Source organism: Jaculus jaculus, chromosome 5 (genome assembly GCF_020740685.1).
Source record: "Jaculus jaculus isolate mJacJac1 chromosome 5, mJacJac1.mat.Y.cur, whole genome shotgun sequence".
Lineage (NCBI taxonomy): Eukaryota > Metazoa > Chordata > Mammalia > Rodentia > Dipodidae > Jaculus > Jaculus jaculus.
Genome location: NC_059106.1, coordinates 50963183 through 51478604, shown reverse-complemented (window position 1 = coordinate 51478604; position 515422 = coordinate 50963183). Strand labels below are relative to the sequence as shown.

The window sequence follows — 515422 nt, the reverse complement described above, 5'->3', positions numbered from 1 at the left end:
GGATTGTTTGCATCTCAAAGGAGGTTTTCTTTCAGTATTGTGGTGGAAGGAAGGGCTCAGCTCCTGGTCACTTCTGTGTTTGCAGTTTATTGCTGCTGGGGCTTCAGGGGGAGCATGGCCTCTGGGTGCCTAACCACCTTGTCTCAGCTCCGGGTATTTCCTGTGTGATAGCAGTGAGCTGTCCCTGTGCGCTTGGCAGGACCCCAGGTTTTGGGTCAGGACAGGTGACCTTTCTAAGGGGCTCCTCACTGCCTGCCTTTGTCTTTTGAATCCAGACTGTGCTTGCCTGGGATAGCCAGCTTGGCCTGGGGCCCAGCACCCGAAGTCCTTGATGTCACCGAGGCTGTTCAGAAGCCTCCTCGGGGTGGGGAGAACAAGGTGCTGAAGGACCAGGTGGCTTTTCCCATCGTCTTCCAACCCCACCCCTGAACTCCAGGGAACTTGACCTCTGGGCACCCCTACTCTTCGCACTCCCCTCCGGAGGCCTGAAGTGCTCCCCGCTACAGGTTCCCAGCCTCGCCTGCCTCTCTGAGAAGCCTTCCCAGCCAGGGAGTGCTTTTTGTTCTCATAAATGCTTGTCTCCTGTGTGGCCCTCTGTGGCAGGGGCAGGTGGGACTGGGACTAGGTGAGCTGTGCGTACACACACACACACACACACACCTGTCAGAGCATAGCGGGAAACTCTTAGACCTCAGGAAGTGGGTGGACAACTTCCTGCTATTCCGTGCCTCAGTTTCCCCATCCAGAAATGGGGAAAAGCAATGGTGTTAGACTTGATGAGGTATACATGGGACTTTCTGGGGTTACTCTGGCCACCCTAGCTGAAGCCGTGGCCTCGTCGGAGATAAGCAGCGGTTGAGCAAGGCTGGTGCTGGGGACGTGGCACACTTGGGGACCATCATGGTGTGGCTGCTAGACATCTCTCACCCCAGTCACTCATCCTCCAGATTAGGCCTCTGTACCTCCGCCCTGCTGCGGGGCATGTTAGCTGAGCCTCCATTGGGACGCTGCCTCCTGCCCTGTCCCCCTTTACTTCCCTGTCTAGTGAAGCCGCCCCTTGTCCTTCAAATGTCACTTGAACTGTGATCATTGCCACAAAGGCTGGTCCCACCTCTCAGGCAAGGTTAAGTGCCACCTGTAGCCACACCCAAACTCGTTCCTTAGTCAGCCCTCAGCCTTCTGCACGCGTCTCTTTCTAATGCGATCATGGACTTTGGAGAAGGAAGGCCCTTAGCTCACCCATAGCCTGACATGGAGGCCTGGGGGCCCGGCACAGAAACAAGAGCTTCCAACACAGGAACCGTTACTCAGACGTGCGCAGTAGCATTCAGGGACACCATCTTGCTTAATAAAGGCAGCCACTGACATCTGACAGGCCTGGGTTTGAATCCTAATCTTACCCCTTATTAGTGTCAGAAGTAAGTGACCTGGATGAAGGTCTCAACAAATGGGGGTTTTCTCACCTGTGGGATGCTATTGCAGAGCTCTGAGGATGAACTAATTAGCTTAGTACCTTGCCTCGCGCTGAGCAAGCTCTCAAGACCCAGTGGATGGTGTCACTGTTACTGTTAGTGCTGGCGTTACTAAAGTCCTGGTTGAGAACTTGGCAGCCAGCTCCTTCCCCCATGATACAATGTGCCCTTGACCAAAATGAAGGTGTGGCCTCACTAGGGTCACTCCTCATGTCCTTGGCACCTCTTCCTTCCTAGTCAGTGCCCATCCTCCCAGCTCCTGGGCCCTGGCACCATTGACTGGAACTGTGTTCTATCCAAGCACACCCTCCTCTCTCCCTTTGTCCCCTCTGAAGACGTAATTAGACGTGTGTTTACCAGAGTGTATGGTGACAATCTGTCGTTTCCATCGGGTCCCATGCGCCGTCCTGCTTCTTCCCTGCTTTGCTTAGGCCCTGATGGGAGATTTGCATAATCTGTAAAAATAGAACTCAGAAGAGAAGAGATCCGTTTTGACTGCAGACTGTTGAACTAAGCCCTGGGGGGCCTGGATTAGTCTGGGAGGACAGAGGGTGGGGTGTGGGGGGTCTTTCCTATCTTGGAGGCACCCCTGTAGGGTCTTCTCTTTCTGTCTTTGTTTGGTGGACATTTCCGCTGGCCACACCCCTTTTCTGCAAACAACCCTCAGTGGCTCCTGGATGTCCCAGCTATCATGTTGCCCATCTCACCCTATTCCCACCCCTCTGTCCCTCACGGGAGCTGACAGGGCAGAACTGAACGCATGCTTTGGGATTCCAACTCTAGGCTCTGCTCTGGTCCCTATTTAGGTTTCTCCCAACTGAATTTGAGAAGTCTTGGGAGCAAGTACGTAGTTGATATTGGACAGGTTTCCAGGAAGCACAGTGAGGCAGCAGATAGATTGCACCAGGGTGAAGAGAAAAGCTCACGAGAGACATGTTTGCCAATGACCCCAAGTTGTGGGCAGTCAGGCTCCAGTTCGCTCTGAACTCTGAAAAATTACATAGAAAACAAATCAGAGTTGTCTCACTGGGAGTGAAGGAAACTAGGAGAAACCACCTTTGGGACAGACAACTTGCTAGGAGCCTCCCTTTAGCTCCTCCCACAGGGCCTCTGGGTCATGAGACTTCCTTTAGCCAATGGAACATCAGCTCACCAGGATCTTTCCTAGGTGGTTCCTCCCAGGACCTCTGGGTGGGCAATGAGACTGGCTTTGTCCAATGGGACATGAGCAGACCTGATGCAATAGAGGCTTGATAAGCACTTCCATTGGGACTGGCCTCTGGGAACACTGGTGCCACCATGTTGGAATTTTGTGTATCATGATGCCAGAGAGAGAAGCTTCTGGGAGAGAGGGAGGGTAAGAAGGCTGAGCTATGGACACACACACACACACACACACACACGCACACACACACACACACACAAAGGGATAGAGACCATAGGGAGAGACAGAAGCATCTAGTCACAAGGCATCCTGGACCATCCAGTTTGTGTAGTCAGGTTCGCATTGCTGGCAGAAATCATCCAACCAACAGTAGCTTTTGGGGAAAAGAGGGTTTATTTTGGCTTACAGACTCGAGGGAATGTTCCATGATGGCAGGGAAAATGACAACATGAGCATAGAGTAGACATCACCCCCTGGCCCACATAAGGTGGTAAACAGGAACAGAAGAGTGTGCCAAACACCGGCAAGGGAAAACTGGCTATAACACCCTTAAGCCTGCCCCCAACAATACACTGCCTCCAGGAGGCGTTCATTTCCAAATCTCCACCAGCTGGGAACCTAGCATTCAGAACACCTAAGTTTATGGGGGACACCTGAATCAAACCACCACATTCTGCCCCTGGCCCCCATAAACAGATAACGATCCATGATATAAAATGCAATGCATTCAGTCCCTTTAAAACTTCCCATAGATTTTATCAATCCTAATGATGTTCAAACATCCCCATAATCCAAGGTCTTTTTTTTTTGGTTTCTCAAGGTAGGGTCTCACTCTGATCCAGGCTGACCTGGAATTAACTCTGTCATCTCAGGGTGACCTTGAACTCATGGCAATCCTCCTACCTCTGCCTCCCGAGTGCTGGGATTAAAGGCGTGAGCCACCACACCCGGCTAATCCAAGGTCTTTTAACTGAGCCATAATACTAAAAAAAATCCTGCCCCAACAAACCATAATAGCACAGAATAAACACTCATACTGCAAAAGATGACATAGCAAAGAAATATTCAACCAATACAAGATTTATACAGGGCAAACATCAAACTCTGTAAATCCAAGTCCAACAACTGTAGTCAGTGAAAAGTCTCCAAGTCCAATAATTCTAACCAGAGACAATTCCCTGGAGTTTCAATTCTCCCTCTCCAGCTAGGCTACTCACAGTCCTGGAAAACTTCATCCAGAACTTAGCAGCTGTCTCATGGTCCTGGCATCTCCACTGAGTGTCCACTGCAACCCATGGTTCATCCTCATGGCTCCATCAGGTCTCCATGCAGGCATCCAGCAAATCTGCTACACACTGCTTATGGCTGTTTCCAAAACACAGATAGCATTGCAAACTCAATGACCCTCTCTTTCCTGCATTTCTTATATTCCACAATACTAGACAGGGTGCCAATTTGTTAATCAAGGGAGGAATAAAGCAGATTTTGAAGAACAGGACACTCCTGTCAAAAGAGTCTATATTCTTCCTGTTGCCCCAGTGCAGGTTAGCTGGCCCAGTTTCAAAGGTTGTAATATCTCAAACAATTTGCAGGTGAATGGGCAGCAGTTTAGGCCCCAAAATTTCACTTTTTCTTTGCCATATCCCTCTGTTCGCACCAGTCCATTTCTATGCAATGCAATCCTGCACAACTTCTCAGGACATGGCCATAACAGCAAGCCTCTCACACAAACTACATCTAGCTCAATCCAGGCAAAGCTCTTTCACACCCTCATAAACCAAACCTCGCAGTCCATAGTTCTTACTGCATTCAGGTCTTTCAACTCTGACCAGAATAGTCCATCAAGCTGTACTTACAGCACTGCAAGGCATCTCTTAGGCCAAGGTTTCAAATCCTTCCACATTCCTCTTGAAAATCAGCTCCAAAAGGCCAAAGCCACAGTCAGGTGTCTAGCAGCAATCCCACTCCTCTAGTACCAACATTATTGTTGTAGTCAGGTTTGCATTACCTACAGAAATCACCCAACCAATACCAGCTTTTGGGGGAAAAAAGGTTTATGTTGGCTTACAGACTCTAGGGGAAACTCCATGATGGCAGGGAATACAACAACATGAGCAGAGGGTGGACATCATCCCCTAGTCCACACAAGGTGGACCACAGGAACAGGAGAGTGTGCCAAGCACCAGCAAGGGGAAACTGGCTATAATACCCATAAGCCCACCCCAACAATAGACTGCCTCAGGAGGCATTAACTCCCAAATCTCCATCAGCTGGGAACCTAGCATTCAGAACACATAAGTTTATGGGAGACACCTGAATCAAACCAGCACATAGTCTGCAGCTGCAGGAGGCCCAGGTGAGAGCAGAGAGCCTTCTAAACTAGGCAAAGCCCATATGCATCACCTGGAGCAGATAAGCCACCAGTGTGCTCAGTTGCTACCTTGGCTTGGAATGTTTATTATACAATAACAGATAACCAGAACAGCTGCCAACTACTGTCCTGAAGGGCAACCATCCTGATTGCCCCAGGACCAGGCAGGAATGCCTCATCATTTCCACAGGTCCTGCATGTGGACCTGTGCACCCTGGGAAAGCCCTGGATGGGGTGGGGGGGGGCATGCCTTCTTCAAGGCAGGTTTTCAGCTCATGGGCAGAGAGTACTGACCAGCATGAGGCTCTGAGCACAATCAGAGGAGACTTCCCAGAAGAGGCACTTCTAAGAGCTGAGCTCCATGGGGTCCTATGTGTGCAATCCCTCCACCTAGAGCGCTGTCCAGGTGTATGGAAATACACACTGGGTGTATGAAGAAATTAAGTGTGAGCTAAAGCTGGGGGAAGGGTGGAAATTACCCCCATGCAGAGGGGAAGCAGGGGACTTCTGACTGGAAGGACAGGCCCTTCCAGGGCCACCATGACTGGAGGGGTGAAGAGAAGTTAAACTGGGGACACCAGGCAAGAGCCAGGAGAATGAGTAGGGCACTCCAGAGCCACCGGGAGCCAAGGAAGGCTGAGTAGGGTGAGAAGTGCTTTATCTAGCTTGCTTTAGCAAAGACTCCTCTGGCTGCGTTGTGGAGAAAGACCTGGACAGCTAAAACAGGGGTATCATCTCATGTTAGACACAGGTGACAGTGCCCAGGCTGGGGGGCATCATGAGGGGGAATGGAAAGGCTGTGAAGATAGCGACAGCCCAACAAGGGCCACCGTGGCCTTTAGGCCTAGCGTGGCTCCTAGCTGCTGCCCGTTGCAGTCAGGTTCATGTTGCTGGCAGAAGACACCTGACCAAGAGCAGCTTGTGGAAAATAAAAAAGGTTTATTTTGGCTAACAGACTTGAGGGGAAGCTCCATAATGGCTGGGGAAATGATGGCATGAGCAGAGGGTGGACATCACCTGCTGGGCAACACCAGATAGACAACAGCAACAGGAGAGTGTGCCAAACACTGGCAAGAGGAAGCTGGCTGTAATATCCATAAGCCTGCCCCCAACAACACACTGCCTCCAGGAGGTTTCAATTCCCACATTGCCATCAGCTGGGAACCTAGTATTTAGAACAGCTAAGTTTATGGGGGGGCACCTGAATCAAACCAACACACTATCCCATTCACCCTCCAAGGAAGATTTTCCAACATCCACCTGGCAACTTGGGTCCTCTCTTCTGGTTCTCCAGGTAACGTTGGTATTGCAGCTATGCCCCAATATGGCAGGTAGTCAGTGAGGGCTCATGGTAGCTACACTGTTCCTACCCCCCCCACACTCTTCTTTCTTTCCTCCCCTCTCTTTTTCCCCCTTTTCCTAGGGCACCTGAAGGTCAGGGCTCTCTTAGCAGCAAGGAGGTGGAGTGAGGGAGAGGAGACCACACAACCAGAGCGTTCAGATGGATGTGAGTTTGAGTCCAGCTCAACCGTTTAGCTCCCTGTCTTGTGGGGCCTCACTTTCCCCACATGTACTGTGGATGCACTCTCGGAAGCATGGGTATAAGGCGCGGCAACGTTGGAAGCTTGTGGGCAGTATGCGGCGTCGGCAGCCTGTTCTAGTCTTGACCCTGGAGCCGAGGGCAGATCGGAGGCCCAGGGAGGAGATGGGCCCCCACTTCTCTGTTCCCCTCATAGTCCACAGGGTGGTTTTCTGAGGCTGTGAAGCGCCTGCCTCTCTGGCAAACAGGACCTGGAGCATCCGGGTTATTCTCCGAGGCCTGGCGGATGGCCTGTATCCATCTGTGAATCCATCTGTGAAGCCACTTAAGAGAAGACAATCATTTTATAAGAAATTAAATTGGAAAAAGTTCCGTGGGAACCTTTGAAATGTTCAGAGTGGTGGCTTTTTTAAAATAAAAGGAAAGATAAAGGAGGCCCTCTCGGTCCTTGGGTCACACAGGCACGGCGTGGCCCCTAACATCATTTGAAATGACAACTCTCCGTCCACATTGAGGGACTCGCTTTGTTCTAGTGAGAACCCCGGGGTTTGTGATGAGGGGTTGCCCCACCGAGCCCTCTCCTGAGAGCACTTCCAAGGAGCTCGGTGAGTTTTATATCCGTTCCCGTCTTACTTGTCAGATCAGCCCTGTAATAAAACCGCTCTCTGGTGCTTCACAGAGAATGCACGTGAGGACATTTTGATAAAGTTAAAAGCATTCTACAAATGTGAGGTGTGATTAGCCATGGCTGCCGTGCCCCAAGAAGGGAGGTGATTTTTTTTTCCCCCAAGGTCACGGAAAAAGTGCGTGAAGGAACCAGAAAAAGAAAGAGTCTCTTTTGATTGCCCAGGGCTGGGACCTTGTCTCCTAGTCATGGAGAACAAGGGCTGGCATATTGGTCACCATCGTCGTGACTGGTCACCATCATCAAGTAAGTGAGGGAAGGGCGGTGCTAAGGCAGGAGAGGAAGACAGGGAGGGTTAAAGGGAAGGACCGGAGCCCCTCAACCCTGAGTCAGGTTGAAACCTCTTACCAGCTGAGAGTCAAGAACATTTGCTGTGAGGGTTCCCAACCTAGAGACAGCATTCCTTTCACATAGAGAGGTTTCAGATAATGTAACCATAGCAATGGACCATGCTTAAGGCCTTAGCACATATGGCCCGTGTGTCTTATCCCTGCCCAGATGTAAACCTGCAGTGTTTTTTAGGAATGTCACAGAATTCTTTGTGCAACCCTTATAATGCATGATTTTACCTCATTGGATTGTGGTCCTATCCAAGGCATCTCCAGAGCCACCCTACAATGTCATTTTTTTGAGGTAAGGTTTCACTCTAGTTCAGGCTGACCTGGAGTCCACTATGGGATTCTCAGGGTGGCCTCAAACTCATGGTGATCCTCCTACCTCTGCTTCCTGAGTGCTGGGATTAAAAGTGTACACCATCATGCCTGGTGGTATGGTGTCTTGAATGAGCTGACCCCAGTAGTCTCATGTGTTTTGATTACTTGGTCCCCAGCTGGTGACAATCTGGGAGATTTAGCTTTGCTGGGGGATGTGTCTTGCTAGGGATGGGCTTTAGAACACCAGAGCCCCCCTCCCCTTTGCCAGAGCTCAGCTCACTGTCTTACTGTTTCTCCCTGAGCTGCTGTGGCAAGATGTGATGCCCAGCCTCTGTTTCGCCCACTGTCGTGAAACTTCCCCTTGAGACTGTAAGCCAATAGAAACCTTTTCTTCCCATCAGTTGCTTTTGGTTGGGTGTTTTATCCTAGCAATGAGAGGGTCCTGCAACACATGGCTACTGATGAAACGATGCTCCGTTGAGAAGCTCATGCCCATAATTGGGAGTGTGCTCTCCTTTCTCTGAGCACCCCCCCTTTCTGTTAATCCCCTTCTTTAGTTGCAAGGTAGGGTCTTACTCTAGCCCAGGCTGACCTGGAATTCACTATGTAGTCTCACACTGGGCCCAACCCCCTTCTTTAAACCTGTGTTAAACTTCTTCCTAAAGAACTCCAGCTGTGGTTCAGATGGGCTCAGCCTGAAATTCTCTTCTGTGGTGTAGCCAGGAATCCCAGCTTCACTTGGGTAGATGGTCCTAAAAAGAACTCGTCAGCTGGGCATAGTGGCATACAACTTTAATCCCAGCACTCAGGAGGCAAAGGTAGGAGGATCGCCATGAGTTTGAGGCCACCCTGAGACTCCATAGTGAATTCCAGGTCAGCCTGGGCTAGAGTGAGACCCTACCTCAAAAAAAAAAAAAAAATAAATAAATAAAAGAACTGGTCTGGAAGCAGCAGATGTGGCTGTATCCTCAGCCCTTGCCTGACTGCAGCTCCCAGGGACTCGGAAGATTCTGCCAGTGTGATGGGCCACCAGGACTCAGCCTCTAAGGGCCTTTGTTGCAGTTACCTCTATGTTGCTGGGACAAAAATCCCTGACCTGAGGCAGCTGATTGGAGGACAGGGCTTATTTCTGGCTTAAAGATGCCAAGGGAGGCTTTGTCATGGCGGTAGAGGGGGTGGGGAGAGGGAAAGCATGGCAGACTTCTGTGTCATTTGTCACAGAGCAACAGCAGGGAGGGGGCAGCAAGAGTGAGCTCGTTGGTGAACAGCCAGTAGGGCTCAAGGTCAGCCCATAGTGACACACCCCTCAGCAAGGTTCCACCTCCCGAGGGCTCCACAACTTTCCCCGTATTGCCGCGGGCTAAGGACCAAGTCTTCAAAGCACATGCACAAATGGGGACATGCCATTCAAACCTCCATAGCCTTCCTATCCCATTCAGGAGCTTGCTCGGGCCTTCATCTCTGTCTCCGTCTGTGCTCCTACCCCACTTCCTGTTCTGCCCCCCCCCCCCCAACTGGGCATAGCACTTTGGTTCCACTTCACAGGCCTGCCTGTGGGCTGCTCTTGTCACGTGACTGCATGCCCGTGGAGGGAAGACATTCACACCCTCTGACCTTCCCTGGGCTATGGGATTTGCTTAGGCCGGAAGCATGGAGATGGGAGGAGCGGGGAGACAGCCCTTCTATTTCTTAGGCCTTGAGTGGCCCGGCCCTTGGCAGAAGCTGAAGCAGGGTGTGCCCATGGCCAGAAGGTCGAAGAACCTTCTGGTGTACCACTGAGCTGAGAATGCTTGTTACATGACAGCACTGAGGCCGCAGCAAACTACACCCCGGATTTTCCAAGTACCCCGCAGACTGCTACCTGCCACACCCCCAGAATTACTGCTAGAGGTCAGAAGCAAGGTAGCTTGCATTGAAGGTAGTTCAGTCAGAGGCACAGACCCTCAAGGCGAGAGAAACATCTACCTGGGCATTCGACACTGACTCCTCATCAGGATGCCAGCCAGACCCCTGGATCAACCACCAACCCTTCCTCCATTTGCCCATTGTGCTTCCCATTTCCTGTGCCTACAACTTCCATGAAATTTTGGCACCTGCCCACTTCCTCACTTCCTTAGCATTTTGGCAGACACCCCCAGGACTCTGTGCGATCGCACCTTATCTCTTCAGCAATTGGAGCCCCACAGATGCATCTGTAGACCCTCCACAATCTGTACCTATCTGATATTTGATTTCTGTGAGTCACCCAGACGCGTTCTGAGCCTCTGCAGTCCTGAGTGCCCTAGGCAGCTCTGTTCGAGCCCCCCCTCCCCCCGTCTACGGGGAGCTTTGCTCTGTCTCGCTTCACTGACTTGCTTGCAGACCCCTCTTTGCATGGCTTCCTTCTGTTCTCATTTGCCATTCTACTGACTGGGAGACAACAAGCTTAAGAGCCACTGGCTCTGGGGAACATAAGTGACTGTTGAGTTTCTGGCGCCCTAACAGCCAGCTTCCTCCCCACCCGGACTGAGAAAGGCTCTGTTGCTCTCAGAGCCTGCAACATTGTCAGAGCCTCATTACGTCCTCCGTTCATTTGTTCAGTGATGGGTCCTCTATGCACACTTGCTGTGTGCCCGAGTCCCATGTTCTTAGTGCCTGGAGACATGCCTTCCCTGACCTCCCTCGCCTGCTCACATCCATTAATGCAAGAGTTGATTCTTTCACTAAACGCCTATCCTGCATCCTAAAAGGAGTCTTGAGACGTTTTACGGCCTCCCCCGAGAATCTCGAGGCCCTTGGGGAGAGGCATGCTGGCAGATGTCACTGTGATTGTTATAATTAGTAATGTTCCCAATAGAGTAGCTGCCGTTTGTTGTACACTCGCTGCTCACGTTGTACATGTCACCTCTTATAACTGTCACAACCCTGCTAGGGAAACATTTCAGCCAAAGAGACTGATACTCAGAGAGGCTGACTCACTCCTCAAGGCCAAAGAGAGAATGAGGAGACAAGTTGACACGAATGATCCTTGTCCTAAAAACGACCCAGCCCCGATGCCACACCTTCCTCCTTCCAGGACAGTACCCACTGCAGATGCCACACCTTCCCCACTGTGGACACCAAAAATAACCTCTGTGAGCAATGTCCACTTGCCTGCCCTTAGCATTTGGCAAAAGAAGGAATTCTTGGTTTAAGATTTAAATCTGTTTCCTTCATGTCTACCTGCTTGACCAGGCAGGTCCCCTTCTGTCCCTGCACCTCAGTTTCCCCATTTGCCAAGTAGGAACACTAACACTCGTGCCTTTGCTCTTCCCACCACTTCAGCCTCTTTCCCTTTTCCGTCTTGTTCCAGAACTGCCCCTGAGACACATCTTGGGCCAGTATTTCTCTGAGCAACTTTCCCGGGGAGTGGCCTGTACAGCCTCTTAGAGACGTACAGGCTACTAGCATGGGAAAGGCCCAGAGAAGTCCTGTAGCAAGAGCATTCATTCTCCCAAGCTTCTTGGACCACTGCTGTCCTCCAGGCAGAACAGTCCAGATATTCTCTTGGTGGCTGTCAACCTAGGGGGACTCAGCAAGCTAAGCCAAGGTTGGATCTACTCAGCTTGGACCTTCTGACTCTCCCAGGTTGGCAGCATCCTGCCTTGTCCTCCAGCCTCCATCCACCTTAGGAAATGCTCTGTGAGGCTAGAATTCTGCCATCTTCTTGGCCATCTGTTCCAGATGCCAGATGTCCCTAAAAGTGCAGCTAGAACCAAAATTCAGAGGACTTGATGAGCCAGGTTAATTTTGGGGGCTGTGGTGATACACGGTAGTCCTCTCGGATGGCTGCTTGTATAAATGAGTTAATTTTATTAAAGTTCCCAGGATCTTGGGGACTTTGGTGCTGAGGTCGTAGATGTGTGTTGAGGGGTGGGAAAGGCCGGTCCTGCATGGACCGTGTGCTGGGCTCCACAGGGACCTCAGGAAGGAGGTCTGCATGCTCAGCTCTGTAATTAATGATGCTAATAAAACATGCTCAGATGGTCAGTCCCAGCGGGGAGCTGGGGAAGCAGGGCGGCTGTGCCTGGAGAAACCTCATCAGCAGCTTTGGGGGTGGGAGTGGCTGGCAAGACAGTTCCTGGCAGTGGAGGGTGGTAGGAGAGGTGTCCCTTTGAGTCACCAATGCACGGGCAAGCTTTTGAGACCGATCACAGGGATCACTGGGCGTGCTCTGAGCATGCTATGTGATATAGCTGGTTCCTTGGCCTCTCTGAGCATTACTTTCCTCCTCTGCAAATGGACATCATAGTCTGTCTTTTTACAGGAGTGAGGGGTGTGGATTCAGTGCCTTAGAACACTTGACAAGACTGCCATGCTCTCTTGTGGTTGTGGTAGATCTTCTCTTCTCTGCCCCCTTTATGAGCTCAGAGACTGGCAGGGGGTGGTTTGTTTTCTCCACTTCTCACGGACATCTAAATACACACAGAAAAGTACATCAGTCTTTTTGTTTCTAATTTAAAATTTATTCCAACTCTTCCGGGGCTGGAAATGTGACAAAAAAAAATTATTAGGAATCGAAAATGTTTTGCTTGGATTTTGGTTTTAAAACAGCGTTTTAAATGGTTTTGAAATAATTTGCGACTCGCAAGTTGCAGAAATAGCAGAGTAAGTGCTCATGGATCCAGTGTCCCACGGAAGCCTGAAATGGAAGCAGGCACTAACCTCGGCTCAGTGGATACCTCAGAAGGGCTGCAGCTCTGTGACCAGCACCCAGACTGAGCAAAACCATCACCCATAAGCCACAGTGTGCCCTGGAGTCCCTCCTTAGGGGTCATGGGGACCTTAACTTCCAGTACTCAGAGTGGCTCTAGGATCATGGGGTGCCATAGTGCCTGCTCCTCTCTGTCTAGCCACTTCTGCTCCTCAGAGCTCTGTGCCCATGTCACCTTGGGTGGCTGTGGCTCCTTCACCCCCAATGCTATCATGGTAAAGATTTTACAGGTCACAAGGCTCAGAGCTCCTGCCTTGTTCCCAGCTGACCTATCTGAAGGAGACAGAAGACGTGACCTTAGGGTCTCTCCGTGTGTAGAATGTGGCGGGAGCTCACATGTGACACCCATAACCCCTGGGATCTCAGAATGTGACGTCTCTTTCAGGAAGGGAGCGAGAGCTAGGAACATGGAAGGTCACCTCAGGTTTGGCTCCCCTTCCCTGGTTGGCCACAGCAGGAGACTCAGGGAAAAGATCAGTGACTTTGATGAGGTGCCTTCCTCTGGGCATCAGTGGAAAACTTGGGGAGCATTCTGGGCCAGTGATTTTAGAGTGGAGGAAACTGGAGCCTTATGAGCGGATGGGGGGGGGGCATGTTTCAGGCTGTATACCTCCCATCTCTGTGTCAACACCCTAACCTCCAGAATCTCAGAGGGGAGCCTTTGGAGACAGGCTAAGGAAAATGAGGTCCATGGGTGGCTCTGGTTCAGCAGACTGGCACCCTTGAAAGAGCTCTGAAGAGACTGAAATCTGGGTGTGGTGGCACATGCCTGTAATCCCAGCACTCAGGAGGCTGAGGCAGGAGAAATGGGAGCTCATGGTCAACCTGGGCTACTGTGATGGTTCATTTTCATTTTCAACCATGGAAACACACCTCTGGCTGTGTCAGTGAAGGTGTCTCCAGAAAGGTTTAACTGAGCAGGGAAGACCCACTCTGAATGTGGGTGGCACCAACCAACCCATGGACTGGGGTCTGAGGTGGACTAAGATAGAGAAAGCAAGCTGAGCACCAGCGTTCATCTCTGCTTCCTGACTGTGGACACATGTGAGCAGCTCACGCTCCGGCTGCTGTTCCTTCCCCTCCACGATGGACTGTACCCTCAAACTGTGAGCCACAACAAACCCTTCTTCCCTTAAGCTGTTTTTGTCAGGTATTTTGTCAAGTAACAAAGGACACAGAGGAATGGCCTTATGGGGATTCAAGCAAAACATAGCCATCAACTAGCTAGGGTCAGAGAGACCCTAGCTATTGGCAGGGATTGGCAGGGAGGTTGCAGGTGTCACCAAACAACAGGATCTTTCCCCCCTTCTATACCCATCCAATCAGCCTATCCTCTCTCACAGCCAGATGTCCCCTAGTATATGGGTCAGCTGCTGCTGTATAACAAACCACCCTACAAGTTGGTGGCATCCCACAACAAACATTTGCTTCTCTCACAGCCCACAAGGCCTCTTGGATGTCCTGGCCTGGGCTCTGAAACCAGGGTCAGACACAACATTGGTCTAGGCATTTGTTACCTTCTGGGCTGGGCCTGGGCTAGGAATCTGGCTGGACAAGTGTGTGGGGAGCCCGTGTGCCCAGTGGGCCACTGACAGTATCTTGGAGAGAGCAGGTCACATGGCCATTGCTTGGAGTCAATGGGACAGGGAGTCCCTGCGACTATTACCTCTTGTTTGCAGAGTGGCTGGGAAGCAGTATTTGATGGGCATCAGTCTGGTTTGTGCATGTGTGTGCCATGTGTGAGATGTGCAGATGTGCATGCCCCACACGTGTACATGCAAAGACCAGATGGGAGAATGTGGAGTCATTCTCTTGTCATCATCCCTGTCTTTCCTTGAGGCAGGGGTCTTGGCCTCAACCTAGAGCTGCTACCCGCCAGCAAGCCTTGGTGATTCTCTGGACTCCAAAACATGTCTCCCACCTCTCTCCCTCCATGTGCTAGGGTTACAGACGAATGTTGCCACACCCAGCTTTTAAAAAAAAATATTGTTGATAACCACCTTATATATAGATAATATACCGTGATCATAATCCCTTCCCATCACCCTCCCTTTCTCCCTTCCCCCATACTCCCTCCATTGAATCCCTTCTCTCTAACTAATCTCTCTGATGGCTTTTCATCATTTGTTCCCTTCTATTCTGAAGGTCTTGGGTGGATAGTGTCAGGCACTGTGAGGTCGTGAATACTATGGCCGCTTTGTGTCTGGAAGACAATATTGTAAGGAGTCCTTTCCTTCCTTTGGCTCTTACACTCTTCCCGCCACCTCTTTTGCAATGGGCCCTGAGCCGTGGAGGGTGTGAGAGAGATGTATTACTTTGCAGTCACTTCTTCTCAGCACTTTGGTGGGTTTTGAGTACCCCCAGTGGTCACCACCATCTAAAAAGATAAGTTTCAGGCTGGAGAGATGGCTTAGTGGTTAAGCACTTGCCTGTGAAGCCTAAGGACCCTGGTTTGAGGCTCAACTCCCCAGGACCCACGTTAGCCAGATGCACAAGGGGCACATGCATCTGGAGTTTGTTTGCAGTGGCTGGAGGCCCTGGCGTGCCCATTCTCTCTCCCTCTCTCTATCTGTCTCTTTCTGTCCCTCTCTGTCTCTCTCAAATAAATAAACAAAAATAACAAAAAAAAAGATAAGTTTCTCTAAGCAAATGAGAGACTAGTTTTAATGCATGGGTATAAACATAAGTATTTAGGGTGCAGTTTGATGGACATAAAATATCCATTTAGCCAGACAATAGTAGGAGTTTCCCCCTAGGATTTATAATCTCCCAGCCATAGGCTTTGGATTAGGTTTCCAATACCTAGAGAGAATTCTATGTCATGGAGGGGACCTCAAATCTGATCAAAGGCAGCTGGTTTCTCCCACAACAAACACACCACCATTGTACCAGTTGCTAGATTTGGCCTGACTGGCCAACCATAAAGCTTGCAGAATCCACAGTGAAGACCGTTCATGACTTTTCCCCAGCAGGCTACATAGCTCTTTCCAGCATCCTGACAGCTGGTCTACAGGGAGGAAGTTCCCAGCTTAGCTCCATCTTGATTTCTCAGAGACCTGCAGCCCAACATGTGGAGTTTTCAGCAACAGGTCTTACCATCTAGTTCTGGTGGGCATCCAAGAGTTTTGACAATGGCCTGTAATGTGCTGATGCTCAACTTTTTTATGTGGGCTCTGAGGAGTTGAACTTAGTGGTATCTGGCCTCATGTTTAAGTGGCAAGTGGTCTTAACCACTGAGCATCTCCACAGCCTTGATCATCAATCTGACTTGAGTATTTCACAAAAGTACTTTTCACCTAAAACACAAAAATCATTGATTGGAAGCTGAACAGATTGCTTGGTGGTTAAGGCACTTGAATGCAGAGCCTAATGAGTGAGGTTTGATTCCCCAGTACCCACATAAAACCAGATGCACAAAGGGGAGCATGCATCTGGAGTTGTTTGCACTGGCTAGAGGCCCTGTGCATGTGTGTTCTCTCTCTCTCTCTCTCCCTTGCAAATAAATCAATGAATGTTTGTTTTTTTAAAAATCTCTGGTTAGGACTATCACCCTCTTTAGAGCTTGATGGCTACTCATCCAACCCAAGGCCACCCAGTTGACATTTATCCCTGGCCACTCCCTTACCTGGCCCTCCTGCTTCTTGTTGCCTTCCCCTACTAGCTGAGGGGGGCATGGTTGACTTTCTCAGGATCTGAAAGCGGGTTGTCCCATTCACTTAGCCAAAAAGTTGTCAGAAGTTTGCCAAACAAAAGCTACCTGAGCTGCAACGCTGACCCACTGACCCATCGCTTGGCGGCTAGGTGGCCTTGAGCAAGTAATCTCCAAGTCAGCACTGTCATTTTCCCCTGGAGGTCTGAGGATGAAGGGAGGGAACTACGGGCCAAGTCCAACAGGAGCTGGTGCCATGCCAGGCCATGCGAGGTTGGAGAGGGTCACCTTCCCTTAAATCTTGGGAAGCATGTGCTCTGTGTCACCCTGACCAGCTCCCAAAAACACTTCCCATTTTCTCCACCCAGAGCAGGATGGCCAGGTTGGTAACTCAGCAAAGATGGCTTTTCAGGGGCCCTGGTCACTCATAGATGGACACAACCACGTATGCATATCCTCTTCTAGAGCTGCCAGTCTCCCAAGCACGGGCCCTCTGATTCCTGCCTTGGAGGAAAAAAGCTGCCCACAGCCCTCCTGGCACCCACCTGGGTATGGTGGGTGATGGGCCTGGTGAGCTGAAGCTAGCAGCAAATCTGTGTGTTTGTCCCATCACAGCTCCAGCCTGCTGGCGCACTGCAGTAAAACCGCCTTCAACTTAATATATGCTAATTAGATTTTAATGGGATTCAGATTTCCAACAGTAGTGCAACGTTAGCCATGGTAAGTTATAATCATATCTAATTGGTAATTCTAACATAACAAATTTCTTGGATAAATTATTCTTAGTTAATAGTCCCCCAGGAACAACCTCGACACACGCACACACACATGCACACGCATACACGTGCACGCACACACGCTCACGCACTTTCCTCTATTCGGGGAAATTGAGGAAAAGGGACAAGGTGGAAGGAGGCTCGTGGCAAGGGGAAGCCACTCCCTTCTCCAGCTCTCTAGGGACCTCCTTCCATGCAGAGTGCTCCACTCTTCTGTGCCCTAGAGCCCCACCCCAGTGGCACTCAACTCCCCTCCCCTCACCTAGAATCCCCCGGTTTCTCCCTTCATGGCAGAGCCTAGAAGAAGCAGCCAGCATCAGGAACCATCACTCGGGCTGGGCCCGCTAGCCTCCTGAGTCTGTGTTTCAGATGGGATGGCCCGAGGGGGCCATTAGAATGGACCTTAATACAAGGCCTTCTCCCTCATAGCGACCTGCGTGCTTTGGTCACAGCCAAGGCACCTGGCCTGCCGCGGGGCCACACTGTGATGGGTCAGGGCTGACTGGAGGCCACTCTTCTCCCTCAAAGCTGGCTGTGAGGACAACAGTCTTTCCCCGTGTGGATGCTATCACTCTTCCCTCCTCACAATGCTATTTCCACCATATGAATAGCAGCACATTCTGGATGGAGAGAGCTCTTTAAGGCCTGCCCACCCTAGCCTCGTTATCTGCATCACCCAGCACAGGCCCTGGCTGGATGAGACTCAGGGTATAAGAGGAATGAGTCTATAGGATCTGCTTCCCTCTGTTCCCTCACCCCAGCTGCCAGTCCTCAAATGCAGAGCAGGAAGCAGGCTCCGTTCCACCCACTCTGGCCCTCATGCCTCCGAGCTCACCCTCTCAGGGCGTATCCCCTGCCCCGGTGTGTGGTTCATCAGCTTGCTGATGAGATATTGAGATACATTTCAGCAGTCAGTGGAGCCCAATGACCCTGCTGCTAACAGGGCATCGCTAGTCCAATTTCACGCCTATGTGGGCTTCCCTCTGTGAAGACAAGTAGAGAGAACAAACCTGTTTTTACTTTTTTTCCCCCACCAGAAAACAGGCTCAAGCACTCGGTTAGCAAGGGTTTCCGTAGACGTGCGGGCAGGAGGTGGGGGGAGAGGTGGCTGCTGGGAGATGGAGCAGGGCTCTGGGGAAGACACAGGTCACGGAAGCCAGTGGTCCTGGGCGGTGGTTGCTTCTGCACAGATGAACACCTGAGAGCCCCTCTGTAACGCGGAGCTGCCTATGTGAGAGTCCTCCGCAATGCAGAGCTGCCTATTTCACTATTGTTCTCAGATGACTGGCAAGATATAGGAAAGTAACTCCTCCCTGAATGAATGAATGAATCATTTATTTCCTATATGTCTAAAATAGAAATCAGTGGGAGGAAGGAAGCATGTGGGCTTAAATGAGGGTATGCTACATGGTTCAAGGGGAACCAGAAGCTAGAACAACCATTCTCTTTGTCTTTCTTTCTCTCTGCTTGCAAATAAAATAAACTAAGTTGTTCTAAGGAAGGCTGCTTGTTCATTCATTCATGCATTCAATCATCTGTGTATTGATTTTTCCTAAGGTAGGGTCTTGCAGCAGTTACCCTCTTGTTGCTGGGGCAAAACATCCAGCCAGAAGCAGCTTATGGAAGGAAAAGATTTACTTCCGGCTTACAGAGAGGACGTTTCATCAAGGCAGGGGAAGCATGGTAGGAGCAGACAGCCAGTGTTCTACTGTCACATCAGCAGGGAGGAAGTAGAAAGTGGGCAGCTGGCGTCGGCAAGCAGAGACAGACTATAACATCCTAAGGGCACCCATTCAAGAGACACCCCTCCTCCAGCAAGCCTCCACCTCCCAAAGGCTCCACCGCTGGGGATGGAGTGTGAGGGTTCATCACAAACACATGAGGCAGTGGGGGACATTTTACATTCAAACCTCCACAGGTCTCATCTAACTCAGGCTGGCCCTGAACTCTCTCTATATATCTGAGGCTGGTCTTGAACTCCAGGCCCTCCTGTATTTACTTCCTGAGAGTTCTGGGATTATAGGTGCGTGCCACCATGTCCAGCTGAAATATCAAGTCCGGATGTAGGGCTGCCATGGACTGCAAAATGGCCTCCTTCTGCATCTCTACACATGAATGTAACTTTTCAGATCATCTGGTCAATCCAATTCTCTCCCTTTGAATCTGGGCTAGGCTTGTGATCTGTGTCGAACAAGGAAGTACATTTAAAGTGTCAGCCCACAACTTTCTCCAGGCTGCAAGAGACCCATGCACTTCAGCTCTCTCACTGGGCTTGACCTGTTGGAGCCTAAGACACCACATGAACAGAGCAGAGTTATCCCAATCAAGGCTCCGAAAGTACAAGCCCAGGGCTGGGGAGATGGCTAAGCAGTTAAGGTGTTTGCCTGCAAAGCCTAACAACCCAGGTTCAATTTCCCAGTACCCACGTAAAGCAAGATGCACAAAGTGGCACATGCATCTGGAATTCATTTGCAGCGACCGGGGACCCTGGCGTGTCCATTCTCTTTGACTTTCTTTCTCTCTGCTTGCAAATAAAATAAGAAAAAGTGCAAGCACAGGTTGTAGCAGCCCAAACCAGCAGCTATCCAAAGCCCAGTGAGACATTAAAGCAGCTGTAGCGTTGAACCCTTGCTCTTGGGGGTGCTTGTCACCCAGCGCCATTGTAATGACGAGTGACTGATACAAAGGCATAGACCAGTGTGCATGTGGACTCTTCAGTTCTCATCACATTTCTTGACCCTTGTGGATGACTGGCAAGCACACAAGGAGTACAGGAACGAAGGGAACGAGAGAAGGAATCAGCACTCACTCACCTTCTCCTCCACTTGCACACCAATCCTACATACCCACTAGGATGCCCAGGTTCTTGTGTCCCAGAACAAAGAATTGGACCAGGGACATGTGGAGAGCAGTGGAAACAGAGACAGTTTGAGAAAGAGAGCCTTTCTGAGCAAGAAACTGGACCCAGGAGCTGGAAAAGGTTAGAGGCTCAATGGTGTCTGTGCTGTGTCGACAGAGCATGAGTTATCACTGCATGTTCTATTACATGCCAGCCTTCGTGGGAGGGCTTTCCAGTCTTCCTGCCAACTAGATTTTTTCTATATGCCTCACTTTCTGCCCTGGTCTCCTGCCATACTGCCTCACCTTATGCTGTTTTCTCTCTCTCTCTGCCTGGCCAACCTCTATGTTCCCTCAGCACTCTGCACCCCCCACCCCCTGTCCGAGCTTTTGTCTTTGGTCTTCTCTGACCCCACTCACACCCCAAGCCCCTGATCTCCAAAGCGCCTATGTCAGTGCTCTTCAAAGTCTTATTTCACTGGTTAATGGGGAGCTGGTCCTCCCGTGCTGCTCTGAACAACCTGACACCAGAGTCTTATTGGTGTCTATAGCCAGGGTGCTCAGCAAAGACTGGCTAGAGAGGTCTTTGGAAGGTGTCCCTCCCTCCCTCCCACCCTCTTTCCTTCCTTTCTTTCTCCCTTCCTTCCTCCCTTCTTTCTCTTGCTGTTGAGCACCTTCCACATGCTCTACTCTGGTCTAAGCCCTGACAATATGCTATGAGTAATGCAAACCCTCTCCAGGCTCACAGAGCTTTCCAGCCACAAAGCAAGGATTATCAATAAGTAAGCGGAAAGAACATGAGGAAGCTATCCCATCCCATCCCATCACATCATAACACATCACATCACATCATTACACATCCCATCCATCCCATCCCATCCCATCCCATCCCATCCCATCCCATCCCATCCCATCCCATCCCATCCCATCCCATCCCATTGCATCCCATTGCATCCCATCCCATCGCATCCCGTCCCATCCCATCCCATCCCATCCCAACACATCCCATCCCATCCCATCCCATCCCATCCCATCCCATCCCATCCCATCCCAACACATCCCATCCCATCCCATCCCATCCCATCACATCCCATCGCATCCCATCCCATTGCATCCCATCCCATCCCATCCCAACACATCCCATCGCAACACATCCCATCCCATCGCATCCCATCGCATCCCAACACATCACATCACAACATAACAAAAACAACACAGAATTAAATCCACAGTGGCTGAGTGGAAGGGATCTTGATAGTTGAAGGTCCTTCCTCAGGGCTGCTCTTCAAATTCCCCACAGAGAGAAAGAGAATTTTAGGCAGAGGGAACAGGCAGAGAAAGGCCCTGAAACAGGAAAGGGTCTAGACAGTTGGAAGAACTGGAAGATGAGTGTAAAGCAATGTAGGGGAGAGAATGAAAACAAGACTGTTGAAAAAGCAGCATGGGCAGATTTGTAATTATTTTTAAAGTTAAAAAAATATTATTTATTATTCTTTGCAACTGGAGTGGGGGGGGGGAGAATGAGAATGGGAGTTCCAGATGCATGTGCCACTTTGTGCATCTGGCTTTATGTGGGTACTGGGGAATCGAACCTGAATCATCAGGCTTGCAAGCAAGTGCCTTAACCGCTAAGCCATCTCTCCAACCTGATTTGTAATTTTTTTTTTTTTTTAATGACAAGGTCTCATATGTCCCAGGCTGGTTTTGAACTTGTTAAGTAGTATAGATGACCTTGAAGTCTTGATCCTTCTGTCTTCACCTTCCAAGTGCTGGGATTACAGGTGTGTGCCACCATATCCAATTTATGCAGTGCTAGGGATAGAGCCCAGGACCTCATGCATGCTAGGCAAATGCTGTGCCAGCCTTACAATTTGTAGTTTACTTTGTTTTCTGAGACAGGATCTCCCTGTCTTGCCCAGACTGGTCTTGTACTCTTAGATTCAAGCTGTTTTCCTGCCTCTGTCTCCCAAGTAGCTGGGATTACAGGCAGGCACCAACACTGTATCCAGCCTTCTGTGTCCATTGTAAAGGGTTTGGATTTATTTATGTGAAGGGTAGGAAGCCACCAAAGGATTCTGCTTACAAGGGTACCATGGGATGAATTATGATTTTTCTTGGTTACACAACACGGTACTGGGATGAAACTCAAGACCTTTTGCATGCTAGACAAACACTCTACCGCTGAGCCCTGTATATCCCCAGCCCTGTGATTCATGTTTAAAAGGACCCCTCGCTGCTTGGAAGCTGGAACTGGATGCCTGTAAATGGGAGGCGAGGACAGACAGCTGTGCAGGCAGGAGAGGCTCAGGCCAGACACTTGCTGGCTCCAGGGTGGCTTTGAGAGGGTTATCAACCAGCTGTTGGGTTGAGTGAAGGGGGAATGAGCTAAACTAGAGATAACAGTGAACTGTTTGCCCGGAGCCATTGGCTTGGTGGTGACATTTCCCAGAGAAGGGAAAGCCTGTGTGGTGGTGGTGGGAGCCTGTTGTGGAGGGAAAAGCAAAAGCTGGGCTTTGGCTGCATCTGATGGGCATGCACATGAGATAGTCAGTGGGAGAGGGGACAACGGCGGGAGGTTGAATTACAGTCTGGAATTCAAAGGAAAAGTTAGCGATCCAAATATGTGGGAGCCAAGGTGGAACCTGGTAGCTGTGTTCCTGCAGGTCCTGATTTGGCTGGCGCTCTAGGGACTGTGATGAAAGGTCTCATGTCATCTGCATGGTTTGGGAGAGACATGAAGGACTCAGGGGCAGCCCGTGTCTTCTGGCTCAGATTGGAGGAGCATAGGGCACTCATGCAGCAGAGGTGGGTTAAGGCCATTCCTGGGAGGTGTCCTCTCAGCCCTCTGTCCCCTGGTGTGGACAGAACTCCAGGGAACTGGTCCTTGAATGGGCTCCAGTAACCTCAGCAATAGGCACAATGCTCTGGGTTCATCTCCCACCTCCTCTTCCAAGAAAGGCAAGGTAAATGCATTTCCCAAACTCCTTGCAGCTCGTTGGGCCAGGTGACTAGTCCTGGCCTCTGGGCTGTGGGCAGAGGGGCTCTATACACTAGGGGGCCTAGGCTGTAGTCACACTCAGTGTGAGTATATAAGCGTCCTAATTGTTGCTATAACAAATTGCTCCAAAATGAGTGGTTTAAAAGAACAAATTTCTTTTAGAGCTTTGAAGTGAGAATTCTGAAACCACTCTTAGGGACTAATGGTGTGAGGAGGGCTCACCCCTTCCAGGCAGAAGGTTAACCTTCCTGCCTTCTTCAGCTTCTTGGGGACTCTGCATTCTTTTGCTGGGGCCGCTTTCTTCCACCCTGCTCATCTCTTGCTTCTGTTGCACATCTGCTTCCAGTGCCTACGACCTTGTCATTTCTCTCTCATGGGCACCTCATGATCACGTCAGACTCCTGGGCAACACAGGGTAATAGCTGCATCTCAAGACCCTAGATTAACGTCCGCTTTGCCGCAGAAGGAAACACGTGCTCAGGTCCTGGAGCTCCATGGGCATCTCTGGGAGGCATTATTCTGCCTGCCTCAGTGGCTCCCCCACCTCAGCCATTTTCCTCTGCTCTGGACATTCTAGAGGCTATGAGTGTCAGTCTGTGGCTGTAGGTGGATGACCCCAGATAACCCTTCTGTGTGTTGTAGTTGGGGAGATGCAGGAGCTGCTGGGTTGTTGCAGCTGGCCCATCCTACCCCATGGGAGTTACTTTCTTGTTGCTGGGACAAAAATACCTGACCAGAAGCAGCTTATGGAAGGCAAGGGTTTATTTTTGGCTTACAGTTCTGAGGGTAAGTTTCATCATGGCAGGAGAAGACAGCCAGGCATCACATCTTCACATCAGCAGGGAGGAAGCAGAAAGAATGAGCTGAATGCTACAAGAGGGGGAGAGTCTATAAAACCCAATGTTCCCCCCCACCCCTGCCCAGTGACATACTTCCTCAAGCAAGGCTCCCCCTCCCAAAGGCTCCATAACCTTCTCGAATAGCACCAGCAACTGGGGATTAAGTACTCAGACACATGAGGCTATAGGGGACATTTCACATTCAAACTCCCATACACAACATAAACCATCTCACCCCATCCCATCCCATGCCATCATATCACCCTACCCCACCCCACCCTATCGCATCCATCTCACCCTATCTCCTCTACCCACCCTATCCCATCTTATTTCACTCTACCTCAGCCTATCCTGCCCTAACCCAGTCCACTCCACCCTATCCTATATCCCATCCTATCCCACCTCACCCCATCCCATCCTATCTGACAAGCACACTCTTCCTTCATCTTCTTGGTGCCTCTCAGATGTTGACGACAGCTGAGGAGGGTCAGTCCTGCCCTTCCCCAAGGACCTTTAGCTTTCCTTCCTTACCACTTCCACGCCATCCTTGACTGATCGCCTTGGCAACATGATGTGCTTTGACTAAGTGGGTGTTCATAGACATAACCCAGGCAGAGGCCTTCAGTGTGCTGGCTTGGCTTGGGTTCGTCTTTGAGCTCTGGCATCCCGCTGTGCTGGATTTTGGACTCCGAATGTCTCTCAAAGGCCCATGTGTTAACAGGTCCTAGGGTGGCACTATTGGCACCATTGGTAGGTTGTGGGACCTTTACCAGGTGGGGGCCTTGGGGCAGATGCTTAAATGACTGAGGTGTGCCCTCAGAAGGAGTGTGGGACCCTGATCTCTTTCTCTCTATCCCTGTCTCTTTTTAAAAAAAAATTATTAAGGGCTGGTGAGATGGCTTAGCAGTTAAGGTGCTTGCCTGCAAAGTCAAAGGATCCAGATTTGATTCCCCAGTACTCACACAAAGCCAGATGCATGAGGTGGTGCATGCGTCTGGAGTTTTCAGTGGCCACAGGCCCTGGAATGCTGATTCTCTCTCTCTCTCTCTCTCTCCTTTTCTCTCTCAAATAAATAAATAATAAAAATTAAATAAGATATTCACTTATTTCCCCCTTTTTAAAAGTATGTGTTTCTGTATGTATATACACTTGTGTGTGTGTGTCTTATGCATGTGGTTTTTTATGTGTGCTGTATGCATGTGTGCATGTATGTGTATGTCTGTGAATGCATGGGTGTAAGTATGCATGTGGAAACCAGAGGACAACTTTGGTTGTCATCCTGAGAAATACCATCTACCTCCTTTGAGCTAGGGACTCTCATTGGTCTTGAACTCACAATTAGGCTAAGCTGGCTGGTCAGTGAAACTCAGGGATTCTTGCCCCAGCATTGAGATTTCATGTGCATGCCACTGTGCCAGCACTCACATGGGTACTGGGAATTTAACTCAGGTCGTCATGCTTGCAAAGCAAGCCTTTTATCCACTCTTCTAACCCCCTCAGTGGTGGTTTCGTTCAGGTGTCCCCTATAAACTTAGCTTTTCTGAATGCTAGGTCCCCAGCTGTTGATAATTTGGGAATTAGTGCTTCTTGGAGGTGATTTGTTGTTGGAGATGGGCTTAAGGGTGTTATATCCAACTTCCTCCTGGCAGTGTTTGGTACTTGTTTGGACAGTGTTGCTACTGTCCATCTGATGTTGGTGAGGAGGTGATGCCCACTCTCTGCACATGACATCATTTTCCCCTAAGATCATGTAACTTCCCCTTGAGTCTGTAAGCCATAATAAACCCTTTCCTCCCACAAGATGTTTGGCTGTTTTCTAACAACAATGTGAAGCTGACTGCAATAGTTAAAATTGGTACCAGGAATGGGGTTACTGTTAGAAACCTTACTATGTGGCTTTTGGGACTTATTTGAAGGAGGAATGTGGAAGGATTTTAAACTTTGGCCTAAGAGATGTCTTGCAGTGCTGTGGGTACATCTTGATGGACCATTCTGGTCAGAGCTGAAAGATCTGAATGCAGTAAGAACTATGAATTGTGAGGTTTGGCTTATGAGGGGAAGAAAGAGCTTTGTCCAGACTGGGCTAAAGGTAGTTTGTGTGAGAGGCTTGCTGTTATGTCTGTGTCCTGAGAAATCGTGAATGGTTGTATTGCATAGAAAGAGACTGATGTGAAGAGAGGGATATCACACAGGAAAAAAAGAAAATATTTGGGCCAAACTGCTACCTGTTCACCTGCAATTGTTTGAAAGATTGGAACTATTGAGTTTGGGACAGCTGATCTGCATTTGCACAACAGGAAGAATGTAGAGTCTTTTGAAAGGACCTGAATGTTGAAGAAATGTCCTGTTCTTCAAAGTCTTCTTCATTACTCCCTGGATTAACAAATTGTTAGCCCACTTGGTACTATGGGGTATAAAAAATGCAGGAAAGAGAGGGTCATTGGATGTACAACATGGTTTTATATTTTGGAAATAGCCATGGGCAGTGTGAAGCAGGCTAGTTGGATTACCTGAATGTAGGCCTGATAGAGTCATGTGGATGGACTGAGGGTTGCAATGGAAACCCAGTGGAAATGCCAGGACTATGGAATGGCTACCAAGGAGTGCTGCTGACACTGGATGAAGTTTTCTGAGTCTGTGAGTGGCCTAACTGGAAAGGTGGAATTGGAACCCCAGAGACTTGTCACTGGTTAGAATTGTCAGACTTGGAGCTATAGAGTTTAATGTTCGCCCTATTTGTTTTCACTATTGTATTGTTTGAATATTTCTTTGCTATGCTCAATGCCATCTTTTGTAGTGTGAATGTTTATTATGTGCCATTATGGGTTTCTTTTTTTGGTATTATAGCTCAGTTAAAAGATCCTTGCACTCTGGGGATGTTTTGATAGCATTGGGATTGATAAAAACTATAGGGACTTAAATTTGCACTGAATGCATTGCTTTTATGTCATGGATGGTTATCTATTTATGAGGGCCAGGGGCAGAATTTGGTGGTTTGATTCAGGTGTCCCCATAAACTTATGTGCTCTGAATGCTAGGTCCCCAGATGGTGGCAATTTGGGAATTGAAGCCTCCTGGAGGTGATGTATTATTGGAGGTGGGCTTCAGAGTGTTTCAGCCAGATTCCTCTTTCTAGTGTTTAGCACACTCTCCTATTGCTGCTGTTCATATGATGTTGGCCAGGAAGTGATGTCCACCTTCTGCACATGCCATCATTTCCCCCTAACATCATGGAGCTTCCCCTCAATTCTGTAAGCCAAAATAAACCATTTTCTCCAACAAACTATTCTTGGTTGGGTATTTTCTGACAACAAAGTGAATCTGACTGCAACACCATCCTTTCCTCTTTTTAAAAAATGTATTCAGGGCCAGGAGAGATGGCTTAGCAGTTAAGGTGCTTGCCCATGAAGTCTAAGGACCCATGTTTGACTCTTCAGATCCCACATAAGCCAGACCCACAAGATGATACAAGCACACAAGGTCTCACATGTACACAAGGTGGCACACATGTCTGGAGTTTGATTATAATGGGTGAGGGCCCTGGCACACCAATTCTCCCTCACACACACATAAAAAAATAAAAAAAATAAAAAAGCCAGGCATGGTGGCGCATGCCTTTAATCCCAGCAATTGGGAGGCAGAGGTAGGAGGATTGCAGTGAGTTTGAGGCCACCCTGAGACTCCTTAGTGAATTCCAGATCAGCCTGGGCTAGAGTGAGACCCTACCTTGAAAAGCAAAACAAAACAAAAATGTATTCATTTATTATGAGATGGAGAGAATATGAGCATGTCAAGGCCTCTTGCCACAGCAAATGAATGCCACTTTATGCATTTGGCTTTTCCTGGGTACTGGGGAATAAAACCTGGGCCTGCAGGCTTTGCAAGCAAGCACCTTTGACAACTAAGCCATCTTCCTAGTATTCCTTTGCCTCTTGATGGAAGTATTTTGTATTGTCACCTGTTCCCACCATGATGTATGACCACATTAGGGGCTAAAAGCAAGGAGCCTAGAACTTTTAGACTTATGAACTAAAATAAACCTTTCCTCTTGATAAATTAATTATCTCAGCTGTTTTGTCACAGTGATGGAAAGCTGACCAGTCTATACCATAAGAGGACCAAAGATGTCAGTAGCCATTGTTCCTTCAGACTAGACTCAGGACAAACATCTATGGAACCCAGAAGCCTACAGAGGAGACTGGAGCCCTGCTCTAGCTTGGAGAGCAGCCCAGGGGACCTGCAGACCACCAAGGTTTGGGTTGGTTCTTACGCACACAGGTGGGCTTTAGCATAGCAATAGCTGACTGCTATCCTCATCTCCAAGGGGTTATGGCCACTTCTCGCACCTGGCCGTTAGGATTTGAGTGAGGCAGGTTGCCGCATGTCCCCCCTCCACCAAGCAGGCACAGTCCTTCCATCTTCGTCCTCTCCTGCACTTTGCTCCCGGCCCAGCACCAGATGCCCAGGGGCTGCTACTGGACACAGGAACCACACAGAATCACACAGTGAGGTGGGGGGAGTGGTCTGTTTGTTTTAATTAAACCTGATGAAGAAGCCAAGACACAGACACAAGGAAGAAGAACAAGACTGGAAATAGTTTAGAAAAGAAAGGAAATCCGATCGCAGGGACGTCAGGCCGCTGAAGCGCCGCCAGGGAGGAGGCCACGTCTTCACGTCAGCTCCAGGACCACTGTCAGGGTGAGCACCAGGGTAAGCCGGACGCCAGAGGGGCCGGAGGAGGAACCTGTATGGGGCAGAGGGCAGTGGTAGCATCAGGATGGTGTCATGGAGGGCCTGGTGGCAAAAGATTCTAAGGCTCTGAAGCAAAGATGCTGGTCTTCAGCATAGATGGTCTGGGTTCAAAGCCCAGGTCTTCCACCTGCATGCCATGGGTCTATGAGCCTGTCCTCTACCCAGGCCTACTGGGCCGAGGCCAGGCTTCCAAGTGATCATCAGGACCATCTGGCCCGGACCAGGAACTGTGAGATGTGCTTATTTGCTGAGAGGCCGCACCTGAGTCCCGTACATGGTCCTCAGGTTGGGATGGATGTGGGAGAAGCATGGGGGGCATCTGTGTGTGTTTCTAATCACCCCGTGGAGTAGTCAGGGTCCTACAAGCCCACACCACGGTTAACACCAGACTCAGTCTTGGGGTCAGGCAGCAGTGAGAGGGGAACACGCTTAGCCACTGGCATCCCAGCACCTGCTTTGGGATGCTGAACTCCCATTGTTGCTTCAGAGTGTGCAATTTCCTGACCTGGGGGCATGGCTGCCTGGGGCAGGGAGGAGCAATTGTGTGCCTGTGGCAGTTTAGGGGGCAAGGGCTTCCTGGGGTCCTGAAAACCACTCACTTAGAAAGAAGCAAGAAGGCTTGAGGGTGGAGACTTACCATTGGAGTCCTCGGTTCCTCTTGGGATATTTGGATTTTCTGCCAGACGAAAACAGAGAGGGGCAGAGTGAGTGGGCGGGCCTTTCTCAGGCACCTGCTCTATGCCATCCCATGAATTAGCACAGTCCAGCCACCCACCCTCCCTGTGGGACGAGGTATCAGTTCGTGGTACAGATGGGGAAGCTGTTAGGTTTTTGGGTTTGCAGTGGAGGTACAAGACAGTTTCTTGAATCTAAGACTTTATTGTACTGGGGAAGAGGAAGAAGAGGACAGAACGACAATAAAAGAGAGAGAGAGGGAGAGAGAATGTGGGTACATGAACCGGAAATGTGGGGGCCAGAGGAGGATGGGGGAAGAAAAGGAGAGGTTGTGAGTGCCTAGAGCAAAAGAACTGAAAAGAAAAGGAAGACAAGGGACAGGGACAGGGTTGTATGGAGAGGATGGAAACAGCTCTGTGAGAGGGGCCTTGGCTGGTGTGCAGAAGTACAGGGCTGGGAAAAGAGCCCTCCTCCTAGTTCAGAAACATCTTTAGGCATTGTGCCAGGAGGCAGTCCTAGAGCCCCAGGTGGTAAGAGAGTGGGAAGATGGGTAGAAAGCTCCTGGAAAGAGCAGGTAAGCAGATTGCCCACCTGCTAAGTGGTAGAGCTGGGATTTGAACCCGGAGTCTCTCTAAGCCCACAGCCATTGTCGTTATAAGCACCAAATCACATTGCTTCCCCAGGACAAATTTATAAGGCTTGGGCTCTTGCTGTCCCCTCCTCTGTGGAGAGCTCTGATCCAGGGCCCAAACTCCTGTAGCTCAGCAGGTCCCCTGCCAAGTTCAGCCTACCGAACACAATGAGCCGGGTGTGCGTGTCCGTGGAGCCCAGAGGGTTCTGGGCTGTGCAGCGGTACATGGAGCCATTGAGCTCGGCAGGCACTCTCTCCAACACCAGCTCCTTCCCGTCGAACTCGGCACTACCATCCAGGAGGCGGCTGCCCACCCGCGTCCACGTAAACATGGGCTCCGGGAAGACCTCATTCTGTGGGCCAGAACAGCAGGTTGGGGGTCATGGGAAAGGCAGAGGTGGGCTGGGCCAGACATTCGCATCTGCTCAGAGCCCCAGGAGGAGGGCTCGGGAATGTGGCTCGGCCGACAGGGTGTTTGCCTGGCATGCACAAAGCTCTGACTTTGCCCTCCAGCCTTGTGTAAACTGGATAGGATGGCACACACCTGTAATAGCAGCACTTGGGAGGGAGTGAAAGAGAAGCAGTGGCTTATCATCATCCTTGGCTACATAATAAGTTCTAGGCCAGCCTGGACTACACGAGACCTTGTCTCAGAAACAAATAATAATACAATGAAATTAACAAATAGAAATAAATCTGAAAAGAACGCCAGGAGGAGAGAGAGCTTGGGGCTGGCATGGACACAGTGGAAGGTTGGTGCGATCCTGTGTTTGCTGGAGTTCTCCATGGGGGAGTGCAGCATGGACCCTCTTATTTACCCCACCTCACCGAAGCTGAGTCTGCTATCACACACAGTGGGATGCCAAGGCCACTAGAAGTCAAGGAAAGGCTATAGAAGAGGGCTACCAGGATGCTGGTCTCTGCTGGGTGTCTCTACCACCTCTCCCAGATGCAGAGAGAGAGAGAGAGATTGAGAGAGAGAGAGAGAGAGACTGACCTGAAATCCGTGCACCAGAATCCTCACCGTGTCGCCGACACGAGCTCTGCTGGGTGTCATCACAATTTTGGGTCCTTTGGGGGCAACTGTAGGGAGAGGATGGTTGGGTCAGAGACAGGTAGTGGGTGAGGGTGGCCAGCAAGGAAAGGAGGGGCAGGACACACGGAAGAGGAAGTTCCAGTCTAGCGGTCAACAGCCTTGGGATGGGCCGCTTCTGCGTTAGGGGCTAGAGGATGCTCATTCATTTGTTCAGTTGTGCCTGCATTTCTTCACATCACCCAAACCCCTGCAACGGGTCTCACCCTGGCTGACACCTAGAGATTCAGCCATGCCCAGGGCACGGTCCCTGCTGTGGTGGGCCTCACACATAAGAGCTGAGGCGAAAGATAAGTAACAGACAAGTACAAGCCAGTGTGACATGTGACAAAATCCAAGAACCCGTGGATGGGGGAGTCAGGGAGGGGAGTTTCCAGGGGTGCTGTATGAAAAACAGCTCTGTGCTAAGGGGGAACCCATCCCTGTAGTCAGATTGCCTGAGATGTCTACACCACACCCTTGTAGTGGCTTCTGCCATCACTGTCCCCATTGTCCAGTTCAGTGAACAGAATCCCAGAGAGTCACAAAGTGAATTTCCAAAGGTCACACAGTGAGGAAAAATTGGAACCAAAATTCAGGTGTCCTGACTCCTGATCCTGGGGCTTTCTGGGACTCTCTGTGTGGATGTGGACAGCACAGGAAACGCCTCTCCTTACCTGGCTGGCTTTTGTCCCCCTGCCTTATGCTTGGGTCTCTGCTCACTTCTTCTTCAGCCCCTGTGCGTCTATGTACACAGGGAACAAGATGCCCATGGGTGCCTATCTTGTGTGAGAGTAGGGAAGAACTGCTGGGCGTCCCACTCCTTTTTCAGGGGACAGAGTAGCCCACACATAATGGAGAGGATTGCCAAGCTCCCTCCCTGTAGAGCCAATTACACATGTCCCCTGACTCCTGTATCCCAATTAATTCATTTGTTCCCTCATTCAATAGTAATTATTGAGCCGACTTTGTGTCAGGCTTTGGAGCAGGGATGAGGACACTAGAAAGGGACAGTAATAAACATCAAGTGTCCACTGGCCCGGAGCTCACACTTCAGCAGGGGAGATATTCAATTAGCTAACAGACTCAACCAAAACTGTGACCAGTGACAGTGTCGTGGGCAGGTTCTGAGATCAAAGCATGTGGCAGACAGCTAGCGAGTAGGTGGTGTCTTTGGGTGTGGTGGTCATGGTGTCTATGGGATGTGACACTCACTAGGAATGTTCCAAGCAGAGCGAACAGCCAGAGCATGGCACTGAGGCAGAGCAGAGAGGTGACATGGCAGGGGACAGACCCCATAGAGAGCTTCTAGGGTTGCCAGTGGAGAAAAAAAAAAAAAACTTTATCCCCTGAGGACCTGACCAGACTGCTGGCTGCACCTGTCCTTCCCACTCAGCTCAGAGCAGCAATCGGAGTGGCAGGCAGATGTGGGTGGTCTTGAGACACTGCCAATTTTATTCTCTGAGAACGAGACCAAAGCGCTATTAATTAACTAGGAGCAAGACATCCGAAGTGCCACATGGGCTGAGGGAAGGGCTCAGCTTGCAGCGAGAGGAGGGAAAGGGCCACAGGGAGACGAGGGCGGTTTCTGCTGCAGAATCCACCAGTTACGCGGAAGCAAGTGCTGATCAGGGAGACCCAAGCAGTTCCAGTCTATTTTGGGAGATGGCAGCTTTGATTCTTTCCCCCCTTTGTGCTGAGGATGGGACCCGGGCACTAGTATATGCTAGACGAATGCTTCGCCACTGAGTCACAACCCCAAGCCCTGATGACTGACATTTGCCCATTTGCCATGCCTAGTCCTGGATTCATGAATCATTTTATTTTGCCTTCGGCATTTTGACGTTGTCACAGTGAACACAGAAAGGTTCACAGAGAGGTGGAGCAACTTCCAGCCCCTTCTGGTGTCTGTGCTTTCAGGTGCTGCGGAGGAGGTAGGGTTTGCACGGGGACAGCTCCTGTCTGGGATAGCCTGGTCCTGGGTTGTCGGCCAGTAGAGGGCGCTGAAGAGCATCCATTCGGGAAGTAGGCGGGGCCTGGAGGACAGGCCAGCCACCTGTAAATTCCTTGCTGCCCTCTGTCCAGAGGCCTTGCCTAATTCCTTTGTGGTTGGGCCTGGGTCAGCTAATGCTCATGGAGGAAGGTGGTAAGATTTATACATTGTCTTGATGCTTAGAGGCCGGTTACCATGAAACCCATTTTGCTGACCTTACTGCTGATCTCTAGGTAGGCTCAAGGTCACTGTGCCAGGACATGGCAAAAAAGCAGACCTTGACGGCAGGCATGCAGGGCTTCAGGCGGTGCTGAGCCCAGCGGCAGAGGAAAAGCACGTTTGTGCCCCTTTTCCCCTGCACTGTTCCTAGTGGCCCCTGCGCAGAGCTCACACTGCAGGGGGGGGGGGGGGGGTGAGCTCTGGAGAGGTCTGCTCTGCCCTGGCTCCTCCAGGCTCTCTCCCACAACTGCCAACAGACGGGCGTGTTTGAAGCAGATGGCCCCCAGCTCCCTCCTCTGCTGCTGCAGAGAGATGAAGCCCTGCCAGCTGCTCTCACCCTCTCGCTCCCACCACCACCAGTAAGCCCATTAGCAGCTCCCTGCAGGCGAAGCCTGGCCCCTTGCCTACTCCTAGAGCACACCTCAGGGCACCCAAAAGACATTTGCAGCTCTGGCATTTGGGTCTCTCCACCCCTGACATCTAGAAGGAGCCAGAGAACAGAGACACAGGACACAGGTCCAGTCCTCTCTGCCTGTACGGTCTAGAAGAGTCAGCGCAGCTGGCCTGCTTACCTGTTCACAGGGAGAACAGCCACCACCCTGCCAGGGAGATGATGGAAATGACACCCGAGAAAGAGAGAAAGGAGACCGTCGTGGGAACTGTGGAGTGATGGCACCTGTCAGCTCAGGAGCACCAAGACCCTGCTCACATGACCTTCCCTCGTTTCCTCCCCCAGCACGCTGCTGTCTGCAAGGATGCACCTTCATATCTCTAGGAAAAGCTCCTCTGAGAGATGGCGTAGCGGTTAAGTGCTTGCCTGTGAAGCCTAAGGACCCCGGTTCGAGGCTCGCTTCCCCAGGTCCCATGTTAGCCAGATGCACAAGGGGGCGCACGCGTCTGGAGTTCGTTTGCAGAGGCTGGATGCCCTGGCGCGCCCATTCTCTCTCTCTCCCTCTACCTGTCTTTCTCTCTGTGTCTGTCGCTCTCAAATAAATAAATAAATAAAATTAAAAAAAAATATTAAAAGCTCCTCTGAGATTCCCCGGGAATTCTGTGTGTTCATCAAGACAGCTGCTTATCTACCCGTCTATGTATCCATCCATCCAGTCTATCCATCCATCCTCACATCCATCCACCCAACCCATCCATTCTTCCCACCCTCTCTTTTTCCATCCATCTGCCCAACCAGTCCATCCATCCACTTAACTTACCCATCCACCCCTACATCCATCCATTTACCCATCTTTCATCCATCTGTTCATCTAACCATCCATTCACCCACCTATCCATCTGTCCATCCTTCCATCCACCCAACTGATTCATCTATGCATACATTGATCCATCCACCCATCCAAGCTATCCATCTGCCCATCTGTCAAACCCTCTTCCTCCCTCCACTCAACCAACCCATCTGTCCATTATTCATCCATCTATCAATCCACTCACCCAACTTATCCATCTAACCATTCATTATCCATCCCTCCTTCTCTCTCTCTTTCCCTCCTCCTTCCCATCTGCTTATCCAACTCATCCATTTGCCACCCATCCATCTATCTCTCCACCCATCCACGCATCTACTCATTAACCTCCATTAACCAGCTACCACTTTGTTCACCTGTTCCGTCCACTGAATTCTTTATCGTATGCCTAGTTTGTGATGGCCACCATGCAGGGCAATGCTGGGGACATGGTGGTGAATGGTAATGGTAGCATTTGTTTACTGAACACAGGCCGTGTCACTAGGGCAAACATTCGGCACACACGGCTTTCCCCCATCCTCACAATCATGGAAAATCTTAGTGTTTATGGAGTAACAGGTTTGGGGTCGTTCTGTGCCCAGAGCTGAGTGAATGAGGCAGAAGAAGCCTCTGTCCATGAGCAATTCAAACTCCAGTGGGGCTTCAGTCAGCAGGACATCTGGACTGGACTTGCAGGTGGAGAAGTGTGTAGCTCTGGGGAGTGAAGGGAGGCAAGGGCTGGAGGGAGAGTGTGCACAGAAGGACCTTCTGAGAAGACTCCAGCAGAGCCCAAATGGAGAAAGCATGAGGGGACCTTGGGGAAGATTCTTCTTGGCAGGAAGCAAGCCCAAGGCAACGTATCAGAAGTGAGTCTAAACTTGGTGCATTCAGGCAGGATTAAGAAAAACCTGGGACTAGCTACTGGAATGACAGAGAGATTTTGAAAAACACAGGCATCTTGGAAACCAAGAGGTTGAGCTGGGACTTGGGGTTAGACAAGATGGCCCAGGCTAATTTCCATCTTCTTCATATGTATTTAAGTTGAGATCAGATTTAGCCATACAGGCTGTCCTTAAGCACCCAATCTGAGGTTCTGATAAATATGATCAGGTGTGCTCATCATCCCTGTAAATTCTGCAATAGTCCATTCACTGCTTTGCTTCCTTCTGTCAGTTTCTACTCTGTATAGGCAATCCCTGCTCAGTGCCTATCAGGAGACTAGCCTTCTTGTCCTAGGATTTCATGGAGGGGATCCGCGGGCACACTCTTGCCTGGCTTTTGTTCAACATGAAGTTCTGTATCCCCATCAGAAGTGCCTTTGTTCGAAATGACAGAGGGTTTCCAGACATACACACCTCGCATTTGATGTCTGTTTGAGTTATTCATAGTTAGGGATTTTGTTGTTGTCATGAATATGTCTTGTGGACATGCTTAACCAGACAGAGCTTTGTGAGAAAATCTTTCTGCTCCTCATGGAGTACAATTTTTGAGTCGTGGGTTGGTAGAATTTTTAATTTTTTAATTAATTTTTTTTTCAAGGTAGACTTTCACTCTAGCCCAAACTGACCTGGAATTCACTATGGAGTCTCAGTGTGGCCTCGAACTCACAGCAATCCTCCAACCTCTGCCTCCTAAACACTGGGATTAAAGGCGTGCATCACTACGCCTGGCTTGGGAGGAATTTTTTGACGTTGAGAGAAACTGCCAGCTTTCCTTTGGGTTGGTATTATTTTACACTCCCACTGGTGATCAAGGAGGATCCTGACTGTCCCCCACTCTTCTCTTGTCAGATTTTGGTGGCATGAGCTTTTAAACTTCTAGCCAGTCTACTGCTTGTGAAATGCTATCTCCCTGAGGATTTTATCTCTGTTTCCCCAATGTGTCATATTTTAAAATTTTGTTTATTGGCCATTTAAAAAGTAGGATGTCTGTCCAAGGCTTCCGGAGCAGCTCAGAAGGGGCAGTGGAAAGAATGTAAGAACCAAAGGAAGGGGAGGAATGCTGTCTTTCAGACATTAAGTGGCTGGTGCATCCATGACCTCACGGTGGCTGTCACTACGTACCCAAGGCCTATATAATATGAGGGAAAAAAAAAATTATGATAGAAGAGGGTTTAAGGAGCAGGGGTTTAATGGAGAGGGACAAGGTAAAGGTGATTATGGTCAGAGGACACATCGTGTAGTGTATGGAGGCTGTTAATATAAAAAAGTTTTATCAAAGTAACATGGTGGGCTGGAGAGATGGCTCAGCACTTAAGGCACTTGCCTGCAAAGCCTAACCATCCACGTTTGATTCCCCAGTACCCACATAAAGCCAGATACACAAAGTGGTGCATGCATCTGGAGTTCATTTGCAGCAGCTAGAGGCCCTGGTGTGCCCATTCTCTCTTTCTCTCTCTCTGTCTCCTTCCTTCTCTCTCTCTCTCTCTCTCCCCTTACAGATAAATAATTTTTTTTTAAGTGGGATGTCATGGGCTGGACATGTTAGATCATTTATCTAGCATGTACAAAACTTTGCATTTGATTTCCAGTACTGAATAAAAGTGATTGTCTCTCTCATTACTAATACATGGTAATTTTTAAATTTTGCTTAAAATTTTTTTTGCATGTGCACATGTGTGTATTGTGGAATATATATGTGGCATGGTGTGCGTGGCATGTGTAATATGTAGTATAAATACATGTGTGTGCACATGTGCATGCATGCAGGTGCCAGAGCACTCGCCTGCACATTGTCTGACACAGAGTCTCCCCCACACCCTACCCCGGAGCTGCTGTCTGTCTGTGACCACTGTGGCTTCTTAGGTCTCTGTCCCTAATGGACTGTGGTTACAGACATGCACAGCCACATCCAGCTTCTACCCTGGGTTCTGAGGAGTCAAACTTGCAGTGTTTGGCCAACAGACCCTTGTGTTTAAGCAGCAAACTCTCTAAATCACACAGCCAACCCCTGTTGTTTTTAGTAATGACGTCTCGTGTAAGCCAAGCTGGCTTCAAACTCACTATGCAACCTAGGGTGACCTTGAGTTCCTGATCCTCCTGCCTTCACCCCTGGGTGCTAGCGTCATAGGCTTTCATCACCATGTTTGGTTTATAGTGGGTACAAATTCTTTGTCAGATGCATCGAGAGTCATTTCTCTCATTCTACACTCCGCTGTTTCATTTTCTTCAAGATGTCTTCTTAGGAGCCAAATATTTGAATTTTGATTCAGTCCAATTGACCAATTTTCAATTTTTCATTTTTTTAGGACTGTTTTAAGAAATCCTTGCTACCTCAAGATGTTTTTCTACATTTTGTCCTAGAAGCTTTATGATGCTGGCTTTTACACTCAAGTCTATCAATCATTTCAAATTAAAGTGTGTGTGTGTGTGTGTGTGTGTGTGTGTGTGTGTGTGTGTGTGTGTGTCTGAGGCCAGGCCCACCTATGCCTTACGTGTGCAACTTTTTCCGGGGCCTCATGTTAGAGAATTCCTTTTTGCTCATTGCCTAGCCCAGGGTCTCGGTGAAAATCAATCCACTCTCTACCTGTGGGTCTATTTCTGAGCTCTCATCTCCATCAGCCTAGTTGTCCGTCCACACTGGGGGGTCTGGGCTGGCTGTACATGTGAGACATGAGCTGACTTGTTTTTTAAGATCAGTCAGAGTGGAGAACAGGACAGGGCAAAAGCCCCCAAAAGCCCAGTTTGGAGACAAGCATACCATTCTGGATGTGGGCGGGATGTGCTGGGCTGGGTGGCTACTGGGGAAGGGTGAGCAGGGGCAGGTCTGGGATGTATTCTGAGGCAGATGATGGCTTGGTCATGAGAAGAGAGTGCGAAGCGGGTGGCCCTGAGGGCTCTGGCACTGTCATCTACTGAGATGGTTTTGAGACCCTCAGATCCCAGTGGTCCAACCCCTAAGACATGCACAAACCCAGCAAGAAGACCTCAGAAAAGGCATATTTGGCTGAAGGGACTGGGAAAAAGTTGAGCAGGCTTCCTTGAGGGGGCAGTTCTTGATTGCATAGGGTTTCCCTGACAAGGGGGCGCAGGGGCAAAGGCCCACTGCAGGGAGACACCAGATCCTGGGTAACAGTCTTCAAGATCCTTGCCAGCCCCTTGGATCCTACGTCCCAACATCATCCTGTCCATGTAACGTCTCTCAGAGTGCAGCCTACCCTAGCTGCCGGGTGTGTGTCTCTGCCCCTGGCCACGCCTGTGGCCCAGTGTACCTTTAAGCACAGCCCTGCTGGCTGACTTCAGGATAGTCACTCTAAGACCTGGACCCTCATCTAGGTGATGGGAGTTATGGACAGCCTCTCAATGGCTTCCCAGGGTACTGCAGGGTTTCAAGCTGGGCTCCTGGTGTGTACAAATTGTTATTCTCCCCACTCATCAGAACAGAAAACTGAGGCTCAGAGACATGAGAGGCCCAGGGCCTCACCAGTCGATATCAACCAAGGCAGGAGAGCAAGCCAACCCAGTTTTTCTTTACTCACCCACCCAACTAGGCTCCTTCACCTGGTGGCCCTCCGTGTTGCCATCTCCCCAGGCCACATAGTGTGACTGTCCAGGCCCTCTGCCTGTGATTGGGTTTTTCCTTTGTTCTGCTTTGGGAGGGGTCATTGACAGAGGTCGTCCAAATTAGGGTCCTTGGGGTCAGGGACAGGGCAGGTTTGGGGCAGGATGGGGATGGACACACACACACACACACACACACACACACACACATACACACACACTCACACGCACACGCTGGCCTTTCACTAGAAGCTTTGGGGACATTGCTTGTATACTGTCTCTTTCTTTGTGGGCATGGGGCAGGAGGTGGCTTTCTTGAGCAAAATCTCCAGATAAAGGCTGGGGGCTCTGCTCCATCCAGAAAGGATGGAGGGTCCAGAGAAGACAAAGGGGTGGTGAGGCCAGAGGCTGACAGCAGGGGTCCAAGCATACAACCTGGCCTATGCGGGGCTCGAGATGTGTCTGTGGTCTAAGACAAAACATGGTTCCCTAGGGCTATGCCCCCAAGAAATGGATGTCAGGAGGAGGCAAGGCCTGCCATTGGTTCCCCCCCCACACACACTTTAGGTAATTTATAAAACTCCCCTGGGCCTCAATTTGCACATGTGTGAAGTGGTCTAATAACATGGACTGGGTTATTATGGACATGTGGTTACTGGAGGAAAAGCTGCTGTCAGACAGGCAGGCATTTGGGAAACATTGTCCCTCTTACTTTCTGTGTGAACAGGTGACCTGTGGAATCTAGGGCTATGTTAAAAGGTTGTCAGTGGTTAAGGCACTTCCCTGCAAGGCCAAAGGACTCAGGTGTGATTCTCCAGGACCCACATAAGCCAGATGCACAAGGTGGTGCATGAGTCTTGAGTTTGTTTGCAAAGGCTATAGGCCCTGACATGCTCATTCTCTCTCTCTCTGTATGTGTCTCTCTCTCTCTGTCTCATGAATAAAAATTTAAAAAAAAAATTTAAAAAGGTTGTCAGGGAACTAGCCCATAGCCAGCTAACGGCACCTGACTCTAGGGCTGGTGAGTGTCCACTGTGGGGGATGGAGGAGACCTTTACAGACTGCACTGTGTATAAGCTGGTGACTTGGGCCAGGAGCTCCACCAACCAGAACCTTAGTTGTGTTCATCTGTAAAATGGGCTACATAGCAAGCTTCTACTTATGAGAACTGAGGCTGGACCTGGCATATGCTCTTGGCACACAGCAGGTTGTTTGTGTCCAGAAAGTCCTTTGGTATGGCATCTGGGGTTGAGGAGGAGTTGGAAGAAGCCATCTGAATCCTCTGGCATAGGCTGTAGTTCCAACCCTGTCAGTTGTGAGTGTGTTCTTGGCTATGGGATCCCTCGGATAGAGATTGTGCGAAACCACTCAGAGGACAACCCTGGCATCCTGGGCTCAGGGAACAGCTGCTGTGCCATGAAGACCAGTTCAAAAGGGCACATAGAAAGGACCAGTGCAGGTCATCGTGTCCATCCCCGTGACTGAGCACCGAGCCAGAACTCTGAGTCACGGATGTTTCTACATCTCCCCTCTCCCTGCTCCAACTCAGCTAGCAGGAGTGGCGGGGTCAGCACTTGGGACTTGGAGATGTCCCAGGCTCGCGTTGTGGAGGAGGAAGCCCGTCACCGATAGAGGCTGGGTATGAGGGCTGAGCTGGCCCTGGGCCTCCAGTTCCTGGCTTATACATCCTGTACATACATCCCAGGTGTTCCTGACCCCAGACTGGTGAAGTTTTCCATGACCTTCCCTATTGCCAACCGTCTTCTAGCAAGCCTGTGCCTGGCAGTGTTCTGTGAGCTTACTGGACTCCTGTTTCATCCAGAAAGCCTCCTTGGCACCTTCCATGATCCTGTGTGATGTAGACACCTTCAGGGATCTGTTATGACTTCTTGTGTTCTGTCCCTGGCCACCTCTGCTCCTGACTCTGCCAGACAAACCTCTAGCCCCCTATATTCCCTGACCTTAACTAGCAACCTTGCAACATACCAGAAACTTCCATTTCTGCCAGGCTGACCAGCAAGTCTCCTGAAGACCCTCCATCTCCACCAGCTGACTTGAATTACTGTATCTTCTCTCATCCTCCTCTCCCTGGCTTCCTGAAGCCCTAATCCAGGCCCTCAGCCTCCGGGTCCGCAGGCCTGCCTAAGCCCCACCAAAGCCTTACCCAGTGTGACTTCCGCTTGCATGGGCATGGACAGAGCCGGGTGTTTGACCTCACAGCTGAAGAGGGCCTCGTTGTCGATCTGTGGGTTGAGGGTCCAGGTGAGCAGTGCGCGCACCTCCACAGTGCCATCGCTGCCCGGGGTGCGACTGTGTCGTAGGAAGTACACGGGCTCGGCGCTGTGCACCCAGCGGGGGAACTCGCGGCTCACAACTGTCTCTGGGATGTTTTCTGTGGTGGGCTGCAGGATGAGGCTGGGGTCTGGTGTCAAGCTGCGGGGGGGACGTTCTGTGTAGGGACGCCCAGCCCGGTACTCAGTGTCCAGGAGAGACAGTGACTTCTGCATCTTGGTGTCATCCAGGTCCCGGTGCAGGAGACTTCGGAAAGGTCTACTGTCATGGAGGGGGCCGGAGCTGGCCGAAGGCAGCTCTGACAGGGGCACCGCGTCGATGGGCTCTCCGTCCCGTTTGAAATAGACCTGGAATGATAGCCAGGCCGCGTGAAAAGATCATGAGTGAATGACTGGGCCTTCCAGACTTCCGGACTGTAAAATGAACCTGGCTCACCTAGTCATCGCCTCTGCTGGCCCTCCCCATTCCTGCCCACACCCCCAGACAGGATGTGCATAGGCCCTTTGGGAAGGGGACTCATCCAACTCCATCACTGGTCATTTAGTGAGACTTTCTAGCCTCAGTTTTTCCCTCCTGTAAAGAGCAGGCATGTCTACTCCGTAGAGCTGTTGCAAGTATAAATGAAACAACATGGGGAGACAGGCTTTAAACATGCGAGCGGGTACTTGGGCTCCCATGTAGTGTAGGCCTTCCCTCCAGCATGTGGATTACAACCAAATGGACAGGGGTGGAGATTAAATGAGGTGCAGGAAGAGGAAGAGTGTGTGTGTGTGTGTGTGTGTGTGTGTGTGTGCATGTGTGTGCGCACGCATGTGCATACACACGGGCCTGTTCACACAATCTGGAACCAGTAAGCACAGAACAGGTGCACGTGTGGGAGGGAAGGAGGTGCAGGGATGAGGTGAGAGCAAACGTCTTCTCCTTTTCTCTGCTAATGGGGAATTCAAGTTTTGAGAGGCGGCATTTAATTTAATCTACTGTCTTTTTATTTTGGTACATGCGCCCAAAGGCCTGTGGGGATTGGGTGTATTTTTTTTTAAAATAAATCAGATAAATAAATCGATAGGAGGTGGAGAGAGAGAGAGCTGAGAAAGAATGCTTAGGGATGCAGGTGGGAGCGTGAAGATGGGGGGCAGTGGGAGGAGGGGTGGGGGGATGGGGAGGAAGAAATGTGGACGTGGAGAATCTGTCAGAGAATCTCCAGAGATTCTCTTATGTACATAATGGCCTGCTTTGGGTTCTCTCTCTCTCTCTCTCTCTGTCTGTCTCTGTCTCTCTCTCTTCCTTTCTTTGCTTTTTTTTTCTTTTGTTAAAAGTGCTTCAGAAGCAGGTTTGTAATTTATATCAAAGAATTTCTTTCAAGTTCTGATGTCCCAGACAAATGTAAGATGCCTGGAATGTGGGGAGGTGAGGGTCTTTCATATGTATGAGAGGGAGGGAGGGAGGAAGGAGGGAGAGATGGGACAGAGGGGCAGGCATCCTTCAGCACTACATCTTACATGGCCGACAGGCTTTGAGTGGGGAGAGGGAGTCCTCCCGTAGCCCTGGAGCCATGGAAGCCTCGCTTTGTGTCTCTTTTCCAGGAGCAAGAGTCTGGCTTCCCTGATTTGGGAGAGCCTGAGCCTCTCTGTGGGCTCCAAAGAGGGGAAATCTTCAATCACGTTCCACTTCGCCATTTGATGACTTTGGGGGCTGCTTTTAGCATCTGTCTCCACAGGACTGCAGTGTGACTCTGTACCTGACCCCTGACTCCCAGGCCCCACCTCCCTGACCTCTGATCTCCGTGCCCTGCACCCCGATCCCTGACTTCCGAGCCTCTGTACCCCTGACTTCTGGCCCCTATGCCCTTATTCCCCTGAAAGCAGCCCCTGTACCTCTGTCCCCTGCCCCATTTGTGCGCCTCTACCCTGCCCGCAGGGACTCTGCACACCCGCCTAACACCCTGCCCTGGGCAGCTGGGTGGCTCTAGTCATAGGCCCTAAGTGGGGCTGGTTCAGACCTCTAGGCCTCTACTGGCCTCTCTATGCGGGACAGTCAGGTCAGGAATGACAGGGCTCCTCTGTCTCCCTGTACAGTTCTAGGTCCTTATTGCTCTGCCCCCCCCATCCCCGTTGTCAATCCTAGAAAACTATGAAACTCATTGTGTGGAGCCCGAGTACTCTCAAATACCCAAACTGACTGCATTCCCAGAAGTGTGTAGCTCAAAGCCTCCAATATGGGTTCACAGAGTTGCTTTGGGGATCCCTGAGGTGAGATATCCTCCCCAGGGAAATGTTGTACACATGGGGATCCTATCAGTAACCACTGGGGTAAAAGGGTCCTGTGGCTTCTAATAAACAAACAGTCTGTGAAACTGCAACAGGGTGCTTGGGGTCCAGGAAAAGTCCCTGAACCCCAAACCCTAGGTTCATTTCTAATTTTAATCAAACAATTGAATAAAAAAGACTGAGAAGGCAAATTATCAAGTTATTACATTTATTGGTGGAAGTACAGAACCAAGGAAAGGCACCCACGTGGCTAGAGATCCCATGTGGGGGCCTGGGAAAACCGTGGAAAGAAAAGAGAGAAAAGAAAGTTCAAGGAGCTCCTGCCGTGTGGGGAGCTGGGGGGATAAAGAACCCATGTGGAGGGTAAAGACTAGGGGTCCTCTCAGCTGGGCCTGGGCCAAGCCAGGCCAGGTAACAACTCACCCACAGCTGGATGTTCCCAAGTGGTCAGAGCACCTGCCCTCCCCTTGCAAAGGTATTTAGTGGGCTGTGTCCAGCTCAGGTGAACCAGAGGGACAGCTGGTTGGTTTGGGCTAGGGGCTGCCTCGGGAAGAGGCTAGCCCTGACCCCAAGTGCCTGGAGCTGAACTTGATCTACCACAATGTTTAAATCCTATGAAAGGCCTCTCTCTCAGGAGGGGTCCTGGTTGTTTGTGGAGAAACAGGTCTAGGGAACCAGGCAAGAGATAAGAAGTCAGATCATCTTTGATTTCTATCAAGTGCAGACTTTCCTGTCTTTTTTCCTTCAGGGGTCCAGTTACCCTAACTGTACCCATCTCTCAGAACATCAGTAATGTCTACACCCCTCATGTGTCTTTCTGAAACTGAGAAGTAAGGTAGGGATCCCTGCTCAGGATCAGTCCCATGGATTGGTCTAAACTAAAGCCCGTCCCCCAGGCACTGGGAGGTGCCTGCGCCCCCTGTGGACAGAAAATCTGCTTTCCTCTCTCCCTCATCCATGTCCTCCCTTGCTTGTGGGGGTTTCCCGTGACCCATAAGGAGGCCCAGGAGGCGCGGTGATCTTGGAGCTCAAGCACATGACCTTGAGTCCCAGCTCTGCAGGAAGCCAAGTCTGGGTGCCACTCATTGGTCCTCATCCTTAGTGATTAGAATAAGACCCAGGAAGATGGGCAGAGTGTGGGTGGACAGACTATGCCTTCTCTGGGCACAGAGGTGGCACTAAGGGCAGGGAAAGCATGCGGGCCTGACAGGCGGAGAGCTGGGAGCTCCTGGGTACTTACCATGGGGGCTGGTTTCCCTCCAGACACGATGCAGACCAGCGTGAAATTCTGGGCTTGGTAGCGGCTAAAGGGGGCGGGAGAGCCAGCAGCCAGCACTTCGATGGAGGTGGGAGGAGCTGCGCCCCAGAAGAAAGGACAGGAAGACAAAAGTTCAGAGGAGGGGAAGAGGGGCCGCTCAGGAAAAGTTCTAAATGCCCCACACTAGAGGTTGCTACCAGCATACATCAAGGTCACTTGTTGGGAGCACAGTGCAGGGCCCTGCCTCTTGGGGGGTGGGGGAGGCTTGCAGCCCAGGAGGTGGGAGACACACAGCAATCAAGAGTCCGTATTCCCAGCAGCAGATTCCAGAGGATACATCCCAGTGCCAAGTGGACGCTGTCACGGCCAAGGAATTCCGAGCTGTCACTGTAAGAGAAGCTACGCTGCACAGGGACTCCAGAACACAGTGTGTGCAGGATAGGACAGGAAGCAGCAGGTGCAAGGGCCTGATGGTGAGCTGGAGGAGGAGGGCACAGAGGCAGGGCAGACTCGGGGACCCATGATGCCCTGCTAACTGGGGAGGCTGGGTAAGGGGCAACCCATGCATGTGAGGGGTGATGGCCACAGTCTGTGCTGGAGCCAGCTCGCCTGTGACATTGTTAGGAATTTTGTGAGCAACCTGTTAAACCACTGTCAACTTGAGACAGGTCACCCTGGGTGTCTTTACCTCACTGAAAGTGGCAACTGCCACTCCTCAGGGTCTTCCTCCCAAGCCTCAGAGAGCTGCTTGACCAGCTCACCACTGACTAAGAATTTTTCTTCCTTCCCCTGAGAGCCATGGGGAAACCATTGAAAGTTTTACATAGGAGCAGAGACATGATCAGACTCCACTCTGGAGAGACTGAGAACACTGTGTGGATTTCAGCCACAGAGGACGGCCATGGAGTAAGTGTGAGTGACAGGCAGGTGACTTAATAGTACCTGAAGTCTTGAACGGAACTAGACAGATAGCTTTTAGGGAAAGCAGCGGTTCAGGCGCTTAGACAGGGAACAGGCCCATAAGGGAGGAGCTTACATCATGCCCTTATCATGCCTGCCTCAGTTGATTCAGCATCTGCTCATTTCATCCAATCAAATCTCTCTCTCTCCCTCTCTTGACGAGTGCACACCTGGCCCAGGTGTGGGTGAATCCCTTCTCTGAGCCTAGACTGATTGACTGACACACATGACGTAGGTATGCCAATCTCTCCCAGAGCGTTGACTCCGTGTATCTCGGGTTCAGGAAAGAGCACTTCTCCCTCCAGTTTCTGGGCTGCTCACAACTCCACGCCTGGGTTCTCTGTGGGTGCAGACAACGTCTCTCCCACTCAGGCAACCACATGGTGACTCTCCCTCTCCCTGGCCACTTTCCTTACCCTCTCTCCCTCTTATCCCTGGTATGTTTTTCCCTTGGTTTTTCGAGGTAAGGTCTCACTCTAGCCCAGGCTGACCTGGAATTCACTATGGAGTCTCAGGGTGGCCTCGAACTCATGGCAATCCTCCCACCTCTGCTTCTCAAGTGCTGGAATGTACCACCATGCCCTGCTATCCCTGTTATTTTTTGAAGAAAATGTGATGGTTTAAAAAAAAAAATCATTCTTTTCAGTCTGGTTTTATCCAATTCTTCAGTTAAATAACAGACACAAACACAGGGTCTGGAATTCCAAGATGATTCCTAAACTCCCAACACGCTGGGACAGCCTGAAGTTGGCTTCCTGTCCTTCCTCAGCTTGAGTATGGTGGATGGCGCCCTCCCAGTGCCTCACCTCTTCTCTTTCCTCGCCTACCGGCAATGGGTCGCTTTCCCAAAGCCCATGCATGCCCTCAAGCACAGCCAGCATTGGGGAGGGTTCATGCTGAGCTAGCAGGCACCTTTGGGTCCGAGTTCTAGCTGCAACACCTGCCCGCCTCACGTCCTGGGAATATTACACAACCTGTGGGCCTCTGTCGCTGGCTTTGTGTAACGGCAATGCAGCTGCAGACAGGAGCTAGAGAATCCTAAGGGCTCAGCCAGTGGTAGGAAACTCACTATCACCATGATCTCTGCTGTGATTTCTCTGACCTGCCCGTGATGGGCAGGAGTCCTCCAACTAACTCAGCTTGGGGCAAGCTGTCGGTTCTTGCTTTCCTGGCCTTGGGCTATGTGTAGGGTGGGAGGAGGAGTCTCGCCGTCCTACGGGGGGCTTTGCACCTCAGTAGACTTTAATTAAATTCAACAAGCATTTCCTGACACCTACTAGGTGCTGGGCCTGGTGCCACAGGCCCAGTGATGAGGCAGATGGAGCGGCGAGAAGCCCGCGGGCTGGTGGGGGCGGCAGAGGCACAGGCAGGCTGTGAGTTAAGGCCTGGAGAGATGGAGCCAGGTATGAGCTGCTCATTCATTCAGGCAGCCGCTGCATGCTGGGGCCAAGAGAAGGGAAGCCAGTGGGAGAACCGGAAGCAATGGGAGAACAATAGACCAATAGCCAGAGAATTGTAATTAAGTGTAAGATGGTGCGAGACAGATGGTAAGTGGGGTAGGAATTCCGAGAACGGAAGCGCACCCCAGAACACTTCAATTACCCAGACGCTGCAGACTCTGTAATGTAACTTTTCCAGAACACAGTGGAAAATGGGCTCTTACAGCAAGAAGCCACAAGGGCTAGCATTTGTGAGCCCAGGGCCATGCTCAGCTCTCGCCACACACTAGCTCTCTGGACCCTCACTTGCCTGTGAGGTGGGAATGCTATTCCCCCATTCTACAGATGGGGGAGCAAGAGGTAGGGCCACTTGCTCCAGTTCAGGGAGCTAGCAAGAGGCAGAGCCAGGATTTGAACCCAGGCAAGGCTTCACAGTCCAGATTCCAACAGAGCAGGGCCGCCCTGACCTTGAGAAGGAAAGAGGACTGGTACCTGTGGGTAGATTTTTGGCTCAAGTGTGCATTTATCTGCTGGGAGTACTCACCTCTCAGGTACCCCTCAGCTTGTGGGTGCCCAATGGCCCAGTGTCCTTGGAAATGGCTTCTGTGCCAGCTACTTGTTCGGTCGCCCCCAAAGGCCAGGGTCCCACCAGATAGAATTCAGTATAAAATGGGGGATGTGTGCAAGGTAAGTATGTCCCCCCAAAGAATGCTGGGCTCTCATCATAAGCATGTGACCCCTCCAAAATCAATCCTTCCTCCTTTCTTTCCTTCCCTGAGCAGAAACAGGAAGAACCTGCCTGACAGGACTGCTGGAGGAGGAGTGAACTGGAGCCTGTCAGGTACCGGCCATGCTTGCAAGTAATTTAATGATTCAAGTCGCTTAATTTTTGTGGTCCCGAAGATGGGACCCAGATCCTCGTGCATCCTAGGCAGGCGCTGTTCCACAGAGTCACAACACCAGCCCTGCGTCATTAATAAGAAGGGAGGGAGTTTAGGACAATGGTCAAGTCTGGGGAGATGGCTCAGGGGATCAAGCCTGAGTACCCGAGTTCCATCCTTATGTAAAAAGCCCCAAAGCCATGGTGGGCTTCTGTAATCCCAGCATGCTGGCTGTGAGGTGGGAGGTGGAGACAGGGGAACTTCCCAGAAGCCCTTGGTGAGGGCAATGAAGAACAGCAATGAAGAACAGCAGCACAGAGCGAGACTGAGAAGGCCTGCCTCAAGTGAGGCTGAACTAGGAAGGACTTGAGAGCTGTCCTCATGGGCCCGATGAATGGCTCAGGGACTGGAGGCATTTGCTTGCAAAAGCCTGATGAGCTTTGATTTCCCAGTGCCCATTTAAGCCAGATGCAAAAAGGAGCAGGTGAAAAAAGTACTGCAGGCACCTGTTTGTTTGTGGCCAGAGGCCTTGGAGTATACACACACACACACGCACGCACGCACGCACGCACGCACGCACGCGCACGCGCTCCCGCGCAATTTTTTAAAAAAATATTTGTTTGTTTGTGGGGGGGGTGCAGCATATAGAGTGAAGAATGGGTGTGCCAGGGCCTCTAGCCACTGCCAACAGACTCCAGACACATATTCTACCTTGTGCATCTGGCTTACATGGGTATTGGGGAATTGAAACTGGGTCCTTAGGCTTCTCAGGCAAGTGCCTGAACCACTAAGCCATCTCCCCAGCCCATAATTTTTGTTTTTAAAGAAAAGAAAGTTGTCCTCTGACTTCCACATTCACACTGTGGCATGTGCGTGCATGAGTACACACACACACACACACACACACAAATAAATAATTTTATTTTTTAAAGTGTCTGGGCTCTAGCTCAGACTCTTCAGGTTCAGAGGTGAGCCAATCCACTTGTTAGCTGTGTGAATATTAGCTGGGGCTCTCTAAAGAAATGGAACTGGTGGAATCTGACCTTGGATGTGTTGCCTAACCTGCCTTAGCCCGTTTCTTTTCTTCCAGAATGGAATAAAGGGGCGCTTGTGAAGACGCAAACAGGATCTGAAGAATGTTCTGGAAGAGGCTGCTTACACAGGCTGGCCTTCTCTGCTGCGTTCTTTATCTGAGACTACTTGCTGAGGGCTGGGAGCTTGTTTATAGTTTTATGAAGAGACCAGAAAAAAAGCCCAAGGCCAGTCACCACACATGCTCTGTGGTGTGTGAGTATCTGAAATGCGGCTTGCTAAGTTCACACATTGGGCAAATCTAAACTGCACACCAAGTTTTTAAGGCTTAATTTTTTTTTCATTTTATTTTTGGCAGTGCTGGGGATAGAACCCAGGACCTTACTTTTCCTAAGCAAGCACTCTACCACTGAGCCACATCCCAAGCTGAAGACTTACTCTTTTTAAGAAGCCTAAGATAGTCTGTGGGTAATTTATATTGATTACAGTTTGATGTTATGATTTTAGATATATTGGCATAAATACATGATTATAACTATCTTCATGAGCTGGGAGATGGCTTCACAGGAAAGCATGCTTGCCGTGCAAGTATGAGGTCCTAAGTTCAGCCCCCAGCACCCACATAAAATTCCAGGCCTAGCTGTGCCTACCCATACCCCAGCACTGAGAGGGGCAGAGAAAGAAGGATCTTTGGGGCTCACTGGCCAGTCTGACCAAAAATACAGCAGCCCCAGGTTCAGTGAGACTCTGTCACCAGGAAATAAAGTGAACGAGAAGTAGAGGACACTTAATATTCTCCTCTGGTTTTTGCATGTGTGCACATCTGTACACACATGTGCATACACTCCATACCACACACATAGTATATACATACCAAAAATTTAGCTTTACTTCCTAATTGTATCTTTCAGTTCCATATGTGTTCTGCATTGCATTTCTGTTGGGCAGCTCTTGCCTAGACTTCCCATTTTATAGGTAAGTAAACTGAGGTCAGAGATGCACAGATCTACTTATGCTCACACTGGATGTCAGTTGTAGAGCCTCAGTGACCACTGGGCTCTCTGGATCCTGGCCAGGTTCTTTGCACAGTATGGCACTTTCCAAACACACACTCATACACACACACACACGTGCACACACAATCACACATGCACACACAGGCACATCTCACTTCTAGAGATCTGTACCCCGGTCACACTCAGCGCCCACGCAGGCCCTGACAGGGAGCTGTGCTCCGTCCCTTGTCACACTTCTGAGCAGATGTTAGCAAAATGTATAGTTAATCAAGCTCATCAGACAGTAACAGACTTGAGTTGTATAGACAATGACACGGCAGAGATAAGGATGGCCCGGGCTTCCCGCACTCTGTCCATCAGCACACTCCCAGGCATCATGTCCTGGGAGAAGTGTCACTCTATATTTCCCGTCCTGTCACTTGGCAGAGGACTCTGAGCGCAGGCGGTTGGGAAGCTGTCTCTGTCTCGAGTTCTGGCTGTGTGCTCATGTTCATCCTGAGGCTCCTTGTCGTCGGCCCTCTCCTCCTCTCCTCTCTTGATGAGCCCAGTGCTCTCTCTCTCTCTCCCACACACCCACTGCTTCCCAGGCTCACTGGCTGTGTGCCCCACATCCTTGGTGTTCCATGCCCACCTCCCTCTGATCCTCCATTCATGCATCCGTCTCCATCCTCGTCCCTATTTCCACCTCCATCACGTTTGTTATCTTTAGCTTCTTGAGGCGGTGTCTCGTGCAGTGCAGGCTGGCCTTGAACTCACTTTGTAGCCAAGGATGAACTCGAATTTCTGATCCTCCTGCCTCTAACCTCCTGAGTGCTAGGATTGCAGGCTCGTGCCACTATGCCCTGCTTATGTGGAGTAGGGATGGAACCCAGGGCTTCATGCATACTAGGCAAGCACTGTACCCAAAGAGGCACACCGTTGGCCCACTCGACTCCATCTCCATCTTTATTCCCACCCACATCGATAGCTTCAGCCCTACCTCCGACCCCACCTCCTTCCCCTCCCATCTTCGTTCTTGTCTGCCTTCATTCCATCCCATACTCCAACCCTATTCTCACTGCCTTAATCTCTGATCATGGTCAAAACCAAGCATGCTTTTATGTGCCCAGTGCCTGGGGTACAATGACCATCCAAAGACAGCCAGCTGACCATGGTCATAGATATAAAGTCCATGGGACCTCCAAGGCAAGAATAACCCAAGTTCAAAGATAGGCTCCAGAGTGAGCAGTGTGAGAAGAGGCCTTGGCTGTGTTCAGATGTTCAGGCATTATCAAGCAATCCTTCATGGGGAGCCTTGCCTCACTCATCTCTCTCCCCTCTTCTGCTATCTGCTCTGGGCAGCGGTGGCCAGAGCTTCTGGCATCCCTGGAGCCTTGAGGGGAAGCTTCCTTCGCAGACACCTGTACAGTGCTCACGCATAACACCCAAGGGCACTGTTTGGTTTGAGTATAAAATGTTGCCTGTAGCCTGACGTGTTGGAATGTTTAATACCCACTTGGCATTGTTTGGGAAACTGGTGGAGCCTTTAGGAGGTGCCTGGGATCCAGTGACCATCCTTGCTGAAGAGGTTTCTGGGAGGCAGGCTGACTGGGTGCTTTTCTACTTCCTCTGTGCTGATGTGAAGACGTGTCATTGGCTGTCTGCTCCTGCCATGCCTGCTTCAACATGCTGGACACTTTCTCTTGAAACCATTACCAAACAGATACCATTTCCTTCCATTAGTTATTTCTGGTCATGTGTTTTGTCCCAGAAACAGACACCATTGTCCTGAAACCTTCCGAGCCACCACCCCCACAAGGCATATTTTGCTTGAGGAAGGCCTCACAGTAGCCCTTACTGTCATCTTCAGAGCACTCATTGAAGAGCCTGGACACAGGCAGGGCATCTAGACCCACATCTAGACACACAAGCCAGTCTGCTCATCACCAGGCCTGGGCAGCAGAGAAGACCTCCCCATCCCATAAGTGCATCACCATCAGGCAGGCCCACGCTATCATCTTTGAACTCTCCAGAACCCACCCACCCACTATCCAGGCAGGTGGGCTTTGCAGATTATTTTGCACTTGGCCTCGGAGGAGGGAACCTGCTGCTGGGCATTTCCTCAGCTCATTCCTACCAGCAGCCAGCAGGTCAGGTACAATGGCTTCCACCCACCACCCCTGCACATCCCAGCTAATCTCAGTCATCCCCACTGCCAGCAAGAAGGGCAGCAGACGAAGTTATTTTAGACTAGGCAGTTCACATCGATGGAGTGCGTTGACAGTTGGGTGATCAGTTTTATGAAATTAACTCTGAAATATGGCCTGCCTGTGTCTTGCAAGCCAGTGCTTGTTGCGGGCACTGTAACTCACTCTGAAGGTGGTGAGACTCTTCGGTGCTCACTATATCATCTCGTGGCCTTTGCAACTTGGGAACACAACTTGATCTGAAAGAAACCACAGCAATGTGGGCAGGGAAACTTTCCCTGTATCTGTCTAATGGCACCTCTCAGGGTTTCAGTCTGCTCCCCACCACCTCACTCCAGCATTCCCACCCCATCCTGGATACCCACTCCAACAGAGGCTGAGCAAGGCTCCATCCCCGAACCTGCTACCCACATCCACAGGACTTTGGGTCAAACAGCCAACCTCTCTGGCATTAACCTTCCCATCTAAAAACTGGACTCAATCAGATACACCCCCGCCTTAGAGCTTTTGAGAAATGAAGCAAAGAAAAAATGGACAGTTGCCTCCTAGGAGGACATAAAATGCTAGACAAACAAAAAGGGGTTATTTACTTTATGTTGCCATCTGCCCAGCCCCCTCCTCAGGAGTGCAATTGTTATGCAGGGAGGGACAGTCCCTCCTGTTCCTTGGGTACCACCCTATGAAGGCGCTAGCTTAGCAATCTCCTGTCCTGAGTGTTATGTATTACAGGGAGGTCATCAATTTGATTTGGGGGAGGGGCAGGATGCAGAAAGGGCAAGTCCAAATTTATATTATTTGCAAAAAGTCCACCCGTGCTCTCATATGCCTGTTCTAACAACTGCCTTCCTTTGCAGTTAGCTCCTAGTCACTGATCTATATTTCAAAATCCAAACAACTATCCTCTTAATATAAGTGCTCATGGATGTAAATACCCCATTGTGGTCACTGTTTTAATTTCTATCTTTTATATCTTTGGTCTCACATGTATGGTTCTTTGCTATTCTTTGCATAGGCTCTGGTCCTTCAAGAGCTGCTCATGACAGCACCTCCTCCAGGAAGCCCTCTTTGCTACAGCCCAAGAATTGCCCATGGCTTCCTCCCCGCATCCCCTAGGCCCCCACTGAGCTTCGGATCTAATTCAGCCTGTACATCAAAGCTGACCTCAGATGTTGCCTCCTGCATCTATCAGGGTTGTTCCTCTGTGTGCCTGGAGCTGGTCATGACTCTAGTCACTCTGTCCAGGTCCGTCTCTCTGCTAGACTGTGCCCTGGGAGGGGAGGCGGCTTTGTCTTCTTTATCCCAGCCTTAGCCCACAAATAGCCTAATTTTCCATCCTTATCCATGGCCATTCTGCCAGAGGACAGCTGAGCATGCTGTCAAGCTGTAACAGGGACCCCAGAAGTCCCTACAGCATCCCAGACACCCCCTGAGCACCAGCCTTCTCCATCAGGTACCCACCCCTGTGGCCATGCTCCAAGCACCCTGAGATCTTTCTCTCCCTCCTTGCCCCAACCTTCCCCAAACCCCTAAGCTCACGCCAACCCCAGGGCCCTCATGTCTGTTGCTTCCTCCATCTGAAGTCCTTCCCTGGCCATTCTTGTTGGGCTGTGCTCTGGTCCTCATTTCAGTCTCAGCTCAAATGTTACTTCCAGTCCAAGGTCAGTTCACCTTTTGTTCCCTGTCCCAACACATTATAGATTTTCTTAGCATCACCTCCCCAGACAACATACAGATTTCATATATTGCTTGGCACATGTATCTCTTTCTCTGACATCTGCCAGATCGTAAGTACCTTAACGGGAAGAGGAACTCTTCCGGTCTTTTGTCCCCAACCTAAGGGTTTGGCATACAGGAATTGCTCAATAAACATTGGTCCAGTGGCTGGGGATGTGAGGATGGCCTCCAGTCCCTATCCAAGCTGGAAGGCCTGAAATCTCCCACCCAACCCAAGCTCCTTCCAGCGGGGCAGATCTGGCCAGCAGAGAATGGGAGAAGGAAAAGAAAGCTCAGCTCTACTTTTTACAGGACAATGTCATATTGAGCTTCAGAGTCACAGCAGCCCTGTGTTGGAGTCAGCTCCACATTGCTGGGATGAACATCCAACCAGACACAGTTTCTGGGAGGAAGGGATGTATTTCAGCTTACAAATCCAAGGGAAGTTGCATCAATGTGGAAGAAGCTGGCTCCCTTTCATAAATCTACACAGAGAAAAGAAAACCAAACAGGCAGCCAACACCAAAAACAAGCAGCAAGGGCTGGAGAGATGGCTTAGCAGTTAAGCGCTTGCCTGTGAAGCCTAAGGACCCCGGTTTGAGGCTCAGTTCCTCAGGTCCCACGTTAGCCAGATGCACAAGGGGGTGCACGCGTCTGGAGTTTGTTTGCAGTGGCTGGAAGCCCTGGCGCGCCCATTCTCTCTCTTTCCCTCTATCTGTCTTTCTCTCTGTGTCTGTCGCTCTCAAATAAATAAATAAAAAATGAACAAAAAAAAATTAAAAAAAAAAAAACAAGCAGCAAGTAGGAACCCAAAGCTCAAACTCCTCTCCACACACCTTCGGGCTGGACTTAGACCCGCCCCTAGTGACACGTCCCCTTTAACAGGTAGCTGCCAGTTAGGGGCTGAAGTTGCAAACTCAGTTTTAATAAAACACCTGATCTATGGGGCTACACATCCAAACTAGCACACCCAGGAAAGTCCCCTCATGAAGCCACTCTTGGTGACAAGAGGGAGAACTACACAGCCAGTGCCTATGAGGGCCACGGTAGGACTGAGCTGAGCCCCACCCACCACAGTGAACTTAAGCTTGGCCATGAAACCCCATGCTGAGGCAGTGGCTAGGTGTGGGGATCCTGGGGCCCAGGTCTCTAATGGCATGGTCACCTCTTGCCTTGGGATTCTTTCTGAGCAGAGCCTACAGAGAAGCCCAGTGGCCAAGGGCATCACTTGCCAGGTGCACCCGCTCCATGGAGAGTGGTTGGCAGCCTCCCTCATCTGCTTGCTTCTCCCTGCCAGCTGCAGTGTGTGCGCTGAGGTGGAAGACAACAATTAATGACTCCCATGGAGGCTATGGATGAGTGCTGTGGGGATGAAACTAGAAGGGAGCTGCTATCTGCTTACCTAGGAAGTGTACCAGTGGGGTGGGAGGGCAGGGTACCTCGTGGGTTGCTGTGCACGTGCTTCCAAAGGGAATGAGGAAGGAAGCCACAGGATTCGTGTTAGTTGTGGACGTGCACAGGAGTGTACTATTTTGCACTATTTGTGGTTTGAATGTAAAATGTCCCTTATAGCCTCATGCTTGAGTGCTCAATCCTCAGCTGGTGGTGCTGGGAAGGTTGTGGAGCCTTTGGGAGAAGGAGCCTTGCTGGAAGGAGTGTGTCACCAGGCAGGCCTTGGGGTTTTATAGTCCAGGCCTGTTTGCCACACTCAGCTCACTCTTATTACTTCTTCCCCACTGATAGAAAGATGTGATGCCTGGCTGTCTGCTCCTGTCATGCTTTCTCTGCCATGAGGAAACATCCCCTCAAAACTGTAAGCTGGTTATAAACCCTTTCCTTCTGTGTGCTGCTTCTGGTCAGGTGTTTTGTCCCAGGAGCGAGAAAGTAACTGTTAATACTATTCCTTGAAGCCCTGGGTTCTCACAGTGTGTTTCCTGGACCAGCAGAACCAGCTTCTTGCCACTGCCGACCCTTGAGCCCCCTTCCATGGGCTCTGAACAAGTCCTCTGGGTCATTGGGATGCCAGTACAAATTCATCTGTGCCCACTGCTGCCATGAGCCAGGTGGGCTTCAGCTGGCTCATCCCTGTTAGGGGTGATTAGAACCACTCTGAGATGGTGTTTCCTGATGGCTTGGTGCATAGTAGGTAAATAGTAAGTAGTAGTGAGGTCATCACTGCCAGGGAAGATCAAGTTCAGCTTTTCCAAGCCCCAGTGCATAGGGCACACAGAGAACTTTCTGGAACCACCCTGTCTGTCTGCACTGATTGGGTCAAAGAACCTCACATCCCCAAAGCTCTGTGTCCCACATGGGTAAGGTCTTCTAGCAGGCCCCCGTTGTTTGTCAGTATTCCAAGCTTTCTGATTGGCCTCCTGGGAGGCCAGTCCCATGTGGTCCCTCCCTGGTCCTGGGGTTATTCTGGCTATAAGCAGGGTGTGGTGACCCCGAGTGAGGCAGAGCTCTGCCACGGCATGGTGGTTCACACAGCCACAGAGCAGGTGTGTCTAAGACCCAAGGTGCGGTTCTGTAGAGCTGAATCTATGGGGTGTGATGAGAACTGGTTTTAAATAGCAGCAAGGCCGGCCAATTTGTAGTATGTTTTCAATATACCCTAGAGGTATGTATTACACACTTGGACAGTTTCACCTGTCACCATCTGTGCAAGTGTACGAGAGGAGCCTCTGGAAGGGGACAGAAACTTGGAGGCGCTGGTAAGGTGTATTGGAGATCTAGCTGGTGGCAACAGCCCTAGTTGCAGGTGGGTTTGGGGGGTGGCTAAGCTGTGCCACAGTTGCTCCCCTAGACAGTAGCAGGTAGGGACTGCTAGGCTCCTGGGAACCCCTCCTGCTCTGTCCCAGGAGATGTCTGACCTATCAGAGAGCTTGTTCCTGGGAGCACAGCACCTTCTTGTTGAGATCTTACAACAGGGCTCTTCCCTGACTCTGAACCCTGGCTCAGAGGTCACTGACAGTCCCTGGCTAGAAGCTCTGTGTCCTTAGTCAGCGGAATAGCTGGGGGCGCTGGAGAACCAAGAAGGCCAGGGCAGTGTCTCCAGGGGCTGGCTGCTTGTGGGGAAGGAGGCACAGATGGACGGTCCCTGACTTACGACAGTTCTGCTTTGGGAGTTTGTGACCTTCACATAGAGCATGGGGTGATCCACAATCAATATAAATCATGTGTGGGGCTGGGGAGATCACACTCAGTGAGCAAAGTGCTCGCCTTGCAAGCATGAAGACCTGAGTTCAAACCCAGCAATGCCAGGTGGGGTGGTGTGAGCTTGTAATCTCAACGTTTGGGAGGCAGAGACAAGAGGATCCCTGGGCTCGCTGGCTAAGCAGTCTAGCCTAATTGGTGAGCTCTAAGCAAAAGTGGTGTGCCGCACCTGAGGAACGACACCCAGTTCCTCTGGCTTCCACACTCCACTTGTGCACATACATGAATGTGCATGTATACACACCTATGTGCAAGAAAGAATAAAGGAAGGGGGAGGGTGGGATGGAGGGAGAGAAACTGCGCACAGTGGGAGATTGTGATCTCAGGCTGGAGGTACTGGGCACAGCCTCCATGCTGGACCACAGACCAGCTGTTCTCACCTTCTGAGTTTGTTACTATGCTGGGGACAAAGGCACCAGGGACATCAGGGGCTGAAGTATCTGTGAGGACTCTGGTTCTGATAGTTGAGAGACATCCTCTCCGTGTCCTCAGTTTCTCCACTTAAACCATCAGAACTACAGCTGACCGTGGAGAAGGGGCCACTAAGGTCTTCAACACCATGACAGGAGGCTTCACGGCTTTTCGTGAGCTTGTCCTCCTGGGTTCTCCTGGCCTCCTGAATGAATGGACATACCTGCCTTGGCTCTCTCCCCACCCTGCACCCTACACCCAGCTTAGAGCTTTACTTAGAGCAAGAGATTCCTTGTGGGCATTGGGGCCACTGTCTTTCCTCACCTATCAGCACTTTCGGATTGATTTCTGAGTCAGAAGGTAAATAAATCATGAGCGTGGCTTGCAGTTTCCAGGAAGGCATTTGGTGGTAAGGAGCTGGTGCGTTTTCTCCTGACAGTTTGTGATGAAAAGTTAAATCATCATGCAATGAGCACAGACCATCACACGGGTTCCATGGAGCATTTGTCTCTCCTGGCTTTATTGAACGTCTCTTAGATTTAGTCTCTTGAAAGAGCTGGGTGAGCCAGAAGTGCTGAACCAGGACGGAGGGGCTTAGCTGGCATCCCAGAGACCCAGGGTCTGATCAAGGCAGAGGGACCTAGGATCTGAACCCCTCTCCCCTGCCTTGCCAAGGCCTATGCTGGGGCTTCAGCCACCTGGTTCATCTCCAAACTCTAATGCCACATTGCTTCCCTAGAAATGCCCTTTCCTTCCTCTCTTGACCTCAGCTCCAGGCCGCTACAGGCAGCTGCCCTGCCCGCTGGGCTCCTGAGGCATCCCTGACCAAGAGCCCTAGCCTTTCCCTCCCTTTCCACCTGTGGCCAAGACAAACAGTGGGCAGATAGGACCCGTGGCAGCACTTTCCCTGGCTACCCTGCTTCATGCACTGAGCACAGTGTGGACCTTACATGGGCACAGAGGCCAGGCTGTACACAGGCATATGCTGGCTCTAGTCACTGGCTGACCTTGATTAGTCCCTATGGTGGTTTGGATCTGATGTCCCCCATAAACCCACGTGTTCTGTAAGCTTGTCCACAGCTAGTGGCAATTTGGGGGGTGGTGCCACATTGGAGGAGGTGTGTTGCTGGGCACGAGCTTAGGGGTGTTATAGCCAGCATCCCCATTGCCAGAGCTCTGCTCACTCTCTTGCTGCTGTTTTCCACCTGCTGTGGCAGAGGTTGTGTCCAGCCTCTGCTCATGCCGTGCTTTCCCCTGCCATCACGGAGCGTCTCCTTGAGACTGTTAGCCCAAAGAAACAACTTTCCTCCCATCGGCTGCTTTTGGTTGGGTGCCTTGTCCCAGCAAGGAGACGGTAAATACAACAGCCACCTGTCCTTGCCGTGTCTGTTTCCTCATTGAACAGCAGGCTCATCAGAGTGTGGCTTGATGGTTTGCTGTGCGTTATGCACAGCACTGAGACCCTCGCTTGGCACAACCGGGCCTGCCCACAGCACTGCTGTCATCTCCAACTCCCCACCCCGGTTCTTGCTTCCAGGGCGCTGTCTACTGGCTGTGTTTCCCTTCACCAACACGGTGTCATGAGATGCTCTGTCCTCCATGCCTCTTGTCCTGTTTGTCCCCAGCCTGTTGGAGCCAGCTCCATGCCACCTCTACCAGGAAGCATTCCTGGGGTCTCTCTAAGACAGAGACTCCTTCCTGAGACTCACATCCCTCAGTTCAGGCCCTACTCCTCCCCCATAATCCCTGCTCCTTCTACTAGATTTCCAGAAACCTGTGTTCCTCCCTGTATCCCCACCAGTCATGGACTTCTTAGGACAGACAGAGAATCTTCCAGCCCCATGTCACCTCCTGAGCCCAGAAGTGAGGCTCTGGATACAGGGAGGGGCTTGGAACCTCCAGTGGTCGCTTGATAGCAATGTGATCTTGGGCAGAGTATGCCATTTCCAAATCTCAGTTTCCTTTTCTGTGAACTGTGAATAGTTATTCTGTCTCACCAGCTGCTCTGCTGTGAGTCTTAAGTGAGAGAAGGCCCCTGAATTACTCAGCCCAAGCCCTGGTTCATCAGCAGTCTCAGTTGGTGCAATGTTTGTTTGCTTTGCATGAGTGTGCCAATTTTCCTATGTGTGTATAGCCACACATGTGTGCACATGTGTGTAGAGGCCAGAGATGCATGTGAATAGTCTTCAAAATTTGCTCTCCATCTTATTTGAGACAGCATCTCTTACTGAACCCATAGCTTACAGTTCAGACAGACTAGGTAGCCAGCAAGCTTCAGGGATTCCCTGTCTCCAGCTCTTCAGAACTGGGATTACTGGTTTGTGCCACCGCACCCAACTTCATTCATGTGGGTGCTAGGGATTCAAACTTGAGTCCTTGTGATTGTATAGCCAGCACTTTACCTACTGAGCTACCTCTGCAATCTAGTGACTAACATTATTGTTGTCATTGCTCTTTGGAAGTGAGGGAAAAAAGCCTCGACTCCTACAATACAGATGGAGACACAAGTCCCTTGCAGTGAGTTCAGCAGAGACAGGACTGTGAACCCCAGGTCAAGCTGACTTGAACTATGACCTTGGTCTCAGTTTCCCCTTCTGCACCATGTGATGGGATTGTGTGTCTCCAGGCAGCATCCTCCTGCCCACAGCTGGCCTCCCATGTCACCTTACTCGTGTGCATTCTCCTAGCTCCTTGGGCAGCTCTGTGAACACTGGACCCTGGCCTCCACCCTCCTTACAACTGTCTGTCACTCCTTACAGCTCTGCTCCTCCAAAGGCCACAGGTCACTGGTAATTATGGGACCTGTCCAGGGAGGGGAGTTTACCTTCTCCCTGAGCCACTAAATCCTGCTCCTGGCATTGTGTGACCTAACACTTGCCAAGGTTTAAAAGCCCTTCTGCAGGCGCACGTTGGTGAGGCTTGTGAGGCAAGTGGACGCACCTTGGCAGCCAGAGGGGAGCCATAGGTGGTGAGATGCAGACAGTTCAAAAGAGGAGTCCTGGGGGTCTTCAGCCCTCTCCCATTCCAGGGAGCTCCTTTCCCCTTAATAAACAGTGTCTTTTCTTTTTTCATTATTACATTGAAACCTTGTATGGATATATCAAGTGTTGGTACCATCATTTCCTTCCTCCCTGCCCACACTCCACGGAGGGCCCCCTTAGTGGGATAGCTGGTGTTCTCCCTGGAGTTGTGGGTTATGAGCTGTGAGAACAGCAGTCACTCATTGTGGTGGGGGAGGGGCAATGCCTCTGAATAATCCCACCCACCCTATGGCTCTTACATTCTTTATTATTATTATTATTATTTATTTTGAGAGAGAAGAGAGAGAGAATGGGTGTGCCAGGGCCTTCAGCCACTGCAAATGAGCTGTAGACACATGCGCCCCCTTGTGTGCATGTATGGCATTGCGCACTGGCATCACTGTGTGCCTGGCTACATGGGACCTGGAGAATTGAACACGAAGTGTTAAGGCTTTGTAGGCAAGGGCCTTAACCACTAAGCCATCTCTCCAGCCCTGGCTCTTACATTCTTTTCATGGCCTGCCAGCAGGGGAACAACCTCTTTTCTATTACCTTATTATGTGGCTGTGGTACAATTCCTTGTCCTGGGAGGCCAAGAACCTGGAAACCTCAGTGGGCCACAGCTGACCCCCGCCCAACTTGGCCCCTTCTCCATTATCAAAACCACAGCTCAGGGCTTCAGGTTCCCATGGAGGAAGAGTAACATGAGAGAATAGCCAAGTGAAAACTCTGCCTCCTTTCTATGGTTTGAATGCAAAGAGTCCCCCATGGCCTCGTGTGTTTGTGATGGAGCCTCAAACTTCAACCCCAGCTAGGGGTGCCTTCAGAAGGTGGAGCCTTGCTGGAGGAGGTGTGTCACTAGGAGTTGATTAGTCCAGCCTACTGGGTGTTTAGAGCTCAATTTTTCTGCTCCCTCCCAGTTGATGTGACAAGATGTGGTGCCCTACTGTTTGCAAATCTTTCTTCACCGTGATGAAACTTCCCCTTAAAGCTATAAGCTGAAATGAATTCTCTCCTTTCCTCTGTCGCTTCAGATTAAGTGTTTTGTCCCAGCAACAAGAGAGATGTTAACTGCTACACCTTCAGTATCTGGCTGTTTCCTCTGGAAAGAGGGGACAAAGAACACCACCGGTTTACTTCCTGGGTACTGGAACACTGGTAGACATGTCACATTGTCTATGTCAAGAGGAGTTCTGGTATCTGATGGGGACTGCTGCCCAGATGCCACCTGGCTGCCCTGCTGCCCCATACTCAGAGAGATGGCAGTTCTCTGTCTTCCTAGCAGCCTTACCTAGTGGGCAAGTCGTGGGCTCTGGATCCTGAGACCAGAGCTCAAATCCAATCCCACGCATGGCTGTGGAACTCAGGGCATGCCTCCTGACCTCTCTGAGCAACTTGTGATTTTCTCTAGATGCTGACTCTTTGTCCTGTGAGCCTTCCTGCAGCAGTTCAGGAGGACAAGAGGAAAGGAACATGCCTGACTGGTGCTGAGTATATGGTGGGCTGCTGTCAAGGACACTCTTCCTAGGCAGGGCTGTGTTCAGAGACAGCAGGAGGTTTTAGAAGCCTGTGCTGGAGGCAGTCAACAGACTCAGACCTTTGGGGCTGAAGCTGGGAAGTGATCGTCCTTGCTACATGACCCGCTTTGCTTCAAAGCGCTCCTCAGAGCCTAGACCCATCTGTCTGTCCTGTCTGCACTGGCTCTCAGCCAATAGCCTCAGCATCTATGGGGCTGATGGAGCTAGTGGGGGGGGGCTGAGTGGACATCATTCTCCTCCACACCCCTAGCTAGTTCCAGGCACTGAAGATGACAGTATCTGGCTGTAATATGCTCATGTCCAGCCTGGAGGGTCTCAAAGGTTGACCCTTGTGGCAGCCCATCCCAGCAGCTTTTTCAGGCCCTTCCTGCACATCTAGCTAATTCCTCCAAAGCTTTGCTGGCTGGAAGGAGGTATGGGGAGGTGTCCAGGTCTGCACCCCCACAACCATACCCGGGCAGCCAAGGGCACTGACTGAGTTCTCACAGCTGCCTTGGAGATTTCTATGACATCCCAACCCAGTGCCAGCACCTGCCTTGCATCCCACATCTGTCCCCTCTCTCCGATTGGTCCCCATGTTCAGCTACTGCCCAGACCCCAAGCTGGCTCCTGTTGCCTCTGCCCTCCTATGCCCGCTTTGCCCCCACCACGATGCCAGTGTGCAGGCTGAGCACTTCCTGCCTGCTTACAGGCGCCATCTTGTCCACATCTTACAACAGGTCCACGAGGGAAGAAGCTCGGTCCCATATTGGGAGCTAGGCAGCGTGCATGGTAGGCAATTTAGGATCACAGACCTCAAGGAGAGATAAAACATCTGTCTGCCAGGAAGGACATGAGGCATGACTCATCAGGATGCCAGCCACCCACCAGCCTTTGCCCATTGTTCTCCGCATTACCTGCCTCAACAACTTCCTCAGAATTTTGGCGAGGTGCCCACTTCCTGCTTTCCTTCGAAATTTGGTGGGCTTCCTTTGAGCTAGAGCAAGCTCACCATACTTCTCTACTACACAGAGAAAAAAAAAATTTTATGAGAGAGAGAGAGAGAGAGACAGACAGACGGAGTTGGCATGCCAGGGCCTCTAGCCACCGCAACCAAACTCCAGATGCATGCGTCACCTGGTGCTCATGAATCACTTTGTGCCCTCTGGCTTACATGGGTTCTGGGGGGCGTTGAACCTGGGTCCTTAGGCTTCACAGGCAAGTGCATTAACCACTAAGCCATCTCTGCAGTCCATGTAGCCCTCTCTTGATTCCTCCCTGTCCAATGCCTACTTTCCATAGGAGTTACCCCCTCAGACCCACTCCAAACCTGTACGGTCTAAAAGCTGCTGTGGTCCCGAGGGCCGACGGCAAATTCGTTTCCGGCCCCTTCCCTCCGCTTTACTTCGTTCTATTCCTCTTGAGTAAGCCTTGCTCTCACACCCCGCTTTGCACGCCCACCTCTGTCCTCATTCGCCATCTGATGGGGCTCCACGACAGCAAACTTGAGAGCCACTGGCTTAGGGAGTATTAAGTGACAGTTGAGTATCCGGAGCTCTAACACCCAAGCTAAGCCCACTGGAGCCAATAACGATTCCTTCGCTGCCAAGACTCGTGGGCACCCTGGGAGAGGAAACAGGCCTGGAAAGGAAAAGCACCACGAAGCAGCTGGAGGTGGGCCCTGATGAGCTGCTGGAGCCATGTCCTCTCTGGGCTCCATGTCCTTTCTGGCCAGCACCCAGGGAGGGGGCAGAGAGCTCACAGCCAGGCTTAGAGAGCACTCACTGCCTCTTGTCACTTGCTGCTGCCCATCCTTGACCCCCTGCTGACTTGATAGGGGAGGATTCTGTCCAAAGGATGGAGAGAGAGAGAGAGAGAGAGAGAGAGAGAGAGAGAGAGAGAGAGAGAGAGGGAAGCTACCTGCTCAATGAGCACTCATGTGAACCAGGGCCACTGGGCTCTGTGCCCCAGACTGGTACAACGTGCCCCAACAGGTAAAGTGCTTCTTAGCAGATACGGAAACGGAGCCCCAGGGAGATGTTGCAGTAACTTGTCATTCCACTTGGAGGTGGTGGGCATGCAGTGGGGCATAGCGGAGCCGACTTCCCTGGGGGCGACACCAGCTTGTACCCTGACCAGACCTGCGACTTCGGGCAAACCTTTTTACTTCATCTCCAGCCTGTCAAACAGAAAGTAATCGCAACCCTCAGGGCTGGCATGCATGACCTAGCAGGTGCCGAGCAGGGCTGTGCCTGGTGCTCAGTAAGCATTCATCTCCTTTGACACTGCTGGTGGCAGAATGGGTAGAAATGTTACAGCTGGGCCCAAAGCCCGTACCTTTTGCCAACAGGAAGCCAAGCCCTTACTCACGGTCAGCCTAGTCCACTAGAAGGATAGTTCTCCAATTGGGATTCCTCAGCTGTCTCCTTTTCTTTCTTTCTTTTTAAAAAAATATTTTATTTACTTATTTTTTTCAGAGCGAGAAAGAGGCAGAGAGAGAGAGAGAGAGGGATGGGGGAGTGGAGAATGGGCACACCAGGGCCTCTAGTCAGTGCAAACGGACTCCAGACACATGTGCCACCTTGTGCATCTGGCTTATGTGGGACCTGGGGAATTGAACCTGGGTCCTTTGGCTTTACAGGCCATTGCCTTAACCGCTAAGCCATTTCTCCACCCCAGCTGTCTCCTTTTCTTGCTTAGAGGACGTGAGCGTGTGCACATCTCCCACTCAGAGGGATAGGAGGGGAGGCGGCAAGGCGGGGGAGAAGAGAAGACAGGGCGCTGGGCCCGGCAGAGCCTGTGTTTGACCCTCCGACTCTAGGAGATTCTGCAGCAAGAGAAGGTTGGGGTTCACATCTCTATCTTTCAGTGCCTCCTATCCTGAGTTCTCTGCAGCTCTAGACTAGTTCCCAACATGCCCATGCCTCCTCTGTGGAGCTGCCAGCCTGGCTTCCTAGGGCTGTGGACACAGCAATTGCCTGGGGCTGGTTACTGTAATTAGTGCCAGCCCAGCAGGTGGCTCATCAGATGGGGCAGGAGCGGATCATTTTCCTCCCAGCAGGGTGCATGGGGTTGCAGTTCTGAGTCTTGACTTCCTGCAGCCCTGACAAGGCCCTCAGGGGACCTCAGAGCAAAGGGTGCCCCTTGGACTGCCACATGCACATGTACCCCCAGCTGCCTTAAGCATGTGCTGCTTCTTATAGGCTGGAACCCACTTTTCCATGAGCGTCCCTCAGGGAAGCAGAGGTCTCTCCTCTTTTGCTCAAGCCTGCAGGGTCTACTTTGAGCCCCGGTTCTCCCTCTCCCCCTTTTTTTTCTCCTTCCCCGGGCAAGAGAGCTGCCCACGACACCCATAGATAACTGGTAATTTGGGAATTTGTTCCTTTTCCTTTAATTAAAAAAAAAAAAAATAGAGGGCTGGAGAGATTACTCAGTGGTTAAAGCCAGATTGTCTGGGTTCAATTCCCCAGTACCCATGTAAAGCCAGTGGCTCATGCATCTGGAATTCATTTACTGTGGTAGGAGGTACACTCATTCTCTTTCTGTCTTCTCTTTCTCTTTCTCACATAAATAAATATGTAAAATAATATGTTAAAATGCTGTGGCCAGGGAGATAACTCAGTGTCAAGTGTGCTTACTGTGCAAGCATGAGGGCCTGAAAGGGCCAAAAACTACCTGTAGACAGCTGGGTGTACTTGTAACTCCAGCCCCGCAAAGAGGAGCAGACACAGGGAATCCCCCTGTGCTCGCCAAAAGGAACCAGTAAGCTCTGCTGTCAGGAAAAGACTCAGTCTCATATAAAAATGCATCAGGGCTGGAGAGATGGCTTAGCGGTTAAGCGCTTGCCTGTGAAGCCCAAGGACCCCGGTTCGAGGCTCGGTTCCCCAGGTCCCACGTTAGCCAGATGCACAAGGGGGCGCACGCGTCTGGAGTTCGTTTGCAGTGGCTGGAAGCCCTGGCGCGCCCATTCTCTCTCTCCCCCTCTATCTGTCTTTCTCTCTGTGTCTGTTGCTCTCAAATTAAAAAAAAAAAAAACAAAAAAAAAACTCTAAAAATGCATCAAAGAGGAATGGAATGGAAAACCTGACATTCCGCTCCAGCCACCACAGGCAAACACTCCCTGCCTCAGGCAGGCATGTGGGGCACCACAAGGCCACATACAACACACACACACAATATTATACACACATACATACAAGCCAGCAATATTTTATTTTTTGCATAAGTGCGTGGCATGTGGTGTGTGTGTGTGTGGTGTGCGTTGTGTGTGTGTGCTCATATGTAGTGTGTGCAGGTGTTTGTGTGTGTGCATGGACGGGCCAAGGTTTGGCACCAGGGGTTGTACTCAGTTGCTCTGTCCCTCATATACTGAGGCAGGGTCTCCCGAACCCAGAGCTCACCAGTTTGTCTTATCTGGTTATCCAGCTTGCCCTGGAGAGCCCATCTCCACCTCCCCAGTGCTGCTGGCTTTTCTGTGGGTGTTGAGGATCTGAACCGTGGTCCTCACAATCTTCTCCCTAGCCCCTAGAACGTAGTTCCTTTTTCATGAGAGGAGTGCTGAGCTGGGGGCCCAGCAGATGGGGATCCAGACCCTGGCCCTCGAAGGTGGAAATCCAGCTTACTAGAAGGGCTAGGGTTCTGGCCAGGACTCAGGGAAAGTGGAGTTAGCCTCTTTAGTATCTCCTGTTTGCTTTTCTGGGCACCTCCATCCTCCCCAGAGCTAGTCCAGAGGTGTGTCCGGTAAACTTGGTGTCCCAAGTCCTGTGACTGTGGAACTAGCCACAGGCTTGTGTAAGGACAGACACGGAACCGTGAAACACAATGAAGAACCCAGAAATAAAGACTCTGCTTTATAGTTAATAGATTTTCCCTAAGGAGGCCCAGAATGTTCCATGCAGGGGATGGGCAGTAGACCTCACAAATGGTGCAGGGGCAGCTATGTAGCCACATGGAAATGATGAAGTCAGACCCCTCCCTCATACCATAGGTTAAATAATGCAACATGCTTCATATATCCAATATATACACCATATACCTATGGTGAGAGCTAAAACCATACAAACCCTTAGAAGAAAAATATGGGGTAAATTGTGACCTTGGCTTAGCCTAAAACCTCCTTAACTGTGACAAGTGATAAAAAGAAAAACTAGATAAAATAAACTTTGTTGAAATCAAAGCCTTTGTTCTACAAAGGACCCTGACAAGAAAGGGAAACCTATACCCTAGGAGAGAAATATGCAAATCTGATAAGAGGTTTGCATCTAGATTAGATAAAGAACTCTGATGGCTCAGTAATAAAAAGACAAATAAACCAGTTGAAAATGAGCAAAGGCAGACATGTCTATCACACCCTCCAGGGCTGAGGGACCATTGTGGAAGAGGTGGCAGAGGTGGAAAGAATGTAGGAGCCAAAGGAAAGGGAGGACTAATTACAATGCTGTCATCCAGACACCAAGTGGTCATGATATGCATGACCTCACAGGGGCTGATGCTAGCTACACAAGACTTGCGTAATAGGAGGTGGGGGTGGGGGAACCTAGTAACATCAGAATAGAAGACAGATTAGTTGGAAAGAAGAAGAGATTCAGTGGAGATGGGATTTGGGAAACGAAAAAAGGGAAGGTGGTGGGAGGGGATTATGATCAAGGTTTATTGTCTGTGTGTTTGGAAGTTGTCAATCAGGAGTTAAAGAACACAATCGGAGGACCTGAATGGGCCCATGGGATTGGCCAAGAACTACTTTCAGGGTGCTGGTATCCCTGGCCCTGGGAAAATCAAGTGGAGCCTCAAGCAGGTACCAATGTCCCCTACCACCAGGATGGGCAGTGCACTACAAAGACAGAATAACAAGTGGTGGCAAGCATGCGGAGACCCTGGGGCCTCGTGCTGCTGGGAAGAATACGGGACAGGAAGACCTGTGCATTGCATTAATCCCAACTCTTGGGAGGCTGAGGTGGGAGGTTAGCTTCAAATGAGATCAGTTTGGGTTACAGAGGCCTTGTCCTAAATACAACAACAAACAAACAAACAAAAGTACAGTCACTGTGAAAAATCACCATTCAACTCAGCAACTGCTCCTAGGTACACAGACACAAGAACCAACATTTCATGTTCATACAAAAACTTGCACATGAACGTTCATAGCGATATTACTCATGAGTGCCAACAGGTGGGACAACCCCACCAACAAACGTAGAAATCCCTGCCGTGAAATACTACTCAGTGCTAAAAAGGACAGGCATAAATTTCTAAAAAATTACGCGTGTACTGAGGAGATGGCTTAGGGGTTAAAGGCACTTGTTTGCAAATCCTGCAGCCTGTTAGCCCAGGTTCAACTTCTCAGTCCACATGTAAAGCCATATGCACAAAATGGCACATGCATCTGGAATTTCTTTGCAGTAGCAAGAGACCCTGATGTGCACACACTTTCTCTTTTAAACTAAAAAAATAAAAATAAATAAAAATTAGTGAAAGAAGGTCATAAGAGTCCATATATTATTTGATCACATTTTATAGGAAATGTCCTGGGACTGTGGGAAAGAGGGACATGCCAAACAAATGGTGGCACATGGTGACATGGTTTCTTTGGGGTGTGACACATGCAGTTGGAATGCTTCTACTGATTGTGGCCCTGACTGTGCACCTCTGGGAATAGACACTGTACACCTTAAACTAGTGAATGACATTATACAAGTCATTGCTCAATAAAACCATTGTCTAAAAATGTAAGGGGGCGGGGCCAGACAGATGGCTTAGCCCTAAGGACATAGGTTCGATTCCCCAGTGCCCATGCAAGCCAGATACACAAGGGGACGCATGCATCTGGAGTTCATTGCACTGTCTGGAGGCCCTGGCATGCCCATTGTCTGTCCCTCTCTCTCTCCCGCAAATAATTATATATTTTAAAAAGTAAGGGGGATCTGGGCGTGGTGGCACACACCTTTAATCCCAGCACTTGGGAGGCAGAGGTAGGAAGATCGCTGTGAGTTCGAGGCCACCCCAAGACCACATAGTTAATTTCAGGTCAGCCTGAGCCAAAGTAAGACCCTACCTCAAAACAAACAAACAAACAAACAAATAAATCACACAAGTCACAGTAAAGATTCAGTTCAGCATAAAACCAGACCCCCAAACACACCCTGGGGCATACATTAGCAACTGTTCCTGGGTGGCTCCAGGTGTGCGAAGCCTCGATGCTGCTCAGCCCTTGGGATCCAAAAGTCCACTGCATTTACCAGCCTCTCTCAGAAGTGGAGGCGAATCCCAAGAGGGACTCTCTTGGTCATCAGTGCCCTAGGAGTCTCGGCTCCTGCTACGCCATCTGTCAGCTGAGCAGGCACTTCCTTATCATGTAGGAAGCACATCTTTACCCTTGCTCTGTCACTTGTTAGCTCAGGATGACATCAGCTTTTGGCTCTTCATGAGCCCAAGAGGAAATGGCAGGCCCCACCTTTGAGAGCTCCTACGAGCACAGGACCAGCTCAGCACAGGGCCCAGGGCCTCCGGGAACAACCCATGGCAGGTGACCACAGCACCTGGCATATGAGGGAATGCAACATGGTGGGTGACCTGCCATTGGGAGCAGAGAGTGTGGGTTTCAGGGGCGCACTTCCAGTCCTGGCCTGATCCCTCCTGGCTCTGTTACTGGTTGGAATTATGTCCCCCAAAGATATCGTAAAGTGCTGAACCCTCACCTCTGTGCATGTGACTTTATTGGAAATGGGATCTATGCAGGTGTGAGCAAGTTGAGATGAGGGACTGTTTCTATTTATTTACTTCTTTATTCATTCGTTCATTCATTTCCTCATTTCTTGTGAGTGTGTGTCCTGTGTGCATGGGCCTTTGGCCATGTGTGGAGGCCAGAGGTCCACCCTGAGGAGTGTCTTCCTCAATCACTCTCCACTGTACTTGTTTATTTTATTTTTGAGTTTTAGAGGTAGAGTCTTGCAGGCTGACCTGGAATTCACTATGTAATCTCAGGCTGGCCTTGAACTCATAGTGATCCTCCTACCTCTGCTTTCAGAGTGCTAGGATTAAAGGTGTGTGCAACGACATCTGGCCTTATGTTTTTTATTTTTTATTTTTTAAGCAGGATCTCACTGTAGCCAAGGCTGACTTGGAACTCAGCCTGTAACCCAGCTTGGCCTCGAACTCATGGTGCTCCTCCTACCCCAGCCTCCCAAGTGCCAGGATTAAAGGCGTGCCCCACCATTGCTGGAATACCAATTTGCTTTTTGAGGCAGGGTCTCTCACTACACTTATGGCTTGCCGATTTGGCTACACTAGCCAGCTGGCCAGCAAGTCCCATCTGCCTCTAGAGTACTGAGGCTACAGACAGGCACTGCTGTGACCAGCTTTCATGTGTGTGCTGGGGATCCAAACTGAGGTCCCTATGCTTGTGTGACAATTACTTCACTCACTGAGCCATCTCCCCAGGCCCAACTGGTGTATTCAGAAGAAGGCAAAGTGGACACAGAGATCCACGGAGAAGGATGCCCGGTGATGACAGACGGCGATGGGATGGAGGCAGCCATGAGCCATGAGCCACTGAGCTACTGAGCCCCAGCAGCAGCCGGGAGGCAGGCGAGTTCCTTCCAGCTCACAGCCCTGTGATAGGCACAGGTTAGACTCTGCGTCTCTAAATCGACGAGCTCTCACATTTCTGTTGTCTAAGCTACCCGGTTTGTGCCACTTGTCCTGGGCAGCCCTGACAAGCGGACACACTCGGTAGGATTCGGTTTCTGTTGGGTACCTTAGACTGTATCTCCTTGCTGGAAGTAAGTCCTCCAAGCAAGAGCCCTTGCCTGGCCCTCCACTGGTCCCCTGGCACCAGGTCTGGGCTGGGTGCTGGGAGATATTCCATAAGTCACTGCTGAGTCACGGCTAGGTGCAGTGATGTCCTGTCTCTGTCATCTGCTCCAAGGGAATCCTCTGGCCACCCTGCCCCAAACACCCCCATGTCCCTCTGCTTATCTTGACCACCTTGTGTCCATCTGCTCGGGGGTTCATGGCCTGTCTCCTCTTCTATGAGCAAAGGACTCAGTGATTTTATTTGTCTTGTTCCAATGCATGTGACAGTGCCTGGACTATTCTAAGTGTCCAATGTACATTCATCATATAAGTACATGAAGAATGGATTAATGAAAAAATTTCTGTGTACATGTACATTTTACATTCATCCAATGCTCGAGTGCCCACATCAAAAGTAGACCCTAGGTGGGTGGGGGAGGTGGCTCGGTGAGCAACGTGCTTCACACGCCCGGCGTGAGGACCCGAGTTCAGAACCCCAGCACCCATGTTAAAAGCAAGGCATGGTGGTGGGGGAGGGGCATGGGAAGGAGGGTAGGGGATTCCTTCTTCTAACCCTTCAGACTCCAACAGGCCCCAGGAGGCCCAATCAACCCGCATCATGGAAAGTTTCAGTGCCAGGGCTCTGTTTCTGAGGTCCCCACTCCACTCTGACCCTGACCCAAGGACCAGTGGACATTAGGAGCAGCCTCATGTCAGAAGAAGTCAAAAGATGTTCCATTGAAGGTTTGGGTGAGCCCCAGCAGCAGCCGGGAGGCAGGCGAGTTCCTTCCAGCTCACAGCCCTGTGATAGGCACAGGTTAGACTCTGCGTCTCTAAATCGACGAGCTCTCACATTTCTGTTGTCTAAGCTAGGTTTGGGTGGTGTTAGGGGGTGCTGGCTGTAGACAAGGACACCTGCCTGACTCTGTCACTCATATGGAAGGGTCCCTTAATCTCTGTGGCCTCTGTTCTCTTGTCTATAAAACAGGATGGCCATGTGATCAGCTACGGGGTGGATACTGGTCTGGTGTGGCCCCAGAGGAGTGGATTTGACCTTCACTGTTGGAAAGGGCTCCTCAGTGGCTGGAGGCTGACTTCAGAGGAACCAGCAAGTAGCAAATTGGGGACAGGGTTCCAGAGCCTCACAGTGTTTAACTGAGTGTAACTGTACACCCTTAACATGATTGCCCCCTCCATGACCTTGACCCTAGTAAGAAGCTTTGCCCTCTCTCTGTTTGTAACATATTCCAGGAGGCACAGCATGTAACTCTCAAATTGCCTTACGATTTGTCGGTGAGCTGGACATAAAAACCACTTTAATGACTGTGTGCAATACACACAGCTCAGTGTCACCCACAGGGCGCCCCAACGTCTTTCCCACCACATAGCAGGGTGTGATAGGCGTGAAATTACAGCTGCTCTAGCAGTTTGATCTTCACCCAGAGGCCTTTGCAAGCAGCTGCGGTGGACCATGGCTATGCAATGGTTGGCAGGGACTTTAATGGAGGTGAGGCCTGCACCCAGCCCAGGGCCTCATCTGCCCTTCTTCCCACTGTCCTGGGGCATCCCTTTGAGATGTTCACTGTTACACCCACAGGGACCCGTAGCACAAGGAAGACCCAAGCATTCAATGACGTCCACTCACTTGAAAGGAGGGTCTTAGCCTAGTGACTGGTGATCAGTCAATACAGTGCGTGCCGTACAAGCATGAGGTCGTGAGTTCAACCCCAGTACCCTTGTAAAATGGAGGCGTGGTGGTGTGCCCCTCTAGTTCCAGTGCTGAGGAGGTGGAAACGGGACCCCTGGTTCAGCCAGTGTAGCTTCATTGGTGACCTCCAGACCCCCAAGAGACTTTGTCTCAAAAAAGGGTGGATGATCTCCTGAGGATGAAACCAGAGATTGTCCTCTGGCCTCTACACATGCACACCTACTTGCGCGCACACGCGCACGTATGCACACACACACACACACACACCCCATCAGAGAGTGGGCCAGCCTGAGACAATGATAAAGAGGCATAGCATCTTAGCCTCTTCTTTCCGTGCCACTTGCTGGGGGTAGCACTTGGCAACCCACCCTGAGCTGCTGAGTCAGAAGCTGGGGGAGGGGGGCAGGAGAGGCTGTCACTTGGACTTCACAAGCCTTCTGGTATGCGCTCACATTTGAGAACCACTGGTTTAAATCATTATTATCATGACCCAGCAGGTCACTTTCCATCTTTGAGCCTCCATGCCCTTATACAGTGAGCTCACAACATTTCCTGGGTAATGGGGTTCTATCTGGTAATGTATATGAGGTCAAGAGCTTATGAACACCCTCTAGGAGGGGCAGGGGGTGCATTAGCTATGATGTGAGGTCTCCTAGGCATAGCAAGCAAGGATAAGCCTGTCCTATGGGATGACTTCTGCTACCCATAGTGACCTTTGAGCAGTGGGTCAGCCAGGGTAAATCCTGCCCGGACCTCCCAGTACTAAAGCTGTCTTTGAGCCACCCATGCTCCTGTGTGACCCCCAATAAACTCACTGGTTCGCTAAGTTAGAGTTGGGTGGGATTGTTTCTTTGGTCTGTCGTCAGTGCCCTATTTAGGGTGAAGAGATGTTTGTTCAAATGTCCCCAGAAGAAGTCACACAGCAGAGCTTGTAAGAGTACTTATCCTTGAGTTGGTTGTGAGGACTGAGTGACATCATGTCTGTAAGCACCATGCCCAGTGGCCCCAGAGGGGTTCCTCTAAGTCCCTTTCCCCAAACTAGTAGTGATGTTCTATATTGATTTGTCAACCTGAAAGGATTTAGAATCACCTGTGAGGTTGTTCTAGATTAGGTTAACTGAGGTGGGAAGACCACCTTGGCTGCGGGCAGCACCACTCCCTGGGCTGGGGTCCTGGGCTGGGTAACAAGGACAGCGCTGGCTGAGCAGCAGCAGCCATCACTCTGCTTCCTTGCTGGGGCCTGAATGTGAGCAGCCGCCTCAAGCTCCCAAGCTCCCGCCACCACGCCTCCCTCTCCATGATGGACTGCAACCTGGAACTGTGAGCTGAAACAAACCAACCCTTCCTCCTTTAAACTGATTTTGTTTTGTTGTTGTTGTTCAGGGATTTTGTTCCATCAATACGAAGGGAACTGGCGAAGGGTACTCTCTCCCCATCGCTCTGCTCTGGTTTCCTTCAGCGTCTATGCCAGTCGCCTGGTTTTGTGCTGGAGTCCTAGCCTTGCCTCCTGCCCCAGGGTGTGGGCTCACTGCGGGCAGCAGCTATTCACGGTCTACACTCATTGCCTGTACCAAGTACGTGCTTGGTTTCTCTCACGGGACTAGGAGCCCCTCCGAGGCGCATAGGTAAGGTGGCCTGCTCGGGGCTGATGGCCAAGCAAGTACCAGTCAGAGATGCTGGCCAGAGTGAATGAAGAAGGGACGACAGGCCTGCCTGGCATCCCCACCTCCTCCCAGCACGGCTGCTCCAGGAGGCCTAGCGTGAGCGTGTGCTGCCGAGACTGGATCAATGTGGCCGTGGAGGGGTGGCCGTTGGAGGTTTTCAATTTCCCCAGATCAGGGGCTTTTGAAGGCGCTTTTGTGTTTTCATTGATCGCCTGAGTCTAGCAGGCTTTGTCACCCTGGCAAATATTATTTGATAAGAATATCCGAGAACACAGAAACCTAGTCCAAGTCACGCCCTGGCATTCCCGCAGAAGAGCGGTGACAGAATGCGATCAGGAGTCTGACGACAGCATCTGCCACGGCCAGGGTCCACAAGACTGCCTGGGGCAAGGCTGCTGGTAGTGCAAAAGGGGACAATGAGTCCAGGTGAGGGTTGATTTGGCCGATGACGTTCCAGCTAGAGACAGACACTAGTATTTCTATCCCCATGTTCCAGATTCATAAAAGGACGTGGTGAGACAGAGCGAGAAGCCAGGGGTCTCCATCCCCAACCCCACACATTTTCTAACTCATCCCCCCCCACCAGGTGCATTGGGTGATATCACTGGGGGAGTCTCTAAGTAAGGACAGTTACCCCTGCAGTAGCTATGTGCCACATCTGAGGTGCTGGCCCTCCTCCCTGGGAGTCCCTGCAGAGTCCTCCATAGAACCCTCTCATTCTACTTGCCTCTCAGGGGTCCTAATGACATGCCCTTAGCCTCAGCCTGGCTACAAGTGTAGGGCCCAGAACCTCCCTCCTCCAGCTTGTGCAGAGCTGGGTGTCTCATGAGTAAACCCTGAGACAGGCATCTCTGGCCCACCTTACAGACGTGAGGAGAAGAGATCTCTAAGAAGAGGTACTTGGAGGCAGGCTCCATGGGCATAGGTTGGCATGGCCTGGCCTTGCGTTCCTCCTGGAAGTGGATATGAAAGGGTCCCATGCATGAACCCCCTGGGGGATAGGCAAGTTGTCCCAGGAGGGGCTCTGTCCACACACGCCACTCCTTTCAGCGGTGCTGACTCACCCATGACGTTGAGGAAGATGTTGCCTGAAGCAAGGACCACCTTCTCCCGGGTGGCGCGGTCGTAGATGCCCACGTGGCACTCGTAGGGACCGTTGTCGGAGATTCTGACCTCAGGCAGCCTATGGGGAAGCAGAGGGCAGGATGAGAATTCCAACCTCACCCCCACTGGTCCAGCCTCCACTCCTTTCAGGCCATGAAGCCGCTGCTCCCCGAAGGCCGGGCTGGGGAGAAGGGCAGCGTTTGTGGAGCACCTGGTGCGCACAGACCCGTCCCTGGTGTTCGGAGACTAAAAAGACAGATTGTGTGGTCAGATGGAGTCAAATCTGTGCCCAGGGTTCGCTGGAATGGCAACCTAGCTATAGTGCTGGTAAAGTTTGTAGCCACAGGGCACCAGGAAGGCGGCACAAAAGAAAAGAGATCAGTCGTAGCTGCCCCCGGACCGCGGCATGGGCTCACACCTGGTCTGATCTTACCTTTTTCTCACTACCACCATGAGGTAGGGCTCGTTCACCCCACTTCATCCACGTGGAAGCTGAGGCATGAGATGGGCATTGTCGCTTCCAACCCGTAAGGCTGACAAGAGCCATGATGGGAACACGGGTTCCTGCCTTTACACTGGCAAGTGGGCACTTAGCACCAAGACCCAAAGACCCTGAGGAGACACATAGTACAACTCCCAAACCAGGGAGTGTCCAGCTCAGTAGACCGGAAGGCAGGGAAACTGACTAGCGCACTATGCCATCCTGCAAACTGCGGGCTCTTCAGAACCTGGACTAGCAGGGCAGTGGTCTTGGCACTGAGGTCCCCAGACCCATGGGAATGGGAGAGTCCCTCAACCCCTGCCCCCGTCTTTCCCTTGTAAATGTTAAAAGAGAAAATATCACAGGCTTTGTTCCCCTTACAGTCTCTGTTTCATCTTCTCAGCTCTGCCCAAAGCACAAAGACAGCCATATTGTGCCAACCAATCAGTGTGCCAGGCTGCTGATAAAACTTTATTCATGACCATTGAGATTTTAACTCTGTGCTCCGTACATGTCACAAAATATATTTCTGCCTTCCTACTTTCCCTCCAATGGTTTATGTTAAAATACTCTTAGTTACCAAGTGTAGATAAGCAGGCTGTAGTTGGATGACTCTTATTCTAGATCTTTCTACAGGGTCTACAGGGTCAGGTTGATACGTTGTTCTCTATCTGGTAGAGTGCAACCAGAGTGGATCCTCACTGCCTTCTAGGCTGCAAAGGGTTCTGATGCACCACTAAGAACCGAGTTCAAGTTCTCCTTTCCTGTGTGTAATCCATGGGACTTTGTGGAAGTCATGCTTCTCTGTCTGTGTATTCCTTATCTGGAAAAATACAGTCAACATGTCCCAGACAGGAAGATGCAGTCTGCCATTGGAGAAGAGCTGTGCCCACCTGCACAGAGGCTATGATGTGGCTGGCATCCCATGATGTCCTGTGGGGACTGGATTCCTCAGCCTGGCACTGCATGAGAAAAAATTCAAGTCCTCCAGCAAGTTCCAACCTGTGCGGCCCCCATCTTAGCCTACTCCGTGTCTATGTGGTTTTTTGAAGTCCTGAGTCAAGCACAAAGCCAGGGAAAGAGGGGCTGGAGAGATGGCTTAGCGGTTAAAGCATTTGCCTACAAAGTCAAAGGATTCGATTCTCCAGGACCCACGTAAGTCAGATGCACAAAGGGGCACATATGTCTGGAGTTCATTTGCAGTGGCTAGAGGCCCATTCTCTCTCTCTCTCCCTCTCAAATAAATAAATAAATACAAACATATATTTAAAGAAAAATGAAAAAACAGGGAAAGAAACCCACATTCATGACCTCACCTACCTCACTGGTCCAAGTCCTGTCAGAGCCCATGGGAGTCATAGAGGCTGTTGTCAGCTAAAGGCTCTTGTCGGGTACATGTCTCAAGCCCTGCCACCCCTGCGCGTGGAGGTTCCTTCCCACATTTCTTCATTCTCCCCCACTTGTTCCTCCTCCCAGCCTCTCTTCCTTGTGTTTCTGCTGAGCAGTTTAACCCCGGGTTCCAGCCTGGGTCTGCTCCTTTTGCTCATGACTCACTCCCCCCGCCCCCGCCTTGCCACCCCTCCCACCGCCTGGGCTCTCCACCTCCTCTGTCCATGCTGCTGTCACTCTGAGCTCAGCCAGCTCCCCCTCCCCTCCCTGGCACCCAGAACATTAGCATAAACAACACCCTCATTTCCATAGACCACAGAGGTTGACATCTGGTCTCCCCACTGCCAGGAAGGACTGAGGAGTGGGGAGCACCCTTCTCTTCAGGGGAACTGTGTAAAAGAATCTGCCTCCCCCGTTTTCCCTCCCACAAGAGAGCAGCGACAGCGGGAACAGCAGGAGACCTGTCTCCCTTGGGAATGATTTCTTTTGTTTGTAACTCAGCTAGACTGAAAAAGACTAGTGTCCTTGCTGGGTATTATAACTAAATGACAGTCACCTAAAGTGACATGTTTAGGCTATGTTCACAGGTGTCTATTATAGAGGTGACCTGCTTAAGTGACGTTTTCATAGGAGACAGATGCAGGGGGGGAGGCATATAAAGAAATAGGCTTGGGCTAGAGAGATGGCTTAGCAGTTAAGGTGCTTGCTTGCAAAGCCCAAGGACCCAGGTTTGATTCCCCAGTACCCATATCAGCAAGATAAACAAGGTGGCACATGGGTCTGGAGTTTGTGTGCAGAAGCCCTGGCACACCCATTCTCTCTCTCTCTCTACCTGCCTCTTTCACTCTTGGTCTCTCTCAAGAGATAAATGAATAAGTAAAGTGAGAAGCAGGTTTGATGATGAGGAGCCAGCAAGCGTAAGTACCCGAGTTCTGACCCTAAGAGCCCACGCAAAAGCTGTGCTTAAGGGGAGAAGCAGGGCGGAGACAAGAGAGTCTTCCTGAAGCTTGTAGGTCAGTTAGCCTAGGGAATGACCCTGCCTTAAACAAGGACACCTGACATTGTCCTCTGACCTCTACATACACACTGTGACATTCATGAACTCATGAATAGACCCACATATCATGTGTGAGTGGTCACATGTATAAAGAGAGAGAGAGAAAGGGAGAGAGAGGCTTGGGATGGGAGGAACTGGCGCTACTTGGAGGTATCACCAGCTAATGAGAGAATGGTTGACACACAGATGGGGTTGAGCAGGTAGCGAGCCACAGGGGTGGGGATACGTGTGGATGTGTTTATGTGACATCAGCAGGCGGGGCCTACTGATGACACGCTCCGGAGACAGCAACATAAACAGTATGTTTGACACCCGAGGTGATATCCCACAGGTGCTATGGCAGACAGCTCAAGAGGACACCTGGCTTGGTGTTTTAAAAAGAAGGACAGTTCCCCCACGTGGGACGATTTCCACAGCTCCACGTGGTCCTCCTCTCTGGGTCTCCTGTTCCATGAAGGGCCCTGCCTTGGCCATTAACCCATCACATTCTTGGCACATTCTAAACAGCTCTGTTTTCCACACTCCTAGGCACAATCAGCGGCCAGGTCCTGGGTGGTCCATCTCCCCACAGGTCCTAGACTATATTTTCCCTTCTTTGTGGCCACCACCTGGCTCACCTGCAGCTGGGAGATGAGGGGATCTGCACCGGGCACTTCCCTCCTGCTAGACCCAGGGCTTTTCAAACGTGAAAGAGCATACAGAGCACTCCCCACCCCTAACCTAAATCCCTTCAAAAGCTCCTCTCTGCTCTTAGATAAACGGCAGGAGCATGGTGGCTTGCAAAGCCCGCCCCCCCATCTCATCCTTTCTCTCTCTCTACCTTGTTTCTGCTTTATACGATAGCGTCTTTGTTTTAGAGCATCTTAAATCACAGAGCAGGACAACAGGATCCCTGTATAGTCCTCGCTGGCTCACCCTTCTCCTGAGTCACCATCCAGAGAGTACAGGGGCAGTGACATCTCCAACCTGGGCCAGGTACTGGTGGTCCTCAGCTCAGATCCAAAGCTGCCAGGTCACGGCTCGGATCCATATCTACCTGCCTCTTCTTGCTTCATCAAACCCTGAGGTCTGGCCTTCACTGTTCAGTCCTCCTAAAGTGGATTAAGTGGCCCAAAGCCTCCCGCTCCCCAGAACTGAGTGGCATTGATCCTCATGCTGGATAGAGGGCCTTCCGCAAGTAGCAAGGGGCCCGAGGGGCCGAGAAGGCGCCGCTCTCATCAGCAATGGGCTGAAATCAATAAACTATTAATAACCGCAGAGTTTCTGCACAGATCAGTGCGAGGCAGTTTAGCGGATGGAGTTTACCAACATGGACAGCATCTCTGAAGGGCAAGTAATTGTGTTTTTGAAAAGCTAGGCACAGAAGGATTAGGGGCTCCTTGGCTGTTCCTGTTGGTTGACACACCTCATTCAGGTGAGGCCATGTAAGGATGACAATGATGCTTCTGCAGGGCCCATAGCCAGAACCACCACCTTCGGTCAAGTATTTAGACCTACTGTGTGCCCAGCATCTGGATCTACTGTGTTCCTCACATCTAGACCTATTATGTGCCCAGACTTTAGGCCTACTTTGTCACACATCTGGGCCTACTGTGTGCCCAGCATCTACGTCTATTGTGTGCCCAGCATCTAAACCCACTGTGTGTTGAACATCTACATCTATGGTGTGCTCAGCATCTGCCTCCACTCTGTGTCTAGCACCTAAGCCTGCTGTATGCCAGCATGTAGGCATACTGTGTGTCCTACAAGGCTGTGTGCCTTGGAGTCAGGTAGGCCTGGGATGGGAACGGAGATTCTTGGGGTGGATTCTGGCCTCCCCTTTGCTCCAGCTCTTGCCTCTGCTTGTCAAATAGCCTTTTCTATTCATGCTGGTGAGCCTCTCACCATCTTCCTAAGCCCACTAGCACAGTTTAATGATTAAAGCGCAGACTCGAAAGACTGTCTGATGAATATGTAAGTCTTAGCCCTAAGAAAATCACACCACTGCTGTAAGCCTCAGTTTCTCCAGCTGTCACACCTACTTGTGGGACTATAAGGAAGCCTAGAAGGGATAATGCAAGAGCGCAGCTCAGAGCTGACACATCTCTGAGCATCCACTGACATAGATATGGGATCTGTGTAGAGTTCTACAGTCACTATGTTCAAGGCCACCTCCTCCAGGCAGCCTTCCCCAACTGCCCAGCCTCTGTATGGACAGATTTATCTCCCTTGATGCTGCTCCTGTCTATAAGCAGTACTCACGCTCCGTCCTTCGCACCCTCCCAGACTAAGAGCTGCAGCCTGCCTGTCCTCATGTTAGGTGTCCCCAGGCCTCGGCAGGAAGAATGAAGTCAGTAGAAACTGCCTCAGGCCAGCCATGGAAGCCTGGTTCTTTGGTGCTGGCTCTGACCCTGGCTAGCTTGTGGCATTAGATAAAGCTTTTTGGCTTCTCTGAGCTTCGCTTTCTCCATCTGATGTCTCAGTAGCGTCATAGTGGCGGAGGAGGGTCTGGTGGGACATATGAAACATTCCATAATATACAACAGTGGTAACAATATGATGCCCGTTACGTAGGTGAGGGAACTGAGGCACAGAGACAAGAGGCAGCATGACCAAAGTCAGAGTGAGCAGGTGTGTGCCCCTAAGTAAACCCAAGCCAGAGACTAGAAGATGAGGGGCAGAGCCTGGTCACTCCCTGTCCAGCTCCCGCCCCCAGGACTTCCTTTCCCAGCGAGTCCACGTGAGCACACTGAGGTCAGATTTGGCCTCTGCTGCTCCTGTTCCTGTTTCTATTCTGAGCCTGCCACCTCTCCAGGTAATGAGAGCCAGATGCTTCCTCCCTGCTGGCAGAAGCTGGATGGCCTTTTAGCTCCCTACAATCTGCTCTTTAAGCTTTTGGAGGGCCTCTTAATTCTAACAAGCAGGGTTTATCCTGCGTACCTTCTCCATGCCTGGAATACTTTCACCATCTCTTATAGTCCTTTCCTTTCTGGCCCAAGGTTCTCCTTGAATCCATGGAGTTGCTAGGGAGCCAGGTGGGGCTGAAGATGGAGTGACTGTGTGCCTACCTCTGTACAGGTTTCTTGGGAAACGTGGAAGGCCAGTGTTTGTCAGTTGGAATGACTCGATGTCTAAACAGACATGCAAACGTGTGCAAAACCAAGCCTGGCCAGTTGGCCTACTTTTCCCTTACACCGGTAATGACTTAAAACTTCAGATGAGGCTGGGAAGAGGGCAAAGCACTTGCCACACGAGGACCCGAGTTCCGATCCCCAGCTCCCAGGTAAGGCAGCAGGCATGGCAGCACACGCACGTAACCCCAGAGCTGGGGAAGAGGAGACAGCAGGAGCTGTGGGGCTTGCTGAATCCGTGACCTCCAAATTCAGTGAGAGACCTTCCCTCAAAAATATAGGGTGGAGGGCTAGAGAGATGGCTTAGCGGTTAAGGCACTTGCCTGCAAAGTCAAAGGAATCATGTTCAACTCTTCAGATCCCACGTAAGCCAGACACATAAGGTGACGCAGGCAAGGTTGCACGTGAGCACAAGGTGGCGCACATGTCTGCAGTTTGATTGCAGTGGTTGGAGGCCCTGGTGCACCAATTCCCTCCCTCTCTTTTATTCACTTTCACTCTCTCGCATTAAAAAAAAAAAGGCCTTGAGCTGGGCATGGTGGCACACGCCTTTAATCTCAGCAGAGGTAGGAGGATTGCCAAGAGTTCGAGGCCACCCTGAGATTACATAGTAAATTCCAGGTCAGCCTGAGCCAGAGTGAGACCCTACCTCGAAAAAAAAAAAAAAAAAAAAAAAAGGCCTCAAAAAAAAAAACAGTGGAGAGTGATTGAGGAAGACACCTGATGTCTACCTCTGGCCTCTGCACATGCATGCATATGTTCACCCATACACATACATGCACACATGAACACGTACACACACACACACACACACACACCAGAAGAAAATTAAGACACATTACTGGCACTTAGGCTGGAAGGATAGCTACATGATTAAAAATACTTCCTTGCAAAGCCTGATGACCTGGGTTTGATTCCCCAGTACCCACCTAAAGCCAGATGCACAAAGTGGTGCATGAGTCTGGAGTTTGTTTGCAGTGGCAGGAGGCCCTGGTGTGCCCATTCTGTCTCTTCTGTCTGTCTGTCTGTCTCTCTCTTAAATAAATAAGTAAATGTTTAAAAATTTTAAGAGTTATTAGCACTTGCCACATACCAGAAACCGTTTTTATTTTTATTTATTTTTTGAGAGACAGAGAGAAAGAAGCAGAGAGAGAGAGGGGGAGAGAGAGAAAAAGAGAGAGGGAGTGAGAGAGACAGATAGAGAATGGATACGCCAAGCCTCCAGCTGTTGCAAATGAACTCCAGATGCATGCACCACCTTGTGCATCTGGCTTACATGGGTCCTGGGGAATCAAACCTAGGTCCTTTGGCTTTGCAGGCAAGCGCCTTGACCACTAAGCCATCTCCCCAGCCCCAGAGATTGTTTTTAATGTGATGTCTCTAACTAAAGGCCAGAGAGAGAGAAAGCAACAGGCCTGGATGGCACCATGAGATGCTGTTTTTCCATCCTGTCTGCATGTGTACTTCCTTCCTCCTGAAAAGAATCAAACCAGACATCAACGAACCTGCCTCAGGATCGAGGTCATCATAAAACCAGCTGGTCTCATGTTGCTGGGTCTTGGGGCTTTTATAACTAACCTGTGAGAGGTTAGTTTGCTAAATGCTACATGTCTTCTGGGAGCCTTCCTCCTTTTCTGTTGGTTTTAAGTTTTATTTTGAGCTTTTTTGAGGTGGTAGACTGTATGTATTTAAGAAGCTTCCACATTTGGTGAGTTTCAGCATATTGAAGCCATCATTGTCATCAAGATAATGATTCCCCATTCCTGCACCGCCCCCAGCTCTTTCTGGTGCCGTTCTGCAATCCACTCCCCCATCCTTAGGCAAGTGTGGATCTGCTTCTTGTCACCATGGAACACATTACCTGGGAAGTTAAATCAATCATATCTTATGGTGCATGCAGTTTTGTGGTGGTTTCTGTCACTGTAACAAAATACCTGAGATAATCCCTATCAAGGGGTTCATGTTCATGTTGGCTCAGTTTCAGAGATCCCAGGCCTGGTGCTTTGAGGCCTGTGCATGATCTGGCAGCAAGCCTATGAAGAAGCCAAGATGCTTCCCCCACTGCAGAAGAGAGGGGGCATGAGGGAAGGCAACGCCCGCCCCCAGTGACTTAGAGACTTCCTGTCAGCCTCACATCTGAAACTTTCCATCTTCCCAGTAGTGCCAAGCTGGGGGTCAAGCCTTCAACACACGTCTTTCATTTTTATCCTTCATTGGCTTTTGGTATCGATGCATGTAGTCTTTATCAGTAGCTCCTTCATTGTTCAGGCTGGGTCACATCTCACTGCACGGCCCTACCACCGGGTCACGTCCTAATGCATAAGCCTACCGCCAAGTCACATCTCACTGTATGGGCCTACCATTGAGTCACATCCCACTGTATGGGCCTACCATTGAGTCACATCTCACTGCACTGGTCTACGACCGAGTCACATCTCACCCTGTGGACATTTTGTTTATCCATTCACCTGTTGACAGGCACGAGGCTCTTCTCAGATATGACCACTGGAGATGAAGCTGACACACACATCTGGGGATACCTGTTTTAATTTTTCCCAGGTGAAAACCGACTGACAGCACTATGGTCTCATTTCAGAAGTCACTGTCTGGCTGTCTTCTCAAGGGACCAGATAAATACCTCTTGGCCTTGGTAATCTTCTGCCTTTCTGCACATACTGCTCATTAACCTTCCTGCACAAGTATCTCCTCTATCTTGCCCCTCCCCAAGACTCAATCTTCTCCCATGTCCAAGGAGCCCATTGGTAGCAAGGTTCACACCCAACTCCAAGTCCCATTGGAATTGGAAGCAGTGTGCTGTGTGCATAACAAGACTCATGGGCTACCTTGTATCTTAGGAGCAGACTGTGTGTTTAGCATGCTTGAAGGCTTGGGTTTCGGGTGTATTAACAAGACCAAGCAAGGCTTGGGAGTGGGGTGGGGATGGGGTTTTCTTTTTCCCTGTGAAATGCAAGTGGCTTCCTGTGGCCTCTTTTCCAACAGTAGGGTGTGCAGCATCAGAGACAGCTGCCTCATCTCCCATGCATGCCTCTGCTCCATCAGAACCTCTGTAATCTGTCTTCGTTCCAGCTACCATCACCAGACTGTCCAGTCCAGTCCATCTGCACCGTGCTGCCACAGGAACCTCATGACCACGGGGACACAGTCCACAGGAACCTCATGACCATGGGGATGTGGTCCACAGGAACTCATGACCACGGGGATGCAGTCCACAGGAACTTCATGACCACAAAGATGCAGTCAACAGTAATTTCATAACCATGAGGATGCAGTCCACAGGACCCTCATGACCACGGGGACATGGTCCACAGGAACCTCATGACCATGGAGATGCACTCCATAGGAACTTCATGACCATGAGGACGCGGTCCACAGGACCCTCATGACCACGGGGATGCAGTCCACAGGAACTTCATGACCATGGGGATGCACTCCGCAGGAACTTCATGACCACGAAGATGCAGTCAACAGTAATTTCATAACCATGAGGACGCAGTCCACAGGAACTTCATGACAATGAGGACGCGGTCCACAGGAACCTCATGACCATGAGGACACGGTCCACAGGAGCTTCATGACCATGAGGACGCGGTCCACAGGAGCTTCATGACCATGAGGACACAGTCCACCCTCTCCCAACTTACAAGCTTCCTTTTGCTGAAGGACGAAGCCCAGCCTGTTTGCAAGCTCAGATCTGGCAGAAATTCAGAAAGAAGGAAGGAAGGGACAGATGGAGGGAAGAAAATGGCGTGTAGCCTTGCGTCTCTTGCCAAGATCCAGTGATCGAACGAATAGACTCCTCAGGACCAAACTCGTAGAATGCACTCTATTTAAAAAACATTTTGTAATTCAAACGTCTTCATTTATATACGCAGTGCCTCATTCTGGGAGAAGAGTGAAGATTCAGGTAGCGATGGGTCCTTTGAGGCGATGCTTTAATGAAGAGACCAGAGTGCCTTTTCATCTGAAAAGCATTGTTTGCAGGAAACAGAGCCGCTGAGGGGCTGAGAAGACTTCTTTCTTGCAAGTAGGTTAAACACACCCCCTGCAATCTTATGAGCCCAGAGCCTGCCAGGCCTCTGCCATCCCCCCTTCCCCTGCTGGAAAGCTCCCAAGTGTGAGGTCATGGAGTTGACTGCTCTTGCAGCCATGGGGCCTCCCTGATTGGATTGGCTGCTCCACCCGCAACTGCAGGGCCCCGTGTCTTACGCAGATACCTGCTCCCTCTGCTAGTTCGGGGTTGTGCCCTCAGATGCTAAGTGCCTGGTCCGCCTGGGCAGAGCACAGAGGCAGAGCTAATAAAAAATGGCTGTAAAGTCTCTGGCAGCCCCAGGTGCTATTGGGGCATTTGCTAAGAAGACTTACTTGCTGTTCTGTGAAGACAAAAAAAAAAAAAAAGAGGGTTGGGGTGAGGGGGATAAGGTCTCTGCTCTGCTCCTCTCTCTTATACCTATGTGAGTTGCAGAGCCAGCCTGGGAGAGGCTTGAGTCCATGTGTTTGGACAAGTTGCCCAGGCGTGCATCTGCTCCCTGCTATCTGCACAGCTTCTTGCTTTCCCCTCAGAGGCTCTGAGTAACCACATGATTTCTCCTTGTGTCCGAGGCCTGGAAAGCACACTGGGTACTGGTGAGAGCATCCGTGACCCCTGGAAGGCCAGGAAAGCATCTGAGGGCTATGGGAGAAGCCTCTCTAGACTTGTCTGAGATGGAATCCTCTATGGGGGACTCCAGGAGGGTGCAGAATGCAAGGCTCAACATTCCATGTGCACAGAAATCACCTGGGAAGCGGGAAAATCTGAGAGATTCATGTGTGTGTGTGTGTGTGTGTGTGTGTGTGTGTGTAAGACAGTGTCTCTCATTGGCCTGGAGCTCACACAGTAGGCTAGGTTAGCTGGCTAATGAACTCCAGAGAGCCTCCTCTCTCCACTTCTCCAGCAGTAGGATTGCAGGCACATGCTACCACACCCAGCTCTTTAAATGGATATTTTTTTTATTTGCAAGGAGAGAGAGCATGCATGTGCGCACATGCCAGGGCTCCTTGCCACTGCAAACTGCAGATGCACGCACTACTCTGTGCATGTGGCCCTAAGTGGGTGCTGGGGAATCGATCTTGAGCCGTTGGGCTTTGTAATCAAGTGCCTTTTAAACTGCTGAGCCATCTCTCCAGCCCCATGCCCAGATTTTCACATGGATTCTGGGAAGCAAACTCAAATCCTCGTGCCTGGGGGCTGCTACCAAACTTCTGAGTCTTGCTCCGGCTGTTGCTGTTCAGGGAGCACAACTTGGAGTCCCTGATCCTCGGTCCTCCTTGCACTCAGCATCCATCCATCCATCCATCCATCCATCCATTGAAGCTCTTCCTGAAGACAGGCAGTCTCTCTCCACGGATTTCCCCAACCCCAATGTCAGAATCAATAGCTTGGCTTTTCTGGGAACATGACAGGTCCAGTCAATATCCAATAGACAGGATTGGAGGATGGACTTCACAACTCAACCACAAGGAGGGTCTTCCAGAAATCCACATACACCATGTCTAACCACAACCCCCAGTCCTTTGTGTCCTGCTCCTACCTATCTTTGTCCCCGGGTTCTTAAAGCACAAATGCCTCCCTCGTTTTCCTGGCCCACTAGTTACATGCCAGACCAGCTGTAGTGGTTTGAATGAAATGGTCCCTGTGGTGGTTTGATTCAGGTGTTCCCCATAAACTTAGGTGGTCTGAATGCTAGGTTCCCAGCTGATAGTGATTTGGGAATTAATGCTCCTGGAGAAAGTGTATTGTTAGGGGTGGGATTATGGGCGTTATAGTCAGTTTCCCTTAAGCTAGTGTTAGGCACACTCTCCTATTGCTATTGTCCACCTTATGTTTGCCAGGGGGTGATGTCCTCCCTCTGCCCATGACATTGTTTCCACCTTCCATCGTGGAGCTTCCCCTTGAGCCTCTGAGCCAAAATAAACTTCTTTTTTCCCATAAGCTGCTCTTGGTTGGGTGATTTCTACCAGCAACACGAACCTGACTGCAGCAGTCCCCATAGGCTCATGTATTTTGAATATTTGGTCCCCAACAGGTGGCCATTTGGGAAAGTTGTGGGGCCTTTGGGAGGTGGAGCCTTGCTGGAAGAGATGTCACTGGGTGGGGGGGGGTGGACACTGAGAGTTATTATCCAGCCTGGCTGGCTGTTTGTTTACTAGCTAGCTCACTCTTGCTGCTTCCTTCCAGCTGATGTGGCAAGATGTGATGCCCAGCCTCTGCTCCTGCTATGCCTTTCCCAGCAGAATGAAACTTCCCCTTAAAACCAAAGCCAAAATAAACCTTCTCCTTCCAGAAGCTGTTTCTGGTCGGATGTTTTGTCCCAGCAATGTAAAGGTAATTACTACACCAGCTCAGAAGAAAGACAGGTTCCAGACCAGAGCCAAGGGCACCTGACCAAAGCTTCTTGCAGTGGTGAGCCCTAAGCCACCCTTTCACCACGCTGTCTGTACACCTTTGGACCAATTTCCAGAGAAGAAAGAAGTTCAACTCCCAGAAGACAGGAAGAGAACAATCTGGAATTAGAAATGAGATCCCCCCCCACCTTCCTTTTGACACACCCTCATTCTGTCCTCCCCCAATCCCTTGCAAAGGGCTCCCTGAGGAGATATGGAGCTTCAGCACCCAGTGACACAAAGAAATGAATGGCCTAAAGCATCTGTCCACTGAGGGGCTGCGGAGATGGTTCAGTGGGTAAAGTGCTTGCCCTGCCACCATGAGGACCTGAGATCGATCCCCAGACACACATAAAAATGCCAAATGTGCTGTGTGTGCTGTCACGCGCCTTTAATCCCACACTAGGGAGGCAGAGGTAGGAGGGTCACTGTGAGTTTGAAGCCAGTCTGGGAATACAGAGTCAGTTCCGCCCTACCTCCAATAAACAAAATGCAAAATGCAGTGGCACGCACTTAGAATTCTGGTGCTGGGGAAGTGGAGACAGGAGGATGCCTGGGGCTTCCTGGCCAGCCAGTCTCATCCTCATTGGTGAACTCCAGGTCAATGAGAGAGCATGTCTTAGAAAAAGGGTGGATGTCACCTAAGGAATATACCTGAGGTTATCCTCTGGCCTCCACATGCATGCACACACATGAGCATGTGCATCTGTATACACTTGCACACAAAGATACATGAACGTGCGCACACACACACACATGCATATACACACAGTCTGTCCCTTGATCAAAGGGGTCTGTCCTATGGGCACAGGGCATACATAGAGTTTTATTCCTTTCTTATCAGCCTTCCTAGTACAGTCTGGTCACTTCATCAAGTGACCAGCTACTCCTGGGTGGTCCACAACTCTCTCAATTTTAGCACTGAAAAATCTCATGTGACAGAAAGCCCTCAGGTCCAGCAAGTCAGGATGGATGGCCACGTAACACTTAATAGGTAAGGACACTAATGAGAAGGGGGTGGCCTGCCCGAAACCAGACAGTGGTTAGCAGTGGACAGAGGGAGGACAGGCCTAGCCATCCAGCCCAGGGTTTCTTCCAGCAGCTTTGGAAAATGGGTGGGTGAGCACCTCCTGCAGGTGGCTTGAGTATTAACATGTTAGGAAGTCCTCCCATGGGGGGCGGGGGAGGTAGGCACACAGCAGATGCTCAGGGCCCCCATGGTTGTTGTCGCTGTGAACAGAAATCTCCATGACGGGGTCCCAGGAGCCAGAGGTAGCTGACATTGTCTTCACAGCGTAAATCTAGAAGGTTTGGGTCATATTTCTACCCTGTCAAATGGGAAAACTACCGGTCAGGCTGGAGCCCAAAGTTGGGTCTCCTGCCCGTCCAGCTACTCCCCTGGGGGAGCAAAGATACCCGTCATCGTATGGTTTGCTGCAATAAATTGGCAACAGGCAGATGAATCAGAGGAGAAAGAAACATTTGGTTTTATTCATGTGAGGTGGAGGCATGTACGTCTAGTCCCAGCTATACCTGGGGCAGGAGAATTCCTGGAGGCCTGGAGTTCAAGGCTAGGCTGAGTAACATATTAAAACCAAACCTCAAAATAATAGGCTGCTAGGGAGTGATGAATTCCCATGGGGTCAGGATGGAAGGTGGATACCCAGTGACTCCATGGGGGTCAGATGCTTCTGCACCCTTCTTCATAGATGACAGGGACGCAGGGGACACAAGCAGTTTGAGGGCAATAACTGCTTTGTAGGGCATCAAATGGGCCCAACACACAGTCCTGTGAACGCGATTACTCTTTGGAAACAAGTGTTCCCTGAAGACAGGCGATGACACATATCAGCCTGTCACTCTTCCTCCTTGCCACATGAGTTTAGTTAATGTGACCTCAGGGAAGGGACAAAAGAAATTGTTTTCTTCACCAGCAGGTCTGGTCTTTGGGTAGATGGGAACGTCAGAGCCAAATGTGGTCTGGCAGCTGCGGTCCCCAAAGACTCTCACGTGAGCTAGTTAACACATCAAGTGCATATTTGGGCATAGCTCCTGGACTCCTTCACTCCCTGGCCAGGCACAGGTCGGGTTCAGCCCATGGACTTGTGATGGGATCATTAGAGCCGTGAACTGCTTCTGGGTTTGCCGTCAGGTCAGGTGGGCAGGGGCAGCTCTGGGCAGGGCCACAGCCTACAGCAAAGCCCATCCCCGTGGAAGCCATTGCACCGTTTTGTCCCCTTCTTCCCTGAGTGTGCTTTCTCCCTTGCTAGCAAGGCTGCATGGATTTCCAGGACCTTTAAAAAACCATTAGTGTGATTTTCACCCCTTCTCAACCTGAAAACGCTTTTCATCATTCATCTCCTCTATGGGTACCAAACATCAGAGGTATCCAATCAAATGCAGGCTAGCTGGCAAGGGGGAGTTTGGGAGGTCAGCTCGAGAAGATTCCCATTGAATGCTCTTCTCCTCCCTGTCTTGGGAGGCTTGGGCCTGGCTCAGCCCTGCCCTGCCACAGACCATGTGGGTTGGCAGCTTTACCTGGGTTCATGAAGCTCCTCCTTCAGCAATGAAGCGCATCCAGGAGCTGTGGCCACCTGGCTGCCCCCTCATCTGCTGTCACTGCAGGGTGGGGACACAGGGGACACCCCTTTGATCCTCCTCCCCCACCCCGGTGGTACCTCCCAGGGTCCACGTCACTGGGAGAAGGACTGCTCCTGGTAGACAGCGGGACTTCTGGAAGAACGCGCTGGCCCCCGAGCTCGCCCTCGGCCTCACGGTTGTGGGGAGCTCTTCATGCTGCACCTCGGGCCACCGTGGAAGGAAGACCCCTCTCTCCCACTCCCGTGTGGTAGTCTGGCCAAGCCCTGTTTCCCACGTGGGAAGTAGCCTCTTGGAATTACCGTTTTATTTTCTGTCCACAGCAAAAGCCACAGAGAGCCTAGTCTGGGATCCCCTAGGTCTAGAAGGTTGGGGACTGGGGACCCTGAGAGATAACAGATTGGGTATTGATCACTTGACTCTCTACTTTGGCCTGCTATCCATCTTAGCCCTCCCTGTCCTATGTGGCTGCCGCCTCCAGCCCTGTCCCTGAAACCCACCTTCCTTGCACAGCCTCCATCTCTCTCCTGGTGACCACCTCTTCCTGACTTCCTGTCCACTGCCTCCATTCTGACCCCCTGCTCCATGGCCCCTCCTCGCCAGGCCTCCTTTCCCAGGCTCTTGCTGCTGCCATGGAAACCACATCCTCCTGCAGGTCCTGATTGATTCATTCAACCCCTCACGGCCAAGCTGGCTCTGTGCTGGGGAGGGGGTGCAAGGATGAGAGGAGCAAGGGTTTGGGGTTTCTTACCCCTTTTCCTTTTACCCCATGGCACTTGGGCCTGGTGGGCACCGAGTGTGGGGCACATACTCTGTACGAAAAGACCCTGGACAAACATGGACTAAAGACCAGGCAGTGGATCAAAGAGAAACCAAACAGAGACATCTGGGCAGCAAGGAGGCCAGAAAGGTGCGGGGCGTCCCAGAAGAGGGCGTGTGGCCTGCACACGGTCTCCTTTTTGTCTCTGGTGTCTGCTTTATTGAATCTCAGTCTCTGGATAGGGTGGCAGGTGGGAACTGGCTTGGTGCAGGCCTAACCTGCCGGACTGGAACTCGTGGTGAGTGGGAGAAAGGAGGCACGGAAAGGGGCTGGCCTCCGCAGGCCCCTTGCACTTCCCACACCCAGCATCTGGCCTTGCTCAATGAACACGGCAGCTCCCATCATGTGCATGAGGCCCAAATCAGGCCACACACCCTCGAGATGCCAGGCAGCAAAGCAGGTGTCCGTCTCTGTGCCTGTCATCTGCTTACTGAGGACTGGTATTGCATAAGACCCAGCAGGAAGACTTTGGACCCTGCTCCACTGAGGGTATACGCATGTCCGTTGGTCTTCTCTGGACCTTTCTGTTAGCTAGGAGTTCCCAGCATGAGCGAGCCAAGGATGAGGGACCTGGGACAAGACAATGTCTGCACCTCCCTTTCTCCATCCCATGCTCCATGAACCCCCTGTGAAGTGGGGTTGATGTGACTAGCACCCTAACTCACAGAGGAGGAAATGGAAGCAGGAGGATGTTGTTTGACCTCACTGACTCAAACCTCTCAGGCACAGAACATCCAAGAGGTGCTGAGTCCTGGCATCCAGCTCCAGACGGGAGGCCTGCTGTGGTCTGGTGGTTTGGGCCTTCCTCCCTAATTCAGACGTTGAATCCTACCTACACCCCCAGGACAGAATGTGGATATGTGGGAGGTGAACAAGACAGGATTCTTGTCCTTATTGCAAGAGGCCTGGAAAGCTGCCTGGTCACTTCCACCAGGGGAGAACACAGGGCTTTGTGGCCGTCCCATGAGGCAGCGACCAGGTCCTCATGGCACATAGAAGATGTCTTGCCTTTCCAGGCTCCAGAACTGTATGAAATGCACTTGTGTTGTTCATAAGGAATCTGGTATCTGGTCTTTTGTTACAGTAGCACTTGTGTGCTAGGATGGCTCATGGTTTTGCAAGATGGGTGGCACAGTGGCCTTGTTTCTGTGTGGTCACACCTGCAGTCCAGCAGTCCAAAGGAAACACTCCTTCAGACTGGCAAGGGTCACAAGGGTTAGCAGAATGAGCAAGGGACACTGTGGTCGCAAGCAGAGGACTGGGGTGGGGTGAGGGGTGCAGAAGGAGTTTGGTCCTGTTACTCCAGACAGCCACGGGAGCCTGGGGCCTGGTGCTTGGCCTGGTTGTGTTTTTCTGGTTACCCCAGGGACCATTTTGCCTGGAAGCAAAGTTCAGCAAAAATCCATCTCATGAGTCCCTGTGATAATGAAGCAAAGCACCCAGAGGCCAGCACAGCTGGGCAAGGGATCAGAAGAGGGGCTTAAAAAGGAGACTCACCCCCAGAGAGTAGCCCCCAGGATGCTGCTCAGCAGGCCCAGCCCCTGTGTGAGTGCCAGTCCACCCAGCTTCCTGCAGACACGCCACCTGAGATAATCCTGGAATTCAGTACCTGCTGCTCGACTGAGCCAGAGCCAAAGGCTGTAACCGAGGCCCAGGGTGGGAGGCCAAGTAATTTGTCCGAGGCCACCCAGCTAATATGTGGGACAGGAACTCAGGTCTGGGTGTCTCCAAGAGTCCATAGAGTGGCTGAAGTTCTCCCTCTTTCCTTTGGAACAGACTGAGCATGGGGGTGGGGTGCTGGGACAGCTTCTGCTCAGGACCAATTACGCGGATCTGTAAAGCTAACCTTGACTCTCCCCACCTGGCTGCAGCTGGGCCTGGAGCCCCACAGGAGGCCTTTGCCAACCAGGTCAGCTGATGGGTGACCCCAGGCCGAACCCGATCCCTGCTGCTTCATCAAAGCCAGGCTAAAAACGGCCTTGCTTTGGCAGTGGAAAATTGAAACTCCCAGCTCTCTCTTAAGGCTCTTAAACAGGTCAGCCCACCAAAAAACCCAATCCTTCAATCTGGGTTCTCTTAAAAAGTAGGGCAGGCCAATTATGTTTTACGGTCCTGAGCTATGAGGTGCTGAAGGCAGAGAAGGGCAGGCCAGGGCGCCCGGGGCCGTGGCAGATGGGAGACAGGGGGGCTCCTCCGACCTCTCCCATCAGCCTCTTTGTCAAAATAAAATTAAAATGCCTGGATGATTGCCGGTACCGAGATCCACCCGTGGTAATAGGTACTTATCTTGGTGTGCTCTGCGCTGGGCTCTCTGCCACGGGTGACTGGAAGGTGACCAACTTCCCGCTCTGTCTCTCACGTGGAGCACAGGGCTGGTCACTTGGAAAGGAAGGACATTTGGTCATTAATTTGATGTCATCAGCACACTTTCATTGAGCTCCTACTATGTGCCAGGTCTGCCCTAGGTCCTGGGGATAGAGCAGTGAACAGTGTAGACAAAAACCACTGTCCCATTGGGCATGGTGGGTTCATGCCTATAGTGCCAGTGCTTGGGGGGGGGTGGAGGCAGGAGGATTGTCACAAGTTCAAAGCAAAACAGAGCAAGTTCCAGAGTAGCCAGCTTCCTACACAGCCAAACAAAAGAAGGGGTCTAGAGAGATGACTCAGTAGGTAAAGTACCGGGGGGGGGGAGGTGTTGAAAAAGGGCTGGCAGGCTTGCAAGCAAATACTGGGAACCACTAAGCCATCTCCCCAGCTTCTGCATCTTGCTTTTTGAGACAGGTTCTCCTAGTGCACCTGGAGCTCGCCGCTTTGGCTAGGCTACCCAGCCAGCCCGCCGTAGAGATCTGCCTGTCTCGTCCTCTGTCCCCAGCGCTGTCACGTCCAGCATTTTAAGTGGGCGCTGGGCGGGGGTCCTAACTCAGGTCTTCATGCTTGGGTCAGGGAGGCTTCACTAGGAGGTGTCATTTGATGAAGGATCTGAGAAAAGAGCAGGCAGAAGCCATGTGACATCTGGGGAGATGCATGGAGGGAGCTGACAGTCATCAAGTTCGTATTAAATGCCACATGCTTTGCTAGGCGTGGTGACGTCCATGCCGTCCTCGTGAGTTCTCCAGAACAACAACTTTATCAGATGAACAACACGACATAGAATACCAGAGACGCAACAGAAGCTTGGGGCAAGGTGGGCGGAGGCTCCTGTTCGGTGCTCACAGGCTGGATGAGGACATTACACACCCTTAGCACTGCTCGGCTTTATGGCCACACAGGCCACCATCCTGAATCCAAATCCAAGATGCCGAAACTCCCTTTTCCCCCACAAATAAGACCTTTTTGACCACCCACAGGACACCAAAATGGGAAATTCTGCACCATGTTTGTTTCACAGGCAAAATTGTTAAAAAAAACAAAAAAAAAAAAACAACTGCATAGAGCCTTCAAGCTATGTGGATGAGGTGCATATGAAACGTAAGTGAATTTTGTGGTTAGATTTGAGTCCCAATCCCCAAGACATCGCTTTATATAGATGCAAGTGTTCCAAATCTGAAAACATTTCAAATCTGAAACAGCTCTGGCCTCGAACATTTGGTATGAGGGTGACTCAGCCCGCAGTTACTGTAGACTTAACTAACACTGACTGAAATGAAGACTACATTTCCCAGGAACCCTTGCATCAGGGTAACCACGTGACTAAGTAGAGCCCCATGTGTCTGCATGCATATTCTTCCCTTTCCCATTACGGCTCGCTAAATGTTCTGGTTTGGAACTTCAAGGTCCCCTAAAGGCCCATGTGCGGCAGGTTAGGTCCCCAGGTGATGGTGCTACTGGTCGCTGGTGGAACCTTTATGAGGTGGGGCCTGATGGAAGGAAATGAGGTCACTGGAGGCATACCCGTGGAAGGGCGATTGGTAGCTCTGCCCTCCTCCTCCTCCTCCTCCTCCTCCTCCTCTGATCTCACTTCCTGTCTACCATGGTGTGAGCAGCTTTGGGCCTCCAGCAACTTCCCACCAAGGGGCTCATCCGCACCACAGGCCCCACGTGTCAGAGGGAAGACGCCAAGGGCTGTCAACCAAAATAACTTTCTTGTTTCCAAGTTGTTTATCTCAGGAATTTTGTCACCAGGACAGAGAGCCACTAACACATTGGATTATAGACATAATGGCTGGTGCTGAAAGCAGGTTGCTTTAAACTCTGAGGAGACCTTGAAGATGTAGAGCAACCCTGCACAGTGGAACACTAGACAGAAGTGGCCTGAATCCCTCAGTACCCTTGCATGCCTTGGGTAGGCCTTGAGACTTACTGGAGAAAGAAGAAACTTTTCTGGTTTAAGACATACTTAGTTTGGCATGTGAGGAAGGTGTGAGGGAGGGGCTCACAGGAGAGACTGAAGGAACAAGCGAGGTAGGGCCAGGACCACTGGGTGCTTGGAGCAGATCCTGCCACGACAGAGCTGGGAGGCATGTGTGGGTTCTGGCTCCACATTACACTGGTTTCATACTTTTGCAGTGAGCTGCTTGGGTTCTCCCAAAGGTAAGACAGAAACAGTCCTGCTTAACCATACACACGTGTGAACACATGCACATACATGTTTACATGTCAGCGCAGATGCACAGCACACACGTGCATGTGTTCAGTCGTACATAGTCACAGCTTGCGTAAGCACACACACACACACACACACACGCACATGACATCCAATTAGCAGAGACAAGGCCTGCAGGCTTGAGCCGTGGCTCAGCGGGATGGAGCATGTAAATAGATGTTCGCTACCAGCCGCAGTTCCCCTGTCTGCTGCCTCCGCTCGGGCCCAGCGTGGGAGGGCCTCTCTGTGGTGGTGTTGGGAACATGAGGGCGGGAGGAAAGGATAGGGCTTTCCATCATCCCTACGGCAACCTCATTTACAGTTCCATTGGCTCTGGAACATGCCAGCGCTTGGGTGTGGTGTGGCTCACTGCCCACTGTTAGCCTGAAGTGTTTTGTTTCCCAGCTTACCTGAGCCTTGCAGGCTCCAGTCCCCACTACCAGTCTGAGAAAGTACCATAGATGGCAAAGATGGTGGGGCCAGGTGCATGAATTCTGGAGTCTACTGCCTGGTTTGGGCCTTACTCCTCTCCTTCCAAGCTGGGTGACCCTGGGCCAGGTTCTCTACCATTCTGTGCTTCAATTTCCCCTTCTTGAAATTGGAATGATTACAGTATCTTTCCCATGGCTGTTAATGTGTGGAATGTTATCCGGAGAGCAGCTGCATGGGTCAGCATGATGTGTGTGTGTATGTGTGTGTGTGTGTGTGTGTGGCGGGGGCAGGGGAGGGGCATTGCCTTTACTCCTGTGGTAGTGTCCACATTTCTTCCAGTCACCCAACTCTGCCCTGCTGTTCTTTGAGAGGCCTGGGGAGGGATATGGATTCATGCTCAGAGGCAGGGTAGGGGTGAGCAGGGATACCCAGGAACATAGACAAGTGCTGCTCTCAACAGACGACCAAGACCAGGGCCCAGATCTACATTCTCAACAGACATCCAAGACCAGGGCCCAGATCTACATTCTCAACAGATGCCCAAGACCAGGGCCCAGATCTACATTCTCAACAGATGCCCAAGACCAGGGCCCAGATCTACATCCTCAACAGACATTCAAGACCAGGGCCCAGATCTACATTCTCAACAGACATCCAAGACCAGGGCCCAGATCTACATTCTCAACAGACATCCAAGACCAGGGCCCGGATCTACATTCTCAACAGATGCCCAAGACCAGGGCCCAGATCTACATTCTCAACAGACATCCAAGACCAGGGCCCAGATCTACATTCTCAACAGATGCCCAAGACCAGGGCCCAGATCTACATCCTCAACAGACATCCAAGACCAGGGCCCAGATCTACATTCTCAACAGATGCCCAAGACCAGGGCCCAGATCTACATTCTCAACAGACATCCAAGACCAGGGCCCAGATCTACATTCTCAACAGACACCCAAGACCAGGGCCCAGATCGACATTCTCAACAGACGCCCAAGACTGAGGGCCCAGATCTACATTCTCAACAGACACCCAAAACCAGGGTCCAAATCTACATTCTCAAGCAGCTCCCTGACATCCTGATTCTGGCTTTCTGGTCTATTGGAGTCACTCTTATGAGGAGGGGTAAAGCTTAGTGACCAAGAGCGTCCATGGTGGCCTTGGGCAACATACAGTCAAATCTCAGCCTTGCCACTAGGGGACATTGTGACCATGGGCAGGTAGTTACACTTCCAAGCGCTGGCTCCTCCTCTATAATGTAAGGCATTCTATTGCTACCTTGCAGGACTGGCATATGCATGAAATGATAGTGTGGGAAGGACTGGAAGGTTCTTTAATCATAGACCTGGGCGTGGATGGCCAAGTGCTGGTCCAGGATGAGCTGGCATGGGTAATACCACACTCCATTCATTGAGATTGTGCCTGTTCTGAATGCTATATCCATGTCACCTCTAACCCTCACCAGATCCCAAGGGGCAGGAGCTGGACATGTCACCTCTAACCCTCATCAGACACCAAGGGGCAGGTGCTAGACCTGTCACCTCCAACCCTCACTGGACCCCAAGGGGCAGGTGCTGGACATGTCACCTCTAATGCTTACCCCCAAGAGGCAAACCGCAGACACATGGGAAGCCTGAGGTCACTCAGGCAGGGATGGTAGAGAGAGATGTCGATCCTCACAAAGGACAAGCCGTGTCCTCTAAGGGTGTCCCATGAGCCACTTGTCCACTTGTAGCCCTGAGCCTAGAGCTGGGCCATGTGCCCAGCATGTACCATGCTTACTCAGAGAGCTTAGGGTGAGGGTCAGTGCTCTGAGCTGCCCTCTTCCTTCTCACTTAACCCCCAGTAGGCCAACAGTCACCACTATGCCATCCTTATATGATCACCCTCATTTTGCAGATGGGGAAACTGAGGCACAGAGAGACCAAGCAACATGGATGGGCAAACCCAAAGAATGGAAGTCATACTATCAACCTGAGGCAAGACTAAATCGGATTCTTCCCTGGGAGCCCAGGGACGGCCTGAGGTGGAGTCACAAGGACAGTGGTGACATCAGGACCCAGCTTACAAAGGGACGGTGCAGGGGCTAATGTGTGATGGGGAAGACTGCTCACGCCCCCCTCCCATGCTCAGGGTCTGAAACAAAAGTCTTTATGGAGCCATGAGCAGGAGGAGGGACATCTGACTGAGGCCCCGAGAAAGGGGCACGGTGGCTGTGGCTTCTGGAAGGCTCTGGGAGAGTGTCAACAGCAAGGAAAGATGTCTGTTTTCTAATCTTTGGCTTTGGAGTGCTCTGTGGCCCTGGTGCTGGCCAGGTTCACGCCAGGATGGAGAGACCAGGATGTCAGCTCTGCTCTGACAGGGCAGAGGTCTCCAGGGTGCCCTGCCTCACTGCTCGGCGCCTTGCCTGGCAGAGCCCAGACTCGGTGACTGGCATGGGCCAACAGCCCCAATTGGCCTCTGTCACGCCTTGGCTTTGAGGTTGGCTCTGCATCCTCATTTCCCATCAGGAGGTCTGCCTTCCAGAAAGTGAGCTGGAGAGGCAAGCGGGAATCCTTTTGTTGGAGCATGGCTGGGCTCTGTTTCCAACCTCAGCAATGTGAATGACTTTGCTGTGACAGGTACAGGGCTCAGGTTCCACACAGGATCACAGCAAATCTTCAGTGCATTCATCCATCTGCCCACCCACCTATCCTCTATCTGTTTGTCTATCTATCCATCTGTCCATCCATCCATTCATCAATCCATCCACACATCACCCATCCATCCACCTGCCTGTCTATCCACCCGTCTATCCACTATCTATTCACACATCATCCATCTGTTAGCCACCCACCATCTACTCACCCATCCATCCACTCACTTTCCCAGCTGCTATCATGCTCATCCATTCATCCATCCACCTATCCACCATCTACCCATCCACCCACTATCTCTCCATCTACCCCAACATCTAGCCTATTCATTCACCCACCTATCCACCAACCACCTATTTATCCATCCACCAGCCAGCCTTCCATCTTCTATCTATCTATCTATCTATCTATCTATCTATCCATCCATCCATCCATCCACCATTCACCCGTTTATTCATTTGTCCATCTGTGCATCCATCTACCATATACCTATCCATTTATTCATCTATTCATCCATCCTTTTACCTATTATCCACCCACCCATCCACCTACCCACTGTCTATCCATCCACCCCTCCATCTTTCATTTGACCACCACCAGCTCCTCATTTCCTCCATGGAATAATCCTTCCATATTTCTCTGTGCTTCTCCATGTCATTTGTGATAATTGCTGGCAAGAAGAGTGAAGAAGAAGGGGCTAGAGATTGCTCAGTGGTTAAAGGTGCTTATTTGCAAAGCCTGCCAGCCTAGATTCAGTTCCTCAGCCACCCGCTTAAAGGCAGACACAGAAGTGGTGTGAGTATCTGGCATTGTGTTGGCAGTGGCAAGAGGCTCTGAGGTACACACACACACACACACACACACACACACACACACACAAATTAATGGTGCTTGCTTTCCAGTGTTGCATGTGGTGTTGGACCAAGCCACCTAAATACTTATTTGTTTATTCATTTATTTACTTATTTGTGTGTTTATGGGCACACACATACCACAACAGGGGTGTGGAGGTCAGCCTCCCATTGTTCTAGGTATTTTGGGATTACAGACCCTTGTGCTACTTTGCTTTTGGCTGTATATGGATACTGGGGAATCAAACTTGGGCAGGCCGACTTGGTAAACAAGCACCCTTATCCACCAGGCCATTTCCCCTGCACATATTTAAAGTTCAGTTAGCAGTGTGATGGGCACGGCAGCCTGGGCAGCAGGGGGTCCAGCCCTGCTTACTGAAAACCAGAAAGAGCTTAGAGAGGGCTAGTGCCTCTGGGGACAGCACCGGAGAGGGTGGGTGAGCAGGGCAAATGCTCCCAGGGCCAAGATCATGCAAGGAGCCTAGCCCCTTCATAGCAGCCACGGATCCCGCACCCTGCCTGGACTCTGCCCCGCCATGCACTGCACCTGGAAGGCCATTTGTCCTTCTTTTGCCCAGCCATGTCCCACCAAGCCACCATCGACAATCTCTGATGGATGTGCCAAGGTTTTTTCGCCCTCTTTTGCCTCCTCCAGCCAGGTCAGCAAGACCCCTCTGCACTCTTGAGACCTCCACAGCCACCTCAGTCAAACACTGTCCACAGATGCCACCTGCCTGTCCAGCCCCTGTGATGATGAGCATTTCCACAGCCTGAGAAGTGGGTCCGCCAGCAGCTTCGTGCTGAGCCTGACACAGTCACTGGGGTCAGCATGTCAGAGCTCAGGTGCCCGGCCAAGGCTCAGACTCTGGCTGGGTCCCAGCTCTGTCACAAGTCACTCCCTGAGTGGTCTCAAGTGACTCACTTTCCCTCTCTGGTCCACTTTCCCTCTTTGCAGAGTGGGGCTCTCAAGAGGAGGCCTCTGGCAGGCCCCTGATGTCAGGACACTAAATGCATTCCTGTGGAGGCCACAGCAGAGAGGGCTTGTCCACAGTTCCAGAGACACACACCCAATAAATGTCCACACCATTACTAGTACTAATTCAGTGTGAATCATCTTTATCGGTGGAGAAGAATGGCCTCTGCGTGCCTCTGAGCATATGCTGTGGAACCCAGCCACGGACGAGCAAGGGGGCTGGGCTGGGGACCGGGGGCCGAGACATGGCAGAGATTTTCTTTGTTGTAAGAAACCCTCCGTGCACTCTGCTCCTAAGGAAGTGGATGCATGAGAATGGGTTTATCAAGACGCTTTTCAGTTCGGCTGTAATTTAAAATAAATAAGTCAATTTAATGTTTATAGAGCAAGTTATGCCTTATTAGGGACACGGTGAGCTGGGGAAAGTTGGCCAAGGCGAACTCTGAGAAATTGGCCCTGGCCGTGAGAGCAATTACAGCAATGCCTTGGTGTGCGGTCCGGGCCATGATATTTTCATTCTGTCTAATTTATTAGTTTATTAGCTTTACAGTGAATATAGAAAGTTATGCCACAACACGGGCCTAATTTGATCAGAGCCAAATTTTCATATCGTCCCTAGATGGCTGTCATAAGGAGAAGAGACCCCTGCTTTGGAACACTTTCCAAGTTTTCCAGAAAGATTCAGGGCAGAGTTCCAAGGATCTGGGTACCAGCGCTGTGAATATGGAAGGCACAGGGCACAGCGTGGTGGCTGACAGCAAAGATTGGTCCTCAGCACTGGCCCCTACCCTTTCCAGGCTCCTGGCTCCTGGTTAAGTAAGGCCAGGCCTTGTTTTTCCCACCTATGAAATGGGAGCAGTGATTACTCCTACCCATGACGTGGTGAGGGGGCCACCCACGGAGCCAGAATTACCCACTGGTGTCCCCCTGGAGCCCAGCTCTGTGCCTGACCTGTACTTGGCTGCAGTCAGAGTTCCCTGTAATGTGGGGACCTGTGCCCTCAGTGCTCCACACATTGTCATCACTAGCCTGTCACTAGTGTACCTTTAGCCAGTCCTAGGCATCTGCCTGTCTCATTTCTGTATTTCACAAGCAGTTTGCAGGTGGGTGCCATCATTGCCAGCTCCATGGTGGAGGCGGGGAAACTGAAGGCCACAGAAGTAGTGACTTGGCTAGAGTTGCATACTTAGGCAAAGCTGGGACTCAGGAGGCTGGGGTTGAGCTCCAGGCTGACTTCACCATGCGTGATTGTTTGAATGGATGTCCTCCAATTGATTCAGAAGTTTATTGAAAGCTTGCAATTTGGATCTCCAGCTGCCTGGCTGGAGGAGGTGTCACTAAGGGTGGATCCTAGGGTCCAGCCCTAAGGTGTGGGGGTGGATTGGAATTCCAGTCTAAAGACAGGCAAAGTGCCTGAGCTCTGCCTGGTGTTCCTAAGTGTGCTGGCGTGGGTGTTGGTAGTGGTTTTTCTCTCTGCTTGGGTCTGTGAAAGCAGGACAGCTTCTTCTGCCATTATGGAATGTCTCCTCCATCTGTAAGCTTCAACACATCCCTGCTTCCTCCCATGAACTGTGTCTGGTCTGGAGGTTTATCCCGATGACATCAGGAAGCAGAGTCCTGCCCTTGAGGCACCCACATGGGTACTGGACTGTGTCAGACCCTGATGAAGGAGCTATAGTTACAGAGGGTACTGTCCTGTCTCCATGAGGTCACCTTGCATGGTGGAGGTAAAGATGAGCACAGAGCATGAGGTCACAGCGGTGCCCACTCCAGTGGCAGCCAGAGGAATGCTTACTTGTGAATGCCTAGGCGCTGGGATAGTTCATGTCCCATGGCCAGAGGGACTTGGAAGGTAGGGCTCTGCCGGCCTGCCCAGTGACCAGTAGAAACCCCAAGGCCCTGACCAGAAGGAGGTAGGGGTCCAGAGTGAGAGTGAGGCTGCTGCTATAAGGGGAGACAGGCTTGGTTTAGGGTCATGGGTCACCGGCTCTCCCCAGGGGGGACATATACTGGTGATGCACACACAGCTAATTCCTGACCTCCAGGTCAGCTGGTACTGAAGCTGATTCCTTCTCAGCTCTTGTCTAGAAGCAACTAGAAACCCCCACGGAGTGTCTGCGTTCCTGCCGTGTCCATGACCCCATCAGCCTCGCACACCGTCTTTGCCAGGGCCTTGGCAGCGGTGGCTGCTGCTCTGTCCATGGCACGGATGCACTGTGTTCACTGTTGACACGGTCGCCCACAGCCCCAGGCAGCCATCCGGGAGCTAAAGATGGCGCTGAGGCAGGGACAGAATGACAGACTCAGTGAGTGAGCAGGTAGGTACGCACTTGCCATGCCGTGAGTGTGTGTGGGGGGGGATGACATGCCCTTTGGAAACAGCAAGGTGGTCACGGAAGCTCTCAGGAACTGTTTCAGACAAGGTGGCCAGGGGAGGTCTCCCGCAGAAGAGACATCCGATCAGAGACCCAGCTGGACCTGACGAGGGAGCCGCATGGACATCGGGAACATCTGGCTGAGGAAATGAGCTCAGGGCTGGGGAGAGGGCTCAGTGGGTAAAGTGCTGGCTGCACAAGCCTGAGGACTGCAGTTCGATCCCCAGTGCCCATGTGAAAGCCAGGCATGGTGGTGGCATACCTATAATCCTATTGTTAAGGAGGCACAGACAGGAAGATGCCCAGGCCTGCTGGCTATAGCTAGACTAGCCAGATGGACAAACTCTGGGTTCAGTGCGAGACCCTGTCTCAAATGCTGAGGTGGAGAGCACCCTAAAAGATACCCAATTTCAACATCTCATCTCTATATGCAAATACTCATGTGCTCACACACATGTGTATACACACACACACACACACACGCGCGTGCACTACAAAGAAAGAAAGAGAGAAAGAGAAAGAAAGAAAGAGGTTGATCTCAAAGAGGTGAAGGTGACTGCTTAGATGGGTCTGGAGAGCAGCTCAGCCACTGCCCAGCATGCAGCCTTCTCAGCCATGTGGACCCGAGGCTCTGGAACCACTGGCAAGCAGGGGACATAGAGTGGCTACTGCGTTCTGCCAGGGCAAAAGCCCGAGCTGTATGCAAGGGTGCACAGGCTTGATCTTAAAGCTGAGAGGGTTTGGACAGGCAGGGGCGGTTGGCGCCATGTAGCATCAGAGGGTGAAGCCCACAGTGACTGCTTTCAGCAATAAGGAGTGACTTTGTGGCCAGGTCAGGAGGGGACACACGGGATGGGGCAGGGGATGCCCGAGTTGCATGTCTTGCTATTGAGGGTATGAATGGACATGCGGTCACAGACTATTAGTCAGTGCTGTGGATCCAGCAGGGAAAGATATGCTGGTGTCCTGACCCTCATACCTGTGAGTGTGACCTCAATGGAAATAGCATCTCTGCACATGCCCCCAAGTTGAGATGGGGTTGTGCTGGACCCAGGCTGGTCCTGATCCAAAGGGCGGTGTCTTTAGAAGGAGGAGGAATGGAGGCAGTCACAGCCCCCTTGGAAAGAGAAGCCCTGTGATGGACAGACCGACTGGGGGAGGCAGCCGTGAGCCCCAGAGTGCCGGGGGCTTCGACAGCCATGCCTGGCAGCAGGAAGCAAGGTGGATTTTCCCTAGAGCCTGCGGTAGGCACGGCCTTGGGACATCAGCTGCTCAGACGCTAGGCACCCTAAGTGACACAGTTCAGCTCTGCTTTAAGCTACCCACTTTGTTTTAACAACTCCAGGACACTGTACAAAGCCACGGGAGCGGAATGTTTGCCTGCTCGCGCTCAGCAGTTCCTCCCCTAGGGCCAGGAGAAACAACCGCTGCTCCAAACCTTTACTCCCAGCACTCGGGAGGCAGAAGGAGGAGGATCGCTATTAAGTTCAAGGCCAGCCTGAGACTGCATAGTGAATTCCAGGTCAGCCTGGGCTAGAGCAAGACCCTACTTTGAAAACAAAACAAAGAAAACCAAACATCTTCTTGTCATAGTTCCAAACTCCAATGTCCCTCCAAAGGAAAATGGATAAGTACACCGTAGTAAGTTCACACAATGGAATCCTGTACAGCAATGCAAAAGGGTGAATTTCTCGCTGCATGCAAACACAGACAAATGCCCCAGACTTCATACTGACCAGAAAGTATGTGAGTCTCTGTGTGGGCCCTGGATGAGAGATGAATGAAGATAAGCAGATACCAGCCAGAACAGCACATCCAGCTAGTGGGGAAGAAGCCTTGTGGGTTACTGGGGACGTCTTATATCTCACGCTGGGCAGTGTGTGAGTATTACAGGTGTGTGACACTTCCTTGAGTGATACACATTTCCTACTGCACACTTTAGGATAATCTACATGCAAAGAGATGGGGAGGGCTGGAGAGATGGCTTAGCAGTTAAGGGGCTTGCCTGCGGAGCCTAAGGACCCAGATCCCACGTAAGCCAGACTCACACGGTGACACAAGCATGCAAGGTCGCACGTGCACACAAGGTGGTGCGTGTGTCTGGAGTTTGGTGATAGTGGCTGGAGGCCTTGGTGTGCCGATTCTCTCTCATAAAAATAAATAAATAAATAAATAAATAAATAAATAAATAAATAAAGAGATTGGGGAGCACACAGCAGAATGGCCGCCCTGTGGATAGGTCTGCTGACCTCAAGAGGCTGAGGGTGGGTGGCTTGTACTGCAAGGGCTCAGGTGTCAGTGGCAATGGGCAGAACAGGAAGTGTCACAGGTTTGGAGTCTCTCAGTTGGACGCTGGGCAGTGACCCAACAGTCAGGCTCTCTGCCAGGACTCGTGTGTGAGAAGTGTCTCTCAATCTACAGCTTATGGGAGTGCTGCTTGCTCTCACTGAAGCTGGGAAGCAGAGGGGCGTCAGCAAGGCCACACCCTGCCCCACAGGACATGAGCATTTGAGAGGCAAAAGGAAACTAACCCTTGATGTATCCATGCACCGGTGGGAGAGCAGTGAGCTCTGTATGAATCAGCCAACCACCGGCAGATCAGTGGGCCCGAGGACTGTGAGGGTGGCTGTGGCTGTGGGTAGGGATCAGAAGCTTGGGTGGGTGTCTCTGCTGAGGTGGCCTCTACTCTGAGACCTGGGCTGGAGGAGTGTGTGTGGTGGAGGGAAAGCAGGAGACAATGTCCTGGGGTAGCTGCAAGCTTGGTGAGAAGGACTGGGTGACCAGAGACTGTGGAAAGGGGCCTAGAGGAGGCTGGCCAGGTGGGTGGGCCAGGTAGATGAACATGGTAGAAGCTGGGCTCTGTGCCCACCAGTCAGGTGGGTGACTCTCCCATGGCCTCTGGCAGCAGGTGCCATGATAAGATGCTGCTTTAGGAAGCCCCACCAGTCTGCTGGGTGAGCATAGGAAGAAACAGCATGACAAGGGAGTCTGAGGTCCTAGGAGAACTTAAGAACTGAGCTGCAATGAGAAGCATTGCCCTCAGCTGGTCAAGAGGAAGCCTGGCCCCAGGCCAGCTCCATCAGCGCTGGGCTGAGTGACCCCGAGCAGGCCACTTGACTTCCCTGGCCCTCTCCTTCTTTCCTGTACAATGAGAGGCTGCCCCTGTCCTCCGCTTTTGCAGTGGTGCCCCATGGTCTCCGCTGAGACCTGCCTTCTGCAAAAGGAGGGGATGTGCCTGCTTTATACAGAAGTCCCAGCTGCTCAGTGACCTCATCCCTCTCGTCTGTGAGTCTGGGGTGAGTTCCATCCTGGACTCAGGATGAGATCTGCAACAAGCTGGTAATCCAGCTCAGAGCTCCTGGTCCATCCACTTTTCTACCCATCCGGCCACCCACTTGTCCACCTATCTGTATGTCTCTCTCTCCATTGACCAGTTCACCCATTCCTGCATCCATGTGTCCATCTATCCATCCATTCATCCATCCATCCACCCATTTACCCAGCCACCCCTCCATCTGTCTGTACACTTATCCATACATCTGTTCACGCATCTGCCCTTCCATCTGTTCATCAGTCTATTAATTCAACCATACATGTACTCATCTGTCTATCTTTCCATCTATCCATCCATCTGATCACACATCTGCCCATCTACCCACTTTTCCATTCACCTCTACATCCACTTATCCATTATTCACCCATTGGTCTAGCCATTTGTACATCATCGATCTGTCTATTTGACCACCTATCCACCTGCCAGGACATCCACCTATCCATCTATCCACCCACCTATCCATCCATCCATCCATCCATCCATCGGCGCACTATCCCCTCCCCCTACCAGTCTGTTTCCCCATCCACCTTGGCATCCATTACTGAGGGCATACTGTGACCTTGGGTAAGTCATGTACCCTCCCTCTTTTGCCCTTGCCCAGTTTGAGTTTCACAGGTTCCCCTGTTTGCCAGCCCTTCTCTCCCTCGTCACCTCCTGAAACACCGTTGCCTTGCATGGCAACAGAGATTCTTAAAGAACTGGGCAATTTTATTAGATCACAACAATATATTAAGGAAGAGTTTTGAATCACCCACAGCTCATTGGAATGTGCAGAAATACCTGTGCGACGAAGACTTTGTTTGGAACTGTTTACTAAATTAGGTCTTTCCTGGACATTTTCAGCCTTCAATTTTTTAATACCAGCAATAAAATAGTTATGTAATTAGTAATAAAGCTGACAGCCTGGTTACTGATTTTGTTTTTTTTTACTTAGAAGCAAAAAAGACTGAGTGTGTGTGTGTGTGTGTGCACGCGCACTTATTGTTGACTGCAGATACATAAAATATTTGCCATTTCAGCAATTTCATCCCACAGGCTGCAGGTCATGAAGAAGCCGACGGGAAACCAAAGTTTGAATTTTGACTCTGTAGCCGACTTGCTATGTGACCTTAGAGAAGTCCCCTCTGGTCTCTGGGGTTCCCATGTGGAGAATCAAAGGGTTGGCCTGATGTCTGCTGGTAGATCCAGGAGCCTGGAACTAGACAGTGGCTTCAAATGCCATCCCAGGGTTGGTGACCCTCACAACCTTTCCCTGTGTATTCATTTTTCTCTTTGCTGCCTCCACTAGGAGGTCAACCAGCTTGTCTCCCCCCATTCAAAACGCACGCCCTCTACAGGCCTCGCTCTGCCTGCGCGCTGTGGCCATCCTCCAGAAGGGGCAGGAGTGGGGGGCGGACGTCTGTTTTTGACATCCTGCCAGTTCCACTTCCTCTTTCATCTCCCATCACCCTCCTGGTCCCCTCATCTTTCTGGGGTGTCAAGCTAAAAAAAAGAGTTTGACTTCCATGGATTCCCCCACTCTTAGAACGCAGCTCAGACCCTCTCTCTTTCTGCAGTTCCTGAATGTTCTACAACAGTGGTCCTCATCCTGCCTAGTGTCGGAATCAAGCTGGGTTAGTTCCAACATTGTTGCCTGGGTCCCTGCCCCGCTGGTGTTCTGACTGAATGGGCTGAGTCTTAGAATTTTCTTTTTTGTTTGTTTGTTTTGAAACTGGGTCTTGCTACATAGCCCAGGCCAGCTTCAAACTCACAGCATCTGCCTGTCTCAGCCTCCTGGGGCCTCACTGTGTCTGTTGTGGGCTATGGACCACCAGTATGTCCTCTGCTGGGAAGTTACTGGGTTCTAGAACCCCAGGCCTGGCCCAGACCAGGAGGTGAGAAGTTGCAGCTTAATGGTGGATTCTGGAGCTGCTCTGTGACACCTGGCCTTTGGTGGCTTATTACTTGGAGGGTCATCAAATCCCACCCTCCAGACTCTTTCTGTCATCACCTACACACTAAGCCTGTGCCTGCCTCTTAGCAGAAGGTTCCCACACTGCCACAAGTGTGGCAGCTTCATTGTGATGTCCAGGCTGCAGAGAGATGCCACCTTTGTCAAGCAGGGCTCAGTCCCCCCTGCGCCCTCCACCCCATGATATCCAGACAGTGCTAAGAATGTCTACTCCAGAGGTCCGAGACCTTGACCTCCCTCTTCATCTATCTCCTTGTGTCCACAGTTAAAAGGAAACGGTTCTTAAATGAATAACAAGCAAAGTGAGACATAGGGGAGGCCATGGAAGCACCATGGCGCAGCCTGAGGGCTCTGACAATGGGCTCTGGAGAGATGCTCTCCCTGGGAGGGAAGGACTCTGATTAGAGGGAAACACTACCCAGAGGGAAGGGCAAGCTGCCAGGAAGCCCAGCTCTGCCCTGGAGAGAGTCCTCCACCTCCCCCATTCTGCTCCTTCCTTCAGGCTGAGATGTAGCCCTGTGCATGGAGCCAAGGGCGGAGGGAGAGGATGAGTGCTGGAATTAATCAGACAACCCCAGCCGAAAACAGTTGATTGCTGAGAGCAATGGCTGGCTCATTAGCCTAACAACCCTCTACCAGTGCTGGGCACTGAACCTAGAGATGAGCAGAGGATACCCCCCCTTGAGCAACAAGACCCATCTCTGAGGATGGTGGCAGGAGGAGGTGCTAACTACAGAGGAGACCCCCCCCACTTGCAATACCCTAGGGCTTCACCAGAGGGCAGGAGGTGAGAATCCCCTGCTTGCAATACCCCAGGGTCCCACCAGAGGGCAGCAAACAGCTTTGCAAGCTTCCTCGTTTGAGTTAGATCTTCCAGCAGGGCTGGGAGAGTATTCTAGGGGTCCCAGTGACCTTCCCGGGGGTCTGAAGGTGGGTGGGTGGGGTGGGGTCCATGGTCTCTGTGGATTCAATGGAGTACCACCACTCTCTCAAGACTCAATGGAGAAGGACTCAGGCTCTTGGCAAGGGCTGCATAGCTGGTAAAATGTGGAGGGGGGGCATGGAGGGGTTCTAACCTAGAGATGGCAGGATGAGCCAAGGGAGCAGAAATGAAAGGATAGCACATGTGTGTGCATGTGCACCATGGGTGTGTGTGAACATGTACACGTGTGTGTTTTGTGTGCTGCCATGCGCACGTGTGCATATGCACGTACCTGGGTGTGCTTTTGTGTGCACAGCCGTATGCATGTGTCCACGGGTGCACATATGTGTGTGGGCACAGCCATGTGCATGGAGGAAGAAGCACTTGTGGGCAGCAGGATTCTAAGGGAAGGAAAACTGAAGGAAAGAAGAGTGGCATGCTAAGGAGGAAAAATCAGAGTAGACCAACATCTAGAAAGCAAAGAACTGATGGGGTGGTGGGGAGGGAAGGAGGTAGCATAAAACCTTTTGGGGTGCCAAGAGTAGCCTGGGCTGCAGTGGGGCAGCTCACAGCCTTGGTGGGCAGTGGACAGCCTGGTGGATGGTGGCAATGGGCACAGGAAGCTGAAGGGGACCTTAGCTCTGCAGGCTGAATGGGTTATCCATGCCTGGAAGGGCCTTCTGAGAAGATTGAGGTCGGGCGTGTGGCAGGGAATGATGGGTACCTGGGCAGCACAACTGTGGCCTCCTTCGGCTTTCTCTTCCATGTTGACGGGACTGATTCCACGGGTCATGGTGGCAGAGGCTGGAGACACGCTCCTGAGTGTCCCCTCCAGAGCTGGGTTGGGCTCTGCCTAGTCTCTTTGAGTAGAGCATTTGAGGCTGTGTGTGTGTGTGTGTGTGTGTGTGTGTGTGTGTATGCACACATGTGTGTACAAGCCAGGGTGGAGAGGCAGGACTCACTCCAGGTTCCCTCACTAAGTCACTCAGGTCTGGAGTGTCCAATACTAGCCCTGGCATGGGGCAGGCAGTTACGCCCTTAGTTGGATGAGCTGCCCACAATGGCCCAAAGAATAGACGCAGCTCCAGTGATCCCTCGAGTGCCATCACTTGGCTGTTAACCTACACTCTGCCCTTCACAAGCTGCGTGACCACAGACAGGTGTTTTTCTGTGTCATCGCCTATCCATCAGGTTCAGCAAGTGTAAGGCTTGCTCCACGGACAGTGGTTAGATGATGGCAGACACGAAGCAGTCTGCTGGCTGGCTGGGATGATGCTGCACACCAGCAGTTGGTTCAGTCTTTCTTTTCTTTTCTTTTTTTTTTTTCAAGGTAGGCCCAGGCTGACCTAGAATTCCCTATGTAGTCTCAGGGTGGCCTTGAACTCATGGCGAGCCTCCTACCTCTGCCCCCCGAGCGCTAGGATTAAAGGCGTGCGCCACCACGCCCGGTTTGGCTCAGTCTTTCTTGAGACCACAGACTCCTATCACAGGCCCTGACAACAGAGGAACAAGAGCCAGGGAAGGAAGGCCGACATCAGACTTCAGCAGTCTGAGTACAGCCTTGCTGTGGGGCCTCACATAGAAGGAACCCTGAAGGTGGCAGGCTCATGACAGCTCCAGGACTGAGAAGCATTCCACACCCCACCTGTGCTTGCTCCTGGCCCACTTGTCTACAAGTGATGCCTCACATCCGTGTAGGTGGGCCCAGGGTCTAGTACACAGGCACACAGGAAACCGCTGTGGCTGGGCCCAGGTCAAGCAGTAGCTACCAGGAGTGGCCCTGGCTCTGGAACTAGCTGGTACCTGTGAAGTCAGTAAGGCTACTGGGAAAGGTGTGACTGGTCCCATTACATCATCATATTTAAACCAAGTGGCTCTTGCTACAACGGCCATGGGCCATGGGATCACTGCCAGCAGCTTCTAGAACTGTCTGTCTGAAGTGCCCATGGAACCCTTTGGCCTGAGGCTACACATTAGAGCAGGCAAAGGTGTGTGGACCCAGGCTTTCCAAACCTCACTGCCTCTCTCCAGACTTGAATCAAGTTCCTGTAGGACCTAGGAATTCCTATCCAAGTGACTTCCACGCAGACCCCTAATGTAGGTGATCTGTAGGCTGGCCCGAGAGGACAGGAAGACGTTATCAGATGAAGGGCATGGCAGAGAGCTCCCCCAGTGGTCAGGAAGATAACTGCAACTTCTTTCCAAAACCCTTGATTTGGACCCAACTCCAAGTTGGGGCTGAAAGCTGAGTGGGGATAAAGGGGTTGATTTTGACTAAAGTTCTGAAAGTGCTCAAGGCTGGGTTTTGTTTTGTTTTGTTTTAAGTTTGCGAGGAGAGAATGGGTGTGCCAGGGCCTCTTGCCACAGCAAATGAACTCGAAGGCACATGCACCACTTTGTGCATCTGACTTTACATGGGCGCTGGGGAATTGAACCTAGGCCAGACTTTGCGAGAAAGTTCCATTAATGGCTGAGCCATCTCTTCAGCCTCTCAAGGTTGTTCTTGTCACACCACTCTTATCCACGTACCCCGTGGTGTCTGGCTGGGCGGGGGAAGCACTGATGGACGGGAAGTGGGCATAACCTGCAGTGGTCGGCTCCAGAGGAACAGACCATGCATTTATCTGGCTGCCCAGCACATCACACAAGCCCTACACCTAGTAGGTGGTCAGCGTGTGTTTGCTGAGTGGCAGGCCGATAAGTGAATGATGACCGCTTCACGAATAAGCAACCGCTGTGATGTCTTGCAGAAGAGAGATCCACGGTGGCGACAATAGGCAGAAGGCACAGGAGTTCAGAACGCAGGCTTCCAGAGCAACAGGCTCGGAGGGCATCTTCTTTGTGCCCACAGCCGAGCGAGCATAGGGGCTGAGCATTAGTGCATGAGATCAGAGGAGCCGCGAGTCATAGAAACAGGTCCCTGGCTCTTTGGACTAAGCACTTAATGTGTCTGTTTAAAGACTAGAGTGTGTTTTCATTAGAACAGATTCCAGAGGCTTCTATGTAGAAATGATTGTCTGCCTACCTGAGTGGCCTTGTCCCTCCTCGGGCACCTTTCCGCCTCCACACCTCTGTACACAACGCCATCTTCCTGGAGCTCCTGCCCCCAGCTTCTCTTTGTCTCAGACCTACTCATGCTCTGGAGCCACTTCAGCGCCACCGTCACCACCGTCTCCTCAGCTGTTTTATCTGATTCATCACTGGGTAGGTCTGAGCGGTTCCCAAGACGGCTTATTGCTTACACCGTTAACTGTTTATCTCTCTGTTTCAGCCCCCTTCCTCCCCCCCCCTTTTCTTCCTTTCTCCAACTATATTCAGTTTCTTTCTAAATGACAAGAAGGTTCTAGGGGTATTGAAGTGAGGAAGACATACTGAGCTGGGGGGGGGAGCTCAGAGGCTGGCAGACACAGAGGCGAGGGGACAAGCGTTATCCTCCATTGAGGCAGAGGCTGGTCTGGATCTCATCACATGCTGACTGCCTTCGTGTGCCCTAGCTCCTGGATCTCAGGCAGCAGATGCCTCCCCTGCCCCGGTGGGTGCACAGGAGAACCCAGTCTGGTCTAGGGCTCCAGGGAAGGGCACTTCCTCAGCATCATGCTACAATGACTTAGGAATGTAGAGCCGCCTGCCTGGTTCTCCACAAAGCCCCAGGCCCTGCTCAACCCAGCCAGCTGTTCTCCGTGTGTGGCTAAATTTGGAGCCTGCCCACATGTCCGTGGGGTGTGCAGATCACCCCCAGCTTCCTCTGTGGATGGCTCTGCCTTCCTTCTTCCCTCTCTACTCAGTGCCCAGCATGACCTTCTAAATGCAGGTCACAGCAGGCCATTGCCTTTGGTGGCTTTCCAGGGTGCTGAGAGTAAGTACAGTTAATTCTCTTTCTCACTCCCTTTGCCCTGGACACACTTTGCACTCCTCCACCGGCCCTGGATCACACAAACCCCTTCTCACCACAGGACCTTTGCCCTTGCTCTGCTGGATATCTGAAATCCCTACCCCTGCCCCTGCCGACCCCATACCTGGTCTGGCAGTTGATGGTTTCTTGTTTAGATGTCATCTCCTAAGAGAAGCCCTGAAGACCCAGCCCCCCTTCCCCACCCCATTCTATCCATCTCACCCTCTCTTGCATTTCCTTCACCCATCGTGTGTGTACTGTACATATTGTTTGCTGTAAACAAACTTCCCTAGGCTGTGTGTGTCTACCCAGTGCAATTGTGGACCTCCTTAGAGCAGTCTAAATGACATGCTGTTCACAGAACCGCCCCTCACATGCCTTTGGGATGAATGTGGGATACAGCCCTTGGAGCAGCCCAGAGCCCTGAAAGTTCCTCCCTCGTGTACTTGGATCCCGCAGCAGCCAGGCACGGGGCACTGATGCAATCTTGTGGCTGCACTCATACAAGCCCACCCCTCCTGGCATTTGCAGACCACCCATGACTGATGAGGCGCTGTGCCAGGGTGTGGTAACATCAGACCAGTCCTTGTACCCACAGAACTTGTGTCCAGAGAGCCAGTGGTATGTATTTCTGATGAAGCACTAGGCAATACGCCTGGGCCCTCTGGCTGACTTCCTGGAGGAAGTGGCATTCAGACAGCCCTGGAGGCAAGATTAAGTCCTTGTGGATGGCTGCAACTGGCCTGATTGAGCGCATGGTCAAAGGTGAGGGTGCTTGACATCTGTTGCCTGGGTTCCCTACCACCAAGCAAGAGGCAGTGAGCCCAAGAAAGATGGGGAACCAGGACCAGCAGCACATCAGAGAAGCTAAAGTACCATGGTGTAGAGGGAGGGTTCACCCTGATCCCCTGAGGCCACAGCTGCCACCTGGGACAGATGTGGTCTGCAGATGACAGTGTTCTGAACCTGTTTCCCTGCATATGCCATCTTGGACCACAGATTATGTTGAGCTGAGGGGATCTGAGAGATGGCGGTGCAGGAAGGATTCTGACCTATTAGGTGAAGCTATCCTGGCAGCCTCTTGGAAAGCTTCCTCTGTGCCCCGAGGACAGGAGGGTGCCAAGAGGGTGCTGATCGGGTCTGGCAGTTAAGTGCCTGCCGGTTCTCTCCCTCAGCTTCTGTCACTTCATCTTTGCGTCTTCCCCCATGAGCCGGTCCGTCTGTCCAGCCCAGATGTACTTTATTTTCTGATAAAGGCTCCTGTGTGTCCCTAAAACACATCTGGGCTACATGTGCATGCTTTTCCCTTGTGAATATAATTATATAATTGGCAGAAGGCCATTCATAGACCAGAAAGACCGAGTGGGACCTTTGTCCGAGGAATCCCAATCTCCTAGGTTTGGGATTCCAGCACGAGGTCCAGCCTCTGCACTCCTCACTTTGTGACTCCAGCCCTTTGACCTGGGCCGTCCTTATTTGCATGACCGCATTTACATGCCTGTGCATGATTTGTGTAACTAGAAAGTACATGCATAGGAGCTTACACTAACCTCCCAGTAGAGTCACTGGTTAGTCTAGACTGTGATCTTTCCCATGGTGTGAATTCCACCCAGGAAACAGCACACGAAGAGGCTCATCCTCACTGTAAAAGGGCTTCTCTCAAATGGAGACCTCTATGGCCAAGACCTTGACATTAGTGGGGGTAGATCTCTGCTAATGTTTTTGTTGCTACCCTTTTCCAGCATGTTCTGTGGGCTTTATTTCTTGTTGCGGTGGGGGTTGCCAGTTTCTTTTCTGTTGTTGTGATTGCTGCATGTCTTGTTGCAGGGTTTTAGCTGGGAGGAGTTAGGGCTGGGGTGGTACCTGGCACCAACAGTGTGGTAGGACAGGCACATGGGATTTGTGTGTGCCCAAGTAGAGGGTAAGCTAACAATTGTCACTAACCTCATCTAAGGACAAGAAAGGCTATGCTGGGGTCTAAACCCCATGGGAAAGGCAAGGTTGGAGATGGGGGCAAGCAAGCTGGGAAAGCACTGGCACCCTGGGTTGGCCCAGCCCAAAGAGTGATGCCCGCCACATCCACCTCCTCCCTACAAGGGTGCTCCTTCCATCCCTTAGCGTTCCTTCCCTTCCTGCTGGCAGGATCCCCACCTGCATGGCTCCCTGTGCAGATGTTCTCGCCAGCACCTGCCTGTCTTGTCTCTCTTATTATGCCTTCCCCCTGGTGCCACAAGACTTCCCTCTTGATCTTTACTTCCCATCTGTCCTGTCTCCACCATTCCAAAGCCACATCTTTCCAGTTCCCTGACTTGGCCCAGGACACCCTCCACCAGGCCAGGTTCCTAGTGGTTGTGTCTTACCAAGTGTCCTTTGAAGACACTCTGGGCCTTGGGCTTCTGGACTTTGAGGCTCAGAACTAGGGAGGCACCAGATGGCCGAGGTCTTCTGAGTGCAGTGACCTGCCCAAGGCCACACCACCTGCCCCTATCAGGAGGCGGGCACCCCTCACCTGCCCACTTCCATCCATCAGGCCCCACCAGCTGTGAAAAAGCGCAGGGAGTCTCTGGAGCTCCTTGTGTCTTCCTGGGAAATTGCTCTCTGCCAGCTCCTGGTAATCTTGCAGCCTCATTCTCATCCCACCTTCCCCAGCTGAAGAGGAAGTGGCTCAGGCAGCTGCAGAGAGCCTGGGCTGAGATGCATTAATTTGTAAATATCTTCATTTATATGTAAATGTGAAGTCCCTAGCCCCTCCACCAACCCTAACGGGGCCCTGCAGCCTGGAATCTAATCTTAGAGTGTAGGGCTGGGTAGCCCGCTGCTCCCTTGATCCCATTACACGTCACAGGCCCGTCCCTTCCTTTCCTTTCCCTTGACATTTCCTAAACAGGTGGCTCCCCTCCCTGGGGTGCCTCTGGGAGATTCCTCCATGTTCCAGAGCTCAGAGAGCCCTAGCTCTCACAAGGGGAGGATGAGAAGATAAGAGCCATGGCCGCAAGTCCAGTGACTGGTTTTAACTCATTGTCACTGTGTACATTCCCTGGGCCTTATTTTCCTCAACTGTGAAACCAGGAAGTCAGCATCATGGTGCAGGGGTCAAAAGAGGTGGTTTGAAATCTATTCAAGTTCATGTCATTCCAGTGGGAGATCCTTGGATAGGTCATCCCTTGACTTTGCTGAAATTTGACCCCTTCTGTTAAAAAGAATATGCAGGGTAGAGGCTGGAGAGATGGCAGAGGTTGGGGCACTCATCTGCAAAGCCTAACTATCTGGGTTCAATTCCTCAGTGCCTATGTAAAGCCAGATGCACAAAGTGGCATATGCATCTGGAATTTGCAGCAGCTAGAGGCCCTGGCATGTCATTTCCTCTCTCTGTCAAACCCGGAATGGTGGCGCACACCTTTAATCCCGGGCACTCAGGAGGCAGAGGTAGGGAGATCTCTGAGTTTGAGGCCACCCTAAGACTACATAGTGAATTCCAAGTCAGCCTGGGCTAGAACAAGATCCTACCTCAAAATACATACACATACACACACGTGTGTGTGTGTGTGTGTGTGTGTGTGTGTGTATTTTAAATGCAGGGGAGGGATACAAAACAATAATGAAAATACCTCCCCACATTCAAGGAGTTGACAAGTTTCAAAAGAGAAAACAAGAGCCCAGGATGGGTCTATGAGATTGGGAGAAAGGTGGGCTTTCTCTGTGGCGGGGGAATAAGGGCTATTTCAGGCCCTGGGAGCCAGCAAGCTGGCTAAGTGCAGCACGCTGTGGCGCCGAATTTACTCACGGGACCCTCCCCAGGCTACAGGGAGCTGCTTACTGCTGCCGTCCCTACTTAGACACCAGGAAACTGGGTTCCAGTCACCAGTCCCAGATTTCACTATGGCAGTAGCTGACTTTTGAACTGGGACCATTGGAAATCATTTCCACTTAAATTGTACAATAGTAATAAGAAGCTACTCATAGTTAACCTGTCTCCAGGAGAGGAACTTTAAAAAAAAAAAAAAAGAGATGTGGTGGTGGTTGGAATGTGAAATGTTTACCCACCAGGAAACAGAGATGCTCCAATCTCCATGGGCATCCCCAAGGTTATCCAACCATTTTACCAAATTTCATCACGCATCTACTGAGTGCCATGCTTCAGGCTGAGAGTGGGGTACAAGGAGAGGGGGAGCAGGTGACCACCCCCGTCCCCAGCTCACAGTACCTATCTGAGGAAGGAGCCTTCAGCACCCCTGGGATTCAGAGTCTAATGACGGCACAATATGGGCACTTGCTGGATGTTCCAGCTGCCCCATGAAGCCACTGTCACCGTCTATACCACGTGGACCATGTTAGCTGAGGGGCACTTAGCGTGCCCAACACAGCCACCCTTCCTCCGCTCTGCAGTAGCTGTTGCTTTCCGGGAGAAACTATGTAAAACATTTGCCACATCATGTGAAAGATTGTGTATGTGTGTGTGTACACCCCACACACCTCTGGAGGAGGGTAGGGAGTCTCAGCCATCTATCTTGGAAAAAATCAATTCTGCTAGGTATAATCTAGCCAGGGAGACGTGCTGGAGTGGGGTTCTGAAGGCTGAGAGGTTTACCAGGTGACCAAAGGAGAAAAGACCTCTGGGATCACAGACTGGTGTGCACAAAGGGAATAAAATCAGACCTGGGTCTTTGGGGATGCTTGGAAGGGGTGTGCTGTGGTTATCCTCACACATTTAATATGTCAGGCCCTGGTTTGAGATTAAATTAGTTTGACTCTATGGCAAACCGGGGAGGAACTCCTTCCTCCTACCCTGCTGCTTCTGACCCAGGAGTCCAAGAGTTTCCCGAGTTTGGGGTCTTGATGGCCACGAACCCTTGCTGCGCAGCAGAATGTGGCTTCCTATAGGAACCCCATGGGCTCCCCAGCTGAGCAGGGCTGGCTCTCCTCCCAGCTCTGTCCTTCTCGGCTGTGTGAGTTTAGGCACAGCGCTCACTGTCTCTGGGCTGGCTGGAAAAGCCCACCGTGCAGGACTGTGGGAGGAGCTGGGGTCTGATGCCTTCCTGTCTCCTCCCTCTAGGGTACAGACCCACTTCTTCAAGAAGCCCCAGCTTTGTTCTCCAAGCCCACACAGGCAGATTCGATGCCCCCCCCCCCCCGCCAGAGCACTGAGGGTCTGTTGGGGTGAGCAGGAGAAGCGCCCCTCCTGACCCGGCCTCTTCCACCCCCGCCTGCGTACCCAGCCGCGTGCCCGCCCTCACCTCACGGTGGACTGGTACACGAGGTCCTCGCGCTTGCGGTAGTTCTCCATGTGCGAGTAGTTGGTGGAGAACATGGCGTCGAACGTGAAGATCTTCTGCTTGATGGTACCGCCATCCGTCACCTGTCACAGAGCACAAAGGCAGCCACAGGTGAGTGCCTGGCCAACCTGGCCTCTCCTGCCCATCTTCTGGCGATGCCCTTCTCCCTGTCCTCGCCCCTTCCCTAAGGCTCTGCTCAACCACGAATCCTGCCCAGATGGTGAAGACGTTAGCTGTGGGCCTTGTCGTCTACAGAGCCATGTCTGGTGACCTCGACCAGCCCTCCACGGACTGCCTCTGAGCACCCTTACACAAAGCGTGGAAATTCTACAAAGGACAGCAGCTGACCCCAGGTGGTCAAGGCCCATCCCCGTGTTCTAAGATGAAAACTGGAGATGGGTGCTGGCTACAGACTGCTCAGCGCATAGCCTTCTGCCCTGTCCCTCCTTTCCGTGCCTATCAGAGTCCTTTGCGCCCTCAGGTGGGGTTTTGAGGTAACCTCTCCCACCTTCTCAGATCGACAGCCTGCGAGTCAGCCTTACTCCTTCAAGGCTTGGCTTCTGCATATTGGCTTTTGAGTGATGAGCAGCCAAACTTTTCATTCTGGTGACACTGAGGAGGGTCTTTTGAGGTCACAAAGCCAGGAAGGATCAGAACTACTTTCCCCCTGCACCAGGGGACCCTGCTGCTAGGACAGGACAGCGTTGCCTGGCAGAAGTGGCCAGAACCATTTAAGAGCTGTGGGCAGGCCCAGAGCCCATGGTTAGGCTTTGCAGGGTGAGGCACAGCCTGATCCTAGGGCCCTGGCCAGACAGGAGAAGGAATGAGGAGGTGGGCTAGCCAGGAGAAGGGAGGGAACTGAGGGTCAGGGGACGGGCACTGTGCAAACAGCCTCCTAGCGAGACAGACAAGCTGGGTGACAACCATCTCCGATCGGTCTTCGGAGGGTAGGTGCAGAATGACAGGGGAACCCAGGGGAAAGATAGCTTATTTCTTCATGATGGGGTGGTCACCAGGTCATCCTTGGGGAGGCAAGGTAGAGTAGGACTCAGGCTAACAAGGGACAGCTTTCCAGGCAGAGAGACAGGAGGCAGGAAGAAGTAGCCAGGGCTCCCTCCATAAGAGTGAATGGATTGCACAAGAGGCAAGGGGATGCTGGGAAGGAGAGCGTGGCTCACAGAGGGCACGCAGATAAAGTGGTACGCTTCCTCTGTAGGTGCCAGCTGTGGGTTCTGTTGACAAGCTCCCTTGGTTTAGGGCAAGGCCATTCCAAGAGGGTAGCAAGACCTGAGGCAGGAGACCAGAGATGGTCAAAAGAAATCAGTCCATCAGCGAAGCCACCTTCTTGTAGCTACCCCCTGGGGCAGGCCAGGAAGCTGGCCATGAGGTCCCCCATCACCTGAGGACACGGAAGCGGGACAGGGCAGGGGCCCACAGGATGGTGGTGATAAAATCTGGGCTGGAAGACAAAGACACTGCCTCCCCTCCACCCCAGTCCTGTTGTTCTCGGCTGCTTGAAGAGTCAGAGCCAGGCGTCCGGGGCTCCCAGCAGCCTTTGCCGTCGCTGAGTGTCCACATCTTCACTGCCTCTAGCTAATGAAAGCGTTACTCCACAAAGCAGCAAGGTACGTGTTGTCACCGTTTCAATTATTTATGTGTTTACTCGGCTGCAGTTTTCCGCTTGTCTCAGCAACTCTATTACAGAACTGGAGCTTGCGGCCTCTCGCCGCTCAGCTGGGCTCCGCGCTAACAGCCTGCGACGGGCGGCCTCATGCCTGGGCCTGGAGAACTGGAATTAACTCCCCGCAGCTCCGCCCGTGGAGGCGGTGGCAAGGGCTCTGGAGGGGGTGGGCAGGGCTGGGTTGCTGAGAATGGCTCCTCCAGGCAAAGGTGAGGAACTGGCCCCTCTGGGTTCATTGGTGCCCTGAAACTGTCTTGGACTAACCTGTGTGTGGTGTGGGTGGTTTAGGGAACAGAGATTCGGTACAACCCAGGTAGCATTTGTGGGACACCAGCTGTATGCACCGACCACACTTGTATCAGTCCTATGAAATGGGAACCTTTTTTTCCCCCTGAGGTAGGGTCTTGCTCTAGCACAGGCTGACCTGGATTTCACTATGTAGTCTTAGACTGGCCTCGAACTCACAGCAATCCTTCCTCCTCAGCGTCTCGGGCACTGGGATTAAAGGTGTGTGCCACCACGCCCAGCCTTTGAAATGGGAGCTTTTAAGAGAATGGAATGCTAGGGGATGGTGGACTCCTGGGACCCTAAGGACGGGTAGGAGGACTTCCCTCAACTGGTTGCTTTCACCTCTCCAGGCTTATCTGGGTTCACTGCGCAGCCCATTTCCCTCGGAGGCTGGTGGAACCTGGTGTTCATCTCTAGAGCAGGAAAGCAGAGAGGCGCCTCCTCTCCCCTCCTCTGTAGTAGGGTCCAACTTCCAGAGCAAGAAGCTGCCCACTGGAGGACGAGACAGAGGAGAGGAGGGCTGTGAGGAAGCAACGTCTTACTCAAATCCTCCTGCTCGTGCCTGCCCAGTAAGGTCACCCACTAGGAGTACCTATAGCCCGGTTCTGCATCCAAGGTTCTTACCATTGGTGGACTGAGGCCACTGGTGGCTTGGCTGTCCTCAGAGTCCAAGTCAGTCCCTCACTTCTCAAGAACCCAGCCTAGGGCAGGGGCAGTGGCTCAGCTCAAGGCTCACGGGGCTCACCCTCCACACACCCCCTTCTATCCCTCCAACATTCATTTGGGTGGCACCGTTGAGCCACTGAGGTACCCAGGGCCATCAACTGGGGAACAGTTTTGTCCCCTGGCCCACCAGGGGTCCACTGGTACATTCTGGAGACAGCTTTGGCTGTCACTATGTGGGAGAGGGAAGGGGGACTGAAATGCAGCTAACAGAGGACAGAAAGGTTGCTGAACCTTCCAACCACACAGAGGACTAGCCCCAGAGCCTGGCCTGCCTCAAGGTGTCAATGTACGCAGGTTGTCCGCATCCTTAACATCTTGGTGGCCCCCCAGCGTCCCTCCAGAAATGAGCATTTGGCAGATGAAGACATGGCTTGGAAGGGAATATAGATGGCTGAGGCTCCATACTGGGGCCTGGGGTTCCCCCGCCCATCCCGCCTGGGTGGCAGTGGTCACTCAAATGTCCCTTGGCCTGACCCTGCATGCGGCGCCAGGCGAGGAGGGAAGTGGACAGGAGGATCCGTCCAGGCTCTGGTGGAGGCTGCAGGCGCTCCCACAACCTGCTCGGGCCTCGCCTCTCTTCAGGTGCCGTTCTTTTTATCTCCTTCTAAAATGCGCCAGTCCTTATCGCCCCAAACTCAAAATTTCACTCCATTCTTTTTTTATTACACAAAGGAGGAAAAAGAATCTGTCAGTAAAACTGTCTCCTCAAATTTATTCTCTGGGACTGAGGGTTTCATAACTAGGAGAACGCACCCACACTCACATGGACGCACGCCCCCACACCCCAGAGGAAGTGAGGAGGGCTCACCGGAGCTGTAAGTCAGTACTGCAGGCCCAGGGACTGCGGGGCCCGAGGCTTTTCTTTCGTTTTATCCACACCCTTTCCTTTCCTCCTTTCCCTTTCCTTCTCTCTCTCCCTTCCTTCCTTCCTTTCTCTCTCTCTTTCTTTCCTGCCGTTGTAGTGAGACACTGTCTTGACATGTAGCTGTGGTTGGTCTTGAACTTCCTAGGGAGTCCCTGCTGGCCTCTAATTCATAGGCGATCCTTCTGCCTCAGCCACCTGAGTGCGTGGGTTACAGGCACTGCCATTGCAAGCTGCTTTTATTTATTCTTTTGCTCTGGGATAGCAGCTGGGTGCTCAGGCCACCACCCGTGAGGAGGGCTTTTTTCAGGTCCTTATGATCCCATGCCTCAAGACAGATTGTGGGTAAGGGTGGTAGGTGCCCACGGGTTATGGGCAAGGGTAGTGGGGACCAGGGTCAGGATGTGCTGGAAGACTCTGACCCTTTAATTATTGAAACGTCTCCCTGGACCCGAGACAGCTAGGCACAGTTTTAGGCCTCAGTGGAGAGTAGGACATGGATCATGTGGGGTCCCAGACCATCATGCCCCACTTGGGGCCCACAGGTTAGCACAGAGAGCACAGAGGGCATGGCTGCAATGGTAGATGTTGGCCAAGAGATACCAAGCAACGCTTTCAGAGGGGCCAAGAATTCCTTGGGAGGAAGGGGGGTGATGGAAGACTTTCTGGAACAGGTGTGATGGCTCATGTTGTCAACTTGACTGGATTGTGTTGTACGTAGAGGATTAGTGAGACACTTCTCTGAGAGTGTGAGTTTGTCTCCTGAGGACTAACTAAGGAGGGAAGCCTGCCCTGAATGTAGGTGGCACACCATCTCATTGGATGGGGACAGGGCACTCAAAAGAAAGAGCATTAGCCTCTCTCTCTCCCTCTCTCTCTCTCCGTGCACATACATACATACATACGTGCAATGCCACAGTGGCAGATCTAATAACCAAATCTGTTAAACTAAGAGGAGGGAGTACAGACAGTGTGGACACCCCAGGCAAGGGAACAATTCAGGTCCCCGTCAGGACAGAGTGGGACAGCATGAGATTTCATCCCACTGCTCGGAGTAGCACACAGTTTCAAACATGGACAGCTTATTTCTAGAATCTTCCACCGAATCCTTTCAGGCTATGGTTGACCTTGGATAACTGGCACGACGAAGCAAAGCTGTGGGTGGGTGAAGGACTGGCTGGCGCTCACAGAGCGCTCATGGTACTTGAGGCAAGCTAGGCCCTGCCTGTAAACGCGGGCTCCCACACTGCCCAGGCGTTTGGCGCGCATTGAAGACAGTCAGTTTTCACCCGAGCCCCACACTGGGTATGGCCAGGGTGGGCAGATGGCACGTAGCAGGTGTTTAAGAAAGCATGACTGGGATTGGGGAGATGGCCCAATGGGTCAAGTGCTTGCCGTGCAAGCCCGAGGACCTGAGATCAGATCCCCAACACTGAGGTAAAATTACAGAGATTACTGGCATGTGGTGGTGCGTGCCTATAATCCCAGTGCTAGGGGAGTGGAGACAAGAAGACCCCCCAAAGCTGGCTGGCCAGCTAGTCTAGCCGAATGGGTGAGCTCCAGGTTCAGTGAGAAACCCTGCCTGCCTCAAAATACGATGGAGAGCAATCAAGAGAGGAAGACACCGGATTTGACCTCTGTCTTCTACATGTACACACACCATACATATACCCACATGCAAACACATATAAAGTATGCCTGCCAAGAAAAGAAAAAGAAAATTTCGGCTTCTTTCTGTCCTGCACTGCCACCTCCCTGCTGTGAGTTCCCCAAGTGACCAGCTTCACGTGATCTCCACAGTATTTCTCACTTGACCTCAGTTTCCTTAAATGTTCCGTGAGAAAAGTGGGGCCTGCTGACCTCTGTCACTCTTTCCACCCGGCGTGTCCCCAATGGTGCGATTCTTCAACAGCCAGCCCTGGCTGACCACAGGTTGCCATGACCCGTCCCAGAGCCTGAGCACCCCACTGGCAATTTTGCCTATGGTCAGGCCAGGTGGTTTTCCAAATGGACCCACTGAAGCATGGCCAATGGATAGAGTCCAGCCAGCAGCACGACAGCCCACTGGCCAGCCAGCCACGTTTAAATTTGAAAAACAAATAAGTCTCCAACTTCAGCCTCCTCATCAATGTCCCCAGGTGCCATCATCCATAAAAGGGAAAAAAAAATGGGGGGAAACCACCTCCCTCTACCCCCAGCCTCTTTCTCTTTGTGTTCCACAAAACCAATTACAGGTTGGAAATAGCTGTAATAAACTTGATATCCCACTTACGGGCCAATCCCGCTGCGGCCGGGAAGTGTAATAGTGGCGGAGAGCGGAAAGTGCGGGTTTGCCGGAGCTGTTTAAATTGCCTGCCTACATTATGCCACTCCTCTCCCGCCAGGAAGGAATTTGCTCTCCTGGAAATGGAGCAGCTGAGGTCTCCGCATCCAGGCTGCACGAGGGAGTGTTTGCAAGGAGGGTTTTAATGAACTGATTAGATATGGGGAAGTGATCGGCCCCTGGGAGCTGGCTTCAGCCTGGAGCAGGTTCGAATCCCAGCTAGGCCACTCATGCTCTTGTCAATGCAAAAGGTGAGGTCCACGCGTCGGGACTGCAAGGGGGAAAGAGCATCACTCAGATACCATGAATGACTGATGTCATCCAGAACACAGAGCCAGACTGTCACCAATCGTCTCTGAGCCTCAGTTTCCCCACACGTATGAGTGGTGCAGGTTGAACATATACCCCAGAGTTGTTGGGTATACCACAAGGGGGTTAATGAATGAAGTGCTTGCCGCACAAGCATGGGTACCTGAGTTCAGATCCCCAGAATTCACATAAAAGCCAGAAGCCCTGGTAGATTTTTGGAATCCCAGCATGCTGATGGCGAGACAGCAGAATTTCCCAGAAGCTCAGAAGCTTCTGGGCCAGGTACTCTGGCAACCACAGCAACGGATAACAACGTCCCTGACTCAAAACAAAGTGGAAAGTGGGGGACCAACATCTCCACACATTCACTGTAGCACACATGCACCCACACTTGTACACACTAGCATGCACACACATCATACATACACACCAGAGACAAAAATGAATTGGTTTAAAAAAGTAAGTACAGGCTGGAGAGATGGCTTAGTGGTGTAGGTGCTTGCCTGCGAAGCCTAAGGACTCACATAATCCAGATGCAGAAGGTGGCACATGCATCTGGAGTTTGTTTGCAGATACCAGTAGCCCTGGCATGCCCATTCTGTCTCTCTGTCCATTTTTCTATCTTCTTTCTCTCATGTAAATAAAAAAAGAATTAAAAAGAAATACAGTAAGGGACAAAAATAAGTGAAATCATTTCATAGAATGTGAAGGGAGGAGGATACTGCTATTCTCCTGAATGTACACTTCTGATATTACACTGTGGAAGATGGAGGTGAATGCTTCTAGAAACTTCCGTCAAACCACTGTCACTCAGAGGTCTTTTCCCCATGCCACTCAACCCTGCATGTCTGGAGTGGGGACAAGAGCATAATGTGTCTTCGACATGCCTTTGTGAAGTGAATGACCAGATGCGTGAAGGAGGGGACACGTCCTTGGCTTCCACAGTGGGCATTGGGAAGCTATGCCTGGGAGCAGAAGCTAAGCAGGGGTCCTAGAGGGCATCAGATCAACCTGTCTTCACTGAGGGATCACGTCAGTGGAGTCAGGCCCAGGACCACGGCCTGAACCCCTGTGAGTACATTGACCGAGCATCCTTCGAGTGTTGGGCTTGGTGCTGAGGCAGGCACTGCTGGAGCCGATGCAGACAGTGAGGACTCACTCCACTCCAGCCCAGCTCTGAGATGTGCACTTCCGTCCTCCATCAGCAGGACGGCAGCATGGAGTGCTGGAACTTTCCTATGTTCAGAGCGGTGTTCCTGACGTCTACAGCAAAAGGTTTATGTATGGAAAACATTTGATATTCTTGATATAAACAAACATAAAAGTTATAGATGTAAAAGTGCAGCCAGAGAAGGGATGCCACCTGACCAGGCTACCTGGCTGGCATGTAGTTGAAGCAGACATTGGAAAATAGATCTGATTTGCAAATCCTTACACAAGGGCTCCAAGTGAGAAGTTTGAGTTGGGGCAAGGAAGGAAGTGGGTATTCTAGGGGAAGGGAACCCAGGCAGGTGTGCTCAGGAAGAAGTGTCAAGGTGGAGAGGAAGCAGTGGGCGCTGGTGAAGCCACCTAATGAGGCTTCTGGGTGTGGGAGGAGACAGGGTTCCTGACTTTCTAATTGCCATGGTGACCCTGGACCACTCTTTCCTTAAACCCCTGACTGCCTGCCTTCCATCCTGGTGGGGAGCTGCAGCCACAGATGCAGGGGTGGGGGAGAATGCGTGGTAGTGATTGCCACCTGTCTGGGCAGCGGATTCCACTCCTGCCCAGCCCCCTCTGTGAGTTCCTGTGCCTGGCAGGGCTGGGCTGGGGTGATTGGCTTCCCTGGCGTGTGTGGGAGATCCGGTGTTGACAGAGACAGCTGGTGTCATAAATTGCCTTGTCTCATCTGGTTACCGTGGGATGGCAGACAGCAGCTTAGGGATGGGGCTGAGGGGAGGGGTGGCAGTGAGAATGGCAGGCGGGAGAGCAGCTGCCAGCTTCCTTGTGGGCTTTGGGCGCTGCACGTGGGCAGGTGTGAGGCGTGTGCTAATGGTGAAGCTGCAGCTCCTATGGGTGGGAACATGTGTGAATGAGGAAGCTTGTGTACCGGAGGGAAGTGGGGGCATATCCTCCCTAGGGCTCAGGTACATTTCTGAAATGCTCGACAGAATGCTCATACATGTGTATGTTTGTGCAAAGTTCCAAGTACCCATGGGGGTGGTTCTAGATGCCTATGGGGAGTGGGTGTGTGCACATGCGTGTTTGGGGCTGTGCACTCACAATGCCCTACTCAACGACAAGCCCAGTTGCCATGCCCTCTCCCCACTCTGGCCTAGGGTGGCGGTGGACTATCGCACACAATCACCAGGGCTGGGTGGGAATGGGGACGGAGCACGGCCATGTCTTTGTGTGTCTGCTCAGAGTTCAAATTCAGCCAGTCCTGTGTGGAGTTTGGATTCTGCATTTCCACTAACATTCATGGGGACAGCTGGATGCAGGACAGCTCCAGGAGAGTGGGGGCCAGAGCCTGCGCTGAAGCCTCTTTGGGGAGGCCTTGCTTCACACCACAGAGCTGGGTGTGCCGGTGGATAGGTGCTGCAAGTACAACTCTAGATCTCAGTACTCCTTGCCTTGGCTTCCTCATCTGTAAGATGGGGCGAAGCACGAGCACACCCCGAGGGGCCTGGAGGATGTACTGCCTTCTCCCGCATGTTTTGGGAGGTACCAGGCATTGAGTAAATGCCTAGAAGCGGGGCTGTAGGAGCTCAGCATGGCAGGCATCATCATTATTCTACTGGAGGGAGATGGGAAATTACTGGAAGCATTACACGGTGGAGCGACAGGCTCTGGAGGTACCAGTCAGTTCTTGGGCGGCAATGCACACAGTGGGTCTCGGAGGAAGGCTGGCCTGGACCTGGGGAGAGGTGATGGAGACAGAGAGGAGACCTTTTGTTGGCCCCTCCAAGAAGCCGGCTGGGTGGGCAGTGCTGTGTCCTATCTGGTTTTTAGATTTGTGTGCCACTCTTGCTCAGAGCCCTGTCTGTGACACCTCCTATCATGCCCCACGCTCAGCACCCAGGCCTGCAAGCACCTTGTCAGACAGCACACCTGTGGGAACAGGCTGAGCCCACTAGAGGCTCGTGAGAGGGACAGCTGCCTGGCTCGGCCCAGCCTGTCTGACTGGTGCCGTAAAGGTGGGCCTGCCAGTCCTCGGGGGAAGGGCCTCACTGTGCCAACCTGCCCTGCCCACCACGCTCGGTAGGCACAGCAAACAACTGGACCATGTCAGTAGGCCTGGCTGCCAGGAGACCCGAGGCCATGGCCATTGGCAGCCTGCGCCAGCCTGTGCACCTGCTAAACCAGTGTCTGCACCACAGGCCTTGTTGGCTGCCATTTCTTGTCCTGTGTAATTAACACGGCATGGTGGGCAGCCCAGCCGAGCAGAGCCCTTCCGCCTGCCCATCTGCTGGTTTGCTTCCGGGGATGGGCCCTTCACCATGAACTCAGTCAGTAGCCTGCCGAGGAGGGAGAGTCCTGCACGGGGAGCCTGGGACGTGGGCCCCATGTCTGCTCAGTCACCAATTGGCAATGCATGCAGGGAAATTTGCATTTTTGCTCAGTTTCCTCATCTGCTCCGACCTTTCCTGTCACCGGGAAAGGTTTTAATAGTAGGCACACTCCAGGTGGCGGAATTCAACACCTGAGGGTTGCCACCAGAGCTGGCAGGCTCTCTTAATTTATTTCTCATTTAATAGAGATACATTAGGCCCTTGTATGTGCCAGAGACTGTTTATAAACAAGGGAGATAGCAGTGAGGTCTCCTCCTGGAGCCCACATTCTAATGGAAAGAGACAGATAATACATCAAATTAAAGAAGATGGAAGATGAGGGGCTGACTCAGTAAGTAAAGTGCTTGCCTCACAGACATGAGGACTTGTGTCCAATCCTCAGAACCCTCGATAAGTGGTGGGTGTGGTGATGCCACTCCCGTGCTGGGGAGGCAGAGCCAGAATGATCCCTGGGGCTCACTGGGCAGTTAGTCGAGCCTGCTTAGTGAGCTCAGGTGAATGACAGACCCTGTCTCAAAAAGGGCTGGATGGCATTCCCAACTACCCAAGTTGTCTTTCTGGGCTCCATATTTACGCACACACAAACTCATATATATGTACCTACACACACATGAATGCCCGTGCATGCACGTGCGCGCGCACACACACACACACACACACACACACACGGAAGGAACACATGGGGCAGGGAAACAGCTATGCATGCGACTCAAATGGAGTGGCAGATGGGCTTGCTGGGTGGGTGGGTGGCTGGGGAAGGAAACTTGAGGAGTCGCTGGGAGGTTGGAGCCCAGGAGAGGAGGCAGGACAGCCAGCTGAGGTCCCCTGGGGTCCTCCTGAGGGAGTGCACTCAATGTCTTTGTGCTTCTCCATCAGTGTAGGGACAGCCCTGTGAACTGCACTATCCAGATGAGGATCCTGAGTCCCAGCAAAGCCCTGGGTGGGGGCTTTCCAGCCTCATGTTTTAGTCCCCAATATTCGCCTGACATTATTTCTAGATGCACCCAATAGTGTGAGCAGAAGTCACTCCCTAGGCACCTAACACCCAACTTCTGCAGCGAGATGAACACGAGAAAGGTTTGGCTTCTGGGCCGCAGCTAGCCAGGCCCTGGTCTAGTGGGCAAGACACTCCTCATCTTCCTGGAGGCTTCCTGGCCAGTCAGTCTGTGGCTCAGGCTGATGCCCGTTCCATCACCAAGGCTAGGCCCTGCTCTGGCCCAGAAGCATGGATTCCTAAAGGCAGAGCTGAGAAGCACGTAGAGGATTATTGCCCTGTGTAAGAAGTTGTGACCAGCTGACCACAGCCTTCACGGAGCTCCGTGGGGAAGCAAGTGCACAGGGGCAAATCCTGTGACTTATATTCAATGGTGGATATCCTCATGCCTTGCATAATAATGTGGTGAAGGAATGAGGGGTCAATAACCACACAAACACACCATTTACTATTTTCCCCCTCTCTTCAAGTTGGGCCATCGGAGCCCCTGAATCATCTTTGAGGTAGATTAAAGAGATTGAGCAACTTGCCTCAAGGCACACAGTGATGCTGGCCCTCAAATTCCCAGGCCAAGCTCAGGTCAGTCACACCCAGGAGTTAGACATAGGCTGGGCTTCCCTACCAGAATACAGAGTATGACATCTGTCCTCTAGGCCACAGTGGAGATGGTTCCTGTTTCAAGTCCCTTGGAGGAGTGAGCCTATCTTCCTGCCCCTCAGCTCAGAAGGGGGCTGATTTATTTACCCTGGGGGAGAATTGCAGTCTGGGGTGGCTTCATATTACAAGGTGGTTGGCCAATAAAAATCACCCAGTATGTTAAAAAAAAAATCTTTACTTGGCTTTGAATGAACACTTGGTATTACAACTAAAAAAAAAAATTCCATTTGCTTTTCATTATAGATCTGGTTGTGTTTTGTTTTCTTGTGCCCGGGGAGCAAGAACTTCATGGACAGAATGATTAAGAGGAAAACAGAAGCATGTAGAATTTGGAGTCACTACCTTAACTCAATGACCTGTTACAGCTTAAGTGGGGACTTGGGCTCCCCTGCCTGTAAAGTGGGTCCCTGTGGACTAACATTGACAACGGGCTCTGGTGGGAAACCCTTTCCCTTAAGACCTAGTGATAAAAGAGAGGAGTTGCTCTTGGCAATCTGAAACCTAAGCAAGAAGCTAATTGCTGGGGTCCTTGCTAGGAAGCAAACTCCAAACAAGGTCAGGTGTGAGAAGCTAGGAATGGTCAGGTGTCCTCACTAAAACCCCAGCAAAAAGAAGGGGAGACCTGGTGGAAATTTGGGGGGAAGAAAAACCATGCCATTCACCATGATCAGAGCAGCTGCAAAGGCCTTGAGACGCATGCTCGGGAAAGAGAATGCCGAATGGGTTGCCAGATCTGGCGTGGTGGGCTTTCATTAAGAGAACTACCTGGGATCAGAGCACGTAAGGTCGTAAAGGTTGCTGAGAGGGCTGGGGAAATGGCTCAGCGGGCAAGAAGGCTTGTCGCGCAAACATGAAGGCCTGAGCTCAGATTCCCAGCACCTTATGTAAAAAGCCTGGTATGGCTGGGCATGCTTATAACCCCAGTGCTTAGATGGGCAGAGATAGGAGGGTCACTGGAGCTCCTTGGTCAGATCGAACCCAACAGCTCCAGGTTCAGCAGGAGCCCGTCTCAAGGAAACAAGGCAGAAGAGTAACAGGCATTCTCTCTTGGCCACTGCACCAGTGTGCGCAGGGTACATGCCTCTGCACACACATGCACACATAGACACTAAATAGGAATAATGGGAAGAAGGAAGGAAGGAAGGAAGGAAGGAAGGGTGATTTTAAAGGTTGCTGTAAGGGGGTTGGAGCTCACAACTTGGAGTTCACAGCCCTCCCTTGCAGAGCACTATGCTGGAAAGGCTCAAGCTCTTTCCCACTCGGGGGTGGACAGCCAGGCCCTGGTAAGAGCCCAGAAAAGCAAGCTCTTCCCACTAGATTCAACATCTCCCTAATCACTCATCCCACATCAGAAAGCTCAAGAGGTGCTATCCTCAACACACAGGCAAGGGACAGCAATGTTCGAGGACGCTGGCAGCAAGAGGGCCAATGATGAAGATTTGGCCGCTTCTCAGAGCTGACAGTGTGCGGGGCCTCATGGGTGATGTCTGTGTGCATTAGCCCATGGCAGCACCTGGTTGCCTTCAGAAGCTGGATTGTGACTACTGCCACCTCACAGGTGGGAACAGACCACCAGGGAGCGATGCCCCACCTCTCACAACCACCCCAGGGGAACATCATTCACCACACATGGGCCAGCTTTACAGGTGCCCTTCCCCACCACAGCCACCTGCTTACCTAGCACCTGACAAGGCTACCTATGGCTTGACATTTTCTATGATGACATGAACAACTGTCCACAGGCCGGGGAAGACAATGCCATCTCCATATGCTACTGAGAGGCCAAGTGTGTCTCTTTAGGCTACATGGCTGAGAACCTGAGAACCATCCTGGGTGAGTGTAGGCCAAAGGCCGAGTCTGTGGCTACAGACAGACCAGCCACTGTGGCTCCTGGCTGCTGAACCTGTCGCCTGGGTGTCTGGCTGGGAAAGGCAAAGGGAGGAGTTGCTATAACTTCCCTGGGAAGGTGGCCAGACACAGAAAGACTTTTCTGTGTAGGATGAACAAGTGATCAAGTTGGCTGGGAGTCAAAGGGGCTGCCTGAATGCAGGACTTTCAGACTTCAAACGTTAAAAGTCACAAATAAGCCACAGCAAACTGTTGATTTAACGGGACATCTGGGATGAAGTAGGGAGCAGTTTGCACAAACTACCGTGAACTGGTCGCCCTTGTCTGATGTCCCTCCCATCCCCCACCTGTGAAGCACAGAGGGTGAAGATAGGAGGTGATAGGCCCCTGTGTCAAGACAGAACTCTGAAGCTGTCAGAGACACTCAGAGACAGAATGGAGTGCCTGAGCAGGTGCTGAGGTCCTTTTCACAAGTGGCATGTAAGCAACAGTTACAGGCTGCCTGGCAGGGAGCCCAGAGGCTCATCCTCCATCTCTAACATTATGGGGTACCCATCTGAGCTGCTGGGACCCCTTTTTCTCATTCTTCAGCTTCTCTAGGGCCGACTGCCCCAACCTGATGCTGTCCCTGCTTTCTTCCAAGCCCCACAGACCTGCTAAGGGAAGCCTGAAAATTACTTGCATGGTCAGGTAAATCCCATAGCATCAAAGGTTGTGAATTGATGTGTAATTCGTAGAGATGCGGCCAGGGTGTCAAATGAATGCACAGTCAGTGTGTGGAGAGCAGTGATTGGTGGCTTTGATGGAGCCAGCACAGCTGGTTTCTTTTCCTTTTGAAATTTCTGATAAACCCCCATATGAAGGGACCTGGGGTCTGCATGGAGGGCAGAAATGAAAGCCATTATTGCAAAGCCCCACTCTCTGACCGCCATTGTTACCCCATTACCCTGGTCAGAAATCAGTTTGGTGGTCACTTGTGGACTCCAAACAGCCACACATGGAATCCTGTCTTAGACCTTTCCATGGCAAAGGCATGTGCCTGTGCTGGTGTGCCCTCTGTGAGTTGGGACACAGAGGTCACCTCCATCCAGGAGAGAAGAAGGCAGGAGCCAGGTACCAAGGGTGAGAAGAACCATGAGGATCCTTATTTTTCTTAAATCATCTGAGGCTTAGTAAGTGGACTGGTTAGACTTGCATCTCTGACACAAAACACTGGACAGAAGCAACTTAAAAGGGAGGGATTTATTTTGTTCATGGTGTCTGAGGGTTCAATGCATGGTCGTTTGGTCCCACGTACTTTGGGTGGAATTTTGTAGCCGCAGGAGTGTGGGGCAAAGAACTGCTCATTTCATGGCTTCCCAGGAAGCAGAGGGAAAGCAGAAAAAGTGGCCAGGGTTAAAATACCCCCAAGAACCCTCCTCTAATGACCCAATTCCTTCAGCCAGGTTCCAACTCCTAAACTTTCCAGAACTTCCAATATGGAGTCCCCAGCTGGAGTTGAAGGATTCAGATGACTGTGGAAAGAAAACAGTGGTGAAAGTCTGAGCTCATGAGTGGAACAATATGCAATATGGTAGTTTGAATGGATGTCTCCCAATAGATTCGAGATTATTGAAGTTTTAGATCTCCAGATGCCTCTCTGGAGAAGGTGTCAGTATGGACAGGTCATAGGTCCATCCCTAAGGCATGTTTGTGGGAGGATCTGAAATTCTAGCCTAGTGGTATGCAGAGTGCTTGAGCTCTGCCTGGGTTTTCTGGACTGTTTCCTCATGGTGCTGGTGGTGGTATTTCTCTCTGTGTGGACCTATGGGGGGCAGCCTCTTCCACCATTATGGAACTTCTCCTGGATTTGTAACCTACAATAAATTCACTTCTGGTTTGGAGGTTCATCCCAGCAACGTGAAGCTGACTGCAAAAGAATTGGTACAGAGAGTGGGGTGTTCTGTATTACGAATCTGACCGTGTAGACTTTAGTCTTTTGGAACTTTTGTTTTGGAGGAATAAGCATGGATTTGGTGCTTGCAAATGAAGATGACTTCTGGAGCAGTAAGTCAAGTTTTATGGACTAATTTGGCAAGAGTTTGGAAATTTTAAGTGCAGAGAGAATTGTATTTGAAGGCTTTGTTTATGAACTTTCTAAGGTGAAGGGAAGACTGCAGAGAACCTTGTTGGAACTAGGCTACTGGTATAAGACCTGGCTGTGATCTGCTGTCCATAGTCAGAGAGCTTGATCAAGGTTCAAGTTATAATGGACTGATGTGCTTGGCAAAGGATATAGAACTGAGAAATTTAAGAGTTAAGGTTGGAAAAACTCAAGTAAGTTTAAAATCGTTGGCACTGAGACTGGTTGCTGAAGCTGCTCTTGTTAAGGAGATATCACCGTGATTAAGGATGGTCCAACTGCTTTACATTGAAACAATGGGAAGGAGGCCCAAAGAAAGACTGAATGGTAGACATGTAAGGAAGTGTGATTATAGGTGGATCCTATGGTTGAACCCTAAGATGTGTTTGGGGGTGGATCTGGAATTCTAGACTGAAGATATGCAGAGTGTTTGAGCTCTGCTGGGGATCCTGAAGTCTGCTTGCTTATGGTGCCGGTGGTGGTATTTTTCTCTCTGCATGGACATGTGAAAGGGGGCCAGCTTCTTCTGCCACTATGGAACTTCTTCTGGATCTGTAAGCTTCAAATAAATGGCCATTCCTCCCATAAACCGTGTCTGGTTTTGAGGGTCATTCCAGAAGTGTGATGCTGCTGACTACAACAGACAGCATCTCAGGGTTATTGTTTAAATTGAAATCTTTAGTGGTGCCATTTATTCGGGCTTGGGGGCAGTGAGGGATTGGTACAGAACAGAAGGGCAGATGGAGGGTTTAATTCTGTTCCCTGTATGGCTGACAATTCAGTCACCAGGATCGTTTTGCTTGGAGCACTGAATGGGCAGAGTCACTGGAGCATGGGGACCCCTAGAGTTAGGGTCTAAGGGAAGGGGGGGTAGTATAGGAATGGAGGATGTAGCTGGTGAAGAGAGCTGAAAGCAAATCACCTCTCTCCTCCAGATTGTGTGAGGCAGGAATTTGGAGAAGCAAAAGGAAGCTCCTAGAAAGACTCTTGGCTTATGTATGGGAAAAGGGTGCCCTGGAGAGGGTGAGGACTTGTCAAGGTCACATGGAAGGCCTCACGGATAGCTCATTCGCTGGCCTGGCCTTCTTGGAATGGAAGTTCCTGCTTTTTCTCAAGGAGATTGAGGGAAGATGGGAGTGACTCCAGATCACCAGGGATATTATAAGAAAGGCAGATTTGACAATAGAGGACATAATCCCTAGAGACACAGTAGCTATTCTGAGCCAGCCATCTAATGGCATGGTCTCAAAGAGTCAGTAGTCTGATGAGGGAGACAGAGCTCCAACTCTTAACAGAGCCCTCAATCTGATGGGTGAGGCAGAGTTTGCCATGCAAATAGGGGAATCCTTGGACTCAGGAAAAGTTTCTAGGTTGAGAAACAGTTCACCCTGAGAGAATTCACCTCATTTCGCCAAACTCAGTAGATACCCAGGGACCCTTGTCTTCCCTTCTCCAGGAAGACCCCACCACCACCCCAACCATGGACCTCATGTTGTCATGACACAGCAACAACGTTGTCTGACTCATCCTTATCCACTGAGAGTAGTCACCTCAAAGCCCCAGGCAAAAGTTCACAGTCCCTCAGGGTCATACTAGCCCAAGGCCTGCCCAGGTAGATGGCCCTAGTCCTGACAGTGTCACCGTCTCTTTCACCCACAAATGGCATCAGAGCCCATCTGAAGTGGCTGTCCCCCCAACTCCAGCTCTCTCGCCCCCTGCCAAGTACTTGGGCTTCCTCGCTCCTCAAACAGGCACCCTGCCACACCACCTGGTGTGTCTGTATATGGCCCATTTGCTCCCGGACTGAGGCTCTGTGAAGGAGCTGGGGACATCAAGAGCGATTGACTCTGAAATGGCACAAACATGGTGTCCCTATGTAGGCACCCCAGAGTCGCTGTGAAGGGCAAGCCCAACCCAGCATTTCCCGTACGGAACACATGTGCATAAGACTCAGCACACCTGCCTTTGGGGACAGCAGCAGGGTTTGCTTGTTCCCTGTCCATACGCCTGGAGGACACTTATTAGCTGTTTCCCGTGTCCCGTACTCTGCAGCCCCTCTCTCCTTCCACCTGTGACTAGGTCTTTGGGAATATAAGTTGGCTCTCGTTCAGCGGGTTATAAAGAAAACTAATGCCATGCTGGAGGCAAGACAGGTCACAGCCACAGTCTTGGCCACCCACCCGAGTGGGCACTGATGTCCTGTACATATCACAGGTGGCTCAGCCTGTCCTTGGGATTGTCTTTCCTTAAGCTTCATTTCTTGGGGTGGCAGGAGACCCTAACACCCCATACATTGCCCCAAACACCACAGACAAAATTTCAGTACTGAGCACCCACGCTACCTGGCTGGTACTCTTGGGGTACATGCCAGTGTTTCCAGCAGGAAGTGACTGGTGCTGAGGGGCTCAGAGCCAGATCTGCCCCCATATGGCTGGGGCGATGATCCACTCACGTTAACCTTTCAATGACTGCTTCCTTGCCTGTGAAATGATTAGTCCACATGGACAGGATAGAATGAAGGGATCAGGCCATTGCAGCCACTCATCTTGTAGCCACTGATCTTGGAGCCATGACCAAATACCTGACAAGAAGCAACATCAGAGAGGAAGAGTTTATCAAGGTTTGGGGGTGGAGTCTGCAGTGACAGGGAGGGCGGGACAGCAGGTGTGAAGGGCTGCAGCATCCCAGGAAGTAGAGAGAGGAGAATGCTGGCTTTCTCCTGTTCTCCTTTTATAGGTTCAGTCTGGGACCCCAGCCCAGGGGATGGGTGCCGCTCACACTGAAGGTGGGTGTCCCATCTTCAGTCAAAGGTGGGCCTCACTGATGCCCAAGGCTTATTTTACTTTATGTAGTTGGATGCATGCATGTGTGTGTGCAAGAGAGAGAGAGAGAGAGAGAGAGAGAGAGAGAGAGAGAGAGAGAGGTGCAAATAGAGAATGGGTGTTCCAGGGCCTCTAGCCACTGCAAAGGAATTCCAGATGCATGTGCCACCATGTACATCTGGCTTACGTGGGTACTGGGGAGTTGAATCTGGGTCCTTAGGCTTTGCAGGCAAGCACCTTAACCACTAAGACAACTCTCCATCCCCCCTCCCTATTTGAGGTAGGGTCTCACTCTATCCCCAGCTGACCTGGAATTCACTATGTACTCTCAGGCTGAGCTCAAACTCATGGTGATCCTCCTACCTGTGTCTCCCCATGCTTGGTCCAGTCATGGTCACCGTGGAGATGGGTCCTCTCAGGCATGCTACAGCTGCCTGTGGTGGGGCCCTACAGCACCCATTTGGAACGATCATCAGGTGGGGGAGAAGGAAACAAACTCTCCCCACCTTTGGTAGAATGCTTTAGTATCTGCCATGAGCCAGGCACAGAGCTGAGTGCTGGGCCTAGCCTCCAGTACGACCGAAGAGGGTACATGGAGCGCACGTCTACAGAGCTGAACAGGCAAATGACCTTGTGAGAGCTGGGCCACGTGCCATTGGCTCTAACCACTACATCTGTTGTAGATAGTGTGTGATTCTGCACGGTGGTGGCCTTCAAAGAACTCTTGCACAAACCCAGCTGGTGACTATGAGTCCCTTGATCATATAGCATCAGTCTGAAGACCAGCGGTCCACTCTAACCACAAAGACCAGCATAGTTCCAAGAACAGAGTCAATCCCTGGTCACTTGCTTCAGTCCCTACAGGCGTCACAGCCTCCAGCGGTGGGCTCTGATGTCCCCTCCCCTTTCTGTTCTTCATGGGCTCTCCGTCCTCCTACATTCCTGGAGGAGTTTAATACCTCATTGTTCTCTGGATCTCATCTGTCTCCCTCTCTCCAGGACTGCTGTCCCTCATGTCACTCTGGAAAGAGCAAGAGGAGTTAGAAGATGATAAGGAAGTCAGTCCTCAGTGGAGCCCAGGCCAAAATAGATAGGACACTCAACTAGAAGAGCAAGTACCTAGAAAATCACCTGCCCACACCCATTCCCCTGGTCTCCCGACCCCCACCTTGTATCCTCTGGTGACAAGAACTTCCTCTGCTTCCCTGAGGAAAAAAACCACACCTCCTCCAGGGTGCCCACCAGGCTCGCTTCTGGATCACTTGTGACTGGGTCTCTGTGTCTGCAGCTACTATTTTGGATCATGTCACTGTCCCACTCACATGGGAGACAGCCCATTACCATTAGGATGAGGTTGGTGCCTGTCCACCAAACAGGAGCTCTCTGAGCAACTCAATGGCCCGCCACAACCACAGGTTCTCTGGGGTCAAGGCTGAGTCCCCTTCCTCACACTGGTCTTCCCCTTGGGAAGGAGTTGTCTCTCATTCCTCTATCTGTCTTGGGAGTCCCTGGAGGCAGCGCACAGCCATTGGCTGTATGTCCCTGTAAGAGTGACTAGGAACACCTTCAAGGCAGGATCCCTGGCCACAAGAGATGAGAGACACAAGAGGGCCGAGACACATGCCGAGCCGAGGGCGCAGAGTCCCCGGGTGATACCGCGAACTTTAACAGGCCTCCAACTTTTTCTTTTCTTTTCTTTTTTTTTTTTCTGTTTTCCTTTGTGTTTTATTACTGTTTTTTTTTTTTCCTTTTTTTAATTTCAGGAAATGCAACCGGGAGCTGGAGAGATGGCTTAGTGGTTAAGCTCTTGCCTGTGAAGCCTAAGGACCCCGGTTTGAGGCTCGATTCCCCAGGACCCACGTTAGCCAGATGCACAAGGGGGCGCATGTGTCTGGAGTTCGTTTGCAGTGGCTGGAAGCCCTGGTGTGCCCTTCTCTTTCTCTGCCTCTTACTCTCTCTCTCTTTCACTCTCAAATAAATAAATAAAAATGAACAAAAAATTAAAATATAAATAAATAAAAAGAAAAGAAATGTAACCGGGCGTGGTGGCGCACACGCCTTTAAATCCCAGCACTTGGGAGGCAGAGGTAGGAGGATGGCCGTGAGTTTGGCCTCCAACTTTTTCAACCCTCCAATACTCAGTGGCTCTCCCTACCAGGGTGCCATCATCTACCTCTAGCTTCCCTTGGTGGCTGGCCATGGAACGTGCTTTGTCTGAGAGGAAGAGGTGACAGGGCACCACTCTTGAGACAAAGCCTCAAAGACTTTGCATATCTCAATGGGCCCTTGCCATGGCCGGGAGAACCTGCCGAGCTGGAGACAGAGAGGTGACGGGGCTGTGTCACTTCAGATCTCCCAGCAAGGCAATCTGTGTCAGCCAACAGTCTGCTGACCCTTACACGTGTGAGTGAGCACAGCTGCTTGACACAGCCCCCCGGCCCCTCACCCCTATAACACAAAGCACCCATTGCAGCCTGCCTGGGAGGCTCTGCTGCACAGCATTACCATGGCAACAGATAACCAATACAAAAATCTGGGCTCTGGAGTCCAGCTGCCTGGGACCAGCTTCTGGCGCTACATGGTAGATGGGCTGTGTGACCTGGAGCAAGTTCCCTAGCCTCCCTGAGCTCCACTCTCCTCACGTGCCCAGCGTCATTTCACAGGGCACTCAGTGAATGGAATGAGGCCGTTTGTGTGTCTGGCTAGTGGCCAGTGGCCCGTCACACTTACTCTGGGCACTGTCACTATTCCACAGTCCACAAGAGTACATTTCAGGGTCATTTCCATTTTTTTTTTTTTTCTGCACAGTCCACTTGAAGGGATCTCCCTCACCAATCCAGGCTCCCTGGAATGCCCTTACCCCGGTCTCAGAAGAGAAACCCGCTGGAGGAAAGGCCAGCCCAGATTCAGGCCCAGGATATATAGCTGATTGGCCTGGCCTCCCTGCCGCCAGCTCTGTGAGCTTTACTTGCCGGCGATCCCGGGCTGTGAGGGCCTGGTGCCAGAAAATTCTGTATGAAAGGCAGAGAACCCAGCCAGCAGCAGCATGTGGGGGAGTGGAGCACGTGGATGGCAGGCGGAGTGGACACCTTCGCCTCCGGCTGCATGGAAATGGGCTGAGAGCAAAGGCTTGGCACCCAAGGGCGGGGGCTGGCTGTAGCATAGGGGCTGAGAGAGAGCACGTGTGCATGCACACAGGCCTGTCAGGGGATTTGGAGCTGGATTTGTGTGTGAGTCTGAGAGGGGCTGTGGTGGTTGGATTCAGGTGTCCCTCATAAACCTAGGTGTTCTGAATGCTGGGTTCCCAGCTGATGGAGATTTGGGAATTAATGCCTCCTGGAGGCAGTGTGTTGTTGGGGGCGGGCTTTTGAGTGTTATAGACTTTTTTACCTTGCCAGTGTTTGGCACACACTCATGTTGCTGTTGTCCATCTGATGTTGCCCAGGAGGTGATGTCCACCCTCTGCTCATGCCATCGTTTCCCCCTGCCATCATGGAGCTTCCCCTCGAGTCTATAAGCCAAAATAATCCCTTTTTTCCCACAAGCTGCTCTTGGTCGGGTGATTTCTGCCAGCAATCTGAATGTGACTGGACCAGGGGCTTAGGAGTGCAGACTGCAGAACAGGGGGTGCACACAGGAATCTTCCCCATCATCTCTGTCGATCCCACGCCAGTGTCTAGAACCCTGGGAGCTGTAAGGGTTCCTATTCTTGCATGATGATCTGAGGGTTTGTTTTGTGTTACACACGCACACATATGCACACACACATGTACACACACACACTTGTACACACATACACATGGTCAAGCACATGCACACACACACATGCACATGCTCGTGCACACACTTACACACCCTTATACACACTCATGCACATGTGCACACACACAAGGAATACACACCACCCACAGTAATATTCTGCAGCTGAGCATCGGGAAGGCTGCATTAAGTGAGATAAATAGAGCCCATAAATAACCCTCCTGCCTCCGATGCTGGGTCTTGTCACTCCGTGCTTCACGTCAGGCCCAGTTTGCCACCAAATGGATCACACATGCAAAAAATCTACTTTTCAGAGACTGTTCTGGGCTTTCAGGTGGCAAGAAAGGGTGTGGCTGGTGAAATGGAGTGAGGATCATGAGGCATGCGCCCATTTGGGACGTCCATCCACAGGCCCCCTGGAGAGTCACCTGGGAGGTGGGAGAGGGGGGGTCACTGCTAACGAGGGACAGGCACAGCAGATGCAAGCTGCCCCCTGAGAAGCACTTGCTCAGGGCTCACTCTGTCCACCCCACTCTCTGTCCATTTCAGAGCTGGAAAAACCAAGGCTCACAGTGGCTCGTCTGAGAGCAGAACTTCAGGACCCCACACTCTATAACAGTGACAGGCGTGGTGACAATGAGCGCCAGTTGGGTGCTGACTGTGTACCGGAGGGGCTTGTATGGGGACAAGCACAGTATGGTGGCCCACGGATGCTCGGTTTCTAGCTGGTGGACTTCAACAGCTGGTGAAGTGGAAGGCATGGGCTACAAGATGGTGACCCCACTGATGCTAGGAGAGGGGACATTGGACAGTCCCTGTAGGAGAGAGGGCGGGAGGGCCCAGGGATAACCAGACTTTAAGATAACGACCAAGGAAAACAATCGCTTTATTTAAATGAGCTGAAGAACTATTGGGCTCTCTCTAAGAGGAAGCAGTTAAGGGGTTTTATTTTATTTTTGGCCCTAATAATATTACAATCTCCAGGCTGGTTATTATCTGTCACTTTCTGGGCAAGATTGAAAAGAAAATAGTTTTATCCCAGGCAATTGCCGAGCGTTCTGGCTGACGACTTGTTGTTTCCACTTAGATATTACAAGCCACAGCGTCAGGTGACCGGGCCTGCTGCGGCTTTGTCTAACTGGCTCCAGAGCAGGGAGAAGACATAATTCTCCCCTCTTGGAGATAGCATTTCTCAAAGGCAGCCCAGAGAGCCAGTGTCGTGGGAGATGGGCTTGAGGGCAGTGAGACTTACAGGTTTTGGAGCTTGGGGGACAGGTAATGGGGTTGGGCAGGTCCCAGGGGGACTCAGAATCTGCATTTCCTTTTTTTTATTTATTTTTTTTTTTTTGAGTTTAAGACTTAATTGTGGCAGGTGGGAGAGAAAGGGGAGGGACAGGAAAAGGGAGAGAGAGGGAGAGAAGGGAGAGGGAGAGAGAGTTGAAATCTATAGTTTTAACCAGCTCCTTGCTGGGCACTGATTCACTGCATGCTCCTGGCTTTGTAGATCTGCTTGACTGGGACACAAGGTCCCAAGAGACCTCCTCCCTCCAGAATGAAGATCCCAGAAGTCAGAGCTGGAAGGAAAGCCACATGGAGTCCCGCTCTTTCTGGCTGTGAAATGGACAGGGGACGGATACACAAGTGAACCCTAAGCAGGTGGGTCTTTGAAGGTAGCCATTCTCATCTCTGATCTGTGGTGACGTGTGGCTACACTAACCCTCATGGTTCAACTTCTCAGCAGAAGGATAAGATGGCACCCACGTCCCAGGGACATGGTGACTGTCCAGAGGGTCCCTGAGATGGACACTCCATGAAGAGTAGTGGTTGTGGTGGCCGTGGACATGGATCCCCGTTGCCACTGTTTCCACATCTTACACCCTTCTGTGCAGCCTGGAACCCCAGAAAGATCTCAACACTGAAAATCAATTTCATTTTTTATGATCCACTTGGTGGCAAAACTGAACTAGACTTGAAATGAAAGCCAAGCAAAATTCAGTGATAAAAATATCATTTGGAGGCTGGGAAGATGGCTTAGGTATGTGCTTGTCTGCAAAGCCTGAGGACCCAAGTACCCATGTAAGCCAGATGCACAAGGTGGCACATGCATCTGGAGTTCATTTGCAGCAGCTAGAGGCCCTGGCATGTCTGTCTGTCTGTCTATCTATCTATCTATCTATCTATCTATCTATCTATCTACCTACCTACCTACCTACCTACCTACCTACCTCTTTCTCTCTCTGTCTCTCTCAAATAAATAAAAATTTATTAAAAAAATCATTTTGTTGTGCTCCGACTATGCCCTAGGCAGTAGAAGACCTCAGAATGACCTTGATGTCAGAATTATTATCTCCCCCTATCTTAGGGATGAGAAAACTGAGGCACAGAGAGGTTGCGGACATAGCCTAAATCACACAGGAACAGGACTCAAGCTCTGACATGGTAGCAGGACCTGCTGCCTTTCCATCCCAGGTGAGTCTGCATGCCTACTGGTCACTCCTACTCTGGCTGCCTGGGGGCAGGGAGGTGGCCCTGTGCAGGGGACATGGCTCAGTGGTAGAACTCTTGCTTAGCATACATAAGGACCTGGGTTCAAGCCAGCACCACAAAAAGGGAGGAAGAAAAGGAGGAAGAGAGAAAGGGAATAAGGAAGGGAGGGAGGAGGAAAGGAAGAAAGAAAAAACAAGGGAGAGAGAAGAGAGAACACATGCATGGGAAGCGCTCTAGAGAGAGAAGCTCTGGAATCTTCATGGAAAGCCTCTCTAGTGCTTCTTACACACGCTGAAGTTGGAGGCAGGGCTTTCCCCTCACACTCCTCAGGGACTCCACCCTCATCTCCCAAGGCCTGGAAGCCTGTTCTTACCAGGATCTCCAGAACAAACCGCTGAACTTCAAACTCTGTCTCACAGATTTCCCAGAAGCCCTGCCTGGAATAGGCCCCACCTGCAGCTCTTCCTATAGCACCTTACAGGTCCTCAGGAGGGGCCTCTGCACGCTGGTGAGGGTCAGCTCCTCTCACCCTAGTGCTACGTGGTGCAGAGGCCTGCGACTCCTGACGTTCTTCTTCCTCCTGTCTTCTTACCTACAAGGTCTGCGTCACCTCATAACAGCCCACCCCCCACTCTCCTGAAGCAGATCCCTTCTGGCGGGTTTGGTGTTGCAGAAGGACCACAGCTCGAGCAGCTTGAGGGTGAGTCACCCAGAGGCCCCTCCCTGTGCTCCAGACCCATGGATCAGCGCACGTGACAGAGGGTGGCTTGGGTACTAGGTGCCTCTGGAGGCCTGTGCCTCAAGGCAAAGGGAACTCTTAAGGCTTCTCACGCCTGTGGCTCCCATGACCATGACACCTCCCTCATGTAGGTGGACGAGACCTGCTAGTTAAGACCGTGATGAGTCCTCATGGCGGCTGTGTAACTGTTCCCAGGTGATGTCTGCCTGGTGTCCCAGCGTCTGTTGGTTCCTGGATGGTCACGGGTTCCTGGATCAGTCAACTGCTCCTTCCCCTGACACCGTCCAGATACTGCCCACAGTGTCCTTCCTCTGCGCCTGTCCCTTCCTCTTTGGTCTTCCAACCCTGGCAGAAAAGTAGTCAGCCAAGAACATTCCATGGCCAAGCCCATGGCCGGGGTTTGCTCCGTCACTGTGGAGGGGCTCTGACAGCCCTGGAGACGGGAGGCAGGAAAGTGAGCGTCAGAGGAGGGCCCGAGCAGCCATACCCATCTGGATGACCAAGTAGCAGGTGTTTGTACCTTGAGCCCACACACATCCAGGCACTGTGCTGCCTGGGAACCCCAGCTTCGCCGTGGAAGCCTCTTCTCTGGTGTCCTCTGGCTACCTTTGCTATGCATATCGTACTGGGCCCTGTCTTGTCATTTCCTTCCCTCAGCCCACCTTCCCATCCTGTTCACCCACTGGACCCTTCCCTCCAGCCCAGGAACGGGAGCAGAGCTCCCCACTCTACATGTACACGCATGTGTGCACACACACATATGTACACACAGAGGCATATAGACACATGTATGCACATACACACCTGCACAGAGGTGTGAATGAACACATCTACATGCATACATATTCACTTACACACACACACACACACACACACACACACACACACACATTTGATTCTCCTTCCTCCCTGGCTTGTCTCCTCATGACTTTAATATGTACTGTAAAAAGAGAGGCCTCTGTTGAGAGGCATTGGGGACAACCAAGGTCCATGAGGCCCTGAGGAGGTGAAACTGGGGTAAAGCCTACTCAGAAGTGACCTGTCATCAAGGGTCTGGTAGATGTCAGATTCACTGACCCTTTTCCTAAGCATGTGGCTTGTGAACACCACTTCTCCCATCTCCCGATCTTCTGTCCCACAGGCCTGGGGCTGGGGGAATCACCAGCTTGTGTTTGGCCATGACTATGTGCCATAAAGCTTGCCAGAACATTTGTGTTTAACCTTGACATTATGTGGTGGGTGTGGATTTTATAGATGAAGAAGCACAGATTTGGAGTGGCCCCGCTCAGTATCCCAGAGAGGCCCACAGGGAGACTCAAGATGCAAACATGGGCCGGTCTCCAAGTGTATGCTCTTTACTGCATATGACACTTTCTGGTCCCCTGGCCTCCAGGGGACCTGGCAGGCACTCAACATGGGTTGATCTTTTCCCTTTTTGCTCTTTTATTTCTTCACCCAGAGGCTCAGCAGCCAAAGCCATTTCCTTTCTCCCAATATTTATATTTCACCTGCTGTCAAAAGGGACCCAGCAGAGGCTGAGAGAGGGAGGGGGCAGGGCTGGGCTGGCTTCTTGACACATCTGTCCACTCCACGAGGGAATTCAGTCACACACCCTGGGCCCAGTTCCCCATGGGCTTCAGCTGGAGAGTGCTTCCCAGGGAAGCAGACTGGGATGGAGAGATAGCAGGGCACACCTACAGTGTCTGAATTTGGATTCTCTATGCATGTGGCCTTCCCACAAGCACATAGAGGAGTCATGTCCCTGCTCCTGGAAGGGACATTTGAGCCTCAGTGTGCTGATAGGTAACACAGCTTGGAGTGGTGACTCACACCTCTAATCCCAGCACTCATGAGGCTGAGGCACAATGATTGTCTAGAGTTCAAGGCCAGCCTGGGCTAGAGATTTGAAGTAACCAGGCTAGAGAGATGACTCAGTGGTTAAGGCACTTGCCTGCAAAACCCAACAACCCAGGATCAATTCCCCAGTACCCACATAAAGACAGATGTACAAAGCAGAGTTCATCTGCAGTGGCTGGAGGCCTGGCATGCCTATTCTCTCTGTTTGCCTCTCTTCTTTCTGTTTCTGTCTGCTTGCAAGGAAATAAATAAACTTTTAAAAGAAAAGAATGTGAAATAACCAAGGAGGGGGGGGGGGGAAATGGGGCAGGACAGAGAAAAGTGGTAAATGAGGTGGCTGGGAAATGTCCCTCTCATTCTCAGACATCCCACAAGAACCTGGGGAGAGCAGCAGAGTCCAGTGCAAGACACCTGTATGTCTCTGGTGTATGAGTTTCCTTGGGAGCTGGAAGGCGCCTGGTAACAGGCATGCTGCTTCCCTAAATGCTGGAACTCGGCTCCTTCAGGAGCCTTCAGAATCTCTACAAACTAGACATGGGGCTTAGCTGCCAGGCAGCCCCTCAGCTCCATGAGGAGACTGCTTTACTTTTAAAACGTATATTACTATGGGTCGGAGAGATGGCTCAGTAGTTAAAAATGCTTGCATGCAAAGCCTGGCAGGTTAAGTTTCACATAAAGCCCGATGCATAAGGTGGCACATGCATCTGGAGTTTGTTTACACTGGCAAGAGGTGCTGGCCCATCCATTTCTCTACTTGAAAATAAATAAAAATATTTTTAAAATGTATTACTATGTGCACGTCTGCACATGTGTGTGGATTGTGCATATGAGTGTAGCATAGTGTGCATGTTGAAGTCTGAGGACAACCTTGGAGTGTCCTCTCTTTCTAGCTTTGAAACAGGGTTTGTCTTGTTTTTGTTTTTGCCACCGTCCCTTAAGCTTCTGGATTCTCCTGGCTCTGCCTTCCATTGCCATGGGCACACTGGGATCACAGATGCACGAGCTGCTTTGCATCCAGCTTTAGACGAGTGCTGAGGAATCAAACACATGCAAGCTGGCCTACAGGCAAGTGCTTTAACCTCTGAGCTATTGTGGTGGTTCGAGTGTAACATGTTCCCTGTAGGCTCCTGTGTTTTCAATACTTGGTCCCCAGATGGTGGCAATTTGGGAGACTTGCTGGGCCTTTGGGAGGTGGAGCCTTGCTCAGGGAGGTGTGTCACAGGGGATGGACCTTGTGATTTATTAATCCAGCCCCCTGGATGTTTGGAGATATCTCACTCTTGCTGCATCCTCCCAGCTGATGTGGCAAGACGTGATGCCCAGCCTCTGCTCTGCCATGCTTTCCCTGCCATGATGAAACTTCCCTTGAGACTGTTGGCTGAAATAAGCCCTTTCCTTTCATCAGCTGCTTTTGGTCAGGTGTTTGTCCCAGCAATGAGAAGGTGACTCCCACTGCCATCTTCCTGGCCTTAGCACCCTTTACTTTTAAGTGAGTGGGAGCCTTCAGCAGGCCCCCTTGCCCATGGGCCCTTTGAATAATATCCATGGAGGAGCATTTGGGAAAGGGAAAGAGAACCTCAGTGTCCTGGGAAGGGACATGCTCCTCTGACTCTTCTGCTGTTCCTCCGTGTCATCGCCAGTGCTCTGCTCTAAGTATCTCTGGGAGGTGACACGGGTCTGGCAGCTAGCAGGCGCTCAGGCAGAGGTCCACGGTACGGGGGACTGTGCTTTGCTCTCTGTCACAGAGCGTGTTGTGGACAAGTGTTTGCTGATTGAAGGTGATGGTCCTTTTCCTGCCTGGCCTGTTGCTGGTGGTGTGCTATAGGAAAGACCACAATGACAGATGGAAATGTGTTGTCATCACAGGGGGTTTCCTGTGCATTTTCTCTACAATTGCCACCAGGAAGTTCTTTCATCTTTCTGACTTCCATCCTGCCTGGTGTGGCTTGATGAAGACTGATGTATCCAGGCAGCCAGAGGGGAGGGCACCCAACAAGGAACTATCACTACAGGTCACAAGGAATATAAAGATAAAAGTAAAGTGTATGTCTTCTTTAAAAAAAAAAAAAAAAAAACTTCCTCCACTTTCAACGGCTGTTCAGAATAAAAAGTATAATTTGCTTGACTGCTCCAGCCCATCGGCTTATCACCGAGGGCCTAGCAACTCCAAGAGGGGAGGATTATGCAAACGGAAAATCAGCTTCCAAGAAAGTGGGCTAATCCAATATTACCAAGAGCAGAGAGAAGCCACTGAGACGGTGAGCTATAGAGACAGAGAGCAGCTTCCTGGCAGGATCAGGAGCAGAGGGGCTGTGGGAGCCGGTAGTGGGGAAAGGATAGTTGGCTCTGGATGAAGTCTTTAGAAAATTATTTTTGCTGGGATAGCCCTCCCCCTTCCAGAAACCTAGCAGGTGGAGCAGGAGAAACAGGCTCAGGAGCCAGTAGGGAGATTCCTCAGGGAGTTTCCATGAAACGCAGACCAGACCTACCAGCAAGGGCAGACTGGGGAGCCCAGGGGACCCACAGGAGGATTCGGGGAGGCTACCACAATGGGTGCTGCAGCGCCAAGGACAGCTCTCGAACCAGGCTGGGACCTGCCTCCTGGTGCCCAAGTGAGAAACCAGCTGTAGGTTTCCTTTAGGCAAGTTGTTCCCTAATCCCTTGTGGCTCCAGCAGGGAAGGGAGACAATCAAACAGACAGGAACTGGAGAGAGCTTGCTTACCATGTAGGAGGCCCTGGGTTCCATCCCCAACACAGCAAAACCAACGAACCACCTCTCCACGCCCGCCGGAAAAAGATGCCAGGGACACTCAGGAATGTCAGCTGGGTGCCACACTGAGACCATCAACAGTAAGCTGCTACAGGGCAAGGCCAGGTCAGAGCCTCACCTTGGAAGTGCCCTCCAGCTGCAAGTGGAGAAGCAATGGGGTGGATAAGGTCACAGCCCTGCCAGGTGGAAGTGACAGCCATTTGGACTGAGGTGTCAGTGGCTTAGCCTGGCATGTGGAGCCCCAGGACGGAAAGCAGCATGCACATTCCAGAATAGACTGGAGCGGGAAGGCAATTTCTTGGGTGTGGCAAGGAGAGGAAGTGGAGGTTAGAGGTCACCCTACACGTATGTGGGCTCATCTATAAAGCGGGCTCGAAGAAACAGCGTTCATGGCAGAATCAATCCAGTTCGGGGACAAAAGAGAGGGACGGACTTAGAGATGGCCAGAGAGACTCAGAAATGAGAACCAGGGGCCTGGTGAAAGGGAGGGGATGGCAGTCATCGGGTTCAGGGACTTGAGTTTGCTCTGTTGCCTGTATGTCCTGTTGGTGTCAGTAGTTGTCCACTGTCACAGCTTGTCACAGGCAAAGGCTACTTCTCTCTGCACAAGGCTATGGCGGTGTCAGGCCTGACAAAAGCTACCCTTGCTTGATGGCTGAGGAAACCCCATAATCCAAACAGGGACACTGAGGCCTGTGGACAGGGGTGCCCCCCGCCCCTCCCTTTTCTGTTTGCCCTGCACATGAGGCAGACTTGGTTTCTCACCCTATAATACAGGCTCTAGAGACTCCATCCGTTTCTCTTTGGAGGACGGGAATGGACACTGGACAATCTGCTCTTGGCTCGGCCAGGCCTGACACTTTCTCTGGGGTCAGTGACGTGCACTTGTCACAAACAAAGCTTAAAGGCAGAGGAGCTAGGTGAAATAACTTTGCACTCTCCAGAAAGTCCCAGCCACAGTGCCGAGGGCTCGGTGGGGTGGAGGGGCAGAGGCATTGGCTCAAAAATAAGTGGTGGCTGGATGAATGGTAGATGTGTGTGTGATGGTGGGGTGCTTGTCTGGCTGGCTGGCTGAACGAGAGGATGGATGGATGAAAAGGTAGGTGGGAGGATAGATAGATGTATGGACGTGTGGGTGGGTAGCTGGCTGGATGAAAGGTAGGTGGATAGATGAGCACAGGGATGTGTGTGTGTGTGTGTGTGTGTGTGTGTGTGTGTGTGTGTGCATGTGTAAGTGTGGGTGTGTTGAGAGATTACTGAATGATCGCTGTGCTCTTATGGGCTCTAGGCACATACAGAACCTCTCTGGCAGATTCCAGAAATGTCCACCTGACATTCTGCTGAACCATCCACGTGCAGGTAGCGCATAGGTAGCAGCTTTTTGGTGGCCGATGAGGGATTCCCAGACAATTGGCCACACCTCAGAAGACCACCCATCAGACACTCCCTTGGGAAGACTGTTGTTTCAATGGTATCTACCAGAATAGGATGGATGGAGACAGTGGATAAGGGGGGGTGCTGGGGGTCTAGGTCAGGTCAGCCTCACTTGAGTCAGTGCCTGCCTGGACAGAGTTTGGTAGGAGGCCGGTAGGGCTTCAATTGCAGCATCCCATCCATCTCCCAAACACCACGGTCCTGAGTACTCCTCTGTCCTCTCCACGAGCAGACGCACAGGGGCATGGGCTGGATGGAAGGACCTGGGCCTCGGTTCCTCATTTGCAAAATGGTAATGATTTCAACAGGACCCTTGTCATAGGGCAGTCTGATGGATTAGAGGTCATTCATAAAATTCTTATCACAGAATAGCCTCACTGGCACTCTAGATTTGTCCCACCTTGCTTTGCTTCCTGGGCCTCTGCTGGAGGGGCCGTGACTTACTCCACCCTCTAAAGCCCAGCTGAAAGTATTGGTCTCTGGTCGTGACAGCTCCCAGGGGAGAGGCGGGGTAAGGGTCCTCTGTCTTTCTGGATGAGTCCTGAGGAGGCCTGGGCCATTCACATGGCCCATCAAAGGAAGCAGAGATGGCAGTCTGAGGGTCTTCACTGCCCAGACTTCCCCTGCGCCTCCTGTTTCCCACCAAATGTCAGCAATACAGTCATGTTGAACTGCCTGTCCCTTTAATTGGTGCTTTGGCAAAACACAGATTCCCTGGGAAGCATTAAAAGGCTTTAAAATTCTCTCTATTGAGCCACCTCACAGAGGGCCGTGTCTAGCATGCAGCTCCTTGGGCAGGACCACAGAGCAGAGCAGGCCCATGCTGCTTCTGAGAGCCAGTGGACTGATGCCAGAATCCTGGCACCTGGCTCATTCCCCAAGGAGAATACTCTCCCTCTCTCTTTTTTTTTTAAAGTTTTTTTAAACAATATTTATTTATTTATTTATTGATATGCAAGCAGAGAGATAGAGAGAAGAGAGAGACAGAGAATGGGTGCGCCAGAGCCTCCAGCCAATGTAAACAAACTCCAGCTACCACTTTGTGCATCTGGCTTTATGCAGGTTCTGGGGAATAGAACCCAGGTCATCAGGCTTTGCAGACAAATGCTTTAACCACTGAGCCAACTCTCCAGCCTGACTTCCTCTCTCTTACCTCCACTCATTTGGATTCAGGAAAAGACTCCCCCTCACCTGGTACCTACACACACACACACACACACACACACACACACACACACACACACACTCCTTTGGACAAGATCTTGCTATGTAGCCCAGACTGGCCTTGAACCTAGGATCCTCTCACCTCAGCCTCGAGAGTCCTGGGATTAGAGGCGAACATCTCCATGCCCATCCCAAAGCCCACATATGGATATTGGGTGAGAGGGGAGAGTGCAGCTGGCCAGGTGACGTGTGGAAGCTTGGCTGCCCTGTGGCTCCTGGGACATGAGACTGAGGGTGCTTAGCCAGCTCCTACAGCAGAGAGACCCAGGGCCCCAACGCTGGGTGGACTCCACACACTGCGGGAAGGTGTGAGGAGGAAGCAGCCTTCTAGGGGAATGAGGGATTCTCGTTCTGCCCAACTCTCATCTTTTTATTTTTTTTTTATTTTTATTTATTTATTTGAGAGCGACAGACAGAGAAAGGGGTGGGGGGGGGGATAATAGGCACGCTAGGGCCTCCAGCCATATCAAACAAACTCCAAACGTGTGCGCCCCCTTGTGCATCTGGCTAATGTGGGTCCTGAGGAATCGAGCCTCGAATTGGAGTCCTTAGGCTTCACAGGCAAGTGCTTAACCACTAAGCCAACTCTCCAGCCCTTTTTGCTATTTTGAGGTAAGCCCAACAGATGGGCCTTTTTTTATGCAAAAGAATGAGAGTTAGTAAGAAAGAATTGGCGTGCCAGGGCCTCCAGTCAATGCAATCAAACTCTAGATACATGTGCCACCTAGTGGGCATGTATGACCTTGTGCGCTTGCATCACTTTGTGCGCCTGGCTTATGTGGAACCTGGAGAGTCGAACATAGGTCCTTAGGCTTCACAGGCAAGTGCCTTAACTGCCAAGCCATCTCTCCAGCCCCATTCTGCTCATCTTGATTCCCATGGCGCTTTGACCTAAAGACAGAGCAGAGGCCCGGAGATCATCCACTAGGTTGCCAGCATCTGCAAGACATGTGGACTCAGAGCTCAGTTTCCCCACCTGAAAACTATGGACGATAACAATACAGCTAGACCAATAGGTTTGGAATATTAGAGACCACCCATGCAGTGCTTGGCATGGTTCCTGGGACCTGGGAAGAGCTGGCTAGCTTTAGCACTTGGGGTATGAGGTGCAACGCCCAGGGTTAGAGGGGCTCAGCATCCCCGCTCTGGTCCTAATTCCCATTGCCGAAGATCTCCGACATCAGCTATGAGCTTTTCCCTCCACTGTCTCACTCTATCATGGTGGAAACCCCACAAGGCTGACACCATAAGCTCCCCCTTCTAAAAGGGAAGTCTAAGGTTCAGAAAGGACAAGAGACAATGTCCAAGGTGAGGATGTGGCAGAGGTGACATTAGACTCCGTGTTGTTCATCATCACTCCCCACACATTGTTTCTGTGAAGCCTCTGTTTCTTCTCCTCAGAAGGAAAGGGAGCTGGAAGTAGCCAGCCTCTGGTGGCCAGACCACTTCCCCAGAATTCTCTTCCCTCTCAGACCCTCTGAGCTTTCCCAGCATTTTTTGTTGTTGTTGATTTGTTTTTGTTTTTGAGGTGGGGTCTCACTCTAGCCCAGGCTACTCTGTAGTCTCAGGTAGCCTCAAACTCACGGCGATCCTCCTACTTCTGCCTCCTGAGCCCTGGGATTAAAGGCATGTGCCACCATGCTGGTTTTTATTTTTTTAATGCAAGAGAGTTAGAGCAAGCCAGAGAGAAAAAAATTGGTCTTGCTGAAGAAGAAGGAATCTGGAAGTCATACCTTGCAAGAGAAGGCACACAGGACACTTACACCTGGCTCCTGATAGATGCTGACCACCTCTGTAGCTGGGGCAAGCCCATGGTCACCTCTGTGGAACTCTTTCCCCTAGACAGAGGGTGAAGGATGGGCCTTCAGTGGATAAACACCTGCCTGAATGCAGGCCCTCTGTACCCACGTAGGTGCTGGGCAGGCCTGCAGCCAGTGTTCAGGAGGCAGAGGCAGGGATGAGCTAGCTAGCTAGAGCAGCTGACTTAGAAAGCTGTGGATTGAAGTGAGAGACCCTGCCTCCGAAACAGGGTGGAACGGGATCAAGGAAGACACCTGAAAGTCAACCTTTGGCCTCCACATGCACATCTGCATGTGCGTATGCTCACACACACACACTCACGTGTAAATATACGTAAACACACACGTGCATACCACATACACATACATATGCCAAAAAAAAAAAAAAAATGAAGAGGGAGGACTTGAACATGTCTGAGGCTGCTCCAGACGCCATGCTCTGAAATGTTACAGCTGCGACCTTTAAAAGCCGTGGTCAGAGAATGTGTCAGTCCTCTGAGCTCCTGGAGACCCTGCAAAGGCATTTGAGAAGCTTGACCTCGTCCTACCGAGGAAGAGGGATTATGATCATAAGAGCACTTGCTGAGGGGGGAACCCCAGATAAGCATGGAGGCAGGTGGCATACAGATGTCAAAACATCTGTCTGCTTCTCCACACCTTAACCCTCCACCCCACGTGCTCATTGCTGTCCTCATCACAAAGGGCTCTGTGGGGGTCACTAGATCCCAGTCTATTATCCTGTCCCTAGGCATCCAGGAAAACTACATTTCCCAGCCTCCCTTGCAGCTGCAGTTCTGGCTAGTGAAAGATGAGCAGAAATAGCCTGAGCTACTTGCAGAACCTTAAGAATAACTGTGTGGCCTATCTTGTATCTGTGCCCCTTTTGGGCAGCCGTCATACATATTGAGAGGGGATAACTACCAGATGCAGTGAGCCCGGGTCCCAGAATCACCCCATGGAAGCTGCACATCTGACTTCTGAATGTAAAATAAAAATTTTTGGGCACCCTGCCACCAAGATGAGGTGAGGGTCTTGTTAAATGCAATCCTGTCATGGATTCTCCAGTTATCCAGTCTCTAAGCCAGAGAGTTATTTTTTTTCTTTAATTGTTAATTAATTGATTTGAGAGAGAAAGAATGGGCATGATAGGGCCTACAGTAACTGCAAATGAATTCCAGACACATGCACCATCTTGTGCAATCTGGCTTCTTTTTTTAAAAAGAATATTTTATTACGGGGCGTGGTGGCACACACCTTTAATCCTAGCACTCGGGAGGCAGAGATAGGAGGATCACCATGAGTTTGAGACCACCTTAAGATTACATAGTGAATTCCAGGTCAGCCTGAGCTAGAGAGAGAGCCTACCTCGAAAAACCAATATATATATATATATAGATTTATTTATTTGCAAGAAGAGACAGAGAAAGAGAATGGGCACTCCAGAGGCTAGAGGCCTCTGTAAATGAACTCTGGATGCATGATGTGCATTCAGCTTTGTATGGGTAATGAGGAATTGAACCTGGGCATTAGGTTTTGTAGGCAAGTACCTTAACTGCTGAGGTAGCTCTCCCCCAAAGAGTTTTTTTTTTTTTTTTAAATGTAGGACTGAAGAGATGGCTTGTCAGTTAATGTGCTTGCTTGCAAAACCTAAGGCTCAGGTTCAATTCCCCATTACCCACATAAGCCAGATACATAGGGGGTACATGCATATGGAGTTCATTTGCAGGTGCTGGAGGCCCTAGCATGCTCATTCTCTCTCTCTGCTTTTCTCTCCTTCTCTCTTTCTCAAATAAATAAATAATTTTTTAAAAAATTCATTTGTGTGTACACATGTGTGAAGGTCACACACATGTGTGTTTGTGTGCATGGAGCCCAGAGGACAGCTTTGGGGATCATTTCCCAATGCCATCTGCCTATTTATTGTTTAGTTTTGAGACAGGGACTTACATTGGCCTGGAGCTCATTGACTAGGCTACATTGGCTGACCAGCCCCCGGGATCCTCTGTATCTGTCTCCCGGGTGCTACGATCACAGGCACGCACGGCCATAGCTGACATTTTCACATGGGTGCTGGAGCTCTCAAACTCAGGCCCTCATGTTTGCAAGGCAAGCACTTTACCACCTCAGCTACCTCCCCATCCCCCAGAGATTTCTTTTGGGAACACAAGTTAGATCATGTCATTAAACCACTCCAACAAGTCTCATTACACTAAAGATGAACGCAACAAGACCCAATATGTGATATCCCTGTCTCATGTCTGCATGAAGTTCTCCTGCCTTTTGTCCTAGGAACGTGGCCTGGACTCTGGACAGTGTGACCAAGCTTGTTTCCTGGGCCAGTATCCTCCCTGCCTCGTATGCTTTCTCATGCAATGGAGCCTTTTTAACACATTATTTATTTTTTTTAAAAAAAAGCATTAAAAACATATTTATTTAAAATATTTTATTTATTATTTTATTTGTAAGCAGAAAGTGAAAGAGAAAGATACAGGGAGGGGAAGAGAATAAGAATTCCAGGGCCTTTTTCCACTGCAAATGAAAATCAGATACATGCACTAGATGTGAGTATTTGGGAATTGAACCTGGGCCATAGGGCTTTGCAAGTAAGTGCCTTTAATTGCTGAGCCATCTCTCTAGCCCTTAAAATATATTTTATTTATTTATTTATTTGAAAGATAGGAGAGGAAGAGAGAGAGGGGGAATGAATATGGGCACACCAGGTCCTCTTGCCACTGCAAACTCCAGATGTGGAATCAAACCCCAGACTGGGATGATTTGCAGACAAGTGTCTTTAGCCACTGAGCCATCTCCCTTGCCCCATCCTTCCTTCTTATCACTCAGAGGAGGGCTTCACTGCCACTCTCTGACACAGTTTTTCTGGCTAGCTGATGTAAAGAGTCCTAGTCATTCCCCATCATAGCCTCCTCAACCGTCTGTACTGCTTTGCACTAGCTGCTATTTTCTTGCTAATTACTTAATTAATGGTCTGTCTCCTTATCCCAGACGAGGAAGGACTTTGTTTGTCTTGTTCAACATCATATTCTGACGCTTGCAATAGTTCCTGGCTCCTGGACACTTGAGCCATGTTTGTAAATGAAGACCGTGAATCTTTTCATTCCATGAAGCTGTGTACTGGCCTCACGCTGTACCTGAGGACTTTGATTTCATCTCGGGCTCTGTAGCCATCTCTGCGCTGTGTGTGCCTTGTGCCTCTTTTGCAGACATCTTGACTGGGATTTATTATATATCACAAAGAAGGGACGAATCTGCTTTTAGGAATCACTCTCAGTGCAGCCCATGCTGCCAGGGGTTCCTGGTCTGAGGTGAGAGGCATGGTACCCTCTTCCTGAAGGATTGATGCCAAGAACAGAACCTCAGTGCTGAGACCCACAGGTGTGTTTCCAGAACCCACAGGGACATGCATGCTGAGGGGCAAGCCATGGACGAATTCGGGACTTCTGTAGAGAAGGAAGGATAGGGGAAGAGAGGAGCCAGAGAGATGGAGAGACAGAGAGAAACAGGCAGATGGAGAGGCAGAGAATAGGGGAAACCAGCGCTCTGAGCATTATCTGTCTGGCTCCAGTTCCTGCTCTCTCCCCAGGCAGAAAAAGGAGAGCTTACTGCTTTCTAGAAGAACCAGGAAAGGATGTGGTTCCCACTGAGCCCCCCCCCCCCCCCCGCTGGCAACAGGAAATGAGACTGAGGTCAGGAGCTGGGGCCTGGGGTGTAGGCTCAGATTGGCCCCTACTCACCTTACCAAGATCTGTGTCCTAACTGCAGAGGCAGGCACGAGGTAGACGTATGGATTGAATTCCCGAAGGCTGGCTGTCTGCTCAGATGGTATTTTCCCAGTCCTACCCCCTGACCTTCTAGAAAGGTACAGCAGCAAGCCACCCCGTTCTAATGGAAAATCCCAGCATCACTTTCCACAGGGGCGACTATCAATCACACAGTGGAACTCTGCCAGCGCCACGGAAGCCGGCCTCCCACGGCTGCTCAGAGATGCACTGAGGGGTTAATTCGGGCAGCTAGAGTCACCCTTAAAAGTCAAGTTGGCCAGCTTTGCTAGGTCCCACGTAGAGCATGCCCAGGGGACCAAAGAGGGCTAACTTGTGAGACTTCTCTCTCTCTCTCTCTCTCTCTCTGTGTGTGTGTGTTTGTCCAGAAGACAACCCTGGGTGTCATTCAAGTGCTATCCACGTTTTTTGAGCTGGGGTCTCTTATTGGCATGGAACTTGCCAATTAGATTAGATCAGCTGGCCAGTGAGCCCCAGGGATCTGCCTGTCTCCTCCCCCCCAGCGCCGGCACCATAGGTGCACACCACCCTGTGGCATTTTTACATGGGTTCTGGGATCGAATCCTGTGCTTACACAATAAGTACTTCACTCACTGAGCTATCTCCCCAGCCTGCTGGCTTCATTTTTAACCCCCACAAGCAGGCTACATCTCCTTCTTTCACTGTGTCCTGTGGGCATCCCTCTCTCCTCACCAGTATAGAGAACCCACTCCCAGGCTTTTCCAGTCGAGTTTTGCTTCTTTTGGCTAATGGCTCTGCATGCCTGGCAAGAAGGGGCTTTGAGGGACAGACTGGACTAGGAAGGCCGGGCGTCTGCACTGCAGTGGCCTTCAGCAACCCTGGGTTCTGCACTCAAGGAGTCAAGCAGGGGCATATTGAAAATGCAGTCAGGCTACAATGCTTGTGTCTGCACTGAGCATGTGCAGATTTCTCTCCTAGCTACACAGCACTTCCATAGTGGAAGTTCCTAGAGGTGACTGAAAGCAAATGGAAGGCCTGTTTAAGTTAAATCCAAATGTCACGGCTTTTCATAGAAAGGACTTGATCCCCCATGGAGTTTGGTGTCCTCAGGAGTCCCAGAGCACCTGTCCCTCATGAACTCTGGTGGTGTGTGTGTGCGGGGGGTGGGGATGATATAGTTGTTATGAATACTGAAGCCAAACTTGAAACATCATCAATTCATAGCTGTATCATCTCCTGTCAGATATAGGCAGGGCCCTGGGTTAAAGGAAACCTAAGCTGTCTGACATGAAGGGCCCAGGCTATGGAGGGGTCGCAGTAGCTTGAACGCCAGTCATATCTCAGGGAACTGACATTCTCTGGGGTTGCAGTGAGCCAGGATCCTCTCCCCATTCATGGGGGTCACAGTGAGCCTGGACCCCCAGACAAATATCTCAGACCCTGAGATTGGCAGGAAGTAAGGCCACTCCTTCTCCAACCATGGGATACCTGGACATTCAGATAAGACTTAGGCTTTGCCCATAACTCTGTGGCCTTTGGCCAGTTGCCTAGGAAACTCCTTATATGGTATCAGCTAGCACCTTTGCACAGCCCCTCCCCCTGCCATTGCCTATGTGCTGGAATGTCCCCATATACTCATTAGGTATCAGCAAGCAACCTTGTACATCCAATCCCCTTAGGACCCTCTTCCCACCCTCAACTGCTTATAAATCCATTTCCCTGACAATAAACCAAGAGCTGTTCACCTAAACTGTCTCCTGAAAGTCTTTACTGTCACGTGTTCCACACCACAGTTGCCTGAGAAGCCTTGGGGGACCGTGGCCAGCCCAAGGACCCAGGAACCCACAATCTTCAGCAAGTCTCTGCCTTTATGTGCCTCCATTTCTCCTCTTATAAAATGTTGACAATGACCAGACCTACCCACAGGGCCACTGTGAGGAGACAATAAGGAGACACATTCCAAGTCTCAGAGTGTCCGTCCTACGGTCAGAGTTCAACCAATCCCAGCTTCTGTTACCACTATGGAAAGGAAGCCCTGGCACCCATGATCTCAGTCGGTTCTTGCAATGCCCCATAGGGGGCGCTACGTCCTTACTTTTCCAGATGAAAGAATGGAGGCTTGGGACCGGCCACAGTAGACTGTGTGACTGCAGCCTTGAGTTTCCACAGGTCCTCACCTGCGGCTTCAGCTGTTGACACCCCACTTTGGCAGGGATTCCAGACACGCTGAGGGGACATTGCTGTTATTCTTGATTCCCCCTCTCCTTCTACTCAGATGACAGATGCAGCCAGTGGACGGGGCCCTGTGGTGGTTGGTGGTCCCAGGCAGTGTTTTGAAGGCCCAGAGGAGGAAAGGAACTATGTCACCCTTGCTTCAGCACAGGCCAGGCTCCCAGGCAGGTCTCAACTATCCTGACAGAGCAGGTCCTACTGGGTCATCAAGGTCATAGCTCTGTGAAGTGGATTCACATCCCCAACCACTGCAGAGGAACCAGAAAACAGCTCTGGGTTGACGGGAGGTGGGGGGTGGTGTCTGGAGTCAGTACAACCCGGGTTCCAGCTTGGCAACTTTAAGGAAATCGTGTCTTAACCCTGAATCTCAGCACAGGGCAGCCTTGGGCAAAGCATGGGCCACTCGTAGAGCCAGAATGGCACGGATCCTTAAGAAGGGCTCAGTCTCACCTCCCTGCAGTCCCACTATGTGTCAAGAGGGTTGCTCCAAGGACACCCCGAAGCCAGCATAGGAACACGGCTGATCTCTGTTGCCACACCGATGCCCTAGACAGGCTGCCTCAGCCCCAGTGGTGGTTTGGTGTGAATTAACACAAGGTGTTGTGAGCACAGGCCCAGTGACCAGAGCACACAGGGCACCAGTCATCCTGGTTTTACCAGCCGGCACCTTGGCGTAGGGCATCACTCCAGAGCCTCCAAAGGCATAGCAGCCATCTGTGAGGGAGACCAGAGAGACCAAGGGAGCAGGAGCTCAGGGTAGGTACTAAGCATGAACTGTCCAGAGGCTGGAGACCAGAGCTCCCATTGTAACTAAGGTGATTGGGGCTAGTCAAGGGGGTTGAAGAGACACGGGCTTGCAGGGTTCAGGTGCCAAGGAGAAGGGGAAGATGTTGTCACATAGCAGTGAGAGAAAGAAGAACCAAGAGCTTGTACATGTGCAGCAGGAAGGTAGGGTGGGCAGCAAAAGGAAGCGGGAAGAGGGGAACCCCTGGTGGAGGGCACTGAGAACCGAGAAGACCTCACTGGGGGGCAGGAGGGAATCACTAGGCATAAGGGTAAGCTAAGGAAGATGGCAGGTTGCAACCCCAGCTCCCAGCTGCTAGCCGGGACTAGGGCCCCAGACAACACCCTGGAGGGGACAGTTGGCTCTTTTTAAGGAGAAGCAGCTTTCAGATTCAAGGACAAAAAGAAGGACCCAGAGTTGGAGAGTTGCAGGTCAAATTTCACAGTCAGGGCATCTCCTCTCATGTTCACTGTCAGCTCTGACCACTGCATTTCCTGGCTCTGGTCTCCTCTCTGGGTGAAGGTCAATCACATCTTTCCCTCAAAGGGACAAGCACCATCAAGAGAGGCCTGGCCTGGGCTGGAGAGATGGCTTAGTGGTTAAGGTGCTTGCTGGTAAAGCAAAAGGACCCAGGTTCGATTCCCCAGTACCCATGTAAAGCCAGATGTACAAGGTGATGCATGTATCTTGTGTTCGTTTGCAGTGGCCAGAGACTCTGGCATGTCCATTCTCTCTATCTGCCTCATTTTCTCTCAAATCAATAAAGAAAGAAAATATATATTAAAAAATAGAGGCCTGACCCAAGGTTCAAGTGTTCGAATCTCTGCTGGTCTCTAAGTAACTTTTGACCTCCCTTCATTGGACCTCTCCCCTTAATATATCAGCTAAGTACTCCTCCCCCCACTGACAAAAGTAGCCAGAGCCAGGGCCAGAGAGCAAAGCCCACAAATAGCAGGCACTCCACACACCTCATTCACAGACAAGTACAACATCTCTGAAAAACACGGGGATGAAGGAAGTAACAGTATTGAGCGCCAGGACCATCCAAGGAAAGACACAATGTGATGTTCTTTTGAGGCAGGGTCTCCCTTTAGCCCAGGCTGACCTGGGACTCACAATCTGTCGTCCAGGTTGGCTTCAAATTCTCAGTGATCTTACCTCAGCCTCTCCCATGTGCTGGGATTATAGTCATGAGCCACCATAGCTGGTTTCATGTGCTTATTTTTAGTCTATTTACTTTCTGAGACTGGATCTCACATGGCCCAGGATAGCCTTAGACTAACTATATAGCTGAGGATGACCTTGAACTTCAGATCCTTCTGCCTCCCTTCCCAAATGCCGAGATTAAAACATGTATCACCACACCTGGTTTATGTGATGTTGGACGTCGAACTTGCATCTTCCTACACGCTAGGCAAGCACTCTATCAACTCCCCAAGTGCTTATTAAAGAAAAAAAAAAAAACTAAATGCATCTCATTTCTAGACTCCAAGATAAAAACCACACACAGAAAATCAATTGCGTCGCATTCTTCCAGCCCAGAGACTCACAGAAAATCCAATGAAGACTCCATTTATTATAATAATAAATAAATACTGGAGGGGTCTTTTAATTTGGGGCACAAGATATTTGTTTAAAGAAATTATAAAAACCCAGTGGAGGCTCATATTAGGAAAACCATCAACATAATTCATTCCATTAGTAAATTAAAGGAGAAAAACCATATGATTACTTCAGTAGATTCTTAAAAAACATTTAATTAATTTTTCTTTACAAAAACTCTAGGAAATATTGGAATAGAAGTTACCTTCCTATACATGACCAAAAGGGTATTTATCATAAATCAGCAACAAATATCACAAACAATGCCGGGAGACAGGAACAACATTTTTTGCAAGAATCCTGGAAGTTTTAGACAATGAAATAAGAACTTATCAGTTCAATAAATGCAAAGCAATGGTCACCTTGTGCCAGGCACCATGGAAGCTCTTTAAGTGAGATGTGGAAACCAGGGCACCGGGAGGTTCAAATGCTTCTCTGAAGCTACCGAGCTTCTAAGTGGCAAAGCTGGGAATCCAGTTAGATGTCTCGCTGCTGTAAAAATAAAATCAGCCCGCAGACATGAGCAGCTTCCTTTGTTCCTGAAGTGTGGGGTGGGGCGTGGTAGACCTCTCTGGCTATGTGGGGGAAGATAGACCAGTAGATGTCAGGGCAGTTGGGGTGAGAAGAATGGGTTAGCAGGGTAGGTGGACTCCTTTGAGGGCCCTTCATTCCGGGTTGAGCCCACCTCAGCCTCAGGGCTGCCTTTCTGCAGACAGGGGCTCTTAGCAGAGGAAGCCCCACCCATCTGCCCTCCACAGACCCTGGTCCAGCTCTTCTTCCCAGCGCACTTCAACAGAAGGCTGGCAGATCCCACTACACCGGTTTCCTGGGTTTTATCTGAAGTACCAGAGGGTGGTAGGGTCCTGGTCCCCATGCTGGAAGACACTCTACTTGCTCATGGCCACTGGACTTGGGGTCACAAGAACAAGCATGGAAGCAGGAGGTGCTGGTAGGGGATGGTTCCCTCTGATGATGGAGGCATCGAAGAGAGTGGTGGCCCAGGAGAGAAGAGAATGCATTCTACGTGGGTTTGCTGAATGGACTCAAATGAAGAGATGTGGGGGTGGGACCGCAGCAAGGGAAGGGAGGGGACTGGGAAGACCCTAGACTTCTGGCTTAGGAACACTTTGGGGCAAGGGAGATGGCTTAGTGGGTAAAGTGCTCACTGTGTACTTAGGACCCCCAGAACCCATATAAGATGCTGGATGCACCTATAATCTCAGCATTAGTGAGGTGGGGATGTAGCTAGTCTAGCTGAAGCGGTGAGCTCCAGGTTCAGTGAGAGAACCTTTCTCAGAAAATATTGGGCTGGAGAGATAGCTTAGTGGTTAAGCGCTTGCCTGTGAAGCCTAAGGATCCTGGTTCGAGGCTTGGTTCCCCAGGTCCCACGTTAGCCAGATGCACAAGGGGGCACACGCATCTGGAGTTCGTTTGCAGAGACTGGAAGCCTTGGTGCGCCCATTCCCTCTCTCTTCTTCTATCTGTCTTTCTCTCTGTGTCTGTCTCTCTCAAATAAATAAATTTAATAAAAAAGAAAAGAAAATATAGTAGAAAGTGATTGAGGAAGACACTTGATATTGTTGACCTCTGGCCTCCACACATATGTGCACAAATGAACCTAAGAACTTATACATACACAGATGTACATAGCACACTCACATACACAAATGAAAAGTGAGAGAGAGAGGGCTGAGTGGTTAAGGCATTTGCCTGCAAAGCCAAAGGATGCAGGTTTGATTCCCCAGGACCCACGTTAGCCACATGCACAAGGGGGCGCACACGTCTGGAGTTTGTTTGCATTGGCTGGAGGCCCTGGTGTGCCCATCTCTCTCTCTCTCTCCCCCTCTTTCTCTGTCAAATAAATAAATAAATACATTGAAAAATGAGAGAGAGAGAGAGATAGGAAGGAAGGGAGGGAGGGAGGAAGAAGTAGAGAAAGAAAGCCACCTTTGGGCATTTGGGCAGCGACACCATTTTCTGTGATGGCGCAAAAGAGGAGACCCAGAGCTTTCTGTGGCGGCACCAGTGGCAGATGCTGCTCACATACTCTTCTACAGCTGGATGAAGGCACTCCACTGCCTCTCGTGGGCCCACCTCAAGCTCTATGGCACAGAAGCTGTGCATGGCATGCTCTGCTCAGGTCCCTGGTGACCCTCAGTCTCTTTCTCCCTCCCCTCCTCCTGTCCCATCGTCAAACACCTGACAGTGTGAAGATAGTCTCTGCACCTCTCTCCCCTTGGCATGCCAGGCTTGCTTGAGCTCCCTACCAGGCAGGGACACCTCTCTGTTACCATAACTCCCTTGCTTGTCTCAGCAGGAGGTGCCGAGTTCCAAGCCCATTGGTGCTACTTCTAAGCCTGGTGGGGTGCGGGGTGAGGGGAGGGACTGGGGACATCACCGGGTCTAGAGCCCACCACTGAGACAGGCTTCCCTTCTCTGTCTCTCTACATCCTGCCTGGGTGATTTGAAATTCAGAGAGTAAGCAGGGTTAAAGGGGAATGTTTAAACCACTTAAGGAAATAAACAGCTTTCCAACACCCGCAATTATTTCGGAAGCACCTGCTCTCATATAATTAATGTGCCAATTAAAATGATTATTATAGCCATGAAAGCAGATTTCCCCCAAGAACCGTAGCTTGACAATACTTGTTTACACTCATTCAAGCTACTCCACCACCTTGCAAATAATAATAATAATAGTAATAATAATAATATTAACAATAATAATAATAATGCTGCTGAACGTGGTGGTACATGCTTTTAGTCCCAGCACTTGGAGGCAGAGGTAGGAGGATCACCATGAAGTCAAGGCCTGAGACTACATAGTGAATTCCAGGTCTGCCCAAGCTAGAGTGAGACCCTATCTCGAAACCCCTGCCAAAAGTAAGCAAATAATAATAATAATAATAATAATAATAATAATGGCACAGTTCCAATTCTCAAAGTGTGATCACCAATCCTTCCAGTAATCCAGGCTCCTGTCTCCATCCTTAGGCTTGCTGAGGTCTGTGTGCCCTGCCTGCAGGAGCACCCAGCTCTGGACAGTCATACCCAGCAGTTTCAACACTCATTGAAAAGTCTGTCTTGCAGAAACTTGGGGGGGGGGGGAGTGGAGGGGAGGCCATTGCTGCTGCCGCCTGTCTGCCCCGCGTTTGTCTCGGGGTAGGCGAACCGTGCTGCCGCTGTCTTCTCTGGGGGCTGGAAGCGGTGTTTTCCACCTCTGTGCTTGTTCCGTGTTGACAGCCTGTGCATGGGTCCGTGCCCTCTGCAGACAGGTGGCTCTCGCGTGTGATGATGACAACTGCCTGAAGACTTTAAACCTCGACTGCCACCTGCCCTCAGAGTCCTCTCTCCATCTTCTGAGTGGGGGAGGAGGGCAGCCTGGCAGTCCTGGGTACTTGCTTGGGCAATGAGATACCCAAAGGTTCAGACAGGCGTGTGTAAGAATCTCACAGGGTCTTGCTGTGTGTGTGTGACCTGGGCCAGTGAGTTCCTTTTCAGAACCTCAGCGTCCCCAGTTGTAATGGACACTTAAGCACTCGTCAGGCTCCTGTGAGAGTTTGGAGGTGCTGTTCGTCATATACCTAGCACGGCAGCTGACTGACACTGCTGCAGTGGTGACATTAATTAAAAATGACCGCCATGGATACAGGAGACAGGGTTTGAGTCCAATATTATCACCCTGCAAACGCCTGTTCAAAATGGGGTTCAGTCCTTCCTTGAGGACGGCCAGTCAGGAGGTTCTTCCCTCCGCCAGCAAGGGTTATGGCCCGCAGGGGAGCTCAGCCTCGGAGTCAGATGTGGCCTCAGGGTTGTTCTCCAGTGGTACAGCTTGGGCAAGGTGCTCTACCCTGACTGGCCTCAGTTTCCCCAGCTGTGACCCTTGCTCTTTCTCTCAGGACTCCGGGAGCCTTCAAACACCCTCAGATTCTGCATCTAAGGGAGAATAGTTTTGTGGGAAATGAGCTGGAGACACAGGCTGGGGTCAGAGTCTGTGGGACCTAGAGGCAAGATGACAGGGCTAGTGGCGTCTGTTCAGAGACACCCGGATGGTACCAGATGTGTTGCGCATGAGTGACATGGGCAGAGACGTGTTTTGTTAGGCCACAGGACACATGTACTCCACATTGGTTGTAGTCAGCTCCTCCTTGCTGGCCAAACACCCAACCAGAAGTAACTTATGAAAGGAAAGGGCATATTTCAGACTTATAGAATCCAGAAGAAACAACATCAATGGTGGAAGAAGCTTACTCAGTTCCACAAATTTAAGCAGAGAGACACCATAAAACAGCCTGCAAAACTCAACAGAGCCAGAACAGTCAGAGCTCCAAACTGCCCTCCACACACCTTAGGGCTGGACTCAAAGATCAGGCCCCAGTGACACCTCCTCCTGCATGACTAATGGAGGTTCCAGTTATAAACTCAACCTTGATAAAACAAAAAACCCCTCAGGAGAGATGGCTCAGTGATTAAGGCACTTACCTACAAAGCCTACAAACTGAGTTTGATTCCCTAGTACCCATATAAAACCAGATGTACAACGTGATGCATGCATCTGGAGTTTAATTGCAGTGGCTAGAGGCCCTGGCACACCCGTTTTCATTCTCATTCTCTCTCTCTCTCTGCTTACAAATAAATAAAAATATTTAACAAAAAGTCCCTGAGGCTATGGGAGACACACTCACATTCAAGCCACCACAAGTTCCTCCCTCTTTCCTCATCGAAGCATCTAGACATTGCTGGCTTTACCTCTGAGTGTCCAATCAAGGGGCCACTCTCTCTGCACACTTCTAGCCACGTGGTCAGGGTTCCCAGAATATATACAAGTTCCTCTCCCAGGGAACCAGTAGTCATCTAGATACCTGTCTTCTAGAGAATTCTACTCTATTTCCAGTAGCCAGCCTGTGTGTCTTGCCATTCATACCTCTGACATGGTGTCACCACAGGGCAGTGGAACCTGGAGCAGCACAGACTCTCAGAGTAGAAATGCATGGGGTCACTTTCTCAGTGCTCACATGAGCTGGAGCCTGCCCTACTGCCAAACTTCAAGGTGGCCACTCTGATATGGGCTGAAAGACTTCTAGGATGGGTATCCCACCTGGCCCTAGGCCACCCCATCTGTGGTTGGAAAGCTCCAATTATAAGAAAATTCTTTGCCCCATCAACTAAAATTTAACTTTTCTGTTTCTTGGGGCTATAGTAGATATCCCTTCTTCAGTGGCTAATACTGATTGTCAATCACCCAAGAGTCAAACCTCTAGGCATGACTGTGAAGGCAGGTCTAGATTGGGTTAGCTGAAGTAGAAAGATGAAAGATCCCTACATGTGGCTGGTGCCATCCCATGGGCTTGGTCCTGGGCTGGATAAAAAGGAGAAAGTGTGTTGAGCATCAGCGTCTACCTCTGTGCTTCCTGACTGCAGATCCAGTGGGACCAGCTGCCTCATGCTCTTGCCACACTGTACCTTCCACAGAATGATGAATTATACCCCCAAACTGTGAGACAAAATAAACCCTTCCTTGTTTTCCTGTCAGATATTTTGTCACAGTACCAAGAAAAATGACCAATACAGAAAATTGTTACTAGGAGTGGGGCCGTTGCCGTGACAAACCTGACCACGTGGCTCACAGGCCTTTGGAATTGTTTTGTGGGAACAATGTGTAAGAGTTTGGAACTTTGGGCTAGAAAAGCCTGACAGCTGGATGGGCCATTCTGGTAGGAATTTGGAATTTGGAATTTGGAAGACCAAAATGCTAAGAGAAGGGCAGACAGTAGAGGCTCAGCTCATGAGGTTTTAGGGGGAAACAAGGTCTCTCTCCAGAGCTAGGCTAGCTTCTGTTTCATTTTGACAAAGAATCTGATGTTCTGTGAGTGTTTGGAGTGGTGCTAAATTTACAAGTAATGGACTAACAGAAGAAATTTCAGGCTGCATTGCTTATCCCTGTCTACAGTAAGAGAAGGCAATGAACAGAGCTGAAAGAAATGAAAAATGTGCTCTTAAGGTGGATAAAGGAGGGAGTTTACAGTTGCAGACAAGGTGAGTGCCAGAAAGCTGTAATTGTTAAAGAAATTTACATTATTGAAGAGAAACCTCCTGCCAGGCCTGATGGCGCATGCCTTTCACCCAACACCTGGGAGGCAGAGGGAGGAGGATCACCATAAGTTCAAGACCACCCTGAGGGAGTTCCAGGTTAGCCTGGACTAGAGCAAGACCCTGCTTTGAAAAACAAAAGCAACAAAAAAAAGGTAAAAAGTAAAACCTCCTGCATTGTGCTAAGACAATAGAAAAGGTGCCTCGAGGGCAAGGCTTTACACATAGAAGGCTCCATCTTGTGAAAATGATAATCCATCTGAAAGGAGAAAGCCTGAACAGATTGGCCCTTAAGGGGATCCCTGCTCAGAAGCAACCACCTGCAGAAGCGTCTTCCAGCACCAACCCATGAGGCACACAGAAGCCTATTTGTGCAACTGTGGTCCAAGGGATAACCTGGGATCCCTTTTGAACTGGGAGCAGAATTTGGCAGCCTTGCTCACATGGGATGGTTTTGCAAGCATGTGAGATGCAGGGTGGAAGGGGTCATGAAGTCTTTCTTCATGGTCCCATAAAGCTGCTGAGTCCAGGCCAGAAGCATTGGGGTTGAAATCCCTGTAAGAAGGCCCTAAAAGGCCACTGCATGCAGCAATGGAGATCCCAGGATGTTGAAGGTGCCAGGACCAGAGGGGAAATCTGCCTAGGAAAGCCATGGGCCTGGAAAACAGCCAGCCGAAGAGAGAGGCTCTGGGTGCTCCAGGCAGAAGAGCTGCAGGGGCGGAGCTACCCAAGCTCTTTGCAGCCCAGAGGATTCCATCAGCAGTCCCAAATGTCCAACACAGTTTGCCCTGCTGGGTTTTGGTGCTACTTTGGTCCAGTCTTTACTGGCTGTGTCTCCATTCCTTCCTTTTGGAATGTCACTGTGCCTTGGAAGTATGTGATTTTCTTTTGTTGTTATTATAGGAGTTCATAGTTAAGAGGCTACTTGAGTCTCAGAAGAGACTTGTGAATAGTGTTGGGACTGTTGAAGACTATGGGAGTACTGAAGTTGGACTGAATGCATTTTGCATTATAAAGTAGCCACGAGCCTATGGGGACAAGGATAGAAGAAGCCTATAGTGTAAAAGTGAAACGTCTGGCAAGGGGTGGAGTGGTGATGGCTAAGCTTGTCAACTTGACTGGATTTAGAATCATCATGGAAACAAATCTGGAGTATATCTAGATGAGGTTAATTAAGATGGGAAGATCTATCCTAACTGAATGGAGCCATCCCATGGGCTGCAGTCCTGGACTGAATAAAAAGGAGCATGTGAGCTGAGCAGCAGCATTCATCTCTCTCTGCATCCCAGCTATGAGTTGAATAGGAACAGCTGCCTCACGTTCCTTCTGCCACATCTTTCCCCATGATAGACTATACCCCCTAAAACTGTGAGCCCAAATAAGCCCTCTCTCCTTAAATTGCTTTTGTCAGAGATTGTGTCATGGTAACTAGAAAAGTAGCTCATATACCTCCCTCATTTTCTCCTTCTCTTTCTCCCTACCTCTCTTTCTTCTCCAGATTGCATGTTCAGCACCACACTAGTCCTCAAGGGAGAATATGTAGACAGGATATCATCCCAGCCAATGAGGAATCCATATTTCAAGGAATGCAGTCTACCTTCCCAGTCTAAGCAGGATGGCTGAGCCCTCTCTCTGGACAGTGATGGAGACAGCAGACTGGCAATGCCAGGCAGACAGGGGATGACTCAGCTCACCCGGGGGTGTGTCTTCACTTCCCCACGCATGGACGGGAACAGCTCAGGCCTGGTGTGGAGCGTCCTTCAGTGTGGTTTCTGGCCAACCCCGTGCCCTCTGTGAGCTCTCAGCCAGCAGACATTTGTCCTTTGGTGGGCAATGGCTATTGGCAAGAAGCACTTATTTGATGACTGTGCATGCAATACCTGTTTCCCCACTTCACTACAATTGTTACAAAAGTAGGGCCACGTTGTTTTATGTCATGCACCCCACTCCCAGGGCCTGGAGCGTAGCAAGCGCTCAAGAAGAGCCTGCTGCCCGGATGGACACGCAGTCTGGTGAGTTAAGTCTAAGGCCGAGTATTCTGAGTGGCAGGAGGCTCTCACTACACTAGGGTCTTGGTGAGGGAAGGTGGAAGGCGACTGGAGGATGGGCAGTGGTCTCTGGGGGGTGACCTTGAAGCTGAGCCTGGAGGGCACAGTGGAGTCTGCCAGACAGAAGGAGGGAAGAGCCCCGCGGAGATGCAGTACAAGGAGGTGAGAAGGATCAGGGGGGCTGATGAGCCCTGTGTTCCGGAGGGGTGCGGCCCCTGGCAACCTCATAGGAAGCGAGGCCGGAGAAATTGATTAGCAGAGGCTGAATTTGGGAGGGTCTGGCATACTGGGCCAATGACCTTGAACTTGATCCCAAAAAGCGCAGGGCCTCGTGGAGTGTGGGTTAGGGCGGGTGGTCACAGCAAAGCGCGGGCTAGAAAAGTGGGGCCTTTGCGCCCAGTGAGAACAGGCGGGGACAGGCGAAGGGAGGGTGCCTGAGCTGGCTTTCTGAAGCATTCTTCATTTCTGCAGTGGCATTTTATTTCACTGGAGTAGAAGTTCACCTTTAATCCTTTCCCGACAAGTTAAGTCAGCCCCCTTGTCATTTAAACCCAGCAAGGCATGAGTCAGGCAAAGCTGTTGGAAATCACGCTGTGGACTCAATACAGCTCCTGACTCCACTGGCTCAGAGGCCCGACAGCTGCTCAGACCAAGATCCTGACTCCTGACGAAGAGCCATCCAAACCTCACCTCGGGGCTTGCCCTGACTCCTCCCTGAGTCCAGAATCCTGTGAGGAAAGGACAGAGAGGGGCTGGCTTGAAGGTGATAAAGAATCACCATAAATCTATACACACCATCTTGGTTTGTCCTTCCATTTTACTCAAAGATCATGAAGCTCAGAGAGGGAAAGTGGTTGGCCCAAGGCCACACAACAGGACCTTCTGCACCAGGTCCTGGCTCTTTTCTCTTAGGCACACATTCAGTAAATGAGGACATATCCCTTAGACAAGCTGAGCCATCACTCTGTTCACCTTCGATCTGCCAGTCTACAGTCATCCAATAGGATAGCCCATTACTGCAGAGTCTGTGTGTGGTCCAATGGAGAATCCCATTACTTAGGAGTCCATGTCAGCTGTTGGCTCTTCCTCTTGACAGCTTGGAAGCCAAGAGCTCTTATCAGCCCCATATGGGGCAGGGAAAAGATCTCATTGCCAATATTAGAAGCTTCATCTTAATCCCCAAGAGCAGAGGGATTTTTTTTTTTTTTTGGTTAAAAATTCCTTCCCTGGTGCCAGAAAGGGCAGTGATGACCTGCCAGTGCCAAACTCTCCTTTCTTTCCTTCTTATCTCCTTCCCTGGTCCAAAAGCAGTCTTGCATGAACCCAGGCTGATGGAGCCAGGAGTCTGGACCCCAGCCCCTGGCAGCAGCTCTTTCTCCCCATGCAGACATCAGCACCCATCCTTCTCCACCCTGGTCTCTAGAAGGCTCCCAACAAGCAGAGTCCTGACAGCCTCGCAGGCCCCCACATCTTCCAGATCTATACTGAGGGTAAGCCTCAGTGACCCAGGCTGGATGTGACAAGACCCTGCGCATTTCACATCCAACCTCCACCCACCCTGACACCTGGGACTGTTGCTTTGACAACATACAGTCAGTCCTGTGGTCCCACAAAATGCACGACACATATGAAGCCTATTTTCTGGGGTTTTGATCACCCTCAGAAGCCCATCATGTGCTTTCTAGGGATCCAGAGACCCTATCAAAGACCTCGGCTGCTGGGCCTGCCAATCATCGTAGCACACATGGGAAAAGCAGATGAAGAAACTCAGTGAGCAAACGCAAGGTAGTTCACTAGCATACGGGTGATGCTCTCTAACAGGATACGGGTGATGCTCTCTAACAGGATACGGGTGATGCTCTCTAACGGGAGAAGGTACAGAGAGCCAAGGCAGCACAGCAGGGGCGTCTCTTCACTCAGTATTGAGGAGAAGATTCAGGAGGCTTCGCAGAGGAGAGAATGAGTAAGATTTGGCCAGGCGGAAAAATAGGGATAAGTCACACATAAGGGGGGCAATTTCTCCCATGGCGGGAGGTGGAAGTGGCCTCGCTGCAAGGCATCTTGTTTTGTTATACACAGGTTACCCCCACACACACACACACACCCGTGACGTGCTTAGGGAAGGGGGATGAAAGGAAGGAGCCCACAGGCCAGGTGAGGAGATATATATCCTAACCATTTAATGATGTGGGGGTCAGACCTGAAGGAAGAGGGCTTACCTAGTCCTCCCTCCCTTCCTTCCTTCCTTCCTTTCCCTCTTCCTTTCTCCCTCCCTTCCTTCTTGGGGTGTGTGTGTGTGTGTGTGTGTGTGTGTAGTGAATGTACATTTGAGTTCAGATGTGTTCACTCCATGTGTATAGAGACCAGAGGAAAATGTCTGGTATCTTCCTCCATCTCTCTTTCTATATGGTTTTCTTGAGAGAAAGTCTCTCACTGAACCTGGCGCCATGTTTCTTCAGTTGGACTGGCTGACCAGTGAGTTCCAGCAAGACTTTAGTCTCTGCTCCCCACAAGACTGGTGTAACAGACTTGAGTAGTCAGGTTCAACGGTTTATGTGGGAGCTGGAGATGGAATGCAGGGCAAATAGAGCCCTCTCAGGCCTTCATACTTGCCAGGCAAGCGCTCTAATCTGCTGAGCCATCTCCTCAGCCCTCACCTTGGATGTGTCTTGTACCTCCAACATGACTATTATGAATGTCCTGACACCCACTGTTGTGGCTATCTCGCTTGTCCACACAGGTTAATCTTTGCACAGGCTAAGCCTGGGGATGAGGGAAACTATGCACCTTGGGTGCATGCTCCCAGGATGCAAGGAACTCAACAGTGTCTACAAAGGTTTCCTGATGCAATAAGCGGATTCCAAAATAAGATATTTAAGTCTACAACTCATGACCTGCCTTCTTCCCAGAACAATAAACATTTTTTCAGGTTGGTCTAAACTCCCCATCACTTTAAGTGTCTTAAATTCTCAATAAAAGCTGTGAATCAAGTTCTCTCAGAGCTTCACTCCAGTGGAGCCCTCTGACCCTTCTTCAAATTCTATCTTGTGTGTCATCATTTCATGTCCCCCTAGGTACTGTAAGGCAGTACCAACCCACTGTGGTCCAAAGACCACCAAGTTATTGCATGATGGGACAGGGATCTTTTTACAAAATACCAAATGTTTTGCTTAATGACTCTAGAGTCCCCTTAAAACTCCAGAATCCACTTTCACACCCTCTTCAGAGATAGGGAGACTTCTGTAAGTCTCAGGTTGAAGGGCTGGGGAGTTTGGGAAAGACAATGCATTTGGTAGTTAGTGAAGGGCATGCAAATGGAGGCGGGCCAGGCAGAAGCTATCGTGCCACTACATTACCTATAAAGACTTGTCCAGAAGTTCAAAGCAATGACCCCCCTCCAGCCAGCCTCTGCTATCATTAACCCCAAAGGAGTCCCAGTGGGCTCCTCATTGCTAGGCTCAATCACTCCTCTGCTCTCTGGCCACCTCTGCTCACAGCAGCATAGAACATAACGGCTCACCTCTTCCTGCAAACCCTTTCTTCTCTTGCTATCTGGAATACCCGCTAGCTTTCTTCACATCCTGTTGGCTGCACCGTTTCAGCCTTGTTGCTGATCTACTTTTCTGTCTGTAAACATTAAGGCAACCTGTGTCCAACACTGGGGCCCCTTTTCTTCTTTGCCCCCCCCCCTGTTAGTCTCTTCCAAGCCTGTACCAGCTACCTACCTTCTCGCTGCTGGGGCAACCACACTGACCAGAAGCAACTGATGGAAGGAAAGAGTTTATATCTGGCTTACAGTTTTGAGGGGAAGTTTTATCATGGCAGGAACAGACATCACATCTCCACATCAGCAGGGAGTATGTAGACAGAATGAGCTTAGTGGGGCAAAGAGAGCAGGGCTACAACACCCCAAAGGCCTGCCCCCAGTGACACATGTCCTCCAAAGGGCCCCCCAGACTTCCCAAACAGCACCACCAGCTGGGGACTTGAGGATGAGGCTTAATTATAAGCACATGAGGCTATGTGAGGACACTTTTACATTCAAACCACCACAAAGCCTGTGGCTTTCGATATCATCTATATCTGATGACTGCTGTCATCACAGAGTCACTGATAAACAATAGTTTATGTGGCCCACATTTCTGCAAGCTGGGGCATCTAAGATTAGGGGCCACAATTTCTGAGGGATTTCTTGCTGCATCATATCATGGTGGAAGGCAGCCACATTCACACATGAGAGAAAAAGGAGCCAGACATATGCCTTGATCAGGAACTTAATCTACTCTCAAAAAGGGAAGCCATCTATTCAAGAGAGCAGAGCGCCAGAGAGCTCCATGTCTCTCAACACCACTACACCGGGGATTAAGTTTCTAACATTCACATTTCAGGGGACACATTCAAGTCCCCAGGCTTGTCCTCTCCCTGAAACCCAGATTTGGAGTCTCAACTATTGTGACAGGTCCATTGCCACACCTTAAAGGCCAATAGAATGCCTGCTATCTATCCTTCCAACCTCCTTCTCTCTGTTCTCCCTCGCTCAGCTGTCTAAGTCCCACAGCCAGGAGCCACCCGGAATGGCCCTCTGTCTTCTGTTCCTTCCATGTTAGAAAGCCTTTTTACTCTACCTACGAATCATGAGCAGAAGTTCAAGGTCAAGCCTCTTGAACAGTCACAACCTTAAGGTCCAGCACTGTTGATATGCTGACTCTCCACATCCCATAATTCATAAGTAGCATTGTTCCATCATCTCCATCATCATCATCATCCCGGTCCTCACCCAGCCTTAGTCACCTCTGGATAGAGCTACCTCCAAAGTCACTTCTCAGCTGCCAGGCCCCCTGCCCACTCCGTGCCCCACCAGCAGAGGTCTTCTGTCCAGCAAGCCAGAATCTGGTGCTTCCTGCTTAAAATCCTCTCTGCTCCCGGGAGCTCAGAAACCCCGTGGAATATGATTCCCGGAGAGAAGGTCTGGCATGAACGCTCCTTGCCCTCCTCTTCACCCAAGGTCACTTTGGTCTCCCTGTACTTGCTTCGTTCCAGGCACTCAAGCTTGCTTCCTGCTCTTGAACCACCCGGTGCAGGACCTTGGCACGTGTGCCTGGCTCTGCCAGGAATCCTCTGCCGCCTTCACCTGGCACAGTGGCTTCCCATTTGCCCTTGAGATACATCTCAGCTTATGGAAGAGTCTGTTCTCAACCACTGATCGCTTCCTGCCTGACAAGCTATTTTAAATTTTTATTTATTTATTTATTTGAGAGAGACAGACACAGAGAGAAAGACAGATAGAGGGAGAGAGAGAATGGGCGCGCCAGGGCTTCCAGCCTCTGCAAACAGACTCCAGACGCGTGCGCCCCCTTGTGCATCTGGCTAACGTGGGACCTGGGGAACCAAGCCTCGAACCGGGGTCCTTAGGCTTCACAGGCAAGTGCTTAACCGCTAAGCCATCTCTCCAGCCCATGACAAGCTATTTTAGTTGAATTACAACCTTGGGCTCCTCACAGCATCTGGGGTTCTTGTTGATTTAGCTTTTTTTTTTTTTTTTTTAATATATTTTTTAAGGCAGGGTCTCACTGTAGTCCGGGCTGACATGGAACTCACTCTGTAGCCCCAGGATGGCTTCAAACTCACAGTCATTCTCCTACCTCAGCCTCTCAAATGCTGGGACTAAAGGCATGCACCACCACATCCATCTTAAAAAAATTACTTTTTTCATTGAAAACTTTTATACATGTATGTAATGTATTTTGAATCTAATCCTATTATCCTTCCTTCCTCATCCCCCTTCTACTGAACCCCTTCTTCCTTCCTGTTAGCCTTCTTCTGCTTTGATGTCTTTCTCTCTCTCTCTGTCCCATTGAGCTTAATTAGGGTCCCTCACATGGGCATGCATGGGGAATGACTCCACCAGATAAGCCATGTGAGCAGGAAATCTTGTGGCCTTGGATGCATCCCCACCCAGATCCTAGCCTAGAACTATCTGAGCCTGGTGTCATAAATACACGGTGAATGGATGTTGCCTGAGAGGGGAGCAGTCCACGCTTGGACTTTTCAAACAGCAAACAAGCCCTTTTACTTGTAGGGTCAAGGGTATTATAGTCAGTTGGGGAACTAGTCCAAAACAAGATATGCCAGGGCTCCACCCTGGAGCTGTAGGATCCAGGACCCCCATGGCAGAAATAGGGTCAGGAAGAAGCAAGGGGTAGCCAGGTCTCCAGGCGGGACTCCACACCACAGGGCCAAAGGGTGAGTCCATCCTCTGGGATGCAGGCACCAGTGTGTATCGGTCACCTAGGAGTGTGCCTGATATTGGTGGGTTGTAACCCTCCCCTGTGGTCATCTCATCCTGGTTGTTTTCAAACAAAGCACACCGAGGTCTAAGAGTAAGAGAACTATGATGACACGCCAGGGATGGCCACTATCCATGGAATGGCATCCCAGTGCCCACGGAGGAAAAAAAGCAAGTGTCAACTTGAGTGGGGCGGGGTCACTGCCACTGTCTTGGGAATGTTGGAGGTCATGTGGAATTCAGGGAGGCCCTCCCCAAAACCTTCCTCTCATATTCTGTATGCCTTCAGTCACCAGGCAGCACAATAGGACGGTGGCTTTCAGTCATAGGGCAGGCTCCACGGTGAGCCAAACACTGGTCTCCTCTGGAGACAGGTATCATCTCCTTCAAGCCTGCCAAGAACATGCATATGCTCATGTCCAATGGCAGATAGGGCTGCTCAAATGGACAAAGGTTAGGCCAAAACCAAACCCTCAAAACTCAATGTGAGCAGTATCATACCTCATTCTTTCGAGGCTCGGTTCCCCAGGTCCCACGTTAGCCAGATGCACAAGGGGGTGCACGTGTCTGGAGTTCGTTTGCAGAGGCTGGAAGCCCTGGCGCGCCCATTCTCTATCTCTCCCCCTCTATCTGTCTTTCTCTCTGTGTCTGTCGCTCTCAAATAAAAAAAATTTTTTTTTAAATTTATTTATTTATTTGCAAAGAGAAAGAAAAAGGAAGGAAGGGAGAAAGAAGGAAAGGGGAGAATGGGCATGCCAGGCCTCTTGCCACTGCAAAGAAACTCCATATGCATGTGTCACTTTGTACATCTGGCACTGGGGAATTGAATCCAGGTAGTTAGGCTTTATAGGCAAGCGTCTTAACTACTAAGTCATCTCTCCAGCATGCAAAGAACTAGGTTTTGGGATGGAGAGATGGCTTAGTGCTTCAAATACTTGCCTGCAAAGCTAAGGACCCTGTTTGATTCTCCAGTACCTATGTAAGTCAGATGTACAACGTGTTGCATGCATCTAGAGTTCACTTGCAGAGGCTAGAGACCCTGGCATGCCCAATCTCTTTCTCTGTCTATTTCTCTCTCTCTCTTAAATACATAAATAGATAAAATATTAAAAATAAAATATTAAATAAATACAATATTTTTTTAAAAAAAGAATTAGGTTTCATTATGGTGTTTTTGTTTTCAAACCATTCCTTTTTTGTTGTTGTTGTTTTGTTTTTTTGTTTTTTTGAGGTAGGGTCTTTCTCTCCCTAGCCCAGGCTGACCTGGAATTCACTATATAGTCTCAGGGTGGCCTCAAACTCACAGTAATTCACCTACCTCTGCCTTCCAAGTGCTGGGATTAAAGGCATGCACCACCACGCCCAGCAGGATGTGATATCTTTTTTTAAAAAAATTATTTTTATTTTTATTTATTTAAGAGAGGGGGAAAGAAACAGGTAGAGAGAGAGAATGGTTATGCCAGGGCATCCAGCCACTGCAAATGAACTCCAGACAGATGTGTCACCTTGTGCATCTGGCTTATGTGGGTCCTGGGGAATTGAACATGAGTTCTTTGGCTTTGCAGGCAAGAGCGTTTGTCACTAAGCCATCTTTCCAGCCCAGGATGTGATATCTTAATCTCTCTCTTTACCTCGCCTTCCCAGCTCCCAGGCTCAGTCTGTTCCATAGCAGTCCACAGTCCTTCCTACTGAGCTTCTTCCAGAACCTCGGAGAAGCTGGGGAGAATGCCGGGTTGGGAAGCACCATCCCCCCTCACAGCAAACACTGTCTCCCTTCAAAGATAAGAGGATGCAGAAAGCAAGGGCATCATTGCTGTTCAGACATCTCCTTCTGGGACTTTCTCTTCTGTGGCCTCGTCACCCAGGCTTGAAGCAGCTCTTGGGGACAAATAGTACAGGAAGAGGGCAAAACAAAGACAGAATGGCAAAAACCACTGTGGAAGGTTAAAGTCCCCTTCATTCCCTGTGGTTGCTTAATGGATTTCCATGATATAAACAGACCTTTGGCTTTGCCTGCAGGGCAGGTGACCACAACTAAATGAGTTTAGACAGGGTTTCCTAAAAAAAGTGTTCCTTGAAACCCCTTGAGTTTCTCCAAGATCTACCCTTTCCTTAACTACTAAGTCATCTACTGGTCAACAGACACCAGTCACTAAGCACATATGTACACTTGAGACAGAAGGAGGCCATATGCATGTGAAAATGTGTGCAAGTGTTTGGCTCTTTTTTAAAAAAATATTTTATTTATTGATTGATTTATTTGAAAGAGAGAGAGAGAAGAAAGAGGCAGATAGAGAGAAGGAAAATAAGTACACCAGGGCCTTTAGTCACTATAAATGAACTCCAGACATATGTGCCACCTTGTGTATCTAGCTTTACGTGGGTACTGAGGGATAGAACCTGGGTCTTTAGGCTTTGCAGGAAAGCACCTTAACCACTGGACAATCTCTCAAGCCCCACATTTGGCTCTTTATGTTTCTATGCTTCATTACTTTAACATTTACCAAGGAAACTCTGTGGTAGCTGTCCAGTATATAGCTTTCACTAGTGAAGCACTCACTGCTGGGTGGCAGGGATCTTTTGAGGTAATAAGTTCCACAAACAGGGACCACTGAGTAAAGACATCAGGGAATTCGATATGACCTAGATCCAGTCTCTCTGATGGTCTTGGTTTCTTCACTTGAAAAAGAATTAGCCATATAATTTACTTCACAGTTCCAAGATAAAAAGGAAAGACAGTGTATCAGTTACTTCCTCATTGCTGGGACAGAATACTCGACCAGAAGCAGCTTACTGAAGGAAAGAGTTTATTTTAGCTTTTACTTTCGAGGGGGACTGACTGCTCATCATGGTGGGGAAATCACCGCAAGAGCAGATAGCTGGTGCCATTTCTTCACATTAGCAGGGAGGAAGCTGCAAGAGTGAGCTGAATGTTGCAAGGAGGATTGGATTATAAAATCTCAAGGTCTTACCCTCGTGACACAACCCTTCCAGCAAAACTCCCCCTCCCAAAGGCTCCACAGGCCTCCCAAACAACACCACCAAAAGGAGACAAAACATGCAGACACACGAGGCCATGGAGATGTGATCCACTTACATTAACCTGTGTAGCATTAGTAAACAAGCCCCCAGCTTCAGGCACACGTGAACAGGGAAGATTAAGTGAGGATTGTTGTGTATTATCACTCATTTTCTTTTCTTTTCTTTTTTCTTGCTTTCTTTTTTAATTTTTATTTATTTATTTATTTTTTGAGGTAGGGTTTCACTCTAGCCCAGGCTGACCTGGAATTCACTCTGTAGTCTCAGGGTGGCCTTGAACTCATGGCGATCCTCCTACCTCTGCCTCCTGAGTGCTAGGATTAAAAGCGTGCACCACCACGCCTGGCTCATTTTCTTTTTCAAAAAATATTTTTATTTACTTATTTGCAAGCAGAGAGAGATTGACAGAGAGAGAGCGAGCGCGTGCGCGAGAGAGACAATGGGCATGATAGGGCTTCTAGCTCCAGTGAATGAATTCCGGATGCATGTGCCACTTTGTGCATCTGGGGAACTGTGTACTGGGGTACTAAACTGGGGTCATTAGGTTTTGCAGGCAAGTGCCTTAACTGTTGAGCCATCTCTCCAGCCCCTCATTCATTTTCTCGAACCACACGTTTTATCTTGAACCCTGGGTAGATTGGTTGCTAGATAACCACCTCCTACTGGCCAGCTATGAAATTGCATCTCTACTTGATTAGCCATTGCATATTGCTAGTTTGAAAAGAGCCATGTGCATGAGCATGCAGACGCATCCTGGGAGTCTCCAGGCTGGAAGACCAAGTCACACTGTACTGGAGAAATGCTGGGAGGCAGTAAAAGGAGGCATTAAAGCCTCTTTAAGTAGCACAGGGCTTTGATAGGCACGATGATACCTGGTGCCTCGGGGCCTGGCACTTCTCTTGACATCTGTGTTTTCCAAAGGCATCTTTGAGAGTGATTACCACTCCCTTGACCCACCCTCCCTCATCACAAACACACGATCTAATGACAGCAGGTTACAAATCAGATAAAATTCACCTTACTGAGGTTCATCTTAGAGTGCGTTTGCTGGGAAAGCTGGCTCCATGAGTGGTCACAGGGGTGAGGGGTGTGCAGACCTATGCAAATCACAAGCCAGGCCTATTGCAGAAGGTGGGGGGGCATCTGAGTGTCAATAGCAGGCTGTGTTACCGATGATGCCATGTCCTATATCTGGTATGTTCAGTATGATGCCACCGGTCACATGTGGCTGTGGCACTTGAAATGTCATTTGGAGAAAACACATTTTTACTTAACATTGGAACAGCCATGTGTGACCAGTGGCCGCCACATCAGACAATGCAGACTCAGAGGCTCTGATCACATGTACTTTTTTTTTTGAGCAGATTCCATAGAGTTAACATCTACTCCTAATTGGCTGAGCTCCAACCCCATTGGCCAAACGACAGGCAAATATACAAGCTCAGGTTCTTGCTACTTTCCCTTTGCGTTCCCTCCCTCCGGGAGTCACAAGGCAAGATCTTCTCAAATGTCTAGCCAGAGGTCACATTCACCCCAGGGGATGGCAGGGTGCAGGTGGGGGGTGGGAATGGAGGCTTTTGTTTCAGACAAACCATCTTCCTGTGTCTCCCCTAGGAGCCCAGCCTATTCTCTATGTCTTGGGAAAGCACCCAGGATCCTAAGGTTCAGGTAGGTCCCTGGACCAGAGGGAGCTGTGGGACTTGCCATGTGCATGGGACTGTTTGGTGCCTGCTGGGCCGAGCAGGCGGTGGTGCCTTGTCACAATGCTCTGCTTTTCCTTTCTGAAGGGACTGGAGGCTCAGGCCTGGCTAGACCTGTGAGATCTATTCATTTCCTTCCAAGCCAGGCTCTGTAAGCTCATTCAGAGGATGAGGGAAGGAAACTGGGTGGGGGGGGGGAGACTGCGGGTGGGGGAAAAATAACATGCAGCCAGAAAACAGTGTGGGGCAGCTTGCTTTTTTTGGGAGCAGGCTGCGAGAGAGGAGATGGAATGTGGGGGTGGGGAGGAAACCTCCAAAGGAGAAGGAGGCTGCTTTTCTCATCTCTCATCTTCTCTGGAAACCCTTACCCAGCCTCAGCTCCTATCCCTGCCTTGGTCAACCCTTATCTCTCTCCTTTCAGCTGGTTCCCTGGGACAAGAGGCAATCAGTGAGGGAGGCCAGAGCAGCAGAGGCGAAGGAGAAAGCTGGCAGTGTGGTACCACTTCCCTGGAATTTCCTTCCATCCTCTGTCCCTTCCCCATCATAGGCAAGGCACGCGAGCTGCTCTCATCCCAAAGAGAGTAACCAGTCAGCCGAGCCACTACTCTGACCAGCTACAGAATTAAAAGGGCCCAGGCATTTGGCTCCAGCAGGCAATTTGCATGTGATTTGCATACATCTGCATACCCCCCACACACCAGAGGCCTTCAGTCAAAGGATGTGAAATGAAATAAAATAAATTAATTAGTGCAGCCTACCATAGCCCCGATACCCAGGGCCTGACACCCATCAGAGAAGGAAGCGATTCTTGAAACAATCAGTGCTGTGGCAGGCTGGGGTGAGGAGAAGGGTCAGGGCCAGGGTAGCAGGAAAGCCTCCATCTCGCCCACACCCTCGGGCTTGTCTCAGGTCCCAGAAGCACAGTGGGGCCTTGGAGATGCTCCCTCCTGTCTCTGCACATGGACCTGGCCAGCCTGGCTTTGGAACCTCCTCTGGCAGCTGCCTCTGACAAGAGATTGTCACCGCTTTGAGCATAGCAGTAACATTAGGTTTCTAGACCACGATGGCTGCTTTGGAGGCAGTGGAAGGCAATGGGGCCCCTGATTTCTTCCCAAGCCCCAGCTCCTATCACCTCTGCCCCCTGAAACTGTTCCCATTGTGTCCGAAGTGGACCTTCACCTCCCTTCCCCCAATCCCATCATCTGAGATGAGACCCCAGCATCAGTAGTGAGTGGAGTTCACTTGTCCCCATCCCTCTGTCAGGTGCAAATGATATGCTCACAGACTGTGTCAGCCCAGCAGCCCCAGAGGATGGGAATGTACAGCATAGAGTGACACCGTGCCTGGTGGACTCCCACCAGCCTGGACTTGTCTCTCTATCCTGACTGGCACCCGTTGGTGTCACGTGTCTGGATCACACCTCTGGGTCACAGAGGGGATTCTCGGCCACGTTGCAGAGGTGGAGTACTGGAGGACTGAGGTTTGGGTTGCAAGAAGCACAGATGTGGGCCAATAACACAGCCCTCATTAGCGAATGATGAACCAAGGAGCAGAAAATACAAGGAGGAAAAGTAAAGAGGGCCAGCTCACAGCAAGACTGGAGCAAACAGCAGAGAATGGGCTAAGTAGTGTGATACCCAGGGCATCCTCTGACCCCAAGTCTAGGCCCTGTGGCTGGGTGCCAGCCAGTGCCAGGGAGCAGAGGAGCTCAAGATCTGAGATCACCAGAATGTGCCTTGCCCCTACTGCCGTCCCCTCCTATGCTCCTCCTGCATATTACCCACTGGCTTTGGACTGAGACACAGTGCCAGGATTACAACTGTGCGGCCCATGAACCTGCTCTGCCCACATCCTATTTCTGTCTGGCCCACGAGCAAAGAATGGTAATGCTTGAAAAACAGAGAAGAAGAGCGTTTTGTGACACAGGAAAATTATACAGAATTCAAATGTCTGAGTCCATGCATAGCGTGTTTTGGGCATGCGGCGTACCCTTCCATTTACACACCGTCGGCGGCTGTCTTCCCAACCCAGCCGCATTGAGAAGTCATGTCATCAACTCCATGGTTGGCAGAGAGGGAAACATTTGTGATCTGGGCTATCACTGAAAAATGTGATCACAGAAGAAAATTCTCAGGAGCATCACACTCTGCAAACACCTGGGCATAACCTGAAAACCCAGTATGCATGCCACTGGTACCTTTCCTGGATCCCAGCCCCCGCTCCTGTGCCTCAGAGGGCTACAGGCTGGCATGCCCTGTCCAGAGCCACAGAGGGTCCATCCATGATCCTTTCTATAAGTGACAATTCCCTATGCCCAGACCCAAATTTGTTCTTCCTGCTGTTATCACCTGGGCTCTGGATTGGGGTGAGGGGCACTTCTGTAGATTGAGCTCTCTCAGGGTAAATTTCTGGTGCCAGGAGCAAGACTGGGCCACTGCGCCATGGGTTTAGGTGACAGGTTATCCCTAAAATGTACTCAACTTTTCTTTTGGTTGACTTAGACCGGGTCTCACCAAGTAGCTCAGGCTGGCCTAAAGCTCTCAAAACTGCTGCCTCAGCTGCCACTCCAAGGCTGAGGTGAATCCTGTCACACCAGCTAAAATGCAATTCCATGCCAGAAACATGGCCACAGTTTCCTGCTCGGAATCCCATCTGTACCGTTCCCTAGTTGCAAGCTGTTTTGTTTTGTTCTCTCAGCAACTTCAACTAGGGTCCTGATGGGGTTTCCTGGGAGCAGGGATTTCTCAGAAACCCAAAGAAAGAAACCCCAGCAAGATAGATTCTGAGGGTGAGGGGAAGGCTGGGAAGGGTGGTCTTCGAGGAGACCTCCGCACAGGGTGGAGACCTGGTAGAGGGCACGGCAGCTTAGGGCCAGGCAGAACTCAGGTTGTAGCCATGCCATGAGGGTGTCTGTGTCTAGGGCTTCTGGGAGCTCTGTTGAAGCCTCGGTCTGCAGAGGCAGCCTTGCGGGGTGGCCACTTACCCGGTACCACACGATCTCACGCATGCGACCGTCTGTCTTGAAGTTACACTTCAAAGTCACAGCATCCCCAGCCACCACAGGGGGAAGGGGCTCAATGTTGACCGTCAGGTAGCCTGTGGAGGAGAGGAAATGGGGAGGTGAGAACAGGAACTGACAGGAGGGCTGCCCCGACCTCTGGAAGAGGAAAGTGCTGCTCACATCACAGTGAATGGCTAGGGCCTGGACCCGATCTCACGCTCCCTTTGCTCTCATGGACATGTCTCTTTCTTCTATCTCCCCAGTTTCCACAGATCCCAAACCAAATGAGCTTCTCCTGAAGGTAGAGTCTGTTGGCTCCTCCAGGAAGAGCCTCTCTGATTATCTACAAGTTCCATGGAGAAAGGCAGGACTCCAACAATGGGCTCCACCCTGTTTAGAGCTACGACACACATGGCCAGTGTATTAGTCACTGTAACAACATAACTGACACAAGCAACTTAAAAGATAAAAGAATACATACATATACATATACATATATATATATATATATGTATATGTATATGTATACACACACACACACACACACACACACATATATATGGCTCACTGTTTGGGAGGATACAGTCTTTCATAGCAGGATGACACAACAAAATGTGTCGCTAGGGCTTGTGACATGACATTGACTTGGCCAGAAGCAGAGAGTTCATGTTGGAAGTGGGCTGGGCTATAATAACCTTCAAGTGACCGCCCCCTCACAGTGACTCACTTCCTCTAAGTGGGCTCCACTTCCTGAAGGTTCCATAACCTTCTAAAACAGTGGTGTAAACTGGGGATCAAGTGTGCAAACATGAGCCTGCACTGGGATGTCTTCAAACTGCTTTGTCTGTGAGGTGCTTCTGTGGGTCACCACCTTTTCACCCAGAGTCCCTGAGATACATTGTGTGGTGGTATTAATGGCAGGACCCCCTTAGATCTTCGTGTTTGTGTTTAAGATTCCTACTTAATCCCCAGCAGGGGGAGCCCTACTGAAGGAGGTGTGTCATTTGGGGTCAAGGAGTCTTGAGTCCAGCCCTACTGTGTGTCACTGGGGATGGATGGCTCTTGAGTCTAGCTCCTCTGTGCGTTCAGAGCAGCTCCTGCTTGCTGTTCACCCTGCTGTGGATGTGTGACGTTGTGAACCAGCTTCCTCCGCCACAGGGAAACTGTAAGGATGAAATAAACCCTTCCCTCCCATAAGTGGCTTCAGGTTGGGTGTTTTGTACCAGCAAATAGAAGCTAATTGCTATATGCTGGGACCTGATGAACCCAAACCGTCAATGCCAGCCTCATAAATACTCTATTTATAGACAAAACGCCCAGGAAAAGAGCCCCAAGAAATAGCTGAAGTTTGTTTTATTTATTTATTTGAGACCAGGAGAAGAGTGAGAGGGAGAGAAAGAGGCAGATAGATAAATAGGTGAGAGAAAGAGAGAGAGAAATGGGCACATCAGGGCCTCCAGCCACTGAAAACTCCATACACATGTGCCCCCTTATGCATCTGGTTTATGTGGGCACTGGGGAATAGAACCTGGGTCCTTAGGCTTTGCAGCCAAGTGCCTTAACTGCTAAGCCATCTCTCCATCCCCCCACCTTTAAAATTTTTTATTTTGCTATTTGGTTTTTAATATCCAGTGTTACCATCACACATTACACAGACACCCAAAAGGAGGGTGGATCCTATGCCTGGCCTCAGAGGAGGCAGTTACAGCCTGGTGTTCAGGGAAGGAGCCTCAGATTTCTCTAAGCACCAGATTAAGCTTCTTGCTGGACTAGGGAGGTGGCTCAGTAGGTAAGATCACTTGCTGAGTAAGCACGGGCCTGAGTAGACTGGGAAATCCTGAGTTCAGTTCCCTAACACTCAAGTAAACAGTTGGGTGTGGCCACACATGACTGTTACTCCAGTCCTGTGGGAGGAAAGAGATCAGAGGATTGCTGGGGTGTGCTACCTTAAAAAGCAAAAGAACAGGAGCTCTGGGTTGAGTAAATGAGAGACTCTGTCTCAAGGAAACAGGAAGATGAGGACACCTGAAGTTCTCCCCTGGCCTCCGCACATGTACACACAGGGCTTGCACACAGGCACACAGACATGCATACTATACACACACACATATCATACCACATACTCTATACACACACAGATACATGTGTGCACAAGGGCATGCACATGTATACCAAAAATAAAGTGAAAAAATGATTCTTTGGTTGTTTCTAAAGCTTCCTGCTCATAAGCAACCACTCAGCTTCCAGGACCTCAGGCCTGGCATTCTTGCCCTAGGAGCCACCTTGGAGATATTGCTGGCTCACATCAACATCTAGCCCAGTGAGACCTCTGACCTACTCCTCTGCCTTCCCCCATTCCCAATCCAGAGGGCGGGGTGCCCACAGTAGCTTGGCAGGGTCCTAATTCTGGGGCCGATCAGCGGGACTCATCTGATCGGCTTCCCACAGCTGATGTCCAACCATTGATCGACTGGATCAATCCAGTCCAATCATCTTAATGAGAAAATCAGCCTGAATGAGTTTGGGGTTTCAATTGTGTGGGCCACCTGAGCAGATCAAGGCAAGGCACTGACCCCTGCCTGGAACTTAATGGTTACAACACTCTGGGAAGCAAAAACAAGAATCAACCTTGGAGATCAATGTGGAAGAGGGAGTCAGATGGGACCTGTGTGCAATATCCAGGTAAGGAAAGAAGGCAGGGACCCACCCTGGGCCCTCTCTAACACAGGCAGAGGGCCAGGCTCATGGGGAGCCCTAGAGTCCAAGTTGTCCAAGAAAGCAGTGACTCAGCCAGCTAGAAGACCAATCTTTTGGTTCTTCCTCCATACTTTGTGGGCCCCCATCTGCTCTGATAGGACCTAGGCTCATGCCAGGGATGCAGAGGGGGATACGGAGGGGAAGTAGAAATGGCCTTTTTGTCCAAGACATACAGTGGGGACAGAGACATCATCAAATGTTCTCCCCTTAGGCAGTGCAGAGGTGGAGGGAAGGTGGGGGTTGCATATAGGGACAGAGTGACCTGAGCCAGTCTGGGTGATGCAGACCTGAAGGGTGACCAACAAGGAGGAAGCTCTCAGGAGAAAGGGCCCTGCAGCAGTCCCCTTCTCATTGTGGAGACAACACACCTGACCAGAAGCAGCATCTGGGAGGAAAGGGTTTGTTTCAGCTCATGGTTTTGAGGGGATGTTTTACCATGATGGGGAAAGCATGGCAGGAGCAGACAGCAGGGTGCCACATCTTGTCACAGCAGCTGGGAGGAAGCAGCAAGAGTGAGCGGAGCCTGCACTGGCAAGTGGGGCCAGTTCATCAAACCCCAAGGCCCACCCCCCAGGGACACACCTCCTCTAGCAAGACTCCACCTCCCAAAAGCTCCACCAGCTGGGGATTGAATATGAGGCTGAATAGAAAACACATGAGGCTATGGAGGACATTTCACATTCAAACCACCACAGGCCCCAAGGACCTGGGATTCTCTAGGTAAGTCAAGACTAGGTATGACATAATAAGGGTGGTGGTACCAAATGCCAACACCAGCAGTTTGCCATATGCATTCATTCTTTTTAAACACTTATTTATTTATTTATGAAAGAGAGAGAAAGTAGCAGATAGAGTGAAACAGAGGGAGAGAGAGAGAGAGAGAGAGAGAGAATGGATGCACCAGGGTCTCTAACCATTGCAAAGGAACTCCAAACACACGAGCCACCTGTACATCTGGCTTTACATGGGGAATTGAACCCTGGTCTTTGGGATGTGCAGGCAAGTGCCTTAACCACTGAGCAATCTCTCCATCCCACATGCATTCATTCTTGATTCACTCATTCAGCGCATTGCCATTCCTGTTTCCTACAGGGAAACAGAGGGTGAGGTGATGCCCAGGATCACCTAGAGATGGAGCTGTGATTCACGCCTACTCTTTCCCACCCATGGGGAGCTCTGTATCACAATCACACCTCTCTTGGGGCCGCAATGGTGCAAGAACACACCACTCACATGTGCGTGTGTGCGCACACACACACACACACAGACACAGACACACACACACACACACAACCTCTGCAGCCTGTATCTCCCTGCACCCTCACTCTGGGATGCTAGAGATGAAGGTGTTGCCAGGGGAATCAATCACACAGTCACCCAGATCCAGATCCCACCAGCCATGGCCTGACTACCTGATGCACCCTTCCCAACCTCTCTGCTTCCAGACTCTCCTAGCTGTGAAGATCTGAGCATTGCCAGCCCATATGGCTGATGGGCTCAGGACCAGAGATAGCTCCTTGTGTCAGAGGAGAGGAAGGACGACTGCGTTCTCACACGCATGTCTCTGGCGGTCGGGGTGGCTACAGTTGGTGGGGAAGGGGAAGCTGGCCAGGGTACTGGAAGGTCACAGATAGCTGGCAATTCCTGAGGGACTCACAGGTGTGAGTCAGGGGTGTGGGGTAAGTGTTGGCAGTCACAGCTTCGGTGACAGGGTGGAAGTGACTGGCAGGTGAGCAGATGTCTGAAGCAGTGGGACCCACAGGGCATGACAGAGAACACAGCTCATAGCACAGGTGGAAGTGGAACTTAATTGGGCGCACACATGGGGTGCTTCTTACAGATTAACCCAAGAAAGCTTTTCGGGGAGAATGCAAGGAAACGGGAGAGTCTGACTCATGTGTCAAGCAACTTGGTTTCTATAGCCGACTAATTCTGAGAGAGAAAAGAAAAACCCTAGCATTTAAACAATGAAACTTGTCCCTTCCAGCCAGGACATCTCGGAACTTTTCTCTCCCTTCCTCCTTCCTGTCTTTCCTTTAGTCAGGAAAGAATACTTGTTGAATCTGTTCCCAACCAAGTTCATTCAGGTCACTGAGGATGTGATGGTAACAATAGACACTCCTTCCTTCCCTCCCTCCCTTCTTGACACACATCCAAGCAGAGGACACCATGAAGTTACTGATGGGAAATATATCAGAGGCTGGTGCATTTGAGGAGGAACAACAAGTCGGGGCAATGTCAAAGAGAGGCATGGAGGAGAAGACCCTCTCAGCAGGGTCCCCAGGAGGCTTCTCTGAAGATAGATGTCTACAGGACAGCATCTCAGACAAGACGGTACAATGGCAAAGGCCCTGAACCCGGGGTGTTTGTGGAGGGCATGGAGACACTTTCAGGCCTGGGCCATGGTAGGACATTTTTCTCAACATTTTATACTCAGGAGCCTGTTTTAACAGAGCATCCTGTGGAACTAGAAGAGGGGATGGATAGCAGGTGAGAAGCACGGGTACCACATTAGAGAGCACATCGCCTTCCGAGGCACTGCCCTGAGAGCGAGTGGCTTGTCAGGATTGCATCCGGGTGCCTGGTTGCCTCCCCTGGGTACACTGGGTGTTGTCGGTGCTGACTGGAAAGCAGGAGCCTCAATGTGGAGGGCAGAATTTCTTCCCGAGGCACAGGGCACTTTCTGGACCCCCTGCACTTTGCTTCCCACTGTTTTCATTGGCTTGTGTGGCAACATGTGCTTTTTGTGGGATGTCATGAATTCATGCTAGAGTGTGACAGTCTGCCCACCTGCCCCTCCTTCCATTAATCTCCATAGAGTGCTAAAACAGGGCGGCAGCAAGGACTGCTCCACTCTGCGACATCAGGGTTATGAACACATGTCTCTCATCAGCATAGCTTGAGAGTTCTGGAGTTGTGAACTGCCTCATTCCCTGCTGGGTGGATGGCAGTAACTAGGTCAGGATTCGAACCCAGATTTGTCTGACTCCAAAGCCAGTCTCTTCCTCCCATCTCTTGCCACCAGTTAGAGCAGAGCCACGTGATTTGCTTGAGGTTCCTTAGGATTTGGAGGTGATCCCTGACCTACAACTCCCCCTGCTTGTCCCCATCCTTGTCAGAGGTCTGATCCTCAGACCAGGTGGGGCAGCTGAGGCAGGGTCAGAAGAGAGACCCAGAAACACTCACTGTACAATGGGATGCCAAAGAGAAATATCTGGGGATGAAAACAGGACCAAGGGAGGGGCTGTGGCCAAGGGAGGCCCTAAATAATTGATAATTGAGCCTGAAAGTGCATTGTAGGGTCCAGGCCCTTCCCACCCAAGGTCAAAACAAGTATCAGAGCCATGGGTGGGTGGTGAACCTCAGGTCTAAATGGAGGGAGAGAGGAGGTTAAAGTGACATTTTCCTGACAGGTGCATGGTGTGAGGATGGGGTTTAGGGCAGCAATAATCAACCGTGATCTCAAGTGAGGCATCACCCTTCTTACACACGCCCGGGAGACAGAGAGCTAGCTTCCCCAGCCACGAGGTTTTCCTCAAAGGAAACCATCAGAGACCTCTCCTAGGTCAGGCTAATTTTCCTCCAGTTCTTACTTCACACACTCCCAACATCTGCCCCTCCCCATCCCTCGCTGGTTCTTTCTAGAAACCTCTTGTAATTTCCTAGTTCCTCCCCATCCTCCCCTTTCCTAGATCCCCTCAGGTATCTCAAAACTCGAAGTCAGTTTTTAGTTCAAGTTTCACTCCTTACCACTCAGAAGGGTGACCAAGACAGATCACGCGGCCCCTGTGGGACTGTTTCCTCCCACAGGAAAACGTCACTGGAGTTCAGAGCAACAGGCACCTCTCTCGACAGTTGCTGTCCACGTGGGAGGGAGAGGGTCACCATGGCTCTTGCCCCTGTCCTTTCTCCAGCCCCTCTAGGAAGGATAGCCCCAGAATGACGGGGCAAGGGATGATGTCTGAGCATTGATGTGGAAGAAGACAGGCCTCAAGGGTGACTCAGCTCAGAGACCAGGGAGTCCTATGCGCTCTGCTTCATAGGGCGGAGGACGTAAGATCAAGGAGGAGGGGGTCTAGGCAGGCTCACTGGCGGGACCCGCTAGTGAGGAGATTAGGCAGAGTAAGTCTTGGGGTTCTGTGTCTTCATGTGGGGCCTAACAGGCAGCTGAGCACACAGGGTGACATGGGAGGCTGAGGACCAAGGGAAGGCCACAGGGGAGCTGTCTCTGATACCAGCTAGGCTGCCAACCAGTTCAGGGGACCTCAGGCGAGTTTCCTCTGGGTCTGAGTTTCCTTATCAGTGAAGCCAGGAAAGAAGTGGCAATGCAGGCCCTTCCCGATGTCAGATGCTGGCTGAGCCCCAGCTGGGTCTGGATGCTGAGGTGGGCAGCAGAGGCAACACGGCCACTGTCCTTGCTGCACAGCCCCATGTCATTGCTCTGAGAGTGCATCCACCAATTACTCAGCCAGCAGCTAGTGACAGAGTCTGTCTTTGTGGGCATTAAATTTGCCACCAATCAGCCCCGATACGTGAGCCCGCCCCCCCCCCCCCCGCCCCCAGCGCTGCATGGAGTCAGATCACGAGGGGAGCGGATCCATCTTAACTAAGCAGTTCATTATCCTGGACGGCGCCATCGCTCTCCCTGTATCTCTGACAGCCTGTACGCTGTTTCTGTTAAGATACATTTAGCAAATCGCAGGGATATTTAGGCCCCCAACCCTCCTAAGAAGATGATAACAAATGGCCTCTCCCCACAAAACTCGCCTTCCCACATCGTACCATCGCTCTCCTGGTGCTGGGCTCATGACACTGACCCAAGGATGCCTCAGGCTTGGCCCCGTGAGAAGATGGATCAGCAAGGCATCCCAGGAAAGGCATGACTTATGTTAGAGTGACCTCATGTCCTGGGCCCCTCAGGATCAGGAGTTTCCTGGGGGTAAAGGACTTATAGCATTGAAACTGGGAAAGTGTCCAGCAAACCACGATAAGTGAGTCATCCCCTCCATATCTCCATCCAGCCCAGGTATGGTTTTGGGTAAATCGCTTCGAGCTGGATATATAGCCAGTCATCTCATACCTGTGATCTCAGCATTTGGGAGATGGGGGCAGGAGGATCTGGAGGTCAAGGTCATCTTTGACTACATAGTAAGTTCAAGGCCAGCCTTGGCTATGTGAGGCCCTGCCTCAAAAACAAAAAGGAAAAGAAACAGGCATAATGGTACATGCCTGTCATCCTAGAACTTGGGATGCGGAGGCAGGAGAATTAAGACCATCTTTTAGTTGCATAGCTAGTTTGAGGCCAGTTTGGGATATAAGAGATCCTGCCTTAAAAAAAAAAAAATCAACAGAGCTGGGCGTGGTGGCACATGCCTTTAATCCCAGCACCCGGGAGCCAGAGGTAGGAGGATTGCTGTGAGTTCAAGGCCACCCTGAGACTCCATAGTGAATTCCAGGTCAGCCTGAGCTAGAGTGAGACCCTACCTCAAAAAACCAAAAAAAAAAAAAAAAAAAAAAATCAACAGCAGGATTGGAGAGATGGCTTAATGGTTAAGGCACTTGCCTGCCAAGCCAAAGGACCCACATTCGACTCTCCAGATCCCACATAAGCTAGAAGCACAGGTGATGCAAGCGCGTAAGGTTGCACGTGGGCATAAGGTGGCACACGCATCTGGAGTTCTATCTCAGTGGCTGGAGGTCCTGGTGTGCCAGTTCTTTCTTTCTTATAAAAAATTAAAACTTAAAAAAAAATGAAACAAAAAACCAAACAGTGTTTGGGGAGATGGTGCAGCAGTTAAGAGCACTTGCTGCTCAAGCATGAGGGCCTCTCTGTACTCAATGTCAAAATATCCAATCTCCTCCTTGGAACCTCCTCTTCCTCTCATCTAAGCAGTTAGCAAGGCCTGTGAGCTCTATAAAATGCACGCAGAATACAACTGCTTTACCCCTCCACCACCATCACCTGGGCCTGGCATCCTGGGCCACTGCCTGGCCAGCAGCAGTACCACCTACCTGATCCCCACCATACACACTTGCTCTGGTCCTGCCTACCACTCTGCCTTCATCTCCCCTCACCTTCAACTTGTGCTGTCCTAATTCACAAGGAGCCCTGTGGATCTTTGACCATACCAAGTACAAGTACGCCTCCACCTTAGGACTTTTTTTTTTTTTTTTTTTTTTGGTTTTTCGAGGTAGGGTCTCACTGTGGCCCAGGCTGACCTGGAATTCACTATGTAGTCTCAGGGTGGCCCCAAACTCATGGCGATCCTCCTACCTCTGCCTCCCGAGTGCTGGGGTTAAAGGTGTACACCGCCACCATGCCCAGCCCAACTTAGGACTTTTGTCCATGCCACTTTTACCCACCTCCAAGAGCAATCTTTTTTCCCTAGATATGTGACCCCAATACCCAAGGTATTTATTTCTCTGCCCACATGTCTTCTCTTTGAAGATGTCATTTCTATTTTCACACTCTGTAGTTGTTTCATAAAATGCCCACTGTAGCCTCTTGTATTTTGAATGGTTGATCCTCAGCTGGTGGCAATTTAGGAAAGTTGTGGAGCCTATGGGAGGTGGAGACTTGCTGGAGGAGGTGAGTCACTGGGGGTGAGTCTCGAGGTTTATTAGTCCAGCCCATGGAGCGTTCAGGTAGCGTACTCCTGCTACTTCCTTCCTGTTGATATGACACAATGTGATGCCTAGCCTCTGCTCATGCCATGTTTTCCACAACATGATTACTCTTCCCCTGGAAACTGAAAATAAGTCCTTTCCTTCCTTCAGCTGCTTCTGGTCAAGTGCTTTGTTCCAGCAAGGAGAAGATGACTATTACACTATTATATGTACATACCACCTTGCCATTCTGTAATTCTTTATTCTGATTTATTTTCTCTAAAACATTTACCACTGTCTGTCCCTATGCATTTGTGTATATGTTGACATTCTTACGCTTTCCCAACTGGGTTGTGAATCCCTTGAGAAGAGAGACTATAAGTATGTTTCCGTCTTTTTTTCTCTCTCATTTTCAGAATAGATCCTTTCTACTGACAAACCTTCAAGTTCACTTATTTCTTCTTCCATCATCTGTATTGTTTCTCTCCATCCAGTGAGTGTTTTGTTTCATTTACTATACTTATTGGCTCTAAATCTTCCATCTTTATATCTTTTATTTCTTGGCTGAATTTATCTTCATATCTCTTTAAAGACTATTTCTGATCATTTGGCCAAACATTGTCATAATCACTGCCTGTAGTGGTTATTTTTCTTGTTTTTGGTAAAATACTTGACAAAGGCAACAGGAGGAAGGGAAGGTGTTCTTTGGCACCCATTTTGAGGAAACAGCCCATCATGGCCGGGAAGGCATGTGGCAGCAGGGGTTAAGCAGCTGGTCACATTGCATCCACAGTCAGGAAGCAGAGAGACACGAGTTCTGGTGCTCAGCTCGTGTTCTCCTTTTCATATAGTCTGGGACCCCAGCTCATGGGATGGTACTACCCACATTCAAGGTGGAACTTCCCTGCTTGGTTAAACGCACCCGGAGACACCCTCACAGACACACCCAGAAGTGTGTCTCCCAGGTAATTCCAAGTGCTGCCAAGTTGCCACAGAGATGGGCCAACACTTCGTCAGGTAATTTTGCCACCTGTGTCTTCTTGCTGGAGATGGTTGGTTGTCTTTCCCACATGAGCTGAATGATCTTTGAATGATCTTTTCTGCATGTCTAGTTATATGCTTTTGCATTTTGTTACATTCCAAATTACCCAGTGAGACTCTGGGTGGTGCCTACATTCATTCTCTCAGTGGTACTGCAAATCCCACCAGCTAGAATTTGTTTTGCTAGTTTTCCAGTAGCTATCTGTAGCACAAATTGCTGGCACAAAATACCTAACCAGAAAAAGCTTACGGAGCAAACGATGTTCAACTTGAAGTTTCAAGGGCAGTTGCCTATCACGGTGGAGAACGGATGACAAGAACAGACAGCAGTGCTCACATCTTCACACCAGCAGGGAGAAAGTGAGAAAGCGCAAAAACAGCAAGCAGGGCTGCACCGTAACCCCCTCAGACCCACCCCCCAGTGACACAGTTCTCTCAGTAAGGCTCCACCTCACAAAGGCTCCACAAACACCCCAAACGGTTCCACCAACTGGGGATTAAGTTTCAACTATGTGAGCCGATCGGGTGCTGTCTTCCATCCCCACCATCTTCTGTTCAAGTCTTACAATTAATGATCAGGAGATGGAGAGAAACTGGTCTCAGACCTGAAGTCCTCAATTTGGTGTGTTTTATTCACCACTTTATCCTAAGAATCTGGAGCTGTGCCTGGAACTTGTTAGGAGCTTAATAAATATTTGTTGAACAAATGAACTTGGGACCGGTGCTTGGTGATTTTCAAAGTGGTTATTATCTTATTTGATCACCTTAGACCCTGTGGGTCCTGCCCCTGTTTCAGAGTCCAGGAAACCAAGGCTCAGAGGTACAGAATGAGTTCCTCCTGACCACAGCCTGCCAGGCTTGTCAGGAAGATCTTGGACTCTGAGGCCAGCACTCTACCTGTCTACTTAGGGAGCCCTGTCCCCTTGCTACAAATGGGGGAACTGAAGACACAGGTACAGATGAGGACTCAGGAGCAGGAAGTATACATGCAGTCTGGCCTGGGGACAAGCGGGTATAGACACCTCTCTTATTGCTACAGCACACAGTGCAGCCACGAGAGGGGGAGCCGAATGCCTAATGGCTGTTTTCAAGTTCAAGGCCAGCAGAGGATGCTGGGCCAAGAAGATGTAAGGATCTTCTCAGAACAATGGGAACCCCAGGGTGGGGTGAGCTATTTGTATCTTCTTGCTTCAAGGTACAGTCCTCTGAACCTGTCTATACCAATGACTTTGGCCCAGAAGTACCTGTGTTGTACCACCTGAACTATCATGTTTAATGCCAAGCAAGCAGTGAAGAAGGAATTGCAGTGTGAGTTTGCTATGGTGGTTTGAACGTGAAGTGTCCCCCACAGCCTCATGTATTGACTAAGCCTCATGTCTTGACTAAGCCTCATACTCCATGTCCTGCTGGTGGAGGCTCTGGGAGGTAGAGCCTTGATGGAGGAGGTATGTCACTGGGGGCAGGCCTTGAAGGTTTTTAGTCTAGCTCACTTAGTATATGGGGCTAACTCTGTCTTTGCTGCTCCCTCCCAAGTGCTGTGACAAGATAGGAGTCAGTTTCCTGCTCTGCCACGATGACACTTCCCCTCAAAATTGTAAGCCAAAATAAACCCTTTCCTTCTACAAACTGCTTCTGGTCAGGTGTTTTATCCTAGCAACAGGAAGGTAACTGCTACAGCTGTCTATCTTTCCACAAATGCTCAGTTTGCCAACAGCCCAGGAGGTTCTAGGGGCAGGAGACAGAGTGTTGGCCCAGTTCTGGGTCTAGGAGTTCAGGAGGCAATACAAGAGAACCAGATTGGATCACACCACACCTCTCTCTGAGGCAGAGTGGCAGACTGTGGGTTATCAGGGACTCTGCCTACTGGTGGGTGTGGACCGTGGGAATCAGGGCCCCATAAATTCCCCCCTCCCCTCTCCTCTGCCAGAGGTCTGGGATTTATCTCCATGTGACAGCAAGAGCTTCATGCACTACCACTCACGAGGAAACGAGGTCACCCCTATCTCATGAAGATAAATATCGCATCACTGAGCCGACGGCAGCCTCCCTAGGCTCCCGTGCTGCGTAATTACTGTCGTAATAAATATTATTATAGCAAACCAATTACTGCAAGTGTATCTTCCAGGCAGGTACACAGGATTCTATGAAATATACCCTTCCAGGCTGGACTCATGGGTGTCCTCTGCTATTTGCCTATTGATTGCAGAAGAAGAGAGCCTCTAAGTCCAGACAGGAGAGCCACCACCTCTTCTGTCTTAAGGACCAATCAATTCTGCCTCCCCAAGACTTCTCAGAACTGCCTTTCATGCTTGGCTCGGCCCTCCTCCTGCCTCGGTTTGGTGCTTTGCCAACGCTCTCCAGGTCCCTGTGCAAAGGCGGCTCTCTTTCCTGCAGCCTGCGGAATTGTTCCTCTAGCTCACCTACCCCATCAGAGCCTTGGATATTTCTAAATGCAAATATGATGACGCCCTCTCTCTGGTTAATGTCATTCAATTTCCCTGCCCCATTGCCTTCCAATTCAGGATCAAGTTTAGAGTCTGTCATGGCCAACTGGGCCCCTGATGAGCTTACTTCTCTCAGTCCCTCCAACTCAATCAGTTTCACATACACCCACTTCACTCCCCGCCCCCCGCGTGGCCCCACTCCCAGCCCTTTGGAAGCCCCTCAAGTACTGCTTTTTCCAGTACAGTTTCCTCTCCTTGGGAATTCCTTTTCAGAACCTGACTCAGGGGATCTAGCCATGCACTTCAAGGTTTCACACGGGGTCTGAGACCCTGGTCCCACCTCCATCAGAGCCTATGTGCATTTCACTGTCACATACCGTGGGGCTCTCTGTGTGTCTGTCTCCACCCTCAAGAACCTCCAGGTCCCTGGGTGATGCTCGGCATATGCGGTGGCCACTCAGCCAGCGAGCTGTACCAATACGACAGAAGATGAGCAAGCCAGGGAAGTGGCTTAGTAGTTAAAGGCACTTACTTACAAAACCTGCTCGTCCCAGGTTCAATTCCCCAGCCACCAACATAAAGCCCAACCACCATATGTTTGCAGTTGGAAGAGACTCTGGTATGCTCTTCCCACATGTTCCAAAAAAATTAAATATATATCTTATAAAAACATAGTTTTTAAAATATTTTTTATTTTTATTTATTTAAATATCTGAGAGCAACAGAGAGAGAGAGAGAGAGAATGGGCACACCAGGGCCTCCAGCCACTACAAACGAACTCCAGATGCATGCGCCCCCTTGTGCATCTGGCTAACGTGGGTCCTGGGGAATCAAGCCTCGAACTGGGGTCCTTAGGCTTCACAGGCAAGTGCTTAACTGCTAAGCCATCTCTCCAGCCCTAGGTTTTTTTTTTTTTTTTTTTAATGGAGCTGGAAAAATGGTTCAGAGGTTAAGGTGCTTGCCTGTAAAGCCTAATGACCCAGGGTTTGCTTCCCTATTACCCATATAAAGCCAGATGCACAAAGTGACACATGCATGTGGAATTCATTTGCAGTGGCTGGAGGCCCTAGCATGCCCATTCTCCCTCTCTCTCTCTCTCTCTCTCTCTCTCCCTGTCTCTCTTCTCTCTGTCTCTGCATGCAAATAAGTAAAATACTTGAAAACAAACAATGGATTAAGCCAGCCAGTACCTATGTGTAGGGGCCTTCGTAAGCTCTGTCACCAGGACCAATGCACGGTGCCATGAATTGGTAGCTCCCAATCTTGCTTTGCTCTGGTGACAAAGCCCCTGCCCCAGGACTTCTCAGCTCCTCCTCACCCATCCCTGGCCTCTCTACCTTTTGTGTGTTGAGCCTCAGCCACCCCAAATGACTCAGACCTCCCTGCACATGCCAATCTTCCCACAGTGACCGTGTCCCTCTCGCTCCTGCCCTGCCCTTCCCCCTGGGAGACAACAGTCTAGCCCACCACTTACCTGTGCCCCTTGGGTCTTAGCTAAGACACCATTTACCCTTGAGGTACCAGACGCACATCCCAATGCAACCCCTCAGCCTGGGTCAGATGTCCCTCTTCCAACACCTACTATGGCCCCAATGTGTTGAGTGGTGACACCCTTTTGAGTCAACCTGTTCCTTGTAGCAGACTGGGAGCTCCCCAGGGTCCAGTGCACATCTCTGTCACTGCCTCACTATGCTTGATGTCCACATCCAAGACCTATCAGATGAAGTGGGTGTGGGGGTGCACACCTGTCATCCCAGCACTTACGAGGTAGAGTCAAGAGGCTAAGAAGGTCAAGGCCGCAGTTAGTCCCTATCTCCCAAGCCCAACAGAACAAAATGAAGGAGTAGGAAAATCCCACGGATGGACAAAGGAACTCTACAGATACCCTCAACTGGCTATCCTAGACTATATGAAATATATATTCTTGTAGGCCTGGATATTCTCATATACTCTCTCTCTCCACGCACATGTGTGTGTATGCTCATTCATGCATGTGTGTACCTACATGTGGGTTTCTGCGGGTGCACGTATATACACGTATACATAGAGATGATTAGAAACACCTCAGGTCTCATTTCTCAGGCACCATGTATCTCTTTTGGAGACAGTGTCTCTCACTGGCCTGGGGCTCATCAACTAGGCTAGACTGTCTGGCTAGTGAGCTCCAGGGATCCTTCTGGTTCCATTTCCCCAGTGCTGGGATTGTAGGGGTAGGCCACCACACCCAGCATTTTCACATGGCTTCCTGGAGATTGAACTCAGGTCCTCGTGCTGGCTAGGCAAGCGCTTGACTGACGGAACCATCTCACCAGGTCTGTATTTTTTGTTGTTGTTGTTTTTTGGTTTTTCGAGGTAGGGTCTCACTCTGGCTCAGGCTGACCTGGAATTCATTATGGAGTCTCAGGGTGGCCTCGAACTCATGGCGATCCTACCTCTGCCTCCTGAGTGCTGGGATTAAAGGCGTGTGCCACCACGCCTGGCATCAGGTCTGTATTTTTTTTTCCTTCCTAAGCTCTGGGTTTGCTATCCTAAATTTAAGCTAGGCAAGAATATCCAAGGAGAAGGTGCCTCCCCCACCCCAGTCTCCTGGTTCTCACTTCCTTAGTAGAAGGCAGAAAGTCAGCTCAGCTCTGGGCTACCAGGGACCTAAACAATTTCAGTGTCTGTGGGACACTCCATTCCTGGCCTCTCTGGCTCCACTGGAACCCTCCCTCTCTGTGATCTCCAGCCAGCTCATCCCATTCCTACTGTCAGAAGCAATACATGTTCAGAAGCCTCGTAGCATTAATGTATTATTCATGCTGTATGTATTATTTATCATTAGTTTGTTTATTTATTATTAATTTGTTTTTCATTATTGATAATGATGTGGTTATACTATTAATAAGAAGATTCAGGAAGACTGTTCTGTGACACTTCACAGACACCCGAGGTGCCTCCAAATCCCTGCAGAAGCCAATGGTGGTGATGTTTCCTCCCATTTTATGGATGGGGCACACTGAGGACAGAGCAGGCCAGGACTTGTTCAGTTGGTCTTCTTGCTTCTGTGACAACTGCCAGGGCAGGTGATGCCTGAGGAAAACTTGCACCAGGCAGGATGGCAAGAGGACCAAGGGCAGAGATGTCTGTAAGCCAGACCTGTCAGCCACAGCTCCTTTTATACTCTGGAAGTCTTCCATTTATCCTATGTTTTTTTGCCCAAGTTCATGGCGGGAACCAAAACTGGCTTCACGCCCGTCTTCGTGTGCACGTTGGCTATTCTGGGATGTATGCATGCTTCCCAAACCCACACAGACTGCTGTATGTCGCCCCTCTCTCCCGCCCAGATACTCAGCCAGACATAGTTCCCAGCCTCCCTTGCAGTCTGGTTGTGTTATTTGATGAAGTCCTGGTGGAGCAATGCAACTCCTGGGCTTGTCCCTTAGAACATACTGGGTGGGGGTTGGGGAGGGTTTCTGAAAGGCTGAGGAGGTGGAGAAGAAGGTCAGAGCATGGAGGAAGTCTGGTACTTGGTTGTCTCCATGGAGCTTGCGTCTGTGGTCCCCAGTGGACGTGATATGATGAGAAGTAAAACTTAACTGTAAAACCACTGGGCTCTGGTGAAAGGCTGTAAGAGCAATGTCTGCATTAGCATGTGGCAGGGAGCTCAAGCCGCTCCTGGTGGAAAGCAAGAGTGATTGAGTAGAAGGTTGGGGAGATGGCTCAGTAGTTGAAGGTTCTTGCTTGTAAGGCCTGCCAGCCCAGGTCAGTTCCAGATCCACTCACATAAACACAGATGCAAAAAGGGTCACAAGCCTCTGGCATTCATTTCCAGTGGCAAGTGATCCTGGTACACCCAACCCCCAGTGCACACACACACACACACACACACACACACACACGAAAATAAATACATAATAAATAAAAATCCACGTGCGGTGGCATACGCCTTCAATCCCAGCACTAGGGAGGCAAAGGTAGGAGGATTGCCATGAGTTTGAGGCCACCTCTGAGACTACATAGTGAATTCCAGGTCAGCCTGAGCTAGAGTGAGACGCTACCGTGGAAAACTTAAATAAATAATACATTTAAAAGTGAACGAGTAAGTGACTGAATAAACAAATCTCACTGGTAGGGACTTCACTTCCCAGTCCCTGAATAGCAGAGGAATGGAGACTTAATGAGCTTATATGGACATCCTTTGATATACAGATTGGTAAACTGAGGCCCAGAGGCTCAGGGTCAGACAACCACTGTCTACCAGTCACTCCTCTTTCATCTGGAAAACTGCTAACTATGTCTTGGGAGCAGATGGGACACTGCCATGGTTTTTGTCTTCTGTGGGGAAAAGACTTATGGGATGGGGTGGCATCAATATGTTGTGGAAACACATGACTGACTCAGAAGTCAGAGCTACAGTTCCCACAAACAAAGGGAAACACCCCCTCTTTGTGTTGTGTGGAGAAAAAGTTTCAAGCCAGTGACCCAGCTTATGTGTTAGGAGCAATGGAAGAAGGCACTAGATAGGTGCCAAGGTCATAACACAAGTGGCCTTGGTAGTCCTGGCAACAGGGGGCCTGGACTTGCCTTTCTATTGGGCCTCTTTCAATTTGACCATATCTGTGCTCTAACAGTTCCCAAGCACCCTTCACCTGACAACTTGAGCAACTACAAAACCAGAAAGTGGGGTTTGGCACAATCTAAAGTTGAGATTTATCCTATTATTGCAATCAGGTTTGCATTGCTAGTAGAAATCACCTAACCAAGAGTAGCTTGTGGGGAGAAAAAAAGAGGTTTTATTTTGGCTTACAGGCTCAAAGGAGAAGCTCCACAATGGCAGGGGGAAATGACAGTATGAGCAGAGGGTGGACATTACCCCCTGGCCAACACAAGATAGACAACAGCAAAAAGAGAGTGTGTCAAACACTAGCAAGGGGGAGCTGGCTATAACACCCATAAACCTGCCCCCAATAATACACTGTCTCCAGGAGGTGTTAATTCCCAAATCTGCATCACCTGGGAACGTAACATTCAGAACACCTAAGTTTATGGGGGACACCTGAATTAAACCACCACATTCTCCCTGGCCCCCATAAACTGATAACCATACATGATGTAAAATGCAATGCATTCAGACCAACTTTAAAAGTCCCCGTAGTTTTTGTGTTTTTTTAAAATTTTTTTTCTGTTTTATTTATTTACTTGAGAGGGACAGACACAGAGAGAATGAGGCAGAGAGAGAGAGAGAGAGAGAGAGAGAGGGAGAGAGGGAGGGAGGGAGGGAGGGAGGGAGGGAGGGAGGGAGGGGGAGGGGGAGAGGGAGAGGGAGAGGGAGGGAGAGAGAGAGAGAGAAAGGGAGAGAGAGAGAGAGAGAGAGAGAGAGAGAGAGAATGGGCATGCCAGGGCCTCCAGCCACTGCAAACAAACTCCAGATGCATGCATCCCCTTGTGCACCTGGAGAATGTGGGTCCTGGGGAATCGAGCCTTGAACCAGGGTCCTTAGGCTTCACAGGCAAGCACTTAACTACTAAGCCATTTCTCCAGCCCTCCCTGTAGTTTTTATCAATTCCAATGATGTTCATACATCCCATAATCAAAGGTCTTTTAACTGAGCCATAATACCAAAAATTCCCCCCCCCCAACACCAAAACCCATAATGGCACAGAATAATCATTCACACTGCAGAAGATGGCACTGGGCATAGCAAAGAAATATTCAATCAGGGCTGGAGGGATGGCTTAGAGGTTAAGTCATTTGCCTACAAAGCCAAAGAACCCAGGTTAGTTCCCCAGGACCCACGTAAGCCAGATGCACAAGGGGGCGCACGTGTCTGGAGTTTGTTTGCAGGGCCTGGAGGCCCCGGTGCACCCATGCTCTCTCTCTTTCTCTCTCTGTCTCCCTCTTTCTCTGTCAAAAATAAATAAATAAATAAATAAAAAGAAATAAGAGAAATATTCAGCCAATATAAGATTTAAAACAATCAGGGTAAACATCAAATTCTGTAGCTTCAAGTCCAACAACTCTAGTCAATGACAAATTTCCAAGTGTGAAAATTCTAATGAGCAACAAGTCTCTGGAAGTTTCAATTCTGCTCCTCCAGCTAGGCTACTCACAGTCCTAGAAAATTGCATCTGGGGCTGGCAGCTCTCCTTGCCAGCCATCTCATGTTCCTGGCTCTCCACTGGGATGCCACTGTAACCCACGGTTCATCCTCATGGCCCCATGGGGTCTCCATGCAGGCATCCAGCAAACCCGCTTCACACAGCCCTTGATCATTTCCAAAACACAAGACTGTGTTGAAAACTCAATGACTGTCTCTTTCCTACATTTCTTATACTCCACAATATCACATAGGGTGTCAATTTGTTAATCAAGGGGGTGGGGAATAAAGTAGACTTTGAAGAACAGGACACTCCTTGAGCAATCAGGTTTGCATTGCTAGTAGAAATCACCTAACCAAGAGCAACTTGTGGGGAGAAAAAAAGAGGTTTTATTTTGGCCCCTTCAAAAGAGTCTACATTCTTCTTTTGCCCAATTTCAGCTGGCCCAATCTCATCAGTTGTAATCTCAATTGCAGCTGAATGGGCAGTGGTTCATCCAAAGATTTGTTTTTCTGTGCCATATCCCTCTGTTCACACCATTTCATTTCTATGCAAAGCAACCCTATACAAACTTCTCAAGACATGAGCATAACTCAAGCTTCTTACACAAACTGCTAGCCCAGTCCAATCAAAGCTCTTTCTCACCCTCATAAGCCAAACCTCATAGTCCATAGTTCTTACTGCATTCAAGTCTTTCAACTCTGACCAGAATAGTCCACCAGGCTGTACTTATAGCACTGCAAGGCATCTCTTAGTCCAAGGTTTCAAATCCTTCCACATTCCTCTTGAAAATCAGCTCCAAAAGATCAAAGCCACACAGTCAGGTGTCTAGCAGCAAGCCCACTCCTGGTACCACTTTACTGTTGAAGTGAGGTTCACATTGCTGGTAGAAATCACGAAACCAAGAGCAGCTTGTGGGAAAAGAGGTTTATTTTGGCTTACAGGCACAAGGGGGAAGCTCCACAATGGCAGGGTAAAATGACAGCATGAACAGAGTGTGGACATCACCCCCTAGCCAACACAAGTTGTACAACAGCAATAGGAGAGTGTTCCAAACACTAGCTGGGGGAGCTGGCTATAACACCCATAAGCCTTCCCCCAGTGATACACTGCTTCCAGGAGGTGTTAATTCCCAAATCCCTATCACCTGGGAACCTTGCATTCAGGACACCTAAGTATATGGGGGACACCTGAATCAAACCACCATACCTATTATGCATACAGCACCCTCGTCTGTAGCTCAGGTCAAAGACATCCAGGGGACACTTGCTAGTGGCAAGGGGAGAAGGACAAGGGGCAGATGTAATAGAAGGTGCCTATGAGCTGCCTAGCCACCACCACTCTCTCAGTAGTTTCTCCAGGGCCAGGGCTATGATGGAGAGTAGCTGGAGATGAGAAAGTTACAGGAAGGAAGGGAGCAGAAAGGGAACATGCTTAGCTGTTGACATAGAAGCCCAGACTGGTTTCACCTGCATACAGCTATGGTCAGAGGGCAAATCCCAATTCCTTTCAGCTTCAGTCATCTCATCTGAAAGTGGGTTCACAGTGATTATTTCTCTGAACAATTGTGAGGATGGAAGTGCAGAGAGCATGGTGTTCTGTATGAAACATGGTTATGGACCTTTGATGTCAAGTGCGTAGGATCTTTAGCTTGGAAATGAGATGACCCACAAGCCTGCCTTGCGACTTTGAGTGAATCACTGCATGGCTATGCACCTCAGTTTCCATTGCTGCTACATGCAGATAATAATCTCTTTTTCTTAGGGCTGGTGGGGAAAAGGAAGGAAGACAGCCAGGCAAGGAGCCTGGTGCTGGACCTAGTACACAGACGGGAACTTTGTTGACAGACACAACAGACCTGACCTTTGCAATCCTCCCCACTCCACGTCCCAATTTCTCCTTCCAACTAGACTACATTATGGAATGCCATCTAATGGCTTCAGGCAGGGTGGCTCCAACATCCTGAGTGTCTTAGGGGAGCTTTAGGGGCACAGAGGCTGCACAGTCCCCATGGGTGCCCTTTTGTGTCCTGTATAGAGACTCAGGGCCAAGCGCCCAGCAGGGCCAGCCACATCCTCCACCCTGGCACAGCATCACAGGGTGGAACTCGTGAGCCATAGGGAGGTGTCTCTGACTCAGAATAAAACTTAAAATATGGATGACAGGTTATTACGGACTATTTTAAAAGAAAAATAGTTATTACTCAAGGAACACAGTCTAGGCTAGGATATAAACTGGTCTTAATAAGTAAAATGAGGCAACTTAATGAAAAAATTACAATTTAAAATAGACCTCCATTAAATAATAATGCTTCATAAACACAGAAGTCCTTTAGCATAGAGGAATTAATTGCTAGGGCTCAGAAGCTAAAGGCAGAATGAAGGAATCTTTAATGTTTGTCTTCTATTTTTCTGTCCTGAAAAAAAAGCTGCTGGCATTACACTGGATTACCTCATCTTGGCACCACAGAGCCTGGACATTTGTGAAGGGAGTGCCCTCAGGAACAATTTTGGTTCCTTGACCCTGTTATTTTAAGACGTGATCTGAATGACAGGGCTGTCGCTCTCTGGGTTTGCGCAGGCTCTAAGTGAATGCATATGACAGAGCTTTTCTAATGACCAACTAGAAATGGGTTTCTCTTGTAGAACCTAAGTCCCCAAGACAGACTCTTCACACTGGGTGGCTCAACGACCTGGTGGTAGCCTTCCTGCTCAGATGATATGTTGCTGTTGCTTCTCTAATATTTGGGTTCTTTTTTTTTTTTTCAGGGTAGGGTCTCACTCTAGCCCAGGCTGACCTGGAATCCACTATGCAGTCTCAGGCTGGCCCCGAACCCACAGCGATCCTCCTACCTCTGCCTCCTGAGTGCTGAGATTAAAGTCGTGTACCACCATGTCCAGCTCGCTTCTCCATTCTACTTCACAGTCTAGTAAAGTAGAAGTGATCTTAACCAAGGGAGATTTTTGACCCCCAACAGACATCTGGCAGTGTCCAAGGGCATTTTTGATGGTCCCTCCTAGAAGAAAGCTATTCTATAAAACATCCTACTGAGGGAAGGACAGCTCCCCCAAGATGGAGAATCATCTGGCCACAAATAGCAGCAGTGCAATAAAAGAGACAAAGAAGGACTGGAGAGATGGCTCAGCGGTTAAAGTCTCTTGCTTGTAAAGCCTAATGGTCTGGGTTTGATTCCCAAGTAACTACGTAAAGCCAGATGTACAAAGTGGCACATGTGTCTGGAGTTCATTTGCAGTGGCAAGAAGCCCTGGTGAACTCATACTCTTTCTCTCTTTCTATCTGCCTCTTTCTCTGTCCCTCTCTCTCTCAAATAAATAAAAATAGTTTCAAAGAGATAGAGATAGATAGATAGAGAGAGAGAGAGAGAGAGAGAGAGAGAGAGGGTTAACATGTAGAGAAAAAAGGACTTTCTGGCATGGCAGGAAACCAAACCTGAGGACCAGCCATCTGGGCCCAGAACTGCAGACTGCCCAAAGTTCCCTTAAAGATAGCCTAGACCCAGCTGGGCCTGACACCTGACGTTCCCTCAACATCTTCCCTGCTGCAGACCCATCCCCACTGCCTATCTGAGCACCTGCCCCCTCCCATAGGATTCAGGAGTCACATGAGAAGCATCTTTTGCAGAACACATTTATTCTGCCAAGAATAAGGCGCTGCCTCATGGTGGAGAGCCACTTGGGGCTCCCTCCTCCAGTCGTGTTCTGCCCGCTTGACAGGAAAAGCAATCTCGTCTCTGTATTAATACTTTATTAAACGCTCATGTCCTGCAAGATAAACATCAGTGCCCACTTGTCACCTGCAGGTTCTGAGGCTTGATTGGTTCCATCACCTGAGTTCTCGCTAGAGGCCAAAGCGTTTCTGAATTGGAGGGATTTGGCCCAGGAGCAAGTGGGCTGGGAGGGGTGAGCAGGAGATGGTTGGTCCTGTCTTTCCAGGCTCCAGGCTGTCGGCTTCCACTGAAGACAAGAAGGCCTGGTCCTCAAAGCAAGCATGCCTGGGCCACATCTGGAACTGTGTACAAGGAATGAGGAAGAATAAGGCAAGTTCTAGCAGCTGTTCAGTGCAACCTAGAATGCCAAGAATGGTGAACCTAGGGTGTGCTGGTCCTGGTATGGTAGCTGGCCCCAGATGCCAGTTCTGAGGTGGTGGCTGGCTCCAGATTAGCCAAGGGCTTGGCGAAAGCCAGAAAAGCAGATTGGACGCTCATCCCACTATTCCCTCATGCTATGCTCTTGAATGCGCGAGTGTCTGTCTTTTCATCTATTTGCTGGGGCTCGGGGTGCCATCTCCCTGGGCAGGAGACAGCAGATGGATGGCACACAGTTGCTGCTCAGCGTGTGACTGATGCTCCACCATGGTCCCTGCTCCTCTTTGCAGGTGGAATTTACAGCTAGATGCACAAATCTCAAGCAAGCAACAATGAGTTTTTACAGATAGATGTCCATACCTATAAGGCCACCGCTAGGATCGTAACTGAGAACATTGCAGTCCCCCAAAAGCCCCTTGTCCCCTGCCAGTCTCCACATCGCTACCCCCCAAGGATGACCTCATTAGAGTTTATCTGGCTTCATCCTGCCCTTTGTAGAAATAGGACCACACAGCCTATGTCCTCTGGGGTCTAGTTACATTTTATCTACACAAGTTTTAAAACCGTCATTTATTCGTTTACATGTGTGTGTACTGGGGGTGGGGGGGCACAACAGGGCTTCTTGATGCCACAAATGAACACCAGATGTTTGTGCCACATCTCAGATCCAGCTTATGCTTGGGAACTGAACTCCGGCCGGCAGGTGTGCAAACAAGTGCTTTCAACCACTGAGTCCCCACAATGTGGTTTTACCATTCATCTGTGGATTGCACCCATCAGTCATTTGTGCTTCTAACAATGGCTCCTGGGCGGTTCTACCTTGTATGAAATAGCACAATCTGTTTTGCCAGCCCACTGTGGAGAGACGTTTAGTTTGGGGCTCTGATGAGTCACGTTTATGATGGCCATTACAATAGTCTTGCCAACCCAAGGGACAACTGGCCTGTTCTGTGCCAGCTCTGGGCAGCGTGGCTCCCGCTGAGTCACCAAGGTGAAGACTGCTTTCCTCACCCCTACCTGGTCCCTTCCTTTCCTCCAGAGGGGCTCCCGGGACATCTGTGCTGTCATGCACCACACCCCCACTTTCTCTGGTCAATCTTCCCCCAGGGAAATGCCTCATTCAGCCACTTGTTTGCTGCAAATGGGAAAGTTCTCCCCTCATCTCTCTCTCTTCCGGGCACCTCAAAGCCAAGCCCCTGCTCTCTTACATCACAACATTGCAGTTGACGCCATTGGTTCTCTCCCCAAGCGGCTGTGCCCATCTCTAGCTGATCTTCCCACGAGCCTGTGGGGAAGCCAGCCTTTTCCCTTCATAAGCAGAAAGACAGAAGCCCGCCGTTTTATTCATTTGGGCACTAACTGGGCAAATGTTGATTAAATGCCTACTGGGTGGCTGAGCTGGGCACCTGGAAAGACCCATAGATTGGTCCAGCAGGAGAGCGTGACACCAGAACACCCCACCAGACTCTCATTCCCCTCACTCCACTTGGACCACCCTGGAATTCCACCAAGTCTAATACCATCACTCTCCAGATCCTCTGCTTCTCTATCTGAAGATCCAATAGCAGGTGGGTTGAAAATGCATGAAAAGAAAAGAAAAGAAAAGAAAAAGGTACCGCTGTTGCTGATACACATTTCACCATGATGTTTGTGTCTGATCTGCACAAAGACAGACTTTTTGTCATGATTCCTTCAACCATCTCATACAAAACTGATTTCCGTGCCAGGTACTGGTTACCCTAGTGCATAGGAGGACAGGCACAGGTTCCAAGCAGACGCTATGCCACTTTGTACAAGAGACTGGAGCCCCTGTGTCTAAGAATGAATCCCCTGAGAATACTGAGGGACCACACTGCTTTCTACATCCTCACCCCGGCCTCTCGGTGACAGGAACGTTTCTGTTGTTTCTCTTTATCCTTTATACTGTCCCACACTCTGAGGAACGCAGAAGCGCTTCATAAATGCTCTTTGGAGCAGTGCAATAGAAACCGGTATTGCCATCTTGATTTGTAATTCTGGACTTTCATGTTACAGTTAGAGAAACTTCCATATGCATAAAGCCCTTACCTGAGAGGAGCGCTAAGCCATCTGTCACATGCTTCAGGCAGAATTGTAAGCGCCCTTCCTCAGGGCCCCATGCCCACATCACCAGAGCCCACGGCTGTGAGGAACTGCATGCCATCGTTCTTATCACATAGCCTAGCTGGCCTGATGTGAACACCAGCATCCTGATGGGACACAAGAGGACCCCAGAGAGATTCAAAGTCCCAGGACCCAACATGCCCTTGCTGGGCTTCTGAAGAGGAGTTCGGATGGCCCATGTATGGCCTGGATGGAAGCCCTGCTCAGGTCTGACCTCAGCAGCTACTTGAATGGCTTGTAAGTGAGTTCTCTCAGAGTCCTCAGATATGAGCCCAGTCGGCCAACACAGCCTTGACCTTGTGAGACCTCGAGCACAGGACTGAGTAGAGCCTGCCCAGGCTTCCTATCCACAGACCTATGAGAGAACAGATGGTCTTGTCTGAAACTGCTTGGTTTGTTCACCTATTAACTAGCAATAGCAGACTAATCCACAATGTTTGGGGAAGCATCGATATGTGATCACGCCACTCCCTGGTCCAAGCCCTCAAGTAGCTCTCATTGCAAAGCGTGGTCTGGAAGCCAGCCTGAGAGGGGACACAGCCTTCACACTGACCCTGCTTCTTGCCATTTTCTCCGGCTCACACAATTCCAGCCACCGCAGCCTCTTTGATGCCCATAAACACCCTAAGCTCGTCCCAACCTCAGGCCCTTTGTACATACTGTTATCTCTCCTTTCCCAGAAAGCCCTCACCCAGCCCTGCACACAGCACACTCACTCACCCTTCTGGGTCTCTGCGCACTATCACGGAGGCCTGTCTAACCCAGCCTGACATTCTCACCTAACTTCTCTCTCTCCCTAGAAGTACCATGTTCTTTGGACCACACTTCTCAGCCTGGCATTTCTGCTTTACGTCTATCTGTTGTTTACGGCCAATTCCATAGAAGCTTCAAGCCCTCACCGGCTGGAATGTCAGCTGGAGAGGGAGTGCAGACTTGGTGTGTGCTCACTTGCTGTCTCCGGCTCCAAGAACCGTGGCTGGGAACTGTCAGCGGTTTACGGCGCCTCTGAAGAGCCAGGCGTTGCCCGCATGCTGTCGCTTATTGCAAACGACAAATCAAAAGAAATGTTCCTCACGTTAAGACAGATCACTTCTGGTGACATGCTATTCAAAGGCCCCATAGGCAGAATTTCAGCCTTTTTTTCCAGTGATCATTGGCAATTTCTTCTATGTCGGATTTTAGGTTCTGTTTTGATTAGGATTCTTTCCCATAGGTCACCTTGAGTCCCAGTCTTGAGCTAGCTCTCCCCTGGCTTGTATGGGACTCCAGAGATGGCAGCGGAGCCTGGAATCCAAATACCTGGCTGTGTCAGCCCCCGGGCACCAGGACATGGTGTTTCATTTGGTTTTGAAAGCCGGTGAAGCCCTGATGAGCTCTCGTCACGATGGGCTATTTTGAGTCACGCTCCCATGGGCTGTGCTCCATCATGACTCCTTTTCCATCCTTCTCCTTGTCAGCAAGATAAGGGAAAGACCCGGATGACAAACGTCCCTCCACACACGGGGTGAGTTTGCCGTGGAGCGAGGAGCTTCCCACACAGCTCAGGAAGGGGAGGCTCGGCCCGGCTCTTATCGGCGGTTTCATCTTTAATGACTTTGGGCCTTGGTGAGCTCGGAGTAATCTAAGTTTATTATAGAAAGTGAAAACTCACACAATCACTGTAAAGAGAGCAAACGTGTCCCCCTGTAAACCACGACGATGCAGAGAACGCCAATGCACACCTGTTAGCATTCTCTGCCCCTCCACTTTTCAGCCGGACTCTGTGACCCTCGGCCACTGACACATCAACACAGGCCCTTCTGCCCTATACAGTGGCAACCTCAACCCGTTCTGGGCTAGCCCAGAGGCAGGAAGCTTCTGCAAGTCCCCAGAGCCTGTGTCTCCAGCCCCAGACCACCTTCAGCCAAACTGAGAAGGGAACTCTGAAGTTGTAGTGCCGAAGGACATTTTTCCAGAGGTCATAATGTCCCGGCTTAACCTGGAGGCGGGAGGCAATCCCAGAAGTCACTTGGCCCTCTCCAGCCTTCGGGCTGACCCCAGGCCAGAACCTGCAGGTGGGACTCCACCCCTCTTTGAGTCTGATCTAACCTAATCCACCTTTCCCTCTCAAATTCTGTCACACTCGTGAATGTATGAGGGCACACTTGTGTCTGGGTGGGCGTGTATACATATGTGTGTGCATGTGGAGGCCAGATGTTGATGTGCTTGTGGGTGTCTTCCTCAATTTCCCTCCACCTCATTTACTGAGGAAGAGTCTCTCAGTGGAGCGCACTGAGTTGGCTAAACTAGCCAGTTCTCCCCAGGGAGTCCCTGTCTCTGCTGCCCATGAGCTGGGGATTACAGGTGGCTGCCAGGGTCACCCAGCTGTAGCCCTTATCTCTTCATGTTGGGACAAAACACACAACCAGGTGCGTAAGAGAGGGCAGGGTGTGTTTCAGGCTTACACTCTCAAGGAAGTTCCGTCAGAGCAGGACAGTGTGGCAGGAGCAGGAAGCAGGCTCACATACTGTCATGCATCCGAGCGGAAGTAGTCTAAGGACTGGGCGTGAAGCTGGGTTAATAAAGCCCAAGGTCCACCCCCAGTGGCACACCACCCCTGCAAGGCTCCACGCACAAAAGGCCCCACCAGCCAGGGACTGAGCGTGGGGCTTCATCACGAACACGCGAGGCTGTGGGGGACCCTTCACACTCAGACCTTCCTGCTTGCTGGGGGACCTAACTCAGTTCCTCCCTTTCTTGTGACAAGCACTTCATTCACTGAGCCATCTTCCCAGCAACCATCCCCCCCCAAAATCTCTCTGTTCAGGGGTGGACAAAACCAGCTGTCCTGTTTCAGGACCATCTGTCAACCTCTGTTCTGGGTATTTGTGAACTGGGCGAGCCCCTGGTCCCTTCCTCTGCCCTCTCCACCCCTCCTCCTTCTCCCAGCACATAGCGCTCGCTCAGATGCCAAGCCCAGCCTGTGCGAAAAGAACCCAGAGGGACTCAGGAGCACAGGCCACCCCCAAAGAGGACACCTCATGTTACTTGTTGTCTGGGGGAAATCTGGGTCCTGGCTTTCATTAGATTCACTTGGCTCATGGGAAATAAGGATGAACCGAGTGACAAGGGTGGCTGGTCACGGTAGCCAGGAGCGTGAACACTGGAGAACTCCAACTCTCAGATGTCACTGGCATGTGACTTTGGGCAAAGGTCGACTCTGTTCGTTCTGTGGCTCAGTTTACCAGATGTTGGTGGACACATCTGACCTGGTGCCAAGGTGGGGGTTGGTTACAATGTACAGAGCTCAGAGCAGTGCTCAGCCTATCATGTCCTGGTCTCCCAGCTTCCCTGGACCTTGGAAGAGATTCAGGAAGGTCGTGACCCCTGGCCAGAGCCAAGCCTAAGGTAGGTCCACAGGGCCAGATGCAGGGTACCTCTTCCCAGGTGACCAGGGTTAGGGGTTCCATGGTATTACCACCTGACATCCAGAAAAGGCACTGACTTGAGGCATGGGTATAGGCCCACCAGGGCAGCAGAGGTGGTCACCTCATGATTGACAAGGAAACACCAAGGAGGCTCTGATTCCCTGCCATCCCCCCCCTTCCCATGCTGGGCATGTACCTGCCGCCTCAGTGACTCTGAGGACACGGGGCTGTAATAGGCTTATGAAAATATGAGTGTTTACAGCCTTCTGCTCATCACGGGGAAATTGACATTAGTATATGATACAGATCTTGTGTACTTTGCTGAGTGTAAATAGAGTTAAAGTGAGGCTGTCAGGAGGCAGCAGCAAGAGTGCCTCAGGAGGGTGGGGATGGAATCCTGCAAGCCTGGCATTCTCCTGCAACAAAGTGGCCACTCTCAGTAAGGAGAGGAGAGGGGAGGGTGCAGGTTAGGGATTCAATGCCTGGCTCACTTGCACGTGGGTCTAATCAAGGACTAGAGGGCATAAAAATGATCTCCACATCAAACATGGCACAGGAATGGGTACTTGGGTCTTTGTGACCCCAAACTGTGGGTCTTCATGGTGGACCATAGGGACCATAGGCTTGGAGGTCAATGTTAAAATCTCAAGAGTGCAGCGATGGGTGGGTGCAGGAGAGGGAGGACCGGTCCCTGCTCCCTAGTCTGGGGCAGAGAGGATATGTCCAGGGATACCCACCCCTCACTGTGTCTCTGAGGAGGGTGAACAGCTGGGCCCAGGCCCCTGCATTTTCTGGGCCAAGTCTGATGTCCACTCTTCATGTGAAGAAGAAATCAGGACCAGGCAGCTGGGTCATGGTGGCTGCTGTCACCCAGCTCAGCCAATGTCCCTTCTGGGAGACCTGCATTTGGTAGAGTTTGCCAGCCCCTTGCACACATAGGAATAACTGTGCCCCTTGTGGCAAAGCCTTCCTTCCTTTCAGCACAAGCCTTGGGATGTGTTTGCTGCTGGCTGGAGCTCCAGGCCCAGCTCTGCAACCTCGCAGCGCCCTCCCCGTGCCAGTGCGCGGCACCTACGCCTGACCCCCAGGCACTCAGTGCTGTCCCGCCCCGCAGCCTCACTGCTGCCCCGCCTTCCTCCAGCTCCCGTTACTCTTCCCTGGGCTCCCGGCGTCTGCTTTATCCTTCAACGCTCAGCCCAGCGTGGCTCTCGAGAGGGTTCCTGCATCCGCTCTCCCTCAGCGTGGAAGGGACACTGTATCTTGGCTTTTGTAAATGCTCATCTCTCCAGTGTGGCCCCATCTCACCGTGTAAACACCACTATCTGTTTGCACACCCTTTGAGCACAGAGCCCGACTGGATGGCAGAGGCTTGCGAGGGGAAGTGGGGACTCCTCAGGCCCGAAGAGATAAGACACCTGACATTCCATGCGGGGTAGCCTCAGTAGCAAGCATCTACTAAGGGCAATGAGGATCCTAGGCAACTGGGTGAAGAGGACCTAGTCAAGGGTAGAGTTGTGGGGTGAACTGTGTTCCCCAAAATATATGTTCAGGTCCTAATCTCTACCTGTCAAAGTGATCTTACCTGGAAATGGGGCTTTTGCAGATGTCATCAATCTAAGGTGAGGATGGGTCTTGATCCAGTGTGATGTCCTTATGAGAAAAGGGATACAGAGGGCTGGAGAGATGGCTTAGCAGTTAAGGTGTTTGCCTGTGAAGCCTAAGGACTCATGTTTGACTCTCCAGGTCCCATGTAAGGCGACACAAGCATGCGAGGTCATGCCATATGCACAAGGTAGTGCACGCATCTGGAGTTTGATGGCAGCAGTTGAGGCCCTGGTGTGCCGATTCTCTTCTCTCTGTCTCTCACTGATAATTTTTTTTTTTTTTAAAGAAAAGGGACCAAAAAAGCAGGGACAGATGGAAGGAGCTGTGAGATACCAAATACAGCCATAGTCACTAAAGATAGGAAGATGCAAGGAAGGGCCCTCCCTCACAGGGCTCCACATTCCCCTGTAATCTCCAGCTCCAACCTGAGGAAAGGACCAGGCATGTGGGTTCAAGGCACCTTTGAAGGCAGTCATGAAAGCCTCACCCTGTTAGAAGGAACAGGGGGCCAAGGTACCTTCTAGACTCTGTCCTTGCACCAGCTGGTTTCACCGAGCTTCCCTGAGCCTCTTTTGTCCCAGAGGAAGTTGAGTGAGTTTCACATTTTATAAATGATGGTATCGAGACCCAGAGATGGAATGTGGACGTCACCAGACTAGGAAGAGGCAGAAGCACGACTCAAGCCCAGATCCCAAGCCAGCCTCCCCATCACCTGCTGCCAAGACTGTCCCAGTGTCCCCTAGCCAGCAGGGGATACGGACAACCCATGCGTGGGCAGAGAGCTGGGGTCTTGGCTTTAACTGTTCCTCGGAGCCCCCTTATGCCGCCTCGTCCCTTTCTCTCCTAGAAACCCGTTTCAGACAATGCGGTTGTCCAAGGATGATTCCCATGGAAGGCTGTGATGGTTTCCCAAGTCTGCAGCCCAGAGCTCAAGGACCTCATCTGGTAAAGTGTGGAGCAAGCTCCCAGTTGATACGATACAAGATGCTGCCTCTACCGTTTGTTAACACCCGTTTGCAGCCAAGATTACCTCAGGTGGCTCACACAATGGGGACAATTCAATGGAGTCGGAGCAGCTGTGACTTGAGGAGAAGGGGACAGAGAGGGACATTAGGACATACCAGTTCGCCAGGGGTTCCGGTACTGCCATGATGAGGTGAGCACGCTGCAGTGTTTGTCCTTCAGACACCTGGGGTTTCAGGACTGGGAAACTGAGAGCCTTTGAGTCAAAGGAATCCCAGGTGGCTGACAGGGCCTTGGGGATGCTTTTGGAGCAGGGGGCACACAAGCTGTATTTGGTAAAGTCCCCCCGGTGTGAGGGCGTCTGATAAGCCTCTCTGCTGTAATGGGGACATTGCTAGAGGTGCCACCAGGACGAGGTACGGCTCTGGTCTTATTCAGTCCCCAACCTATGAGGTAGGTTCCAGAATTGTCTGCATTTTACAGACAGGAAAATAGCATCTAAGAGACGCGTCACCCAGCTGGTAAGTGGCAAGGGTGGTCTTTAGCCTAGGGTATCTCATGGATGGTCAGCAGGGCCCCCAAACTTCTCTTCAACCACTGCAGCTCCCCCTTATAACTCTGTTATCTGCTGGAGTGTGTTGCACAGCTGGGCTTTTTAAAGGAGGTTTGTATTGGAAGAACAGAGTCTGGTTCGTCTCTCACTTATAGGAATCAAGGCACAAGGTCTCAGTCTAAGACCCACCAAGAGCCACCCTCACCTGTCCCGCAGCGCAGTCACCATCCCATGCTTCTGCCTCGGGGGCCAGTGGGGGAGACCTCCCACTGTCCTTCCTTGTGAACTCTTTGTACGTAACTGGACCTTTCCCTCCAGGGCTTCACTGGAACATCCCAGCACCCCATAGTTAGGCTGCTTGGGTGGGGGGGGGGTGACAGAATTGTGGCTCTCCAGTGACATGGTCTGGCATAGCAGAGGCCTCTCTTTATTGTCCTGCTGGCCTCCATAGTACTTTTAGCCTTTTGAGGCTGCCATAGGCCCTGGCCAACATCAGAGGTTCACCCGGGCACTTGATTTTCAAAGGTCTGTCATGTGTCCTCTTTGCTTTCCAACGAGGAACACAAAAACGAGGAACACAGCTCCTGCACTCTCTCACCTAGCGGCCATTCCCTCTCTATGGCCCCAGGGAGCAGTAAGTGGCTGCTTAAGGGACACTGGGGCACCAAGTTCCTTAGGGTGGCTCTGGGCATTCTCCTTAGATTTTTCATTCCACATACCTTTGTCACCAACCTTCCAAGGATCACAAGAACTCAGATACCCTTGAAAATGGAACTTCTATTTAAACATCTTTTGGCAAAGAGCCAGCAAACTGTCCACAAGTGATTACTGGCATCTTACTAAATATGAGTGAGTTATGCACTTTGAATTGTAAGCCTCCCTCCCCTTTTAGATAGAGAATCAGGGTTAGGCAAAGTTAGGAGAGTCACTGCACAGCCCAATTAAGAGATCGCTGGTGACAAGAAGTGTCACCTGTCATTGTCTTGTCATATGTGGACATCCCCACGTGCCAGGTATTGTCCTTAGCCCCTGGGTTATAGGTGAGGAAATGAAGGCTTCAAGTGTCTAAACTACTTACCCAGCATCACCCGGCCACTGAGTACCAGAGGCAGGATTTGAGCCCAGGCCTCCGGAGCCTGTCTGCCCCCACAGCACACTCTCTACTTCTCCTTCAGGCTGCCCGTGGGTGCTGGGGAAGGTTCTGCTACCTGGGAACCTCTAAGGCTCTGTGGGCACCAGGCAAACCCGGTTATCAGAACATCTGGCCAGGGAATGGCTCAGCTAGAAACAGAATTTGAGAGACTATCATGCAGGGACAGTCTTCTAAGTCCAGGAAAGTTAAAGAACTTGTCCAAGGTCACACAGCTTGCTGTGGGCTAACGGAGACCTGAAGTCCGAGGTCAGCCTTCCCTATGGCTTCTCACACACCCCGTCTCTGAGTCTGAGCTCAGAGCATCCTGGGGCACACCGCCATCTCTCTGCCCAGCAGTCTGAGGCTCCATGTCTTCCAGGGCCTGGTGCAACTGGGTTGCCTGCCCATGACCTTGGGAAGGGACGAGAGTGGTTTTAGCAATCCAAACACACTCCTTCCTCGCTTCGAGATGCCTGACTGCTGAGTGATTTGTATGCTCAGAGCACGTCACCTCCTTTCAGGAGACAGAGAGGCTGCCTGAGAAGTCATTTTTCAGCATTTGACACAAAGTCTCTTTCGCTCTCTAGCGAAGCCAGATAACCATCAGCAGCTGGGCCGATTAGAAAAAATATATATACTTGGTACCAGGAAGCCGGGAGAGGCAAGAAGCCACACTGTCCTTCCTCTGCTCCTATGAGCTGGGCATGGTGTGACATTCCATTAGGCTCTGCATAACCAGTAGAAGGACATCTGTCTTCCTGGGACATCCATGTCCTGGGGGACATCAACATGCTGGGGAAATAGCATCTTCATTTGGGTGGAGACACCAGCTTGGGCTGGGCAGGCTGGAGGACATGTGTTCAAGTCTCTGCTCCACCACTTTATGACACTGGGAAACTTGCTTCCCTCCTTAGAGCCTCTGTCTCTATCTATCAATGGGTTCAATAAGAATGGCACATCCTGGGTAGTCATGTGACTCAGCTGAGGTCACACACGGAGTCCATGTGGGTCCCTTGGTAAAGGCACTTCCAGGAACCCAGCCCTCCCCACCCTATTGAGCTGAGATCTTAAGCTCTTCCTGCTGATAGCAAACAGCACCCATTGTTAAGCTCAGGGGCACGCACTACTCCTGGTTCTTGCGGACCCGCTGGGTAGGGACTCAGGACTGTAAGCCTTACCGTTCCTCTAGGCCATGATAGCAGATAAGAGTCCTGCAGCTCAAAACTGAACCTACTTCCATGAGACTTAGGGACATCCAGGTCTCTCCCCACTCCACTCCCATTGAGCCCCCCAGCCTCGATCGTCCTCCCCAGCTTCCTCACCTCCGCCCTATTTCCACTCTGCTCTAATGATCTGAGCATATCCAGTATCTCACATTGGACACGTACCTGTCCCTGCCCACAACAATGTCGGCCTCAGGAATAAAAACCTGGCCTCCTCATTCAGACCCCACAACCACTTCCCTTCCCTGCCTCTCTTGGCCACACCCATAGGGCCTTGCCAAGCTGCTTGAAGCTCCCAGAGGCTTCGATGACCTCCCCTCTCCTTCCCCATGGCAGTGTGACTCACCAGCAGACTCACTGTCACCTTCCCAAGGAAGTCTTCTAGGTGCCCCTCTCACATCCAAGTCTGGACCCAGCTGCACGCGGGGCTCCGTGGATGCTCGTGCTGCCCCCCGCCCACGCCAACCTCTCTGTGAGCTTGTCCCCGCCCCGTGCTCTCTCTCATCCTAGCCTTGTTCCATTTCTGGCGGGATCACACACCACACTCTGGAGTGAGTGAATTCACACGGCACTCCTACTCGGCACAGCTACCTGCAGCAGACACTGGAAAATTTCGACAACAAAGAGGGTTGTGGCCTTGAGGAGGCAAAGGGTGGAGGGACCAAGTGAGTAAGAGGCTCAGCCAGAGAACAGGGTTACAAAGAGCAGGCCTCCGTGCAGACACGTGCATCAGGCTGGGCAGCTCAGAGCCAGATGGGCAGACCCCAACGGGTAACCTTTGCACTGGGCTCAGAAGATTCCACAAAGGAGAAGAGGAGGTGAATTTGTCCCTCTTTCCAACTTCTTTCCAACTGACCTTCCACCCAGGCATGCTCTAGCCATCTGACCCAATACCCCAGGCCTGTGTCCCTTAGGCCATTTGTGGGTATGCTCTTGCCACGGAGGCGGCCTGGCTGTGCAGAGCAGGTGTGAGCCTCCCTCTAGGATGCTCTTGGCTGTGAACCTAACACTGTGTGGTCTGAACAACTTCATTTCCCTCTTGTGGAAGCTCTGGGAAATTGGGTGGTCTTACTGTCCTTTGAGAGTAGACCCTACTGGGTTTAGCATCCCTGAACATCCAGTCCACTTGGACCACTGGAGTGTCATTTACTTGGAACTGGGTCACTTCAAGTGCTATTGGTTAAGATGAGGTCACGCTGGGGACCCAAATCCAATGAGTCCTGTGACTTTATGAGAACAGCTAGGCATGAGACACCAGGGAGAAAGTGTCCATATGACAAGGCACAGGATTGAGAGTGCAGCATATATAAACCAACGAACACCCATGGATAACCACCAGACAACTGGGAGGAGTCAGGAGGACCCTCCCTGGAATCTTGGGAAGGAGTATGACTGTTGGAACCCCAACTTCCGACTTCTGACCCTGACCCAGGAGAGGACAGAAACCTGTGGTTTGAGGGTATGTGCTTGTGGTCATTTGTCACACAACTAATGAATGCTATACGCAGAAGACCCACGGGTGACACTCACAGCAAGAGCAGAGGCCAGCCCAGGGCTGCGTGCTCCAGCTCTGTCGCTGCTTCACCAGACCAGCGAGCCATCTCCTCCTCTCCCCCACAGCAAGCCCAGCTCCGCCGCCCTCAGCGAACAGTATGCAGGACTCTGTGTTGGTTGTAGCTCCCTTCATGTTGCTGGGACACAACACCTGACCAAAAGCATCTGATGGGAAGGAAGGATTTATTTCAGCTTACAGCTTTGAGGGGAAGTTTTGTCATGACAAGGAAAGGATGATAGAGCAGAGGCTGGATGTCACATCTCGTCACAACAGCTGGCAAAAACAACAACAGCAACAAAAATACCCACAGCCAAAGTGAGCTGAGCTCTGGCAAAGGTGAAGCTAGCTGATCACCCCTGGGCCCCTAAGCTTGCCATAGCAACACACCTCCTCCAGCAAGGCTCTGCCTCCCAAATTGCCACCAGCTGAAAGCTAAGCTTTCAAAACACACGAGTCCATGGAGGACATCTGGTTCAAACCACCACAGCCTGCTTCCTACTGACCTGTGAGCCCTTGGCCTTTCTTCACTCGGCCACCTGGGGAGCTGAGAAGTAACCCATAGGACTGGTTCCCCATGAAGTCCCAAATCTCCAGTGGGAAGTGATCTCAGAGGCTGCCCGGTTTAATCATAACAACCGTTTCTAATTCCTCAAGGTTCTGTAAACTCATCTTTCTTGTCAAGCAGCCTCTTCCCTGTTGGACTGCCAGGCCTGGCCCTTACTTCCTTCCCTTCCACCTAGTCTTCCCACTTGTCCTAGAACATGAACTCAAAGGGCTTCTTTGTCTAGGACACCCCAGATGCTGTCCGTCTGGAGTGGAGACCCTGTAAGGACCAGACTTTATGCAACTGTCCCCCACCCTCTATACCAGGACTCACAGATGTTCCGCTAACATATATTGGATAAATATATGGAAGTGGCCAGAGTTTTTCCTTTGGTGTTCATGTACTTTACCTTGTACAATTTTCACAAATGTGGAGAGAGAAAGAGAGAGAGAACCCCAAAACTCTAAATTTGAAGGTCACAGCACGGGGTAGAGGGACCTGAGCCCGCGCAAACACTAAATTTTCAAAGGCTGCTCTCCTGCCACCTGAACCCAGGGCTCTGGTCCCCCACCTAATGTCTCCACATGGCAATCTCCCCTGAACTGCAGTCCTTGGCACAGACCTTTGGAGCACCCAGAAGTGAGCCCTGGCCTCTATGTGAGCCCAGAGAGCGTCAAACAGGCTCCTGAGGAGTGTGGATGAGGATGGTGTTGAACATACAGCAGGACCTTGTGGGTACATGAGCTCACCTAGTTCCCTATTAGCTCTGACATGGGTCTTGTTCCCAGCTTGTGGATGAGAAAACCTAGGTGCAGTGATGAGGGGACTGGTAAATCTCAGCAGAAGCAAGTGCATACTCCAACACTGGGCCCAGAGCCTAGCCTCTGTCCGAGGCAGGAAGGACCTGGCCGGGCAGGCCCTCTGTGTCCCGTGGTAGCTCCATGTAGGTTCATTAGCCTCATTGTGCAGAGGAGGGAAACAGAGGCCTCTGGAGGCTCAGCTGGCACGTGACAGAGCTCCAGATGGTTCATCTCTAGTGTCCACTTGGTTAGACCTGGAATCCCCTATTTGGCTAGTCTCTGGGTGTGTCTGTGAGTTTCTAGACTTTGTTACCTGAGGAGGGAAGACGCATTTTCAATGTAGGTGGCACCATGCCAAAGGCTGGGGTCCTGGGCTGAATGAAAAGGAGAAAGCAGGTTGAGGACCAGAATTCTTGGTTCTTTCTTAACTGATTCTGACCAGTGGCTTCCCACTTCTGCCACCATACCTTCCCCACCAAGATGGACTGCACCTCCTTGAACTGTAAGTCAGAATAGACCCCTGCTCCCTTGAGCTGCTTCTTGTCAGGGATTTGGTCACAGCAACAAGGAAAATCACTTAATACAGAGCTGGTCCCTTCCAGGCTGGCTAGCTCTGAAGCAAGTGTTGGACATGGCAGGCTTTCCTGCTACCTGAAGCCAGGCAGGAGAAAGGCAGATGAACTCAACAGAAGATAGGAGACCTTGGCAGGCCTATAGAAGTAGGGGAGAAAGGAAGCTGCCTACTGGGCTTTCAGAACAGGCATGTGCCACTTGCTTGGGTCAGGCAGGGCCTCACCTTCCAAGATGACCCCCACCCTTGTCCTGCCTGTCCCAGATCCAACTCCGAAAGCTGCTGCAGGAGCTGGAATGCTCTCCTGTCCCAGGGACAGATGACTGGGTTGAAAACATCCGAGCCTGGGAACATGGAGGGGTGGGGCGGGCCTGAGGGAGCCACACACAGCTGCCAGCTTCAAAAGGAATCACAGGGAAACAGTGACAGTCGGGAGCTGAGCACAAAGACCTACAAAGTGACAGGAGAAAAACAGAGCCAGATGGGCCTGGCTTCCCTGGACTGCCGGGCGGCTACAGATCAGCTGGGCTCAGGCCGTCTGCTCTGGTGCCACTGGCAAGACTCGCCCCAGGACCTGCCCTGCAGCATGTGGACCCGGTGCTCTCTGCTTGGGGACCCCTTCCTCTGTTTCACCCTTTCCTCCCCAGAGTCCACAGCAAACCCTAGCCCCATCCCTTCCTCTCACTAGAAGAATCTGGCTCTGGTTCCTGCTCCTTTTCCTAGACTCTTCTGATCCCATCTTTCCTTTGGGCACAGCACCCTGCGATTCATTAGGCATCTTTCACATTCACTGCCTCAAGGAACCAACATGATAACTTGTTGCCACGGGTACCATTCTTCCCACTGGACACATGCGGCTCAGAGAGAGGTCACACAGCCAGAAACTAAGTGATACATGACCAGTGTTCTGAACTTTCATTCTCTGGTCCAGTGCCTGGCATATAGTAAATGCTTAACAAAGAATGGGTGGACATAGCACGATGCTGCCGTGGATGTAGCTTCCTTGTTCTTCCAGAATGTTCTACCTCTGGGTTATTAGAGGTTCGCATGGCCCCTCATCTCTACAGTCTGTATTCCCATGGCAGGGCAAAGAAGAGAGTGGGGAAAGGCCATACACTCTGATTTTGCCTACCCCAGGGTGATATCAGCCCGTCAGACCTGGTCCCACTGTCTCCCAGCTTTCCTCATGGTTCTCCCTGGGTCTCCGGCTCTCTCCCCGATCACAGGTCATGAGTGTAAAGACACAGGCCCACTGTAGCACCCGGGCTCCTTTCAGGAGATAGCATGATATCAGCCATGTTTTACAAGCTCAAATCCGTGATAAGGCCGGCCAGCCAGCTGGCTCTAGAGAGATAAGGCGATGCCCGCCTCCTTCTTGGGGTCTTGCTGAGCACCCACGCCAGGGGAGAACATGGGGGTTGGAGCTAAGGTCTGATGGGTGCTTGCTTCAGCCCCCTTCCAGCCCACAACTACTGTGACAGCCTCCCAACCACCCAGGAGCCAGGCTTGTGGGCCCTGTTTTGCAGAGGGAGGGGCCAAAGTGAATTGTTTCCATGGCTCGGTAGCCTGCTGGGGATTTTAGGAATGTGTAGGAACATGTGGTGTGCTCAGAGCTGTTCAGAGTTCAATGGCACACCTGCCTCGAAATGCCACGGAGCAGGTGTGCTAACAGCCCCATTTGACAGGTGAGCACCAAGGCACGGGGAGGAGTGTAGGCCAGCAAGTGTTGGCGGTGGGCTGGGTTCTTGAGACAGATTGTGAGTGGAGAGCTTCATGTCGAGCTTTTCTGCAGGGGCTCTCAGGAATGTAGCAGTGAGATGTGGACAAAGGGCTCAGAGAGTGAAGGGCAGGTCCGCTGGGTGCTGTGGACAGAGCCAGCACAGAGAGAGAGCATGAGTGTAGCTCTGGGTCCTCAGCCAGCAGTCTCTGGGTGGTCTGGCCCTGGGGAAGTGTAGCCTCAGTCTGGTGGAGGTGCTCAAAACAGCCTCTAGATAGTGGTCAGCAGTGAGCAGCTGGGAGGCAAGGACCTCCATCCTGAAGGGGCTGTGGGTGGCTGGCCACAACCCCCCTCCCCCACACACACACCACCTGCATGATCACAAAGAGAGCCTGAGGCCAGACCTGAGCCAAGTTATACCAAGCCAGATCTCTGAATAGACAGGATTTAAAGCAGTGTTCTGCTCCAGGGAGGTGGGGGAGAAGGTGAAGGAGAAAGAGGAGAAAGGAGAGGAGAGGAAAGAGACAGAAAGAGGGAGTTTGAGGGAGAGAGAGAATGCAGAGCAGAGAGAAGGAAAGCTAGAGAAGGAGAGAGTGGAGAGAAGAGAGAAAGGAGCAGAGAGAGAAGAAAAGAGAAAGGGAGGAGAGTGGAGAGAAGGAGAGAGAAGAAAGAAGAGGAAGAGACAAGGGGAAGAGTGTTTGCTACACACTGAGGTCTAAGGCCGCCTTCCTCTGAGTCCTTTCTGCAGTGCCCTGTGGTGTGGCCTCAGGTCTTCATTGACTAGCCCTGAGCTTGAGCTTCTTGCCCGATGCAGGGTTAGCCTAACTAGACCCAGTGTCCCTCTGGGTTCTGAATTTGGGGCTGTCTGCCCTATCCTGGGGCAAGACCTGTAGCAATGCTGGCCTTTGACTCCCCAGAGATCCCCCACACACAGCAGCCAAGGGTGGCTGCAGTCAGCACTGGCCAGCGTCACAAAAGTGCGGAAACTACAGGGCTTCAGTGAAGGATCAAAGAGCAAGGCTGGAGCCGGACGTGGTGGTGTACGCCTTTAATCCCAGCACTCCGAGAGGCAGCGGTAAGAGGATCGCTGTGAGTTCGAGGCAACCCTGAAACTATATAGTGAATACCAGGTCATCTTGGGCTACAGTGAGACCCTAACTTGAGAAAAAAAAGATCAAGGCTGGGCTGGACCCACCAACATGGGTCAGTCACATCATGAGTCCCAGAATCGAGTACTTCTCTGTATGTGAGTCATGTGATTGCAGTCACATGGGCTTTCTCGGGGAAACTGAGGAGTTAGCTCATACCAAGTGCTCATCAGCCAGCCACACTGGGGTCTAGACACTTGCTATTGCTGCCCATGGGAAGATAGCACCTGTCTTTCCTGTCCCCTCCCTCATGCTGACAACCTCCAGAAATTTCCTGAAAGTCATCAGTATTAATTCATCTCCTTCCTTGTCTTCTCCTCTACATATATTTATATTTTGTTTTGCCAGGTTGGGGGAAGTGGCTGGTCCTAGGGAGTGCTTTAGTTTTCTCCACGGCGATCTAATCAAAGGCCATATATTACTGGCTTCTGCTAACCTGGAGGCCATATTTCACAGATGATCCCATCGGCAAACTGTATTTCCATGGAGGAGATCTCAATTCATGGTTATATTTCATGGCTTGAGATCTAATCATGGGACAATATTTCACAGTAGGATCTAATCCCAGGAGTATCTTTTATGGCCAAGAGATCAGAGTAGCTCAACGTGACTTCTCCCTCTTCTATTTTTTAAAAATTGAAGTTTTGTGTTTAGAAGAAAAGTCAAAGTCCCAAACTCTTCCACCTGATAGGTCACTGCCAATAAGAAGTTGGGTCTTTGCCGAGTGGCAATTCACCCACTGCCTCTGTGCCCACAGGCTGCTTGGGACACTGGTGGACAGGCAGGGTTCTTCTCGGATCACCATCAGCATTCAAGCAGGACTGTAATTGTTTTCCATTTGTTCACTCATTCATTCAGTCAACAAACGTTTCTGAGGCCTGCTTACTGCCAAGAACTACACTTGTAACCAGTAACCCAGAGCGAGACAAGGGGAAGAATATTTGCTACACACTGAGGTCTAAGGCTGCCTTCCTCTGAGTCACCCACTCAAGGTTTGTGTCTCCCTACAGTTCCTACATAGCAGCCTTAGCATGAGCCTTTGGAAAGTGAGGAGGTGATGGGGGTGGGGTCCCACAATGGGCTCGGTGCCTCATGGACGAGGTAAAAGGAGAGCTGACCATGTGGGAAGACACTTCATGAGATTCTCACAGGGTGGCAGGTTCTTGGTGACACCAGGGGACCAGAGCTGTTTAGGTTAGCAGCCTACTGTCACCGCTGCTGTGAAAGAATTGGGATGTAGGGAGCTGGGGACCCTTCTGCATGTGTGTTCCAACAAGACCAGATCCAAAATAGCTTCACAACAGAGCACTACATAGAGATAAAAAGGGACAGCTTGCTGATACACGCCACCACAGGGCTAAGTCTCAAAGCATTATGAGGGGCTGGGGAGATGGGTAATGGTTGAAGGCCCTTTCTTTCAAAGGCTGCTGGCCTGGGTTCAATTCCTCAGCACCTGTGTAAAGCCAGATGTAAAGTGGCACATTCATCTGGACTCCATTAGCAGTGGCAAGAGGCCCTGGACTGTGTATGCATGCATGCGCAAGCATGCATAAATAAATAAGCTTTAAAAAAGCATTATGAGGGGCCTGGAGAGGTGGCTTAGTGGTTAAGGCACTTGCCTGCAAAGTCTAAGAGAACTCATGTTTGAATCTCCAGGTCCCACACAGCCAGATGCACAGTGACACAAGTGCACAATATCATACATGCCCACAAGGGGGCTCACGTGTCTGGAGTTCATTCACAGTGGCTGAAGGTCCTGGTGCACCCATTCTCTCTTTCTCTCTCTCAAAAGTAATAAATAATAATAATAATAAAGCATTATAAGGGCTGAAGCAATGGGGCTGTCGGCTTGTGAACCTCAACCAAACAAGCATGAGGATCTGATTCCCATCCCAGAACCCAGGGATTACCACACCAGGGATGACCACGCATGCTATAACCCCAGTGCTGACAGGCTAAAAGGAAATTGAGAGTCTAGTCTACAATCCATTTTCCAGCGCCTAGCCACTCACTGCTAAGAGGGCATTTCCCAGTAGATCCCCTCTCCCTTTGTACCCTACCCTTGATCACATTTTCCTCCCCAAGTAAATTATGAGACAATCTCCAGTGCATACAATAAGCACTTAGGGGCATGGGAACAAGGAATGGAAGATTCTGGGAAGCTTAGAAATCTTCATGTATCAAATTGGGTGTGATGGCATATGCCTTTAATCTCAGTAGTCAGAGATCAGAGGATTGATGTGAGTTCAAGGCCAGCCTGAGACTATATAGTGAATTCCAGGTCAGTCTGGGCTAAAGTGCGATCCTACCGCAAAAAGTCAAAAAACGAAAACAAACAAAAACAGAAATCTTCGTGTATCATGGCTTGCCCTCCCCTCCTTGCCAGCCCAGCCACCCACTGCTGCATTCCTCATAGTAATCAGAATGTGTGAAGCTTCCCCATTTTGCAAACACTTGAACTCAGTTTAATTCATCTGATTGTCGCAAGAGCCCCTAGGAGAAAAGGTTATACTTGGAGACACTTGGGCTTCAGTAGGGAGCATCACACAGTGATGTTGGTAAGGGAACATTCAGAGCCCTCACGGCTCTTAGAGCGACTTAAACATTTGGATGCATTCATTCTTACGGCAACCCTATTATTTATATTTATTTGTGTGTGTGTGTGTGTGTGTGTGTGTGTGTGTGTGTGGCCATGCACATGCCACAGCACAAGTGTGGTGGTCAAAGGACAACCTCACGGTGTCCATCCTCTCCTTCCACCTCTTGAAGACAGGGTCTCCCTCCTGTTTTGCCACTGCCAACACCAGGCTAGCTGGCCTGTGAGCTTTGGGGCTCTCCCGACTCTGTCTCCTGTTGCCATTCCTACTACTGTCCTCAGTTTCAGAGGACGGGAGTCTGCACCAGGAGGTGTCACCCCAAGGTTTATTTTTAACTGGGCAAAAATGTCCTCAAATTTAGGAAGAAAGAATTCAGCAGCTTGGATGTGACCGGCATCCCAGTAATAACATGCTACTGTAGGTGGAGGCGGGGCATGGCACTTGCAACTGGAGTGCCTGCCAGCAATTCTAGCCAGGGCATTTGGACACGCACGCCCAGGCGGGTCGCATGCAGGAGCGGGGCACACCTTCCCCACTGCTTCTCTGCAGTCATTCTTCTCATATCTGGGAAGCGCTTGGAAGGGGACTGTTTCCTGGAAGGGGATAGAACTAAACAGACAGCGTCCACACTGCTAGATGATGGACAGGTGCTTCTCTGACCTCACACTAGGCCCAACTCTGCGGATGGACCTGGAATGCTGCTCAGTGTTCTGTTATCTGCACGCCTCATTCCCCGTTGGCCCGGATGCACCAGAGCCATTCCAGGGGCAAATTCTAACCCTTGCCAACAGTCTGAACAGCTTCTCACCATGAAGGCCATGTCCTCAAACTGCTGTGCGTGGACAACGGCCACACATTTGCCAGCACTGAAGACTGTGTGCCAAATACTTTCGTTTCAAGTTGTGCCCCATATTCAGTTACTGGATCCTTCCAAGGACTTGATGGATGTATTAGTTATGTTTACGACACTACATCAGAAGCCCTGAGAGAAGTGACTTAAGGGAGAAGAGGGTTTGTTTGGCACTTGGCTTTGGGGGACCCAGGGTACAATCCGCCATGGCAGGAAGGCATGGTGGCTGGGACGGCTCTGCCCATGGTGGTGGGAGCTTGGAGAATGGCTTATTCATGTCTTGGAGGGTCCCGAAACAGAGAGCTTGGGTGGGAACCAGAAGGGGATGGCATCTTCAAGGCAACTTACTTCTGCTAACTAGGCGGCAGCTCCAAAGGTCCCACAGTCTCGTCAGACAGCGCCACCAGCTGGTAAGCAGGTGTTCAAACACGTGGGTTTATAAGCGACAATTCAGATCCAAACGGTAACAATAAGCTAGGAGCTAGGAACTCTCCCATGTTATGACTGACCGCAGAGGTTCACTTATACATGCCCAAAATGTGCAGCCTGAGATTCAAACCCATGGCCTATGTAGCAGTAACGTTCCATGTCTCATCCTGCCCTGCCCACTTTCCATTAGAAGGGACAGACGGTGGAAAAATGGTCACAGGGAGAGCTGGCAGATGTGCTTTCCAATCCACAATGTCCACTAGAAGAAACATAGAGGTGGAGTTCATCCTTCCACTTGGAGACAAGCCCCCCCCATAAAATCTTAAGCAGATGCTTTGGTGTGAGTTTCTGATGGTTCGAATTTTCTGGTCTCCAGGCAGCTTGGTGCACCCTCACCAACAAGACAAGAATTATGTCATTTCAACAGCCTGTCGATACCCATGAGCTGTAGCCCATGGACAGTGGGAGTCCTGACATGTGTCTCATCTGAATCTCATTCGGGGAGAATGATTAAAGGTTTAGAGGGATTAATTTACGAGGAAAGATTAAAGGGACTAAATCTCCGTAGCTGGGCTTAACCATGACCAAGATTGGGGACCTCAGAGATGTTTCCAAATATTTGAAGAGAGAAGAGACTCTGGGGAGGAGGCAGAGAGGAGAGTGGCTTGGCCCCACAGAGGAAGAGGAGGGGGAAGTGGACCAGAAATGACAACAAAGAAGATGCTGGAATATCTCACATTATCTTTGAAATCCTGGCTGACACTGGGCATGCAGCCCTAGCCTGGAGGCTATTAGGCAGCTGAATGGACTATATTCAAAGATGTCTGACTCTCAGACAGGGAAACTGAGGCACACACAAGGGGAAGTTACTTGTCCAAAGTCATATGGCTGGTATCAGAATGTATGTTCTTAACATTAACCCCCGCCGTTGTGTAATTGCCTGGATCTCTGATCAGCAAACCTCCGCTTCTCTCTTTCTCTGTGGATGGAACCTGATTTCCTACTGTGTCAAGGCAGGGCTCAATCATGTGACCTGCTTTAGCCAATGGGGTAACATGTGCAAGCAAATCCTGAAACAGGCTTAGCCTTCTTCTAAGAAAAGCAACTCCCACCATCACTGGACTTAGAATGGACACGCTTTTCAGCCTGCAATCTTGAGCCTAGGCCAGCTGCACCTGCAGCCAAGCCCAGCTCAGCCCAGGTCGGTCACCCTCCACTCAGGGAGCTGACACAACACAGCTGTTATGTATCTCATGATACTAGGATGCTGCACATAGCCTTTCTGGACCTGGCTTACCTCTGACCTCACTCCCATTGGTGTGGGGTCCCCAGATCCTCATCATTTCTAGAATATTCTTTTAGCTTCCATGTGTATTGGGAAAGTACATCCACTTCTGCCAGCTGCCTTGAGATGTAGTCTATATAAAACCAGTTTTTCCCTATTCTCCTGTGAGTTATGGCATAATGGGAAGGGAAGAAGCCCAAGTCTGACAGCTAGGTCATACCTTGATGCTCATGGACTGTCGGTTATTTTGTTTGATTGTACAGAACTAATTTCCTCAGCAAGTGCCCTTTCCTCCCTTGACCATGGCCTTTTATGCCTGTGTGAATGTGTGCTTAAAACAGCTGTAAGGAACAGTGGAAGGGAAAAAAAAAAAAAGGAGATAGAAGTGAGTGTCCAACACACACACACTGTATTCACCGAGCACCGAGGACTCAAGAGTGAGCTTCATGTAGCCATCCATCTGCCCACCCACCACCTATCATTCCATCCATCCATCATCCATCATTCATCTATCCCTCATCCATTCACCCATCATTCCATCCATCTCCACTCATCATCCATCACTCCATCATCAAATTCATCATCCATCCATCATTACATCTATCGATCCATCAATCTTCCTATCTATCCATCCATCATTCAACCAACTCATCCATCATTAGATCTATCCTTCTTCTTATCTATGAATCCATTATTCATCCATCTATCCATTTCTCTCTCCCTTCATCCACCCATCTATCATTGCATCTATGCATCCATCTTCTTATCCACCCACCCACCCATCCATCCATCCATCCATCCATCCACACATCATTTGACCCATCCATCATTCCATTCATCATCCATTTATCAATCCATCCACCCATCATTACATCCACCCTCCTATCCATCTATCCATCTATTAAATGATCTCTTTGCCCATTCATCTATCATTGCATCTCTGCATCTATTCATCCAGCCAGTCAGCAGCGATTAGAGCAGTATGGGGTCCCTGTTTGTTTGAGCTCATGACAAGCTAGAACTCTGGTAGGAACTCACAGGGAAGTGTCTGGGTACCAGGAGCTCCTGTAAGAGGCAGGAACAGCCTGAGCAGGTCGCCCTAAAACACTGTGCTCTGGAAACCAGAGAAACTAGGCCTGCACGACACGCAGGGGTTAGCCCCCACACATAGAGGATTCAGACTCCACTTACAGGGTCATGAGGAGCGGTACCTAGTATAGGGCAGATATCCACAGATGCGAGTCAGCTTCAGGAACTTTCTAGCTGGGTGACTTTGGGCAAGCTTTTTAACTTCTTTGAGTTCACCTTCCTCAGTTGCAGCTGTGCATACCAGACACAGAATGAGCACAGCCCTGTCCACTTGCCATCACTAAGATTAAGAAAGGTGACATGAGCTGCCTGGTTCCAAGGACATGGCTTCACAGAGCCCCAGATACGCTGCCCAGCCCTCAAAATGCTCCTGCAATCCCTGGAGACCCAGTGCGGAGAGAAGAAACTGGCATTTCACCCCTTTCCAGGAAGCACTGGACAGAGTGGTCATCAGAATGGGAGCAAGAAGGGGTTGAGACTTCATTCTGGGCCCTGAAAACTCACGCACTATTTCCTCTACGTCCCCCATTCCCACTACCATTGTCACATGCAGAGCTGCTTAAACTGGAAGACCCTGACCCGGAATGGCATTTGGACTACTGTGTGAGGCACTCTAATGAAACAGGCCCTGTCACATCAATGTACAGCTTTAATCAGACATGAAGTCAAGCTAGGTGGCGACTCATGTCTGGTTGCGTGGGGCGACGGGGAACTCTCAGGCTGTGGGGATCAGGGGTCTCGGAAACAAGAAACACCAGGCAGGCATTTTGAGAAGCCAGCTCACATGCTGTAGTGGCCGTGGGCAATCCATTCCTGGGTGTTGGGCCTTGGTCTGGGCCAGGGGGAGCGGGGACATAAAAGAGCCACACTCCCACCCAACGAGAAGCCTGGCCAAAGGCAGGCAGATGGACTCCACACGCCATATCTATCTTCTCCATGACAGGGCATGATGGGCGAGCCCTAGGGAAGCTGATCTCTCAGGTTCCACGGGGAAGAAGCCTCACCTAGGGAAACCCTCCCCCCCCCCACTCCTGACTATTGCAGTGACCTCAACTTCCAACAAAGAGCTGACCAGAATGCGGAACCTGGAGTGGGAGGGGACGCTGAAATTCCTCTTATACCCTTACCCCTCCTTAGCAGTTACTTTCTCTTTGCTGGGATAAAACACTTGACTAGAAGTATCTTATGGGGAAAAAAGGGGTTTCTTTTTTACAGTTTACAGTCTGGAAGGGAAGCATCATCATGGCAGGGAAAGCATGGCAGAGCAGACAGCAGGGCAACACATCTCATCACATCAGCTGGGAAGAAGCAGCAAGAATACCACTGAGTGAATAGGGCTGAATGTAAAACCCCAAGGCTTGGGCTGGAGAGATGGCTCAGCAGTTAAGGCACTTTCCTGTGAAAGCCTACGGACCCAAGTTCGATTCTCCAGGTCCCATGTAAGCCAGGTGCACATGGTGGTGCATGCATCTGGAGTTCATTTGCAGTGGATGGAGGCCCTGGTGGCCCATTCTCTCTCTCTCTCTCTCTCTCTCTCTCTCTCTCTCTGTCCTTCTCTCTATCTCTAATAAATAATTAAAAACAAATCAGAAAATAAAACATTTAAAAGCCCAAGGCTTGCCCCCAGTGACACACGTCCTCTAGCAAGGTTCCACCAACTGGGGACTGAGCATGACACTTAATCACAAACACTTGATGTTATGGGAGACATTTTATATTCAAGAAACCACACCCCCCCAGTCTGCACCTTCCAGACGCCCCCACCCTTCACTCACTTCTTAACGTTTTCTACCCTGCTTTATCATGGCAGTCATTGCTGCATTGACTATACTACTTGGGGATCTGCTAGGTTATGTCTAGGCCTTGGCATTATCAGGGGTGGGAAGAAGACAGGCATGGTGGAGCACACCTTTAATCCCAGCACTTGGGAGGCAGAGGTTGGAGGATCACTGAGAGTTTGAGAGGCCACCCTGAGACTACAAAAAAGAAAGAAAGAAAGAAAGAAAGAAAGAAAGAAAGAAAGAAAGAAAGAAAGAAAGAAAGAAGGAAAGAGAGAGAAAAAAAAAAAGAAAATAAAGAAGCTACCTTCTGTATAGAATGAGAAGTCAAGCCATAGTGCTAGGAGCAATGATTTTTGTATTTAGTGTTACACATATCATATTCATTCATTTGTTCATTCATTAATAGAAGCTAAGACAAGACAAGCCCCTGCCTTCATGGGGCTTACCACCAAGTAGTTCATGACTCAGAAAGACCCTGCATCATACCCAGTGTTCAAGTGTGTTCTATTATACCCTAGGTACATATTTGTACATAATATAGTGTTAGGGAGTGGGACATTCCAGAAAAAAAAATGAACAAGGCAAAAGGCAGTGAGGGAAGGGGTGGGTGGGGCTACTTAGGTTGAAAGGGCAGGAAGGATGTCAACTGGGATGGGAACATTAGAGGGGGCCACTCAGGGAATGAAATACCAGGGAAAGAGGAACTTAGGCATATGGTTTGAATAGTAAATGTCCCCCCACAGCATCCCCAGTTGTTGGCACTGTCTTGGGAGGTTTTAGAAACTTGAGGAGGTGGGGTTTTGCTGGAGGAAGTAGGACCCTGGGGGTGTGCCTCTGAAGCTGGTTCCTGGTCCTTTCTGCTTTCTGTCTTCCATGTCTCCCTCCACCCACATACCCCTGTCACCATGGTATAACATCTCACCATCCCAAAGACATGGAACCTAGTGGTCATGAGCTGGACCCTATGGCACCAGGAACAAAATAAACCCTTCCTCCCTTAGATTATTTACATGAAGTTTTTGACCATGGCGATGAAAGTCCAATTAATCCTCAGGCAAAAGAAAGCAGATACCTGGCCCTTAAGCCTGGGATAATGCATTAGTTACTTTCTTATTGCTGTGACAAAATGTGTGACCAAAGAAGCTTAAGAAGGAAAGGGTTGCCTTTGGCCACAGCTTGAGGCTTGGCATCAGGAGCAGGGGGCAGCTGCTCACAGTGCCTCTGCAGTCCAGAAGCAGAGAGAGAGGAATACTGACGCTCAGCTCACTTTCTTTTAATTCAGCCTGGGACCCCAATCCATGGGCTGGAACCACCCACAGTTAGAATGAGCATTCCTGCCTCAATTGACATAATCTAGAAAATCCCTCCCAGACACACCCAGAGGGAGGGTTTCAAGGGGCTGTCCTGGAATTCGCTCTGTACTTCCAGGCTGGCCTTGAACTCACAGTGATCCTCCTACCTCAGCCTCCCAAGTGCTGGGATTAAAGGCGTGTGTCACCATGCCTGGCCCATTTTGATTCTCAACCTCATCCAGTTGGCAACACCACAGATGTGGTGGATGGTTTTGAGGAGCCCCAAGCTTCTCCTACCCCAGAAGTCAGAGCTGTTCAAACCAAGCAAGTGATCCATACTTATGATTACTATTACCTTGTCATTCACAGAAATTAATTATGACAATACCAATCTGGGATGTGGGCCTGAAAGATGAAATAGAGCTCTCAAATGCTTATAGCCCTTAGGTGCCTCTGCCTGTCCTGGGACCCCACTCTTTACCAATCCCACGTCTGTGGATCAGACATCAGCCACCCGTCTGGACCAGGGAAGCCATGCCTCCAGCAGATCTATCAGGCCCAGCATCCAAGGCCCCTGGGAATGTTTGCACTCTGATTCCTTTGAAAGTCAGGGGTGAATCAACGTAGTAATTATGGAAGGATCATTGGGACTCCAGCCCGGATTATGTTGGTTTCATATCAAAGTCACCATAAAACATACACGTTAGTGCTTTCACATAGATGAATGGGCACACGGAGGCAGTAGCTGGGCCTGTGAATGTTTCGGGCAGCGAGGAGTGTTGGCCCCTCTGGAGGGTGGACAGAGGCTTGGGTGGAAATCCACTCTGTGCTCAGACACTCTCATGCCACCGTCGTGGCCCAGAGCTCAAACCAGCAACCTGTTGAGCCACCATAAGCCTCTCAGATGTCCCTTTTGCCACCTGCCGGCCTTCCTGACAGATGGAGTCCCCGATGGGCTCCCCACAGGAACCAGTGACTGATGGCCCGCTGTCCTTGGTCCCACTCCATGCATGGCGGTATCTTTGGACAGCGAGGGCCTTTGCTTCTTGCTGAGCCCCCCTCCCTTCCTCTTAAATCTAGAGAAGCTGTGATTTAATATTAATATTTATTCATGTACTCAATTCTTTCCCTGTTAAATAATTTCTCAGCTGTCGGAGGCTTCTGAAGGCTAATTTAAAGCAGGTGTCATGGTTATCTAACTTATGCCCTCGGAGGCTCAAGGAGAAGGAGGAGGGACGATGCTCCAGGAGCTCAGCATCCACACCTCTCTGCCGGCTCTGCGCCTGGCACACCTGTCCACCCAGAGCACAATGCCCCAGGGTGGGGGGAGGAGGTACAGGACCTGAGGGGGGCGCCCAAGGAGACTCAGTGGCAGGAAGCGGGGAGGAAGAGGGGGAAGCTTTCATTTTTATTCTCTCTCTCTCTTTTATTTTAGTGTACATGTGTGAGTGTGGTGAGCCTATGGAGGTGCCCGTGTGTTATGTGTGTTATGTGCAGGTGCATAGGCATGTGTGGAGGCCAGAGGTTGGCATCAACTGCTCTCCACTGTGATTCACCAAGGCAGGGTGTCTTGCTGAACTGTAGGTTGCCCTTTTACTAGCCTAGCTAGCCAGCTTGCCCTAGGGGTTCCCTGTCTGCCTCCAGAGTGCCGGCATAACTGGCAGGCTGCCATGCCCACCTGACCTATATACAGGCGCGGGGATCTGAATTCAGGTCCTTAGACTTCCAAGGCAAGTGCTCTATCCACTGAGCCATCTCCCCAGCACTGTATTGTTGTGTTTTTGTAATTTTGCAATTTTTATTTTAGAGGGAGCAAGAGGGAGAGAGAAGCAGAGGGATGGCGGGAGAGAGAATTGGCATGCCAGAGCCTCAGCTACTGCAACCCAACTCCAGATGCTTGCACCACCTAGTGGGCATGTGCGACCGTGCGCTTGCCTCACCTTTGTATGTCTGGTATATATGGGATCTGGAGAGTCAAATGTGGGTCCTTAGGCTTTGCAGGCAAGTGTCTTAACTGCTAAGCTGTCTCTCCAGCCCTTGTTATGTTTGTGAGACAGGCTTTCACGCTGGAGCCCAGGCTGGCCTTGAGCTTGCCAATATTCTCAGTGCTGGGATGACAGGTATGTGCTACCGTGCTCAGGTGAGAGGCATGACTTTTGAGAGGGCACTGAGCAGTCTATACTTGTAGAATGGCCAGTCATAGCCTGGCACTGTTCTCTCCACCTGACACAAATAAGCTCCAGAACCCTTCCCAACCTGTGAGCCCAGAGGGGAAATAAAGGCAACCTAAACTTGGCAATGTCTCTAGCATTACAGGTTGGTGAGGGGCAGAGTGGGGACTTGAACTCAGAAGACAGGCATCTGGCTGAAATCTGGGCCTCTTGCTTGTGGCCAAGGGATGGTCTCTAGAGTTCCATTTCCTCCACCATAAGTGGAGAAAGGCAGCTAATAGCCACAAATGTCATGTGAATTGAACAGGTCCTACAGAGTAGCTCTGGGTTGGTCTGGAGTGTTTACCTCCGGAAAGAGAGGGACAGCGCTGCCCTGTGGCATCTGTGCTCAGCACATAAGTGCTCATAGCTTCCTTCCTCTTTCTCCTCCTCTCCTCTCTCTTCCCTACTTTGTCTGTATTTCTCTCTCGCCCATTCTTTCCCCTCTTGTTCTCTCTTCCTCTCTCCTTTCCCTCCCTCTCTTTTCTCTCTTCTCTCCTTTTTCTTCATATCTCCCCCTTCCCTCCTCAATCCCCCATATTTTTATGCCTCAAGGCCACAGCCACTACCACCAGTTGAAATCGAAGCAATCATTCAGCAGTGACCTGGAAGAGCTTGACCAAGGACAGAAACCCGTCCCTCTGTCCCTCTAGCTCCTTCTCCTTTGGCACCTGCCATCTCACTTACTGGCTGTCAGGGGGCTCCGGGGCCCTTTTAACCTCTCCCTCAGACCTCAGAGCCTCTGCACCCACTCCCCCAGGAGACTTGGTCCTTGTCTTCAATCTCCACCCCATGCTCACTTCTCAAGGGACATGCTCTGAAGATAGCAGGTGTACTGAACGTCACTTCCCAAAGTAGCCATGGCGTGCGTCCTGGTCCCAGTCCCCGGGCACCCACTTACCCTCACACAGGGTCTTTGCTCTATAGCGAGAGCGCTTTCCTGGGAGGGGCAGCAGCCCACGATAGCCGTCATTCCCCAGGTGCAAAGCTGTGATGCTCACGCGTGTCACCAAGTGCTTTCCCAAGCATAAGATTAGGGGACTGGGCAAGGCAGTAAACAAGTGAAGACAAGGACAGCTTGTGACAGAGCAAGCGCTGTGTGTTGCACGCCTAAGACTTGTGCACACCCCACAGCCTTCCGCAGCCACGCTGGGTCCATGTGAGGGCTTCCTTATGGACTCGTGTGCAGCTACCACCACCGACGTTGTTGACCATACCGTTGTTGCTCTGTGGTCCTAGCTGCTGCTTGCTGTGGTTCCCGAGCAAGCCCCCAGCCCCCTCCGGCTTCTCACATAGCGTACGTCATTGACAATGACTCAGAGCGCCGTCTCCTCGGGGAGCTGAGCCGCCTCAGAAACTCTCTGTTGGGATCCAGTCCTCCTCCCACCTCAAGAAGATGAAGTGAGCCCCTTCTCTACTTTAGCGCTTCCTCCCAACCCCACCAACCTGGCACCCCTGTCTCCCATGGTGACAGCGTGCCACGACAAGGCTGGTGAGCTCAGAGTCTCTGACATGCCCGTTACATGTCTGAAAAGATGAAGAGAGGGCTTCTCCTCACGTAGTCTGTCCCCTTAGTCTTGTGGATCTGAAGTGTCCATTCCAGAGTGGCTCTCAGGCTCTGGGAGAAGGCATCCACCCTCACACTCACCAGGCTGGAGTTGGGCAGAGACCAGCTTAGAATCAGAGTTGGGACACTTAGCTCACTCTGCCTTTTATTCAATTTTTAAAAAGTTTTATTTTTTTATTGACAACTTTCACGATTGTAAACAATATCCCATGGTAATTCCCTCCCTCCCCTACTTTCCCCTTTGAAACTCCACTCCCCCTCTCAATCAGTCTCTCCTTTCTTTTGATGTCATTATCTTTTTCTCCTATTATAATGGTCTTGTGTAGGTGGTGTCAGGCACTCTGAGGTCATGGATATCCAGAAGACACCTGGTGTTTAAACATGAAGCCCCAGGTCCTGCTGTGAGTGAATCAGGTATTTGTAAGCTGAGGGTGTCCCAAGCCTGCATGGGGTCATCTATGTTCCCCAAGGCAGCTGACCTCACAGATATCCATCCCCTCTCTTGTCCCTGTTTCCCCATACAGACCCAGCCCACAACCTGCTTTCCAGTCGGCCTCACTGCTGTGTGTCCCTTGACGTTGCTGGTCCTCCTTCATGGTTCAGGAGTCCAGGCCAATCCTGGGCCTTTTTTTTACCTGTACAAGGTAGCCCACAGCAAGCCTCACCCTACAGCAGGCTTGGGGATGGGCAGGGATCCAGCATCTTCCCATCACAGGGCCCATGGGTGTGATCTTGTGCCAGGAGCAGGGGACAGCACCATCTCTCCCATGAGGGCTTGGATCATGAATACTGATGACTGAGGTTTTTTACATGTGCATGGTGTATATGCATATGTAGATGCACATGTGGCACACATGTGTGTCCACATACATGTGAATGTGTGTAAGTATGTGATGGAGAACAGAGGTCAGTGACAGTTGCCTTTCTCAATCACTCTCCACCTTATTTTTATTTTTTAATATTTAATTTATTTATTTATTTGAGAGAAAGGGGGGCATGCCAGGGTTTCTAGCTGCTGCTAATGAACTCCAGATGCATGTGCATTCATTTGCATCTGGCTTATGTGGGTCCTGGCGAATCAAACCTGGGTCCTTAGGCCTCACAAGCAATCGCCTTAACCATTGAGCCACCTCTCCAGCCCCCTACCTTGTTTGTTGAGACAGAGTGCCACTGATTTGGCTAGACTAGCTAGCCCATGAACCCTAGGGATCCTCCTATCTCTGCCTCCCAGGTCCTGGGATCTTGGACACAGACTGCCATATGCAGCTTTGGTGCTTTCACCTGAGTGCTGGGGAGCAGAACCCAGAACCCAGAACCCAGACCCTCATGCTTGTGCGGCAAGCACTTTGCCTCAGGCCTTGATGCAGTCACTTTAATCAGGGGGAGATGAGCCAATGCCTTGATCTATGTGCCTCCACTTCCCAGAGGTGATGCTTACAAGATCCTCTCTCTCTCCCTCTCTGTCCCTCCCTCCCTCCCTCCTACTCCTCCTCTCCCTCCTCCCTCTTCTAACCACCACTGTGCACAAGGGAGGTGACTTCCTAGCCAGTGGAGCCTCCTCGGAGGATACTGCGGCATGGCCTCTGTGGGGAGCCCTATGATAGCAAGCCCCTCTTTCTTCCTCAGATGTCTCCAGCCAAAAGGAAGGAATGGGTGGCTCCAGGTGAACCCCCAAACCTTGGATGCCCACCTTCTCTCTCTGTAGCCTCCTAAGTGGACTGCTTTTGCCACTCCTGGGTCCATCTGATCTGAGTCCTCCTAGGGTAACTTGGTCTTTCCCTCCCTGCCACCTGTTGGTGCCAATCCTATGCTTTTACTCCCCCTGAGTCAGACAGGGTGGCCTAGGATTCTTCCCCAGATCACCTCCTTCAGTCGCAGACTGTACCTGGTGTCAGGGTCTGGTGTCATCAGTAATCCAATCCTCCAAATTACTGTGGGAATATAGGGCCCAAAGAAGGGAAGTGACTTGCCCAAGACCACAGAGTTCATGTGCAGCAGAACTGGGACAGGTACCTGCAGTTTGGGCTCTGTGCAGAACCCTAGCCCTTCACTTTGACTTGGGATGGGGTCACTGGCTGGGTGTGTGCATGTCAGGTGGTAGATTAAGCGTGTGACTTGTCCTCCCTGGGATCGAGTTTCATCATCGGCAAAGTGGAAGTACTGGGAGGTTCCACATGGTGATTGACTGTAGCAATGAGACTGAGCAGTCTTATAGACCAAGTGCTCAGTACCCCAACCAACCCGCCCAGGGCAGGGTCTCCATTGGCCAACCCTCAGCAAGGATTTAGGAGCACATGGTTTATTTGGGGATGATCCCAAGAGCCACTGCCAAGGCCTGGGAGGAGCTGGCCAGGGTACATGGCAGGTGACTCAGCTCGGGGCTGAAGCCTGGGAAACTCGAAGCTAGTGTGGGGGCCTCTCTTTGTCCCACTTCCTCCTTGAAGGAAAGAGGCAGTAGGAGGAACTGGGAGGTCCAATAGCTCTGCTGGCAATGAACCCCCTCCAGGCAGATGCGGGAGTGGGTGAGACTGGGCAGCGTGCACTGGGAAGTGAGGGGAGTAAGGGAATATGAGTGGGAGCATCCCACTACCCATTAAGCAGCCTTTTGTAGATGCAGAGACATGAGGAGGGACCCCCGAGCCTTCCTATCTGTCCCGCTCCTGGGCCTTCAAACCCAGGCATCCCCCACTTCAAAGTGCCCGGGTCTGGAGCAGCAGGGAGGGACGTAATGAAGCATGAAGGGTTAGGACAAGATAAAAGGAGAACCGTCCATCTGTGAAGACACTTAAGTACTGCTATGAAGATTCAGAAGCAAGCGTGTTCCTCCTCAGAGTGCTGCAGAGGGCGGACACAGCTCCCTGGTGACACCAGGGGACCAGAGCTGTTTAGATTAGAAGCCCATTGTCACCGCTGGTGTGTGATTCCCACAGAGTGAAATGGGATGTAGAGAGCCTGGAGCCCTTCTGCACATGGAAGGTGTTGTTTCCTGTTCAAATAAGCCCCGATCCGAAGTAGCCTCACACTAGAAGACTCGATCGTGATAAAGATGGACAACTCGCTGCTATTCGACGACTCAGCAGTTAAAGGCACTTGTTTGCCAAGCCTGAGGGCCAGGGGTTCGACTCCCCAGCATCCGTGTAAAGCCAGATGCAAATTAGCACATGCATCTGGAATTTGTTTGCAGTTGCAAGAGACTCTGGAGTGCCCATACACACAAATCCATAATTAAAAAATTATGAGGGTGGGGAGATGGCTCAGGGGGTAAGAGTGCTTACCATCTGGGTTCCATCTCCAGAACCAGGTAAAATGCTAGGAGTGACCACACACGCTGGACCACACATGCTGAGGGGCGGGGGACAGAGACCGGAGTCTTCACTAGGGTTCCACGGTCAGTCAACCAAACTGAAAAACAGCAGCTCCAGGTTCAGTGAGAGACTCTGTCTCATGGAAATAAGGCAGAAGAGCAATAGAGGGCACCCGATGATCTACTGTGGTGCACACACACACATGAGAGAGAGAGAGAGAAAGAGAGAGAGAGAGAGAGAGAGAGAGAGAGACAGAGAGGGAAGGAGAGAGAGGCTGTGGCCCACACAGAGCTCACACCCGGAATTCAGACAGACCAGTCTCATCAAGCCCCTCCCAAACAACGGGGCTTTCAGCAAGTCACTGCCCCCTCCATAGGTCTCAATGGCATGTGTGCATAAGACAGCTGCTGACCAAGCTGTGTCCCCCAAATCTGTACACTTCGCTTCCCAGAATGAGTTGTGTTTGGCCTCTGTGGGGTCATTGAGGTCCTGAAGAATGGGGCCCTCAACTGATAGGAGTGGTGGCCCTTCAAAACAGAGGAATTCCCCCCCCCCCCCCGATGCAATCTCTGAATCTCTCCCCTCCTCTGCCTCTCTCTCCCTCTGTCTCCTCCCACCAGTGCACACTCCCCAAGGAAAGAAAGACCAAGTGAGTCAGTTGACCACCTGCACTCTACGATCTCAGACTTCCAGCCTCCCCCAGAAACAAAACCCTTGGGTTGAGATCCTGTCTTCCCTCTCCCCCAGTCTGTGGTTCGTTTTGAACACAACCCAGAGTGGCCAAGACAATAAGCACATTGATTGTGCTGTATGGCTGGGAAGGTGGTGAGGTAGGTAAGGTGCCTTGCTCCAGAAATAATCGATGTTTAATAAACTTTAATTAATGCCAGGTGTTAGGTAGATGCCAGTAGCTCCAGTAACAAGAAACCCCAACAGGGATTTAACAATGCCTTAAAGAATGATGAAAATTAGCAATTCCAAGCTAGGGGAATTCTAGGAGTGATTTATTAAATTTTCCAGACCCTCTACAAGGTCTCAGGTCTTGTGTGTCTGACATTCTGTCTTGTCCGCCTTAGCTCACCTCATGACTGCAAGATGGCCACTGTGGTCCCAGCCATCAACTGGTTACAGCAGACATAACCCTGTTTGGTGAATAAATGGAGACTATCTCTTCCTAGTCACCTCCTTAAACCTTTCCCAGAAGCTCCCCTGCAGCCCTCCTGCCATTGGTTAGAACCGTGTCCCATGCCTGTGCTACAACCAATCACTGGACAGCTGGGATTGGCTTAGCTTTAGACCAATCACAGCTGAGTCCTGCAGATTGGAGTTTCCCCCCCCCCCTCAACTAGAGTTGGGAGTACTCACTAAAGTTGGGAGCACTCCCTTTATGGGCTTGGCTCTGCCTCATGTGTGGATCTCACTGTGCCTGGGATGACAGGTGTGTGCCCCCACACCTGGCTCTGCCAGCTTTTCTTACTCAGGCCCATCTATCCATAGGTGACAACCTCTATCTCTGTGGGTTCCACACAGCAAAGACACACCTAGCAGGGCCATCATGTCACCCACCACTGCCTCTGTCTTCATGTTGGGCAGAGGACACAGAAGACTGGATTTTCCTTGAGCAAGTGGCCCAAGCTCATGAGCCCTTTGGCAGGACACTGGCATACTCCACAGTCCCATCGTGGATGTGGCCAAACCTGATGAGCTCTGCTCTCAGCATCCAGGGTGTGACATGGCCCAGGAGGCTGCAGCTGGCCACATGTGCCCACAGACGAGTTTCATGGACAGGCCTGCCAGTAGGAACGCATGTGGGAGCCCTCACCCAGCCATCACCGTTCTACGTGGGCCTTGAGATTCCATGGACGGAGGGAGGGAGGGAAAATCGCTGAGCAAACAGCGATTCCCACAGTCACCATGGCCCATTAAATATTAACACTGTCCATTGCCAAGTGTGGTGTGGACGTGCGTGCAGCCACCATGCCCTTGACTGCAAACCCAGAGAGCCGCCGGAGTGCCCGCTGCATTCCTGGCTCCCTGTCAGGCTTCATGCCCACCTGCAGAGCCCACAGCACTGGGTCTGGCCCCACCCTGGCCAGTCCAGAGTCTGGGCTTCCACAGGTCAAGCACAGAGGCAGGGACACACAAATTCCAACCTGTCACAAGAGAACGACTGTGGTCCTGTTCTGGAGTTTTCCAGCTCTGTAAGGACTTGGAGTGATAAGCGCTGTGGAGGGTCTGGCCCCTCTCAGGTTAAAGCTGACAGGTGACCATTCCTTCCCCCCACCACACCCACATATGGAAGTCTGGGGAAAGTACCAGTGAAAGGATAGGAGGTCAAGTAAAGTGATGTCTAGCTATGGTGATATTCAGGGAGGAAGTGTTCCAGCCCTAGGCCAGCCCCAAGCATGAGCTGCATCCAGTCTTATGGGTGCCACGCTGCTGCTCATGGGCCACGTGGCTGAGCATGTGAGCCGCCGTGCACCAGCGCAAGAGCCCGTCATCTATCACAATGAGCACCCTTCCAGGGCAGTTTGAAAGAATGAGAGGTGACCTAATGGCAGCGTTTAAGTGTTATTATATGCGCTCTAACGGCCTCGTGCTCTCATGCGGCAGCAGAGGGCCATGGCAGGGGCTTGCCACGGGTGGACAAGATCATCCCTGGAGTTCAGTGGTTTGCTGTGTCTCCACCCACCCCGGCCCCACCCACCCACATGCCAAGACAGCAGGGTGGACCGGCCTTAGTCTCCAAGTCCTGGTCAGCCCCTAGAGACATTTGGACCATGATGCTAAGCTGCTGGCTCTCTTCCCAGCATTGAAAGAGACCCTCCAAGAGCAGGGGAGAGGGCTCAGTGAATCAACTGCTCACCACAGAAGCATGAGCACCTGGGTCCAGAACCTCAGCACCCACCTAGAGGGCAGGACGCTGTGACAGGCGTTGGCAAGCTTAGCTACGCTTACAGGCGAGAAGGAGGGTAGAAACAGGGGTGCTCGTGGGAAGCTCAGGGATCAGCCAGATCATCAGAAACCCTGCCTGCCAGAAGGTGGAACGTGAGAAAGGCCACTCGGAAGTTGTCCTCTGCCCTCCACACACATATCGTGTGCGTCTGCATACATGCACACACCAACAAACAAACAGAGCCTCAGGAGGCAGAGAGACAGCTTCATGGGTATAGTGCTTGCCATACAAGCGTGAGGACCTGAGTTTGGATCCCCAGTACTCACATTTAAAACAAGACAGAAACAGGCATGGTGCCACATACAGGTAATCCCAGTTCTGGTGAGGCAGAGACAGGAGGGTCCCTGGGACTTGCTGGCAAGCTAGTCTAGCTATATAAGTAAACTTTAGACACAGTGAGAGATTCTGTTTAAAAAACAGCAATTAAGGTGTTTGCTTGTGAAGCCTAAGGACCCAGGTTCAATTCCTCAGAACCCACATAAGCCAGGTACACATGATGGCACATGTGTCTGGAGTTTGTTTGCAATGGCTAGAGGTCCTGATGTGTCCATTCTGCCTGTCTGTCCATCCTTTTTTTTTGCTCTCTCTCTCTCTCATAAATAAATAAATAAAATATCTTTTAAAAATAAACTAGAGAGGACTGGAGAAATGGCTTAGAGGTTAAGACATTTGACTGCAAAGCCAAAGGATCCCAATTCGATTCTCCAGGACCCATGTAAGCCAGATGCATAAGGGGGTACGTGCATCTGCAGTTCATTTGCAGTGGCTGGAGACCCTGGTACACTCATTCTCTCCCTCTCTCTCTCTTTCTCTTTCTCCCTCTCAAAATAAATACATAAAATATATTAAAAATGAAGTGAAGAATAGCCAAAGAAGACACTCAGTGTTGACCTCTGGCTTCCACATGCACATGTGCCCACATGCATACACACATACATGCACTCCACACATACATACATATACATGCAAGAAAAATACCACAACATGTTCCCCAGGACATGACATCAAGAGGATTGAGGCCCAATGGAAGCAGGGAGAACAAGGGGCCTTTGAGTGGGACTGGCCCTAGGATCCTTAAAAAGCAGCAAATATTTTGGGATGGTTCCCTGGGAGTTCATGAGAACCTACCTCGGACCCTCTTGCTCCTCTCCAGGGTCAGCAGAGGAGGCAGAAGAGACCATGAGGGCGGAGGTACATGGTGGAGTGAAGCGCCAGGAGAGACAGGAAGGGACTGTCCTGCCCCCTAACAGAGTCAGACTGGTGCAGTGTGACACCAGAATTGTCAAAGAACACTGGCCCTGGGAGGGGGGAGGCATGGCTGCCAGGTGAGTGGTGGGAACCCCAAGCCCTTCATGGGGATCACTTTCACTAGGCCACCCCACCCCAGACTCTTCCAAACCGTGAGCAAGCGAGCTCTGCACCTACTTCTCATTGGACTGTGGGCCGCTGTTCAGTGGTCTCCTGTCTGTCGCCTCTGTACAGCAACACTAGTGACTTTCCCTGTGTGGCTTTGGGGAAAGACTTCAAGGAGATGGCTTCAAGCTATTAAGGTTCTTTCCCTCCTGTCACCTCATGAAGTGACCTCCAACCAGTCTCCATCATGTCACATATGTGTAATCCCAGTGCTGGTGAGAATTTTGGCACCTCTACCAGGCCTCTCTCTCTCTCTCTCTGTCTGCCAGCTTGGTGTGTGCCAGGAATTCTCTAATTGGCCTCTGGTCCCTGGTGGGCACAGACGTGGACCTTACTCATTTACTCAGCAAACACCCAAGATGACACCACCCAGCTCCCTCCATGTCCTGAGTGTGAGATAAATATCAACTACTATCCATCAAGACAGTCCTGATGCCTCCATCTGCTGAGCCCGATCCATGGGCCAGCAGAGCTTCAGGCGCCATTGCACACTACCCTCCTCTGGCACTGTGACCAGGAACTGTCAGAGAGATGGTGATGGGGGACTTGTCCATGGTTGGCTGTGGCAGCACCGGGAGTTCAGCCCAGAGGACCTCCAAACTCTGCCCCACCTTTTCCTACGGACTAAGCCCTCTCAGAGGACAGATTTTTGGGGCATAGAAGGAGAAACACCTGTTTCCTGGAGCAGATGTGATGGCCTTGGATAAAACACAACCAGGGATGAAGGGTTCGCTATTGTGCTAAATGGGGAAAGACTTGAGGCATGCGCACTAAGGTCTGGAACTAGGCAGGGAGCTCACTCTCACCACTGCTTTCCAGCATAGTACTTGAAGTCTTAGCTCAAGCAAGAAGACAAGAGAAAGAAATAAAAGGGATACAAACAGGAAAAAAAAAAAAAAAAAAAAAGAAATCAAGTCCTGTTTGAAGATGACATGATTCTTCTATATATAATTGACCTGAAAGACTCCACCAAAAAAACTCCTCGAGGTGATAAATTCCTCTAGCAAAGCGACAGGATATAAAATCAACACACAAAAGCCAGTAGCCCTTGCATATATCAATGCTAAACATATGGAGAAAGAAATCACAGAAGATGTCCTGCTCATAATAAACACACACACACATACACACACACATACACCTTGGAATCTCCCTAACCAAGGAAGTGAAAGACCTATACACTGAAAACACTAAAGAAAGAAATGGAGGAGGATATGAAAAGATGAAATGACTTCAGATATTCTAATGCAGGAATAAGGAGAGAGGTCAGACTAGAAAGATTGCCCAGAGGGGACCTGAAACCACCCCGTTCTTATCTCCAGATCTCACATAAAGAGCTGGGCATGACCACACATGCTTGTAAGCCCAGTCCCACAAAATGGAACAGAAACCAATATTACTAGTATCAATAAAACACCCTGGCTCTAATGGTACCAAACTGACTGTATTTAGTGAATACAAAACTAATTAATAAAAAAAAAATTAAAAAAGACCCTGGCTCAAAAGACAATGGAGCAGGATATCCCGTCTGATGTTCTGCTCCAGCCACCACAGACAAGTACATGGGGCACTGAAAGGGCACATATGTGTGCATACCACATGCACACACACATGCACACACACCACATGACACACACATAGACAAGAGCAAAAAGAAAAAAAAAGAAGAAAGGTATATCTAATCACTCCACAGCAAATAAAGAAAATGTACTGGTTAACAAAAAGAAAATAGAAAAAAATATGTAGGGCTCTGCTTATACTGAATTGGGTGCCCTTGAATTCCTGCCTTGAAGTTCTAACCTCCAGGACCACAGAAAGTGATTGCATTTGGAAACAGGCCTTTAGTGTTGGTGCGAGTCTAAGGTAATGGGTGCTTTTCTAGGTTGAGAAAATTCAAACCCACCAAACAGACACCAGCAATGTCTATGAGCAGGGAAAAGACCTGTGAGGTCACAGGAGGAAGGCGGGATGGCCATTTCCTAGCCAAGGAGAAAGGCCCCAGAAGAAACCAGCCTTGCTGACATCTTGGTCTTAGATTTGCTGCATCTGGAATGGCCCAGGCAATTCACTTCTGTTGTTTAACCCACTTAGCCTGTGGCTTTTCGCTTTTGTTTTTATGGTGACAATGGACATTGATACTCCAATTGCATAAATATATAAAACATTCCCAGAAATCAGCAAGAAGAGGGTCAACAGTGTAATGTGAAAGATCATGGGCAAAGGACAGGAAAAAAAAAAACTCACAAGTAGAAATACGCATGGCTCATTAGCAAGGGAAGACGCTCATGCGTGATAAATGGAAACCCAAACCCGCTGTGAAGCCGAAGTTTTTGTTATCAGATCTGCTGTCTGCTAGCTCCACCCGAGGCAGCATAGCATGCTGAGAGCCCATGGCAAAAGAACCCTCCCTCTGCCCCGACCAGAGGCAAAAGAGAGCAAGAGGAAGAGGCTGGGTCCTCCTCTCCCCTCCCGGGACCCGCCCTGGGTGCCCAGCAGAATTCCCACAAGGCTCTACCTCTTAAAGTCTCCACCACCTCCCTGGCTGGAGTACCATGCCTTTAATACTCGACCTTTGAGGGGATACTTATTCAGACAAGAGCAGTTATCTACTGGAAACCTGTGTTTAGTCCTAAAACCTTGGCCAGGTTGTTTGACTGATCCGTGCCTCAGTTTCCACATCTGTAGAAGACAGCAGTTAACAATCTAGGCCACAATGTATCACCCAAACCGGCATTATTGCTGTGTGTGTGTATGCATGTGTATGCATGTGGGCACACATGTACGGGTGTGGTTGTGGAGGCTAGAGGTTGACATCGGATGTCTTTCTCAACCACTCCCCACCTTGTTCTCTGAGACCGAGTCTCTCACAGAACCTGGTGTTCATCCTTTAGGCTGAACTAGCTAGTCAGCAAGCTCCAGGGGTCCTCCTGTCTCTGCCTCCCCAGTGCTGGGATGATGGCATGAGCAGAGGGTGGACATCACCCCCTGGCCAACATAAGGTGGGCAATAGCAACAAGAGAGTGTGGCAAACACTGGCAGGTGGAAACTGGCTATAACGCCCATAAGCCCGCCCCCAACAATACATTCCCTCCAGGAGGCTTTAATTTCCAGCTGCTCTCAGCTGGAGAGACTAGCATTCAGAATACCTCAGTTTATGGGGGACACCTGAATCAAAACACCACATTCTGCCCCTGGCCCCCATAAACTGATAACCATACATGATTTAAAATGAAATGCATTCATCTAATGTTAAAAGTCCCCATAGTTTTTATCAATCCCATTGATGTTCAAAGATCTCCATAATTCAGTCTCTTAACTGAGCCATAATACCAAAAAAAAAATCCCCCCCCCAACCCTGTAATGGCATAGAATAAACATTTACACTACAAAATATGGCATTGGGCATAGCAAAGAAACATTTAGCCAATACAAGATTTAAAACAACCAGGGCAAACATCAAACTCTGTAGCTTCAAGTCCAACAACTCTAGTCAATGAGAAATCTCCAAGTCTGATATTTCTAAATAGCAACAAGTCTCTGGTATTCCAATTCCGCCCCTCCAGCTAGGCTACTCGCAGTCCTGGAAAACTTCATCGGGGCTGGCTGCTTTCCTTAGAGGCCATCACGTGGTCCCAGCATCTCCACTGGGTCTCTACTGCAATCCATGGTTCATCCTCATGGCCCCATGGGGTCTCCATGCAGGCATCCAGCAAACCTGCTTCACACCATCCATGGCCATTTCCAAAACACAAGACCGTGTTGCAAACTCAATGACCCTCTCTTTCCTGCATTTCTTATACTCCACAATACCAGGTAGGGTGCCAATTTGTTAATCCAGGGGGAATAAAACAGACTTTAAAGGACAGGACACTCCTTGAGCACTCAGGCCCCTTCAAAAAAGTTTACATTCTTCCTATTGCCCTGTGCAGGTCAGCTGGCCCAATCTCAAAGGTTGTAATCTCTCAATTACAGCTGAACGGGCAGCATTTCACTCAAAGATTTTTCTTTCTGTGCCATATCCCTCTGCTCACACGAGTCCATTTCTATGCAATGAAACCCTGCACAACTTCTCAGGACTCGGCCATAACACCAAGCTTCTCACACAAACTGCTTCTAGCCCAGTCCAAGCAAAGCGCTTTCTCACCCTCATAAACCAGCCCTCACAGTCCATAGTTCTTACTGCATTCCTGTCTTTCAACTCTGACCAGAATAATCCATAAAGCTGTACTTAGAGCACTGCAAGGCATCTCTTAGGCCAAAGTTTCAAATCCTTCCACATTTATCTTGAAAATCAGCTCCAAAAGGCCAAAGCCACACAGTCGGGTGTCTAGCAGCAACCCTGCTCTCGGTACCACTTCACTGTTGCAGTCAGGTTTGCCTTGCTGGCAAAAATCACCCAACCAAGAGCAGCTTGTGGAAAAAAAGAGGTTCATTTTTACTTATAGGCTCGCAGGGAAGCTCCATGATGGCAGAGAAAGCGATGGCATGAACAGAGGGTGGACATCAACCCCTGGCCAACATAAGGTAGATAATAACAATAGGAGAGTGTGCCAAATACTAGCATCAGGAAACTGGCTATAACACCCATAAGCCCTCCTCCAATAATATACCATCTCCAGGAGGCTTTAATTTCAAATTGCCGTCAGCTGGGCAGCCTAGCATTCAGAATACCTAAGTCTATGGGAGACACCTGAATCAAACCACCACAGAGCCACCGCACCAATCCTAGTGGTGTTTTAATTATCACTGCCAACGCCATTCTCAGTGTGCCATCTCACACTGGCAGATTGCTTGTTTTATGTTCTTAGCTTGTTTGGAGTCAGACAATTGGCCAGGTTACCAGTGAAATTTCCCTGGATGTGAGCGATAGCTCTCATGGCCTTAGACTTTTCTTCTTATTTATTTGAGAGAGAAAGAGAGAGAATGGGCACACCAGGGCCTTTAGTCACTGCAGACTCCAGACAAGTGCGCCCCCTCGTGTGTAAGTGCAGCCTTGCACACTTGCGTCACTGTGTGTCTGGCTTTCATGGGACCTGGAGATTTGAACATGAGTTCTTAGGCTTTACAGGCAAGCACCTTAACCGCCAAGCCCTCTCTCCAGCCCTGACTTTTCTTATTAGCAAGTTTCCCAGATTTTGAATGCCTGTGGTGCTAGTCCCAGATGCTGGTGTGACGGGGGCAGGGGAGGGGTTGTGCACTCTTTCCAGGGGTGGACACTTTCCTTCCTCCTCCAGGCAGGAGAGGGAGGGTGTGCCCATCCTCCAAGCTGGAGACCCTGATGGTGTGGCAGGGAAGCAGGCACAGACTGGCTCTCAAACACAGACCAGAGCGGATGGAAAGAAGAGTCTTGTGTGGCTGCCCACAACACACCTAGATAGTGGTCCTGGGCCTCAGAGATCAGCCCAAGCCTGAGTTGATGTACCACACAAAGGACCCTCCCCACAGAGCCAAGAAGCTGAAGGTGTAGATAGAATGCACCCGCCTTCTCACGTGACAGCCCGCTCCTCACGCTGCCCTCCAGCCTTGCCTCGCTTGTTCCTTTCATATCACCATTTCTGCCTGCACCATATCAGCGGAGGCCAATCACTGTTGGCTTCGTGTGGACGGTGCACCTGGCACTTGCCTGGACTTGCTTGCTTTTGCAGCAATCCCACCAGGTGAGCACCGTGGTTCTCTTATATAGTGTGGGAAATGGATTCAGACAAGCCAGTGAATTTGCGCAGGGTCCAAGGCTAGGAACTAGCAAAGTCAAACTTGGGAACAATTTTTAAAAAAACAATGTATTTATTTATTTGAGAAAGAAAGAGTGGGAGAGAAAGAGCATGGGCTCCCCTTGGTCTCTTACCACTGCAAACACACTTCAGACTCATGTGCTGCTTTGTGTGTCTGACTCTATGTGGGTACTAGGGAATCAAACCCAGGAGGGCAGGCTTTGCAAACAAGCACCTTTAACCACTGAGCCATCTCCCCATCCTTCAGAGTCAAGCTTGGCACTCTCTAACCCTAAACTGTGGCTTCTGCACCCAGTCCCCTGAGGACCTTTTGAGCTCAGAAGCCATTTCTGGATGACAGGGGACCTAACTAGCTTCTCAGCTGTCATCTATATATAATCAACTTCAACACACCTCGTGTGGGTCCCCAAACATCTCTTCCCAAGTGATACACCATGGGCCTCCCTGGTCACCTGGACCTCCTAGAACATTCTTTGGGGTTTCCACTTGCTGCCCTAGTCCCTCCCTAGTCTAGTCTGGAAGGTCAGTGTCCTCTCCTACCCTTGGTGGACAAGAGTATATAGTAATGAGAATGGGAAGGGCATTTACTGAACATTTCTGTGCCAGGCTCTATGTTGTTCCTGGCACTCAGTAACAAGCCCCTTAAGAAGGCTCTGGTGATGCACTAAGCTCAGAGAACTTCGTGAAACACGCTCAGGGTCCCGCAGTACCAGAGGGGAAGCTAGGGCTCACACGCTTTGCTAAGTGCAGTAACTGTTTAATGACACTGGCCTCTTCCTGCCACTACTGCCTTGGCGACCAACTGAGTATGGTCTAGGAGCATATCCACCTTGCATCTGAGTTCCTTTTGATTTTATTATTATTCGTATCTTTATCCTGTCTCCAGGTTATTCTGTTTTCTGCTTGGGCCCTGAGGCCGGGACCTTTGCTTCTCCTGTCCCCAGAGATACCTTTGGGACTATGCAAGCAACTGTTTGGATAGGCCCAGAAAATGGCTCAGAGGTTTTGTGCTTTTGATGTCTTGGGGACAGTTTTGTGAGCAGAGTAGGCAGTCGCAGGCCCAGAGGAGACAGCATAGTGTTGAGAGCATCAGGCAGGGGTGACATCCTCACAGGTTCATGCCTGCAACATCCCACAGCTGCTGGAGTTTCCTGGGGATGGTGGAGCACAGATGAGTGCCTACTGTATACAGCAACCATTCTACAGGTGCCAGTTCCCTCCTTAGACCAAAGGGTGTTAAGAGACCCTTGGAGATTCTGGATGGGAAAATGTGGGCAACTGTGTTAGAAAAGGGCAGGGTCTGGGTGGGTTGCATTACCTCCCATGCACCTCGGAGATGGAGTCGATTAAATATATCTGTAGAAGGCCCAGCCTAAGACACTACTCCATTCACAGCCAGAGACCCAAAGCTCTAAGATGGTCCATGGCACCAACAATCCTTTCCTAGTGATCAGGATGCAAGAGGTGGGCAATCCCCAGTCTAGACAGGTCCTGGAGCGGTCACTCCACTCTCCGAGCCTCCTCCCCATCACACTTCTAGGATCTCACCCTCAGTGCCTGCCCAGCATGCCACAACTGAGGACGACTGACCAGCCACTCACACCAGTGACCTCACGGTGGGGACTCTGGACAGAGGCTGGAGGCTGGAGACAGGAAGCCATTGCTCCCGTTCCTAGCTAATGGTTTATGTAGCCATTCCGTGGGCCACTGTCACCCTGATTGAGCACACTCTTGAGTACCATGTGCTTTGGACATATTTTGTCACTTAAACCAACTCACACCTCGTGAGAAGGTACCACAATATCCCGATTTACAAGCTACAAAGGGAAGGTCAGACATGCCTTCAGTCAAATGCCTTAGCTTCCCTCTGGGAAGCCATGCTTGCGGAGCCAGCTCTGCCTCTAGTCACAATATCTCTAATAACAATTGCACATGTCATGCTTAAACTCCTACCAAGTGCCAGCACCATAAGGGGAGTTTGTGGTTTTTATCTGAATGTTCCCTGTGTTTTGAATACCTGTTCCCCAACTGGTGATACTGTCGATTGAAGGCTGGGGAGCCAGCCTAGCTGGAGAAAGTGGCCACTGGGGTTGAGGTTTTGAAAGGGATATCTGCCCCTGGTTCTGCTATGATACTCTGCTTCCTGATTGGCCATGATGTGAACAGCCTCCACTCACTCCTGCTGCCACACACTGCAGGGAGACAAGACCCTCCACCCTACCCAGTCCAGCCAGTTCTTGGGGTGGTCACCAGTGCTTTCCTCACCACGAGTGTTCAAAGCCTCTGAAAGCATAAGCCTAAGTAAATCTTTCCTCCCTAAGTTAGTGGGTATCGTCACAGTGATGATACAACATTTTGAACACAGTGTTGGGGACACTGTCACCAGTTCTCTGAACATTCCCTCAAGAAACAGTTCAGCCAATTTTTAGACACAGCTGTTGAGACTGGGAAGACTACACAAGCCAGCGACACCCGAGGCCTTTATTTATTTATTTTCAAGGAGAAACACAGAGAAAATGGGTGTGTCTGGGTCTCTAGCTGCTACAATCAAACTCTGGACTTAATGCCCCAGTTTGTGCTTCTGGCTTTACATGGGAACTGGGTAACTGAACCCAGGGCCATTAGACTCTGCAGGCAAGTGCCTTAACCGCTGAGCAATCTCTCCAGCCTTTCTGAAGTCTTTTGAGCCTTATCACCCTCTATAAAATAATGGTGAAGGGTTATTGTTTTCCTCATTTCTCTCCCCAGTGCACCTGTTCTGAGGGTGCCTTCCCTCTCTGCTCATCCCAAAAGATCCATAAATGCTTCTGAACATGCCCTGTGGGGCCCTGGACATGGTCAAGACTTGGATGTTTAAAGATCAGAGGAGGCCAAGGGGTCATGAAGACCCTCAACACATTGGCCAGGCAGCCCCTGGGCAGATTCCTCCATGGCTTCCTGTCATGCCCTCCTCAGGAGCCCAGACTGCCTCCTGGAGGGCAGATCTGATGGGAACTGTCCCACTTATACACTCTTCATTTCTTGGGGACATATCTCAAGTCAACAGTGAATTCCAGGACTTTCCTGGGGTCCTAGAACACAGCATCAGCAGAACATAACCAGCCCCAGGGGGCTCACTGCCTGACGGACACAGCGACACCCTGTGTGACAGACATGATGATGAGGGTTTCAGCCTGGATCATCTGACCTAGGGCAGTGTTCCCCAACACAGAAGTCAGAGGAGCTTTGGGAGGAGGTGTCACCCAAGCAGAGGGGTGCATCTGCCTCTCCTTTCTTCTAGACCTCCTCCACGTCCTTTTCTCCTCCAATTCCTCCAGGTTGCTCTATATACTCCCAATACTCTATGACTTCCCTAGAAAACCTTCCCTCACGGTGTCAGGGAGATGGATCAATGGGTAAAGTGCTTGCTATGTAAGAGTGAGGACCTGAGTTCTAATCCCCAGAACCATGAAAAAGCTAGGCGTGGTGGGGCACACCTGTAACCTCAGTGCTGGGGAAGTCGAGACTAGAGACTGGAGGATCCTTGGGGCTCGGTGGACAGCCAGACTAGTCTCATTGGGGAGCTCCAGGTTCATTGAGAAAACTTGTCTCAGAAAGCAAGGTGGAGGAAGACCCCTGACACTACACTGACCTCTGACTTCCTCAGATGTTCCTGTGCACACACATGTGCTCACACATATACTAAACACACACACACACCATACACATACGCTCAAAAATAAAATAAAAGAAGGAAAGAGAAGAAAGCCTTCTTTGGCTGCACAGCCTTGACCATTTCCCTTGCCTCTAATGAACAGTGGGTTCAGAGATGGGGGAATGACTTGCTCAATGTCACACAGTCAGGAGAAGAGTGAAGATGTGGATGCAATGCCAAAACCTTGAAATAGGGAGAAGGTGGGGGAGTATGTCAATGGAGTCCCAGAGGCAAGGGCAGAAGGGTGCCAGCATTACCCTTGAGCAAGGCAAGCTAGGCAGGTGTCCAAGGTATCCATTGCCACTCTGGATGGCTCAGCAGACATCCGGCCTGGGCAGGTGGGCAGCAGCAGCTCACATATCCTGTCAGAAGGATATTAACGGGCCGTCCATCCAATTAGGAGCCTGTAATTAAAATTCATCTTCCTTCCTACTGCACAGGATTAAACCAAACACTTCATTATATGCCTCTTACCTCGATGATTTGCATAAACGGGAAGAACTCAAGAGCATAACAGTAATTAATACCCGGAGTGGAGGGCGGGTGGTTCAGTGGCCTGGCAGCTTCAGTTCCTATGGAGGGCGGGTCCTGCGCAGGACATGGCCTGGCAGCAAGGAGCTGTGGGGCTGGGGCTGGGGTGTGCTGAGGGCAGGCTCCTGGGACTCCTGGTCTGACGGGGGAGGTGTGGAGGTTGCAGTTAGGAAGGAAGCCCCGTCCAGTCCGATGGTGAGAAATGGCTGTGCAGGATGAACTCCCCAGGCTGTCTGATGGGAGACTACACAGACCCCATCTTTGCAGACTCTCCAGAAGATGGGTTGAGGACACACTGCCTCTGCCCTTGGAAAGCCCACAAAGCTCTGATGGAGGGGACGCTGGGGAGCCCTGAGCTTGATGGGGACCATGCCTGCCCCCGAGGACCTGTCTGTCAGAGGCTATCTAATGGAGTAGGGAAAACATGAACTTGAAGTCAGGCAATCCAAATCTGTGACCTCAGAAAAGTTACTTAACCTCTCTTAATTGTAATCTCCTCATTTGCAAAACAGCCACTCAGTGTCCCATTAGCACTGCGGCGCAGGGAGGGGCAGGGCTCCACTTAACTGGGCTGTTGGCGGGGCTGGGAGGCAGGAAGCCAGACTCAAGGCAGCTGCTGCAGGAAGGAGACATGGGGGTCGGGGCACAGAGAGGAGCAGAGCCCCTTGCTGGGGTATCCGAAGTGGGGTGTAGACCCCAGCAGCGCCCCAAGCCCCTGTGCAGCCATGGCCCCAGGCACCAGGACCCAGCAGGGCAGCTACAGGGTGACATCCAGCTACCTCAGGTGAGGCACCAGGGCCAGGACCTGCTAGCTCCCAGGGCCAGGGGACACGTGATGAGACAAGAGTTAGCATCCCACAGCCCCCAAGATCCCCAAGGATGAGGGCAGAGCAAACGGCTGAGCTGTGGAAGGGGGGCGGCTGCCAGCAGGGCTGCACCAAGCTGTGGGCTCTGAGAGTGTGGCCCAGTGAAAGGCGCCTGCCCCGCACGCAGGCCCTGGAGTCCACTCGTAGCCCAGGGGTATAAGGAGAACTGGCATGTCGTTCAAGGTTTTTCTCAGGAGACCTGCTGAGCCAGTCAGAGTTTAGCCCCACCTCTGTGTCCAGCCTCATCAAGCAATGCTTTCTGGCTTCACAAAAACCAGGACACAGACACCTTGGGGCTGGCGGTTAGGGGAATCCAGAGCCACCTACGACTGTCCCCGAGTTTTCTTGAGGATCCCCGACTTCCATGAAGGAGTGAGAGTCTGACACTGAACGTCCTCCTCAGCTCTGCACGGAACTTCAGGGCTCAGCAGGGGAGGCTTTGCCTGAGGTAAGGAATGGGAGTCATGGCCTTGACCTTGCTTTCTGGAAGGCCTGGCACCCAAAAGTCTGTATTTGAGAAAGAAACAGAGAGAGAGAAAGAGAATAGGCAGGCATGCCAGGACTTCTAGCTGCTGCAAACAAACTCCGGAGGCATGTGCCACTTCGCGCGACTGACTTTATGCGGGTATTGGGGAGCTGAACCTGGTCTGGAAGGCTCTGCAAACAAGCACTTTTAACCACTGATCTCTCCAACCCTTACTGTGCATCCTTAAGTAGATTTCTTAGCCTCTCTGATTTTGTCTCCTGATCTGCAAAGAGGAAAAGAAATGCAAAATGAGGAAGAAGAGAGAGCGCGTGTGCAGGGTTCCGCCAAGGGAAAGCTCACACCAGCCTGGCTTGCTTCCTTCCCAGAAGGTCACCTTCTTCATTCGAGCTGCACCTTGGTTCCAGAAGAAATAGCCCCAGACCTGGAAACCAGTTTGTCCAGTCAGAATGGCCCTCTCAGGGTGGACAAGGCCAGGCTGTGGCCAGTGTCACCCCTGCAGCAGCAAGCCACTTATAGGAATTGTCCCCCAGCTGGATGACTATTTACACAGGCTGCCATGGGTGGTACGAGGTAATTATATACCATGAACATTAATACCTCACTTTTCTCCAGCCCCACTTCTAAGAGTGTCAAAACACACCCCGTCATTAATGAATTAGCCTCCTGGCCTCCTATCCACAGCAACTGGGCTTATTAGCATCCTTATCCTTCCGACTGTTCAGTCCTCCTGGCATTAAGAGTTATTAGAAGGGTGACAGCTGACCCTCTCCTGGCCTCCCTGCACCTCTTGGTCATACCCATGGTCCACCATCAACCCCAAGCCAGGGCCAGCCCTCCTTGAGTTCACACAGCCTGACCCTCTGCCCCCGTAACCTGTTTGGGGAATCGCCTTTCTGCAAGGACACAGCCTTCTAGAGCCACTGGGCCCCACATGCCTGAGCTCTTCCCCTCCTGAGGCTCAGCAGCATAACCTGCAGAGAAAAGGGTGCAGGACAGGCCTCTCTCCCTGCTCCGCTGCTGGTGCTCAGTGGGTCTCTAAGAAGCAGCTGGTTGGCCACACACACTTGCTGTGCTTTACTCCCCTGGCAGCCTTGCCAGGCAGAGGCTCAGAGAGGTGATGGGCATCCACAGTCACACAGCATCATAAAGATAGAGCCAGCACTTGCCCGGCAGCTGTCACTTGAGTGAGGGTGTCTGAGTCCATCCTGCAATAAGGGGCTGGTATGATGGCCACCTCTGCCCACCCTCAGGGTTCATGGCTGGGGGAGGAGGGCTCACTGTAGCGGGAAACACAGGAGCTATGCCACTTAGGCTCAGAGAAAGCAGAGCTCTGTACAAAACTGATCGTCAATCACTCCACTCCCATCTTCTCTTTCTTGTCCCTTCCCTAAACATTTCCTTCCTGAAGACCCTGACCCAGACGAACACCTGTGCTGGCCTTTGAGAGCCTCCCAGAGGAAGCATGAGACAGGTAGTGTATGTAGCCCATTGGCAGCACCAGCCTTAGCAGAGACCCATGAGAGAGATGAATGAAGCACCCTGCCCACCTCCACTCCAGCACCTGAGTCTTGCTTACTGTCACTCTGGCCTTATTGTCCATGGGCAGAGCATGCCCAGTGCTCAGTACTAGGCTGTCTATAGCTGGTCAGGGCCCGCAGGCTTCGCTCAGGGTCAGGGGTGATAGGGCTGACCCAGCCCCTGCCCACCCCCACCCCCACTGCCCACAAGACCAGCGGCCCTCTGGCTGCTCACCTCCCTTCCTTCCCTGCACACCAAGATGTCAAGGAACTGAGATTTTGCACAGGGAGGTTGTGATAAGGGAGAGAAGGTTGCAAATGGGTGTTGGGACTGTCAGACCTTGAAAAGGATGGCATATGGTACTGGTGGATGCCACAGACCTATTCTGAGGAAGAAGAATGTAGGCAGAGGGGCAGCCATGGCAGCATGGGGCCAGAGGAACCTGAGAAAATGAGTTGGGGGGGGGCCAGCAGGGAGCAAGGGGGGGCCAGTCTGCAATAGGGGTTATACCAGTGACCTATTGCTGGGACAAAACCCTCGACCTGAAGCCGCTCATGGGAGGAAAGGGCTTATTTCGGCTTGCAGTTTCAAGGGGAAGTCGCATCATGGTGGGGGAAGCACGGCAGGATCACAAAACTGGTGTCACATCTCCACATCAGCAGGAAGAAAGGTGCAAATCAAGGGCGCCAAGCCTGCCTAGACGAGTACACTTCCAGGCTGTTCCCCAGTGACTCGCTTCCTCCAGCCAGGCTCCACCTCCTAAAGGTTCCACCACCTTCCCAAACAGCGCCACTTGCTGGGGATCAAACAACCAAACGCATACACCTGTGGGGACATTCTACGCCCCAGCCACCACAGGACACCTGTGCCCAACCTGAAGCAACAACAGTAGGGCAGGGAAGCTTGTGTCATCACCAGTGGTCTCTGGTCACGTGGATACCAGCAGAAGGGCTCTGAAGCCTGGCCTGAGTGATGCAAGGCCTCTGAGTAGCTGGGCTGCTCAGTGACAGGTGCTGGACCGTCAGACACGAGGCAATGAGGTGATCACTGGCAGCCTGGGGACATGGTGACAGGGTCGCATTCACTGTGTGAGCATCTCGGAGCCGCTGCACGTCTGAGCCCTCTGTCCAGAATCCACATCCTGGTCCCTTCCCCAACCCAGGACCCTTCCATCACCTCCACAGCTCTCCTCCCTGGCTGTGCACCCCATGAAGGCCACCTCCCCGGTCGGAATAGCCTCATCCGTGAAGTGGGGCCATTTCATGAGCAGACGCTGTGCAGGCTGCTCCTCCACTGGGGGACCCGAGCTTCAGGGAGCAGCTGGGTGCCAGTTGCAGAAACAGCCTCAGGCCCGCCTCCCCCAGCTGGGCCTCCTGTATGCAGGGGGAACAAGGATGTTGGCACTGGGTTTCTGAAGCCCATTAGGACTGTGTGAAGATGATTATAGGACAGACAGATACAAGAGGACAAAGCCATCCATTACTGTCATCGGGTTACGAGGAAGCTGCCATGGGGGCCCCTAGCACTCTCGTCACCTCCCAGTCACACTGCCTTTTTTCTGCTCCAAGTTGGCAAAACTTCAGAATCCTTCTCTTTCCGGTACCCAGGGCTGCTGCCAGTCCAGGGCGGGACCCAAGTGCCCCTGGGACGTCACCATGGCTGGCCAGTACGCTGAGCAATGTCACTGTCGGCCTCCCCGTTACATCACTGTTGTGGACGGGACTGGTATGGGGCTCTTTTGGGGCTCTCCCATCTTCACCCTCTCCCTGAAGATAGCTTTAGGTACACCCCCTGCATGGAAACTGGGGCCAGGGGTCCTGAGTCAGCTGCCCCAGTTCCCATAGCTACTAAACACCTAAGTGGGGTCCAGTACAAGGGACTTAATGGATTTAGGAGGGTGAATAATGAGGAACACAGGACCTACATGTCCCCTATATGGCTGACATACATAGTGCTGGAGTCCCCCAGTCTAAAACATAAGGAAGAAAAGTGCAGATAACAACATACACTGTTTATGGGGTTCCCCCACCCCAGCCTTCCAGGCCCAACCTTAGCACAATGGCCTTTAAACATCAGCTCAGCCCACTCATGCAAAACAGAAAGCTGAGGCTCAGGGCTGGAGCCAAAGGACCTCGGTTCGATTCCCCAGTACCCATGTAAGCCGGATGCACAAGAGGGTGCATGTGTCTGGAGTTCGTTTACAATGGCTGAAGACCCTAGCACATCCATTCTCTCTCTCTCTCTCTCTCTTTCTACCTGCCTCTCTCTGTCTCTCCCTCTCTTTCTCTCTCTTGCCTGGACTCCAACAGCATCCAGCAGCCATGGTGAACTGTAAACTCCAGGCCACAGGGAACTCGGGCTACCATCTCATCTTTGTAAACATCCTTGGCTCTGTCACCTCCTAGCTGGCAAACTCCAGCACAGTTCAGAGCTCCCAGTGTTTCCAGGATGGGTCCACTTTCCCAGCTACGGTTCAGATCTAAGGCAGGGGCGCCCACAGCCTGTCAGAGCCAGACCTACAGGAGATGTGTGGGGCAGCTGGGTATGCCTGTCTGCCCATTGGATGAGCTGTATGCAGTGAGCACCAGTCATGTGCAGCGGGCTCCAGGACCAGAGAGAGGGACAGAGTCAGATACAGAGCAAGTGAGACAGAGAAAGGCAAGACACACACACACACACACACACACACACACACACACAGAGAGAGAGAGAGAGAGAGAGAGAGAGAGAAGGAGAGAGGGAAGGAGGGAGGGAGGGAGGGAGGGAAGAAGGGAGGGAGAGAGGGAGGGAGGGAGAGAAAGTAAGGCCCAAGAGTCCATTCACATGCCGGTAGTGAGCATGTATAATGAAAGATGAGAATAGTGAGGAAAAGGTTCCATGTCCCGAAAAGCCTGCTGTCCTGGCTGAAGCTGGCTGTTGAGCAGCTTTCAGAGACACTGTTGACCTTCAAGGGGCCCCTTTGGAAACTGTGCATCCACTCCTGGTGAGGAGATGGATAGGGCTCCTCATGAAAGTGAGGGTGAAACTGTCAGTTCTCCAAACACCGGGAGTCTCTTGGTCTCCAGCCACCTGCCAGTGGCTCAGTATCAGTAGAAAGAGGTCCTAAGATGCCTTTCTGAGCTTCAGGCTCTCACTCCCTGGAGGATCTGCAATGGTGACTGAAGTGCCCCAAGATTCAGGAGGAGGGAAGGGACAAATACCTGGCCCTGAGCAGAGTATTCATGCACTTGACTCCAGACAGCCCTCAGCAGCAATCAACATAGCCAGACCTGCCACGCCATCTCAAACACCTGCAGCTCAAATAGAACCCGAGGATGGAACCTGCAGGGCTACACATGAATACTGCCTATAGAGGAAAAACAAAGCAACACACACACACACACACCAAAAAAAAAAAAAAAAAAAAAAAAAAAAAAAAAAAAAAACAGAAAAAGCAGAAGCCAGCCCCAGCATCCCAGCTTCTGTGCCAAGTCTCAGGCCAGGGTTCAGGCTCACTCTATCACCATCCATCTTCCTTCAAGACACAGGTATCCCTATGTTTCAGATGAAGACACTGATGGTCTGAGAGACCCAGGCTTTAGAGTGCATGTCTCAGAGTGAGGGATTCCTCTAGACCAGCCTGATTCCAAAGCCTGCGATCTTGCAATGGAACACAGCAAAGTGTGATGATCACCACTGGACAGCCCACGCGTCTCTTATGACAGTGTCTCAGATTCTGGGATGTACACGTGTCCATGAGGAAAAAGCCTAGAAAAAGAACTGTGCTAGCAATTTCTCACACCTGACAAGAGCAACTTCAGGAAGGGAGGGCTTATGTTGGCTCACAGTTTGAGGTACTGTCCATCAAGGCAGGGAGGTCGTGGATACAGTGGTCACATTGCATCCACAGTCAGGAAGTAGAGAGAGATGAATGCTGGTCATCTGCTTACTTCCCCCTTCTTATTCACTCTGGGGCTCCAGCCCATGACATGGTATCACTCACAGTAAGGGTGGGTCTTCCCACCTCAATGAACCTAATCTAGAAGTTACCTTTACAGATGTGCTCAAAGGTCTCCTAGATGGTTTGATCCTACCGTTGATATCAACCATCTCAGGGACTCGGGACTAAACATAAGATTCATTTAGGTTTGACATATGACTCTTACACAGAACGCTGTGGTAATTTCATACCATATGTATGTATATAAAATTGGGGGCTCAGAAGATGGTTTAGCAGTTAAAAGACACTTGCTTATAAAGCCAGTTATCCTAGGTTCAATTCCCCAGCACCCTCATAAAGCAAAATGGGCATTCATTTGCAGCAGCACACACATACACACACTCAAATTAATAACCATATATATTTACTTGTGATATGCTAGGAATGAAACCCAGAGCCTCACATAACAGGCAAGCACAAGGACTATATTATTAAGCCATACCCCTAGTCCTCATTTAATGCTTTAAATATTTCATGCATGGAGCTGGGAAGCAGCTCAGCAAGCATGAAAACCCAGTCTGATCCCCAATACCCATGTGAAGACAGATGCTGTGGTAGGTTTCTAGAATCCCAAAAGAGAGGAAGAGACAGAAGGATTTCCCTGAGGTCTTCAGGCCAGCTAGCCTGGTGGGCACAGCAGTGAACCACTAACAATAAAAGACCCTGCCTCAAACAAGGTCAAAGGTGAGGACCGATACCCGAAGTTGTCATTTGGCCTTTACACGCGCACACACACCCTCCCACACACACATCACATACACACACCCCACACATCATACACATACACAAAATAATGAGTCCATGCATGAGACGACGTACTTGTGTGGAATGTTACATGATGGTGCCCACTTGGCATTTGGATTTGGGATTTGAGGATTCAGCACACTTGGCTGGGGCATGTGCTAAAAGCCAAGTCTGGTGTTCCGCTCAGCCTCATTCATGCCATTTCAGAAGCCTCAGAGTGGCCATTGGGGTAGATGTTAAGATTCTCACTTTGCAGAGGAGCGATGAAGGGGAAGGGAGCACTACCAGCCCGGGGAGCATAAACAAGCAAGCCCTGGTCCCGCGTGAAGAAGCCGAGCCTCGCTTGTCATGCTCATCCCTCTCAGCCCATGTGGGGCTGGCCCGAGGGCCTGCTGCTCAGCTGGGCAGCCCTGGGAGGACGGGTGCACTGGCCAGGCATCCAGCCAGCTAGTCAGGAAATATCCCACCAGTTATGAGCAATATTAGCTCTGTGACTTGTAGCAGCTGTATTGACAGTGGCAATTAGCACAGCCAAGAGGCCAAGCCTCTGTACACCCAGACACCTCTTGCTCTGAACATCTCCTCTGCCATGCTGGACCTTCACCCTGAGGTCTCCAGAACCACCCAGTCCCTGGCCTCCCACGTGCCTCATCCACCCCACGCCTCGGTCTCTCTGGACGTCACTATCCAGCATGGCCCCTGTTGTATGGCACCGTTCTCAACCATCTTTATTGGAAGCAGCTGTGACCGCTCAGGAGCATCTGTGGACAGTCCCCCATGGGAAGAGGAGGGTGGAGAGGATCATTAGAGCCTCACCTGGTACCCCAGCCACCGCCTGTGCCAGAGGATGCAGGGTCTGTGGCCTCAGGCAGAGTCAGAGTGTATAGGGAGTGAAACGTCAAGGGGCGCTCTATGCTGTGGGGAAGTTGTTGTCCCCACCAGGATGAGACTTTTGGATTTTTATGGGTGCTTTGGGGTCTCCCACACTCCTGTAAGTAACTGCTCACCCATGCTCTGCAAGGAAGGCCAGTAAACTCACTGGCTCACCAGAGTAAACTTTGATGGAATTGTCTTTAGTCTGGCGGAGGTGCCCTGCCAGAGGGGATGTTGTAGTGACCTTCTTGCTAGGACAAAGCACCTGACCCAAAGCAGCCAATGGGAAGAGAGTATTTATTTTGGCTTACAGTCTCAAGGAGAAGCTTTATGATGGCAGGGGAAAGCATGGCATGAGCAGAGGCTGGACATGACCTCTGCCACGGCAGGTGGAAAATAGCAGCAGGGATGTGAGCCAAGTTTTGGCAAGGAGAAGCTGGGCTATCAGAATACCCCTAAGCCCACTCCCCAACAACACAGCTCCTCCAGCAAGGCCTCGCCTCCCAAACTGCCATCATCTGGGGACTAAGCATTTAAAAAACAACAGCATGAAAAAGAGAGAGAGAGGATAGGAGTGCCAGGGTCTCTAGCCACTACAAACAAATTCAAGACCCAATGCACAACCATGTGCATCTGGCCTGTGTGGGTTCTGGGGAGCTGAACCTGGGTCCTTAGGTTTTGCAGACAAGCACTTTAATCACTAAGCCATCTTTCCAGCCCAGACTAGGCATTTTTAACACATAATTCAAACCACTACAGGAGAGCTAGCGCTTACCTGCTTCCCCCACAGATAAAAACAGTCCCACGGACCTCCAAACCATATCCCAACCCTAAGGGCTGGGCACAGGGGCTCAGCCAGGACAGTGTGAGACACACCTGCCACATTCTGGGTGACATGCAGACTCAGAATCCGATCTGTGTACTCGGTCTGTTGGGGATTTGGGTTATTGCCACACACACCGGAAGGCAGCCTCACTGTGCATAAGGATCTCTGAGGGCTGCAGGGTCTCATTCTCTGTCAAATAGGCTCCTTCCCTCCATAAGCATCTGCCGAGTGCCTTGTAGGTGCCACACCTTTGCCCTGGGCACTGGAGACTCCACAAGGAATAAAACGAATTGGGTCGCTGCCCTGGAACAACTCACAGACGAGTGCTATAGTTGAGGTCTATACCTCTGGTTCAAAACCCAGATTTACCACTTTGCCACTAACCAGCTATGGCCTTGGGTGAGTTACTTGGCCTGTCTGGCTGCTCAGCTCCTAGCACACGGTGGCAGGGAGATAGTAAGAACAACTTCATGGCTGCAGCCATGAGTGTGGGGGCGGCGGGCGGGGGAGGAGGTGAGGTCATGGAGGTGGGTGTGCAGAGCAGGCAGGGCGAGCTATGGATTAGGCTGTCGGTGGTCGAGTACAATGGCAAACCTTGGAGGGCTTGAGCCGGAAGTGATTTGATCTGATCTGATCTGATTTACATTTAAATAGCATGTCTCTGGGCACCGTGAGGAGCTTAGATTGAGGGTGAGGGTGGCAGCCAGGGCCAGCTGGGAGGCAGCAGCAACAGCAGATGGTGGCCTGGGTTGGGGGTGGCAATGACAGCGGAGAGGAGAAGCCGATTCTGGATGAATAGAAGTGCCACCAGGACCAGCTCCTAGTGAGTTATGAGCATGAGGGAGAGAGGAACCCAGGGAAATACCAGGGGTTAGTGTCTTTTTGACATTTACTAAGAGGCAACGTGTCCTACTTGATCCTGCGTTGACTCAACTGTGTGACCTTGAGGATGTCACCCACCTGTCTGAGCCTTGCTTTCCTCATTTATGGACCACGTGGCCTTCAACAGGGCCTGCTGGGAGTCTGGGTTACGAAAGGTGTGGTAGCTGGAGAAGGGTGCATGACTCACCCATTGTCATTTCTGAGTTCAGGACATGGACCAGAACAGATCCCCAAGTTCCCTCAATGGGGCATGATCTGTCATGAAGGAGAAGGGGACAGATACAAAGCTGATGGAAATTCACCTGTGCTGGGCCAAGGGCTTTGCCACAGGGGTTCTCAGATGCATTCAGCAAGGAGTCTGCCCCCTCCCAGCTTGCAGGAAAGCAGTACAGCAATGTGATGGGGCAGCTGTAGGCAATGTTTTCTTCTCTCTCTGCCTGGCTCCTCCCAATGTCATGTTTATTCCTCAAAATGCCTTCATCCAAACAGAACCCAAGAGGGCTGGCAATCTGCCCAAGGTCACACAGTGCATTGCTGTCTGCCCTAAACCCTAGAACGGGCTTCCATCCCTCTTTCCTGGGAAGCTCTGCACCCCGGGGAAGAAAACAGCACAGGACCACTCACTGGAAGGGATGAAAACACCAATCCAGGTCCCCTGCCACAGTGTCACCTCCATAGAGGGCCAAGCACACCCTCACGATGCACCTGCCCTCTAGCCTTCCCCAGCAGGGTCCCCACAAGCATGCCATGAACCGGTCCTGCTGGCTTCCTGAGAAAAAGCTGACATGAAGGATGTCACCTTCTTGATCCTTCTCCAGAGACTTCAAAACATCTACATAAATTATGACCCCGTATTTATGGCTGTATATTGTGCTGGCAGGGAGGCCTATGAGCTCCGTGTCCCTGGTTGAGAGAAGGTCACCTCTAGGATTCTTCCTGCCATGGTACCCCATGTCCCAGGGCCCAGTGCCAACTGGGGCAGCTGAGCCCATGCTGCTCAGCAGGAGCAGGGAGGGACCAGGCGCTGGGCACAGGGAAGCGAGGCAGTTTATGGCAGTGTTTTCACATGGCTGGCACTGCCATTAACTTTAAATGCCTTTGTGTGCCTATAAAGTCCCCAAGAGTGGTTTGTGGGGAGGATGAATTGAGGAAATTGGTGGCAAAAAAATAGGGTAATGGGTGGCTTTCAGACACTCACGTGGGTTCAGGGAACAAAGGTGAGGATGGCCTTCTCGCTATGGATGTTCCATGACAACTTTTAAAACAGAAATCACATCCATTCCCCCTGCTTCCCTTCGTGCCGACTGGCAGGGGCCAGCTGGCAGGATAATGGCGGCAGCGAGGGTGATCTCTGAGCAGGACTATTTTCTCTTGCAAGTCTCAAGAATGCTGACAATTACCACCAGCATTTAGGTGTTGCTCTCAGAATCAAAAGGCGACTTCTTTTGTAATGTCAGATAATCCTAAACTGCAAGAAGGATGCTTTCTGGGCACTCCAGCTCACCCTGGACAATGGCCACTGCTGAGCTCTTAGACTACTCTCTCATCTTGTACTGACCACCAGCCATGAGGGGAACAGATGGGGACACCAAGACATGTTATACTAACCATCTTTCTGGGGTTCCTCAGAGAAGGGCTGTTGTGGAGCCAGCACTCTAGCGGGTCTGGCTGTGCCTCTTTGTCAGGCTGCTTTGCTCTGAGATGGGGGATTTCCAGCCCATGCTCCTCATATTGGGTGAGGAGTGCCCACTTTGGAGGGCTCTGGAAGAATCCTGGAAGGAAGCTGAGGGGTTGTGCATTCCGGATACTTCTCTGGCCCGATCTAGTCAGTCACCTGGTAGGGTCTTCAGGGAGCCTGGAAAACTGGACCTACATGTTTCTAGAAGATTCTAAACCCAGACTAGGCTAGGCTAATGTTGAGTAGAGTCAGGAACTGTAACAGAAGTAAAAGTGGAGCAGTATCCCAAGTAGTGACCCATCAACTGCTGCCTTTACAGGCACTGAGGGCAGGAAGTGAAAGACAGCCACCTGCCCCATACCACTGCAGGGTAGCTGTGAAGCAGGTGTGTGGAGCCCTGGTTCTCAGCTCAGAAGTTACCTGAGGACCCCAGTTTTTCCTTTGGGATCAGACTTTCTATAGGCAGCCCCACCCTGGAGGACAAGGGAGAGAGAGAGAGACCCAAGTTCTGGCCTCTTGCCTCTGCCTATAGGAATGCTGGGGCCAAGGAGACAGATAGATATAGTCCCCTTGGACTGGGAAGCTGGCTCAGTTCTCAAGGGCCCCTAGTCTAGTGCACGGGTACAGAGCCCTTGCCAACCAAGCATAGGTCTGATGTGGGAGGGCATGGACCTCCCTTGGGAGATCCTGGTAAGATGGGGGAGACATGGCGTAACTGGGAGGTCCTGGTCTGATAGAAGACATGCACCTCCTTGCCTTATCAGAGTTTCCATTCCAACAGAAACTCAAGCCCTCATCCAGAAAAGTACTCTAGAACTTTTTAAGAGATGTAGAAGGGAACCATCGGGTCATCTGGGCATATTATCATTCCAAGAACCTCTGAGTCAGAGTCACTGGTCACCTACAAGGAGCCTCAGAGGAGATGACTGCTCTGGCCTTAGAGCATCTGTCTTGGGTCCACCAGACTCTGAGTTTAGAATGGCCAACCACACAGCACACACCTTTTAGGAATTAGTGGTGGGATGGTTGAGCCCTGGGAGCCCGTGTGTTGGGCATGGGCTTGGTTATGACTGGGTACCTGGAAGCCACGAACAGGTCTTCCACAGGAGAATGGGTTTGCATTGTAACTAGAGCCCAGTCTGGAGGAGGAAGGACTGGGGAAGGGGTAGAGGTGGGAGACTCTAGCCAGGAGAAGAGGTGCTGGCTCTATTGCTTGGCTAAGGGACAGAGGGGCCAGACAGAGTGGGGCGAGGATGGGGAGTGTCTGAGCCCACTTCAACAGGAGGATTAGAAGATCTTAAGTGAGGTGTGTGACCAAGCAGCTACTGGGCTGATGACGCAAGTCCAGGGTTCTCCTGCCCTGATACCCAGGGGCTGTGGGAGGTCTTGCCATGTCGCATGTCATTTGTGGGACCAAAGTCCAGTCTGCGGGAGGACTTGAGGGACCTTGAGACTGACGTGCCCCATAGGAAGATGGGGAGGACATCAAACAACACTCCCCTCCCTTGGACTCAGACCCTCTGCTGACAGGCACCAGCTCAGAGGCAGCAAAGCCATCCACAGGCTACATCTCCTTCCAGGCCTGTGCTGATGTACTGGCTGCAAGGACTCAGTGCTAGCTGGCATTTTAATGTGGGTTCTGGGGATCAAACTCAGGTCCTCATGTTTGCAAGGTAAGCACTTTAACAATGGTGTTATCTCCACAGCCCCAAACTTGCATTCTTTATAAATGATACTCTTGAGTACTTTGCTATAGCAACAGAAATCAGTTACCAGCTGCTCGCCCACATTCTCTCCCAACTGGGGATGGCACTTGGGGAGGGCAAGAGAAGATGGCAGTGGGCATCTGACGCAGGATGTCAGGCAGGAAGTCCCAGAAATCATCACTCCACTGAGTGAAGAGGTGGTCACAGGAGCCCTGTGACCTTCTAGCCCTGGGAAAGTGCTGAAGAGCCATGGCCACAAGGTCACAGGGGTGGTCTAGGCAGTGCTGGGCTCCAACGTCAGCTAAACCTGCTCCCCTCTGTTCAGTGACCATGTGATCTCGGGCCACATGATGTGTCTAGTTGTACCAGGCATTCCCCAGGGAAAGGGAAGAGTGAAGTTATTCATGTGAAACGTCTTAGAGAGGTTTAAATGTTACGTGCTCTGGGTTGCATATGCCACAAATTGTCTCTATTGAAAAGGATAACAAGGACATGTGCTTGGGACCAACCCCAGGAATCATAAAAACAACAAAAAAACACACAAGTTGTGCACTCAGGAGGGACGCAGGCGCCTTCACTGAGTCCCACCTGGGCCACGGCTGAGAGCGTAGATTTAGTGGACGCTCCATAAATGCCCAGGCAGCCTGAATCCTGCCTGTCTTACAGATTCTGTGTGGAGCTCCCTAGATGCCTCGGTTTTCTCACCTGTAGAAGGACAATGAAGTCCACGACAGGAAATTTAAACAGCAATGAAGCCCTTGGCAGGAAGCCGAGCTCACAGCAAGCCCTCAGATCACGGTGGCAGAAGTATGCCAATCCTATCGCCAGCATCCATGGGCGTCCACGCCTTAAAGAAGGTCCCCCACAGGTGTGCTTGGCCTCACACGGTGCAGGCAGAGTTTTCATATCCCAAAGTGTCCCCTTGGCTGTCTGTCTTTGTTGTGGATCCCAGCTATCTTCCCGTCCCTGCTGCTGCACGGCCCCATGCCAGAGCCCTGAGAAGCGAAAGCCAGAGCTGCGGCCTCTGACCCCTGTCACTCTGGGGCCTTGTAAGGATTGATGGAAATCCACATCAGGACAATGCGATGGCTGGGAAGAAAAGGAGACCCGCGTCCTATGAGGGATTATATTTCTGAGGGAAGATAAGTATCTTAAAGCACGTTGATGCTAGAGCCCACGTGTGAGGTTCAGGCACACGCCATCCCCACTGTGTTAATCTCAGCCAGGGCTTTCTTGTCACTTAAGATCTCTTATCCTCAGGCCTGAAAGGAATCCGACCTCCTCACCAGCGCCCGTGAGACACAGTGTGCTCTACCTGCCGGGAACCTGGGGCACTGGGCAGATCCGCACCCCACACAGTTCTACCTCCTTTTCTCTGCATACCTGGTCTAATCTCAACCTCCCCTTCCCAAATGTAGAGGCCAGGACAGCAGCGACCTAAGGCCAGAAGCCAGGAGCTAGGCTGCTGGGGATGGAGCCTCGTTCACTGTGTGGCCTTCCGTCAGTTTCTTTTCTTTTCATTTCGTTTCTGCATGTGCATGCATGCGGAATGTGGATGCATGTGGTGTGTACAGAGGCTCACTGCTCACGTGCACACGTGTGGAGGCCAGAGGAGGACTTTGCGTGTGCCCCTTCCCTTGACCATTTGCATGTTTCCTTGTGATTAAGTCTTACTGAGTCTGGAGCTTCCTGTTTTCATAAATCCCCATGATTCTCTGTCTCTGCTCTCCACAGGACTGGGGTTACAGACGTCTGTGGCCACACCCACAGCTGTTTATGTGGGAGCTGTGGAATTGAACTCGGGTGGTCTCAAGCCTTCATGCTTGAGCAGGAAGCATTCTTACCCAGAGAGCCGTCTCTGCAGTCCCTGGAGGCTATTTCTTCACCTCTCTGTGCCTTGGTTTCCTCACTTATAAAGTGGGGACAATAAGGGACTCTAGCTCATCGTTTTTAATGCCGGTTAAACACGTTAATATTCATGAGGCACTCTGAAGCAAGCTCACTCGGAGCACAGTAAGTACTACATAAATATTTGTTAAATAAATATCTGTCTTGCTTACCTCGAAGGGTTGTGGTGGGATCATCAGATGACAAACAGGAAAATCCGTCATACGTGGTAGAAATCCACGCACTTGTATTACAGTTAAGAGTTCTCCTTACGCCTCCATTTCCCCAAAGTAGCTTCCCTAGGGGGCTTTGTAGTGTAAGCACGCAACACCTAGGGATGGTGTACCACCCTGCCCCCACCAACCAGGGAGATGGGGTTCCTCAACTCAGGTACTGGTGAGCCACCGGGAGTTCTCAACAGGAGGGAGATGTCAGCCAGTGCTGTCCCTCACCAGGAAGTGACTCTGTACCTGGGAGCCTCAGGTTCCTAATGTGTGTCATGGGATCATGATGCTTCTTGTATCTTGGGCTGAAGTGAGCAATAGGTGTTGATCAGTGGAAGTCTCCAGACTCCCCTAATTGCTCCTGTGTGGCTGTGGAGGTCTGAGCAGGTTTCCCTGCCTCTCCTGAGCACGCCTGACTGAGTCCCACAGCTGAGACACAGCTGGGTCTCCTGTGCCTGTCACTGAGTGCCAGGACATGGCTGCCTGGGATTCTTGGCACCTGCAGGTGGGTGCTAGGGATCTGGACAGGCTGGGGGGTGGGTGGTGGGAGGCCCCAGTCAGCAAGGTTCCTCTCTGGCAGGTGTTTGTCCAAAGTCTCCAGCCGCTCTGTCCTAATGTGTTTGCCCAACCGCTTACTCCTAGATAAGAGACCTGGAGATGAGCCGAGATGCCTGGGAGCAATTAACCTGGCTTGGAGAACAAGCAGGCTGGCTAAGCTGGCACTGGCAGAAGAGCCACAGGCCATCAACCCACAGGAGGTTCTGGGGCCACCAGATACAAGAGTGGACACACTCATGGCTGCTCAGAGATGTCTGAGTGACAGACATGACTCCTCACCCTATGGTTGGGCCCATGAGGCTCAGACTGCAGGGTGGAGCAGAGCCAAGTCTCTAAACACAGCTGCAGGGCTCCTGCACTATCGGGGTTACAGAGGGGAAAGAATCTGACTCCCATCCATCCACATACTCGTCATTCCATCAATCAGTCACTCATCCACCACTCAATCATTCTCTCATTCATGCCCTCATTTATTTACTTAATTATCCACTCATCATTCATTCATTCATTCCCTGTTGAACTCAGGGTAGCCACACACTCTCTGGACACCTGAGCATCTTTCTGTGATGGTGCCCAGCTCTATGCACGGGAAGGTGGGCAGCTCCTGGCTGTGCACTCATAACCCAACTCATAGCAGGAGCTGGTCACGGGCCTGGTAAGGGGCCGATCTCCCTGGATCCTCACTCACAGATGGAACTGTGAGCTCACTGTGCTCTCAGGAACCAGACTCTGAGAGGAGGCTGGAGTCCAACAGGCAGCAGCAGTCCTCCAGGACACTGTGCCTGTGTGAGCCAGCCTGTGGGCATCTCAGGGTTTCCAGCCTCCCAGGGTGTGGGCTGCAAGGACTGGTCAAGGGGGGGGCGGGGTCATAGAGATCACAGGCTCAGGGGAAGGTCACAGGTCGGAGGCATCTGGGCAGTGCTGACAGGCTCAGAGGCTACGGATTCTAAAACTCCATAAAATCCCAAGTGCAACGAAGTCTGAAACTTTCTGAATGCCACCATGATGTCCCAGATGGAAAACTTCACCCTGCAACACTTTGTCCCATGCACAAAGGGATTCAAATAGAGTATAAAGTTCCTTTCAGGGTATGTGAACCCAGTGTGTATGATGAGATCAGTGAAGAACTTGTTTAGACTTGGCTCCTAGCCCCCAAGGATGTCCCCATAGGTTCCTGCAAATATTAAAACATCCCAAACCAGATGAGGGACACTCAGCCCACATGCCAGGTGCAGACACTAGAGTGATAGGGAAGGACTCAGAGGGGTGGAGTGTCTTGCCCAGGGCCACCGTAGGCAGATGGGTGGGAAGCTGGACTTCATGCCGTCACTCTCCAGACCCTCCCTCCCCAAAGGCAGTGCTCAGACAGCAAGAGGACAGAAGTCTTGGCTCGCTGTTTCTGCCTCTGGGAAGATGCTTCACCCCTAGCCTGGGTGAAAGGCTGTCTCAGAGCCAAATCCCACTTCCCCTCCCCCATTCTTGATGGAGGCACTAATTTTAGCCAGCCACGGAGTCAGCCAGAGCTTTTAAAACTGGACTGATTTATGCCTTTTCTTAATTGCTCCAAAAAAGCCCTCTGCATCTTAGAGGCAGAATGGAGATGACTCTATTTAGGTTAAAAATTTAAAGCCAAGTTCTCACTAGCCTGGCAAGAAGAGGAACTCACTTTCTTCCCTGGTGAAAGAGGGGGGTGAGCCCCACACACCTCCTCCTGCTGGGACCTTGGTGTCTCTGTGCCCCACAGGCCATCAGGATCACTCTAGCCATGAAGGTGAAGTGACCACAGGCACCTAGTAAGGGCATCATGGGGAACCTGCTGTATTCGTCCCAGACCCCTCCCGAGAGGTGAGCAGGGCTGGCACAGGCAGGCGGCTGGGGCTGGCAGATAAGGTTCTGTTTCCAGGGTTCTGCCAGGGAGGGACCCAGGGGAGGAAACTGTCACTTCAGTTACTGCAGCCATCCCACTGCTGCAGGTTGGGGTGACCAGCAAAGGTCCCAACCAAGGCCCCCAGGCCACAGATGCTGAAGTATCCCACAGAGTGCACAGGGTGGCGGGGGGGGGGGCTCTAACAGTCTAGCTGGTCCTCAATAGGCTGGCTGTAAATTCCAGAGAAAGCTCTGGGGCCTCTGGATTGGCGAATTCATTCTGTCTGCCCATCCCAATGCTGTAGGCTCAGCCCAGTGCTTGGTATGGGAAACTGTGAAGCCAGGGAAAAGAAATCTGAGCAGCAGAGAGACTCGGCCCTTGCAGAGTGGACAGAGCAAGCAAGTGGCTGGAGGCAGACCTGGCTGCTTCAGACATGCAAGGCCCAGCCAGGCGTGGGGGCGCACACCTTTAATCCCAACACTGAGAGGCAGAGGTAGAAGGACCGCCATGAGTTCAAGGCCACCCTGAGACTACATAGTGAATTCCAGGGCAGCCTGAGCTGGAGTGAAACCCTACCTTGACAAACAAAACAAAAAAAGAAAATGCAAATCCTTTCTTGGCACGGTGCCTGGCTGTCTCCATCCGCCCCCACCACCTGTGTGCATCTTGCACACAGGTGTAGCCCACGATAGGCTAGATGTAGACTGTTAAAGAACACAGCTATTGGTGTCTTTTAAGAAGTGGAAACGGGCTAGGGAAATGGCTCAGTGGATCAAGCACTTGCCACATAAGCGGGAAAATCTGAGTTTGGATTCCCAGATCCCAGTGTGTGGCTGACACCTGCAACCCCAGCTCTGAGGAGACAGGGATAAGAGGATGCCGGGCACTTGCTGGCCAGAGAGTCTAACTGAATCTGTGAGCTCTAGGTTTAGTGAGAGAGCCTACCTCAAAAAATAAGATAAAAAGTGACTGAGGGGCTGGAGGGATGGCTTAGCGGTTAAGCGCTTGCCTGTGAAGCCTAAGGACCCTGGTTCGAGGCTCGGTTCCCCAGGTCCCACGTTAGCCAGATGCACAAGGGGGCGCACACGTCTGGAGTTCGTTTGCAGTGGCTGGAAGCCCTGGCGCGCCCATTCTCTCTCTCCCTCTATCTGTCTTTCTCTCTGTGTCTGTCGCTCTCAAAATAAATAAAAAATGAACAAAATATTAAAAAAAAAAAAGTGACTGAGGAAGACCCTCGGTGTCAACTCTGGTCTTCACATAAACCTACATATGCACATGCATTTCCACAAGCATGCACACCCACCCACATTCACAAGTAGGAGAAGAAACCTCTCTCTTTCCTCTTCACTGGCCAGAAAGCAGGACCATGTGGTCCCAGGAGAGGATGGCAGAGCCACCAGACGGGAGGAGCCTGGGCCCCCCAGTATCTTCATGGAGGGTGGCCAGCTTCCTACGAAGAACCTGCAACATGTGTGGAAAAGCAGACTTCCAGGGAATCCACGCAGCAGAGCCAGGGCTTGTCACCACAGCCAGTGGCACCCAAGTGACATTTCACGAAGCACCATTCTGGGAGTGAGGGAAGGGATGAAATCATCATTTGATTTTTTATAAAAACCACATACGGGAGCTGTTTCCTCATTTGTAGATGAGAAAACTGAGGCTCTGTAGAAGTGAGGTAACTTTCTTGAGGTCACAGAACTGGAAGCCCGTGAAAGTGGCTCGGGATTTGCACCTGGTTCCCACACCCATTGCCCAGTCACGTTATAAGGAAGTGCACCCAATAGCAGTAGGTATGGATGAGGGAATCACAGTGTAGCGGGGCAGGAATCACATCTTAGCCTGCTCTGGGCACAGAAGTGGGGTTTGGGGGTCTTAAGAGGTAGCTCAGTGAATAAAGCGCTGGCCCCTCCAGGCTGAGATCCCAAGTGGTGTGAGATGGAGGCAGAGAGAGAATTTCCAGGCACAGAGAGCCATTTTCCTTGGGTGGCACATGAAGGTTAGAACTGTGAATTGTCCTAACTGCCCTGGTTCTCTGCCCATCCCCATCTTGCTCCCATAAAATGTCTCTGTGTACTGAAATGCATGGAGAAAGATGGAGGGGGAGAAGGTGAGCCTCCTGCCCCTCGGAGGTTGGTCTCACAGGTCTCCCACGTCTTGTGCTTATAGAAGGGACACAAAACTCACAAGCTAAAGCCACTTCGAGGTGACTCCAGGCCCAGCACCCCCTGCTGGCTCTGAGTTATTGACCCTTGGAGAAAGGCCTCCTTGTTGTGCCATCCCACAGTGGAAGGTGGAGGGAAAGAGTGGGTGAACTGCCATTTTTGTGAAGACTGCAGCACAATCTCTTAATTTTGGTTCAGTTTCAATTAAATTTCAGTGTGAGGTCTGGAGGAGACAAAGTTTCAAGAAATAGAACCTCTGGGCACAACGACATCCTGGGTTTCTTAAGAGTGTCACCCAGTGCCTGCCATGACAGATTTTCAAAGATAGTCCTGGGTCATACCGCCCACCTCCTTTTCACTCACCTACCATCCCCACAGTCAACCTCTGCCCCTCACCAACAGGAAGGTAGGGTTTGACTTTGATCTTGACCCTGGGTGAGCCAATGGCAGTCAACCCTTAGTCAGGCTAAGCAGGTGAAAGCAGATCCTGGGGAAGCCTCAGAGGGGCCCACAGAAGAGCTGAGAGTCTCTAGGAATGCCAACGAATCCTTCTACTGGCCCAAAGTCCTTCCCACCCCTCATGCCCTTTCATCTTCCTACCTCTTCCCAACTGGGGCCAGAATCGTCCACCCAAGTCCCTCCTGTGGCCTCCTCTCCCTCCTTTCCCCTCCTTTTCCATCCAGGCCCCAGCAAGGTTTCTCCCACAGCTCCATAGTGCTACAGCGCTAATAAGATTAAAACATATCTCCCTCTTACAGCATCGATTCATAGCTCTGATTTACTGTTTCTTCTCAGCCGCTACAAAACGGATGCACGGGCCGACACCTTAATCTCTATCCATCTCCTCACCGCTAGCAAATAACTGCTAATTAATACCTTTCTGCCTCCCATCGCCTGCCAGTTCAGAGGCCCATCAATACTCAGGACTCCTTGCCACTTGGCCCAGTGGTGCCCTCGCCCAAGGCTGTGACCCAGCCCAGAGGGCACCTGGGGTGCCCTGTTAGAACCTGATGGGTAAAGGGGGGGCTCTTCCCCTCTGTTCCTCCCACACAAGACATGCAGACACACAGGGAGAGAGCAAGAGGTGGTGGTGAGTCAGAAGTGATGGACAGATCTTGGTAGAACCCCCAACTGCCCACAAACCAGCTGGAGGGCTCCCAGACCAGTCTGTTTCCATGTATGAAAAACAGAGACAGCATAGGACCTGTGTGTGCATGTGGGCTCCTGCCCCTGCTTTACCAGAATGTTCTATCTTCCAGTGTCCCTAGGGCCAGTGCCACTGAACTATAGATGACAGATTCTCAGTGGTGGGGACATGGGAGAAGGATTCACCAGAAGATCAGGGAGAGCTTTTTCCACTTTTTTTTTCCCCTCCCAGTTTAGCCCAAATACATCTGTGCTAAGAAGCCTTGCTGGGTCTTCCTTCATCTGGAGAAGCTATCTCACTGCCTCTTAGCCTGAGCTGTTCTGCTCCCCACAGACCCATATCCAGGGAGCAGCTCCTCATCTCAGCTGTTCACTTCTTCATTCGCTGAAGTGTCAGCCCCAAGGCTACTACTCAGCGCTGTGTCCCTAGACACAGGTCAATCAGTCACTATTTGATAAGTGACTAAGAAGTTCTCCAACAGTAGTAGCTGATAATAATGATGGCAGGAATGACCCAGCAAGTTCTTCCCCCACTGGAGAGGTGAGTGGGAGTCTTCCATCCTTCCCAAAAAAGTACACTTTTAAAAACCATGCCTACTATAGCAATCACCTACTCTTTGGTGGGACCAAACACCCTGACCCAAAGCAATTTATGGAAGGAAAGGGTTTATTTCTAGCTTACAATTTCAAGAGGAAGTTTTTATCATGGTAGACAAAGCATGGTGGGAGCAGACAGCCAGGTAGCACATCTTCACCCATCAGGAGGGAGGAAGCAGCAAGAGTGAGCTAGCCAGCACTAGCAAGGGTGGCTGGATTACCCAATCCCAAAGCCTGCCCCTAGTGACACCCCTCTTTCAGCAAGGCTCCATCTCCTGGAGGCTCCACCAGCTGGGGATGAGACTTAATCATAAGCACAGGAGGCTATAAAACCACGACACTTAACGTTTTTTGTGTGTGTATGAGAGAGAATTGGTGCACCAGGGCCTCCAGCCACTGCAGTTGAACTCCAAATGTGTGTGCCACCTTGTGCGCATGTGTGGCTTTGCACTTGCAACACCTTGTGGTTCTGGCTCACGTGGGACCCGGGGAGGCAAACATGGGTCCTTAGGCTTCACAAGGAAGTGTCTTAACTGCTAAGCCGTCTCCCCAGCCCCACACTTAACTTTTAAACACAAGGCCATTCCAAGCCAGAGACTCTAATAACTTCCCCCTGGGATGGTCAGTCTTAATTGTCACCTTGATTGGGTTGAGAAGCGAGGCTATAGGCAATCATTCAAGTGCACCTTTGGGTGAGGTGATGAGCAAAGGTTCTCTTTTCTCTCTCTCTCTCTCTCTCTCTCTCTCTCTCTGCTTCCCAGCTACCATGATGCAAGTTGCCTCTGCCCCACCATGTTCTGTTAGCCAAATTAGCCCTTTCTCCCAGAGCTGTTTTGCTCAGCCACCTTGCACAGGTGAGAAGCAGCCACACCGACCCAAGCAGGCTGCACCTATGCAACGCAGGCTTTTTACACCCACCTTCCAGGAACAGGGAATGAGCTTCTGGATGCCAGAGCTTCCTCTGGCTCCCAGACCACAATGCCAAGCCACTGCAAGCAACACCGCGCATTCCTGTGATCAGCAGGGGACAGAACATGACCAGCTCGAAGGGTATGCTGGTCTGCTTTTGAATTTGCAGAGAGCCCATGGGGAGGGTCACAAACTCTGGACTAGAGGTACCTACTGTGCCGTGTGGCTCTGGCTTCATTACTTCACTTCTCTGAGCCTGGCCCCCTGAGTGGGACGTCTACAGGGCCAGATGGGTTAGGGGTGCATAGATACCAAACAGGCCTCTCCCTCCAGACTCCCTGGTCTGTGCTGCCGGCAGGGTTCCCCTGTCACAATAGCATATGACACGTGGCTTGGGCCCTGCTCTGAGCTGGAGAGGTGGCTATGGCCAGCAGCTGTGACAGCCGGAACCAACTCTGGTGCTCGTAATAAAACATAATGAAGCGTGGATCGTAGAATATTTCGTCTAATTCAAGGCTCCCATGGGGTGGGGGGCGAGTGGTTGGCTGGCAGAGGAGAAGGAGGGACTTAAGAGGAATGACCTGGAACAGAACAGAACAGGAAAGGAAGTGTGAGACAGGGACTCACAGCTGGCGCTGGGTGGGCTTCCCAGGACACCTCAGAATGGGAGGTGGCAGAGTCTAAACTTTTGTGCCAAATATGACCCAGCCAGTGGCCCTGCAGGCAGAAACAAGGAGAGTAGAACTTGAATTCCCACAGTCCCCTCCCCCCACCCTCCCAGGTGCTCAACCTCAAAGGCCTTTCTTGACCGTTTTACTTTATTTTTTATTTTTATTTATGAGAGAGAAAGAGGCACATAGAGAGAAAGACAAAGAGAGACAGAGAAAGAATGGGCAAGCCAGTGCCTTCAGTTGCTGCAAATGAACTCCAGACTTATGTACCACCTTGTGCATCTGGCTTACGTGGGTCCTGGGGAATCGAACCTCGATCCTTTGGCTTTACAGGCAAGCAAACAGGGCTGAGAAAGCCTATCTTGGAAAATAGGAACATGTACATAGTATATCTACCAACTCTCCAAACCTTTTGAATGCCTGCACTGCCTTGGCACCCATACCAATGCACAGGGCTGGAGATGAGTGACAAGGTTTCTCTGGGTGCTGGAGCCCCACAGTTGTGCACATACCAGGTGCCCCCAGACATTTGTTGAGTGAATGGTTGAATGAATGAATAAAGTGATGTCCCAGATGAGGCTTGAATCACATGTCAAGGACTTAGTCCAACAGAAGTAGATTTTAGCAGTGGAATCCACATGTGCAAGGCCCTGGGCAACTCAGAGTGTGGGGGGACAGGACTTTCTACCCAGCTGTGTGCCCCATTGGTTCCTTTGAAAGGTACCCATCTGTTGGGCATGGTGGCACACGCCTTTAATCATAGCACTCAGGAGGCAGAAGTAGGAGGATCGCTGTGAGTTACAGGCCAGCTTGAGGTTACATAGTACATTCCAGGTCAGCCTGGACTAGAGCAAGACCTTACCTCAAAAAAAAAAAAAAAAAAGAAAGAAAGGAAGGAAGGAAGGAAGGAAGGAAGGAAGGAAGGAAGGAAGGAAAAATAACGAAAGAACAAAAAGAAAAGAAAAGAAAAATGAAAGGTACCCATCCTCTGCTTCCCAGAACACTTAGAAAAATAGGTTTCCCCTGGAGCCACACTTTCTGGGGTTCCAGTTAGAGGGGGAATCTGGCAGAAGACCCTTACTCTAGTTCCATTTGCTCTGGACCCATCACCATGGGCCATGTGTCCCTGCAGATCCACTCCAACGCCACCCACCTGTCTGCTGGGTCCCACAAAGTGCACTTCATGTAACCGCAGTGCCTGTGTCCCCTTTCTGTGGGAAACGGCACTTTGAAAGTAAAACCCTTTAAAATTTAAAGACCTGGGCTGCATGCTCTCCGCAGGAAGCTTTCAGCAGCTGCTGGAAAGAAGTAGCAGTAATCACCAGGCAGAGACAACAGAGCACGGGCCCCTCCCATGATGGAGAGGCACAAGGGGGCCCTTGGCATTCCACAGCAGCCCAGGCATGGGGTCCTGGAGCCCCAGAACCCCCCCCCCCCGAGAGCCCCACGGAGTAGGATACAATGCTAGCAAAGGGACTACTGGCAGAGAAACCAGCGGGCAGAGAGCCCTGCTGTGCCACCCTGACCAAGTGGTTCGACCCCTCTGGGCTGCTTTAGCATAATGAGGATCCCTCAGCAGGAGCTCCCTAGGGCTGGGAAGGTGTTCCTGAGTTCAGCCAGGCAAGAGTGGTCACTGAGCCTCGGCCGCAGTGGCTGTTCAGAGGACACCGCTCTTGGTACCACACACAGGCAAGAACAAGGGGCCCCCGCAACAGGGCCGAGCCTGCACAGCCTGCTTTGGACCACGCGTCCAGAATCATTCCTTAGGACACACGGTTAAGAGAAGTACTTGGTGACCAGGAAGGTCATTGGCTCCGGTGGCATTGTTCAGTGGAAAAAAGCGGTCTCATCACTGTAGGGTGGACCCACCACTGCAGCAGCTGTGAGTGCCAGTTACTTGGGTTCACAGCAAGAGCACCCATGTCATCAAAGGGCTGGCTCACTTTCACCTGACACATTTTGTCCATGTCCGGTGGCAGTCCCACCTTATATCTTCCCTGTAATGTATATGACCTTCGCCCCTGCCTCCCAGATCCTCAGATGCCCCAGGACCTGTGTAACCTATGACACTGTCTTTGTAGTCTCTTCCTCTTAGAACCCCTCTGTTATCTTCTTTCCCTGGCAAACTCCTATGCAACCTTCAAGACCCAGTCACCTGTGGTCCTCTCTAGCAATCTCCAGGAGATTAGCCATTCCCCAGACTGCATCCCCCAAAGGCCTTGATGGCTGTTTCAATTTTAAATATCCAAACCTTCCCTGTGATGGCCTGCCCACCAATCCCATGAGACCGTGACCACCTTGAGGAAAGGTACTTATCCCCAGCCTTAGCACAGATCCCAGCCTAGAGTAGATGCTCAGTAAACAGGACATATCATGGCTCCAAGTCAGTGTCAATCAAACTGGCTGTCCAAGGCCAGTGCTTCATCTCAAAGGCCAGAGCAGGGGAGAGACAGCATCATACCAGTCTTTATGGAAGTATTTTGGACATCGATGAGGCTCTCCCCTTCCAAACACATTGCCCATCCAAGAGCTGTAGGCCAGGCTGAGGAGATGGCTCAGTGGTGAAAGATGGAAGCCTGCTGGCCCGAGTTCAGTTCCTCAGCACCTACCTAAAACTGAATGCAAAGTTGCATTCATGCCTGTGATCCCAATGTACCTATGGCAAAGGGGGGCAGAGCCAGGGGGATGTGGGAGCTCCAGGGCCAGCTAGACTGGCACACACAGAGGCAAAGAAACAAATAAAGGAGTCCCTGTCTCAAACAAAGTAGGATGAAGGAGAAGACAAACACAAGAAGGTTGTTCTCTGATAGCAACACACACACACACACATACACACACACATTATAAACAAGAGCTACAGATCCCCTGACTCACCTTTCCTTTTATGGCCCAGGAAAGAGAGGTGACCTTAGTTAACAGGGACATTGAAATTAGGTCCAACCTCTCCAGACTCTCAGCCGAGGGCCTTCCCACCAAACTGGTATTTTTTTCAAATTGTTTATTTATGTATATATTTATTTGAGAGAGAAAGAGACTGATAGAGAGAGTGGGGGATGGACACATCAGGGCCTTCAGCCACTGCAAATGCAAGCCTTGTGCATCTGGCTCATGTGGGTACTAGGGAATCGAACCTGGCTCCTTAGGCTTCACAGGCAAGCACCTTCACTAAGCCATCTCTCCAGACGCCTCCCCCCCACACCCAACCTGGTATTTTCAAAGGTGCCTGGGGGCTGCCACAAGAAGGATTAGAACTGCCTCTTTAAAATTCAGCCTCATGATCATGTAAATATGAAGTAAGAACTGTACAGCTAGACAGCAAGTGCCCACAAGATGCCCACTACAAGACAACCAGAGGAAGAGGGAAGCGAGTTCCCTTTGACATTCAGCAAATGCGGACACTGTAAGCACCAGTATGGATGGGGCAGCGTGTGGTTTGCACAAAGGTCATGGAGGAGTGGCCATCTCAGCAGGGCATCAGGCAGAGCTCACCCACCAGTGCCACACCTCCCAAGGATATGGGACTCTCTGATGACCTAGTGCCCTGCACAAAGAGGTTGTGATGACACCCGTTGCTGTGACCAGCAGCGAGGGCAGAAGGTGACCCAGCCTGCAGAACATGAAAATGAGTCTTCATCAAAGTCAATTTGAACAGTCAGGTAGATGGAAAAGGAGCTGAGCAAGGAAATGTCACCCAGACCAACTTGGCCCCCAAGGAATTACAGATTGTTGGTGGCCCCATCTCTCCCGAAGGATCATGGCTCTTATTGCAAGGACCTGGATGGATCTGTTTGGGAGCAGGGCACCCAGCAAGGCTGGTAGTGTGGACAGCCACATGTTGGCACTAGGCAGGCGCACTCCATCTTGCCCTTGGCACTTCAGAGAAGGAGCCAGAGAAGAGACTGCTGTTGGCATTTGTCACAGCGATTCCCGCTGAGTGCCGCACATATAAGACTTTCATGAATTTCAACCGGCAAAATTAGTCCTCATCAAAGTCAATTTGAACCGTCAGGTGGAAGGAAGAAGGGGCCGGAGGAGGGAAGCCGGAGGTCAGGAGGAAAAGGATCGTCGAGGAGCTGAGAGGACCATGCAGGCTGTTCTCTGGAGGCATATTGACCTCCATTTCGGGACCAGCTCCTTCTCACTGAGTGTGGATAGAGGACAATCCAGAGGACCAATGGGCTAGCTCACTCACAAACCAGGGGCAGCTGGTGGCCGGGGAGCACCTGGTTCTCCAAGCTCCACGCTGGAGGAGCGTGCCTGGAGCCCATTCATGACTGATGGGGTTCAGGCTGCACATGGGGAGAGCCGGTAGGGATGGTAGGAAAGATGACCTAAATGGATCCAAGAAGACAGAACATCTCCGTGGGAAATAGAGTGGAAAATAGACTGGGAAAAGATGAATCGGTGTGCCCTGAGGTGAAGTCATCCATCAGCAAGATGGCCAGGAACGGGGAGGCACAGGGACACCAAGGAGTCCAGAGTAGGAAGGACATGTTGTAAAGGTCATCACCAGCCAGTGTGGAGCACTGGCAGCCTCTTGAGCAAGTCACAATGTGCCTGCAAAGCCTTGCCTACCTCCTTCGGAAACCCACACCCAGGTACTAACTCTTGGCTGAGAGAAGCATAGCATGGGTCCCTTTTGACTGCCAGTGTCGCTAACATCAAGAGCCCCGTTCCAAGCAGTGCTCAGTGTCTCATGTCCCCACCAATACAACGCACTGAGCCACTAAGTACAATCCTCCCCAGGAAGATGGGAAAACTGAGGTTGGGTGGGAGTGCCACTTGCCTGTGGCTACCTTCAAGGCCAACTTAGAGACTACAAATGAAGTTTGGTCAGCAGGTGACCCCTAGACAGGTGGGCAGAGTGGAGTGTCTTCCCTTCAGTTCCCCGTGGTGTTCCTGGGCTCAGGCCACTGCACTGTCAAGCTTTCTGGCATCCGCCACTCCCTCAGGCTAGACAGCTCCCTACTGTCCTAGAGAAACAGCCCTATGATGGTCCTGTTCCCAATACAGAAGCCCTGAGCCCTGACCACTGAGGACTCGGGGATCTTAAAAGTGGCAGCTCTGAAACTCAAGGCCTCTCTGCCTGCCTCCAAAGTGGGTTACCGTATCCGAACCCAGCTGCTAATGGCTCACCTTCGCAGATTGCCGACTCGGTGCACCACCTGCTCGCTTTGCACTTAACATTTTTCTTTAACTTGACTTGTTATTTACTTAAATAAAGCCAATTTAAAGAAAGGAGAATTTAAATCACTGCCCCAAATGGCAAGCCAGCATCACTCGCGTCCGACAGACTGCGAGAGCAATTATGCTGCGAAGAGAACGAGGCTGGGACAAGCCCCCCTCCTGGAAGGCCTGCACTCCCAACTGTTCTCTGGACATATTTTTTTTTCTTTTCCGGAGTCTCCCTGTGTAGCTCAGGCTGGCCTCCTGCCTCGTCCTACCGAGTGCTGGGATCACAGACGTGCACCACCAAGCCTGGTTTCTGGACCTGTTATCCTTTGGTTGCTCAGGGAGGCCAGCAGGTGGTGGAGGGGCTAGCATCCTCCCAAGATATTCTCCCTCTCCCTGGCCCTACAAGAACTATGAAGAAAATGTGGAGGACCCTTCCTGTCTGGTTCCTAGTGACTTCACACCAATACCCCACTCCAGAGGAACGTGGCCATAGACCAGACCACCTGTGAACTTTCTACAAAAGTCGAATTATGCCTTCCACATCATCATGGAGCACCATGTGGCTGGAGTGGCAGCTGGGATGGAATGTTGCTGAGCCCAGTCATACAGATGCTGAGAAATGACATAGTTTTGATTGTGTAGCCACATATGTCACATATTGAACAGCAACAGCTCTAGAATTTAAGTCCCATGAGGGCAAAGACTAGCCGGTTCCATTCTCTTTTGTATTTCCAGCCCTGCACAGAGCCTGGTCCAGGAATCTTGCAGCCCTTGTGTACTGTACAAACTAATGAGAGGAAGGGAAGAAGGGAGGGAGGGGGGGGAGGGAATGAAAAAGGCAAGAAGTAAGGAGGAGGGAGAGGAAGAAGGAAAGGAGGAGGGAGGGAGAAGGCGAAGAGAAGAGAGGAAGTAAGGGAAAAGGGAGAGATAAAGGACAGGAGAGGGAGAGAGAGGGGAGGAAGAAAGGAAGGAGGAAGAGAGGAGGACGGGGAATGGAGGGAGGAGATACACCTGTCTCTGATTCCTGAAACAAGCTACACTCTGAAGTCCAGATTGCCCTGGAAGCCACTCATTCTGCCCCTTGGGTAAGCTTCGCCCGCCCACAGGTTACTTGCCTCTGCTCCACCCCACTTCCCACTCCCCAGCCAGGCAACAGACAGGCTTCAGGACCCCTCCTACCCCCGCAATCCTTGATGCCACTTCCCCTCCTAGCGACCCACTTTCCTGCTGCAGAAGGGAACAAAGACATCTTTGTGAAGTGGCCACTGTGGCCATCCCCACTCCCCCTTCCGCTCCTGCCTGGGACATTAGGTGCCCAGTGACAATGAGCAGCTCCTCACCTGCTCTGTGGAGCCAGACACCTGGCTTTTTGCTATTGTATGGCCTGCATTCCCTCTTGTCAAAAACCAGCCATGCTGGCTCAGGTGTTGAGTTCTGCATGCCAGCTATGGACACTACTGCTACCCACCCCCACCCCCGCCTGCTTCTCAGCCTGGCCTCTGTGCCCCTGAGCCTCTCTGTGCTGCCCTCCTAGCTCAGCACGCCTATGACACCCCTCATGGACACCTTTCTTTGGGGGTTATGAGTAAGAGAAGAGGAAGGGACAGAGCTGGCGAGCTAATAGGAGCTCCCAGCATTGGGACAAACAAGCCCATCAGAGAAGCGCCAGCGCCTCTGTAGAAAGAGAAACAAAAGGGCAAAGGGGACAGCTTGGCAAAGGAACAAAAACCCAATGGCTCAGCTGCCTCGCTCCCTGGCGGCTCCTGTGATTTATGAGGCTGGGGACTGTCCCCCACTGGAGTACTGCCAAGTCCCCACCAGACACTAGAAGGCCCTGATGCTCCCACACAGGACTTTTCCAGGGCTAGGCTTGCTGGCAGAGCTCAGGACAGGGCTGTGGGTCTTGTCACCCACATGCGCTCAGTGTGTGGGTGCATGCTCAAGAAAAGTCTTGGGGGCTAGGTAGATGGTTCAGTGGGTATAAGCATGAGGACCTGAGTTTAGATTCCCAGCACCTATGTAAAATGCCAGGCATGGTAGCATGTCCTCTAATCCCCATGCTGGCGAGGCAGAGACAAGAGGATCTCTAAGGCATGCTCGCTGGCTATAATCTTTAGGTTCAGTGAGAGACCCTGTATCAAAAGTGAGGTGGAGATCAGTTGAGGAAGACACCTGATGTTGACTTCTGGCCTCCATATGTATATGTACAAATGTGTGCCTACACATAAGTAAACATGCATACATGCATGTATATATAACACACACACGCCAAAAAGAAAAGAATCCCTCTCATCTCTGGCCTCAATGTTTACATCTTCAAAATGGGAAGAAGGAATAGCTGGGTATGGTGGTACATACCTTTAATCTCAGCCCTTGGGAGACAGAAGAAGGAGGATCACTGTGAGTTCAAGACCAGCCTAAAACTACAGAGTGAGATACAGGTCATCCTGGGCTAGTGTGAGACTCTATGTAGGAAATAAATAATATGAAATGGGAAGAAGGGTCAGGCAGGGTGGAGCAAACCTGTGATCCTAGCTATCATAAGTCAGAGGCAAGAGGATTGAAATTTAAGGCTAGTTTGGGCCACTTACTGAGATTCTGCCTCAAAAGTAAAAAAAAAAGGGGGCTGGAGAAGATGGCTTAGCAGTTAAGGCACTTGTCTGCAAAGCTGAAGGACCACAGTTCGATTCCCCAGGACCCACGTGAGCCAGATGCACATGGTGGTGCATGCATCTGGAGTTCGTTTGCAGTGGCTGGAGGCCCTGATGTGCATATATATATGTATTTTTTTTTAAGTACAAAAGGGCCAGGATGTAGCGATGTAGCCCAGTGGTAGAACACTTCCCTACATGCACATGCCCTTGCGTTCCATCCACAGTGCTGCAAATCCATCCATCCACCCATCCATCCATCCATGGAAGACGGTGAACAGTGCAGAAAACCTCTCAGCCTCTTGGATCTGATATGCTGCAATTGTAAGGGCTGGAATTCCAAAGGTCCCTTACTGATCCCTAAATGGGGCTTTCACTGTGTCCCCTCCTCTGGGCAGTGGGATTTTAAATACTTCTTCCCTTTGTGGGAACCTGGAGATACCTATCACCTGGTGGGGAGCCAGGCACCCTGACAGCAGCAGCCACCATCTCTCAAAGCCCTGTCCCGTACCAGGCGCACTCCATAGGACACTCCCCATGTCACATGACTTGTCCTTCGCAGCAGCTTTGCCCTACAGCACTGCCATGAAGAGAGACACAGGCCTCTGGGGGTAAACCAAGGCTGAAAGTAAGTGACTAAGACAAGACCTAACCCAATCAGATCCTAGAGTTCTCCAGAGGAAACCCCTCCTCCCGTCACCCTTGACCCAAGCCCAAGACACAAGCTCCATTCCAGCCTGGGCTGCTCTTATCACCAGATCTGGATACTGAGCGTCACGGGCAATCCCCGAAGCAGGGGTGTCTTCCTGGAGGCCATTGTCTCTTTGGCAGCCCTGTCAAGCAACCATGTCACCCAAGCAACCACGTGTCACCCCACAGAGGTTCAGAATGGCTCCCAGCTATGAGTTGCAACACCAAACTCATATTCCTAGAGCACCAGACGTTCCCTTCAGCTGCACCAGGATGCCAGGCAGGCAAGCGGCGGCGCCTGTCCAGCCTTCCTCCTCATTTCGGCCTCCAGCCATCTAGCTGGCCACATCTCCTAGAGCTGGTAGCATTCCCAACTTTTTTTTTCTGCCTGGATCCCCTCTGGACCATCTAGAGCAAGTCCACCCCAGCAGCCTCCCTGGGCTGGCCTCTCCCTGCCCCCGCCCCGTGCCCTCTCTGTGAAACCTGCTCAATGAGCCATCCTCAGACTTTTCTCAAGCTAGTTTGGGCTGCATGGGGCAGCCCTCCAGGGGAAGGAAGACCTATCAGGAATTTCCTAGCCAGGCCGCTCTCAGGTCTGTATTAGCTGCTTATTTTTGAAGTGAGGGGATTTGGCTCTGAGGTCAGCTTCCTGCAGAGGCAGGGAGAAGGGGTCTGTCAGAGTCCCTCAACCACGACCGCCAACCCCACTGCATGCCGAGTATATCATGAAGTCTTACTCCTCCCCAGCCCTTGCTTTTGTTTTACTTTTGAGTCAGGGTCACAAGTAGTCAACTACCTCCTCTTCAATGCTAGCCATCTTCACACCTGAGCCTCAGTGCCCTTCACCTGAGCTACGGACACAAAGCTAGCGGCCTTCCTTTCTGCTGTGCAGCCCCATGGAATGCTGGGTGGGAAGAATCTGCTCATTCTCAAGTGCTGGCGGACACAGAACTGGTCCAATGATCTGCCCATCTTTAGAAAGGCAGATATCATGGTTGCTAGGAAGTTCACCTGTATATCCAGATGAAATCCTACATGGGGTAGGGCTTCTTATACCCTTTTCCACAGAAGCAGAAGGCTTCTAGCCAACTCATTTAAACCAATGTGCATGTGTCAAAACCCTGGCTCTGCACAGCATTCAAATTCCAGGTGAATGTCTGATGGCCCTGTCTTGGGGGGTGCCTTACCTGACAGTCCCACCCATCCTGACAGAGGCCCATTCTTCCCAGACAGAAACTGAGACACCCCCCCCCCATCTCACCCACAGGCCAATGGGTAGAAGATTGGAGGGTCGCGGGAACATTTCACAAAGGAAAGGGACCCAATGTGGGGGGTCTCAGACTTCACTGAGTGGGCTTCAGGGAATGGTGAAGAGAAGATGTGGGACCAGCCACCTCAACCCAGTCAGCTGGCCTTGCTGGGTTCTACCACAAACAAGGCTCACAGCAATCATAACATTGAGGGGGTGGGGTTGCGAGGGTCAAGCAGAATCTTGTCCACACGAACGGCTGACATAACTCTGCACCTCGAGCCCCAGAAAGGAGCTGATGAGAAGATAGATGAGGGAACTTGGGGCCCCAGTGCCTGAAGCTTGAGTTGGAGCCCCCTCCCCCGATCATTGTTCTTTTTTTAATAATATATTTTTTTAATTTTTTTGCTTTTTATTTATTTATTTATTTAAGAGCGACAGAGAAAGAGAGAGAAATAGAAAGAGAGAAAAAGAGAGAGAGAGAGAGAGAGAGAATGGACCCGCCAGGGCTTCCAGGCACTGCAAATGAACTCCAGACACATGTGCCCCCTTGTCCATCTGGCTAACATGGGTCCTGGGGAATCAAGCCTCGAACCGGGGTCCTTAGGCTTCACAGGCAAGTGCTTAACCACTAAGCCGTCTCTCCAGCCCCAATCATTATTCTTAATACCAATTTACCAGAGCCCATGGCCTGGGTGCTGTACTTGACACCATCTCAGCTCTCTCCCCATCACACACCACTGGAAGCAGGTCCCAGTATCTGCCCCCAGAGATAAAAATGGATGGCTTCTTGGGGCCCCATTGACAAGAGGTACCTTCTAGTGATTATCTTCCTGGCTCTGCACAGCATTCATATTCCAGGGAGTGTCTGATGGGCCTGCCTTGCGGGGGGCACCTTATCTGACAGCCCCATCTACCTTGGACCCAGAAGACAACAGAGCTCTCAGGGAAGCTGCCTGGCTTGGAGTCTCACAGTCAGCTCACCACCTGTGTGTACTTTGAGAGTGCGCCATGTCACTCCCCAGAGCAGATTTGAGTGGTATGAGCAGAAAGGTTGGAAGACAAGCCAGCACCCATGCCTGACCCCCATCCCCCGGGATGGACTCTGTACTGCCCTGCTGTCCTTCTGCCCCTCTGAGCTGTAGGAGGTGGCTGCATAGTCTCTAGCTCACCACACAGCATGTTCAGAGCTCCATCTGTGGAACCCTGACTGGCCAGCAAGCCTAGCGGAGCCCAGGCCCCTTCTGCTCTAGATATACCAAAATTGTACAGCGAGGTCACACCACCCCTGTTCCTTCCCTAGAACTTATTCTTGAAGACAGGAACCTCCTACAGGTGACACCATCTACGCCCTGGCATCCACTGCCAAAGGTCAAAGCCGCTGCCCAGGACCCTGGGGAGGACAATGCAACTGTCCGCAGACAGCTTCAGAGCTGGGCGGAAACTCTCAGGTCTCCACTCATGAAAGATATTCAACCTCATTCATTATTTGTAAAAGGGGAGAAGGGAAGGAATAATCAAGGGAAAAGGAAGAGAAAGAGATGAGAAGGAAGAAATACAGACCAGGAAAGGAAGGAGGGAGGAAGGACAAAACAACAAAAATCAAAACAAACAAGCAAACAAACAAAAACAACACTGAGACTGGTTCATCTGCTGTGGACCACGCTCTCGCCCTACTGGATGAGGTCAGGCCTGTCAGCTCTACTCACTGCAGGCATACCCTGTCCATGACAGATGCCCACTCATTCTCTCAGTGATGACAGTGTCTGTCAGGGACACGCCCTCTCCCATCTGTGCACACTGAAATCACTCCACTTCACCTTGAGTTGGGTGAAGAGAGACGTATGCAGACAGGAATCTGGACCTCCTGTGGCCTTACATGCCCAAGACCAAGGAAAGGGCAGAGCTCCATCTCCACAGGAAACAAAGAGCACCCAGGAAGGAGCTTAGGCTAGGGAGTCAGCCCGCCTCATGCTGGGTCCCTGCTCCCCCCTTACTGATGGGGTGGCCTGGTAAAGTCACTTAACCTCTGTGAGTCTGTTTCCTCCTCTGTAAAATGGGACTGACTTTTCTTCTCAGAGGGCTCACAAGGACCAAAGGAGAGAATGAGGACACATACAACCGAGGGCTTAGCTCAGCTGAGGAAGACATACAGCTCTCTCCTCCCACTAAGTGAGGAATCCACTGCCCACTGAAGCCGAAGCTTTACAAAAGCGGCGCACATCACATACAACAGATGTTGGGTGACCGCGGTGAGCGAATGAATGTCCAGCAACCTGGGAGGGGGATGGGTACAGCAGAAGGAGCTCAGTGGGAAGCCAGGCCGCTGGCCACTCAGATCAAAGACCCATGGGATCCTGGGAAACCCAGTTAGCAGAACCAGCTGCCCTCTCTTGGTTGGTCTCTCAGCCTTTGAAGTTCCAAAGCACTGCTATGAACCACAGACCTCAGCAAGTGCCTTCAACTCCCGCACTTCCCTCCTCCCCAGGAAGGCTCAACAGTGAGTGTGAGGCCAAGGGACATCCTTTAAATGGCCCCTGTCAACCTTGGCTGAACACCATGCCCACTGAATTCTCTGCTGCCCGAGGGAAAGAAAAGTGGATGAAAAAGAGTCTGGGGCAAGGCCAAGAGACAGCTGTGAGGAGCTCACACTTCCATACCTCACTAGCATACCTCAGAGCTTGGAGCCTCGGGTTCCTAATCTGTGGGGAGAGACCTCTAAATTCATTTTGTAGCACATGTGAGGAGCCCATCCAGTGGACGCTTTGCTAAGGATTCACATAATAGCAGCTATCGAAGAAAAAAAAAAACCAAAACCCATTTAGGCTATGAGGAAGGGTGTTGTCTAAGAGTGTTAAGGAGCTGTGAGGAAAGACCATTTTAGGACAGGTGACAGGTTTCAGCCTTTGCCTCCATCGGACTAGAGCAGTTGTGCCTTCCCACCAAGCACTCTCCTCCAGACACAGAGCTGTTAGGGCTGGGATGAAAATCAGTTCCTTCCAAAAGGAGAATTTATACATGTGTGTGTGTTAGTGTCAGCCACCAAAGTTAAGTGATCTCAGAGGTCATTCCAGCTCTGACATTCTATGCACTTAAAAACCCCAAATTATATTAGTTGACATCTCACGGAAGTCTGTTGGCAGGGTGTCCTGGTGGAGGGGTTGGAGTCTCCTCAGGGACGGGGCCGATTGAGCCTGAGCGGGCTAGCGGGTCCTGGGGAAGTGGTTGGGTACCTCCCCTAGTTCCTGGAGAAGAGGCACCCCGCTCACCCACACCCCCGCGAGGTGGGGGAGGGGCGGCGGAGAGAGGGTGAAATATGAAGTCGTCACACCTGCTCTCCGCGTGCAGCCAGCGGCGCAGCTCCTCAGCTCTGCGGAGCCAGCCCTTCTTGCCATCCACCTGCCGACACTGAGCCGCAGAGCCGGAGCTGGCAGTGCCGCCCAACCCCAGTCGCTAAGATCGCGGAAAGAAGGGAGCTTCAGCCCTATCTGGAGCGGCCTGAAGCCCGCTGCTCTCAGCACAGAATGTTCCAGGGGCAAGTCCAAGGCAATTCCCTCTACCTTTGTCTCTCCAGAATTGTTGCACATCTCTCTGGGGTCACTGCACAGATTCAAGTTCAGGATTTCCTAGAAACGCCCAGGCAAGAGTCTCCTGGGTTAGAGGAGTTATAAAGGCTCCAGGGCGTCCCTGGGTGATGGGGGGGGAAGGGGGGCATTGAAATCAGGGTTCTTGAAAGCGTCTGATGCTGGGGAGCGGGGCCAGCCAGGACAGGGGCTTGTGGCCCAGCCAGAGCTGTGTGCAGGGGACTCCTTTCAGGTCAAGCTCCTTTCCGGTCCAAAAGGGAGGCTCGCTGGCCTTGACTCCCCAACCCTCCCCAACCCAGCATGACCATCATCGCCCTTTCCTTTCTGGAAGGAAGGCCCAGAATCCACCCTCCAACCCATCCCAGGCAGGGAAAACTGCCACTGGGCCGCTTCCAGCAAGGGCGCCCTCGTCTGGCACAGCCCGCCTCTCGCGCCTCCAGGGGACCCTTCTCGACCCCCCCCCTTCCGCATTGTGGTACAGCCTGGAAAGGGAAAGGGGATCCCACCCTGGTGCGCTCCCGTTCCCCCCACCGCATGGCCTCAGCACCTCCTCCTGCTCCCAGGGAGGGGAAAGTTTCCTGTCCCTGGCCTGGGGCTGCGGCGCCTAGAGGCCGCGCCCCCTCCCCGTGCTCGCGCCCACGCCAGGCCTCCTGCTCGTTCGCTCTCCCGAGAGCGAGCGAGAGAGAGAGCGAGAGAGAGAGCGAGAGAGAGCGAGAGAGCGAGAGAGAGCGAGAGAGCGAGAGAGAGCGAGAGAGCGAGAGAGAGAAAGGCGTCGGGAGCCCGCGCTTCCCACGGAGACCCGCGAGCCCAGCCGAGCCGAGCCCAGCCGAGCCGAGGCGCCAGGGACGGACCCGGGGCAGCAATCTGCAGCCTCGTAGCCTCGCAGCCCGCAAACGTGGTTCCGGGGTTCCGGAGCGAGCGCACAGGGCGGAATCTTGACGCAGCCGGGGTTTCACACCCAGCTCGTCTCATCACCTCCCTGGCCACCGGGTCCTTTCCCTTCCCCGCATCCCAGGGAAGAAGGGTGTTTTCCCGTCCGTCCCCAACCCCCAACCCCGCTCCCTGCGACGTCCAGGTGAGGGCTCCAAAGCCCAGTGACGGCGTTGGGACCTCTTCCCACCCTTGACACCCCAGGTAATCTTTCCTTCTAGAGGCATCCGAAGGGGGGAGCCCTCGCCCCAAAGTTAGGGGAAGGGTTTTGGGTTTTTTTTTGGTTTTTTTTTTTGATACAGTTTGAAAAGTATTTGCTCCAAGGGTAGAGGGGATCAAACCCAAGGCGTGCATTCCCTCTGGGTCACACCAGCCCCTCCGCACCCGCGCGGTCGGGAACACCACCCAAGGCTGAAATTCTCCCATCCGCAGACCCAGCTCTCTCCAAAGACTTTGGGGTTGAAGTGAGATGGGGCTATTTTAGGGAGACACCCTTTTGAGACAGACAATCTCAGAACCCCGTGTGCCCTTTCCAGTGGGACAGGGATTGTGGCAAAGGGCAGAGCTGACCCTTCTCCACCCAAGTGGGATAGAATAAGCCAAGGCCCTGCTGGCACGGCGGATACTTTTTGACACTGCCCACCTCCTAGCCTGGGGAATGGGGAGTAGGGAGGCTCTGACCCTACCAGGGCAGGGTCTGGGCATTCATGGTTGCCGCTTGGTTTAGGGAGACACCCGGACCCTCAGCCAACCGCTGATTGCTGGCCTTGCCTCCGCGCTACGGGGCTGGTGTCTGCTCCCCGTCACTGCCCGACGCTGCCGGGTCGTCAGGCTGGGATCCGCAACCCATTTAAGGCCCACCAGGCGGCGCGCGCAGGGGGTGAGGCCCGAGGCAGCGGGAATCCTGCATCCCGGAGCTGCGGAGTCACAGCTCCGCTCCGAGCAGCCCGCAAAGCTTCTGCCTCTTTCCAGGTTGGCCCCGTCTCGTGCGCGACCAAGTGCACACGGGCACACAACCGCTGCCCGCAGCTCCAGTCGTGGGTCACACTTCCCTGCACACCAGGACCCCTCGCGCCAGGCTACAAGCCACAACACCTCGTGCCCCTGCACCTTCACACATCCCAGAGGGGCACACTCCCGCCCAAGTGTCACAGTCCCATCTCCCGTGCACACAGAAATAGTCACGAGCTGTCACACATCCCTAAAGAGACCAGCACACTCGGGGCACACGTGAAACGTCACGCGCCTCACATGCACCCATCCCTTCTCAGGCTCATACACAGGGCTGACACGAACTCACTACCCTTCACACCCTCATGACGAAGCTGGCATGCGCTCAGTCCCCCCCGCCCCGCGCCCCCAAGCACTCACTCACACTTCCACACACCTCTATGTAACTGATCTAGACACGCCAACACCTCTCCAATACTCACACACACACACACACACACACACACCTCAATGCACTCCCACACCCTCTCCACACAGATCTCCTTGTGGGTCACCCTCACACATAGACACAACAAAGACACACACACACACATACACACACACACGCACGCACGCATGTTCTGGCACGACCCAAGAGGGCTTTCTCCAAAAGCGACATCCTCACTGGCTCCCTTGCCTCTCCAGGACAGAGCTCGGACCCCAAGCTTCCCGGAGTGACCCGGAGCCTCGCGCTCTTGTACGGCGGCCGGTCCCCGCGCGCGCGCGCGCGCGCGCCCCGCACCGCCACCAGCACCATCATCCCCCGGCTCCCCGCGGTCGCCGGTCCACTCACCGCGCGCCAGGTCCAGGATCGCGGCTAGCAGCAGGCAGACGCCGTGGCTGCGGAGGCTCGGAGCGGCTCGCATGGTGCCCGGGAGCTGGCAGGGGCTGGAGGGGCGGCGGTGGTGGCGGCGGGTCCCCTCGCCATGGGCTCAGGCGCTCTCCTGCCTTGGGCTGCCGGTCGAGACGGTGGCGGGGCGCCGAGGGGGCGCCCCCATGCCACCGTGGCCGGGCCGCCGGGCGCCGGGCTGCCCTGGGCTGGGGCTCGTGTGCGGGGCGCCGCGATCCTGGCGCTCCGGGTGTCTCCGGGCGCGCGGCGGCTCGGGTTTCCTCGGCTGCGCGCGGCGCCTACCACTGCCGGAGTCCGATCGGCGGCAGCAGCGGCGGCGGCGCCGGAGTTTGGAGCCCGATCGCGGCGCTGCCGTCGCCTCGCGCTTGCTGACTCGCTCGCGCCCCCTCCCCTTCCCTCCCCTCCCCTCCCCGCGTCCGCCCCCTTCCCCCGCCCTCCTCCCCGCCCCCCGCCTCCCTCGCCGCTGTATAATACAGACTTTTCTTTAATCCTTTCTGGGCTGTTCGGCTCTCTCGTCCGCTAAGCCGATTTATTGCAGAGAGAAGAACTCGCCCCCTCCCTCACATCCCTGTGCCCCTTCGTCTCCTGCCCCCTCCCCCTTCACACCACAGCTCCGCTTGGTGACTCTCACCCCCCCACCCCAGCCAGGCCCCATCCCACCTCCCTCCACCTGGACGCATCCCTGGACACCCCCTTCCCCCACCCAGCCTTGATGGAAGTAGGCGCGCTCCCTCCCCGGATAGCGAAGCCTCCTCGTGGGTCAAGGCAAGTGGGGTGTGGCCCCAGAGTACTGGCCTGGCCAGGTGTGAATGATCTCCTTAGGGGCTTAGGAGCCTCCGTGTTCCGCAACTTCCCAAATTAAGGCTGCCATCTCTCCCATTTTGCATTCAGGCAGAAAGGACTAAGGAAGGGCTATGTCCTCCTGTCACTTTTTTGTCAGACCTGATACCTTAAGAAGTGGAGGGGGAGGTGTTAGAACGTATATCTTATCACAACCGTCCACCAAGGTCCACCCCACAGACGTGCACACCCCATTGAGCCTAGACCCAAAGGTGTCTTGGGGTCTGTTGCCTTGAGTGGGAAGACAGGCATTCGAGTTCTTGGGGTGCACTGGGGAGGGTGAAGCTAGGTAAGTGGAGGGAGTTCAGAGCTTGGAGTTGTCATATTGGCAGGGCTCAGGAGGTGGATTGGCAAGACCCAGAATGGCCCAGCAAAACCGGTGGTGAATCTGGGCTCAGAAAGCATGTCTCTGGGGCCTTGACCTAGGGCTCTTCTCCAGGGAAATCCCAGCTCTGCTAGCTTGCTGTGTCAGGCTGTGGCTCAGTTTACCCAGACGGGCAATGGGTATATAGCTAGTCCCACCTCTGGAAGTTCTTGGGAGAAGGGTGGGCAGTGGCTGGGCCTGTGGGCAGAGAGCCTTGTGCAGACATGTGCCCCTTGGTGCGGCTGGGAGCTGCCCCCACCTTTGTCCTCTGCAGCCTCAGCGTTCAGGTCCCCCCCACCCCGTCAGCAGCTTGCTGCAGTTCAGGCTTGCTCCGCCACCATCCCCCCCCACCGCCCGCCCTGGGGAAAGAACGATTTGCATTTATGAAGATCTGAGAGCATACATTCACCTGACAGGTTTTAGAGTGATCCTCTCAGTAAAATAATAATAATGATCGCAATAAACCCTTATAAATAGGTGTTTGATTACAGTTTGTCCCTACGTGGGTATTTTTTATTTTTTTGAATCAGACTAATTGGTTTGCCAGCCTGATTGGGCTGTATAAGGCTGAACATTGGAGTCTCTCGGGCCTTTTCTCCTCCCTTTCACCCACTGTTCTTTGCTCTCTCTCTCTCACCCCTCCCCCAAGGCTCCCCTTCTCCAATCTGTTGAGGGTGAGTTTGAGGTCGCCGCTCCCTAACCTCTTTCTGGACTAATCCAGCCATGCCACATAGAGCAGCTCTGGCCTGCCTCCCCTCACCTCTCCACTTCTGGCTCAGGAAAAAGCTATGGGCTGCTAAGCCTTCCGTGGGAGGGGCTTCGCAGAACAGCAAGGATGTCCCTTGATGGGCTGAGCTCACAGGAAGTGGAGAAAATGCTGTGTGGCCATTCCTGCTCTCTGAGCCCAGCTGCCATGGGAGGCAGCTAGGCAAGCCAGAGTTCCTCAGGTGAAACCTGAGTGGGTAAGGCACTTGGCTGTGCTCACCCAGCCCAGCCGCTGGGGGGAGGGAGAGGAGACCCAGGGAGCAGTTGGTGTCAATGGCATCCGTTTCCCCTGGGTGATGCTTCCTCTCTGCCCTGGCTCAAACTAGTTGGGAGAGAGCACGAGGAAGGAGCAGAGGGTCAGGGCATTACCTCCATGGCGACCGCTGTGACTGTCATCTGGGGAGAAGCTACAAAAAAATGAAAGAAGGTCAGAAACCAAGGAAGAGTTGCTCCCAGAGCCAAGAGGCTCAGGCCTGGGGTTTGAGGACCTCAACTGACCTTTCTTCAGCCCCTGGTCTTCTTACTCATCCTCTCTGTCTTTGTCCGTGACCTTTCACTAAAAGCACTGGTCATCCCACCCACGAGCACATAGTAAGCCCTCCATGAGTGTTGTTGGATGGGTGGGTGAACGGATGAAGCCCTGAACAAGCGTGGGAGGCTACTCTCATCTACTCTGCTCCTTGGCTCCTAGTTCAAGCTGGCACTTGGCAAGTGTTCACAGGCAAGCCGGGGCTGTAAATGTGGACTGTGGGTTCATTCTGGCACAGGCCCCCAAAGAAGACATGCTGCCCAGGTACATGATCAGTTTCACAGAGGAAGTGCCACACGCATGCCTATTACCATGTGGTAAGGCTCAGAGCAACATGGCACCTCCTTCTCTCCTCACAGACCCCGCCCAGATCCCATTTGAAAACCTCAGGAGCTCCAAGAGGCAGTCAATCCAGAGGGAGCGAAAGGTGCCTCACAAAGAAAAAGTCACCCAGGGCCAGCCACAGGCTTTTAATTTGCCTAACGTCCTTTGGTTTCTGTTTCCTAATGCATCAGCCGGCAGAAGCAGGGCTTCCATTTTGCTGTCCTGGCACTCAGAACCATGAGTCACAGTGGGACACGCCTCTTCCTCTCCGGCGCTGGACCAAGGTGGAGCTCTGAGCCTCTGGGCAGCTGAGGTGTGGCTGGCCTAACACGCCCAGTCCTCTGTCCATGGTGCTGAACCAGGATCTCCCGATAGAGGGCGCTAGAGCCCAGAGCAAGCTTCGCCGTGGCTCCAGGGACTGCCCCTAGAGGTCACACGGTCAAGGGCCCTAAGTGAATGCAAAGGTGCAGAATATGATTGTCTCTCCCAGTTGGACTTCCATGAGGATGGGCTCTGCGGGTCTAGGAAAGTTGGTGGGGTTGAGAAAATGAGAGAGAATGTATGTGTGTGTTTTTGTGTGTGTGTGCTTGTGTGTGTGTGTTGACTCTGAAAACTCTTAACAGTAACAAATCAGTGGGTGCTGGCATAATTTCCACTTTCCATTCAAAAACGCTGAGTCACAGAGAGGTTAAGCAACTTGTCCAGTAATAGACCCAGATATGAACACAGGACGAGTTGAGAACCAGCCCTTTTAAATGCCCGTCAGCCAACACACACACACACACACACACACACACACACACACACGAAATGCCCACACATGCGCACAAGTGAACACACACAGTAGATGAGAAAACTTTTATGGCCCCACTGTGTTCAGTCTCTGTGACTCCATTGAGTCCTCATGAAAGCACTCCATGACTACTTTACAAATGCCTACTTTGCCAATGAGGTAAACCTGAGTCTCAGAGAAGTGAGGAGAATTGCCTAGAGTGGGGGCAAGGCAGAGACATGCTGGATTCCGAGGTCGGGTCGCAGGTATGGGCTTCCCTGGGCCTCCCTATGCTTCCTTTCTTCCCTCACAGTCCTCACTCACCCACCCCTCTGACCTCTCTCCTACCTCGGCCTCTCTCGGCTGTGCTGGGAACAGAATACAGCACCCTCGGTCTGCCTCCCAGAAAGGATCAACTGTATTGTTTATCTAAATTAAACACAACTGAAAGTGACGCCTTCACACCAGTGACCCGAATTGATTTGCACTTGGCCACTTGGAATGAAGTCCCGCGTCATGTCCTTAATGGACTTGGCTGTTCCTGAGCTCTCAGGAGCAGGACCCTGCCAGCGACCATGGGAATCTTGAGCCATGGTATTACTCAGAATGGGGAGTCGGGAACCAGCCAGAGCACAGAGAAGCTGGACACCAATGTTCCCTGAACTGGGTTCCTTGGACCATTTGTTTTGCAAGCTTGTGATGAAAATTCCCGCAAAGAGGGTTCCATGGTGAACTATATCCGGGAAATTCTAGGTACAAGACCATTCCTGCCTCTTCTGTCCGCATATACACATTAAAGTCTCCGAGAAGCCCTGTAGTTGTTGCTTATTTATGGTTTATTAACTTTATTTTTGGAGGTTCACATTTGTTTGGCCTCAGAACCCTCTTCTCATAAATTGCTATTAAGACCTGTGAGCCAAGGTCTTGTGAGTCACAGGGTGGGCAGTACTGTTCTGTCCCTGAACCTTCCCCGGAGGCCCTTCCCAGGGCACCATGACAGCTGTTGTTATAACAGTGGCAACAACAGTAACCACTGCCACTTGATGACGTTTGCTAAGTACTATGCACCAAGTGCTGCTCTAGGTACTGTGATTGGTCTGAGTTCTTCCTATTCTGTGAAGGTACTTACTATGCAGCGAATGCTGGGGTAAGAACTCTGCTTGTTCTAGCTAACTGCATCCTTTCTACTCTATGAAGTCTGTTCTATTAAAAATAGGTATGCCAGGTGTGGTGGCACACGCCTTTAATCCCAGCACTCTGGAGGCAGAGGTAGGAGAATTGCTGTGAGTTCGAGGCCAGCCTGAGACTACATAGTGAATTCCAGGTCAGCCTGGGCCAGAGTGAGACCCTACCTTGAAAAAAAAATAGGTACACTATGGCTGGAGATATGGCTTATTGGTTAAGGCACTTGCCTGTGAAGCCAAAGGACCCAGGTTCGATTCCCCAGGACCCATGTAAACCAGATACACAAGGTGGCACATGCATCTGGAGTTCATTTGCAGTGAGTGGAGGCCCTGGCAACCCATTCTCTCTCTCTAATGAATAAATAAAAAAATGTGAAAATAGGTACATTGAATAGACAGGGAAACAGGTACAGAGATAAAGCCTCTTGGCTAAGGCAGGCGAGCTGGCGCACAGTTAAGCTGGCACTGGAACCAGACGATCTTGCTGGTGGTCTCCCTGCCTCCAGATCCACCCTCCCAGGCCATCCTCCAAGCTGAAGCTGGAGAGAGCTTCCCCTACATGAGTCTGACTAGGTCTGCACCTCTATCCTCATAGGCTTCCCTAGATGCAACACGTGTAGGAAATCTCACTCTCATGCACCAGCATCAGACACACCCCTCCTCCCTATAGCAAGACAGCACCATGATATTTTTCTACAAATCATGAGACAAAACTCAACATGAGGGATTTATCTCTGCCACATTTGTGTCTGGTAAGGGAGTAGGTGCTCAAGAAAGTGACTGTGGGAGTCAGGAAGGAAGAAGGGAAGAGAAGGAGGGAGGGGGAGAAGGGGAAGAAAAGTGGGTGAGAGATGGATGGATAGATGAAAGAATGGATAGCTGGATGGATAATTGGGTGGATAAATGGTTGGATGAGTGGATGTCTGGGTGGATGAATAGATATGTGAATGTGACACTTACTAAGTGGATAGACAGCTGAGGAGCAGTGGGGTGGGAGGCTGTGTGGACAAACGGGTTAGCGACAGGCCCGTTAGTGGCTGTGCACAGAGATAGCAGGTGGCAGGTGAGTCTAGAGTAGATGACTCCAGCAGGACTCTTTTTTTCCTGGGACCGTATTTCTGAGTGTGAGGACCTGGGCCAGCAAGTGTCAGTCCCAGTGAGACCATGCCAGCGGGTTTAGTTAAGTGAGGGACTAAAAACACGGGCTGTGGGGCTGGCCTGCCTTGGCTCAGATCCCAGTTCAATAGCCAAACAAGTGACTCTGGGTGGAAGGGAGGGCATGTTGTCGGAGCTTGTGCAAATTGATGAGCCTGCCTGGCCTCAATCCTCGCCTGGAAAATGGGAGTGAAAGGACTGACGTCACTGCTCCGTACACCGGAGGTGGCTAGTCATGTTGGTGACCCCCTGCACTGGCCTCTCCTCTGCACCCCTTAGCCTCCTGCCCTCTGAAGTGGAGAGGGAGAAGTGGATAGACTCCAGGGTCAAGATCTCCACAGACTTCACAGATATTGGCCATAATTTCAAAACAAAAGAAAAAAAGCCAATTTTGTCTTTCCGGATGACATTTTAAAGCATGATTCAGCCCATTCTTGGCTTTAGACTCTTGTCTTGGTATTGTCAATTCTGGGCTGATATATGAGGTCACCCTTGGACCCTCCCTTTCCTCCTCTCCTGGCCACTCTGCAATTTCACACGTCGACAACAGGTGGCGCCATCGAATATGTGATTTGTCCCATTTTTATAACTTTCCTAAATTGAGGGCCTGTATTCAGTGAAATGAATTAGCTTTCTGTTTTAGGAACCCTTTATGCCTTCTGCATTTTCACAAATTATGATATCCCCTAAAATGTACACTGAAATTCCCCAGCTACTCACACCTCTGCGATGGGCCCATAATACTGTGGATGAGAAGATCAAGACCCAGAGAGAGGATCCCTGTGGATTGAGGTACGCATTGCCCTCGGCACACAGTACAGCAGAAATCTGTCCACTCTGTCCACCACCCTTCCTGACTCCACAAGTCCCACTGTACATTCTGGAAGGTCATTTCCCTTGCTTCTTGACACTTGCTGTGTGCATGCAGGCTGGGGTCACCTGGCTCTTGAAGGGTCAGGGAACAAGGAAGGAAGACGTGGCTACCCAGGCTAGTGGTGCAGTGGGAAACACAGCTGTGTATGTGCCCAAGGGCTCTGGTTAGTTGCGAAGGTCCTGGGTGAGGATGGCTTCTGGCCCTCCCAGCAGTCTGCTTTCTGCCTCAGGTCTCCAGGTCCCGAATCAGCAGAGAAAATCCCATTTGGTTTATAGTGCAGGGAGGTGATCTCATTTCCCTGGGCTTCATGGTTCCCACAGGAAAGAGGCTGGGCTGGCTCTACCAGGCCCCCGACAGTTGGTATCTTGTCTGGGTATGAACCCATCTCCCCCTTCTGGTTTTTATCTCATCTGGTGTCACTAACAAACCAATGTGCCATGGGTGACACTGAGCTGGGCCTTGGGAAACCAGTTTTCTGGAGGAGAGTTAGTCAGAGAGGGAGTTGGTGTGGAGTAGAGTGGCGGGTATGAAGTCTCCTGGACACACCATACCACCAGTCTCTACCTGAGAATAGCAGGTAGCTGGAGGCTGAACATGGGGAGAGGTTGGGGTGTCAGGCAGGGTCTCTGTAGACCACACAGAACCATGAGTGACAAGAATGGCCAAAAGTAATGGAGACTGCTCTGGTAAGTGCATGAAGCGAAATGATATGGCCTTCCATGTTGAGCACGGGATCCGGTGACATCCTACATGCCATCCATGCAACTGACCTGTTACTTCCAAGATCCCAAAGGCTACGCACCATGATTAAAATCTCTTACACCTCCGTCCACATTCTCTGCTCTCTGTTCCTCTTCTCCCCAGCTATGGATGGATGACAAAATAATACTCCCAACTCCAGCTGGTCAGCCAGCTCTCCCTCCCTAGCTGCCTGCCCTAGGCCAGCCTGCTGTCCTTCTGTCTGGCTCCGTTGTATGTCACAAGGCTGAGCCTGACAAGAAGCCACAGTGAACCAGGCTGGCAGGGCCAGTTTCCCTGGAAAGAAGGCTATAGAGACACTCGGCAGAGAAGTCCCTGCCCTTCAAAGTTCCCATCTCTTCAAGAGAGCTAATGGGGACATGGAGCCTTCTAATGCCTTCCATGACATCAGGGAAAGAGGTCCAGGACTAGGGGCCTGACAGCCCACTCATGCATAGGTTCATGAGCTTCAAGCTGCTTTTTTTTGTTTGGTTAGGTAGCCCAGGCTAGCCTCAAGCTATTAATCCTCCTGCCTCAGCTTCCTGAGTGCTAGGATTGTGGACCCACACTGCCATGCCTGGTTAACCCAAAACTTTAAGTAGATTATGCCCTTCACTAGAAAGGATACCTAAGGGTCCTCAGAACTGTTCTCTGCTTACCTCTGAGGCCTATTCCTACACAGACATATAGCCAGAACCCTGGACACCGCACAGATGAGAAGCTGATGGGACATCCCCCCACTCAAAACCCTGCACTGGCTCCTGAGACTTGCACACCACAGCCAGTGTCCCCAGACCAGCTCCTGTGGCCTCTAGAACCACGAGGAGCCACAGTCAGGGCTCCATAAACACTCAGTTCTTAGGAGTCAGCCAGCATCCAACATTTTTCTTTTTTCACATGCATGTGTACGCATGTCCAAGTGTGGAGACCAATGTAGAACATATTCCTTGGTTAGTGTCCACCTTGTTCTTTGAGACAGGATCTCTCATTGAACCTAGAGTTCACTGATGTGGCAAGACTAGCCAGGGAACTCCAGGTATTCTCTGTCTCTGCCTTCCCAGCGCTGGGGTTACAGATAACCACCAGCAGCATTTTTATGTGGGTTCCGGGAATCTGAATTCAAGACCTCATGCTTGCATGACTTTGCTCACTGAACCATCTCCCCAGCCCATCTTTCTTTCTTCCTTCCTTCTCTCTTTATTTTCTTTCTTTCTTCCTTCCTTCCTTCCTCCTTCCATCCTTCCTTTCTTCCTTCCTCCCTCCCATCAAACCCAGGGCTTCACATATGCCAGGTGAGCTCTCTACCACTGAACCACAGCTGAACCTGTTTGATTTTGTTTTATTTTCAGACATAGTCCCAAGTTGACCTTGAACTTGAGGTCCTCCTGCCTCATCCTCCCCAGTAGCTAGGACCCCAGGGTAGCACCACAAGCCCAGCCATCTCTGGACTACAGAGTTTTTGTTCCTGATGTTCTCTGGACCTGAAGTGTCCTCCCCTAACCTACCCACCACTCCTCACCGCGCTCTCCCTTGCCCCGGCCCCCACAGGGGTTCTCCCGCTCTTGAGCTATTGAAGCTGCCTGATGCCTGCTCAGGCTCAGTGCTCGGGCTTAGCCGTCATTCCTGGGGAAGTCTGCAGCTATGCCATCTCTTGGCTTTCACAGCTCTGTGCTGCCCCAGGGGGGTTGAGAGAGCAAAATACAGGGGGAAGGAGGCAGGAAGGAAGACAAAGCCTTCATCTGGGGCAAGGCTCACACTCAGCTCTCAGAGAACCAAGACACCAGGGGAAGGTTGCATAGGCCATGTCTGGTCTATTCCCCAGGGTGGATCATCCTCAAAGGACAGCACTGGAAGTTCTGGTCCTTGTTCCACTGCCTCCCACAAAGCCTCTCCTTAAAGAATGGAGTGGCTTTTGAGGGATACAGATTTGGAAGTACCCAGGGCTAGAGTCTCTGATGCTTGTAGCCTTCTCAAGCAGAGCCAACACTCCATTCCAGGAAACCCAGGGTGTCCCCAGGGTGGGGGAGGGCCAAGCTTCTCCTTCATACCTGTTTCTAGGTCCAGCATTTATTTATCAAGACAATTTAATGCCCATCTCCTTCTAGCTGCCCCTTTGCAACATCAGGAGGGCCGGGGTACCTCCCTGAGAGCGGCTCCTCACAGTGGTTTGATAAGCCCCATATTTCACACCCCAAGTGGCTGCATTTCAGTGGTGGGTGAAGTGGTTTTATTTTTATCACGCATACAGGCATATAAATATGTACGAGGTGCTCAGAAGCACTTTAGGGTCTCTCTGGAAGGATGCTGGGCGAGGGGGAGAGCTCAGGATATAGTTAGTTCATGCAGGGCACAGACTCCACAGGGGACCAAGGGGCCGTGCCTGCCGCCATCTCTGGCCTATGCAGGAAGGATGCCCTCGTAAGTTCCTGAGAACCTTGGGAGAGTTTCCAGAACAAAACTAAAAAAAAAAATAAAATGATCTGATTTCGCATCCTAATTCTGCTACCTCCCTGCTATGTGACCTTGAATGTGACCTCCCCCTGTATGATTTTAACGTCTGGAGCTAGCTGTATCATAGGGTTAACTATGACTCTCTATAAGCGTCTTTGTGGGCTTTTCCCCCCTTAAAGAACAAATGTGAAGAATTTGCAATGGGTTTGAGAACAGCAATAGACAGACAGGTGTAAGAGGCTGATCACTATTCCTTCCCAGCCGTGCTACGCAGCAGGTTCGTGACGGCGCAGGGCCAGATCCGGTAATGCGAGCAATGGATGCCTTGGGTGTTCCTGCTTCCTTGCTCGCAGGGAGACGAGGGAGGGAAGAGCATTTGCTGACCTCCTGTGAGAGGGCTTTACATTCATTATCAAACTTGAATGTGGCAGCATGGGAGGACGTATTCCTGCTTCAGAGGCTAAGGAGTGGTAGCGTCCTGGCTTGAAGGCAGGTCACCACGACGCTTTCCCATGGGCAGCCACATGTAGCTAGCTGGTCTCTGCTGAGGGGCACCTTCTATCAAAGAGGGCCTGAGCATGAGGGCTGGGACTGGGGCATGCGCAATCCTGCACCCCGCTGGGCTGCTGGGGGAGGACAGAGCTCTTGGTCTGGGAGCAAGCATGGGCTCTGTGCTCTGCAGCACCTCTGAGAGACGCCCTCTCCACCTGGGGCTGCTTTGCCATGTTGGCAGGGTGGATTCTTACATGACACCAAAGCTGTAATTCAGGGAGGGTGGGTTCTGTGTACCAGGCCATGGGCAGAGAGAGAGAGAGGGAGGGATGGGGGAAGAGGGAGTTGTAGAGTGGGTGTGTTCAGAGCAAGATGCTTCTCAGAGCAACTACAACTTTCTGGTGGCCAAAAGGGGGTAGTCAAGGGAGACTCTGAATTTATCTCTCTCTCTCTTTCTCCCTCTCTCTCAAATTTTACTCTTAGCCCTGGCTGGCCTGGAACTCACTGTGTAGTCCTCAAACTCATGGCCATCTTTCTGCCTCCGCCTCCCGGGTGCTGCGATGACAGGCAGACGGGCATGAGCTGCCGTGCCTGCCCACCCCTGCTCTCAAGCTCATGCTCCATCCAGGCTGCAGAAGGCAAGGAAAGGGGAAGCAGGCCGCTCACTTCCCAGGGTCAGATGGAGGGCCCAGGGGTTCTAAACCTGTTGCTTTTGCTCCCGTAGGGCTCTGCTGCTCCGGGGCCTGTGTGGGCCAGCTCAGCATGCTGACAGGGTATTGTAGTTACCGTCTCGTGGCTGGGACAGAACACCTGACTACAAGCAACTTATGGGAAGGAAGGGTTTGTTTCCACTTCCTGTCTCTAGGGGAAGTTTCACCGTGGAGGGGAAGCAAGGCAAGGCAGGCAGCTCCACAGCAGCAGGGAGGAAGGATAGCAAAGAAGCTCAGAACACCCAGTGAGCAGGACTGGTAAAACTCAAGCCCCCCCCCCCCCACCAGCAACACACCTCCTCCAGCAAGGCTTCGCCTCCCACAGCTGAGGGTTAAGTATGAGGCCTCATCACACACACTTGAGGCTGTGGGAGACACTTCACATTCAAGCCATCACCCGATGAAAAAGCCTGGGCAGATCTTGAAGCTCCATTGGAAGCAAATCCCACAAGAGGAGCTGTCAAGGTCAGGGGAACCAGTGACCAGGCAGGGTTGGATGAGGAGATCAATATAACATCCGGGTAGGATGGGAAAAGCAGAGGCTGACAGTAGTTGAGACCAGGATAGTGAGCGAGCACACCAAGGACGGGCCTATTCATAGCCACTGAGCCAGGGGGCTGATGGGAGCCACCATCTCAGTCATTGAAGAGCTCAGTGAGGCTGTCAGAGGCTCCATGGGGGTTAAGCCATGCTTGGGGGGTGGGTGGGACTGGAGACAGTTGAAGAATCAGAAGCCTAGTCTTTCCAAGTGGCCTTTAACAGATGCACATGTGCATTTGCACAGGTGCTGATGTGGAGGCCGGAGAACTGCATTGGGTGTCATCTTTGGGTGCCATTCACCTTTACTTATTTATTGTTCTTTGTTTTTTTTTTTGTTGTTTTTTTTTGGAGGTAGTGTCTCACTCTAGCCCAGGCTGACCTGAAAGTCACTCCGTAGTCCCGGGATGGCCTTGAACTCACAGAAATCCTCCTACCTCAGCCTCCTGAGTGCTGGGATTAAAGGCGTGCACCACCACACTCAGCTTTCACCCACTATTTTTTTGTTTGTTTGTTTTTCAAGGTGGGGTCTCACTATAGTCCAGACTGACCTGGAATTTACTATGTAGTCTCAAGGTGGCCTTGAACTCACAGTGATCCTCCTACCTGTGCCTCCCGAGTGCTGGTTTAAAGGCACGTGCCACCATGCCCAGCCACACACTTATTTTTGAGGTAAGGTCTCTCATTGGCCTGGAGCTCACCAATTAGGCTAGACTGGCTGACCATTGAGTTTCAGGACTTCTCCCATCTTCAGCTCCCCAGCTCTGGGAATACAGGTGCATGTAACACCATGCCTGAGTTTGCTACTTCTTCTTCGTTTTTTTTCCTTCATGAGACTTAAGCTCAGGTCCTCATGCTGCAAGGCAAGCACTTTCCCAACTGAGCTATCCCACCAGTCCCCAGCGTGATTTTTCTCTATTTCCTTTCTAATTTATTTCAGAATTCAGGAAAGCTAGAAAGAGCAGCGCATATCGGCTGCTTTACAGGATGGCGAGGGAATAGAAAGTGCAACCCCAAAGGCCACTGAGAGGCAGAGAGGTGGGGGAGTAGGAGCCAAAGCTGGGAGGGGGAGGGCAGGGACCACTTCCACCTGCCCAGGTGCTTGCATCCAGGGAGGCTTCCCTGCTCCTTCCTCCTCACGCCTCTCTCTCTCTCTCTCTCTCTCTCTCTCTCTCCCTCTGTGTGTGTGTGTCTTTTAAATTTACTCCTTGTGAGATGCACGGACCATAAAACGAAGCATCCACACCATTTTTAAGTGCACAGCTCGGAGCACAGGGCACATCCCCACTATCATGCCATCAATCTCCAGGACTTTGTCATCTTGCAAAACTGAGCTAAACTCCATACCCGTCAAACGACTCCCCAGTCCCTTTCCCTGCTTCCCTTGGCAACCAGATTTCTCTTGTCTGTTTCAGTGAGACTACTGGAGGTTCCTCATATATTAGAATATAGTATTTGTGCTTTTTTTGCAACTGGCTTAACGTCGTCATGGTTATCTGTGACATAGCATATTCCAGAGCGTTCTTGTCCTTTCTTCTTAAGGCTAAGTAATAGTCCATGTGTGGCGACCCCCACCTTTTGCCTGTTGACTCATCCATCAGTGGAAACTTGGATTGCTTCTACCTCCGAGCTCCTGTGAATACTACTACTGGGTGTCCCCCAGAGTCAACTTCCGTTTCTTTTGGTTATGTGCCCAGGAGTGGACTTGCTGGATAATCTTGTCCTTGTCCCCCCTGTTAAGGCAGGAAACTGGTTTTGTGGAGACTTCTGCTAGATGGCTCTTTAATTCTGAAGGCTACAAGTCTGTTCAGTGAGCCTGGCAGACATGTAGAGACCGGCATCACGACATCCCCTGCACTTACTGGTTTGGCTCCTGCATCTCACAAGCCTTGCTGTGTGCAGAATGGAGCCACCTTCTTCAAGGAGGACAACAATGCTCAGAAAACATGGAGAGCGGCCCTGAAGCAGCTCTCATTGGCCTGGAGCTCATCAACTAAGCTAGTGTGGCTGACCCAGTGAATTCTGGGGATTCTCCTACCTCCACCTCCCTGGCTCTGGGATTACAGGTGCATACCACCATAGCTAAGCTATGGAAAAGAGGAGCCTGGGCTCTGTGCAATGGCTAATGAGATGTCACTAACTGGGTCATTTGCCACAGTAGCGGACAGTTGCTTTCTGACTGTATTGGTTTCTTTTCCCTTGGATGTGGCCAAATGCAACCTAAGGGAGGATGGATTTTCTTGGCCACAGTCACAAAGAACATTAGTCTTGGGGGCTGTGGCAGCTCTGCCTGCAGTAGCAGGAGCTCATGGCACTGCTTGTTCACATCTTGGCAGATCTGGAGGCAGAAAGAACAGGGTTGGAAGCAGGGTCAGGGTGTCTACAGTGCCCGCCTCCACCAGCCAGGTCCTATACTCTTCCAAATAGCAGCACCAGTGGGGAACTGAGTATCCAAACACATGAGCCTGTGAGGGCCGTTTTGGATCACAGCCTCCCAAAACATGCACCAAATGAGTTGTGACCATTCTAGTATCATAGACGGGAAATACTAGCTGGGCTCTCTCTGGCTCACATACTAGGAGGCCAGTGAGTGACTAAATGACATGGTCTAGAGTTGTTTTCCTCCACAAAAGGAAAGATATCTCGAGAAGGCCAAAGGGACCTAACACTGATGGATGCCCCCCTCCACCCCACCTAGACCCTACTGGGCTCAAAGCAAGTGCCTGGGCCTGCACAGGAAGATCAGAGAGGGAGAGGGGCAGAGGAAGTGAGCTCACTGCCAAGTGCATTATGGGAAAGCTAATGAGGAGGGCTTGAAAGTTTCTGGCAAACCTGGAAAAGTGTCAAGCTAGTTCCATCTCCATTAGAAAGAGCTTTTCTTTCTGCCTTTCTTCCTTCCTCCCTCCCTCCTTCCCTCTTGCCTTCCCCCTTTTCACTGTCTTTCTTTCTTCCTTCCTTCCTTCCTTCTTTCCTTCCTTCTTTCCTTCCTTCCTTTCATTCTTTCTTTCTCTTTGTGTGTGGTGGGAGGGCTCACATGTTTTGTTTCATGTGCATGTGTGTACAAGTGAGACATTGGGTGTCTCCCTTTATTGCCCTCCACCTTATCTATTGAGGCAGAATCTCTCACTTGAACCTAGAGCTGGCTGGTTTGGGTTGCCTAGCCTGCTTGACCCTGGGGTCCTCCTGTCTCCACCTCCCCAGCACTGGGATTACAGGTGTGCATCACCAAGCCTGGCATTTTAAGAGTGAACTGTGGATCCAATCTCATGCTTGTGTGGCAAGTGCTTTAACCACTGAGCAATCTCCCCAGCCTCAGCCCAGCCCAACCCAGAGTGTTCCTTTTATTCCCCTCTTCAAGGTAGGGTCTCACTGTAGCCCAAGATGACCTGTAACTCACTCTGCATTTTCAGGCTGGCCTTGAACTCGTAGTGACCCTCCTACCTCAGCCTCCTGAGTGCTGGATTTAAAGTTGTGCACCACCATACCCAGCTTTTCCTTTTGCTATTTCGCTTAGCAACTCTGCTAGCCAGAATGATGGCCAGGGAGCAGACTCAGGCTCTGGAGTCCCACATAGGCAAGTGGCAGAGACGACCTGACTCAAGTCCCAGCCTCTTCCCTCCTCTCTATGGAGGCATCAGGAAAGATGTCCTAGGAGAGGCACTGAACCGATCTGAGGGGCACTATGCCTTTGTATTGCAAGTGACACACTGGGGCACTGAGAGCCTCTGGGGCTGCCCAGGGTGAGAGACAAGCTCAGAGCTGTGATTTCACTACAATTGTCCAGCAGCCACACACAGGGGTGTGTGGGCAAGATGGACAGCTGGAGGCTGCTGCCACCGTCCAGAAAAGAGGAATTCTTTTGCCCCATCATGTATTGATATGGAGGACACAGCTGTGACCCATCAGCAGGGGTCTAGCTCTGTGAAACTGTCTTCAGGACAAACAGACATTACAGGTCGATAACCATATCTTGCAGGGTTTACTTTTTATTTATTAGGACACGTGTGTGTGTGTGTGTGTGTGTGTGTGTGTGTGTGCGCGCGCACACGTGCGTGCACATACCACTTTTTGCCACTGCAAGCGAAACTCCAGATGCTTACTCATTGTGTCCAGCTTCTCTTGGGTGGTGGAGGAATTGAATCATGGTCAGCAGGTTTTATAAACAAGTGCCTTTAGTCACTGAGCCATCTCCTCAGCTTCAGGGTTTTGCAGTTTATTTATGTTTGTCTGTTTGTTTATTGGCACACCAGGGTCTGTTGCCATTGCTAACAAACTCTAGGTGCATTTGATCCCTGTTACAGTCAAGTTCGCATTGCTGGTAGAAATCACCCAACCAAGAGCATCTTGTGGGGAAAAAAAAAAAGAGGTTTATTTTGATTTACAGGATCCAGGGAGAAGCTCCATGATGGCAGGGGAAAACGATGGCGTGGGCAGAGTGGACATCACCCTCTGGCCAACATAGGATGGACAACAGGAACAGGAGAGTGTGTCAAACACTGACAAGGGGACACTGGTTATAACACCCATAAGCCCACCCCCAACAATACACTGTCTCCAGGAGGCCGTTAATTCCCAAATCTCCATCAGCTGGGAACCTAGCATTCAGAACACCTAAGTTTATGGGGGTCACCTGAATCAAACCACTACAATCCCTTTCGCATCTGGCTCTCAGAGGGTTCTGGAGAGTTGAACCAGGGCCAGCAGGCTTTGCAAGAAAGTGCCTTTAACCACTAGTTATCTCTCGCCTTTTGAAAAACTCATGAGTGTATGTGTGCACGCGTGCTCCTTGTGTGGGGGTACACATGCATGTGTGTGTGTAGGTCAGAAATAACTACCTGGGGTGTTGTCCTCAGGAACATTGTCCATCATTTTTGAGACAGTGTGCCATTGGCTTGGAGCTCACCAGTTAGGCTAGGTCAGCTGGCCAGTAAGCCTCAGCCTCTGCCTTCCCAGTGCTGGGATTAGAAGCACAGGCCACCATACCCAGCATGTTCCCACGGTACTGGGGATTGAACTCAGGTCCTCGTGCTTCTGAGGCAAGCACTTACCCCCACTGCAGGTTTGTTGCTTTGCGGGTTTGCTTGCAGACTGTGACTTGTCCCAGGCAGTGAAGAAGATGTGAACAGCAACTAAGGGATCTTGAGGTGGGCAGGTAGGGTAGGGGGCACTTCCCTGAGTAGGTGACAATTTAACTGCAGAAGGACAGGAAGGAGCTGGAAGAGGCTCACACAGGTAGAAGACCGAAAGGGAGGAGAAAGAGCCTGAAGCAGGAAGTGCTTAAGGTCAAGGAAGTAGGAGAGCCTTCTCAGAGAAGAGCTGGAACAGGGGGCTGCAGGGCTGGCTTGCAGAGTGGGAATTTGGTTTGAAGCAGAAGAGAATGCTGCTATCTGCCCCACACCCCTGTAGCAGACAGCTTCAGGCTCGCTGAGATGAACTTCCAGACCAGGCACAGTGATGGAAGAAGGGATATTTACTGACGCTTACAGATCCGGGGGAAGTTCCATAATGGCAGAAGAAGCTGGCCTTCCTTCACAGGACCAAACACACAGAGAGAAACACAAGCCTAAAAGCCACACAGCACGCACACTTCAGGAACTCCAGCTAAACACACTTTGCATATCTTTAGATTGAAATCTCAAACCCACCACCACACCTTAATATCTCCCCAGTAACACTGCCTGCAGCCAAGTGGCTTCAGATGCAAACTACAATCTAATAAAACACAGAATAAACATACTGGGGACCATCTATTCATACTACCACACCCCCCACCACCCCTGCAATGATGGGAACGGAACCCTAGGCTTCTTGCTTGCCAGGCAGGAACTCTACCACAGAGCCACTCCCCTAGACTCTCACCTGAGGAGTCTAGGAAGGTGCTCTACCACTGAGCTGTGCCCAACCCCTCGCTAGGGGATTTCAGGCCCTCTAGCATGAGCCACATCCCCAGCCTCTCACCAGGAGATTCTAGGGAGGCCCTTAAGCATAAGCTATACCCACAGACCCATGAACACTTTTCCACATGTCTGTTTGGCTACTGTGGAAAGTAGGAAAAGGAGGATTGGGTGCGGATGAAGCCACAATGCAGGTGGCCAGGGCCAGAGAGAGATGGTCGTGTGCCCAATAGGTACAGCCACAGAAATGACCAAAAAGGGACATGAATGTAAGCATGGGGGAGGGAGGGCTTGGATTTAAGTGAGGAGGGGGCCACATGTGAAAGGGTCATCATTTGGAGAAACAGTTTCTGTCCCAAAGGCAGGTGACAGCCTGGATAAAACACAGCAGGGTTTGACCCCAGCTACAAATCCAATTTTCACACACCTCCTGTGGGATGGAGTTTGTCTTCCTGTGGAGCGGGAGGTCAGGAGCAGCGCTGGGATGCATCTTGTGTCTGGGCAGGCTGTCTCTGGAGAGACATGGGGAGGGGACCATTTCAGCTCTGGCCTACAAAGTCCTACCTGGAGCTCAGAGGAGGGTGGAGGAGATGGGGGACTGCTCCCCCAGAAGGCTCTGTCTTGAGGGGAGGAAGCCCCAGGCTCTAACACTGGACAAATATTTATAGTATTTCTCTTTCATAGCAGCCATTTTCTAGGTGTGAATAAAACAAGAAGGCCCTATTCTCTAGGTCCTTTACCCCAGGCAGCCCCCAGTCTCTATGTGGAAGACAACCTCTGGCATCTCTTCCCATGGTCACATCCTCCTGGTCCTCACACCTGTGCCAGCCCCTCCCCTTGAGCATGGGCTGGACCTAAAGATTCACTTCATAGTAGATCAGATAAAATGATGAGTGTCATATCTGAGATGAGGTGGCCACTGGTGACTTTGGTCTTGCTGGCACTCTCTCCACCCCACTGCCTTGCTCATGCTGATAAAGCCACATGCCATGTGGCCAGCAATGCTATGGAGGAGTCCTGGGGTGACAAAGGGATAGACATCTTGGGAGGACTTGAGGCCTCAGTCCAGCAATTTTGAGGAGCCAGCAACCATGTCACACTTTGCTAGAGGGAGCTTCTTGGCAGGTCCAGTCTTGGGATTTCTGGAATATCCTAGGTCTTGGCCAAGACCTTGTCTTCTGTGATGTGGTCCTCTGAGAAAAACACCCAGTACCATCTTTATCAGAAGCAACCAGGACCACTCATGAAAGACTGGACACTGGGCTTATTGACAATGCCCCGTAGGAGAGGGGGTGCAGAGTCATCAGACATTCACCTGAGATCTCAGGCACCCCCTGTGCCAGCTACAGCCTTGACCTGCCTGATCCACTGGGCTTGCTGAAATTGTTGTGGATGTGAAAACCCCTAAGCTGCAGAAGTCCCCCATGACCTCTTCTTCCTTGGTGGGACCTGGTGACCAGCTTGAGTGTGACCCCTTGCGTATGCTCAGCCCTGGGAAGTGTAGAGGGACCTGTCTGAGTTCCCCCAAGGATCTCTGTGGTCTAGCCTTACACTCTGTCCCAGCACATAGGCACCTACTATGTTTTTGCTGAACAAGAGAGAGCAACTTGCTCATGCAGTGGGTGGAGTGCGCCTTCCCTCTTGTCAGCCATGTCTGTTCCCTTTCCAGGGCCCCGATGCCCTTGGTGGGAAGCAATGCACTGTGCACAGGTGTCAGTCCGAGGAGTGGTCACAAGGATCCACCTTCCCCTAACCACGGGGCTGGCAAGTAGCCTAACTCCCTCCCTTGGATTTGGAGTCTTGGGCAACAGAACAAAGATTCCGATTCTCTGCTTGAGTAGCTCCAGTCAGACCCCTGAGTCTCCTCCTAGGCTTTCCCGCAGATCTCCCCGTAGAGTCTGGTTTGAGCAGAACCCCTGCTCAGTTGGTTCAGCCAGCCTCCCCCATCCTCCAGAGTGGCCCTTTTGTGGTGGACAACATACAAAGAAGCTCTGGGAGAACTGAGCGCTTGTGTTCTTTTCCCCTGACCTCGCTCACTATTCACTCCTGCGTGCATCCACCGGGTTTCAGCTACCTTTGGTGGATATCAGAACCGAGTCTCACTGGCCTTCTCATGTGGATTGAAGATGAGCAGCTCTCCCTCCAGGCCGTCAGGGCCAGGTTGGGCATCCGTCTCTGCAGAGGCCTCCGGTCCTGTGGACGGAGCAGCTGCTGGATGCCTCAATCCCTCAAGCCTGCAGACAACTATTATTGTGTTACCCAGCTTGGATCCTGTAAGCTAATCTAATAAATTTACATTATCATATATATTCGTCATTTCTGTTCCTCTAGAGAACGCTGACTAATATACCCCATATTCCAAACTGATGTCTAGTCAGGTTTCCCAGTGTCATTTTCCCTGGGCACTGTCACCCTAGCTGGTTTAGTAAGAGCCATGAAAGGTTAATGTGCCCATTACTTGTACATCACTGTGACCAGAGTCCTGACAGAAACAACGTCATCCTAAAGGTTTAACATTTTATTTTGTTTATTTATTTGAGAGATTTAGAAAGAAAGATTAAGAGATGGAGAGGGAGAGATTGAGAGACAGAGAGAGAATGGGTATACCAAAACCTCCAGCCACTATAAATGAACTCCAGATGCCTGCATCACCTTGTGCATTTGGCTTAAGTGGGTACTGAAGAATCAAACCTGGGTCCTTAGGCTTGACAGCCAAGCACCTTAACTGCTAAGCCATCTCTTCAGCCTCTGAGGTTTATTTTGGCTCATGGTTTTGGAGGGAATTCCCTCTACCATGGCGGGGAAGGTGTGGCAGAGCAGCTCAGTCTGTTCACGGGAGGGCAGTGGCGTATTCACCTGGCAGCCCAAAGAACAGGGCAAAAAATGGCAGATATCACCTTCAAAGCCCACCCTGTAAATTATTTCTGCCACACAGGCTCCATCTTCTAAAGATTCTGCAGCATTGCTTCAAAACAGTGCCACCAGCTGGGGAGTGTTCAAAATTGAACCATTAGAGCTGGAGAGGTGGCTTAGCGGCTAAGGCACTTGACTGCAAAGCCTAAGGACCCAGATTCTATTCTCCAGATCCCACATAAGCCAGATACACAAGGTGACAAAAACACTCAAGGTTACTACGTGCAAAAGATGGCGCATGCGTCTGGAGTTCAATTTTAGTGGCTGGAGGCCCTGGTGTGCCAGTTCTCTCCCTCTCTCCCTCTCTCGTTTTCTCTTTCACTCTCTCTCTCTCTCTCTCTCTCTCTCTCTCTCTCGTTAAAAAATTGAACCATTAGGGGGCATTGCAGATTCAAACCATAAGTAATTTTAACCACTGCCTCCCCCTCCCGTGTTGTCTCCACTTCCCCGTTCTGCTCTTTGGGTAGAAGGAAAGCTAGGAGAGCTGAGGATGTGCTCAGAGTGGAGCCTAGGTCTGTAGGCAGCTTGCTTTACCCGGCCAGAGCTACTCTGGGCTAGTACTGCTCTTGATGTAAGAGATGTCCAGCTGTGAAGAGCTTAGGAGGGAGAGACCACAGCAAGAGCCTTGCCTCTCTCTCTGGCTACTGCTGAGGGGACTTTGTGAAGAGCTTCGGAGGGCGAGGCCACAGAAAGAACCTTGCCTCTCTGGCTAGGCTACTGCTGAGAGGACTTTGTCTTGCTGAACATATGACTGGCTTTGACATACTCTTAACCTTGGCAGCCAGAGAGTCATGCTGTCCTCCTGCCCCCAGGACCCTATTTGCCTCCTGCCATGCTCCCATCTTCATCACCAGCTACCTTGCTACCCACCTAACCTCCTACCCTCATGCCCACTGCCCCACCTAACCTCCTACCCTCATGCCCACTGCCCCACCTATTCTCCTACCCTCATGCCCACTGCCCCACCTATCCTGCTACCCTCCTACCATACTGCCCTCCTACCCTCCTATTCTACTGTCCTGCCCTGGGGCTCTCCTGGCCTTGACTTGCTGCCCAGTGACCTCCAGCTCTCTCATGCACCAGGCTGTTGATCACCCAGCAAGCAAGAGCTGCCCCTAGTCTAGATGAGGGGAGGGCGCTCATGTGCAGACACTAACTGAAAGCTGAGATGCTGGAATCCCTCTGCTTGTCTGGCCTCGGGAGTAGGCCAGAAGAAGGAGAAGGCAGGATCCCAGCGTTTGCCCTCCTCAGAGCCTTTTCTGTCCATATCTTCTCTGACCTTCTCTACACCCCGCCGCCAAGAAGTGCACTAATTAGCTAAGTCCTAACATGACAGGACCATGATTCCTTGTTAGCTCCGGAGAGCATCCCCACCTCATGACTGATAGGCATCTACAAGAAAATTAACTTCTGAGCAAGGACGCCTGAGTCACAATTAACAGTAGTGCAGGGCAGGGGAGCCTGGGATCCAGAGTCCTCCTCGGTGCTCCAGGGTCCAGGGTGTAGACCAGATCAAGCCAGGGCATCAGAGAATGGAGGCCAGAAGATGAAAATCTGGAGGGCCAATCTTGGGGTGCCCGGCTTTTCCCTACCTTCCTCTGTAACAAAATTGGACCCTACATGAAGCTAGGATTTACAGCCTACTGTGTGCCCAGAGACGACAGGGCATAGTGAGTCAGACTCCTTGCCTAATTAGGTCGATGATTGCAGTGGAGGGTGATAAGTGAGAGGATGCCTACACTGACTGAGCACTTACTGTGTGTGGGCATCAGCCTAAGTGCTTAATATGTATTAATGTGCTTGATCCCCAAAATGCAAGCATTGCTGAGTACAATTTACAGATAAGGAAACTAGGTTTGCAGAAGACCAGCTCATCCACCAAGGTCGCAGAGACTGAATGTGGATGCAAACCCAGGCAGGACTGCTCAACAGGGGGCGGGCTGCCCACGGTGTGATGGGAGCTCTTGATGCTGCCCAGGTGAGAGTGGGAGGCAAGGTTTCAGAGACGCGCCTGTGAGCTGGGTCCTGACAGATGAATGGACTCACCACAGCGCCCCTCCCCCCGGCCGCCTGAGAGTTATTGATTGATCCCTCATTCATTCATCCTGCATGTAAGCACCAGGCCCCAGGGGAGATGCACTGTGTTACACAAAACCAGACGTGATGCTCGGCGTTAGATAGAGAGGCTGACGTTGAAGAAATAGACACACAGCCCCTGTGTCTGCCCCAGGGCCGGCACCGGGGCCAACGTGCGCTCATGAAGCGCCCCCGTAACCATGTCTCTCGGGGGCACCTCACCCAAGCCTGGGGCTGCAGAGTGCTGTGGACCCATTCACAGGACTTGAGGATATGGCTGGGCTTCCCCTGGGACAATGTATCTTTCTTTTCAAGTTGTTTACTAGGGCTGGCAGGATGCTGGGTTTCTAGAACCTTCTTGCCATTTGTGAAGATAAGACAAAAAAAAAGCAAGGCCTCAGAGACAGATGCCAGTGTTCCCTTCCCCCACCCAGCGTGGCCTAACTTGTCCTTTTCTCAACATCATTCCTCTACACCGGAGAGGGTTCTCCCCCGGGCTCTCTTGTGTCTGTTCTTGAAGGGGTGAATCGCCACAGAGCTGCTCAGAAGACTCTGGGCTGTGAAGTCTCTGAGCACATGAGAGATGAATGAACAAGCCTCACACAACGCATTTACTTGCGCACTGAGTTATTGGGATGGAGCACCTGTGAGGTAGTCAGGTAAAGCAGCGCCCATTCACAGTGACAGGGCCACAGCTGTTGCCAGGCTTCAATTCACCACATCCCCAGGCACCCACTGAGCCCCTTCCATGATCCGAAGTTGTCTTCTGGTCTCTACACATGTGTACACTTGTGTATAGACACTTGTACACACACACACACATTATAAGATAGTTCCCCATGATTCTCATCCGCAGCTTTTGTGTGATTCTTCACCTGCTGAGCATAGCCTGAGCCTAGTGTTGGCTTCTAGAGGGTCAAAGAGGAGAAAAGTGATAGAATTAGGTGATAAGAGACTGTACCTTCAGTCTTGTTGGGTGTTTTCCAGCCCTGTGTTTTGCTGGCTCTGTGATGTAGGTCACCATGTTGTTGGCAGTCCCATGGGCAATGCCCATGTGGCCAGCAACTGAGGGTGGCCACCAGACAACAGCTCCTGAGGGATGGAGGCTCTTAGTCCAAACCAGCACTGCTAGAGAGATCTGAGGTATCTGGCCCCAGCACAACCTTCCGATGGGAGAGGCCCAGAGCTAGGGGACGGACCAGTTAAGCCATACCAACATTTCAAACCATCAGAAACAGTACAATAAGCAGGTGTGTGCTTTAAATTTCTAGCTTTGGGGATAGCTTGTTACACAGCAAGAGCTGACTTCCACAGAAAGTGAACTGGATGGAGCTATACACCGAAGGCAGACATGCCCTGGGTTCACGGCCCTTGAAGAACCTTCAGAACTCATTTTACAGATGAGAACATTCAGAGGAAAAACAAACCTTCTCCTAATAGATTCAAGGTTAGATTATGCTTGGTCTCAAACTTGGCCTTTTGGCTTTGTCTGGGATGTTCTGTTAGAATCTGATTTTTAGTGGTTTCCCTGTCCTTTGTTGAAGAGTTTAAATATAAATTAAGAAATGCTGCCCCCCCCCCCGCACCTCGAGGTTGTGTTTAAAGGTGTTGTATGTGCACCTAGCCCTATATAATGATCGACAGTCCTTTTGTAGGGCCAGGAGTGGTGGACCCGTGATACTTCCCTGCCGCAGAGATCTTCAAGACATGTCGGTAGGGCTGGGGCGATGGCTCAGTGGTTAAAAGCACTTGCTGCGCAAGCCTGGCAATTCAAGTTTGGGTCCCCAGGACTCCCATAAAGCAGGACGCAAGTAGAGCATGGGCTTATAGTCCCATCATGCCTACAGCAAGTGGGAGGCAGAGATGGGAGAATTCCAAGGCTCATGGACCAGCTAGTCTGGCATTGGTAGCCAAATAACAAGAGAGACTCTGCCTCAAACAAGGAGCAAAGGTAAGAACTAACACCTCGAGGCTGTCCTCTGACCTCCACACTTGTGTCAAAGCTTGCACGAGCCCATACATGCGCACACATGCCGTGCACACATACCTACATACATGTACAAGTTACCTGTAGTTCATGGTGTGTGTATAGCAATGGGAGGAGTGCCAAGAGTCACTTTTGGAGCCAGGAAAAAATTCCCAAGGTCAATCTTTTCTTCCATTCTCCCAGAGACACAGCTCAGGTTTCCAAGAGGTTTTGTTTTGACACCAGACTCAGACCCCTTTGTGACAAACCTACTCCAGAAGATGTCGACAGTGACTGAAATGTGCTATTCCTCTGCTCAGGCTGAGCCTTGCCTTGCAAGAACCCCGAGTGTCTCACGTGTTGACAGCTTCTCACAGCTGCCAAGCTCTGCTGCTTGCACCCCAGGCTGAGTTGTCCCCACATCCCTGATTCAGCACGTGCTGGGGGGATACCCACTACCTGTGAATGAGCAGAGCAGTCTTCAGGAAGCTGTGGTTTTCAGCGCTGATCTCCTTACTTCATCTAATTAGCCAGGGCAGCTGGTGTAACGTCCCTGTTATCCACCGTGTGTGCGGGAGGGGCCGGGTTAGTTAAGTGGTGTTCAGTTCATCCTATTATGTTTGGAAACACCGTGCACTGTAGTGGCAAGGAGCTCACCCGTGCCTCTCTGACCGACGCATGCCTGTGTGGTGGCCTGTGTGCTGATAGTTTGGAGCCAGTATAAGACAGGACAGAGGCCTGGCAGACAAGACGGCCACTTCTAACTACAGAGTCAGCCAGCCAGCTGTGTCCGGGTCGCCCATGAAGCAGGTGAAACAGTGTGGAATATGGGGTCAGGTGGCCTGTGCTCAACCCGAACTCATGACTGCATGCTCCTGGGCCTGGCTCATCACATCTCAGACTCAGTCTCCCTAACTGAGAAAGGACAGTCATTATGACTTCTTTAGAGTCATTGACTTTAAGGAGCCATGCCCGGCTCCTTAGAGCAGTCTTGGTGGTGGTGGTGGCGGCGGCAGTCAGCCCCCAGGGACTTCCCTCACCTTGGTGATTAACCAGTCCACACTCGAGTGTGGAGCCTTTGGCTGTATACGGAGTTCTTCCTGACCCTTGCTTTTCGTCCTTTCTGTCCTGCTGAGCTGCCAGGCTCAGATTAGACACAGATGTCAGGACCCTGAGCACTAATGGGGGTTCTGGGGATGTGACTAAATGCCTCCATTACTGTGATTGGGTTTGGCTGTGAGGGGGCAGGGATACACAATGGATCTGGGCAAGGGAGTGGGGAGGATTTTGGAAAGTAGGTCAGTGAGTGAGGAAGCCAGAGGGGTTGGTGGCTCCACTGTACTACAGAGCTCAGAACCACAGCAGCAGGCAGCTGTTACATATGCTAAGCCCCCCTCATGCACTGGTTCCCCAGCCCTGTGCTCTGCAGCCTCCACCTGAGCCCCCCACCACTGTGGCCAGGCTCCTCACAATCTTTCAGTGCCCCCTTTGAAGTTCAAGACTTAAGTTCAGCCTGGTGGGATAGAGCTTCTGACCTTTTGGAGGGCCCAGCGTGAGAGAGGCCGACATTGTACAGGGCCCAAGAAAACAGTCAGGGAAAAGGGGGTCAGCTTGGGGTTGGAGGAGGCACAGGGATCTGGAGTCTTTGTCTGGGCCAAGGGCAGTTGCTGTCACACTGACTGAAGCTATTAAAATGTTGATCTTTTTCCCAATGGTGGCTGCCAGCTCTCAGCGCCTAAAGAAAGCAGGGGGATTCACCATTTTGTCTTCCCTGGGTATATCGATGTCTCCTTTGGGGAGCCTGTTTGATGCTCGTTCTGGAAAGCCACTCTGAGTAGAGAGGCCAGAATAAAGCCAGCCACACAGAGGGACTCCCACAGACCCCCGATTTCCAGAGGTGTATAGATCAGAAAGTGTGGTTGCCTGTGTTCTTTCACAGACATCGATGGCTTCATTGTTCATTCTGCCACCCTGCCTTGGTGCCCTTCTCCCTTTCATGCCCGCTCGGTTCGGCTCCACGAAAGCGCTCCTCTTATCTATTCTGCGGAGGCTGGGACAAGAGGCTGACAGGTGTCTGTTACAGTGGCCAGCAGGGTGTGACGCTCAGAGGAGGAGGCTGCCAATTCTTTTCAGCCCACAAAGGAGTAGCTGGCCCGCATGGCCCAGTGGACAGAAGGAATGCATACAGCGTGGACCCACATTTGTACCCAGAACCATTTCCATGATATCCCTGGGTCCCAGTACATGGCACAATTCCTCTTCAGGCCTCTGACCCTCCTCCACCCTAGGATGTGCCCCTCCACACTTTGCTAGTGTTACATGTGCAGGTGTCAAGACATTCATTTCCCTCTCCTTCAGAGAAAGGATGGCCCAAAGCCTGTCTGCAAAGAGAGTTCTCAGATGGCAAGAGCATTTGGGGCTGGAGGAGGGGCAAGGAGCACCTTCTAGGCCACACCCGCTTTGAGTCTGTCCTTGACACGCATAGGGAATAGAGGCCTCCAAGCGCCCCATCACCAAGGGCGGCTGAGAGGCGACATCTGGGAGTCTGTGGCAGCCACTTCTCACACATCTCCCCAGGCTGTGGATTGAAAAGCGGTGTGTATACAGATGCATTCAGGCCTCCTGTCCTTAACACATGTGCATGTGAGCTCGATTCACGTGACCAGGGCTCTTTACATGATACTTTTGTGTGTGTGACCTGCATATGTGTGAATAAGACTGTGTGTGACTTGCACATTGTGTGGCGTACGCTCGTGCGTGCACAGGTACCTAAGTGGACTACACTACATGGGAGCCTGGCCTGCTATTTGCAGACGCGCAACTCCACCCATGGGGTGCGCACCGGAGCGTGAAGGCTGATGTGTTCACAGCTGCTCTGGCTTCCTCGGAGCGTGAGTAACGAGACAGGCCCCTCGTTACCGTGTAGTCTTATTAAACACGCCGCATGTTAATAGCACCGACAAAGTCGGTTATAAAAAGCTCTTTATTAAAAATAATAAGAGATGGCCCTCTTGTTCCACAATTTCCGAGCCACGTTTGGCCGCACAGGCTGGCAGGTTATTAAAGTGGGATCAAGCGAATGTCTTTAACACGCCTCCTGTGGGAACTGGCTGGTGGGTCCCCCGCATTAGCAGCCAGCTGGCCCCAGCTGCCTTGGTCTCCCCAGCTTTCTCCAGGGACCAGCAAAGCAGGAGGGAGGAAGCTGAGGGGAAGCGTGTCCTGGAGGAGCCAGGCCGACATTGAGACCTGATGGCCCAGTCTCCAAAGAGCACTTTGCAGGCATGGCAAGTACTCTGTCTCTTGTCCCTGCAGCCTGTATCTGGACTTGGTCCTTTGGGAGTACCCGCAGCTCCCCACGCCCCCCGTGCTCAGAGGAAGCCCTACTTTTGTCTGCCTCCTGACCCTCAAGAGGTGACTCAAGGTACCCCTGAACCAGAGAGGAAGGACTCACATGGGTGTGCCACATACTGGGCTACTCAAACAAGGCCCAACACAAGGATCAGCCTGAGGATATTGTCACGGGGCGGGCACTGAGGCAACCCTGAGGCTTTTCTAGCAGGCTCCATGGGATGCTGTTACCATGGGCCCGGGAACTTTGTACTATGTGTGTTTCTCAGGGAAGGGCTTGCAAATGGCACCGATGACAGCCAGGGCATCTAAGCTCATCAAGTGAGGAGCCCATTCAGGTGCCCTTGGAATGAGAATCTACTGTGGGTGGGGGCTGTGTTAACCCCATGATGTGTGGGCCACCTGTGGTAGCCTAAACTATGAGAAAAGAGGTGTGGTAGTTAATCTCCATTACCAATGTTGCAGTCAGCTCCTCATCACTGAGACAAACATCCAACCAGAAGCAGCTTATGGGAGGAAAGGATTCATTTCAGGCTTGCAAATCCAGGGGAATATCATGAATTGTGGAAGCAGCTGACTCCTTTCATAGATACCATCTGAGAGACATCACCAGTGGCCAGCACCACAAAACTGCCAGAGCTCCAACTGCTCTCCACACACTTAGGCCCAGATTTAAGATCTGCTCCCAAACATACTTTAGGGCTGGACTCAAGATCCGCTTCCAGGGATCTGCTGGCTAAGGGCTCATGTTGCAAGCTCTATTTTAGTAAAACACCCGAATCTACAGGACCATCCATTCCAACCATCACATTCAAATTTCTGCAGTCAACTTGACTGGATCAGGAATCACACAGGAGACAAATCTCTGAGCATGTCTGTGAGAGGTTTGAGGACCTACCCTAACCATGTCTGGCATCATTCCATGGGCTGAGGGTCTAAGTCTGAATAAAAAGGAGAAGACTGCTGGGTGTGGTGGTGAACACCTTTAATCCCAGCATCCAGGAGGCTGAGATAGAAGGATCACTGAGAGTTTGAGGCCAGCCTGAGACTACAAAGTGAATTCTAGGTCAACCTGGGCGAGATGGAGACCCTACCTAGAAAAGAAAAAAAAAGAGAGAGAGAGAGAGAGAAAAGCTGAGCAGCAGCATTCATCTCTGTCTCTGCTTCCTAACTGTGGATGCAGTGTGACCAACTGCTTCATGCTCCTGCCACCATGTCTTCCCCACCTTGCTGGACTGAACCCTCAAGCTATGAGCCAAAAGAAACCCTTCTGCTGTAGCTTCTTCGTATCACAGGGACAAAACACCTGACCCAAAGCAGCTGATGGGAGGGAAAGGGTTTATTTTGGCTTACAGTCCTGAGAGGAAATTTCACCGTGGCAGAGGAAACGTGGCTGAGCAAAGGCTGAGCATCACATCTTGCCACAGAAGCTGGGGGAAAGCAGCAAGAGAGAGCTGAACCCTGGCATGTGGGCAGCTGGGCTCTAACACCCCTAATCCCAGTGCCAGCAATACACCTCCTCCAGCAAGTCTCCACCTCCCAAGTTGCTACCTGCTGGGGACCAAACATTCAAAAGACATGAGGAGGTTTCTCATTAAATTGTCATACCCTCCTTCCTCAAGTTGCCTTTATTTTGTCACAGAAGCAGGAACAATAACCAATACAGAAGGAAAGAGCACTCCTAGTTACTCAGCTTAGTCAGGGCAGGCTTTGGCACGGAGTCTGATCTCTCCATTCCAGCAAAACAGTGACTCTCCTCCATCTAGGATAGAGAAAGACAAAGCCAGAGAACAGCCATTTGTCCAAGGACACAGGCTCCTAGGTGCCAGAGTCAGCCTGGACCGGAGTTTTTGCGGCTTCTCCCACCAAAGTAGGACAATAAGGTCCCCTGAGCTCCTCTTCCTTCCTCAGGACTTTTGGCACAGAGGACTCAGGGGCAGGGAAGCGTGCTGGTCTCGTCCCATTCTAGATGCTCCCTCCCTCCATGGACTTGACCCTGGGCCCTTTATTAGAATCAGCTCCAAACACATCCTGCTGTCTCTTCAACATGCCGGAGCACACGACACAGGGGTTTCATTTGCGGATGGATTTCAAAGCATAAGGTGCCTCAGGGTGAGGAGCACCCTGTTTAAAGGCAAGCAGGCAGCTGGAATGCAAGAAACAGCCAGCCCTTCTCAGCATCCTCCTCGTTGTAGGCGCCAATGAAAGAAAATAACAATGAAAGAACGGCTAGCCGCAGGTAGCACTCGCTGAGTGATTGCTATGAGTCAAACAGCATGAATGCGTATCTCGTCAAACTTCCCTAAAAGCCTTCACCTATAGCTACTTCCTTTTACTTTTGTTTCAAGTCAGCCTTGCGTGTAGGCCAGGCTGTTCGTAAACCCACAATCCTCCAGCCATAGCCTCTAGTGTGCTGGGATCGCAGATGTGGGTCAGCACACCTAGACCTCAGCTATTTCTAGTCCTACATTTGGATGGAAGACCCGAGGGTCAGAGAGGTTAAGTAATGTGTTGAGAACACACAGCTACTATAGCCAGAGCTAGGCTTTGAACCCCAGATGGTCTGACTCTGGGGCCTGGTGTTTCAGGGTCTTGCTGGGCTTCATGGAGATATCTGAGGCTACAAGAGCCCTGCCTATGGCAAAGGCTACAGAATTGAAGACAGAGGTTCGGGATGGGGTATGCTCAGCCTCGGCACCTCCTTCTTATTTCTAGAGGAAGATAGGCCGAGAGGAGGTGCACCTGTCCAAACGTACACAGCCAGTGAGGAGAGGGCTGGGGCGTGAAGCCAGAATCCTCTTGTCCTGTCTGATTGCTACATGGAAAATGTCCTCAGGCCATCCTAGATGAGGTTACCAGAGGGGTGACTTCTTCCAACAGAGAAAGCTAAGCAGTGACAGCGACATGTCATGATGTCACCATGATCCACATTGTTTCTGCATTTTTTAAAAATTTGGGGTGATACACCCACCAAATCCAGACCTAGACCCTGGGTTCTCCGAGAAGCAGATCCAAAGTGGCTAGGGGGTTACCAAGGTACAAGAAGAGAAGCCAGCCTCGCAAAGGAGGCCCTGGATCCCAGCCTACACGTGTGTGCGCCCTTCAGAAGAGCCCATTCTGGCAGCCGGCTAGTGGAGAGTGGAGAATGGAGAAGCGTATAGATGGATGCAGCTACTTCCAAGGAAATTCGGTGACAAAAGCAAATTTGAGAGGCACAAATCCTGTAGCCCCATCTATTCATAGCTAGGGCTTCCAACCACAGGCTCATTCATGGTACAAGATAACACATGCCACAAACACACACATGTACACACGTGCACACAGATAGGCACACCCACAAATTCCCACAGCATTATGCAAGCAGCCTAAGTGTCCATAAATAAGGACTTGGCTAAAGAAAGGGCAGCTTATTTGTAATACCAAGGCCACCTGGTTCTGCGTACAAACTGAGCTCATCGCTGGGTGAGAAAGCCTGCTTTGTCTCCGGCCAGTTACTGAGGCTGGGCAGGTGTCTCGCCTCTGCGGTCTGTTCCTCTCTGTGTCAGTGAGGAAGCTGACTGGACCTGCTCAGAAGCCACAGAGAGCTCAGCTGAGTTACTAACACCTGGCCAGGAACACAGGCTCACACCCAGAGACTGTGCCTGGGATGATGGCAAGAAGAAAGTGGCAGAACTGGAGAGCAATCACCAAGGCACATCAAGTGTCAGAAACTAGACCAGACAGGATGTAAGAAAAACTCTTTCTGTGCCAATTTTTTTTAAAAAAATACTGATTTGGTGTATAGGTATGGGTGTGTTTGCATTCACATGCCATCGTGCATGTGTGGAGGTCGGAGGATAATTTTTGGGTCAGCCCTTGCCTTCCACTTCATTGTTTTAAAATATTCTATATATTTATTTGAGAGAGAGAGAAAGGCAGACACAGAGAGAGTGAATATGGCTGTGCCAGGGCCTCCTGCCATTGTAAGTGGACTCCAGATGCATGCACCACTTTGTGTACCTGTCTTTAAAATGGGTACTGGGGAACTGTACCTGGGATGTCAGGCTTTCAAGCAAGTGCCTTTAACTACTGAACCATCTCTGCAACCCTTCCACCTTGTTCATGAGGCAAGGTATCTCACTGTTCATCACTCCTTTTCAGGAAATTCTCCTGACTCCACCCCCTTCTTGCTATAGGTAGGCTGGGATTTCAGAAGGCCACCACAGCTTCTGGCCTTTACATGGGGTCTGGGGATCAGAACTTAGGTACTCAGGAAGCCCTTTATCCACTGGCCATCTCCCCTGCTCTCTGTGTCCATTTTTAAAAGTAGAACTGGGGCTGGATAGATGGCTTAGCAATTAAGGTGCTTGCCTGCAAAGCCAAGGGACTCAGGTTCGATTCCTCAGGACCCACATAAGCCAGATACACATGGTGACTCGTGCATGTAGAGTTCGTTTGTAGTAGCTGGAGGGCCTGGCATGCCCATTCTTTCTCTCTATCTGCCTCTCTCTCTTAAACAAATAAAACAGAAAGTTTAAAAATGAATAAAAGTAGAACTAAAGTATGTGTCCCCACACTGCTTGCATGTTCTAACCATGTGTATGTACTGCATTTCCTTTAATAAATGTCACAAAGAGAGTGTCCAGGAGCTAGGAGTGTAGCATAGTGGCCAAGTGCCCAAGTAATGTGTATTTAGAGTCTTTCCTGGAGCTGGAGATAGCTTAGCAGTTAAGGTGCTTGCCTACAAAGCCTAACAACCCAGGTTTGATTCCCTAGTGCCCATATAAAGACAGATGGACAAGGTGGCACATGAGTCTAGAGTTCTTTTACAGTAGCTGGAAGATCTGGTGCATCCATTCTGTCTGCTCTGCTCTTCTCTTCTCTTCTCTTCTCTTCTCTTCTCTTCTCTTCTCTTCTCTTCTCTTCTCTTCTCTTCTCTTCTCTTCTCTTCCCTTCCCTTCCCTTCCCTTCCCTTCCCTTCCCTTCCCTTCTCTTCTCTTCTCTTCTCTTCTCTCTCTCTGCTTGCAAATAAATAAATAAATACTTAAATAAATATTTTAAAAAGTCTCTCCTGGCTGCTTCTGTATAGTTTTCCTTATTAAAAAAAAAAAAAACTAACACAACCACGCTTCGACTTTGTGCCTTTGTGAATCTGACCGCTTCAGGGACCTCTTCGAGCAGAGCTGTGTGGGATCCGCCCCTTTGTGGCAGGCTTCCTGCACTGAGTCCAGTGTGCTCAGGGCTCATCCCCGTGCTTCCATGGGCCTGAATTCCCCTGCTGCTTCTTTTTTTTTGTTTTAACTTTTTTATTGACACTTTTTGAGGGGGGGATTTTTGATGTAGGCTTTCACTCTAGTTCAGGCTGATCTGGAATTCACTATGTAGTCTCAGGGTGGCCTCAAACTCACAGCGATCCTCCTACCTCTGCCTCCTAAGTGCTGGGATTAAAGGCGTGCGCCACCACACCTGGCTATTCCCCTGCTCCTTAAGGCTGCATGATATTCCACTATGACGGTTCATCTCCTCCTCATCATCACATCAAGAGACACCCAGGAGATTAGTTAAGTCCACTTCTGGGTGTGGCTGTGAGAACTCCTTCAGAGAAAAGTCCAATCTTAAAGGCCTCACTTAATCAATGATCTAAACCTTGGATGGACTCACATCTGCACATAATCCTGAGAGGTGTGGAACTATGGAAGATGGGACCTGTTCAGAGAACGTGGGTCACTGGGGCGGGGGTCCTGGAAAGCGATACTCCGTCCCCAATCTCTTCCGAGCTCTCTCCACTCCTGGTCACCATGAGTTGAGCAGCCTTTGCCACCCGCTGCCCCTGTCATTGCGTTTTGCCTCCCCTAAGGCCTGAAGTAATGAATCTGGCAGCCTTGGACAGAAAGCTCTAGATGGAAACCAAAATACACATCCTTCCACCCTTCGCTTGTCACCTCAGGAGTTTGTTCCCAGGGACAAAGAGCTCACTAACACCTGTGCTCTTGTACAGGCCACATTTTCTTCAACCATTCATCCAGTGATGAGCTCCGGAGCTGCTCCCCTCTTGGCTCTGGTGACTAACACTGCTGTGATACTGAGTGTACAAAACCCTGCTTGAGCCCCTGTTTTCAATTCTGGGGTGTATACTGGATGCTGAGTTGCAGGCTTATATGGCATACAGACATTTTTGAAGGCCTGCAGATTCCTTTTTTGAGCCAAAATTTTGCCATAGCCCTGGCTGGCCTCAAACTTGTTATACAGTCAAGGATAACCTTGAACCCTTATTCCTCTTGCCTCCACCTCCCTGGTGCTTGGATTATCGACATGAGCCACTATATCTGGTTTATCCTGCAGACGTTTTCATGTTTACTTTTGTGTTGGAGACAAGGTTTCATATAGTCAAGGTTGGCCCTGAACTTGCCATGTAGTTGAGGATGACCTTGAACTTTCAATCCTCTTGCCTCTACCTTATGCTAGGATTACAGGCATGCAACATCATACCTAGTTTTTTGAAGTGCTGGGGATCAAACCCTGGGCTTCATGAATTCTAGAGAAGCACTCTACCAACTGAGCCACATTTAAAATATATATATTTAATATTTATTTATTTGTTAGAGAGAGAGAGAGAGAGAGAAAGGAGCAGACAGAGAAAGAATGGGCATGCCAGAGCCTTCAGCCACTGAAAACAAACTCCACATGCAGGCACGACCTTGTACATCTGGCTTAAGTGGATCCTGAGTAATAGAACCTGGGTCCTTTCACTTTGCAGGCTGCTGCTTTAACCACTTAGCCACCTCTCCAGCCCGGTGAGCTACATTTGTGAATGCCTATTTTATAGCTTATCTGAGCACAACCCCTCTCCAAGGGAAGCAGTCATGAGCTCCAGTCCTGGATAAGGGGAAGGATTATCTCTGAGCTAAGAGCAGACATGGTGGGAGCCCCAGAAATGGTCGAAAGGCAATTCCTTTGATCTTTGAATGTGCTCAGTGACTAGAATCAGCCAGAAGGTTATCCAGTGTTGGAAGGTCTTGGGTTTGGCTGACTCACCAACAGATGAAGATACGCTTCAAAGAAACCACAAGGGCTTTGTCTTCTCCACTGTGGTGTGGACATAGAGAGGGTTCTCCAGACCCAGCTCAGCCTATGTGAGAGTGGCTCTCTCTCTATCGATCTCTCGTTTAAAGAAAGATGCTGGCTTCTAAAACTTCTTGTCCCCTATGCCTTCTTGGACCCATATGGTTTGAATGTATAATGTTCTCAGGTGTTTGAATATTTGGTGTGGTGGTAGATTCAGGTGTCCCCTATAAACTTAGGTGTTCTGAATGCTAGGTTCCCAGCTGATGGAGATTTGGGAATTAATGCCTCCTGGAGGGAGTATATTGTTGGGGACAGGCTTATGGGTGTTATAGCCAGTTTCCCCATGCCAGTGTTTGGCACACTCTCCTGTTGCTATTGTCCACCTTATGTTGGCCAGAGGGTGATGTCCACCCTCTGCTCATGCCATCGTTTTCCCCTGCCATCATGGAGCTTCCCCTTGAGCCTGTAATCCAAAATAAATCTCTTTTTCCCAGGAGCTGCTCTTGGTTGGGTGATTTCTACCAGCAATGTGAACCGGACTGCAACATTTGGTCACCATCTGGTGGTACTTTTTTTTTTTGAACAGGTGGAACCTTTAAGAAGTGGAGCCTGTTTATAGGAAGTGGGTCAACAGGGGTAGATTTTACAGCCCAACTCCACTTCCTGTGTCCCCTCTGCTGCCTAACTATGGATCCCATCTGACCAGCAGGCTTCCCTCTCTTACCACCACACATTCCTCACTATGATGGACCTTATCCCCTGGAATTATAAGCCAAAATAAACCCATCCTTCCTTAAGTTATTCCCTGTCAGGTAAAGTAACAAATAACAACTACCCATGAGCAGGTGTTGCCCACAGAGGCACTGGCCAAGCAGAAGGGCGGCTAAGAGATGGGACAGTTGGGCCGTAATGAGACAGTCCCAGCCATCACCTACTGTCCATGAGAGAGGACAGTCCAGAGAGGCAAAGCCAGAGCTGAGGAAGGAGTCCGTGGGGAGGGGGGTGTCCACAGGAAGCTGAGGGGTCTTTCCAGAGAGCTTTAAGAACCATGAAAGCAGGAAAGGCAGGCTTTGGGTGGGGGTGCATCCAGGTATGCGCTTTGGGGAGTGAGTGATGACTCAGCTTCCACCCACCACCTCCCCCATCACCCTTATATCACCTAAGGCAATTTGGGAGTAGCCTGGGGCTCCTGCTGAAGATTTGTGTGTGCATGGGTTGGGGGGGGGCTCTCAGCCTCCATGGCTGTCAGAGCTCCAAAGCTGGAGAGGAGGGAAGTGAGGCAGAAGAGCTGGGCTCAAAGGGTACCTCTGACAGAGTGAGGATAGCAGAAAAGGTGAAAGTCAAGGTCATTTCTGTACTCCTGGGCAGACATACTCTGAGAAGACCTTGGGGTACTTCTCCAGCATGTAGCTGGTTCTTTTCCTAGCTGCTTCTATGTCAGAAATCAAATGCTGCCATAGTGCCAGGTAACAAATCTCTTCTAAGCCCAGTGACCAGGACACTAAACACTTACCCAGCTCCCGAGCATCCTGGTAGGGCTCACCTGTGCACCTGTGGGGGTCTACAAGCCAGCCATATAGTGATGCTGTTTTAGTGACCCTGTAAAGCCCATGGGGCTCACGTACCTGTGTGCAGGTGGCTGTGGGTAACTCTCAGGCAACTAGGCTCTGAGCACATATCTCAGCCTCCTGCAGGCCAGGCGGGCATGTCCTGTGCTGAGAGCCAAAAGTCATAATGGGAACATTAGAGGCCCATGGAAGCCTGAGCTCAGGACCTGCCTAGGTTGTTCTCTCAGCCTTGTATTGATGATGCTCATCCAAGTTCAAGGGTGGGACTAGCCTGAGCTTCTTCAGAGAGCTGAGCAGCCCCATCACGGTGACAGGATGTGGATGCAGGGAAGGTGACACAATGGGGCACAGATGCAATCCTTGTGATGACTCCCCAGCTTCTAGGAGGGAAGAAAAGATGAGGAAATGTCAGGAGCTCCACAGAAAGTGATGGAACCACAACCTCATCTACGGCTAGCTTGGTGTCAAGGCCTCACAGCCTTCAGACTGGACTGGAGACAGCAGCACGGTGCTCATGGAAGACATAGGTGACACGAGCTGTGAGATACAGAGCCAGGAGTCTGCTAAGGAATCAGGTGTCCAAAAGCCAGTGACATTTTAGCTGTAGCTTTGAGGTTGAGTGGGAGGAAGTCAGAAAAGGATGGTCTGGGAGTGCCTCATAGTGGAAAAATCTGCAAGGTGATGGGCTGGAGGAGAATAAGACACAAAGACAGAGAACTGAAAAGGAAGAAACTGAGGCAAAATAAGATGTTGTGAATGCCAAGGTCAGGCCCAGCACACTGTTAAAAGGCCCATGAAGGAATTAGCACCCTAAGGTCAATGGGAATCGGTGAGGGTTTTAAGAATCAGAGGACTGCGGTTGTGTGTAAGCGTGTGCACGTGTGTGCATATGCACGTGGAGGCCAGAGGATAGCCTTGGGTGTCATCTTTAGGTACCATCCACATTTTTTTTGAGACTGAATCTCTCACTGGCCTGGAACGAGGTTAAACTAGCTGGCCAGTAAGCCCCAGGGATCCGCCTCTCTCCACCCTCCCCAGTACGACCACATGACACCTGGCTGCATTTTAAAACTCTTGTTTGCAAGGCAAGCACTTGTTTTTAAAAGATCACACTGCTGCTGTTGCATGGAGTTGTCCTGGGTGGAGGTGGGGGTGGCCTGCACTCAGGATGGCCCTGTCGCTGGAGCTGGAGAACGAGGGTGGACTTGATGTGTTGAGGAGACAGGATAGCTATGCTCAGTGACAGACTGGATTCAGGATGCCACTGACACCCCGACTGAGTGTGCGCTGTGTGCTGACGACTGTCCTGAGCACTTCATGTTCCTTTACTCCAAGGACGAGGTGCGCTGTCACCCCATCTGAGGTTAAGAAACAGGCTCCGAGAGGTGAAGTGACTCACTGGTGGGCACCCAGCCAGGGAATGCTGCATCCAAGCTGCAAACCCAAGATTGACTGGCTACACAGCCGGGTTTGTGGGTGCTGCCTTCCCTGTGTGGCTTTTGGGAGGATGGAGGTGACACTTCCTGAGACAGAAAACCTAAGAAGAAGGTAAGCTGGGAATCAAAGGGCGGCTTCCTTTGGAGAGTGTTGGCTTTGTGACACCTTAAAAGAGACAAAGACCGGGCTGGAGAGATGGCTTAGCGGTTAAGCGCTTGCCTGTGAAGCTTAAGGACCCCGGTTCGAGGCTCGGTTCCCCAGGTCCCACGTTAGCCAGATGCACAAGGGGGCGCACGCGTCTGGAGTTCGTTTGCAGAGGCTGGAAGCCCTGGCGCGCCCATTCTCTCTCTCTCTCCCTCTATCTGTCTTTCTCTCTGTCTGTCACTCTCAAATAAATAAATAAAAAATGAACAAAAAAAAAAAAAGAGACAAAGACCAGTGAACCCAGGCAGACTTCCAGGAATAGGGGGTGACAACAAAGCACATGAAGTTGGCAAGGACGGAGAGAGATGTGGGCAGAGAGCATGCCACCTGAGCACAGCTTCCAGAGAAGGCGGTCTTAAAGGGGTGCACACTGAACCACGCAGGGAAAGAGGAAAGTTTTAAAGGCCCCCCCTTGTCCAAGTTCAGGCTGGGGCTCGGGCTGGGGCCCAGCCTGGTGTGCTAGTCAAAACTCCCCTAACCCCAAGAGTTCCCTCCTCCCATCTTCTGCCAAACCAAGCCCTCACCTCTTCCACACTCTCTGCCCCTCTCCTACTTACCCCCTGCCCTGAGATCCAACCCCAGAATGTAAAACTCTCCCTGACATCAGCCCCATGCCTGGCCTGTGCATGTGGAGTCTGTCCCCAAATAAATAAGCGAGCCACCCTCTTCCTGCAGAGGGAGGGATCACAGGCAGTGTGATTCCAGTGGTGGCCCTTGAACGTAGACGAGGCTTACATGGCACTGTGACTGACACTTATCTCCTGAAGCTGTCACACATCGGCCAAGCTGCGCATCACTGCTCTCTGCAGGGAAACTTGTTCTGGGAAGTGTCAGGTATGTGGACCTCCACGAGGGAGACGCAGCTGGCAGCCTGAGGACTTCTGGGGTCAGGTGGACCCGGGTTTGAATTCTGGCTCCATCACAAGTTCTTGTATGCACTCAAAGGACTCAAGTTTGTGTGTAAAGTGGCATCCCATGGGACCCTTCATTATTAAGAGGGAAAACTGAATTTCATATGGTATGTTAAGCACTTAGGCACATGTCTGATCAGTAGAGAGAGCTTGCTGGCAGTCCTGATAATGGCACAGTGATAATTTTTGCCTGTCATGTGGGGGCTTAAAGTGTGGGGTATAGAACTGTGATTGCCTGGATACGAATCTTGGCTTATACTCATCTCAGCCTGGATTCTCTGGAAAGCAGAGCCTATGGCCACACTCCACTCCCTGCTTAACATGTTTAGTCCCAGTTTGGTTTTATCTTGGGATCTCTCTCTCCCCGCTCCTCTAATTACCTGCTATACTGGCTCTGTGCCCATCCATGGAGGGGTGAGACAGTGGCCAGATTCTGCAGGGCCTCCTCAGCCAGAGGAAGAATATGGAATGTTTCTTGGTTTCCAGAGGAAGCTGTATCAGTCAGCACTTGTCACAATGCTGTGTAACAAACCACCAGATGCTCAGGCAATTATTTGCATTCCACATGAATTCAGCCTGGCTGGAGAGAGCCTAGTGTAGCAGGCTTGGCTTCAACTGTAGGGAGGCCAGGTTTGTTCCATCACGCATGGCCTCGTCCTGGAGTGAGAAGATGTTCCCAGCATGCTCCTCCCGAGGCAATGGCAGAGTGCAAGATGTTAACAAGTGATGTCTCCTATGGACCTATCTTCACTTTGGCTCATTCTATTGACCCATGCAAATATTAGACTCAAGCTATCACCACTGAGATAAAGAAATCATCTTCACCACTCTTGGAAGAGTCTACCAAGTCACATGGCTGAGGGTGTGGAGGAAAGACAAGGGACAGCATGATGTAACTTACCAGAGCAGCCATTGAGTGGAGACCCAGACCATAGAGGGTTGAGCAGGGAACAGTTTTGCCCTTCCATAGGGCATTTGTGCTCTCTGGGCATGTTTCGAAGACTCTATAATTGGTGGCAGGTGGGTATAAGTGATCTGACTTATCCCATGGTGTCCAGAAGATTCTACAATGAAGAATGTACCAGGCTGAATATTAGGGCTTCGTGCATTGGAGTCATGTTTCTGGCTGTTGCACTGAGAGAAGTCTGTAAGGCTTGACAGAAAGAGAATCCACCACTATTTACTTCTCCCTCTTGAGGCTCTAGCCACCTCTCTAGAATGGGCCTTGTTCCTGCCTGTCATGCTCTGAGGATGTCCACCTAGGCATGAGCCTGATCCCATTTGTGGTGGTTTGGATGTGACATGTCCCCCATAGCCTCGTGTGTTTATGGGTAAGCCTCATACTTAACCCCTAGCTGGTAGAGCCCTTGGAGGGATAAAGCCTTGTTGTAGGAGGCATGTCACTAGGGGTAGGCCCTGGGATTTTATAATCCAGCCTCCTCCCTCCCACCAGTGCCAATTACCTCACTCTTGGTGCTCCCTCCCAGCCAATATGACAAGATGTGATTTCCCCAACATGATGCAACCTCTCCTTGACACTGCAAGCCAAAATAAACTCTTTCCTTCCATAGGCTACTTCTGGATGGGTGTCTTCCCCCCAGCAATGAGATCACAACAGCACCTATTCCATGAAAACACAAGGTGAGAGCTAGGTGGATAGACCAGCTTCTTCCTGACCCATAGTCTGTCCTGTGTCTGGGTACTGTGGACAGAAACACAAGTCCCCAGGGTCTGTCTGCATGTTGGTGCACCCATGGTTGCAGAACAGGCTGGTTTGGTGAGCTGGAAGCAAGTCCTTGGGGAAGAGACTTGGGGCTGCTGGCGAAGACCCTCTGCTGATGACAAGAGGGAGGGCCAGGGCCCTGCGTGAGAAACACAGCTACCATCTGAGAGGAGAAGAAGTTGGCATGAAGTGCATGGGCTACTGTTGGAAGGTTATTGTCCATGGGGTAAATGTAGTATCCCTAAGAGGTGGGGAAGAGGACCAGGCTTTGAGAAGCTCTCTGGGTGTTCTGAATGGGCAGTGACAATTCATATCTTCTTCTTGTCACTAATGTCTGACATTGGGGTGAAGCCTGGTACTTTAAGAAACCTCCATTCCCCAGCTGGGACATTGTTCCTTCTCCCTGATACCCAAGAGGGCCACCATTGCCACTCAACTTCATAGCCTCACAGGCTCCCCCATGAACACCCTGACAAGGAATGTGGGCAATATGCAGCAGTCAGTTCCCAACACATGGTCTGCATGACCTTGAGCAAGTCACAAATCTCCTTGTCCTCAACTAACAGGACAATGATGTTGACATCTGGCACTTGCAGAGCCTTGGGAAACAGTCACTCTCTCCTGTGCCCGTTGCCTTCTCCATTCCCGCGCTGTGCTTCACCCTCTTGATTGCTCTTCGAGTCCTGCTGCCCACTTATCTTGTTCGCTGTATGTCTTCTTCAAGCCCTTTGGGACCCTGGGGACATGGTTCAGTTGAAACCAATATACAGAGCTGAGGAGAAGGCTCAGTGGGTAAAGTGCTTGCCACTCAAGAATGAGGACCTGAGCTGGGACCCTAGAACCCAAGTAGAAGATGGGACATGGCAGTATGTTCCTGAAATCCCAGCACCAGGGAGGCAGAGACACTCCTGGGGCGTACTGTCTAGCTAATAGAACAGAATCAGTGAGCTCCAGGTCTCAAAAATTAAGGTGGAGAGGGACTGAGGAAGACACCAGATGTCAGCCTCTGGCCTCCACGTACATGTGCCCACACAATGCATGTGTACTCCCCCCCCCACCACCACACATGCATGAAGACACATTTGAGTCCCACATCCCCACCCCCCCACAAACAACAACATGAAACCAATACACAAGTTCGTGATTTCCAACCTACCCCACACAAATTCAGATGCTAAGCCATACTCCAGAGTGCTGAGCAGGGCTCCTGGGAATGGGCCAGCTGCCTGACAGTCTATCCTTTGGATTTGTTCCTAATCCAGGCACTCACATTTGGGAATCACCAGTGGAGCCCTGGAATCTTCCATGCTGGCAACACCTCTCCACTCCCTTTCTAAGCATCTACCCACTGTGATCTCAGCATTCTTCCTGCACACCTCTAGGGACACCCTCCTCCATGCACACCCTCCTCTCTGCGCAGACACCCACCATTTCTCTTCTCCCTACAGTCCTTCCTGGGGCAGATGAGTAGCATCCAGGAGAGCCTGCTGGCCTGCTTAGAACAGACAGAGGAGATAGGAGTATTGCCCACACTTATTTCCAACCACTGCTTAGCACATGCTTCTGTCTAATGTGGACAGAAAGCCTATCCTCTCCATGTAGATCCTGAGTTTGGTTGTATCAGCCCAAAGGGAAACATGCTCCCTGGTGGGGGGGGGGGGGAGAGGGACCTGCTACTGCACTGTTATAACAGCTCATTAAGCTTTCCTGTGGCCACTATGGTTCACAGTCACTGCATGTAGCAACTACCATCTTGTTGGCTGGGACAAAACACCCAACTAGAAACAGCTCATGGAAAGAAAGGGTTTATTTTGGCTTATAGTTTCAGGAGAAACTTTCGTCATGGCTGGGAAGCATGACAGAGCAGACAGCAGGGTGTCACATCTTGTCACATAGGCAGGGAGGGCGCAACAAGGGTGAGCTAGCTCTGAATACCCATGGGCTGGACTAATCAACCTCAAGGTCTGCCCCCCAGTGGCACACCTCCTCCAGAAAGACTCCACCAGTTGGGGACCAAATGAGGCTTCATCACAAACACATGAGGCTATAGGGGACATTTCATACTCAAGATAGGTTTCCCAGCCCCTGATCCCTAAGATTGACAACCTTAGAGCCAGGACTTTCCAGAAGCTCCAAGGCAGAACTGACTTCCTCTCTCTACCTTCTATGGCTGCCTGCATGCTTGGCTTGTTGTCTCTTTCTCCATCTTCAGAGCCATCAGTATAGACTCTGTAACAGTTTTCTTCATTCCTCTTTCTCCCGTGCAGTGCTGGGGGTGGAACCTAGGGCTTTGTGGGTAGCAAGTAAGCACTTTACCACAGAGCCACACACCAGTCTTTAGCCTTCTTCTCCTTCTCCTCCTATTCCTCCTCCTCTTTCTTCTTCTTGTTTGCATGTGTATGTAATGTGGTGTGTGTGTGTGCGGGATATGAACATGCATGTGGCCCTGCAGTGCCCCAAATGCTTGCCTGCGGCAGGGGTCACTGGCTGGAGTGGCTGGAGGGAAATGTCAGATGTCCAGCTCCACCCATCACTCTTCCCCTTGGTCTTGGTTTTGAGCCAGAGTCTCTTTTTACTGTTTGCAGATCTTGTAGAGCTCTGTCGATTCTTGGGTCTCGGCTCCCCTGGGGGACTGTGATGACAGGGTGCATGGCCACACCCAGCTATTTTCCATGGGATCTGGAGATTAGAACTCAGGCAGTCTCAGGCCTTAATGCTTATTCAGGAACTACACCTAACCACTTAGCCATCCCTCCAACCCTGGTTCTTGGGTTGTTTTTTTTTTTTTTGAGACAGGGTCTTGCTATATAGTCCAGACTGTCTTGAACTTGTGGAGCTCTTCCCTCAGTCTCCCTACTGCTGGGATTATGCATGCCCATCTTCCCGCTGGTTTCTTTCTCACATGGTCTTTTCTGTCTCTGGACCCTCCTGCTTTTAGTACTCCGGTGAGAACACAGAGCTCAGGGTAGCCAGCTAACCAGGGTAAAGTTAGGGCAAACTGCCCATCTTGTAGCATCTGAGATCTGGGACAAGGTCATCTTTGGAGGCCACTGTGGGCTCTTCCACAACAAGGTCTGTCTGCTGAGCACTAAGTACATTAGGCCCTGAGCTCAGCACTTCTGCATGCATTAGCCCCCTGTGCTCCTACACAACCCTGTGAGGCACATGACACGGCTCCCTGCACTTTACACTCAAGGAAATGGATTCTCAGAGAAGATGACTAACGGACTGAGGGTGTGGCCAAGCTGGGACTTGAATGCCACACGTTGTTGCCCAAGCTGAGCTCTTCAAACCGTACCGTGGTTCTAGGCTCACTAAAAACAATAAACTTCCACATTAAAGCATTTTGAGTTATTCTTTTGCCACATCTCTTCCTGCCTTCCTTTCCGACACACAATGTGTGGAAACATCAGAGACCCATGAAGAAAGATGTCAGTAAAGCAACCCAATGGCCTTCCTGAGTCTACCCTTGTCAGTACAGATAGCCCAGCGGTCTTCGTAAGCTGTCCACTGCTCCCAGGCCAGCCTGCTCCCCGCAGAGTCAGAACAGAGCCATCTACCCTCCAGGGGAAAGCAGGGTTGGGGAGAGGAAACACCAAAGAGATTAAACCCTGCTCTGGAGCCCTTGCTGCCAATATGGGAGGCCAGCCTTAACTGAATAGTCAATTCTCGGGGCTATAAGCACCCCATTCTCTTCTGAAACTGGGGCTCCTGACTATTTTCATATCTGGATCCAATACAGGGCTGTGATTTGCTGACTGTAATAAGCTGCTTAGCGTGCACTATAGTCACATGGCTCATCCCAGCCCTGGGCTGCTGGAGTTCTGAGTGATACTCAGTACCTGGTCAGAAGGAAGGCCAATGCCAAGAAACCAGAGGCAGGCAGCCAGGTGGAGGATGGATGGGCCCCTCTGCTGCCCACCCCTGCTTACTTATTGCCCTGTTAGCTGTGGTCAGCAATCTCGAAGGGGGTCTTGTTGAGACATACTTGTGGGTAGATCCCAGAGAAGATGCCGCCCTCTCCCGAGCCCCTCCCTGGCAACGCAGGCATTTTAGGATTCGGAAGCTCCATGGTCCAGGGAAGTGCAGCTCCCCGTGGAAGAAGCCGCAGCCCCTGTTTGCACTCAGTGAAGATTTCCTAAGAGGCCAGATGGCCGTTCCTACCAGGCTTTGGGGAGGGTCCCATCTGGGGGATGGGAAACTGGGCTGTGGCTGCCAGGAGAGTTCTCTGTCTGCGCTGACACAAGGTAGAAAACAGCATGTGGGCTGCAAGGGTAGAGCGCCTCTCTGCCTGTGCCATGGCCAGCCAGGCACGTGAAGCCTAATGGGGATTCAAAAGCTGCTCAAAAGTTAAGATCCAAGATGTTCCCTTAAAGCCCATATGTTAGAAAAGTGTGGCCTGCTAGGAGGAAGTTAGGTCAGGGGGTGTGTCCTTGGGTGAGATAATGGACCCCAGCCATTTCTGATATCTCGCCTCTCTCTCCCTCTTCTTTTCCCTTTTCTCAGGTGCCAAGAGATGAGCAGTCTTCTCCACCGCATGTTTCCACCATGAGGTGCCATGAGGTGCCAAGGCAGCTGGACCAAGCATCCACGGACTGAAACCTCGAGAAGTGTGAGTCACAGCAAACCTTTCCTCTTTAAGTGGTTTATCTTGGATATTTGTCACAGCTGCAGAAATCTGACTCGCACAGTAATCGTGGCTTGGCACTCTGTTCACAATGGCGCTGGCACTGAACACACACATGCTCCTGTCAGTCAAGGTCATGAAGGGCAGAAGGCCGGGGAGCTGACACTCTGCCTTCGGAGATCCTGAGCCCCCAGTGGCTGGGACAGCGCCTGACATATGACAAGGTCTCACTGAATCTCTCGCGGGCTGACAGGATGAGTGAATGATGGTTCTGACGTAACTGGTGGCATGGCGATAGTCTCATGCCGTGAAGTGACAAGGGTGATGTGTGACATCCTTTAAGGATGGTGGTGTGTCAGATGGTGTTGGGAGCAGCTGGATAGGCACTACTCAGACTGCCAGGGATACAGACCCTCATGGGCTTCCTCGTGGGATGGGGAAAGCAGGGCCTTTGCTCAGAAGTGGGGACCTGACTCATGCTGATGCCTCCGTGGTAGGGAGGCTACAGAAAGGCATGGTCTCCCCTCTGCTTCTTCTCTTTCCTCAGCTGCCAGGCCTGGCCCTCAGGCTTCTGTAGCCTTCTGGCTTCAGCTCCAACCTTCTCACCTCATCTTTCGGCCGCATGTCTGCCTTTCTGTTTGTTCAGACTTATCTGCCTGTCTCTTCCTATGACAGACAGGGGCACACAGAGATTGAGGGCATAAGGGAAGCTGGAGACCTGAGTCACAATCTCAGGGGAGAACAGGGTACCATTCTTAGGGCTGATTCTGAAATCAGACAGACCCCATCCAAATCCTGACTATGAGGATGTGGCCCAGCCTGCTTCTATGAAAAAGTCATGATAGTAACAATACTGTCCTCAAGAGACAGCTGTAAGGCACTCCCATGATGTGTGCTTGGCGCAGAGGTAGAATTCTCAGGGAGGTGACGAGCCCCACCCAGATGCTTCATGGACTTCCCGTCAGCTCATGGGTGGACCCAGTGTCTCAGGCCTCCATCCTAGATTCAATCCACCAGAAAATGTGGGACCATGTGCTAAAAGCTCTGTACCCCATGCAGGTGGGGCCTCACACACTCAGGCCAGAGTAGGCTCTGTACCACAAGAACAGGTGATGGAGCTCTGCCACCAAGGGACAGATTGGCAGCAGCAGGATGAGGAGCCTGACCCAAGAGTCTTGGTAGCTCCTTCAAGCTCAAGTGTCCTATGTTCCCGAGAAGGGCATCGTGTCCTGAAAACAGGCTTGAGGACAGAGCTCCATGGCTTCCAGCCCCTTCCATCTCTCTCTGCTCTCAGCTGGGGCAGTTGGTAAGCAGCATATAGGGCAGGGATCGAATGGGGTCACAGTCAGCTATAAGTGCACTTGACACGTTCTAGATGTTCGGCAAGGGCCCCTTCTGCTCTGCTAAAGGAGACCTCGTGGTCAGCCCCCTCATCTACCTCAGAATACAGATGGGGAAACTGAGGCACAGAGAGAAAAAGGATTTCTTTGAGACCACAGGGCAGGTTGGCAGTCCAAGGTCTTCTGCACCTACCCAGTGCCCTGTTTATAGTTCTATTCAATTCAGCACACTTGACCACCCCCCACCCCGCCATGTTCAGGGCATCCCAGCCATTTCAAGGGAGCGGAAAGGAAGCAAAGACATGTGGCTTAAGGACCCTGTAAGACAGCGCCAGGCATGCTGGATGAAAATGTGAGGTCAATGGCCTGTCACGAAGCCCAGGGTTAGGGAAGTCTTGCTACCATAGCAGCAGAAGTGTCCACAGCAGGCCTCTATAATGGAACAAGCTTCAGATGTCTCCCTGCCTCCTGCCAGACCTCCAGAAACAGGACAAGAGCCAAGAGGTATGAAACACTGAGCAACACCAGCCCAAGCCCTAAGTACCCAGTCTGAGCCCTTGAGAACACACAGAAGCAGCAGTTGACATGGCCAGTACTGAGCTGGCCATCTCCTGGGGCTGCTGACTTCCCAGGCTATGCAGGATAGAACAGGAATCCAAGGGAATGAAACAACGAGAACAAAACCAGAGTCAGGAATGAGCCAGGAGAAGAGAGCACCAGAGCGTTCTGGGGTTAGCGAGGCTTGGTGCTGTCCAGGGTCCTGAGCAATCGCAGGGTGCGGAAATGTCTGAAACCAGGATGGGGAGGTTACACCAAAGGCTGTCTGCACCTCCAAGGTGCAGGTTCCACCATCATCACGTGTGTTACAGAGGCACCAGTCTCATCTCAGAAAGACCAAAGAATTTCTTGCTGCCTCTTAAAGTCAGATTCAAAAATGGCTGAGAGGATCCTAGTGCCCAGACACCCACCACCCTACTCAGTTTGGGCAGTTTCCAAGGAGTAGGCCCCAGGATAAAGATTCCACTACCTGTGGTTTATTCTGAAGGGGACACAATGGAGACAGAAGCGTGGAGAAGGAAGCCAATGAGGAACATGATGGGGACACATCTTCAGGAGCCACCAAGGCCCCTGAACCTGGGAATGCTGAGTAAGAGGGTAGAAGGGGCCTCTGAATTTTTCCAATCGGAAGCAAGAAACCCCCATATCAAGCTACCCCTGCAGCAGGCAAGTAGGTTCAGGCAGCCAGAGAAAGCCCAGTACCTTGGTCCGCAGAAGCTGCAGGGTCATCCTACACAGAAATAGTGAGTACTGAGGAGTGACTGAAAGGGCGTCAGCCATCCCAGTGAGATTTTACCACTTCTAAACCCAGCAATTTTCTAGAACATTCTTCAGGAGAGAAGATCAACAAGAACAAGAGGGCTGAAGCTAGAGAATTTTAGCTGTATCTTATATGTCACTGAAATAGAGTGGATAGTACTATCAACAGGCATTTGAGGGCTTCATTGAACCCATGAAAGTTGACAGGTTTCAGCTGAAGAAACAGAGGCTGGACTCTAGACATTTCCTGTGGTCACTGCTCTTTGTTGTCAGGGCAGAATTAGAACCTTGAACCAGCCAAGCTCCTGTGCTTCCCACCACACCAAGCCCAGACTGTAGGGAAACCAAGGCCTGGGAGTGAAGCCAGCTTCTCACTGACTTGGCTCCTGCCTGAATGTCAGCTACTTAAATAGCTTCGGGTATTTGACTAAATTAATCCTCCGAGGATCTGCATAAATATAGCTGGGAAGACACATGCATCGAGATGCACATGTATTTAACATGTATGAGGGCTGCGTTGCCATATCGATAAGCAGCCTGATGACAAGCCGAGGGGAGATATAAATACCAACAGTGATCACCAGGGGCCGCATGCCAGGGTGCCATCAGAGAGTGCCAGCAGCGGGGGCGTGTGTGGGGTCTCAAGGTAGGCTGCTCCAGGGGGCTTGAAGGATTGGTGGAGTCCACAGAAGCTCTGGTTATGGAGTCTGCATGACCCACCAGGACTAACCAGCTTTCACACATTGTCCCATTTTATCCTCACAACAGCCCCATAGGAACATTATTTTGTCTATACCCATTTAGAAGAGGAGCCTTTCTTGAGGCCCTAAGAGGTGAAGTGATTTGCCCAAGGTCTCATAGCTTGCTCTGATGGTTGGCTTATACTCCAGCCCCCACCGTATTCACATGAAGTCCTAATCCCAGGAGCTCAGGACTTTTTCTTCTTTGGAACCATGATCTTGATGAAGACATCAGGTGAAAATAAGGTCATTGGGGTGAGCTCCAATCCAGCATGACCACAGTCCTTAAAAGAAAGAGACATTTAGGGCTGGGGTGATGGCTCAATGGTTAAGGACCTTGCCCACAAAGCTTAACAACCTGGGTTTGATTCCCCAGTACCCACACAAAACCAGATACACAAAGCCACACATGCTTCTGGAGTTCACTTGCAGTGGCTAGAAGCCCTGGTGTGCCCATTCTCTCTCTTTCTCTCTCTCCAAAGAAATAAACAAAATATACATTATAAAGGACATATATACAGAGAAGACAAATGCCCAGTGTGAGTGCCAGGTAAAGGTGAGGGCAGACCTCAGGGTAGGGTGTTGAGAAGCCAAGGAGGGCCAGACAGCACCAGAGAGCCACCAGGAGAGAGGTGCAGAGCAGGTTCAAAGCCTCAGCAGGAACCAATTCAGCCACATGCCAACACCACCGCCCCCCAGACTCGTGCTTCCAAAAGGATGAGATAATACAGTTTTCTTTCAGTCCCTATTCGTGGCACTTTGTTATGGTGGTCCTCATCAGTGAATCCATCTGGCTCTGGGTAGGGGGCTGCTGGGCAGGTGCTGCCCAAGAAAAACCCATGATACCCACAGAATCCTCAAGCCTTCAGAAGTTCAGGCAGAGGGGTCAGCTGGATCTCACACAATCTGCTGCCTTGACAGCTGCCCCGGCTGAGCTGAGATGGGCTAGGTGAAGGGACAAAGAGGGATGGGGCTGAGGGAGCAGAGACCAGGAGCCACACTGGCTGTGCATGTTGCCATGGTAACCATGATCTCCCAAGAGTGAGCCAGAGGAGGCTGAGGGCTAGAGGGATTTGAGGAAGACCAGAGTGCATGTGCAGGAATGGGATAGAGAAGCCCAGGACTTCCACGCGTCTGTCCTGAGATGGACACCAAGTGACATTATACCCTTCTCTTCTGAAGCTTAAAAACTCCACTATAGAGCAAGGTGTGGGGGTACACACCTATAACCCCCACACTCAGGTGGCTGAGACAGGAGGATTGTTGTGAGTTCAAGACTAGCCTTGGCTACATAATGAATTCTAAGCTAGTCTGAGCTACAGTATGAGACCCTGTCTCCAAACAACAATGAAGTAAATAAATACACAAAAACAAAAAAATAACCTTTGGATGTGATATCTGCACTGCTCTTCTTCAGAAGTGGAAACCCAGGCTCAGAGGACAGGAGGGCTTGGGGTCCAGGTGCTCAGCTGGAGGAGAACAGGCAGAACCTGAGCTGGAGTCTCTGTCTCCACTGTCCCTGTCTCTTAGTTCTGCTCCACGAGACTACTTCCAGAACCAAGGGAGGTTTACTCTGAGGGCTTCAGAAGGAACATTTGAGCTCCCAGTCTGGCTTTGGGGAGACAGAGAAAGAGTTAGAAGCCCCTCCCAGATTTTTTCTTATTTATATACTTTTATAAGCAAGTGAGACAGAGAGAATTGGGTGCCAGGGCCTTCAGCCACTGCAATCAACCTCCAGATGCATATACCACTTTGTGTGCATGTATGACCTTGTACATGCATCACCTTGTGCATCTGGCTTATGTGGGCTCCAGGGAGTCGAACATGGGTCCTTAGGTTTTGCAGGCAAGTGCCTTGACTGCTAAGCCATCTCTCCAGACATATTATTTTTATTTTTAATGCGTGTCTGTGTGGTATATTTGGTGTATGCTCATGTATGTGCCCTTGGGGTGCCCTATGTTAACTCTCCTATGGAAGGGATCACTCACATGTGGTGGCTGGAGTGGAACATCTGCTATCTGGCTCCATCATTCTCCTGCCTGGTCTCGTTTGGAGCCACAGTCTTTTCTTACTGGTTCCAGAGCTTGCAAGACTCTCATGCGGACTTGGGGGGTTACAGGCAAGCATGGCCACACCTAGCTGTTGGCCTGGGATCTGGAGATTTGAGCTCCGGCAGTCTCAGGCCCCCTCAGGCCTTCATGCTTGTGTAGAAAGGGAATGTAATCATTGAGCCATCTCTCCAGCCACACATTTAAAATTTCATTTATTTTGATTGTTGTTGCTTTTTGAAACAGGGTCTTTTGTTTCTTAGACTAGCCTCAAACTTGTTATGTAGCTGAGAATGACCTTGGACTCCTGATCCACTTACTTCCATCTCTCAAGTGCTGGGATGTCAGAAGTGCGCCATCACGCCTGGCTTCCTTCTGTTTCTTAGAGTGAGCCTGAGAGCTGGTGTGACGGCAGAGCTCTGGCCCACAAGTCTGCCAGGTGCACCCACGGCCACGGCCATTGTTAACAGTTGAAACCAGCAGCTGGCTTCCCACACAGGCCAAGCCTGGTTGTGCTACAGAAGCAAGGCTAATCCGGGGTGATGGGTAGCACATGTGACTAGGCTTACACCAGTCCTGGGGTAACCAAAGCAGCCAACAAGGAGACTGATTGTGGGGTCAAGTCCAAAAGACATGGGTTATACACATCCTGCTGCCACCACTGGGAAAATAAGGAGTGGACGTCTTTCCCAAGGATGCCATGCCCACAGCCCCATCGCACAATGGGTAAACGTGGATTTGAAGGCCCACCCAGTTGGCTTCTCCCGCCTTCCACCACCAAGAAGCTGGGTGGACAGGAAGCATCAGGCTTGCTCTTCAGACCTCCTAGAGCTGTGCCGGGATCTCAAGGCAGAAGTTTCTCACATTGGACCCCATCAAGAGAGAGCTGTGGGCCACCCAGGAACAGGTAGTAGGTTCTTGGTCAGCGGAGGCAGCCAAGTGAGGCTGAAGAGGTATGCCTTGCTAGTCATTTCTAACTCTGTGCCCAACCAACAGCATGTCCTATTGATCATGAAGATGGATTTCTTCCCTGATACATGTTTCTTCCAGGGGCAGGGAAGAAGGGAGCAGAATGCCAGGGTCCCCACTAATGGTCACTCATCATCACTGCCCCTGAACCCAGTCATAAGGGAAAGGTAGCCTATGCTTTCTCCCTAGAGGAGCCTCTAACCTGATCATGTGGACCTTCCACTGTTCCCGAAAGATGAATCTGAATATGATTCCAACATACTGCGATCTTCTTCCCGAGGAGACATCAGCCTGCGCTTGCTCCCCGAGGCAGGGCACCTCACTGCACCAGAATTCATTCACGAAACAGCCACCTTGGAAGAAAGGAAGACCTTGACAATAATGTCATGTCTTTTTTAAAAAACACTCCCAATCCTCTTGCCTCCGCCTTGGCAGCGCTAGGGAATGGCAGGTGCGCACCACCACAGCGGGCTCAGATGCGTACACTCCCTGAGCCACTCCTCCCCCATCCGGGGAATGGGATAGTGACTACTGTGTACCTTGCTGTTTCCATGATCAGAGCCACTGAATGCTTGTGATCAGTGTTAGGAACAGCATGATCCCTTCATCCCTAGACAACACAATCACCAGGGCTTCCTTGCTGTCATTTTCTTACGGGATGGCCACCAAAATAAATAAATAAATAAAAACAGGGACCCTGGGCAAGACCTTCACTGCCAATTGACAAGAAGGCAGAAGCGCCATTCTCTGGTCCAAATGCATTCATCCTCACCAAGTGGAACAAATCCCCTGAGGGTATTGATTGAAACCAGCCCAGATGTGTGGAGACAACATGTAGGCTGCAAATAAGAGGCATCACTCCCCCCAGTCCATTTCCATGTGGTACTAATAGCAAGCCTTTACTTTATGAAGTAGAATTTGTTACGGTCGATGAGCCGTAGAAATTGCCGGGTGGGGGAAAGAAAAAGAAAAGGAAGAAAAACTATAAATAAATTTGTAATTTTAACAGGGATTACCATGTAATTGAGAGGGGAAGACAGTTAACAGCAGTGGCAAAGTCCAGCTCAGTCCCCATGCTCTTGGCTCCAAGGCAGAGCTGAGGTACTGAAACAGAACTGTTCTTGGAAGGAGAACTGAATGGGCACAAAGCCCTGGGAACACGCCCAAGGTTTAGGGGAGGGCTGTCACTTGACAACTGTTTGTTGAGGACTTCCTAAGGGCACCTGACCTGAGATAGGGGACCCAGTGGAGATGCACTTGCTGACCGCCCATGGGGCACTATGATGAATTTTAAGAGAGAATAATATGGTGAGTTTTCTGCTTGGGAAACCTCCTTCTGGCCTCCAGATTAATGTGGACTGGAAGGAACCAGAAAAGTTAGGGTAGAAGGGGAGTGGGCAGGTCACCACCATGACAAGGTCTGAACTAGGGGTGGCCTGCATTAATACAGAATCAGAAGGCATAGAGAGAAGGGAAGCATTAGACAGGAGCTAAGGAGCCAGAGGACTTTGGGCCTGTTGATGGCCAAGGGGACAGTGTTTGAAAGAGCTAAGCAGCCATGGAGAAGGTTCTTATTTTGCACCCTGTGTGGGTGCTGTCCACATCAGTCCGCTAGCTGCCTTTTACTGCAACAAAATGTCCAAAGCAGACCAAGTTTACAAGCAGAGTTCTCTGTTCAGCTTATGGTTTGGGGGACAAGCATTTGAACAGCAAGAAGCAGGCTCTGGCAGATGGTGAGGGTGGCTCATGACAGGTGAAAGCATTTGGGAGAAAGCAATCACATCACTAATCAGAAGCTAGAGAGAGGGCTGGAGAGATTACTTAATAGTTAAGGCCCTTGCCTGCAAAGCCTAAGGACCCATGTTTGACTCTTTAGATCCCACATAAGCCAGTTGCACAGAGGTGAGACAAGAGCAAAGTTGTAAATGTCCGCTAGGCGGCACAAGCGTCTGGAGTTCAAATGCAGTGGCTGAGGCCCTGGAACACCAATTCTCTTTCTCTCCCAAATAAAAAATAATAAATAAGGTACTTAAAAAATAAGCTAGAGAGAGACACTGGGTGAACTAGGATTTTATTATAACCTTTAAAAAATTTAAAATTTATTTTCAAACAGAGAGAGGCAGACACAAGGAAAGAGAGAGCGAGAAAGACAAAGAGAATGGGTGTGTCAGGGCCTCTAGCTGCCTCAAACAAACTACAGATGCATGTACCACTTTGTGCATCTGGCTTTATGTGGGTACTGGGGAATCAAACTCAGGTTGTTAAGATTTGCAGGCAAGCTCCTTAATCACTGAGCCATCTCTCCAGCCCCTGGTAACCTTTTGTGAGAAGCAACCAGGTCCAATAAGAACCTTGTCATCTCTTTGAGGGAGCACACCCCAAGACCTCCCACTGGATTCACATTCCCCAAATCACCATAAGGCTCAATTTTCCAACTCATGAGCCTCTGGCCCATGAACAGCATCCAGTCACGGCAGCACCATCCCTGGGTGGTGGCCCACTCAGCTCAAGCTCAGCCTCCAAGGCATCAGACGGGGATGGAAATGGAAGGCTAGTCAGAGAGAGGTTTGAGTTGGAACCCAGATGTGGGAGGTGCCTAGAGAAACATGGTGAGGGAGTGGGTGGGGGAAGGTGGGCAGGCAAATGCAGGAGGAGGGCACAAAGAACAAAGTGGGGTCTAGGAGCTCAGTGGAGGAAACACTGATGAGGGAGTGGGGTGTGAAGGGGCTCATGGTGAAGTGTGGGGAGGAGGGAAAGACAAGCACAGGAGTTAGGGCTGAGCTCTCTGTAGCCTAGGCCCTGTCACTAGAAGTGGCTGTTTGCAGGTCACTTGGCCAGAACTGGGTGGGCAAGTAGTGAGGTCATCTTGAAAACTCTTCCTGAGGTGCTAGATCTGTCCGTGTCAGAGAGTCTCAAGAGAAGAGAAGCTTGAAATTACTGAAAGCTCCTCAGTTTCTCTTCTGTAAAATGGGAATGAAACAGTACCTTCCAGGACTGTTGTAGGAAGTGAGTGAGCTGGCCTGGTGCATTACAGATGCTCAGTAAACTCCAGTTTCTTTCTCTCCAACACACCAAGGTACCTGGCCCAAGACAGACAATACCACCTTTAAAGGCACTGAGAGAGAGAGATCATCTTTAAGATGGACCCGGGGTACCACACACAGAGAGAGTGTTATGTTAGGATGTAGCTCTGAGTAGCCATGGAGACGTCTTTGAAGTAATGAGCTTCTAGTAGTTTCCAAGAGAGGAGCTGACTGTTTCAAGGTGAGCCTGAGGTCCCCAGGAGGTAGACGAATAAGTAGAGAGGAGGGTACTGGTCCATCCCAGGTGGGTGCTCTAGCTGAACCAAGAATTCATTCCTTGGACAAAATGATGATGATGAACTGAAAGTTCCTGTCGTCTGCCACAGCAGTGGACACCTCTCACACAAGCACCTCTTCCACAAGACCTTGGGTCCATCTGCGAGTGGTAGGAAATTCTATACCCAGGGCATTCATTCTGGTGTGAAGGCTGCATTTTTCACACTTTGTTTATACTCTACAGTTGTAAAATTCTACTCTGCTCCCCTGCCCAGAGCTCATGGTGTTTACAAACTGCAACCCCAATCTTCGAGATAAATGCAAATTATAAGGTTCCTCAGTTTCAAAATGCAAACAAAGAAGAGGAGGCTGGGCCAGGGTTGTTAGGAGATAGATTCTATGAAATCTAGACCTAGTCCGTGCCAACACCGTTCCCTGGTCATGATCAATATGTTCTCCAAAGTGCCTTTTAAATTACTGTCGGAGCCAATGCGCCATATTTATGTATATACATGCTTAGAGGTGACACGGGGGAGAAATGCAGTTTCTATTATGAAATCATAAAGTGCATTTATCTTCAGAAATAACACATTGAAATGTTGGAAGGAGAAAAGTTGAAAAGCAATATGTCTATAAATAAAGACCTCAGACATCCTGACATTTTACAACGAGGGGAATTTCAGAGAGAACTTCTTTCTTTGGACACTTTGCCCCAGGGATCGTGTTCAAACTCCAGCTTCTTGGAAGACAGCACTCAGAAGTCCAGAGGTCTCCTCACTGGTCACCAGAGAAAACAAATAGGCGGTGCTTCTCGGATAAAAATTAGAGTGGGGCCGGCTAAGCTGGGCAGAAAGAAGCATGTATTGGGGGATCTTCAGAATAAAGATAGTGTGGAATATCTGTTCTTCCCTCCCCCCAACAATAGGCAGGGGCATGGAGATGCAGGTGAACCCAGAGGGAGTCTCCAGTGTTTGAGGGATCCCCCACGCCTTAGTGACTCATGTCACAGAGACTCCCACGACATCAAGCGTGCATCCTGTGAGTCGCTATGAGAACACTGTGAACTTGACCTTCCAGACTTCAAGATCCAGGAAGAATCTTATTTTTCTTTTTCTCCTTTCTTGTTTGTTTGTTTTTTGAGGAAGGGTCTCATTCTGTAGTCCAGGCTGGTTTGGAATTCACCACGTAATCCAGGCTGGCCTCACCCTCAGAGAAATCCTCCTGCCTTAACTTCCTGAGGACAAAAATGACAGGCAGAAGCCGCTGCACTCAGCCAGAAAGCATCTTCTTCAAGGACAGCAAGCAGATCCAGGTGCTTAGATGAGGTGCCCGTGGCGTTGAGGGAAGGGCTGTGGGGGACGGGGAGGAATGCTGTAACCTGTGTCTCTGACCCCGAAGAAGGTAACTACAGAGCTGTTGGCGCCGATTTTCCTGTCATCCGTGCTCTTATTTCTTTGCTCATCCGTTAACTTGTTCATCTGTTGAGGCCATTTCTGAGCACCCTCTCCACACTGCAGGGTGCCAGAAACCAGAGACAAATGTGACATCCTCCCTGCCCTCAGGGACCTTGAGGTACTCCAGACAGAAGTGTAATTGGCAATTACTAGGAAGAGAGGGAGATGTGGTAAAGTCTCTATGGGGTCTGGAGGAGGCTAGGCATGGCTAACTCAACCTGGGTAATCAGACAAGACTTCCTGGAGGGATGGGCAGGGAGAACGGAGAGAAAAGAAGCTGGAGGGGAAAGACCTGCCAGGCACACACCCCACGTACAGGAGATGAGATCGCATGCAGGCAGGAGGGTCCTGGGATGCAAGCAGGGCATGGCTAACTTCTAATGGCAAGGGAGCTCTAGGCCTGGGGAGATTAATCCAGGCAGACCTACTATCTGAGATGAGGAGGGGCTGCATATGCTTCTTTTAAAAAATATTTTCTTTATTTATTTTTATGAGGGGGAGAGAGAGAGAGAATGGGTGCCCTGGGGCCTCCAGCCACTGCAATCAAACTCTAGACACATGCACCACCTTCTGCATCTGGCTTTATGTGGGTACTGGGGAATCGAACGTAGGTCCTTTGGCTTTGCTGGCATGTGCCTTAACTGCTGCGCCATCTCTCCAGCCCTACAGCTGCTTCTTAATCAGTCAAATAACCACAAGCCCACAAAGCATCTCCATACATCCATGTTGCTCACAGGCACTCTGGGTTCCCATGGTGGACCAGCAGTCTAGTCCAGGTCTGTCCTTAGCTCCCATGGTGACCCCCAGTGCAATGTGCCCAGAATGAAGGGACTCAGAATTGCTCAAATATAAATACCCATGGGTTCCAAGTGTGGTAGTCTGACTTCTTATAAAAACCACAGGCATTGGGGGTAGACCCAAGTCCACAACCACTATTACTACCTGTAGCAAGATGAGTCTGGGCCAACCTCAGAGCCCATGGTTTCCCTGACCTACAAGGCAGGAGAACCCATCTGTGGTGGTTTGAATGTCAACAGTCCCCGTAGCCTCAAGTGTTTATGATTAGACCTCATACTTGGTCTCCAGTTGGTGAAGTCTCTGGGAGGTGGAGCCTGCCCGGAGGAGATGTGTCGCTGGGGGCAGGCCTTGAGGCATAATAGTCAGGGCTTCTCGATCTTGCTGCTCTCTTTCTGCTGCTGATGCATGAACATGTGAGCCTACTGCCTGCTCCTCCATGCCTTCTCCACCGCGTTGAGACCTCCTCTCAAAGCTGTAAGAGGAGATAAACCCTTTCCTCTTACAATCTGCTTCCAGTCAGGTGTTTTGTCCCAGCAACAAGAAGGTAACAACTACACTGCCTCTCCCCAGAGGCCTGCTGTGGAGGGAGAATGAGAGTGTTCACAAGATGCCAAGCCCTGTCACCATGGGGGCCCGCTCAAACATAGAAGCTGTTAGTCCCACAGAGACCAAAATAGTGCAACGTCCATCACCACTGTTACCACAGCCACACAGAGGGAGGGGCCACCTTCCTGGGCCTCAGTTACTCAGTTGCCAAGGCTGAGTGTGTAATTGCTGAGTTCTGAGCCCCTAACCCTGTCATTATATTACCCTCTCACCTCTCTCCTCATACCTCCTAAGTGGCCTTAGGAGATAAATCCCAGAAGCCCTGCTGGTGGCTCCCTGGGCCTTAGGAGTTCTCCATTAGCTTGTTAATCTCTGGGTCTCTCCATAGTGGAATAACCTGGGGCCAGTGATTTTGCACTCCAGTGGACGGACCCCAGGATAAGAGAGCTGCTTGTCTTTAAGACTTCTGGGGGCCAGGCGTGTTGGTGCATGCCTTTAATCCCAGCACTTGGGAGGCAGAGGCAGGAGGATCACCGTGAGTTCAAGACCACCCTGAGACTACATAGTGAATTCCACGTCAGCCTGGGCTAGAGTTGACACTCAGAAGCCTCACAGCTTGTCACCTAATCTACTGGAGTGCCATCTTCAAGCTATGTAGACACTGGCATCCTGTTCTGTAGATGGGGAAACTAAGGCTCAGAAAGTAAATGTGACTGTGGTGGAGATTTTAATCCAACTAAAGACCCTCCCCCCATTCTGTGCTAAGCAGCTTGTACAAACCCTCAGAGTCTAAGCTAAAAATGAAAACCCTTACTCTTATCAGGTCTTGATTCCTGGTCCCCATGTCACTGTGTCCTGTTCTGAGCCAGTCAGATAGCTTATAAAACTAGACAATGAGGAAAAAAAAAAAAAAAAAACACCCCTGAACAAATAGCTTTCCGCTCTGTTTGTACTTTCTTGTCACTGACTGATTGCCAAAGGAATTTTCTGTTTGTGTCCCAAAATCATGTAACCTTAGAAACTTGTAACCTACCAACAATGTAAAGAATTCAAGATGATGTCACACTGCCTGTCACACTGTCTATTAAAAACTCTGAGCTATCGGAGCTCAGCACTTCGGCTTTGGAAGTTATTTCCCTGAGTTCATATCTACATGAATACATTTTCTGACTCTCCACTCTAGCTCTGGTGCCAGCCCGGTGTGACTTAGTTTCCCATAATGTGACTAGTTCAAAGTCACTAGGCAGCCAGAGGTGGCTGTGTGGATGCAGCCAGATGTTGGCTTTGTACCTGGGAGAGTCTCTTCAGCTGTCTGGGAGAGCAAGGGGCTGATGGTGGCTTCTCATCAGATCCTGGTGAGGGCGAGACCTTGAGCCATTCAAGGGAGGCACTTAGCATGGCATCACTGCCAGTGCTGAGTCTTACATTGTCATTCCTCATCTGGGTCTGTGTGTGTGTGTGCTTGTGTGTTCACATGTGTGTGTATGCCGGTGCGTGTGTACCACGATGCGTGTATGGTAATCAGTGAGAAACCTCAGGTATCCGTTGGGTTTTGCCTTCTCCTTTATTTGAAACAGGGGCTTTTTGTTGTTTGATGTTGTGTACACAGGGTTAGCTAGCCTGTGAGCTTCCAGGATTCTCCTATAGCTGGAGGGAGCCGTTGTGGGATCACAGGTTGTGGTGGCTTGGATCAAATGTCCCTCATAAACTCATGTGCTTTGAATTCTTGGTCTCTGGTTGGTGGCATCTTGAGGGATGGAGGCTTGCTGGAGCGGGTGTGTTACTGGGGGTGAACCTTGAGTTTTGTTCATCCCCACTGTCAGCACAGCTCACACCCCTGTGCTGTTTCCCACCTGCTGTGGCAAAGGTGATGTCCAGCCTCTGCTCATGCCATATTCCCCTGCTGTTGTGAAGCTTCTGCTCAAGACTATGAGCCAAAATAAGACTGTAAGCCACTGGCTGCTTTTGCTTGGGTGGTTTATCCCAGCAATGAGAGGGTAAGTGCAACACAGATGTTCACACTCCTGCACTCTGCTTCATGTGGGTGCTGGGGCTCAGAACTCAGCTGCCACGCATGCACAGCAAACGTTTTTACCCAGTGAGCTAGTGTGGTTCTTAAAAGAAATGACTCTTGGGCTGGGGAGATGGCTCAGCCATTAAAGGTGCTTCTTTGCAAAGCCTATTGGTCTGGCTTCAATTCCCCAGTTCCCATGTAAAGCCGAATGCACAAAGTAGTGCATGTGTCTGGTGTTTATCTGCAACGGCAAGGCAAGATTCCCTGGCTCTCTCTCTCTCTCCCTCTCTCCTCTATTTCTTTCTCTTTCTCTCCAGATGAATGAATAAATATCTCTTTCAAAAGCAGTCTTGGGATGGAGGGATAGCTTAGCAGTTAAGGTGTTTGCTTGCAAAAGCTAAGGACCAGAGTTCGATTCCACAGTCCCCACATAAGTCAGATGCACAAGGTGGCACAGTGGCTGAAGGCCCTGGCATGCCCATTCTCTTTCTCTCTCAAATAAATAAATAAAATTTTAAAAGCAGTCTTCTATGAGAACTCTGAATTTTCTGGGACAACCCCACCATCATTAACACACACTCCTCCCTTACTGTGTGCCAGGCACTGTGAAATCCTTGACAGACATGAGGGCATTTACTCCCAGCAGCCCCATAAGTTGGCACTGTGGTTCTATTTTCCATATGGTTAACAGAGGCCTCTGGAAGCTTAAATCCCATCCCACCCAAGCCCTGGGTTAAGGTCTCTTCCTACAGTGTTCCTGGGACAGACAGACTATGGGGATAGAGCTTTCTTCCAGCTGCATGTGTTCCAGGTCTGAGTGGGAAGAGAAGAGAAGAGGTGTGCTTAGGAGCAGGCTGTCACATTCTCAGGCTAAGGGATCCCTGGGTCAGAGAGTCTGTGCATCCCAAACATGGTCTCAGATGAGGATGAGTGGGCGTGGTCCTTGGCCCTGATCTGGAGGAAGACGGATGAAGGGGGCAGAAGAGATACGAGCTGGGTAGGGCTTGGGGTGGTTCTTCTAAGAGTTCACCAGAACACAGTTGGATGGTCAGGCTCTGTATGTTCACAGGGCATGACCTCAGGGCTTTGCCCAGAAATCCAAAGGAGCTGCTTAGATTAACACAGGGCTTCCGAGAAACAAAGGTACCAGCTTAGGGCGTGTGATGTGAAGAAAGGCAGAGGCGGCTTCTGACAGCAGGAAAGGCAATAATCTTCCAGCCCTCGAGTGGCAGAGCCAAGGAGATGGCAGCTCTTAGCAAGCCGGAAGCTGGCATAAAAACCCACAGGGAGGGGAGGCAAGGAGAGGAGCGCCCAGGGGGCCAGACGACATGGGGGTGCCAGGGATGGGGAAGAAGAAACTTTCACTGCTAGGCTCTGGAGGCTGCTAAGCAGGGGGGCACCTCTGTTCCCAGTGGGCGGGAGGGCACTGCGGATGGGCAGAAGAGGCTGAAGCCATACCCAGCTGGTGACATTTTTTCCCACCCACGAATACTTGCCCACCCTCAGCCCCGGGAGCCTGCAGGGCCCTAGTTCCACGTGTCCCACCCTCAGCCGCCCGCATTCCCAATCATGGAGCTGTCAGCAAGCCCAGACCACAGATGCCACAGGACCCTCTCATCTCAATCTTCCGAGGAGGATTGGGAGTGGCCATCCTTGACAAATGACAAAGAACACTCAGGGCTGTCGCTAGAGACACCTGTGGTCCCACAGAAGCCCCTCCCCCAAGCCATGGCTCCTGAAGCATTCTGGGATCACACCCTCTCATGGGCCCACCCAGCCTACTGGGGCTGGCCACAGAGCTTAGCTCCTGTCATTTCCCAGAAGCCATTGCTATTTTTATTGCACAGTTTTTTCTTCTTTTTATGAGGACTCTTTTACAAGTAGAAATTTTGCTTTTTGCGGCCCCAACCTTGGAGCCGGTAGGCCCTGTGTTTATGATTCTCTTCAGGAAGGGTTGCAAGGAGGTTGCAGCCCCAGCCCTTCCTGCCATCTTAGGCCAGTTCAGAGCAGCACCCCACAGGTGGGTGAAAGGGAGCTGCACACCCCGTTGGTCAGTTGGTCAGTGGAGATCTTCATCCTCATCCCTGGTCTTCGCCGTTCCAGTTCCCACATGACCTGCTCTGTATGAGGAGATCAAGAGAGGCATAGCTTCTGAATCCCACGTGGTCTCGTGCTTTTCCCTCCTTCCTCGGGGTCTCATTTTCTCCATCTGTAAAGTGAAGGTGCCTGAGATGTCTACCAAGAAGAGTCATGCTTGTGAAGTGTTGGCACACAGAATACAACAGCTCCTTTATCCATGAGTGTGTGGTCCAACCCCCCACGCCGATGGATGCTCTAAGCTATAGTGTCAAATCCTATATTTATCATGTTTATTCCTATCACCGCACAGCAGTGGTTGAACCTGCACTTCAGTGTGGCAGGCCCTGGTACCTCCATTCCACAACCATCTTGCACTTGAAACCGTTTGTAAAAACTTTTTATTGACAACTTCTATATGTGTAAACAATATACCATGATTATAGTCCCCTCCCACTCCCCTTCCTTTTACACTGAATCCCTTCTTCTTCCTTTCCTATTTTGATGTCATCACAATTTTTCCTCCTAGTATGGAGGTCTTATGTAGGTTGTGTCAGCAACTATGAGGTCATAAATGCCTTAGCCACTTTGTGTCTGGAAGACAGTATTGTAAGCACTCCTCCCCTTTCCTTGGCTCCTAAATTCTTTCTTCCACCTCTTCCACAATGGTCCTGAACCTTGGAGGATACAATGGAATGTCCCATTGCTGAATTCTCCACTGCCACTTCTCAGCATTTTGGTGAGAAGTGGTCACCACCACCGTCTTAAAAGAGAAGCTCTCTAACCAAAAGTGAGAGTAGCATTATTAATATATGGTCATTAACATAAGTACTTAGTAGGCAGTTAGGTGAGCATTATATATCCATTTAGCCAGATAACACTAGTAATTTCCCCCCTAAGGCTTGTGACTTTCCCAACCATAGGCTTTTGGCTAGGTTTTCAGTACTAGGCAGGGATTCCCTCAAATCCAAGTAGAGAGCATTTGCTTTCCCCCATAACAGGCATGTCACCATTATACCAATTAGTACATTTGGCCTGGCTGGCTAGCCATAGAACTTTCAGGGTCCACTGTTGGTAAAACCATTGATGACCTTTCTCTCCCAACAGACTACATATCTCTTTTCAGTGTCATGATAGCTAGTCAACAAGGAAGAGGTTTCCATCTCAGCTCCAGCGTAATTTCATAGTGGCCTGAAACCCAAACATGTGGACTCTTCAGCAATAGGATCTTATCATCTAGTTCTTGTGGAAAACCAAGAACTATTGGCAATAGCCTGTACTGTTTGGGGGGCATCCGGGGCCTCCCTGACTAACAACTCGCTGAAAGGCATCCAATCCCTGGCACTGAAATTTTTTAGTAACAACCTCTGGCTTCTGGGCACATTATCCACCTCATAAGATGCTTATATCAAAACTCTCTTTTGAAACTTTATTTATATAAAGTTATTTATATAAATTTATTTATTTATGTATGTATGAGAGAGAATGGGTACACCAGAAAAACCCTGCCCACTGCAAACAAACTACAAATGCCTGCACCACCATGTAGATCTGGCTTATGTGGATCCTGGGAAACCTAGGTTGTTAGGCTTCACAGGCAAAGGCCTTAACTGTTAGGCCATCTCTCCAGCTCCAAACTCTATTTTTAAACATATATGCATATGTGTGTGTGTGTGTGTGTGTGTACATATATGTATAGTCTAGCTAAGAACTAGGTTTTGGGCTGGAGAGATGGCTTAGCTGCTAAGGTATGTGCGAAGTCTAAGGACCCAAGTTCAATTCTGCATGTCCCAAGTAAGCTATATGCACATGGTGGCACATGTGTCTGGAGTTCATTTGCAGTGGCTAGAGGCCCTGGCGTGCCCATTCTTACTCTCTCTCTCTCTGTGTCTCAAATATAAATAAATAAATAAATATCTTTAAAAGAGAAGTAGGTTTCCATATGGCTTATTCATAACATTTTAAATTTTGATTAATCCTCTTCCACACCACTCCTTGGGGTAAGGTTAGGGCTCATTGAACAGAACAGCAAGACTCCACGATATTTGGTCTTGTAGCCAAACTGGCTTCTAAGTGATTGACAGATGAGTAGTGTATACAGCACGAAGCAGCGTGAATACACTGGAAGGAAGGATGGCTCACATACATTTCCACACAGAATGGAGTGGGGGCATATGATTTCATCACACCACTGAAAATGGCATGTGATTTGCTTTTACATACTTATTTATTCATTTGTGTATGTTCATGTGTGTGTGTGTATGTATGTATGTATGTGTGTATGTATGCATATGTGAGTATGTATGTATATGTGTGTATGTATGTGTGTAAGTGTGTGTATGTATGTGTGGATGTGTATGTATATGTTTGTGTGTGTGTATATGTGTGTATGGATGTATATGTGTATATGTATGTGTGAATGTGTGTATATGTGTGTGTGCATGTATGTGTGTATGTGTGTGTGTGTGTGTGTGTGTGTGTAGGCCACAGGACAACCTCGTGTGTCATCCTTTAGGAGTACCATCTACCCTTCCTGAGGCAGTCTCTTATTGACTCAGCCTCACTCATTTGGTCAGCAAGATCCAGAGATCCAACTATTTCTGCCACCACAGCACTGGGACTACAGGCACCTGCCACCATGCGTAGTTTTCCCCCTGAGTTCTGGGAATCTGAAGTCAGGGGCTCATGCTTGCAAGGCAAGGTCTTTCCCCACAGTCCATCTCCCCAGCCCTGGCATATGAATAACACTTACAAGAGGTTGAAGCCTGGAATTCTCTTATTTTCAGACCAGTTGACCATGGATAATTAAACCAACTTCACTCCACACTTAGAACATTCTGTGATGTATTTCCAGTTACAAGCAACGTTGCTGAATGGCTAGGTGACAGCCACATCACGGGTTCAACTGTAGACATCCCTCATTTTTTACTCTTCATGACCCCAGAAGGCTATGACTATCATGCCCACTAGGTAGAGGGGGAAAGTGAGGTTCAGAGAGGGTCTACCACTTTCCCAAGGTCGCCCAGCTGGTCAGGGGTAAGAAGAGATTCACATCTGATTGGATAGACTGAGTCCTGAAACCACATCATCAGAGGTGAACCTTCATCTAGACACTGCGGCAGGAGGCAAGAAGGTAAGGCAGAGTCCCCAAAGCTGTGGGGCAGCTCATCCTGGCTTCTAACAGTGGCCTCCTGGTCCCCAGAAAGATACCAAGTCTGTATTCAGGGACTGGTATCTAGGGCTTTGGATATTTAGGACCAAGGCTAGATTTCTCTGGATGAGTCGTCTGTGGGCAGGGTGACCCAAACCACGGTGGACCCCACTTTGTTTTAACCTACTGTATCAGAGCAAATGTACTTGCATTTAGACAAGAGCTTCCAGATACACTGAGTGGGAGACAAAACACAAAATACAGATTTTCCAAAATCTCCTTCTGTGGGGATTTTCTAGGGAAATACTCCTTTCAGGGGTACCCCCGTGGAGGCAGGAACTGAAGCAGATGCCCTGAGAGCTTTTCTTCCTGGGCCACAAACAGAAGCTCCCACTGCCTAGCAAGTGTGAGACAACCATGCCCTGGGCCTCCAGGCTTCTGCCTCTGCATGGTCCCTGCACCCCCATGTCCCCTTGCTCTCCTCCCAGCCTCCTGGGCCCTAATAGCTATTTATGGGGTGACGATGCGGTACTGATCGCACAGGCTTGTCTGCCAGCAGGAGCGGATGTAGCAATGCGGCTGTGTATCCTGCTAAGAGATATTTAATAAATATGCAAATTGCTGCCTCTACCTCCTCAGGCAGGTGAGGAGCGGAGAAGAGCTGGAGTTAAGTATTAAATCTGTGTAGCGAGCGAAAGCGCGGAGCACCACGGCACAGGCTGGTGCCGAACTTTCTGCGAAGGCGTCCATCTGGCATTTCCCGAGCGAGCCCAGGAGAAAGGGTGGAAGAGAGGCCAAGGGGAAGGGAGTTTCTGCAGGGTTGGTTGAAAGGGAGCTCAAAGGGGTCATTTCGCTTAGAGAGTCTGAGTTGATGTTGGCAGCTGGAAAGATAATTTGCATATGAATGTTACTGCGTCTGCACCAGCATCCTGCGTAGACCACCCACCCACATTCACCACTCACCTGTGTGCACTTTCCTCACCTTGCAAACCTGCACCCCACCCACTCAGCCTCACAGGGGGCCTTCCACGCATCCCCTATCTGACCTTCTCATTCTGACCTGACCGTCACCCTGGCCCCGTTCATCCATCAGCTCCTCTATGAACTCAGTCATAAATCCATTCCTCTGCCCTCCCTACTACCAACCCACCCAGCCATGCGTCTAGCCAATAACCACCTGCTTTTCTGCCTTTGGTTTTGTCAGCCATTCATCCACCTGTCCATCTATCCACTCACCAATACCATCCCTACATCCTTTCTACCCACCCACTCATTCAGCCTCGTTTACCTACATATACACCCTTCCCATCAGTCCATTCACCCACCCGCCTATCCATCCATCCCTCCATCCACGCATTCCATCCCTACCCCCATTTAGCCACCCATCCCTGCACTCACTCACCTTCTATCCATCTTCCCATCATCTATCCAACCATCTATTTGTGGTGATTTGAATGTGAAATTTCCCCTGTAGGCTCATGTGTTTGAATACTTGGCTCCCAGTTGGTGGCGTTGTTTGAAGGTTGCAGAATCCGGCTGGAGGAAGTGGGTCACTGGGGGAAGCAGGCCTTGAGGTTTTATAGCGTGTGGCCCCACTTGCTATTCACCCTCTGCCTCCTGCCTGCCAGTGTGATGCGCTGACTTCCAAAGGTTCTACCACCGTGCTTCTCCATAAAACTTCCCTTCAAAGCCACAAACCAGACTAAACCCTTTCCTTCCCTAAGTTGCTTCTGGTCAGGTATTTGTTCACAACAGTGAGGAAGTACCTGATTCAGTACCCATGGCCCAGGTCCTGTCAGAAAACCCTGCTATGTCACATGAATGCAGAAACAGTTACTCAAGGCCCCTCCCCTCATGGGGCTTTTCAGTGTATTTAAGGAGATCAAGTGTGCAGGGTGGTGGGTGATCTGCCACACTCCCGCTCAGGGAAGGGCTCATTCTTTCATCTGGGCAGCCAGAACACTTCCGCACAGGTGGATGGCCAACTAGAATGACATGGACAGGTTAGTCTCCACTGGTTCGAACCCAGTTCAGCTTATGTCAAGTCACACACACGACTTGAGGCCTGGCAATAGAGATGAGCCAGTCACAACCTCCATCCCAGATTGTCTAGAGGGGGACCAAAATCTAAAAAGGAATGAGTGAGATGCAGAGATGGAGGAACGCCAAGCACGGGGCAGCAGGTGGACTGCGTGGCCAATCACCTGGGGTGTTTGAGGCCAGGGAAGGGTGTGTTCATCTCGGCAAACATGGAGGACACAACATTTGGATGTCTGACCCCCATTCTGGAGTCCAGACCTGGCTGTGTGTTGGGCTGAGCAAAAGCTGCTGAGCTGGGAGGTGACCCATGACTTTGTTCCCTCTCTGTCACAGCTCGACTCATGAACTTGGCAAGTCAGCACCTGGACAGCCGAGCATCTTCGTAGCAGGAGCGCTGGTCCTGGAGGGCGGCAGGCTCGCTCTGGTTTGGAGAGGCTCCCTTGACTGGGTGGAGACAGCACTTGGTGGGTGTTGTCTGACACACACGGGAGGCCCTCAGCAGGGCTGGGGGTGCTTAACGTTGTACAAGATGGGTCTACACCATCCTTCCTCTTTTCTGCCTGCCTCAGCTTGGAGCAGCAGCTCTTTGTGGTGAGTCTCAGGGGACCTCATTCATTCACTATAATTCATTCGTTCATTCATACACCAGTGAAGGGAGGCATTCACCTCCCCACCCCCATCCCTAGAGTATAGAAGCTTACATTTCCTTTCAGTACTTCCTTCCCTGAAGTTCCAGTTCCTTCCTCCCACCTATTCTGCAAACTAAAATGGGAATGTACATATACATATATATATGCATATATATATATATATATATATATATATATATATATATATATATACACACATATATACATATATATATGTTGCTATTGTCTGTCTGAGACTGTGCCTCCCCAAGAATCATGGGTAATCTCAGATGCAAATACCCTATGCAAATCAGCCGCTAGTTAAAATGAGGAAGCCCAAGGCAGTAGCAGTTGCTCAGTTGAGGAGTAACTGGAGCCTTGATTTAAGCATGCAGGGGCTCCGGTGGCTCTCAGGACAGAGAGCTGAGCCAGGTCTCTGTAAACACATATGAACAGTTTTCCCTGGGAGCTTTGGAGCAGTTTTTCAGGGTTGTATTCTAACCCAATGGTTCTCAAAAAGGAGTAATTTGTCCCTTTAGAGGACAGTGACAATCCAGAGATGTGTTACTGTTACAACCACTAGCATGGTGGATGATGGAGACCAGGGGTGCTGCTAGCCCCACTCCATGCACAGGATGGTCCCCACCAGATTGAGTGACTGGGCCCAGGGGGAGAAACCTTGCTAAGCCTATTCATTTCTGAAATGCTGCTGGTGGTGTGTGTGTGTTGTGTGGTGTGTATGTTCATGTGCATGTGTGTGTGTGTAGGCCAGAGGTTGAAATTAGGAGTCTTCTTATACCATGTGTGTGTGTGTGCCACATGTATGTATGTGTGTATATAGATATATATATATATATATATATATATTTTTTTTTTTTTGAGACAGGGTCTCTCACCAATCTAAAGCTCACTGATTTGGCTAGACTAGGTGAGCAGCACGTCTCAAAAGTCCTCCTGTCTCTGCTTTCCCATGCTGGGATTACAGACGTGTACCACCACTTCTAGAATTAAAAAATAATATTTTTTTATTTATTTGCATATGTGTGTTTGTGTTTATTGATGTCTGTTTGTGTTTATGGGTGTGGTAGAGTCTTTTGCTGCTGCAAACAAATGCCAGAAGTTTACACTTCTTTTTGTGTCTGGCTTTATATAGGTGGCTGTGCAATCAAACCTGGGTCAACAGACTTTGAAATCAAATACCTTTAGCCACTGAGCCATTGCCCCTGCCCTAAATCTAGCATTGTATACCTGTGCTGGGGGTCCAAATCCAGGTCCTCATGCTTGGGTAGCAAGCACTTTTTTGCCCTTGCCTTGCAAAGGAAATTGAAGTAGGCAAGTCCAGTACCAGCCCAACTCACGGCCAAGGTCGTGGTTATGCCTGGCCCCGCCCCTTTCGGTTTTGCTGCCTTTCATCCCCTGTCCCTCCCCATAGTCCTCTCCGCAGCCCACTCTACCATCCCTAATCTATGTCCCTAGATATGGAAGCTTCCAGTGAAATATATGGCATTGCTTATCATGTGAATGTGCTTTATTTTACATAAATTGCACTGGGCTATAGATCTCATTCTGTTGCTTAATTTTTTTCACTTAATGCTATGTTTTTGAATCTACCTGTGCAGCTGTGAATAAATCTCCTTTGAGGGCTCTGCCTGTTGCAGAGCTTGCCAGAGAGAAGCATCCTCCCCTAGTGGACATGAGCTAACCTTGCACATCCCCCTCCAACTTTGGCTGTCCCCAGTGATCCACAATGGGGGGGGGGGAGTCTTACAGGTATGAGATTGCAGGGTTAGAGAGTGTGGTACACATACTTTATTCCCTAAATAGGACCTGGTGTCTTCCAGGATTCTGGCACTCCCCAAACGGTCATCAACTCACGCCACAATCCATATAGCTTTCCCCAAAGTCATTGGAATACAGTGGCATGATATTTCTGCTTTAATTTGGGGAAGGAAAATGGCATTTTAAAAGGCATTTTTCTAGGACCCAGACTAGAAGGCATCTTAAGAATAAGTTTGCAGTGGGCCCCACTGCTTGGTTGTCTCCTCTGAAGCAAGGGAAGTCCAGAGTGAGCTGGCTGCAGGCTGGCTAAGCCATCATCATCATCGCTTGGCCCTTCAGAGGAATGGTAAGTGCTCCCTGGGGGCTGCTCCAAGCCAGCTTTGCGCTGAGTCTTCTGGACAGGGCAGTAAACAATAGAGATAAGTTTCCTTCCCTAGTGGAGCTTGGGGATGAGCCAGGTGATAGCGGGGAGAGAAAAGACCATCCCAGAAGTCATTCATTAAATCCCACCATGATTAGTGCTACAAAGATGCCAGAGAGGCTGGGGGGGGTGGTTAGGGAGAACCCCCCAGGCAAGGGACTGGAAGCTAAGCTTTGATAAGAGTTCAGAAGGAGCAAGTGAGGAGGTTCCTCATCGCCTTGGTCTCCCGTGTGCGTAGAGCACAGAGCTGTCCGCCGCAACGCGTATTTAGTCCATGCAGCATGCACACAGTGGCCGGACACTGTTTAGGAGCTGAGATCCAAAGCTGCAGAAGTCAGCAGACTGCCCTGGGTGGGATGTGGGCCCACCTCAGGGTTCCTGATGGGCTAGAAGGTGAGGGCCGCCAGGGAGGGGGTGGAGCTGTGGGGATGGATGGCCCTGTGGGGTTTGAGAAGTGACACTGCCAAGATCAGGAGCAAGAGACTAGTGTCGTGGCAAACCTGGGTTCATCTGGGGGCCGTGGCAGTGTGGGGCGCATGTGTTGACTCCCAGAGGAAAGGGGAACAGGATGCAGTTAGAATGAGTCCTTGGGAGGACTGACACATGATAGCAGCTCAAACAGGAGGACCACCATAGACGGGGTAGCAGTGCCCTTGAGCACCGTGGCCGCCTCTCTCGACCAGGAGGCCTCTGCAGGCAAAGCTGGGGGACAGGAGGGAGAAGGAGGAGGGCACCTGGACCAGCAGCTGCTGAGTTCCTCCAGGTTCCCACTGCACCGGGAAGCTCCCTGCAGGCAAGGGTGGAGCTTTCTCCTGGGCCTGGAGCTCCAGTCCCCGGGAGGGCAGAGACTAGCTGTCCTCCATCACTTCATGAGACTGTGGAAGGCTCCCTCCATCAGATTGGGAGCTGCCTGAGCTCCGGGTTTTCCTCTCCCGTCAGACCAGGTGCTCCCTGCAAGCAGTTTTCCTCTCCTTTTAGACTTGCAGAGTCCTCCTGGAGGCCTGTCCCCACAGCGCAGGGCATCTCAGTGTCTCGGCTCTGCTGAATGTCAGCCAATGTGACATCCATACCTGTGAGCAGATTCACAGGAAAGGAGCAGGTAGGTACGTGCATACAGCCTCAACAACTCTCTGTCTTTGGAAACTGAGGTAGATGTTCTTTTTTTCTAAGGACAGGATCGTACTCTGTTCTAGGTTGTCCAAGGCTGGCCTAAAACTCACTATGTAACTCAGGTTGGCCTCAAACTCAAGATCCCCCTGCCTCAGCCTCCTAGAATGCCAAGCATCAGGCACCCCATCTAGCTTGATTGTCTGTCTCTATTCTTTCATGGGCAGAGATGTCTTTTGGATCTTAGGCTGAACAGAGTGTCCTTTCTCTCTGTGTTTTGGAAGGAATCTCAATTACCAGCCTCTAAGAGGTCTGAACCTTTCAGACAGCCCCAGGCAGCATCTCAATGGGGGACCAGCTATCCTCCCAACACTGCTTCCTCTTTTCTCTTCTGGGTGTCCATCCGAGGTGCAATGGGACGGGGGGGGGGGGTTCCATCTCACCTGTCACCTGCCCGTCCTCTTCACATAGTGGGCTTTCCGGCTGCTTGTCCCTGTGCCCGCCCAGTCCCATCCCAAGATCTATCTATAAGCTTATCAGCACAGGAGCCCGAGGCCATTAGACTTCAAGGACTAGATAAAATGCGTTTAGTGTTGTGTGCTTCTTTCTAATATCAGCAAACTGTATTTCCAGGGAGGGCGGCCAGAGCGGCAGAGAGAAAAGAAAGCAGTAGCTACGCAGGAAAACGGTTGCAGCTGTGCGGAACGGGAGGGGGGGAGAGGAGGGCACTTGCCGCGAAGAGCGGGAGGGGAGCAGGGGACTGCCTTTGTGGCAAACCTGGGTCGATCCGGAGGTGGCCACAGCAGGGGTGGGGGGATGGGTCTTGAGTCCTCAATGAAAGAAGGGAAGTTCCAGGACTGAGGCAGGAGGCTGCACATGGAGACAAGACTTACCTGGAGCATCCTCTGCCCCAGCCATTAAGATTCTGCCTTGGACAGGCCTGTGGCATATACCTGTCATTACAATTACTCTGGAGACTAAGGCAGGAAGATCACAAGTTCAAGGCTTGCCAGGACTGCAGAGCGAGTTTAAGGTCAGCCTGGGTAACGGAGTAAAACCCTGTTTCAAAATACAACTCAGGGCTGGAGAGATGGCTTAGTGGTTAAGGAACTTGCCTGTGAAGCCTAAGGACCCAGGATCAATTCCCCAGTATCCACATAAGCCAGATGTACAGGGTGGCGCATGCATCTGGAGTTCGTTTGCAGTGGCTGGAGTACCTGGTGTGTCCATTCTCTCTCTCTCATAAATAGATAAACTTTTTAAAAATAATTTTAAAAATTCAATGCAAAAAGATATCTAGGGATGTAGCTTAATGGTAGAGTGCTTGCCTAAGAGGTGACACAGCCCTAGGCATGGGGCCCTGAAAACTTCTAGAGGGAGGCCTGGAGCCTCGTCCTGTATCTTCGGCTCAGCTGAGTCCAGCTGACTGCTTCAATGCAAGGCCATGGGGCTGGCGAGGCATCTAACTGCAGGTGGTGAGGAGAAGTATGATGAGGACAGACTGTAAGCTTATGCTCACCACATCCATCTCAATGTAACTTCACCTCTACCCTAAGAGGTAGATGTGGGGCTCCATTTTTCCAAATGATAACAGAAGAAGAAGAAGAAAAAAAAAAAAAAACAGCTCTCACTCTAGGGATTAAGAGCTAGTTTATTCTAAAACCAAATATGAGTGACCGTGGCTTAGGAGCACATATTTAGGTTACCCCAAATTCCATGTTCCAAAGTAGTAACAGTTTTATGAAGTTTTTATAGTTACAGAACAAAAGAAGGTCATGAGTGCAGGTTCTTTAAAAATACAGCGGTAAGGAACATCAGGTGGGCAGGTTCCGGCAAAGTGGGGACAATCATTTTTTTACAGCCTCAGAGACTCTGATGACATTCTTAGCTTTGGGGTTGGTGGAAACTGGGGGGTGTGTTCAGACATCCCAAAGGATTTACTAGTCACAGGATGCTAGATCGCGCACAGAGGTGGGTGACAAGGAGCTAAGACAGCCCAAGGTAACTCAGCTGTGGCTCTGCACCATTGCAGCTTCCCACAGTCACTGAAGTTCTGATCACAGCCCAGTGCCGTGCTCGATGGATGGAGGTGCTGCTGTTACTTTCAGGGAACATTGCTTCACACAGATGGGGTGACTGATGCTCAGGGGACAGTCTCAGGATGCACAGGAGGAGCCCCAACCATTGGCGCCTCTGCCTTTCCCAGCCCCTCTCCACCATCTCCAAGTATTGTCCCCCCCTCAAATGTGTCTCAGCTTCTGTTGTCCAATCGCCCAAAGACTACAGAGACCATTCACAATGAGGAAAGATCTAAAGGTACTGAAAGAGACTCAGGTGGACAGGGATAGCTCCGCAAGCCAGTGAGGTCCCCCATGGAGGCCACACCTCATGCCCATGCCCTCTCTGCCGGGCTGATTACTGAGGCCCAGGCTTTATTCTCTGATAAGCCTTTCATGGCTGTTCCATGATAAGGGACAGGGTATAGGCATTCCCACTGCCCCAAGGAGGCACAAGTTGCTGCCAAGTGTGAGGTTTGACTGTCACCTAAAACATCAGGAGTTCCTCAAGCAGCCAATGCAGTAACCACCCTTTATCCACACTTCCCTTTCCAGGGGTTCAGTTAGCTCTGGCCAACCTCAGTCTGAAAATATTAAATGAAAAGTTCTAGAATGTAGAATGAACAATCTAAAAGTTTTAAGTGGTGTGCTGTTCTGAGTGGCAAGCTGAAATCTCCCACTGCCCTCCTTTCCATGGTACCCAGGCCCTGACTCCTGTTTCTGAGCTTCATAGCCATGCTGCATGCTCTACCCTCCCATTACCTACTTAGTTCCTTGTGGAGAAAGAAAATCACACTGTGGATAGAAGGGACAGCTGGCTGAGGCTTCAGGCTTCCACACAAGGTCCTGGAATACTTCCCCTGTGCATAAAGGAGGTAATCACATTAACTTTATTTGTGAGGTGAGGTAGAGCCTCTGGGAGGTGGAGCCTTGCTAGAGGAGGTGTGTCCCTGGAGGTGGGCTTTGAGGTTTGTTAGCCCACTTGTCAGTGCCAGCCAGCTCGGGCTTGCTGCTTCCTCCCAGCTGATGTGAGAAGATGTGATGCTCTGCCAAGCTTGCCTCACCATGATGAAACTTCCACTCAAAGCCATAAGCCACAAGTTAACCCATTCTGCCATAGGCTGCTTCTGATCCAGTGTTTGGCCCCAGCAATGAGAAGGTAACTGCTACAGGAGACTTTGACTCATGTGACATGTAAATTAAAAACAGTTCCCAGCCCCACCCCCAGCTGCTTATAGGTGTTTAGATACCTGGCCAGACAATGGGGGAGGGGAGGGGATGACACCAGGAAAAAGCCAGCATGCATTTTGATTAGAATGTGGTGTGTGACTGGGGGCGGGGGGGGGGGGAAGGATTGTGGGTCAGGGATTAGGTTAAAAGGTTTTACTTTATCCTATAGGTGATTGAAAAAGGAAGACAAACAAAGCTACTGAAGATCTTCAAGGACTTAAACAACATTTTTTAAAAGAAGAATGTAGAGACTAATAGCCCAGCATGGTTGATTAGAAAATGTAGAAAAAATAAAACAGAATGAGTATTTGATCATGCACTATTTGGGACGTGCTTACACTATGGAATGGTTTAATTCTGAATTCTGAAACTCCAATTTAACTAGTATCTGATTTTTTACCTAGCAATCCTAATTGGAAAAGAAAAGATAGGAAGGGAAAGGAAGAGAGATGAGAGGAGAGAAAGGAAGGGAAAGGAAGGGAAGGGAAGGAGGGCAGAAGGGAGGGGAGAAGAAAAAGGGAGAGGAGAGGAGAAAAGGAAAGAAAAGAGAAAGAGGAATTTGAATGCTTATATTTGTTTCTGATATTTGGTCTGGAATTTGATGTCTAACTGTATATACTGTCTGGAATTTATATGAACCACGATATCCCCCCAGTGACTAATGTAGATACAAACACACCTGCTCACTTGCCCCTGCCCCGTGTACACAAATCAGATTCTTGGAGCTGATCATCTAACAAACATGCATTAAGTATCTACTACATATCGACCACTCTGCTAAGCTGTAGAAATCATCTAGAACTGACCCCAGGGGGGCATGTGGAGCCACTGTTTCTGTCTGTTTCTCCAGCATTGCTCCGGCTCTCTGTTCACCTTTGCTAAGCAGGCATGCATTTATCACGGGCATCCATGTATCACATGCGTGCATGCAAATCCACACCCTATGTAGCTGGTCATTCTCCTGGGGTGGGTAGGAAGAGAACATACAGTCAGTGGCATAGGGTGCAGGCACCCAGCCTGAAAGCTATTATACCAGCACCTCCAGTTACCTGTAGGGGCCACATGCATCCTCAAACCCGCCTCACCTAATTGTCTGCGAGCCTGTAAACTAGACAAGGGGGCTGGCCTAAAGGGATTTTGTGACTTCTACGGGGTCACACTGCTCCAACCTGGAAGGGCCTATGAGGGGTACCCAAGAAATGCGCCAAGGCCAGTCAGCAGGTCAGACAACCTAACGCCTGAGATCTTCCCTAAACATCCCATCACCATGTCTTAATTGAGTATGGTTTCATTGGGGGGCGGCATGTGTACATGTGTGTGGCATGTGTGTCTGTGTGTACATGTTTTCATACACATGTGAGCATGTGTGTGGTATGCACGTGCATATGGAGGCTAGAGGTCTGCTCATCCTCAATCGCTTTGCCTCCTAATGTATTGTGAGAGAGGATCTCTCAGTGAGTCCAGAGCTCACAATCCAACTAGACCAGCTAGCCAGTGAGCCCCAGAGATCCTCCTGTTTCCTGCTCCCCAGAGCTGGGATTACACGTGTGCATCTCCACACCTGGATTTTACTTGAGAGCTGAGCAATCTCAAGTCAGGTCCTCACGTTTTCAAGACAACGACCTACTCCCAGGCCCTTCAATTTGAGCTTTTTACCAAGAGTCAGCTATTTCTTGCACACTGCAGCTGGCCTGGCGCTGAGATACGGGGCTGTGGTTTGCGACGGTGGGCATCTGGTGGAGGATGTTGACACACCAGTGGGTCGAGCTGGGATCTGCAGCAATGGTGCCTGAGGCTTCTGGGGCCCAGAGCAAGACGGATGCATCTAGGGGAGTGGGTCCTCATGCAAGGACTGCCGGCCTCTCCCAGGTCTTGGGTGAGCCGAAGAGGCATGATCTGTTTGTAGAGCAGAGAAGGAGGCATCCCCGCACAGCCAATTAAACCTCTTTTAATGGTTTCCGAGAATATATGTTCAAGTTCCAAACCAATCTCAAGACTTAGTGGAGCAGAGATAACTGGGGCTTTGGCCATGTAAGATAAACTAGCGAAATCTGAAATGCAGGCAATCCTGTTTTACATTAAGGGGAGTGAAAATCAACATGAATTTCAGGGTCTTCTCTCACTGCCGTTTGATGCGTGGTTACCCACAAGAGAACACTCTGCTTCCAGGAGACAGCCTGGCGCAGGGGAGATACTGAGCAGTGAATGAGAGAAAGAAGAAGGGGTGAACATAGGACCAAAGAATAACTTCCCCAGAGACTCTGAACAGTCCGGCCCCAGGCTCGGGCACCAGGGATTAGGGGATCCAGTAGGCACAGTGGGGATTTGGGATTAAAATGGAAAGGGCACAGTGTACTGTACTTCACTCATTGGATTGTAAAATGTGGTGCTAAGCAAGTAATTTCTAAGTGTTTGTTTACCTTGTGGGAACTGAGATTCTGCTACGAGGAAGCTTTCCCACACCAAGACCCCTCGACAGGCTTCTGGCAGCCTGTGAGTTGGCTGACTTTGAATCCAAATCCAAACATTTTTTAAAAAATATTTTATTTATTTATTTGTTTGCTTGCTTAAGAGAGAGGGAAGGAGAGAGAGGGGGCTCACCAGGGCCTCTGGCCCCTGCAAAGGAACTGTAGACACATGTGCCACCCTGTGCTTCTGGCTTTACGTGGGTATTAGGGAATCAAACCTGGGTCCTTAGGTTTTGTAGGCAAGACTCTCAGCTGCTGAGCCATGTCTCCAACCCCAAATCCAGACATTCTGAGGGAAGGAACAAGGCCACAGAGTGATGTCACTCTTGTTGTAGAAAGTCCATCCCCAGCTGGTGCCTCTTGTCTAGCTTGCAGTCTAGGTGGGTATGCCTCCACAAGGCTTATTCCCTGTCCGTGGGTCTGGCGTGAGCCTTCCTTCCCTGTGTGTGACCTGCGGGACTGGTTTACTGGCTCTGCTGCGGGTGCCCAGGCAGGTCGCCTCTGCTCAGACTGTGGCTTCAGCACTTCTGTGCTGTGCAGCTTTGGGCAAGTTGTTTAACCTCTCTGAGCATCTGCCTTCTCATCAGCAAGATGGCACCTTAATAGTAACCACCTCCTCGGGTTCCTGAAAGGTGATGGATGAGGCTCATAAAGCGATGTGCCCCAGTTTGGTGACCCATCAATCACCTGACAAGCTATGAAAGCACAGGTGTCCCGGTCACTCCCTAAATCAACTATAGCAGAGTCTCTGGGAATGGGGCATCAGCCTCTTTTCAATTTCCTGATGTGCGTGGCCAAAGCTGTGTATGACCAAGGTGAAGGCCAAAGCACAGTGCTTGTCATCAGGGCTTGATGGACATGAGCTATGTTTTTCATTCAGGATCTTGTATTGTAAACCCACCTGGACACTGGACCTTGACCTGGGAGACTCCATAGTAAAAGAGACCAGCGTGACTCCCTTTACATGAGCCAGTATGCCGCCCACCATATACAACCCACAAACAACCCCTCCTGTTCCCTCCCAGGAAGCTGAAGCCCTAGGTCACATCTGATCACATCTCACAAGACAATCCAGTATTCCCAGTTTTGATCAGTCTCACCCTGTGGATGATTCCCCAGCAGGCTCTTGGATTTCTTTGAACTCACACTGAGAATTCTGGGAAGACTGCTGCTGGCCCCCAGACCTGATGGCTTTAGCCACTGGCGAATGCATAACATCCACATGGCTGTGGCCCAGAAGAACCTGGCCAGCTTTGCAGAAGACAGGTAAGGTGAGGCTTTCAGCAGCTCCTTGGCCTGAGCTGGTATCCAGCACCTGCAGTGTGAGGCTGAGGGGAGAGGTGGGACCTTGCAGCCTGCTTCTCAGCTTAGCATGCTGCCTTCTGGCTGAGTGGCCACCAGCAGGATATTTGACCCCCACGAGCATCGTGTTCTTATGACAAAGAGGTTTATACTTAGAAGGAGAGGACGCTCCACTCTCTAGGCATGGTTGTGTATGGGTGTGTATGGGTGCACAGGGGTCTCTTACCACTGCAAATGAATGCCCAACTGGCTTTACGTGGGTGGCTGGAGAATTGAACCCAGGCAGGCAGGCTTTGCAAGCAAGTGCCTTTAACCACGGAGCCATTTTCTCAGTCCCCAAAAGTAACTTTCTCATCTTTGAACACAAAGGTTAATTCCTACCTCAGACTCCTTGCTCTTGCTGCTCCTCTGCCTGAATGCTGCTTCCCAGGCTCCTTTCCATGCTGCTACTTCCAGCTTTCAGGCCACCCCGTCAGACAGGAGCTCTCTGACCCCAGCTATGACACCCTCCCACTACAGGTCCCCTAGCCCAGATGCTTGCTTCTCAGCCCTGTGGATGGTCAACTTGCCTTGTTGGGTCACTTACGTGAGTGGTGACCAGGGGAGTTACGCACGGTATGCTCAGGGTGCCAGTCACAGTGTTGGCACACAGGAAGCAACTCTTCAGGGAGTGAATGATGCTACTGCTAGTCATAGTGACACTGACCGAGCTCTTCAGACACGGCCCACACAGTTCCAGGGACTGCGCATGTGTTTGCTGACTCTTCCCATCAGCCTGTGTTAGAGGGTGCTGGAGCACAGAGAGACCGCACAGTCCAGGATACAGCGTGGAGACAGGATTTGAACATGGGCTGTTTGGTATCAGAGCCAGCAAAGACCAAAGGAGTGAAGGAATGAGTGAGCAAAGGAGGAAAGGAATGAGGGAGTCCTACACACATGCACACACTCCACACACTTCCTGCCACACATGTCCTGCACACATGCGTCGTACACACACCCTGTGCACACGCTCCACCCGTGCTGTGTCTCTCATTCTTAGTGATGATCAATATGTTCCCATCACACTGTTTTCTCTGAGCTGCGCAGCTCTTTTGAATAGCTTCAAGAACTTCAGCCCCACCACACCCTCCACCCTGTCTCCCGGTCTGTGCCCCTGTGATCAAACCGTAGGTATGTTTGTCTAAGACGCCATTCTAGGCCATAAGCAGCTGGAAAGGTTACTGTTTAAAGGAGCCTCATGAATTATTGAGTTTCCGCAGTGGGTTCTTGTTATCAACGTTGCCCTGGCTCAGGTATGCCCTTCAGCTCCTGCTGCCCTCCTTCCCACAACCCGGGCCCCCCTCAGACAGGCCCCACCCCAGAAAAAGGACCTTGATGCTAAGAACAGGACATGGGGCCTGAGTTCCCACTGGGACCAGGAAGAAGTCTTCGTCTCCCTCAGAGACCAGTAGACGCCCTGGCTGATGTTTGTCAGTTTCTGTTGATTTCAACTTTCGCGACATTTAATGGCTACCTGCTGTATGCAGAGTCACCACCACCATCATCAGTGACTACTGTTTATTGATAACTTACCATGGACATAAATTAAATGCCAGACCTCCCACTTTTTAGGTCATTCACTGATCTTCTGTGAACCTCACTTTCCCCATCTATAAATTGGGTGTGACTCCAGCTTCTTTCTAAGAGAGCTATAAATGATCAAAGGAGGAAACAGAAAGAGGTCACCCTCATTGTCCCCCAGGAAAATTATAGTCCTCAACATGAATTATCCTTCCTCTGCCTGTCTTTTCTTTACTCAGCATTTATTACTTCCAGACAAACTAAAACTTTACATATGGATGTGGGATAGACAAAGCTTAGCTTACAACTGTGTCATATTATATATATTATATATATAATATATATATATTATGTCTCATGAGGAAAGGGTTCATCTACTCATGCATAGGATGCACTAAGTCTGTACTGTTTATATCCATGTCCATTATCATACCACAGTCTAGTCTAGTTTGTGATCTGTCTTTCCCTGCTGGCATATCTGCTCCTCAGGACTAGAGATTTTTCCCTTTTATTCATGGATGAGTCCTGCATTTCTAGAACACTGCCTACTCACAGTGGAAGCTCATTAAACACACACTGAGTGAGTGAGTTTACTAGTCAGTGTTCTTGAGAGGAGCAGAACCAAGAGAATGGACATACGTTATCAGGGATTTATTAGGTTGGCTTACACGACACGGCTGGGCAGCCCAGTGGTGGCTGTGAGCATGCAGTCTTTGAGGTACCCAGATGTCCCAGTCTGGTGTGGACGCCCAGAGGGTTCTGGCTGGTCTTCACGTTGGAAGGCTGGTGAAGACACCTGACTCCTGTGTCAGCAAAGGATGGGAGCAGCAGGGTAGGTGTCCTCACCAGTGAGGGGTGAAGGCAAGCAGGGAAGAGCTGGGGTTTTCTCCCCCTGGACCTCTTTATATATCAGCCACCACTGGAAGGGGCTGCCGACTCTGGAGGAACGCCTTTCTCCCTCAGTTAACCCTTCCAAGGCATATCCTCACGGTCCTGCACAAGAGGCATGTCTCTTATTCCATTCCTGATCTGATCAAGTTGACCATAGAAGTTTAACTGTCACATGAGTGAATGTACGAGTGAATGAATGAATGAATGAAAAAAGTCCAAGCTGGGTGGTGTACATAGCAGCCACCATTGTTATTGTCTTAGGAAAGACCACCCCCACGCCCATCAGGTAGGTCCCTGGTCACTTCCCTCTTACAAAAGAAGAAACTTAAAACACACACACAAAAAGAAGAAACTGGCTTTACATGTGTGCTGGGGGATCAAACCTGGGTCCTTCGGCTTTGCTGTCTTAACCACTGAGCCATCTCTCCAGCCCCGTTTCCAGTTCTTTTTTCAGATGTTTTTGCACAGAGGACTCAGGGGCAGGTCCTGGAAGGCACTCCTGCCAATGCCAGGCTGAGCTGCCGAGGATGGAAGAGAGGGGAGCAAGGCAGTCATGGCTTCGACACCCCGGGCAGCTCAGGGAGACAGCATCTGAGGACCCGAGAGGCAGACAAAGATCGTGATGGAGACCATGTTGAAAACCCAGTGAGGGACTCATCTGTCTTATGTGTGACCAATGGGACCCTTGCCTCTGCTGCATCCAAGCGAGCTCTGGCCGAAGCAGGAGAGAAGAGGCCACAGATCGGTCACCTGACCCTCTGCCGACGAGGCTCACAACTGAGAACCCAGCTGTGGAGAAGGCAGATGAGAAGGTGACATTCCTGGTTACATTCAGATGTTGATGCCACAGTGCCCGGTGCCTTAGCCCTCCACAGTTATAGGAGTTACCCAGGTCACCCTCAGCCTGGGCTCCCTGCAGGCTGCTGATGGTGATAATTCATGACAAATGAGAAAGGGAGGATGGAGACCTGTGACAAGGACCCCGGCACGGGGGCGGGTGGGGGGGCGAAGAATGCCATATAAATGGGTCCTTTGATCATTGGAGCGGTTTCCGCAAAGGCTTGTTAGCTCCCAGAAGATCAAATGGGGAAGATAATGAGCTATTTTCAGGTGGTAGGTGCAGCCTGCGAGGTGACAACCCAATCTAGTCAGCTTCTTAATCATGCCGGAATCCCTGACTTGGCGTTGTTGGCGGAGTCTATTACTCCATTAGGCCAAGCGCTCCGCCAGCTCAGGCTCTGCGGTTCCAGTTGCTCGAAGTATTTATCTCTATGCGATTTAATTAAAGTCTAGTGTTTAATGACACAATGTGTGCTAATTATTTCTTGTAGGTTGTTGAGGTGGTTTTTTCCAGCTTTTGCAACAAAGCAATATATATATATATATATCTCATCATGTCATTTGCTGAAGGCTAGGTGGAGGACAGAGCAGGGCTGTGCAGAGCAATGCTGGCTTCTGAGAAAAACAAGGGGATCCTTCCACATCCGCATCATTAGGGAGTGAGTCCTCTCTGCGTAACCCTTCCATGGAACACTGGAAGGGTATGATGAACGTGGTCACTGGTGCCCTCTTGTCAGCTGGCCTATCCACACCCATGCAGCAGGAAGGGGGATCATGGTCAAGGGCAGCCTGGCATGTAGCTCTATGGCTGGAGTCCTGGGTAGATTGTTCTGAGCCCGCATGAGTGCAGAGCCCATATCAGAGGATCTACTGGAGAGTAATTTGGTCACGTCCAGTTTACTCACGCTGTCTGGGAAGTGTAGAGCCCCTGAGAGTGTGGTCACATAGCCTGCAGTGCCAGTTTTGTGCCCTTGAGAAGGTTGTTTTCTCTTGCCTTCAGCTTCCTTACCTAGGATCCGTGAAATGCAGTGAGGGTCCGAAGGCATAGCTGGCGCACTCTGAGCCGTTGTCTGCCAAGTCTACCTGCTCCAAGGTAAACACATGGACTGTGGTCACCATAGCTGCTCACCGAGCCCAGCAGTTTGTAGCAATTGGTAGATCAGGGGTGTGTGTAGGGACAGAAGGGAATACCCCACCAGTGCCTTCGGCAAGACAGCTGGCTTTGCCCCCTGTGGCTGTGACTGGCTTGATCAATGGCAGTGGTGTGTTAGACCCACCCCCAGGTCTGGTGGCAGATAAGTTCAGGACCCAGGGAAGGGGATATCCTGAGGAGAGTTGATGTCAAACCCTCACCAGCAGCCAGTGACCCTGGAAAGGCTGCATTGGGGTGACCAGAAAGGCCCCAACTCTACTGGTAGCAGCTCCTGCTGTGGAAAGTGGGACAGCTGTCTTCTCACTGTTGGGATAAAGCACTGGACATGTAGCAGCTCGTGGAAGAGAAGGGCGTATTTTGGCTTAGAATTCAAGGGGAAGTCTCATCCTCACGAAGAAAGCACGGCGCGGGCAGGAAGCTGGCTCACCTCATCACCTATCAGCTGGGAGGTGGTAGGGAGAGTGGCAGCAGTTGGCAAAGGGGGATGGATTGTCAAGTCCTAAGACACATACCTCAACGACATAGCGAGGCTCCACCTCCCACAGGCTGCACCAGCTGGGGATCAAGTGTGCGCCTTCCTCACAGACACATGAGGCTGTGGCGGACACTTCACATTTGAGCCACCACACCTGCCTCTGGGCACACCAAGGCTGACAGTCTCCTCGATGGCCGGGAATAAGACGCTTCTTGCAAAAACATGGGTAGGCAAAGTTGGGGCTCAGGTGGTGGCGTGTCTGGGAATTCAGGCTGCTGGGACATGCCTGTTGGAGGTCAAGGGCAGGAGGTGGGAAGACTTGGTCTTTCCATGTTCTGGAACTAAGCCGCTTCACTAAACCAAGTCTCCTGTTCACATCCATGAAGTAGGACAAGATTGGTCTGGCTTTATCAGGCTGTGTGAGGGATAAAATGGAACAGGGGCCAGTACACAGGAACTGATCTACAATGCTCAGTTACTTCTGCTGCTAGGGGACCACGGCAGTCAGACCAGGCAGAGAAGGTGCTGCAGATTGCCTGCGGCTGTGAAATGCCACTGGATTGACATATATGTCACTCCAACCTTTCCTTCTGGTTCTCCCCCCGCCCCCCATTCCCTTGGAGAGGCCAGATGCTTTCCCATCAGAGAGTCCGCTTTCCTCTCCGCATGGTGATTGGCACTGGAGAAGGACCAGGAGTCCAGGAAGCCAGCCTACTGTGCCTGCTGTCCCTTTGGAAGGACATTCCGGGTGACGTTCCTCTGCAGAGGGCTTCAGCTGTGCTGTGCGCAAAGACCTGTTCTCCCCTGTGACCTCAGAAGGACACTTCCGGGACCATGCCAGTGATGACAGTGTGTTCAGATAGAAGCAAAGGGGAGATGGGATTCTCCTGGGTCGTTGCAGGTGTTTCTGAGTGGTTGTTGAGTACATTTCTACTTATTGTAACCCTGAAAGGTTCTGGAGCCCAAGGCACAGCCAGGCGAGCTTCCTGTCCTCCCTGCTCTCTGACCTGTACTAATTCCTCCCCCACCACCAAGGCCACATGGATAGGATTCGGCCTTGAGCTTAGAGTGCCAAACTGAGAGATTCCCTGTACATGTTACCTTTCCGTGGCTAGGATAAAACACCTGACAAAATGTTTTATTTCAGTTCACAGTTTTAAGGGGTAGTTTCATCATGGTGGGGGAAACATGACAGAAGCAGAGAGTAGGCCATCACATATAGTCATACCAGCAGGGAGGTGATAGACAGTGAGCTGAGCTAGCACTGGCAAGGGGGACCGGATTATAAAACTCCAAGGCCCACCCCAACAACACAGCTCCGCCTCTAACAAGGCTCCACCTCCCAGAGGCTCCACAACTTTCCCAAATTGCCACCAGCTGGGGACCAAGTATCCAAAACAATTGAGCCTATGGGGGACATTTCATTCCAACCACTGCACCCCCTATGGGGTGCGTGGCACTGCCAAGGAGCTCCTGCTTTGTGGATGGGCACCAGAGCAAATGGCTCCAGACTATGCACAAAGCAGTGATAGAAACGAAGGCTCAGCTTGGCACGGTGGTGCACACCTGTAACCCCAGCACTCCGGAGGCTGAGGAAGGAGGATGGGCTACATAGTGCCACCCTGTCTAAACAGCGCGTGACAGGAAAGGCAGATCTAGAGAGGCAGGATGGGCATCAGAGCTTCCTGGCTTCTCAGAGAAGGTTCTATGGGCAGGTGAAGTGGATCGTGGCTGCAGGAGAGGAAGAAAGGCTTCCCTGGAAAGGAGCCAGGTGACAGGGGTGGGGAAGTGGTATGTTTCTGCAGCGCAAGGGATGTGTGTGTGGGTGACAGACAAGGACAGCCATCTCTTTGTACTGTCATGCGTGGACTCAACCTACTGCAGATCCAAAACATTTTGTACAAAACTGGGGAGATGGCTCCTCAGGTAAGAGCGCTGGTTGTGCCAGCACAAGGATTTGAGTTCCATCCCGGCACCCGTGTAAAAAGCCAGGCCTGTCCACCCATGCCTCTGACCGCAGCGCCAAGCAGAACAGAGACAGGGGCTCACTGGGGCTCACTGGTCAGCCAGTCTAGCTTAAAAACTGGGAACTCCAGGTTCAGGGAGATATTGTCTCAGGGTACTAGGTGGAAGAGATATAGAGGAAAATACCAGAAGCTCTCCTCTGGCCTCTGTATGCATGTACCTGGGGCACACACATCTACACACACGCAAACTACCTCTGTCCTGAGCAACCCAGATTTCTTTCCTTATCATGGGTCCCTTAACAGTGCAGCCCAGTAGTATTTACATAGCATTCACACTGTTAAATATTATACGTGTACAGTATAAGTAAACAGGCGGAGAGTTATATATGTTCTATGCAAAAGCCATTCCATTTTATATAAGGCACTTGAACACTCACAGATTTTGGTATCTGTGGAGGTCCTGGAAGCCATGCCCTCAAATGCTATTGTCATATTGTTTGTCTCTCCTGAGAAGTGGGACTTGGCACTCAGGTGAACTGCATATGTCATTTTCTTTCTCCTCACCAGATAGTCCCCGCATGCTGGAGACTTGTCTGAGACCCACGGGACCTTGGGAAACCTTCCCCCTGGGTAAAGATGTCCTGCTGACTGTGCCTGAGGTCAACTCTTTCCCTTGCCCCACAGCACTCTGGTACCCAGGCCCTGGCTCCAGGTCAAGCGTCAGGACGCAGCATGGCGCTCACCTCCTGTCCAAGAGCCCGGGGCTCGCAGAAGCAGGCTGGCCTCTCCGCTGCAGCAGAGACGTGGAGAATAAGCAGGCAATGGCTTCCAAGGTGTGGGAAACAGAGAGCCTCTGGATCTGGGGGGCTCTGAGGCTCAAAAGCAGAGCATGAAAGACTCCAGGGGAGTTTCTTCAAGGAAACAGATATCTTCCCTGACACTCACTCACTGAGACGTTTTTTTTTTTTCTCCCTGTAACAAGCTTCTTTATTCAACCAAACAAAGAAAGCCTCGCACGCTGCGGTGTGAGGAGAGCTGTCAGATGCTGTTCTAGGGGAAATGAAAGAGCCAAACTGAGGCGAAAGCGCAGAAGCTGAAGGTCAAGGTGGAGGGAGGCTGACGTCCAGCAGCTCTGTGGCGCACAGGATGCAGGAGATTCCCATGATCACAGCTCTGGGGACTGTGAGGCATGCTGGCTATGCAAGGATGTGCTGGGACTCCCATAGAGACTTAGCAGTCACTGGGCCACCCCAAGATCTTTTTAAAAAAATTTATTTATTAATTTATTTGACAGAGAGAGAGAGAGAGAGAGAGAGAGAGACAGAGAGAGAGACAGAGAGAGAATAGGTGCATCAGGGCCACTAGCCACTGCAAACGAACTCCAGACGCATGCGCCCCCTTGTGCATCTGGCTAACGTGGGTCCTGGGGAGTTGAATCTGGGTCCTTTGGCTTTCCAGACAAACACCTTAACTGCTAAGCCATCCCTCCAGCCTCCCCTTCAAGGTCTTTTAATAAATATATTTTCATATGCTTATGAGAGACCGAGAGTAAGTATGGGCGCCCCAGGACTTCTTGCCACTGCAAGCAAAGTCCAGTTGCATGTGCCACTTTGTGTGCCTGGCTTTATGTGGGTACTAGGAAATCAAATTGTGCTGTCAGGTTTTGTAAGCAATCACCTTTCACCACTGAGCCATCTCCTCAGCCCCATGGTATCTTTTTCTAAGGGATAAAATGAACCAGAATAATGATAATAATAATCATTTGGGCAGGGTGCTGCATGCCTTTAATTCCAGTACTAGGGAGGCAGAGGTAGGAGGAGCAATGTGAAGCTGAGGTCACTCACTCTGAGACTGCATAGTAAATTCCCGGTCAGCCAGGGCTACAGCAAGACCCTACCTTGCAAAATAAATAAATAAACAAATAAATAAAATAAAGACACTTCCCTCCAAACTCAAGTCTTCTCAGATTGAGCACTAGGTCTCGTGAGGGTCCCCTCAAGGGGACAGTCAACCTGACCTGCTGGCCAATCCAGAGACCTGACTGATGCTGGGTCCTTCTTTGTCTTCTCATCCCCAGCTCTTAGTCTTGGCCTCCTTGCCCCCATCCTCTAACAACAACAGGACCACTCAGAAGTCTTGGGCTGCTGGTGTTAGAGACATTTTCATCTTCACCCGATCCCCAGGGGACCCACAGTATAATAGTAACCAGAAAAATGACATCCGCCAACATCTGGGGAAGGGTAAGCTTGGCAAAGCTCTTCAAATACTTTCCTTCACCTTCCCAGACAAGCAGGCAGATCAGAAGCACTGAGCAGTCGTTTCTGCTGTTTTACAGGCAAGGGGTTCAGTCTGGGTGATAAGTGGCTCTCTTGAGGACATACTACAGGTAAGAAGTGAAGCCAAGGCGGCTGCCCACTCTGATCTAGACCAAATCTCCAATTATTCCCATCTCTGTGAACACAAGGCAGTAGCTTTTTTGATGGCTCTGAGCATCAGAGAGAGAGAAGAGGACTCCTGAAAGGCCCTCTGGTGTGCTCCCTTAGCCACTGGACGTCTGCATGTGACAGCCTTCCCTCTATTCCCTTTGTCATGGCCTTATTAACATGAACCAGCAACCTCAACATTTGCTTATTAGACTCCCTTCCTTGGACCGGAGTGATCATTCAATGGTCAAAGGCACTTGCTTGCAAAGCCTGCCAGCCTAGGTTCAATTCCCCAGTACCCATGTCAAGCCAGGTGCACCAACTAGTGAATGCATCTGGAGTTTGTTTTCAGTGGCAAGAAGCTCTGATGCTCTCTCTCTCTCCCCTCCTCCTTCACAAATAAATAAAAATACTTTAGAAAAAGACTCTTCTAAGCTGCTCATGAGCTCCTGAGTCAGGGAGGCCCAGGGAGAAACTATGGTCTCTCTTCTTCCCAATCCTGTGACATGAGGAAGGTCCCCTCTCTCTGGGCCTCAGAGTCTGACTACTAACTGGTGTTCATTATGGTGTCCACTTTAGGGGTCACATGAAGTCCTAGCACAGTGCTGGACACACAAGACAAGCTCCACGGGATGCAGCTACTAACAGCAGAATGGTAGAGATGGTGGTGGTGGTGGTGGTGATGGTGGAGGCCAGCCTTTGCGACATCCCTGGTAGACACAGAGCTTCAGGAACATGCAAGCCCTGGACTTTCTCCTGCTCATGATGGCTGAGGAGCGCCAATGCCAAGCTTAGGCTTCTTGTGGCCCTTCCTCTAGGCAGAGCTAAAGACACATTGCATTTAACAAAAAGCATCCTCGGCAGGCTGGGGGAGCTCTGCCCTGCTTTCTGGGTTGAGTCAGTCAGGAGGCCCTGTGGTAGGTAGTCAGGGTCCACCTGCTTCAGAGGTGAGGGTAGGAGGGGACCGTGGGGCTCTGTGGGCTGCCAGCTTGAGATCCACATTCCAGTTCCACCACTAATTAGCCAGGGACATTGGGACAGTTAGCAGACCTCTGATTCCTCAAGTGAAACTGACAACTGACGTCACACTTAAATCACTCCACAGAGCCTGGCATCTAGTGAGCCCTCCACACATGACGGCCATTACTATTGCTAGAGAGTTTCTCTCAAATTCAGGATGCTAAGATGCTCCTGTCCATGGGAATATGCCTGACAAAGATCACGTGGTATGGCTGGGGAGATGGCTCAGTGAAAAAGTGCTGTCTGATGTCATTACTTTCACATTGCTGGGATGAAACACTTGACCAGACGGGTAGATTGTTAAGAGCCACAAGGATGTTAGAAACACAGATGCCCCTAGAGACAGAGGCCCTAATTACCCCACAGTAAACGCCAATAACCCTACTGAGGAGGACCCACAGGCTTTCCAGACAAGCACCTTAACCGCTCAGCCATCTCTCCAGCCCCATATATGCATTTTTAAAAGGCCACGCAAGTGCTTGGTGTTGGGCTTGCTTTCCGCTGCAGACAGCAGTGGGCCTGGGTAGTCAGGATGGGACTCGTGAAGCTGCAATAAGGCAACAGTGAGCCCTGCCGTAATGGCAAAAAGCAGTTACACAGCTCTTTGTCTCTTGCTCTCCATCTCCCTCTCTCTCTGTTGGTCCGTTGCATGGGGGCCTTCATGTCACCTTTCCTTCACCCCAGGCCGCAGGCTGGCAAGCTGTCCCTGGACTTCATAGTTACTTTGGCTGAGGAGAGGGGGTTCCGGAGGGCCTTGCACCTGTCCTTATGGGCTGTAGCCAAGAGTGACACATAGCACTTCCCCACAGCAGAGCCAGAACATGCAAGCCTGCCATGAGCCCAGATGGTGGGGATAGAAAATAGTTGATGAGCAACAACGCCGCTTGCAGCGTCCCTCTTCTGCGCGCCACGCCCGCTCTCCCTCCCCAGCCCAAGCTGTATCTACCAGGGACCCATCCTCCTCCCTACCTAGAGAGGAGAGAAAAGTGGAGAGATGAGGAAGAAGAGGAGGGGAGGAGGGGACACAAGCCTCAGCTCTTCCTTCAAAAACAAATGGCTCCCTGACGTCTGCAGCCCATTACCGAGGTAATTCAGCCTCTGTAGTCTTCTCATTACACGCTAACCCATGTTATTATGATTGTTTATCATTCATGTGGCACGGCAAGTATGCACGCTCTCCTCGCTGCTCCCCCAAGAGCTCGTCACTCGACCCCCACTTCTCACCTGCTGTCCTTGGGTGTCCTTCCTGCTGCCCCCACCTGCCTCTCTGCCTCCAGCCCACGTAGTCGGAACTGCTCAGAGCCACTGTCCCCTTGCGTCAGCAATACCTGAAGAGGGTCAGGAGCCCATGTGATCAGCTCCTGGGAAGCAAAAGCAGGTGGACTCACCCATGCACGCAGCACAGGTGAGGAAATTGAGGTTCAGGGATGAGGAGACTTGAATGATAGCCCCAGCACAAAGCTCACATGCCGGGAGAGATCGCTGGGGTCTGAAGCAGGATTTTGTGTCCGTGGGCATAATGGATGAGGGGAGAGGACCTCGGTGACGAGGAAGGCAGAAGAAATGAGTCCTGAGCTGGGTCGGTTTGGAGGTCCATGCTGCCATCTCCTTCCATGCAATCCTCGGGGAAACCCCCCTCCCTTTCCTCCACAATCCCAGCTGGGGAATGGGGCTCATCATATTCCTGACTGCCTGCTGGGATGAATGAGATAATAAAGCTCATATAACTAATGACATTAAGCATTTCTATTTTGAATGACCCTAGGGAAGGGACTTGCTGTGACTATTTCTCTAGAATGTCACCAGCTCAACATATTTGTTGCTGTGGGTCAGGTGTCCCTGAAGAGGCAGCGAGTCAGTGTAAGGAGAGTTAGGAGCAAATAGATGGCTGACCTCATGGTGACGCTGCCCTTGGGAACCACGAAACAGCATGACTTCAGGTCTCCTTTATTCATCTGGCAAATGCGAGTCAAACGCCCCGGCAGCGCCGTGGCTTGGGCTGGGAAACAGAGGTTGCCCCCCTGGAGTGAGCCCACGTGAGGCTGTTGAACAGGAATCTGGAAGGTGGATAACCACAGCAGTTTCCAGTGACGTGAAGCTCAGGATGTCATGGAGTATGGCTAGCTAGCTTCTCTGCTTTCTTCTCTGATAGTCATGGGCCCCTTGCCAGGTGCTCAGATGAACCCCTTCCTTGCCAACCACCCACAGCCAAGGTTTCACTGGCCAAGCATGTGGGAGTCCCGACAGACCCCCACAACAGGACAGACACCCCTTTCTGCCACACATACACACTTAAACTGCACTCCAGCCTATAGGAATTTGGAGCTGCTGTGTGTGTGTGTGTGTGTGTGTGTGTGTGTGTGTGTGTGTGTGCGCGCGTGTGTGCGCGTGTGTGTGTGTGCATGCACACGTGCATGCACTGTATGGAATATGCATGTGTGTACACATATGAGTGCTGTATGAGCTCTCTGCAGAGCCCAGAGGAGAACATCCTATGCTCTCTATTGCTCTTCCACTTCCTTTCCTTGAGACAGTCTCTCACTGAACTCAGACCTGCCAGGTTTTTCAGTCAGACTAGCTGACCAGAGAGCCTGGGTGATTCTCTGATCCCTGCTACCCAACAGTCTGGGTCAAACACATGTGTGGCCATGCTCAGCTTTTCTCATGGGTGCTGGGGAATCGAACTCAGGCCCCCACAGTCCCTCTTACATATACGGCAAATGTTCTCACCCCTGAGCCATCTCCTCAGGCTCTGGAGCAGCTGCCTTTTGCACCCCTAGCAAAGCCAGACCTGGTGATGCATCCCTGTAATCCCATCATTTGGGAGGCAGAGAGAGGAGGATCATGGGTTTGAGGCCAGCCTGGGCTACACCGTGAGACCCTGTTTCAAAAAACAAGACATAAAATGCTCATATCAATGCAAGAAAGGAGGTATCTCAATTCCTGAGAGGCAAGGGAGACTCAGCGACTGCCTGGGCATGTGATTGGGACCCACATCACTGTTCTTCCAAAGCATGTGTCCTTCCACTGCCCACGTGTGCCAGGTCTCTCTTCCCTGTGCTGGTTATTTGGAACACATCCTGCCTCCCTCCTTTGGGAGGACTCTGGGTCTGGTTTTTCTCTGCATGGTTCCCAGAGTATAACACCCCACCCTCTGTGGTTACATCAGCCTATCCACTACCACACCCACTGCTAAGAATGATGCTCCATAAATGCAGGTACACAGGTGGGCCAGCATGTCTGACACAGCCCCCAGGGACAGCAAGCTACAGTGGCTGTGTGTAAGGCAGGGTGGGAGGAAGGAAGGTCGGTCCATCACCATTGATGCTGCAGCAGATCCCAGCTCACCTCATCATTCTGAAACCCTCAAGGGAGCCCATTCTCCAGTGACATGCCTTTTGCTGGAACTGTCTCTGCTCACTCACCTGCCCACTGGCATCTGCAGCTATCCTCCCCAGAGTCTAAATTGTTCATGGTCATCAATTAAGAAAATTTGGAGCTTGTTCAGACCTTATGAATAAGCTTGTGCTGATGGGGAGGTCAGCAGCCCACGAGGACCAGGCAGAGAGTCCAGAAGACGTCTTCACTCAGCCCCTGGGTGTCCTGCATGTGCGCCTTGACTTCTCCAGCAGAGGCCAGGACTGTTCTCAGAGCTGCTCAATGGCTCCCCAGAGGGGACACAATCAGGGCAGCGGGTTGAATACACGTGTCTGTCTCTCATTCATGCATTCAAGCCCTAGACTATGGTGTGATGATATCATGGGTGTGACTCATGGAAAGTAATTAGGGTTAGAGGACATCATGTAGGCCAGTCCTCATGACAGGTCAGTACTTGGTAAGAGGAAACAAGAGAGCATCTCTCTCCCCTTCTCCCTCCTTCTTTCTCTCTCTTCCTCTTCTCTTTCTCTCCCCCCCCCACCCTGCATTGATCTTCCCTCTCTTCTTCTATCTGCCCAACCCTGAGGGCACAAGGTGAAGGCATCCATTCCAGAATTACACTTGTGCTGGTCCTCTGTCATACACGGGAAGCGTGAACCTATCTTGGCCCTTGGATAAGCTGGGCTTGCCAAGGTGGGGACAGTCACAGGGGGCTGAAACAGCCACAGAATGCTGCTTTGTCCTCCCTCGGGCTCCACCCTCGGGCTCCTGGGCCTTGAGGCCCCTGCAGGAGGTGGAGAGATGGGGTCTCATGCTTCCCAGCTTTGGATGCCCTGCCCTCTTCCCCACTGCAGCAGGACCTGCTCCGCTGTCTGCTGTCTTCCTCATGAAGGCGGATCTGTGACTTTTTGTTGTCCCCAGATGGAGGCTCTTAGGCTGGAACTTGCAGTCATCTGGGGCCATATATTCACCTTGGACATCCAACAGGAAGACAAGACCATTCACTCATCAAAACACTGCCTTGTCTGCCAGGGGAAATGCCTCACCTGGCAGAAGCGCCTGCCTGGCCAGGCTGCACCTCACAGTAGTCAATCCTTTATCAGTGAGGAAGCAAGATCTCTGCTGGCTACTGGGTTCCTCAGGCCTCCCACACATCCTTGTTCAATGACATCCTATTTCAAGATGTTTCCTAGATAATCAAAGCTTCCCCCCGCTTTGTCCACTTTCCTCTTCTCTGTCCAGCAGGGACATGTGGAAGTATCTACCTCTGCAGTGGGCCAGGGACTCGGTCAAGACACTTGGAGTCCTGCCACCAAGCTGCCACCTTCCCTGGTCTCACACAGCACTGTTGGTGATATGCCCAAGGGTTGTGACCACTTTCCTCCATTGTCCTGCCCCTCAATGGTCACCTTGCAGAATGCCAAGGGAGCATAGCTACTGTGTTATGATTGGCAAGACTCCACTTCCAACAGGCTCAGCCCTCCTCTCTATCTGCCAGGGCTATACCAGGCCGATCCCTACTGGAGGGGCACCATCCCACTAGGAATTTCCCCCCGGATTAGCCTGCAGCTACATCCAGAGAGTTCCAACTAAGTTTCACGGGGACCTTCAGAGAGCACACACTAAGCTGGACCTCCAGGTCTAGCTTGGAGGAAGGACCCCACACAGTCAGATGTGAATGCTATCCTCAGGGAGCCTTGACTGAATTGCCCAGGGAGGCACACAAACTAACCACGGGTAATGCTAGCAACTCTGAGGGAAGCAGAAAAGACAGCGGTGGGGCAGGAGCCTTGAAGACAGGGACAGACAGGGGGGATGTCCCCACTGTTGAGGACCTTCTATCTTCTATCTATGACCTACGAAGGTCATCATGGATGGTGTCCATGGGCCCTGGGGAAAGTGAAAAGGAGAAAGTGCAGAGGTATCATGGACAAAGGTCCAAACACACCCCTTATCTGTACTCTTGGGGTGTTGGGAGCCTGGTGTATCATGTGCCCCTGGGAGTCCTGCTGACCAGGTGAGGACAGGCTCTGGTCTGTCCAATGCCCGGCTCTTTCCCCTGTCTCCACGCTGCTCCCTGTTCTGCTAGATGTGACTAGAGCTGCCAAGCAGGCACAGAACCTGTCTCTTCACTGGTGCCCAGGAGGTCAACCTCTCTGTGGTGAGCGCTGGCCTCCTGCTGACTTCCCCACACCCGGGTTTTTCTACCCTGAGTTGACAGTCCTTTCCATGGCTCCATCTGCTGCTTCCATTCCTGGAGCCAGCTGGCTCCCAGAATAACAATGAAGGCAGGTTCCAAGGCTCCCTACAAACTGCACCCAAGTCAACTGCCTGTGGGGTCTGAAATTGTGCTTTTAGTAAGACAGGCTTTGGGCTGGGGAAACAGCTCAGTGGGTAACATGCTTGCCTTGCAAGCATGAGGACCTGAATTTGATCTCCAGTGCCCCTGTGAAAATGCCAGGCATGGTAGTAAGTGCTTATAATCCCAGCACTGAGGATCCCTGGGATTCACTGGCCAGCCAGTTTAGCCTAACTGGTGAACTCCAGATCAGTGAGAGGCACTGTCTCAAAAACAAGTGGACAGTGCCTGAGGGTCACACACACTCACAGATCAGCTCCCTGGCTTCAGAGCCCACATTGTTCCAGTCTCAGCTTCTGTGCACCTCAGTTTCCTGGCCTGAAGAATGGGTATTTTGAGAATGTTGGCAGCATGCCTTGCTCTTGTCAACTGTCAGTCTCACTGCTATGACATGTGAGCCTCCCAGCAATCCTTGGGAGAAAATACTGTCAGTTTCACTGTACAGGTGTGGAAACTGAGGCCAAGAGGTAAAGCTACCTGTCCTGTGGGAACTGAGGCAGAAATGGGGTTTCTGACCTGAGCTTCCCAACCTTGGGTCTAGCACCCATCTCATGCAGCCCTGGCTCCAGCCCCTGCAGGAACTCTCCAAACACCACTTATTCTAGAGAGTTCCTTGAGGAGGCATCTTCCGTCCTCATCTCCAGAGGACCAGCTTTGTTGGGAAGGCTTCCTATACACGACGGAGAATTAGTAGGGTCCAAACAGAGCAAGGGAAACCCAAGCGCTCCTTGCAAAGCAGATTGTCCCAGAAACCTCTTCTGAGCTCCCAGCCCAGCTGCTGCCTATTGGAGAGGCAGGAAGGCTGATGAGGAGAGCAGTTCTTAATTATCAAGGGAGGGAGAGAGAGTGGGAGGCGGCCTCTCTCTCCATCCTTGGCGGGTCTTTAATGAAGCTTTTAGCGTGCTTAAAAAAATAAATGAAGAGAAAATTTTTGAAAGCCTTTTTAAAAGACTTTGGCAGGTCCTGATTAGTGTTTTTGAAAGCCTTAAGCCGCCAGTTAATTGGCCAGCTCCCTTGACAGATGGTGAGCAGAGACACTCATGTAGCCCAACCATGCTGGCCTCATCCTCTGCCGCGGGCCTTCCCAAGGCGGCCCACTGGCCCCAGACACACACAGCCTCGCTCAGAGGGCAGATGGACACAGAGAACTCTGGGGTTCTGGTGAACTCTTTTAAAATAATATTTGGGCTGGAGAGATAGCTTAGCGGTTAAGGCATTTGCTTGCAAAGGACCCAGGTTCAATTCCCCAGGACCCACATTAGCCAGATGTACAAGGAGTGCATGCGAGTTTGTTTGCAGTGGCTAAAGGCCCTGGCACGCCCATTTTCCCTCTCTATGTGTGTCCCTCTTTCTCTCTGTCAAATAAATAAATAAAAATAAAATATTTAAAAATAATATTTATTTATTTATTGAGAGAGGAAGAGAGAATGGGCATGCCAGGGCTTCCAGCCACTGCAAATGAACTCTAGACACATGTGCCATCTTGTGCATCTGGCTTACTTGAGTACTAGGAATCGAACCTGTGTCCTTTTGGCTTTGCAGGCAAGTACTGTAACCAATAAGCCATCTCTCCAGCCCCTAGTTAACTCTTGTAGCATGCTGGAAGTACACCTAGAAGGAGAATCAGAGGGCTTCAGCAGGGTGGGCTTGGCAGGTACAGCAGGCTTTTGTCACACAGTGAAAGCCTCTCGGGAGGATCTAGCTGCCTGGTCTTCGGTTTAGACCTTGTCACTGGGAGGAATTTCTTGGTGTGGTTATAAGAGCCCAGGCTTGGGGACTGGGTGGAACTGGATTCGAATCCTGAGAGCAACCTCTTTCAGCTGGGTGACTTTTACAGTGAAAAACTTCTCCAAGCCTCTGTTTAAACTTCTACAAACTGAGGAAACTTGTGCCCACATCACAAAGCTGTGAGCAGCAAAGAGTGAAGTGCACGTGGGGCTTCCCAGCACCCAGGAAGTGCGCAAATTAGTTTCCTCTTCCTCCTCCTCAGCCTTTTTCTCCTCCCACATCGAGAACCAAAGTCAACTGCATGAGGAAGGGGCAAGGAAACGTAGGACACAATCCATGAAAACCACAAGGCTTTGAGGAAATTGTGTTATGAACTTCCAATGAGATATGGGCACCTGACCAATGATGGCGTGATATTGAACATATTAACAGAGCAGACTATGTAGTAGATGGGAGGTGATCTGAGAACCCCAATAGATGTGTAGTACCTCATTTGGGTCAAGATACTGGTCAAGCAGGAGTGCTCAGTACTGCAATATCTCTATCACACCTTGCAAGGTTCAGGGTCCATTGCAGAAGAGGTGGCGGAAATAACGTAAGAGCCAAAGGAAGGGTAGGACTCCTTACAATGTGCTCCCCCCAGATACAAAATGGCCTGGATATCTATGACCTCACAGTGCCTGGCACTACCTACATAAGACCATAAAAATAGGAGGAAAAAATCATGACATCAAAATAAAAGAGACTGATTGAGATGGAATATGATGGAGAATGGAGTTTCAAAGGGGAAAGTGGGGGGAGGGAGGGCATTACCATGGGATATTGTTTATAATCATGGAAGTTGTTAATAAAAGATACCTAAATAAAATATTTTAATTTTAAAAAAAGATACTGGTCAAGGGGACTGGGTCTCAAGAAAGCATCCAGGTCAGGGCGGAGGACCTGTCAGTCTCCTGGAGATAGAATGCCCCATTTCCCTGAGACAGACTCTCGCATTGAACCTGAGTCTCGCCATTTTTCAGTTAGGCTGGCCGATCAGAGTTCCATCAATCTTCCTGCCTTTACCTCCCCCAGTGCAAGGCTTACAGACAGCATTCATGTCCACACCCAGCTGATTACGTGGGTGCTTGGGACTGAACTCTGGTCTTCATGCTCATACAGCAAGCAGGTATTTCCCCAGACCCCAAAATGGCCAGGGCTTTCTGACTGGCCTTAGCCAGGGGATGGATGGGAGCCCCTGAATCTTCATTTTGGTGAAACATACATAGATAAGGAGACTGGGTTTTAAAGTCAGAGCAAACAAACTGTGAGATTTATTTGTGTATGAGCAGTCCCTGTCAGCTTGGTTCCGGAGGAAGTGACTGAACCAGGCCCTTCTGGGCCTCACATTCCAGTGCATGAGATGACCCCAGCAGTGCTGGCTGAGTCCTGCATACAGATGCCACCTTGGCAAGGAGCCTTAGGTGGCAGCTGAATGGCCTCACAACTGGGCCTGTGCTGTAGACAGTGGAGGGAGGCTGGAGGCATCCCCTGCTCAGGGAGCCTGGAGCAGTTCTGGGTCTGCAAGCCAGGAGGGGGGAAGTGCTGTTCACAGAGAGGCATCCTGAACATTCACCTGTTCCATTTTTTAAAAATTTTATTTATTTCCTTTGAGAGACAGAGACAGAAAGAGGCAAGTCGAGATAATGGACGCACCAGGGCCTCTAGCCACTGCAAACGCACTCCAGACGCATGTGCCACCTTGCGCATCTGGCTTACGTGGGTCCTGGGGAATCAAATCTGAATCCTTTGGCTTTGCAGGGAAGCACCTTAACCACTAACCAGTTCCTTTTTTTTCCCCAAGGAATGGCCATAGGACTTAGGCCCATCCAGTAAGAGCCACTACTCCTGATCACTATAATTGGTTCAGATGGGTATGTGTGTGGTGGTTTGAATGTAAAATACCCTCATGGCCTCATGTGTGTGAATACTTCATGCCAGCTTGTGGCGCTGTTTGGGAACGTGATGGAACCTTTAGGAGGCAGAGCCTTGCTGGAGGAGGTGTGTCACGGGGGATGGAACTTACAGTGTTGTAGGCCAGCCCCACTGGGCAGTCTCACTCTCCTTCCTGCCTTCCTCCTTCCTGCTGCTGTGGAGATGTGACACTGGCTGTCTGCTCTGCTATGCCTTCCCTACCTTGATGAAACTTCCCCTCAAGACTGTAAGCCAAGATAAACCCTTTCTGTTCATAAGCTACTTCTGTTGGGTGTTTTGTCCCAGAAAGGAGAAGGTAATTGCTATAGTATATGACCCTACCTGGCCCATGGGAGTCCAGTAAGTCCATGCTGTAGTTGAGTGGGGATAGGTAGAGACAGTTCTACTAGGGTTTGAGTGGTCAATATTCCCTTGCAGGTTCATGTCCTGGGACTGGTTGCCAGCTCTACACTTTGGGGACATGAGTGGGTCCCATGGGCTCTGCCTTCATGAAGGATTCATCATTAATGGCATTAGGGGGAGGTGATAAAAATGTTAGGTGAGGGACTAGGGAGATGGGTCAGTGGTTAAGATACTTGCTTGCAAAGCCTACTGGCCTAGGTTTGATTCCCCAGTATTCACATAAAGCCAGGTGCACAAAGTGGCACATGCATCTGAAGTTCATTTACAGTGGCAAGAGGCCCTGGTGTACCTATAATTATTCCCTCCCTCTCCCTGTTTGCAAATTAATGAAAAAAAATTAATGTTAGATAGGATCTTATTGGAGCAGTAGGACACTGTATCTATGCCTTTGAGCGATGTGTCTCGTCTCCTGCCCCTTCCCCTCCACCATCTCTCTCTGCTTCCTAACCACCATGAACTGAGCATCTCCACCACCCACTCTTCCTCTAATGCTTTGCCTGGTGCAGACCCACAGTCACAGATCCAGTCTACCACCCTGGGTCCAACCCTCTGAAACCATGAGCCAAAATAACTCTCCTTCTTTTAGATAATTTCTATTCGTTAATAATTTATTTGAGAGAGAGAGAAAAATGGGCAAGCCAGGGCCTCTAGCCACTGCAAACCAACTCCAGATGCATACACCTTATGCATCTGGCTTTACCTGGGTCAGCCTTAGCTAGAGTGAAACCCTACCTCAAAAAAAAAAAAAAAGAAAGAAAAGAAAAGAGAGAGAGTGAGAGAGGACAGAGGAAAGCAGGGCCAGAAGATGGAGAGAGAAAGATCAATATTTTTCTGCTAGAGACTGAATGCATAAAATAATGGTCATATTTCTACCATCCTGGTAATATTGTCAGAGCTGCCTAGATCCAACCCAACCTGACACTGTAGCCCAAATATATGTGTCTGCCAAATCATCTGTTGATATGGTTCTTAAAAAAAAAAAAAAAAAAAACTTTATTTATTTTCAAGGAGAGAGAGTGGGGGGAGGGAGAGAATGGGCATATCAGGACCTCCAGCCTCTACAAACAAACTCCAGATACACATGCCATCTTGTGCATCTGGCTTATGTGGGTACTGGTGAATCAAACCCAGGTCCTTCGGCTTTGCAGGCAAACGCCTTAACCATTAAGCTATATCTCCAGCCCGAGATGGTTCTTTGATGTAGTTAGAATCACAGGTGAGTTCTCTGTGGTGGAGGGTCTCTGCTTGATAAGGTTTCTCCTCCTGACAAGCGTCATGTGAGCTGATGGAAAGGAGCCCTCTCTACAGGAGTGAGTAGGGAACCATGGTGTCTGGGAAGTCCCTCCCCCAAGGCTCGTCATGGGGGTCCTGAGCATTCCCTTCACCTGAGGCAGCTCGGGCCAAGCACATTGTTCTTCAACCATGGATTCTGGCAGTTCTAGAGGTCGGGGCAGATGAGAGGGTCTGTTTCTGCCCGGGTCCGGGTTATTTTAGCAAGAGGTTTGCAGTCCCCACCCCACTGCAGTCTCTCCCACTGGGAGTCATGAGTCAGGCTACAAGGGTGGCCCTAGAGGAGAGAACATCGTGTCCTATAATCACTATCATTATTAGTAGTGCATTTTTTTTAAAAAACACCTTTGTAGATTATTAAAATTTTAGGCAAGGACTTTCAGATTGGCTCCCACGGGGCGGGCCCTGCCAGGGCTCAGGTTGAATGATAATGTTTTTCTGCAGCTAACGAGCACTCTCTTCAGCTGGCGGCTCACAGAGGGGCTCATCAGGCTGAGAAGTGACCCAGCCTCAGCCCCAGACTCAGGGAACAGACGCAGCTTGGCCCTGCCTCCACGACGGGAGGCAATGGGGAACACTGGCATCCCCCCATCCTGACACAGCCGGCCTCCAGCCATCAACCTCAGAGAACCTGTTGTGGGAGACCCGCCTGAAAAAGAACAAGGTCATCCTGTCCTCCACATCCATCCTGTGCTTTTCCTGGAGTCCCTGAACATCCACATGGTCTCTGAGGGAGGCAGAGTTAGAGGAGGCGGCATCGGACTGGTGGGGAGTGGGGAGACAGAACTCAGGGTGTGGGAGACGTGACAGGGTTTATGTCCCTGAGCTATGGCCCACCTGGGAGCCAGATGGACCTCATGAGAGCTCATCAGTGACCTCTCCAGCTGGGTAACGGGAAGCTGGGGCCTCTGGGTAAAGGTTGGGTGCTGAGCCGGTACTGTCTCCCTCCTCCCAGGAGCATGCCCCTCTCACCCGCTGTGTGTCTTGCAACCCATGGGTTCTGTTCAGTCGAAAACCACTGAAGTCACCCACACTCCATCTGTGCGTGTTTCCCTGACACCCCAAGGCAAAGGGAACACTGTCCAGCTAGTATATTATAGTCTGTCCTCCAGCAAAACATGTGAACTCTTGTCCATAGCCTGTGACTATGCCAGGCCTGAGGCTGGAGAATGCCTTCAGAAGTTGGGGCTCATGAGAATGTGGAAATTGAGCTCTTGGAGTCAGGAGATGGCCAAGACCAGACACTGGGGAAACCAAGCCTGAGGGTCCCCCACCATCTCATAGGAAGGGGAGATAACAGCCTATGATGGTTAATGTTTGATTGCTAACTCAATTGTATCTAGAATCACCATGGGAACAAATCTCTGGGCCTGTCTGGGAGGGATTTTCTAGATTAGGTTAGTTGGGATAGGAGGGCCACCCTGAACATGGGCAGGGCGGTCCCAGGAGCTGGGAGGCCAGACTGAATTTAAAGGCTCAGTTGTCAATGGCTTGGTCCCCAGCAGGTGGCGCTACTGAGCATAGACTGGCTCATGAAGACGCTCAGTTCGCTGCGCTGTTTGATGAACTTGGCTGGAGGAAGGAGGTCCTTAGGGGTGTGTCTTTAGAGTGGTCCCTCCCTGTAGGTCTCTCTGCTTACTGGCTGCCATGAAGTGAGCCGCCTCCTTCACCACGGAATCTCACCACCATGATGTTCTGTCTCACCACAGCCTCATCATGACCATGACTGAGCCTTTCAAACCATGAGCCAACAGAATCTACTTTTGTCAGGAATTTTCTCACCACAGTAAAAGAGTAATTAATATAAAGAAAACCTATTTGCTTTGGACTCCCCATTTCAGCTTGCCAGAAGCCTTGGGGTCCCCAGGGTTGCCTAGGCTAAGACACCTGCACTCTAGTTTGGATGTTTGATGTCCCTCAAAGGTCATGTGTTAAAAGATACTGTTCCCAAGGTGGTGCCATTGCGAAGTGATGGGCCCTTTGATCATTGGGGATATGTCCTCAAAGGGGATTGTGGGATGCTGGTCCCTTTCTCTCTTCCTTCGTCACTAGCTCTCACTATGACCTGCTGCCTCGCCAGAGGCCCAAGACAGTGGGAACACAACCCTCCATCATTGACTGGAGCCTCCAGAAACCTTGACAGGCCCTTCCACTTTATAAGGTGATTGCCTTTAGTGTTTTATGATAACAATAGGAAGTTGGCTGATGCACTACCTCTAAGCAAAGCCTTTGGTGGGGCCAGCAGCCAACCATACTCTGAGAGGACTGCCTGCCTAGGGTCTTTGGACTTCACGCTCTCTAGACCTCCACTCATGTGGGCTACAGCAAACGGAGTAGATGTTCAGATTCCAGAGACCAGCATTCTCGTGGTCACATACAATCTTGTTACAGGGACACGATCTGTTTCCAAATGAGCCTTCCCACCACCCTCGCCTTCCGTTTGGTCAGGGGATATGTTGGAGGAGAGGAAGGCCAGAGTTGCAGGGCTGAGATGGTGAATAGAAGTGAAGGTGGCGGACAGTGGCCACCCCACCCGGGGCTTTCCAGTTTGGGTAGCAGAAGCCGAAGTCACCAGCCCTAGAGACTCCTTGAGTTTAGCAGTAGGATGACACACATGGGCCAATTCATCACGGCCCTGAGGGAAGACAGCATGTCCTAGAAGGTGGGAGGGAGGCTCAGGGCAGATCTTGAATACAGGCCTCATGGGAGGATAGACAGTGCTGGGGGCTTGGGGCACTGGTGGCCTGCTGCAAACAGGCTGGTTGAACCACCTGCCCCTTCCAGAGTGGCCGCTGGAGACACCTCAGCATATACTTCGGCTCTCCACCTTGCCCACTCCTCATAGCCTCTTGGAATTGCGGCCCTGCCTCACCTGCCCCCGGCCTTAGACACAGAGGCCACTAGGGAAAGATGGCGCAGTGCCACGGCAAGGTCATTTAGGTCATGAATTCAAGTTCCACTTGGTCAACTCAAGTGATGGTTGTTGACGACTTGTCTAGCAGCCCTGGGCTCAGTGTATTCAACTGTAAAATGAACCTAGCAGAGCTCACATGGTCACCAGGTTCCTCAGCACCAAACAACAAAGGTGGGGACAGGCACTGTGAGGGTTGTCCAGCCCCAGCTGGTGGCTATTTTCAATGCCAGCAACACCCAATCAGTTCTGTCCTGTGTCCCCTGGATGACACTCATGCAATAACCCTGTCCCATGCCAGCAAGAGCCCCCCCTCCCCAGTTCTTCCCCTATTTTCTCCACCCTTTCTTCCAATGACACCCCTGGCTGGGGATCTAATATTAAAGAGGAAGACTGATTATTATTTCACTTTCCTCTCCCTTTTGTCATTTAGAAATGGAAACAAAAGACATTCTGGAACTCAAGTCAAACATTTACCAAATTAAGTCTTAAGAAACTGTTTGAGATTCCAAGCGCTAGTGATTGAGTTTTTTTTCTTCCTTTTCCCCTTCTTATTTAACGTGCTACATCACAAAGTAATTGCCTGATTAAGGGACGCAGAGTTTGGAGAGTGACACATTTTTTTTTTTAAATTAGAACATGCCTACCAGCAGACAGGGTTATGTAACTGGCTTTCCCTTTCCCAAGCAGCTCCATTCTCAAGGAGAAATGACAGGAAGATGTGGAAAGAAGGACCAAGACACCGAGGCAGGCCAGTGAGGTGAGGAGGTGTCCTTAAAGACCCCAGTTCTGCCTTGTTTCCTCAGGACCTTTCTCCGGGACCCCCTCAGGACCCCAAACCTCATTTGTGCAGGTTAGACTTGCTGGTAAGACATGGATCCAACTCTAGTGGTGGGAACCATGCCCCAGGGAGGTGGCAGGAATACAGGGTTCCCTCCCATGTGGACTCCATCTTCCAGGCCAGTAGAGGCGGCATAACCCTGTAAGGAAATAAGTGGGCAAATGTGGAGACGGTCCTTGAAGGTCAAGTGAACAGTCAACCTGCCATTGCTCCTATCCTGGAATGCTCCAGCCATGGTGGTCTTCTCTGTAGCCCCCATCGCCTAGACCTTGCATGAGAGCTGAAGAGCACACTCTCCCTCCAGGCCATCACTCCCTCCTATGCCTTTCTCCTCCTCGGTGCTGGTGGCCACCTGAGAGATCCTTTGCCACGTCAGTTTCTCTGTGTGTTGTCTGTAGGAAGCACAGGCTGGACCACTCTACCCTGACCTTGGTCTTTCTATTGCCTGGAACAGAGCTGGCATGTTATTGGCTCACAGTAAACATTTGCCAGTGAGGATGGAAGGATGGATGGATGGATGGATGGATGGGTAGGTGGGTGAGTGGATGAGTGGATGGATACTGGTGGAGATAGATGAGTGGGTGGATGGATTGATGGATGAATGATTTGGAGGGATAGATGTGTGAGTAGATGGATGTATGGGTGAGTGGGTAGATGGAATGAGTATATGGATGGATGGATGGATGGATGGGTGAGTCAATAGATGGAGGTTGGATGGATGAGTCATGGGTACATAAATGGATAAATGGATGGATGGGAAGGTGGGTACGTGGGTGGATAGAAGTGCAGGTGGGTGGGCAGGTGAGTAGATGGATGGATGGTGGGTGGGGGGTGGGTGGGGGGGTGGGTGAGTGGGTGGGAGGAGGGAGTGATCACAATACAACCCCTCACTACCCAACAGAGGGCACTGTTCTCTGCTGAGAGGTCATATTCTCAAGCTTCTCCTGATTCAGGCTGCCTGGCAGAGCAGACAAGAGTTCTGCACCTGCCCATGGCCATGGGGAGATGGCTGCCCCTTCTTGAGCCCCACCTCTCCGTATGAGACAGGAAGGATTGGGTGAGCGAATCTTGGGCCACGTGGGGGTCCATAAGAAACCTGGTCACAAAAGATGATGCGCATGTGGTTCCGTCCATGTGCATACAATGTTGGGAACAGATAGAAAGAGAATTAGTGGGACCTGGTGGGGAGGGGGCGGGGTGGAGACTGAGGAGGTGATAGTTAAGTGGCCCAGAGTTTCTTTTGGAGGCTTGAAATATCCTAAAATTGATCATGGTGATTCATTCTCACCTTGGTGAAGATAGTAAAAGTCACTGACATGTAAAAAATATTTTTTTTTAAGTAAAAACAAAAATAAGAAGTCAGTCTGGTTTAATGAGCTGGAATAAGTGATTAGGGCCATGATCCTGAAATTGTCCCCAGTAGGGAGCCACCCATGTCACTTTGCAAGCTGTCTGGAATTCTTTTTTTTTTTATTTGTTTATTTTTATTTATTTGATAGTGACAGAGAGAGAAAGAGGCAGATAGGGAGAGAAGAGAGAGAATGGGTGTGCCAGGGCCTCCAGCCACTGCAAACGAACTCCAGACGCGTGCGCCCTCTTGTGCATTTGGCTAACGTGGGACCTGAGGAATCGAGCCTCGAACTGGGATCTTTAGGCTTCACAGGCAAGCGCTTAACCGCTAAGCCATCTCTCCAGCCCTCTTTTTTTTTTTTTTAATTCAGGGTGGCCTTGAACTCATGGCAATCCTTCTACCTAAAGGCATGAGCTACTCTGCCCAGCTTATATTTTATTTGTTTACTTATTTGAGATAGAGTGAGAGAGCAAGAGCATGAGTGCGTGCCAGGCCCTCTAGCTGCTGCAAAGCCCAGACACCTGTGTCACCATGTGCATCTGGCTCACGTGGGATCTGGGGAGTCTAACCTGGGTCCTTATGCTTCACAGGCAAATGCTTTAACTGCTTAGCCATCTCTCCAGCCCTGCTTGGAATTCTTGAGGCAAGAGAGAGGAGCAAGGGTCAAAGGCCAAGAAAGCTCCCGGGGCCCTCTGCCCTGGAGAGCTGAGAGGATGAGGCAGATGTGCTCATCCGGTTCCCACCCCTTCATAGAGCTTCATTTCTTCCCGTCACTTTTTCTCAAGGCAAATCTCCCATTCCCTGTGAGGAAAAAAAAAAAAACCTGTCTCCTGCCTGGCCTAGTGACAACCCAGCCTCTCACCAGGAAGGTCAGTCCTGTCCCAATGCTGCCTGAGCTACTGCACCACCAGAGATGCCAACTGCCCCTTCCCAGCATCCACGGGACAGGCAGGGGTTCTTCCCCAGGCCCTTTGACCTCTCCCCCACATGGACAATCCAATGTGATGTGATGGTCCATCCTGGTTAGAAAATAGACTGGATGAGAGGTGCCTGAGAGATTGGTGAGAGCATAAGGGTGTCTGTGAGGGTGTTTCCAGACAGGATCAACTAAGGGACAAGACCCACTGAAAGTGAGCCAGCCCAGAAGCTCTGCGTCCCCATGGACTGAAAGGGGAAAAGGAAAAAGCAGACAAATCCTCAGTCTCTCTCTCTCTCTCTCTCTCTCTGTCTGTCTTTCTCTCTCTCTTCCTCCCACTCTCCTTCCCTGTCTTCCTTTCCTCCCTTCCTTCCTTCCCTTTCCCCTTCTTTGCTGGTCAACATGATATGAGCTGGTCTCCTCCACACTGGAATTTCTAAAACTGTGAACCAAGGTGAATCCTTCCCTCTTAATTCATTTTTCACAGGTATTAGGTCCCAGTGACACAAAGGAACCCAGCACAGGAGCCATGTGCTACAAAAACAACCACCAGTCACTTCCCATTCCATGGCGAGATGCTTCCAGCCCGAACTGGAGTCCTACTGGGTGGTGGCTGCCATCCCTGACACTCTGGAGCACAGTGGGTGCTTCCTCTCCCCGCCCCCTGGGCTGGAACACCAGAGAGCACCCGAACCCAGCATGGGCTGGGGGGACCGTGGACAGCGGCAGCTTCCCAGCCCGAGGCTAGAGCTCTCTGAGTCCTTCCCCAGGGCAGCTCCGCGGGGCTTCCTGCAACCACCAAGGCCATCGCTACAAGAAAGGTCAGGATCCCGCCAGGCGTCCCGGTCGCATCAGGAGCTGCGGCAGAGCAGGTGTGACACATGCATCAGCCTGAGGGAGTCTCCAGACACTGGAGAGAGACACCCACAGTATCCCAGTAAAGAATGGGGAAACTGAGACAGGGTGAGGGTGCCTAACTCTTGGATTCAAATCAAGAATTTCACTAAATTACAAAACCTGCCTCTGTCTGTGGCCCTCACCCAGCCCTGAACACCCAGTGGCTGGCTCGGGCATGGAGCAAGATACCTGCCTCTCTGGACTTGTCTTCTTGGCAATAAAACGAAGATAGAAAAAAAAACCTCCCCAGTAAGTTGACAAGAGGATCAAACAAGAATGAAATGATGTGACATGATGTGATAGAATGTAAAATAAATTTCCAATAATAGAAAATGTATATATCAATGCTATCTCCCCGTACTACAACATAACAGATGAAAATAGAACCGTTGTCCCCCTCCAGGAGGTAAACTTCAGGGCCCAGAGCGGCCCCAACACCAGGACACTGGGACGTGAGGAAGAGCAGATGCTGAGCGACCAGTGGGATCAGCCTGGGGGAAAGGACTGGCATGCTAGGTGCCTAGGTGCTAACCACTGCTAGAAACAAGCCCCCATCCTCCTCCCCACCAACCCCAGGCCCAGCCTTGCCTGGCACAGCATGCAGTCGGGAGGAGCGGGAGCAGGTAGCAAGGTTCTTGACGTTGACATCGTCTGACATGAACACGTAACTGTTGGCACAGAAGACGGACATCTGTCAGGCAGCTCATCAGATTCCCCGAAAATCCTCTCAGCACATGCTCGGTGCTGTCAGCTTGGATTACTTGTTAGATAGAAACATCAAGGGCCGAGCAGCCAGCTCGGTGGGCAAAGCGCTCACTGCGCCGGCATGAGAACTCAAGTTCAAGTCCCAGAACCCCTGTAAAAGCCAGGCATGACGGTACGCACCTGTGATCTCTGGGGAAGCAGAGGTGGGAAGACCCCCCTGGGCTCACTGGTCAGCTAGTCTAGCTGAATCAGTAAGTTCCAGGTACAGTGAGAGAGCCTGCCTCAAAAAATAAGGTAGTGAACTAGGAGGATCTCAGTGAGTTCAAAGCCAGCCTGGGACTACAGAGTGAATTCCAGTTTAGCCTGGGCTAGAGTGAGACCCTACCTCAAAAAAATAACACCAGGACTGGAGATGGCTTCACGGTTAAGCGCTTGCCTGTGAAGCCTAAGAATCCTGGTTTGAGGCTTGATTCCCCAGGACCCACGTTAGCCAGATGCACAAGGAGCCACACGCGTCTGAAGTTCATTTGCAGTGGCTGGAGGCCCTGGTGTGCCCATTCTCTCTCTCTCTCTCTCTGCCTCTTTCTGTCTCTGTCTGTCACTTTCAAATAAATAAATAAAAATAAACAAAAAATAAATAAATAAAAACACCCAACCAAAAGAAAAAATATGGTAGACAATGACTTAAGAAGATATCCAACATCAACCTCTGGCCTCTTCACACACATGTATGTACACATACCTGCATACCTCTGTGCACTCCCCAACACACACACACATACATACATAAGAAAAAAAAAAAAGATGTGAAAACCAGACAGCTGGCTTATAAAGTAGGACAATCTATTCCAGACTGATCCACATTGGTGACACCATCAGCTGGTCCCCAAGGACAGTAAGTCCATCTGACAAGTTTGTCCTGATGCCTGCCTGTGCCACCTCTTAGCTTGGGGTGGGTAGGGTTCACTGTGAACCCAGGGGTGAGACACTGGCCTCAGTGCAAGAAGGCGGGATTGACTGTCTGGGGGGACTTCCCCAGAAAGGGCTCCTCACTCTGTCCTCCCTACCCTGAGGGCACACAGACACTGGGTCTACGGAGTATGCAGGCAAGGATGAGACTTGGATTAACCGAGAGCAGAGCCCAGGCTTGGACAGGAGGCAGGCACACAGGGGAGAGGGGGCCAAGCTCATGCTCGTAAGGAGCCTGGTCTCTAAGCCCCTCACCCACTCGCCTGACAATAGCCCTGATGCCTAGTCACCCGCTGAAACTCCTGCCTCTGGGTATGGTAGCACGGACCTTAAGTTTACACCACACAAACCCTGGGGACACCTCTAAGTCACGTCAGAAGGTGTGGGACCATGGTGCCCTGTGGAAGTGTCCAGGTTGGGACACAGTCAGCGCTGAACAGCCAGCCTTTCACCTTGTAACGCAGGGCGTCAGCACACACACACCTATGAGCACCTTTAACCAGGGGTACCCAGGCTGTGGGAAGAGCACAGGGAAAGATATGATGGATCCCCTAGGACCAGAGGAAGCTATCTTAGAGCCCAGAAAGCTGCCGTATCTTCAGCCTTTGGGGGAGCAGCTGGCATGTGAGCAGAGTGGTGACCTGCAGGAAGGAGTGGAACCTATTCGTGGGTGAGGGAGTGGGCGGGGAGGGGCGGAGGATGCAGAAAGGGACTTAGCGAGCCTGGAAAACTCGATTTTGTGGAAATCTGAGTCTGAAATGAAATGAGCCTTCGGGGATGGGATTTAATATCGCCTCGGAGCCTTTGTCTTCATTTAGGACGATGGGATTGCATTTATCGTGCCTTCTCCCTTCGCCCCAGTTACATTTATTTTGGATTTATTCACTTATGAGTCTTGCAACAAGAAGTTAAAATGAGTAAATGTACTTTTTTTTTTCCTGAGCTACATTAATTTCGGGGTGAGATTTATTCTGCCCGCTCTTCAGGTTGCTGATCAGCTATAGAGGCTCCACACAGGGCCGAGCCATGCAGGTGAGGCTGAGGCTGGTCATGTGGCGCTCCAAGTGGCCATTCTCATTCTGTACATATGGGCTCGCAGATAGTAAGGGAGTGACTTGTTCCATTTGGACTGGAATGACTGGAAGGAATGAAGTCATCTATAAAACCAGTGTTCTTCCAGGTAAGTCCTCCTTCTCACCTGGCCTGACAAAGAAAGGTAATAGAAGTTGAGCAGTGCCCCCCGCACCCCCCAACACACAGCTAGCTATGCTGAAGTCCTACTCCAACCTGTGCATGCCACTTTCAATGGCAACGCCATCCTTGCACATGTAGTTAGATTAACACAAAGTTACCCTGATCCGATATGACAGGTGTCTTTATAAGAAAAGAGAATTTAGGGGCTGGGGGCAAGGGGAGACTCGAGGAGAAGCTCTATGATGGCAGGGAAAAATGATGGCATGAGCAGAGGGTTGACATCACCCTCTGGCCAACATAAGGTAGACACCAGGAACAGGAGAGTGTGCCAAACACTGGCATGGGGGAAACTGGCTATAACACCCATAAGCCCACCCCCAACAATACACCGCCTCCAGGAGACTTTAATTTCCAATTGCCATAAGCTGGGGAGACTAGCATTCAGAACACCTACGTTAATGGGGGGCACCTGAATCAAACCACCACAGGGATTGTCCACAAGTAAGAGAGAATGTGAATGGTTTGTGCCCAAGGAGTCCCAGGCAGCTTTGCGCAAGGTGATCACAGTCACCTCACATCTCCCAGGAGGCTAAGGTGCTGGGCGCTCTGGCTGGGATGCCTGACCCAGAGCCATTCTGCCAAGTGATGGCATTCAGTCAAGGCCAGAGCGGGGAGCATGGGGTGGAGAGGGGTGCTGGTGTCACAAAACCTACTGTCCCCTCCACCACAGGAGCTTAAGAGGAAAACACTCTGCACCACATGCTAAAAAGCAAAGTAAATAGGACATCCTCTGGGCACTCTTGTCCCCTGAGGCTGGATGCTTGGTGTGCTTGATGTATGTGTCAGCCCTGTCTAGATGTTTCTAGAGCCACAGATCAAGAGCCCCAGGGAACGGTGCTGCTTAGGTTGAACAAACTGTCTGACGGGGTCATGTTCCCTGCTGAATCGATGGGGTACTTCACGGGATGGAGCAGATACATTGCTTCTGGGTCACGTGGCTTACCATTCCCCTTCAGGAGGAAGGTTGTTTCTTTGGGATCCGACCTATCGCTTCTGGACTTCTTGGCTGAGATTAAGTGTGGACTGCGATGAAAGCTGGGACTTTCAGGTTGGAGTGAGTGATGCCCAGCGCCCTCCCTGACTCTCACCTCCACAGCACCCCACCATCCTGCCCAGCCTCCAGCAGACACAGTGAGCTCCCTGCCCCCACCTGCCACTCTCTACCTCCACTGTGCCCACACCAGCCCCAACACCAAGCCCCTCCATTTTCTCTACAGACCCCAATGCTGTATCTTTCCTGTCTCATGAAAGTGTAACTCAAGGCACCTGGCTTCCCTCCACCTCAGTGTGTCTGTCCCTGAGAAGTTGTCATCATCATCAGAGACTAACCTTTGCTTTACAGCTGTCGCCAGCTGGTCACCCCTCCCATATGATCAACTTCGTCCTCTCAACAAACCCACTTAGTGGAAGCCCATCTCCAGACGAGGAAACCAGGGCCCAAACTTGCCCAGCGTGAGAGAGCTAACATGGACTAGACCCTGGATTTAAACACAGCAATGACACAGGACCCAAGCCACTCGTCACAATGCCCCATTCATAGCCATGGACATCACCTCCCTGAGGTCGACATCACCTGTCCCCCCTGCACATGGAATGCTGACTGCCCCGTCCCCTGAGCTCCCACAGATGCCTGTCCCCTATGCCTTCTCATGAAAGGTGATTGTCTGTGTGGCAGTTAACCATCCTGGGGCAACTCAGAACTCATGCAAGGGCCATGTCTGGTCCACTGCTGTCCCTCCAGGTCTACTATGCTGTTGGGAGCTCATGCTTCAAGGCTGGTGGGGAACCACCTCATCTTCTCTGGCCTCAGGTCAGACATAACAGACAGAGAAATCCCAGGTGGAGAAGAGTCATTGCCAGTCCTCATGGCTCACTGTCTGTCCATCTATGACAGAAGACCCACCCTCACCAGCCCCAGAGAAAGGAAGTTACAAGTGCAAATGAACCAGTGTCCAGCATGGCTGGATTCAGGAGCCCAACAACATCCTTCCTTTCTGTGCCGCCTTTGGCCCATAGGTAGAAAAAGTCTTCCCAAGAAGGCACAGAGATTCCCTTCCTGGCTCCAACTGACAGGGAGAAAATAATAGTTTCTACCAAAATCCCTGCACTTGTCTTAGAAGATGTCTCAGTCGTTTGAGGTGCTTGCTCACAAGCCTGCCAGCCAGCCTGAGTTCAATTCCCCAACACCCACATAAACCTGGCACAAAGTGGTACAGATGACTGTAATCCCAGCGCATCTATGTCAGCGGTGGGTGGAGCCAGGGGAATCTGAAAGCTCACAGGTGCACACAATGGCAAAACAACAAGAAACAGAAATTCCAAAACGTAGGAGGACAAATACCCTTAGGTTGTTCTCTATCTCCTGCTGGCATGTACACACACACACACACAAAAAAAAAAAAAAATCCCCTTGAGCCAACTACACAGCAGATACACAGAAAGGTTGATTTTGCTCTGGCATCCCAGAGCCAAGCCAGAAAGACTGAACAATTGTCCCCTAAGTGACCAATCCCAGATCCTAGCTGCATCCTGGCCCTGTAACTTCAGACAGCTGGTGGCTCCTGGCAGGGGCTTTGAAGCCTGTGGATGCCTGCTAGATACAGCCACAGACTCTGGAGCCAGGCAGGCCTGGGTTTATGACCTGATGCTACACTTGTGTGCTGTTTAACACCAGACAGGCGGCGATAACCCTCTGAGCCCTGTTTTGTCAACTGAGAAGCCAGAGTCGAAGAAAATAATGCCTACCGCAAGGGGCCTCAAGCTGCGGTGGAAAAATGACAGGATGAAAGTGACCCTCCTGCCTCGAAGACTACACAGAAACAGCAGAAGAGCCACAGAGAACACATAAAGTTCCCGACACCGGCACCAGAGTGAAGGAACTTGATCCCTGAGAGACACTGAATGCCTGAGGTGGGAGTTCAGTTTCTCAGCTTACTACCTAAAAAGTCTCCAGGGATCGAGTTAGGCCAAGGATTTGTGGATGCATCAATATTCAGTGATAAAGCTGGGCGCCATCAAGATGAAAAACTCATGCTCTCAGAACAACACATTTGGGAGAATGAAAAGTTAAGACAAAGACTGAGGAGAAACATTCACAGATCAACTCTCTCACAGAGGATTTGTACGTGCAATATATTAAGAGGACTCAAAACTCAACAATAAGAAAATAGACAACGGGGGCTGGGGTTAAGCTGGTAAAGTGTTTGCCTAGCATGAAGGAAGCCTTATGTTCAATCCCAGAACTACCCAAACCTGGTGTTGTGATGCACACTTGTCATCCCAGCACGTGGGAGCTGGAAGATCAGAAGTTTGAAGTCATCCTCTGCTTCATGAAGAGTTTGAGAGCAACTTGGGATACATGAAAACATGTCTGGAAGGAGAAAGGGAAGGCCAAGGAAGAGAAGGGAAGGGAAGGGAAGGGAAAGAAAGGAAAGAAAAGGAAAGGGGAAGAGAAGGAAGGAAGGGAAAGGAGGACATGGGGAGGGGATGGAAGTGAAGAAGAAGGTAGGGAAGGGAAAGGGATGGAAAGCAACTAGAAATGGATGATTTGAACACACATCTCACCAAAGGCACATCGTTGGCACTCTTGGTATTGGTAAGCACAGAGAAATGCAGATGGAAGTCATACAAAGAAACCAGTGGGCTTCCTGGAATATCTGCAAATAGAAACTGACCAGTCCAGGACCCCACACAGAGGTGAAGCATCTCACACTGCTGGTTGGGAGTGTGAGATGCCACCTGAGTTTGTGCAAACAGTGTGGGGTCCTAACGTGACACATGTGTTTGCCATCTGGTCCAGCCATTCCTGGTGTTCACCCACCAGAAGAGGAAGCATGGTTCACTCCAAGGCTCTCACACTGATTGATGTTCCTGGCAGCCATAGCCCTCACCATCCAAACCTGGTGTGGTGCTTTGAATGTCAACATCCCCCATAGCCTTTTGTGCTTGCAATGAGGCTTCATATTTGATCCCCAGTGATGGAGTCTTTGGGAAGTGGAGCCTTGCTGGAGGAGGTGTGTCACTGGGAGTGAACCTTGTGGTTCACTATCCAACCCTACTAGGTGCTCACTAGCTGACTCTATCTTGCTGCATCCTCTCTGCTGCTGCAACAAGATGTGATGACCAGCCTCTGCTCTGCCATGCTTTTCCCTTGAGGAGAATTGTGTGTCTCCAGGGATTAGGGGAATGGCTCAGAGTGGTCCTCCGACTTCAGTCTCCCAAGTGCTAGGGTTAAAGGTGTGTATCACCATGCATGGCTTATAGAACACCAACATTAAAAAAAAAAAAAACCAATGGATACATCTATGCAATTAGAACTAGACTAAGATGTTAAAGTTGTCATGGAAACACAAAGAGAGTACATCAATCATCAGACAGAGCTTCCAAGAGGAGGTGACATCTAGCTGAGACCTCCATAATGACTGGGTGGTGATCAGAAAAGAGAAGGGGTAGGCAGAGTTTTTCAAGCATGGGGGGGGGGAGTAATGGCTTCAGAGATGGCCAGACTGTGGCCCCCAGTAGGGACTAGGGAGTGTGAGTTCTGGTTTCCCTCATTTATACCCAGCTGTATTATGCCTGATTCCAGCTTCCCTTGGAGTTGGACAGGGCAGAGACTCGAACCCACTCCATGCAGGAGAGGGAGGAACTCTTAGAGGAGGTGGGAACTGCCTGTGGCCACCCAGTAGGCAAGAGTCCTTCTGGGTGAAGACGAGAAGAAGATCCCAGGCCAGAGTCGTGGACAATAGTCCTGACTCTTCCATACTGCCCTCTCCCACCATGAGCATGTGGATGGAGACTGACCAGAAGCAGCAGGTCTCAGCACCCTGCTGCCAGGCTCTTGGATGCCAAGACTCATTGGCATCAGCATCAAGATTATCTAGAGGTTGTGGGGAATAACTGCACCCACCATGCTCTGTCATCACTGTGGCACCTCTCCTCACTTCCTCAGGTCCAGCAGGAAGGAGAGGAGGTCAGAGTCTCCAGAAGTAGTGTCTTTACCAGGGATCAGCCTAGTGAACTGAAAGCAAACCACAGTGACTACTGGGGTATCCAAAGAATGCTCAATCCATGAATGGTCCTGAGCCTCAGTTTCCCCAGGCATATGAGGGCATTAGTGCCACTTCCTCCTCCCAAGATTCTTGGAGGATCAGCACATGGACCATATGTCTGGAAGGCCAGCCTCTCTTCCTGCCACCATGGGCCAGCCTTCTGTGTCTCACAGAGATGCCTCTACCAGCAGCTCACGGAACACAGTTAAGCCAGAGTCCTCAGCTCCCAAGGTGGGGTTGAGTGACAAAGCACACCTCAATCCGCACCAGAAAGAGGGGATGTCAGCAACTGCCATGGCCAGAGAGGGGCATTTTGCCACTAGCCCCATGACCATGGTCTCAAATGTGCCCACATCAGCGCAAGGAAAGTGTCTGGTTAAAAAGCATCAGCTGGCCCCCTGGGTGTGCTAATTGCCTGCCTTGGGCTTCAAGGCTTGCTGAGATTTCCCAGAGGCATGGGTGGATTCTATAGCCCATGTTCCCTGGCACTTCTATCCAGATGTGCAACCGATCATACAGAACGCACATCTGGGAAGCCAGGAATAGCTCCTCTGGCTGACACCAGGGAACACGTGCAGAACCAGGCCGGCAGGAGCAGAGGCCGGCAGCTGAGACCCTGAGAAGCTGGGAGCCACCTGCCATTCACCCCCTCCAGCCGCTGTCCGGCTCTGCACCATACCACCCCTGCAGGGCAGCTCCTCCTCCAAGGCAGCCGAGGTCTGTAGATGCCAGCAAGCAAAAAAGAAGAAGAAAAATAAAAGCTGATGGTTTGTCAATAGTTGCCAACACAAACACACCACATTACTTCGGGTGGGTTGAGGAAGCAGTTTTTACAAGAGCTTGACCTTTTGTGAGCCGCACAGCACATCAGAAACCCGATGGAAATTTTTGCATGCCATCTAATTGCGTCCAAAAGGCTGCATGATAATAAAGTAGGTACCATGAAAAAGAACCCTACAGAGAGGAAGAGATTGGGGCATGGAGAGGTTAAGCAACTTGCCTGATGCCACACATCTTCAAAGGTCTGGAAACAGAATGCTAAGTCAAAATTGACATGGGGTCCAAAACCACTGCCCATCCCCTTCGTGGGCTCAGAGGGCCTGTTCAAGCAACGAGAGCAGGGGCTCCAAGGACAAACATGTTGGGGCACAGCACTATCTTCAAAAACCCCTGCCCTGGGGCTGGAGGGATGGCTTAGTGATTAAGGCGTTTGCCTGCAAAGCCAAAGGACCCAGGTTCGATTCCCCAGGACCCACATTAGCCAGATGCACAGGGGGGCGTGCACGTGTGGAGTTTGTTTGCAGTGGCTGGAGGCCCTGTCGCACCATTCATTCATTCTCTCTCTCTCTTTCTCTCTCTGTCAAACAAACAAATAAATAAATATTTTAATAAAACCCTGCCCTGGGCCAGGATTAATGCAAGGCTGAAGAGGTTGAGGTATGCAGGGTTCACTTTGAGTTTTATCTAAAACGCAAATACTTGGTTCACCACAGATTTAATTTTTGCGTGTGCATAGCATGGCTGACGTGGTGTGTGTGGTGTAGTTGTGCCAATGCGATGTCCCCGTGCTTGTCTGCGGCAGCCAGAGTGGGACTCAGGTGTCCTCTCCATCACCCGGCTGCCTGTTTTTCCTTATGGCAGTCCCTTTACTGGTTCTAGTGCTTGTTGTTTGAGAACCCCAACAATTCTCATGACTCTGCTCCCAACAGGATCAGGGTTACCCATGGGTGTGGGCACGCCCAGCTGGTTAAATGGGCTCTGGAGATTTGAACTCCCTTGGGCTCTCATGCTTGAGCAGGGAGTGAACCTAACCACTTAGCCGCCTCTCCAGTCCAAATTTGATATTTTAAAATACTGCATGAAAGCATTGTTTCCTTAAATTGCTGAGTTTGGGGTGTCTTGAGACTGGTTTATTTCACTTGGTATAGTGTCTTCGAGGTGTGTCCATATTGTAGAGTGTGTTGGGATAAAATCTGATCATTTTGCAAATCTGGTGAACTACCTGGAAATAAACAGATGGATACATGGATGGATGGATGAATGGATGCATGCATGGGTGAGCAGGTGCATGAAGGGATAGATAGATAGAGATAGAGATAGAGATAGAGATAGAGATAGAGATAGAGATAGAGATAGAGATAGAGATAGAGATAGAGATAGAGATAGCTAGCTAGCTAGGTAGATAGAGAGAGAGAGAGAGAGAGAGAGAGATACATAGATGCATAGATAGATGCAAGAGTGGGTAGGTGCATGCAGGCATGGGTGCATGTATTGTGGTTGTATGGAGAGACAAATGAGCAGATGGATGGGTAGATGAGTAGATAGAGGGATGCTTAGGTGGATGTGTGGAAGACTCAGTGGTTGGAAGGATGCAAGCATGCATGGGTGGGCAGGTGATGGGCGATGGATGGATAGAAGGTGGGTAGGAGTAGGTGTGTGATGTGTGGGTAGATGGGTAGATGGCTGAGTGGTTGGGTGGATGCACGCACACATAGATGGACGAATGACTGATACTCAGGTAGAAAGCGACCCCTGAGTGGCCCATAGCCTGGAGAAGGATCCAGAAGGACAACCGTGTCACAGAACCACAAGTGCTCTGGAAGGGCAGGATGACAGCAGCAAATGAGAACACAGGGCGTCCAGCCTTCCCCGCAGCAAGACAGCCAGCGGTGGGGCCGGCCTGGCGCTCCTCGGTGTGAGGTTCAAGCAGCCGGCACTGGTGGGAGGAGGGCGCAGAGCAGCTCAGGAATGTGGGGAGCCTTTCTCCGGCACACAGTTGTGTGGCTGTGTGGCTCTGTAAACAGGAAGACCAGGTTTCAACCCAACACTTCTAGTTATCCACCATGGATGCCAGGCCTGGCTAAGCCTCAGTTTCCTAAGCTGTGAGATGGGATCAGGAGGAAACCCACCTCTGCCAGTCTCTCTGAGGAACCACTGAAACTAGGAGGGTGAGCCAGTGGCTCAGGGTGCATCCTCACCAATGGGCATCGCCTCCTAACATTTGTGCCATCCTTGGATTCCCTTCTCCCTGGGATATTTAGGTGGCCAAGGCCCAAAACCACAAAGGCAGGCCAGACAGGTGACCCCAAGAGGGCACGCCTCCAGGGAACCACCTTCCCTCTGATTGGCGCAGGCTTCCCCTCCCCCACCCGCGTGATTCCCAGGCATGCTCCTGCCTCACTTTATTCATGAGGATTCGCATCGATTTTGCTATAAACCCTTATGAATTCAACGTGGGGGAAAAAATAACATTGATTCCCCTGCCTCGTAATTTGTCTCCAAACTGCAGGGCCACTAATGGTTTTCCAAAAGATTTATGTAGGGGAGCAGGGGGCGTGGCTTTGCACTTGCTATTTTGTTCCTTCCCTTGCAAATGGACAGCTTTGGTGGACTTGCTTCCAGCAGCAGGACAAAGGAAAGGGAGGACAGGAGAGGGAAGGGGAAGAAACTTCAGAGGAGAGGGAGAGGCAGATGTGAAGGAAAAGAAGGAGGGTAACATCCGCATGCCAGGCACGCGAAACTTCCCTTCCCTCAGGCAAACCTTGTAATAATGAAACCAGTGCCATTAGCCCCACCCCAGAGCTCAGAGAGATTGGACAGCATGCCCGGTCTCTCATCCATGGTGGGCAGATCCACTGTCACCGCTCAGTGGGTGCCTATGACACCACTGCACGTTTCCCAGGGCACACGGTGGGTGAGAACAAGTCCCAGCATCCCCTACGGGCAAGACCTGATTTGCTAGAGGAATGTGCTAAGTTCCACTTGTAGATCTGGTCCTTGAAAACATTCCCCATCTCCCTTACCCTTAGCTTGCAGTCCTGGCGAAGTGTGGTTAGAAGACAAACAGGGGGCTGGAGAGATGGCTTAGTGGTTGAGCGCTTGCCTGTGAAGCCTAAGGACCCCGGTTCCCCAGGTCCCACGTTAGTCAGATGCACAAGGGGGCGCACGCGTCTGGAGTTCGTTTGCAGTGGCTGGAAGCCCTGGCGCGCCCATTCTCTCTCTCTCCCTCTATCTGTCTTTCTCTCTGTGTCTGTCACTCTCAAATAAATTAAAAAAAAAAAAAGAAGAAGACAAACAGGGCCACCGCCAACATCTGGTTGATGAGTGACCCATAGCCACTTGTTTCATAAAGCCACCTAGATAACAGTTACTGCGACCCAACCATGTCCAGTGAGCGCCTACTGCATGCAAGATGAGGAGGTGAGCATTCTGCATTATTTCTCCATCCAGACTCGTCACCACCAGCCAGAGTGAGGTAGGTAACATCAGGCCACAGCAGTAAATGACATGCTCAAGGTCACGTGGCAAACAAAAGCAGTGCACTGTGCACACCAGTGTCCTCCTTTCCCTCTGTCTTGCCAGAGCTGCCCAGTGCCCCAGAAGGAGCAGCGTTCAGAGCGGATGTGGCGGGTACTGTGACCGTCAGCCGCCTCACTCCCCTGTGAAGGCTCGTTTCCTCCAGCACCATTCATGCTCACGGCACTTGGTTGTCCAAGTCCACATGCCGGCCAGTGCTGTGGTTACACGTGTGTGCCGCCACATCTGGCTTAGAAGGAAAGATTCACTCTAACTCAGCGTCACAGGGTTCGGTCTGTGCCGGCTGACTTCTTGGTTTCCAGGTCTGACATAAAGCTGGATACTGTGCTGGAGGGGGTGATGGTGGAGGGGAAGATGGTGGAAGGGGTGATAGCATAGGAGGTGACAGTGTAGGGAGTGAAGGTGGAGGGGATGATAGTGAAAGGGTTTATGGTGGAGGGGTGATGGAGCAGAGCTTCTCACTTCCTGCATCTTGGAAGCTGATGGGCGCCAGGGCCACATATATTCTTCAAGAACACACCCCACTGATCTACTTCCCCCAAACAGGCCCCATCTCCAACTTCCCAACATCCCTCCCCCTCCAATATAGCAGTTAACTTCTCATTGCTGGGACAAAACACTCAACCGAAAGCAGCTCCTGGCAGGAAAGGGTTTATTTCTGCTTACAGTTTCAAGGGGAAGCTTCATCATAGCAGGAGCAGACAGCAGGGAGTCACCTTGTGTCACAGCATCAGGTATGAAGCAGTAAGATTGAGCTGAACTCGCGCTGGCAATTGGGGTTGGATTACCAAATCCCAAGGCCATCCCCTAGTGGCACTCCTCCCCCAGCAAGGTCCCGCCAGCTGGGGAGTAGGAGTATGAGGATCAGTCACAAACACCACACCCCACACGGTCATCGCATTCGGAATCCATCCAGAGATTCATCCATCAGTGAGGTCAGAGCTGAAATGGCCCATCAGTTCCCACATTGTCACTCACTGGGAGACAAACCCTGAACACATGAGTCTTCTGGAGGGACTCCTACCCAGACCACAAGCTAGGTAAAACCCCAAGGCAACTAATGTACAATGCATGAATATCACCTCACGAATCCCCCGTGCAGCTGTGTGTTCTTTGGCTGGCAGTCTTTGGCCAGTCTTGCTCTGGGCCTCCATTTTCCCATATATCAAGTGAGGTGGTGGAGGAGAACCAGTAGAGGTCCCACACACAGGCTCTAGGTGCTGGCACAGAAGGGCGCAGTGTCCAAGAGTGGCTGGCTTTACAAAGAGGCACCTGGGGTACAGTTTGTACTACAAATGGGTTTTCCCCGGGGTGGTTTGAGGGAGGTGTGGTCTCTTTGGTAATATAATTCCCTTCAGAACGGCACAAGCTCTGATGCTATTAGCTTCCCTTCAGTTCTGTATGCAAGTCACACCCATCAGGATGGAGTTCCCAGCAGTCATTTTCATACTCAGCCCTCAACCCTAAGGAGCCAGTGGAGTAGCAGGTGGATCCACTGGATCTTGGCACCTTACAGTCTGGCTTGAGGTACCCAAGGAAGCTCTGGCTTCTGACTTCTCTCTAGTGCCATCAAAGCATATTCTAGACCCTATCTTACATCCAGCCTGACATCACCTCATTCCTCTCTTGGGATTTTGCTGGGCATGTGACATGATGGTCTGAGGGTTTTGCTGGACCCTGATGGTTCCAGTGTCGGCATGTGAGATCTCATGACCAACCCCTCCCCCCAGATACCCAGCCAGGTTGTCATGACAGCCTTCTCCTCTCTCCCTCTCCTGCATTGCTAAGTGTTCACCACCTGCTGAGAATGTTCTGGTACCAAAATCAGTGTTAGTTAAAATACAGGCTCAGGGGCTGGAGAGATGGCTCAGCAGTTAAAGGTGCTTGCTTGCAAGCCTTCCAATTCCAGTTCAATTCCCCAGCGTCTACATACATCCAGATGCAATGTGGCACACTTGACTGCACTCTCCATGCACCAATTGCAATGGGAGGCAGAGCCAGGAGAATCCAGAAGCTTACGGACCACCTAGACTGGTGATTGCACAGCAAAAGAAATATGGGTGACCCTGTCTCCAGCAAGGTAGAAGGAAAGACAAACACCCCAACGTTATGCTTGGGCCTTCACACACACACACAGTGACAGGCACGTGTTCACACACACTATGAAAAAAGAGAGGACTTCCAGTTAATATGGTAGCATAGGAACCATGCCAAAGCAGTCTAGGGGAGAAAAAGCCAAATTTAAAAAAAAAAAAAAAAAACCAGCAAAATACGCTTTTCTACTAAAAAGTGAGGTGCATAAGAAATTACCAATGGCAACCGAGAAGTAGGAGAGACCCAGAGCAGCCAGAGCCCACACAGGCAGGCAGAAGCGGCTGCAGCAGTGGCGGCATCAGGTCCGCGGGGCCACAGCTGCCAGGCTCGGCTTGAGCCGCAGGAAAAGCCAGGTGAGAGGATTTGCCATGCACACCAGAGGTTTTTGCAAACTGAAGAAATGTGAAGGAAGGACCACAGTGAACAACGGAGGAGCAGATCACCAGGTAGAGGATCATGTGGACCAGTGGGAGAACTAGAGCCACCATTCACAGCCTCCCCTCCCCCACCACCAGTGCCAGCAAGCACCAGACACCAGGAGAAGGGAGCCCACAGCACCCAGCACCAGTGACCAGAGCAGTGACTCAATGACCCAGCCAGCCTACTTGAACCCACAGTGCACCAAAGAGGGACCCAAGCAAGAGCACAGTGTAACTGAGACCAAAATCATCCCAAAAGGTACTGGGATTACACCAGATCATTACCCACCAACTAAGCCTGGTATGTAGCCCTGAACCGGAAGTGCTAATTGTACCTTCCATATCAGGATAAATTATATGTTAAATCTGATGGATGGTTAGATTTGCTATTCTTAAATAAGCTGTATTTGGGGCTTATTATTTGTTGCTTCTTGATTTGTAGTGGCTTTTTTTCCTCTTCTGTTGTACATTAGGGAAGGGTCTCACTTGATCACAAGCTGACTTGGAAACCTCAACAGACCAGAAATATTAACCTCCTTGTTGACAGGATTAAGGGTGTGGGGCAACACACAGCGACTTTGTTAGAGGATCTGGTTGTCATAATACCTACTATTGCATAAATACTCTGTGCTATTTTTCATTAAATATGTACATTGTTTAGTTAAATTTTAGAATCTGCCTGTATTTTGTTCCACTCAACCTACTTGAATACTCCCATATCAGGCAAACCCAACATCTAGGGTCACTTTTGTAGATACTCTGAAAGTCTTAAGAGCCACACTTAGCTCCTTAAGCTCCTGAAGATATATAACATCAGATTGGTTGATACATCTAATAAAACTGCTACTAACTAGAAAATCCGAGCATTAAATTAATCAAAGATGCAAAAATATATACATTATAACACAAAAAACACCAAAAGTCAAGACAATACAAATGCACCAAAAAGTATTAATGCATCAGAAATGACCTTCAGTGAGAATAAGTTAAAGGAAATGCCTGAGAAAGATTTCAAAAGAATGATTATACATATGCTCAAAGAAGCCAAAGAGGACAGCCGGGCATGGTAGCGCACACCTTTAATCCCAGCACTCGGGAGGCAGAGGTAGGAGGATTGCCATGAGTTCGAGGCCACCCTGAGACTCCATAGTGAATTCCAGGTTAGCCTGGGCTAGAGTGAGACCTTACCTCAAAAAACCAAAAAAAAAAAAAAAAAAAAAAGAAGCCAAAGAGGGCCGGGCGTGGTGGTACATGCCTTTAATCCCAGCACTCAGGAGGCAGAAGTAGGAGGATCGCTGTGAGTTCAAGGCCACCCTGAGACTGCAGAGTTAATTCCAGGTCAGGCTGGACCAGAGTGAGACCCTACCTTGAAAAAACAAAAAAAAAAAACAAAAAAAAAAAGAAGAAGAAGAAGAAGCCAAAGAGGAAAACAAAGGAATGAAAGAGTAAATCAAAGGAATCAAAGAAGACACAGGAAACCAATTTAATGAAATAAAGAGGTCAATATAAGACATGAATAAGGAAACAGAAATAATTTTTAAAAACCAGTCAGAATTACTAGCAATGAAGAACAAAGTTAATGAAATAAAAAACTCTGCAGAAAATCTCACCAGTAGAATGGATGAAGGAGAGGATGGAATATCTAACCTAGAAGATCAGGTAGCAGATCTAATCAGTCCAACAAAGAGAAAGACAAACTAATAAGAAAGTATGAATGGGAATTTCAAGATATTCTGGACACTATGAAAAGATCAAACATAAGAATTCAGGGCATAAGATGACATGATTCTATACATAAAGGACCCTAAAGACTCTACTAGCAAGCTGTTAGAGCTAATCAAAACCTACAGCAATGTAGCAGGATACAAAATAAATACACAGAAATCAGTAGCCTTCATATATGCTAACAACAAACACACAGAGGATGAAATCAGAGAATCACTCCCATTCACAATTGCATCAAAAAAAATAAAATACCTTGGAATAAACCTAACTAAGGAAGTAAAGAATCTATACAATGAGAACTTTAAGACACTCAAGCGAGAAATTGCAGAAGACACTAGAAAGTGGAGAAACATCCCTTGTTCCTGGCTTGGGAGAATCAATATCGTGAAAATGGCAATCTTACCTAAAGCAATCTACACATTTAATGCAATCCCTATCAAAATTCCAAAGGCTTTCTTCATGGAAATAGAAAAAACAATCCAAAAATTCATTTGGAATCATAAAAAACCTCGAATATCTAAAATAATACTGAGCAACAAAAAAGAGGCTGGTGGTATCACCATACCTGATTTTAACCTATACTACAGAGCCATAGTAACAAAAACAGCATGGTACTGGCACAAAAACAGACATGTAGATCAGTGGAACAGAATAGAGGACCCAGATGTAAGCCCAAGTAGCTATAGCCACCTGATATTCGATAAAAATGCCAAAAATACTCATTGGAGAAGAGACAGCCTCTTCAACAAATGGTGTTTTGAAAACTGGATAAATATCTGCAGAAGGATGAAAATAGATTCTTCTCTCTCGCCATGCACAAGAATTAAGTCCAAATGGATTAAAGACCTTAACATCAGACCGGAAACTTTGAAACTGCTAGAGGAAAAAGTAGGGGAAACCCTCCAACATATTGGTCTTGGCAAAGACTTTCTAAATACAACCCCAATTGCTCAGGCAATAAAACCACAGATTAACCACTGGGACCTAATGAAATTACAAAGATTTTGCACCGCAAAGGACACAGTGAAAAAAGCAAAGAGGCAACCTACAGAATGGGAAAAAATCTTCGCCAGCTATATATCTGATAAAGGATTAATATCTAGGATATACAAAGAACTCAAAAAGTTAACTAATAAGGAATCAAACAGGCCAATCAAAAAATGGGCTAAGGAGCTAAATAGAGAGTTCTCAAAGGAAGAAATACGAATGGCATATAAGCACCTAAAAAAATGTTCTACGTCACTAGTCATCAGGGAAATGCAGATTAAAACTACATTGAGATTCCATCTCACTCCTGTCAGATTGGCCACCATCATGAAAACAAATGATCATAAATGTTGGCGGGGATGTGGAAAAAAAGGAACCCTTCTGCACTGCTGGTGGGAATGCAATCTGGTCCAGCCATTGTGGAAAACAGTGTGGAGGTTCCTAAAGCAGCTAGAGATTGATCTACCATATGACCCAGCTATAGCACTCCTAGGCATATATCCAAAGGACTCATCTCATTTCCTTAGAAGTACATGCTCAACCATGTTTATTGCTGCTCAATTTATAATAGCTGGGAAATGGAACCAGCCTAGATGTCCCTCAACAGATGAGTGGATAATGAAGATGTGGTACATTTATACAATGGAGTTCTACTCAGCGGTAAAGAAAAATGAAGTTATGAAATTTGCAGAAAAATGGATGGACCTGGAAAGTATTATACTAAGTCAGGTAACCCAGGCCCAGAAAACCAAGCGCCACATGTTCTCCCTCATATGGGGATCCTAGCTACAGATGACTGGGCTTCTGTGTGAGAATGAAAATACTTAGTAGCAGAGGCCAGTAAGTTGAAAAGGAGACATAAAGGGTGGAGAAAGGAAGGGAGGAGGATACTTAATAGGTTGATATTGTATATATGTAATTACAATGATTGTAATGGGGAGGTAATATGATTGAGAATGGAATTTCAAACGGGAAAGTGTGGGGGTGGGGAGGGAGGGAATTACCATGGGATATATTTTATAATCATGGAAAATGTTAATAAAAAAAAAAAAAAAGGTGTATGCTAAAAAAAAAAAAAAGAAAAAAAAAAAAAAAGAATTCAGGGCATAATAGAAGAATTTCACTCCAAAGACATAGTAGGTATTTTCTTTCTTTTTTTTTTTTTTTTCCTTGAGGTGGGTCTCACTCTAGCCCAGGCTGACCTGGAATTCACTATGTAGTCTCAGGGTGGCCTTGAACTCATGGCGATCCTCCTACCTCTGCCTCCCAAGTGCTGGGATTAAAGGTGTGCGCCACCACGCCCGGCCATAGTAGGTATTTTCAACAAAATCATAGAATAAAACTTCCCACAAATTGGGAAAGAGGTGCCAACGCAGATACCAGAATCCTTTAGAACACCAACCAGACAAAACCTGGAAAGAACCTCTCCTTACCATATTATAATTAACTACCAAACATACAAACCAAAGAAAAAATATTGAAAGCAGTTAGAGAGAAAAATCAAGTTACCTACAAAGGCAAGCCCATTGGGATCACAGCAGATTACTCAACATAAACTTTAAAAGCCAGAGGGCTTTGAGTGATGTATTCCAAGTTCTGAAAGATAACAACTGTCAACCAAGGTTACTTTATCCTGCAAAGCTATCCATTGAAATAGACAGAGAAATAAGGACATTGCACAACAAAAGAAGGCTAAAGGAGTATTTGAAGACAAAACCAGCTCTACAGAAAATACTTGAAAGAATCCTCCATGCTGAAGAGAAAGAAAAGTACACATATAAGGAACCTGAAAAAAAACTAACAATACTCAAATACTAGTTAACACAAGAGAGCAAAGGTAAAACCGGAAGAACTACAAAAAAGATGGCAAAAATAAGTACACACCTTTCAATAATAGATCTTAATATCAACAGCTTCAATGCCCCAACCAAAAGACATAGGTTTTCAGACTGGGTTAAAAATCAGGATCCTTCAATTTATTGCCTCCAAGAAACTCACCTTTCCACAAAGGATGGACACTATTTTTTGGTGAAGGGTTTGAAAATGGTGTTTCAAGCAAATGGGCCTAGAAAACAAGCAGGGGTTACCATCCTAATATCTGACAAGATAGAATTCAGTCCAACATTAGTTAGGAAAGATAAGGAAGGTCACTTTATATTGATTAAAGGCACACTCGCACAGGAGGACATTACAATCCTAAATATATATGCACCTAACATGAGGGCTCCCAACTTCATCAAACAAATGCTACTAGAACTAAGTCACAGATAACACCAAATACAATGGTAGTGTTACAAATCAATAGCAAGAAAAGCCATAGAGTATGCACAAAATCATAGAAACTAAACAATACTCTACTAAATGATGAATGGGTCAATGAAGAAATCAAGAAGGAAATGAAAAAATTCATAGAGTCAAATGATAATGAGAACACAACATACCAAAACGTTTGGGACACAATAAAGGCAGTCCTAAGAGGGAAATTTATAGCTTTAAGTGTCTATATTAAGAAATCAGAAAGGTCTCAAGTAAATGACCTAATGCTTCACCTTAATGCCTTGGAAAAAGAAGAACAAGGCAAACTGAAAATCAGTAGATGGGAAGAAATAATAAAGATTAGGGCAGAAATTAATGAAATTTAAACCAAAAAAAAACCCTAATCCAATGAATGAATGAAACAAAGAGTTGGTTCTTTAAAAAGATAAACAAGATTGATAAACTCTTAGCAAATCTCACCAAAAGAAAAAGAGACACAAATTAATAAAATTAGAGATGAAAGAGGCAGCATCACAACAGATACCAGAGAAATTCAAAAAATCATAGGAACATACTATAAAAACATATATACTATTCAGTATGAAAATCTGAAAGAAATGGATGATTTCCTTGATCTATATGACCTACCTAAATTAAATCAATATGAGATTAATCACTTAAATAGACCTATAACAAGTATGGAGATCCAAACAGATCAAAAATCTCCCAACTGAAGAAAGTCCAGGCCCAGATGGATTCACTGGTGAATTTTACCAGACCTTCATGGAAGAACTAATACCATTGCTTCTTAAGCTTTTCCATAAAATAGAAAAAGAAGGGATCCTGCCAAACTCTTTCTATGAAGCCAACATCACCCTGATACCAAAACCAGGCAAAGATAGAACAAAAAAAGAAAATTACAGACCAATCTCTCTCATGAACATAGATGCAAAAATTCTCAACAAAATATTGGCAAACAGAATACAAGAATATATCAAAAAGATCATCCACCTTAACCAGTAGGCTTTATCCCAGAGATGCAGGGATGGTTCAACATATGCAAATCGATAAATGTAATACAATTTATAAATGGACTGAAGGACAAAGAATCACATGATAATCTCATTAGATGCAGAAAAAGCATTTGACAAACCCCAACATCACTTCATGATAAAAGTCCTACAGAAACTGGGAATAGAAGGAACATATCTCAATATAATAAAAGCTATTTATGACAAGCCTACAGCCAACATATTACTAAATGGAAAAAAAAAAACTGGAAGCTTTTCCACTAAAATCCAGAACAAGACAAGGGTGTCCACTGTCCCCACTTTTATTTAATATAGTACTGGAAGTCTTAGCCATAGCAGTAAGGCAAGAAATGCACATAAAAGGGACACAAATTGGAAAGGAAGAGATCAAGTTATCATTATTTGCAGATGATATGATTCTATATATAAAGGACCTTAAAGACTCTACCAGAAAACTGTTAGAGCTAATAAACACCTATAGCCTTATATCAGGATACAAAATAAATACACAGAAATCAGTAGCCTTTCTATGTACTAACAACAAACACACAGAGGATGAAATCGGAGAATCACTCCCATTCATAATTGCATCAAAACAAAAGTACCTTGGAATAAATCTTACCAAGGAAGTGAAGGATCTCTACAATGAAAACTTTAAAATGTGCAAGCAAGAAATTGCAGAAGACACTAGGAAATGGAAAAATATCCCTTGTTCTTGGATCAAAAGAATCAATATTGTGAAAATGGCATTCTTACCAAAAGCAATCTATATATTTAATGCAATCCCCATCAGAATTACAATGGCATTCTTCACAGAAATAGAAAAAGCCATCCAAAAATTCATTTGGAAGCAGAAAAAAATCTAGAATATCTAAAACAATATTGAGCAACAAAAATAAGGCTGGTGGTATCACCATACCTGATTTTAACCTGTACTACAGAGCCATAGTAACAAAAACAGCATGGTACTGGCACAAAATCAGACAGGGATGGGATTCCTTCCAGTGAGTTTTTCTTGGCCAGGGAGGTCCCTGATGCCCCCAAAACATTATAGGCCATTGCCAAGGCCCTTGGTTTCCCACCAGGAATAGATGATAAGACCCTATTGCTGAAGACTCCACATACTTAGATTGCAAGGCCACTGAGAAATCCTGCTGGAGCTGAGCTGATAACCTCCTCCATGTAGACCAGCTGACAGAAAGCCGGAAAAAGCTACACTGCATGCAGTTCAATGGGAGAAAGAGAAATCACCAGGGAAGATACTCAACAGTGGACACTGCAAGCCTTATATTTGGCCAGCCAGGCCAAATCAGCCAATGGGTGCAATAGTGGCACAATCTGTCATGGTGGAAACCAACTGCCCTCTAATTGGACTGGAGGCCCGCTCCATGGGAGCGAATACATCCCTGAAACTGAAAACTTAAAACAGGGGTAGTCATGACCCCTCAGGGTGTAACGTCTGCTGCTATCTGGCTAAATGTATATACTACGCTCACCAAACTGCCCATTCTCTTAATGTTCACACCCTTTTATTAATGCTACTCTCATTTTTGGTAAAGAATCTTCTCTTTTCAGATGGCAGTGACCTTGGGATGACTCAGAAGACATCATGGTACAGGAAAGAAGTGACAGGAGTGCTCAGCACTGCATTATCTCTATCACACCTCCCAAGGCTCAGGTTCCATTGTGGAAGAGGTGGCAGAAAGAATGTAAGAGCCAAAGGAAGGGTATGACTCCTTACAATGTGCTCCCCTCAGACACAAAATGGCCTGGATATCCATGACCTCACAGTGCCTGACACTACCTACACAAGATCATCATAATAGGAGGAAAAGATCATGACATCAAAACAAAAGAGACTGATTGAGCGGGGGAGGGGATATGATGGAGATTAGAGTTTTATAGAGGAAAGTGGGGGGAGGGAGGGCATTACCATGGGAATATTTATAATCATGGAAGTTGTCAATAAAAAAATTTGAAAAGAAAACAAAGAGGGTTGGAGAGATGGCTTAGTGGTTAAGGCACTTGCCTACAAAGCCTAAGGACCCATGTTCCATTCTCCAGGACGCATGTAAGCAAGATATGCAAGGTGGAACATGCATCTGGAGTTTGTTTGCAATGGCTAGAGGCCCCGGTGTGCCCATTCTCTCTCCCTCCTTCTCTCTCTCCCTCTTTATCTCACACTCTCTCAAATAAATAAAAAAATATTTTTTTTTTTTTTTAAGAAAGAAAGATACAAGCCTAACTGCTGGAAAAAATCCAAAACAATGGTGCTTTCAAAAAGTTGTAAGTTCATTTAAGAGATGATCAAAGACAGAATAGGCCTGGAGTTAAACCTTCAATTCTACCCTGTAGCTGTCCACAAGTGACTTCTACTTTATAATCCATATTATCTTTTTTTCAGTACTTTATTTATTTATTTATTTGAGAGAGAGAGAGAGGTACAAAGAGAGAGAGAGAAAAAAAATGGGCACACCAGGGCTTTCAACCACCAAAAACATACACAGATGCATGTGCCACCTGTACATTAGGCTTATGTGGGTACTGGGGAATTGAACCCAGGTCTTAGGCTTTGCAGGCAAATGCCTTAACCACTAAGCCATCTCTCCAGCCTCCAATCTGTATTATCAATAGCAGGTTGAGAGAAGAGAGGAAGCCTGTGATGATTTGAATGTAAAATGTCTTTTTTTAAAAAAAATTATTTATTTATTTATTTTTCTTTTCACAATTTTTATTAACATTTTCCATGATTATAAAAAATATCCCATGGTAATATCCTCCCTCCCCCCCCCCACATTTTCCCCTTTGAAATTCCATTATCCATTATATTACCTCCCCATCTCAATGTCTGCCAAGGCCTCGTGTGTTTGTGATGAAGCTTCCTACTTAATTCCTAGCTAGTGGAGTCTTTGAGAGGTGGAGCCTTGCTAGAGGAGGTGTGTCGCTGGTAGGGGCCGGAGATGGACCCTGGGCTGTTAAAGCCCAGCCCCACTTGCCTCACTGAGCTCACTCTCTACACCATCCTGCTGATGTGGGAATGTGACACCCAGCTGTCAGCTCCTGCCAGGCTTTCCCCATCACCAGGAGGTATCAGAAATAAGCCTTTTCCTTCCCTAGCCTGCTGCTGGCCAGGTGTTTCTTCTTCCCAGCAACCAGAAGGTAACTATTACAAGAGTACTCTTTTAAGGGCCTGACCTGCAACTTGCTTCTGCGACTTCCTCTTAAGTCTTATTGGTCAGAACATAATGGCATTACTCACCTCGTAGCAGAGCTGGTCACATGGCATCTGCAGTTGGAGAGCAGAGATGCATGCTGGTGCTCAGCTCACTTTCCCCTTTGTCTTCAGTCCAGGATCTCAGCCCATGAGATGGGGCTGTCCCTGGTCAAGGTGGTTCTTTACACTTCAATTAACTTTTCTAAAAACTTCCTCACAGTCAGGCCCAGAGGTTTGACTCCTAGGTGATTCTAGATCCTGATAAGCTGACATTCAAAACTATCACAAGAAATGTGTGTTCCAACTCAGACTCTGCCTCTTGCCATCCCTGTGGGTGTAGAGGATCAGCAGTGTTCTCTCCCACTCTCACGTAACATGGAGTTGAGAGTGTCCACCTCACTGATTATCTATTCCACCAGACCGGCCTGATACCTGGTACTGCCGGGGGCAGCCAACAGAACAAGGCAAAGCCCCCTGGGGCTTAGACCACAGTGGGGCAGCAGTGAGAGAAAAGCAATGCTAGGGGGCCTGTGGCACAAGAAAGGGAGGCAGAATACAATTTTAGCATTCGTGGACGACTTCACAGAGGTGGCGACGTGAGCCATGCCGAGAGCGGCCGTAGTATTTCCAGGGGAGGTGTGGCGTGCTCCTGAGCTCCCGAGCCCGAGCAGAGTTGGCCAGGTGCATTCCCGCCCCAGCTGCAGAGCCGACATGGCTAGAGGAGACTGAAGAGTGGAGAGAAGAGCTGGAGATGAAGGCTTCTGGGTATTTGCTAGGATCCCTCCCTGGGACGAATCCACAAACACGGGGATGTTAAGAGTAGAAAAACAACACGATTGAGTGAACGCACGACCGAATCGCGGGCTGATGTGTACAGAGTGCTCTCGAAGCGGCGCGTGGGGAAGCGGAAAGCTGCCAGAGAACTGTAGTGACAATTCAGGGGAGAAAGAGCAGCTGAGAAACCAGATGGGGTGTGTGTGTGAGGGACCCAGCAGGTGTGCAGACACTGGCTGCCACCCTGCCCAGCTCTTGGGGGCTTAGTGCCCCCCATCCCACAGCCTAGAAGGAAGAAGAGTGGTCACGGGATCTCTATGGAAGCGATCTGGAAGTTTTGGCCTCTCCACCCCTGCCCTGCTCCCCACGTGAACCTGCAGGGAAGGGACACGGGCTAGCAGCATTTCCCACAAGTAGACCCCACATAGGGAGGCAATGTCTCTGGAGGGGGGAGCATTGGGAACTTGTTGGGAAGCCTGAGGCAGCGCACATCTGTAAGCCCAGCATGCACAACAGGTGGAGGCAGGAGGATTAAGAGTTCAAAGTCCAGACACAAAATGGCCCGGGTATCCATGACCTCACAGTGCTTGACACTACCTACACAAGACCACCATAATAGGAGGAAAAGATGATGACATCAAAATAAAAGAGAAACTGATTAAGATGGGGAGGGGATATGATGGAGAATGGAGTTTCAAAGGGGAAAGTGTGGGGAGGGAGGGCATTACCATGGGATATTGTTTATACTCGTGGAAGTTGTAAATAAAAAAATAAAAATAAGAAATAAAATGAATAAATACAAGCAAAAAAAAAGAGATCAAGGTCATCTTCAGCTGGAGGCTGAGGCTGACACTGAGACTGAGGCCAGCCTGGGCTACATGAAAGCCTGCATCAAAAGAGCAAAAACAAAAAGAAACAAAAGTGGCAGGGAGTGGAAATGTGAGGAAATTCCATAACATGTTGCATGTAACACCCACCCACTCATTCATGCTACCATTCATTCACTCTTCACCTAGAACACACGATGCCCCCACCCATGTCTCTGTCCCCTTTGCATAGTTGGTGATGTCTAGCTCCCTTGGGGACACAGGTCACTTGTATCTTTAGCTCCTCCTGCTACTCAGTGTGAAGCAAGACCCTGGTGTCTCATGCTGACCTGGAATCCACTCAAGCCCCTTCCCCCACTCCTGTGGTCAGCCTGATGCCCTCTCGAAGTTTCTGAGCCCTACTTGGGGCAGGTGTACATGGTCCCTTACCAGCCCCAAAGTTCCTTTTCCATCTCTGGCCTTACCTCCTAGAGCTACCCTGGCCTTCCTGCAGAGCCCAGCCCATTTTCCTGACAGCCCCCAAGGTTAGCAGTCAGCAGTCAGCATGAGGCACTGTGCAGCCGACCCCAGATGCTGAAACCAAACGTGTGGGGCAACAGCCCGCCCCTCGCTATCTGCCTGGCTCTCCCCATGGCTGACTCTGTGATCATACCATCTGCTCCACTGCCTTCTACCCACACCTGCTTGGGAGACTGGTGACTGATACAGCTTCTTATGATCCCTCCACATTCTGACGTTGGATGGGGCTCCATCTGAAGTGATCTGCCCTCTCTGGGTTCCAAACCAGAGTTCTATCCAGCAGCGCCATACCTCTCCATCTACATATCCACCTCTCCAGCTCCTGCCCCATTACCTTCAACCCCATCTGTAGCATTTGCCTCCATGTCCTGTTGTGCGTTGATATTGCTATTTTGTCCATGCATTTCTTTTCTGGCTCTGGGGCTTTCTGTCATCCATCCATCACTCTCTGGGCGAACCTGATGCACTGCGGCTGACAGCATCCAGCCATGGACATTCTCTCATGTTCTGTCCAGTTATCCCGTGGAAGCCAACCTCCACTACCTGCCTGCCACATGCCAGATGCTGTGTTGCATGAAACTTCTCCTGGGCAACACAAACAGACTTCGAGGTACCCCAGATAGGGCATCAATGGCAGACCCAAGTAAAATTATGCCAAAATCCAGCGCGGTGAACCAATGAGTTTCTTGGGGTTACTTACTGAACACAGGCGAGGGGTTGCTTACTAGTGTGGGTGACTCAAAGGCACATCACCAGGGGCTGGAGAGATGGCTCAGCAGTTAAGTGGCTTGCCTGCAAAGCCTAAGGACCTTGGTTCAATCCCCCAATGACCCACATAAAGCTAGATACATAAAGTGGCACATGCATCTGGAGTTTGTTCCTCGCAGTGGCTAGAGGATCTGGCATGCCAGTTCTCTTTCTCTCTCTCTCAAATAAATTAATACTTTTTTAAAAGGTGCATCACCAGAAAGCTCCCCCCCCACCCCGCCGCCCGCCACAGTATGGAATGACTCACAGAAAACTGCACCTCTGGAGCTCAAAGCACAACAGCTGGGTTGAAGAGTCTCGCTCCCCAGCAGCTACTTACCGCTTCTGTAACATTGGGGAGAAGCCTTGTGAACCCAAAGTTTCAGGAGTTTCCTGTGACGTATGAATTGTTTGCTTCCTGACTCGGGTGAGTTTCCCTCCTTCTACCAAGGGCGAAGGTTTCAATTCCGAGTAAACAACCCTCCGACAGGTGGCTCACCAAAGGCCCAGATTCGAACGGTCAGTCTTGGACCTCACAGCGGCATGCGCTCGTGGCCCTGTGGCTATTCCCATTCACAGAGGAGGACGTGAGACAGAGCAAGGGCACACAACTGTCTCCAAATAACCATGCTGGAAAGTGGGAGAGAACTGGGTTGAATCTCACCCTGGTACCAATCTCTTCTCTTTTTAGCTCTCTGCAACCCAGGCCCATCAGAAACCCCACATCCTGCTGTGCTCAGAAGTAAAAATTGCCACAGTGTTAAGGGCTATTATTCATCCCATGTCAGCTATGTGCCAGGTCATGTCATCACACAGAGCTGTCACCTACAGCTGCGCAGGTAGTGCACTGTATCGCTTCCAGGAGCCTGTCAATCTAGAGGGGAATGTAAATAGCGCCCCCTGGAGTTGTGCAGGGGCTGGAATAGCTACTCCTTTTAATATGTTTGTGGTATGTGCATGTTTGTGTGTCTGCCTGTGTGGATACACAAGTGTGTATGAGTTCATGTGATCATGCACATGTGAGTCAGCATTCATGTGGAGTCCAGACGTCAATACAAAGGGTTTTCTGCTATTGCTTTCTTCCTTGCTCTTTGAGACAAGGTCTCTCGCTGAACCAAAAGACCACCAGTTGGGCTAGACTACCGTGCCAGTGAGTCCTAGGCATCTCCTGTCTCTGCATGCCCAGCACGGGGATTACAGGAACACACCACCATGCTGGACATTTTTATATGGGTCCAGGGGATTCAAACTCAGGTCCTTGTGCTTGCACGGCAAGCTCTTTACCCATTGAGCCATCTCCCCAGCCCCACTACTCCCTTTCTAAAGCCAAGAAAAGTGAGCCTCAGAGAGGTTGTGTGACATACAAAGAAAACACAGCGAGTGGAGAGAACAGAGCGCAAGACCACAGACCTATCTAGCAGTCTGTCTGCACATGCCCCAATAACATGGGAGAGTCATCCCCGAAGTCAAATGTGACTCAGCTTACCCTGATGGCTCCCCAGTGGAGGCACTAGCAGGCAGTGCGACATCCCCAAAGGCTAGACGCCAGCATAGACGCAGTCAGTGCCTCTCCAGGTACATGTTCACACTCCTCCTCCTCTCCACCCTCATCCACCAAGAAGCGGGGCTCACGGTCCCCTCACCCCACTGCAGCATGGGCGAGGTCCCTATCCACCCGCCAGGTGGTTGTCAAACTCATCATGGCAGAGGGCGAGAAGAGCTGCAGTAATTGGACGGAAGAAGCCTTAGGAGGCTCCGCGTTCCTTCCCAGCGTGAAGACGGCTTCAGAGAAAAGCCGTTATTACAGACAGAAGAACATTATTCCCTGGCTATTCCCCTGGCCCATTACAGCAAAATAATAGAGCTTTAGTTTCTATATATTTGACATGCTTAGCGCACATGTATTTCAAGTATATTTGACAGCATATAAAACTGAGGTGAAATATTGCAAAATTGGCCAATTCTTGTACATTTTAAATGTATTTCCTTTATTTGTTACACTTATTTTACATATCTCCACAATCTGTCTTTGGAACTGGAGAAGTAGTAAGTGATGGATCAATACGGAGGTTTTTCATGGCAACGAGGCTCAGGTGGGTGTGAAACTTCTCTGCCCAGCGTCTCTGGCTCTGAGTCCAACGAAAAATGGCCACTCCTCTTTATCTTTCCAGGTGGTCACATCTCCTAGGGACAGGAAGCCAGCGATTGTTAACTTTGAGGCAATGTCACAAAACCCTTTCCCTTTCCCTCCTGGCAGGGACTAGGTACCAGCTTGCTCTAACAATGTCAGGGAGTTTGATTGGTGTGAACTTAAAATATAATTCATGTCATCCAAGTTGAGGTTCTTAAGCTTGGATTCAGAAGTGGACTGGAAGGAGCCCCTAAAATGGCATGCATGGTTTTTTGTCTTTATTTATTTGGGAGAGAGAGAGAATGGGTACACCAGGGCTTTCAGCCACTGCAAATGAACCACCTTGCGCATCTGGCTTACATGGGTCCTAGGGAATCAAACCTGGGTCCTTTGGCTTTTCAGGCAAGCGCTTTAACCACTAAGCCATCTCTCCAACCCCCATGTGGTTTTAAGGACTTGAACAAAAGAAGAGGGAAAATATCTCTCCAGGAAGAAGGTCTCTCCTTCGCTGACTTTCCTGACCACACTCCAACCACATGGCAGGGAGTGACCAGGGCTGCAGCTGTATCTAGTCATGTATCTGCTTCCTCAGAGCTCCTTGGGGGTGAGGGGTGGATAAGTCACCCACCAGAAACTTGGCAAGTCTCCCCATGGGCAGCCTCGGATGAGAGCTCAGCTTCTTGTTCATAGCTACCATGCCATGGGGCAAGAGAGAGGTCTTGGAGGCCAAGGTGCAATAGAGAGTGTTGGGAGCTCAGCACCCAGGACCCGAGAGGCACACACCTATTGCCATACTGATCCCCCATAAAGATCCTCATGGCCAGAATCTTAACATGGGCCCACTATGGGTTCTGACCTGTGCCCAATGCCCAGAGTGATACATTGACTGCCCAATCATCTACCATCCCTCAGGGAGCTGTGGTGGTTCGAATCAGATGTCCCTCACACACTCCTATGTTTTTAATACGTGGTCCCCAGCTGGTGGCATTTGGAAAGGTGGATCCTTGTTGGAGAAGGTGTGTTGTTGGGGGTGGGCTTAGGGGGTGTTAAAACCCAGTGCCCCCTTGCCAGAACTCAGCTCGCTTTTGCTGCTATTTTCCACCTGCTGTGGCAAGACATGATGCCCAGCCTTGGCTCTACTGTTCTTTCGCTGCCACGGTGGCACTTCCCTTTGAGAGTGTCAGCCAAAACATTCTCTTTCCCTCCCATCTGCTGCTTTTGATCAGGTGCTTTGTCCCAGCAATGTGAAGGTAATAACACCCTGTACCGCTTGAGTCTGATTTACTCACAAGGCCTCAAGAAGATGGACAGGTTGATGTCTGGGTAGATGGATGGACTGGCAGGTAGCTGTGTGGATAGGTGGATGGATGAATGAATGGATTTTTGGGTAGATGGGTGAGTTACTGTCTGGGTGGATAGGTGGATGGATGGATGGATGGATGTGTAGGTGGGTGGGTAAATGGGTTTGTGGGTACACTGGCTGGTGGGTAAGTGGATGGGTATCTGATAAGCAGGCTTCTGCACATAGGAACTAAGCTTGTGATATCCTTTGTTCCCCTTTGTTGCCATCTATAAAAGACTCACTAATACCTCAAACAACAGAGAAACTATCAGCCTTCCCTCCCTCCATTAGGATGGCACTCCATGGGGATGCGCAGTGGGAGGGAGGGGAGCATTTCCCAGTGGCTCTGCTGGAGTTGCTGACCACTGGGGAGCTATCAAGGAACAAAAGGAGGTATTGAGCCGGGCATCTTTAATCCCAGCACTCAGTAGGCAGAGGTAGGAGGATAGCTGTGAGTTTAAGACCAGCCTGAGACATAGTGAATTCCAGGTCAGCCTGGGCTAAAGCAAGACGCTACCTCAGGGAGAAAAAAAGGACAAAGAAGAGATATTGATCCCAAAAGAAAGATGCTAGGGTCGCCCAGCCTTTCCTGGGCCCAGCAGAGAAGGGGAAGGAGGAGGAGGAGGAGAAGAAAGAAGAAGAACCACCCTTGTCTCTGCTGCCAGGTGGAATCCCAATGGCCCAGGAGGGTCATAGGGACTTGGGAGATCCCCACATCAGCCAGGCTGGAAGGATCCTCCTGTGACCCTCTCATTTTGGATATGATCAAGCAGGGCTGGTCAGAGCTCCCTTGCTATAAATGAACTGTGAGATTGACCCAGCTCTCTCCATACCTGATCCCATTCCCCTGAAGTAGGTCTTTGCAGCTCTGGCCACAGAGAAGAAACCTGGTTCCATTCATCTGAACCTGGCCTGAGCCATCTGGATGGTTTGCTCAATAGTGGTCAAAGGCCTGTCCACCACTTACAAGCCTGGGCTCAATACTCTGGAGTTTGGGGCTCCCCCTTGCCATTTTTCCCTCTGGTGAGAACATTTCAGGCTGGCCTACAGGAGGAGTAAGCAGAAACCAACCAGCCCATTTGTCTTCACCGGGCCCAACCAAATTGTCAGCAAAGCGGCCCAGCGGGCCTGTAGCTGGTGGTCATAGGAAGGACCTCCCCAGACCCATTTATCTCAGCAGACCCTCCAGCTGACCAGGCTCGTACTGAGAAGTGTGTGTTATAGCGGTGTGCATGGAGGCTCCGGGAATGCTCGCTATGCTGTCTTATGGCACCAATGGACAGCTGACACCTGACCATCCACAGGCAGCCTCCTGTCCTGCCTGTCTTACCTGCCCTCTATCCGTGGGCCGTCATGGGGACTCAGCTCCGAATTTTCCCTCATTTCTTTCTCTCTCTGGTATTTATCTTTTTGTTTATGCGGTCTTTTATCTGTGATGTGTGTGTGTATTCATGTCCAAACAACTGTGGGTGCATGTGTGTGTTGGTATTCACATGCTTGTGTGGATGCACGTGGAGGCCAGAGGCTGACATCTGGTATCTTCCTCAATGACTCTCTGTTTACTGAGGCAAAGTGTCTCACTTGAGCCAGGAGCTTGCTGATTTGTCACATCAAATCTAGCAAGCCAGCTTGTCACAGGGATCCCCTCGCCCCTTCTGGGGTACTAGGATTACAGGGCGGCTGCCACACCCACCCAGCATTTCCTTAAAGTGCTGGGGATCTGAACTCAGGTCCTCATGCTTGCCCAGCAAGCACGTCATCCATGGAGCCATCTCCTCGGGCCTCTTATGTAGTGTGTTATTGTGAGAACAGAGTTTTAGCTGATGAGAATGTCTTACATAGCAACTTCCTTTTCCTCCTTCATTTAGGGCACTACCCTTCTGGACCCAAAACACAGCCTCTCCTTTGAGAGACACCGCCCTCGGACACTGTCCACACCACGAGCTCTCATTCCCCAGTGCTGAGTCCAAATGCCTGAGTCTTACACTGTTCCACATTTTTAAAAAAATGTATTTAGTTTATGTATTTGCACATGTGTGCACTCATGTGCACGTGCACATCAGGGCCTCTTGCTTCTGTAAAAACAAACCAGACACTTGCACACTTAGGAGGGCAGCTTGGGAATTGAACCCTGGGCCAGCAAGCTCTGACAAGCAACTGCTTTTAACCGCCGAACCATCTTTCCAGCCCTGTTTCCATATTTTAAAGGAATCTCTCTGTACACAGCTCTGTCCAAAGTTGGCAAACAGAAGATATACCTCAAGGGCCTCATGACTTAAGGAAAAGAAAGGGAGAGTGCTGCTCTTGGAAGGGAAGGTGTTTCTGTGTTTCTAGTACAAACAGCAGCTGACTCCTTGCAAAGAGGACTCTGCAGGCTTTGGGCTTTCCACACCAGCTCTGGATCAAAGCTCTCGCGCTGAGGTCCCCCTTGCCTCCAGGTTTCTTCCTGCCCCACCACTGTGAAGCCTAAGGGTGGCCTCTCTCTTTGCTCTCCTGCATCACCCTTTGGCACACACAGTACACCCTTTTCCTCTCAAGTCCTCCCTCTCCCCAAACCCACTCAGGACCATTCTTCCTGCCCTGGCCCCAAGATAACCCCCATTTAGCAACCATCACAGCCTCCTTGGAGCACCATATCCCAGCAAGCCTACCATCCCCTCCGATGCAGGGAGGACGTGCCACATGCCCTCCCCTCTGATACCGGCCCTGCTGCAGACTTATTACCAAAAGTAGCTTTGGACTGGAATTGAATGTCCATGATTTGCATAGTTTTGCATTTCATTTGCATAGTACTTACTTCCTGTCCAAAAATACTGGCATTTGCCCACGGTTTTGTGCCTGGTTCTCAGAGAACCCGGCACTGCTCTGTGTCCTTGTCCTTCAGCTCAGTGTCTGCCTCTCCCCCTGCCTGGGCTGACCACACCTAGGGGGACACCTGGCCAGCCCAGGTGTGACAGATGGACCTGGCTCCCTCTTTCTCCCGCAATGCAGTGGGAGAATCTCTGAAGCATAGGCTGGGGGTGGGCTCATCTGTGACCTGCTGGTTCCCAGATGTCCAGAATGAGGTCTGAATATTCTTATTCTTAGGAAGGTGTGGAATGAATGAATGAGTGAATGGGTGGTGATGGAATGAATGAACGATACATGAAATTAATAAATGGTGAATGGATGGTTGGATGAACAAAGCATATTGAATGATTAATGATGAATGAATGAATGTTCCATTGGTGGCTAGGAAGTTTAAATGAGCTACTGCCCACACTAGCTATGACTTCCAGTCCCCTTCAGACCTCCTGCAGTCACTAGGCCATACATGTACCTGGCACTTCACTAAACACACAGACCTGTGTCACTGGTGGCTTGCCAGGAGTCAACTTTGTGCCAGATGCTGGGAACCTGGTTGGGATTCAGAGTCCTGCCTCAGGGGACTTGGCAGCCAAGCTGCGAGAATGACGCTGTCTCTCATGGGAGATGACCAGGGAGGTGGGAGGGGAGAGCCATGTGGCTAGGATGCTCCGGCACTGGGCCTCTGGGAGAAACGGCTGCTCAAAGGGACATTCCATAGGGGGTCCCAGCTTACCATGGCCCTGGGTCTTGGGTTGACAGAGGGGCAAGATGACAGGAGCTGAGAGGAAGGGCAGAGGCATGAAGAGAGGAGAGGCCTGAAGAGCAGGCACACAATGGGAGGCGCATGTCTGTAGCAGTTGCATGTGGGGTTGGTGGGGAGGCCTGAAGAGCCTGTGCCTTCCAACCCCTTACTGAGAGGTTATTTCCCAAGCAGGCCCATGATCCCACATCCATGTGGAACACACATAGCGAAGAAACCCAAGCCCACAGCAGCAACATCCCACAGAGGAAAGATCCACCCAATGTGACATCAGCCTGCCAGGCTCCCAAGAGAGGCCAGCTGTGCTGAACTTTGAAAGCTGAGTCCTGCTGGTTGTGGAGAAAGTGTTGCGAGCAGAGGGAGCCACGTGAGCAGAGGGGAGGAGAGGCAGAACACAGTGGGTTTGCAGGTGATGGGCATAGAGCTGATCCTAAAACCTCTTTGGATACCACCTCTCATGGTCCTAAAACCTCTTTGGATGCTACCAGTCCAAATAAGAGGAGAGAAAACTGAACTCCAGGGCTGGAGAGATGGCTCAGCAGTTAAGGTGCTTGCCTGTAAAGTCTAACAACCCAGGTTTGGTTCCTCAGTACCCAGATGCATGCATCTGGAGTTTGTTTGCAGTGGTGAGATACACTGGCACATCTATTCATTCATTCATTCATTCTCTCTCCCTCCCTCTCTCTCTCCCTCTCCTTCTCCATCTCTCTCTCCATATGTGTGTGTGTATATATATATATATATATATATATGTATTTCCCTCTTTCCTTGCAAATAAATAAATAAAATATTTTTTAAAAAAGAAGAAGAGGGCTGAAGAGATGGCTTAGAGGTTAAGCGCTTGCCTGTGAAGCCTATGGACCCCGGTTCAAGGCTCGGTTCCCCAGGTCCCACGTTAGCCAGATGCACAAGGGGGCGCACGCGTCTGGAGTTCGTTTGCAGAGGCTGGAAGCCCTGGCACGCCCATTCTCTCTCTCTCCCTCTATCTGTCTTTCTCTCTGTGTCTGTCGCTCTCAAATAAATAAAAAATGAACAAAAAAAAATTTAAAAAAGAAGAAGAAAACTGAACTCCAAAGAAAACAAGTGAATTCTTCAAGTTCACCCAGCATCTTAACAGCAAAGCTTTGATGGGAAGCCTGATTCCTGACCCAGAGGACCAGCCCCTGCCACCAAAGGGCATCAGAGGCTTATGAGGGTGAGGGTGCAAGGAGGGGGCCGCATGATAGAATATGCCCATGAATCCTTTCGGCCCTGAGCTCACCAGTCCCAGTCCAAGAGGGATGCTTGCCTAGAGGTCATGTACAGCAAAGAAAGAGTGCCCAGCAGATAAGTCCTATGGCCAAACTGAATGCCCAGAGTGGAACAGCATGGTGCCCTCTTGGGGACATGACAAGGTTGGGTAAGGAGCTTAGACCTGAGATCAATCAATCTGAACCACTGATAGAGGCCTAAGTTCTGATGACAAAGACCGTAAGTCCATGAGCTGACCTCACCAGGCTTCAGCGTCCTTACTTAAATGGAATGACTAGACCACCTGTGTGGTGGTTTGAATCAGATGTCCCCCATAAGCTCACGTGTTTTGAATGTTTGGTCCTCAGCCGGTGGCAGTTTGGAAGGGGGGCCTCACTGAAGGAAGTGTGTCGCTGAGGGCAGACCTTGAAGGTTATTAGCCCAGCTTACCAGTGCTGGTTTCGCTCACTCTATTGCTGCTGTTGCCCACCTGCTGTGGCAGAGGTGATGGCCAACCTCTGCTCACCATCCCATCCCTGCCATCAGGAGGCTACCCTCAAGATGGCAAGTCAAAATAAACCCATTCCTCTCGTCAGCTGCATTTGGTCCAGTAAAGTTTTGTCCCAGCAATGTAAAGGTCACCACAACAACCTGCTGGGTCGTCACAGGGATGTCACTGTTTGTGCCACCTGTCCCCAGATCTGCCCTTGAGATAGACACTTCCCAGTAAGCCAACAGTCAGGTGGGACCTGGCATCTGCAGGGACACATAGCCACTATTCCATGACAATGATGATGCATGTGAGCACGTGAGCAGTGAATGTGTGTGTATGTGTATGTGCAGTGTGTATGTATGAACACATGTGTATGTGCATATGTGTGTGTATGCATGAATATGTGTGTATGGGAACATGAGTGTGTGAGCATGTGTGTATGAGCATACACATGTGTAGGATGTGAGCATGCATGTGCATGAGTGTGTATGTGAACATGTGTGAGTGTGCATGCATGGGTATGCATGTGTGAGCACATGTATCTGTTAGCACATGGGTGAATATACATGTGTACATGTGAGCGAGCATGCACATGTGTGAGCATACACCTGTGCCCACACATGGGTGTGCACACCTGTGCCCGTGTGCACGCAGAGAGTCATGGCATGCTCTGAAAGACGGATGCGGCAGCTCCCTCCGCTGATGCCTCTCCGAGGCTGAAGGCACTTTGGGGGCCCAGCTCCCAGATTCCGCCTGCTGCTGAAATCATCATGTTATAATTACAAGTTAATTAAAGCAGAAGAGATCAAAGCCACTTTAGACAGATTAATGATACGGCGAGTGCCAGGAACTTCCCCGTTTCATGTATTGAGCACATTGTCGTTTTCACTCCGCTTCTCCCCCTTCCCCGTGTCAGCGCGAAGCTTTTCATATCTTCTCTCTGCCCCCCTCGATGCCCACGGGTGCTGAAGCCTGCACAGCTGTGAGGAGCTGTCTGTGGAGAAGGGACCCATTCAAAGGCTATCAGAAAAATCAACGAGCCTTTTAGCTTCTGACTACAGCAATGCTGCCACCGCCTAACCCTCCCCTGCCAAAAAAAAAAAAAAAAAAAAAAAGCTGCGAAACATCAGTTGTTCAAATCAGGCCACAGCAAAGGAGGATCATGGGAAGCTGGACGCCTACCCGCCACCACCCTCCCAAGAGGTGCCTGAGCTAAGGGCACTTTTGCATCTCAATTTCAAGTTCACTACAGACTGGGCATGGCAATCCCATCACCCAAGCTTCACAGGAATGGAAAGCCGTGACTCCCAGGCTTGTGCAGAAAAGGAAGTGGACAGCTCTCATGCTTGCCACACACCAGGGTTTCCAGAATGTCCAGTTCACTCCAGATGTGGGTCAGTGCAGTGGGAAGCTGAGCGAGTGAGGGTCACCTCGGTCTTGCAGTCTAGCTGGTGATACAGCTCTGGGACACTGTGTGTGGAACCTCAGCCCCTCCCGCTGTCAGTGACTGGGTGTTTGTTTCTGTCCTACACAGAGGTCAGCTGGTGGAGAAGAAGGGTGTTCTCGGGAGCATAGCCTGACCAGAGAGCCCCCCTCCACGTTCAACATGTAACTCCCAGAGTCACAGCCGACATGCAGCAGGGTGCTGTGGTCACCATTGGAGGCTTTCTGGAAGACCCCACAGGACACTTTCATAGGCCAGGACTGGAAGGTGGTCATCAGCACTCTTACCCACAATCCACTGAGCTGAGCTCAGTCCCCTGACCTGCAGAGGGGCAGAGAACTGAGGAGGCAGAGACAGAAGGATCCCGAGGCAGCACTGGCTAGCTAGTCTCATCAAATTGGTGAGCTCTAATTTTAGTGAGAGACCCTGTCTCAAAAATATCAAGATGGAGGGGCTCAGTGGATGAAGTGCTTGCTATGCATTCATAAGGATTTGAATTCAGTCCCTGACACCTGAATATAAAGCTCATGGGTTAGAGAGATGGCTTAGCAGTTAAGGTTCTTGCCTCCAAAGCCTAAGGACCCAGATTTGACTCCCCAGTACCATTGTACGCACAAGGTGATATATGCATCTGGAGTTCATTTGCAGTGGCTAGAGGCCCTGGTGCACCCATTTTCTCTCTCTCTCTCCCTGCCTTTCTCTCTCAAACAAATAAGTAAACAAAATATAAAGTGGCTATTAAGATCATCATGGTCACTCGTGGCTCCTCATGGCCACGCATGCCTGCAACCCCAGTTAAGAAGGGGGTGAAATGGGAAGAGCATGAGGGCTTACTGCTCAGCCAGTGTAGCTGAACATCAGGAGCAGCTCCAGGTTCAGAAAGAGCCCGTCTTGGGGAAATAAGGCAGAAGAGTGAGAAACGGGAACACCTGACTTCCTCCGGCTTCCACACACATGCGCGTTCAGCATGCACATCCACACACACTCACATGCACCCACCACATGCAGCACACACATGCTACATACTACACACATGCAGCAAAAAGAAAGGCAGAGAGTGACTGAGTAGAACACCTGATATCAAGCTCTGCTCCGGACACATGCGTGAGTGTCCACACACCTGGAAACCCACCCGCACATAAAATAATCACTAAATTAGGAAAGTTCCTTTTGACTGGGAGCAGGGATCAGTGTGATGGGAGGAGGCAGGGACACTTGGAAAATCAAGCAAAGGTGGCTCTGCTGCTTTCCATCTCACCGTAACATTTTAGGAGGGCAGGACCAGGTCAGGGGTCATCTGTCATGCCCATTTTACAGAGTAGAAAACCGAGGCACAGAAAGGGAAGGAGGCTTGCCTAAGTTCCTACTATAAGCTCTAGACAAGGCCAGGATGAGAACTCTCACCCTCCTGTATCCTAGTTAAGGGATTTTTTTTTCCCCTCTGAAAGCCACCTGGCAGCTGAGAAAACCAAGCCCCGGAGTGAGGCAGGATAGTAGCAATGGCAGACAGGGAAGGAGGCAGGCTTGGGGTGCAGTGGGGTGTGGTCTGGTAGGAATGGGGTCAGAGTGTGAGAAGATAAGGTAGGCATTTGAGTTAAGCATGACTGTGAACATTTTGGGACACTGCAAGCCTTTCCCCTTCACTGGACTCAAGGTCCCACAGCAACTGTTCAACAGCCATCCATCAAGACTGGGAAGAGGATGTGAGGGCGATCTGGCTGTGACATGTGTCACCCCAGTGAGCCCCAACGTTGATTCGGCCGTTCTGGCTGGCTAGGCAGGGGTCCCCTTCCTCACTCACTACTCTGTGTGCATCCCTCCCATAGCTGTGTGCTCAGTGGATGAGCACGACCTTCCCTGATGACAGAGGGTCACTGTGTGGTCAAGGGTATACCAGTAGCCACGCTTTCCTGCTAAAACCTCCAAATAAGCTCTCAAGGCCCACTTGTAGGAGAATGTAGCGGGTGTCTGAGACTCTAAGAAATACCTAAACAAACAAACAAAAAAAGAAATACCTAAATAAGGTGCTGCACTTGGCAATTAGCCTTTCTGAGAAGAAAAAACTGAGCAGCTTCCAGAGCCCAAGCTAGGAATTGTAATCAAGGCACCCAGGCCCACTGGGCTGGGAGTTTGCATGCACACTGGGACAAAGAAAATGGTCAAATCATGGCCCTGCATGATTGGCGAATGTATGTTGACAAGGTATAGGAAGTTAGAAAAGGAAACGCGGGGCTGGAAGATGGCACAGCGGAAACACTGCTTGCCACACAAGCGCAGGGGTCTGAGTTGATCCACAGCACCCATTGAAAAAGCCAGGCATGGACACGCACACCTGTAACCCCAGTCCTTGGCGGGGGGGAGGGGCAGAAACAAGAAATTGCTAGGCATTCTGGTCAGCCATAGTGACCCAAAACGGTAACTCCAGGTTCAATGAGAGACTGTCTCAAGGTAACATGGAAGAGTGATAAAGGAGAGCACCCAACATTCTCCTCTGGCCTCTGCATGTGTGTGCATGGGACACACAAATCTGCACACACACATGCATGCACTACATGTACGTACATCATGCCATACATGCTATATACACATATGCCAAAAATGAAGAGGAGATAGCACTAGGGACAGGGTCGGGCTTGGGCAAGTTTCTGGAGGATGGCTAGATCTAGGTTGGGAGCACGGGGTGGATCTGGATGAGGAAGGGTGGAATAAGGTGCACATAGGAAGGGGAGAGTCCTTGCTACCCCCAAATCCTGTTGGGGGCTCAATTAGTCCCAACATGTGTTAAGCTGAATCAACAGCTATGAGGCTTACCTGGGATTGGGGGATGCAGAGGGAACAGGGTGGTGAGGAGAGAGGCCAGGTTGTATATGAGGCTCCCCTTGGAGTGAGGAATGCAGAGGGCACGGGGTGGTGAGGAGAGAGGCCAGGTTGTATATGAGTCTTCTCCAGCAAGAACAGGTGAGGCATAGGAACAGAATCCCCAGGCCAAAATCTCCAGACCAGTGAGTTCTCTGATTGCTTTGACCGTGGGGGGAGAGAAGCATCTGGAAGAGGGCTGTATTAGATCCAGAAGACCTGCCATTGGCCTCAAAGGCAATGTTGGACAAACCCCACACCATCCCTGACACCTGCCGGCTAAGTCACCTCTGCCTGCTTACTGCGATTGTGAGAACTCGGTGATATCTCATCTTCATTCATGTAACATTTGCACAGGACACTACTTTGGGCCTGAGGGAAAGAAAGGTCAGAAAGTCACTAATGAGACAGCACCTTGAAGGTCGCCATGCACTGCACAAATGGCCGTCCATTCAGTGTAGTTCTCTTGGGTCTAGGCCCCATCCCTGACCTTCTTTGGCTCTTTGGCTGCGGACAAAAGCCCTCTTAGCAACGCCAAGCCTCAATTCCTTCTTCTATACAACAAGACAGGCGGGTTCGGTGGCCTCGAAGGTTTCTTTCAGCTGCCAGTACTGGGCTCTGTCTCAGGGAACAGTAAGGTGGCTGCATGCAGGGACAGTTAGAAGAGACATGTGTCACAAACGGAGAGCTGAGGTAGGTGCTACCTGATGGTCATGTTCTTTGTACATTTTAAAGCTCCCCACTCACCTCATCCCCCACCCTCCTCAGTCACCAGAGAAATAGGGGCAGGAGGAGTAAGCATCGTCCCTTACTGGGTGGACTCTCCCGAGAAGGTCATGGCTGTCGAATGTCTCCACTGGGCCTTGCCCTAGGAGCTGAGTTAGTCAAGCGTTTTCACACTTGGAAATGTGTTTGCGATGGGAGGAGCCTGAGGCCTCTCTGCCTTGGCACATTGTCCCTGTGTGGAGTGCAACTTCCTCCTCAGCGAGCCTGGGAGCGGGTCAGCACCGCGGTCAGCTCCCCCATGCCCACTGTGGCGACTGAGCCAGTTTGTGAGTGATTAGAAGGTGAAGGCACTTCCTCAGGAGGTACCCTGTCTCGAGTCCTGCTCTGGGGGTTTGGTGAGAGAGAGTAAAGAATGTGAGAGGCTCGCCAGCTTGCTGCAGTAGGTTGAGGACCTACTGGCCAAAGTTATGAGAAAAAGCAGAGGAAAGGAGAAAGGCAAGGTTGGAGATAGCAGAAAAAGAAAGCTATCACCTAATATCGTCCTGTCCTGGGCCAGCCACTGAATAAAGTCATTACTCGATCACTTGAGGAGCTTACTACCCTGAGGCCTGTCTTATGAACAGGCCAATGGAAGACTGCAGGAGCTCAAATCCTTCAATTTTCTGGTGCAAGAGTCAGCTCTTGAACTCAGATACACCTTGGTCCAGACTCTTGCTCTTGGTTTTTGTGTTTTTTTATTTTTTAACAAAGGTCTTATGTAGCACAGGCTAGCCTCTAACTGCTTATGTTGTTGAGAATGAACTTCAGTTCCTGATACTCTTATCTTCACCTTCCAAACGCTGAGATTTCTGGTATACATTATGACATCCAATTTATGTAGTGCTGAGGATGGGACCCGGGGCTTAGTACATGCTAAGCAAACACTCTACCAAGCGAGGAGAACTCAGCTACAGTCCCAGTGCCTCCTGCCTCTGTTTTGTCACCGCCTCTGAAGTCTCAGAGACCAGCACCATCTGAGAAGGACACACAGGAGAAGCTTTGCGAGTGTATGTCGCATCATTAGAGGACTACATGAAACTGAGGAGGGGCTTGGGTGGGTGTGCAGGTATAGTTGGGAGGCGGGGCACCCTGACGTGCTCTGTGCAACAGAAAGGCAGGGACCATGACTGCCTCTGGAGTGGGCACGCTATTCATCTTGTCCCATCAAGGGTCACCCTGAACCCATGAGCTGCCTTCCTCCTGACCCGCAAGCTATGCCTGCCTTGGGAGAACTGGCACCGAGCTACCCTTTCACCACAGCTCGGTCTGGGTTGGGCTCAGCTAGCTCAGGACCAGAACCAGCATAATGAGCACTGGCATCTCTGACAGGCCTGGACGTGCCCGGAAAAGCTGATCATGATTAGCATGATGAGGACATGAAGGATACTGGAAGGAGGAAGGCTGATATGTGGCGATATGAGCCAGCCTCCTGATGGTGCTGTGCACTCCCCACCATGATGAAACTCCCCCTCACAACTGTAAGCTGAAATAAACCTTTTCCTCCCATGAGCTGTTTCCAGTTGGCTGTTTTGTCCCAGCAACAAGAAGAAAAGTGTAACAGGGACCGTGAAGCCTTAGGATCCGGGTACAAATCTTGACTCTACTATTTTCTAGGAGGATGATTATAGGCAAGTTACCTCCCCCCCCCCCCATGACTCAGTCTTCTCAGGTGACGAGTGAGGCTAATGCTATTCAAGAGGCGAGGTAACGGCAGTGTTGAGAAGCACTGGAAACTGTTCTTGGTATGTAGTGAGCACACTGCTGTCAGCGTGAGGGTGGGGATGAGGCAGGTGGCCAGCTGGTGCTCTCTGATCTGTGACTCTAGAAGTCTGGCTTCTAGGGCCCAGCTTGATCATAGAAGAAGGTTCATCTTGAGCCTGTAACTCCTGTCTCCTCAGTTTCTCCCTCTGGGAAAGGACGCGGCAATAGTCGGCAATGTCTCCCCTGTCCCCAGCTCTGAGACGCTGCAGTTTCCTGTCCAGTGCTAGAGCCTCCAGCTGCACACACCTGCTTTAAGTTTGCCATCGCAATGTTGTGTTCAGCAAACTCCCTCCTGGACGCCTCTTCTAGCTCATTCCACGGAAGCTTTGTGGATCTCAGAGCTAAAGCAGCCAGGGCAGACTTGGCTGATGAGACAGACATGTCCCTCTCTGACCATCACCCTTCCTCTGGGTCCAGTGCTCCAAGCAAGGAGAACAGCCTCTCTGGCTCCTGAGCCACAAGGCCATGAGCAGCCTTTCAGAGGAGGGAGCAGCAGGCAGCTTCCTGATGATGACAGCCCTGTGCCCATGGCTGCCTCCTCCTGAGCTGTGGGGCATCTGAGAGGCCATGTGGCAAGGGAGGCTGTCCCCTTCCCAGCTGGCCCACATGAGATCAAGGGACAGGGCTGTCTGCATGCGTTTGGGAGGTGCCCCTGGGGTTACCTGAGTGAAAGGCATTTTGAGGAGCAAAGGAATGGAGAGGAGGCTTTGGACAGTGCCACTTCCTGTTGATCTGTCCTGAGAAAGCACCTGGCACAGGCCTGGGCAGCAGGAGAAACACAGGCTGGACCTGGGCCCGGCCCCGTGGGCATCCTGCCACATGCTTCCTCAGCAAGGTGGCGTTGCTGAAATTGTGCTCCTCACCTGCTCCTTGCCTTATTCATCAGTAAAACGGCTCCTAGCTCTGGGGTTGGGAAAAGTCTAAAGGAGAACCAATGAACAGTGGTGCTCGCCACCCACAATGCACCTGGCATTGTGCTAAGGCTTCATATAGATACTCTGTCCTTACAGTACCCTTTGCCATACCCCATGTAAATGAAAACGTGGGGCCTCTTGTCAACAGTGACCTCTCTTCCACAATGGGGAGAGCAGAGCCATAAACCAAGCCTAGGATGCCTGTGAACCCTACACTCTACAAAGCCACTAACGTCAGGGCACGTGGGCCCTTATCTACCATGGTCAAGGCTGGGAAGTGGGAGCTCCCAGACACATGAGAGGCTCAGTGACTTGCCCAAGGGCACACAGCCAGACAGAGGCAAGGTGAGTGGGAATCCTGGAGCAGCCCAGCTCTAAATCTCATCTCTCCCCTCCTCTTGCTGGTGGGTCCCCAGCACAGGATCTGGGTAAGTGTCACTTCCCGTCCTCTCACCCCCTCCATGACAGGGCTGCTGCCTCTGTCCTGCTGCATAAGAGAGGGCACGGGAACTTCCATTGCTGCCTCCCCAGTGGGACTTCCGCCGTAATACCTAGTAGTCAACCACACAGTTCTTCCTGTCCTGGCCTTCTTGGGCTCTGACCACCTTCATCTTCTGAAAGGTCTTGGGCAGGACACTCAAGGCCCCATAAGTCTGGGAAGCATTTCTCTCTGCATGAAAAAAATGTCGAAACCCCACAGTGGCACGCCATGTCACCAGAGGTGTCTACTTTGAGCACTCCCAAGTACCTGGGCTCCCCAAACCACCTCACCAGTCAGGGCGATGCCAAGACTCTGCTCTGGACCCCAGAACACTGACCCTCCTCAGGCAGGGAAAGCCTGTCTTCAGGTATATTACAGTCCCATGCAATGTCAGGAGGCTGGCCTCCAGCTACCTCTGGAATGGACACAGACATGTGCTTTCTTACCACAGTGCACAGTGGTTTCAGGAGGAGCAGCGAGATGGGGTAGGGGTGCCTGCAATGAATTAAAACTCAGAAGAGGGGCTGGGAGATGCTCAGTGGGTAAAGTGTTTGCTGCACAAGCATGAAGACCTGAGTGCAGATCCCAGGTGACATGCCAAGTGCAGTAGGATTTGCCTATAATCCCAAAACTGGGGAGGAGGGATCCCTGGGGCTCACTGGACCACTAGTCTATCTGAGTTAGTGAGCTCAATATTCATCAAAAGTTCCTATCTCAAAGAATTAAAGAAGAAAAGTAGAGTGAATGAGGAGGACATCTATGCCAATCTCTGGCTTAACATGCATGCACACACAAGTGCACACACACACACACACACACACACACACACACAACGTACCTATAATCCTAGCCCTTGACAGGCTGAGACAAGAGAATCTCAAGTTCAAGGCCAATCTGAGCTACATAGAAAGACCTTGTCTCAAAAAAAAAAAAAAATCTAGGGCTGGAGAGATGGCCCAGTGGCTAAGGCACTTGCCTGAGAAACCCAACAACCAGAGTTCAGTTCACCAGCACCCATGTAAAGCCAAATGCACAAAGTGGCGCATACACCTGGCATTCATTTGTAGTGGCTGGAGGCCCAGGCAAGCCCATTCTCTCTCCCTCTCTCTTCTTGAAAAGAAAGAAAATCTAAGTCCATAGTCATTTTTCACATCCAAATCTCATATGTGAAGTTGGAAGGAAGGCTCCTGAACTTTAAGGTAGGTCTCAGGCACAGGTGATCTCAAAGGACCTCAGGCCTTTCCTGGTTCCAAGCAACACTCCTCCACTAACTGCTACCCAAGGGAGCCCTCACTAGCCCTCACCTGTCCCTGAGGCACCATTTCAGCCCAGGCCTTCCTACTTGGGTGAGGTCATTAAAAGTGCCATTGTTATCTTTACTGGAGGATAAGGTGGGTTCCTGTGACTATAGGGCAGGAGAGGCATATCAAGGTCAGAGCCTGTTGGTGTTCATTTGCTTTAAAAAGACAGCCCTGAGCTGCTCTAGGGAGGCCAACCTCCAGGCTGTCCCTGAACCACAGAGCAAGCCTAGGAAAGCTGTCTCCACAGTGTATTGAGATTATCTTGTTGTTACCGGAACAAAACAGCCAGCCAAAAAGCTGATGGAAGGGAAGGAAGGCTTTGTTTTGGCATATAGTCCTGAGGGGAAGTTTCATCGTAGCGGGGAAAGCACAGCGGGATCAGACAGCAGGGAGTCATGTCTCCACAGCGCCAGGAAGGAAGCAGTCTATGCACTGGGCATGGAGCTCGGTATATCACCCCAAAGCCCATCTCCAGCAATTCACTTCCTCCAACCAGGCTCCACCTCCCAAAGGTTCTACAACCTTCCCAAATTGCCACCAGCAGAGGACCAAGTATGAGGCATAGCCAAAACACATGAGGCTAAGGGGAAAACTCCACATTCAAACCACCACAGGGAGCTTTCAAGTTGACAGCCTGACTGGGCCTCAGCACTGTCACCTCCCAGCTCTGTAACTTTGTCAGCAAGGTTACTAAAGTAACTGACATTTTCTGAGTGCATTCACTAGCACTGCCCAGTGTCCACTCACTCATTCATTTATGCAACTGACACAAGCGGTTATTATCATCCCACTTTACAGATGGGGAAGCTGAGGTACTAGCCACCTGTCCAAAGTCACAAACCTAGTCAGCTGTGTAAGAGAGATGTGAGCTGAGACTCATGTGTCTGGGAGCTCCCACTTTCCAGCCTTGACCATGGTAGATAAGGGCCCACGTGCCCTGACGTTAGTGGCTTTGTAGAGTGTAGGGTGCACAGGCATCCTAGGCTTGGTTTATGGCTCTGCTTTCCCCATTGTGGAAGAGAGGTCAGTGCTGACAAGAAGCCCCACGTTTTCATTTACATGGGGTATGGCAAATGCTACAACTGAGTCACCTCCAGATGTCAAGACAGCGTTGTGCAGGGATGGTGACACAGGGATACCATTCTGTGGCCTGCTTCCCATGGCATGGCCCACCTCGCCCTCAGCCATGATGCACCCCATCCTCCCTCCTACCCCAGCCACCGTGAGGCAGACATCACACCCTGGCAGCCACAAGCACCTCCAAGTCTCAGGGAATCTCGAATGCATGACAGAAGAATGGGGCAGGAGGGGGCAGACACGGAGGACAGCGGCCATCACTCACCTGCCCATTCTCCTGCTTCTCCCCGCTGCCCGCCTTTTGTCCTGACTCCAATTTATTTATCTGCCAATCTGTCCGTCCGTCTTTTCATCTGTCACCTGTCTCTCTGGTATGTCGAGGCTTCCCATGGCCTTTGCGCTCTCCCTGCCTTTTGGAGAGAATGGAGGACCCCCTCCCCCATGGTGTCCACAGCTTCCCTCTCCAAGGCAGCTGCCCCTCCTTCCCCTTCACACATTGGGACCATAAAGCTCTTGTCCCAAAATTCATGCTTTACCCCACGGACCGGCCAAGGGAAAGCCGCTCAGACTCCAGCCACCTGCGGCAAAGTTCATCTTCAACAGCAGTGGGCTTGGTAGGCTCTGGGCTCCTTGATTCACTCAACAGATGCTCTGGGAGCATATACCAGGCTCCAAGCACCATGACAGGGGCCCTGACATTAGAAGGGCAGACGAGCCTGCTACTCTTTCTGAGAATTAGTTTCCTCTCTGGCCCAAATGTTTACGTCACCTCCCATGCTCAGTGCACTGAGGGAAGGCTGGGGACATAGCTGCTAGTAAAGGGCTTGCCATGCAAGCATGAGGACCTGCAGCCATCCCCAAAACCCATGTAAAGACCAGGCATGGCGGCTCATGCCTGTGACCCCAAACCTGAGGAGGTGGAAACAGGAGCCACGGGGCTTGCTAGACAGTCTTGCCTAACTGGAGAGCTATAAGGCCAGTGAGAGACCTTGTCTCAAGAAAGGTAAATGAGGGCCAGAGAGATGGCTTAGAAGTTAAGACTCTTGCCTGTGAAGCCTAAGGACACAGATTCAACTCTACATATCCCATGTAAGCCAGATGCTTAAGGTGATGCATGCATAAGGTCATACATACAAGGTGGTGCACACATCTGGAGTTCACGTGAAGGGGCTGGAAGCTCTGGCATGCCAATCCCCCTCCATTAAAAAAAAAACAATAAAAAAAAGGTAAATAACACCCAAGGAATAATATGCAAGGTTGCCCTCTGGCCTCCACCGCACACCTATACATGAATGCACTGTACTCCCACACATACATGCATGTGCTTACCTCCACAAATCATTTTTAAAAAACACAACTGGGATGGAGGGATGGCTTAGCAGTTAAGGCATTTGCCTGCAAAGCCAAAGGACGCAGGTTCAATTCCCCAGAACCCACGTTAGCCAGATGCACAAGGGGGCGCACACATCTGGAGTTCATTTGCAGTGGCCAGAAGCCCTGGAGCGCCCATTCTCTCTCTGTCTCTAATTCTCTCTCCCTCTCTCTCTCTCTCCCTCCCTCCCTCTTTCTCTATCAAATAAATAAAAAATAAAATAAAATATTTTTAAAAACTCAAAACTGAGGGACCAGGCTCAGAGCAGCTAAGTGATTTGCCCTGGATCACACAGCCAGTGAAAGGCTGTGCAGTGTCAGACACCAGCTGGATGCTTCCCAAGGTGCCCTGTCTCCTTTCTGCCTCACTGATGATCACAAAGTCTCCCACAGAACCTTCGATTGCTGACTGGGATCAGGATGGGGAGAGAGACATACTGAGCTACCACAGATGGAGGCCTAATTCTCTAGGGCCATGCTGTCCATAAGCTACTAATCCCTCTACTCAGCCATGTAATTCTACAGCATTGTGAGGGGTGAGCCATCACCACAAAGAACAGGTTCAAAAGGGGTGGGGGGGGCCAGGCAGCTCTTCCAGAGTGCCCACCACACTGCTCTTGAGGACCGGGGATGGGGAAGGAGGTCTCTGGCTGAAAGCAGAAGGTTTAAAGGGCAGCCACAGCACCCTCACCCTGTGGCAGGGACAGGATGAGGCTGACCCCCATCTCCAAAGAAGTATGTTAAGACAGGCGTGGTGGAAATACCTTTAATCCCATCACTCAGAAGGCTGAGGTAGAAGGATCGCTGTGAGTTCCAGGTCAGCCTGGACTAGAATAAGACCCTACCTTGAAAAAAACCATAAAGGAAGCATAAGAAATCTTACAAGATAAGCTCTGAAGATGGACTAGCTGGGCTGGGCAGGGCTAGGTAAACTCTGCAAAGAGCCAGCTAGCAAAGACTTGGGGCTCCACAAGCACTCTGCTCTGCCCTGTAGATCCACCCAGACTGGTGTCTGCAGCTGCGCTCACCATGGCAGCTCACATGGTCTGAAAGCCCACCATGTGCCAGCTCCAGCTCACATCTTCCTGAAGAAGTTGGTACTCTGTTCTCACAAACTCACAGTTGGGAAACTGAGGCCCAGGGATGCTAAGTAGCTGTGTTAGACAATTTTTATTGCTCTGATGAAATACACAAGGAAACGACTAGAAGAAGGATTAGGGACACATGTAGGTGTGTAAGATATGTGTGTGTTTATACATGCATGTTTGCTTGCATGTGCAGGTACACATGCGTGTGGAGGCCAAAAGTGAATGTCAGATGTCCTTTTCAGTTGCTCTCCCCTTTATTTTTTGACATAGAGTCTCTCAGTGGACCTGGAGTTCACAGACTCAACAAAACCAGCAAGCCACTAAAGCTCCAGGAATCTTCTATCCCCACTGCTCCAGTGCTGGGATTGTAGGAATGCATCACCATGTCCAGCATGGAAAGGGGTGTGGGGAGGAAAGCTGCTCACCTCATGGTGGGCAGGAAGCAGAGGGAGAGGAAGGCACAGGGACAAGATACACCCTTGAAAGGCATGCTCCCTAGTGAATGTTCCCACTCAGTGGCAGGTGTTGTACTTGACTTTCTAGGCTGGTGGGACAAGAAGGAGCTGGAAATAATACCAGGTGGCTTGTGTCTGTGAAGGTGAGCTCACAGAGCAGGCCAGAACTGCAGCTACCTTCATATTTCTGAGACAAAACACCTCTCCAGAACAGCTGATGGGAGGAAAGAGTACAGCCTCTTCAAGGGAAAGTTTCATCATGCTGGAGAAAGCATGGCAGAGCAGACACTGGATATCACATCTTGCCACAGCAGCTGGAAGGGAACAGCAAGTATGAGCTGGCTGGCTAATGCACAGTAGGGCTGTACTATTAAACCTCCAGGTCCACCTTCAGCAACACACCTCTTCCAGCAAGGCTCTACCTCCCAAAGGCTACCCCAGCTGGGGCAAGAGTATGAAGTTTAATCACAAACACATGAGGCTATGCACATATTGCAGTCAGGTTTGCAGTGCTGGCAGAAATCACCCAACCAAGAGCAGCTTGTGAGGTAAAAATTAAAAAGGTTTATTTTTGGCTTATGGACTCGAGAGGAAGCTCCATGATAGCAAGGGAAAACAATTGTATAAGCAGAGGGTGGACATCACCCCCTGACCAACATCAGGTAGACAAACAGGAGCAGGAGAGTGTGCCAAACACTGGCATGGGGAAACTGGCTATAACACCCATAAGCCCACTCCCAACAATAGCCTACCTCCAGAAGGCTTTTAATTTCCAATTGCCATCAGCTAGGAATCTAACATTCAGAACGCCTACATTTTGGGGGGAGACACCTGAATGAAATCACCACAAGGGGACACTTTACTTTCAAACTACCACAGGGAAGAATGGGCCATCCACCTGCCCGAGACCCCCTACGACCCATCACTGTGCCCTACAGCAAAATAGACACAGGAAAGGCTCCCCTCCTATGTCAGAGGAGGCCAGAAAAATGCAGGTGACAATGGGAGACAGAGCAGCAAAAAGGGTTGGTTGGAGGCTCTGGGTGTATGATACAGATTGGTTAAAGCAGACTGGCCAGCTGAACCAGGGGCATGGTAGGGAGATGCACGTCACTCCCTGTCTGGGTGCAAATTGATCTCAGGCTTTGAGGGTCCGGGTATGGGCCATGTTCCTAATGACAAGTCCACTGAGCCTCAGGATGCTCATCCCCTGGACATGAATCACCTTCTGACCTGAGCCCCATGAAGGAGCCATGATGGCCTGGAACAAACATCCCAAACATACTGGCTTTTGCTTCCTAGGCTACAGGGCATTCTGAAGACCCCATTAAGGAAGTAGGGACAGTCTAGGACTCTGAGATTCCCTATTAGACATGTCTTCAGTGACCTAGGATATATTTTAACTGGAGTAGAGATAAAGGAGGTGTGGCCTGGAGGCTCCCCGGAGCTGCCCTGACTACAAAGGTGGAAGCTGAGACTGAATTCCAGCCCCTGATGGCCCAACCTTACCCTCTCGGCTTTGATTTCCACATCTGTAAGAAGGGGACAGTAATTCCTTCACCATAAGGCTGTCAGAATTAGGTGACATGTAAGTGGCCATTATTAGCACCAAGATGGAAAGACACTTAATATAATACAAGGTGGCTATCACTCAAGCTTAAAGGAAGCAGCAATGACTTGGGGTGTGGCCTTAGGAGAGAATATCTTAGCACTTACCCAAGAAGACACACTGTGGGGGATCAAGAGTAGCTCTGTTTAGAGGCCGAAAGAGGGAATGGGGTAGAGGAAGGCAGGGTTTCTCCAGGGCCTCAACCCCCCTAAGAGTCAGATGCATGTGGCCTCAGTTGGTGGGGTTCACAAAAGTCTAGGAGGAGCCCCACAGAATCTCAGTCAAGCCCCAAGACAGAGCAAGGACACATAGGGGTGAGGGAGTTGGTCACCCTCCCAAAGGAGCCAGAATGATATTTAACTCACTGATTTCACCAAGTAATAAATTCTACCTGTTCTCCATTGAATCCGAGGTGATTTCAAACAAGAAGACATGGACAGGGACCCAGCGGCTGGGTCCTATCCCTCACTGTAGGGACATCATCTGTGTTCCTAGAAGGGATGCTCATGGCTCTGCTGGCGCAGTTTGGTCAAAAGCAGTCATTAACATGAAACTCTTTGGAAAGAGAGTGGCATGCAGCAAAGAAGTGTGACTTCACCCACAGTCACCCTGCGACCCCCGCCCCTCCCTGAAGTCCTGGGAGGGGATGAGGACTCCCAGGCCCTGAGTCTGAAATCATCGCATATGGCTTTGGATAAGCGTGTGTGGGGCATGCCTGCGTTGACACCGTGGTGTTATCCCATTCCACAGTACAGGAAACAGAGATCCACAAAGCAGAATCGCTTTCCGAGAGCCGCACAGTGACGGCAGAGCTGGAGGCCCACCCTGGCATGTGCCACCTGCCCGACTGAGCAGCAAGTACCCCACCCTTCTGACTCAGAAGCCAGAGGCAGGGAACATGGAAGAGGGGTCTTTCTGAGGGGATATTCCCCAGTGGTGACCACAGACTGGAGAACCCTCCCCTCCCCGTCACACATGAGCATGCACAGACTGGGAAGTTCACTTTGAAATCTAACCTGAGTCCTTTCTGCTTCAAAGGACTCAAGATAGATTTCAAAGTGAACTTTCCAGTCTGCCTGGGTTGACACCAGCGCCAGCTGTCCCAGAAGCTCTTTCCTGACTTCTTAGCTTGGGAAGCATGTTTCCGTGCGTCCCTACTGTGCCCATTGTGTGCCCATGGTGCCTTACTCCATCCCAGAGTCGGAAGCTGCTGTCTGGCTGGGCACATGCCAGGTTTGCTCTTCTGCTCCAGAGAACACAGCCCCAACTTTGTCCTCTGCCTCTGTCTCTAAGCCTGGCATGAGGCACACACACAGCAGGTGCTCAGCAAGGGCTTCGGGGTCACTGGAGAGTGGCTCCCGCCTGTTCTTAGAGGCTAGGGGCAAGGAGGAGCAGGGAGCCACATGCCAGGCATTCGCCACTGTCCTAGTCAGCCCTGTCACAAAAGATGATGCCTGGACACTGATGAGCACCTGACTCCCCTCGTCCTCCGTGGAGGACATGCTTCTGGCTCTGGAGCCACTGAGCTGGAAGCTGCAGTTCCAACTCTCATGTTTGGCCTGAGTCTCTCCCAGAAACCGGTGGAAAGATGGAAAAATGTAAGAGCTGATAAACCAACATGCCACGCCTTGGCCTGGATATTCAGACCTCAAGGAGGAGCAGAAGAACCCCCACTTTATGGTCAGATAAATAGAGGCTCAGGGAGTTAAACTGTGAGAGAACATGCTTTTGAACCCCTGCACCACCCCGTGTCCCCCAGCTCTCCCATACACCTGCTTGACACCCAGAGGCAGGTACAGCCTTCCTTCCCATAGAGGCCCAGAGAAGCCAAGATGTCCATCTGATGTCACCCAGCAGAACAGTGTCCTAACTAGCTTTAGGACTCTGATCCTTGCTGCCCTGGGAGAAAACAGAGCAGATACAGAGCATATCTATGCCAGGAGTTTGTTTCTGTTTGTTTGTTCGTTCGTTCATTTATTTGTTTGTTATAAGCAGGTAGAGATAGAGAGAAGAGAGAATGGGCATGCCAGGGCCTCCAGCCACTGCAAAGGAACTCCAGATGCATGTTCCTGTTTATGCACTGGGCTTTACGTGGTGAATTGAACCCAGGTTATTAGGCTTTGCAGGCAAGCGCCTTAACTGCTGCACCATCTCTCCAGCCCTATGCCAGGAATTTTGCTTGGTACCTTCTTTTCTCTTTTGATCTTGTTAAGTCTTCGGAAATAGTCCATCTAGTCCCTGTGATGTGAACAAGGAAGGAGGTTGAGACCCCTACTGTGGCAGCCAGCCGGCTTTTCTCTCCTGAGCACACATGCTCTCCGGGGTTGTGGGGAAAGCTCATGGACGTTCCTTCCCCTCCTTGCCTTCTGGTGTCTCTATGCTAATTTATAGAGCCGTGTAGCCACAAGCCTGAGATAATCAGAGCCTGCAGAGAGGGAAGCGAGGAGGCGGGGCGTAAACACTAATTGTTCTATGGAAAGGATGCTTTCATTTCCTCCCTGAAGGGAAGACTGTTTAATTAACTTTGCTTCTGTACTGGGGACAGAGCCTGATTGAAAATGAACCATAGGGCCTCTGGTATCTGATCAAGGCTTCCTCCTAGTCTCACCCTGCTCCTCCTATATCCCCCTGTCCAATCACGTGGGGGCTGGAGGGTCACGTGACTTTCCACAGCCCTCCCAATAGGCTGGCACCCTGGGGGAGGACAGGAATGATATGGTGGTTTGAGTATAAAATGTCGCCCATGGCCTCAAGTGTTTGAGATTCAGCCTTTTATTTTGTCCCCAGCTGGTGGGAACCGAGCTGGAGAGGGTGTGTCACTAGGGGTGGACCTTAAACTTTATTAGCCCAACTTGCCACTACCGGGTGGCTGACTCCTGTTGCTACCTCCTAGCTGCTGTGACAAGATGTGACACTCGGTGGCCTGCTCTGCCATGCTTTCTCCACCATAATGAAGCTTGCCCTCGAAAGCATACACTAGACTCAGCCCTGTCTTTCCATAAGCTGTACTTGGTCAGGTGTGTTTTCCCAGCAGTGAGATGGTGATGAGCAGGAAGGATGGAAGGGGGCACACTCTCTCAGAAGCCCTCCTCCCTGAGTCCCCCCGGGGAAGGCACAGCTCTCCCTCTATGCTTCTATGCTCTTCTCACCACCCACTGGTTGTGTGACCTCAGGCAAGTTACTGGTCTTTTCTATGGGTCCTTTCCCTCATCTGTAAAATGAGGGCAATAACTGCACTTATTTCCCAGGGCTGTTGGATATGTTAAGGTAAAACTGCAGAAAGCTTCACATAGCCCTGGTGTATGAACTGAACAATCGTACGACTACTATCTCTCCCATCCCTGTGGGGACAGGGATGGAGCCCAGGCCTTGTGGCTCTGTCAAGGAGCCACACGCCAGGCCTTCTGGCTGGCTTCTTTGTATTTCAGTCTTCCAGGACAGCTGGAATGACTGTGGTGGTCTGAATGTGAAATGCCCCCACCCCCATAGCCTCATGTGTTTGTGATTAAACCTTGCATCCAATCCCCAGCTGGTGGAAATTTAACAGGCAGAGACTTGCTGGAGAAAGGGGTCTCTGGCCTCGGAGTATTCTAGCCCCAATCCGCGTGCCAGCACTCAGCTGCCTTCTTACTATTTCCTGCCATTTACTGTGGCATGATGTGATGCCCAGCCTCTGCTATGCCATGTCATGATGAAACTTCCCCTCAAGACTGTGAGCTGAGATAAACCCTTTTTTCCCAGAAGCTGCTTTTGGTCAGGTGTTTTGTTCAAATAACAAGAAGGTAGACTTTGTTTTTATTTATTTATTTTTATTTTTATTAACTATGAACTTTATGAATAAATATCACTGGCCCCCTTGTGTTATCCTCATATCTGCTTCCGTGGATTTGTGATGAAGTTTACCACACACGAACTTGCAGCAGGTAGGGGCACTCCCTCCCACTTAGAACATCTGTTGTGTGCAAAGGTAGATGCCCCTTGGGACCAAGGCCCTACCACGTGTTTGCTGAAAAAATCTAGAAGGAGTTGCTTTGGGAACCTTTCTTAATCACAGCCCCAGCTTCCATCCCTGTTGCCCACACAGGAAACTCACAATCCTTAAGAAGCTTCAGGAAGGGTGGAGGGAGGTTGCAGAAACTCTGTGGCCTGGGTTGTGACTGAGGCCACCAAGCCCTCCCTGAACTGCACTGGCTCCAAGCCCAGGAAGCACCAAGGCGAATGGTCAGGCACGCCACAGGTAGGCATCAAGGATGGAGATACCCAGACCAGGCAGGTGACAGAGTCTGGTTCTGTGCATGGGAGCCAGCTGTGCGTGCTGTCACATGTGCACAGACACCTGGACTACCTCGGGGTGTGCATGTGTGCAAGGGGGCTCCCAGGCACACTGCGTGTGGCCCTCTGACAGTACTGATGTGTATGACAAGTGTGACGTGCTTGCTTTGTTGGTCAAACCAATCCAAGCACTGAAAGTGAGGTGTGGAGTTCTAATCCCAGCAGAACTGTGGCCATGCTGTGTGGCTCTTGGCCGGATCACCTACCTCTCCCAGTCTCTGTAAATACAATAGCAAACTTTGGAGAAGATATATTTAAATTTTTGGCTCAGAGGCTGGGGAAATTTCTCAGTGATGTTAGAGATGGAGGTCACAATCACCCAAGTTTGACCACAAGAACCTACATCAAAAAGCTAGGTGTGGGTCTGGAGAGATGGCTTAGCAGTTAAGGCACTTGCCTGCAAAGCCCAAGGACCCAAGTTCTATTTCCCAGGACCCATGTAAGCCAAATGCACATGGTAGCGCATGCGTCTGGAGTTTGTTTGCAGTGGCTGGAGGCTCTGGCACCCACCTTATCTCTCTCTCTCTTTCTAATAAATAAAATATAAAAAGCTGGGTGTGGCTACACACACTCGTAACCCCAGTCCTGTGGGGAGCAGAGACAAGGGAATCACTGGGGCTCACTGGTTAGCCAGTCTCCGTGAAAACAGCAACCTGTATGAAGGAATCTGGAAGTCATAGATGAAGACACCCAATGTTCTTTCCTGGCCTCTGCATATGAATACATAGGGTGTGTACATCTGCACACACACATGCATACACTACACACACAACACACACACACAATTCTAGCCAGGCAGGTGGTGAGACCCAGATGTCTTGCTTCATCTCTCCATGGAAAAAGCCACCCCAGACCTCTGCAGAGTGGGGAGATGGGGGACATGGGGACAGGGCTACGTTATTTTTAGTCTCTGATTGGAGCCTCCTGGCAGCCTCTGACCCCAGGCTTGCAGGAAGGATGTGCCAACGGCTTAATCAGACCTCTCTCAGCTCAACTGATTAATAGAAGTCCCTGCTTCTGAAAAAAAGAAAGGAAGAAGGGAAAGGCCCCTGTAAATCAGCTGTTTATTTAACTTTCCCTGGCATTTAATGATTGCGAGCCTTGGGAGAGAGGGAGAGATGGAAAATTAATTTGAGTTGTGCCAGAAAAGCCAGTCAGGGAAATAATGAACTTCCCGAGTCTCAGAGAGGATGGAGCCGGGGGATGCTGGAGCGAGAGCCTGCAGCCCTGCCTCCTGGGCTCGGAGCTGGGCTGGGGAAGGTAATGGATTGGCTGCCACCCTCTCTGAGCCTCTGGCAAAGACCGAAGGGGTGTCTACAGAGCTTCCTGGCTTGTAGCCATCTGCAAGACCCCTGCAATTTCCCTGTGATCTCTTTAAGATGGAGGGAGGCAGAGAGAGGCAAGGGTGAACCCAGACTTCGTAGATACTAACAGTAGTTCTTACACTCATGTGCTCAGGTTGGCAACAGGGAACCCCCACCCCATGTGCACACACGCATGCACACACACAAAGGGGAGGCTTCAGGAACCCAGAGGAAACAGGATAGAGATACCCAACTTTAAAGAAAGATCTGGAAGAACCTCCAAGGCTTTGAGTCCCTCAGTGAAAGACACAGACACTGAGGTCAATAGAGGACAAGAAGGTGCCAACAGCCAACATAAGCAAGATTGGAGCTCCAACCCACAGCTCAGATGAGGGCTGAGTCTTCACCCCAGTTCAAGTGGGATTCAAAGGCACTCTGTTGGTGGAAACTGACCCAAGGGGTGGGAATGGTTCTCACTGATCCATCTTAGATCCCATGGAACCAATCATGTACATCGCCAGGAGAATGGACTCTGCTGGTTGGCCAAACACAGGTCAGATGTTCTTTGTCTGGGACCTCTGCCTTTGGTCTCCTCAGGATGTGCATGGCTCCGCCTCAAGGTGCAGAGGGGCCTGAGCTCGAGCTGGAGCCTTAGCACTTGCAGCCTGGTGGGAGGAAGGGGGGAGGTGTCCACACCATCCTATCTCCCACCTTGAGGCCCAGGGCAAAAGCCATCTCCTCAAAGAAGCTTTTGTGGCCCCCTGGTCCCACTGGCTTTCCTGGGATTTTGTTGTTTCCGGCTGGGTGCAGGTTTAGTGAGCCCAGCACGTGCTGGTCTCGCTCACAGGCTCCCCCAGCGCAAGGCTCGTCTTCCTCTCCACTTGCTCAGGGCTGAGCAGTGGCACATGAATGAATGAATGAGAGAACGGATGCATGCATGTATGAATAAATCAGAGCTCATCCAGAATCAGAAGTGACACCCTCCACATTGGTACCTACTCTCCTTTCTTTCCTGTTTTTTCAGTTTTTCATGGTAGGGTCCCACTCTAGCCCAGGCTGACTTACAATTCACTATGTAGTCTCAGGGTGGCCTCAAACTCATGGCGATCTTCCTACCAGTTTCATGGCCTTACAGGGGAATGGAATAAATGGAGGGTGGGAGATAAAAAACAGGGAGCAACGATTATCCATTCTGGCTGAGATTTCTCCATGCCCCTGTCAGCAACCACCCCCCACCCACCAATGCTTGGTCAGGAATCTCAATCAAGTCATTAGGTCACCAGGTGAGCTTCGGAGGAGGTGCAAGTTCTCATAGGCGTCTCCTCAGAAAAGAGTTCACACAGCAATCTTCTTCCAGAAGAGCAGGGATCCAGCCCGCAACAGCCCCGTGGGGTGGCGTGTTTTCATAAGAGGCCCCAAAACTGATGCCCAGAAAACACCACCACCGCGCCTCCAGCTCCTGGCAAGCCCAGCTCCCTGCCCGCGCTTCCCTTTCAGCAGCCTGCTGGGGCCGATGGCTGATGGATGGACGGGAGACTGTCATCTCCTTCCCCCACCTGACATTGCCACCACATCCCCCTCCTGGCTCTTGTGCCCACAAAGCTCTTCCTGAGGCGTTGGCCCTCTGCCTGGCTCTTGCTACTCGAGGGAAATCAGCTCCTTGCATGCTGTGCCAGGGGGCTGATGAAGAAACGCCAACGCCCATGCTGTGAGCAGATAGAGGACACGGCTCCCCAGCCCCAACTCTGTTGTCCTTACCTGGCCTCTGGTGCTGAACTGCCCATGTGTCCCACTTCCCTGGACAGGGAGAAGCGCCCAGTGCCTCTGTCTCCTGAGTCCTTCCCAGGCAAATTTCAAGCCAGAGGGGTTATTCAGGGTTATCTGTGCAAACATCTCGTTTCTGAGGGGAAAGGTCAAGGCTGAGGAGGAAGGACGAGATCCCTAAGGTGGTGGAGATGGCTAGGACCAAGGGACACAGTGCAGGAGCCCATGGATCCCACCTCGGAAAAATATCTCCAGCTCCCAAAGACACTGTGAGCTCCCAACTTATGAGCATGTTTCCCTCCCAGTGCCTCCATCCTAGCCCCTGGCGCATGATGGGAGCTTTGAGTCCATTCCTGGCACCATAACATTAGCTGATGTTTTGAACATTTATAAATCTCCTAGCACAAGCTAGGGAGATGGCTCAGTGAGTAAAGTGCTTACCTTGTGAGCATGGCACCTGAGTTCAACCCCCAGAACCCATGTAAAAATGTCAGATGTGATGGGGCACACCTGATATTCCAGTGCTGAGAAAGCAGAGACAGGCAGATCACTGGGGCTTACTGGCCAGTCAGTGGAGCCTTCTTACTGAAGCCCAGGCCAGTGAAAGATCTTGTCAAAAAAAAAAACAGTGGACAGCTCCTGAGGATAACAACCTAGGTTGTCCTCTGACCTATATATGCATGTACACAGGTGTGTACCCACAGATATACATACATATGCATGTATACCACATGCAGACACATAAAAGGAGGTGGAGGCAGGAGGATTGGGAGTTCAAGTCTCTGCTACACAGTTAGTTCCAGACCAGCCTGGGCCATACAATACCTGTCTTGATATGTACGTATGTGTTTTATATATATATATATATATATATATATATATATATATATATATATATATATATATGTATGTATGTATGTATGTATGTATGTATGTATGTATATGTATATTCTCACAGTTCTGTAGGCTGAAAAGTCCAAGGTCAAGGCACTGACAGGTTGGGGGCTCCCTTTTCCAAACCTTGTACCTTGTTTACACATCCTCCAGAGAGGAGATACAACCAGCTCTCACGTGACATATAGCAGCGAGCAGGTGATGGCTGAATACTGCATAAAGCCTCTTTATAAAGGGTCTAATTCCCTCCTCCTTAGAGACCCATCACCTCATCGGCCAAGGAGTTCCAGCAGGCATGTGTGGAGGGCACATTTAAACTATGGCTGTGCTGGCTTCCTGGCTTTTCATTAAGCTGTACCTTATGTGGATTTACTCCCTGGGGAAGCCCAGGTTTGAATCTGAAATGCCCTCAAGCTCCTGCGCATGTATCTGGAGTTCGTTTGCAGTGACTGGAGGTCCTGGCATTCCCATTCTCTCTCTCTCTCTCTGCCTTCCTATTTCTGTATCTCTCTCTCTCTCTCTCTCTCAAATTAATAAATAAAAATAAAACATAAAAAAGGTTTATTTTGGCTCATGGTTTCAGGGGGCTTTTGGTTTGTCAGGGTGGAGAAGTCACAGTGGGGTGGGGTGTCAGTGGGAGTAAGAGGTAGTGGCTTGTTCACATGGCAGCAAAAAGGAACCTGAGAGACGCCAGGACCCAGAAGCCAGTATTGCCATCAAAGGCTCGTGCCCAGTGACCTACTTGTGCCACCAGGCCCCACCTCCTGAAGGCTGCACAGCCAGTGACATAGAGCTACCAGCTGGACTGACTTTTCCTCCCAGAGGCTATTTCTGTTGGGCGTCTTGTCACAGTGATGATACAAGTAACCAATCCATCCCTTTCCTGTTTAGGAAGGTTGAGGGGTGTTACTGAGTATCTGGACCAGCCAGCCTCCCTCCCCACAACCCAAGATCTGGACAACTCTTGCTATGAAACATTGAACCTGAGAAAACGAACTCACTCCTCATTCATTCACTCACCCTCTTACTGGCTCTGCAGATGTTTACTGAATACTTATCACACTTCGCCCATTCACTTGTTCGCCTGCTCACCTGTTCTGCGGATGTTTACTAAGCACTACTTACTACATTTCACCCATTCACTCGCCCAGTCATTCATTCATTCTGCAAATGCTTACTGAACATTTACTACATTTGCCCATTCATCCATTCCTTGGATATTTACTGAGCACCTGCTACTTGCCAGGTGTGCCTGCTCCAAGTGCTGAGGGTGGAGCAGCACACAGAACCGCATTGTAAACACGGTCACCTTTCCCACCAGACCCCGAGAACAAGCACATAGCCCAGGTGAGAGACGAGCACCAGGTCGAAGGGAGGATGGTGCTATTTAGCAAGGGTGTCCAGGGATGGCTTTTCGGCTGTCCCTGAAGAAAAAGGGAACCCTGCAGAAATCAGAGAAGATGAGCTGAGGCGATAGCTCAGTAGGTAAAGGTACTTGCTTGCAAAGCCTGACAGCTCAGGTTGGATTCCCCAGTACACATGTAAAGCCAGATGTACAAAGTGGTACCTGCATATGGAGTTCAATTGTAAAGGCTAGAGGCCCTGATATACCCAATCTCTCTCCCTCTCTCTCTCTCTCTCTCTCTCTCTCTCTCTCTCTCTCTCTCACTCTCATAAGTATAATAAAATATATTTAAATGCATGCAAAAATCTGGGAAGACCACTCCAGAAAAAAAAAAGGTATATAGCAGGGCATAGCAGTAATAACGGGAGCAAGAAGGTCCCCACAGCTGAGGTGGAACAAGTGAGGAGGAAGATAGCAAAAGATGACCTCAAGGGCTGGGACCACGTGAAGGTTGCAGAGGTCCACAGTGCCCAGAGAGAACAGTGGGCATTATTCTGCACCTCCTGCCAGGCAGTGTTCCCTATAGCCTTGGCCCATGGAAGCTCTATGACAGCTGTGCTCAGAGGTGAGGTCTTCAGGGCTGAATGGACTTGTGAGCTACCCTGTGTTCATGCTGACCTCATAAATTCAGAGATGTTGAGAATAGAGAGTCGGGGTGTCACTCAGATGCATCAAGCACCCACAATGCCATCCCTGTCCAGCAGGGGCTGTGAGGCAGCTGACACACTGCTATTCTAGGTTTATAGAGGTTCTATGGTGTGGGGTACCATCAGGAATAGTTTCATAATATCCAGGGTTATAGGTGACAGGATGGTGGCATGTCAGCTGAGAAAAGAATGACAGCTTCTAGCCATCAGCTGTCCTTCTGAATAGACTCAGGGACGGGAGGGCTACAGAGCTGCCCCATAGAAGTGGTGGAGGGGTAGCCATGCTTCCCCAGCATGGCCTCTGGGCCTCCCCTTGGAAGCTGCTCACTTGGCTAGCCAGTGCTGAGGTGCAGCCCACCTCCCTCAGAAGAAGGCATCCAGCTAGGGTGTGGGAATCCCAGACACTGAGGGACTTGGCTGTACAGAGCATGTCTCAAAAGTCACTCGAGGGAATGGAGAGATGTCTCAGCAGTTAAGGTGCTTGCCTAAAAAGCCTACAGACCCAGGTTTCATTACCAGGTACCCATGTAAGCCAGATGCACATGGTGGCACATACATACAGTGGCTAAAGACCCTGGTGTGCCCATTTTCTCTCTCACTCACTCTCTCTCTCTTTCTCTCTCTCACAAATAAATAAAATGTTTAATAAAAAGTCACTAAGCTGCAGGATTCAAATCCAGATCCACATGAGCCAAAGCCTCAGGTACTCTCCACTGCTGCCAGTGTCCCCTGCAACCACTCAGTGCAGGAGGGCTCTCTGCCCCTGGCCAGCCTGAGGCTGCCCACTCTTCCCACCCATCAGGGTGAAGGCTCCCTCTCCCACAGAACGAAGGGTCTCATTGCTGGAGGGCTGGCATTTTGAAAGAGCAACTTGCAACAGCATCACTCGAGAATGTTGACACTCCAAGCGCATTGGCAGCAGGATGTGCCACTGAGATATTTTGAGCAGAAGCCCTTCCCAGAAGCTGTCAATCATCCTACACAGGCGACCACCCACTCTGTTTGCACCTAGGGCCGGGCCTGCACTTGTGTGGGCTCCTGAAAACAGTCTTAAGCATCAGTCCTAGGGAGGGTCTATTCATAGATGCTGGGTGCTGGAGGATCCTTACAGAGCATCTGAGTTCAACCCTTCTGTTTTCAAATGGGGAAACTGAGGAAGGTCCTTGTTTAAGGTCACATGACCGCCATTGTTCAGCAATCACAGCAGAGTCGGGGAGAGAGCTCAGTTTGGAAGGCTCATGGCCAGGCAGGGTTCCTCCCTGTGGCCTCAAACTGCTCAGTCAGCCTCTGCATCAGGCATTTGGGCTGCGGTTCCTCGCTACAGGGTGTGCAGGAGTGCAGGAACCAGGCCAGCAGGGTGCATACACTTGCAGTTACAGCTACTCCAGAGGCTGAGGCAGGAGGATCACTGGCCCTTTTTCAGCTTCCGGACTGAAGTGATCCTGTCTCTAAAAGGGGAGGGGCTGGCAAGATGACTCAGCAAGTCAAGTGCTTCCCATACAAGCGCGAAGGCCTGAGTGTGGATTCCCAACACCTCCGTCAAATGCTGAGCATGATGTATTCACCAGTAACCCCAGCACTGGGGGTGGGGGTGGAGACTGGAAATCCCCAGAGCTCACCGGCCAGCTGGTCTCACTGAATTGGTGAGCTCCGGATGCAGTGAGAGACTGTGTCTCAAAGAATAAGGTAAAGAGTGATCGAGGAAGACACCTGATGTCACCTCTGGACTCCACACCCACATACGGTCATGCACACACACACTCATACGCGCACACCACACACACACACCATGAAAAGAATGATAACCTTCCATCAGCTTCCTCACCTGTGTCAGACACTGGTGAAGGGTGAGAATGGTACACAGCAGGTACTCTCAATAGTGCCTCAGGACCTCTGCCCATCACTTGCCCCCCTGTGACCCAAAGACCTGCTTCCAGTCACCTCAAGTCCCACAGGCCAGCATCAGTGCTGGGCAGCACCCTTCTTCTGCCCCATCCACTCTCCACACAACCACCCCAGAATGCTGGCCTTGTGAGAGCTGGAGAGTCGAAGTGAGCTGTCCCCCCAAGATCTCCAGTGCAGCACATCTGTCTTAAAGCCATAGCTGGTGGCAGCTACCATGGTGACAAGAGCAGGGGAGGGTCTCGGAGGTAGATAAGGGACAATAGTGAAAGCAGACTGGGGTCAAGGCCTCCACTCGCTCTGGTGGGCCTTTAGCTCCAAGGGGCCTGGCAGCCAGTGGGAAAATCTCGCCCCAGAGGCAGACACAGGACAAAGGGTGCCATCTACTGGTCCTTGGGACCTATAGCCTCCATCCCCCAGAGGACCACCAGGGCCCCCACAGACTTCCAGAGCTTGAGTCTTGGTGGTGGTGAAGAAGGGACACAAAAAAACCATTGCCCAGAGCAGGGAGGAGAACCCTTCAGGATTTCTCTCACCTCAAGTTCATATAGTGAGTGAGGACAGATACAGGAGTCAAGGTTCCCTCTTTCTGGTTCCTCCAGACAAGCAGGTCAAAGCGGTTTCCCTTTTGTAGTCCTGGGACTCAGCAGAATGAGCATCTCATATTGCGGAGAGAAGGTCGGGAGCTGTCCTTGGTGCTGACCCACCGTAGCTGCCTGTTGATTTGCTTGGTGCCAATCCTTGGCAGTCCCTCTACTGCAGGACAGCGTCTCCCGCCATAGCAGTTTCCCTGTGTCAACTCCAGTGGAATGACAGTGACGTCAGGTAACACACAATTCTTGAACAAAGCCCACAAAGCATCAATGTCAAGGCACACTTACAGAGCAGTTAACTATGCACCAGGGCCAGTGCTAAGGTCTGGACATGGAATGGCTCAGTGGATGCTGACAGCAGTTTTTATGATATAGGTACCACTTTAAAGTCCTGCTTGCTACAGGTTGGGAAACTGAGGCACAGAGAGGCTCGCTTGCCCAAGTACAAGCAACCAGGCAGTGGTGGAGCCAAGACACACACTCCAGTGCTCTAACTCGTTCCTGTACTCAGCTAATCCCAGCACGCTTCCCTCGTCCCTTGTAATCACATAATGTGACGGAAGGCGAATGTAAATGATTTTGCATTATTGGATGCTGAGGATGATGGGTGACATGGTTTCTTTCCTTGAGTGCCAAAAGCAAGAGCTGACTGATGATGACAGATTTATATCCTTCCTCTGGAGAAGGAGTTACTGGGGTGTGTGGTGGTTTGAATCAGATGCCCTCCATAAACTCATGTGTTCTGAATGCTTGGTGCCCACCCGGTGGTAATTTGAGAGGTGGAGCCTTTCTGGAGGTGTGTTCCTGAGGGCAGGCTTTGGGGTGTTACAGCCAGCTCCTCCTTCCCAGAGCTCCACTCTCTTTCCTGCTGCTGTTTTCCTCCTGCTGTGACACCACTCGACCTCCCGCCTCTGCTCAGGCCACTCTTTCCCCTCCCCTCAGGGAGCATCCCCTGGAGACTGTAAGCCAGAATCAAAACTTTCCTCTCAAAAAAAAAAAAACTTTCCTCTCATCAGCTGCTTTGGGTCAGGTGCTTTGTCCCAGCAACAAGAAGGTAATGACAACAAAATGGAACCCACAGCAAGGGCAGAGCAAGTCCCCAGGCAACTAAGTTGCCGACTCTGGTGGGGCAGGGTGAGTCTGAGTGCAAGTGATGAGGATGCTGGAACAAAAGTTGCAGCAAGCAGGGCGTGATGCCTGGAGCATCAGGACCAGTAGAAGCAGCCCTGGGGCCCAGAGTAGCTAGAGCAGAACTGGACCACTGGAGATGACTTGGGAACCTCAGTGGTAAGCTTCACCATGAGCCACCCAGTGTCCCTCAGCAACAATAGATGTAGCATTCCAGCTGCTGGGAAGGCCACCTGCCCATAGACCTTGACTGATGGCTCCCTTGGGGGACATCCTTGCTACAGGAAGCCACCATGCCCAGGCCTTGCTCATTTCCTGAGCAGCCCATGACTGCACATCCTTCACCCCCTGTGGTGGTTTAAATGTGACACGTCCCTCATAGTCTAAGGTGTTTGAATACTTAGCCCACAGCTGGGGCTGCTGTTTGGGAAGTTTGCGGGAACGTTTGGGAGGTAGAGCCTTGCTGGAGGAAATGTGTCACTGAGAGTGCACCTTGGGATGTGACAGCCCAGCTCCACTTGTCACACTCAGTTCGCTCTCTCTAATTCCTCCCCACTGATGTGAAGAAGTGATGCTCTGCGGTCTGCTCTACCATGCTTTCCCTGGCAGGATGAAACTTCTTTTAAACACTGTAAGCCAAAAATAAAATCTTTCCTTCCATAAGGTGCTTCTGGTCAGGAATCTTTTTTCCAGCACTGAAAGTAACTGATAGACCCCTCTGCGCACGCGCACACACACACACACACACACACACACACACACACAGAGAGAGAGAGAGAGAGATAGAGAGAGAGAAAGAGAGAGAGAGAGAGAGAGAGAGAGAGAGAGAGAGAGAGAGAGGCAGACTGAAGAGTGTTGTCATCTCTAGAGGTCAGGAGCATCTGACCAAAGTCGGGCTAGGACTGCATCTCTCCACATGGTCCTGCTTTGTTCCTCTTCCTTGCATGGCTTCAGTACCTAAGGACACTTCTGAGCAACATCCACCAAAGCATTCTCCATCCCACAGTCTCCTGTGGAGCATGTCACCCTGCTGAGCTGGAGGAAAACTCTCAGACACAAGTCTCTTTGACCTTCCCACCCTCATCCTTCTTTGCAGCATGGGGGAGGACTTTTGAGACAGAGTCTCACGTTTTAAACCAAAATTGACCTCAAGCATGTGATGCTCCTGCTTCAGCCTCCCACGGGGCTGTGATTTCAAGTGTGCACCGCCATACCAGCTTGGCATTTTTAGACAAGGTCACACACATAGCCCTGGGGCTGGCCTCAAACGCAGCATCCTCTAACCTCAGACCCTCAATGCTAAGATCACACAGGGCTCCACCAATCTCATAGTCCCCTTTCTTTAGAGAATTTGAGGACTCTATTCCATCATCTGCCTCAAAACTGTAACATAGTAACCTTCCACCCCTCCCTGAAACCTCATTATCTATCCCCAAGAGAAGGCTGAGGAATGCAGTCACACCTGGAGAAGACTTTTGTTACCAGGTAATTCCTGCCTCTCAGCCTCCAAGTTCCCAAGAAAACCATTCACAAGTTAATTTCCGCCTCCTCTATCCATTCATTTTCTCAGAGAGTCGTCTGATACTCACCAGAATGACATACATTCCTCCTCACCCCTTCTCCCCCAGGACAAGAGCTACACCAGCGTCGGAGTGTGTCAGACTGAGTAGCAAGTAAAGATATACACGTGTTCCCTATGTGTGCGTTGATGGATCTGGGCCCATCTTTCCTCCTAGTCACCCAGATACTGTCAGCTCATTCAAGACAACCTTCAAGAATCAAAGTCAAGGTTTCTCCTTTGCTTCTGCCCATAGAGCCAGCCTGGGAGTTTTAAAGAAAGGTTAGTCACCCAGAACATTGGTGGCATTCTGATTCAAATACAATTTGCAGAGACAAGTTCATCCAGTCTTTCAGAGCTGATGCCACTTTGGGGCCAAGACAATGGCAGATAGCCGAATGAAAGGGCCTGACTAGAAGGAAAGTGACAGAAGGAGTCAGACAGTGGGGGACGTGGCAGCCAGCTCCCACCTGCATGGGCTGCTTTGCCATAGCAGACCCCAGCACAGCCACAGGATGGCCGGGGAGGAGGCCTGGGTGTCTTTACTCCTCCTGAGCCAAGTCAGTGAGGAATTTCAAAATTCTCTCTGCTGCCCTGGCTGGTCCTCACAACTGTCAAATGGAAAGCAAATGAGACCGTTTAGCCAGTAATTAAGCAATAATGGCCCTCTTAAGGTCTGCACCAGGCAAGGAACAGCCAAAGAGAGGACCTAAGATTCCAAGAGGAGCAGGGTGAGGGGAAGCCATCGATCACATTATCACAGGGAGAGAGTCATTAACCTCGCTGGCCCGTGTCCTGGCCTCTCACAGCCAGGATCAGGATGCAAGTAGCCTTGGTCACTCGGTGTGCTGGAGTGGGAGTATTCTGGCCTCTCCCCTCAGCTGCCTCGGATCTGACTCAGCTCATCACCACACATAAGCCAGGGCAACTCCCAGACCATAACGTGGACTCACAGGGAAGACTTGAGTGGCTTCAGTATTGCCTTTCCTTTGAGTTGACCTCTGTGACTGAAGACATACTCCAGATGCCCCTAAGATGTCCTAACCAGAACTGTGACAAGTTTGTGACAAACTTCACAAATAGATGTTGGCATCCCTAATGGTGCTGGTGTGGTTTGAATGTGAAATGTCCACCACAGACACTTGTCCCTAGCTGGTGGTGCTGTTTGGGGGAGCTGTCGACCCTTTAAGAGGTGAGCCCTGGTGGAAGTAGGCCACTTAGAAGGGATATCCAAGCCCGGCTCCGCTCCAAGCTATCTCGTTTTTCTAATCTGTCCTCCTCCATGCAAGGAGCTGTGCAAGGAGCATCCCTGCTGCCAGGAGCCACTCTGTCATGCCTACTGTGCCCTGATGGCCTGAAGTCCCCTGCCACCGTAGCCAAGATAAAGCCTACACCGCCCCCCACACACATGCGCACACTTTGAAGTCGCTTCTGTCAGGCATTTTGTCAAGGCTAGGACAAAAGTCACTGAGACAAGTGACAGCAGCAGGAATAGTAGTGATAAGAGCGGCTGCCACTCATTAAGCCCCGCCCCCCGCCCCTGGCGTGCACCCTGAGCTATGCATGTGGACCCTGCGCACGGGCTCTGTTACAGTCTCAGGCTGCATCAAGAAACTTGTTACAGGGCTGGGGAGAGGGCTCAGCAGTTAAAGGCGCTTGCTTGAAAAGCCCACAGCCTAGGTTTAATTCCCCAGTCCCCTCATAAAGCCAAATACACAAGTGGTTAATGCATCTAGAGTTTGTTTGTAGCAGCTGCAAGAGCCCCTGGCATGCCCATTCATTCTCTCTCTCTCTCTCTCTCTCTCTCTCTCTCTCTCTCTCTCTCTAAAAAAATATATTTTTTGAAAAAGAAAACACATGCCTTTAATCCAAGTACTGAGGTAGGAGGATCACTGTAACTTTGAGGCCAGCCTGAAACTACAGAGTGAATTCCAGGTCAGCCTGGGCTAGAGTGAGACTTTGCCTCAAAAAAAAAAGAAAGAAAACTGTTACTTACTATTATTTGCTTATGTTGTACCCATCAAATTACCTTCTAAATATTTATGCTTATGCCCATACATTGGCATAAACTCTTGGTTAGAGAAGCTTCTTTTTGCAGATGGTGGTAACTGCTGGGGAGACTCAAAACTCATTAATGTGCTAAGGGTGACTGTTGAGTGTTCAGTGCTAAATAAGACATCTTTATCACAGCCTCCAAGGCTCAAGAAACAACGTGAAAGGGAAGATTGAGAATACAAAAGCCAGAGGAGGGGGAGGAGCACTTTGGAACCCTGTCTTCTGGATGCAAAGTGACCACTGTCTTCCTGAGTTCACAGTGGCTGTCACTACCTACACAACGTGTCACATGGATAAGAGAGGAGGGCAAAAAAGATAACCAAATAGAAGACAGACTTAATTGGAAAGTAGGGTTCGGTGGAACAAGGGACAAGAGAAGGTAATGGGTGAGGACTGTGATCAAAATGCATTATGTACAAGTATGAAAATTGTTAGTAAAGAAGTTTAAAAACAGAACTGTTAAGGGTGTGTCTCTGAGAAACTGAGTGACTTTCTCCAAGGTTCCCCAGTTCATAAGACTTGCAGCAGACTCCAAAGCTCATGTCAAGCCACCCTGCCCCCACCACCAGCCCCTGCTCCAGAGGTACTCAGAAAGCCCCTGGCATAAAGGTCCCAGAAAGGGAAGCTTTGATTGAGAAGGAGCGGGAGTGAGATGCAGGACCACTTGAGTCTAGGAGGAACATGTCACTCAAACACCAAGGCCACCTTCTCTGAAAAAACGTATGCCGAGAAAGAAAAGTGGTGGGTGAGTCCCAACAATTGTGCCATGGAAGAAGGGATCCTGAGAGACAAGAAAAGGGGCTGGGAAAAGAGGGCAGGCTGAAGGTCAGCCAGAGAGAGAGAAAATATTTGGAGATCCCAGAAAGTTGCTGCTCTAAAAGTGAAAGGAAGGGCTGTGACCATACTGTGAGCAGGATGTATGCAGTGCCACAGTCTCCCCAGAAGCCAGGCTGTGAGCACTGGGGGAGGAAAGAAGCGTGAGCAAGGTGGGAAATGCATCCCTCAGGAAGGAGAGGGTGGGGTACAGGGATGACCTGGGGTTCCTGTCATCTGTGTGACCTGGTCACCCCCCTCTGCCACTGAGTGCTTTCCCTGGGGCTGGTTTTTGAACCCCCCTGAATCTCACTCTCCTCTTCTTGGGCACAGCAGGACTCATATGATCATCTACTTTCCAGAGTCATTGTGATGACTAAATGAGACGGGGTCAGTTGACTGGAGTGGGATCAATTGTTCTAGAAGGCAGCTGTCAAGGGCATTATCCCAAATCTGTGAGAGTGTGACTTTGTGCCATGGGCAAAGCCCTCTGCCATTCAGACAGTACCACTTTGTGAGGGGTGAGCCAGTCACCTGCTCGGGGAATGAGATCACAACAGGGAGGGATGTTTACTTTGGGTCAGAGGCCAGAAGTGCAGGAGATGCAGTGAGACATGTCAGGTCTGTGACAAAGGACGTGAGGCAGGCCTGTGGCTTCTTCCACTCAGCACCTGTGACTGTGTGTACACAACCAACTAGTTCAAGTGTTCCTGCTGCATACCTACCACGCACTGGGAACCCTGCTAAGTGTGTTGTGATTGGCTCGTTAACCCCTGCTGAGGGCCACGTGAAGGCATTGCTATGTATAGACCCACCATTTTTAGGTGAGGAAAGTCAGGCCCAGAGCGGTTAACAGAGACCCAGGGGGCTCTCAGAGGTCGTGCTTTTCTGACCCTTGCAGACTATGGGGACTCAATGCTGGTTGTGTCCTCTATCAGCCGGGGTGACCAGAGAGCACTGTAACTGGACACAAACGGGGCGATTTGAAGTGGCACAGAGGAGCCAGCCTCCATGGGAGGAGAGAGAACTCCTCACAGGCCTTAGCCTCTGAGCAGCACCGTATCCATCAAGTCTTCAAGGCTGCAATAAAATAACTGACAAAATCTAAGCGTGGTGGCGCACGCCTTTAATCCCAGCACTTGGGAGGCAGAGGTCCGAGGATTACATGAGTTTGAGGCCAGCCTGAGACTGCATAGTGAGTCCCAGGTCAGCCTGAGCTAGAGTGAGACCCTGCTTCCAAAAACAGACAAACAAACAAACAAAACCTGACAAAACTCAGTTTAAGGGTGGAAGGCATTTATATTAGCTTACAGTCCATCATGGTGGGGAAGGCATGGTGGCAGCAGCTTGATGCCTCTGCACACGTTGAGTCCTCAGTGAGGAGGCAGAGTGACGACTGCCGCTGCTCAGCCAGCGCTCTCCTCTTTTTTAATTTTTTTTTGTTTATTTTTATTTATTTGAGAGCAACAGACAGAGAAAGAATGGGCGCTTCAGAGCCTCCAGCCACTGCAAACTGACTCCAGACGCGTGCGCCCCCTTGTGCATCTGGCTAACATGGGTCCTGGGGAATCGAGCCTCGAACCAGGGTCCTTAGGCTTCACAGGCAAGCGCTTAACCGCTAAGCCATCTCTCCAGCTCCAGTGCCTCCTCTTTATCCAGCCGAGGACCCCAGCTTAGGGAGTGGTGCTGCTCACAGTCAAGGTGGGTCTTCTCACCTTAATGAGACCAGTCAAGGTAACAGCTCCTGAGTGATCCTAGATCCAGCCTAGTTATGAATATAAACCATCGCCCGCCCCTTACAGTCATGAGGCCTCACACTTGAGTCCAGCACTTACCACTGGCTGGCTCCGGAGTGGCTTCCTTCCACTCCCTGTGCTGTGCAGGTATGGGAAGCTGTCAAGGGACGCAGATGAGTGACGATGACCAAGGACTTGAGGTCACCAACCTGGGCTCACTTGCTACAGAATTCTTCCTGAGCCTTTATTGCTTGAATTCAGTCCAGGCAGGGGAACTGGGGTCAGGGCAAATGGGACTAGGAGCCAAGAGCTTGAAGGAGAAATCTTGAGCCCCTGAGTCCTTGCAGGGGGGTGGAGACAGTGGAGCCTCAGGTGACAGACAGCCTGTGGTGCAGAGGTAGGCGCGGGGTGGGGATGAAGGGAGCGTCACAGGGATTCCTGTGCAGTACTTTCCTGGAACGGGACTGTGCTGTATCAGGTAGCCTCAGCTGGTTGGTCCCAAGTGTCTCCTGGGTGGACTGTGCTACGTGCCAAGGCTCTTCCCTGTCCTGCAACTGTCCAGCCTGAGGCCAGTCTCCTCCCAGGGGAGGCCTCAGTGTCAGCTCTGTGCCAATGCCATGACCGCGAACCAGCAGAGAATCTAAGAGAAGGCAGGCAAGCAATGGGTGCAGGAAGACCATCCTCTGGGGCTATGTCCTGCCTCTCAGCCTGGCCTCCAAGCGTTAGAGTAGACTATTTAAAGCCAGGGCGTCTGCCTGCCCAAGGGAAGAACAGAACCCGCCAGGACATTGGCAGAAAGCTAGGGTGTTTCCTGTCATGCTTTCTAATGCTTGGAGCAGAGGCTAACCTGTTTATCTGCTGTTGTCTCATCATGGCCTCTGTGTCACACACACACACACACACACACACACACACACACACACACAGAGCAGGTCTATCCATCACTAAAATTGGAAGCACCCATTTGAGTCCTGATGGCATGTTCCTAGCCACAGTAGAAAGGACAATGTGTGCTGCTTTGAAAAATCTGAGTTCTCCCCTCATAACTGCTGTTCTGTAGCTATGGGACCCTGGGGAAGTGACCACTCCACGTTGGTCACTCTGCTGGCTCCGGCACCTCCCATTCTAGAACACTGTCATCTCCACCATGACAGGGGTCATGAAGTATGTCTCAGCAGGGCGCCCAGAGCAAAGTGAGGAATCATAAAATCTTAGAACAAGAGCGACAGCAATGGCAGAGAGACAGAGGAAGTAGAGAGGCAAGAGAGGAAGGGGAGGGAGAGGAAGCTTTAGGAGGAGGGCAAGAGGCCTCCTCACCTGGCCCCTTTTGTTTTGTTTTGTTTTGTTTTTTTGAGGTAGGGTCTCACTTTGGCCCAGGCTGACCTGGAATTCACTAGGTAGTCACAGGATGGCCTTGAACTCAGAGCTCCTCCTACCTCGGCCTCTCCAGTGCTGGAATTAAAGGTGTGTGGCACCACGCCTGGCTCACCTGGCACACTTGACCTCTCTTGCCCCACCCCACCCCCAGGTCTAGCATTTGGCCTTTCTCTCTATCCTGGGGACCTTTGTCTGTTGAGTCAGAATGAAATGTTACTTTAAACAGCCTGTGTCAGGTGCCCCACAATTCAGTCATGTACATGAGGGACGGGTTCCTGCTGCACAAATAGTCACATAAGAACCCACAGGTATAAAAGAGCACCATGTCCCCTTCTAAAGCAGGAGCAGGGGAATCTGGGAGATTTGCAGTCATAGCGGCAGTTGAAGGGTGGCAATGGTGGTACTGAGGACAGAGAGATGCTCAAATACTGCTCCTTGCAGAGGCCCATGGGAGCCAGGAGGTGGCCAGGGCCTGAAGTCTGGCCTCTTCTCAAATTCACAGAAGCTGTGAGAAACAGCAAGCCAAGCCCCAAAAATTCAAAGCTCTGGCCTCGGTTTCCCCACAGGAAGGATCAGAATCAGATGAGAGAAGTAATGTGACTCGTGGCAGTTCATACTGCCAGCTAGACAGGATCATGTAGGAGACAGATCCCTGGGCATATCTTTGAGTGAGATCCTAGATCAGGTTCATTGAGGTGGAAGACCCACCCTACGTGTGGGTGGCACCATCCCATGAGTTGGGTTTCTGGACTAAATAACAGGAGAGGACAGGCTGAGCACCTCTCTGCTTCCTGACTGTGGATGCAATGTGAACAGCTGCCTCACATTCCTGCCGCCATGACTTCCCCACCATGACAGACTGTACGTCAAACTGAGAGCCACAACAAACCCTTCTTCCCCTACGTTGGTTTTCATGAAGTATCTTGTTCCAACAATGAGTAATTAATATACTACAGTATGATTTTCTCATAGGCCCTGGGCTTGGACACATCTAAATTCAGTCCCAATTCTGATGCTTAGTAGCTTATGTGACTTTGGGTAAGTGGCTAAATTTCTCTGATCTTGTTTCTTTCTGAAAAGCAAAGATGTGTGTTGGGGTGGGGGGCGGACTTCACAGTCCTGTCCCCTGGAGCTGCCATGAGGATTAAGGTGATGAAAGCACTTCCTCAGAGTCCGACATACAATAAATACAAAGAAATATCACTTTCATATAATACACCATACATCATATGCCATATATAACACAGCTTAACACACACACAACCTAGATATATTTCCCTAAAACTCAGCTACACGTGCCAGCAGGCAGATAAACATCCCCAAACACCAGTTACTGCAGAAAAACCATGTCATTAAGTCATAAATGTTGACACTTAGGGATGACAGGTATACTGTAACTATTTATAAGGAACTGTTCCTACTTCATTATTAAAAAAAAAAAAACAGACAAAACAAACAGACATCTTCCCACCATGGAGGAGTAACCGTGGGCGGTCTCTGCCCCTAGTCAGCAAATAAGAACTGCCCTCATGTCTGGGTGTTGGCTTAATTAATCAAAGGATGAGGGGTGGCTTTGCCATCAGAGAGATTTGTCTTCAGAAGTGTAAGAAAATGGCTGCATGGCGCTTCCATGGGAGAAAGGAAGGGGTTCACAGAGCATATGGATCAAGGAAAGCCCTACACAGGTCCCTTGAGGGGTGACATCTCTGTGGACACAGTCCACGTGACTTCAGTCTGATTCCTGGTGGAGAGAGGGATGACAGAGGTGGTTGGTTGGTTCCCAGTCACCCGGTCAGAGCTAATCCGCGTCCAATTCTATTTCAGTCCCTCCGAGGACATCAAGGAGGAAGCCTCCCCTTGGTGCTATTCTTTCACAACTTCTTATTTTCATTATCTTCCCTTTTTAACCAACAGCCCCATGCTTACAGTCTGTGCCAACGCTGCAGGGTCTGGCCGGGATTTAATTAACACTGATTCCATTGGGGTTTTTTTTTTATTTTTATCGATGCCACCCAATCCTGAGCTTCTGTTCACAGCCATGAGAGGGAGTTTTCCTGGTAACTAAAAGTATCAATCAGTAGTCTCAGAAATAGAGGGGATAAAAGAAAAATAATGGTGTAGCAGTGTGGGACAGAGGTCAAGGGGGTAGTGTGAAATGGTAGCTGAGTGCCACGGTTTAGATATGGTTCGTCCTCCGTAGGCTGGTGTGAGGGAGGGTTGATCCACAGAGAGGCAAGATGAGGACTGTGGAGCCTTTAAGGGACAGGTACTGTGAGAGGTGGTCAGATCCTTGGGACTCTGTCCTCAGAAGGGATTAAGATAGTTCTCACAAGATCCTCAAGAGTGAGTCATCCTAAAAGAACGAGGCCAGGGCTGGAGAGATGGCTTAGCGGTTAAGGCACTTAACTGCAAAGCCCAAGGACCAATGTTCAACTTACCAGATCCCATGTAAGCCAAATGCACAAGGTGATGCAAGCATACAAGGTCACACAAGATGGCACAAGCGTCAGGAGTTCAGTTGTGGTGGCTGGAGGCCCTGGCACATCAATATTCTCTCTCTCTCTCTCTCTCTCTCTCTCTCTCTCTCTCTCTCTCTCTCATAAAAAATAAAAATAAAGATAAGTTGTTTGAATTATAGAAAAACAAAAGAACAAGGCCAGTCCCAACCTGATCTCAGGGTCCTTGTCTCAACATGTGTCTGCCCCTCTCCCACTCATTCCTGCCCCAATGCCAGCCACTGCATCACGATATAGCCATGGGAACATCCCCAAAGACCAAGCTGATGGGGCCACCCAGTTGTGGACTTTCATCCTTCAAGACAATGAGCTTCACAAACCTCTCTTCTTTATTTTACCCAGCCTCAAGTATTCTGCGACGGCCACAGATAATGGACTAAGCATAGTTAGGATGGAAACACTGAGAAGGCAGTGGAGGCATGTCTGAGGCTGAGAACTATACATACCCAAGTGACCCTAAAGGGGAGGAAACAGCAGCTGAGAAATGAATGGCAGGTTGAGAAAGGCAAGACCACTTAGCTCTCATTAACAAGAAGCTAGATACAAACTGTCAGTAAGAGGCAATAAAGGAGACCCCTGGCTCCTGGGAGTGACCAGGGTGGACACTGCAAGTTTGACAGCCTCTCCCCTCCCAATACAGGTATGTGCTCATGCTCCCAGCAAATGTCTTACCAGAACCATCAGAGGAACTGACTTCAGGCAGAACGCTGATAATTCCTGGCTAATCCTGGGCCTGGGCCTTCCTTCTAGTTTCCTCACCTGGCCCAGGCTGGGGTCAGTAAGACTGGCGAAAGTCACCAGTTGGTGCACTTACCTTCTTGTGGGAGCAAAACAACACCTGACAAGAAGTAGCTTAGAGGAGGAAAGACTTTATTTCAGACTTCGTTTTTGTTTTGGGTTTTTTTGTTTTGTTTTGTTTGGTTTGGTTTGGTTTGGTTTTTTGAGGTAGGGTCTTGCTCTAGCTCAGGCTGACCTGGAGTTCACTATGTAGTCTCAGGGTGGACTTGAGCTCACAGCGATCCTCCTACATCTGCCTCCTGAGTGCTGGAATTAAAGGTGTGTGCCACAATGCCTGGCTCCTGTTTCAGGCTTAGTTTTGAGGGGGAGTTTCATGATAGTGGAGAAAGCATGGCAGGGCAGGCATCTGGCTCACATCTTCATCCATCAGCAGCAGCAGCAGGGCAGGAGCAGCAAGAGTGAGCTAGTTCTGAACATCCAATAGGACTGGGCTTATAAACCTCAAGGCCTGTCCCCCACTGATACACCTCCTTCAGCAAGGCCCCACCTCCCAAAAGCCCCATAACTCTCCCAAATTGCCACCAGCTGGGAGCCAAGTATTCAAAACACATGAGTCAGGCTGGAGAGATGGCTTAGCAGTTAAGGTGCTTGCCTGCGAAGCCTAAGGACCCATGTTCAACTCTCCAGGTCCCACGTAAGCCAGAAGCAGTGATGCAAGCACACAAGGTCACATGTGTGCACAAGTGGACACATGCATCTGGAGTTTGGTTGCAGTGGCTGGAGGCCCTGGTGCACCAATCCCCCCCCCCAACCCGCTCTCTCTAGCATTAAAAAAAGGCCAGTCTATTGGGCTTGCCTCAAAAAACAAAACAAAACATGAGTTTATGGGGGACATTTGATACCACACCCTACAGGTGAGTTTCAGATTACCTTGGGAAGTGACCTCTGATGGAGTCAGCCAGCTGAAAAGCAGCAGATCAGAGGGGAGAAGAGGGTGGTACGGTCCTCCCTCACTGTCCCTCTAGCAGCTTTGACCACAGAGGCTGACTTTACCCCCTCTGGGCAGTACCAGAGATGGGGGCTCCCTGTCCCAGCAGCCCGAACTCCAGGAGCCCTCATCCCCCTTGCTCTCTGCAGCCCAGGGTTGGTACAGCTTCCCTCCCACGTCTGACCGCCCAGAAATCCTGTGGCCTGTGTATGACATGCTGTAGGTTAAGTTCCCCACACCCCCTAAGTCTCCATTTAATTAATTTATTTGCACGTGTGTGTGTATCTGTGCATGAGTGTATGAATAGGATGTGCTGCTATACACAAATGCCAGAAGGGCTATCAGGGTTTGCAAGCAAGTGCCTTTAACTGCTGACCCTAGAACTGTCCTGCAGCGGTATGGGGGTGTTGGTTCCAGGACACTTCCCTGGGGCACCAAAACCTGGAGATGCTCAGGTCACTTGTATGACATGGTGTCGGATCTGTGCCAAGCCTGCCCACAGCCCCTGCATACTTGAAACCATCTCTGGATGGCTCATAGTGACCGACATGGTGTCAATGCTGTGTGAATAGCTAAGTGTGTTGTTTAAGCACTGGTGGGGAGAAAATGGTGCTCACATGTTCAATAGAGGTGTGACTTTTGTTTTAGAATATCTTCCATCTGCGGCAGTTGGATCTGTGGATGTTGGACCCACAGCTCAGAAGGCAGATCAGGTTTCACATGAAGGTCTCTGTCTGCCTGGCTGGAGCCCAGGAGGTACAGCTTTCCAAACCTTTTCTTCGTGAGAAATGACCTTGGATTGCTCTCCAGAAGCCCCCTCCTTGCACTCATTAATCGATGGATTTGAGAAGACCAGCTCATTGTGCTTAAATCAAACTCAATCCAGGTCAGGCAATGTCCTCTCAGAAGCCAGCTAGTTGGTATTTATTTTAGGATTTGTAGGCCACGTGAGTCTGCAGCAAGTTTTGTAACTTTGTTTTTTTCTGTTATGTGTGCACACACATAGGTGCGTCAGGATCTCTTTACATAAGCGACTAGGGAATTGAACCCAGGCCCACAGACTTTGCAAGCAAGTACCTTTAGCCACTAAGCTATTTCCACAGCCCCTGGACTTAAAAAGAAAAAAGAATAAAGTCCTTTTATCTATGTAAACCCATATTTTTAGCTCCTGAGTAGCATGAACACAAACAAGCCCAGGGCTACATTTGAACTTGAGGCTGACTGCTTAGGAATGGAGAAATAAAACACCTCAACTTCCCAGGCCTAGTCAACTCACCTTCTGCTGGTCATGTAACAGGGGCCTGGCTACTCAGGGGGCTCCATTTTTTCCATTTTTCTTAACCCCACCTTTAAAGGAAAAATCTTTTTTGTTTGTTTGTTTTGTTTTTTTGAGGTAGGGTCTCACTTTAGCCCAGGCTGTCCTGGAATTCACTCTGTAGTCTTAGGGTGGCCTTGAACTCACAGCAATCCTCCTACCTCTGCCTCCCGGGTGCTGGAATGAAAGGCATGTGCCACCATGCCCGGCAGGAAATATCATTTTTCAGGAGTTGAACCTGCTCTGAGCCAGGTGTTGGACCACCTGGGAGTCCTCACACAAAGCTTCAACACAAAGCCAGTAGTGGAGGTCAGGGTGAGGCTTTGGAAGCAGGTAACATAGGCTTCAAGTCTAGAAATGAAGCAATGGAACTCAACAGAAGAGTGTGAATTCAAACCTTGCTCAGTCTGTAATCAGATCAGACTGAGAAAAAATGCGTTGGAGTGGACCTTATGTAACTATTACTTCTATCTATGTCACTTGGTGATTTCAAAGACACTTTAATTCACGTAATCCCATCTCATCCTCATGACGACCTGGTGAAGTCATAGAGCTGGGAGCCCTCTCCTGAGATTTGAAGGATCAGAGAGATGAAGTGACTTGCTCCAGGCCACACAGCAAACAGTGAGCAGAGCTGAGATCTGAACTTGTGAGGAACCCTTCGAAGCCGCAGAATCACAGGGCTGGGAGGGCCTGGGCGTCCTGTCTCTTCATCGGCAGCTCCGCAGCTCTTGCCGTCCACCCTTCAAGGCTAGATTTGAGTCTCTTTCGGAAACGCTTTCCCGACTGCAGTCCACAGTCCTAGCTCTCTCCTCTGAACTCAGAGAGCAATTACCGTCGGTACCACTCATTTAGCAATTAATCACCCCACAGCCTGCTGACAGCTCCTCGGTTACTGCCTCTGACTTTGGTCTAAACCCACTGCGCCTTTTTTTTTTTTTTTAGAACTCAGCTTTCCCCAGGTGGATTGTGGCTGCCCTATCGGCAGGGTGGGGTCTCCCACTCTTCACAGCCCTGTCAGCCAAGGTACTCCATGGTGTCAGTCCCCGTGCTGGTGCCGTATTCAGTTAGCTCAGAGGCGACAGCCCTCTCCAGTCTCATCACAGTCACCCAGGGTCATTTCCTTGCTCTATGACCTGTGCAGTTTACTCATCCATTTGACCTATGTGTCCTCATCTAAAAGATACGGTGTTGTTGGACCTCTCTTGGGAATGTGTGAAGGACTGTGAGATCGAACTGCAGTTTCTTTTCCAGGCTGGGAATGGTGGCTACGCTTTTAATCCCAGCACATGGGAGGCTGTGGTTGGAAGATTTCTGTTGAGTTCAAGACCAGCCCGGGCTACAGAGTGAGTTCCAGGTCAGCCTGGGTTAGAGTGAGAACATGCCTCAAAGAAAAGCAACTAAACAAATTGTGACACAATACATAAAACATCAAATCTACCATCTTACCACTCTGAGCCTATAGTCAGCAGTGCCTGTCCACAATCGGGCACCTTAAACTATACTCTCTGGAAAACCCCTCACAGACGCACCTGAAAATAGACTTTACAATCCCCTGGGTGCTTCTCAAACCAGTTGTCGTAGTTAATATGAGATGTTCCCCATAGCTTTGTGTGTTTTGAATACTTGGTTCCCCAGCTGGTGGCAATTTGGGAGATGGAGCCCCGTGGAGGTATATTGCTGGGGCGGGGCTCCGTGTTAGCCCAGCTTGCTGGTGCTCAATAGCTCACTCAGATTGCTTCCATCAGAGTTAACAGCATCCTGCCCCGCCGTGAGGAAACTTCCCTTCAAAACTATAAGCCTGAAATAATGATATAACTAAACAAACCCTTACCTACCAAACGCTGCTTTGGGTTGGTTGTTTCATCCCAGCAATGAGAAGATAACCTTCACTACAGCAGTGAAGACATGATGGACAGTCTTGACTGTCAACTTGACTGGACAGAGAGATGGAGAGACGCCTAGGAGAGCAGAGAGCACACTTCTGGGCTGTGTCTGTGAGGGTGTTTCCAAAATCAAGGTCCAGACGGAGGACTAGGAGAGAATGGGACGGTGAAAGGTGGGGCCCAGTTGGAGGAAATGGACCTCTGGCCTGCCAGGGTCTATTTTAACCCCAGTTCTCTCACATTAATCTTTCTGCTTCTCACCACAAGACACCACAAGATGGGCAACCTCGTGGAGCCATGCCCTTCTGCCCTGAGGCTCTTGCTCACCATGCCTCAGCATGGACAGAGCCCTCTGAAACCAGGAGCCAAAAAACAACCTTCATGCTTTTACTTGTCTTGCTCAGGCACTGTGTGTGTGTGTGTGTGTGTGTGTGTGTGTGTGTGTGTGTGTGTGTATGTGTGTGGTGCACGTGCCCGCATGTGCATATGGATGCTACTGAATAACTTCAGGTGTCATTCTTAGGAATACCAATCCCCATTTTTGGAACAACATCTTTCACTGGCCTGGACTTCACCAAGTAAGGCTGGACTACCCAGTCAGCCAACCCCCAGCATCCTCCTGCTGCTGCCTCCCCAGTGCTGGGACTGCAGGTGCACCCTGCCTGGCCCACTGTAGCAGCTTCTGGGGATCAAACTCAGCTCTTCATGCTTGTGAGGCAGGCGCTTCACCCACGGAGCCACCTTCCCAGGCTTTGTCTTAGGTGTTTTGTTGCAGTAACGAACAAGTGACTCCCCTTATCATCCACCTACAGACTTCAGGTGGACAGCCTCACGCAGGACTTGGAAGCCTGAATATTAGTCCCCAGATTGCCTCTGTCATGCACAGGACTGAGCAAGACCTTTGCCATGTCACTTCTCTAGGCTTCAGTTTATTCTTCTGTGTAATGGGGCAGCCATTATACAGCCAATAGGAGTTGGGAGAACCGGGCTCAGGACACAGGGAAGGAGGAGGCCTAGGCAGTAGTGTTATTCCCAGATGTCACAATCCCATCTTGTTCAAATTGCTTCCTTGCTCCCTGTGCTGACAGAGACATCAGTCAGAACCCAGCTGATAGGAAAATTAAAGGATCACTTCACAAATCAGTTTCCTCTACAGCCATGACCCTGACTGGGAGCCCAGAGGCTCGGGTCAGTGATAACTGAGATAGAGTTGGGGGGGGGCAGTCAGAAGACTAGAATCGCTGGCTAAGGAGATGGAGCAGTCAGTAAAGTGCTTACCTCATATGCATGAGGACCCGAGTTCAGACCTCCATCACCCACGTGAAAATGCCAGGGTTGGAGGCACATACCTGTATACCAGTGCTGGGGAGGTAGAACCAGGCAGATCCCTGGGGCTTGCAGACCAACTAACCTAGTCGAATCGGCAAGCTTCAGGTCAATGAGAGACCCTGTCTCAAAATAAAAGCAGATGGCATTCTGAAGATGACACCCAGGTTTGTCCTCTTCTCTCCACATATGCCCACACACACACACGTCTGCACACATTAGAACACACACACATACATACATACAGATCACACACACACCCACGCGCACATGCACATGCACCTCTACACTCATAAGAAAACACACATACCCACGAGAAGATGACAACTCTAGGGCAAATGCCTTTGACCCGGAAGCTCACGAGGAACATGGCGTTATTCCTTGTCTGACATAACCCCCTGTCTCTGCTCCCCAGCAGGGACTCCTGAAGGGCAGAAGGGCTGTGACAGGACAGCCGAGGGACACAGCCCGTGGAGCCCATGTGCAGGCAGGACCAAGCGTGGGAGGGCGCCCCCACCCCTGTTAGGCTGAGCCCCAGAATCCCCACAGAGAATTATCCCTCGCTATGCTCTGGCACCGCAAGAAGTCAAGAGTCGCACCTTTGGGAAGAAACCTCCAACGTCTATAGGAGGTGGCAACTTGTCTCCCTCATCTGATGAACAGGTCTCAAGGTCTAGCTGGAACTATGTCCTTTCACCATCAGACTGGAGGTCCCCAGTGAGTAGATCCACCCCTGCTCGCTGACTTGCTCAAACAGCATGAAGACCTGCTACATATATACCCATAGAATGATTTGTTCAGTAGCATTTATTACAGACCCACTGTTTACCTGAGCCCAGTGCTGGGCAGAATCAAGAGGTCAGGAAATGACTTTGGCCTTCCCAGGCCAGACAGCTCAGGGCTAATAGTAATAATAATAATGATAACGATAGCAACAGGAAGTTTCCACAGTTCCTCCTTTCTGGTCTGATGAGACTCCTTACATATGGGGAGGGCGCTGTCATACCCATATCGAGTGGGAACAAAGACCATGAAAGGCTGTGTGATCTGAGCACCACTTGGCTCACAGGTGGTGGATCTGGGATTTGAACCAGGCAGTCTGGCTTCAGAGGTAAGCTCCATGGGGTGAGAAATCAGGGTATCTAGTAACCACAGCGTGCAGGGATAGGTGCCTGTGGGCAGTGTATTCATGAGTGGGTGCACAGCAGTGGACACGCATGGGCTGGTGGTGAGAAGAAAAAAGAAAACACTTAGGTGGGCAGAGCCACATCTCAGAGAAGGTCTTCACCAAGTTGAGGGTCTTCAAGTCCAGTGGGTCAGTGAGGAGCAATAGTCTACACTTCCAGAATGGAGGTGAGTGGTTGGGGTGCACTGGCATGTTCATGGGGTTCCAGTGTGCAATGCTCAGAGCCAGAGTTGAGCAGAGCAGTCAGCTGGCTGGGGCAGATACAGAAGGACCCTGGGTATGCTGAAAGGACAAGCAGCCTGAGCCAGCGCCTCAGCCACCCTGTGGCAAGAGCTGAGCCTCACCTGGCATGGGGCAGCTCCCAGTCCTGCTCCAGAGGAAGTGGGTGCAGTCCTGGAACCCCTCCTCTGTTCACTCCCCACCTCTCTTCCCTGTTACTCCATCACTGTGATCTACATTTCCTACAGCTTATCTTTATTCTTGTCCTCCCAGACAAAGACTGGGTAGCCACCACTTAGCTCCTAGGCATCAGGATTGCTCCCCTCTGGCCTTTGGGCTGTGGAGGGGAGAGGACCCTAGGATAAAAGGAAGGAAAGAAGGAGAGACAGAAGGAAGGGAAGGGAAGGGAAAGAAATAAAAAGAAACAAAGAAAGAATCATCTATAACATAACAGCAATCTCCTCTCTCCCTCTTCTGGCACCCAGCAATTTCCCTGCTGCTGGGTTGAATGGACTAAAGGAAGGAACTCCTCTAAGCACAGGACCTGTAGTTAAGAAAGTCTGCCCCATCCCTCTGCTGCCAGCCTGGCCCTCCCACAGTGGCCTCTCCTCCTGCCACTACAGACCCTTCCCAGAGCATCATCCTCCTCCTAACCTTCGGACTGTTCCCATAGGCTGGAAAGTCAGAGAGAAGGGTAAGGTATTCCAAGCTGGGGAAACATGTCTCCTGAATCATTCCAGAAATCCTGGTGTTGGTGTGACCTCAGATATGGCCATGCCTTCTCCCAGAATCCCTCAATAACAAAGGACTTGCCAGCCCTAGCCACACTAGGCTCAGCTCACCATGGGCCCTGCACATGCTGTTCCTCCTGAAATGCTCTTTCAGGCCCTTCTGTCCCATGGTGAAGTCCACCCTAGGATCAGAGCTCAACTGTCACCTTCCTAAGCTTTGCCTGACTTTCTCAGAGGAGACCAGTCTCCTTCTGCTTTGCTCCACACAGCCCGATGGATGAGCCTTCCAGCATAAATACCATAACGCGAGCATAACATCACCAGTACTAGGGAACCCAGAACTCCAGAGCTCAATATGTCTCACCAGTTCTCATCTGAGCATGGGCACTGGGAGCCCACCTACCTCACTGAAAACCCCATCACTTACTTAGTGTGCAATGTGTTCAGAACACACACACAGTGCACAGTGCTTGCACACATTGAGCTGTTATTATCCTGGCCCTCTCATTCTGTTCTTAGTGGGGCTCCATAGAAGTGGTCAATGAATATGAGATGAACCATCTCCCCATTTTAGATTTGAGGAAAGCAGGGCTCAGCACTGGAAGGAGAGCATTCACAGTCACTCAGCCAGCTTCCAGCTAAGAAGGATCCTCCACCCCCACTTGCCAAGGCCCAGACAGAAGGATCATGGCCAAGGTCATGTCCTGGCCAGCACACTGGAGAGCAGAGTGCAGGCCCCTGTGCCCAGACAGAGGGCAGCCTGCAGACCAGAAGCGCCTTGCTGGGGGTGATGTCATTCATCCCTGCAGCCCCCCAGCCCCCAACATCAACCTTGGCCATCCCTGGCTGCCAGGAGCAGCGACAGGTGATGGAGCAGGAGGTGATAAGCACAGCCCCCGACTTCCGTGAACTCCCATCCAATTTGCCGCCCGCGTGCTGCGCCAAGAGTGTTTGCGCTAATAAACCAAATGGGCTCCTCAGAGTCTGCTCAGAGAGACTGATGGTGGAGCCCAGGGAAGGGGGATGGCAGTGAAATCCCCAGTGAGGAGAGAGACTGATGGTGGAGTCAGGGTGGGGGTGGGGGTGAGGTGGCAGTGAAATCCCCAGTGAGGCTCCCCTCACGCAAAGCTGTCAGTAGCCAATGGTGGGGTGGGGGAGGGGAAAGCATAGACCTTAGCCCTGGTTACAGAGAACCTCGGAGATCATCTCACCTCACACCCTGAAGGTATGCATGTGGAAACTGAGGCAGGGTATGACTGGGACCATAGTCTGGAGTTCTCAGGTCTGGACAGCACGTGGGTTTGGCCTGGGCTTGGGGACAGAGGGTGGTGTTTTGATGACCTCAAGACCACTAGGCAGGGAGATGGAATGGAAAGGGGTCAGAAAGGAGGTGGTGACACAGAGATCAGGCTTTTTTTTAACTATTTTTTATTTATTTGAAAGAGACAGACAGACAGAAAGAAAGAAAGAATACGTCTCACCAGGGCCTGTTGCTGCTGCAAACACACTCCAGATGCACTGACCACTTTGCGCATCTGGCTTTACATGGGCCCTAGGGAAATGTACCCAGGCTGACAGGCTTTGCAAACAGTGGCCTTTAACTGCTGATCCATCTCCCCAGGCATTTTTAGGGGGGAGTGGATGCCTCCCTCAAACCCAAGGTCCAAAGAACTCCTAATCCCACTTTAGGACTGGGGTTAAACCCATCTTCCAAAATGAGCTCTTCCCAGAGCCATCTGAGCCTCTGGAGGGACTGTCACCCTGAGAGAACTGCTTTGGCACCACCACGCTCGGGCTAAGTCCCCTCTCACTCTCAGAGCCCACACCCCCTTTCTTGAGCATCAAGGCTTTGTTCTGCAGTCTGTCCCTGATCTCCGGGGACCCAGTGCTCACTTAACAGCCCATTGGATTCTCAGCCTGCCTTGGCCTGAAATGTCCCAGACTTGGTAGTCATTAGCACCTCCCTGAGACAAGCCCCCAGCCATGCCTGTGACATAGCCCTGATTTGGCTTGGCAGTGGGCTACAAACCCGCAAGCCCTGGTCAGCCTCTTTGAGCGCATCTCAGTCTATGCTAAGCTACACGTAGACTGGGTGGCAGACCTCAGAAGAGGGTGTTGATACTCCAAAACCTTGTTCCTACCGTCCTCTGGCCAAAGGGCAGAGTGGCCCCAAACTGCCTTTGCCCGGCCCCTCATGAGGGGCACCCTGAGGAGACACGGCCTAAAGGAGAAGAGAACACTCAGCTATGGCCTGATCCAGGAACTGCTCTGGAAAGCCAGCTGGGTCTCCTCCAGCTAGCTAAGGAAGTTTCCAGTTATCAGGGCCTTCCAAGTGACCTTATCCTCATAGCCCCCAGGGTGAGGCTCACCCCAAGGGAACCCAGATCCTAGAAGTCCCCACAGAGCCTTGCCAGCAACAGGGAGAAGGGAGGGGAGAAGGGAAGGGTCTACCAGTCCCCACTCTTGCCCACCCACCCCAGCTCTAGCTTCAATCAGACCCACTCTACTTTTATCCGTGTTCTACTGAGAGGTTCCATGTACGACTCTATTTGAACAAAGCTTCCCTCCACTACAAACATTTTACAAACCTCTGATCCAGCCCAGCCCCTCGTGTTAGGCAGCAGGGACTCACAGACTGGCAGCCCTGGGCTAAATCCTATTTTTAGTGCCTCCTAGCAGGGTCTCTCCTGTCTGAGCCCTGTTCTCTCAGATGGAGGCCTTCCCAGCTTCTTCTGAGAGCCAGGAACTGTGAGGAAGGTGCCTGGGGCATAGTGGGCTCTCAATGACCACAAATGAGGGTTATAGCCAGGGTAATACAGCATCCCCAGCACTAGGACTAGCTACTAACACTCCCTGCATGGGCCATTTCACTCCCATAGAGCCCCCATGTGCACATCTCAGCCCCACGAGGTTCTTGTTGGCCCTCACAAAGTGTGAGCACCAGGCAGACCAAATCGACCTTCTAGAACTACTTCCAGAATAAGGAGGCTACAGAAGATGGTCAAGAAGCGTACACTTGTTCACAGAGCTGGTTCAGCCATTACCATCTCTGTTGTACATTCAGAGAGCCCTGGGTCTCGACCAGTAGCCTTTGCTGTCAGGCCTTCAGGGAGTCAGCTGGGGGTGGGTGTGCAAGATACTGCTCCAAGTGAGGAGACAGAGCTGGGCAGAAGCAGCCTGTCTGTTCTGAGTCTCGCCACTGTTCATTCATGCTGCATCCATCCACATGTACGTCAGTGCATGCATCCATCCATCCATCTACTCATCCATCCATGCATCCATCTATCTGGCTTCCACCCACCCCTCCATCCATTTACCCACCCATTCTTCCTGCATCTGTCTATCCATACTGCATTCATCATCCATCCATCCATCCATGCACACATGCATCCAGCCATCCTTCCGCCTACCCAGACAGACACCATAAAACAATAGGAAAGCCCGTGGATTATTCCATAGCCCAGGCTGAGTACATGCGGTTAAACTCAACCCTTGCCCTCCAAGAGAGCTCAGTCTACATGCAGTCAGGACGTTGATTGTACACAGTGGAGTCACAAGAGGAGAGGCATAGGGAGACTTCCCAGAGGAAGTGATCGCTGATGAGGCAGAGTGAACAGTGAGTGAAGATGCAGAGAGGGGCTCCTGGGCTCAGGGGACCAGCAAGTGGAAAGACCTAGAGAAAAAGAGCCCAGCATTTTGGGGACACCTTCCAGTGTCCAGTGTCTCAGTGAGGCTGGACACTCTGATATTATAGTACAGAAAGTGAGGACCAAGATCAGAGGGAAGCAGTCAGAACACTTTACATGATGGGCCACAGAGGCCTAAGGAAAGAGTTAGGCCCTATCCCAGGAGCCATGGACAGCCTGTTTGATATTAAGAGATTGGGGACAAAAGTCTCTGACCTCCAGGCCTGGAGGAGCCCAGGCCTCTCTTCCTGGTACTAAGCCTGGCACCTGGTATCTCAAGGAAGGTCCCTCTCCCCACCCTTAAGGCAAGGGTGTGAAGGACCTGCACCTGGCATTTCTACTGAGGGTCAGGCTGCAGCCTCATCTATGCCCAGGTCTACATGAGCATCGGCCCAGCATAAGGGAGAGGATGCCGTGGGAGGGCTATGGTGTTCCCTCTTTTGTCATCACCAACATTCCCAGCCCACAGCACAAGGCCCTGTGCTCAGTAACTAAGGCTGAGTGAAGTGAATGGATTGTGGTGAAGGTCCTTCATCTAGACATGGCTGGAGGACAGGCTGGGCCCATGGGTCATTGCTCTGAGAAGGGAATTAGAGCACCTATGTATGAGACATCAGGGCTAGGACACTAAACAAAAAATGGTCAGCCCTCCATCTTGGTTTCCCTGTATGCTGTCTGTTCCAGCCTCCAAGCTTGCCGGCCCTAACATCCTCTGAGGCCCCACAAGCCAATGTGGCCCTTCCCAGGTCTCCAGTCCAGCCACCCATCCCCTCCATCTGAGCACTGATCATATCACATGTCTCGGGACCACCTCAGTCCAGCCAAACCACCTGTGCTATGTCGTCCATCAGTGCCTCCTCTTCAGTGTGAAGACAAGACGAAGCTTGGTGCGACATTCAATGCACGGCCTTCCCACCCCTGCTCCAGGAATGGGCACCCTGCCATGTCGCACCCCACACAGAGTCCCTTCCACACGACACTGCTCTTCCCAAGAATTTGTCAAACGATGACTTCAATGTCCAGCTTCTCAAGGAGTCGACCAATCACCCCGACATTCCTCAGGGGTTCCCTTGTCACAAAGTATGGTTATTACAAATCATATCTCCAACTCCATATCCCTAGCCTACAGCGCTGGCCTTGGCACTATATCACCATGTCCACCAACAGCTCTGCCTCCATCACAACCGCCACTGTCACCATGCCCACCACCATCATGGTTCCATCGTCCCCACCGCCACCCTGTCACCCACCAAAATTCACCACCACCATCATTATTACTACCACAGTCACCATCCCTACCATCCCCATCCCAATGCAGTCACCCCCACCATCACCCCTTCCACCTCATCTGCCGCATCACTGCCATCCCCCCACCTCCATGACTTCTGGGTATAGGTAAGGACCACAAAACAGGGATAAGGGGAGAAGAAGCTCTGGGCCCTTTTCCCCTGTTCTCTGCTGAAAACGTTCACCAGCTGTCATGTGGCAGCAGGCTGGGCCATAGGCAGATCGCTTACAGACGCAGAGCCTCGGAGGGCTGCAGATGGCTTTGAGATGACACACAGACAAGAGGGAACCATCACTGGAGCGACCCCTAAGACCTCTAATGTCACTTGCTTAGTTGACTTGAAAGTCACCTTCCCCTGCCACCGCAAGGGTTGTGAATGCAGCTTCTGAGGTTGTCTGAAGGACAGAGGCTTGTATGGGAGCCCACAGAGGTCTGATCGATGACTCACGCAGGATGACACCCCTGGCTTCTCTGTCTCCATGCTGTGTCTGTCCCTTCTGCCCCCTCAACCTTTGACTGCGGCTCCATTCAGCATTGCGTGGAGACACTTGGATCGCTGGAGGAAAGCGTCCAAGACTGGAACACAGGGCAAAGTCGGCCTGCTGCCAGTTGGAGTGGCTATTCTCTAGCTGCCTGCCCTTGTGCTTTCTTGGCAGCCCAAGAGCTATGTCCCTCACCTTGTCATAACCCCCCGACAAATCTCAAGGCCAGGATGTTTGTGCAAGACAAGGATGGGAGGAGTGACTCAGCAGCTCCTGACTCAAGCGTCAGAGTCCTGCAGCAAGATGATGTCAGCAATAGCCGGGCCTTGGGCTGCTGGCCTGAGCCACCACCTGCTAGCTGACAAAGTGATGGGCACAGTGCTGTACACAAGGCAGGGAACCATATCCATCACCCATGGTCGATTGCCAGACATTAGCCCATACCCAAACCCCTAAGAGCTGCAGTTTCCTTTGCTTGAGTGAGAAGCCTGACGGCCCCTCCCATCGGCAGTAGCTCCTTTCCGCTAGTGAGCTGGCGGGCCAGCAGAGGAATCTGGCCTGCCTCATTCATAACATGAGGCTTATCTCCTTACTGTCTCCTTGCCCTACAATCCTGTCACTTGATGTCTCACTGCTGTCATCATTATCACCTCTACCACCACCATCACTATTGCTGCCACTGCTACCACCTTTAAAACCAACATCACCTCCATCCATCTCCTCCATCAACACCACCATCACCTCCAGCACCACCACCATCACCTCCTCCATCAACACCACCATCACCTCCAGCACCACCACCATCACCTCCTCCATCAACACCACCATCACCTCCAGCACCACCATCATCACCTCCTCCATCAACACCACCATCACCACCAGCAGCACCATCATCACCACTACCACCATCACCTCCTCCATCAACACCACCATCACCACCAGCAGCACCACCAGCACCATCACTCCCACCACCACTACCACCATCACGTGCTCCATCAGCACCACCATTACCACCATCACCACACCTCCATCACCACCATCACCACTACCACCATCACCTCCTCCACCGGCACCTCCATCAGCACTACCACAATCACCTCCACCCTTAGCACCACCAGCATCATTACCATCACCATGACCTCTCCCATCAGCGCCATAATTGTTGTCACAGCTACCAGTCACTGAAGGCGTACTATGTACATGCAAAGCACACCACAGTATTGCATGCCTCAACCCTGCTAACAATCCCAAGGTAGAAGGCTCCATCTTTACCATCAGTGGGAGATGAGGAGACTGAGGCACACCGAGATTCAGTCACGTGCCCAGAGATTAAATTGAAGCTGTTTCCCCCTCATTCTGACCATGGAGAGGGTCTGGATAACCCTGTCATCCAACATGCGTCCCATTTGTCTGTGATGTCTTGAGAGGTGAGAAACACTAAGATCCATCCGGATGTAAACCAGGAGCTCTGAGCTGCCAACCACGCCCTCACCCTTGCTCTTTCCTAGGTCTTTGGCAGGGGCACAGCACTAGGCATTAGCCCTGCTAGGTTGCGAGTGCTCGCCTCCAGAGAAGGTCAACTCTGTCAGGCACTGATTTCTCAGGCTGTGATGGACCCTCGGGGGCAAGGAAAGCCTGGCACCTGACACATGCTCTCGCTCAGCCTCTCCCTCCAGGCCACGTTCTTCTGCCCAGTGCTCCCCGTCATTGTCCCCCTTCCATTCATGACCACTAGTCATAGCCCAACCCAAACCTCAGGAAGAGTGGTGGGGCTTAGAGTCTGGGGTCCCTGAGAATACTATACAGTCTACACCTTCATGGACGTGGCAGGGGGTGGGGCTAACGTGCCAGCCTCTCCTAGAATCAGGTTGTGTTACAGGAGCATCTGATGCTATTTGGAGGCCTGTGTCTCTCCACCAGCCCTAAGATTCACACAGTCACAGTGAGAAGGCTGTGTTAATGAAGTTACCACTCTACATCAGGCACAATCCCACACTTCCCAGATATTAAATTGTGCTCACACAGGCCTGTAAGCTAAGACCTCCCACCCTCCCCAAGTCTCAGATGAGAAAACTGAGACCCGCAAAGGTGCAGTCAAACTTGCTGTGCAGTGAAAGCTACCAGACCGGGAGATTTTTCTCAGTGGTGAGTGACGGCAACCAGCTGGGGAGATGGGCCGGTGGTTAAAAATGTCTGCTGTGCAAGCCTGGAAATCAGAGTTCAGATCCCCAAGAGTCCTGGTAAGCTTATAACCAGATACAAGTAGGACATTGGTCTGTAATGCCAGGTTGTTATCTGACTTCTACACACAGGTACCATGACATACACCATGGGCTGTTTGGTCCTCTCCTTCCACCTTCTTTGAAACAGTGTCTCTTTCCTTTTGGCTCTGGGAAATCCAAGTCTAGCTGGTCTGGGAGCTTTGGGATTCTCTTGACTCCATGTCCTATGACCATAGGCACGATGAGATTGTTAGGATTACAGAGAGAGAAAGTACAAAAAGAAAAAAAATCAATCTCCAAGATGCCCCAGGATTATGGTGACATGTCTTGGGTGGGCACCCTTGAGAAAATTTCCTATCTCCTGAGGACACCCCCTGTTTCCCTTTCCTTGTCCCTAGCTCCTCCCTCACTTCCCGCTACTCCCCTGTCCCACCCCCAGCCCTCTGATTGGTGGGTCTGGGAGGACATTGACTATGTGTTGTGTGGTTCACTGCACCTCCTCTGCCTGCCTTCAGTGGGCGCTCTCTGGGCCAGGAAAAGAATAAGCCAGGAGTTCTGTGCTAGCCTGCACTGGGCAGTGTTGCCCAGGCACTGAAGACCAAGCCACATCCTGCAAACAGCTTAATCTTCAATCAGGGGGCATTTGACCTCCTTCCTGGCCAGGCATCTCTTTCTCAACTGGTTCAACCTTGGGCAGGAAGCAAGGTGTTTGCTGTTATCCCTTAAGCCTCACTAATTACAAACATATAAATAATAAATAGATTGGGTTTGTCTATTGTATTCCATTATCTTCTAAATATAACCTACTGCAAAAATGCACAGCATCATTTTCTCACTCTTTCTATCCCAGGCTGACCTGGAATTCACTATGTAGTCTCAGGGTGGCTTCGAACTCATGGTGATCCTCCTACTTCTGCCTCCCAAGCGCTGGGATTAAAGGCGTGCGCCACCATGCCCGGCTCGTTTTCTCACTCTTGTTTCATGTTATTGAATAATAAAAAGCCAACAAGACTGAGGAAAAGTGCTGTTCTGCTTGGAATCGGCAGAGTGCCCAGCGTCCCACAAATCCCACATGAACAGGCCCTATTGGCCCCAGTGGAACCAGTGAGGCCTCATAGCCCCAGTGACTTAAATGTCTTTCTCAAGGACACACCTGATAAGGGATAAGTTAGAAACTGTGCAAGTCATTAGCATCCCCTCCATCCCCCCTCCTCCCCACCCCCCGCCTCCTAAAGCCCATATCCATGTGTTGCCTCAGAATGTGACCTTTTTTGAAGATGTGACCATCTAGGGATCAGGTTCATTTTCTCCACCAATTAAAGAATTAAAAGGCAGGAAAAGGTTTAAAGGGAAAGCAGAATAAAGTTCACTGAAAGTGAAAGGAGTAGAGAAGTCGACTCCGGGTGGGAGGCATGGACCCAGAGCTGGTCATCAATTCCCTGCCCCGCAAGGGCCAAACCTTCACTGCCAAGGGACCCCTCCCTGCCTCGGGTGTCCTCATGGGTCATTTCGTGCATGGATCTGTAGTTTGTTTGCAGCAGCAAGAAGTCCTAGCATGCTCATTCTCCTCTCTCTCTCTCTCTCTCTCTCTCTCTCTCTGTCTCTTGTCTGTCTGTCTCTCTGTCTCTCTCTCTCCAAAGAAACACATACATTTATTTTTTTAATTTGCAGTTTTGCTTTTATCCTTTCCTTGGGTATGTAATGGTTAAAGTGAACATTAGGACTGTGGAGGAGGTGATAGAGGAATATAAGAGCCAAGGATGGGAGGAGTGCTTTGAAATGACGTCTTCTGGACACAAGGTGGCCACTGCATTCCTGACCTCACAGTGGCAGCCCACTTATTGGCCCAATTTTAGGCCCATCTATGTCATCCTGGATGATAGCAGAGGGCAAAAATAAAAAGTAAATAAATAAAAATACATCAGAAGAGAAGAGGGACTAGTTGGGAAGAAGGGAATCAGAGGAAGGCAGGGGAGGATGAGGGGAGAAAGACGGTAATGGGAGGGAATTATGATCAAATACATTGTAGATGTGTTTGAAAATTGTCTTTTAAAAAGTTAAAAAAAAAAAAAACTTACTGGTTAAGGCACTTGCCTGCTAAGCCAAAGGACCCAGGTTCATGATCCCAGGATCCACATAAGCCAGATGCACAAGGTGAAACATACATCTGGAGTTTGTTTGCAATGGCTGAAGGTTCTGTTGTGCCCATTCTCTCTCTAGCTGCCTCTCTATTTCTCTCTCTCCTTCAAATAAATAAATAAATTTTTTTAAAATGTAAAGTTAAAAATAGGGCTGGAGAGATGGCTTAGCAGTTAAGTGAATTTCCTGTGCAAGCATGAGGGCCTGAGGGGGTGTAAAACTGTACGAGTTTGAATCTCCAGATCCCACATAAACAGCTGGGCCTGGCTACACATTTCTGCAACCCCAGTCCTGCAAATGGAAGCCAAGACCAGGGAGTTGCCTGGGATCATGAAAAACAGCAAGCTCTGGTATCAGGAAGAGACTCTAGCTCAAACAAGAAGAGCAATGGAGGGCTAAAGAGATGGATTAGCAGTTAAGGCACTTGCCTATGAAGACTAAGGACCCAGGTTCCCCAAAACTCCCCAGAACCCACTTAAGCCAGACACGCAAGGTGATGTATACACACAAGGTCACACATGTACACAAGGGACGCACGTGTCTGGAGTTCAATTGCAGTGGTGGCGCATGCCTTTAATCGAGCACTTGGGAGGCAGAGGGAGGAAGATCACCATGAGCTCAAGTGCAATGGAGTGAGAAACATCGGGCTCCAGCCACTTCAGTGAATACCCCTATTACAGGTGAGTGTATGGGGTGCTACAAGGGAACACGCATGTGCTATATCACTCCACACAACACACATTACATTACATACACACAAGCAAACAAAAAGCTTAAAACATGGGCTGGAGAGATGGCTCAGCAGTTATGGTGCATGCTTGCAAAGCCTAAGGACCTGAGTTCAATTCCCCAGTAGCCATGTAAAGCCAGATGCACAAGATGGTGCTTGTGTCTGGAGTTCATTTCAGTGGCTAGAGGCCCTAGTGTGACCATTTTGTCCCTCTCTTTCTCTCTCTCTCTCATTCTGTCTCTCTCTCTCTCAAATGAATAAATAAATAAAAAGGCACCATAGTGCTGAGAAGAAGCAACAAAGGAGTGCTCAGCACTGAAACATCTCTATCACTCCTTCCAAGGCTTAGGGGCCATGGCAGAAGATCTGGCAGGAAGAATGTAAGAGCAAAAGGAAGGGTAGGACTGCTTATAATGCACTCGTCCAGATACAAAATGGCCTGGATATCTAAGACTTCACAGTGCCTCGTACTACCTACATAAGACCATCATAACAGGAGGAAAATATGATCATATCAAAATAAAAGAGAGACTGATTGAGAGGGGGAGGAGGTATGATGGAGAGTGGAGTTGTGAAGGGGAAAGTAGGGGGAGGGAATTATCATGGTTTATTATCTATAATTATGGAAGTTTTCAATAATAAAAAAAAATAAAAGAGACAAAGAACCTGGATCCACTGACTCAGTAGAGCTTTGGTGACCCCTGAGAGTCCAGCACCCTCGTTCCTAAGTTAAGCCCACCTAAGAGCTGAGGTACAATTATCGTTCTCAAAGAGACCAGGTTCACTTACAAAGAGAAGGGCTCACAGAAGCACAGAGACAAGGTCTGGGAGAAACCAGGTGACATCAGAGACAGGTTGGCATGGTGCAGCCACCAACCAAGAATCAAGGAGGCATGCCACCAACAGCAGGAAGAGATGGGGACGGGTGCTCCATTGGAAGCCTCTGGAGAGAGTAAGACCCTGCCACCCTGCTCTCTTAGTGGCTTTAGCCCCCAGAACTGGAAGGCGATCAATTTGTGCAATATGAAACTCTCCCCACCCCCACCAAGCTGGTGACGCTGTTATGATAGCCCTGGAAAGTCATAGACCCCGAGAACAGACACAGCCATGCCTCCCCTGGGCAAACTTCTCTCCCCACCATTAGGTTCACACAGTACCACCTCTTTGAGGGTGGAGGGTCAGCCAATGTGATAATTACTCTTGAATGTCATCTTGATGGGTTTGAAATCACCATGGAAACAAATCTCTTGTCTGTGAGGAAGTTCTTAGATTAATTGGGGTGGGAAGTCCCACCCTGACTGCTGGAGGCATCATTCCATAGGCTGACATCTTGGATTGAATAAAAAGAAGAAAGCAGCAGGGCACGCCTTTAATCCCAGCGCTGGGGAGGCAGAGGTAGGTGGATATGAGTTCAAGGCCACCCTGAGACTATATAGTGAATTCCACATCTGACTGGGCTAGAGCGCCTATTTCAAAAGAGAGAGAGAGAGAGAGAGATGAGCACCAGGCTTCCCCTCTCTGCTTCCTGGCTATGCTGAATGTGACCAGCTACCTCCCCCTCCTGCCGCCATGCCTTCCCTGAGGTGATGGACTAGCCCTAAGTTGCTTTTGTCAGGCATCGTGTCACAGCAGTAAGAAAGTAACTAATAACACAGTATTTACCAACAGCCACTGGGTGCTGGGGGACTGAGGACACAGAGGACATTCCGGGGCTCACTTGCTGGGCAGTGACTATGTGGTTTTTGTCTATCCTGGCTGCCTTGCCCTCTGGCGGGAGCAAGAGGGGAGGAGGAGGAGGAGTGGTCTGGGCGTTGTCCTGGGAATCTTAGTTTTGCCACCGCCTGGGGCTATGTGACCAAAGGTCACTTACGGCTCACCTCCCTGCACCTCAGTTTCCTCATCTATAAGATACGGTACTCGCAGGCACCTACCGTTAAATCGGGATATTACAGGGGTCTGGCTATCCAACAGGCAGTGTTTCTGTTGGGGTGGAGGAGGGCGGGCAGGTGTGCACAGGTATGCTTGTCTACACTATGAAATGAGAGAGAAACTCCCAGTGGTGAGAAAACAGAGCTCTGTTAATATCAATCCTTGCATATTTTTTTTTCTTTTCTTTTCTTTTTGAGTTAACCCCAACAGATTGGCCATTTTTTGAGAGAGAGGGAGAATTGGTGCACCAGGGCCTCTAGCCACTGTAATCAAACTCCACATGCATGTGCCGCCTCGTGCACAGGTGTGACCTTGAGCATGTGTCACATTGTGTGTCTGGCTTATGTGGGATCTGGGGAGGTGAACATGGGTCCTTAGGCTTCACAGGCAAGCCATCTCTCCGGCCCAATCCTTGCATCTTTGTATATGCAAAAATACTTCATGCAAAAATGAGAGAGAGAGAAGAGAAAGGGTGTGCTAGTAGACAGTGTGGGCAGTGAGGCTCTGCCCTGGATCCCAGACAGATTCTTCCTTTGGAACACGGAACCCTCCTCCAAGGGCATCTTGAATCTCAAGCAGCTGAAGGCACAATGGAAAGCAAGGCTGTAGGGAAGAAAGAAGGTGTCTTTGGGTGGGTCCCCAAGCCTCGCCATCTATCCCCAGCTGGTAGACTTTTGCTTCCTCCCACCTCTGTTGCCAGCCTCGGCCATGCCAGGAACAGCTCCGCAACGCTGAGATTTGCCAGAGGAGGCATCTGATCCCCACAGCCAGCCTGCACTTGAGCTGAGGGGAAGAGACCCGCGCGATCAAAGAAGAAGCTTCTGAAATATGCTCTGTGCCTGGCCAGCCTTAGAGAGCGCAGGCGCCGGAGCCTCAGCCTGCAGGCTGCCTGGAGGGGAGGAAAGAGAAAAGGGAGGGTGCTGGAGGTTGGGGGGAGGGCCCACCGCCGCCCTTGCAGAGCAGAACATGCAGTCAGGAGGCACAGACCACACTGGGCAGCCCTCCCTCTCCCCAGGGCAGGGCTAGAGGTGGCCTCTGGGACACCCCTCCTGGGAGTGTGACTTCACTTCGTGAGTCAGAGGCCAAGGGGAAGATGAATGTGGTTGAGCTGGCCCCATGGGACTCATGAAAGCTCACCGGCCCCCTGCAGGCCTGGCAACATTTGCTGCTATGATTTTGTTCAGCCCAATTCTATTGCTATTCATTAAAGCAAGCAGAACGCGGAGCAGAGTGGCTAAGGGCAGGGGCTCAGGAGCTGGGCAGACTGCATTGGAATCCCAGCTAGAACGTCAGCTTCTCTGGAGCCACAGTTTCTTCACCCGTCAAGAAGGACTAACAGCAAGACACAGGTCAGCACATGGGAAGCATTCTCAGTGGCCTCGGGTGTCCAGTAGGTGCTACAAAAGCACTATGCAAGGGTTCCATCAATGAAACAATGGAGCAAGGGCATGCGAGCAGACGTGACCTCCTTCTGCTACCCACATGCAGACACTGGGGCTGGGCAGAGAAAAGACCCTGAGAATGGTACACAGCTCCAAAGCCACCAAGGACTGGAACCACCAAATTCTGCTTCCAGAGCCTTCTCCCTATTTCCCCCTCACCCCACCAGGGATTCAGCCCAGAGCACAGTACCTAAAAGATACTTGGCAGAAGGCTGAATGACTGGGCTGGAGAGATTGCTCAGTAGTTAAGAGCACTTCTTGAACAAGTATGGGGGCCTGAGAAGGCCTCAGAGACCACTTGAGTTCAATCCCTAGGACCTATATAAACAGCTGGGTGTGGCCACACACATCAGTAGCCCCATTCCTGTGGGGAGGATCACAGAGGCCCATGAAAAAAAATGGCCAGCTCAGGGATCAGCAAGAGACTACAGCTCAGGCAAGAATGGGCAAAAGAGTGATGGCCAGAGACAACTGATGTTCCCTCTGGTCACTGTAGGCAAGTAAGCTCATGGGGCACCACATGGACCCATACTTTTGCATATATCACACATAGACCCACCACCACCACCACATTACATACACACACACACACACACTACCACCACCACTAGATCACTCACACACACATACACACACCACCACTAGATCACTCATACACACACATACACATACCACCACTAGATCACTCACACACACATACACACACCACCACTAGATCACTCACACACACATACACACACCACCACTAGATCTCACACACACATACACACACCACCACTAGATCACTCACACACACATACACACACCACCACTAGATCTCACACACACATACACACACCACCACTAGATCACTCACACACACATACACACACCACCACTAGATCACTCACACACACATACACACACCACCACTAGATCACTCACACACATACACACACCACCACTAGATCACTCACACACACATACACACACCAGCACTAGATCTCACACACATACACACACCACCACTAGATCACTCATACACACATACACACACCACCACTAGATCACTCACACACACATACACACACCACCACTAGATCACTCACATACACACACATACACACACCACCACTAGATCACTCACATACACATACACACACCACCACTAGATCACTCACACACACATACACACACCACCACTAGATCACTCACACACACACATACACACACCACCACTAGATCACTCACACATACATACACACACCACCACTGGATCACTCACACACACACATACACACACCACCACTAGATCACTCACACACATACACACACCACCACTAGATCACTCACATACACATACACACACCACCACTAGATCACTCACACACACACATACACACACCACCACTAGATCACTCACACACACATACACACACCACCGCTAGATCACTCATACACACATACACACACCACCACTAGATCACTCATACACACATACACACACCACCACTAGATCACTCACACACACACATACACACACCACCGCTAGATCACTCATACACACATACACACACCACCACTAGATCACTCACACACACACATACACACACCACCACTAGATCACTCACACACACACATACACACACCACCACTAGATCACTCACACACACACATACACACACCACCACTGGATCACTCACACACACACATACACACACCACCACTAGATCACTCACACACATACACACACCACCACTAGATCACTCACATACACATACACACACCACCACTAGATCACTCACACACACACATACACACACCACCACTAGATCACTCACACACACATACACACACCACCGCTAGATCACTCATACACACATACACACACCACCACTAGATCACTCACACACACATACACACACCACCACTAGATCACTCAAACACACATACACGCACCACCACTAGATCACTCACATACACACACATACACACACCACCACTAGATCAAACACATACACACACCACCACTAGATCACTCACATACACACACATATACACACACCACCACTAGATCAAACACATACACACACCACCACTAGATCACTCATACACACACACACATACACACACCAACACTAGATCACTCACACACACATACACGCCACCACTATATCACTTACACACACACACACACACCACCACTAGATCACTCACACACACATGCATGCACCACCACTAGATCACTCACACACACATACATGCACACACCACCATTAGATCACTCATACACACATCACACATACACACACACACACCACCACCAAATCACACACACACATACACACCTGTACACATACACACACCATCACCAAATCACACACACATGCATACACCACCTACCACATCACACACACATGCACACACTATCACATCATACATACATACATACACAATACACATACCATGCCACATTACACATACACACACACACACACAAACATGCGCATCCATAAGACTGAATGTCAGAGTACAGTAGGAATTTTTATCCCTTCTTTCCTCTTTGTATGACCTTGGGTACAGGACATTGTCTATCTTAAGTGTCAGTTTCTTCATGTATAAAAATGTGTGTCCAGATATTCAATTCACAGGGCTGTTGGCGAGAACCAAATGAGAGTGGGATGTGAACGCCCCCAGTGGGGCGTCTGACAGTTGGACTATGTTAAATAAATGTCATCTTGATTTGATTTCATTTTCTTGACTCTGCTCGGCTCTACCCAAGGACCTGCAGGGAACTTGCAAGAGCAGACAATATATTCTTGCTCCAAAGGACTTAACATGATACCGAGAAGTAAGTGGGAAATTGTTCACTTAAAAGACAAAACAGGGGCTGGAGAGATGGCTTAGTGGTTAAGCACTTGCCTGTGAAGCCTAAGGACCCCAGTTCAAGGCTCAACTCCCCAGGACCCATGTTAGCCAGATGCACAAGGGGGCGCATGCGTCTGGAGTTTGTTTCAGTGGCTGGAGGCCCTGGCGTGCCCATTCTCTCTCTCTCTCTCTATCTGCCTCTTTCTGTCCCTCTCTGTCTCTCTCAAATAGATAAACAAAAATAACAAAAACAAAATTTTAAAGACAAAACACAATTAGCTATGGCAGCAGAAGTCGACCCTGAGCTTGAAGAGGACTGGACGGGTCAGCCTGGAGGGCGTTTGGGAGAAGGTGTGTGAAAGCGCCCTCTCACTGTGCCTATTCCCATTAGGCAAAGCTGGACTGGCTGCCCCTGAAATGACATGAAAATGCTGCCTCGGGGTTTGAAGCCTGCTGCCTCAGAGCGGGAGAGGCAGGCTCTGATCAGCTCGCTCTGATCAAAGGGTCGGGTATGGCAGCTGAACCAACTTGAGTGCCAGCAGCTTCGAGACCAGCGAGTGATGTTCAGAACCATGTGTTGGGCACGGACACTGATGTCCTTCCAGAAAATGTCCCACGTGGATGAGAGGGAGAACAAAAGAAAGCAGGAGATTTTGAATGCTCCACAGGGAGAGACAACTGAGAACCCAAATGAGCCAATGCCACAGTGTAGGCTCCAGGGGCCACTAAAGCACAAATTTCAGCCTGGGCAACTGTCCAAGGTCATTTCTTCCTGGGAACCCTCACATGCTACCCATATGGCCAGCCTCCCCCTCCCCCCGCATCAAATGCAAATGATACTGCAGCTCGAGGAGTTCATGAACACCACCCAAGTTCATGGTAACCTAAATACCCAGTATCTAGTACCCGCCCCCTACCTCAGCCCAAGTGTGCTGCCCTATACATGGGCCGGCTGACGAATGCAAGCCCCGTCACACCCCAGTAGCTCCTTCTAGAACAGGTTTACAAATAGAATCAATGAGCTACAAAGCCTGAGGGTGTGGGGTCAGCCTATTAAAAGGGTATCTGTTGTGGTCAGCTCCATGTTGTTGGGATGAACATCCAAACCCAGCATAGTCTGTCAGAAGGGGTTTATTGAAGCTCACAGATCCAGGGAAAGTTCCATAATGGCAGAAGAGGCTGTTCCCCTTTCGCAGATCCGAGCAGGGAGAGACACCACCACCAAAATAGCCAGTACCATGAGCAAGCACCGACAGTGAACAGTAGGGAGCCAGCAGCCGGGACTCAGGCAGAATTCAGACCTCTCTGTATACCTTCAGCCTGGGAATTAGATCTACCCCCTGTGGACACATCTTCCAGCCACGCTGCTGGAAATCCAAGTTACAAGCTTTAACACAACATCTGAGTCTACTGGGGGGCATACATTCGAACTACCACAGTACCCAACAATCTCTAGTTGGCCTTGAACCTGGGGACCTCTAGAGCCCTTCTTGGTCTCGGGTTGCCAGCAGCCATACTGCCACCCATGGAGACTAACTAGGAATGGAGCCCACATCAAATAAAGTCATTAACATTTCTATGTCTACTTAAGCAAATATGAGCCAATGTTTTCGTTAGTGCCCAGTAGGTCCTGGCTAGTGGATTCCCGAAGCCCACATGTGCAGTCCTTCCTTTTCTTGGCCAATCTCTGTACAACAATGACCAACACCTCTCACCAAAACACCATGGCAGTGCTGGGCAGTACAGAACCAACTCATGACATCACCATGGGGGAAGGAGGTGGCAAAGTCCTGTGTTCTTGGAGAGGAGAAGTCAGACTGTCAGCTTCCATCCCCATTCTCTGCTCTGTCCCCATGTAGAAGTGCCAAAAAACAAAAACAAACAAACAAACAAAAAAAAACGCCTCTTTTTTTTTATTATTTATTTATTTGAGAGCGACAGAAACAGAGAGAAAGACAGATAGAGGGAGAGAGAGAGAATGGGCGCGCCAGGGCTTCCAGCCTCTGCAAACGAACTCCAGACGCGTGCGCCCCCTTGTGCATTTGGCTAACGTGGGACCTGGGGAACCGAGCCTCGAACCGGGGTCCTTAGGCTTCACAGGCAAGCGCTTAACCGCTAAGCCATCTCTCCAGCCCTAAAACGCCTCTTTTTTTATCCAAGGGACAATTGCCTGGAGAAGAATGTAAGAGGTGCTCAGGATAGGGACAAAACTAAAGTGAGAAAGCAGAAAGTCTCTCCTATACCTGTACCCGGGCTGAGCAGAGTGGCATAAACATGTGTCCAGAATTTCCTTGGTATTCTTCCCTTCCATGGAGACAAGTCCCTGTGTGCCTGACGGGGAGCTCTACTGAACAGCTCTGTGTCAATCATGTGCCATGTCACTTGGAGGCACATTCTGAGAACTGCGTCATCAGGTGGCATTGCTGTGTGTACCCCAGGAGCAACCAATCTACATGTAAAGAGGTGCTTTTGCAGGGCCGCCCTTGTTCCTGGCTGGTGGGTGCATCTGTCCTGTTGCCTCCATCCCTCACAGACACTGGAGGCCAGCTTCTTCGGTCTTCCAACGTGTGCTGAAGATCAGCTGCGCTGTAGGAATCCCCTAGGCCTTCGGTGGCAGGTTAGGACTGCTGAGGCATCCAGCCTTGTGGACCAAGCAGCTTCTGGGCTCTCAGACTCTCCAGCTGGCAGATAAGCCTTGTTGGGCTGTGCAGCCTGTATCGTGTCAGCCAGTCCAGTAGTTCCCCCATGTATTCTATGCCCACCGATCAGTTCTTCTCCTCTAGAGAACCCTGACTGGTACAATGACCTAGTGTAAGTGATATTTTTTTTAACCAGCTTCATGGCGGAAAGAATGTAAGAGCCAAAGGAAGGGTAGGACTCTGTACAACATGCTCCCTCTAAACACAAAATGGCCTGGATATCCATGGCCTCACAGTGCCTGACACTGCCTTCATAAGACCATCAATCATAAGAGGAGGAAAAGATCAAGACATCAAAAGTAAAAGAGAGACTGATTGAGATGGGGAGGGGGTATGATGGAGAGTGGAGTTTCAAAGGGGTAAGTGGGGGGAGGGAGGGTATCACCATGGGGTATTTTTTATAATGATGGAAGTTGTTAATAAAAAAAATTTAAAATTTTTTTTAAAAATAGCAACTTCACATGGTTCAACCTGACCCTTCACCTCTCCAAGACTCAGTTTCCTTTTTATGAAACGGACAGAGGTGATGATCTTCATGGCAAAGAAGAAACTGACAACAGAAAGGATGTTGCAAGCTGCACGTGGGCTGTCCTGGGCCAGGCAGTGGCTGACCACTGACTTGCTAAAGACTGTGGGATTGGGGCAGGTAACTGAGAATGGAAGTAAGAGTTGACCAGCTGAGGGAAACTGGAACTGTCCCCTTGTCTCCTAATGTGATGAAAAACTGGGGTCAGGAGGTGGGGCCTGCTGGGGTCTTCCCAGAGCCAGGCTTGTCTTTCCGCCCATCTCTGGACCCCTGGAGAAGACACCAAGGGCAGGAGGCTGTCCCCGCCCCTGGGGCTCTATCCCAGCCAGCAGAAGGAAGGCTGAGGGGAAATCCTCATTGCTAAAGAAGGCCTCATCCCAGAGGCCATGTTTAGCAGGACTGTTCCAGCAAATGGCTCTTTTCCCTCTGTTTTCTTTTTGTTGTTGTTGTTGTTGCTTTTTGTTGTTGTTGTTGTTGTTTTTTGGCTTTTTTTTGTACAAACAATCGTACACTAGTTTTGGAAGAGAAAAAAAAAAAGACAGTAATTTGTATGGTGTGAAAGCAGTAGAGCACTGAGCGTGACCTGGTCATCCATTTGCATTTCTAAACGAGAAAAGCTGTGGAGTGTAGCTGCCCCTTTGTTATCTGTTTAACTCCCTCCTGGCCTGGCAGAAGGTAGGAGACTGTAGCCCCAGAGAGCTCCATGGGACTGGCAGGGAGATAAGGGGAAAATCCCATTTCAAGCGCTAGGATGATGGTGCCTCCTCCTCCGTTAGCCCCAAGCTGTACAAAACGGGAAAGTTGTGCTAGGTGACCACAAAGACAAAACAGCTCATGGAGCCAGAAGTCCTGGATTCAAACTATGGTCCCACCTCCGCTGGTCAGCAGCCAGCTGACCATTGCCTCTCCAAGGCCCAGAGCGGCAACAAATCTCTGCCACGAACCAGCTCCGTGACCAGCGTCTGCCCCCTCAGACCTCCTCTGTGCATCTGTGGATGATGCGTCCTGGGTTTCTGTGTAATGTCTCCAGAAGTGGGGAGTTCACACCCTTTGATAAGGAGGAAGGCATTCATTCCACCACAGGAGAGTTCCACAAGTTATAAAGTCTTTCCATAGACTCAAATCTAGTTTCAAGAAAACTCTATGGGCTGGAGGTGTGGCTCAGTGGGTAGAGCCCTTTCCTAGCATGTACGAAGCCCTGGCTTTGATCTGTAGCACTTAATAAGCTAGGTGTGGTGGTGAACCCCAAAAGTCCAGCACTCAGCAGGTAGAGAGATATCAAGATCAGGAGCCAACACCAGCCTCAGCTACCTAGCCAGTCTGATGACAACCTGGCCTACATGAGACCCAGTCTCAAAAAATAAACCAGGGCCCAAGGAGAAGGCTCAGGTGGTATACTAACCATGGGGACCTGAGTTTTGATCCCCAGTGTCTATGTGTATGTTGGGCAGATGTGGTTGGCACGTTCCTGTAAACTCAGCACTTAGGAATGGAGGCGGAGGATCCCTGTGGCAAGCTTTCTAGACTAGCAGAATCAGCGAGCTCTGGGGTCCAGGGGGAGGTCCTGAAGAGCACCCGAGAGATACCTGGGGTGGAGAGAAGTGGCTTGGTGGTTAAGGGTGCTTGTCTGTGACGCCTAAGGACATAGGTTTACCTTCTCAATGCTCACATAATCCAGATGCACAAGGTAGCATGTGTAACATGCGTCAGGAGCTCATTTGCAGTGGCTAGAGATTCTGACATGGCCATTCTTTCTCTCTCTCTTTACATCTCTCTCTCAAATAGATAGATAAGTAAAATATTTAAAGAAAGATACTTGATGTCAACCTTTAGCCCCCACCTGTATGTGTGCACAAGTCATGCACATCCACAGCATGCAAACACATGCACGCGTGCATGCATATCACACACACACACACACACATTCACACACACCCCAAAGAAGAGAAGGAAACTTCTGGGAAGATATGCCTAGGACAGTTATGTCTGCTCCACTCCTCTGAGAGTCTCGCAGTGTCTTCATCCCTCTGCATCTCACTTCTTCCTCTGGGGAACAGAGGAAGAAGTGCCACCCATCTCTTAGGATTGTCATGAGGGTTCCCCAGGCTTGTCCCTGAGAGCAGAGCTGGCTGCATGGCAGATGCTCAGTGACAGGGGGGGAACCTGTGTCAGTGGGTCTCCACCATCCCTGCCTCCACCACCTCATGCTCAGAACATGTAATGTCCTTGAGTGGGACACACATCTGTGACCTGAAGCCCAAGGAAGAGGATCCCAGGATTACAGATCACTCCCATGAGTCCACGTGACACAACTGTCTCATCCAGTGAGTCTTCAAGCACACCACCTAGGTCTGCTTGGCATTAACTTCCAGACCTGTGCTGGATCAAACCAATTCACAACCACTATTCCCTCTTCCTATTAAATTTTTGCATACACACACACACCCTTGGCGTGGACTCTGCAAAGGAAAGACTTTCCTCCCCAAGGGTGTTGAAGGTGACCATAAGACTTGATTGGGCCCATGGGCTGTGGCTCAGAGCAATCTCATGACCGTTCCAGAATGGAGTCTCAACTGCATCTCTTGCTTCTGCCCGCTGTCTTGTCCTCTGCTGATCTGGCCTAAGAGGAGTTGCTGCTGGTCTTTGGCCAAGTCCAAGTAAAGGCACATAAGAGCCAGGTTGTTTCATGGCTCTATCGTGGCATTAGCTGGTATCTTACCATCTGTAGCAATAGATAGTGCTTCAACCAATAAGACATTCCCAGAGACCTCCACAGCACTAAGGTTGCATCAGACAGTCTCCACAAATGTCAAGCACTTGTGTAGACAGAGGTCCAAGTCTGAGGGACAGAAAAAGTTTCCTTGAAAATATTCAAGCCCACTAAATGAACTTGAATTTACTTGACAGTCTGGCTTCTTGCCCCCTCCAAGAAAGGAACCCTTATGACACCCACTGGGCCTGAGCTCTCTCCTTTGAATCACTAGAGGAGGAGATGACTTGAGGGAGCTAATGGGAAGGCCTGAGCACCCAATGGGGCTGTCTCCCTGAGTGCACAGGCTCCACTGTTTGCAGATATTGCCTCCAGTGGTCACACCTCCTGATGGGAGCCTCTCCCATTGTGCCAGGGTGGTTTGTGTGATGGTATGATACTTCTCAGACCTTGATGAAGGGCTGTGTGTGGCTCAGCAGTGCAGGGTTTTCCCAGTATGCAAGAGGCCCTGGGTTCTATCCTGAGCACCAAGGGGGAAAAGAGATAGCCTGAGATACTGATGATATGATGTCACATGTGTCCTATGGCCAAAGGACAAGGTGATGGCATGATGCTTCTAATGTGACAAGAAAAAAAAAAATCCATCCCTACTGGATCCCAGGAGGTTTGGATCTCATTTTATATGGAAATGCAATGTAGGCAAACAGTTAGGAAGGTTCATCGAAAGGAGTGGTATCAAAACTCACCATAAGCTGGACGTGGTGGCACACGCCTTTAATCCCAGCACTTGGGAGGCAGAGATAAGAGGATCACTGTAAGTTTGAGACCACCTTGAGACTACCTATTTAATTCCAGGTCAGCCTGGATCAGAGTGAGACCCTACCTCAAAAAACAAAACAAATAGACAAAAAAAATTCACCATAAAGCCACCATAATCAAGATAGTGTGGGTGATGGTTCATTTATTTGCATTGTCAACTTGACCAGATTTAGAATCACCTAGGAGACACACCTTTGAATGTATCTGACATTTCCAGAGAGATTTAGCTGAACAGGAAAGACCTATCCTGAATATGGGCTGGCCCACCTCACGAGCTAGAGCTGGGGACTAAATAAAAAGTGAAGGCAAGCTGAGCACCAGCATTCACCACTCTGTCTCCTCAGTGTGGATGCAATGTGACCAGCCACCTCAAGCTCCTGCCACCATGCCTTCCCCACCATGACAGACTGTACCCTGAAACTGTGACCCAAAATGAGCCATCCTTCCTTAGTTGCTCTTGTCAGATGTTTTGTCACAGTAATGAGAAAAGCAACTAGCAACGTGTGGTCTTGGCACACAAATTGGAACAAATCAACAGAACAGAGTTGAGAGTCCAAAAGGAAACAGTTCCATTTATGGCCAACCAGTGTTCAACAGAGGTATTAAAATGTTCGGCCAAGGAAACAATATGCTCTTCAACCACAAGTGTGGGGAAGGCTGGCTATTCAAGCTAAAAAAGAAACTAGTCAGACTTTCCTCTCACACTGTAAAGAAATTAAATTGAAATGGATCATAGATCTAAAAGCGAAACAGAACTTATAAATCTTTAGGAAGGAAACTGGGTGTGGGGGAGCGGAGTCTTCATAACCTTGGGTCGGACAAAGATTTCTTATATTATGACAACCACGGCATGATCAATGTAAAGAAAATATTGATAAATTGGACTTCATCACAATTCAGAACTTTCACCCGTTAGAGGACACTGTTAAGAGGCTGCAAAGACAAACCACAGACTGGAAACTGAGCAAATTATGTCTGATAACAGTCTCATATCCCAAATATATAAAAATTAGATAAACTGGGAAGACAGTGGACATTTCATCACAGAGATATATGAATGATTAACTACAGCAGTTACCCTCACGTTGCTGGGAAAAAACACCCTACCAGAAGCAGCTGATGGAAGGTTATTTCAGTTTATAATTTTGAGGGGAAGTTTCATCATGGCAGGGAAGGAATGGCAGAGCAGATGGCTGATGTCACATCTCCACAGCAGCAAGGAGGAAGGAAAGAGAGTGAGCTTGCCTGTGAACACCCAGTGGGCTGGACTAACAAGCCTCAAGGTATATCTCCAGCAGCTCACCTCCAGCAAGGCTCCACCTTCCAAACACTCCACAAGGTGGAGTGTGAGGCTCACCCACAAACACATAAGGCTATGAGAGGCATTTCACATTCAAACCACACCTAGCACATGAGAAAACGTGCCATGTCAGAAATTGTTAGGAAAATACGCATGGAAACCACAGGAAGTGTCCACACATGGCCACAGCAAAGCATTCATCAAGGACAGCACCACTGGCTAAAGATGCAAGAGCTGGTACCCTCGGGCACCCTGAGGAAACATGGTGAAAGCTTCTTACAGAGAGAGGAACATCAAGACCCGGCATGTCTTCACTAGGGAACTCGCCCGAGAGGGCTGAAAATTTGTCCACATGAAAACTCACCTATGTGTGTTCATAGCTGTATAATTCAACACAGGAAAAAACTGGAAGCAATTGAAAAGCCCATTTAAAAAAAAAAAAAACACTAACAGTAGGGCTAGAGAGAAGGCTTAGTAGTTAAAGAGCTTGCCCGCAAAGCCTTACAACCAGGTTGTATTCCCCAGGACTTGTGTAAGCCAGATACACAGGTGGTGCATGTGTCTGGCATTTGGAGTTTGTTTACAGTGTCTAGAGACCCTAGATTGCTCATTCTCTCTCTCTCTCTCTCTCTCTCTCTCTCTCTCTCTCTCTCTCTCTCTCTGTCTCTCAAATAAATAAATATATAAAATATTTTAAAAACAAATGGTGGGCTGGGGAGAGATAACTCAGTGGTTAAAGAAGCTTTCTTGTAAAGCCTGCTGGCCCAGGTTCAATACCCCAGAACCTATATAAAACCAGATGTACGAAGGGGCACCTGTGTCTGGAGTTTGCAAATAGCAAACAGCTTTGATGTATCCATTCTCTCTCTCCCTCTCTCTCTCTCTCTTTCTCTCTTATTGCAATTAAAAAAAGACAATCAAAAATGGAGAAAAATTTGTCATAGCCATACAATAAAGTGCTACTGGGTAATAAATGAAAGGAATGAGGGTGGAAAGAAGGCTTAGCTGTTAAGGTACTTGCCTGTTGAACATAAAGACCCAGGTTTGATTCCCCAGAACCCACATAAGCCAGATGCACATGATGGTGCCTGTGTCTGGAGTTCATTTGCAGTGACTAGAGGCCCTGGTGCACCCATTCTCTCTCTCTTTCATAAATAACTAAGATAATAAAAATGAAAATTAAAAAAGGAATGAATGCTTGAGCCACACAATAACATGGATAAGCTTCAAAAAATATGTTGCTGTGCTGGGCATAGTGGCGCATGCCTTTAATCCCAGCCCTGGGGAGGCAGAGGTAGGAGGATTGCTGTGAGTTCGAGGCCACCCTGAGACTACATAGTGAATTCCAGGTCAGCCTGAGCTAGAGTGAGACCCTACCTCAAAAAAAAAAAAAAATGTTGCTAAATGAAAGAAACCAGATGAAATACACTTATTCTTATATATAGTCTCCTCTTAAAATATTTTATTTATTTATTAAATAAACGACTCACCACTACAGCTGCCAAACCTGCTCAGTGCCGCTCAGTCCCTGCCTCTCTCTGAGGCGGGAGTGAGCGGTGAAATTGGACAGTAATGTGCTGTCGTTCAAATATTTCAGCTGGAGTCAGGGTGAATTATGACGCCGTCCCACCTTATCCACTGTAGCATCTTTCATGAAAGCCCGTCTCAGAAACACTTTGGAAGAGGAAATAATAAATAATGGCCCAAGGGGACAGATCGTGATAGAATAGCTCCAGGCTCAGAGAAGTGGGGAGAACTATGACTCACAATGCTGGTGTGTATGCAGGGCATCTAGGCCACTGGGTCTGGGTGTGCAGAGCCTTGGATTTGAGTCCTGGGGTGTATGTGCTTCTAGATACTTCTGTGAAGGAGGTCACAGGGCCCCCATGACCCTAGACTATGCCTCTCCACAATGAGATGGGCCCTTGTGAAGGGACCTGACTCACACCCATGTTCTGTGCTCTGAGCCCTCAGTGGCTCCCATCTGCATCCAGCCAGTGCCCAAGCCCTTGCTCTGATCCCACAGAGCCTGACTCAACCCCATCCTGTGACTCCTAAGCCTTCTTTGGACCCCTGAGACTCTAAACTCCTTGCCTGTCATTTAACATGTCTGTCTGTGGTGCTTTGAATCTCCTGTGCTCTGAATGCTTGATCCCCAGCTGATGGCGATTTGGGAGGTGGGGACTTGCGAGAGGTGATGTGTTGTTGGGGGTGAGCTTAGGGGTGTTACAACCAGCTCCCTCTTGCCAGAGATCAGCTCACTCTCCTGCTGCTATTTCCACCTGTGGTGTGGCAGAGGTGACGTCCAGTCTCTGCCATCATGGAGCTTCCTCTTGAGACTGTAAGCCAAAGTAAACAAATTTTCCTCTCATCAGATGCTTTTGATGGGGCGCTTTGTCCCTGCAACATGGAAGTAACTATGGAGCTGTCTTGGGGCTGTGCACCCACCGGGGGGGTCTCATCTGCCTGGGATATTCTTCAACCAAATCTTCATGGACCTAACTCCCTCCCTTCCCTAAGGTAATTTTGCTGAATTATTACCATCTTGGCTAGATTTACCCTTGTGTCCCCCTTAGAATGGCTTTTCCCTTCCCTCACTCCTGATCGTCTTTGCCCTGCTTCCTTCTCCCCACCTTCGGGCGTGCTCTGTACAGAGTCCCCTGCCTCCTGCTGAACACCTGTTGCTACAGGGGGTACCTGACAAACTCAGGTGTATAGTCATCCTGGGCCGGGGAGAGGGTCACAGGTGGGTGTATGGGAACACCGTCTCACAGTGACACACCCACTGCTCCTGCCTCTGTCAACCCCGGGTGCAAGCCCATAGCAGGCTTCCCGCGGAGGCTGCTGACGTACAAAATCATGGCTGACACAGGTCTTGACCTTGGCACTGGGCCACACACAGCACACCACGTGCCACTTTGTGCATCTCACTTTACGTGAGTACTGGAGAATCGAACCTGGGCCCAGCAGACTTTGTAGCAAGCTCCTTCAACCGCTTAGCCATCGTCCCAGTCTAAAACCTGAGTTTTAATCCCAGCTCGCCACTCATTGTCATGTGACTGGGCTAGGCACCTCCCCAGGCCTGTGTCTTTGTCTACAAAAGATGCTGAGGGGCTGGGAATGTGGTTCCGTGGCTAGAGTGCTCACCCAGCATGCGCAAGGCCCTGGCTTCCATCCACAGCATTACATAAAGCAGGTGTGTTGTGTGTGTGTGTGTGGGGGGGGGTATGCTTGCAATCCCAGCATTCAGAAAATAAAGGCAGGCGTACCAGGAGTCAAGGTCATTCTCAACAACATAGCCACTTTGAGGCCATCCTGGGCTACATGAAACCCTATTAAGTAGGGACTAATGGTGATATACACTGGGCAAGCCCACACCAGGAGAGCCCACAGAGCCTGAAGAAGGGTCCGTAGGGTTCAGACAAAGTGCCAGGTGAGACCCATGTTCCTGTTGGACTCCCAGCTGCAGCCAGTGTGGTCTCCCGGGGCATCTGGCTTGAGGCTCTCATACTCTGGCTCCCCCTTGCTCACATGTAGTGATTTCCAGTAGGTCATGCCACCTAACTATCTGTTTAAAGTAATCAAAGACAGCATGTCCCCATGGCTTACTGTGACGTTTAGGACTGGGAACTACAGTGAATTCCCCATGCCAAAGGGAAGAGGGAAATGATGGGCCTCTGGTCTCACATTTAATCTCCACTGAGTTCTTCCTGTGACCAGCATCAGATGGGGTGAGGGACACCAGAGCAGGCCCCAAGGGGGTCCCAGAGTAAGATGTGGCCATCATGTAAACAGAACCCGGCTGCCACAAGTAGGTCAGCCCATGGCTGGTGTAGCAGACAGCTTCAAGGTCACTGACATGAACTTCCAGACCAGGCATGGTTATGGAGGAAGGGATTTTACTGAAGCTTACAGATCCAGGGGAAGTTCCATAATGGCAGAAGAAACTGGCCCGCTTTCACAGGACCAAACACAGAGAGAGAGAAGCCACAAGCCAAGAGCCAAAAGCCACACAGCACACTTCAGAAACTCTAGGCAGAACTAGGCACTTCGCATATCTTTGTTTATTTTTATTTATTTATTTGACAGCAACAGAGAGAGAGAAAGAGGCAGATAGATAGATAGAGAGTGGGCGCACCAGAGCCTCCAGCCACTACAAATGAACTCCAGATGCATGCGCCCCCTTGTGCATCTGGCTTACGTGGGTCCTAGAGAGTTGAACGGAGATCCTTTGGCTTTGCAGGCAAATGCCTTAACCACTAAGCCATCTCTCCGGCCCAGTTGGCTTGTATTTTGAGGTTGGGTTTCACTCTAGTCCAAGATGACCTGGAATTCACTATGTAGTCTCAAGTTGGCTTTGAACTCAGGGTGATCCTTCTACCTCTGCCTCCCAAGTGCTGATTAAACGTGTGCCCCACCACACCTGGCTTGGAACTGGTTTTAGTTAGTTTATGGCCAGAGTAGGTCATGGTCCAGAATGACTGGGACACAGTGGAAGAGTGGCAAGGGTTTCTCAAAGAGACCCAGAAATCATCTCACCCTTGAGAAGGATACAGGGTAGTCTACAGATAGAACAGAACAGAATAGGCAAGGCATGTGGGCTGCTCCCTAAATCCAGGGATTGGGCCCAGCAGCCCAGCTCATCATAGACAGCTCTGGCCAGGCAGGTCTGCACCATCCAGCCCCAGAGAAGCTCACACCCATACCTGCACTGTCTAGCAGAAATACAACACACAGGATGCCAAATTCTGTAAGGAGTACCCATATATTTTAAAGATTAAACAGGTAGAACTAACTTTAATAATATGTGTTTATTTAACCTAACATTTCACAGTATCATTTAACAACTAATATAAAAATTATTAATGACATATTTTACTTTCTTTTCATACCAGTTTTAAAATTTAAATTTTATGCTATTGGCACATTTTGATATAACCACAGTCATACCTGCTATAGCCACATGTGGACAGTGGACACCACAGGGGACAGGTAGCCAAGGACCAGGGGATAAGCATGCCCCCTACAAACAGCACGGTACAAAGTGGAAGGGGATGGGAAGGACTAGGCTATATGAGCCAAATGCATCAGTGAGAAGAATCAATCCAGCTACTCGATGGAGTGCAAAGGGGCTAGAAGTTATGCTAACGGAACGGTGGGTGAAGGAATGTTGAAACTGAAGACCTGTCCCTCCTGGTGTGTGGGTAGATGGAACAAAGGAAGGAAGGAAAGAATGAGGGGGAGAGAGAGGTTGGTTAGTGGTGGATAGATGGGTAGATGAATGGGTGGGTGGATGCACGGATGAGTGGTGAATAATGGATGGCAGGAGGGCGCGTGAGTGGATGAGTAAAGGGATGCATAGATGCATGGGTGGATAGAGAAATGGGTGGGTAGATGCGTGGATGGGTGAATAGCAAATGGATGGATAAGTGGGTGAATGGGTTAATGGATACATGGTGGAGGGATGAGTGGTGGATGGATGAATGGATGGGTGAATGGGTGGATGGATGGATGGGTGGATGGGTAGGGTCAATGGATGGATAAATAGATGGTGGATGTGCGAATGGATCATTAATGAGCAGATGATATAAAATTCAGATAATATATAGCACACTAAGGCAGGGGGTAATTTCAATTTTTTAAAAGATTTATTTATTTATCAGAGACAGAGAGAGAAAGAGAGAGAGAATGGGAGCACCAGGGCCTCTAGCCACGAACTTCAGATGCGCAAGCCACCATGTGCGTCTGGCTTACCTGTGACCTGGAGAATCAAACCTGGGTCCTTAGTCTTCGTAGACACATGCCTTAACCGCTAAACAATCTCTCCAGCCCAGTAATTTCAATTTTCAGACTACAAGTGCCAAAACCTTACAGTGAAAGAAAATAATACACTCTTGGTAGCAATTTCTCCTTAAGCTAAAAGAGACAAGAATCACAGTCACTGTCACCCCATCCAACCTCTAAGGGTTCAGAAAAAGGGACATCTAGATGATAAGTAACATCGAGCATCGAGAAGCATCAGCTGGCTGAGGTAGGCAGGCCTGGAGGAAAGAAAGGGGAAAAAGGGGAAGGAAGACAGAAAGGGGAAGAGGAAAGGAAAGGAGGAAGGGATGGAAGTGAAGGAATGGAAAGGAGGGAAAGAGGGAGGGGGAGGGGAAAGAGGAAGGGAAGAAGGAAAGAAGGAAGGAAGTAAAGGAAGGAGTATAAAAATGAAAGCGAAGTGAAAGAGAAGATAAGGGAAAGGGAGGGAAAGGGAAGGACATGGCATTCAGCAGCTGCTCAGTAAATATCTGTTAACTTAATAACTTAAGGACGGGAAAGATAGATGGCTTAGTGGCTAAGGCATTTGCCTGTGAAGCCAAAGGACCCAGGTTCGATTCCCCAGGATTCATGTAAGCCAGATGCACAAGGTGGCGCATGTGTGTAGAGTTCATTGATAGTGGCTGAAGGCCCTGGCACTCCCATTCTCTCTCTCTCTCCCTCCCTCCCTTCTTCCCTCGTTCTCTCTCTCAAATAAATTTTAAAAAATTTAAATAAATAACTTAATTATAGCTGTCTCACCTGGAGAATGCCTAGCCAGTGTTCAGAGTTAAGCTTTGTGCATCCCTCCAGCTCCACGTCCAGCTCTTGAGGGCACAGGAGGATTATATCACGGGAAGGAAAGGGGTACACTGAAACCAGCTCATGGGGCTCAGAGGAGCCAGTGGTTTAAATGCTCAGGAATTTTGTGATCCAGTGGTTAAACATGGCCATTATCAACAATCAAAT

At 50.6% G+C, this 515422-nt stretch overlaps 1 protein-coding gene across 1 annotated transcript; it reads right to left on the bottom strand.

Moving 5' to 3' along the window:
- Window positions 1-28224: 28224 nt before the first annotated feature.
- Igsf21 (immunoglobin superfamily member 21) lies at window positions 28225-294063 on the bottom strand. The gene is made up of 10 exons (XM_045150543.1): window positions 293948-294063; window positions 183164-183276; window positions 118350-118471; window positions 75229-75347; window positions 44597-44712; window positions 40962-41436; window positions 30774-30859; window positions 29937-30129; window positions 29108-29146; window positions 28225-28462 (listed from the first exon to the last, which is right to left on the bottom strand). The coding sequence occupies exons 1-10, from the start codon at window positions 294018-294020 to the stop codon at window positions 28389-28391; spliced, it is 1410 nt and encodes a 469-aa protein (XP_045006478.1). The 5' UTR covers window positions 294021-294063; the 3' UTR covers window positions 28225-28388.
- Window positions 294064-515422: the final 221359 nt, after the last annotated feature.

What these genes read in the sequence shown, in the direction of transcription:
- Igsf21 (XM_045150543.1), bottom strand. Translation starts at nt 294,020, where the DNA reads ATGCGAGCCGCTCCGAGCCTCCGCAGCCACGGCGTCTGCCTGCTGCTA. An exon ending in GCAAGCGGAAGTCACACTGG is followed by an intron (nt 30,860 to 40,961) that starts GTAAGGCTTTGG and finishes CTCTCCCTACAG; the next exon opens with TTGCCCCCAAAGGACCCAAA. An exon ending in CACCCGGCTCATTGTGTTCG is followed by an intron (nt 29,147 to 29,936) that starts GTAGGCTGAACT and finishes TTCGTCTGGCAG; the next exon opens with AAAATCCAAATATCCCAAGA.